The sequence below is a fragment of the Diorhabda sublineata genome, chromosome 8, assembly GCF_026230105.1.
Source record: "Diorhabda sublineata isolate icDioSubl1.1 chromosome 8, icDioSubl1.1, whole genome shotgun sequence".
Lineage (NCBI taxonomy): Eukaryota > Metazoa > Arthropoda > Insecta > Coleoptera > Chrysomelidae > Diorhabda > Diorhabda sublineata.
The window spans coordinates 32469886-32882218 of NC_079481.1; the positions used below are offsets into that span (position 1 = coordinate 32469886).

At 32.2% G+C, this 412333-nt stretch overlaps 31 protein-coding genes and 2 long non-coding RNA genes across 47 annotated transcripts; 18 read left to right on the top strand and 15 right to left on the bottom strand.

Moving 5' to 3' along the window:
• The first annotated feature begins 71569 nt into the window (after positions 1-71569).
• Positions 71570-76458, top strand: LOC130448205 (pre-mRNA splicing regulator USH1G). The gene is made up of 7 exons (XM_056785475.1): positions 71570-71782; positions 73377-73520; positions 73979-74258; positions 74732-75013; positions 75063-75361; positions 75697-75806; positions 76155-76458. The coding sequence occupies exons 1-7, from the start codon at positions 71760-71762 to the stop codon at positions 76403-76405; spliced, it is 1389 nt and encodes a 462-aa protein (XP_056641453.1). The 5' UTR covers positions 71570-71759; the 3' UTR covers positions 76406-76458.
• Positions 76459-77400: 942 nt separating this feature from the next.
• Positions 77401-80078, bottom strand: LOC130448206 (eukaryotic translation initiation factor 3 subunit D). Its single transcript, XM_056785476.1, has 8 exons — positions 79586-80078; positions 79207-79469; positions 78930-79151; positions 78734-78872; positions 78519-78679; positions 78318-78449; positions 77777-78144; positions 77401-77725 (listed from the first exon to the last, which is right to left on the bottom strand). Exons 1-8 carry the CDS (start codon positions 79785-79787, stop codon positions 77527-77529), a joined length of 1686 nt encoding a protein of 561 aa, XP_056641454.1. The 5' UTR covers positions 79788-80078; the 3' UTR covers positions 77401-77526.
• Positions 80079-80455: 377 nt separating this feature from the next.
• On the bottom strand, positions 80456-82261 carry LOC130448210 (uncharacterized). The gene is made up of 2 exons (XM_056785482.1): positions 81943-82261; positions 80456-81607 (listed from the first exon to the last, which is right to left on the bottom strand). The coding sequence occupies exons 1-2, from the start codon at positions 82127-82129 to the stop codon at positions 81048-81050; spliced, it is 747 nt and encodes a 248-aa protein (XP_056641460.1). The 5' UTR covers positions 82130-82261; the 3' UTR covers positions 80456-81047.
• Positions 82262-82499: 238 nt separating this feature from the next.
• Positions 82500-84194, bottom strand: LOC130448207 (dihydroorotate dehydrogenase (quinone), mitochondrial). The gene is made up of 2 exons (XM_056785477.1): positions 84061-84194; positions 82500-83872 (listed from the first exon to the last, which is right to left on the bottom strand). Exon 2 carries the CDS (start codon positions 83863-83865, stop codon positions 82705-82707), a length of 1161 nt encoding a protein of 386 aa, XP_056641455.1. The 5' UTR covers positions 83866-83872; positions 84061-84194; the 3' UTR covers positions 82500-82704.
• Positions 84067-86112, bottom strand: LOC130448211 (uncharacterized). Its single transcript, XM_056785483.1, has 2 exons — positions 85873-86112; positions 84067-85807 (listed from the first exon to the last, which is right to left on the bottom strand). The coding sequence occupies exons 1-2, from the start codon at positions 85887-85889 to the stop codon at positions 85465-85467; spliced, it is 360 nt and encodes a 119-aa protein (XP_056641461.1). The 5' UTR covers positions 85890-86112; the 3' UTR covers positions 84067-85464.
• Positions 86113-86467: 355 nt separating this feature from the next.
• Positions 86468-95766, top strand: LOC130448208 (uncharacterized). Of its 2 annotated transcripts, none has more exons than XM_056785480.1 (6): positions 86468-87225; positions 88524-88598; positions 90095-90264; positions 90406-90626; positions 92273-92409; positions 95435-95766. In XM_056785480.1, the coding sequence occupies exons 1-6, from the start codon at positions 86985-86987 to the stop codon at positions 95719-95721; spliced, it is 1131 nt and encodes a 376-aa protein (XP_056641458.1). In that variant the 5' UTR covers positions 86468-86984; the 3' UTR covers positions 95722-95766. The 2 variants fall into 2 exon arrangements, with proteins under 2 accessions (XP_056641458.1, XP_056641457.1); XM_056785479.1 differs by lacking the exon at positions 95435-95766 and adding an exon at positions 92601-93623.
• Positions 95767-99769: 4003 nt separating this feature from the next.
• Positions 99770-113724, top strand: LOC130448209 (septin-2). The gene is made up of 8 exons (XM_056785481.1): positions 99770-100048; positions 108513-108765; positions 108826-109014; positions 110022-110172; positions 110413-110578; positions 110853-111006; positions 112427-112505; positions 113486-113724. Exons 1-8 carry the CDS (start codon positions 100042-100044, stop codon positions 113576-113578), a joined length of 1092 nt encoding a protein of 363 aa, XP_056641459.1. The 5' UTR covers positions 99770-100041; the 3' UTR covers positions 113579-113724.
• A 2785-nt stretch (positions 113725-116509) lies between these two features.
• Positions 116510-125400, top strand: LOC130448212 (plectin-like). Of its 2 annotated transcripts, none has more exons than XM_056785484.1 (6): positions 116510-116960; positions 120190-120351; positions 120410-123040; positions 123166-123284; positions 123363-123586; positions 124621-125400. In XM_056785484.1, the coding sequence occupies exons 1-5, from the start codon at positions 116936-116938 to the stop codon at positions 123582-123584; spliced, it is 3159 nt and encodes a 1052-aa protein (XP_056641462.1). In that variant the 5' UTR covers positions 116510-116935; the 3' UTR covers positions 123585-123586; positions 124621-125400. The 2 variants fall into 2 exon arrangements, with proteins under 2 accessions (XP_056641462.1, XP_056641463.1); XM_056785485.1 differs by lacking the exon at positions 116510-116960 and adding an exon at positions 118153-118563.
• A 681-nt stretch (positions 125401-126081) lies between these two features.
• Positions 126082-127819, top strand: LOC130448216 (protein lin-37 homolog). The gene is made up of 5 exons (XM_056785494.1): positions 126082-126338; positions 126396-126572; positions 126626-126785; positions 126835-126980; positions 127628-127819. Exons 1-5 carry the CDS (start codon positions 126160-126162, stop codon positions 127647-127649), a joined length of 684 nt encoding a protein of 227 aa, XP_056641472.1. The 5' UTR covers positions 126082-126159; the 3' UTR covers positions 127650-127819.
• LOC130448213 (ankyrin repeat domain-containing protein 13D) lies at positions 127687-136055 on the bottom strand. Of its 6 annotated transcripts, none has more exons than XM_056785487.1 (13): positions 135918-136055; positions 135525-135686; positions 135329-135464; positions 134964-135134; positions 134768-134911; positions 134387-134458; positions 132961-133138; positions 132680-132905; positions 132336-132621; positions 131248-131409; positions 130257-130357; positions 130084-130172; positions 127898-128902 (listed from the first exon to the last, which is right to left on the bottom strand). In XM_056785487.1, the coding sequence occupies exons 2-13, from the start codon at positions 135621-135623 to the stop codon at positions 128686-128688; spliced, it is 1881 nt and encodes a 626-aa protein (XP_056641465.1). In that variant the 5' UTR covers positions 135624-135686; positions 135918-136055; the 3' UTR covers positions 127898-128685. The 6 variants fall into 6 exon arrangements, with proteins under 6 accessions (XP_056641467.1, XP_056641465.1, XP_056641468.1 ...); XM_056785490.1 differs by having other exon boundaries at positions 127898-130011; XM_056785488.1 differs by lacking the exon at positions 134387-134458.
• A 114-nt stretch (positions 136056-136169) lies between these two features.
• On the top strand, positions 136170-138068 carry LOC130448215 (rab proteins geranylgeranyltransferase component A 1). The gene has a single exon (XM_056785493.1). It carries the CDS (start codon positions 136170-136172, stop codon positions 137748-137750), a length of 1581 nt encoding a protein of 526 aa, XP_056641471.1. The 3' UTR covers positions 137751-138068.
• Positions 138069-138763: 695 nt separating this feature from the next.
• Positions 138764-155364, top strand: LOC130448217 (trifunctional purine biosynthetic protein adenosine-3). 2 transcript variants are annotated; one of them, XM_056785495.1, is made up of 13 exons: positions 138764-139222; positions 139340-139587; positions 139638-139818; positions 140543-140756; positions 140818-141072; positions 141126-141339; positions 150668-150890; positions 150941-151139; positions 151197-151448; positions 151501-151854; positions 153943-154202; positions 154392-154649; positions 155148-155364. In XM_056785495.1, the coding sequence occupies exons 1-13, from the start codon at positions 139061-139063 to the stop codon at positions 155328-155330; spliced, it is 3003 nt and encodes a 1000-aa protein (XP_056641473.1). In that variant the 5' UTR covers positions 138764-139060; the 3' UTR covers positions 155331-155364. The 2 variants fall into 2 exon arrangements, with proteins under 2 accessions (XP_056641473.1, XP_056641474.1); XM_056785496.1 differs by lacking the exons at positions 154392-154649; positions 155148-155364 and having other exon boundaries at positions 151501-151864; positions 153943-154110.
• Positions 155365-155447: 83 nt separating this feature from the next.
• Positions 155448-158090, top strand: LOC130448219 (tetratricopeptide repeat protein 36 homolog). Its single transcript, XM_056785498.1, has 4 exons — positions 155448-155582; positions 155633-155821; positions 156904-157079; positions 157834-158090. The coding sequence occupies exons 1-4, from the start codon at positions 155477-155479 to the stop codon at positions 157903-157905; spliced, it is 543 nt and encodes a 180-aa protein (XP_056641476.1). The 5' UTR covers positions 155448-155476; the 3' UTR covers positions 157906-158090.
• Positions 157907-164852, bottom strand: LOC130448218 (translocation protein SEC62). Its single transcript, XM_056785497.1, has 7 exons — positions 164572-164852; positions 163424-163556; positions 162921-163222; positions 162680-162867; positions 162390-162576; positions 162186-162331; positions 157907-162094 (listed from the first exon to the last, which is right to left on the bottom strand). The coding sequence occupies exons 1-7, from the start codon at positions 164605-164607 to the stop codon at positions 161983-161985; spliced, it is 1104 nt and encodes a 367-aa protein (XP_056641475.1). The 5' UTR covers positions 164608-164852; the 3' UTR covers positions 157907-161982.
• A 467-nt stretch (positions 164853-165319) lies between these two features.
• Positions 165320-172673, bottom strand: LOC130448220 (SUZ domain-containing protein 1). Its single transcript, XM_056785499.1, has 4 exons — positions 172577-172673; positions 172413-172471; positions 172067-172306; positions 165320-171087 (listed from the first exon to the last, which is right to left on the bottom strand). The coding sequence occupies exons 1-4, from the start codon at positions 172649-172651 to the stop codon at positions 170991-170993; spliced, it is 471 nt and encodes a 156-aa protein (XP_056641477.1). The 5' UTR covers positions 172652-172673; the 3' UTR covers positions 165320-170990.
• Positions 172674-172776: 103 nt separating this feature from the next.
• On the top strand, positions 172777-173485 carry LOC130448222 (uncharacterized). Its single transcript, XR_008910313.1, has 2 exons — positions 172777-172923; positions 172987-173485. It is a non-coding gene; the product is annotated as an uncharacterized LOC130448222 (long non-coding RNA).
• Positions 173486-174458: 973 nt separating this feature from the next.
• LOC130448223 (G1/S-specific cyclin-E1) lies at positions 174459-184640 on the top strand. Of its 2 annotated transcripts, none has more exons than XM_056785500.1 (4): positions 174459-174560; positions 175985-176514; positions 178020-178820; positions 181068-184640. In XM_056785500.1, the coding sequence occupies exons 2-4, from the start codon at positions 176032-176034 to the stop codon at positions 181509-181511; spliced, it is 1728 nt and encodes a 575-aa protein (XP_056641478.1). In that variant the 5' UTR covers positions 174459-174560; positions 175985-176031; the 3' UTR covers positions 181512-184640. The 2 variants fall into 2 exon arrangements, with proteins under 2 accessions (XP_056641478.1, XP_056641479.1); XM_056785501.1 differs by lacking the exon at positions 174459-174560 and adding an exon at positions 174828-174962.
• Positions 184641-185153: 513 nt separating this feature from the next.
• Positions 185154-191302, bottom strand: LOC130448224 (lysoplasmalogenase-like protein TMEM86A). The gene is made up of 6 exons (XM_056785503.1): positions 191053-191302; positions 189825-189994; positions 187465-187658; positions 187250-187365; positions 186999-187109; positions 185154-186890 (listed from the first exon to the last, which is right to left on the bottom strand). The coding sequence occupies exons 1-6, from the start codon at positions 191071-191073 to the stop codon at positions 186783-186785; spliced, it is 720 nt and encodes a 239-aa protein (XP_056641481.1). The 5' UTR covers positions 191074-191302; the 3' UTR covers positions 185154-186782.
• Positions 191303-191453: 151 nt separating this feature from the next.
• LOC130448316 (uncharacterized) lies at positions 191454-194335 on the top strand. Its single transcript, XM_056785604.1, has 8 exons — positions 191454-191538; positions 191589-191731; positions 191891-192009; positions 192065-192276; positions 192624-192790; positions 192912-193055; positions 193860-194018; positions 194095-194335. The coding sequence occupies exons 1-8, from the start codon at positions 191454-191456 to the stop codon at positions 194254-194256; spliced, it is 1191 nt and encodes a 396-aa protein (XP_056641582.1). The 3' UTR covers positions 194257-194335.
• Positions 194336-195459: 1124 nt separating this feature from the next.
• Positions 195460-207477, bottom strand: LOC130448317 (uncharacterized). Its single transcript, XM_056785605.1, has 19 exons — positions 207339-207477; positions 206712-206852; positions 206518-206649; positions 206311-206464; positions 205875-206060; positions 205612-205820; positions 205363-205540; positions 203336-203505; positions 202766-202892; positions 202348-202510; positions 202111-202283; positions 200034-200275; positions 199814-199942; positions 198487-198826; positions 198141-198337; positions 197908-198085; positions 197686-197849; positions 197282-197414; positions 195460-195825 (listed from the first exon to the last, which is right to left on the bottom strand). The coding sequence occupies exons 1-19, from the start codon at positions 207384-207386 to the stop codon at positions 195509-195511; spliced, it is 3381 nt and encodes a 1126-aa protein (XP_056641583.1). The 5' UTR covers positions 207387-207477; the 3' UTR covers positions 195460-195508.
• Positions 207478-207844: 367 nt separating this feature from the next.
• Positions 207845-212380, top strand: LOC130448227 (uncharacterized). Its single transcript, XR_008910314.1, has 2 exons — positions 207845-207995; positions 212183-212380. It is a non-coding gene; the product is annotated as an uncharacterized LOC130448227 (long non-coding RNA).
• LOC130448225 (tudor domain-containing protein 5) lies at positions 209800-220823 on the bottom strand. The gene is made up of 11 exons (XM_056785504.1): positions 220636-220823; positions 220256-220432; positions 220076-220197; positions 219431-220003; positions 218867-219095; positions 218610-218800; positions 217969-218113; positions 217680-217901; positions 216798-216902; positions 213817-214739; positions 209800-212091 (listed from the first exon to the last, which is right to left on the bottom strand). Exons 2-11 carry the CDS (start codon positions 220427-220429, stop codon positions 211503-211505), a joined length of 3273 nt encoding a protein of 1090 aa, XP_056641482.1. The 5' UTR covers positions 220430-220432; positions 220636-220823; the 3' UTR covers positions 209800-211502.
• A 161-nt stretch (positions 220824-220984) lies between these two features.
• Positions 220985-224880, top strand: LOC130448226 (complex I assembly factor ACAD9, mitochondrial). Its single transcript, XM_056785505.1, has 8 exons — positions 220985-221769; positions 221821-222041; positions 222098-222317; positions 222371-222567; positions 223049-223153; positions 223212-223397; positions 224242-224411; positions 224472-224880. The coding sequence occupies exons 1-8, from the start codon at positions 221298-221300 to the stop codon at positions 224830-224832; spliced, it is 1932 nt and encodes a 643-aa protein (XP_056641483.1). The 5' UTR covers positions 220985-221297; the 3' UTR covers positions 224833-224880.
• A 2180-nt stretch (positions 224881-227060) lies between these two features.
• On the top strand, positions 227061-230416 carry LOC130448231 (leucine-rich melanocyte differentiation-associated protein-like). The gene is made up of 6 exons (XM_056785510.1): positions 227061-227321; positions 227382-227506; positions 227784-227964; positions 229583-229709; positions 229889-230025; positions 230086-230416. Exons 1-6 carry the CDS (start codon positions 227299-227301, stop codon positions 230312-230314), a joined length of 822 nt encoding a protein of 273 aa, XP_056641488.1. The 5' UTR covers positions 227061-227298; the 3' UTR covers positions 230315-230416.
• A 1794-nt stretch (positions 230417-232210) lies between these two features.
• LOC130448228 (beta-galactosidase-1-like protein 3) lies at positions 232211-245385 on the bottom strand. Its single transcript, XM_056785506.1, has 6 exons — positions 245070-245385; positions 236104-236506; positions 235736-236044; positions 235499-235680; positions 233135-233749; positions 232211-232776 (listed from the first exon to the last, which is right to left on the bottom strand). The coding sequence occupies exons 1-6, from the start codon at positions 245161-245163 to the stop codon at positions 232403-232405; spliced, it is 1977 nt and encodes a 658-aa protein (XP_056641484.1). The 5' UTR covers positions 245164-245385; the 3' UTR covers positions 232211-232402.
• A 377-nt stretch (positions 245386-245762) lies between these two features.
• Positions 245763-250441, top strand: LOC130448229 (facilitated trehalose transporter Tret1-like). Its single transcript, XM_056785507.1, has 2 exons — positions 245763-246221; positions 248260-250441. The coding sequence occupies exons 1-2, from the start codon at positions 246182-246184 to the stop codon at positions 249600-249602; spliced, it is 1383 nt and encodes a 460-aa protein (XP_056641485.1). The 5' UTR covers positions 245763-246181; the 3' UTR covers positions 249603-250441.
• Positions 250442-251763: 1322 nt separating this feature from the next.
• On the bottom strand, positions 251764-254810 carry LOC130448230 (mitochondrial outer membrane protein SLC25A46-like). Its single transcript, XM_056785508.1, has 2 exons — positions 254721-254810; positions 251764-254628 (listed from the first exon to the last, which is right to left on the bottom strand). Exon 2 carries the CDS (start codon positions 254588-254590, stop codon positions 253364-253366), a length of 1227 nt encoding a protein of 408 aa, XP_056641486.1. The 5' UTR covers positions 254591-254628; positions 254721-254810; the 3' UTR covers positions 251764-253363.
• A 373-nt stretch (positions 254811-255183) lies between these two features.
• LOC130448233 (MAPK regulated corepressor interacting protein 2) lies at positions 255184-256127 on the top strand. The gene is made up of 2 exons (XM_056785512.1): positions 255184-255340; positions 255397-256127. The coding sequence occupies exons 1-2, from the start codon at positions 255336-255338 to the stop codon at positions 255683-255685; spliced, it is 294 nt and encodes a 97-aa protein (XP_056641490.1). The 5' UTR covers positions 255184-255335; the 3' UTR covers positions 255686-256127.
• A 73-nt stretch (positions 256128-256200) lies between these two features.
• Positions 256201-257740, bottom strand: LOC130448232 (GPI mannosyltransferase 2). Its single transcript, XM_056785511.1, has one exon. It carries the CDS (start codon positions 257698-257700, stop codon positions 256306-256308), a length of 1395 nt encoding a protein of 464 aa, XP_056641489.1. The 5' UTR covers positions 257701-257740; the 3' UTR covers positions 256201-256305.
• Positions 257741-258004: 264 nt separating this feature from the next.
• Positions 258005-332251, bottom strand: LOC130448234 (myocardin-related transcription factor B-like). Of its 2 annotated transcripts, none has more exons than XM_056785514.1 (8): positions 332094-332251; positions 275317-275520; positions 269593-269658; positions 268071-269530; positions 267718-268004; positions 267078-267665; positions 266671-267000; positions 258005-259657 (listed from the first exon to the last, which is right to left on the bottom strand). In XM_056785514.1, the coding sequence occupies exons 2-7, from the start codon at positions 275411-275413 to the stop codon at positions 266718-266720; spliced, it is 2781 nt and encodes a 926-aa protein (XP_056641492.1). In that variant the 5' UTR covers positions 275414-275520; positions 332094-332251; the 3' UTR covers positions 258005-259657; positions 266671-266717. The 2 variants fall into 2 exon arrangements, with proteins under 2 accessions (XP_056641492.1, XP_056641491.1); XM_056785513.1 differs by lacking the exon at positions 332094-332251 and adding an exon at positions 328074-328457.
• A 2449-nt stretch (positions 332252-334700) lies between these two features.
• On the bottom strand, positions 334701-362190 carry LOC130447290 (3-phosphoinositide-dependent protein kinase 1). Of its 4 annotated transcripts, XM_056784019.1 has the most exons (7): positions 362084-362190; positions 357402-359608; positions 339231-339384; positions 337835-338404; positions 337156-337392; positions 336699-337099; positions 334701-336635 (listed from the first exon to the last, which is right to left on the bottom strand). In XM_056784019.1, exons 3-7 carry the CDS (start codon positions 339355-339357, stop codon positions 336534-336536), a joined length of 1437 nt encoding a protein of 478 aa, XP_056639997.1. In that variant the 5' UTR covers positions 339358-339384; positions 357402-359608; positions 362084-362190; the 3' UTR covers positions 334701-336533. The 4 variants fall into 4 exon arrangements, with proteins under 4 accessions (XP_056639997.1, XP_056639999.1, XP_056639996.1 ...); XM_056784021.1 differs by lacking the exon at positions 357402-359608 and having other exon boundaries at positions 362084-362170; XM_056784018.1 differs by lacking the exons at positions 357402-359608; positions 362084-362190 and adding an exon at positions 339508-339643.
• Positions 340052-362082, top strand: LOC130447291 (GTP-binding protein Rhes). 2 transcript variants are annotated; one of them, XM_056784023.1, is made up of 5 exons: positions 340052-340635; positions 349306-349534; positions 352042-352236; positions 355356-355548; positions 360538-362082. In XM_056784023.1, the coding sequence occupies exons 2-5, from the start codon at positions 349354-349356 to the stop codon at positions 360959-360961; spliced, it is 993 nt and encodes a 330-aa protein (XP_056640001.1). In that variant the 5' UTR covers positions 340052-340635; positions 349306-349353; the 3' UTR covers positions 360962-362082. The 2 variants fall into 2 exon arrangements, with proteins under 2 accessions (XP_056640001.1, XP_056640002.1); XM_056784024.1 differs by lacking the exon at positions 352042-352236 and having other exon boundaries at positions 340230-340635.
• A 7724-nt stretch (positions 362191-369914) lies between the features above and the next one.
• Positions 369915-401928, top strand: LOC130448319 (uncharacterized; the record flags this gene model as incomplete). Its single annotated transcript, XM_056785606.1, has 4 exons — positions 369915-370020; positions 396064-396166; positions 399003-399287; positions 401712-401928. Coding segments are annotated over exons 2-4 (576 nt in total), but the record flags the coding sequence as incomplete, so codon positions are not given.
• Between the last annotated feature and the right edge of the window lie 10405 nt (positions 401929-412333).

Consider the following 412333-nt stretch of genomic DNA (forward strand, 5'->3'; position numbering starts at 1 on the left):
TACTTTGGACTGGTGACAATATAGGAGTAATTGAGTCAGCGGATTAGAGCCCACAACTATCACCTGGAGATCTAGATGAGCTGTCATTCAGTTAAAGACATTAAATAGACCAAGTTTGATATAGAACATTTATTTAAAGTATAGAAAGAAGATGTACAGCAATAATCCGAGCAAGGAGACAAGAAATTACGAAATTTTTTATTTCTTTCCTGTCAATTTCCATCTATAAAGTTCGTACAATGTAAAAAATACCTAATAGGCCAAGAGCCGGGTTTTTTTTTTGTAAAAAACGTACGGGAACAGGTATTTTTTTCTGAATATGTTCAGGGGTTTCCCCTGAATGTAAATCCAAGGGGGCGTCATGGAGGGGGGCGCTTCACTTTAACCGCCATCTTGAAAAACACGTTTTATCAAATATCTCGCGAACCACGCATCGTACGACAAAATTTGTGAATATCATTATTATAGATAATAATACTTCCCATCTTTTTTATTTGAAACTTTTTTTTGTATAATGCATAGATTTTTAATTATAGCGCTCCAAACTTTTTTCAAAATGGTTTTTGCTAAATATTTAGTTACATCGTAAGAATTATTATTGTTTTTCTTAATATTATTATTTATTTACGTTATGTTTATATGCAGTATTATTTTATATTGTATATTATAATATATTGTAATGATTTTTTCTAATAGATGAATATGAAGTATTGGTATCCAATTTGAATTTTTTATTTTTTTAAATTTAACGTGAATCTGAGTAAATTTCATCGTCTTAAAATTTATAATAAATTTGATGCTCTATACAATACAGTTACCACAATTTTTAATTTATCATTGACCATTAACTAAATATTTAGCAAAAACCATTTTGAAAAAAGTTTGGAGAGCTATAACTAAAAATCTATGCGTTATACAAAAAAACGTTTCAAATAAAAAAGATTGCAAATACTATTATCTACAAAAATTATTTTCACTATTTTTGTCGTACGATGTGCGGTTCGCGAGATATTTGATAAAACGTGTTATCCAAGATGGCGGTTGAGGTAAAGCCCCGCCATGACGCCCACTACCTGTTCCCGTACGTTTTTTTCAGAATCTACTTTTTTGGTTGCGGCTCTTGGACTGTGAATGCTACTACGAATGCTTTATCTTCAGTATATCATGAAGATTTTTTTCTTTTTCCAACTTTTTCTTATTTTTTAGAAATGCGTCAAAATATTGGAATAAAAACAAATTATAAAAATGTTTTGCTCTACAAACACCTTGTTATTAATTTTTCCTGTAAATATTATCATATCTTGTATATATATATGCCATGAGACCTTCCATTATTACTAATTTATTAAAAAAACGATATAGATATAAGTAAACACGTAGTTACAGCAATATGTCAAACTAAAGTCAAAATATCCTATTTTAGAAAACCCGAAAGGGAGTTTCTGTTTTAACTGTTGAATCAATCACCTTTGTCGCCAGATATTTCTCATCAGGAGCTTCGTTTATGAAACAATCAAGTTAATTAAGTTCAAAAGTAGTAGTAGATGGCGTGTGATAACAGATGGCGTAACTTACATTACATCGTTCAAATATTCATTCGTTCAAGTGTTTTTCCGGAGATTTCTTCTTCATTACTTCAAGAAAAATGCTGCTGAGTCATCGTATTTTCTTGGAAGTTCATGGTCTAGTTTATCGAACGTTCCAAAAGTAGTTTGCGCCATTTTAAAAGTGGCGATTTTGACTTGGAAGACTTGGACACCCAAAAAAGTTTGAAGATTAAGAACTGGAAGCATTACTCGATGAAGATGAATGCCAAACACCAGAAGACCTCGCAGAATCTTTGGATGTCACTAAAGCAGTGATTTAAAAACGTTTAAAAGCATCTGGATATATTCAAAAGCAAGGAAATTGGGTTCCACACGAACTCAAACCGAGAGACGGTTTTGCATGTTCGAAATGCTTCTGGAACGCCACATTTTTGCATCGGATTGTTACTGGTCATGAAAAATGGATCCATTACGACAACCTCAAGCGCAAAAAATCATATGTCAAATCCTGCCAACCAGCCAATTCCATGGCAAAGCCGAATCTCCACGGCGCGAAGGTAATGGTGGGATCAGAAGGGTGCGTTGCATATGAGTTGCTAAATCCTGGTGAAACCATCAATGGAGAACGCTTCCGAACACAATGTGACCAGACACGAGGCAATAATTTTCCATCGTGACAACGCTCGGCCCCACGTTGCTATTTATAGCCCAGACCATTTGTTCCGGTGACTGGAATATGGTTCACATCAGAGCAAGATATCAAAAATTGGCTTGATTCATTCTTGGTGCAGTTCTTTTGGTACGGGAACCACAAATTACCAGAAAGATGTGCAATACTTTGAATAATACTATTGTGCATGTTCAAATTTTGAAAAAAATTAAGTTATAGTCAAATAAATTCCTACATAGTCTCCTTTGAAGTCTTTACACTTAGTCTAGCGAATCCCTGAGGTTTTTAACCTCGTTTTTTGTCCTCAACAGATGATAATCTGCTAGTAAAACTTTGAGGTTAGGAAACAGTCACTAAGGGCTAAATCCGATTAATACGGTGGGTTCTTAATATAAATCTGTAATCTGTGAAATGTTTATTAATTTCCTAACGTCTATTGACCACTTTCAAGTCATATCTTTTATCAAATACCGCTGTGTGTTTTAAAACAACTTATACAGAATAAACTTAACCCCATTTTCTTTAATATTTTGGAGGTTAGGTTGAAAGGAGCTTATTGCTTGGACATTCTATATCAAGATCGAACTGATTAAATTATCTAAATAATTGAGAACGTTCTGTAAAATACGTATTTGACCAGAAACTTTTATTACAGAAACTCCTGAATCAATTTACATTTTTTATTAACAGAAAAATTAGATAACTGTATAATAAAGTCATAAACATATCAAACTACGACTGTGTTTAGTTATTAATCTGTTTGAAAGCCTGTTAAAAATATTAATTATAATTCCGTGGGAAGCCATTAAAAATCGGGTTATTGAATTATCTAATTATATGAATCAATTTATCTTTTCACAACTCATAAAGTAGACTTTTCATTTTTAACCAAATAAAAATTTATAGAAATATTCAGGCGATATATAAATTCACTTTATATAATGATTAATTACGTAAACATTAATTATTACTCGTTGTTTTTTGTCATTTTTTACTGTTTTGCTGTTTCTGGTTACATCACTCGAATAAGTCGTGCGACTGACACACAGATGGCGCTGCCATCGTCAAATCCATATGACGTTTATGAAGTACCAACTTTCCAAAGACTATGTGTCAAATTTCATGACATTTCGATCTGTCAGACAAAAGTGACAGAACAGAACCATTTGTTGTTGGTTTTCTGAATTTGAACGTTGTCATACAGTCATCGATGATGGTGAAATTCCTGATCATCCAATTAAGGTGGTTACTTCGGAAAACATCAAAAAAATGCACAAATTGCTTATACCTAATCGTAAATTGGAATTGCGTGCCTTAAAGTTAACAGAAGGCACAATTATTCATGAACATTTGACCAATAGAAAGTTTCTTTGAAAGTGGGTGCCGCGTTTATTCGTAGTCGATCAAAAACAACATGTTGTTGATCCAGACCATGATAAATCAGATTTTCTGCGTCGATATGTAACAAAATATGGAACTTGGACCCATCACTTCACTCCGGAATCAAAACGATCATCATCTGAGTGGACTGCAGCCGGTGAACCACGTCCGAAGGCACAACAGTCAGTTGGGAAGGTTATGACTTCAGTTTTTTGAAATATTGTTCATCGACTGTTTCCAAAATAGAGACAATAGAGTTTAGATGCGAAAATCAAGGAAAAACGGCCTTATATGTCGATGAAAAACCCACAGTTTCATCAAGACAATACACCGATGGCGTCAATGGTTAAATTGAACAAATAACACTTGGAGTTGCTTCCTCAAACCATCGTATAGTACAGATTTGACCCCCAGTGACTAATCTCCCTAATGCTCACCATTAAGAAATTCAGTTTCTTAAGAGAAGGTACGAAATCAAAAGTTATAGATCGTAATTTCCAGGATATTCTCGTGCGAGATTTAAAACGAGATTTTTCGTCTTATCTCGCAAAGGAAATTCAAAGTATCGTCTTGGATCTGATTCCAAAAGCGAGACGAGATTATAAGGCAACAACATTTAGTCACTCTCAGATGGCCAAGAGGCCTTGAAGGCCTTGAAAAAGTTCTTGAGTGCAGATTCAAACTAGTGTGGTAGTATTAACAAACGAGGCAGCTCTAATGTGGCTTCCGTGAGGAAATGAGGAAGCAGACAGTCTCGTGAAAAAAGAGCCACGACTCCATACCTTGGAACAAAATTATTGAGGCCTCAGATGAAGTCTTACTCAAGACCGTGATGACCAAAAACGACACGAAACTGATGGTGGATCTTCTGAAAGGGGTATGACGATGGGTATGGCACAGGACTAGCTATGGAAACAGTAGGAAACCAAAACAATCTTCAATCTAGTAATGAACTCGTGAACCAAAAGTACGGAAGACTGTGTCGACTGTTTGGATGGTTTCGAGGAAACATTTTTCTACCTTTGGGGCTCCATAAAAGATCGTTTGTATGTACCTAGTCTATCAGCTGATGTTCCCGATGGATAAACAAGATAGAAGCAGCTGTTGAAATAAATACTGAAGACACAATATTCAAAGTTTGAGGAGAATTTACACTCCAAGACTAAGACAAACCAAAAAATTAGCTACGAAGTCTGAAGAACAGAACAGAAACGACACGAAACTGGTAGTCAGTCTTCTGACAGGTCACTGTCATTATCCATGGTACCATAGTTCGTTAAATTTTGTTTTTTCAAAAGTTTAAAAGAATATTGAAGTACCTAATTAATTTATCAATATATAGCTTGAATAAATGATAATTTCGTAGTACAAAACACATGAAACAACGAATATTTATAAAAAAAAAAGTTTGTTGTCTAATTTTTCTGCGAAAAAATGTTATTTCCCACTCTCTAATTATATTTAAGAAATAATAAAATATAATTTATTCAATAAAATCGCTTTTTATTCCAAAAAGAAAACAAATCCCGTATCCTATCACCCATTTCATGTTAAATACGAGGAGGGTACAGTACCATAAGATGAATCCATGAAGAAAAAGACTTTTTTTACCATAAATCCGTCCTGGTCAACAGAAAAATGATACGCATAGCTCACTGTATCAAAACTCACACTCTACACCCTTAATTGGAAGATATTTCGTACAAAGGAGGCTATTTCTTTGGGGTTCTTGACCTGTCAGAAGACCGACCACCAGTTTCATGTCATATCCGGTCACCACGAGAAGTTATTTAGACTTCTTAGCTGATTTTTTGGTTTGTTTTAGGTCTGGAGTGTTTTCCAGTAATACTTCTAGATCTATAGCTAAATTCTTCTCAAACTTTCAACATTGTGTCCTTAGTATTTATTGCAACAGCTGCTTCTATCTTGTTTATCAATCCGAATCGTCAGCTGATAGACAATGAAGCCCCAAAGGTAGAAAAATGTTTCTTTAAAACCATCCAAATATCCTACACAATCAACACTAGATTGAAGATTGTTTTGGGAAGACGTTCGCAAACTAGATACTCTACTGTGTCCATGGTTTGCTCGTCCTGTATCATACCCATCGTCATAAGGTCGTATTTTACCTGTCAGAAGATCGACCATCAGTTTCATATCGTTTCTGGTCATCACGAGAAGTTATTCGGACTTTTTCTTTATGAATCTTCTGGATTGTCTTAGACCTGGAGTATTTGTCATGCGTTCAATTCGTTATTGACGTAGCCAAAATAATTCTGGTCCAAGGCCTTCAAGGCCGTTTGGTTATTTGAGAATGACCAACTGTTAAGATCAAATCGGAATCAAACCCGACCTTTCAAATTTCCTTTGCAAAATAAGTCGAGATAATCAAAAAGTTTGCGCCGGTAAATACAATTTGTATCGAAGAGCTTGAGCTTGAGCTTTTTGGACAGTGAAAAAACAATCCGTGCGCGTGTTTCAACCAGTCTCGTTCCAAATCTCGCACCAGAGTCTCGTAAAAATCTCGAAATATCGTAGATAAAAAGTGTCATTAGATAAATGATTCCTGACTAAGAAAATTGCGCCGGTAAATACAATTTGTATCGAACAGGTTGAGCTTGAGCTTTTTGGACAGTGAAAAAACAATCCGTGCGCGTGTTTCAACCAGTCTCGTTCCAAATCTCGCACCAGAGTCTCGTAAAAATCTCGAAATATCGTAGATAAAAAGTGTCATTAGATAAATGATTCCTGACTAAGATAATTGCGCCGGTAAATACAATTTGTATCGAACAGGTTGAGCTTGAGCTTTTTGGACAGTGAAAAAACAATCCGTGCGCGTGTTTCAACCAGTCTCGTTCCAAATCTCGCACCAGAGTCTCGTAAAAATCTCGAAATATCGTAGATAAAAAGTGTCATTAGATAAATGATTCCTGACTAAGATAATTGCGCCGGTAAATACAATTTGTATCGAACAGGTTGAGCTTGAGCTTTTTGGACAGTGAAAAAACAATCCGTGCGCGTGTTTCAACCAGTCTCGTTCCAAATCTCGCACCAGAGTCTCGTAAAAATCTCGAAATATCGTAGATAAAAAGTGTCATTAGATAAATGATTCCTGACTAAGATAATTGCGCCGGTAAATACAATTTGTATCGAACAGGTTGAGCTTGAGCTTTTTGGACAGTGAAAAAACAATCCGTGCGCGTGTTTCAACCAGTCTCGTTCCAAATCTCGCACCAGAGTCTCGTAAAAATCTCGAAATATCGTAGATAAAAAGTGTCATTAGATAAATGATTCCTGACTAAGATAATTGCGCCGGTAAATACAATTTGTATCGAACAGGTTGAGCTTGAGCTTTTTGGACAGTGAAAAAACAATCCGTGCGCGTGTTTCAACCAGTCTCGTTCCAAATCTCGCACCAGAGTCTCGTAAAAATCTCGAAATATCGTAGATAAAAAGTGTCATTAGATAAATGATTCCTGACTAAGATAATTGCGCCGGTAAATACAATTTGTATCGAACAGGTTGAGCTTGAGCTTTTTGGACAGTGAAAAAACAATCCGTGCGCGTGTTTCAACCAGTCTCGTTCCAAATCTCGCACCAGAGTCTCGTAAAAATCTCGAAATATCGTAGATAAAAAGTGTCATTAGATAAATGATTCCTGACTAAGATAATTGCGCCGGTAAATACAATTTGTATCGAACAGGTTGAGCTTGAGCTTTTTGGACAGTGAAGAAACAATCCGTGCGCGTGTTTCAACCAGTCTCGTTCCAAATCTCGCACCAGAGTCTCGTAAAAATCTCGAAATATCGTAGATAAAAAGTGTCATTAGATAAATGATTCCTGACTAAGATAATTGCGCCGGTAAATACAATTTGTATCGAACAGGTTGAGCTTGAGCTTTTTGGACAGTGAAGAAACAATCCGTGCGAGTGTTTCAACCAGTCTCGTTCCAAATCTCGCACCAGAGTCTCGTAAAAATCTCGAAATATCGTAGATAAAAAGTGTCATTAGATAAATGATTCCTGACTAAGAAAATTGCGCCGGTAAATACAATTTGTATCGCAGAGCTTGAGCTTGAGCTTTTTGGACAGTGAAAAAACAATCCGTGCGAGTGTTTCAACCAGTCTCGTTCCAAATCTCGCACCAGAGTCTCGTAAAAATCTCGAAATATCGTAGATAAAAAGTGTCATTAGATAAATGATTCCTGACTAAGATAATTGCGCCGGTAAATACAATTTGTATCGAACAGGTTGAGCTTGAGCTTTTTGGACAGTGAAGAAACAATCCGTGCGCGTGTTTCAACCAGTCTCGTTCCAAATCTCGCACCAGAGTCTCGTAAAAATCTCGAAATATCGTAGATAAAAAGTGTCATTAGATAAATGATTCCTGACTAAGATAATTGCGCCGGTAAATACAATTTGTATCGAACAGGTTGAGCTTGAGCTTTTTGGACAGTGAAGAAACAATCCGTGCGCGTGTTTCAACCAGTCTCGTTCCAAATCTCGCACCAGAGTCTCGTAAAAATCTCGAAATATCGTAGATAAAAAGTGTCATTAGATAAATGATTCCTGACTAAGAAAATTGCGCCGGTAAATACAATTTGTATCGAACAGGTTGAGCTTGAGCTTTTTGGACAGTGAAGAAACAATCCGTGCGCGTGTTTCAACCAGTCTCGTTCCAAATCTCGCACCAGAGTCTCGTAAAAATCTCGAAATATCGTAGATAAAAAGTGTCATTAGATAAATGATTCCTGACTAAGATAATTGCGCCGGTAAATACAATTTGTATCGAACAGGTTGAGCTTGAGCTTTTTGGACAGTGAAAAAACAATCCGTGCGCGTGTTTCAACCAGTCTCGTTCCAAATCTCGCACCAGAGTCTCGTAAAAATCTCGAAATATCGTAGATAAAAAGTGTCATTAGATAAATGATTCCTGACTAAGAAAATTGCGCCGGTAAATACAATTTGTATCGCAGAGCTTGAGCTTGAGCTTTTTGGACAGTGAAAAAACAATCCGTGCGCGTGTTTCAACCAGTCTCGTTCCAAATCTCGCACCAGAGTCTCGTAAAAATCTCGAAATATCGTAGATAAAAAGTGTCATTAGATAAATGATTCCTGACTATGATAATTGCGCCGGTAAATACAATTTGTATCGAACAGGTTGAGCTTGAGCTTTTTGGACAGTGAAAAAACAATCCGTGCGCGTGTTTCAACCAGTCTCGTTCCAAATCTCGCACCAGAGTCTCGTAAAAATCTCGAAATATCGTAGATAAAAAGTGTCATTAGATAAATGATTCCTGACTAAGAAAATTGCGCCGGTAAATACAATTTGTATCGAACAGGTTGAGCTTGAGCTTTTTGGACAGTGAAAAAACAATCCGTGCGCGTGTTTCAACCAGTCTCGTTCCAAATCTCGCACCAGAGTCTCGTAAAAATCTCGAAATATCGTAGATAAAAAGTGTCATTAGATAAATGATTCCTGACTAAGAAAATTGCGCCGGTAAATACAATTTGTATCGAACAGGTTGAGCTTGAGCTTTTTGGACAGTGAAAAAACAATCCGTGCGCGTGTTTCAACCAGTCTCGTTCCAAATCTCGCACCAGAGTCTCGTAAAAATCTCGAAATATCGTAGATAAAAAGTGTCATTAGATAAATGATTCCTGACTATGATAATTGCGCCGGTAAATACAATTTGTATCGAACAGGTTGAGCTTGAGCTTTTTGGACAGTGAAAAAACAATCCGTGCGCGTGTTTCAACCAGTCTCGTTCCAAATCTCGCACCAGAGTCTCGTAAAAATCTCGAAATATCGTAGATAAAAAGTGTCATTAGATAAATGATTCCTGACTATGATAATTGCGCCGGTAAATACAATTTGTATCGAACAGCTTGAGCTTGAGCTTTTTGGACAGTGAAGAAACAATCCGTGCGCGTGTTTCAACCAGTCTCGTTCCAAATCTCGCACCAGAGTCTCGCATAAGTTTCGAAATATCGTAGATAAAAAGTGTCATTAGATAAATGATTCCTGACTAAGAAAATTGCGCCGGTAAATACAATTTGTATCGAACAGCTTGAGCTTGAGCTTTTTGGACAGTGAAGAAACAATCCGTGCGAGTGTTTCAACCAGTCTCGTTCCAAATCTCGCACCAGAGTCTCGCATAAGTTTCGAAATATCGTAGATAAAAAGTGTCATTAGATAAATGATTCCTGACTAAGAAAATTGCGCCGGTAAATACAATTTGTATCGAACAGCTTGAGCTTGAGCTTTTTGGACAGTGAAGAAACAATCCGTGCGAGTGTTTCAACCAGTCTCGTTCCAAATCTCGCACCAGAGTCTCGTAAAAATCTCGAAATATCGTAGATAAAAAGTGTCATTAGATAAATGATTCCTGACTAAGAAAATTGCGCCGGTAAATACAATTTGTATCGCAGAGCTTGAGCTTGAGCTTTTTGGACAGTGAAAAAACAATCCGTGCGAGTGTTTCAACCAGTCTCGTTCCAAATCTCGCACCAGAGTCTCGTAAAAATCTCGAAATATCGTAGATAAAAAGTGTCATTAGATAAATGATTCCTGACTAAGATAATTGCGCCGGTAAATACAATTTGTATCGAACAGGTTGAGCTTGAGCTTTTTGGACAGTGAAGAAACAATCCTTGCGAGTGTTTCAACCAGTCTCGTTCCAAATCTCGCACCAGAGTCTCGTAAAAATCTCGAAATATCGTAGATAAAAAGTGTCATTAGATAAATGATTCCTGACTAAGAAAATTGCGCCGGTAAATACAATTTGTATCGAACAGCTTGAGCTTGAGCTTTTTGGACAGTGAAGAAACAATCCGTGCGAGTGTTTCAACCAGTCTCGTTCCAAATCTCGCACCAGAGTCTCGTAAAAATCTCGAAATATCGTAGATAAAAAGTGTCATTAGATAAATGATTCCTGACTAAGAAAATTGCGCCGGTAAATACAATTTGTATCGAACAGGTTGAGCTTGAGCTTTTTGGACAGTGAAAAAACAATCCGTGCGCGTGTTTCAACCAGTCTCGTTCCAAATCTCGCACCAGAGTCTCGTAAAAATCTCGAAATATCGTAGATAAAAAGTGTCATTAGATAAATGATTCCTGACTAAGAAAATTGCGCCGGTAAATACAATTTGTATCGAACAGGTTGAGCTTGAGCTTTTTGGACAGTGAAAAAACAATCCGTGCGCGTGTTTCAACCAGTCTCGTTCCAAATCTCGCACCAGAGTCTCGCATAAGTTTCGAAATATCGTAGATAAAAAGTGTCATTAGATAAATGATTCCTGACTAAGAAAATTGCGCCGGTAAATACAATTTGTATCGAACAGCTTGAGCTTGAGCTTTTTGGACAGTGAAGAAACAATCCGTGCGCGTGTTTCAACCAGTCTCGTTCCAAATCTCGCACCAGAGTCTCGCATAAGTTTCGAAATATCGTAGATAAAAAGTGTCATTAGATAAATGATTCCTGAATAAGATAATTGCGCCGGTAAATACAATTTGTATCGAACAGGTTGAGCTTGAGCTTTTTGGACAGTGAAAAAACAATCCGTGCGCGTGTTTCAACCAGTCTCGTTCCAAATCTCGCACCAGAGTCTCGTAAAAATCTCGAAATATCGTAGATAAAAAGTGTCATTAGATAAATGATTCCTGACTAAGATAATTGCGCCGGTAAATACAATTTGTATCGAACAGGTTGAGCTTGAGCTTTTTGGACAGTGAAAAAACAATCCGTGCGCGTGTTTCAACCAGTCTCGTTCCAAATCTCGTACCAGAGTCTCGTAAAAATCTCGAAATATCGTAGATAAAAAGTGTCATTAGATAAATGATTCCTGACTAAGATAATTGCGCCGGTAAATACAATTTGTATCGAACAGGTTGAGCTTGAGCTTTTTGGACAGTGAAAAAACAATCCGTGCGCGTGTTTCAACCAGTCTCGTTCCAAATCTCGCACCAGAGTCTCGTAAAAATCTCGAAATATCGTAGATAAAAAGTGTCATTAGATAAATGATTCCTGACTAAGAAAATTGCGCCGGTAAATACAATTTGTATCGAACAGCTTGAGCTTGAGCTTTTTGGACAGTGAAGAAACAATCCGTGCGCGTGTGTCAACCAGTCTCGTTCCAAATCTCGCACCAGAGTCTCGTAAAAATCTCGAAATATCGTAGATAAAAAGTGTCATTAGATAAATGATTCCTGACTAAGAAAATTGCGCCGGTAAATACAATTTGTATCGAACAGCTTGAGCTTGAGCTTTTTGGACAGTGAAAAAACAATCCGTGCGCGTGTTTCAACCAGTCTCGTTCCAAATCTCGCACCAGAGTCTCGTAAAAATCTCGAAATATCGTAGATAAAAAGTGTCATTAGATAAATGATTCCTGACTAAGAAAATTGCGCCGGTAAATACAATTTGTATCGCAGAGCTTGAGCTTGAGCTTTTTGGACAGTGAAGAAACAATCCGTGCGAGTGTTTCAACCAGTCTCGTTCCAAATCTCGCACCAGAGTCTCGTAAAAATCTCGAAATATCGTAGATAAAAAGTGTCATTAGATAAATGATTCCTGACTAAGAAAATTGCGCCGGTAAATACAATTTGTATCGATCAGCTTGAGCTTGAGCTTTTTGGACAGTGAAGAAACAATCCGTGCGCGTGTGTCAACCAGTCTCGTTCCAAATCTCGCACCAGAGTCTCGTAAAAATCTCGAAATATCGTAGATAAAAAGTGTCATTAGATAAATGATTCCTGACTAAGATAATTGCGCCGGTAAATACAATTTGTATCGAACAGGTTGAGCTTGTGCTTTTTGGACAGTGAAGAAACAATCCGTGCGAGTGTTTCAACCAGTCTCGTTCCAAATCTCGCACCAGAGTCTCGTAAAAATCTCGTAGTATGGTAGTAATTTTATATATGTACGTTTTTGTTTATTAAAATGAAAATTCCAAATGATTTTCTTTGGGTATTTCATAAAAAAATCATGTGATTCTTTTGTGAGATGTCTGCGAGAAAATCGCGCGAGATACGAGACGAAACGAGACTTTATTGCGAGACTTGTTTCATAGACAATTATAATACAGCGAAATTTTTCAGTTAAACCTCGACTATGTGTTAATTAAATAAAACCAAATTATAGTGGACCTCTTCAGTATTAAACTGCAACCATTGCATGTCGATAATGTTAATAAAAACGCTACAAATATCTATTAGTCTGCAACGAGGAGGCCGTTATCTAGGTCACCATCTTCATTACGACATTCCCCGATTAAATAAAGTTTCAAATCACAACATTGCTTGACTTTTTATGTTATATATTTCCCTACATATAATAACTTCATTAGTGTACACTAACCTGTCATTTACATCCTAATATAACACATGAACTGGTCGTTAAGGGTTTATTATATGGTTAGTGGTCAGTAACGTGGAACTGATTTTTTTTCAAGGAAATATTGTAGCAGTTCACTTACACTGGTACTCTTAATTAGAGATGGATTCCAATATTTAATAACAATACTTCGAAATATTACCGAAAGAAACTTTTAAAAAACGACGCTAGACGCTGAATGTCAGATGACAGATTGTAAAAGAAGAAAAACCGTATACATCCCCACTACCACCTACAAGATGATATGGAAGCTGGTCTTCATCATCCCGGCTGCAGCTAGGCAACCACTGATGCAAACACAGTACTAAGTCCTAGCGTACGATAAAAAAAGAAGAAGAAGAGATTAAGATTAGGTTAGGTTAGTTTATGTCGAAACAATTGAACGTAGTGAGATATCTAGGAGAGGATTGGGCAGTTCTAAGCAAGTAAAAAAAGTTTGGTAAACCAAAAGAAATATGGGGACGTCATAAGAAAATGTTTAGACATGGAACAAAGCATAGAAGGTTGCTATGATAAGAAAAAATTATCCCCATCGTTGATTCGTCCCCATTCAAAATGTTCTGTGGTACACAGGAAACGTTTTTGTTAATTTTAAACTTTCGCGCGGTCCCATAGTTTTTCTTCTGCTCTAGAAAATCGAAAAATCATCCGATTTCGATGAATTTTTTTTAAATCTTCGTTTTTAAAGCGGCTTTACGAAAAAAATTATGGGAATGAAAAAAAATGGAAACTTGTATTTGTTTCAGGGCTTAAAATGTTCATGAACAAGTACTCATTCACGTATAATTGTTGATAACTTTTTTCCAAATAATCAAATGAAGTTGTTATATTTTTTTTCATAATCTACACAAAAAAACGAACAAATTGTACAAAAATGTTGATTTATTATGTTTTTACAATTGAAAATAACAATCTTATATATTAAAAAAATTGATGATTTCCATTTCAGGCGTTCTACTCAACCGATTTGCTTAATTTTTTTTTTCAATGAAAGGTATTGATGCACAGACCAGCCATCAACCATCGGATTTTATCTAATTTTCACCATTCTCAAGTTATACTCAAATGCGATTTCCCCCTGTACATTACTTATAGGAGTTTTTCACATACACACGTTCTATCCTCAATATCTCAGATTCTATTCAAGATAGAGACTTCGTTTTGGTTTGAGAACACTCGCTGAAATATCTTCTTTCTTTTGAACTTTTGATCATTTAAATCGGTTGATTTGGAGAGGAGCTAGAGGCGCGGACATTCAATGTGGAGTTATGGATTTTTTTAGGTTTTTGGCAATTTTCCTACATTCAAAGATCTATATCTCAGGTTCTGATATAGCTACAGAGTTCGTTTTGATTTGAGAACACTCGCTGAAATATCCTCTTTCTTTTGAGTTTTTGAACACTTAAATCGGTTGATTTGGAGAGGAGTTAGGCGCGGACATTCAATGTGGAGTTATGGATTTTAGTAGGTTTTTGGCAATTTTTCTACATTCAAAGATCTATATCTCAGGTTCTGATATAGCTACAGAGTTCGTTTTGATTTGAGAACACTCGCTGAAATATCCTCTTTCTTTTGAGTTTTTGAACACTTAAATCGGTTGAGTTGGAGAGGAGCTAGGCGCGGACATTCAATGTGGAGTTATGGATTTTAGTAGGTTTTTGGCAATTTTTCTACATTCAAAGATCTATATCTCAGGTTCTGATATAGCTACAGAGTTCGTTTTGATTTGAGAACACTCGCTGAAATATCCTCTTTCTTTTGAGTTTTTGAACACTTAAATCGGTTGAGTTGGAGAGGAGCTAGAGGCGCGGACATTCAATGTGGAGTTATGGATTTTAGTAGGTTTTTGGCAATTTTCCTACATTCAAAGATCTATATCTCAGGTTCTGATATAGCTACAGAGTTCGTTTTGATTTGAGAACACTCGCTGAAATATCCTCTTTCTTTTGAGTTTTTGAACACTTAAATCGGTTGAGTTGGAGAGGAGCTAGAGGCGCGGACATTCAATGTGGAGTTATGGATTTTAGTAGGTTTTTGGCAATTTTCCTACATTCAAAGATCTATATCTCAGGTTCTGATATAGCTACAGAGTTCGTTTTGATTTGAGAACACTCGCTGAAAAACCTTCTTTCTTTTGAGTTTTTGAACACTTAAATCGGTTGAGTTGGAGAGGAGTTAGGCGCGGACATTCAATGTGGAGTTATGGATTTTAGTAGGTTTTTGGCAATTTTTCTACATTCAAAGATCTATATCTCAGGTTCTGATATAGCTACAGAGTTCGTTTTGATTTGAGAACACTCGCTGAAATATCCTCTTTCTTTTGAGTTTTTGAACACTTAAATCGGTTGAGTTGGAGAGGAGCTAGAGGCGCGGACATTCAATGTGGAGTTATGGATTTTAGTAGGTTTTTGGCAATTTTCCTACATTCAAAGATCTATATCTCAGGTTCTGATATAGCTACAGAGTTCGTTTTGATTTGAGAACACTCGCTGAAAAACCTTCTTTCTTTTGAGTTTTTGAACACTTAAATCGGTTGAGTTGGAGAGGAGTTAGGCGCGGACATTCAATGTGGAGTTATGGATTTTAGTAGGTTTTTGGCAATTTTTCTACATTCAAAGATCTATATCTCAGGTTCTGATATAGCTACAGAGTTCGTTTTGATTTGAGAACACTCGCTGAAAAACCTTCTTTCTTTTGAGTTTTTGAACACTTAAATCGGTTGAGTTGGAGAGGAGTTAGGCGCGGACATTCAATGTGGAGTTATGGATTTTAGTAGGTTTTTGGCAATTTTTCTACATTCAAAGATCTATATCTCAGGTTCTGATATAGCTACAGAGTTCGTTTTGATTTGAGAACACTCGCTGAAAAACCTTCTTTCTTTTGAGTTTTTGAACACTTAAATCGGTTGAGTTGGAGAGGAGTTAGGCGCGGACATTCAATGTGGAGTTATGGATTTTAGTAGGTTTTTGGCAATTTTTCTACATTCAAAGATCTATATCTCAGGTTCTGATATAGCTACAGAGTTCGTTTTGATTTGAGAACACTCGCTGAAAAACCTTCTTTCTTTTGAGTTTTTGAACACTTAAATCGGTTGAGTTGGAGAGGAGCTAGAGGCGCGGACATTCAATGTGGAGTTATGGATTTTAGTAGGTTTTTGGCAATTTTTCTACATTCAAAGATCTATATCTCAGGTTCTGATATAGCTACAGAGTTCGTTTTGATTTGAGAACACTCGCTGAAAAACCTTCTTTCTTTTGAGTTTTTGAACACTTAAATCGGTTGAGTTGGAGAGGAGTTAGGCGCGGACATTCAATGTGGAGTTATGGATTTTAGTAGGTTTTTGGCAATTTTTCTACATTCAAAGATCTATATCTCAGGTTCTGATATAGCTACAGAGTTCGTTTTGATTTGATAACACTCGCTGAAATATCCTCTTTCTTTTGAGTTTTTGAACACTTAAATCGGTTGAGTTGGAGAGGAGCTAGAGGCGCGGACATTCAATATGGAGTTATAGATTTTTTTAGGTTTTTGGCAATTTTTCTACATTCAAAGATCTATATCTCAGGTTCTGATATAGCTACAGAGTTCGTTTTGATTTGAGAACACTCGCTGAAATATCCTCTTTCTTTTGAGTTTTTGAACACTTAAATCGGTTGAGTTGGAGAGGAGCTAGAGGCGCGGACATTCAATATGGAGTTATAGATTTTTTTAGGTTTTTGGCAATTTTTCTACATTCAAAGATCTATATCTCAGGTTCTGATATAGCTACAGAGTTCGTTTTGATTTGAGAACACTCGCTGAAATATCCTCTTTCTTTTGAGTTTTTGAACACTTAAATCGGTTGAGTTGGAGAGGAGCTAGAGGCGCGGACATTCAATGTGGAGTTATGGATTTTTTTAGGTTTTTGGCAATTTTCCTACATTCAAAGATCTATATCTCAGGTTCTGATATAGCTACAGAGTTCGTTTTGATTTGAGAACACTCGCTGAAATATCCTCTTTCTTTTGAGTTTTTGAACACTTAAATCGGTTGAGTTGGAGAGGAGCTAGAGGCGCGGACATTCAATGTGGAGTTATGGATTTTTTTAGGTTTTTGGCAATTTTCCTACATTCAAAGATCTATATCTCAGGTTCTGATATAGCTACAGAGTTCGTTTTGATTTGAGAACACTCGCTGAAATATCCTCTTTCTTTTGAGTTTTTGAACACTTAAATCGGTTGAGTTGGAGAGGAGCTAGGCGCGGACATTCAATGTGGAGTTATGGATTTTAGTAGGTTTTTGGCAATTTTTCTACATTCAAAGATCTATATCTCAGGTTCTGATATAGCTACAGAGTTCGTTTTGATTTGAGAACACTCGCTGAAATATCCTCTTTCTTTTGAGTTTTTGAACACTTAAATCGGTTGAGTTGGAGAGGAGCTAGAGGCGCGGACATTCAATATGGAGTTATAGATTTTTTTAGGTTTTTGGCAATTTTTCTACATTCAAAGATCTATATCTCAGGTTCTGATATAGCTACAGAGTTCGTTTTGATTTGAGAACACTCGCTGAAATATCCTCTTTCTTTTGAGTTTTTGAACACTTAAATCGGTTGAGTTGGAGAGGAGCTAGAGGCGCGGACATTCAATGTGGAGTTATGGATTTTTTTAGGTTTTTGGCAATTTTCCTACATTCAAAGATCTATATCTCAGGTTCTGATATAGCTACAGAGTTCGTTTTGATTTGAGAACACTCGCTGAAATATCCTCTTTCTTTTGAGTTTTTGAACACTTAAATCGGTTGAGTTGGAGAGGAGCTAGAGGCGCGGACATTCAATGTGGAGTTATGGATTTTTTTAGGTTTTTGGCAATTTTCCTACATTCAAAGATCTATATCTCAGGTTCTGATATAGCTACAGAGTTCGTTTTGATTTGAGAACACTCGCTGAAATATCCTCTTTCTTTTGAGTTTTTGAACACTTAAATCGGTTGAGTTGGAGAGGAGCTAGGCGCGGACATTCAATGTGGAGTTATGGATTTTAGTAGGTTTTTGGCAATTTTTCTACATTCAAAGATCTATATCTCAGGTTCTGATATAGCTACAGAGTTCGTTTTGATTTGAGAACACTCGCTGAAATATCCTCTTTCTTTTGAGTTTTTGAACACTTAAATCGGTTGAGTTGGAGAGGAGCTAGAGGCGCGGACATTCAATATGGAGTTATAGATTTTTTTAGGTTTTTGGCAATTTTTCTACATTCAAAGATCTATATCTCAGGTTCTGATATAGCTACAGAGTTCGTTTTGATTTGAGAACACTCGCTGAAATATCCTCTTTCTTTTGAGTTTTTGAACACTTAAATCGGTTGAGTTGGAGAGGAGCTAGAGGCGCGGACATTCAATGTGGAGTTATGGATTTTTTTAGGTTTTTGGCAATTTTCCTACATTCAAAGATCTATATCTCAGGTTCTGATATAGCTACAGAGTTCGTTTTGATTTGAGAACACTCGCTGAAATATCCTCTTTCTTTTGAGTTTTTGAACACTTAAATCTGTTGAGTTGGAGAGGAGCTAGAGGCGCGGACATTCAATATGGAGTTATGGATTTTTGTAGGTTTTTGGCAATTTTCCTACATTCAAAGATCTATATCTCAGGTTCTGATATAGCTACAGAGTTCGTTTTGATTTGAGAACACTCGCTGAAACATTCTCTTTCTTTTGAGTTTTTGAACACTTAAATCGGTTGAGTTGGAGAGGAGCTAGAGGCGCGGACATTCAATGTGGAGATATGGATTTTTTTAGGTTTTTGGCAATTTTCCTACATTCAAAGATTTATATCTCAGGTTCTGATATAGCTACAGAGTTCGTTTTGATTTGAGAACACTCGCTAAAACATCCTCTTTCTTTTGAGTTTTTGAACACTTAAATCGGTTGAGTTGGAGAGGAGCTAGAGGCGCGGACATTCAATGTGGAGTTATGGATTTTTTTAGGTTTTTGGCAATTTTCCTACATTCAAAGATCTATATCTCAGGTTCTGATATAGCTACAGAGTTCGTTTTGATTTGAGAACACTCGGTGAAATATCCTCTTTCTTTTGAGTTTTTGAACACTTAAATCGGTTGAGTTGGAGAGGAGCTAGAGGCGCGGACATTCAATATGGAGTTATAGATTTTTTTAGGTTTTTGGCAATTTTCCTATTATAATGATTTCTGATACTTATTTAATGGATTCGATGCGAGCGAAGCCGCGAGTAAAAGCTAGTTTCTTTTAAAATTGGCCTTTTCTTACATATAATCGTTTGTACTTTTTTTTATTAAGTAATCATTTAAGTTTTATGAACAAAAACATTCTTAAAATCACTTATTGTAATTGAGTATACAATATTAAAAGTTAACTTTGAAAAATTGAAAATTTTCATCATTAATAGTTTCTTACTAAGATTGACTGTTAAAAATAATTTAAAGTCTTAAAACCATACAAAATCATAAAATAAGTTATTTCCTATATTTTTTTCCATAAATCCGCCGTAAAAACGAAAATTTTCGAAAAAAATTCGTCGAAATCAGATGATTTTTCGATTTTCTAGAGCGTTTATGATAAAATTTAAAGTCAGGAATCTTTAATTGAGATAAAAAATAAATAAACAAACAATTTTCGATGTTTTTTTTCCAAAATATTCGTTTTTTATGTATATTAACAAAAAAAATACACGAACTGCGTTTATAATCCCATTTAAAATCAGAAAACTATATGAAATCTCCAAGTGAAACATTTTCCGTATTTTTTTTCATAAATCCGCCGTAAAAACGAAAATTTTCGAAAAAAATTCGTCGAAATCGGATGATTTTTCAACAAAATTATTGAGGCCTCAGATGAAGTCTTACTCAAGACCGTGATGACCAAAAACGACACGAAACTGATGGTGGATCTTCTGAAAGGGGTATGACGATGGGTATGGCACAGGACTAGCTATGGAAACAGTAGGAAACCAAAACAATCTTCAATCTAGTAATGAACTCGTGAACCAAAAGTACGGAAGACTGTGTCGACTGTTTGGATGGTTTCGAGGAAACATTTTTCTACCTTTGGGGCTCCATAAAAGATCGTTTGTATGTACCTAGTCTATCAGCTGATGTTCCCGATGGATAAACAAGATAGAAGCAGCTGTTGAAATAAATACTGAAGACACAATATTCAAAGTTTGAGGAGAATTTACACTCCAAGACTAAGACAAACCAAAAAATTAGCTACGAAGTCTGAAGAACAGAACAGAAACGACACGAAACTGGTAGTCAGTCTTCTGACAGGTCACTGTCATTATCCATGGTACCATAGTTCGTTAAATTTTGTTTTTTCAAAAGTTTAAAAGAATATTGAAGTACCTAATTAATTTATCAATATATAGCTTGAATAAATGATAATTTCGTAGTACAAAACACATGAAACAACGAATATTTATAAAAAAAAAAGTTTGTTGTCTAATTTTTCTGCGAAAAAATGTTATTTCCCACTCTCTAATTATATTTAAGAAATAATAAAATATAATTTATTCAATAAAATCGCTTTTTATTCCAAAAAGAAAACAAATCCCGTATCCTATCACCCATTTCATGTTAAATACGAGGAGGGTACAGTACCATAAGATGAATCCATGAAGAAAAAGACTTTTTTTACCATAAATCCGTCCTGGTCAACAGAAAAATGATACGCATAGCTCACTGTATCAAAACTCACACTCTACACCCTTAATTGGAAGATATTTCGTACAAAGGAGGCTATTTCTTTGGGGTTCTTGACCTGTCAGAAGACCGACCACCAGTTTCATGTCATATCCGGTCACCACGAGAAGTTATTTAGACTTCTTAGCTGATTTTTTGGTTTGTTTTAGGTCTGGAGTGTTTTCCAGTAATACTTCTAGATCTATAGCTAAATTCTTCTCAAACTTTCAACATTGTGTCCTTAGTATTTATTGCAACAGCTGCTTCTATCTTGTTTATCAATCCGAATCGTCAGCTGATAGACAATGAAGCCCCAAAGGTAGAAAAATGTTTCTTTAAAACCATCCAAATACCCTACACAATCAACACTAGATTGAAGATTGTTTTGGGAAGACGTTCGCAAACTAGATACTCTACTGTGTCCATGGTTTGCTCGTCCTGTATCATACCCATCGTCATAAGGTCGTATTTTACCTGTCAGAAGATCGACCATCAGTTTCATATCGTTTCTGGTCATCACGAGAAGTTATTCGGACTTTTTCTTTATGAATCTTCTGGATTGTCTTAGACCTGGAGTATTTGTCATGCGTTCAATTCGTTATTGACGTAGCCAAAATAATTCTGGTCCAAGGCCTTCAAGGCCGTTTGGTTATTTGAGAATGACCAACTGTTAAGATCAAATCGGAATCAAACCCGACCTTTTAAATTTCCTTTGCAAAATAAGTCGAGATAATCAAAAAGTTTGCGCCGGTAAATACAATTTGTATCGCAGAGCTTGAGCTTGAGCTTTTTGGACAGTGAAAAAACAATCCGTGCGAGTGTTTCAACCAGTCTCGTTCCAAATCTCGCACCAGAGTCTCGTAAAAATCTCGAAATATCGTAGATAAAAAGTGTCATTAGATAAATGATTCCTGACTAAGATAATTGCGCCGGTAAATACAATTTGTATCGAACAGCTTGAGCTTGAGCTTTTTGGACAGTGAAAAAACAATCCGTGCGCGTGTTTCAACCAGTCTCGTTCCAAATCTCGCACCAGAGTCTCGTAAAAATCTCGAAATATCGTAGATAAAAAGTGTCATTAGATAAATGATTCCTGACTAAGAAAATTGCGCCGGTAAATACAATTTGTATCGAACAGCTTGAGCTTGAGCTTTTTGGACAGTGAAGAAACAATCCGTGCGCGTGTGTCAACCAGTCTCGTTCCAAATCTCGCACCAGAGTCTCGTAAAAATCTCGAAATATCGTAGATAAAAAGTGTCATTAGATAAATGATTCCTGACTAAGAAAATTGCGCCGGTAAATACAATTTGTATCGAACAGCTTGAGCTTGAGCTTTTTGGACAGTGAAAAAACAATCCGTGCGCGTGTTTCAACCAGTCTCGTTCCAAATCTCGCACCAGAGTCTCGTAAAAATCTCGAAATATCGTAGATAAAAAGTGTCATTAGATAAATGATTCCTGACTAAGATAATTGCGCCGGTAAATACAATTTGTATCGCAGAGCTTGAGCTTGAGCTTTTTGGACAGTGAAGAAACAATCCGTGCGAGTGTTTCAACCAGTCTCGTTCCAAATCTCGCACCAGAGTCTCGTAAAAATCTCGAAATATCGTAGATAAAAAGTGTCATTAGATAAATGATTCCTGACTAAGAAAATTGCGCCGGTAAATACAATTTGTATCGCAGAGCTTGAGCTTGAGCTTTTTGGACAGTGAAGAAACAATCCGTGCGAGTGTTTCAACCAGTCTCGTTCCAAATCTCGCACCAGAGTCTCGTAAAAATCTCGAAATATCGTAGATAAAAAGTGTCATTAGATAAATGATTCCTGACTAAGAAAATTGCGCCGGTAAATACAATTTGTATCGATCAGCTTGAGCTTGAGCTTTTTGGACAGTGAAGAAACAATCCGTGCGCGTGTGTCAACCAGTCTCGTTCCAAATCTCGCACCAGAGTCTCGTAAAAATCTCGAAATATCGTAGATAAAAAGTGTCATTAGATAAATGATTCCTGACTAAGATAATTGCGCCGGTAAATACAATTTGTATCGAACAGGTTGAGCTTGTGCTTTTTGGACAGTGAAGAAACAATCCGTGCGAGTGTTTCAACCAGTCTCGTTCCAAATCTCGCACCAGAGTCTCGTAAAAATCTCGTAGTATGGTAGTAATTTTATATATGTACGTTTTTGTTTATTAAAATGAAAATTCCAAATGATTTTCTTTGGGTATTTCATAAAAAAATCATGTGATTCTTTTGTGAGATGTCTGCGAGAAAATCGCGCGAGATACGAGACGAAACGAGACTTTATTGCGAGACTTGTTTCATAGACAATTATAATACAGCGAAATTTTTCAGTTAAACCTCGACTATGTGTTAATTAAATAAAACCAAATTATAGTGGACCTCTTCAGTATTAAACTGCAACCATTGCATGTCGATAATGTTAATAAAAACGCTACAAATATCTATTAGTCTGCAACGAGGAGGCCGTTATCTAGGTCACCATCTTCATTACGACATTCCCCGATTAAATAAAGTTTCAAATCACAACATTGCTTGACTTTTTATGTTATATATTTCCCTACATATAATAACTTCATTAGTGTACACTAACCTGTCATTTACATCCTAATATAACACATGAACTGGTCGTTAAGGGTTTATTATATGGTTAGTGGTCAGTAACGTGGAACTGATTTTTTTTCAAGGAAATATTGTAGCAGTTCACTAACACTGGTACTCTTAATTAGAGATGGATTCCAATATTTAATAACAATACTTCGAAATATTACCGAAAGAAACTTTTAAAAAACGACGCTAGACGCTGAATGTCAGATGACAGATTGTAAAAGAAGAAAAACCGTATACATCCCCACTACCACCTACAAGATGATATGGAAGCTGGTCTTCATCATCCCGGCTGCAGCTAGGCAACCACTGATGCAAACACAGTACTAAGTCCTAGCGTACGATAAAAAAAGAAGAAGAAGAGATTAAGATTAGGTTAGGTTAGTTTATGTCGAAACAATTGAACGTAGTGAGATATCTAGGAGAGGATTGGGCAGTTCTAAGCAAGTAAAAAAAGTTTGGTAAACCAAAAGAAATATGGGGACGTCATAAGAAAATGTTTAGACATGGAACAAAGCATAGAAGGTTGCTATGATAAGAAAAAATTATCCCCATCGTTGATTCGTCCCCATTCAAAATGTTCTGTGGTACACAGGAAACGTTTTTGTTAATTTTAAACTTTCGCGCGGTCCCATAGTTTTTCTTCTGCTCTAGAAAATCGAAAAATCATCCGATTTCGATGAATTTTTTTTAAATCTTCGTTTTTAAAGCGGCTTTACGAAAAAAATTATGGGAATGAAAAAAAATGGAAACTTGTATTTGTTTCAGGGCTTAAAATGTTCATGAACAAGTACTCATTCACGTATAATTGTTGATAACTTTTTTCCAAATAATCAAATGAAGTTGTTATATTTTTTTTCATAATCTACACAAAAAAACGAACAAATTGTACAAAAATGTTGATTTATTATGTTTTTACAATTGAAAATAACAATCTTATATATTAAAAAAATTGATGATTTCCATTTCAGGCGTTCTACTCAACCGATTTGCTTAATTTTTTTTTTCAATGAAAGGTATTGATGCACAGACCAGCCATCAACCATCGGATTTTATCTAATTTTCACCATTCTCAAGTTATACTCAAATGCGATTTCCCCCTGTACATTACTTATAGGAGTTTTTCACATACACACGTTCTATCCTCAATATCTCAGGTTCTATTCAAGATAGAGACTTCGTTTTGGTTTGAGAACACTTGCTGAAATATCTTCTTTCTTTTGAACTTTTGATCATTTAAATCGGTTGATTTGGAGAGGAGCTAGAGGCGCGGACATTCAATGTGGAGTTATGGATTTTTGTAGGTTTTTGGCAATTTTCCTACATTCAAAGATCTATATCTCAGGTTTTGATTTAGCTACAGAGTTCGTTTTGATTTGAGAACACTCGCTGAAACATCCTCTTTCTTTTGAATTTTTGAACACTTAAATCGGTTGAGTTGGAGAGGAGCTAGAGGCGCGGACATTCAATATGGAGTTATAGATTTTTTTAGGTTTTTGGCAATTTTTCTACATTCAAAGATCTATATCTCAGGTTCTGATATAGCTACAGAGTTCGTTTTGATTTGAGAACACTCGCTGAAATATCCTCTTTCTTTTGAGTTTTTGAACACTTAAATCGGTTGAGTTGGAGAGGAGCTAGAGGCGCGGACATTCAATGTGGAGTTATGGATTTTTTTAGGTTTTTGGCAATTTTCCTACATTCAAAGATCTATATCTCAGGTTTTGATATAGCTACAGAGTTCGTTTTGATTTGAGAACACTCGCTGAAACATCCTCTTTCTTTTGAGTTTTTGAACACTTAAATCGGTTGAGTTGGAGAGGAGCTAGAGGCGCGGACATTCAATGTGGAGATATGGATTTTTTTAGGTTTTTGGCAATTTTCCTACATTCAAAGATCTATATCTCAGGTTCTGATATAGCTACAGAGTTCGTTTTGATTTGAGAACACTCGCTGAAATATCTTCTTTCTTTTGAGTTTTTGAACACTTAAATCGGTTGAGTTGGAGAGGAGCTAGAGGCGCGGACATTCAATGTGGAGATATGGATTTTTTTAGGTTTTTGGCAATTTTCCTACATTCAAAGATCTATATCTCAGGTTCTGATTTAGCTACAGAGTTCGTTTTGATTTGAGAACACTCGCTGAAACATCCTCTTTCTTTTGAGTTTTTGAACACTTAAATCGGTTGAGTTGGAGAGGAGCTAGAGGCGCGGACATTCAATGTGGAGATATGGATTTTTTTAGGTTTTTGGCAATTTTCCTACATTCAAAGATCTATATCTCAGGTTCTGATATAGCTACAGAGTTCGTTTTGATTTGAGAACACTCGCTGAAATATCCTCTTTCTTTTGAGTTTTTGAACACTTAAATCGGTTGATTTGGAGAGGAGCTAGAGGCGCGGACATTCAATGTGGAGTTATGGATTTTTGTAGGTTTTTGGCAATTTTCCTACATTCAAAGATCTATATCTCAGGTTCTGATATAGCTACAGAGTTCGTTTTGATTTGAGAACACTCGCTGAAATATCCTCTTTCTTTTGAGTTTTTGAACACTTAAATCGGTTGAGTTGGAGAGGAGCTAGAGGCGCGGACATTCAATGTGGAGTTATGGATTTTTTTAGGTTTTTGGCAATTTTCCTACATTCAAAGATCTATATCTCAAGTTCTGATATAGCTACAGAGTTCGTTTTGATTTGAGAACACTCGCTGAAATATCCTCTTTCTTTTGAGTTTTTGAACACTTAAATCGGTTGAGTTGGAGAGGAGCTAGAGGCGCGGACATTCAATGTGGAGTTATGGATTTTTGTAGGTTTTTGGCAATTTTCCTACATTCAAAGATCTATATCTCAGGTTCTGATATAGCTACAGAGTTCGTTTTGATTTGAGAACACTCGCTGAAATATCCTCTTTCTTTTGAGTTTTTGAACACTTAAATCGGTTGAGTTGGAGAGGAGCTAGAGGCGCGGACATTCAATATGGAGTTATAGATTTTTTTAGGTTTTTGGCAATTTTCCTATTATAATGATTTCTGATACTTATTTAATGGATTCGATGCGAGCGAAGCCGCGAGTAAAAGCTAGTTTCTTTTAAAATTGGCCTTTTCTTACATATAATCGTTTGTACTTTTTTTTATTAAGTAATCATTTAAGTTTTATGAACAAAAACATTCATAAAATCACTTATTGTAATTGAGTATACAATATTAAAAGTTAACTTTGAAAAATTGAAAATTTTCATCATTAATAGTTTCTTACTAAGATTGACTGTTAAAAATAATTTAAAGTCTTAAAACCATACAAAATCATAAAATAAGTTATTTCCTATATTTTTTTCCATAAATCCGCCGTAAAAAACGAAAATTTTCGAAAAAAATTCGTCGAAATCGGATGATTTTTCGATTTTCTAGAGCGTTTATGATAAAATTTAAAGTCAGAAATCTTTAATTGAGATAAAAAATAAATAAACAAACAATTTTCGATGTTTTTTTTCCAAAATATTCGTTTTTTATGTATATTAACAAAAAAAATACACGAACTGCGTTTATAATCCCATTTAAAATCAGAAAACTATATGAAATCTCCAAGTGAAACATTTTCCGTATTTTTTTTCATAAATCCGCCGTAAAAACGAAAATTTTCGAAAAGAATTCGTCGAAATCGGATGATTTTTCGATTTTCTAGAGCGTTTATGATAAAATTTAAAATCAGAAATCTTTAATTGAGATAAAAAATAAATAAACAAACAATTTTCGATGTTTTTTTTCCAAAATATTCGTTTTTTATGTATATTAACAAAAAAAATACACGAACTGCGTTTATAATCCCATTTAAAATCAGAAAACTATATGAAATCTCCAAGTGAAACATTTTCCGTATTTTTTTTCATAAATCCGCCGTAAAAACGAAAATTTTCGAAAAGAATTCGTCGAAATCGGATGATTTTTCGATTTTCTAGAGCGTTTATGATAAAATTTAAAATCAGAAATCTTTAATTGAGATAAAAAATAAATAAACAAACAATTTTCGATGTTTTTTTTCCAAAATATTCGTTTTTTATGTATATTAACAAAAAAAATACACGAACTGCGTTTATAATCCCATTTAAAATCAGAAAACTATATGAAATCTCCAAGTGAAACATTTTCCGTATTTTTTTTCATAAATCCGCCGTAAAAACGAAAATTTTCGAAAAGAATTCGTCGAAATCGGATGATTTTTCGATTTTCTAGAGCGTTTATGATAAAATTTAAAATCAGAAATCTTTAATTGAGATAAAAAATAAATAAACAAACAATTTTCGATGTTTTTTTTCCAAAATATTCGTTTTTTATGTATATTAACAAAAAAAATACACGAACTGCGTTTATAATCCCATTTAAAATCAGAAAACTATATGAAATCTCCAAGTGAAACATTTTCCGTATTTTTTTTCATAAATCCGCCGTAAAAACGAAAATTTTCGAAAAGAATTCGTCGAAATCGGATGATTTTTCGATTTTCTAGAGCGTTTATGATAAAATTTAAAATCAGAAATCTTTAATTGAGATAAAAAATAAATAAACAAACAATTTTCGATGTTTTTTTTCCAAAATATTCGTTTTTTATGTATATTAACAAAAAAAATACACGAACTGCGTTTATAATCCCATTTAAAATCAGAAAACTATATGAAATCTCCAAGTGAAACATTTTCCGTATTTTTTTTCATAAATCCGCCGTAAAAACGAAAATTTTCGAAAAAAATTCGTCGAAATCGCAAGATTTTTCGATTTTCTACATCCAAAAAACAATATTTTCTATTCCCTTCAGCTGTTTTGGTTCACAATTAACCGATTTCTCAATAGGTGGCGGTAATATCAAACCACATACACAATTGTGAACTAGACCGGATGGTTACGTAAATATTTCGGTAATTTTAACTATAAAAACCAATAAAAACAAACATTTTGATTGCTTTTAGCCCGTTGTAGAAAATATTAATTTATTTATAAGTAATATAAACCCCTAAATCGACTTCACTGGTTAGTACGTGGCAGAGATCCCGTATGCGTTTTCTATTTCGACACGCAACAACGTGTTTATTTTCATTCTAGGTAGTGTTATTTCACATATAATTGAATTGTTATTATATTCCAAGTATTTTGGAAATACTGAAATTAGTATTATACCTGATTTAGAGCGATATTTTGAGTTATTTTTATGTTAGTTGCGTCACAAACACGCGATACGTAAATTGAAAGTTATAGTCGAACTAGCCTTTTTTTTATTAACACCCAACCTATAGTTATATCAATAATATTCCGTTTTATTCAATGGATTATTCTCATTTCGTAAATATAATTCATTTTAATCATTTTTTTCTTATTCCCTCACAACAAGAACAAATTACGAGGTCAAATTTTACCTACACATGAAGATGCTGATGCAGATCACACGTTTGGGGTCTCGTGTACACCGCGACCCAAAGGATCTGTTCTGGAAAACCAACCCAGTGTTTACAACTGATCCATCTCCATTTAAAACCTTTAAAATAGCTTTAATTGGTGCGCAGTCCGAAGCTGCAACGTCCTGAGGTACGTTCCAGGATTGGTCATCATTTAAATTGATGTTAATGATTTTTTCTCTACTACACTTTTAGTGTAGCTGTTGGGCAAGGTTCCATGACCCCAGTTGCACATAACCAAGCCAATGTTTGTACCTTTAAAAGATTGTTTCTCGTGGTATTCAGACTAATCCTAGTACCCCAAACAACTGCCCCATACGTGATGATTGGTACCACAATTACCACGCACATCCACCTTAGGATCTTTGAACTACAACCCCAATGCCTCCCTGCAAAGTTTCCGCACACCATCACAGCTTTTGGGGCTCCAATTCCGATTGGAGGCACTTGTAAAATTTCTTTTGATTTACCTCCTCTTTCAGGCGATTCAATCCATCAAAATGAAAATATATTTCGGTCATAACGAACCGAAATTGTTCAAATTCTCGTTACAGAAGTCGGTGTAATATTCCAGGTTTAACACCTGCGCTGGCGTAAACATGAAAATTAATATATCATGCAAGCAATCAATCATTGTTTCTAATGTTGCCCCGAGAGTAAATTGCCTGCTGAAAATTTTGCATTGTATTAACACACTATATTCCCGCCAGGACCTTACTAGCTTTTTTCGTTAAATAACATTTTGTTTCGATATAAATGGGCTTCAATTTCGATAAGAAACGAGAGATGGAGCTGCAGTTGGATGTGCAGTATACCAAATGTATCCAGCATTTAAGCTGCAGACCCGCCACGAAAGAAAATTTGTGGTTATGAACTTTCTAGCACACACATCAGCTGGGTATGGAACAGAAGGCTTCCTAGAGGAACACCTTGAGATTGGCGCCTTCTCAATCAACGATGACGATATAGAATAACGAGAAAACCCCATTTCGTCATCCCAAATTTCCAGCTAGTGCCTCCCTCTCGAGGTAATACTTGACAGTGGCTTCCGCTGGGATTCCAACCTCTATAAATAGAGCGGCGCACTTCTGCCAGTACTAACTAACAGTGTAATTTCGATAAGAAACGAGAGATAGAGCTGCAGTTGGATGTGCAGTATACCAAATGTATCCAGCATTTAAGCTGCAGACCCGCCACGAAAGAAAAGTTTGTGGTTATGAACTTTCTAGCACACACATCAGCTGGGTATGGAACAGAAGGCTTCCTAGAGGAACACCTTGAGATTGGCGCCTTCTCAATCAACGATGACGATATAGAATAACGAGAAAACCCCATTTCGTCATCCCAAATTTCCAGCTAGTGCCTCCCTCTCGAGGTAATACTTGACAGTGGCTTCCGCTGGGATTCCAACCTCTATAAATAGAGCGGCGCACTTCTGCCAGTACTAACTAACAGTGTAATTTCGATAAGAAACGAGAGATAGAGCTGCAGTTGGATGTGCAGTATACCAAATGTATCCAGCATTTAAGCTGCAGACCCGCCACGAAAGAAAAGTTTGTGGTTATGAACTTTCTAGCACACACATCAGCTGGGTATGGAACAGAAGGCTTCCTAGAGGAACACCTTGAGATTGGCGCCTTCTCAATCAACGATGACGATATAGAATAACGAGAAAACCCCATTTCGTCATCCCAAATTTCCAGCTAGTGCCTCCCTCTCGAGGTAATACTTGACAGTGGCTTCCGCTGAGATTCCAACCTCTATAAATAGAGCTGCGCACTTCTGCCAGTACTAACTAACAGTGTAATTTCGATAAGAAACGAGAGATAGAGCTGCAGTTGGATGTGCAGTATACCAAATGTATCCAGCATTTAAGCTGCAGACCCGCCACGAAAGAAAAGTTTGTGGTTATGAACTTTCTAGCACACACATCAGCTGGGTATGGAACAGCAAGCTTCCTAGAGGAACACCTTGAGATTGGCGCCTTCTCAATCAACGATGATGATATAGAATAACGAGAAAACCCCATTTCGTCATCCCAAATTTCCAACTAGTGCCTCCCTCTCGAGGTAATACTTGACAGTGGCTTCCGCTGGGATTCCAACCTCTATAAATAGAGCGGCGCACTTCTGCCAGTACTAACTAACAGTGTAATTTCGATAAGAAACGAGAGATAGAGCTGCAGTTGGATGTGCAGTATACCAAATGTATCCAGCATTTAAGCTGCAGACCCGCCACGAAAGAAAAGTTTGTGGTTATGAACTTTCTAGCACACACATCAGCTGGGTATGGAACAGAAGGCTTCCTAGAGGAACACCTTGAGATTGGCGCCTTCTCAATCAACGATGATGATATAGAATAACGAGAAAACCCCATTTCCTCATCCCAAATTTCCAGCTAGTGCCTCCCTCTCGAGGTAATACTTGACAGTGGCTTCCGCTGAGATTCCAACCTCTATAAATAGAGCTGCGCACTTCTGCCAGTACTAACTAACAGTGTAATTTCGATAAGAAACGAGAGATAGAGCTGCAGTTGGATGTGCAGTATACCAAATGTATCCAGCATTTAAGCTGCAGACCCGCCACGAAAGAAAAGTTTGTGGTTATGAACTTTCTAGCACACACATCAGCTGGGTATGGAACAGAAGGCTTCCTAGAGGAACACCTTGAGATTGGCGCCTTCTCAATCAACGATGACGATATAGAATAACGAGAAAACCCCATTTCGTCATCCCAAATTTCCAGCTAGTGCCTCCCTCTCGAGGTAATACTTGACAGTGGCTTCCGCTGAGATTCCAACCTCTATAAATAGAGCTGCGCACTTCTGCCAGTACTAACTAACAGTGTAATTTCGATAAGAAACGAGAGATAGAGCTGCAGTTGGATGTGCAGTATACCAAATGTATCCAGCATTTAAGCTGCAGACCCGCCACGAAAGAAAAGTTTGTGGTTATGAACTTTCTAGCACACACATCAGCTGGGTATGGAACAGAAGGCTTCCTAGAGGAACACCTTGAGATTGGCGCCTTCTCAATCAACGATGACGATATAGAATAACGAGAAAACCCCATTTCGTCATCCCAAATTTCCAGCTAGTGCCTCCCTCTCGAGGTAATACTTGACAGTGGCTTCCGCTGAGATTCCAACCTCTATAAATAGAGCTGCGCACTTCTGCCAGTACTAACTAACAGTGTAATTTCGATAAGAAACGAGAGATAGAGCTGCAGTTGGATGTGCAGTATACCAAATGTATCCAGCATTTAAGCTGCAGACCCGCCACGAAAGAAAAGTTTGTGGTTATGAACTTTCTAGCACACACATCAGCTGGGTATGGAACAGAAGGCTTCCTAGAGGAACACCTTGAGATTGGCGCCTTCTCAATCAACGATGACGATATAGAATAACGAGAAAACCCCATTTCGTCATCCCAAATTTCCAGCTAGTGCCTCCCTCTCGAGGTAATACTTGACAGTGGCTTCCGCTGAGATTCCAACCTCTATAAATAGAGCTGCGCACTTCTGCCAGTACTAACTAACAGTGTAATTTCGATAAGAAACGAGAGATAGAGCTGCAGTTGGATGTGCAGTATACCAAATGTATCCAGCATTTAAGCTGCAGACCCGCCACGAAAGAAAAGTTTGTGGTTATGAACTTTCTAGCACACACATCAGCTGGGTATGGAACAGCAAGCTTCCTAGAGGAACACCTTGAGATTGGCGCCTTCTCAATCAACGATGATGATATAGAATAACGAGAAAACCCCATTTCGTCATCCCAAATTTCCAACTAGTGCCTCCCTCTCGAGGTAATACTTGACAGTGGCTTCCGCTGGGATTCCAACCTCTATAAATAGAGCTGCGCACTTCTGCCAGTACTAACTAACAGTGTAATTTCGATAAGAAACGAGAGATAGAGCTGCAGTTGGATGTGCAGTATACCAAATGTATCCAGCATTTAAGCTGCAGACCCGCCACGAAAGAAAAGTTTGTGGTTATGAACTTTCTAGCACACACATCAGCTGGGTATGGAACAGCAAGCTTCCTAGAGGAACACCTTGAGATTGGCGCCTTCTCAATCAACGATGATGATATAGAATAACGAGAAAACCCCATTTCGTCATCCCAAATTTCCAACTAGTGCCTCCCTCTCGAGGTAATACTTGACAGTGGCTTCCGCTGGGATTCCAACCTCTATAAATAGAGCGGCGCACTTCTGCCAGTACTAACTAACAGTGTAATTTCGATAAGAAACGAGAGATAGAGCTGCAGTTGGATGTGCAGTATACCAAATGTATCCAGCATTTAAGCTGCAGACCCGCCACGAAAGAAAAGTTTGTGGTTATGAACTTTCTAGCACACACATCAGCTGGGTATGGAACAGAAGGCTTCCTAGAGGAACACCTTGAGATTGGCGCCTTCTCAATCAACGATGATGATATAGAATAACGAGAAAACCCCATTTCCTCATCCCAAATTTCCAGCTAGTGCCTCCCTCTCGAGGTAATACTTGACAGTGGCTTCCGCTGAGATTCCAACCTCTATAAATAGAGCTGCGCACTTCTGCCAGTACTAACTAACAGTGTAATTTCGATAAGAAACGAGAGATAGAGCTGCAGTTGGATGTGCAGTATACCAAATGTATCCAGCATTTAAGCTGCAGACCCGCCACGAAAGAAAAGTTTGTGGTTATGAACTTTCTAGCACACACATCAGCTGGGTATGGAACAGCAAGCTTCCTAGAGGAACACCTTGAGATTGGCGCCTTCTCAATCAACGATGACGATATAGAATAACGAGAAAACCCCATTTCGTCATCCCAAATTTCCAGCTAGTGCCTCCCTCTCGAGGTAATACTTGACAGTGGCTTCCGCTGAGATTCCAACCTCTATAAATAGAGCTGCGCACTTCTGCCAGTACTAACTAACAGTGTGAGCTAGTAGAGCTTTCCACCTCAGGAAAAATCCCATACGTACACAACTAGAAACATTCGTTTGGTAAAAAATCAATTAGAAGTCCAAATAATAAGATTTTCATTTGATTCACGACAAGAATTATACCGTAGCATTGTTATACCATGCGCAATCGAAAATACTGACGCTATAACCTTACCAGCGCCTTCCCACGGCTCATAACATCCAGTTTACTAAACTGGAGCTTTCGTTTACTCAAATATACATTAACGATACGTCGTTTGATATATTTAGAGCCTCATCTATCTCGATAAACTTCTCTATACGGTTATCCAACTTTATTTTATGGATTCTTTTGATTTTATCTTCGTTAACTTTTTAGGAAGATGAGAAAATTCTGTGCCCGCGTCTATTTCGGTTCGTTCTATGCCACTGTCGTGTTAAGCCGGTGCTACACGATGCGTCAAACGCTTCCAACCTTGAACTCAACAATATTTATTATTTAGGTTAGTTTAGTTCAACGTTGAGCCAACTTGGGAGATGAATGTTGCCGGAAACGTTGAACGCATCGTGTAGTATCGGCTTTACTTCCAAACATCCCCTTTTCAGAGCAAGCTACGTTCGTACAACCCCTGGGACTTAAATCTTTGATTATTTAATACCTTTTATAGTTTTTATAAACACGATTCAGTACTCAAACTTAAAGAGGTGATGTTAAGTAATAAATTTTCAAAATTTTCAGTTCGCTTTGAAACAAAATGTTTTGGTTTGTTGTGTTTGTACGTCCCTGTACTGATTTCCTGTCCTTTACTACAGTTCCTCTCGATTTAACTAACGATGTCATGAATTCAAATTAGTTCTTTCATTTTACACAAGCGCAAAATAAAAATAATTACTTTATTATTTTCGAGAGTAATTCCCGGTGTTTACTATTGAAAAATGAACGTGTTTTAGATAGACACGAGGGCTGCTACGTATATATCCCCAAAACTAAACAAAAATCGACCGTATGGGTCTTTCAAGTCGAACCGAATCCAACAAAACAAAAAAACTTGTCACCATTTACCTGTTCTGAGAACTGCTATCCGCTTATTAACCTTTACTTACAAACTCCACGTTCAGAATTAATAAGGAGCTCGATATTTTACAAGACAAAAAAAATGCACAATCACTTGCCAATTGAAATCAAATATTTTCCCGCATTTCGCAATAATTTGAAGGCATATTTACTGGAAAGTGTCTTCTACTCTGTAATATTTATTTCCGGACCTGCTGCATACTGGTTTAATTTTTGCTATGGACTTATACACAACTTTTTTAGTTTTTACAAGCTTTTGTCTACAAATTGTAACAATTTTTTGGTAATAAAGCATCTGTCTCTTTATCTCTCTCAACTGGTGAAAAAAAATGAACACCTTTGGACAAACTTACGTTGGATTTGACTCGTCTTGGTGGCTGGAGATTGTCCTTCATCACCAAAAGTTGAAGCGAGTAGAATATATCTGTAAACAACTCAGTTCTAAGTACGTTCACTATTACAAATGTCAAACTTCATTAAGGTAATGTCAGATGTCAAAGCCGATGAACTAAACATGAAAAAATGGTACAGAAAGCGCTAAATAGACTCTCACCAAGAAAATTGGATAGCGAAACATCGATTAATGCCCTTTGTTTCACTGACAGCTATATGTCAATTATGTCAAATGTCAAATTATTCCCAGTTATACATTTCGGACACTTCAAGGTATATATCTTTCAATATCAATTGGAAAAGACAGTTATGTAAAGATATATACAATCTAACAAACCGTCAGTCCACGTGGACTCATAATCTCCACTGTTTACCAATGAAAACATCGAATCGTAAACATAAACGCATTTCTATTGGCCGAAGCCGTATGTACACGATGTCTTCGAAGTATTCCTGTCAGAAAGTTTGATATAAGCATTGGCGTGGCTTAGTGAGATTTATTCAATCAATAATTTTTTTTGAATAAATAGAAATATGTCGTTTATTACACTATGGGCGAATTTAATTGTAAAGATTTAGATATATAAACACAGCAAGTTATTTTAAATAAATTCGAGTGTTTAAAAAAGCAAGGATCGAAAATTGTAAAGAAAAACTGTTTAAAAAACAATTTGTGGTTTATAAAACGACATAAATGTTTGTTTCATTTGCAAAAAACTCATTTTCCTTTATGGGTTATGCTTCGAAATTTCGTTTTCCGGAAAAAAAAACGAATGGGGTACAAAAAGGGATCAGTACAGTCTGGTATCTTGTTTAAACCAAACTCCCTTGCATGTAGGTACATTTCAAACGTCTATTTACGGTTTATAATTTAATATTCATTTATAGCAAGTTAAAGAGGTATAATAATGATTTTTTTCCAGCTTCCAAGTAGGTATATGTCTAACAAACAGCGTATAAAGGCTGCTTTGCATCATGTCAAACGTCCTTAATGCGTCCATTTTATAATAATTCGATTGCCTTTTAACTTTTAAAAATAATAAATTTGTAAAATGAGGTATCTACGCCTATGGTAGATCAAACGAAATTGTTAAACAAGGCTTTTGATAATCTGCAATTGATATTGGAAGAACTACAATTTATATTGAAAATTATTTACACAGAATTCGAATTTGGCTATAACACTCAGTATATATCGTTTCTTTTGTCAAATACCTTTTCTAACAACATTTCTTAGGTTAATGTTTTTCTCAATACTAATTTTACTACCTTTCATCCCTTTTTTTTCACAGACAAGTCTGAAATACCATGAAAATCATGTAATTATCCGTATTTGCCATTTTACACTACCAAAAAACAATCTCATTATTTTTTCACGATTTTTTTAATTAACTCAACATAATAAATTAAATCAAAGTCGTTAAATTACAAAGTTTTTATCGTCAGGCACTTATTAAAACCGTTCCCGTCGGTTTACCTTTGTATTTCTCAGTTTTGTGCAACGTAAGATGTGTTAATTAGTAGCCGTAATTAGTTTGTAGCCTACTGGCAAAATTACGATTAAATAACCACACTACCTTTAGGCCGAGCTTTGGACCATATTTGTTTCACACAAATACTAACAAAAACGACTCATATAATATACAATAGACTAATTAAACATAATTTCTAATGTAAAACTTGGTACCGCCATTTTAAATGTTATTCTTCTTATCTGTCAGTCAGTTTACTTGTCGTTCAGTCCTCGTATCAAGAATGGACGCGTCGTGCGTTGAAAAAGAAGAAATCTAAGAAGTTGAAACGACCTGTCATCTCTGAATATATTTACGATTTCGTTCCCAACGTTTCATTTTCAAATTACTATCGGTATAATCTTTTGATTTTGATTTTTTTAATTTGTACGATCAATCTTTATTGAAATTCATTATGCATCCGTCTTGGCGGCCGATTCGACACTGCTTGTTCGTGCACAGAACTTACCCACTGCCGACTCAGTTGTTATTCTATGGAAACAACATGGCGGATGATACGCGGCAGAATTAATATTTTTTCGCGGTTTATTCAAATTTACAAAACAGAATATCTACTATATCTACCTAAATTCACGATATAAAACATCTTTATTTGCAGCAATAATAAATATCAGTATAGTCAATGTATTTTCCTCAATATTTTGCAGAAATAATCAATAAAAAGACTAAAAGAAAAACTGGAAAATGCGTTGATATTTTTCGAATTCGTAGCAATGAGATTCCAGAAAATAATTAAGTTTTTATACTGCATAGATTTAACCACGATAATGGAGTTTCAAATCCCTACATATCTCGGCCTATTACATCAATCATTCAACCAATTAATCATCTACTACTAATTACTTTGTTTAGAAAAAATGTTAGAACTTCTGTAGGAAGAAATGTGTGTGGAAAGATTATTGATGGACACAAAAAAGGTAACAAACAATATTATACATTTAAATGGATTATTGATGAGATTCCGTGTATTTTTAACACTCAATATACACGAGTTACCGTGTAAACTCCATTTAAAAGAAGAATCATATCAATAACCCAACATTCTTCCAAATATTAAGCTTCAAATCATGCTTTATAATAACCTAACCTAACCTAATTAAATATAGCCACGCTGTATACTTTTATGGATTTAAAATGAATGACAGAACCACGGAACTACTCGATTACATGGAAAAGAAGTGGTCATAGAACATACAAACAGACACACGTCAATTGTCAATATGTTTAGAATGATTTCTTTTACATTATTTAAAATTAACGTCACTGCAATAGAAAACGCAATTTTATAAATAATTTTAAGTCTAAATTTCGTTTAAATCAAGTCCAATTGTAGATTTAAATAGGAATATAGTGCATAAATATAAATCCTACATGTGGCGAACAATGTTTTGTGTACCATAATTTTTTCTTGACGTAATAAATAACAAGACTGTTTTTTTTTTTGGGTAATTACTTCGCTAATAGATGACCAACTACTCGAAAATGCACTAGAAAAACGAATAAATTATCGTAGGTAGAATTTATGGCATATGGCGTTATATTTACCGAGCGCTGGTGACGTTAATTTTGGTTTTTGGTATTGGAAAACAACGTAAAAACTTGCCTCGATTTGATCGCGTACCAACAGTGCAGTAGGTCGTAGTTCCGTGATCCGATCACAATAATATTCTTCTTATTTATTGAAACAAACCTCAATTACAAAACACTCAAACACTAAACTATTCACTTATTATCTAATTTATTTAATTACTATGTTTATTCGCCTATTATTGATTTTATTCAAACAAAATGACTATATACGATAAATCTTCCAATTTATAACAATAATATAGTTGTACATAACATAATTCATGTTTCCTATCCCAAAATTCGTGGTCTCAAAGTGAAATTTAGCTTCGGTTATAAGAACAGAACCGACTTCGTGGTTTATATCGGTGGACGAGTTCGTAATATGTAAAAAGCAAGCGCCTGCCGTGTGGAGTCCCGATAAATTGACATTTTTGGCGTCTGCAGGCAAACCGCCGAGGTTATATCGGAAAGTAAATGTGTACCTTCGATTTCCGAAGACTCGATATGTCATACCAACAAAGCATATCTAAAAAAATCTGAGGAATTGTCCAGAAACAATAAGTCGATAAATACGACAACCGTAAACCAAAATACCCTAGGGAAAAGTGACATAAAAGCCTCTTACTAAAAGTTAGGTTAGATTTTAGTGATAGAGCAAATTTACTTGAAAAAAAGTGCAATAACGGAATTTTCCATAGTTAAAAATAGATTTTATTGTAAAATTTGAATATCTAGTTATATTTTATTTTCGAAATTGTCCGACGCTGTTAAAAAATCAAACAAAAACACACCTCTTCTCCAACATTGATGTCCTAGGAGGGTTAGTTCGGTACAATTGCATGCGTTATCTATTGCGGCCTATCCTGAGGGTTATACCGAACTGGCCCGGGATTTCTCCACTAATTGCATACCGGCTTAAATGCCCCCAAATCAAATTACAACCAAATGGGAAATGTATGTTTTATGACGGACGACGCCATGCCACGAAGTAAATTTACGATTCGAATTAAATTATATTTATAAAGATCATAGATATCACTTGACATGTCATATTTATTTAGTTAGATATATTATGTAATAATTAATTGTTGTAATTCATTTCAATTACGGCCTGATGTTTACGCAACACTTTTTTAACTATTCTACACACTCAAACGATAACCAAAACACCATTACCATCAATTCCACCACCTTCTTCTTGTACCATTTCCGTTTCGGAAGTTGCAGCCATCATATTTTTTGACATTTGACTTTTGACTTTTGACTTTAAGCCATTTTCGCAGGTTCTAAGATATTATTTTCATTTCAATTACGATATTTCCCTAAATTATGAACTGTATCTCGTGATTTATCCGTAATATTCTCAATATTTTCAATTTCCGCTTATTCCTTTATCTGTTTAGATGAAAATTTCTTATGTAAACTTTTCAAAATGATCTTTATTTTGAGTGTGTTTACATCTGTCTGACCAAAGTCTCGATCGGCGTTACCAACATAACCTCTCAAGATTCCCTTTCTATAGCGCGAAATTCGAATTAAAATATGAAAACGCTTACACTAATCTGTAATTTCGCATACTTTGTTACGACATTTTTATTAATTAATGTCTTCATTCAACGTGGTAAGTCTTACAACTGCTTTTGAAAGCCAAGAAGATATATATTTATACACGAATATGGTATGGTATTTCTGTAATAACTCGCGATGTTTTTCTTGGTTAATAAAGCCGTCACAGGAGATAATCGGAACCGACAGTTTGTATGTGTGTGTGTGCGCGCGCGAAGCGTACCCCATGCCCCCCCAGGGGGTGACATATACCATATCGTAAATCATCGTAGCTATTATCCACCTGAAATGGAAGAGTTTCTTCTTTTTGCGCGAAGATGTCGACTAAACCATACGTCAACTCACATTTTTATTAAAAATTGAGATTATTATATATTCTGGAAATTTATAAATACACAGTTTTATGCAGAAACCCGTCATCTGTCACGGAATATTGAGTTTAGTGCCGAAACCCGTCAACCGGCGTCACTTGACGCGTTTCTACACTAAATTTTAGTTGGTAACACTGGTTATTATCGTTTGACCTGTTGCATCACTGTTTTTATGTATTTGTTTACGCCATTATACGGTTAGAGGTCATAGACGTAATATACTGTAAAATCAAACCTCAAAAACAAAAAATCGCATGATGTTTCTCGCGATAGTTCATAAATAAAACACCTACTGACATGAGAAATATAAACCGTAGCGGAAATGACATCAATGTTGACATTTCCGTTATAATCCATAACCACATTTCAAGTTTTGAGGTTAGATAAACCCGCTATGGGACCAAGAAGAAACAATATTTAGATGCAGCACTCAGCGTTGCAAAAATTCCAAATGAATTGAAAGATAAAGTCAAATATAGTTTTTACTATAGTTATTTTAAAGAAAATTAATCATTTGGAGGGCCGCGGTTTCGTAGCAGCTGAACAAATAGTTCACCAGCGCAGAACCAAGAAGTTTCATAAGAAACAACAAGACTGAAAACAACTAGTACTAGTAAAAATGTAAACCCAGATGAAACACATGGAAGGAAAACAAAATTCAATTTTTTAGATGACGCAATTTGAAAGTTGTTCGTTCTGTATTCATTTACATACCTATAATTGCGTTTTGAGCGTTCCATGTAGTGAAAGTGACAGTTCCGTATTGCAAAACGCTCTGTGATTCTAGTCACGTCAATGTCGACAGTTGACAGATGACAGATATATTAATTCTATGCTTCATGTACTCAGTTGCGATTTTAGACTCAATCTCTAAATTGCCAGTTGTTTATTATTAAATTAGATGAAGTTCAGGATAATTCGGGAAATTATAATGGAGACCAAGAAGAGTTTTTCCACCAGGAAAATCGTTTATCGTAATTCATCTCTTTGTCTGAACGTTTCCAATAAATAAATTACCGAAATATAAAAAATACTTGTTGCACAACAACGAAAGTGTAAAATATGATAAAACATCAGTGGTAATATAAAAAAAAAATAACATTGCATGAGTTTTAAATAATAGGTATCTAGCCAGCCATATTTCAGCTTTAACTTGGATGAAAACAACAAACACAAAATGACTAACAGATACTTGTAAATTGAAATTTTAACACGCGATATCTGGTTTACGGCCAAGAACGATTCTGATTGAGCTATACCACGAAATACTGATTAAAATAAATTACAAGGTTGGCAACTAAGTACTTTCGCTTTTTACCGATAGAGAGCGTCGCTTTATTTTTCGTATAACTCATGTTAGTGCCGTACTTTGACGTTTGTCACGTGATACCGCTCACATTGATGACTTGCACGTGTCAGAATCGGTATAAAAAATCCAGTTTTTGAAATGAGCGACGTTCTGATCGGCCTACTGAAGTTGGTGATGCCGAAATCGAAATCATAATTGAGTCATGTAAATTTTTGATAGGTTGCGAAGAGTCACACAACACTTAAAACGTCCTCGAGTTGATTTTTAGGTACTTCACTAATTTATTTAACACAAACAATCAATATTTCCGATAGGCGCCTTAAACGATCCTTTCTTGAGAAGAATCATCACCGGTGGTGAAAAATGGGTCCTGTACAGTGACATAAATCGAAAACAAGCATGAAGCGAGCACGATGAACCAGCAGAAACCACATCGATAGCTGAAAAACAACAAACTATTAGTTTGGTGGGATTACGAAGATCTGAGCTGCTTCCGAGGAACTAAACGATCAGTTTAGATGTTTACTTTCAACAATTGATGAAACTGGATGAAGCATTGTCAAATCGGAAAGGTGCAAAGCCTCACACATCTTTGATAACTCGCGGGAAACTAGTATCGGGCTGGAAAGTGATGCCACATCCCCCATACAGCCCCGATCTGGCACCATCTGATTACTAGTGAATCTGATAATTACGAAGAACCAGAATATAGTTCAAAAATCAAAAATATCGGCACCGGAATATTCTGAGAAGCAACATATGGACTAAAAATCAAAACTTAAAAGTCTCGGTCTATCTGGGGACCTCTTCTGGGTTTAAAAACCTTGAACGTAAGTCCTTAGGTTCCGTATAGAAGCGACATTTCGTTTTTGTTCAATAAAAGGGTCTTTTCAGACCAGTTGGTGCGATTTTTTTAGACTTGGAGTATTGATCCATGTTTCTGAATACGTTGTCTTCTTCTTCCTCTTTCAATAGGACCAGATCCTGTACGTTTGGGCCTGGATCTTCCTGAGAAGCTGAGCTCCAGCTTTCGTACCACCTCTTTGGTGGTCTGCCTACAGGTGCGTTCGGTTTCTGAGTCTTAGCACATTTTGCGTTATCAATTTTCTGTTTTAGAGCCACCAGTGTTGAATACTAATGATCAATCTCCGCTTTTTTCGGTTTTTCTCGACTTGTTAATATAAATTTGTAGTTTTTTGGTGAAGCAAAGTTTGGAAGACATGGAGACCGTCTTCATATCTGTTATAGTGACTAGGAATGTTCCTAAAGTGCCTCAACTGAGACCAGTTGAAAGTTTTTGCCGCGAAACGAGTCCACTGGGTGCTGATTCAGTTATATAGAAGTAAAAATCGTTTCGTAGATAAGGAATCAAATGATAAAATTAATAAAGGGAAAATTTGTATTGCCGGTACCTACATACCGTGAATGTTAAATGATGGAGCATCGGGATGGAAGGAATTTTTCGAAAAAATTACGAATCATAAATAAGACATTGAGACATCTCAATAACTATGGGAAACCATACTTTCCCCTTTCATTATTCTTTCAAACTTTAAAACAAACTTTTGATTTATTGATTCGACTACGACTGCGTGTCGGACTAAATTATACCTTGTAGTATTACGAACGTACAGGTGATAATGACTGAATAAGAATTTATATACGTATCGGAGTAGTTAAGAGATAATATTTCATTTTGAAAATTTTAGGTTAATTATTTAGCCCGTAAGCATGAGCACAATGTATATGTTTTGCGTAATTGCCTTTAATTGGTTCTTAAACGTAATTTCTTGTGTTCTTCCCAATATTTTTCATTCGATTCCGTCAGTAAATACCGGGTTGTTCATTATCGTATCGCGCGTATACAATGTGTAGCACATGAAACTCATACAATCCAGAATTTTTACACTCAAATAGGATTCACACCTTCACAGAACTCCTACTACAACTCTACTCCGTTTAACATTGTATCATTGACGCTGAATCGTGCGTTGAAGTTTCTCTAGACATTTCTAACCATCCTAGAAGATTGTATCAATTGTATTATAAACACTTGGCACTGATTTAGCCTTTGCTGGAGCCTCCTCTTAAGCTAAACTTCTTTAAAGCTGAATTTATGATGAAATTGAGCTTTTCTAGACATTTTTTGCTCATTATAAACCTCCAAGACGCTTTTTTAAATAATAATCCAGCCTCTTTACAATGATTAACCTACCAGAAGTTTGTTGTATTGTATTCTGAGCTCTTTCTAAGGATTTGGACCTTGATGGAGCCTCCTCTATAGATGAACTTCTTTATAACTGAATCGTAGACAATTTATAATGAATTTAAGCTTTTCTAGACATTCCTTATTCATTATAAACCTCCAAGACGCTTTTTTAAATAATAATCCAGCCTCTTTACAATGATTAACCTACCAGAAGTTTGTTGTATTGTATTCTGAGTTCTTTCTAAGGATTTGGACCTTCCTGGAGCCTCCTCTATAGATGAACTTCTTTATAACTGAATCGTAGGCAATTTATAATGAATTTAAGCTTTTCTAGACATTCCTTGTTCATTATAAACCTCCAAGACGCTTTTTTTAATCATGATCCAGCCATTTTCCAATGATTAACCTACCAGAGGTTTGTTTCATTGTATTCTAGGCTCTTTCTAAGGATTTGGACCTTCCTGGAGCCTCCTCTATAGATGAACTACTTCGTAGGCAATTTATAATGAATTTAAGCTTTTCTAGACATTCCTCGTTCATTATTAACCTCCAAGACGCTTTTTTTAATCATGATCCAGCCTCTTTACAATGATTAACCTACCAGAGGTTTGTTTCATTGTATTCTAGGCTCTTTCTAACGATTTGGACCTTCTTGGAGCCTCCTCTATAGATGAACTACTTCGTAGGCAATTTATAATGAATTTAAGCTTTTCTAGACATTCCTTGTTCATTATAAACCTCCAAGACGCTTTTTTTAATCATAATCCAGCCTCTTTACAATGATTAACCTACCAGAGGTTTGTTTCATTGTATTCTAGGCTCTTTCTAACGATTTGGACCTTCTTGGAGCCTCCTCTATAGATGAACTACTTCGTAGGCAATTTATAATGAATTTAAGCTTTTCTAGACATTCCTTGTTCATTATAAACCTCCAAGACGCTTTTTTTAATCATGATCCAGCCATTTTCCAATGATTAACCTACCAGAGGTTTGTTTCATTGTATTCTAGGCTCTTTCTAAGGATTTGGACCTTCCTGGAGCCTCCTCTATAGATGAACTACTTCGTAGGCAATTTATAATGAATTTAAGCTTTTCTAGACATTCCTCGTTCATTATTAACCTCCAAGACGCTTTTTTTAATCATGATCCAGCCTCTTTACAATGATTAACCTACCAGAGGTTTGTTTCATTGTATTCTAGGCTCTTTCTAACGATTTGGACCTTCTTGGAGCCTCCTCTATAGATGAACTACTTCGTAGGCAATTTATAATGAATTTAAGCTTTTCTAGACATTCCTTGTTCATTATAAACCTCCAAGACGCTTTTTTTAATCATAATCCAGCCTCTTTACAATGATTAACCTACCAGAGGTTTGTTTCATTGTATTCTAGGCTCTTTCTAACGATTTGGACCTTCTTGGAGCCTCCTCTATAGATGAACTACTTCGTAGGCAATTTATAATGAATTTAAGCTTTTCTAGACATTCCTTGTTCATTATAAACCTCCAAGACGCTTTTTTTAATCATGATCCAGCCATTTTCCAATGATTAACCTACCAGAGGTTTGTTTCATTGTATTCTAGGCTCTTTCTAAGGATTTGGACCTGCCTGGAGCCTCCTCTATAGATGAACTACTTCGTAGGCAATTTATAATGAATTTAAGCTTTTCTAGACATTCCTCGTTCATTATTAACCTCCAAGACGCTTTTTTTAATCATGATCCAGCCTCTTTACAATGATTAACCTACCAGAGGTTTGTTTCATTGTATTCTAGGCTCTTTCTAAGGATTTGGATCTTCATGGAGCCTCCTCTATAAATTAACTTCTTTATAACTGAATCGTATACAATTTATGATTAATTTAAGCTTTTCTAGACATTCCTTGCTCATTATAAACCTCCAAGACGCTTTTTTAAATCATGATCAAGCCACTTTCCAATGATGAACCTACCAGACTCATTCTTAACATTCCAAATCCCTCTGGATATTCCTCAACGATTTACACCTTCGTAAAGTCCCTTTCAAAGCTTTTCTAGACATTCGTCACTAATTTTGAACCTCCCAGAGGCTTTCATAAATCACATTCTTACCACTTTCCAATTACTTATACCTCTTCTACAGCTGTACTTTCCATATCTACCATAATTGACATCCAATGATGGATTGGAGCTTTTCTAGATATGTTTAAACCAATCTTAGCCTTCCAGGAGCGTTTTTTTAATTGTATTCTAAACAATTTCTAACGGTTTAGACCTTTGTAGAACCACCTCTACAGCTAAATTACTTTAAAGCCGAATCATAGACAATTTATGATTAACTTAATCTTTCCTCGACACACTCAACTCATTCTTAACATCCCAGAGGCTTTTCAATTGTATTCTAGGCACTTTTTAACCATTTAGACCTTATTAGAGCTTTTCTTTTTCATCCTAAAGCTCCTACACGCTCATTCAACAGTAATTTTGCAACTATAATCCTTGTAATTGCATCCTAGATCCTTTTCGATCGAAGAATATCAATATTAGGTAAATTTAACTTACCTAACCTAGAAATTTACATCGTTACGTCACAATTTCTCTCTATGTAAAGTTATTTTTCATTATTTTCTTTTATTGCTCCGATTTACAAATATAAATAAAACCTTTCCGTTAATTACATTTTAAGTAATGATCATTATATTCCCTATACATTCGGCGATTCCATTAATAGTTATCCACATATATATTTCTGAGAGCAGTACCATAAACTCTCCATAGTCTCGACACCAAAGCTTAATACTTCGATTTGAATCTCGACTCAAATTTATTATTCGATTAAAGCGAAATTAAGTTACAAATCAATAGGCGCTCTCACCTTATCATTCAGTTCGGCTAATTGCATTTCAACCGAATATCAAGCGAAGATAATCTCGGGATCAGTTGACGGCCAATATGGAATCACTAACACGTTGCCACATCGCGAAATCAAATAAATAATAACGTACAAACTCAATATTATTAAGGATTGCTACTAAATGTTTTCAGATACGGCAACACTGATGGCAATACGTCAAATCTGACATTGTCATCAAAAAGTTTGACGTTTGACAATGATGAACATAAACATGGGGAACCAATCGCAGAATCAAAAGATTGAATCCTTATTTGACGCTCAATGATATAATTAATTGATGATTATTATATAATTAATATTAATTTGATGAATAAACGGAATATAAAAGAGTAAAATAAATATTAATTTGTTTTATGGAATATCTTCATATTTTATGAAAATTGTTACAGTCCGACAACGCCGCTTATAAATGCATAGCCTGCTCGGAGCTATAAAGCATAAATCGCGTTGCAACGCCGCCTCTAGAAGATAAACGGCGCGAACCCTCTTTTGGCCATATGCTGTTAGGCTGTACGGCCAACCTTATCAACGTTCGACGTCTGCTTTAGCCTGGCTGGCCACCCTATTGCTACGGCACGTTATCTGATAAATATAAATCTCAGTTATAAACTAACTATGTAATAAGCATGTATTTTTTAATTGCAGTAAGATTACGTATTTAAAAAAACCACAACTAAACGCAACGTTTCGTGATAATTTCAAAACAAATTCATGTTGTTTATATATATATACAAACTTATCATTCATTAAATAAACTGACTAAAGTAGAAAAAGTCGAATTTTGAATAAATTAAATTAACAAAGTTGATTGTATAGCCAACAAGAATAAGATTGCAAAAGTAAGGCGATAAGAAGAAGATAATTCTATAAGTAAACGTCAAACGTTTTACAGTGTTGTCAGATGTTGAAAAAAGTAGTTTAATTGGAAACAATTGGAAAGTTTTGATGAAATATGTTCAGAACTAGTACATTTTGTATATTTTTCATTTAAAAGAATAGAATTTATTCACGTTTATTTATTTAGAAAGCTGCGGTTTCTATTGACGACATTTTGTGTTTTTCCAAATTGTTTTCGCTTACAAAACTGTAAACTGTAACGCATTTTGATAAAGGTTAATTGATGTAATGTAAATTTCGTTACAATATTTTGTGCCTTTGCGATTTAAGGTTCAAACAACGATATATCGTCCACAAACATCGATTTTTTAAAATCGATATTGAAACTTAGACTCTAAAAGCAATTTCTACTACGAAATTTTCAGTATAAAAAATTGTCGGTTCCAAAGAAGTTCGAAAACCACATTCGGCATTCTTTCTCTATAGAACTGAGTCCTCAAAGGACTTTCAACAATAACACTGCCCCATCGTTCTCAAACGAGGGTTGTTAACCACTCTGCTAAAACGTAATAACGTCGAAACTAGTCAGTTGTTACAAACCTATGATAATATCGATAAAAAGTTCGATTTACATCACGCTCTTCAGAGGAGTTGTAATTACAATATTTGTCCAGGTATTAGCCAGGAAAGTAGTTGTTTTCTCCTTCAAAAAACGTCAAAATACAATCCCGAAATTTCGATTTTCGAAATTATTTCAGAGGTGGATAGTAAAAATCGTTTATTTTCATACATTTTGCACACGCTCTTCGGAGGAGTTGTAATTACAATATTTGTCCAGGTATTAGCCAGGAAAGTAGTTGTTTTCTCCTCCAAAAAACGTCGAAATACAATCTCGAAATTTCGATTTTCGAAATTATTTCAGAGGTGGATAGTAAAAATCGTTTATTTTCATACATTTTGCACACGCTCTTCGGAGGAGTTGTAATTACAATATTTGTCCAGGTATTAGCCAGGAAAGTAGTTGTTTTCTCCTTCAAAAAACGTCAAAATACAATCTCGAAATTTCGATTTTCGAAATTATTTCAGAGGTGGATAGTAAAAATCGTTTATTTTCATACATTTTGCACGCGCTCTTCAGAGGAGTTGTAATTACAATATTTGTCCAGGTATTAGCCAGGAAAGTAGTTGTTTTCTCCTTCAAACGTCAAAATACAATCTCGAAATTTCGATTTTCGAAATTATTTCAGAGGTGGATAGTAAGAATCGTTTATTTTCATATATTTTGCACACACTCTTCAGAGGAGTTGTAATTACAATATTTGTCCAGGTATTAGCCAGGAAAGTAGTTGTTTTCTCCTTCAAAAAACGTCAAAATACAATCTCGAAATTTCGATTTTCGAAATTATTTCAAAGGTGGATAGTAAAAATCGTTTATTTTCATACATTTTGCACACGCTCTTCGGAGGAGTTGTAATTACAATATTTGTCCAGGTATTAGCCAGGAAAGTAGTTGTTTTCTCCTCCAAAGAACGTCGAAATACAATCTCGAAATTTCGATTTTCGAAATTATTTCAGAGGTGGATAGTAAAAATCGTTTATTTTCATACATTTTGCACGCGCTCTTCAGAGGAGTTGTAATTACAATATTTGTCCAGGTATTAGCCAGGAAAGTAGTTGTTTTCTCCTTCAAAAAACGTCAAAATACAATCTCGAAATTTCGATTTTCGAAATTATTTCAGAGGTGGATAGTAAGAATCGTTTATTTTCATATATTTTGCACACACTCTTCAGAGGAGTTGTAATTACAATATTTGTCCAGGTATTAGCCAGGAAAGTAGTTGTTTTCTCCTTCAAAAAACGTCAAAATACAATCTCGAAATTTCGATTTTCGAAATTATTTCAGAGGTGGATAGTAAGAATCGTTTATTTTCATATATTTTGCACACACTCTTCAGAGGAGTTGTAATTACAATATTTGTCCAGGTATTAGCCAGGAAATTAGTTGTTTTCTCCTTCAAAAAACGTCAAAATACAATCTCGAAATTTCGATTTTCGAAATTATTTCAAAGGTGGATAGTAAAAATCGTTTATTTTCATACATTTTGCACACGCTCTTCGGAGGAGTTGTAATTACAATATTTGTCCAGGTATTAGCCAGGAAAGTAGTTGTTTTCTCCTCCAAAGAACGTCGAAATACAATCTCGAAATTTCGATTTTCGAAATTATTTCAGAGGTGGATAGTAAAAATCGTTTATTTTCATACATTTTGCACGCGCTCTTCAGAGGAGTTGTAATTACAATATTTGTCCAGGTATTAGCCAGGAAAGTAGTTGTTTTCTCCTCCAAAGAACGTCGAAATACAATCTCGAAATTTCGATTTTCGAAATTATTTCAGAGGTGGATAGTAAAAATCGTTTATTTTCATACATTTTGCACGCGCTCTTCAGAGGAGTTGTAATTACAATATTTGTCCAGGTATTAGCCAGGAAAGTAGTTGTTTTCTCCTTCAAAAAACGTCAAAATACAATCTCGAAATTTCGATTTTCGAAATTATTTCAGAGGTGGATAGTAAGAATCGTTTATTTTCATATATTTTGCACACACTCTTCAGAGGAGTTGTAATTACAATATTTGTCCAGGTATTAGCCAGGAAATTAGTTGTTTTCTCCTTCAAAAAACGTCAAAATACAATCTCGAAATTTCGATTTTCGAAATTATTTCAAAGGTGGATAGTAAAAATCGTTTATTTTCATACATTTTGCACACGCTCTTCGGAGGAGTTGTAATTACAATATTTGTCCAGGTATTAGCCAGGAAAGTAGTTGTTTTCTCCTCCAAAGAACGTCGAAATACAATCTCGAAATTTCGATTTTCGAAATTATTTCAGAGGTGGATAGTAAAAATCGTTTATTTTCATACATTTTGCACGCGCTCTTCAGAGGAGTTGTAATTACAATATTTGTCCAGGTATTAGCCAGGAAAGTAGTTGTTTTCTCCTCCAAAGAACGTCGAAATACAATCTCGAAATTTCGATTTTCGAAATTATTTCAGAGGTGGATAGTAAAAATCGTTTATTTTCATACATTTTGCACACGCTCTTCGGAGGAGTTGTAATTACAATATTTGTCCAGGTATTAGCCAGGAAAGTAGTTGTTTTCTCCTCCAAAGAACGTCGAAATACAATCTCGAAATTTCGATTTTCGAAATTATTTCAGAGGTGGATAGTAAGAATCGTTTATTTTCATATATTTTGCACACACTCTTCAGAGGAGTTGTAATTACAATATTTGTCCAGGTATTAGCCAGGAAAGTAGTTGTTTTCTCCTTCAAAAAACGTCAAAATACAATCTCGAAATTTCGATTTTCGAAATTATTTCAAAGGTGGATAGTAAAAATCGTTTATTTTCATACATTTTGCACACGCTCTTCGGAGGAGTTGTAATTACAATATTTGTCCAGGTATTAGCCAGGAAAGTAGATGTTTTCTCCTCCAAAGAACGTCGAAATACAATCTCGAAATTTCGATTTTCGAAATTATTTCAGAGGTGGATAGTAAAAATCGTTTATTTTCATACATTTTGCACGCGCTCTTCAGAGGAGTTGTAATTACAATATTTGTCCAGGTATTAGCCAGGAAAGTAGTTGTTTTCTCCTCCAAAGAACGTCGAAATACAATCTCGAAATTTCGATTTTCGAAATTATTTCAGAGGTGGATAGTAAAAATCGTTTATTTTCATACATTTTGCACACGCTCTTCGGAGGAGTTGTAATTACAATATTTGTCCAGGTATTAGCCAGGAAAGTAGTTGTTTTCTCCTCCAAAGAACGTCGAAATACAATCTCGAAATTTCGATTTTCGAAATTATTTCAGAGGTGGATAGTAAGAATCGTTTATTTTCATATATTTTGCACACACTCTTCAGAGGAGTTGTAATTACAATATTTGTCCAGGTATTAGCCAGGAAAGTAGTTGTTTTCTCCTTCAAAAAACGTCAAAATACAATCTCGAAATTTCGATTTTCGAAATTATTTCAAAGGTGGATAGTAAAAATCGTTTATTTTCATACATTTTGCACACGCTCTTCGGAGGAGTTGTAATTACAATATTTGTCCAGGTATTAGCCAGGAAAGTAGATGTTTTCTCCTCCAAAGAACGTCGAAATACAATCTCGAAATTTCGATTTTCGAAATTATTTCAGAGGTGGATAGTAAAAATCGTTTATTTTCATACATTTTGCACGCGCTCTTCAGAGGAGTTGTAATTACAATATTTGTCCAGGTATTAGCCAGGAAAGTAGTTGTTTTCTCCTTCAAAAAACGTCAAAATACAATCTCGAAATTTCGATTTTCGAAATTATTTCAGAAGTGGATAGTAAGAATCGTTTATTTTCATATATTTTGCACACACTCTTCAGAGGAGTTGTAATTACAATATTTGTCCAGGTATTAGCCAGGAAAGTAGTTGTTTTCTCCTTCAAAAAACGTCAAAATACAATCTCGAAATTTCGATTTTCGAAATTATTTCAGAAGTGGATAGTAAAAATCGTTTATTTTCATACATTTTGCACACGCTCTTCAGAGGAGTTGTAATTACAATATTTGTCCAGGTATTAGCCAGGAAAGTAGTTGTTTTCTCCTTCAAAAAACGTCAAAATACAATCTCGAAATTTCGATTTTCGAAATTATTTCAAAGGTGGATAGTAAAAATCGTTTATTTTCATACATTTTGCACACGCTCTTCGGAGGAGTTGTAATTACAATATTTGTCCAGGTATTAGCCAGGAAAGTAGTTGTTTTCTCCTCCAAAGAACGTCGAAATACAATCTCGAAATTTCGATTTTCGAAATTATTTCAGAGGTGGATAGTAAAAATCGTTTATTTTCATACATTTTGCACGCGCTCTTCAGAGGAGTTGTAATTACAATATTTGTCCAGGTATTAGCCAGGAAAGTAGTTGTTTTCTCCTCCAAAGAACGTCGAAATACAATCTCGAAATTTCGATTTTCGAAATTATTTCAGAGGTGGATAGTAAAAATCGTTTATTTTCATACATTTTGCACACGCTCTTCGGAGGAGTTGTAATTACAATATTTGTCCAGGTATTAGCCAGGAAAGTAGTTGTTTTCTCCTCCAAAGAACGTCGAAATACAATCTCGAAATTTCGATTTTCGAAATTATTTCAGAGGTGGATAGTAAGAATCGTTTATTTTCATATATTTTGCACACACTCTTCAGAGGAGTTGTAATTACAATATTTGTCCAGGTATTAGCCAGGAAAGTAGTTGTTTTCTCCTTCAAAAAACGTCAAAATACAATCTCGAAATTTCGATTTTCGAAATTATTTCAAAGGTGGATAGTAAAAATCGTTTATTTTCATACATTTTGCACACGCTCTTCGGAGGAGTTGTAATTACAATATTTGTCCAGGTATTAGCCAGGAAAGTAGATGTTTTCTCCTCCAAAGAACGTCGAAATACAATCTCGAAATTTCGATTTTCGAAATTATTTCAGAGGTGGATAGTAAAAAACGTTTATTTTCATACATTTTGCACGCGCTCTTCAGAGGAGTTGTAATTACAATATTTGTCCAGGTATTAGCCAGGAAAGTAGTTGTTTTCTCCTTCAAAAAACGTCAAAATACAATCTCGAAATTTCGATTTTCGAAATTATTTCAGAAGTGGATAGTAAGAATCGTTTATTTTCATATATTTTGCACACACTCTTCAGAGGAGTTGTAATTACAATATTTGTCCAGGTATTAGCCAGGAAAGTAGTTGTTTTCTCCTTCAAAAAACGTCAAAATACAATCTCGAAATTTCGATTTTCGAAATTATTTCAGAAGTGGATAGTAAGAATCGTTTATTTTCATATATTTTGCACACACTCTTCAGAGGAGTTGTAATTACAATATTTGTCCAGGTATTAGCCAGGAAAGTAGTTGTTTTCTCCTTCAAAAAACGTCAAAATACAATCTCGAAATTTCGATTTTCGAAATTATTTCAGAAGTGGATAGTAAAAATGGATAGTATAAATTTCCCATCGAAATTTATATATGTGTATATATACAGGGTGTTTGAAAAAAATATGATCTATGGGATAGATAGAAAACTGAAAAATATTTGGATTTAGCTCAGTAAAAAATTTTCGTAACGCCAGAATTAGCCGTCGGTCATTGTTTTCAAGTTAGGTTAGGTTAGGTTAGGTTAGGTTAGGTTAGCTTAGCTTAGGTTAGGTTAGGCTAGATTAGACACACCGCTTGATCCTTTTTTTACCCTATTTTACCATAAAAAAATAGTTATTGAATTTTAAATTTTTCCATATATATTTTTGTATGATAAAATTATTTATTGTTACGTCAATTAACAATTATAATTGTTGATAATTCTACTAAATTAATTTTATATATTTTTACACATATTATCATTGCTATTTAGCTGTATTTTTTTGTTTATATATTTTCAAATAAAATTTACAATTTCCAAATACGAAAATGTTAAATTTTCATTATTCAACCCTCTCCATTTTTTTAACAAGGGAAGACCGACGGCTGGAATAATTTTTTTTTGTGTTCAGTACACTTTTTTTATTACCCCTCACAACCCCAAGTCGATAGGGGATGTGGGATGATTTTAAAATAATTTATTACTTCATAATTTTCAAATCAAAATATTCCGAAAACGATACACAGTATCGAGTTTTATCAAGAATAGCTTTTTGGTGTAAAATTAAATGATGTTTAACTCAATTATATATTTTGCTTAATAAATCTAATATCGAAAAAGTTATGTTCAATACTACTTGATAAGAACCGTGTAACTAACGCCCTCTATGAGAATCAGACTTAAAAACGAATTAATTGAATGTATCAGCTTCCAAAACATATTAGTATAAAATTTTAATACGATGTTGACAGTAGTTGCGGCAAAATCTTAAAAAATGTGTAAAATTACGAAATTCTATTATTACCTTTTTTGAAACACCCTGTATGTATGTATATGCACGTTTTTTGCAATAAATTGATAAAATATGCGGAATATACACTTAGCATAGAATAAACTCTTTATTTATAATAATTCCATTAATTTTATAATCCGGTCCTGTTCAACATCACAGACGCGTTCATTTACAATTTATTCGTAAAATAAGTACGAGTCATAATTATCAAGCTAGAATTCTAAAAATCTTCTAAAACTCCCTAATCACACAAATACTTTTTCTATGATAAATTACCTTTCGTACGAAATAAGGCAATAAATAAAAATTTAATTTTGATGTCTGTATCAAGCGCGGCCACGAACATTCGCCTAATTAACATATAAAAACATATTTATAAAATGATAAACTCTTTTATATGAAATATTCGAAATTATGAGTATTATACATCACCTGTTTCTTTTATTAATGCTCGGTATATTATAAGAGGTAGGCTCCGTCATTATGATTTAATTTGTTTTTTGTTCAACTTCTACCGAAATTATTCAGATAATACATAGAATAAAGAGAGGCAGGGCTGGACTCGCCGTTTTGCAAAACGTCTAAATTATTAAATTATTTTTTAAAATTTTATTATATTAATGTAATTAGTTTTTGCTAGTATATGACTTTCCTTTTCAACGATTCAAAGAGAGGCAGGGCTGGACTGGCCGTTTTGCAAAACGTCTAAATTATTAAATTATTTTTTAAAATTTTATTATATTAATGTAATTAGTTTTTGCTAGTATATGACTTTCCTTTTCAACGATTCAAAGAGAGGCAGGGCTGGACTGGCCGTTTTGCAAAACGTCTAAATTATTAAATTATTTTTTAAAATTTTATTATATTAATGTAATTAGTTTTTGCTAGTATATGACTTTCCTTTTCAACGATTCAAAGAGAGGCAGGGCTGGACTCGCCGTTTTGCAAAACGTCTAAATTATTAAATTATTTTTTAAAATTTTATTATATTAATGTAATTAGTTTTTGCTAGTATATGACTTTCCTTTTCAACGATTCAAAGAGAGGCAGGGCTGGACTGGCCGTTTTGCAAAACGTCTAAATTATTAAATTATTTTTTAAAATTTTATTATATTAATGTAATTAGTTTTTGCTAGTATATGACTTTCCTTTTCAACGATTCAAAGAGAGGCAGGGCTGGACTGGCCGTTTTGCAAAACGTCTAAATTATTAAATTATTTTTTAAAATTTTATTATATTAATGTAATTAGTTTTTGCTAGTATATGACTTTCCTTTTCAACGATTCAAAGAGAGGCAGGGCTGGACTGGCCGTTTTGCAAAACGTCTAAATTATTAAATTATTTTTTAAAATTTTATTATATTAATGTAATTAGTTTTTGCTAGTATATGACTTTCCTTTTCAACGATTCAAAGAGAGGCAGGGCTGGACTGGCCGTTTTGCAAAACGTCTAAATTATTTTTAAAAATTTATTATTTTAATGTAATTAGTTTTTGCTAGAATATGACTTTCCTTTTCAACGATTCAAAGAGAGGCAGGGCAGGGCTGGACTGGCCGTTTTGCAATTCGTCTAAATTATTTTTAAAAATTTATTATTTTAATGTAATTAGTTTTTGCTAGTATATGACTTTCCTTTTCAACGATTCAAAGAGAGGCAGGGCTGGACTGGCCGTTTTGCAAAACGTCTAAATTATTAAATTATTTTTTAAAATTTTATTATATTAATGTAATTAGTTTTTGCTAGTATATGACTTTCCTTTTCAACGATTCAAAGAGAGGCAGGGCTGGACTGGCCGTTTTGCAAAACGTCTAAATTATTAAATTATTTTTTAAAATTTTATTATATTAATGTAATTAGTTTTTGCTAGTATATGACTTTCCTTTTCAACGATTCAAAGAGAGGCAGGGCTGGACTCGCCGTTTTGCAAAACGTCTAAATTATTTTTAAAAATTTATTATTTTAATGTAATTAGTTTTTGCTAGAATATGACTTTCCTTTTCAACGATTCAAAGAGAGGCAGGGCAGGGCTGGACTGGCCGTTTTGCAATTCGTCTAAATTATTTTTAAAAATTTATTATTTTAATGTAATTAGTTTTTGCTAGTATATGACTTTCCTTTTCAACGATTCAAAGAGAGGCAGGGCTGGACTGGCCGTTTTGCAAAACGTCTAAATTATTTTTAAAAATTTATTATTTTAATGTAATTAGTTTTTGCTAGTATATGACTTTCCTTTTCAACGATTCAAAGAGAGGCAGGGCAGGGCTGGACTGGCCGTTTTGCAAAACGTCTAAATTATTTTTAAAAATTTATTATTTTAATGTAATTAGTTTTTGCTAGTATATGACTTTCCTTTTCAACGATTCAAACCTCCGGGCAGCCCGTTGTACATCTCAGATACTTTCTAAACTTTCTATAAGCTTTCTTATTCTAATTTCGGGCAATTTTCAACGTTTCTAGGTACTTGATGATGAATTAATATTGTCCTCATCCATTACGAGTTCCCATGTTGAAGTGTCTGTTGATTATTCGGTAAATCTACTTTCCACAATATCCCAAACGTGTTCTATACATGAAGATAAATGATAAAAATACAAAAACGAAATTCCCTACTATAAAATGATGGTACCAGAAGTACCTGGCTTGACCTAGAGATGGCAGCATATGTTTGTAGTGTGAAAACGCCATTTATTTGTTTGACAGCTGTCAATAATGAATGTTTTCAGTGAATTGGCAAACATGGAAAAAATGTGTCATCGTTATGCGATACAATATTTTCATTTGAAAGACCTTAGGCCAACCAATATGAAAGTTGAACTAGATTTTACTCCGGGTGAGACTGCTGCTTCGTTATCGACAGTAAAATATTGAGTAGCTACGTTTAAACGAGACCGTACGATTTGCGAAGACCAGCAACACGGTGGTCAACCAAACGAGGTGATGACTCCAGAAACGTTGAAGAAAATCCACAAAGTTGTCAAGAATTATCGTCGATTAACGAAAATTTGTACAAAAGAAAGCTGTATACAAGATGGTCGCCGTGTTTGCTAACAAGGTACAAAAACAGCGTCGTGAAGACGTTTCCATCGAGTTTTTGGCGATATTTCACTGAAATATAAATAACCATGGTTGAAACGTGGGTCATTTCACACCCAAACGATCTAAACAATAAACTGAAATGGGAGAATCGGCTCCAAAGAAAGCAAAGACCGTTCCATCTGCAGGCGAGGTCGTGGCGTCGGTTTTTTGGGATAATTTCCATTGTCTAACCTAAAAAAGTTAAAATTATCAACGGTTAGTATTATTGCAACGTTTTAGGGACGAAATATTCGCCAGATTTAGTCTCGTCGGATCATTATCTTTCACTAGACGTCAGCTAGAACAAGGATTTTATTTTCACGTTATTGCAGATCTTTTTTTTGTTATTGTTTTTCCTATAAAAACCGGTACTGAAAACAAACAGTACGTTGAATAAAAATAATGAATAATTTTCATGCGAAGCAGGTGAATGACGGTAATAAATTAAAAAGTAATTAATTTTAAGGAGGGTTAACTGCAAACTCCACACCCAGTTTTACCTGAACGAAGAATAGGCGATTCAAATTTCGAAAAATATGTTACGGATACAATTTAAAAACCATTAGTTACGAAAAATGATATTGTACTATGGAGAAAGACACAGTTTTTTTTTATTAGTTAGTGAAACAAGGAAATTTAGTGATTTTATCATTATTTTTGATAATAACTTTTACTAGGTACTGTAAAAAAATGTTCCGATAAACACAAAAACAATAAAATCGATTTTAAGACAGATCTACAAGGTTTCTCAGTCGAAAAAGAAATTAAAATGACAATTGGAAAGTACCTCAAACAACTAGCCGAAAGCCTAGTATCACAACCTATTACTAGATGTAAACTTGAGTCTTTGAGTCTTTTAGATCAATGTTTCCCGTGGGCCCACGCCCCACAGGGGGGCAATTCGATTGTTAAAGGGGGCAATTCTAAAATGGACACGAACTCAACCTTTTCGCTCCAATCCAACTATGCAGAACTAATTTTAAGCGCCAAATTTAAATACTAGTCATAATTTAGCTGCTCAAAATTGATTTTTTGGTCCAAGATTCGAAAAAATTGCTCGGTGGTCTGACAGAACCGACAGAACCATGGATAAGGAGATATTAAGAGAAATATTTGGCAAGGAGTTTGATGGAGTACAAAGGCTAGTCTGTAGGACCGCGGAAAAGGTGCCAGAAAGAAGACAAAATCAGTTTTGCCCACAATGGGCTGTAGTACCATAAAAAAAGGAAAAAATACCATGTAAACATCCTTCTAGCGTTAAGGGTTTTCGCCATAAAATTTCCTCAACGAAACCATCTGTGCAACATGAATTTTGAAACGTTCAAGACATCTTGTAAGGCCCAAGGAAGAACTATCACCGTTTGGTCACTAAGAACCGCGTAAATTAGTGATTCCCGAACCATGTGGACCACCAAGGATCCACGGGAACATGGAAATACCACCATACATAGACAACTAGAAGAAGGTATCTCCTGACAGGAACAACTGAAATAGAAAACCTAGGAAGATCAAGGTCCACAATGGGCTGTAGTACAATAAAAAAAGGAAAAAATACCATGTAAACATCCTTCTAGCGTTAAGGGTTTTCGCCATAAAATTTCCTCAACGAAACCATCTGTGAAAGATGAATTTTGAAACGTTTAAGACATCTTGTAAGACCCAAGGAAAAACGATCACCGTTTGGTCACTAAGAACCGCGTAAATTAGAGATTCCCGAACCATGTGGACCACCAAGGATCCACGGGAACATGGAAATACCACCATAGATAGACAACTAGAAGAAGGTATCTCCTGACAGGAACAACTGGAATAGAAAACCTAGGAAGATCAAGGTCCACAATGGGCTGTAGTACAATAAAAAAAGGAAAAAATACCATGTAAACATCCTTCTAGCGTTAAGGGTTTTCGCCATAAAATTTCCTCAACGAAACCATCTGTGCAACATGAATTTTGAAACGTTTAAGACATCTTGTAAGGCCCAAGGAAAAACTATCACCGGTTGGTCACTAAGAACCGCGTAAATTAGTGATTCCCGAACCATGTGGACCACCAAGGATCCACGGGAACATGGAAATACCACCATAGATAGACAACTAGAAGAAGGTATCTCCTGACAGGAACAACTGGAATAGAAAACCTAGAAAGATCAAGGCCCACAATGGGCTGTAGTACCATAAAAAAAGGAAAAAATACCATGTAAACATCCTTCTAGCGTTAAGGGTTTTCGCCATAAAATTTCCTCAACGAAACCATCTGTGAAAGATGAATTTTGAAACGTTTAAGACATCTTGTAAGGCCCAAGGAAAAACGATCACTGTTTGGTCACTAAGAACCGCGTAAATTAGTGATTCCCGAACCATGTGGACCACCAAGGATCCACGGGAACATGGAAATACCACCATAGATAGACAACTAGAAGAAGGTATCTCCTGACAGGAACAACTGGAATAGAAAACCTAGAAAGATCAAGGCCCACAATGGGCTGTAGTACCATAAAAAAAGGAAAAAATACCATGTAAACATCCTTCTAGCGTTAAGGGTTTTCGCCATAAAATTTCCTCAACGAAACCATCTGACTTTCGAAACGTTTAAGACATCTTGTAAGGCCCAAGGAAAAACGATCACTGTTTGGTCACTAAGAACCGCGTAAATTAGTGATTCCCGAACCATGTGGACCACCAAGGATCCACGGGAACATGGAAATACCACCATAGATAGACAACTAGAAGAAGGTATCTCCTGACAGGAACAACTGGAATAGAAAACCTAGAAAGATCAAGGCCCACAATGGGCTGTAGTACCATAAAAAAAGGAAAAAATACCATGTAAACATCCTTCTAGCGTTAAGGGTTTTCGCCATAAAATTTCCTCAACGAAACCATCTGACTTTCGAAACGTTTAAGACATCTTGTAAGGCCCAAGGAAAAACGATCACTGTTTGGTCACTAAGAACCGCGTAAATTAGTGATTCCCGAACCATGTGGACCACCAAGGATCCACGGGAACATGGAAATACCACCATAGATCATAAATCCATTTGACTAAACGAAAATTCGAAATTTGAAGCGCTAATTACTAATGAAAATGAACTGAATGCGATCTATGAAAAATTTGATTGTCACGTGGTTATTATGCCCTTTATAGAAAGCAAGAAAAAATATAAGAGGGGCGTTATATTCGATCATATATAACTAAAGGAAATTAGAATAAAACCGTAAACCACGTCGATCCACTTCCATCAAATCATTATTGATAGAAGTAAATTACGGTCTATCACTAATAAATCAGTCATAGTTTAAATGGATTCTTATTGTGATGACTGTGTTGCATTTACTGCCGTTTGGTATATAATTTCTATACAACAAAATCCACGTCGATAAATTTCTATTTTAAAAATTACTTAAATATCTAATTCATAGTTTTTGGTAATTATACACTTTCACGGTCACCTGGTTTTTTGGTTAGGTTAGGTTAGGTTAGGTTAGGTTAGGTTAGGTTAGGTTAGGTTAGGTTGGCTCTAGAAAATCGAAAAATGGATGGATTTTAATGATCTTGGTCTCAAAATGTTCCATTTTACGTCGGATTTATAAAAAAAAATACGAAAATTAAAAAAAATAAATATTTTTCACAGTTTCAGGACTTTAAATTCAAAAAAAAAATGACTTTCTACATATAATCCTTCGTAACTCTTTCTGACGTCGTGGAATCAAGTTCGTATTTTTTTTTCGCAATTTACATAAAAAAATGAATATTTTGAAAAAAAGGTTTACTATTTAAGGTTTAAAACTATTAAAAACCGCAAATTCAGCCACTACGACCGTGTTTTTCATAAATTCGTCGTAAAATGGAACATTTTGAGACCAGGATCATTAAAATCCATCCATTTTTCGATTTTCCAGAGCCAAAAAACCAGGTGACCGTGAAAGTGTATACCTAGTTTTTTATTCAATCCGTTATAAAGAATCAAGTTGAAAAATTGGTTGGTTAAGTTAATAAAGTTGACATTTGTTGTTATACAGGGCGATACTAATGATCGTTACACCAAGAAGTCGGTTTGGAACATATTATAATCCTTGTTAAAGTTAAATTAATCGTAAACTTATAAAACACTAAATGTTATATACCAAACGTCGCTTTTTTACAAAGGCGCTGAACTTAACAACATAATCGTCTTAATGTCAAAATCATTTGTCATCTGTCAGCCCCGCGAAATTTGTCACGTCATTCTTATTTTTTTCTTTTCAGTTTACCGGGTGCGGGGGCTCAAATAAATTTTATCATCGTTGCCATAATATTTTGAAAACGAAACCTTTTTGAGGAACTTTTCTGTTTTTAAGCACATTTTGGTTTCGAAAACATATTTCCAATGATATTTTTTCGAATATCAAACGACTTTTTCTACAAAACAGTAAACGAATTTTACGAGGGTTGTCTGAAAAGTTTTTTACAAAAAGAAGATTATAAAAACTATTAAATAATGAGAAATTGAATGCCAACTAAAGTAAAAGACATTAAATGTCCTATGGATCATTAAAACTATTTAAAAAAAAGTATTGGAATATGAAATAATGAATAAATTGATATGGAAATTACGAAAATTGAAAAAATTACCATGGAAATAAGCGATACTGATTATTTCGAAAGAAATAAGTAGTAAAAGCAATTATAGGGTACATACACCTTCAATTATTTCAAGATCCAACTAAATTTGTACAGGGGGTACCTCATAAGTACTGTCGATACGTAAAGACAAAGAAAAATTACCAGAGAAATTAATTCGAGCCGAAATTCTATTGTGTATCCGACAAATCATCTAACGCAAAGAAACCATCAATTTTTGCGAAAAAAATAGTGGAATTTACAGCCGGGAGATAATGGACACTGAACCAAAATCGAATCCAAGCTTGCAGGTGAATAACAACATGGATTGTTAATATAAAATGGCGTTGGAGTCGCGAACTCCGAGAAGATGGACAGACACATCAGAATGAATAGAAAAAAGAGCCGTACAAATGACGGTAAATCGATTTAGGCTTAAATGATATGTTCTACAGGAAACTGGAGATATCACAATCACAAACTGAATAAAACTAAACAAAGTATTCAATTGAATCGTTATCGGAAGGTGACCTTCGACGAACCGAGTGAAGATATTGATAATAACGATGGTGCCGACAAAGTTTTAGAATTAGTGCGTGCTTCCTAACAACTAACAATGGAATTTAATGTTTTACAGTATTCAATTCCATAATTGAGTCATTTATAAATGTAATCGTTGTTGTTTTGTTATGAATGCCACAAGATATCGGTAATTCATCGACTGAATGGGTTTCAACAAGTAGTAACACAATCACCACATTTATAATTGAATATCTGAATTTTTTTATTACTATTATTCAACATTTTCTAATACTTTACATCGATAATTAATTATTGAGTCAATCTACTGAGGATAAAACATACAAACACTCTCCTAGGAAACTTTATAGAGACTTAAAGACACTAAACGTGCAGATTTTGGTGCACAAAGGACGAAACTTCTGAACACATTGTCTCGAAGTGTGGCGCTACACCTGGAAGCGGTTCTCCAGGAGGATACAACGATCCTTTGGGTCAGGATTGTGCTAGGAACTTTCGGAGCTACATCAGGTGGAATTGAGAAAACCAACCTAAAGTCTAAGACGTAAACTTCTTATTACTTAATATGTAGTCACCTTTCTTGTCGATCCAACTTTTGAGTACGCTGTCCACCAACAGTTTACTACCTACGACCTGACCTAGACATATTGCACAAGCTATACAGCATATGTTTCAAGTTTGAAGCTTTAATTTATGTTAAGTTATGCTATTAATGCTAAAAGCTTGCTTGAGATTTGTTTTTCACGTGAACTAGTTCGTCAGTAACCAAAGACAACCTTAATCGAATTGTCAGACCGATTTTCTAATCATTGAATCAGCCGTTTTGATCGCAAAACTTGCAGATTTGCTCGGTTTAATCCTCTATGTTTTTAAAAAAGAATTGGTAGATTGAACGTCGGTACTAGCGATCTGAAAATAGTATAAAATTCTGTTGGTTAAGTCATTGATAGAAATAGAAACGAAACTTTGTGGATGTACCTCGTATATCAATAGATTTTGCATAAAACTCTTCAAGTATTTCCCCTTTTCGAAGGTGGAAAGTTTTTGCAACCAAAATAACCACAGAATCCGAAACGTCAGTAAATTTTAAAATAAAAAATGTTATATAAAGTTTTTGAATTGTAAAATACGATTTTTCGTAAAAAAAAACGCATTTTTTAATAGTTTTTTACGTATAACTCTGTAATGATGCGTTTTATCGTAAAAAAGGTAATGAACAAAAATGAAGCTTATAAAAAAACAAAGAAATTAATCTAAATTTAAAATTTTAATGTTGTACCTAAAGTAAGTTATAGATACTTGAATAGATTTTGTTTTACGTAATTTAGCAGTTAACCTCAAATAACGGGAAAATGGTACATTTTTCAACAAAAAGTCATAAGATACTTTTTAAAGAGCTTAAAAAAACCTTTCGAATGATTATTGATAAAAGTCGTTTCGACTGAAATTTCAGTGAGATATTATGTAAAATAGTTGAAACTAAAGAAAAAATTGCACTAAAACTAATGCTATTTCATTGAAAATTAAAATTAATCTTATTCCTTGTACCAAATATTCTATTTGGATGTTATTTATGAGATCTGAAAATTTGGCTGATTAGAAATATATAATTTTGAAAAAAATCAACATTAAATAATACTTTTTCTTTGATTTTTCAAAAAAAAATTTTTAACTCATTTTTTCTCCATAACTACAAGAGATACAAAAACAAATAAACAGTCAAATTAAAGCATTTTTTACGACGATTATTTTGCTTTTTTTATTTTTTTTTGTAGCATAAAAATTGACGGAGTTATGACCAAATTAATCTGTCACGGTAGTGCGAGGATTGCTTACGCACAGCCTTTTGACCCTTTATTAATAAAATGTTGAGGACCTCAAGCAGTTCTAACATACATATGATTGTAGCCCTGAAAATTACCTTTAAAATGGTTTTTTGTAGTATGCGATAACTTCAAAATTAATGGAGTTACATAAAAAATAAGATTTTGAAATTATTTTTTGTGAATTATGGGATATGAAAAAATTTCAAATTTTGGCGCACGGATTTTTTCTGTTGATGCTAAGTTGCCTTTAGTACCAAGACATAAAGGGGTGGTTCTTAAGGGTTGACAGGGTATATAGACAATAAAAAATCACTTCAAATAGAAGCAAGAAACTTTAATACCAAAAAGAATGCAAAATCTAAAAGTTGGCAGTCATTAGATTTATTTTTATTCATTCATTTTCTGCAAAGGGGTAGTTTTTAAGGGTTGGATAATAAAAATTAATAACCAATTAAATTTTATTAAAATGTTATGAATTTTTCACAGTAAAAATGAAATTTCAATGTTTTAAATCGTTAAAAGATTTGTTCCTATATTATTTACATCAGAAGGGTAGTTTTTAATGATTTTTAAGGGTTGATCCTTATACCAAATATTATATTTCGATGTTATTTATGAGATCTGAAAGTTTGGCTAATTAGAAATGCATAATTTTGAAAATAATGACCAGTAATAATACTGTTTTATTGATTTTTCAAAAAAAAATTTTTAACTCATTTTTTCTCCATAACTACAAGAGATACAAAAACAAATAAACATTCAAATTAAAGCATTTTTTACGACGATTATTTTGCTTTTTTTAATTTTTTTGTAGCATAAAAATTGACGGAGTTATGACCAAATTAATCTGTCACTGTAGTGCGAGGATTGCTTACGCACAGCCTTTTGACCCTTTATTAATAAAATGTTGAGGACATCAAGCCCTTCTAACATACATATGATTGTAGCCCTGAAAATTACCTTTAAAATGGTTTTTTGTAGTATGCGATAACTTCAAAATTAATGGAGTTACATAAAAAATAAGATTTTGAAATTATTTTTTGTGAATTATGGGATATGAAAAAATTTCAAATTTTGGCGCACGGATTTTTTCTGTTGATGCTAAGTTGCCTTTAGTACCAAGTCATAAAGGGGTGGTTCTTAAGGGTTGACAGGGTATATAGACAATAAAAAATCACTTCAAATAGAGGCAAGAAACTTTAATACCAAAAAGAATGCAAAATCTAAAAGTTGCCAGTCATTAGATTTATTTTTATTCATTCATTCTCTGAAAAGGGGTAGTTTTTAAGGGTTGGATAATAAAAATTAATAACCAATTAAATTTTATTAAAATGTTATGAATTTTTCACAGTAAAAATGAAATTGCAATGTTTTAAATCGTTAAAAGATTTGTTCCTATATTAGGGTAGTTTTTAATGATTTTTAAGGGTTGATACTTCGAAATATATAAATTTTCTATTATACAATATGTCAAGATACTTATGCTGCATAAACGAACAACATTTGAATTGAAAAAAAGTAGGAAAAACTATAATATTTGTATTTTTCAATAAGGGATGGTTTTCGCCCCTTAAAAACAATTTGCACACCTTGCGACCATGTAAATTTCGAGCTTGAATGCCTGCACCATTAATTCAACGTATTTTTTTCCATGATTTCCGTTCAAAACACCAAATTTAACTGTTGGTAGTTAATAAATAATCAATTTTTTTCTATTACCGAATATCGAGGAGTAATTCCGAACTAACCCTCGTATATATAGTCATATTTCACAGTACATTAAACTGTCATGGAGTCTAATAATATAATATAATAACTTAATCTTTGAGTGCCTTTAGCCGAACCCGCTTTGCTATGGATATAATGCGACGAGAATTCCTTCAACAATTTCATATGGTATTAAAATTTTAAATTATAAGTGTTTGGTCGCTTGTGCGACTGTTACATATACGTTAATTTATACAGGGTGATGTGATTGTCCTGATGTTATTCAAACAAATCGAATTCTAAATGTTGGAATGTACTCTCCCATCTCAAGTTGGGAAAACTGCCATGAATGGAGATAAATTTGGAGTAAAACGTTGATAATTTACGATAAACATAACCTAACTTCAATTTTTTGCACTTTGCGTTTTTCCCAAAACGCTCCAAAGCTCAAATGTGTCGTTAAATTGAAAAAAAAACTCCAACTGAGTGCTATAAATTGTTTCAAAAGGTTTATAGAAACAATTCTCTATCTCTGCGCGTTGTTTTTGAGTGGTGTAGTGAGGTCTGAGAAAGTACTAAAGATGACCAGCGTCCAAGTCACCCTTTGACTGTTGACAGTAGCCAAAATCACTCGAATTGCACGTGCAGATCGTCGAAATAGCATCCGGACGATTCCCGAGGCCGTAAACGCCGATAAACAAATTTTACACAAGCCAAAAAGTCTCCAGACCAAAAGTTCTTGCGTTAAGAAGACTTCCAGTACTGCTTCGAGTATATTGAAAGGAAGCATTCGATTGTAGAATGATTTTTATAATAAAAATCCTTTTTCGTAAAACCAGTCTCGTTATTTAATAACCAGACCTCGTATCTATAAATTTTGTTCAGAAACTCGCGAACAAATTAACTAAAATGTTGTAAATAAATGTTGTGATTCGATTCGAAATGAATGAATATTTTTATTAGTATTTAAATAAAAATGTATCCCCATATTAAATTAAGGGAAAAATTCCTCAAGTGCCCATCTAAACCCATTAATCTTGTGTACATTTATAAAATGTAATCCAAAATCCACCTCCCAATTAAAAGCCAATAACATTTAATGATACATCAGTTATTAAATATTAAACAGTTGATTAACAGTTTAATAGATAAGTGAAAACGATTACACCGAACGTTTAATTTTTCTGTTTCACACCAAAGTGTCGGTAAATACAGGTTTTGTAGAAGGCTAGAGCTGAGGCTCAACAAAATCGTGCTTGAGATACGAATCACAACGCCGCCGCGGTACGGTGTGTGCTCGCAAAAAGGCCTTCGACTTTTTTTTCCCTTTTATCTGGTATCTCTCTCTCTTATTTTAATTTTGACGGTTTATCTAAATGTTATTACCACGGCCATCGAGAAATTTGTAATGAATACTTTCGAACTCTGTATAGATTTTGTGATGATATCGTCGAGAATTTTCGTTTCGAATCGTTATTAAAGTTAAGTGTCAGAGAAAAAGGGTATAAAGACATAATATTGTATACAAACAAGGATCTACAGTGAAAATATTATAGAAATTACAAATAACATTTTTAATCACACCTCGTACTATATCTAAAAAACATGGGAAGCGCAAATAATAATAATAATACTCAGGAAATCTAAATAACATTGGCAACATTGATTACAACGTTATAAAATACTAAATAACGATGGTAACACTGATAAAAATACAGGGTGTAGTTAAAAATGAAAACAATTAGCTATTATAGAAGCAAAATCAATAAAAAATCTTCTAGAAATGACCTTCACTGAAACGTGCAATTAATAAACTTATTTTTCATCACACCCCGTACTAACGAACGTAAATAACATTAGAAAACCTAATTAAATACCATGGAATCTAAATAACATTGGCAACATTGATTACAACGTTAGAAAATACTAAATAACGATGGTAACACTGATAAAAATACAGGGTGTAGTTAAAAATGAAAACAATTAGCTATTATAGAAGCGAAATCAATGAAAAATCTTCTAGAAATGACCTTCACTGAAACGTGCAAATAATAAACTTATTTTTCATCACACCCCGTACTAAATAACGTAAATAACATTAGAAAACCTAATGAAATACCATGAAATCTAAATAACATTGGCAACATTGATTACAACGTTAGAAAATACTAAATAACGATGGTAACACTGATAAAAATACAGGGTGTAGTTAAAAATGAAAACAATTAACTATTATAAAGGCAAAATCAATAAAAAATCTTCTAGAAATGACCTTCACTGAAACGTGCAATTAATAAACTTATTTTTCATCACACCCCGTACTAACGAACGTAAATAACATTAGAAAACCTAATTAAATACCATGGAATCTAAATAACATTGGCAACATTGATTACAACGTTAGAAAATACTAAATAACGATGGTAACACTGATAAAAATACAGGGTGTAGTTAAAAATGAAAACAATTAGCTATTATAGAAGCGAAATCAATGAAAAATCTTCTAGAAATGACCTTCACTGAAACGTGCAAATAATAAACTTATTTTTCATCACACCCCGTACTAACGAACGTAAATAACATTAGAAAACCTAATGAAATACCAAGGAATCTAAATAACATTGGCAACATTGATTACAACGCTAGAAAATACTAAATAACGATGGTAACACTGACAAAAATACAGGGTGTAGTTAAAAATGAAAACAATTAACTATTATAAAGGCAAAATCAATAAAAAATCTTCTAGAAATGACCTTCACTGAAACGTGCAATTAATAAACTTATTTTTCATCACACCCCGTACTAACGAACGTAAATAACAATAGAAAACCTAATGAACTACCATGGAATCTAAATAACACTGGCATCACTGTAAAATGTACTGAAGAATCTACATATAGGCAACACCGAAAATATTCTAAGAAATATAAATAACATTGGCAACATTGAATAAGATGCTGACGAATTCTAATTAACGTTGGCAATACCGACAAAAATACCGATGCGGTCAAAAAATAATAATAATGAGATTTTATAGAAGCAGTGCTAATAAAACAATCTTCTACAATGAAACGTGAATGTGAATGCAAAAAAATGAAACTTTTCCAAAATTTTGAGCCTTACTTTGAAGCTCTATCACTCATGAAGGATACAACTTTGTTCAGAGGTAAATTACCCCCAATCTACGCTCCCCTATACACCTCTGCTCTGTGTCTGTTCGTATACAGGAAATCCTGTATCTATAACTAAGCCGGGACAATCTGTATACATTAATAAGGCAATTTTTTTAAACAAATAATTCACTTTATACAAAAGTTTTTGATGAAAATGAACTTAAAACCATTTCTCAGCTATTATTTTTATTAATTCAATATTATAGATAATAATAATAGATAATTTAATGACGAACCTCCCTATTTTGTGCATGATTAACTCTTTAATATACCTAAACGCTTTTATTTTATCGAATATAGTGTCTTTATGAGAAAACTAAGCATAGACATAATATCTCGGTTCGATATCAGTGGTAATAGAATTCTGAAAGCATGAGGAATAAGTCAGATAACAATCACTTATTTAATTTATTACTTAAGAACTTTGAAATACCTCTCCAACTAATCGATAGATCAGATATGAAAACTTATATATTGTTAATTATAATGCAGAAAGGTTAGATTTCACCACTCCTGATTCGTGTATTGCTGGTCATATAAGCATATGGAAATATCGTATATTATATAATATTTATTTAAAAAATTTACAGTAATGTATACTATATGAACAATTTAGTAGAAAACATATTTTTCAGTATATCTATATCTCTCACCATATATTGTATCCACATTTATATATTATGTTATTTATATTTTTGATTGCCATCTATCAACATTTAATCGAACTTAATCTGTAATTTTGGTTGCATACACATTTCTATTTGAAAAAATATATCATCAATCATATTGAAAGTAGACAGTATAATATTTCGAAGCGTTTTTTATTGCTCAATTAATTTAAAAAAATCGGTAATTGAGTTTCTTTCTTATTTTATTTTCTCAACTGGTACTGTTTCGAAACACCCACCGTTTAAAAGCCGTTCCTCGCTAGTGGTGTGAAATACAAAAAAAAAGTTAATTCTGTTATAATACTGTGCCTATACCCGCCACTGTAAATCACTTTATTCCTTCAGTCCTAACGTGTTCTGCGGTATAATTGAACTTTGAGTTATTGCTCCACGCCCCGCCCACTCTTTGGTCGCGGTTTCTTTAGTTTCCACCTTCCTCCCACGATAATGGGTACTCACTCTCTTTTACTCGTTTCGATATGCTCACTTAGTGCCAAGAAAAACGATAAAAATTACTAAAATGAAAAAAAGACAAATTGGTTTCGCTGATACTTTCCCGAGGGTAGTAATTTTAGCCACTGTCATTTTTTCTTCTTTGCAAAAGTCAAGATCACGTGCGTTTAAGTATAGACTGATAAAGAACTGCAATCACTTGCATTATAGAAAATTTATAGATCCGTAAAAAATAAATAAAATCTATAAAATTCACAACATTAATTGAAATATTTTGACGATATTTGTAAAACTTGTAATTAATAATTTTCCAAACAATTGGGAAATTGGGAAGTCTATTTTTCGTCCAATAATTTCGTTTTGAGCACTTATAATTTAGTTAATTATACCAAGTTATTGAATAATTTATGAAATTTTCTAAAAATTAGATTCAATATTCATATCAAAGGAATGAAAATCTGATTAGATGAATATAGAGAAAGATTCTGCAATTAGATATCAGTTGATATCATCCATACTTTTAAATAAACATTTTCCACTTATTATAAAATCCAAATATTGACATACCCTATGGTTATTAGTGATCATTAACTCTCATAAAACACAGTTTTTTTGGAAATTCTTATTACTAAATCTACATAATTTGAACATTTTTATTAGTAATTGTTGCGCCCTCTAGTAACGCATAGATGAAGTTTAATTAAACTACTTCAAAGAAGAGTTCTACTTAACTATACGACCATGGACGTAAATTATTTGTTGATATTCCTATAGAAGTCTCTTAACCTCTTCTGAATCGGTACTAATTTCGAACGTTGCCAAGTATATTATTAAAACTTGATAACCTTATACAAAGAAATACGATAAAAATTATATTATTTATTAAAAATGTGTTTATTAAAAAAATTGGTGAATTTCGTTAAATATTATAAAAAGGAAATTAAATAGTACTTTCTCTCTTTGTCATAGCAAAATTTTATTATCGTCTGAGACACAATTTCACCCAATCACTACTGTTTAGACAAGTTATATTTATCATACAATTAACCTTTTGAATAAATACTGCTTCTTTAAGAATACGGAGTATGAAGAAGTTAAACTCTGATGCTTCAGAGAAAATATCTACAATTTAAAGAAATAATTAAATGCAGTCTGGCAACCGCTAGTTCACGTAAAGTTCATTTGCCAGGTGGCCGATACAGGTGAATAGAATTCATATCAGTACCTCATTTAAAGTTAGTTTTTCACAACTGTCTATTATATTTGTGCAACGAATATTGACATAAACTTGTTCCTGATGTTATTATTATATGTATAGTGAGTTTTTATTTAGTTTAGTCCGGAATATAACAGAATGTCAACAAATAGATTTCACAAGTGAGTACCCTCATTTTTACTAATATTATATGTATACAGTGAAATTTTAATTTATATTTATAACCCATACGGTAAATATTGGATTTATTGTGTTCATTTTGGTCTATTTGTGCATTGTACTTAATTATTATGTTTGTATTTTGCTACTTTCTTTGATTAATAACTATCCATGGTCTTGTTTATATTTAATTCAATACCATGTTTATTAATATATTTCTGTTCCTGTTTTTCAATTCTTCTTCTAACTTATCTGAAGTTAACAGACTTAATATACAATTTGTAAAGTTATCTATTGTTTTATATAATAATAATATTATAATACATTAAGAAGAAAAATATAACAACCACCACGCAATGCACAGTTAATAATTAATTGGAAAATTCATTGGACAACTTGTAGATTTTTAAAATTTTGCCAAGTGAAACAGAAAGGTAACAGTATTTGTTATCTTATCAAATAAAATTAGTTGTAGATATTTATCAATGCTTTGAATTTATTAGAAGACATGCGAATACGAAGCGAGTCGTATTTTCTTTTTCATTTTCTCTAAAAAAAATATCTTCACTCTCGGTAACTAAAGCGCGTTCTTAAAAGAAGAATGTTCTTCGTTAAACAAAATTCGACCTTCAAGAACGTGACTTAACCTTAAAACTAACCGTTATTGTATCTTACAATGTTTTTGATGAAGGAATACAAACAATGAGACACTCCAAGAAATTAATATTTGTTCAATATTGGATATTACGATACACTAATATATGTTGTGAATGATTTCTGATTTCAATTTCATTTAATCATTATCATCAATTCATCAGACGCTATTTATAACAATGATGTTCGTTTTCTAAATAATTTTTTCCGAGATACTAAGTTTAGAGTTTCTAAAGATACTAAATAATATTTTTTAACGCCAGTATAACATTAGAAATATTTATATATGTGGGAGGAACTATTTCAAAGACATTTTAATCTCTAAAACTAAATATTCATCTAGTTACTTGGATAATGTCAAAAAAAATAATGATTTTATTCAGATTTAGGAGGTTGATATCTAAAATCAAAGAGTTATATATATGGGAAATATGATTGTAACATTGATATAATAACCTCATTACATACAGAGTGAACAAAATATTCACATTTTCATCATTTAAAATGATGTGCGTCAAATGTGATACTGTATATGAGATTTATGTTTTGGAAAACTGGCAATACTGGTGACGCCCAGTTGATTCAAGTTTTAGGCTATATAAGAACACAGTTGAGTTACGTCAAAATGGCGGTTGTGGGGTGATGATTGATTTTCTCTTATGAACCCGTGTTTTTTAGTTTTTTTCCATTAGTGAGAGTTGTTTTGTTTATTTTTTGGTGTTAAACGGACTCCGTAAATGAGTTTTAGATCTGTAGAGTTTTTTTAGACAGTAAATCTGTCAAGTAAATTACAAAATTTAGAACACTTGTATTCATACACGGCACACGTATTTGTTTACCCTACGGCGGCCATGTTTAAATAGGTTTCAGCTGATTTTGACATTAAAATAAACTTTCTAAACGGGACATCTAGATCAAAATTCTTTAAATACTTTATTACAGGGCCGCAAAAGACGGCATGTTAGAAGTATTAAAAGAAACAACAAAAAGAGACTGCAACACAAGAGACGAGCAAGGTATGACACCGACATTATACGCAGCTTTTTACGGAAATTTAGACGCTTTAAGACTATTATGCGGAAGAGGGTAAGATTATACTTTTATAATAAAAAATGAATGAATTAATAAAATTTTGTTCCTACTGCGCATCCTCAATTTCGATACATCGCCATTGTGTGAATCGGCCATTATAAACGTTTAGTTGTTTATTGATTTATCCCTTTTTATTTTATTATATTTAATAACGTATTTACCAAATTGTTCAATAATTTCATTACAGATAAATTTATGTGTTGTTGATAAAGTCAAATGAAGCTTTCAAAACTAAATGTGCTTATTAGAAAAAAATAATCCATCACTGATAAGCAGATTATATCAAAGTGTAATCATGATTCATTTTTTTACCTGCTTCATTTATCTATTCCGGCGACTGTATTATAATATTGATAAAATATTTAATTCAACATTCTGATTAATATAATTATCAATTAACCTCTTTTATTTTTTAGATAAAACGAATAATAATATAATTATTCTTATTTTAGCGGTAATCCCGACAAATCAGATTTATTCGGCAACACAGCTTTACATTTGGCAGCTGCTCAAGGTCACAAACACATCGTTATATTTCTAGTCAATTTCGGAGCAAATATCTACGCCACTGATATAGATGGAAGGACGCCGCAAGAACTCGCAGGGGTTAATGGTAGAGATGAAATTTTACGATTCATAGATGGCGTTCAAGCTAAACTGGAAGCAACAGATAAAAAAAGAGTTAAAGCTATGCAAGAAAAAGCCAAAGAGAGTGCCAAAAAGAGAGTCAAAGTAAGTAAATTTTCGTAGTAACAATTTCAGCGGCCTAAAAAAAATTTGAATATCTAAAGTATAAGTGAAATCATTGCTCGAGCATCGGGGAAAATTTTAATCTAAACGCTGACAGTTGGTAGTAGATCTTCGGTGTTGTAAGATTCATTTTTATCGAAATCTCGCTTTTTATAAGCAATAACTGTGTAAAATATAATCAATTATTTTCATAACTATTTGAGAAGCTTTTAAAGTTAAAATTGAAACTTTGAATTCATACATTTAAAAATTTTACAATTTCCACTTGTATTTCGTAAGTAAACAAATAATTTACATCATTTTTACGGCAACAACTAGAAAAAAAATTACAAGGTGGCAACGGTGTAAAACAACTGTCATAACAACTACGAAAGGAATATTTTACTTTTAGTATTTTGTAATATGTTTTACAGGATATTTTATCATTGCGATTTAATTAATTTTAAAATTTTAAGAATTTTAATAAGCAAATGGCGAAACAAGAACACTTGAATGAGAAACAAGAAAGACGAAAATACAAAGATAATCGACCGTCAATGATTTCAACTTTAAGATCGAAAATAATAGGAGGTTCAATGTCGAACTTATTAAATGATAATCCTACAGAAAGACGAAACACTTATAGCGCTATAATCAGTGGAGGATCTGTTGCTGGTAGAGGAAATATGAGTACAGTTCAAAGAAGAATTTTAGCTAACAAAAATAATAGATTAGGACAAGTCGACGATGAATTTAAGGTTAGTTTTCCTTTCCATTTTTTTTTCCTATTTTAACCGATCATTTTAGGTAAGCGGAATGGAAGATGGTAAATTCACGGTAAACTCTTTAAAAGGTATTCGAAGAGATTCGGAAGTATTATACGGCGGGACCTTGGAAGGGACTAGTTTGAAAGAACGGGGGCGCTTAGATGGTATATTCAACGAAGCCGAATCTGTTAATAACGTAATAACCCCAGCTCCGGGGCGGTTATTGAGATCTGCATCGCAACCAGATTTTTTGCAAGAAATGAGAAATAACGCTGACGACAAGATGCAGGATTCTGCGAGTATTTTTATCAGACCTGGAATCGGGAGCATAGTTATAAGGTAACAAAAAAAGGATGAAAAAATAAAGTATCCACAGTACAGTTTTTAAAGTAATTCATCAATCATTTTAGTTGGTTTTTTTGTAAGCTGAGTCTCCAATATCTTATGTTTGACTGTCATTAAGGTATCATCAGTTCGTTAAACGCAACTAATTTTTTGTTATAGAGTTTAAATCCTCGCATATTGTTTGTTGAAACTACGCTTGATGGTCTTCTGTTTCTTCTTCAGTGTTGTTACTTTCATCTTCTGCAAGAATCGCTTCTTCAGTAGCTTCGTCATTGTCATCTATAAATTCCTCTATTTCCGAATATAAATTCACAGTTTTTAATTTGTAGGAAAAGCATTACACAAAATACGTTTAGTAGATACGGAAATAATGAAGAAAGTTCCATTGGTTCGGGTGAAAGTTGTGGTCCGAGACATTTAACAGACGATGAATTATCAGGTAAGATTTGAATCGATTCTGTCAGGTTTTACTTCGATTTATTCTAATCAAAACTATATGGAAATATGCTTGTGTTAAAAATTATAGCCCCCCAAAATATTTTGTAATATCTGTGAGGTTATTTTGGGGTACTCATCTGTTTTTGGAGGACTAGGTTGCTAATTTGGTCCCTCACCCCTCTTTTTCCGCGCTTGAGACCGGCAACAGTCCACTGCAGTCAAAAAGCTCCCAATTGGAACATGAAGTAGAATACATGGGATTGACAATGTAGAGCTGTGATATCAAAAAAGGAATATTAAGGAAGATAAAAGATTATTTTTTCATTTCTTGTTATTTTAAATGTTTCAGACACTGGTTCCAGTGAGGACGAAAACCCAAACGGAGCATTAGAAAGATTTTTAACGGCATTCGGATTAAGGGAATACCTTCCTAGATTTTTAGAAGAGAAAATTGATTTGGACACGTTAATGCTTCTTGAAGAAAGTGATATAAAGAGCCTTAATTTACCGATTGGACCTTACAGGAATTTGATAGTAGCTATCAACGAAAGGAAAGGGGCTCTCGAAAATCCTGGCGAAGTTAAAGATACGATGGTTTGAATAAAAAAGAACAAATTATATGTACAGATTTTAATATATTCAATTTAATAAAATAAGTTTTTATCGTTCGGCGTCTCCACCCCCTCATACCTAGCTCCCGAAGATCCTCTTCGACGTCATCCAGCCATCGTCTCTCCGGTCGCCCACACAATCTCAAATATCACTGCCACTGGGCCTACGGCCTCTTCCACCACATTCCTCCTGTCATTACGGTCCAACGCTCGGAGTCTCCACTTCCTCAAACCTAGCTCTCGAAAACCCTCTTTAGTATCTTCTAGTCATTGTTTGTGCGGTCACCCATACAATCTCAAATTTACATTTAGATGACTTGGTTGCCGTTTCTTCCTCCTCCATACACTAGCGGTACTCCAGGTCGTTCGTGATACTTATAGTGTACAGATGACCGGTTAAATTGACAGTCACCAGTCAAATTTAACTAAATGTATGTATTGAACAATAGCAGTTAACGAAACAGTTACATTGTCATTGCACAGAAGCACTTTATTCATTGTCAATAGCGGTTAGTGATTTTGAGAGACTGTGGTGCCGCAAATTTCTTATAAATGTTAAATAAACTTAGATAATTCCCAATAAATGCTAAGTTGGAATCTCTGGAACGGTTGGTGATATTCACATACTGTTTACACTACAACTACACCAATGCTCAAAATTACAGTCTGACGCGCGTTTCGATAACAAAGTTATCGTCTTCAAAGACTGAAGATAAACTAAAACTTTACTTACCTAACCTTCTCACCAATAAACTATCTCCGGCGAAAATTGATTCCAGAATCTTCACATTTATTCCTTGACTAACTAAACTGTAGAGTGGACTGTCTCAAACTGTCTTTAGACATGTAAAAAAATACTTAAAGCAACGAAATATCAATCAAATGGGGAACAAAAACATATTTTGACACCATTTGATAAAATTGACACTAGAAGATTAATCAAGTGTTGGATAGTTCACTACTTTGATGAATAAAAAAAACGACTAACGAAATTCTGATTATTGTATATCTTGTCATAAATGGTATACAAAATCGTCAATCAGCAATCAATTTAATATAATATCGCATTCGATATACAATTGAACACTAATTAACGAACATAATGATTTCTCAACGTTTGGAATTAGTGTTGTAAGAATATAAAGGAAAAGCGTTCGAATTTTCCGGTACTTCATCGTCCGATTCAGTTTCCCCGTCCGATTCGAAGGTATTATCAGGAATATCATATAAACGAATCATCGGTTTATTGGGATCCTTCATTATCAAATATTTTCCGTCTTTTTGTTTCATCACTATATCCACGATGCATCTGAAAATTTGAAATTAATCTTTTTCCAACCAAATAAATATTTATAAATACCTCAATATACCCCAAGCGTTATCCATATTCAAATTAATCTGTGTAGCGAATTCGTGAGGTTTATACTGTTGTGTTCCCAATATGACGTGTTTGCTGTTATCTCTAACCTGAGCACGGGAAACGTAACCGAATTTGATTTGATCGCTACCCGCTAAAAGCGCTTGCACCGTCCATTTGGCCAATTTGCAAGCGTTGTTGCGAAGTTCGTTGGCCAAAACAGCACCTCGTTGAGTATCTAGTTTCTGTCGCCATTCGACTCCATTCGCCAATTTGGAATCCCATTCGTTTAGAGCTTTGATAGTCAGGAATTGTAGCTCGCCATTGGGTGATTGAACAACGGCATCGTGTTCGCAACGAGATACCAATATCTAAAATAAAATAATCAATCATTGGTAACGTATGGTTACCTTGAAAGGCGAGCATATTTTTTTTGTTGGCCAAAATGATTCCTTGTTCCACCTTTGAGAAATAAAAATAGACTATTAAAGTGGGGATTAGCGAGAATTATTCAAATTTGTATCCTAACAGAAAGTTTACTTACAATTCCACCACCAAGATCCCATTTTCGGTATCTATAAGCTACACTTGCAATTTCCCCTTCTTCTTCTTCAGATATGAACGGATTCGGTTCATCAAATTTATAACGAGGCTCATTTGGACCAATTTTCAGTACCTACAAATATCAATTAACAATCACATAGATTATATTTAAACAATTAGAATTCTTAAGCGAATAAATCACCTGCTGGCTGAAATTGTGGTTAATAAATGTAGCTTCCAGAGCTAGATTCCTTGGTGAGTTCAAAGAATTGCCGTCATCTTGAGGAGGTTCTACCGAAGTCTCATTAACAGTAAGCAAATCAAATTCAGTATTATCTCTTTTATCGAAGAATAATTTATCGCCTACAAAAATTGATTATTACATCAAATTATTAATTAAAACTAATTCATTTTTACCGATTTTTTCAATGACAATATCCCAAGAATAGTTCGAGCGTGTACAGCACATAATAGTCGCTAAAATAGCATCTGTAGCATAAACATTCCCCTCGGTTTTAGATAATTTTCTGATAATGGGATCATCCGTAGTAGTTACCTAAAAACAAACATTTAAAACTTATAATTTCAAATAAAATTACCATTATAAACTTACGGTGTGGAAAATTCTGTTAACACTTTGTAGAGGTTTCTCATTTTTGACATTAACTCTATCATAAGATTTATCATAATATTCCAATTCACCGCAACATAAAATATCCTCTCCATCTTTAATACCGGGAAGAGATAACTTTCCAAGCCTAGGAAAGTCCATTTCTTCAATAGTACTCCAATCAGGTTTGACGGTGACTGAGGCATCTCTAATTTTAATTTGAGGCTATAATAAAATATAAAAATATTGGTTGAAAATTAATAAATTAATTAGTACTTACTCTACCCTGCCCCCAACGCTTAACTTGGCTCCTTTTATAGGTATCACGGGCTTTAACGCCCTTACCTAAAGCTTGCATACCGCCACTTTGAATGTTAGTTCTACCTCCTCTACCTCGTAAATTACGTTGATTACCTCTGAATCTACCTCGTTGATAGGGTGGTTTTTGAACCCTCGTGGTATCCACCAAATGGAAGGTAGTCTCATCTTCGTCGTGATAATAAGCGTATTGACTACCTGAGCCGAATTGGGAAGCGTATTTATCTATTGTTAAAAAATAATTTTAATTTGCCGGTGGATTGGTTACTTATACACTACCATTAATTTGAGGTTATATTATAACATATGCTGTTAAGAAATTTAAAATAAGATTAACTTACTAGCGTATTTTTTATCCTGAAATGCAGCTCCTGTCCAATCACTAATTTTACCTAATCGATCTCCTTTGCTGAAAGGTTGATAGGGCATATCTTTAAATTGATCTGGAACTTCGGATGGTCCCCATCCCGTTTGATTATCTTGGATAATAGGCGCTACAAAATGTGGCGTTTCTCCTGCTGAACTATATTCAGTCATAGTCATTACTTTAAACAATTAATGTATATCCAAAAATTATGTAGATATTATTATATTGAATTAAATTGACAATAAAATGTGAAAATGAAATTCTTCAACAATTGAAAGGACCACAGACAAGTGGCACTAGTGGCATATCGTAATGACATTGACACGACATAAATAAGTGTCAAGTTTATGGAAAAAGATTAATAAAAAAAGCATTATTCGTCAAACACAAGCAATATTATTAGAATTTTTTGTTAAAAATTAATATAATAATTGAAGATTTTACTCAAGATATTTTTTTTAATTTACGGTGAGAAATCGATTCTCCGGTTGTCGAATATATGGAACTCGCGATTATTCGAAACACTTTATACTCTCAGATAAAAATAATCAAATATTCCAATCTTTCAGACGAAATTGCAAAAGAAAATTACAGATTATGTAACCATGTACAAGTAAATGTTATATCTCAATAATATTAAGTATAATATACAAAAATCTCTGTGCTTCATTCATTCGATTAATCGAATACCAACAACAACAACTATTCACAGAAATACAAACTTAGTTGTTATTCAGTGGAAACAGCATGGCGGATTTTCGATGCAAAATATTTTCGCGGTTCATTTAAATTTACATTTCAGCCAGTTCGGATTTCGCAGTTTCCTAAATCACAATAAAAAACATCTTAAAACACGTTTATTTACAAAATAATTTTTACATAGATTTTCAACAAAACCAAGAAAAATTAATAGACGTGATTACAATATAAATTTTGTTTGTTTTGTGTCTATTATACCTGTATTTACATCATATACTATAAAGTATAAGTATACTATATAAGTATATTTACTATAAAGTCATGAACAACGTAACTGTGATCTTCATAAATGGAAATAGATAGTGAAGACACTATTTAGAGCACACATCAGAAAAACTTTTGGGATAATTAAGGAAATGATTATTTATCTTGACAATTGACATTGACAGTCATGACATTTTTATTACACTGGCGTTACGATTGGTAAGTGGCAGAACTAAATTTTTGTTATTGAAATTTAGAGTGTTCGGTGGTCCGATTATTTGAGTCTCTGCTGTATATGTAAAGAAAAGCCTTTGAAATAGGCAATTCCTTCAACATTTTTTTCACTCTTAGTATCCATCCGCTACAAATCTGTTTATTCATGTATAACAATACAGAAAGGAGAAATAAAGCATAAGAATAGTAAAAATATCCAAATTTAATAACCATTATAAAAATTTTTTTAGACATAAATATCAATTTGTGGAGTGATTTAATGGATCTTCACTATTGGGGAAACAGAACTTTTGCAGTACTTGTAAAAACTCGACTTTAACAGAAAGTTTTTGCTGTGGAGGAAGGTTCCTAAATGAGGGCAACAATGATAACAGAAAATATCTGTCCTCATCTATATCTGGATTTAGATAAAAAGATGAATCTTCAGTAATTTCACCATTTTGGGACCCCTCCCAAACTTCTAATACAGGGGATTGCGATGGGACAGTCTCATAGGATATATGCTTAGTTTTTCTTCGTTTTCGAGAACCAACAGAGGTGTCAGTATATTGAGATTCTTCACTTTCGAATTTAATTACTGCAGTATTCGACGTTTCTTCTTCTTCTTCTTCAGGTTCGTCGAGTTTTGGCGGATCACATTTATTTTCATCATCTTTTAAAAGAAAAGGCTCTAAAAATAGTAATGACCTATAATAAATATATTCTCGCTTTTTTTTAGGATTTTTCACTTCTCTTCTTAAATTTATATCTTTTCTAAAACTGTCTCTTAGATTCCTCCATCTTCTTTGAACGTGAAAAACTAAAATAAAAATGTTTAGATTAATACATTTTAGTTCTACATTTTATCACCTAATTTGACGCGCCATAGGTTTTATAGTCACATCCATTAAAGAATATAACTTTATACTCTGTGAGAGTAAATATAATTAAGAAAGAGATACCTATAAATATTAGCTGCATTAGAAAAAGATAGGTGAATCGAGAATAAATTGTTTACAAAACACTAACTGCTAATAATCTTAGGGACTATTTATGCATTTGTAAATATTTAGAATACATTTTTAGTGTTGTGAAAAGATAATTACTTCAATATTTAACAAAATTTCAATTATATTAAAATAAATATTAACTTACGTTTCGAATTTCTATCAGATTCCCCATAATCGTACCATTGTGGTAATATTTCTGCACACACGTCTAGCCAAGCCTGCTCTTTATCATCCTTGTTGCTATAATCTGGATGATGTTTGTTATACAATATTGGCCTTTTCTTTACTGCTTCAATTAAAGTTTCCGTACGACAATTTAATTCTTCGGCCATAGAAGCGGTTATTTGGCCGCTTCCAAAGACGTTTTAAACCGTAAACTGTATTACAATACCCGTCCGACACACAAACATAGGTCACAGCTGACGAATAATAATCGGTTGCGGCTAATCATTCGAAAAAGTGATCGATTCTTGTAATCGTAACATGATTTTTTAACTTTTTACTATATTAATTATTAAGTAAATAAAAATAACTCATAATAATCGAGTAGATAATTGAATCAATTATTAAATATTATACCTTTTTATAATATTTTATAATTGTGATATGAAATTGAAATTTACTATAAGGTAGTGACTATTTTACGTCCACTTTGGAAAGTAAATAAAAATGTATTATTTTCATTTAAGTGAAAACTAGTTATTAGTACATTTCGTAGAAAAATTTATTGTTTTAATTATCATCACGTACAAAATTTAAGCAATATATTGCTGTTCTTAAAATAATTCACCTAATTACTCTCTATTTATTTATATTGTAACGAGGCTAGATAGGTTATTCTTTTTTTTTCAATTACTTGGCCTTTACCTATATGATTAAGCAGTTATAGAATCCACAATTCCAACTCTTATAGATTTTTACCTACAGCTTCTGAGACATTTTGTAAATCGTCTTTCATTAGCAACTCGGCCAAATCTTTTTTAATTCTAGTAACGATGGTAGGTCCTTCATATATCATGGCGGTATAAATTTGAACCAAAACGGCACCTGCTTTAATTTTTTCATACGCATCTTCTCCCGATGATATTCCTCCTACGCCAATAATAGGGAGATTCGTTAAGGTTTTCATTTCTTTAATCATTTCAGTGGATTTTTCTCTCAAGGGTTTTCCGCTCAATCCTCCGATTTCGTGTTTAGATTCTTCTAGTAAAGTGCTTGGTCTTTCTATTGTGGTATTACAAATGATAAGTCCATCGACTCTACAAGATTTTTGTTCGAGCACATCCGCTATATCTTTTTTCTCGTTAGTAGAAAGATCCGGGGCTAATTTTAGAAGCAACGGCGGTTTCTTCTCGATCTGTAATCCATTTCTGGCTTCTAGAGTGGCAGTCAACAGTTTTGTGAGGATTTCCTTCTTCTGCATACTGCGCAATCCAGGGGTATTCGGACTGCTGATATTTATTACCAAATAATCAGCTACGGGACCAAATGTTAGAATACCCTTGACGTAATCGTCAACATCATTTACTGAATTCTTATTTTTACCCAAGTTTACACCAAGTATAACGTCTTCGCCGCTATTTCTTATAGATTTTATTCTATTTAATACTTGATCGTGGCCTTCGCTATTGAAACCGTATCTATTTATGACGGCTGCATCTTGTACTAATCTAAATACCCTCGGTTTTGGGTTACCAGATTGAGGAATTGGCGTTACCGAACCTATTTCCACGAAACCAAAACCGATATCTTTAAGACCTAATACAGCTTTGGCATCTTTATCAAATCCCGCTGCAATACCAATTGGATTTGTAAATTCTCTTCCAAAAATGTCAACTTTCAACGAGGGAGGATCTTTATATTTCGATTTTGGTACTAATCGATATTTGCTGATGTAAACAGCTATATTATGGGCTTGCTCTGCATCCAATAAATGCACTAATGGCATTACTATTTTTTTATAAAAAGATTCTTCTCCTCGATAGTAGCTTATACCAGCTAAACTTGCATACCCTCCTGCTACTACCCACAACAAAGATTTAATTTTACGAGCTGAAGATAACCCCATAATTATTCTAAAACAAAATAAAAGAATATACATTTTTTATTTATAAACTCGATTGGTTGGTTGTACAGCTACTACCGAAATAAAAATAATATGGCTACTATTTTCATTTCCTTTTTTTTTTTTTCATTATAAAAAAATTACTTATAAGGCATCATTTAAAATATAGAGAATAAATTTAATTGCAAACATAATTACCTTTATAGTTATAATTAGGAATCAGTAAATTTCGTAGTACGTAGAAAACACGTGTGAAGCCAATTCACTATAGTAACAATCGATACTCATTTCGATTGTGCATCAGTCGATTTTAAGCAGTGTCTACACACTGTACCGGAATTGGAATTATTATGCCAAATAATTAATTTAGGGTAAGAACTCTATGAAAGAGATGAATCTTTAGCTTCAAAATTTGGTCAAAAAATTAAGAGATGTCGTTGGGTAGCATAAATAACTGGATAATTGTTCGCACAACATTTATAATAATGAAAATAACTCATAAGCATAGGTTTGATTAGGTTAAATTATGCTTCTGTTATTTATATGAAAACTTCAACTCATTAAATGATTTGAAACTCTTAAAAAAACCTGAAAAACCAAGATGGGAGATTGGAACAAGAGATATACAAGAGAACTAGTGCAGCAGAATATTATTCAATGCAATCAAGACATAAATCCTAACTAAAAAGGAAATACCAAAATAAATAATGGACATGGACAGTCACACAGGAACAAAAAATAAAGAAGAAGTATAATAAAAAGTACAAAAATGAGATTTCTGAAGAAAAAAGATAATAAGTCAAAATACAAGAAAATAAGGAATAACACTACAAGAAAAAAATAGATTCCAAAACAATTGAAACAAAATAGAAGTAAAATTGAATTGGTTTGGTCACATGGGAGTAGAACTATTAATAAAGAAGATATATGAAGCATGAAATTACAAGAAGCTTGACAGAAGAACTTAAGCTAGCAGGGAAAAATCGAGGAATACGAAAGCAAGAAAAGACACAGAAATGGAAACTGCTGTGAAAAGTTAATGATTCAACTTGAACTTACCTTACACCTGAAAAGGTAGAAATGCTTCAGGATTGAGTATTTACTAAATAAAACTCTTATATATTTCATAGTTATCAAGTTTAATAATAAATACATAGAAATAATTAAAATAAATACAATGAAAGAGGTTCGAGACAGTCATTGGAATTCAAAGTTACCAGTCTAAAGTATATACAATCCACAGAACAAATTTATGAACTAAAAATCGAGTTTTTATCACAATCCAATGATCGATAATTAGAAAAATACTAATTTTGTTACAAATTTAACAATATTGTAACATTGTTCATGTGACTATTATCAGAAATTAAAAAAATATAAATTATAATATTGAAGAAACTGAAATACTTACGATTTAAATCTAGCGAAAATAACAATAAAAATGGAGTTTGTTTGGATTGTAACAGAATTTCCAAACTTCGTACCAGACTGGCAAAAATATAATCATTAAATATAGTTCTAGAAACCATTTTTCACAATTCAAAAACATATCTCATTATAATCCTATATAAAACTCCAGAAACAAGTACTTTAAAATTAGTCTTAAGTATTATGGCACCCCCTTTGCATCCTTTCAATGTACATTTCGAAAAGCAATTTATTTATTTTGAAATAATGTGGGTTTTCAGATTCTGTCAAATCCGGTGAATAATCATTTTGATGGTAGTGTAAAATGTTGAGATCAACACTTTGTTCTGAGCTAGGAGGAGATTCTGGGAGGTAATTTAAGATATTAGGAGGACCGGGACCCCATTCAACGTTATTTAAACTATTGGAAAGTCTAGCATTGTCTAATATCATGGAGGTGTTGATATGGAGATTATTGATTCTTTTCGATAGAGGCATGAATTCCATTTCTTCTTCTTTGGGATTTCTTCCACGTTTTCTAAAAAATAACCCATAATTATTAATATTACATATAATTTATCATTGCTAGAAGATGAAATTTACCTGTTATTTTGTGTCATTGTCAATTTTGTCGTTCATTTAAACAAATGCTATAAATATCAAGTTTTATCGTTAAGACTAACTGAAAGGTAAAAGTTATCTATATACAAAGTATAAATTTGTATAAAATAAAATGATTTTTTAATTCTTGTGAACCTTTTAATGATGTATGTTAATTTAATAGACTGGGATTTAATACATAGATTGACAAGACACCACGTAGCGAATGTTCAAAAAACTACTATTTCTGTATCCGATGCCTTAAGTCGATTATTCGTAAAGATTTTTATAATTTATCTATGTGCAAGGACCATTAAGTATACTATCATTCTTAAACGTTTACAAAATTAAAATTAAAGTATTTTCGTAATATTCACTTCATTAAAGTTTGCATTCCAAATAAACAAACAACGTAACGGATGTTCAAAAAGCGGCTATTTCTGTATACGATGACGGTTATTCATAGATATAATACCTACGTTTTATTGTTTTGTCTATGTTCGACTACCATTTTCTAATAAATAAATGATGTAAGAAAAAAATGTTCTGTGTTAATTTCAAACATTTGCAAAGTGAAAACAAAACGCAAATATTTTCGTACTATTTACTTTATTATTACAAATAAACAACATAACGATTGTTTTAGAAGCGGCCATTTCTGCATACAATTCCAAAAATAGGTTAGACAATTTCTTTACTTACAGTTTTGTTATTGTGTCCATGTTGGATTATCATTTTCTATTTACCTCAATAGACAAATGAAGTAATAAATAAATGTTCTATATTAATCGTTTACAACGTTGCAAAATTAAGTATAAAACTAAAATATTTTCTACTTTGTTGTAGTTTATGCATTCGAAATAAACAACGCGTATCTCAGTTACGTTTAAAATCAATAACCTTTTTACGCAATATACATACGTCAAATGTACAACAAACTGCAATTAAATTAATCTGAAAAATAACGAGCGGTAATGGCGGTGGTTTTAAAATAGTAATTGTTAAGTATCCCCGCTAACCTTGAGCTATATAAGGCAGAGCACAGGTTTGATATCAATCATTGATCGAGTTGTTTTAAAAGCGTTAAAGTGTACGGTAATATATTAGCCGAAAATATGTACGAGAAAATAATAAAAGGTGATCTTGGAGCTGATGTAAAAATCGTCGATTTGCGAACAGATACTATCAGCAGACCTACGACGGAAATGAGGGAAGCGATGTATGGTGCGGAAGTGGGGGACGATGTCTACGGGGAAGATCCCACGGTGACTGAATTGGAGAGAAGGTCTGCTGAACTTTTAGGGAAAGATGATGCTATTTTTGTTGTCAGTGGGACGATGGCTAATTTAATCGCAAGTAGGTATTAATTTTAAAAATGTTTTTGTTGTGTTTCTCCACTACAATTTAGGTTTTGGAAATTGAAGAGCTTTAACTTTATTAAAAAAAAAATTGGGAAGCAGGACCGGACTTACAAATATTTTTTCATAACTATGTTCCCACTCTCCCCCACCTCTTATCTGAAGATATAGACTAAAACTTGTAAAATGAAAAATGTGTAAAATTTTTTGAAGAGTTTTATTATCGTATATAAATTGTCACTTAAAAATGAGCATTTACCATATATATCGTATGTTGAGTGAAATTAATCAGTCACCTCTTTTCCCCACTATATTAAATTAATTTTGTTGTGACCATAAAAAACGTTTGTCAGACAAGAAACTGTCAGTTTTTGCTGTCTCCCAGATAGTTATTTAAGTTAGTTTCTAAGTAAATAAATAAAAAAAATTCTATATAACAATAAACTATAATCGAATTACCCATTAACGAATTGAAAAACAACAAAAAAAATAGTTTCTAGCGAACTACACAGAATAAAAAGAAATACAATGATATACATTCTAAACTGATATATTTTCAAGTTAGTAGACGTACTCTAGACAATGATTAATTTTGACAACAACAAATCTCAACACCGATGCCACACCCCACATAAATGTCAATATTCAACGATACACGAGTATTCATTTCATTTACACTTTACTATTTACAATAAAAAAGAAGAAGAACCAAAACACAGAATATCATATTCACACCGTTTTTTATTTAAAAACAGCATATTTTATCATACAGTTTAACTTTAATCAATTTTTTTCGATTAATAATTTTGTTTACGTAATAACTATATAATTATTGGCTAGTAGAAATATGGGTTTGGTTATTATATGGTTTAAAAAAAGTTAATTTGAAACAGTAATTATTTATGTGTAATATGAGTTCTTGTCTGAAGGTGTGGAATTTATAATAGAAAGAAAAAAACTACTTTTAGATAGATATACTGCGTAGTTCGTATTTTGAATACAGAATGATCATTTGCGAATACCAATAAGGTGATTTTTGGAAGTAGGTACAACGTTGCCAAATCATTCATCTTGTAAATATGCATCGTTAAGTCTTTAGTGAATTATTATAACCTCACTACCTAGATTCTTTAACAACACTATGACCTAAACATGGTGGGACTACAAATTTTTATCATGAAAATATGTAAAATTGCAAACTATGTGAAGAAAAGTAAATTGAAGCCTTTAAGTATCACGATTAAGTTATTTTGACTATTAATTTAAATCTATTCCTATACATGAATATTTTTATAGTGATGGCACATTGTTCGCATAGAGGATCCGAGATTATAGCCGGAGATAAGAGTCATACATTCCGTCTCGAACAAGGTGAGTAAAAATATCGATAATTTAAAAAAAATGTCAGTACGCCACTGTACTTTTGACAGCATATTGAGAATTTTCTGCAATATTTTAATGACAGGTTTTTTACATAACACACATATTACTATTCTTTAATCAAAATTAGTTATTAAAAAGTAAAAGTCTATTTTAAATGTTATTAAACATAAAGTTAATATAAAATACGTGGATTTGTATATCTCGCATTTGGCACGCCTGTGCATAAAATGAACAGATCTAATAAACGAAAATATATACACATTGGAATCGTTTTTTCAATAAGTGTTTTTTTTCAATGTTCTAGAGTTTCGAAATATATTTCGACATGCAGCGTTTATATGAGACATTAAGGCGGAAAAATCTGAATTCCAATTATTTTCAATTGCTTATAGTACAAATACGACTTACCTCATATTAATTGGTCGAGAACTTTTACTTATAAAATAAATGTAATAACAAATAACTACACAATATACTTTAAAAAGTATTAAATATTCCACTCTTATACGGCATAATAATCTTGTTAGTCCATAAACACAGTACTAAAAACTAATTCAAATGCCTGATTGGAAAAAAATTAGGTTAGGATGGATCTTGGCGGGTAATTAACTCCGCCCTCGTTTATTTCACAGAATTACCTTAACACTTGTTACATCCTAATTATCATCGCTGTTGCCAGATTTATTGCAACTTATAATATTATAAACCGCTAAAAAGATAAAATTAAGTCATAATTTTACGTTAAATAATTAATTAGAAATGGATATTTATAAATATTATAAAATATATTAGTATGCAAAATACTTAATACAAGGTTATTTTTAAAAAAAATTAATTAGATATGCTATAGAATGATTTATATTTTAGCCTCTCTGTATGCAAAATTAACGCGAACAAATTATGTGTGATAAAAAAAGTAAAACATTTTGTTACAACCGTAACCAAAATAATAATCATGTGAAAGGTTGTTTGCGTAAGCGAACTAAATGTTGTACATTATGAACATTAATAGATAATGCAAATTTGTTCTTGTACCTATTATAAATTAAAATTATTAAAAGATAATATTTGTAATTGAAATTTGAAAAATGACGCAATTAAATAATAATGAAATATGATTTGACAAAATCGCTGTTTAAAAAAATTAGTTTTTAATATTAGGGGTTAACACAAGGTCGATAACTGTTTTGTCTCGATAATCTTTATAAGATATTTATGACAGTCCAGGGGGGGTTTAGGATACATTGTACAGATTGTGGTAGTGGCCATTCTAACCGCTGTATAAAGATAGAGAGAGAGAGATAAAGATAGAGGAAGAGAAAGACAGATAAAGTGAGTGATAGGGAGAATCGTTGAGTATATTTTGGATGGCCATTTGGCTGGTCAACCGGTTGATCAGGTTACAGGAAAACCGTAGAAAACCGGCAACACCGCTCCATAGAGAAACTCTCCATATAAATAGTTTCCCGCGCGTTTTTTTTTAGGTGGAGCATCTCAATTAGCGGGAATCCAAACATCAACGATAAAAACGAAAGACGATGGAACTTTCGATTTAGACGAATTAAGAAATATGATTAGGAAGAATCCCGATATCCACGAACCGATCACTTCACTCATATTAGTGGAAAATACTCACAATTTATGCGGGGGAAGGGTGAGTTAATATTTTGTTATACAATAAAAACGTACGTAAGTTTTTAACAGCGTTGCCAAACTTTGAAAATAATGCGGATGTTGAAGAAATTAAAAAGAAGTTACGTTGAGTGTGTGATTGTTTTTATTTAATAATATTTAGGTCGTTCCTTTGGAATGGTTAGAAAAAGTGAATGGAATAGCCGCTGAACACGGTATTCCCATACACATGGATGGCGCACGGATGATGAACGCAGCTGTATATTTGAAAGTAACGCCTCGAAGGATTGTAAGAGACGTGGATTCGGTTTGTTTTTGTCTTAGCAAAGGATTAGGATGTCCGATCGGTTCGATTTTGGCTGGCAGTGCAGATTTTATTACAAAGTAAGTTTTATTCGTATGACTGTTTCGTAATGAAAATTGTCACATCTTCCGAACGATATATAGGGGTAATCTCAATAGTTTTTCTATCAAAATATTTTCTTAACAAGTTATAGTGAATAAAAAAAAATTTCTTTATACAAAAAATTAAAATAACGAAACCTGGTGTACGAGGGTAACGCAAAATCAAATATTTGACAGGCTTTCACAAAGGTAACTTTTAATTAGCTTTAAAGCACCTTCACATGAAGAAAGACCTAGGGGGTGGTTTAAATGCGTTTATTTTATATAAATTAGGTGATTTTATAAGTTATTCAGCTCTGTATTAAATTTTATACAACGAGTATTTGTTGATCACTCCTCGTATGTCAGGATACAGGCAGAAATGTATGTTTTCCATTGAGATAGTACTTATAAAAGGTTGAGAACCACTGATTTATACAGATCGGCTTGAAATAAATGATCCGAAAATATGTAATCAGGATGACGGTGTTGATTTCACAAGAATATTTCGAAGCATGTTCTATCTGTATTTCGTTGGGTAATTTTATTACCAAATTTTGATGTTATCTTCATTTTTTTTTTCTTTATACTACATATTTATATTAATTAGTTGAGATCGGTTTTTAACGTGATTATTATTTATATAAATAGTTTTTCGAAAATGTTATTTGCATTTCTCTAAATTATTGTTTTTCAATATTAAACGTTTTAATATACAGGGTGAGTCAACCATATAGGATGTCCCGAAAATGATTAAACAAAACGAATATAAGATTTTTTTAATATAAGTCTCTATATTTTATCAAATTTTTTACTTCTACGTAGAAAATCAAATAAGAATGGGACATTCTGTATGACAGAAAATAATTTTAGTTGATAGCCGTAATGTTCGTACGAAAAAAAAGTTTAAAATGTCACCGTTTCCCTCAAAATTGCTCGTTTCAGTTGGTTTCTTACTGGATTCGTTATTTATGTATTAAGAACCGGCAACACTGGTGATGCTAACTGTCATCGCCATATTGGAAGTTCAATATTTTTGACAGCTTACATTATAGAAACGTTTTTACCTACGTATTTTTTACAGGAACGTTTATTAAATAACTTTATATCATATAGGGTGATACTTTTAAGAAAATTAAGAAAGTATACTACAAAATATTTACACAAGGTGTCAAATCGTACTAAGAATAGTAATACTTAGTGAAAAACTCGGGTTTATCGAGATAATTAATATATTTGATGCTTCAGTCAAATTTCAAAATAACCGTAAATTGGGCATATCTAAATATCGAATGCACGAATTTTTAATACGTCTAAAACGTTCAGTTCAAATAAACACCTTGTATGTGCATAGAAATCTATCTACAATTTAGCATATAGTTAATATAAAAGACAGAGAGAGCGAGATGATAAGTGGGGTTGTATCTCTATTTATTCTGATTGAATCGCCGTGACGTCGATGGTTCGAGTGGTGGAAATGGCAAACGAGGAGAATGACAAGTCTTGATTTTCATATTGTTTTTGTCTCTCTTCTAATTCCACTTACATGCCTCTCTTTCTTTCTTTAATATTAACATTATTAATTTTATACAATTAATTGAATATTTAGTATCGATTTTTCAACAAAATCGATTTTTTGACTTTAGAGCTCGTCGTATTCGTAAAGTATTAGGAGGTGGCTGGAGACAAGCTGGTATAATAGCCGCAGCGGGTCTGGTAGCTTTGGAAACTATGATCGATCGACTCAAAATTGACCACGAAAATGCTTACAAAATTGCCAAAGGTAAATATTATTATTAATTATATTTCACAACAAATAATTTCTATTTATTTTCAAAATCAGTTAAGAAATTTCAATTCAATTCGTTAATCAGTGAAAATTTCGTTATACTGAATTTATGTAGCAAAAATCACTTATTTTAGTGTTGAAACAAAAATATATTATCAATATAAAATAATTTTTACCCGTTTCAGCTATCCACCAAACGAAATCCAACTTATTCAAAGTGGACCTTTCACGTATCCAATCTAATATTCTACTAGTATACCTTGATAGATCAAAAGTACCGGTAAAAGAATTGCAGCGCAGATTGCAATCGGTTACCGATACAGACGACGTTAGGGCGAGTGTCAGATGTTCCTCGTTGAAAGACGATTGCGTCCGATTCGTTTTGTATCACGAAATCAGCGAGGAAGATGTGAGACTTGCCATCAAAAAGATTCAGTTGGTTATACGCGAATACGATAATAAATTCCAAATATAAGTTTTTATTTTATATTATTTACAAGACAAAAATTTTTAATCGTAATACTTATAACAAGAAATTAAATATTTGTGGCGACATCTGTGTGAAATCGACCGAAACGAAAATTAAATTTGAAGATCACAATCTATTATGAATTTAGATATTTGTGTCGAAAATTAAGAAGTTATATATTAAAAATAAAGTGCTGGGAGATTTTTTTTATGGAAAATCTTGAATTAACACGATTATATTATTAACCGTGTGGTTGGTGATGTTATTTCAAACCGGAAACGCCATCTTGGTTCTTTATAAACACATAAGCGTAGTTTTCATTAAGTTGAAATGTGAATAAAATAGTTTTAAAGTTTAGTATATTAATATCAAGATATGATGTTAGTGCTTTAATTATTTTTTATTTATATTAATGGTGTTTTGTGGAAGGGATTGATCTAAATATATACTAGTGGTTTTAAATTAGTAGTTTGAGGTTAAGTTGCTTATAACTAGGAGTTCTTGTTTAGAAATCAAATAGTGTTTCAAGTTTTTTTGATAGTTTATATTATTGGGTGAGTAAACTAGAAATTACTTCAGTATTTTCGAAATTTTAAGTTATTTTTTATAATAAAAATATATTCCATTTTTTTTTGGTAAAATGGCTGTTTATCAATTAAGTTTACGTAAATGTATGTAAATGTAACAACTTTTAGTTTATGTTTATATAATTAAATGTATGTTATTTATTATTAACAAATTATCTTTTATTTATCCCGTCTTTCAATAGTTTTTATTTATTCAATACACTTTTCTTTAATTGATTTGTTTTTTATTTTAATTGTCATACTTACTAATCTTACTAACTAAAAAAAAGTTAATAAAATATCAGATAACGTCAAGAAATGAGTTGATAATATAAAAAGTTCCTCCAAAAAATAGAGGAAATACGAGGTACCATCAAAAAATAATTTGCAAAAATACGAGGTATCGTAAAAAAAATAAGTTGATGAAACACAAAGGAAAAATAAACGATTTTCATAAATATATACTATGTAGAAGAGAAATAAAGTAGTTATTTCAATTTCTATATTTTACGGAGTCACTAAAATGTTGTTTAGTTAATTATACAAATTAAAGTTGCCGTGGGGCTCCAATGGAAACAAATTCTATGAGATATTTATCATGCTCCATAATTATATTCTCAAATCAAATAAATAATAAAGTTGAAACGAAATTTTGCACAGATAAAAATAAAGAATATTCGAATAATCATCTCCAAAATGCATTTGTAGTTAATTATTCACCTAATAATTGCACAGTGGGAAATTTTTCGGATAACCCTCGTAGTATACCATTTATATTTTGGACGACATTTTGAAATTAAAGTTTCATTCTAAAATTTGTTCGCACTCAATTAATATATTTAGAAATAAAACAATTTATAATGTCCAATTCATAAGGAAAAAAAAATGAAAGTTTTTTCATATACAGTGCAGTACACGTCACGTTTCTTGTGTAAAATTACTTTGAAGAACGATTCAATAGAACTACAGTTGACGATTGTGTATTATTAAAAAAAATCATAGTTTTTTTCTATTGTTTATGTCTTATATAATGATTTATTTAAATAATAACTCCAGGAAAGACTGTTATACACGTCAATATCAGTGTTTGTATAAATACCTGCTCAACTGTGGAAGAAGAAGAAGTCAATACCCTTAATTTTAAGTCAAAACTCATCTACTTTAACGTTTCCTGTTCGCCTGTTCACTGTACAATGGGAACTAATAATTTCATAAATTGGAGAATGTAATATTTGAAAGATATTTTATTGTTTACCGTCTGTTAAAGGAAGTTCGGACATTTAAAAATGGCGATACACGTCACCACTAATATGGCGTATAATAAAGTAGCTACAATATTTGTTGGAATTAGGATATACCTAAATAAAATGATAAATATTGATGAATTAAAATTTGTAAATATGACGTTTATTAATTCATTATTAAATATCATGTACATATTACCGCGAACTTAAATACGTAAACGACTAGTTTTTAATAATATGCTGTGTTGCCAAGTTTAAATCTACTTTATAAATATATTAACGGAAATTTTTTCAATAAAATTTTTATCAATACTTATTCGAAAATTTCCGTACAAAAATGGAAAATAAATTAAAGATCATGAGATTATCAAAAATCGTTGTAATTTCCTTAATCAAGAATTAGATGAAATACGAGGTACCATCAAAATATACTGGTACCGGATGTTTGCACAAGATTCCATTTTCATAAAAAAATAAATTGATGAAGTACAAAATGCTTTCAAAATACAAATTTCTGTCAGAAAATAAGTGACAAAATGAGCTGATAAAATATGAGGTAGGGATACTGTCGAAAAATAAGTTGATAAAATACGAGGTATCGTCAAAAAATAAGTTGATAAAATACAAAGTGCATCCAAAAAATAAATTGAGGGCATACAAGGTGTCATCAAAAAATAAATTATTGTTTCTAGTTTTTTTCTGTTTCTGCTACCCTGATTCGATATTTTTTTCTATTTCAGCAATCAGTGATCTAAATTCTCGCATTTTACACGTGGATTTAGACAAAGTTCAAACGAATATAATAATGCTCAAATATACACATCCCACTAAAACAGCCGGCGATTTCTTACGACGATTGAGTGAAGTGAAAGCAAGCGATCCAGTAAAAGTTAGTGTACGAGTAATGGGACGAGGTTTCATAAGAATCGTCACGTACTGGGAACTCGATAATGAATCTATAGATTTGGCTATTAAGAAGATTATTTATGTTATTAGAGAATTTGAAAAATTAACTAGCAAATTATAGTTGTGGATACATTTTTGTGTATTTATTAAATTATTTACGTTATTATAACTCACTTTTATTTCCGTTCTCCATCAAATAAATATGGAACTAAACCAATTATTGTTTTCCTAATCTAAGCGATTCCTAACCTAACTTAACCGATTCATAGCCTAATCTAACCAATTCATAACCTAATCTAACCGACTCATAACCTAATCTAACCGATTCATAACCTAATCTAACCGATTCATAACCTAATCTAACCGATTTATAACCTAATCTAACCGACTCATAACCTAATCTAACCGATTTATAACCTAATCTAACCGATTCATAACCTAATCTAACCGATTCATAACCTAATCTAACCGATTTATAACCTAATCTAACCGATTCATAACCTAATCTAACCGATTCATAACCTAATCTAACCGACTCATAACCTAATCTAACCGATTCATAACCTAATCTAACCGATTCATAACCTAATCTAACCGATTCATAACCTAATCTAACCGATTTATAACCTAATCTAACCGATACATAACCTAATCTAACCAATTCATAACCTAATCTAACCGATTCATAACCTAATCTAACCGATTCATAACCTAATCTAACCGATTCATAACCTAATCTAACCGATTCATAACCTAATCTAACCGATTCATAACCTAATCTAACCGATACATAACCTAATCTAACCGATTCATAACCTAATCTAACCGATACATAACCTAATCTAACCGATTCCTAACTTAACTTTACCGATTTCTAAACTAACGTAGCCATTTCCTAACCCAACTTAACCGATTCATAGCTTTAAGCCAGCTTAAGCAATTCCCAAACTAACCTAACCTATTCCTAACCTAACTTTATCGATTTCTAAACTAACGTAGCCAATTCCTAGCCTAACCAATACATAACCTAATCTAACCGACTCATAACCTAATCTAACCGATTCCTAACTTAACTTTACCGATTCCTAACCCAACTTAACCGATTCATAGCCTAATCTAACCAATTCATAACCTAATCTAACCGATTCATAACCTAATCTAACCAATTCATAACCTAATCTAACCGATTCATAACCTAATCTAACCGATTTATAACCTAATCTAACCGATACATAACCTAATCTAACCAATTCATAACCTAATCTAACCGATTCATAACCTAATCTAACCGATTCATAACCTAATCTAACAGACTCATAACCTAATCTAACCGATTCATAACCTAATCTAACCGATTCATAACCTAATCTAACCGACTCTTAACCTAATCTAACCGATTCATAATCTAATCTAACCGATTCATAACCCTGCCTAACCGATACATAACCTAATCTAACCGATTCATAACCTAATCTAACCGACTCATAACCTAATCTAACCGATTCATAACCTAATCTAACCGATACATAACCTAATGTAACCGATTCCTAACTTAACTTTACCGATTTCTAAACTAACGTAGCCATTTCCTAACCCAACTTAACCGATTCATAGCTTTAACCCAGCTTAAGCGATTCCCAAACTAACCTAACCGATTCGTAACCTAACTAAAAACGGTTTAGAATGCCCAATTCAGTGCATTAAAGTGGATGCATAGAAAATTGACGTATCGGGAATACTGTAAAAACAATTACACATACAAAAATAGGTGTATGCAATCGAAATGCGACCATTCATTTAAAAGAACCAGTCGAATAATCCACTTACCTTACCGATAAACGATTCCGAATCGTTTGTGATAGACGAACGTAATCTGCGCGCTCTTTCTTGTTGTTCGAACAGGACAGGCTTCACGGTATATGTCAGTTGACGAATGGACGTTATAGACCCAGCGGTCATAAATACTTTGTCTCGATATACCTGGAGAAGTTCGCTGTGATGAGTGCAGCGTAATACACGGTGGGTTAGGTACCGAGTAAAATCTTTTTTTTCCCCCCGAATTTGCGAACTACTTATTTAGGACGATTTCATACGATAATAGTATTAAAGTGTAAGCTATTAACAAGTTTTCCGGAAAAAAAACTGTTGTAAGTAGAAGGAGATTTTTTGTGTTATAGTATATAGTGCTATAACCCGATTCCTTGTATACCCTGTATACAAGGAATACAGTGTATACCGATAATACGTAAGTTATGTATAGAACAACTTATTTTAATCTGACCACCCACTAATATATAGACATAAACATACAGACACGTAACAGACAGTATTTTATTATTTTTAACATTCTGTATGACATCTTTCTTGTTAATAAGAAGGTTCCTTACAATTTGTTATGTTAATAAACATTCAAAGTCAGTTAACAGCATCAAATTACCAGATGAAGTGAGACCAACTTAAAATTAGCATTAAACAGTTGCAGTATATCAGTTGTCTTATTATAATTTCTCTTCGATTTGTTTCATATCAATTTTGATTAGTTAGTAGGTTCCTGAGATAAAAACTAGAAATATTATTGTCAAAACACTCGATATAAATTTATTTTATATTAACTATATCGATTATTTTGTCATAAACAAATTATTTTATTGAATTTTATCACAAAAATTAGATTTGGAATGAGTAAAATATACGAGTACGTCTCTGGTAAAATAAAAATGTTCACAAACAGTTAAAAAAATTCAATTGTCTATGATATTTAGAATTTTATAATTATTATATACAAATGAGGATTTTTCAAGAAATAAAAACTACGCCACTGGTGTATTATATTAATTTGTCTATGTATTATAACCTACAAAAATCTTGTGCTTGTATACAAGATTTAATACGATCTACATCATTTGCACCCAATCTAGTATTTAGAATTTAACAAAATAGTTATTTCATTAACATCTCGTACAACATAAATCTGAGAATTAAATACATGGCGTCATGTAACCGGTAAGTTTTGCCACCATTCTTTTCATTTCCCCCCGCCTCTTATCTTTCGCTTATTATTTCATTTATTCCCTCCGTTTTTGAACAGCTGAGTAAAGTGTATGTAGTATCTAAATGATTCAGATATGTGTATAAAAGAAATAAAGTCTGATGAATAATATCGCCATGTCAACGAGCTCATTGTCCGAGTGCCCTTATCTCCTTTGTATACGGCAGGGCTTACGTGGCTTACGATACAGGTGTAGGGGAGAAAAAAAAGAAGAGGGACTGTCAAAATCTAGCAAACAAGCGCTACATGGACGTATTATTGATCGATTCAAATTCGCAATCCGCGTACACAAAAGCACGGAACTACAAGAAAATACACCCTCTTATTTCGGAACTGTTCGGAACTATTTTGATCATCCCGACAGAATCGGATTAAGTAATCTCGAAATAATTTAAAAATTTGTAAAATAGAATTATTTTATGTTTATCGTTAGTTTTTGTGATAAATCTAAATAAATTTGGCTAGAATTTTCTAAATAATCCAAAAAATATTCAATATACGGGGGGTTGCATTTAAAATAAGATGTTTACTGAAAAATTGGGGATTTTTATTTGAATTTGAAGAACTTTGAATAAAAATTCATAATATTATCAAAAAAGTTTAATCAAAATTGATAAACAAAATACGAGGCGCCATTTTCACAACACCATTATTGTCAGTATCAAAAATATTTAATTTTGTTTACATCATAGAAAAGTTCATAACTTTCTTTGTGAAATATTTTGTCGTGCCGTTATTTTGAAAGAAATAAATATCAAAAAGGCTGGCAAAACTAATTTTATCCCGAAATAATGTCAAAATAAGACAGCAAAACTCTAGAGATGGTTCAGATATAGTAAATTCTAAAATTCGGCGAAGGCGGCGCTTTTGATGAAGTATCCGGAATTCGTTCGATCTTTGTTTTTATAGCATCGGTTTATTTACATTGTTCCTTTTGAATAATTTCTAGGAAGGTGTATTTATTTATTTGTTTACGAACGAATAGAAAGAATGTAAATAAGTAAGAAGAATAATACAATATTGTAGATTAATCGATCTCACACTCAAATGTGGAATTCTCAAATCAAATTTGTCGAAAAACTCATTTTCAAAATAATATCCAAGCCCGGTTCTGTTTTGTACAGATCCACTGGTCCGCTACATCGAATCGTTTCGAACCGAAACCCGAGCAGCATTCTCTCGCCCATCTAGTCACGAAATGAAATTAAAATTGTGTACGAACGCCGTTTAGGTACTTCTAGTGAATATTAAACATAGAAAATGTTCAAATAGTAAATATAGAAACGAGTACTTGGTACTTAGTTACCATCAAAACACGGTTTTGTCAGTACGTGGCGGGAAGTTGAATTAGAAAATTGTGTTTCGTCTGTGTGTTTGGTGCGTGTTTTTAAAATGTCAGGTAAATGTGAAAATAAGTGTTAATGTTTTTGTTATTTGTTACCTAGTTATAAAGAGCTGTTGTCTATATAAATCGGTACCTCTATTTTAATAATTATGTTATAAAAATAACTAATTTGTTAATAAAGGTAACGCAAATATTAATTTTTAATACTTTACTTTATTAATTATCTGTTTGCAGACAAAATATTTCTAATTCAAAGTAATAATTATATTCAACACTTTTTTGACATGATATGGCATATTTTGTAGATGAAATTTATTTTAGTAACTAAAGAAATTATCATAAACGAGATATTTAACATGTTTGACATTTAAAGAAGACTAGTTTTGCTATTAATAACGAATTTGAATCGTTTGTTAATTTTTAAATCCCCATTTTCAGTGGATTCTGTATAATCGTTGTATAATGCGTTGAATACCAGTGGCGTCTCGTTTTAAAATATGAAATAATAAAATATTTATAATTTTAAATGTTTACGATGTACTTACGAGAATTCCATACAGTTTATTTCTAGTTTTTTTTTATCAAAACAAAACAAAAATATAATGATACATACAGTGTGATTCATTTAGATTACAAACAGATATAAAATATAAAGTTATTTACCATTTTTTACACTGAAACACGTCACGATAAGTACGATTTGACTTTATTTAAGTTTTGTACGGAACTGTTTATGCTTATCGTGAAAAATCCAATTAAACGAGTTCAAATTAATTTCGTTTCAGCTCTAATAAACCCAATGAAATTTCTAGTTACGTAAAGCCTTTGATACAAATAAAATTTTTAAGCGATTCTAAGTAGGAAATAGCAATTTTGCTGTAATCAAAATGAAACTACATAAACGAATCGTCGTATAAAAATGTTCGTGAAATAAACATTAAATTTTTTTTTTCTATAATAATATATTTTTCTTCGCACTATAAACAATAAATTATTTAATTTACTTAATCATAAATTATAATTTTATTGTATTTCTAACCTCTCTGATCATGCCACTGCTGACAGTTGGTTCTTCCGCGGACTGTACATCTTTCACCTTGTTGCCGGTTCTCAACACTTTAAATTTGACACGCTCGAGATTTCGATTTATTTTTGACATGAATCGATTGAGAAATCGAGTATCAAAATTTTGTTCCCTCAGTTTCATATATGTGAGAAATATACAGGGTTGGAGTTAACTTTTTTGGTAAATAACTATATACATTTATAGTATATGGAAATAGATGGTTAATATATTGATAAATAATCACTGTTTTTGTCATTTATGACATTTCTTTCTATATTATACCGTTCGTTACATAATATACTTTCATTTCTATCATTTATTTACGAAATAAATTTAAAAACCGTTAACATACGTACAACGTTTTCTATGAATTTATGTAGGGCATTTATTTATGATACTATCAAACTATCGAGGGTATTTTATCGAGTTGAATTGCTTGTTTGCTAATAAATCATTATTTATAATTAGAATTCCGCGAACTAAAATTTGAAATAATTCATTAATACAAGTAGTTACACGAGGCATGTTTCGAAATTAGAAAAAAAAATAACAAGCAGAGATTTTTCGAGTAATTTTATTTTTAGAATCAAATAATTTAATTTTTAACATCATTTCACTTGTCATTCAGTTAAAGCATCCTTGACAAGCACTCTAACTCGCCGTTAGGCACATTAGTTGCCCCGTCGTGCCCTTTTGACGTTACCAAACACCTTGAACGTCGATTGGTTTGTACTGTTACGTAAACTGTGAGTAGAAATGGCGATTTTTTCCAAAAAAGATCGATTTTTACATTGATTCGAATCGCAACTTGATGAATCGATTCATAACAATATCGATGCCTGAAAGATCGATTCCCAAAATTGATTTTTTCGCAAGTCTGTATTAAAAACAAGAAAACCGCCATGATAAACAATCTCTACTATTTTATACTTATTATATATAAATAAAGTTTGTTGTTCTTGCGAGAATTCTTAGTTTAAGCCGATTCCATTGCGAATACATTTAAAAAATCGATGTATTTTGTTCGAGGAATCGATTAATCGATTACAGATCGCCATGTCTAGTTGTGAGTATAGTATATAATTATAGCTAAACGTAAGTTTTTATTTTGATATTAATTTGAGCATTAATTGCCGAGACATTCTGTATATAAACAGTTATTTCAAAATTAAGAAATTGCTGAGTGAAGATGAAAACTGAGTGTTGATTAATGTTCTCTGAAATGAAATCGATATCTCTTGAAAATAGAAGAATTTTTACCGAGAATGCATCAACTGCATATTCCTCATGAAATGATATCAACAAATAAAGTTATATAAAACAAACTGTCAAGTAAATATGTTTACCATAAAGAAAAAATGTTATACACTATCTATTTTGTTTTTAAATTGGAAGTCTGAAAAGAACCAAACCATTTGAACTTTTATAAATTTTGTATACATCGTCATTATTTGAAAATAATTGACAATTTCGTTTTTGAAAGGCTGAAAAGAGCCAAACCAATTGAGGTACTGAATTTTTTATGTAGCGTCAATAGTGCGTGTTAACAATTATTGACAGTTTCGCTTTTCAATTTTCATGACTATAAAATAGAAGGCTGAAAAGAACCAAACCAATTGAGCTCGTAAATTTTCATAATTTCTTAATAGAAGACTGAAAAGAATCAAACCAGTTGACCTTGTATATTTTTATGTAGTGCCAATAGTGTATGAAATTAAATTTTAAAACAATTGACAATTTCGTTTTTGAAAGGCTGAAAAGAGCCAAACCAGTTGAGATACTGAATTTTTTACGTAGCGTCAAAAGTGCGTGTTAACAATTATTGACAGTTTCGCTTTTTCAATTTTCATGATTGTAACATAGAAGGCTGAAAAGAACCAAACCAATTGAGCTCGTAAATCTTCATAATTTCTTAATAGAAGACTGAAAAGAATCAAACCAGTTGACCTTGTATATTTTTATGTAGTGCCAATAGTGTAGGAAATTAAATTTTAAAACAATTGACAATTTCGTTTTTAACAAACTGAAAAGAGCTAAACCAGTTGAGATACTGAATTTTTTATGTAGCGTCAATAGTGCGTGTTAACAATTATTGACAGTTTCGCTTTTTCAATTTTCATGATTGTAACATAGAAGGCTGAAAAGAACCAAACCAATTGAGCTCGTAAATCTTCATAATTTCTTAATAGAAGACTGAAAAGAATCAAACCAGTTGACCTTGTATATTTTTATGTAGTGCCAATAGTGTATGAAATTAAATTTTAAAACAATTGACAATTTCGTTTTTGAAAGGCTGAAAAGAGCCAAACCAGTTGAGATACTGAATTTTTTACGTAGCGTCAAAAGTGCGTGTTAACAATTATTGACAGTTTCGCTTTTTCAATTTTCATGATTGTAACATAGAAGGCTGAAAAGAACCAAACCAATTGAGCTCGTAAATCTTCATAATTTCTTAATAGAAGACTGAAAAGAATCAAACCAGTTGACCTTGTATATTTTTATGTAGTGCCAATAGTGTAGGAAATTAAATTTTAAAACAATTGACAATTTCGTTTTTAACAAACTGAAAAGAGCTAAACCAGTTGAGATACTGAATTTTTTATGTAGCGTCAAAAGTGCCTGTCAACAATTATTGACAGTTTCGCTTTTTCAATTTTCATGATTGTAACATAGAAGGCTGAAAAGAACCAAACCAATTGAGCTCGTAAATCTTCATAATTTCTTAATAGAAGACTGAAAAGAATCAAACCAGTTGACCTTGTATATTTTTATGTAGTGCCAATAGTGTATGAAATTAAATTTTAAAACAATTGACAATTTCGTTTTTAACAAGCCGAAAAGAGCCAAACCAGTTGAGATACTGAATTTTTTACGTAGCGTCAATAGTGCGTGTCAACAATTATTGACAGTTTCGCTTTTTCAATTTTCATGATTGTAACATAGAAGGCTGAAAAGAACCAAACCAATTGAGCCCGTAAATCTTCATAATTTCTTAATAGAAGACTGAAAAGAATCAAACCAGTTGACCTTGTATATTTTTATGTAGTGCCAATAGTGTATGAAATTAAATTTTAAAACAATTGACAATTTCGTTTTTAACAAGCTGAAAAGAGCCAAACCAGTTGAGGTACTGAATTTTTTACGTAGCGTCAATAGTGCGTGTTAACAATTATTGACAGTTTCGCTTTTTCAATTTTCATGATTGTAACATAGAAGGCTGAAAAGAACCAAACCAATTGAGCTCGTAAATTTTCATAATTTCTTAATAGAAGACTGAAAAGAATCAAACCAGTTGACCTTGTATATTTTTATATAGTGCCAATAGTGTATGAAATTAAATTTTAAAACAATTGACAATTTCGTTTTTAACAAGCTGAAAAGAGCCAAACCAGTTGAGGTACTGAATTTTTTACGTAGCGTCAATAGTGCGTGTTAACAATTATTGACAGTTTCGCTTTTTCAATTTTCATGATTGTAACATAGAAGGCTGAAAAGAACCAAACCAATTGAGCTCGTAAATTTTCATAATTTCTTAATAGAAGACTGAAGAGAATCAAACCAGTTGACCTTGTATATTTTTATGTAGTGCCAATAGTGTATGAAATTAAATTTTAAAACAATTGACAATTTCGTTTTTAACAAGCCGAAAAGAGCCAAACCAGTTGAGATACTGAATTTTTTACGTAGCGTCAATAGTGCGTGTTAACAATTATTGACAGTTTCGCTTTTTCAATTTTCATGATTGTAACATAGAAGGCTGAAAAGAACCAAACCAATTGAGCTCGTAAATTTTCATAATTTCTTAATAGAAGACTGAAAAGAATCAAACCAGTTGACCTTGTATATTTTTATGTAGTGCCAATAGTGTATGAAATTAAATTTTAAAACAATTGACAATTTCGTTTTTAACAAGCTGAAAAGAGCCAAACCAGTTGAGGTACTGAATTTTTTACGTAGCGTCAATAGTGCGTGTCAACAATTATTGACAGTTTCGCTTTTTCAATTTTCATGATTGTAACATAGAAGGCTGAAAAGAACCAAACCAATTGAGCTCGTAAATTTTCATAATTTCTTAATAGAAGACTGAAAAGAATCAAACCAGTTGACCTTGTATATTTTTATGTAGTGCCAATAGTGTATGAAATTAAATTTTAAAACAATTGACAATTTCGTTTTTGAAAGGCTGAAAAGAGCCAAACCAGTTGAGATACTGAATTTTTTACGTAGCGTCAAAAGTGCGTGTTAACAATTATTGACAGTTTCGCTTTTTCAATTTTCATGATTGTAACATAGAAGGCTGAAAAGAACCAAACCAATTGAGCTCGTAAATCTTCATAATTTCTTAATAGAAGACTGAAAAGAATCAAACCAGTTGACCTTGTATATTTTTATGTAGTGCCAATAGTGTAGGAAATTAAATTTTAAAACAATTGACAATTTCGTTTTTAACAAACTGAAAAGAGCTAAACCAGTTGAGATACTGAATTTTTTATGTAGCGTCAATAGTGCGTGTTAACAATTATTGACAGTTTCGCTTTTTCAATTTTCATGATTGTAACATAGAAGGCTGAAAAGAACCAAACCAATTGAGCTCGTAAATCTTCATAATTTCTTAATAGAAGACTGAAAAGAATCAAACCAGTTGACCTTGTATATTTTTATGTAGTGCCAATAGTGTATGAAATTAAATTTTAAAACAATTGACAATTTCGTTTTTGAAAGGCTGAAAAGAGCCAAACCAATTGAGGTACTGAATTTTTTATGTAGCGTCAATAGTGCGTGTTAACAATTATTGACAGTTTCGCTTTTTCAATTTTCATGATTGTAACATAGAAGGCTGAAAAGAACCAAACCAATTGAGCTCGTAAATCTTCATAATTTCTTAATAGAAGACTGAAAAGAATCAAACCAGTTGACCTTGTATATTTTTATGTAGTGCCAATAGTGTATGAAATTAAATTTTAAAACAATTGACAATTTCGTTTTTAACAAGCCGAAAAGAGCCAAACCAGTTGAGATACTGAATTTTTTACGTAGCGTCAAAAGTGCGTGTTAACAATTATTGACAGTTTCGCTTTTTCAATTTTCATGATTGTAACATAGAAGGCTGAAAAGAACCAAACCAATTGAGCCCGTAAATCTTCATAATTTCTTAATAGAAGACTGAAAAGAATCAAACCAGTTGACCTTGTATATTTTTATGTAGTGCCAATAGTGTAGGAAATTAAATTTTAAAACAATTGACAATTTCGTTTTTAACAAACTGAAAAGAGCTAAACCAGTTGAGATACTGAATTTTTTATGTAGCGTCAATAGTGCGTGTTAACAATTATTGACAGTTTCGCTTTTTCAATTTTCATGATTGTAACATAGAAGGCTGAAAAGAACCAAACCAATTGAGCTCGTAAATCTTCATAATTTCTTAATAGAAGACTGAAAAGAATCAAACCAGTTGACCTTGTATATTTTTATGTAGTGCCAATAGTGTATGAAATTAAATTTTAAAACAATTGACAATTTCGTTTTTGAAAGGCTGAAAAGAGCCAAACCAGTTGAGATACTGAATTTTTTACGTAGCGTCAAAAGTGCGTGTTAACAATTATTGACAGTTTCGCTTTTTCAATTTTCATGATTGTAACATAGAAGGCTGAAAAGAACCAAACCAATTGAGCTCGTAAATCTTCATAATTTCTTAATAGAAGACTGAAAAGAATCAAACCAGTTGACCTTGTATATTTTTATGTAGTGCCAATAGTGTAGGAAATTAAATTTTAAAACAATTGACAATTTCGTTTTTAACAAACTGAAAAGAGCTAAACCAGTTGAGATACTGAATTTTTTATGTAGCGTCAAAAGTGCCTGTCAACAATTATTGACAGTTTCGCTTTTTCAATTTTCATGATTGTAACATAGAAGGCTGAAAAGAACCAAACCAATTGAGCTCGTAAATCTTCATAATTTCTTAATAGAAGACTGAAAAGAATCAAACCAGTTGACCTTGTATATTTTTATGTAGTGCCAATAGTGTATGAAATTAAATTTTAAAACAATTGACAATTTCGTTTTTAACAAGCCGAAAAGAGCCAAACCAGTTGAGATACTGAATTTTTTACGTAGCGTCAATAGTGCGTGTCAACAATTATTGACAGTTTCGCTTTTTCAATTTTCATGATTGTAACATAGAAGGCTGAAAAGAACCAAACCAATTGAGCCCGTAAATCTTCATAATTTCTTAATAGAAGACTGAAAAGAATCAAACCAGTTGACCTTGTATATTTTTATGTAGTGCCAATAGTGTATGAAATTAAATTTTAAAACAATTGACAATTTCGTTTTTAACAAGCTGAAAAGAGCCAAACCAGTTGAGGTACTGAATTTTTTACGTAGCGTCAATAGTGCGTGTTAACAATTATTGACAGTTTCGCTTTTTCAATTTTCATGATTGTAACATAGAAGGCTGAAAAGAACCAAACCAATTGAGCCCGTAAATCTTCATAATTTCTTAATAGAAGACTGAAAAGAATCAAACCAGTTGACCTTGTATATTTTTATGTAGTGCCAATAGTGTATGAAATTAAATTTTAAAACAATTGACAATTTCGTTTTTAACAAGCTGAAAAGAGCCAAACCAGTTGAGGTACTGAATTTTTTACGTAGCGTCAATAGTGCGTGTTAACAATTATTGACAGTTTCGCTTTTTCAATTTTCATGATTGTAACATAGAAGGCTGAAAAGAACCAAACCAATTGAGCTCGTAAATTTTTCAAACATTGTCAATAGCATGCATGCCGGATGGCCACCTAATAACTGCTGTAGTACATATCTCAAGAACGAATGATATTAAAGCTCCAGGAAAGAAATATAACAAAATTGGTCCCGAGAAATACGTGGAAATTATTTTCAGGGTCTACTACTAGAGAGCGTAGTTGAAAATATAAAATTTATCTAATTAGTGGCACAAGGCTGAAAAAGACCAAACCAATAGAACTCGTTAACTTGTGTAACTTGTAATAGTGTACGTAATCAATTCTTCGAATATTTCGGTTTTAAAACTTATAAAGCTGAAGAGAACCAAACCATTTGAATTCCCAAATTTTTTCTAATTAGAGAACAATCAATTTAAACAATTTTGCAACTGTCAAATTATTTTATTTTCCTAAACACGCTCTGCTTATAACTTAAAGTGTGTTAAATAAATTTATGGGCTCATTTTAATTTCCAAACATTCTGTACATATAATTATCGTTGTACTTATTATACACAAGACCGGTACATATGCGGCGAACATTTAATTACGCAATTAACACGTTAATGTTTATATTAGTATATGTAGTTTGAGAAAAAAATTTGCTTTTGCGGATTACAACAATTTAAGAAAAATATCTTCAAATAAATGATATAAAAAGATCCAAAAGATGAAAAAAAACCAAAACAATTGAATTCGTTTTTTAGATAAAGACAGAGACTATATCGGTTTCGCAACGTTACCCGACCAAGTTCATCGAAAATCCGTAAAAAAAGGCTTCGAATTTACTCTAATGGTAGTAGGTGAAAGTGGCCTTGGAAAATCTACTTTACTCAACAGCCTCTTTCTAGAAGATCTCTATAAAAACCGCAAAGTACCAGACGTCAGCGAAAGGATCTCCAAAACAACCAGCATCGAAAAGAAGACGATGGAAATTGAAGAAAGAGGAGTAAAATTAAGGTGACAATTTTCATATCTCACCCAAGAAGCACTTTTTCTCTAATCTTATTTTTTTGTTAGGTTAACAGTAGTCGATACCCCCGGTTTCGGAGACGCTGTAAACTGCGAGGAAAGTTGGAAGACTTGTGTAAATTACATCGATGAACAATTTCGTCAATATTTTACAGACGAAAGTGGTTTGAATAGGCGCAACATGCAAGACAATAGAGTCCACTGCTGTTTATATTTCGTACCACCTTGGGGACATAGGTATGTAACTAATATTGGAATTTATAACATTCAGTATAATTGTAATCTAATTTTATATAAAACAATGCGAACAGTAAAGTTTATTAATTAAAAAGTATTTCGATAATAAACATTCGATAGTGTCATAGATAAACTACAAAATATAGAGAGACACACAGCCAGGTTTTACATGGTGTAAATTGTAAACAATGTGCATTTCATAATTTTTCGTGTTCCTGGTTTTTGTCAAATTGAAATATAAAAACTAAATTTCTATTTTCATTTCTATTCGTGTATCAAATTATTATTTATTTTCAAGGTCATTGTGTCATCTAGTGAATATGCTCCTATTCAGCTGTTATTTTTATCCATTTCCATCTCTATATAATGTATTGAGTGTTCCGTACCTTCTTAATCGTAATAATACCATAAAATTAATATTAAAGATAAAGAGAGCGGTATTGCACTGAGATAGTACTATTGGAAAAAGAGAGAGGAAGTTTTCAATATAATTATAATATAAAGAGAAGTAAACCTAACCAATGATAAATAATTATTATCCTCCTTTAAAAGCTGTTATTTTCAAACCGCCATATCTAAGTAGAAATTCCCATCTCTAAACAATGTATTGTGTGTCCCGTACCTACTCGATTATTATAAACCGTTTATAAATTATTCAATGGTTTTAACTGTTTGTTTTCAATCTCTCTAGTCAGTCAAAACTAAATCTTTTTTTTTAATGAAAATTCCTCGAAAAATTTATTTACTTTGAATTTTTAAGTTTGTCACCTTCGATTACCGAGTTCATTGTATTTAATATTTAACTTCCTCGTTTAAAATTTTGTATATACCTGATAAAACAACTTCCTCGAAACATTCGAACCGTTGCCGATGATATAACAATCATTTATGCGGGAATTTAATAATAACACCAAGTATTACAAACAATAAATATATTACGATAAGATAACGTACGGGAGACGTTGGAAATTTAATTTTTCGACGCTATTACATGTTATTTTTTATAGTTTGAGGCAAATGGATCTTGAAGTAATGAGAAGATTGCATCGTAAAGTAAATATAGTAGTTGTTATTGCCAAAGCTGATACCTTAACAGCATCCGAAGTTGCCAAATTAAAACAGAACATACTTAGAGATATTAGAGACAATGATATTCAGGTAACAACTTCATTCTATTTTTATTTATATATACAGGGTGATTGATAAGTTTGACAAAGTTCAATATCTTGTTTGTCCTTTGAGATATCAATTTGAAAATTTGAGGGTTTATAAACATCATTAATCTTCATATAATAAAATTATTTACATTCTTACAGGGTACTCCAGAATGTTGGGCCATATTAAAGTTACATTTTTTAAATGAAACATCCTATATTTTATTGCAAACTCATTTTCCAGATGTATGAATTCCCTGAATGTGACAGTGATGAGGATGAAGAGTTCAAACAACAAGATAGAGAATTAAAAGCAAGCATCCCATTTGCTGTGGTTGGTAGTAACACAACTTTGGAAATAGCCGGAAAGAAGATTAGAGGACGTCAATACCCATGGGGTGTAGTTGATGGTGAGTATTTTAGACACAATTTTTAATCTAAATCTAATATTTCCAAAAATAATACAAAATGCCCAAAAAAATGTTCCAGTTGATGTCTAGTGATAGTTATAGTTTTAATTAAGTTGATAATTACTTTAACGATCATGAAAGAACCTTTAAACTTGTTTTATCTTTTCTAAGAAACTAAATAGATTTGTTTTGATTATTTTTTGTTCTTTTTGGAGCAATTTTAGATTTTTATTGTTAATTTGACGGTTTTTAATTCTTTTTATTGTATGAATAGTCGAAAACCCAAAACACAGCGATTTTATCAAACTAAGGACCATGTTGATCTCAACTCATATGCAAGACTTAAAAGATGTTACAGAAGATGTGCATTATGAAAATTTCAGAGCAGCTGCAATCTCGCAAATCTCTCAACATGCTAGAGAACGAGGGTAAGTTTATAAATTAATTCTTAATTGTAAATCACTCACCTCAGGGTTCCCATAGGAGACTAAAAAGTGATTATTCAAAAGAAATCTGTCTAAAAAGATCCTAGACTCTGTTACCACATGTTTAATAAATTAAGCCCATAATACTAAAGCTTCCCAAATATTAGTTCCCAATCGACACTCAATGTTAGGAGGAAAAGAAATAGAATAAGTATCATCCTACAAATATTTGGGACTTGAGATTCGAATGGAAAGACACAAGCAAAGCTGCAAATTAATCAGAATGATAAGACTGACTTGGACAATTTGAGACACATTTTCAAGTCAGATATACCAATATGTGTCAAATGAAAGGATCAAATCCATGCATCCTCCCAGTATTGACTTACAGCTTAGAAACACTAACAATGACAAAAAAACTAAAAATAAAATAGGAATAACTTGATGAACCATGGAGAGGTCCATTTTAGGAGTGACATTGAGAAATAAAACCAGAAATGAAGAAGAACATAAGTTACAGATGCAATTTAAAGAGTTACACATCTAAAATGCCTCAAGATGGTTAGCTAATAGATGGATAAAGAGAATACTAGAATGGCGTCCCAAAGGTAAAGAATACAGAAACAGGGGATGACCACTGAAGTGATGGACAGACGATTCGAAAAGGGTATCTTACAACTGGTTCAAAGATGCTCCAGGTAGACCAAAATGGTCAAGGTTAAGAGAGGCTTATGTTCAGCAGTAGATGATACAAGCTGCTAAATGATGACGAGCCTAAAATGCACTCAAATCCTATGAATTGTATTTGGTACAACAAAAAATAATTCGGGAGGAAAAACTTTAAAAGGATAATGATAAAAAAGAACTGTAGTTTAAATTAAACTGATCAGAAAACATTCCAGTAATTAAAAACAATTAATAATTTAATGAATGTAGTTATTACATTTAAAGAAAGTACTTATTTTAGTATTATCAAACTGTACTTAGAGAAAGTCTAAGTTAGAAAATTTAAAACTGATTTAAAAGTTTACTTACAAAGATGACAAAGAAAAGGAGGTGGTAAAAGGAAAAAGAACACTTTTTATTTGATAAAAACTGTGAAATTCCAAAGTATATTTTTTGTAGAGTTTTTATTATAAAGCTGAATTACTATTTTGACCTTTAGGCCACTATTTTGAACCTCCTGGGCTTCTAAGGCAACTATTTTTGAGAGTTTGTCATGCTGGGAACCCTGTATCGATAATTATTAAGAATTTTTGTTGAATATTAGTAACGTATTGAAAAATATAGTTTTTGAAGACATACGTTCATCAAAATTTGATTGTATGATTGATAATGAAACTTTGATACTTTTTTGCAAATAACGATCAAACAAATCGAAATTATTTAAAAATTGTTTAATGTTGTTTAAAACTTTTTATAGGAAACTCAAAAGAGATTCAACCCCATATGAATCAGATATTTCCGAAACGGATAGGTTACTGATTCAAAAAGATGAAGAGGTAAGTTGAATTGAAAAATGTTTACATGAAAAAGTACAATTGAACGTAAAAAATAAATTTATAATTAACCTATATAAAAAAATTTGATACTCACTATTAAAGTATGCGGTAGTAGAAAATCACTTTAAAATAACAAAATAAATATTTCGCATGTTGTCCACTTCAATTTTTTGTAATACTGGGAATCATGATTATGAAATTATATACAAAGAAATTAAAATTACATGCACCACTAGATTCGCAATATTTTCCACATATTCTAACCTCAAATGTTAGAACAATGGAGCCCAAAACATTTCATTATAAAAGCACTTTTCAGAAACTATGATCTGTGTCAGATAAATCACTTATCATCTGATTGTGAATCCTAATACAGAACGAGATTTTTATAACAGTTTCCGAAAGTTCCGTTGAATTAACGAGGGAAATTTGAAATTATATCTACAAAATTTGATTCCATCACTTTGCTCGAGCTAGAATTTTTCCATGATTACTATTTAATTGAATAATAGATTCTGGTTGTTTAATAATTGTTATGAAAGTATATATAATGGGAATTTATAACTTTTTAATCTTGATTGTGTTGATCCGATCATAGTTTTCGAGAAGCCTTACAGTAAATTTTGCTTTCAAAGTAGGAGTAATTTAAATTTAAGTTGGTAGCTCTGTTTTGACATATCGAATTATTGTGAGAAACGTAAACAAACATTGCAAATGTTGATAATTCTACAATTCTTTGTTTCCGTTTATAATTTTATAAGATTATAAAAGTGGTTCTTGCAAAGCCAAATTTTATTATGGATAGTATTCTATGCTCCCAATCCAGTTACTTTTTTAGTGGTGTTATTTAGTTTTCTAAAAATGCTTGATTAGGTGTGGTAAATGATGTTGTGATTTATACGTTTTTATTTATCAAATAAGTGACTTTAATATCACATTAAATACCCAATACAGTTAAAATTCTTTTTCTATTCCTTCAGATCCGTCGGATGCAAGAAATGCTGAAACAAATGCAAGAAAAATTGAAAGTAGACGCTCAAGATAAAAAACACGAAAGTATTATCGATGTGTAGATTTTTATTATTATTTAATAATTTTATTAGTGTATAATTTTTTAAGACCAAAGAAGTCTAGTTAAACAATTGTTTTCTTTTTCATATTTATAACAATATTTATATGCGCAGTATATGTTATTAAAAAATATAGAGTTAAAAACTTGTTTATAGACGTTTTATTTTTCCTAAAAAAATCGTATTCAGATCCTTCTTCCTAGTGAACAAACGTACAAGCAGTTTGTTTTTTTGCCAAATCGATGCTCGTCAAACTTTTACAGGACAACAACATCTAAGGTAAAGTCAATAAATTCTCTTCAAGTTAAATACAACGTTGCCACGTACACCGTTTTGTAAACAGTAAATTTTAGTCACTCTCTCAAATATTTCAATATTTTTGGAATACTGGTACGTACTAACGTAAGTCAAATCGATATACCACAATTTTTAGGTTATGGAGTCGTTTCATATAGAATTTCAATATTATTTAGGCGGTCAGGGTATTTTTAAAATCTTGTGATATGTAACGGGAGAGCAAAAAAAATTCATCTAACGCTTTCGCGGAAAATGTTTTCTGATTTTTATGCTGGCAACACTGGTCAAATATTTGACGCTACGTAATTGATGGTACCTATTCTGAACATTAGAGAGCGGTGGATTACGACATCGGTTTTTAATTTTGTTACCAGTGTTGTCAGATTACAAATAATTGATAAAAAATAATATGTCATCAAAATTTGATAATTTCAACATAATTCTGTGATTTTTATGCGTTTCACAAATTTTATTTTTGTTTTGCGCCAACTAGTGTTGTTATAACAAAAATATAATTGATACAAAAATCTGTAAAAGCTAGTAGACATTCACATGAATGGATTTCTCAACATTACGTGCTTCCCGGAAAATACTTTATAGTTCTATTGTTTAGTATAGACTAGTAGACGTAATGAAAACAGAACTCTAATAAAATATAGTTAGTTTTATTAGTTTACTTTATTATAATTGTATATTTGCTTGAAAAATACTGTTCCTGTGGATTTAAATTATTTTAAAATATATAAGGTATAAAAAATGAGTATATAACTTGTGCATGTATATACTTTATAACTATATTGTTAATGTACATGTTTATATACCAATTTTTTGTGTTGAAAACCAATTAAAGTACTTTTCTCAAAATATTTTTACTTCCTTCATGTTAATTATAGTTATTATAATATGTTTAATTGATAACAACCGATCTTTTTCTGAAAAGGAATATTTTAGAATAATTTTGAAGAAAATCTAATAGTTATGGCAACACTGCGCCATAATATCATCAAAGAATTACGTCATCGCTGATGGTTACTAACTGAATTTCGTAGCAGTCGCTGACAACTAGATAATAACGAAGAAGTATACGAAACTATTTCCACCGCTCTCTAGTGGTCAGGGTAGGTATTTTAAATTACATGGTACGCTAAAATCGTACTTATGAGCATCTATATAGTGTCTGTTTTTGAAAATTTGCATAAAGAATTAATTATTCATCTACACACATCTACTGTGACTTATAAAACTTATAAATATTAGACAGTATCTTACAGTTTGTTAACTTTAAATTAATTTCAAACCTTTTTCACATTTTTTCTTTGAAATCTCGTTTTATTACATTGATCAATACTCGTATATTAATATCTCAATGTTTTCTCTCACTTTTTCATTTTTTTTATCAATTATAGAATTCAGTAGTAACATTTATTTAATGTTATGACTCATATTACTACTCATGATAGTTAATATTAGTACAATGTGTTTGTAATACGTAAACAAGACGTTTACGATCGGTGTTTACTTAGAAAATATTCCAATAACCTAAAAATACATAATTAAAACGTAGTTTGTTGCAAAATGCGTTGTACATAATCGAAAATAACTAAAATTATTTATTCATAGTTTATTATATATACAGCGGTTATTAGAAATAAATAATCCGTTCTATATTTTGTATGAACGTGAATCAAACGCTTTATATACGAGGTTTAACCAAGTTAGAAATATTTTTAGTTTATACAAATATCGAATTTAAACAATTAAAACGACATGCGGTCCAAATGAACGAAGTACAAAAATCATTGCAGCGTGGATTTTAAGGGAACCGAATAAAATAATAAAAACATTGTTTGATTTAAAAATCCACATAACTCCTAAACCACAAATTTTATCGAGTTAAACAAAGAGTAGCCTTTTATTAAAAAATCGTTTTAAAATTTCATTTTTGCTGTTTTTAAATAGTACAGGTTGTCCCTGTAAACGTATTGTTAACTATTGGGCATGAGCCGGCCCTGACCTTTAAACACACAATTTAAAAAAATATATATAAGTTTCATTTTCGCAACTTTAAATGCCTTTAACTCACAAACGAGGTGTTTTTTTAAACAGAGCATTATTTTCACGTCATCTACTCCCGAATTTTTTGCATCAAGTCCCGGAGCATCTACTGGATTTAAATGTTAGGTTAGGTTAGGTGTTCAGCATAGATAACCAATTTTCAATTCATATAAACTAATAAACGTTAAAAATTTATCATATCTCCCTCGTTGAAGAATTTTAAAATTTAAAAATAAGCTTCTAAAAACTGTTTACGCGTATTTTATTCCTTTGGATAAACATTTTCATTAAAATAAAAGCATCTATTTTTAGTCGCTTTAATTAAATTCCATTTTGAATTCGGGCATTTCAACGTCAAGCAGATGCTTGTGAATAACGACAAGCCTACTTTGATCAGTCAACTAGAATTTTAAAACTCGTAAAAAATTTTCTTCAATACATAATATAAATATGATAAAGCATTTGAATTAACCTTCAAAACCCCATTAATTTGATATTTCAAGTAATTTCACTTATGTTATAATAACAATGTTATATAAATAAATTGTTATTGAACAGTCTTATTCTAATTTTATCACACACCACAACAATTTTTTTTTCCAAATTATTTATACGTTCCTGGTATACAAATTATAAACGGCTCCCCGTACGCGACTAATATAACTCAAACGGAAACCGTTGGGCGTATTCAGATTGAAAAGATTCATGTTATACAGACATCACAAAAAAGCGTTAAATGTAATTTGCGCCCAACTCTCTAAAATAACTTTCAATGTCAAGGTAATCATAAGAGAAGAATAGTTTCAGTATTGAGAAGAATCACAAGTCCAAGAATATAATAATTGTTAAGAGAACCTACTCTGTACCGGCACGAATCAGTTAGGTTTTAACGTCCAGTTCGGGTGTATATGTTTCGAAGGAACAGTGAAATAACAGTGATTTTTTTTTAAATCAGTGAGTTTATTACTTTTATAGTGTGTGTTGATTGTATACATATATTTTTCGAAGATGTCGTTTTGGTCTTCGTTTACTAGTAAGTATTTACTATTAAAATTAATATTGCAAACAATCTTTAAAGCTACAATATAAAATGAAATCTATATACAAGGAGTGAAAAAAGTACAGAAAAAAAAAACAGAAAGTATAACCAAATTAAGTTATTTAAATCGTTGTATTAGAATTTAATTTTTGACGTATCAGTTATTAAGTAGTCATTTTAATAACTCATAGTACGAGGTGTGTTAAAAAATACGTCAATAAATTACTGGAATCATTTTTTTTCGAGTAGATTTTATCTCATCAATTTTAGTCTTCTCAATATCACAAAAAGAACGAAATTAGGGTATCGGATCAACGTGGTATGTTAATATCTCAAATAGACGCCTATTTTATCAACTTTTTGTACATTTTCATTGTTTTTGATATCCATTCCTCGCCCTAAATTAATACATCCCTCTTTTTAAATAGTATTACAACATCGGTCATGGATATATTTTAATATTTTATGAGCTTCTTCATAATGATTCAACGACAGCAGCAAAATGACTAATCAGAACAGTTTATTTTTGATCGTACCTCGTATAAAACGGACACGTTATCAAAACAGCGGTTTCTAATCAAACATTTTTTTTTTTTGTATTAAACTACGTCTTGATAAATCCATAAAAATACTGATTAATATACCGCGATTAAGATTAATTGTTTTTAGTGATATTTTGTTATATCAAACGGAAATAAGTTGTTAATACCAATGTGGAAACAACTTAATAATTAAGCTTACAAGAAATTTACTTGATTTCTTATATAAATAACGATAAAGTGACTGTTATTGAGTGAATTTCTAATGTATATTGTCAATTTTCATTGTGAGTTTTTATCCACCCTGTATATTAAAAAAATATGTTGCTTAAATGATTTTGACAACGAATTGAATGTGAGAGTATATTAGTTTGAATAAAATTACGTTTAGACCACACGCGTATTGTTAAATAATTAAAATGCTTCCACACAATCCAGTAAATACTATCCTCCATCTTAGTTACATTGTGTGCTATTTCTCTGCGCCCTCTAGATTCTTTATGAAACGTTAAAATGTCTATTCGTTATTTGTTTATTAAAATATCTTATGATTGAAAAGTATATTAGTGCAGATAAATAAAATAAATAACACAAAAAAACAACTACTACCATTGTAGAGGTCAAATTAAAATAATAATAAAATTGTAGTGATTTGACATTATCGTCGGTAAAAAAGGTAGCGTCCTAGAATGTATAAAGTAATTTCTTATAAAAAATTACTTTAGGTTTCCTTTTCTAGTTTTGATTCAAAGTATTTCATTTCTATTTCTAGTAGTATATCAAATTTCCATTGTAATAACAGCTACTATCATTATTTTGCAGACATAGCATATTTCCGTTAAAAATTTAAATTAGTTATAAGTATGCGGTTATGGTTTTCCTGTAAATGTCTTTTTCTAGATTTTGCGTGCTAGCTTACTATCGATTGCCCAATATTACAGAATTATTTTACGTAGTTTGTTATCAAGTTAGTGTGTCAGACTTCGGGGCACCTTTTCAATTCATTTAAAAATATATTTCGTTAGACCATCGGCTGAGTGTAATATTTAATATGTTGGGTAAGTTTATGATAGCAAATAAATAGTATAGAAATTAAAAAGTTTGTTATTATCTGTTTACAAATATGGACAGTAACTGTTTCATCTTACATCGCGCGTACCAATGCGACATCTTGTTAAATAAGTCAGTAGAATTATGACGTCACACAATTAGAGATGGATTGTTATTTATGAAGATTTAGTTTTATTGCGATAAATAACTTCGATATTATATCAAAAAATTAGTTTTAAATATTTTTGCGCGTTTTAAATGTACATGTACACGTTAAAATGTAAATTAATGCAAAATGACTTATTAAACAGTCCTGACCTCACCTATGAATACTTTCTCAAGCTTTCAAAGAATAAAATATGAATGATAATGAAAATAATAGAAATAAAAGTTATTTTAGTGAACATAACATTAAAAAAAGCAAATAGAAAGTGTGCTTCTACTTTCTGATAAGCGATTGAGACATTAGTATTTGTATTGTTGTCAGATTTTCGTATATAAAAATTAAATCGACTCATGAAAATTGTTTTTTTATTTTTTTAATGTAAATTTCATATTCAGATATATTTAACTTTATGTAAAACTACAATATTCGATAGTTGAAAACGATTTTAAACTTAGTATTTTTAATAAATCTAAAATTGAAAATTTTATTGTAACTATAATATACCAAACAACATAAATCTGTTGATAAAACCTCGGATATATGTCATTAGTTCAAAAATAGCGCATTCCTATTATTTAAAAATAGAATGTACATCGCCGGATAGCACTTAGTCAGATATAATTCCTACTTTTTTTATTTTACAGTATTCGCTTTCAGAATAACGATTTTTTTTAGAATAGAAATCATTAACACATCAGAATTATTATATAATCATCGTATTAACTGATGACAATCCTCATTAACAAAAAATGAATGTAGTTAGAGACGTAGATATAACAATTGCCTCTATTTATGTATTAAGAACCGACAACACTGGAGTTACCAGGTGAAATTTTAGGTTATTATTCAACCTAACATTTTTACATCATTTGCTTATAATAGAAAAATGAAATAAGAAAAGGAGTATTAAGAAAAAAAAACACTAGTTTTCTGAAAATAATGACTTAATAGATGAATAATAAAGGATGACAAAATCCTACACAAATTACAAATAAATGCAAATCTAACCTTGAAATTTTATATTTACATCACATGTTAAACGCGAACGATGACATAATCTAGAAGATATTTTTATTATAGTCAACAATAATGAACTTAATGAGTTGACACAACTTTTATTGAAGAAAATTGTTGGATTTTTTTGTAATAAGGGAACGAAATATCACTTATAAACCTAATTAATTATTCAAAATATCTTTAAAGCGTATATAGTGTAAGCAAAATCAACTTTCATGATTCGATGTAAATGTGTGTGTGTGTGAGAGAGAGAGATGCTCGTTGTGGCAATTTTATTGGGGGAGATAGGGACATTTTTATGTATGATTTGTTTTATTAAAGGAAAAATTTTCCTGGGGTAGGTTAGATATGTAATTTTATAGAATTACCTATGGCATCCTAAAAAAAACTACAAAAAAAGTATATCCCATCGATGTTTATGACAATTCAGTGACTAATTTTCAATTTTTAGCCGGTCTTAGAAATATCGGTACCAGAATCGGAGAATTCTTCGGCAGAAAGAAAAAAGAAGTGAATAAAGAAGCAGAACAAATAGAGAACTCAGCTGAAGCTCAAGCACAAAGGACTATAGACGTAGCTGAAGATGCTGCACAAGACTTAACAATAACGACTGGTAAGCGCAATAAATTAAAAAATACAAAATTTGACGTTAAACTTCTTCTTTTTTTCAGCTACAGAAACCAAAAATCATTTAAATGACGAAATTAAACAAGCGGAAGATGAAGCTAAATCTGTGGAACATACAATACAAAACGCAAGAAAAACAGTTGATGATAAATTAAACGAAGCGAATAACGCAATAAAAAATACAGTTCAAACGGCTGAACAAAAATGGAGAGAAACAGAAGCACAAGTAGCACAAAGAGTAAAAGAAACAGAAGATTTTGCTGAACAGAAAAGGAGGGAATTGGCGAATACCCTGAAAAGAACTGGACAAAATGTAGATAATAAACTCCATTCGGCTGCTATTTCAGCCGAGACTGAAAAACATTCTTTAACAGAAGGACTGCACCAATTTGGAGAAGATCTTCATCGAGGAGGTCAGAACTTTCTTACTGGCATTCAAAATGTTGGGCACAATATTAATAACAAAATGCATGGTGTTTCGGAAACCACCGAAGGCCAAACAAAGTCAGCGGCTAGTGGGTTACAAAAAGTTGGTCAAAATTTGGAAAATCAATTACATAAAACAGAAGAAAATCTCCATAAGGAAAGTCAAGACGTTGCAGAAAACATACAAAATATGAGTCAAAAAGCTTCACATAATGCGGCAGAAGAAGCACAAAAATTTGCAAAAAATGTAGATGAAAAATTGAAAGATACTGCGGAAGATGCTAAAAAGGCTGCAGAAAAAACAGAAAGTCAAGCTCATACTGTTGGTGCTGGTCTGATTAATTTTGGTAAAGAAGTCGACAACAAACTTCAAGAATCGGCGCAAGCTGCGGAAATAACCACGGAGAAAGCTGTAGATGAAGCAAAAACTACTGCACTTGATACAAAGCAAGGAATCGATAATGCTTTGCATAAGACAGCTGAATGTGCCCAAAACGCGGCACATAAGACTTTTGAAGGCGCCAAAAACATTGCCCATAACATTGGAGAGGGTTTCACGAATTTTGGTAGAAACGTCGATCACAAACTTCATGAATCTGTTGATAGTACTAAACATGCTGCACGCAATACAGCAGAAGGTGCCCAAAACGCTGCACAAAAGGCTCGTGAAAACGCCGACAATTCAGCCCATAACATTGAGGAGGGTTTGTTGAATTTTGGTAGAAACGTCGACCACAAACTCCATGAAGCTGTAGATAGTACTAAAAATGCTGCACATAATACAGCAGAAGGTGCCCAAAAGGCTCATGAAAGTGGAAATAACATAGTCCATAATATTGGAGAGGGTTTATTGAATTTTGGTAGAAACATCGACAACAAACTCCATGAATTTGTTGATGGTACTAAAACTGCTGCACAAAATACAGCAGAAGGTACCCAAGAAATTACGCAAAAAACCCGTGAAAGTGCAGACAATACAACCCATAACATCGAAGAGGGATTGTTGAATTTTGGTAAAAACGTCGACCACAAACTCCACGAAACTGTTGAAGGGACTAAAACTGCTGCACATAATACAGCGGAAGGTGCCAAAGAAGCTGCACAAAAGGCTCGTGAAAGTGGCGAAAATGTAGCCCATAATATTGGAGAGGATTTATTAAATTTTGGTAAAAACGTCGACCACAAACTCCATGAAACTGTTGATAGTACTAAAAATACAGCAAAAGGTGCCCAAAATGCTGCCCAAAAAGCTCGTGAAAGTGCTGAGAATACAGCTCATAATATCAGCGAGGGTTTTTTGAATTTTAGTAGAAACGTAGACCACAAACTGCAAGAGTCGGTAGAGAGTACTAAAAATGCTGCACACAACACAGCAGAAGGTGCCCAAAAGGCTCGTGAAAGTGGTAATAACATAGTCCATAATATGGGAGAGGGTTTATTGAATTTTGGTAGAAACATCGATAACAAACTCCATGAAGCTATTGATAGTACTAAAACTGCAGCACAAAATACAGCAGAAGGTGCCCAAGAGACTGCGCAAAAAGCCCGTGAAAGTGCAGGCAATACAGCCCATAACATTGGAGAGGGATTGTTGAATTTTGGTAGAAACTTTGACCACAAACTCCTTGAAGCTGTCGAAAGTACCAAAACTGCAGCACAAAATACAGCAGAAGGTGCCCAAAAGGCTCGTGAAAGTGGCGAAAATGTAGCCCATAGTTTTGGTGAAGGTTTATTGAATTTTGGTAGAAACGTCGATCACAAACTGCAAGAATCTGTAGAAGTTGCAAAGAATACCACAGAAAAAGCTGTCAACGAGGCTAAAACAACTGCACATAATACCTCGCAAGAAATCAACGATGCCTACCATAAAACCACAGAAGGAACACAAAACCTGATCAAAAGTGTAGATAATAAATTGAAGGAAACTGCGAAAGATGTTGAAAAAACAACAGGGAAAGCTGTAGACAACGCTAAAAAAACAGCTGAAAAAACTACTGAAGGAGCTAAAAATATAGCTGAAAGTACAGCGCAAAGTATTGATAACTCATTGCACAAAACTGCAGAAAGTACACAGGATGTAACTCAACAAACATTACAAGGAGTCCAAAATATGGGAAAGAATATTGACAATAAGCTTAAGGATACTGCACAAAAGACTTCAGAAGGTACCCAAAATATAGCAAAAAGCATTGATAATAAACTACAAGAAGCTGGACAAGGTCTTCATAATATTGGTGAAACTATTAAAGGTAATAGATCTTAATTATTAATAACTATCAATCAGAAGTAAGATTCCCCTTAACTTTGTCAAACCTTATATCCACCGAATATTGCATCAAATAGTCTTACATCTTTTTTCTCAATTTTTTTTTAGATAAATCTAGTGCTGTGATTGAAGGAGCAGGTCACAGCCTTAAAGAAGCAGACCACAATATTGAAGGTGCTTTTACCAAAGCAACGAAAAACGCCAATCAAAAGAAAGAAGAAATTCAGGTAAGTTTATTTAAATGTGTTGGGTTTATTGACTGTTATTGAATGAAATGTACTAATGTATGTTTTATTTTGCTATAGAGTGGATTACAAAATGTCGGTCACAATATAGACAACAAATTGGCCGAAACTGGTAAATTATTCCAAAACAAAATGAAAGACACTGCGAATTTCTTGGATAACACAAGACATGAAATAGGACAAGAAATGGAAGAAAGTAACAAAAAGGCGCATGCAGAATTGGACGACGTAACAGATGCGGCCAAAAATATTTTTGGGAAAGGGCTGTTCTCTAGTAAATAAAGGTACATATATAAACTTCAAATTTTGTATATTTATGTAAGTATTTCTTGAACTTTAAATTCAAATAAATAATAAATAAAAAAAATTTGTTCTCTACGACATATATGAGAATAATTAGTTTGTTCTCAAACTAGGTGGATCATTTTTAGATTTATAGAAGTCACTGAAAAAGTTACTAGATTGAAAGCAATTACAAATAAAATTAGACTCTATGAGAACAAAGAACCACAAACTAAATGATAATTGAGTAATAAATACAAATAGGAAAGTTTGTTGATCATTGGCATAGTAAATTATCTTTCTAATTAGTACTGACCTGAACTGTTTTTATATTTTACTAACAATAACAAGAAACCACAAGCAACAAAATAGACACTGTTTGTTTACATAATTACTGGATCGTATATAAAAACTTACAACTTAAATTCAAATCACCAGTACTAGTTAACAAAAGAGTTTAGTATACATATGAACAAACGAGGTTATGCAATAAATTTGCAGAGGAAATGACGGTTATATAACATAGTTGCCAAGTTGTTAACTTTTTTAATTGTAATTTGATTTTGATTATATATAATTTAACCAACAGGAAAGAAGAGGAATAATTTTCAATAAAATTATAATTATATACAAATAATAAACAATAAATTCTGACATAATTTTTATTACAATAAATTTTGCAACATCGAAGGCCGAGGGCAAAGGCTGCCAACGTTCGTGATGCAATTTCCCCTGATACACGAGCGATGATTTGACTTACACCTTGAATATTCAAATTTTATTCAACAAGCAATGTAAATATCAACATATTCTTAGTAATTTTGAGTTTTAATAAAATAAATATTATTAGATGATAACCATAGCAATAATGTGATATGTATAGAATTTATTTTACAGAATAAATATTTGTGTGGAAAAAAACATGCTGCCACGTAATGTTTGTTGTCAAATTACAATTAGATATTCTCGTTTAGTTGATATACAGGGTGGAACCCTTCACAGTTGACGTATTGATTAGAATTTGTTTTTATTTCAGATTCCTGGAGAATGTTGAGGGAATAAAGTTTTATATGGTCAATTGGAATAGGTCCAAGATGTTATATTTGTTGTTAATTTTATAAGAATCTCGAGTTATTTATAAATGTATCTTTGTTGTATTTGTTACGCAGCTTAATGAATTTTGCTACTAAAAAACGCAAAAATATATTGAAAGTTGATTATTTAATGACTTCATAAAATTTACAACTACATTTATATTTTTTATACTATAATTCAACCAAAAAAATTTTTTGATGTGATTTATACTATTTTTTGATATATTGAGAATATAATTTAACGTCGTTTTCTGATATAAAGAATATTTCGATTGCTAGAATTTTTTAACGATAAAAAATTTTTGAAAATGTTACTAACTGAAAAAGATATTTGAATAAAACAATAGAAATAAACCCATATATTTTTTAAAACATTTCTTAAAGCCTCTAAGTCCCGTGTAAGAATCCGTGGCACCAGCTAAAATGAACAAATTTTAATCCAAATATTTAAAATATACAGTGTGAGTTCAACAAGAGTTCTAGTTAAAATTGAAAAATTATCGTACTGTTTATTTCATTTACACTACACATCAAATGTGCACTGTATATCTAACGGCTAAAATATAGGGTTATGAATCACAAGTGCTTATATTTATATGAAAAAATGGCGGGAAAATCAATTGTGGCTGTAATCAGTGTTGCCACATTCAAAATTACAATTGTTCTATTGTTCTATTGTACAATTATGCTTGTAAAAAATGATAATATATGTGAATATCTTATTCTGAGCTTTTTATTTGATAAAACCTGTACCCTTTTTAATACAGCTATTGAAATTACCACATTATTTACTTATTTTAAAAAATGTGATCTCCATTTTATGAAATATATTTATAATATGAAATTGTTTTACAACCAAGGTAGATAAGGGAAAATCACTAATCTTCTCATCAGTTTTTCGAACATTGCTAATATTCCGTAATATATACAAATTTCCGGACAAGAGGTAATAATGACATGAATGGACTCCATTTAGTACTAGTGAGAAAATAATAATGTAAATAATTTGTGTAAGAATTTCATTCATTCCGTCGCATATTTTTGAAATTTTTGTCATCAAATAGCAATCAATAAATATTATTTATGGTAGCACTGCTAAATCTTTTATTACCGTACTTTCGAAGTTTATTACATAAGATTTGTTTGCAAGTCAAATTCCGAATCAGTTCAGGACCGATTGTATGCGCAACTTTCATTCGCGAGTCGATGACTTCACCTCCCTGGAATGGAATGGAAAATTTTGAATGTGCGCTAAAATAATTCGGAATTTGACCTGTGAACAAAGCTATGATTAAAGGTGAAGCAAGACTAATATATTAGAAAGACTTTCTAATAAATCTCATAATATAAAATCATAGAACTATTGTTTAAGTTCTATGGGAGAATATCCTCTAGCGACATCTGATTTCAATAAAAATAACGAAACTTGTCATTTATTAACAATAAACACTGTTAATCATTTGAATATTAAAACAATCTAAATGACCAAAAAACGTAGGCTTTCTAATTCTTCTCCTATTAAAGTCGAAGTAAAGGAAGAAAATACAATTGGAAATGATTATCTTTTAGCTAAAGGTCGCCTAAAAGGCGTTCTAAAACAACTTACAGAACAATCATCTGATGAAGGTAGCGATTCTTCAGATGATAATAAGAAACTTAGGTAAAATTAGAAGTATTATAATCTATTCTAGTATTTTATTTTTTATTTATCCTACAGCGAATCAAATAGAAAACGAAAAGTCGAAAATATGCCTACACCATACCATCATACTTATGTGATGAAATTATTTGATAGAAGCGTTGATTTGGCTCGATTTGAGGAAGATACTCCACTTTATCCAATTTGCCGTGCTTGGATGCAAAATCAACCTAGAAATCCTCAATCTATTGTCAAGTAAATTACCTCATATACTAGAAATATTACATATAACCAATAACTTATTCTAGACGTAGACTATCTTCTCCAGAACCCGCTAATAATTCATGGAATGAAAATTCTTTATCCGAGATAAACAGATTACCTTCTCCACATACTCAGTTTGTTTCAAGAATTCCATCACCACTACCCGAGCAGGAACAAAATAAAGACAATATTAATTTAGATTATGTAAGATTGGTAAGTCAACTTTGGTTATTATTAATTATGTTAATTTTAGGATGAATATATTCCTAGTAAACATACTCTAATGCAAGAACATATGAAACGATGGATGAATGTGAAGAAAAAATGGATACAAACTGCTTTTAATAATGAAAATCGATATTTACAAAGTACAAATATACTTAAAGCAATTTATAATAAGTAAGTTTCAAAATTTATTATTAAAATTGGTTATTTCATATTGAAACCTTAACATAAAAAGATGAAATATTGTTTTGTATTGAAAAAATGTATAATTAGTCATTTTTCCAATAAAATTTGGCTAAATATAAAAAATATAACCCTCAATGACCAAAGGTTGTGACTTTCTTGAGTTTGGAAATAAAAATAAGTGGCCAAGTGCTAAATCTGAAGAATACATGAAATTGGGCAAGAGGTTGTAAGTCTAATATAGGCTTTGGGGTATTATAATGATGGAATAACAGCAAAAGAAGCTAATTTTTCGTCAAAACGTCCTAATAATTCAATTTAGTACAATCCTATGATAGTTTTTCCAGATAGATTAAAACTTGTGAATTCCAGAAAATGGTGATCACTATCTTTCTGTTTCTTTGTCTCTGGTGTGTACCAGTTGATGCATATTTCGTAAATTTCATGAATAAGAAAATTTAATACTAAAGTAAAAATGTTTTACAAAAAATGTCATATAAAGGCTAGAAAATCATCGGATTGATCTAAAAGGAAACTATAATTATAAATAAAACGAAATTTAATTAAAAAACTTGTTTATTGATACTAAATTGACTCTTATTTGTTTTTATCTGTAAGTTATCATGTTGTTTTTTTAGAGCTCAAGAGGAATCTAATTAATTCTTAAGGAGAGGAAAGGATGAGAAAAAGAAACATGTGAATATATAAGAATGTATATTTTTTCACTTTTTCTCAGTATATAATCATAATTGAATCTTAGGAGAAAGACATTTACATTTCAATATTAAATAAATATATAATTTTAACATAAATAAATGAAATACAATAAATTTGTTTTTATTAATAATACATTTATAAATATTCCACAAACTTCCCATAACATCGATATAATAAAGTTACTCGAGTTGGTTTTTTGAATATTATTCCAAAAATGAAAAAAGTAGAAAAAATCCAAAAAAATTATAAACATTTTTGGTAGTTATCCAGATTAGGTTACACCCCTCCGATTTCGTTAAAATTTTAGTATGTTAGTTTAGGTTAGTATCCCTTTTTCATTTTGAGAATTAAAAGGGTTGGAATTATTATAGTTATTTGATTATTCTAACGAAAAGAAGTACCTGAAGGGATGGTTTCCGCACCCTATATTGACCAGTGTAAACAACATACTAAAATTTCAACGAAATCGGTGGGTTGCAACCTAATCTTGATATTTACCACATTTTTTATAAAAATTATTTTTTTTTAAACAGAAATTTTATGAAATATTAGATACTTCTATATAATATGTACATTTTTTTCTTCTTCAGTCGTTTATTTTTATTTTTTCAAAAAAAAGACCAAAGTATACCTCAAAATTGATATTTTTATTAGAAACCTGGCAAGTTTTGTTAAATATACTGACCGGAAATTCTTTCGGGACAAATATTTTTCTCGAATAGATATCCTGCAGGACAAGCTACATTTTCATTTAAGTTAGATTTGTTTTAATAAAAATCAATAAATTAGTAAAGTGCAAAATTTGCAATAATAGCAATAAACAAACATATTTTCAGTATAAAATAAAAATAATCTACAGATATGTATTGAAATTGAATATTATAGAGGACGCGTTCCATCGGTTTGAATATTTTCTTAAAATAACAACAAAAATATGATTCGTTCAATGCCTTTTGTTATCACCCCTTCAAAAAAAAAATTATTTTTCTTTAAGCGACAATTCCAAAATATCCGCCAATATTTTTTGTTCTTCCAGCCTCTCTTTTTCTTCGCGCTGTCTCTTCTTTTCTTCTTCTTGTTGGGACAGGAGTAGGGCCAAATTTAGATCGGAATCCATTTCGGGACTGTTGTTTTCTGGTAGCAAACTACCCGGAGTCGTGTTCTTTTGATAAAGCTCTAAACTAGCCTGGATAGCTCTACAATATAAGTATAATCTAGCAATATACGCATGTGCAGTAAAATAACAATTAATAAACTTCATAGAATTGTACATTGGAGTATACCATAAAAAAGTGACCGAGGAAATGGACCAATTCCAGATGGTAAATAAGCCTTTCAAACACCAGTTTTTGCTTACTTTCTTTTATACAACAAACATCTATCATTCGACTTCTATCAAAATTTGAACATTTAGTTTGTTTGACAACTATTATTAGCAGTATATTTCTTCTACAAATCCAGATAAATTTAGAACAATTTATGCATAACGTTTTGAACACCCTAATGATATCTTCACACCCCAAACAATCACTCGATATAAGATTAATAGGTTTATAGTAAATAAAAAGTTTGTAAGGCTATTTGGTGTCGTTCTGGCACAACCTGGACTAGTTTCTGCCCGTGTTCAGAATTGTGGATGAGTTTTTTATCCTCCATAACCACGTATTTCATCTCCAAATCAAGTTAAACAACTTAAATACTATGGAACTTTGCATACAGATGATCGGTGACTTGGTTATGAGGATAATAGGTTTTCAGTAATAGATAACTCAGTACGATATTGTGATCATTGACTAACAGGATCAAATGCTTTAGAAAGATCTATAATTACATTGCAATTTTCGATATTTTCCATTTTATATAGACTAGATGATGCAATTCTATATTTTTAGAGGTTAAGGTATCTTCGCATAATACCTGGGAGCATATTAAATAAAAGATGAAGATCTTTGGCACCTGGAATGGTCCTATATCCTCAAGGGAGTGGAATTTTGTTATTAGTTACAACAGAGTCGAATGCTTTAGTAAGGTAAATAAATCATTTGTTCATATTTACAATATAAAATAAAATAATTGATATAATTCGATTTTTTTAGAAAAAATTATGCTTGTAACTAGATTTTATTGCAACAAAGGCAAAAGCTACTAAATTAATAATAATAAAAAAATATGAAACTAAATGGGAGCTTATGGAGACTAAAGGGGAAAAATAAAGCGATAAATTGAGCATTAGAATGAATTTTTTCTCAAATTTTCTTTTATAGGTCTTAAACTTTTTGGTTCGGGTGTTAAAATTTGACGTTTCCTTAAAAAATAATAGAAAAAAAAATCTTTAGCAAAATCAAAAGTGTAACTGTCATTAAAATTTCTTAATTACCTTTGCAACTGCCTGTCTTCCTCCCCAACTAAGTTGGGCGTTTCCGGTCTGGAAGGTTTCTGAGCTCTAAGTGCTTCCCAAATATCCACCTAATGAAAATTTTGTCAAACGGAATTACATGATATGCGGAAAAGAAAATATTGACCGTAACAATTTCTATTTGTGTAACTCACCTCCTCCCTTTCCGTACCAGCATCTATCAAACTTTGTTGTATGGCAAATTGGAGTAAATCATCTTCTTCTTCCATACTAAATTGACGTCTTCCATCTAAACCTAAAATAAAACTCACAATACTCAAGACTTTTTCAAAATTTTGATATTTCTTATATAATGATGTTAAAATCCTTTTGATAACTCATTTTATACTCAATGATGTTTAAAAGAAGAAATTATAAAAAAATAGAGATGAACAAAAAATTTATCCAATTTTTTGAAACTATCGATAATTGAAAAATTTAAAAATTGTTGAAGAAAAATGAAATTTTTATAGTTTATAATTTCAATTTAATCCTGAACACAAAAAACTTTGATAACATTATTGGAGTTAGGTTTATATTTGACACAACACAAGATGTATAAGAGACTTAGTTAATTCTTACACACAAAAACAGTATAAAACAATACATCATAATTATTGCGTTAAAAACACTTGAACTTCAAATAAAAGTTTTTCGGTTATTCTTTTTCGCCCTATAACTTGTACTCTACCTGTTTAGGAATACGGATTAATCTAGAAACTTTCTAGTATTAATAATAACAACAACACTCATTTTGGAGCTTTTTATTTATAGGAATCAACTTTAGAATCGATTCAATTCAAACTATTTTCACTAGTTTGAATAAACTAGCTGTCAAAAAACGAGGTTAGAAAAATTCGGTTGTTCTTCTTTACCTTATAAGTCGTTCTCTACCTATATAAGTACGCAGATTATTATGAAAATTATAAAACTTTTATAACCATTTTGGATATATTTCGAGAGGTTTTTACAACAAATGAATTCATCAAAAATAAGCATTATTCATTAACGATTGATAAATAAAATGTTCGTAATTAGTTTCCACTATAATATGCGAAATAATAATTACTATAAAAATGTCTAAAAACAAAATTAATTCAAATGAATGTTTCAAAGTTACAAATATATAAAAATAAAAATTCTCACCAATTTGAGCATATCCGGAAGGACATTTGAACAGAGAATCGTCTAGTACACAAGTCAGTCGATTATCTTCTTGAATATTAGTAACAAGGGGCACATCGGCGTCCATGGCGAATATGTTCCCGAAAGTTATTCTCGCATTCAAAATATGAAACAGAGGTATTTCTAAAAAATGTAATAATAAACAATAATTTTATTAGTTCACTGTCAGTTGAATGAATCAAAATTCCTGTTGGAACAGAAGTTAAACGATATTCTCCTACCATATCGCAAGTTTAAGTAGCATTTCAAATTGTATCGCAATGTATCCAAAAAAATATTATGATATAGGAATGGATAAGAACCAAAAAATACCTAAACAAAGCCAAAAATAACGATATCAGTTCGTGGGACTTAATTTGTTTGTTTTTAGAAACAAAAACTGTAATAAAATTTCTTCCTTAAGTATAATTAGTCAAGATACAGTATGAATTTACTCCCAATGGATCCACAATTAGTTACAGATCATTGAAGGTTTCATTTTACCAAGTAACACCAAAACTAAAACAGATATCAATATCTAACTCACTTAGAAGTCTTTCCAATGTAGAAATATCATCGGAACAATATGTTATGACTAGAAAGAATGATTATTTGCTTTATCATTAGTTTGGAAACACACCTAGAATAGGTTGTGAGTCAAAAAGATCCTCTCATAGCTGCTTTATACATAAATGCAGAAATTTTTATTAGTATATGATGATACACCCCCTTATGTGGCTTGAATAATACAAAAGTACCTACAGTACAGTACCTACATAAATGTAATTAGAAACTTGATTTTAATTATTCCTCAAATACATGAATCAATAATCAGAATTAGAAAAGAGAAGCATATAAAGATACAGTGTAGTCAAACATAGTTTTTCCCAAATTGAATGAAAATAAATTCTTGCCATATATAAACATAAAGATATAGAACAAGTTTTCCTATGAATTAAGATTTTACATGCAGAGAAATATTAAAATTGAAATGGTATTAAGCCCACAAATCTTTTTATTGATATTTTTTCTAATTTTTCAAAATTAATTTATTTTCTTGATATGCTTACCAATTTTAACAGGAAACCCAGAAGGCAATTGCATCTGTATAAAATCCTTCAATTTGGCAAAATGAGAACTAGATATCGCCATCAAATCCACAATAGGAAGTATCTGTTCCGGTAAAGACAGAGGATAATTTTCACACAACCACAGATTAGCTTTAAACTTTTGAACCTTGACTTGAACCTCTTTAGGTCGACCGATATCTCTATCCTGAGCGTTTAGATCTACATCTTTATCGAAATACTCTTCAGGTGTTATATTACAAGGGTTACTAGAATTACTGTATTCTTCCTGGAAGTGAAAAAATTAAATTACAATTTTGTTTTAATACGAATGGAAAGATATTTACGTTTGGAAGTAAGGAGGCAGCCTGAGATTCAGAAACTTCTGCTATACCCAGAAAATTCTGTAATGGATGTTTATTATTTTTACTACGAGCTTTATCAGTCTCTGTTAGATGTTCCGTTCTAGTTTTAGTCACTAATTCTACATTCGAAGCGCTAAATACTTTACATTCATACCCATTGACAACTTCAGTCTTATCTGATCTCCAGCCCCACAAACCAGCCTTATTTCTAAAAAAAATATTTATATATAAAAGTTTACCAAATAAAGTAGATAATTCAGTACCTTTCGAAACTGATTTTTTCTGTATCGATATAAGTTGTAACTATAGGAGTTGTTAACCGTTGTGATACAGATTCTTCGTTCGGCATTAAAATACTCAAAGAATCTTCTGTTGTTTTCATTTGTTCACAATACACTTGTTGAAGATCATGGTCTATTTCCATCATTACAGCACCGTCATCTGGAAAAATTAGCATTTCTAAGGTGAGTATTACATGTTGTAATTGTTTTAATTACATTTTTTTATAGAAAAATTATAAAAAAAGGCTTGTCTAGGTAATTTAATGAATAATTTGAAATATCTAATCTACAATAAAGGTGTGAAAACCACAAAGCAAAAGGGAATATGAAAAACTATTAAATTGGGACATAACCTTAAAATATGAAGCTATTTTCTCTTTTTTATTAATTACAAATCAAATTAGCACTATCTCTAGCAATAAATTATATCTAGGGAAACGATAGACTAATATGCATTGATATTAATACACAAAATCAAAATTATAATTTGTATTTTCATTTTAAATTCAAATATGTGATTTTTTTGAGAAAATGAAAAAATGTCATATTGTAAATACTAATTTCTGTTCCTATGTTTGAAAATCAAGGCTCTGGGTTATTTCCTATTTCCCTTAATAAACTTTCACCGAACCATTAATTACTTTTATTTGTGTGGAAAATTACTTTATGAATATACCTTGTATATTTGTTATTACCAATCAAATTACATTCTCTGATATGTATTTCAATAACCAAGTATTTATCTTCAAAAACCGTTGATAAACTAACCTAGTTTGATTAATTTAGTTTTAGTTTCTGAAGATGATAAATCAGGTATCGAAACGTTGGTATAGTGGTATGATAAACAGTGTGTTAGGTATGAATATCCCTCATGGTTCCAGAAATTTCAATTTAATTGTACAAATTTAAGATTAGTCCTTTGTTTGATCTGTTTTTGCACTTGATTTTAACAAATTCACTGCTATCAAATAATTATCTAATTGGCAATCAAAACTACAATATATACAAAAGTTAATTGGTTGACTTATGAGCTATTGGACTCCTATTGACGTGATGGGGTCATTTTAAAACTATTCAACCATTCAGGTCAGCAGTCTAGTTTCCTTTGAGTCTTTTCTCAAGTTATTGTGGTTCCAAAAGTGAATGAAGGGGACAGTTTCCTTCTTGTTTTAAATCTTACAGTTTTTAACACTTTTGCCACGTAATTTAGTCTTAAAATGGTATTTAGTAAGTGATCAACACTACACCTAATCATTGATATTAAATATTGTGAGCAGTATAAACATCCTAGCAAACAAAGTGTCACTCCAAAAGGTACGTATTTGCTTTACTGTGATAATATTCTAACTAATTGTGCAATATATTAATACAATACCTTTTCTAGTGATTTATATAATTTAATATTTACCAGTTTTTGAAAAACTTTTTAGTTGGAACACGTAGCTCCTTTCTCCCTTTATTGGAGCACACATATTAATAGCTTTAATGAAAAACAATAATATCACATTAAAATTGAAAATAAGAATAGTTTAAGAATAGATACTTGATAAAAAAATATTCAATTAAGGATAATAACCCTGTAACTTAACCTATACCTAAATGATTACGCCGTTACTAAATATTTAGAGGTATCTTTAAATGTTCCATTGCCTTGTAGCCTCAGAAAGGTGATACCTATGAAATATAATAGATTGGAGAGACAGACGTTAATAGGAAAATGGCCAAATTTATGTTGAAAAATAATATAAAACCCCTGTGTGTTACAATATCAACAATTTAAAAAACTTACTGTGTCCCTGGAAAACGTAGCTTCTATTCCCCCTCTGCCAACTGGTATGATCAAATCCTAAAAGCGTTGTATCAATCCGTACACTAGATCCCTGTTTATAAACCTTATAAATATCACTAGGACACATCCTAGACACCAGAGGGACTAGAAATTATGAAAAATAATTTTTTTTTACATTATTAGAAGTTAAACATACCCCAACTGGTAAACTCCCATTTCATTTCTACATAAAAATCAGGGGCTTCTTTTAATCTATGTAATAGCTCGGGAATCCCTGCCATTCTACTTGTATACCTCTGAAAATCCCTACTTTCAAGAACAATCTGTACTAGCTCCGGATCACCGGTAGCAACTGCTTCTTGTACCACTGAAAATGTAATTTACTATTTTGTTTTCAATAAGATAACTAATTTACCTTACTTTTTGTATATTTTTAAATACTTATTATTCGTAATATGATGCTAAATATGTTCAAGAAGCCAAATATTAATAAAAATTAATCCTATAAATGCTTACGAAGGTTGTGACTTCTTAAACTGTAATTTAATTAAGGTAACTAACCTGTCCAACCATTTAAATTTTCACAATTAACATTAGCTTCGTGATGTAGTAATGTCCTAGTCGATTCCAAATGGCCTAATGTTACAGCTAACATTAGAGGGGACCTACCTCGTACATCTAACTTCTCTTTGTTGTGCTGAAAAATAAAGCAATATAAAATTCCTATACAATATATGAGTAAATATTATTAGCATACTTGCTTTGATGATAGAAGAGCTCCCAAACTTTTATAGTCGTTTTTCCAAACACACCAATGTAATGGGTATTCGGCTTTTATAAACGCTTCTGTAACCATTTTGCTTTAAAAACCTCTGCACAAAATATTCTTTCAAGATCAGAATTCGTCAACTTCGATTTCCTGAAATATTTAACATTACTTTTGTAAAAATTACAATTTTGACCTACGAAGTATTAGTCATATTTAGGGCAGTCGTCGGTCGTCGGACATGTTTACTTTTCACAAATGTCAAAATAATTTTTTTTGACATATATGACGTTAACTGAAGTTGATATTGTACGCGTATTGAAAAAACGAACACAATCCGACGTTATTTTTTTACTTTAAGTACGTTAATAAGATAAAACTCACCATCACTCGCCTACCTTAACGCTGACTAGAATGTAACTGAATTCGAAATAGGTACCCCTACTGTTTATTATACGATTATAAATTGGATTTGTTATACTCCTGTCAGTTTAATTTTACGTAATTGGTATTATTGGTTCGTACTGTCAAGAATCAGCTGATAATAATTTTGTTTTTTACTTTATTTAATTTTTCATTGCTGGTATCATTGTTAATTTTATACTATAAGAATCAGCTGTTTTCGTTTTTGATTTAATGACAATGGAATATGAATTTCCAGCAAAATTTGATATCATTATAGTTGGTACAGGAATAGTGGAATCAATATTGTCTGCAGCAGCAAGTCGAATTGGAAAACAAGTACTTCATATCGATGAAAATGAATATTATGGAGGCCAATGGTCCTCTTTTAATTTGGAAGCGATATTGAAACTCAAGGATAATACTACATTGGAAAAAGATAACAGCTGTATTTCAGAAGAATCGAATTTATATCATTTTGGAAACAATATATATGATATAAAAGATATAGAGTATAAATTTCATGTGCTATCAAATGTTACTAATGAAGATGTAATTGACGAAGGAAAAGAAGTTGAAAATAATCCATCGGATGAAATATGGTCAGAAGACAGTCTATTGAAAGTATCTCGAAAATTCAACATTGATTTAGTGCCAAAACTTCAATATGCAAGAGGAGACTTTGTTGAATTATTAATATCTTCAAATATAGCCCGTTATTCCGAATATAGAAGTGTTAGCCGGATACTTACATGGTATAATAATAATTTAGAATTCCTACCGTGTTCCCGATCCGATGTTTTTGCTAATACCAAAGTATCTGTAGTAGAAAAAAGAATTTTAATGAAGTTATTTACTTCTGTAAACTCCGAAGAAACTGAAAACTATGAAAATAAAACCTTCAAACAATTTTTAACAGATAAGAAGTTGACTCCAAATCTAATTCATTATGTCTTATATGGTATATCAATGAGTTCAGAGGATACTCCATGTGAAAAAGGTATCCAAAGGGTGAAAAGATTTTTAAATAGTTTAGGAAGATTTGGAAAAATGCCATTTTTATTTTCCATGTACGGCAGTGGTGAGATACCTCAAGCATTTTGTAGACTTAGTGCTGTTTTTGGTGGTGTTTTTGCTTTAGCACAATCCCTACAAGGTTTTAACGTATCAGAAAATAAATTTAAATCAATTAAAATAAGAGATAAAAAGATAGAAGCTGAGAATTTGGTGATGGGAATTAAAAATGTACCTAAACAATTTCTTAGATCAAACAAAATTGAGTATATTTCTAGATGTGTATTAATAACCCAACAATCTATTTTGAAAAGTGAAAAAGAACATTTAACATTAATGTTTTATCCACCAGAAAATGGAAAACCATTTGTAACTTTGATAGAATTAGGAAGTCTTACTGGTACATGCCCAAAAAATTTGTTCCTTGTTCATTTAATAGCAAAACAAGTTAATTCCCCAAAAGAAGATTTTTCTACTCTTATAGAAAATTTATTTACACAAAATCGTGAAAATTTATCAGAAAAAGAGAACAAAAAACCGTTAATATTGTGGTCAATGTATTTTTCTATTCCAAATTCTAATAATGTGGAATTAGTTGAAGGTCTTCCTGGGAACAGTTTTGTTTGTCCTGGGCCAGATACAGATCTCGATTATGATTTTTCTGTACATGTGGCTAAGAAAATGTTTGAAGAAATATATCCTGAAGCGGATTTTCTTCCTAGAGCACCAGACCCAGAGGAAATAGTCATAGGAGATTATGACAATGAGGAAACTAGTGAAACTGAGCACAAAGTAGATTAGAAGTAGTAAAAGAAATATCGTTCAGCTTCTTTGACAACTTTTCGTCTAACATAAAAAAGTGTTTATCCATTTCTCATAATTTATATTTTCTAAACTGAACTTTGTTTTTGTGGTCTTAATAATTTATTACTGTGATAATATGCACCAATTATGGAAACTGTATTCTATAAAAAAGTTTTCAAATCGACATATTTTTTGGTATTTAAACTTTCTATTTTTGCCCTTAGCAACCAAATTTATTAGTATTAAATTTTATTTATAATTTTTCAGTTTGTTAAAACTTAATATTCAATAAATGTTTACCAATTTTTGGCGAAATTTCCCTATTTATTATCCTCCTTGAAACGATCCTGTCGTTGCTCTTCAGATTAAAGCTGATTTTATAAACTCTTAAGCTGTGTTCACACTATGTCGTGATCGGAGTTACCTATGGGACTCCAGTAATCCGATCTATATAAATCCATGACGGATTTATGGAAAAAGCGGTGTCGTGTTTTTTTATTAATCTATAGCGCAGTCATATTTAACAGATTTTTGATTCCTGCATCCCATTGGTATTCCAAATTAAGTTCTGCTACATCATCCAGTAATAAATCTTTAACGAACTTCTCAATGCTGGACTTTCTTCTTCTAATATAGACACAGCTTTAATATCACATTCGCATTGATTTGATTTTTTTTTGTCGATGGGGATTTTATTGGCTGGCCTTATTTGGACAATCAGGAATGTCAATTCACATAACCTCAAAATTTTTGTACTTCCTCTTAAAAATTACCAATTGGAACACAAATAACGTCAAACAAAGGAAAATAAATAAAACATGGTTGAATTTGGTTATTTAATTTATTTATAATTTTTAAATTTGTTAAAAGTTAGTATTAAATAAATATTTACCAATTATTTGGTTTTGGCAAAATTATAAAAATTCCCTTGAAACGGCCCTGTTGTTGCTGATAAATTTTTGGATTAATACCATAAATAACTTTAGAAAATTACTTGGAAACAGTGTACTTATTTTTATTATTTATTATTCACCCACTGTTGCATCATGTAGAATTGAGTAAATGTTATTTTTGATATTGAAATTTAAAATCGAAAACACCATTGTGAGACTGATTTGATAATAGAGGTTATCAAAATGACGAAAATTCATTGGTTCAGAACATACTAAACGTCATTCTCCGAATACTGATTGGTTAATAAAATATGTTTGCTGGATTAACAAATTCTTTCGCAAGTTGACTATAAAGAAGTAACCACGATTTTATTGATTTATTCGAATAAATTTTTTCATAATTGAAACGTAAATATGTCACAAAATATACTAGTTATAGGAAACGGCGGTCGGGAACATGCCATAGTTTGGAAACTTTCTCAAAGTTCAAAAGTAAACAAAATATATGTGAGTCCAGGTAGTTATGGAATTCAACAGGTGGCTAAAGCCGAAAATATCATTTTAAGTACCTTCCAAGTAAGTTAAATTTCGTTGTTAAAATCGTGAAATAATAAAAGTTTCAAAATATCTTTTGATTTTTATTGAAATGTTTAAAGTGCTAGTGAGTTTTGTGACAAAATGTCTCGTATTTAGGATATCAAAAAATTCTGTAAAGAGCAACAAATATCACTAGTAGTAGTAGGACCTGAAGTTCCTCTAGCTAATGGAATTGCAGACGCACTTTCAACAGATGGAATCAAGGTATTTGGACCAAAAAAAGAACCAGCTCAAATTGAATCTGATAAAAATTGGGCGAAATCTTTCATGGATAAACATGGTATACCAACAGCTAAATGGAAATCGTTTACTAGTGCAACAGATGCCAAGAACTTCATCAACAAGTATTCCTTTTAATTTATAAATGCATTATCAAATATTGTGATTTTTTTAGTGCTACATTTGCAGCTCTAGTTGTAAAAGCAAGCGGATTAGCAGCTGGGAAAGGGGTAGTTGTAGCAAAAGATAAAATAGAAGCGTGTAAAGCTGTCGATGAAATTTTAGGGGATAAAAAATTTGGAGATGCTGGAGAAACAGTTGTAGTGGAAGAACTATTATCAGGGGAAGAAGTATCTGTAAGTACAAGTTATTATTTTTAATTCAATATTTATCTAGTAATTTTATATTTATGATGTTTTTTTATTATATTTAAACACTCGAGAGGCATTTAGGATATTAAAATCTGGTCAACAGTAATTTAACTCGTAAGTTAATCTAATAGAATTTGAAAATTAAATATTAAAGTGTTTTTTTTTCTTCAGCGTTTATTAGGTTTGGTTTAACATTCACACACAAACTCTGCTTTTACACTTAAAACACTAAACTCAAAGGTTTTGATCCTCTTAAGTTTTCTTTCTAGCCCAATATTAACAAGAAGCTTTTTATTTCTTATTGGTTGTTTCTTCGTTGCTTTTTTCTATTGCTATAATAACAGTGTCATCAGAGATGGTCGCCATGGTATTATGTTATAACTGTGGATAATCACACGTGTACAGTGGAGTTGCATGTCAATTGTAGGTAAATACTAATCGATTCTTCTCTAATTTGTTGTATTTCTCTTTTGAGTCTTGTCCCACTTGACCAGGAGCTTTGGTTTGAACCCTTTGATGTCATTAGGTAAATTGTGAGGTTTTTAAACCGCGCTCGTTTGAGTGTAGGGCACGGGTTCGTCATCTTCCATACACCAAAGGCACTCCGGATCGTCCGTGATGTCCATGGTGCGGAGATGGCATTTTACAATACTTTTGATGCATATATACAAAGTTAAAGATTGTAAAACAATGATATTGTTCCACGTAGGTTCTAGCATTTACAGATGGAGTTACTATAAGAGCAATGTTGCCTGCTCAAGATCACAAAAGAATATTTGATAACGATAAAGGTCCAAATACAGGAGGAATGGGTGCATATTGTCCGTGTCCTTTACTATCCCCCGAACAATATGATTACGTACAAAAGGAAGTACTGGAAAAAGCGATTGAGGGATTCAAAAATGAAAAACTAAAATTCGTAGGTGCGATACTCACTTTTGGTACCAAATTCGAAAAAAAAAATTTTTTTTTCAATTTTTTAAGGGGTTTTATATGCCGGATTAATGTTAACTCCAACCGGACCAAAAGTATTGGAATTTAATTGTCGATTTGGTGATCCAGAAACCGAAGTTATCCTACCTCTATTAGAATCCGATCTGTACGATATCATGATATCTTGTTGCGACGGTACTTTGAGTAAACAACAAATTAAATGGAAACAAAACGTTAGCGCAGTCGGTGTAGTACTAGCATCTAAGGGATATCCGGAAACTTCTAGTAAAGGACAAGTTATTTCAGGTTTGTAAGAGGAATTAAATCTCGGTAACCCCTACAAGAACATGTATTTACAGGTCTCGATGTTGTTAATAAAGATCTGATTGTTTTCCATTGCGGTACGGCTTTGAAAGATGGTGTAGTAGTGACGAACGGTGGTAGAGTATTGATTTCAGTAGCTCTAGCTCCACAACTTACGGTTGCAGCTGCTAAGGCAACTAAATCATGTGGGATTATCAAATTTGACGGTCAACAGTATCGTAGGGATATATCCCATAAAGGGATAGCGAGGTAACTAATAGGATAATTGCATTTTTAAAAAGTTTTTTTTGGAAACGTATCACGTTGGCTTTGAGTTTTGACGTCATAGGTTTAATCAAAACATCGAGTAGTTGTCTGTTTGATGATCGCGAGGTTATCGTTGCCGGTAACGTAGCGTGTGCTGTCATAATACAGTTTGTATTTGTATGAATAAAGTTAATAAAACATTTATAGGTTAAGTTCTTATATAATCAAGCATATTAAAGTTACTTACTATAAAATATTGGAATAAGTTGTTGCCAGCTTTTTTTTCAAAAAAAAAGTATTAGGAAGAAGAAAAAGTTTTTCGAATTTTTTTTGTATTGTCAAAAAATGTATTTTTGTGTGCTTTTAGCACATGCTAACAATTTTTTGCTATTTTAGTTTATTATGATAACACGATTTATAAAATATTTTTCAAATTAAACAAAGTTTATTAATAACGTTTCTTGTAAAATAACCGAGAGATTAATTGTCATAAATTCAGTGTTTATTTTATACCTATGACGTCACGCAATACGGCAGCCGTACTGACATGTTTAAACTACCTATAAAATTTTTGAATTTTCAATTTTTTTTTCCAATAAATATTGATCGAATAGAGAAAAAATTATGATAAAAGTTGGGTAATTCTTCGATATAGGTTACAACTCTCCGATGACCTTGACCTTGAATTATAGCCTTTTTTATAGGTATGTCAAAAAGTATTTGTATGGCACGCAAATTATTCCTTCGATATTTTTTTATTTCGTTTGATAATTCGGTTTTTCTTCGACATTATTTACAACTTTCCGATGACCTTGACCTTGAATTATAGCCTTTTTTCTAGGTATGTCAAAAAGTATTTGTATGGCACGCAAATTATTCCTTCGATATTTTTTTAAATTTCGTTTGATAATTCGGTTTTTCTTCGATATTATTTACAACTCTCCGATGACCTTGACCTTGAATTATAGCTTTTTTTCTAGGTATGTCAAAAAGTATTTGTATGGCACGCAAATTATTCCTTCGATATTTTTTTATTTCGTTTGATAATTCGGTTTTTCTTCGATATTATTTACAACTCTCCGATGACCTTGACCTTGAATTATAGCTTTTTTTCTAGGTATGTCAAAAAGTATTTGTATGGCACGCAAATTATTCCTTCGATATTTTTTTTATTTCGTTTGATAATTCGGTTTTTCTTCGATATTATTTACAACTCTCCGATGACCTTGACCTTGAATTATAGCTTTTTTTCTAGGTATGTCAAAAAGTATTTGTATGGCACGCAAATTATTCCTTCGATATTTTTTATTTCGTTTGATAATTCGGTTTTTCTTCGATATTATTTACAACTTTCCGATGACCTTGACCTTGAATTATAGCTTTTTTTCTAGGTATGTCAAAAAGTATTTGTATGGCACGCAAATTATTCCTTCGATATTTTTTTAAATTTCGTTTGATAATTCGGTTTTTCTTCGATATTATTTACAACTCTCCGATGACCTTGACCTTGAATTATAGCTTTTTTTCTAGGTATGTCAAAAAGTATTTGTATGGCACGCAAATTATTCCTTCGATATTTTTTTATTTCGTTTGATAATTCGGTTTTTCTTCGATATTATTTACAACTCTCCGATGACCTTGACCTTGAAGTATAGCTTTTTTTCTAGGTATGTCAAAAAGTATTTGTATGGCACGCAAATTATTCCTTCGATATTTTTTTTATTTCGTTTGATAATTCGGTTTTTCTTCGATATTATTTACAACTCTCCGATGACCTTGACCTTGAATTATAGCTTTTTTTCTAGGTATGTCAAAAAGTATTTGTATGGCACGCAAATTATTCCTTCGATATTTTTTTTATTTCGTTTGATAATTCGGTTTTTCTTCGATATTATTTACAACTCTCCGATGACCTTGACCTTGAATTATAGCTTTTTTTCTAGGTATGTCAAAAAGTATTTGTATGGCACGCAAATTATTCCTTCGATATTTTTTTAAATTTCGTTTGATAATTCGGTTTTTCTTCGATATTATTTACAACTCTCCGATGACCTTGACCTTGAATTATAGCTTTTTTTCTAGGTATGTCAAAAAGTATTTGTATGGCACGCAAATTATTCCTTCGATATTTTTTTTATTTCGTTTGATAATTCGGTTTTTCTTCGATATTATTTACAACTCTCCGATGACCTTGACCTTGAATTATAGCTTTTTTTCTAGGTATGTCAAAAAGTATTTGTATGGCACGCAAATTATTCCTTCGATATTTTTTTTATTTCGTTTGATAATTCGGTTTTTCTTCGATATTATTTACAACTCTCCGATGACCTTGACCTTGAATTATAGCTTTTTTTCTAGGTATGTCAAAAAGTATTTGTATGGCACGCAAATTATTCCTTCGATATTTTTTTTATTTCGTTTGATAATTCGGTTTTTCTTCGATATTATTTACAACTCTCCGATGACCTTGACCTTGAAGTATAGCTTTTTTTCTAGGTATGTCAAAAAGTATTTGTATGGCACGCAAATTATTCCTTCGATATTTTTTTTATTTCGTTTGATAATTCGGTTTTTCTTCGATATTATTTACAACTCTCCGATGACCTTGACCTTGAATTATAGCTTTTTTTCTAGGTATGTCAAAAAGTATTTGTATGGCACGCAAATTATTCCTTCGATATTTTTTATTTCGTTTGATAATTCGGTTTTTCTTCGATATTATTTACAACTTTCCGATGACCTTGACCTTGAATTATAGCTTTTTTTCTAGGTATGTCAAAAAGTATTTGTATGGCACGCAAATTATTCCTTCGATATTTTTTTAAATTTCGTTTGATAATTCGGTTTTTCTTCGATATTATTTACAACTCTCCGATGACCTTGACCTTGAATTATAGCTTTTTTTCTAGGTATGTCAAAAAGTATTTGTATGGCACGCAAATTATTCCTTCGATATTTTTTTATTTCGTTTGATAATTCGGTTTTTCTTCGATATTATTTACAACTCTCCGATGACCTTGACCTTGAATTATAGCTTTTTTTCTAGGTATGTCAAAAAGTATTTGTATGGCACGCAAATTATTCCTTCGATATTTTTTATTTCGTTTGATAATTCGGTTTTTCTTCGATATTATTTACAACTTTCCGATGACCTTGACCTTGAATTATAGCTTTTTTTCTAGGTATGTCAAAAAGTATTTGTATGGCACGCAAATTATTCCTTCGATATTTTTTTAAATTTCGTTTGATAATTCGGTTTTTCTTCGATATTATTTACAACTCTCCGATGACCTTGACCTTGAATTATAGCTTTTTTTCTAGGTATGTCAAAAAGTATTTGTATGGCACGCAAATTATTCCTTCGATATTTTTTTATTTCGTTTGATAATTCGGTTTTTCTTCGATATTATTTACAACTCTCCGATGACCTTGACCTTGAAGTATAGCTTTTTTTCTAGGTATGTCAAAAAGTATTTGTATGGCACGCAAATTATTCCTTCGATATTTTTTATTTCGTTTGATAATTCGGTTTTTCTTCGATATTATTTACAACTTTCCGATGACCTTGACCTTGAATTATAGCTTTTTTTCTAGGTATGTCAAAAAGTATTTGTATGGCACGCAAATTATTCCTTCGATATTTTTTTAAATTTCGTTTGATAATTCGGTTTTTCTTCGATATTATTTACAACTCTCCCATGACCTTGACCTTGAAGTATAGCTTTTTTTCTAGGTATGTCAAAAAGTATTTGTATGGCACGCAAATTATTCCTTCGATATTTTTTATTTCGTTTGATAATTCGGTTTTTCTTCGATATTATTTACAACTTTCCGATGACCTTGACCTTGAATTATAGCTTTTTTTCTAGGTATGTCAAAAAGTATTTGTATGGCACGCAAATTATTCCTTCGATATTTTTTATTTCGTTTGATAATTCGGTTTTTCTTCGATATTATTTACAACTTTCCGATGACCTTGACCTTGAATTATAGCTTTTTTTCTAGGTATGTCAAAAAGTATTTGTATGGCACGCAAATTATTCCTTCGATATTTTTTTATTTCGTTTGATAATTCGGTTTTTCTTCGATATTATTTACAACTCTCCCATGACCTTGACCTTGAAGTATAGCTTTTTTTCTAGGTATGTCAAAAAGTATTTGTATGGCACGCAAATTATTCCTTCGATATTTTTTATTTCGTTTGATAATTCGGTTTTTCTTCGATATTATTTACAACTTTCCGATGACCTTGACCTTGAATTATAGCTTTTTTTCTAGGTATGTCAAAAAGTATTTGTATGGCACGCAAATTATTCCTTCGATATTTTTTATTTCGTTTGATAATTCGGTTTTTCTTCGATATTATTTACAACTTTCCGATGACCTTGACCTTGAATTATAGCTTTTTTTCTAGGTATGTCAAAAAGTATTTGTATGGCACGCAAATTATTCCTTCGATATTTTTTTATTTCGTTTGATAATTCGGTTTTTCTTCGATATTATTTACAACTCTCCCATGACCTTGACCTTGAAGTATAGCTTTTTTTCTAGGTATGTCAAAAAGTATTTGTATGGCACGCAAATTATTCCTTCGATATTTTTTTAAATTTCGTTTGATAATTCGGTTTTTCTTCGATATTATTTACAACTCTCCGATGACCTTGACCTTGAAGTATAGCTTTTTTTCTAGGTATGTCAAAAAGTATTTGTATGGCACGCAAATTATTCCTTCGATATTTTTTTTATTTCGTTTGATAATTCGGTTTTTCTTCGATATTATTTACAACTCTCCGATGACCTTGACCTTGAAGTATAGCTTTTTTTCTAGGTATGTCAAAAAGTATTTGTATGGCACGCAAATTATTCCTTCGATATTTTTTTAAATTTCGTTTGATAATTCGGTTTTTCTTCGATATTATTTACAACTCTCCGATGACCTTGACCTTGAAGTATAGCTTTTTTTCTAGGTATGTCAAAAAGTATTTGTATGGCACGCAAATTATTCCTTCGATATTTTTTTTATTTCGTTTGATAATTCGGTTTTTCTTCGATATTATTTACAACTCTCCGATGACCTTGACCTTGAAGTATAGCTTTTTTTCTAGGTATGTCAAAAAGTATTTGTATGGCACGCAAATTATTCCTTCGATATTTTTTTAAATTTCGTTTGATAATTCGGTTTTTCTTCGATATTATTTACAACTCTCCGATGACCTTGACCTTGAAGTATAGCTTTTTTTCTAGGTATGTCAAAAAGTATTTGTATGGCACGCAAATTATTCCTTCGATATTTTTTTTATTTCGTTTGATAATTCGGTTTTTCTTCGATATTATTTACAACTCTCCCATGACCTTGACCTTGAAGTATAGCTTTTTTTCTAGGTATGTCAAAAAGTATTTGTATGGCACGCAAATTATTCCTTCGATATTTTTTTAAATTTCGTTTGATAATTCGGTTTTTCTTCGATATTATTTACAACTCTCCGATGACCTTGACCTTGAAGTATAGCTTTTTTTCTAGGTATGTCAAAAAGTATTTGTATGGCACGCAAATTATTCCTTCGATATTTTTTTTATTTCGTTTGATAATTCGGTTTTTCTTCGATATTATTTACAACTCTCCGATGACCTTGACCTTGAAGTATAGCTTTTTTTCTAGGTATGTCAAAAAGTATTTGTATGGCACGCAAATTATTCCTTCGATATTTTTTTAAATTTCGTTTGATAATTCGGTTTTTCTTCGATATTATTTACAACTCTCCGATGACCTTGACCTTGAAGTATAGCTTTTTTTCTAGGTATGTCAAAAAGTATTTGTATGGCACGCAAATTATTCCTTCGATATTTTTTTAAATTTCGTTTGATAATTCGGTTTTTCTTCGATATTATTTACAACTTTCCGATGACCTTGACCTTGAATTATAGCCTTTTCTCTAGGTATGTCAAAAAGTATTTGTATGGCACGCAAATTATTCCTTCGATATTTTTTTATTTCGTTTGATAATTCGGTTTTTCTTCGATATTATTTACAACTCTCCGATGACCTTGACCTTGAAGTATAGCTTTTTTTCTAGGTATGTCAAAAAGTATTTGTATGGCACGCAAATTATTCCTTCGATATTTTTTTTATTTCGTTTGATAATTCGGTTTTTCTTCGATATTATTTACAACTCTCCGATGACCTTGACCTTGAAGTATAGCTTTTTTTCTAGGTATGTCAAAAAGTATTTGTATGGCACGCAAATTATTCCTTCGATATTTTTTTAAATTTCGTTTGATAATTCGGTTTTTCTTCGATATTATTTACAACTCTCCGATGACCTTGACCTTGAAGTATAGCTTTTTTTCTAGGTATGTCAAAAAGTATTTGTATGGCACGCAAATTATTCCTTCGATATTTTTTTTATTTCGTTTGATAATTCGGTTTTTCTTCGATATTATTTACAACTCTCCGATGACCTTGACCTTGAATTATAGCTTTTTTTCTAGGTATGTCAAAAAGTATTTGTATGGCACGCAAATTATTCCTTCGATATTTTTTTAAATTTCGTTTGATAATTCGGTTTTTCTTCGATATTATTTACAACTCTCCGATGACCTTGACCTTGAATTATAGCTTTTTTTCTAGGTATGTCAAAAAGTATTTGTATGGCACGCAAATTATTCCTTCGATATTTTTTTTATTTCGTTTGATAATTCGGTTTTTCTTCGATATTATTTACAACTCTCCGATGACCTTGACCTTGAAGTATAGCTTTTTTTCTAGGTATGTCAAAAAGTATTTGTATGGCACGCAAATTATTCCTTCGATATTTTTTTAAATTTCGTTTGATAATTCGGTTTTTCTTCGATATTATTTACAACTCTCCGATGACCTTGACCTTGAAGTATAGCTTTTTTTCTAGGTATGTCAAAAAGTATTTGTATGGCACGCAAATTATTCCTTCGATATTTTTTTTATTTCGTTTGATAATTCGGTTTTTCTTCGATATTATTTACAACTCTCCGATGACCTTGACCTTGAATTATAGCTTTTTTTCTAGGTATGTCAAAAAGTATTTGTATGGCACGCAAATTATTCCTTCGATATTTTTTTAAATTTCGTTTGATAATTCGGTTTTTCTTCGATATTATTTACAACTCTCCGATGACCTTGACCTTGAATTATAGCTTTTTTTCTAGGTATGTCAAAAAGTATTTGTATGGCACGCAAATTATTCCTTCGATATTTTTTTTATTTCGTTTGATAATTCGGTTTTTCTTCGATATTATTTACAACTCTCCGATGACCTTGACCTTGAAGTATAGCTTTTTTTCTAGGTATGTCAAAAAGTATTTGTATGGCACGCAAATTATTCCTTCGATATTTTTTTTATTTCGTTTGATAATTCGGTTTTTCTTCGATATTATTTACAACTCTCCGATGACCTTGACCTTGAATTATAGCTTTTTTTCTAGGTATGTCAAAAAGTATTTGTATGGCACGCAAATTATTCCTTCGATATTTTTTTTATTTCGTTTGATAATTCGGTTTTTCTTCGATATTATTTACAACTCTCCGATGACCTTGACCTTGAATTATAGCTTTTTTTCTAGGTATGTCAAAAAGTATTTGTATGGCACGCAAATTATTCCTTCGATATTTTTTTAAATTTCGTTTGATAATTCGGTTTTTCTTCGATATTATTTACAACTCTCCGATGACCTTGACCTTGAATTATAGCTTTTTTTCTAGGTATGTCAAAAAGTATTTGTATGGCACGCAAATTATTCCTTCGATATTTTTTTAAATTTCGTTTGATAATTCGGTTTTTCTTCGATATTATTTACAACTCTCCGATGACCTTGACCTTGAATTATAGCTTTTTTTCTAGGTATGTCAAAAAGTATTTGTATGGCACGCAAATTATTCCTTCGATATTTTTTTTATTTCGTTTGATAATTCGGTTTTTCTTCGATATTATTTACAACTCTCCGATGACCTTGACCTTGAAGTATAGCTTTTTTTCTAGGTATGTCAAAAAGTATTTGTATGGCACGCAAATTATTCCTTCGATATTTTTTTTATTTCGTTTGATAATTCGGTTTTTCTTCGATATTATTTACAACTCTCCGATGACCTTGACCTTGAATTATAGCTTTTTTTCTAGGTATGTCAAAAAGTATTTGTATGGCACGCAAATTATTCCTTCGATATTTTTTTTATTTCGTTTGATAATTCGGTTTTTCTTCGATATTATTTACAACTCTCCGATGACCTTGACCTTGAATTATAGCTTTTTTTCTAGGTATGTCAAAAAGTATTTGTATGGCACGCAAATTATTCCTTCGATATTTTTTTAAATTTCGTTTGATAATTCGGTTTTTCTTCGATATTATTTACAACTCTCCGATGACCTTGACCTTGAATTATAGCTTTTTTTCTAGGTATGTCAAAAAGTATTTGTATGGCACGCAAATTATTCCTTCGATATTTTTTTTATTTCGTTTGATAATTCGGTTTTTCTTCGATATTATTTACAACTCTCCGATGACCTTGACCTTGAATTATAGCTTTTTTTCTAGGTATGTCAAAAAGTATTTGTATGGCACGCAAATTATTCCTTCGATATTTTTTTTATTTCGTTTGATAATTCGGTTTTTCTTCGATATTATTTACAACTCTCCGATGACCTTGACCTTGAAGTATAGCTTTTTTTCTAGGTATGTCAAAAAGTATTTGTATGGCACGCAAATTATTCCTTCGATATTTTTTTTATTTCGTTTGATAATTCGGTTTTTCTTCGATATTATTTACAACTCTCCGATGACCTTGACCTTGAATTATAGCTTTTTTTCTAGGTATGTCAAAAAGTATTTGTATGGCACGCAAATTATTCCTTCGATATTTTTTTAAATTTCGTTTGATAATTCGGTTTTTCTTCGTTATTATTTACAACTTTCCGATGACCTTAACCTTGAATTATAGCCTTTTCTCTAGGTATGTCAAAAAGTATTCATAGGGCGCACAAAAGCTCCCTTCATATGTTTTTTCGTTGGAAAATTCGTTAATTCTTCGATACAGGCTACAACCCTCCGATTACCATGACCTTGATATAACCTAACCTAATCTATTTTTTCAAATATAGTCATTTTAGGTTTTCCGGAGTGGGTTAGATCTTGTATTGATACTTAGCATCCCCTCTACTACCTCCCCCCTCCCCAAGTAACTACGACCTAAATAGGTCAGCGCGGTATTCTCGAAGACATATTTCAAGGTCAAAGTCACCAAAGAGTTGTAACCTATATCGAAGAATTTCCAAAAATTATTTTGTTTTCAAACCCAATTTAGATCAATTCTTCAGTTTGGTAAACTAACCTACAAACAAAGCGGCGTCGACATAGATGCCGGCAATGATTTAGTTAATCACATTAAACCGGCTGCCAAATCGACAAACAGAACCGGCGTTATGGGAGGCCTAGGCGGTTTCGGTGGTCTGTTCGATACCAAAGCCGCCGGATATAAAGATCCTCTTCTAGTATCCGGAACCGATGGAGTCGGTACTAAATTGAAGGTACGATTTCAAAATAATCTCGAATGTACGGTAACAATTTTATCTTCCAGATAGCTCAAGCTGTCGGCGTCCACGACACCATCGGCGTAGATTTAGTAGCCATGTGCGTTAATGATATTTTAGCCCACGGGGCGGAACCTTTATTCTTCTTAGATTATTTCGCATGCGGAAACTTGGAGGTCGACATAGCTAAACAGGTAGTGACGGGAATCGCCGATGGGTGCAAATTGGCGGGATGCTCTCTTATAGGTTATACGGAAAAAAATGTCAATTTCAACAAATATATTTGGATAATAAATTTTTCAGGTGGTGAAACGGCAGAGATGCCGGATATGTACCAACCCGGAGATTACGATTTAGCCGGTTTTGCGGTTGGGGCTGTGGAAAGGGAGCGATTAATGCCTCGAATCGAAACTATAACACCTGGTGATGCGGTAATCGGTTTACCGTCGTCGGGGGTTCACAGTAACGGTTTTAGTTTGGTTAGAAAAATAATGAAAATGGCGGGAAAGGATTACAACAGCGTAGCACCGTTTAGTAAACGAAACAAAACATTTGGTATAAAAAAAATTGGTAGAAATTTTTTTTTTGTATATAAATCTTGTTTTAGGTAGTGAATTACTGACCCCAACGAAGATCTACGTTAAATCTGTTATACCCGCTATTAAAACCGGAAAAGTTAAAGCGTTCGGACATATAACAGGCGGTGGTCTGCTGGAAAACATTCCTAGAATACTTCCGGATGAGGTGGCGGTCGAACTAGACGCCGCGCAATGGTCTATACCGACGGTGTTTTCTTGGTTGGCTACTGCTGGTGGTGTTCATCAATTGGAGATGTTGAGGACGTTCAATTGTGGAATTGGTGGTGTGTTGATTGTTAGCGGGGTGAATGTGGAAGAGATTTTGGGTATTGTGAAAGAAGAAGGGGCAACTATCATCGGAAAAGTTGTAAAAAAAGAAGCAGGTAAGAATCGGTATGTTTTCTTAATCGTTTCGTTAAATTTAAATTTATTTGGTGCTGTAAGAGATCACAATCTTGATTCAATAGTGTCATAAGTAAAAAAAAATAGGAAATCTGTTTTATTGGTGCTAGGAATTCTTGTGTAAATAATTACTATTGCGGTAGTTTTGTCAATTTTTGAGTTATCTTTCGAAAATAGAAAAATAAAGTTACAATTATTCTCAAATACTTATTACTGGATGGTTTATTTTGACTTATGACACTATTTGTGTAGATATGCGATATGTGGACCCCTTTTGAATAGTATTTGAAAACCTAGTACCCCCCGTATAATGTTGAGGTTATTTTTGATTGCTTTTCACTTTTTAGCATAAATATTAATAATTTTGAGTCAATAAGATTCTTATGTTAGGTCAAGATATTTTTTTTGAGGTTATTTCACTTTTTAGCAAAAATATTGATAATTTTGAGTCAAACATATTTTACTGTTTATTAATATTTATAATAAGTAAAATGAACTTTTTCTCTTTTCTGGAAGGTATAGATTGGATAAAATCATATTTTTCTACTTAATAATAATGTTTTTGTCTCATTTTGTACATTATTTGGATCCAGAAGACTCTTATGTTGGTTCAACATATTTTTTTTTGAAGTTATTTCACTTTTTAGCAAAAATATTGATAGTTTTGAGTCAATTTATTTGATTACAGTTTCTCTAATTTACCAAAATATTCATTATTAACATATTTTACTGTTTATTAATATTTATAATAAGAAAAATGAACTTTTTCTCTTTTCTGGAAGGTATAGATTGGATAAAATCATATTTTTCTACTTAATAATAATGTTTTTGTCTCATTTTGTACATTATTTGGATCCCAAAGGCTCTTATGTTAAGTCAAGATATTTTTTTGAAAGTTTGTTTCACTTTTTAGCAAAAATATTGATAATTTTGAGTCAATTTATTTGATTACAGTTTCTCTAATTTACCAAAATATTCATTATTAACATATTTTACTGTTTATTAATATTTATAATAAGTAAAATGAACTTTTTCTCTTTTCTGGAAGGTATAGATTGGATAAAATCATATTTTTCTACTTAATAATAATGTTTTTGTCTCATTTTGTACATTATTTGGATCCCGAAGGCTCTTATGTTAAGTCAAGATATTTTTTTTGAGGTTATTTCACTTTTTAGCAAAAATATTGATAATTTTGAGTCAATTTATTTGAATATAGTTTCTCTAATTTACCAAAATATTCATTATTAACATATTTTACTGTTTATTAATATTTATAATAAAAAAATGAACTTTTTCTCTTTTCTGGAAGGTATAGATTGGATAAAATCATATTTTTCTACTTAATAATAATGTTTTTGTCTCATTTTGTACATTATTTGGATCCCGGGGGCTCTTATGTTAAGTCAAGATATTTTTTTGAGGTTATTTCACTTTTTAGCAAAAATATTGATAATTTTAAGTCAATTTATTTGATTATAGTTTCTCTAATTTACCAAAATATTCATTATTCACATATTTGTCTATATAATAATATAGATTAATCATATTTTAGTACATATTGACTCAGTTTTTGACCCTTTTTGAATAATATTTGGATTCTAACTAACCTTAATATTGGGTTTATTTATTTTTGAAAGTTTCTTTCAGTTTTTATCAAAAATATTGATAATTTTGAGTCAATTTCTTTGGCTGTAGTTTCTGTAAAGGTAATAATTCACCACAATATTCTTTCTCAACATAAATTCACTAAATTTCGATACTTATTTTAAAAAAATTACCTTTTCTTATATCAAGAAGCCCTAGAATGAATAAAATCATATTTTTGTACAGATTGATAGTGTTTTTGACCATTCTTGTGTGTTATTTGTATCCCGAAGACTTTTATATTGCATTGAGATATTCTTTTTATAGTTTCTTCCACTTTCTATCAATAATATTACTAATTTTGAGTCAAACATAACCTCGTTAGTTTTACATTTCTTGAATTTAAATTCAATACAAAACTCCACAACGTTATTCTAATATAACAAGCCAAAATTTTTATAGCAAGTAACATTTTATTTTAGATCAGGTTATTGTTAATAATTTCGCCGCTGTTATGGAAATTTCCATGCGTACCTATATACAGAGTGTAGTCGAAAACATACCCACTTTTAAAAAGAAAGTGGGAGTTTTAATATCGGGCAGTGGTACTAATCTCCAAGCATTAATCGACGCCACTCAAGATCCTATGCAACAAATTGGAGCCGAAATCGTATTAGTCATTTCAAATAAAACAGGAGTTGAGGGATTGAAACGAGCCGAAAGGGCCGGTATTCCAACAAAAGTGAGTATTTGGTACTGTGACTTCTCCTTTATATCGAATACCCTCATTTTTAGAAGAAAAAAATCAACTAGGATCGAATCAGGTGTAGTGGTTATTTTGAATATCAGACAATTCTAGATCATTATTTTCATTCATGTTGTACCTAAACGATTAATTAAGATGAAATTTAATAATTTGTATTTTTTTTAGGTATTAAATCACAAAAATTACTCAAGTAGATTGGATTATGACATGGCATTACATAACGAACTAACCTCATCCGGAGTGGATATAGTTTGCTTGGCAGGTTTTATGCGGATTTTGACTGGCGAATTTACCAGAAAATGGAAAGGGAGATTAATCAACGTTCATCCAGCGTTATTGCCACTTTTCAAAGGAGTAGACGCTCAAAAACAAGCTTTGGAATCCGGTGTACGAATATCAGGATGTACGGTTCATTTCGTTGAGGTAATTCTTTTTGAATAAATCCGCTATGCGAACTCTTTTCCTTAAAAAAGAATGCAGATTGGAAAATTGCTCGGGTACAATCCATACCCAACAAAAAAAGGAAGAAAGACGGTTCCCAAAACTACCATCCGATACATGCACAAAAAGGTTACTCATAGATACAAATAATTTATTGTGTGGCCTTTGTAAATTATTAATCCTTTTCTAGTCAATAATTATCCTATAATGTCAGATATTTCCCATTCCTAGAACTTTTTATGTTTTTGTTGTTAAATTGTTTTAATTTCAAGTATCTTCCACTTTAAAAACTCATTTTTAATAAGAAGAAATCTAAAATTAAGACAATTTAGCTAATAAACATATTTAATACTTATGTGTCGATTTTCTTGATATTTTTCTTCTGAAATTTAAAATTGAGTTATGAAATCTATATCCTATAACAAAATTCTAAAAGTGCTGTATCTTTCTATTGAAATAATTATTTTTTTTCAATTACAGGAAGACGTCGATGCTGGTGCTATCATAGTTCAAGAATCTGTACCAATAGAACTTGATGATACTGTGTATTCCCTCACAGAAAGGATAAAAACAGCAGAGCACCGTGCATTCCCTAGGGCCTTGAAACTCTTATCGAATGAAAAAATCAGTTTGAGTCACGATAATAAAATAATTTGGAAATAAATTTTGTTATTTAGAAAATAAACTTTTATATATATTCTTTTTGTTTCGTTTTATTATTGAGAAATAACAACTATTAGATAACCTTTTTTAACCTCCCGACGAGATTATTTATAATCATGTCCCTTTGTATTATTTACTTTGAAATTATGAGTGAAAGATTATGTGCAAGTGACAATGCGATTTTGAGTTTTATTTTCAATCCTAATCTACCTTTGGAAGACGTAGCCGCGACTTGTGGTGTGGAATTAAAAGGTAAGAAGCTATTTTATATTTATATTTTATGGTTTATAAACAAATTTTAGATGAAGAGATCCTGTCCAAAAACGAAGAAATCACCAAAAAAATTGAACTGGAGGCAATTCAGTTAGCAGAACAAGGAGATTTATCGAAAGCTTTCGATATTATATCTCGAGCAATAGAAATAGCGCCTAAAAAACCGTCTTTATACAGCAACAGAGCTCATATTTTACAATATATGGGTAAATGTGAAGGTGTGTTTAAATAAAAAAAATTTTTTCTTGATATACAAATTCCGCTACACTTTTGAAACTTGTATATCATACTTACTTCAATTTTCTTCTCTGATAAAACAAGTTTTCAACCTGTACATTAAACAGATGTTTTGAATCTTCAATCAGTTTTTTCTGCTGATTTTTTATGAGTAATTAAAAAGGGGATTCCAAAAAACTAAACTAAAACTTTGTTTTATAAGCATTTTTTCATTATAACACGTTTTCAAGTATTATATTTTGTTCTCTATAGCTCATTTTGAAACAGGTTGAAGGTTATATTTGGTTGTATAATAAAAATTTAAATTTGTTGTGCGTTTGACATTAGTGATCGAGAATTATCGATAGTTTTAAAATCGATGTTATCGATAATTCATTATTGAAGATCTTTTTGGAAATTAGGTTTGCTCTTGGTAGCTGCATTGGAACTGTTCTGAACTGGACCATTGCAGGTCAGATCATAAGTGTATAGAATTAGTTTGATTGTATACAAAGAACGATATAACTCATAAATCATCAATCATGCTTCTCATTAGAATTAATAGTAGACAGCCATTTGAGGGGGATAAATGATTTTTAAAATTCATTTGAAAACCATAGATAAATATAACGGGGCGGAAAAGATCATATCATAAGACTACGATCCGTTTACTCGATCAGTTTATCAGCAATGAACATAATTCATTAGGTTTCGAACATTCAGATCAGAATCGGATTAGTTCGATCATAGTTCCGAAATGTCAATGTGTCAAGTGTATTTGGACATTTTCAACTATTCCTTGGTTCTAATGAAGTTCAAAAAATTTTCCGATAAAATACTTCAAACTTTAAAAACTTGAAAGGAATTATTAAATTAAGGTTATAATAGGTTGAGTCACATAATCGACACAAAAACTATCGATAGTTCTCCTAAGTTTCACAATAAACATATCAACATTAGAAAAAAAATTTCTAAATAAATCAAATAAAAAAAATATAATACAGTTGTGTATTTTTTGCAAATAACTATTCAAATTTAATATTATGTAATAATAACATCTATTGTTTTTTAAAAAAATGTTCAGCTGCTATGGAGGATGTAAATATAGCTATAAAACATTGTACTGATAAACACAGGAAGACCAGAAGTTTGGCCCACTGTCAACGAGGGATATTGTACAAGAAATTGGGCGAAAACGAATTAGCTAAAACCGATTTTGAAGTAGCTGCAGAACTCGGTAATAAATTCGCTAAAAAACAAGTAGGTATATTGTGTGATTAAATTATTAGTATTTTACAAAACAAGAGAATGTGACAAATTTCACATAAGTATGGATTTTGTGTTAGAAAGTTTCTGTTTCTTTGTTCTTATTTTTGTTATTGGCATTTCATTTCACACAAAATGATTTGAAATAACTTTGATTGAAATAAATAAATAGGAATCGATTTTTTGATCGAAAATAAATTGGAATCGATTTTTTAATCGACAATCACGACTGGTTGAGACGTTGGCAATAACTTTTATAACACTTCCCTTTTGCCGGGGAGAAGTAGCAATCAACTGGTGGTTATTATTTGTATTGTTAACATATTCTCCTTTTGCTAGGGAGAATAGGAATAGCAGTCAATTTAACTGTATGGTATAAGGTGAGAACGAACGCTTTGTGTGTTAGGTCAGCTATAAGGTCATCGACGATTTCAATAACTCATCGGTAGATATAAGTGAGGTTATGTTTATTAGTGAAAATAATTTTCTTAGATTGATTTTTCCAGATAAATATCCATAATTGTGCTTAGTATACACATACGAGGGAAAATTTCTTCACGTGGGTGAAATTAATGTTTTATAACGATACCATAAGTGTGAAATCTTTCATATTTGTATGTACTCGTTGAAAAAATTAATTTTAGCTATAACAATACCTCTTCGGTAATTTAATTATTTTATATTTGTATTTTCGAGATTATTATTCACTCAAAGTAGTCACAACATTGATTTTTGTATATTTTTCCAGCTTGTAGAGTTGAATCCGTATGCGGCACTGTGTAACCAAATGCTGAGACAAGTAATGGATAAATTGCAATAAATAATTTGTTCAAGTATATTTTAATTATATTTTTAATTGTACACCATATTTTAAATCATATAATATTAAATGCAATAAACTGTCATCAATACTTTCATTATAACTATGTAATAAATAGATTAATCTCGCAATTAATAGGATGATCCAAATAATGAATGTTGAAATTAAAATATGCAAAAGAAAAATATTAAAATTTATCCTTTTTACACTGGATTATCCTGTAGATCCTTTCCTTATCAATTAAATTAAAACATGCGATAGTGTCTGAACAACTTGAGTAGAATTCTGAAATAAATAGCACCAAAACTTTATATAAATAAAATTAATAAGGGAATCTATAGCAAAGTTAGCTGAAGTAGAGCCGGATTTTCTAATTTGACTTGGGCCCATAAGCGCAAACTCCCAGGGGGTGTATGGCCGAGAAAAAAATATCTAGATATCTAAATACAAAGCCATAACTCGAGTTCATGTTTATGGGTGTGAAATTGACTTAATATTTAATACATACTATTGCTAAAAGTATTTCAAGGTGGCATTTTGTTAAAACCAGAATCTAGTAAATTCATCAATCGTATCATGGAGTGGTGTTCCGGCAAATAATATATAAGCCTGTCATATATTTTTAATTAAGTTTTTCAAGAAAGTAACTTTAATCATACTAAGGGGGGTACAAAGATATTAAGTTTAGGGACGCCAAATGCTAAATCCAGCTCTAAGCTTAAGCTTATATTTTAGGATTTATTCAAGCATTTTTTTACCCACTTTCACCATGGTTGGTGCATGTTAGGGTGCTTTTTTCTGTCCCATCATGAAAGTTTAGGCTCTTAATAAATCATCGACCGAAGGGTGTGAAGATTTCCCCTTAAAAAAAACACAGAAACCTCGATTTTTTTATTTTTATAGCTCAGTGGCATTTCATAGCATCCCTTCGACCATGGACAGGTTTGTTTTAGAATTGAATTCTCTACAAAAGTGTCCATTGTGTCCAAACCGTAACTCGAACCGGCGAGGTAGCACAGGCCTCTAAACTTGACATTAATATTAAGGGCTCAAACTTTCAGGGAACTTTTTTTAGGTACTTGCAACAAAATTTTAAATGTTGGAAAAATAAATGTAAATACAAGATCTGCAGATAAAAGTTGGAGTAATTGGAAAATCGTTAAAGGAAAACAAAGTTTGTCATAAGGGCCTAAATTACAGGTTAACTATGTTACTAACACGCTATGTGTACCTCAGGGTAGTGTACTAGGCCCTTGAATACAATAAAATTGCAAGTTTACTGATTCCGGCTAACGGAAGATACATCAAAGAAGCTAACGTGAAATTACAAACATCCATAGACCTGATTAATACTTGGACTTATAGATGACATATAAAATATCCTAGTAACAAGAAACACCGCTAAAAATCCTTATATTAAAAACGCAAAGTATGTGGGAATGACACTTGATACTAGACTTCAGAACAGAACTCTAAATTGTCCATAGACAACAAACCGTTTCTCTATAAACAGATATTTGAACATCATTGATGCACCTTGGTACTGCCTTGATCTCCATAGAAACTCTTGACCAGGACAATTGATACTACAACATAAGAATTTTGAGGTTATTTAATGATAATGTCCATTTAGTGAGAAGGCTCAATAGGATCAAGCCGTTTGAGTTAGTGAGTGAACTAATGTGCAGTTTATTTTGAAAAAATTAGTTTTAGGATAATTTTACTGTGGTGGAGTACTATCTGACACCATTTTTGAAAATTTGTTGCTTTCGTTTCACATCTGAAAACTGGAATATTCTATTTTCTCCATTATATAGAATTTAAACCCCATTAACGCTTGAGTAAATCCCAATTATTTACTATAAAACTAATTTTTATATATAAAATGTCGTTCTACATTACCTTTTTGATACCTAAATGTTGCTAAAATACATTCCATCATAAAATTGTTCACGATACTTAACGATATGTCATAAAGTGTGCAAATGAACTTACCTTTTGGAAGACATCAAGAAAACAAACTAATTAATCACTTGAATTGGTATACTAGGAAAATAATTTCTCCACATTATCCGTTTGGAAGAATATCTTGGATTCGTTGTACTAGTAAACAATTAAATTTTCATTTGAACACCCTTTATTTATATAAGAAAAAAAATGGTAACAAAAAGGCACCATAGAACGATTATTCCAATAATTTAAGTATAAAAATAAATGTTATTTTATTCTTAATGAAATTTCATTTTTACAAAATATACCAATAAAATTAAAAAAAACATAAAAATTTTTGTTAATATCAACTTGATGTAATCAATATATTTGTATAAATGAAAATTACAGCCAAAATTCACCCCATCACAATCACGATACATAAATGTTTTTTAATTTTAATAAACCAGAAAGATAAATTAAAATTCATATCTTTGAAATATTTCTTGTATATTTATTTATAGGGAAATATTGTTATAAGTACCAGACATAATTAAAGATGGCAAGTACCATAAAAATAATAATTGGATTCAAAGCTTTGAAATGATTTTTTATTGCCAATTGCAGTGGTTAAATCTGCAGTACTTGAATGTAGAGGATCTCCTACTACACCATCATCATCTTCGGCATCCGAATGTGTTTATTTGAAAACAAAAATTCATTCTATATCCAAAAACGATATTCGTTAGAAAATGGAAAATCAAAAAGAAAAGTCCCAGCTGAATCATTAAGGAAATTGGGTTTCGGGTAGTTTTTGCTGAAACTTGGCACAATAATAGTTCAAAGCAAACTAATTAATAGTCTCAATGGGCATAAAACCTTAAAACCCCTTCAAAACTAACCCTGAAGTGTTCGAAAGTACCGTGGGAGGAGAGGAATTGGTTTTGGCCAATTGTTCTGAAACTTTTTTTTTTAGAATCGTTTTATGCAGATTACAGTTTGGGAACACTAATTATGAAATTATTAGATACAAAAATAACAACAGATTTTAACTTAAGGGAACAAAGATGTTATGGTACAAAAAGTGCTCAATCCTTAAGGAAATTGCATTTCTGTCAATTTTTCTGAAAATTGGCATAATAATAGTTTGAAGCAAGCTCAAAACTAGTCCTGACATATCCGAAGATACCCTGGAAGGAAGCATATGTTCAAGACAAGATTGCAAGAGATGAAGACAGTTTTCAATTTCGTCAAAGACTAGTTGAACCAGGATCGATATGAATCAGACAAACCTAACCTATGGCCGAACCTGGGTAGTTTAGACGGAGTTTTGGGGCTTTGATCAAAAACCAATTTCCATAAGGATGGAGTGGGGTATTTTATAGTAAATTTTGTCATAACATTTATGGGAAACAGTATTGATATTCTTTAGAAAAGATACCATCAAGGATAGTTAGATGATACCTCCAAAAGGAAATTTTTGTAATTTTGTTGTTAAATGTATGGTAAACAATATTGAAAACATACAAAATGTTCATTTACAAGAAACTGGATTTAAGAGGCGCAGAGTCATAATCATCATAATCTGTATATTGGAATGGCGACTTATCTTAGAACCCAAATATAAAAATTTAAATAACACTGATTCCTATTGGTACGAGTCCAAGAGGGATTGAAAGTTTTGAGGGTGAACTATGTTCTGAAGTAGGTATTATGATTGATCGTGTTTGAAATATATAAAACGCTCTACACCTACCAGATAGATATCAAAAAAACAGAAAATTTCATAGAATTTGTGTTCGTTTCATTGGGATGTTAGTTACATTACTTCCTACTAAACCATCTAAAATTATAACACTACACTTAACATATACAAAGAAAAAAAATTATTAAAATCCTTTTTGCTAGGGCTAAAAAATACATTATTTTAATATAACAGCCCGGAGTTAAACTTGAACTAAAAGAAAAGTACGCAAAGGATCTATTTGAACTATTTTTATGATTATTGATAAAATCAACACGTCCTTTTATTATTGACCTATTTTAAACGATTCAATTCATTACAAAAACAGCTCAAATTGTCGTTAAGGAAATGCTTCTACCGCAAAGTGTGCACAAATGTTTTAAAACTTCTTCTCTATATTATTCCTAGGATTCAACGTCCTCCTGATCTATTATTTCAAAATCTTTTCCCGTACTTGATTTTTGACTCGATTCACTTTCGCTTTCGGATCCGATGTTTTCCACATTTTTATCTGGCCTGGAAAACAAAAACATGAATATTTCTCAATACATTATTAGGGCTAGTATAGCTGTTCAGTACATGCAATACCGAAACAAATTTAACTCACTCAGTTACATCTGCAACCCCTGAATGCAGAGGTTCTTCTACTACATTGTCATCTTTCTTATCATCATCTTCTGCATCTGAATCTTTATCTTTCTTTTTTTTCTTAGATTTTTTATCGCTTTTGCTTTGATTGCCTTTGTATTCATACTAAAAGAAGAAAATCGTAAATAAGTTTGTTGAGAATTTTAAATTTTTTTGACCTTACAGTATAGAGAGGCCAAAATGAGGCAAAAAATCCAACATCTTCTGTTAAATTGGGTAGTATCCAGAGATGGTGTTTTCCCATTGTTAAAATCCATATCAAACAGAATATTATTAGTCGAATGACAGCCAAAACGATAATGGATACTAAAAATCCGGCTGCAGCAATACTTAGGTAGTAAACTCCCAATCTATGATAAGAAACATTTTAAAACAAAAGATAATTAATTACAAATCGTTTTTATATACAGAAAAGTAAAATATTTCTAGCAAGATAGTTAAAACAGTGTTTACCTGACAGATGGGGGCCATAATGGGAATAAGCATACTCCAATAGCACCCAGTACTAAAAGAGTACCAATTATCCAATAATGAAAAGGGATTGGATCATAAATCCACACATATGCATCCAAACTATCCTCAAATCTCTGATCAAAATGCATTTCCAGTTTGATTTTCTTCTTTCTTTTTTCTTTATCAGGCTAAAAAAAGCAATTAAAAAATGATATGTTTTATTTATTGTAGTTTTATTAACCTTTTGTTCTTTACTGCCTTCAACGACACTGCTTTCTGCATCAGTCACCTTATCTTTTTCCTTTTTCTTTTCATCGTCGCACGATTCACCGCTTTTTTTATCTTTCTCCTCTTTCTTCTCCTTTTTCTTTCCTTTTTTTCCCTTCAGCTCTTGTTCATCAACTGGTACTTTACGTGCTCGATGGAAAAATTTATGAGTTAACATAACGTGGAGGTAATCACTGATATTTTCACGGGTTTTGAATAATGGATCTTCTCGCGTTGCAAACGGAGATGTGAGCAAAGCATCAACTGCTCTGGCTCCTGAAATTATCGCAGTTGCATAATTGAAAAATCACAAGATGAGATTATTGACAAAAATATTAAAATTTTATAAAATGGGTAATTATAGAACATATTTTACTAATAAAAAGTGCCAAAAAAGTAAATATGTTTCAAAGATTCTGTTTTAAATCTATTAAATCAAGTAATATATCCTTAGTATACTTGAGGCACGAATATTACCTGTGAAATATTCCACATTATGATTAGCAAATTTGGTTCTTTTAATCTGAACATTTTTTCTTATCCATTTAGCTACAGTAAATTCTTCTTTTGTTGGTTTATCATCTAGATCTTCTCCTGGATGAGCAAACTCCTAAATAGAGATGCAAATGTTGATAATTTGCAGAAAAATTACAAAATCTTTGTTAAATAAAAAAATATTACATTATAAAATAAGTTTATGGCCAATATCTTGTATATTCAAAAAAGAAAAGAAACAGCAAAAATTCAAGTTTTTATTACCACCAATTATAAGATATTTGGTAAGTAATAATAAACCATTAAAACTTGGTTCCTTTATGTCTTACAAATGTGGAAAGCTTCTAGCACTGTCTATTAGTGTTTCATCCTGTAAAAAGCATTGCGTTTTTTTATTTTTTTGATAGTTCTGCATAAACTACAAGTATCACATTAGTGTCTTTCAACTAGAAATTTTATTTGTTGGTTTACTGTTAATTTTTAATTATGGATGCATAAACCAATCGCTAATAAGTTTATATTTTTTAACATACATTTAACTGTTTGGAATATTAACATAAATAAAATGAATTATAATTGGACTAAATGTTTAAACAGTTACATCAAACAAATCTTTCTTAGTGTAGGAATAGGAAATGACAGCATACAGAAATAACAGTCATGGTACAGTTATTTATTAAATGCCTGACTGATTGAGGGAAATATACAAAATACAACACCTTGTTTAAATACGGTCAATAATTTGAAACTAATTTATATACCGAATTCTTAAACATAACAGTTATTCATATAAATTTATAAATAAAACGTATTTTGTTAATCATATTTACTTTTTGAATTAAGACACAAAGCTAGAGTATTTACGTTAACAGTATTATTATTGTACCAATTTCCAATTGAAAAAATTAAATTCCCTTTTGGTATTCAAAATAGAATAATTTCCAATTATAGAGAAAAAATTATACTTTTTTACTTTCGTAGATCCAAACATCTTTTACAATATGTTACCGTCACGTGTTTATTTAATTCGGAATGCACTTTAGTATTTATCATTTTAATAAACAACTCTAAATAAATCGTATATGAAATTACCCTTATCAATAAATAATATTTTATTATTTAATACTTACATCTTTTCTCTTCTTGCCTCTCTTTTTCTCAGCCATTTTTATATTATTATGACAAACGTGACGTACTCAGATGACACATCAATTATACTCTTTTCCTTTTCGATTAAGATGGCTGTAGCCTCGAACTAACTACTTATTCAGGAATATTTATACATACGTCTTACGCTTGAAAGAACCTTTTTTCTTGACAAAAATTGTTAAAGATTCATTTTGAAGTAATTTTTGTCAGATATAAATCGCGCGTGCTAATGACATTTTACCCATAAGTGGTTTATGGTGCTAACACTTTTTTGTATGACCTTGAGATCTTTTAGCTTTTATTTCGCACAGGGGCGGATCCTGGAAAGCTGCTTCCACCTAAGTCAACCATCCCGACACAAAAAAAGATGATAAAAATAATAATCAAACGGAACTCAAACTTGTTTATAAATAATTGTATGATAAATCAATTTTTATAACATATGATATTAATTAGTAGACTTTTTTCCAGTCATAAATCGATACACAAATGAAAGAATTGATCACTCATGTTTATGAATAATTACAATTTTTCATTTATTTAAATAAAACTGACACATTTTCATAATATTAGATGTCAATGAACAAATTGCAAGAACTTATAACATAAGAAGTATGCAAAAATGACATTATACTTCTTGGTTAGGTTTAAGTTAAGATCCGCCCCTGATTTCGCCCAACGTGACAAAGCGTTAATATTTAATTCTGGGGTGGGGAGGAAATCACCGAATTTTCAATAAAAAATAACACATTTTTATTAAATTGCACAATACATACAAAAAATATGGCTTAAAATTAAACAAAACAGGTTTACTAAATATATAAGATTTTAAATTAGATATACTCACCACAAAATAAACACTAAACGGGAGTTTATTAATTTTTACAATTCAAAAAATTACTCAAATTTTCGACGTAGTAATATTTTCCATTTTGAGAATTCATATATAATCAAACATTAGATAATTCCATGAAAAACTAGAATACGACTTTTTACGTGATTATACAGGGTGTTTCGGGACTTTATGAAAAAAATTCGGAAGTAGATAACATGAAAACAATGCTATAGAAGTTACGGAATGTTAACCATTGGGCATGAGCCGCCCCTGGGTAGTGGTACAGAATTTTTTATTCCGTCAAACACACTTGTTCTAAAAGTCATTAACGATTTAGAAATCGTGACGTCATTTGGCAACAAAATATTTTGAATGAATAACCTCTATTAGTTACACTGAGAAAAATATTTTTCATTATAATGCTAAATATTTGAAAGAAAAACGATTAAATGTGAAATATTCAGGTGTTTTCGTCGATTTTTATAACTTCACATTGAAAATTAATTATTTCCTCGAACTATACCACTAACGTTAAACATTTCTACATATTGAATTCCAATTTACGTACTTTCTCTACTTCCAACAACCGTATTTTGTTTATTACGAAGCTTAGTTAATATTCTGTGGTAATTATAAGAATATATTTACAAAATATAAAATAAAGCGCGTTAAATTCACAATTATAGTGGTGAAAATTTACACAAACACCCAAGGACAATCATAATTAAACGCAGCTAGATACCAAAAAATGATAAAAAATTAGAATTGACATCTCAAATTATTTTATAAATTTATATCGTGACTAAAAGATCAAATTAAAACTATATATATTTAAAATAGATTAATGAAAAACGATACAGGATATTAGGTATACAAAATAGACAGTCCGATGACTGAAAAACTAAGAGAAGGTTAAAAAAAGCAGTTGACAGACGAAAATTTTGTTATGTTAACGTTAAATGGTTTTTTTTCAAATTTAAAAATAGTTAAAATATTATGCAGTTATGTAAGATTTTGTTAACTGCCGTAATTGTCTTTATTTGTCCAAAACAGATGCGAAAAACTAATTTTCAATCAATGTTTGGTACGGTACATTTAACCCAAAGTTTGATAGGTATCGTAGATCATTAATGACACAAAGATATATTCCCTTAAAAGCAAACAATATCGTGGCAGCATCTCCTGACGTTTTTGTGGGAAAACTTGATGACATACTTCCTGAAAAATTCAATCTGAGGCCACCCCCTTCTCATTTAGATTTCTTTACCTTAGATTACTTAATAGGCTTAGTTTATGTCACACCCTGACTGATAGTACCTCATCACACATTTAAATACTTTTTTTTTCAATTAATTCTACTTTTTAATTGTTTGTGTTAATGTACAAGAGAATTATTTCGTTCAATGTTTTTTACAGACCAATGAATAGATATTGTAAATATAAACATAAGTTTCAACTGTCATGTTTTTAATAAAAATGCGACTATCAAAACGTTATGAGTAACCCTGTATATCGTAGCAATGATTCCAAACGCTATTTATATATCTTGGTAAAAGGCGTCAAACTACAAAATGATTTAAGATTCGATATATACTATTTAATTGTAAAAATTATCCTTGGATACATTTATAATCATGACAGTATGAAAAATTGGAAAGCCCGTCTATTTGAAACAAAGTATGTGATTAAAAAATGAGATTTAACTCACCCAGAAGTGCTTAATCGATGTATTTTTAGGTTATGATCATGACGACACTGCGTGTAATTTGTTTATAAATAATTTGAGATACTAAATTATGAGAATTTCATACATTTGCTTTTCATTTTTTTTTGTTATAAACCTTTATTGTATAACATTAGGATGATCTGAATTACTTGTTCATTAACCCCCGTAAATTGTTTATTGGTTAAAATAAAATCAGCTATTACATGTGTTATATAGATATAGAATAGTTCATATGTCACTAGCTAATGTCACTTGTCATTCAGTAGTTAAAATGTTCCGAATATTTTTAAATATTTGTTTTCGTTTTAGTACGAGTTGTAAATATAGAAAATCAACGATATGGACATTGTATTTCATACGCAAATTAATTAACAAACGAGAAAATGCAAAAAATAAGAAAAGTATGTTATTATATTCAATTTTTTTTGATGACTTCTTTTTGGATAAGAATGTTTGTTTTTCATATTGTTATGTTGATAATTTCTAAAACTCATAGTTTTTCTACAAAACTGTAAATTTAATAGAATTAAACATCAGCAGCATACACTCATTAATAATTTATGAAACTAAAGTGATAACAAACATAACCTCGAAATACGAAAGTTTTCCTTACGTGTTGAGCACTTCTGGTTGAATTTAAACGATACTCATTGTTAGAGATGAAATGAAATTTCAAAACTTGTAACAAATTTTTTTGGTCACGTCTTAAAGGTTTACAAGAATACTAAACTGTAAATTGGGAATAATAGGAAGAAGCAACGAATTTTTCACAACTATAGTATAATTATCATGAATATGTATATAAGTTTGCAGAGCTTTTCAAATGAAAAACGAAGACTTTTCAATCACTTTACAGAAATTAGGTAATTAAAATGTTGAAAACATAGAAAAGAGACAATTTGATGCAGTTTGATTGAATTGACATACTTTATGAGCACGTGTAGTATCAGTTTAAGGATTTTTATACTAAAAATCCTTGGTTGTTATGGAAATAATTGTAACAAACTTTTTTTATCATATTTTGGAGGATCCTGTAGATTTTCAAGGTTTATGAGAATATTGAACTGTAAATTGGTAATAATAGGAAGAAGCAATTAATTTTCTACAGCTAGAAGTTTGTTAAAGTATAGTATAATAATCATAAATATGTATATAAGTTTGCAGAGCTTTTTGAACAAGAAATGAAGACTTTTTAATCACTTTAGAGAAATTAAGTAAATAGAATTATGATACGATAAAAAGGTGACAGTTTGATGCAGTTTTAATTCAATTTATACACTATAAGTACAATTTTTATTACCTCAAGTTTAATTTTCAACTAACTTCACGCTTCCCAAAGTTCTGGACTGTAATGTAAATAAATGACCACCAAATTCTCATTCTTCGTGAACTTTGTTAACTTATTTATTGAATAGATATTTTCTCAAATACTTAATTTAAAAAAAAATGTCATGATATTTATGCATACAAAAACTTACAAAATAACTCAATTTTTTGTCACTACTCCCACAACAAACAACTTTACTAAAATACCATGTTTTTATGTATAAAAAGAAGGTCATTTTGTAAGAATTAACAATAATCGATTAACTAATAAATATGTGATTTATATTTGAACATTTCAGAAACTGAAAATTATGTAACGGTAAAATAATAAAATTAACCATCTGGTGTCTCTTCACATTTCAATTAACAGCATTATTAGACACCAAACGATGATAAAGCAATTAAATATAATAAATACACCAAATATATTTCGATTAATTTTAAATATCATATTTACTATTCGAGAATAATAACTCTCGAGACCATTTTCTTCAAATTGGAACCTCTGAAACCGCTCATTTCGTACCGACACTGTTTACTACCACTACATCAACACCAATGACGCGTTTACATATCAAAAAAGCTGAAAAGTTTTGCTATCCTCATGTTCAACTTGGGAACTTTTCAAACAATCCTCGAATTTCTTTTTCGCACGTTTCTATAAACCAAGCTATCATCTTCAGAAAGTCTACTTTCAAATCAAGGGAAAACAAAAGCTAAGCTAAAATGTAATTGCTAGAAAATAAAAGATAGAGATTAAAACTGTACAGAATGAAGAATAGATTGCAATAAATAGATTTATTATTCCAAAATAGGAATATAAATATAAGGTGAATATGTAGCCTTCACATATTATGATGAAAGTACATCATGATTCTATGACCAATAACATCCATACCAGAATCAAATAAAAACTAAGCACAAATCGAAATAAATAAAATAGTGAAAATAATCATTGAGTGAGTTGTTAAAATGAAAAGAATTATCTACGGTAATCAAAATTTGATATATTGAATAATATGATTAGCAGTAGTATATGGAAGTGAAACATGGGTTTTAACAAAGCCGGAAAGAAACAAAACTGGGTAAATGAAATTATCGAAGAAAATATTTGAGAGATAAACAACTTTAGAAAAGAAGAACTAACCAAAAACTGAAAAAATGTTTGTAAATAACTATTAAAAAGTTTTCTTACAAGCTCAAAGAGTGATTGGGACACAATAAAAGGATGTCAGAAACTATATAAGCAAAAACGGTCATTGAGGAAGTGTAAAGAGGTAAAAGAAGAAGATGAATGCCGAGTAAAAAGTAGATTCATTGTTGCAAAAGTTTAGAATTACAGCTTATTGAGCAGAATTTGTGAAAGATCTTTTTATATATAAAAAGAAAGTGTTAAAAAATCTTTGGAAGAGTAAAAACTTTTAAAAAGAAGAACTAACCAATAAATGAAGAATCTTATTCATTATCCATTAGTAGCAAGTTTTATGCAAGTTCAAAGAGTGGTTAGAATATACCAAAAGGATGCCAGATAACATATATGCAAAAACATCAATTGAAGAAAAGAAAGGAGGTAAAAGAAGATGAAGAATGTAGAAGAAAAAGTATTTGGATGCATTGTTAGAAGATATTAGACTGATAGAACCCAATTGGAGTAAAAAAGACTAAAATTGCAACTGGCAGAGGAATTGAAAAAAACAGCTGAAGACCAATAAGAAAAAAAGTCATGCGCCTTAAAGGCTTACGGTACTGTAAGTGTTAGTGTAGTGGTGCTAAACATTGTATTTAGTATAGAAATATAGTAAAAGTCAATTTTACACAATTTCTTTCACTCAGTAGTCGAGATGCTGATACTTACCCAGTAATCAGCTCGCTGTTACAATGCTGATGCATCATTGAACAAATACAATCAATTTTTTTTGGAAAAATTGACGTACCTTCCAAAATAACCTCACTACTAATAGTGTCATTCGCTTAAATGATATATGAATCGTTTTCTGGTCACATTTGAGCATCTGCTCATTGTTGGTTATCTTCTGACCAACTGTATAACTTATTTTTTTTTTAGTGGGTATCTAAAATATCTTAACTTTAATCAGTTCTTTTTAGTTTACATGGTTTTTTATACCCTACTATACTATCACTTTGAGCTTTTTTTCGGCAAATATTGCCCAATCATTCTTTAGACTGTGATGTAAATATTTTCTACCTAGTCGATTCAAAATTGATATTGTACAAATTTTCAATAGCGAAAAGTTCAAATACAGTCAAAAACATTTCATTTAGCAAACTAAAAACTCAACATATTATTAAAATATAAAAAATCTCTAGTAAACAATTTGATCAAGTCTACTGTTAGATCAAAGTAGTCACATGTGTCTTTCGAGTCACAATTTAGACCCCAATTAATGCTTAATGAACAATGATTGTTCATTGTTAGGGTCCCTTTTTGCTCCTTTTGTAGTTGAATATGTACCCACTGTTTACAACAAATTGAAAACCGTAATTATATAGTACTACCTACGAAAACAAAATCCTCTTGTACCATCTGGACCTCTTGGCATTCTAATGACATTATCATTTTCCAAATAACCCGGTTTCACTATACTAATTCTAAAAACAAAATAATCATTTCAATAATCTAATTATGCGGTTTTATTGAAAAAAATCTATGGTTTGTAACATGCCAGATGGAGGATTTCCATACTTGGAAGATTGGTTCAATAAATTTAAGGGGAAACAATCATCTCATAGCATTAAAATAGTTGGAGAAGGTGCATCTGCAGACATTGCTGCAGCATGAAGAAATTGCAAACATAGTAGCTGATGGAGTATACAAACCTGAGCAAGTATTTAATGCAGACGAAACTGCACTGTTTTGGAAGAGAATGCCAAACAAAACATTCATTTCTAAAAGTGAAAAGTAGGCCCCCGGATTTAACGCAGCATAGGATATAGTTACTCAGCTGCTATGGTATAATGCAACTGGTTATTGTTTCACTAAAACCACTGATGCTTTAGAATTTAGACTTTAAAGCAAGTCTAGTTTTGGGCAATGCAACCAAATATAAAAGTGACATTTTTACCTCCCAATAAGAAGGCTTTTTATCAACATATGGACCAAGGAATAATCCAGGCCTATAAGCTCCAACACATTAGACAAACCTTCTGGAAAATACTGTTGTGGTCTGCTCTGACAAAGGAAAATGACAAGGAAGAAGAAGAACGAAGCAAATTCAAACTTTGAATGCAAACATACCAGAAATTGCAAATGGAATTCAATCAGAGACTGATTGAATCACAAGATGAAGAATTGTCTGAAACTGATTAGGAGGAATGTTAAATTCACAGCCCAATGAAGAAGAGGCTTCAACAAGCACTGAAAATGTGACATTCAATTAGTAAAATCTTAAATAGTCTGCAATAGCAAAATCACATTAGATTTCATGTTTCATTTCACTCCAAATGTTGATAAAGAACTATTTTGTTTTGTTTTAGTATATATAATAAATGAACAAACTACCTATTATATATCTTGATTATGGATTTTATGGAGTTTTCACAATTAAAAATTAGATATGTAGTAACTAACCTTTCTTCGATTTTATCTGGGCTGGCTTCACCCAATATTCTCAACCTAGCTTCGGCATATTCTAGTTCACGTTGCTGTAAAGTCTTTTTAGGTTGATACACTTTTGAATCCCCATTGTTTTGTGTATCTTTGGAAGGTCTTTTGAGAATTTTCACTGTTGGCTCGGAAGGCACGTATTGTGTTCGTAAGGCATCATCTCCTGTTAATATGATTTTCACAGGATTGTCCATAGTACCATTGCTACAAAAAATTATTGATAAAACACTTTATTATAATTTATTTCATAATCAAAAACTTTCTATTTGTACTTTATTAAATAATGATAATTTATAAAAAAAATAATTACCTTTTGCTATCGAATGATCTATTTGGCGTTAAAAGATTATTGAACTTTTTCTCTAAAACCTAAAAAATACAAAATTTATATAACCTATATTTTGACTATGGTTTATTTAATTATAGTCAATTTATAGTAAAAGTTTTAGTAGGGTGAATCTTAAAGTTAATTACATCAGTCTCATCAATATCTTCCCAACTTTCTAAAACGTCTATTTCTTGTTGCTTGGAAGCCATTATGGGGCCCATTTGTCAAAATAGGTATGAAGTTGACAGTGTAGCCATACAATATTTCGAAAGAAAATTTGAAAAAAACAGTTGGTAGTATTCTTGCAGTCATATTTTTTAGAACGCAAACGTCAAACAGCTGATATAAATGACAGTTCGTAAAATGATAAGTGACTAGCAAACTAGTGGTAAAACTACTCAAAATATATTTTATTACTCAAAATGGGCGACGAAATAACTTTTAATGACCAACGTATTCAAACGATAACAGAATTCGATGCAGTTCATCCCAGGTTTGTGAATGAATCTCCTCAAGATATTTTAAAATATGAAAAAGAACATTACTACTATTGTAGACAATGCAATTTGTATTTTGCTCCGGATTATAAAGGACTTCGGATACATTTTGACAAAGAAATAATTAGTCATCGTCCATGTGGTTCCTGTTTTTATTGTAAGGAAAAAGTTTATGAGTATTCCATAAATGAAGAATTACGAGTGTATCATAACTGCAAAAAAAGCTGAATAACAAAGAAACCGTTAGTGGTGAAGATACAATAATAGATAGATAAATTTCCATTGTTATTGTTGTTAAAAAATATTTAGTGATGTAAGTCATAAAGTACTCAAGAAAAAATTATACCTCATGAATGTACCTAAAAGTTTTTGCCATTATAAAGCTGGGTATTTGTATGTACATAGTTCATTAATCCTATTATGGATATTAATAAAAACTTCTTGTTGTGTATTTTTAAAGATTATAACTGAAACAAAGTACCTATTATACTTACCAATAATCTTTATTTTATATTTTGTATAGTAATTTATTTTGTTATAAATCTTTTTATAAACTAAGCGATGTGTTTATTCTTTGATTTACCTTCTCTAGCTCTATGTAAAAAAAATCTCGCCAATTATACATTTGGTGAGACAACTCGAGACAAAAAAGATATTGACATGCCATTTTCATATACATGAAACAACGCCCTCTAAAACCCACTTTGCTTATTAATTTGCTTAGAATTTATATATTTTGTTTTGCTAGGAAAAAACTCTTTCAAATAACATCAAGTTTATAAAAATCGGTTAAGCAGAACCGGACTTACAAACATTTTTTTATAACAAGGTTCCCACTCTCCCCTACTTGTTATTTGGAGAAATGTACTAAAACATGTAAGATGAAAGATGGGCAGAATTTATTGAAGAATTCCATTATCGTATATGAAGTACCACTTAATTTGGTAATTAAAAAAAAATTGTTAGTGGTGGTTCCAAAATTCTGAAAATAATTTCAACGTATTTCTCGAGGATACTTTTGTTATAATTTTTCCCGGAAATTGTAATGTAATCCGATCGTAAAATATGGCCGACGTTTGTTCTTGATTGCCCACCCGGTAGTATGCTGATTAATTCCATTGAAATAGCTGATTTTATAGTATAATTATTGTAATAATATCATGATACAATGGTGAAATAGTTGATTTTATAGTATAAATATTGTAATAATATCATGAAACAATTGTGCCATTGAAACACTGTATCTCTATTTTAGAAATAAGAGAGAGGATATTCCAATATTTGTTGTGAATTCTATATTACTAATAAGAAAAATTAGTCACAATATATGTCTGGTACTATTAATAGAATTTTTGAAAAAATTTTATCGAAATTCGTTCAATTTAAACTATCCTCATCCTTTTTAGCAACTTTCAATTTTATTTTTTTGTTGAATAAATAATGAAGATCCAAGTTGGCGACATTGGGTTGTCAAATTACCCGCCAGTGATATTCTACATTTACCCCCCCAAAAGAATGTCAGTTGTCAAAACATAAATGTCGTAATGTGTCAGCTGGTTGTTATCATATGTTGAATAAATCAAAACAATGAACGTTTTATTAAATATATGCATTTTTTATAAGTGAAATGAGGGTAAGTTATAAGAAATTTTCAAAGCAAATTATCTTAAAAATAATAATATCAAGAAAAAATATAGTTTAGTACTGAAATTTAGAAGTTACAAATAATAATGTCAAGGCATCATAGTATATTTAGTGTAGTTAAACTGATATTAAATTCTTACAAAATCCTAAATATCGATGTAAAATTTAGAATATCTATATATTTAATTTGAAGATAAATTTAAAATGGTACTTTACCAATATTAAAATCATACCAAATTCTTACTACTATTATGGCGGGACAAAAGATTTTGTATGGCGCCAATCTAGGATATGTCCTGTTAATCGAGCTTGGTTATGTGGTTCGTACACGTAGGAAAAATTTCGCGGTTTTAGTTTTTTCGTTAAATTAGGTATTCTACACTTTATTAAAGTAAGTTTGCTGTTTTTTAGTAGCTTTTAATATTAAAAATGATGATTTAGTTTTTACCACATTGTGATTGCATGAATTTTGATTATTCACCATACTAGGCATGATTAGGGTTACATTTTGGATTTTTTCCAAATTAAAAATCGTATATGAATATTAGGAAATATATATATTAAATAAAAATATACGTATTTTTATTAAATATCTAGTTAAATATGCCTCAATAAAGGTTATTTGTACTACCACTTTCACCTACTATGTGCATTGATTAAGGGCTTTATACTATTTGAAAATTGTCAAATATATATCATCGGGCTATTTTAAATACTTCCTTGGAAATTCGTAAAGTTTTTGTCGAAAAATAAATGCTAGGAGTGGACTTTAAATCATAATAGTGGGTTTTAAATTTTAAAAAACATGGAGGATTTCACGTCACTACTTCTAAGTGTGTGGTAACTTTACGATTTTTATTAATCGGGTAGATGAGGTTTGATTTTAGTAATTATTTAGTACTAAACGAAATTATTTTATTCTGTAAGAGAAATTAGATTCTATAATAAAATAATCATGACAGCATGGTTAACCTATGCACAATGTGGGATCAATTTAACAATCAAAGCTGTTAGATAAATTGTGCTTTGGGAATAAGGAAGCTGAAATCTACAATTTTTAATTGAATTTCATTGATTTATAAATAGGTACGATTCCAAGGAGTAAATTTTTTTGTTTGTCTGATCAAAAATTTAATAGTATGAGGGATTTTGGTACATTTTCCATATTAATATGAAATTATCTATATTTATGGAGGTATTGATTTCCCATTTGCTTATTATTTCTTCAAATAATTCTATAGAACTTTCATATATGTTTATTGTCGTTTTGGATGTCATATTTATGTAAAATTGGCCATTTTTTGTTACTATATAATAAATATTTTAACAAAACTAGTGCACTATACAGATTTTACTAAAAAAATACATTCAAAAGTTTATTTAGATCTAACAGGTACATCTTTCCTCTCACAGGTTGATCAATTTCATACATAACATCATTAAAAGACTGTATATTGAAAATGTCAAACCGCAGTACAAAATCTGACGACAAACGTTCTTTACAATCAACTGAAAACTTTAAAGAATACGACGTTGAAAAACTGAACTCCGTAGGACACAATTCTGAAGGAGAATATGCCGAAACGTCTAAACTTTCCTTCCAGGACCTACTACGAATCCACCACAAGCAAACCGTTTGGGGTTTCCAATTCGGTAAAGAAGCCAGAGAGAGTAGTTTAGCTAGGGACAAAAACAAAAATAAAGATGCCGATTGGGAAAAATGTGACGAAACGCAGACTGTTGTGGATAGTGACACAGCTAGCACGAGTAGCTGTAAAAGTATTACTGAAAAGGATCACAAGACACCTCACAGTAGGAAGAGAACTGGTGTCCGAAGGACTGGAAAAAGGAAAAATAGTTCAAAGGCCACGAATGATTTTGTTTCACCACAGAAAACCAGGAAGGCACCGTTACCTTTGATGGATTGGGCAGACTCCAAGGAGGTTAGTGTTGATATTTGTATTGTTTGGGGGGGATTTCTCTTAATTAAGGTTCTTAATGATGTATTCGTGTAGGTTATTGAGAACTATGATTTATTTAACTGGACCATGTTTTTCGTGATATTTCATTTTGTTTTTAGATCTTTTCTGATCAAAACATTTTGATAAACACTTTAATATATTGAAACGTTAAGTGTTTAACTGATTTTCTATCAAAACAGACTTAAAATCAAGATAAATAATTATGAAAAATTTTTTCAGTTTTGAGAAACATTTTAACCAAAAGCATTGGGTGTAAATAGGCTTCGAAATAATAATAATAAAACGGGAGTACAAGTTACACTGAAAAAAATAGTTTTTTCATTAAAAAAAACCTATTTCTACATTACTTAAGTAAATTTAATGTAACGTAAAATATCATTTTACAGTGAACATAGAAATTTATGGTATTTGTATTATTTTGGAAGATTTATTATTGACTTTAGGTTACTTCTGATAGAGATAAATTTCAGAAACTAAGAAATGAAAAAAAAATATTTTTTAGAGACAAATTTTGAAAAATACTTCAGATAAATTGTCTACGATCAGCTGATTTAGACAGCTGCGATTTTTTTCAAAACATATATGGCAACATCGCTCTATCACGTGGTGAGATTGGTCCGAATGCCATTGGGTGTAATAAGTTTCGAAGTCGTGACGTCACTTAAATCGAAAGTGAACTAATAAGATGGGAAACTGAGCTACACTGAGAAAAATAGTTGTTTCATTTAAAAAAAAGTAATAGTACGTTGTGTGGCTATTAAATAACAGTACAGGAAGTCTCTTTCTTCTTCTTTTCTTCTTCATATTCTATCTTCTGAAACAGAAAAAAGTCGCACGGTGCCAAATCTGGTGAGTACGGCGGGTATTCGAGCACTGGAGTGCACTTACTGGCCAAATACTGCTTCGCAGATAGCGCGTTATGGGCGGGTGTCATTTTTTACGCAGTGCTGCCAAAACTGACGAATAGTAAGTCTGGTATATCCGTCCGGAACCCATTCAGTCATCGCGGTACCGTTAATGTCGAAAAAAACGATTAACATTGACTTGAATTTTGATTTGTTTTCTCTTTGCCCTCACAGCACCACTCAAAAACACGCGCACGAGATAGAGAATTGTCCCCGTAGGCTTCTTGAAACAATTTATAGCACCCAGTCGGAGTTTTTTGCGATTTAACGAGAAATTTGAGATTGATACTTTGTTCGACGTTGTACGAGAAAAAAACACGTTCGTTTCAAACCGCTACGGCACAAATACTATAATAGTGACGGCATAGACAAGATATCTAGATACCCACGCCCTCTAGGCACGCAGACTCGAATAGCCAGACCTCGTATACTTGTCAAAAAACACGGTGGTGTGATTTTCCACTCAATATCGCTCAAAATTTGTTGTTGGGTCGTATTTGAATGTTTTTATGTATGAATAATATAAGTGACTAATTTAATTTTTAATTCTATTCCACTCAGGTATGGTTATATATGGTTTACAAAGAAGAAGCTTCGTTGAATCTACGGAATCCCCGACTTTTCGAAGACTTTTCGAACTTCATGCCGCGCATGCGCGCCATATTATTAGACTGGGTGATGGAGGTATGCGAGGTTTATCATTTACGTCGAGTTACATATTACCTGTGCGTAGATTATTTCGATAGATTTCTTTCCATACGGCCGGACGTACCGAAAAATCAATTACAATTAGTCGGCGTGACATGTTTGTTTTTGGCGTCGAAATTGGAGGAAGTCTACCCGCCGAGATTATCCGAATTTTCTTACGTGTGCGACGGAGCTTGCAGTCCGGACGAAATTCTGGCCTGCGAATTATTAATTTTGAACAGTTTAGGTTGGGATTTGAACATAATGACGCCGAGCGATTGGTTGAATCTCTATATGCAGATACATTTCCAAGTGGGAAATGTAACCAGACAAAAGTTACACGTCGATATGAATAGACAGTTTTTTTTCCCCCAATATTCCGGCTATCAATTTACCAGAGCTTCGCAATTATTGGATATGCTGAGTTTGGATCCGGGATTTTTGAAATTTAGCTATAGTACGATAGCTGCAGCCGCTATGTATTTTATGTACGGTAAAAGTGTGGCGTTGAATACTTCGGGTTTGTCGTGGACGCAGCTGCAACCTTGCGCCGAATATATGGCCGTGTTTTATCATGTCATAAGGGACAGTCCTGATCCGAGGTTGCAAAGTTGTAAAGGAGATAACGCAGTCGATGAACCAGCAACTAATTCGTTGGATAGTATCAGGCATAATGTGAGTATTCTATTCATTTATTCGACGTTCAATAATTTTAACGTCGAAATTTTTGCTAAATCGTCCTCTATCTACACTTCAACCGTTTAAATCCGAGTAAAATTTAGTTAAACTTGCGGTGATTTTCATCGTTTCTATTTGTTGATAGGTTTCTCAAATAACTTTTCAACTTTCGAAGATGAAAAACCGTAACATCGACCGATTAGTTTGACTTGTCATCAGTGTAAAGTTATGGAGAAGATAATAGCAAAAGGAACCAACAACATGGGTTCATGCCTGGTCGATCCACAACAACAAATCTTCTGGCACGTCTAGACCGGCGGACCACTGCTTATGACAATGTCGGATGTCATATACCTGGACTTTGAAAAGGCATTCGACATAGATTGTTGTTACACAAACTAGAGCGTCTTGGAATAAGAGGGAATCTTTTGGCACCAATTTCATCCTTTCTCCAGCTTAGGCAGTTCCAAGTGAAAGCGAACGGTACTTTGTCGACCAAACGCGAGGTTCTTAGTGGAGTACCTCAAGGATCTGTTCTTGGTCCCCTTCTCTTTGTGATCATTCTTTGCTGATGGTACAAGTCTGCCTTTGAGCGGCAGTTACTCCAAGATGACTTGAAAAATGAAGCTCAATGAAACAAAATGTAGTGTCCTACAAATTGGTTCAAACAATACCGGAAGAGCTAATACATTAATGATCGCCAAAGTGATCTTGGAGTTATAGTGACCGAAAACCTAGTCGAGAAAGTCAACTCATTCACTTATATGGTACAAAAAGCTTTTAAGGATCACTCAGTTGAGACGATATGGCTTCTTTACAAATCGTATATGAGGCCAAAGCGCATTCAGTGTGGAATCCGTATTTTGTGAAAGCGAAGGGTTACTAAACTACCTCCCCCGCTGAAAGATTTATGCTACGAAGAACCCTACCCACTCTCGGAGAACGTCGCTTCAGAGGAGACTATAAAGTTGATCCGGAAGAACTTTTTGACAAATCGTGTAGTATTTGTGCGGTATGCATTAGAAGAAGAGACAGTGATTGCTGCAAATACAAATATTTTCTCAAGAACAGATTTGATGCTGGACACTCGGCTACAAACAATCAAAAATAATAATAATATAATAAGTCGTGTGACTGACACACAGATGGCGCTGCCATCGTCAAATCCGTATGACGTTTATGAAGTACCAACTTTCCAAAGACTATGTGTCAAATTTCATGACATTTCGATTAGTCAGAAAAAAGTGACAGCCATTTAAGTGATTTTATTATCATTGCTTCTTAATGTTGCTTGATGTCTTCAAAAGTGTTATCCGGATTCAGCTCCACCGAACAGAACCATTTGTTATTGATTTGCTGGATTTGAACGTGGTCTTTCAGACACCGATGATGATGATTAACGTTCTGGTCGTCCAATTGGGGTGGTTACATCAAATAAGTCCTCGAATTGGTTATATCGAATCGTAAATTGAAATTTCGTGAAATAGCCGAGGCCGTAAAGACATCAGAAGGCAATTATGCATGAACATTTCACCATGAGAAAGTTTCTGAGTGGACTGCAGCCGGTGAACCACGTCCGAAGCGTCCAAAGGCGCGCAAGTCCGCTGGGAAGTTTATGGCTTCAGTATTTTGGGTTGCGCATGGAATATTTCCAAAAGGGAGCTAAGCTAAATAGAGTTGTTGGATAGTTTGAATACAAAAACGGCCAAGACAATGCACCGATTCAAAAATCGATGGTTAAATTGAACGAATTACATTTTGAAGAGAGATCGGGAAGTGTGCGTGGTTATCTTGCAAAAATGCGGTCATTGACCGTACGCCCAACGAATCCTCGTTTGCCTATCCGTTATCCAAAATGAACATTAAGGTACTTCCGCACACATAACGCGTGGAGTCACTTGCCCACGCACACATCCCAGACAGGTTTAATTCTTCTTCAATGAGGCCGTGAGGAATCTGATCGTTTTAGTACACGTAGTACGTACCGTGCAGTTTGCAGGTTGCTTTATTCGACCACAAAATGGTATATTGGAACTGCATGCGAAGTACCACTCGAAAATTCCTTCCGCTGCGCGTGGTGGAAACCAGGACGGTCAATTCTCTCGATAGCAGCACTGCGGATTGGTTCGGTCGTCAAAAACGCGGCGCGTCGGTAACAGAGCCCTTGATCAAGAATTTCTGTTGAACGATTTGGTAGCGGCGGTTAAACGATTATTTTTATTTTTCAATATTTTTTTTTTTTAGGTAAAAAATTTGGTGAAAGACGAAAACCATTCGCTCCAAACGCACGTAGTAAACATGGAATACTTCGAAAAATCGGCGATAATACGCCTTGAACAAATGGGTTTGAAAGTAGAAAGGACTTATGTGAAAAAGAAGAAAGACAAAACGTCGAGTTCGATTTGCGAAGAAAATAGCAAAGAAAACGAAATAGACGATCCACAAAATTATTTATGCATGTACGAATTGGAAAAATTAAGTTGCGAAGCGGAACTTTTAAGCGACGAAGAATTATCTATAACGCCGCCACATACTTCGGACGCGAATCTGATTTTGCCCGAAGAGAACAAAGCAGTTTTAAGTTTCGATGAAATTTTGGAAGGTATCGTTAAATGTAATAAAAAAAATATACCTCTACAGGAATTAGATAGTAATTTAGAGAATATTAGAGAGAGCGGTTCGGATTAGACTTATATTTAAGTTTTATTTTAATTTGAGCTTTGGACGAATTTGAGAGTTTCTATAATATGATGGTAAAATTTTCCACTACAACCCCTTGTTTCCCAAGTGGTTATCGTGATCATTATCATCCCACATCGATCCGGATTGGAGAATATTCGTCTTCTTCAATTTGGCGTGACGTGGGTGCGATCGCCCTCAGTAAAACATTGAAATAGGGAAGATCGAGAAAGTAACCTTCGATTTTTGCAAAAACCTCTAATGATTTGTGCCTCATATGCCCCGCAACACTTTTTCGGTTTCTATAGATTTCACAGATTCAGAAAAAAAATTAAGCCGCGGTTGTTCATCCGTTCTCTAGAGCAAAAACCAAGTGAACCAGAAGGGGAATCGTCCATTAAATGTTGTCCACGTTCCGAATTACTTAATACCCTTACAATTTTTTGAAACAACTGTAGTAAGACCACTTTTTTGCATGTTCTGAATCTTTATCGGGTTATAGTTCACTTGCTCTCTCCAACTGATCAAAGTATCTTCCCATTTGTTCTCTATTAAACGCCCGTGCTCTGCTAGAAGAGATTTATTCCTTCTATAATCACCAAAAACACTGAACACCATCAAATACCCTTACAGATTTAATTGTTGCTCACAGAGAAGCCAAATTCAGCGCCATCTAGTGACAAATCAATAAGTACACTGTCTGGCTCTGGTGCTCCAACCTTACTATTTGTAATGATGTCATATTTAGGTAATAAAATTTAGTAAAACGACAATTTTTCACCCCTAGGTAATGTTTTTTTGAAAATTTATCTATATATCAAAATTTAAGCTCAAATTATACTCTTATAAGTTCAAAGCGCAAATAATACTGTAGTAAACTGTGTGATTTGTAATTTAAGATCATGTTATATGTCATTTTTTTTTTAATTTATGGTGAACACTTTTATACGTTTTAATAATTCATTAATTTGGTGTATATTTCGTTTTATCGTCATTTATACAAAAAAAAAAAATTGGAATTTTGGATTGGTTTCGTTACCAAATTAATTTTAGATGAAATAGTTTAGTTGGTAATTTTCTCTTTATCGTTCTACGATCAAATCATTTTAAACTCCATCGCACAGAATCCAAAAGACGTAACTTCATAAATATGTCCAGTCGGTCAACTTAAAACACTTTTATAAGTTAGTGGTTCGTATCCGGCTCGAAAGACCAACTAATTTAGTCTAAAACCACTTGTATAAGTTAGTGGTTCATACCAGGCTCGAAGGACCAACTAATTTAGTCTACAACCACTTCTATAAGTTAGTGGTTCATACCAGGCTCGAAGGACCAAACAATTTAGTCTAAATCCACTTGTATAAGTTAGTGGTTCATACCAGGCTCGAAGGACCAACTAATTTAGTCTAAAACCACTTCTATAAGTTAGTGGTTCATACCAGGCTCGAAGGACCAACTAATTTAGTCTACAACCACTTCTATAAGTTAGTGGTTCATACCAGGCTCGAAGGACCAAACAATTTAGTCTAAATCCACTTGTATAAGTTAGTGGTTCATACCAGGCTCGAAGGACCAACTAATTTAGTCTAAAACCACTTCTATAAGTTAGTGGTTCATACCAGGCTCGAAGGACCAACTAATTCAGTCTACAACCATTTGTATAAGTTAGTGGTTCATACCAGGCTCGAAGGACCAACTAATTTAGTCTACAACCACTTCTATAAGTTAGTGATTCATACCCGGCTCGAATGACCAAACAATTTAGTTGTTAGTATTAATTTAGTGATACTAATCAATTCAATAATATTTCCAAATCATATTATAGGATGAATGAAGATCATTTTTTGTTTTAAGTTGATATTTTAGTGATTTTGATACTTTTTCAAATGATGCGGAACGTATTATTCCGGTGAAATGTAGTTTCAAATTACTTTACGAAAGGAAAAATTATTTATTTTAACAAATTTAATACTCGATTTCATTTGAGAAGTAGTAAATAATTGAAAATTACTAAAAAATATTATATCGTAATGCTTTTCGTATTTATGAACACTCTATATATTCTTAAGGTGAATTAATAAGCACTGTCTCTTATGTTCTCAATTTATTTAAATACTACACTTAACTAATTAATATAATTCACTTTTCACTATCACTTAACTAATTTATTTAAATTCTTTGAATACTTGTCTATTTCACTATGAATATTTATTATAAACTAAACTAAACAAAAAACTATAAGAAACAATGTAAATAAACCGCCTGATATAAAAACAAAGATCAAACGAATTCCGGGTATTTCATCAAAGACGGCGCCTTCGCCGAATTTTTAGTTACTTGTGACGTGAAATATTTTTCTGAAAATTATTTCCTGTTCAATTTATATGACATATTTGAAGTTACGTCTTATGTACGTGATCCGTTGTCGACTTTATTTGTTTAAAATGTTTTGTAACGAAAAGTTACGAGTGTGTTGTAAGGAACGAAATGATTGTATTTACTATTTTTCTTTTCATATTTTTATAAATACTTGTGAATTTGAAGTTATTAACCGTTAAAACCTAACATGTTTTTAATAATCTTGAATTTGTTTTCATTATAACCAAAATTTTATGTAGAATAATTATTTTGTTTTGTCCTATTTAGTAGATGATTAAGTTTTAGCGGGAATGTTTTTTGTTTTGTCCTCACAATACATTTTCCTTTGTACATTATCGTTTTTTTCCTTTAAATTGAGGAAACAAAAACAATTTGATCTCAAATTATCTGATTTGTGTATATTAAGAGTTGAAAATTAATTTTAGACAGGCGGTTTTGATTGGAAAAGCAAATTATGTACAGTAAAAGCATATTTTTAACCCTCTAATATTAAAAAAAGCCTGACGCCGTTTTTTTTCGAATATGACATTTTAACTTATTTTAAAATAATACAGCTTCCAATTATTTTCTATTTATTGTTTCCGATGCTTTTTTTGGACATAAGGTATAATATTTAATTAGAAAAAAACATATTTGGTTGAAAAAACAGTTTCAAAGATGCAGGATTTTGTACATTACAAAACACAGAAATTTATAATGTTTTCGATGTAAATATTGACCTGGATTATTTGTGAATAAAGAAATCTATTTTTATTTCTCTATTTTGGTTTTATTTTGTTTAATTGTGAGCTGATCCAATTAAATTTTTATTAGTCCCGTCAAATTAGACCAAAAAATAAGAGTGATTGTAGATACATTCCCATTTTTTTGGCACCCAATATTTTTAAATTGTTTGATATGATGATTCGATAAAGGCGGTTAAATTTGAAGCTTTTTACAGTGAAGAGCATGAATTCATACAGTCTTGAGGTCATTCGGACTGCAGATGTTGCTTTTTGACAGTGATCAACGTATCCCAGTATAAAGAAACGCATATTATGGCGATCATTAAGAATTTGTTGTTACTTGTCACTTTACAACCATATTCACTCTATATATGATAAATCCTGTCCACATCATTATAATAATTATTTAGAATTAACTTGAAGAGGTGGAAATCCGTGTTGGTCAATTTTAAGATATTAGATATTCAGAAAAACCAGTGACTTTTTAAATAATGGTACATGTTAACAAAGTTAATTGCAATATATGTACATTTAAGCAATAAAACAATTTAACTTGCTACACCTTTATTTATTTCTTACATATAGGGAAATATTTAATCACAGATACAAAAAGTCTATTTTAGTGCAGTCTAATATGTATAAATTGGGTTTCAAAAACAAAACAATATTTTCGTTAATAAAATAATACAAATTGAAAGTAAAATTAATAAAGAAGTAAAATATCCTCGGGAATCAATTTGAATTAAATCAAAACATAAATATACTGTTATTTTGAATAATACTAAAGTAAACAGATCTTTATTTTTGAGCACTAAATTTTGAACTTTTCAAAATATACAGACAATATAAAACACGGAGGAACATCATCGTCTGTTTACCTTTTTATTTTTCATGTTCTAGTAAAATCTAAAATCGCGATAAAGAAACATTTAAAACATGTTATTAAAATCTGTTGAAACTTAACATCTAAATCAAATCGTCTCATATAATTAGAAAAATAATTTCGTAATTATTATTGAATTCATTATAAAATGACGAAACAATTTTTAAATCTAAATATTGTAATAACGGGTTACCCAATTGTTTATTATTATATTTTTGACGAATTAAAAAATATAATCAACAGTAGATGTTTATATTTTAAGGATGTATATATTTATATTAATTTTATAATACTAAACTCTAAATATATTATTTAATGAAAAGCTTCAAGAATAATAAAAACATTAAGAAGACTTTACTTTGATGATATGAATAGGCACATACACAAAAAATACACCTTAATAATTAAAAACTGTAATCTACGTAATTTTTAGAAATATATTTTCTATTAAATTCTCATTTTATTATGACAAATGACATAAAAATGAAGTGCCAGAGATTATCTATATTTAGATGGTTCACGACACTATTATTAATTCTAACTAAATTGGCGCCACCTTGGAGTGTAAAGTACAACTACTAATTTCATGACAATGAAATTTTACTAACGGCGCGAAATTTGAATGTTCACAGAAGTTCGTATCAGTTATGAATTTTAAGATTTTGTTTTAATAAAAATGTTTCTTTGTTGGAAGATAAAGGTATTGGATAATATATATTAATCATCAATTTCGTAAACAAAATCAAATGCATCACTATAATAAAGGAATAGTAAATTTAATATGCAATAGGAAATTCTACGAGGAATTATTTTTATGTATGAAAGTGTATACGAAAGATGAAATGGTATATATCGACGTATAATTGTTAAAATTTGAGACATACTTCATTTTTTTTTCATTTTTAGATTGAAAAAGTTTTAAGAAACTTTGTTATAATAAAATAACCTCAACTTTTTTTTACATCTCCAAAATTATGAATCACCCTATATACAAAGTTAATTCTTGTTATTTCGATATTTATAGGAACCAATTGAGATAGTAAATAGGGGTAAAAAGTGCTTATAAACGATAAAATCTATAATTACAAAAGTGGAAGATACGTTTTTTTGGAAAAATATTGTTAGAATTTTGAAAAAAAAATCAAATGTATGGTAAACACTTGAACTACAAAAATGTAGAAAATATAAATAACAAATATAATTCAGATCCGACATCTAGTTGGATTTTTTTTATACAGATTAATAAATTTTGGCCTACATTTGAGCTATTTTTCAATTTTTATTTCTTATTATCTACGTTGATTTTTTCTTGTTTTTGTTTACGTTTAACGAAGCCGTAGCATCTACTACGCTTACCGCTATACCAAATTGTCCAGCGTAGTACGTGGACATTACCAATGCCTAAAACAATATATGAAAATAACTCAACGTTTTAATTTGACATTCCAAATATAACCTAAAAATTTCATCAAACACCACACTCGACAAATATCAATTATATCTCTTTACCTGTATATGATCAATTTTGAATTTAAATCTGTCGATACCGATGAGTAAATCGGAAAAAGCAAACAAGATGCTACCAGCACAAGAACAAAGTTTGCTCCACGTCCATAAATCCTAAAAGTGAATTATTCAGAATAACACACCAGTCATACAATTAGAGGTGAGTTGTTATTTCCAAAACGGTACTTAATAACAACTTATAGATAGAAAAATATAATTAAGAATCGAAGTAACTGGGCAATTTCGGTACTAACCTCAAAAAATTGTACTCTAGCAGAAGCCCTCCATAACATCGTCGTTATTACAAAAATATAAATAGGAACACCGAATGTGATCACACCCTGTAAATCTGGCAGTAGATAAAGTACAACTAAAAAAATATTAAAACTGAAGTTATACGGAACCGATTATTCATTCCAATTATTTGAACGCCCCGCGTATTAACCAATATTCACATTATAATTCTTACCCATAGTGCCTAAAGTATACAAAACTATAGCTAAAGGTATTTGTAATGGTTTGAAACCGAAAGCTAGTATGTATTGAAGGTGTCCTATTATAAAAGCCAACATTCCTAAATCAAAATATTGATTCCATATTAAAAGAGCATCTCCAATACAACAGAATATCAACCCGGTAAGAATTCTTCGGGAATATCTGTATCTGTAATAAAATTGGAATTGACATACTTATCGATATTGCCATTAACAGTTTTTATAATTACTATAAACAAATATATTAGTAGCTTCTCCAAAATTGTATCATTTAAGCAGCGTTGCCAGTTTTGATTTTACAATTTTCCTATTAATACCAAGTGAAACAAATTTGTTTTCACAACTTTATAACCTCGAATAAATATAAAATTATTCTTATACAGTGTGTCCCTGTATACTATTTGAGACTGTTAAGGCACTAAGTAATGGTAAGTCGAAGACGATGGAACTGTTGTGGGGGGTTGATTAAGAAACATTTTATTTTCGTACCATGGATAATTTCCTAAGCAAATTATCCATTGGGTGAAATTTTTTTTTAAATCAACTGTCAGATCAGTCATATTTTGAGCCCCCATATACGCTTCTGCTATGTATTATCGAGTATATAAGAATTAAAATTACATATGTCTTCGCATTTATAAGATTTTTCAGAGTATTTAAAGTTAAATAACGCTAATTACTAAAAAAATATCCATAACATTAGATTAATTACAAAACTGACATAGAATTTCTAGATATGTGTAAAGTAACAATAAATAGTGAATTACATAGAGTCTGGCAACACTGTATAATATCTCTGATATATTATATATGTCAAATTTCATAAAACGTAAATAAGTATAATAAAAACATAAAACGCAGTTAATTTATTATTTCACATCAAGCAATGAATATATTTAAGGGAATTTCAGCCAAGAATCGCTTGCTTTCTCATAAATTATGTGTATTCGATCTATTTCCATTATAGTATTATAGTACCTACGTATTCTCGTCCGCCATTTTGGTACCTTCGTCGAACAATAGTATATAGAGAGTAGCATGTAAAGATAGTTGAATCCTTGATTCTTTTGTAATATTCTCATAAAATATTGTTGTTTGAAAGTTTTACAAAACATTTTTAATTACCTTAATAAAGTTAATTGCTGATTTAAAAAACTGAAAACTGAATAGACTTTATCTTGTGAATGCGTTGTTCTTAGACATTTCCAGTGTTGTCAAATGAAAAAAATTGTTACACACTTTATTACGATTCGATCATTTTATTTAAAAAATGTTGAAATATTAATTTAAAATAGAGATATCACTTGTTTTTAAATAAATATGAACAATAGAATTTCTTTTTCTAAAGGTGCAGATTCATAGTGACGCTTGACGTGGTCTTAGAACGCCAAATGAGGTCACGTGATTCAATTTTGACTTGAGCGTACACTTAAAAATTAATTTAGTGTCAAAACTAAACATTCAGCTTTTTAAATATAGTATTATAGCGTAAACCCTTAACCTATATTATCAGCTGTTCACTAGTGTTCATATTCAACATAAATTTTATGATTATAGGTTAATATACTATTACTAAACCAAGTAACGTTCACAAACCACGTGATCTCCTGAACAAATCAAATTTCACTTGCGGAATGTTATAGCATGTGTCATGTTCGCGCCATCTAGTGAATTTTTTTCAAAGCGATAAATAAAATTAATCACACATATTTTGAAATCGTTTAATAATAGTTTTTTTTGGGATATTTATGCTCGAATTACACGAGGCGGAAATATAAATAATTGTATTCCGTAATTAAAGCATTTCAAAGTTTGCAGACAATGTGGGTCATTTTGTTTATTTTTTATCATATTGCGTAGTTTATGGGTTTACATTTCCCGAGTGAATAAAAAAACTGTCGATAATATAGCACAAAACAACATGTTAATGTAAACAAAATAGTATTTCTAATCTCTAATCGGAAAGTTATTCTAGTCAGTAAAGGATTATAGATAATAGAATGCGAATTTTTAATCACTTGAGTATAACATTTAACTATCACTATACACGTGTAATTATAATAAATATATGCATATTGGGTTATTTATTTCACACTCGATAACGTAATTCATCCAATTACCAAGAATATATTACGAAAATTCCATGTAAATAATAATCAACAAATTACATGTTTAATAATATACACGTCAAGTTAGCCCCGCCATCTACACTCTCAAATGAACACCACTATGTCATATTGGAGGAAGCTGTGAAATATTTATTATTTCCAGATACTGGTATAGAGATGGGAGTTTCTACTTTTACTTGGTATAAAAGATATAATTTTATACTTACTCATCTCCCAAGCTCATTCCGTTAAGTAAAACGAACAACATCAGACTGATTATCGGCAGACATTTTAATATTAAACTGAAAAACGAAGGTTTATCTTGTGGAATGAATATTACGAAATATATAGCAACGGTTTTAAAAAATGGCACCAATTTAGGCCCAACCGTTCTCACCTAAAAATAGGACAGCATCTCAATAAGAAAAACGTCAAATAAATAATCAATAACGAAAATTCTTCTTCTTTTATAATATTGGTTTGACGTTTCAAACCAAACGGTTTCAAAGATTAAGTTGGGTTAGATTTTCGGTCTTCAAGTATCGATATCTCGAAAACTAAACGAGATATCGAAAATTTTTATTATTCAGTTTCGATTTATTTCGGATCGATATACAAAATGGCATAGCCAAATACCGGCGCCACGTAAATCGTACGCATGCCATATCACGAGTTATTCCAATAATGAGAAGTTTTAGTTAAAATCAAAATTCAATGACCATATTATTTATTACATATCGTAAATCAATGGTAATGACGTCTTGAATCCACGCCATTAAAAGAAATTTTTGTTTTATTACGTTACCAATAATTTAAATAATAAACAATATGGCGATATTCATGACGTCATTACTACTACCAATTTATATCTTAGCTGTCATTAATGGCGTATATCAAGAATTTAATATTTCTACAAAATTTAAAAATGTTTTTATAAAATTACACCCACAGTTTATTTTTATTTTTGTTATCGTCTGTATTATTTTTGTTTACGAACTCGTTTGTTATTTATTTCCGGTTATTTTTTACCTTTGAAGTTTGAACAAAGGAAAGTTTGGTGTCATAAACAACTTTGTAACCATTATCGATTCTTTTGAATTTAAAAATAAGTACTATTTTATACAGGGCGAGTCTTTATTAATTAACGGGTATCATAAGAATTAAAAAATCAAATAAGGTGTGTAAACACTATAGACAATGGTTAATTTCACAAATCACCCTGTAAATTAACCCTGATGGCTTCTACATATGGTAAAAGTATGTAAAGTTCTTTATGACTCACCCTGTATAGAGCCTCAAGTGTTATAACATACATTCCGTATCATAATACGTTGTAATTTTCTATTTTCAATGAAAACTATTATCGTAAGAAAGTTAGTTAATGATTTTCCTAATATAATTAATAAAATAATAGTATCTGTTGCACTATTAATAAAAACGTGCAAAAAAACTCACCACTTTGATAACAGACGACATATCGACTTTTCCCAACAATTTCCAGGTTAAATCACTCGAATTTTAATATAAAATTTATAATTAGGAGGTATGGTTAAACTTAATCATACAAATACTACTCTACAACGAACAACAAACGTCAAAATTAAAATCAGCTGTTGTATATAAACAATACTGATTCAGTTACTTGAGTTAATAACGTCGCAAGCTCTATTTCAATGTCGTTTCGACCCGAAGCGAAGTTGTATGTATTATTTCACGCAACGTTGCCGGCTTTCGCTACGGAAATTTTCTAGTAGAAAAAATAGGCCGTGGAAACGATTACTGTTTATGATAACATTAACATTTTTGACGGTTGGCGTCAATTTAAATATAAAATAGTGTAACGCATCCGTTGAAAAATGCATTCTATCAATAAAAATTCGTATTTACACAATTATCTCGAGGATATTAATCCAAGATTAATCAATAGATGCGTGGAAAAAGGTAATAACTATAATTTCATTCAAGTTTTTATTGAAATTTACTCGTTTTAGCTATGGGATATAAGATAATAGACGAACACGACTTGGAACCACCTTTTAATCGCTTGATATCCGAACAGCCCAACATACCTGTTAAAAATTTAGATCTGATTCATAGACCTATCGGTTTCGGACGATACGCCATGCCTAAACTGGTAAAAATATACACTTGGGGCAAAAAAAAAAACGATTCGAGTCGCACGCTTGCGGTCTCTAACAAAAAATCTGTGGTCTATGTTGTGTTATGTTATTTTTTCGCTCACGCTTGTACGATTCCGTACGGAATGAGTCACGATTATAATTTTTATCCGTAGAGACGCGAGCTGCATAACAAAGATCCGACGGTAGTGATAGCGGCTATTGAAAGCATTTCAGAATTGGTCGTCGATTCTTCGAGAGCTTATGAGGCTCTTGAATTAAGAATAGTGGAGAGGTTAGGTTATGTAATACGACTATTTTATATACGTGAAATGGTGTTCGTATTTTAGAATGACTCATTTATTGGTTGACGAAAATCCCGCTATTCGAGAGAGGTGCGCGAGAGCGTTGACTATTTTAGCGATATTAGCTGATGCTAAGAAAAAAATAGTCGCCAATAAGATACTATTGAATAATATTTCGGTGTGTTCTGAAGATCCTTATGAAGAAGTTCGACTACACGTAGCCGAGTTGTTGGAGAGACTTTCAGAATTTTGGTTGAGTGAGTTTTTAAAGAATCACTTTTTTTCAGTGTGTATTCGAATATTTATCAACAATTTAAACAAAAAATTATAATTTATACGAAATCATGTCATAACATTATAAAATTTTAAATTTGGCAACAATGTAAAAGTGTATACCATTTACATTTAAAACAAGCATTTCTTTTCAACCAACTTATTAATAGATATTATAGTTGTTGTAAATTATCTATTCGGATTCCTATATCAGATTTAGTTTTTAAAATTGAAATTAATAAATTTAATACTATACAAATAGTATACCGGATGTTTGTTTCGTTATTTCTACCGCTACTGCTTTAGATGATAAAACACATTGTCATTTCAGCTGCCGATAGTCTAGTGGAATTCGGTTTTATTCAAATTATTCTGCACATCTTGCAGTCTAGCGAAGAAAAATATATCATGCTAATACACTTAAGAACATTAAGATGTATGTTATACGGCATACAGGGTAAAATGATAGCATTAGAATATTCCGGATATCATATATTGGTAAACTAATAATAGTAATTTAATAATATTAATTAAAAACAAATTAAATCGATAATTCTATTGGAATAAATAGTTATGTTGTCCCGCAATACATATACAAATTATGACTTGGGTGTTCTAGATGTCCTTTTTGAATGACGAAAATTCGGAAGTTTTGGCGGCAGCTTTAGAATGCACAGCACTTTTGACATCTACTTGTATTGGAGAGAAATTAGCGAGGGAATCTAATCTTTTGAATACGTTAGATAAACTTTTACAAGATGAGGTATTTAAGTTAAATCGTATACGGGGATATCCGCCATCTCATATTTATCATACATAACCTTAGATATCATCTTGGTTCGTAGTGTCATATTCATAGAGTTAATATTAAAGAGAGAGAGTGAGGTATGTCCGATATTTTGATAAAGACTTAAAGAAAAGTAGAAACGTCAAAATTTATCTTTCTTTCAAAAACTATAAAAAAAACTAATTTTTAAACAGAAGAAACCTAAATTCAAGAACATTTCAAGTATTTATCCTATTATTATTGGATTGTTATGAAGTTTATATACCGCTCACTCTATCTTTAATATTAACTCTATGGTCATACTTGAGGTCAATCAATGAAACGTGAAACCATGACCATTCTAGAACACGAGACTTTGACAGATCAGCCATTTTACTTGGTTGGCAAATATAATATTCACTCCCTGGTGTTTAAATCGGGATTTTTGTACTTTCCATTATTTTTTATCATTCGCGATGAACAATTCACAACACAACAACAAAGAAGCATTTTTGAATAAATTTGCTTGAGCTTAAGGATTCAAAAATTAAAAACTCGTTAATTTTTACAAATGCAACAAGTATTCGAATGCTATTTTGTGCCCCCTTTTCTAGTACAGATGGCCTTCACTGTCAATGACATCATTCTAGAGTGGTGCTTTGAGGTCATAATTAAACAACGTTGCCAGATTTTGCAAGTAGTATGAGGAAAGTAATAAATGTTTAAGTGGCAATCTTAGTAACTTTAAATAGCGAATTAGAGCTTGTAGAATATAAAAATTAGATTTTTGCAACATTTTAGTCGGTAGAAGTGTATACACAAGCTGCGCATTGCATTATGTTTTGTACAGTGAAAGGTACTGGTAAAATTATGGCTAGTAAATATCCCAGAATGGTGCATAGATTAATAGAGTTGTGCCAAAATAAAGAAAATTTGTCGACGCAAATATTTGGTTTATCAGTAAGTAACAATGGCTCAGATTTTGAATCGGAGCTTGTAAAAAATTGTGTTTATGCAAATAAGGCGTATTTTATAGGCACTTAAGAATATTTGCGAACATCCAGCAGTAAGAAAACGAGTTAATGCAGAATATCGAAGAGAAATCGGCATGATTCAAATTGGGGCCGATCCTTGTATCCAAGCTTATAAAGATGCTTTGTTGACCGTCATATCTTGGTCCCCTGACTCGGCAAGTTGAAATTTCTTATTTCCAAACATCAATTTTGTCAAAATATATGGAAATATATATATTTTTTAAATAGTAATATTTTATTTATCCTGAGGAATAAACGTTTGTCCACCACTGGACAATTTTTTACATTTATTAAAAGTTAAATTTTTATCAAAATAAATTATAAATAAAAAACATATAAAAGGAAATAAGAGAGAAATTGAAGGCTGAAGCTTATAAGGAAAATGTGAGGTTATTATTTTATTTGGCTTTGTAGGTGTATATTAAAGGAAAATTATTCATTGTTTATATTGAAACTACTAGTTTCACGAAATGTTTAGCTGCAAATTTTTTTTTGCAACTCGGACACTGACATACACATACTTGTTACTTTTTACTAGTACCCCGTAGTTTTATGCTAGATTCCAAAATTTATGTAACTAACGTAATTTTTAAGCCAAAATATTTAATACAATACACAATATATCGAATATTCATTTTTAGCAGAAGGTTTAAATCGTTGTATGCAGATATATGAAACATAAAATAAACCTAACCTCTTAAATATAATTTTATTACATGATTAAACTCACCAATTCAAATAATTATTATTATTCTTGAGACTCACATAGATATTAATTATTTACACTCAAAAAAACACAAAACTACTAACTGTCTGATTATTATTAATATAATTTCCAATTTTTCTGTATTATAAGCAAACACTTGAAGAGTAGCTTTCCCTCCGTTTTCCAATAATAATGGGTATGCGTATTGCGTATAGGCAACACATTATACTTATCTCGCTAAGTTTAGGTTTGGATCATAGATGGCGTATCGCTGTTAATCTTGACAGTATGACATTTTGTTATATATTTAAATTAAATTAAGATTTTTGCATCAAATTAAAATGGCGTCGTATGAAGTGATAGTGGTAGCTACATACGAGTGTTACGTTTAATACGTATATAAGAGTAAAATATGCACGAAAGAAAGGAAAATTGGGTGCAAGTTACACCCTTATACGAGAATTTACTGCATAAGATCCTTCTAGCTTTTTGATTTTCATCGGCATAGACAAGACTATATTTAATGATTTACTTGGAAAGGTTCTGACTAGCTCTAAAAATAAGGATACGGTAAAATGAAGATTCAAATAACCTTAAGGTATTTGGCTACAGGAGACTCATTAGCTTTTGGAACTGGAAAATAAATAATCAACATTTTTGTTATTTAAACAGTAAGTTTATTCGTAATTATTTTACATATTATTCTGAAATTAATAAGTAGAATATGGTGGATTTCCATAAGTCTCGTAAATATTTTTCCAAAATACCATATTATTTTTATTTGGTAATCTGGTGACCGATAGAGTTTTGTCAATTTCTAAATATTCCAAATCGTCCATAGACGAAATTCCTCTATTAGAGGGCCATATGACGTTGTTTAACAGCGAATCCTGCTGTGGAGTCGGATTACCATATTTGCAGAAATTCGTCCATAATCTTACTAAACGGTCTCTAGTAAGATAATCAGCTTCGGATCCGCTATGTCCTAAATCGAATAGATAACCTAATTCTTCAGTATGACCAACACCTAAAATAAAAAACAAATAATATTACGAATTTTCGATATAAACGGAAACAAAAAAATAAGTACCGGAAATTAAATCTCAAAAAAGATTTTATTGCTACTCCCAGGAGAAACACAATGAATAAACATGTATTGTAAGTAACGACTTCCATTTTTATAGAATGACAAATTATATTAATGACATGACAAAAAATTTTTCTAATAGCTGTCATTTTAATAAATCTCGATCCTGTCATTTCAACAATCGAATAGATTCCTAAACATTATATCATTCAGGTATATTTTATAAAATCGTTTTTTTTTATAAAGTCCTTAGTTGTTATCGTTATTTTACGCTGAGTAACTCCATATTTACGATATTTTTAGTATACTATATTGAATATTTGCCAGCAAAGCTTTTATGTTTAGGTTATGTCTACGATCCCACTTGAAGGGAATATTGTCTATACTAATAAGTACTCTGGGTGAGAAATATTACGAATAAATATTTTTTAAATAGTTTTAGTTTGTTAGTTGTTTGAATATATATTCTTATCGTTAATTACTCTTATAAATTTATCTCTAAAAAGATCTTAAAAATTACCACTTATACAAAGTTGACAACAACCCACTTAACGTGATAGGAAAAGCTGTGGATTTGTAAAAATAAGTTTTTTTTGTAAACTACCGGTCGTTATAACTACTATCTCTGATCTAAAATTTTCACTTCGCAGAAAAATAACGTGAAACTAGTTAATTAAAATTATACCAATTCTAACATGTATTGGCTACAATAAAATATATATTCAAATGGTAAAAACGTTTACACTCACGTTCAAAATAACAGTAGCCACTTCGTTACGAACCATATCGTGTATTTGTTGCCATTGAACTGCATACCATACGTAGTATACAGTTCATTGGTTTATTACATAGAATTAATTCAGTTAGTTCTATGAATCGTTTGGTGGGAATGATACGAACGTAAATAATTTTATATATGTTGACAGCGGACAAGTAGTATCGTTCTAGTTCTAGACTTGTTGTAAAGGTTATATATTTACGTTGTACTCCTGTGTTTGTTATTTGTGCTTTTAATAATAGTACGTAGTTACCGATTATAGTGATAATATGTGAAATAATGAAAATAAATATGTTTTACTTTGCGACTATATTAATGTAAAACATTCATTCCTATATCCTTATTTAATATTTAAAACAAGATGGCTGCTGGACACAAACAATTATGAAGTAAGGTTTTAACATTTTTATTATCATTTTTGCATGCAATCTTTCATAAGAAAATAATAATTTTTCACATTTTAACTTTTATTTTCGCTTTTGTATATATTACTACGTAATTGAATTGAGTCTATTTGAATAAATTAGAAAATATTGTGAATAGAATCAACATTAACAGTTTCCTTCATAATATTTTTTTGTTTCAATATATAAATACCAGGTCGAATATTTAACTTACCGTGAACAGTTCTATTTGTTCGACCATACAAAGGACCCTCATAGGAAAAGTGATAAGCGTAGACATTAGTATGGGCTGAATAAAGATTGATAGCTTCGAGAATGGGTTTTTCCATTTGGGAATCAGCCACAAACTTAAATATATAAAAAATAACGAAATTTGTAGTTAAAACAGAATATGAACGTTGTTCCACAGTTAATTCAGATAATATATAGCGTGTCCCAAAAAATCTTATACAAATAGACATCAAAAAAATATCTGTTTGGTCCTAAATACATCAATAAATATTTGTTTGATGTATAGGAAGTATTTTCAGTAGTTTATTTTCAAAAAGCTATTGTTTGGGACATCTACATAATAAATTTTATTTTTTTTTATTAAAAATAGTTATAAAATGTACTCACTCTCATTAATCTGGTAGATGTAATTGAAATTGGGAATAAACTGAAGTAATTCATTTTGATTTTTGATCCTAAATATAATCTACCAGTAGTTTTCGAATTCATATCATCAGGAACAAGTAGAGCATTATTCAAATCATATTTTGATATCCATAACCTGAAAATAGCTAAAGCAAAAACGAAATTTCAAAAAATTACTCCACCAAATTGAGATTAATAGCTTACTCGGCAAATCATCGACGTATCCCTCCAAGGAATTGTATCCGGTTAGAATAGGAACATTGTGGAATTTCCCTTCTTTCAACAATTGATGAGATTGCCCAGTTATGACAGCATTTGGGTGATCAGGTTCTATCACCGGCGTAAAAACTAAACCTTGAAGGGGATTACTCAATACCAACAACTGGAAACATAAATCACACAATAAAATAATACTCATCGGTCGCTTTTGCGCTTACTCTTTGCATAACTGAAGCTGCTGCGGTTTGTAGTTGGGCAGCATCTATTTGCTTCAAACCTTCAACAATCGTCGTTGAACTTGCAGTACTGACTTTAAATTTTTTTGCCACGTTTGTAACAGCTGCGGGAACTTGTTTGCTCAACGCCCATGCACTAAGAGATGACCCAGAATTTAGTATAGCTCCATGGAACAGCCCTATAAAATAAATTCTTGGTCAAATTTAGTACTGCTTGTCTCATTTACAATTACTTCTTCTATTTGATATTTTTAACTATAGAACGTTTGTTCTTGTTAGCTCGAGACTCGCCTCGACAATAATCATCATAAAAAAATGAAACACTCACCTTGAGTTTGTTCTGTTTGTAACAGATACGCGACAGAAGCGGCTCCAGCGCTTTGTCCCCATATGGTAATTCTGTTCGGATCTCCACCGAAATACTGAATATTCTCCTTAATCCATTTTAAAGCTAATATTTGATCACGAATACCATTGTTTCCAGGAGATACTAAATCACCAGTAGATATAAATCCCCAAATTCCTACTCTGTAATGCACTCCTACTATTAGAATGTCTTCGTCGACGAGGTAGTCGGGACTATGATCGTCGAAATCGACAGATCCCGAATAGAATGCTCCTCCATATATCCAAACCAAAACTGGGAGTTTGTTGTTGATATCTGGTTTCTAGGAATAATAATAAAATCATTCAAAATCAAAAGACTGATATAAAGCAGCAATCAGGACTGGATTAGCAGTGTACGGGTCTAGAACAAATACTCTGAAAGCCTAGACAACACACCAGCATTTTTTAAGCTGTGATATATTCAATTCAAACACTGGAAAAGAAGGTAGATAGCAGCAGAACCAATTATTGGTTAGGTTACAGGTTAGGTTAACTTACAGGGGCTGAGACAGGCAACGCTCTCCTGGAAAACTATTAGCCGAGAAGATCTGCCGAATGTGTCAACCTAGACAAAAACAACCGAATACTAACAGGGGTCTTGTTAGGACACTGTTGCCTCAATGGACACCTGAAGACGCTAGCAGATAATGCAGCGTGCAGATTCTGTTGCTCAGAGGACAAAACCTTTATCCACATTCTCTTAAAGTATGAGAAACTACGGAACTACACTGGGTATGAAATAGAAGATACTTATTAGAGGTTAGCAATTAATAGATCCATGGGTATCCTAATATACATACATACATAGAATATGTAAAGCATGTAAAAAAAATTCTGCCAGAGGTAGCCCAGTTTTTGAAGAAATTGAAGATTTAGAGCAAATAACTGATATTGGTGGTTTAATGTAGGTACTTGATGTCAGGGCTGTGAATGGTTCTTGTTCATATACTTATCGAAATATGCCAATTAACCATTCTGTGGAAAGAGAAGAATAGCAATTTTAGTAGAATTTCAGAAAGTTTAATAAATGACTGAAGTGGGGTACATTTGTCTAGAGAGATCCGAATGTCAATTGGAATTTCAAACTGTTTAGTATACGTCTGTTGTGTCTATTTAACATCAAACTAGGATTAAAGAAAAACTTTTTGAAGACTATGAGTAAAGAGTTAGCAAATCAGTATATAAAAACGGTTTTTACTTTTTTGGAATATGATAGTTTATTGTGATATGTAAATGAAAAAATTATGGAAAAAGCATAAAATACTTACTCTCCCAGTCGAAATTTTCACAAACAAACAATTTTCATCTCCTACAACAGGATTTGCACCTTGAAGACAAGGGGATCCGTTTTCTGTAACATCTAACACACCATTCCAATTTTTTTTCGGAACCGGAGGCTATGAATAAGAAATTAGTGTTTTTATTGGATAAGTGATAATATTATTGAAATATATAGATTGGGAAAAAATTATAATATACGACAGTTACCTCGAATCTCAATTCCCCTACTGGCGGTTCTGCGAAAGGAATACTTCTGAACCAGTACAAAGTTCTACTTCCGTTTGCGTGACTCTTTTCCCCGTAGAACCCTTTCACGTCACCGTTGTTGGTTTTCACTATTATGGGTTTATGATCGTCGCCATAAGTATCGCAAACTACCCCGAGGAGCAGAAATACTACCAACAACATAGATGTCGAACCGAACATTTTTATTTGAAAAACATTTCCGTCTTAGTTTATATATCGAGGAAAAATCATTTTTTATCTTGCGATTCAAGTGGATTTTTATCTTGGCTTGGATACTCAAAGAACAAAGGTCGAAAAAAATTAGCAAATAAAAATACAGGGTTTCTAAAAATTGATGCTTGCCCTTTTCGAATCGCAAGTGATGAAATCGATTCGTAAACCAAATCCTTGAATGCACTCTATAAAAATTCATTACTACACGTTTTAGAAGTGTCTTCTCGGAACGTGAAATATTAAATGTTGCAATCAAAAGTGTGGTAACTGTTAAAAAAAACGACTTATCTTGCCACTACACTAAACTTTTTCTTTGTAACAATTTACATCGTTTTTGATGTTAAAACAAATCTAACCTCGTTTTATTGAATAATTAAACTTACCGAAACAAAAAATTATCATTCTTACAACAATTTTATTATTTTTCGTTCAAAAATACACACAAAACTTCCATATCCATATAACAAATTATTCTTCTATAATGTAAAAACGTCTTCCCTCCAATTTATCCATATTCCATAAACATACTCTAAATAGTTCAAATTCAGATAATAGATGGCGTAATCCGTAAAATATTAATTTTAAAATATAACGTCTGTTGTATAAGTCATAAATTTTCTCGTGCCGTGTTGCCAGTGTTAATTTCGAGATTCCTCTCCTGATGAGAAGTTTTTATTTAAAAAAAAAAAATTAAATAAATCAAAATATGCCGTCGAATAACCGAAGACTAGTAAGACCCAATCAAAATTGTTTGCAGTAGTCACATGTTTATCTCTTAGGAAATATAGGGTAGGATTTATTTCATAGTCTATTTATTTTTGCCATGTTGGTATGAATCAGCTGTTCACTTTCAATAAATGTTGTTTTATTTCAAATATATCTGAGTACTAAAAAAATTTTTATATGAGTATGTAAACTGTAAAGTAAATGGTGTATCTTAAAAATAGAGCGAGATCACCGTTTTGTTATTTTTCTTGATGACGTTATTTCTAATTTTGGAACTTACAAGTAAAGTAAAAAATATTTGAATTGATTTTATTGTCATGCTTTTAAAGTAAATAGAATTTGATTATCGAAATGTTGAGATTAGTTTTATCAAAGTCTTGGACGGAATACTTTAGATATAATCGATATGTTTTTCTTTGCAACTATGTTCAAGTTGTTTATTGGATAAAATTCGAGAAAAATACATTTCATTGTTTGTTGATATGATTTATAGTTGTATTAATGATATTAATATCACCTCATATGATATTTGATTTATCTTACACGTTTTCTAATTATATAAATTGTTTCAAATGATAATAAATTATTGAATCACCTGTTCGTTGGGAAAGTACTTGTTTTTATAGTAGATATGGCAACTATGCAATGATGACAAGCAGATATTCGTCTGAAAGCATGAGATGTGTGAAATGTTCAGAGAAAGAATGACAAAGAAGGCGCTATATAAGATTAATTGCAAAAAAACGTAAAAACAGAGATGAATAGACAGACTTAATATGAATATTGCATGGCTTCTAGGAGCAAATATATATTAAATAAGATACAGGAAAAAACGTGCTTAGATGTTTAGATCAGATTGAATTGAAACAATCTGTTAATAAATTTGAAATAATCGTTTAAACTAGTAAATATGTTAATTTTTTTAGAATGTATTCTGAATTGTAAAAAAAGGCGGTGTTGTCGCGTTTCTAGAAATTTCCAATTCGTAAATTAGGATGGTTATAAAATGATAAAGAAATAGGGTGGAGTGGGTAAAATGAAACTAATATTATTAAATTCGTTTGGAATTATTTTAATTTTTCTTTTTAATAAGATATAAATGGTTCATGTCCATATTGGGAGAATATATCGTTCCAAAACTTGTACATATTTTCTTTAGGATTACTCCTAATTTCCATCCACGCTCCAATGGCAAGATAATGTAAATTGTTGGGATGTACTTTGGGCCAAATCAAGTTCTGTAATAAATCATCTTGTTTGGGTGTGGGGTTTCTAAAAACAATAATACAAATTGTTATAATATTCGAGGTATATCTAACCTCAAAAAAAAACTTACAAGTATTTTGCAAAATTGGTAAACAACGTAATAAACCTCTTTTGTACAGTCTGATCTCTTGCTGGATATTTAGTAAGATCTGTTGTATTCAAACCTTCATAATTACGTCTTAAAAGATAACTAATTTCTTCTCCGTGCCTGACATCATCAGAAAAACCGTTAACTAGAAGTATAATAATATTATTGTAATATTGTGTGTAATATTTTTACTGAAAACAAAGACTAGTCCGGTCCTGATATGGTAATTAACAAATTTTCATAATCAGCTTCGTTCCTCATAATTAGAACCAATTCTGAACCAATAGTAGAGATGTTAAAATTGTAACTGTTACTAAGAACAAGATCACAAACGTATTCTAACTTGACAAAGAGTATTTGGGTTAAGTTTATTATTATTTAATACATCGAGAGCATATACCTGATGTGTCAGTGAATCCTCCTAAAACACCATGATATGCAAATTCGTACAAATATACGTCATGCCATTCCGCTTCCAATTCTGCAGATTTGATAATTGACCTTGCGAAACATTGATCGCTAAGATACTAGAAGACAAGAAATATTTTTCAACAATACTCTCGATTTAAAGCTGTGACGATGTTTACTTTGAAAATATAAAGTTATGATAATAAACATCTACAAAAAAGACAGTAGAAAGTGCGTAATGGGTATCTGTATGTGTGAATTAAATGAAAAATTAAATATTTAAGTGAAAAAATTATTTATTTCTTTTTTTTTTTCATGAAAAACTCCTTTGTAATTTATTTTTATTAAATTTCAAGATAAATTGTTCAAACTGGCAACACTGAGCTGTAATCTAACAGTGTAGTATACTTGAAGGGTGACGTAAATACTCATCAATGGTGATCAAGGAAGGCGGGGTTAAGAACCCGCGAAAATTTAAATATTGTACAATAATGCAGACAAAGAAAGCTATATGGACAATATTTTGTTTGATGTTCACACAAGGAAAGTAAAAATTACTTACTTTGATTAATTGTCTGGTATCAACTGTGAAATCTAAATAAGGCGAATAAAAATCTTTTATTTTTTGTGCAATTACAGGTATGTCTGATATTTCCGCATTCAGTTTCTTAGGTACGAGTAACTCGAGATTGTTTTGAAAAGTAATCGTTGTGTTTTTTAAGCCCTCTAGATCTAGAACAAATTAATGTATGTAACCAACAGTAATACCAAAATAAATATTTCGTATTGCTATTTAAATCGAGGTGTATAAATTTTCAAATACCCTCGTAGCTAAATAAATAGTGAATAAAAATACACCGACGAATAAAGTGGTATAACAAAAAACCAATTCGAATTAAAAGTTTTTTATAAAAAATACTAAGAATATAACTTCAATTATTAGAACTTTTTAGGGAAGTTTTAGTATAGTTAAATAAGATCACGTGGTTTAATTTCGACTAGAGCGCCATCTTGAATTTATGTAGTGTCAAGCTTTAAAACAATAAAAATAATACTAGAATATACCACATCTGTTAACCTAAAAACTCTAAGTATGTGTTAAATTTAAATGTTGAGTTTTGATGCTGCATTAATTTAAAATGACCCTCAAAATTGTACCGCGTGACCTCATTTTATTCTCGATCGTTAACAAGAAATTGCACCTTAAAGAACAAAGACATTCCAAGACCAGTTAAATGAGAAGAAGTTAAAAGAGAAGAATACCCCTTATAATATGTAATGGACTCGTCCGAACAAAAACAAAATACGATCACTTCATTTTCAATATTTAAAAAATAGAAGTTTTCTATGCTGATTTATTATATTTTCAAAATTTGAACTACTTATGCGTTACTTGTTAATTTATAGAAATTATAATTACGCTAAAAAGTATTATATTACTTTGGTATATATTGCAACCTTGCCGTCATATTTTTCCAATAAACATGGTAACGAAAGATTGTTAGTTGGAGTATCTACACCATAGACATAGTAATATTCTATGATCCGCACATTATTATAGTGGACTATGAAATTTTGACGTTAATAGTTTTTTTCGATTTTCCTCGTAAGAGTTTTTATTGTTTAAGTTATTAAATGTGATAAAGTGACTGTTTTATCGTGTTTTTGGAAACTAGATCAAAAAATTTCATTAGTAAGTATAAAATCTACTGTAAATTCAATAATTGTAATAATAGGTAAAGTTAGGTTAGGGAACAATTATATTTACTTCCTATAATAATTATAAGTGAGTAAAGTATATTGTATGGTAATTAATCAGTATGAGATAATTATCTTTACACTGTATTCTCGTTTCTTAGATTTTTATACATTTGGCAGTAATTTACTCATACCAAAGGTGTGAAAAAGAAGTTTATACCAAAGTACTTTTTCAATCTATGAATAAAATTCATATAGTTCAACCATTTTAAATATTAAATGAAAAACTATGGTTTTATTTGAATTTCAGTTAAAAATAATAAATATTAAATAATTCAAAACATCGTCTGTAGTTCTCTTAATGACCTTGGGTTTTTTGACATGTTATAAATTTCCCAATTAATTAGCCAACAAGATAATAAATAAAAAAACGATGGGGAAAGTTTTTTTCGATATAATATCATAGAAAAATCACACACAAAACTTGTTTTGACAAACAATAACTTTGTTCACTGGTCAAATTCGGTTAGGTTAGTTCGGAATTTGATCCGGGAAAAAAGCTAAGACTTGTAAATCTTGACGTTATTTCACGTAAATTAAAACAAAGTACACTGAAAAAACAAAAACAAATCGCTACACTGAGAAATTTTTAATTATAAATCAATTTTAAATAAGGTAGATGGACCTATATATACCCAGGTTAGAATCATAATAAACAAACGTTAGTTTGACGTTGTCGAGGTAGTTAAATCTATTTATCTAGGATGTTTTAAGTTAATACTTCCGAAAACGACAATTTAGGGTGTTTTTGTTATGAGTCTAAACAGTGTAGATAAACTTGTTAATATATTTTGTTGTACCAAATTTCAATCTTTTCGTAAATGTGGTTACCTGAAACAGTTGATAACATTTCTTCTGTACTAACTCCTAAAAGCAACGTAACGTCATTAATTTCACCATTTTTTAAAAGTTCATACATAGGTTTTGTTACGAAAGCACCTTCATGTTCGTTTTCAATCACCGGTCCAAAATATACACCGTTTTGAATTTGCATATCAGAAGGATTTTCCTGGAATATTTTAACAATTTATAAAGTCTGGCAAATTTTTACAGTGAAAAATATGTAAAACGAAAACTAACCAATAAATAAATTTGATGGGCAGCTCTGTCGATTGTTTCTGCAGGCAAGTTTTTCAAATATTCGTAAACTTCCGAGGAGCTAGCTTTGTAATTTGCAAAATTAGGGTTTATTATTTTCGCTAAATTATAAGAAATTTCGGTTTGATTTTTTTGGTTCGCCCATGCGCTCAACGCCGACCCGCTCTCGCAAATTGCAGCTCTAAATAAACCTAAAAAATTATTTGTTTATCCTACGACGTAGGTCCTGAAATTAAAAATCTTACCTTTAGATAATGGGCTTAAAACGTGGTAATGTACTGAAGCCGCACCTGCGCTTTGTCCAAATATAGTTATTTTATTAGGATCTCCACCGAAATATCCGATATATTTGTTTAAAAATTTTAAAGCTAATACTTGATCCTTCAATCCCGCGTTTCCTGGTATGACATCGTCTCCAGTTGAAAAGAAACCTAACGTATCAAAAAAAAAAATATTGTTTTCTAAATTTTTATTATCATCTACAAAATATTACATCGATATATTTGAACACGACTCACGACTAAAATCGATATGGCAACGTTGTAAACGTCAAATCTATGAACTTCGAAAATTACCGCCAACTTTTTAGAGGTTATTTTCATTTAAAACCTTTATAGAATTTACCCTTTATATTCAAAACTTATTTGCTTTTATAAAAACGATATTAATCCGTGGTCTTACCGAATGGTCCTAACCTATAACTAAACGTGACGTATATCACGCCATAGTTCATTAAATGGTCAGGACCGTAATTAACGTCAACTGATGAACCTTCTATGAATCCTCCTCCGTGGATGAACGCCATTACTGGTAGACTCGCATTAGATGTAGGATTCTAAAATATTTTTTATTTGTACAAATTATACGTTTATAAACGGTCCAGCTTACTTGAGGAGTGAATATATTTATAAAGAGACAATCTTCGCTGCCTTCCACGTGATCGTAAGTCATTTGAAGACAAATGCTTCTTTCGATCGTTGCATCTAAAACACCCTCCCATGGTTCTTTTTCTTTCGTTGCCTATCGTTACAAATTAAACGATTATTATTTACTCGATTATTTTTTTAGCAGTTTTCGTTTACCTGGAACCTGTATTGCCCGACAGGGGGCTCGGCGTACGGTATACCTTGAAAAGAATAAATTTTCACGCCATTTATTGTTGTTCTTGTTTTTCCTTTAAGAGATCCTAGTGGGAAATCCAGCAGAACTTCTTCTTGCCCGTACTTGAAACAGATTATAACCTCAAATAATGAACATGAATATGCAGTCCGATCAAAAAATTTTTACTCATCATACCTCCTTCAATGTTCTTTATATATCAAATCTACCCATCATAAAAAAAAACGATTTTTCTGATGTAATTATTTTCTTATATAACTTGTTTTGCATCATACGTGTGGTAAATCTTATTCACGCTGCTATATCTACTTTATCACGAATTTTTTCTAAATTCCCTGAAAATTTAAACCCCCATCTTTAACAATTCAGTTTGTGTGTTTTTTTAAACTCCGGATAGATGAAACTTGACCTTCCATAACCTCACTTAACCTAGCTTAAATCCACCTATCATAAATTAAAAAATTGCGACAAATCTGTGGTTATGATTCTGTAAATTCCCATTCATAAATTATTAAAAAAATATGATATCGATGATTGATTTATGATACAATCTAAAAACCAATTAATCTTTTCTTAAATTCTCTACTTACAGCAATAGAGCTCCACCAAACAACGGCAAATAAACAGATTAAAAGCATAACTGTATAAATTACTAATAAAAGTTTTAATTTTTATCAGAACAATAGTTTCAACACATTTGGTATAAAAAATACATCAATCATCTCATTTTATATAAGTGGAAAGCAATATATTATCTTTTCAAGTGAGGTAATCTTTAAAAAATATATATATATACGGTGTCCTATTGATAAATTAATAACAATTTCCATCCTAAAGTATTGCATACATAGCATAATATAGATAGACATAATTTAATAATTCCACAAAAGTATTATCACTATTAACATAATACAGTCATTAAATATTATTGTAGATCAAATAAAAAAATTATAATTTACACTGTATTATAATTTAAAAGTTAATAGGATAGTTATAATTACGAGTTCATCTATGATTTTTGGATGAATTAAATTCATTCAACTTATTTTAATAGAGACCAAAAGACTTCAAGGTCATGTTAAGAAGAATGAGTAAGTGTCGTGAGAACAAATGTAATGTTTTTAAAACAAATTCAACACAGATTCAAAAGCTAAATGATATATATTGATACAAGTATTTATCAGTACAATAACTTTAGTATATCTGATGAATATTAAGATGAAAAATAATCAATCATAATATTTTACGTGAGTAGAGATATTTTATCATTACAATTTTTAAAGTCCAAAATATCTAGTGTACCATGAAAAATTTACATAAACATGATTTTTATTATAGTTTTAGAACGAAAACATCATTTTAGAATATATGTACTTAGAAAACATTTAAGATTCTGGTACATCTATTTTGACTTTTTATTTAGGTTAGGGATAAACTAGAATTCATGAGAAGAATAGTTTCCTTTTAGATATAAAGTATATAAAATTTGGGTGGGTTATTACTGAGCAAATATCACTTTTTAGTATCGGAAAAATAATAATAGCTTTGTCGGCACAGGCAAATCCCGACAAGCTGGAAATTTTTCTGCGCAAGTGCGGTTTGAATCAAGTGTGTTACTATTCAATATGTCAATTCAAAAAACCAGAAAATGACTACGCTATAAAAATAACCTCGCCAAAATTTTTATTTCAACCGTTTATCCATAAAATTTCTTCATTTACGTTCAATTTTCTTGATTTAACTATTTAACGATTAGTTTGTACTTTTACATAGTTTCCGCGTTATAATTTTTTTCAGATGTATCAAAAAGTAAAAATAGAATTTATTACGTACATTTTTCACAAAAATAATGAAATTAACGGTGCATCGTGATCTCTTATCCTCTCAAAATGAGGATTTTTTTACCTTCTTAAAACTACTCAATAAGTTCACTATTTTTTCAATTCATTATGAAAAGAACTGATTATTTTACACATATTTGTGTAAATATAAGTGATAAACAATACAGGATCGTCTTTTTTCTGACAACACTGACACCGCACGGCTACCAACGTTTAAATGTAAATTTCTCTTATATCAGAGTTGATTTCACTTCCAAAATACATAGACTATATAATACATTTTCTCTATGGATTTTTCTCAATGTCACTTGTCACTACGTATGTCAAAATTGTAATGCTATTTACAAGCAAGTTTATTGTATTTTATTAAAGACTATGATATTTATTACTATTGAAGACAAAGTATTTATTCAGGAATAATCGAAATAGTATTTCATCTAATAATATAATTAATAGACAAGAAAATTAAGTTCCTTAATCCACTATATTCAACAAAAATATGGTTTTTACCAATTATGTATCTGAAAATATATTAGTACAATTTTGATTTCATTCTAAAGATGTTTGTTTATTAATTGTTTTTAACGTATATTCATGTCTGACAAACTAAAAGAAACAGACGTATGAAAAGTAGTACATTAACCACTTCTAAATGAATGATTTCAAAGTTAAGAACAGATAAAGTGTTCCGGATATTTATTGTCATTTTCAACTGACCCGAGTAAATCTCTTAAGTAGGATATTACGAATATTAACAATACATGAATGTTCATTTATAAGTGAAAATGAGCGAAAACTTGATTTCTGTAATCCGTACAGAAATGTATAAATTGAGATGGTTTTCTATAGAAATTTCTACAGAGGGACATAATTTGCGAGATGATAGTACGAAAATAGTGAATGCAACTTTTTATTCTTTGTCTAGCTTAATTAGTTTGGGCTTTATCTTGTAATACACGTTTAAGCGAAGGTTTTTCTGTCTAAATTCATATTTCTGGTCACAAATTTTTCTTTAAAATTTCGCAAAACTTCTTTAAGCTCTCTACACACAACTTTGATTTTTGGGGGGCTTTCTTATTAATACCAGTGGCAGATTTACAGTTTTGCCGCTTGTAGGCTATTTATTATCAACCGATTTCTAAAATTCTTTACCTTAGTTCACAATTATTATTCGTATCATCTCATAATTTAAACATAATGATAAATTAATGAAAGGGTGAATGTAAGAAAAACAAAGGTGAATATGTACAGTTGAGATAGTATACGAAGTTGAAGGTTTCACTAAAAATATCGGAGGGTTGACGAAAAGAAAAATCAAACACAAAAATTTATAAAAAATTTATTTTTGACACATTCTGCATTACAAAAATTTTGTTTCCATGTTAAACAAAAATAACTCAAAACGTTCAATAGAAACTCAATAATACCATAGAGGTAAAAACAAACACAACATTACTTTTTGTAGAAACATGAGTCTGCACCAAATTGTTATTAAATATAACGAATTAAGAAAGCAATACAATTATTCTCAATTTTGATTTTGTTTCTCCAAAAGTAATTTTTTGTGCCTTAGGAATACCAAGTTTACCATTTTGAAATTCGAAATAAATGTGACTCATATACTCACATACCTAAAAGGTATACCACATTAACTGAAATAACTGGTGCTATTTTGATGAAAATTTGTATACAAGAGTAATACGAAAATCTAATTTTTTTATTGTCAATGACCTCCCAAGTTACTTGAAGTTGATCCTTAATTTTACATTTGTTTTTTATTGAATTTTTAAAAACTATGATGGAATTTAATACAAATTCATTAGAAATATATATGTCTAGAAGATTCCAGTACAGATGCAGCTTCCAATAAAAAAATTTCAGAAAATACGACAGTCAGACCAAAAATGACAACGATTAGCTTGAATAATACCCAAAGTTTCTCAGATTATTGATACTTGATAAGAAGAAAAAAAAAGAGATCCTGAAATAATGAAGTTAGGGGTTGTAGACGCTTTACAAAAAGAATGGCGAAACAATATAATGAGGATGGAAAGACCTAATGACATCAAGTTATAAAAGAAACATAATATTTACCGGAGAACAAGGAGCTGAACTTTCAGAATGTCAGAAAACATGTTCCAAAATGAACATTGATTTAACATATCGAAAAATGTCTGTGATTGATTGGCTTAAAAGGTTCAAGAAGAGGAATCCATCACTTTCGATGCAGATGAAATAGGTACAGGACTGTTCAGAAACCTAAGAAGATTATTGCTTCCAAAAGTAAAAAATCAGTTAGAGAACGTTTTCAACTAGTGAAAATTTGTTGTATGATTAGTGGTGTGAAAAATTACTCCATTTATGGTTTTTCCCAGGGTGAATCTCAATCCCATTATGTTAATAGGAGCTCCACTTAGCTGGTACAGCAAATTTACCAAAATTCAGGGTGTGTTATTCATTGAAGAATGCTTGTGATAAGGCTTCAAATGAATGGATAACAGAGCATCCTGAAAAGGCGATCACTATTATTGAAAAAATTAGGGAAGCTCCATGACTTTCTGACAATTCCTGTCCTGGCTTTCTTTGTCAAAAAAAAAAAAATAAATAAATAAAAGGAAATCTTTAGACATTGATATTTCGAATAAACATTATCCTGTGTAACTGGAAACGACATACAAATTTTCAATGAAATTTCAACCAATTTCATCATGGTATAACAAATAAACATTAAATCAAATGAATTCATTATAAAAATCAGAATTTGTCACTTCTAATTAAAAACAAAACAAAAACTAACTTTCGTTCAACAATATAATAACAAAACTAAACATTTTTACAACTTTACATATAGAAACTCACTTTTACAACAAGTGATTATTCATAAACTTCCAAATAACAGAAAGTGAACACTCCCTAAGATCTAAAACTGCCTCTCAACCTTTCATTGTGAGCCTCATAAAAATCCGGCATATTCCCTTGCATGATTACATTTGAATTAATAGAGAAACCCGGAGGAGGACAAATCGAAATTCTGTTACTAAACGGTGCAGACATAGCTGGACTTTGTATCATCGAAGACGCCATTATAAAATGACTCCGTTGATGATAATAAGGATTGTAAAGAGTAGGATGCTGAGGGGGATAACAAGTATACTGAAAACGATCCGTTAAAAAATAATCCTGAGGAATAAATTCCGGTTTGTTAACGTCCAATCCCAAGTTAGTTTGTACACTGCAAGATTTACTACTCGAAGACGGTGAGGCTGAATTGTTACTTGGATTAGTTGATTTGTCATCTTCTGGTTTTAGTTCTTCGGTACTGATTGAAGAAAACGAACCATCATAGTAATATCGATCATCTTTTGTCGACCAAGCATTATCGACTTTTGTTTCTTCTACGTTTGTTTTATATGAAGTCGATCCCGATGAATCAGATCGTACATCAGAAATTTCTTCATTGTTTTTATTTATATGGTGTAAAAATGGATTGTTCGGATGTAATCTGAAACATAATATTTATTTATAAAGTTAATTATTTAGAATTTTATTTAAAGTGGTTTCGCAATACTATTTTAATTATATTTTTTTTTCAGATTTGGAAAATGATTAGGACACTAAATATGAAAATAATCCAATAACAGTACCAAATATATAATAGAAAATTGAGTAAATCAAGAGGAAACGTGAAACAAAAATTAAAATAATAAAAAGAATAACCAAAAAACAAAACAGAACAGTAACACAACTGGAAGCAATAATAGAAAAAATAAACAAATTAAAAAATAATGAAACTTATGTAATTTCATTTTAATTATTAATATTTCAGATTTAGAAAGTAGAGAACAAAACATAACATTCAAAAAACTAGAAACAAAACAAAAAGTCAGTATTGAAAATAAAATAAAATAAACAAAAGCAGGAAAGGGGCTCACCTTCTCAGAGCTCACAAAATAGAAGAAAAAATCGGTATGGGTAGATAGAATATTACATCATTAAAACGAAAAGAAGAAATAAAAATGGGGCAAAAGGAAATAAATAAATTGGGAATCATCGAAACATAAAAACTGGAAAAGGAACAATAGCGATATAGAACAAATACCATACACACTACTCGGGGAGGAAGGAAGGTCAAAGAGCAAAAAAATAATTAGAAAGAGCAAAAGAAGGATTATCATAAGGAATAAAGGAGGACTTTGATAAGAAAATAACTAATATAGGGGACATATCGTACAAATATATACACAAGTGAAGAACCTGAAGAGTACAAAATGGAGGAAATCTACAATGATCTGCAGGGGTGTATAAATGAAGTGAAAGAAGAAAATGAAAGAATAATTATAATGAGAGATTGGAATGTACGAATAGGGAACGGTGAAAATCTACGTATAGGAAGGGTAGGAGAAAAAGAAGAGGAATAATAATCAAGAATGGGAGAAGAGTGATTGAATTGTTTATTGGCAATGAATTGATAATAGGAAACTCATGTGGAGAGCAAAAAACTACCGAGCCAAGGAAAACTTGGCTGCAACATGTAGCACAGGAAAGGGGAAGACAAGGGAAAACAATACAGTAGATGAAAGAAGCAGCAAAGAATCAAAATGAATTGAAAAAATGGATGAAAGAATGAAAATTAACATAGAGTTCTGTACCAGTAGTACCAGAGAAAAATGACTGGAATAAAACAGAATAAAAAAAGATGTTAGGCACGTTCGTAGGCCCGTGGTGCCCCATTCGACATTACCAAATGCCGATATCTTTTGATAACCCCAACAAACGCTTTATCTTGAACCCTCTGATGTCATTAGACAAGTTAAGACTTGTCTAAGTGCACTCACAGATGACATTGTCTGCATTTTCATCCTCCACTATGCACCAAAGGCACTCCGGGTTGTCCTTGATGCCCATGGTGTGGAGATAGCGTCTTAGATGACCGTGTCTGGTCACTAGTCAGATTTCGTGCCTATTTGGATAGAGCAGACGCAGAAGGTCAATCTATGTGTACTTATTTCGTGCTAAGGATGTGTTTTGGTTCTGCCCGAGTCACCAGACACCCACGTTACTAAAGTAATAAAAACTAATAAAGAAGAATCAGCCAAATTAGTATGGACACATAATGGAGGAAGGAAATACGATTAATCAACATAGGGAAGACCAAATAAAAGAACTGGTTACAAAAACAAATAAAAAACTTTAAATTGAAGAAGTCAGTGGAATAAAAAACACTCACCTTCCATTATTGCCGATGATATCTTGCTTGATCTCTTCACCTTCTAATACATTGGTCAAAAAAGGATTCGTAGGATGCAATACCAATTTTCCAACTTTATCAGAACCATGGCTGTTTCTGAATAAATCATTTTCTTTCACGTCACTTTTCAGAGTCTCTAAATTTTCGTTGCTCGATTCGGGATATTCAAAACTGACTTGTTGAGAATCTGTTCTAAACGAAGGGTAAGTGTTGTTGGTAATCGAACTATGCCAGCTATTACTCCTCGAAATCGATCGAAAATCATCGAAATGAATATTTTCCACGCTTATTCCTTGATAATCCGATTGATCTGTATTATTTTTCAAACAATCCAAGTTCACCGATTCACTATTTAATCGACCGGTATCTAAAATTTCCATAATATCTTCGGAAAGTTTACAATCTCCTCTAAGTTCATTTATAGTATCGGTTTTCCACATCTCGATTTTCTTCGATATATTTGTTACTAAATCATCGTTAATTATATCAACAGAAGAAGAGTTTTCCTCCACCTCCTCGCATTCACCACCTCCTATATTCTGATTTTCCCAAAACTGTCTCAACTCCCCTTCTAATTCCATAAAATGCGAAAAATCTATCGGTTTTTCTGTAATCTTATCGACGTCTACGTTAAAATTTCTGTGTATTTCCGATCTTAAACCTTTCAGAATACGAGATTCATAAAAATTGGTAACGTGTTCGATTATCTTTTCTTCTTCCGAATGATCGAAGTAGAAATATTGAGGATAACAAAAATTTATTGGTACATTACAACTAGAGTACGTTTCCATTTCAGATGTGGAAGGCGCCAATCCATTTTCTAGTTCCATAAACGTCGGAAATAAATGAATTAAATTTACAATGGGGGTACATATCGAATTAACTATACTAATCTTCGGTTCCTACAAAAAAAGAAAGTTTCGTTACATCTAGGAAAACTAATTATTTGAAAATTCATATCCGAAAGAAAATTATATTTCAAAAGAAAAACTTTTAAACGATATAAAGTTATAAGGGAGTTATAACTGGCATGAATTTACCGGAGATATTCCAATCAAATGTCATATATTTGAAGTTCAAATCTGTGCGTTCAAATTTTTTGGATCACCCTATATGTAGCATTAAAACATTTGGATTACCCTATATGTAGTATATAAACTTCTGAATTACACTATATGTAGTATTAAAACTTTTTGATTACCCTAAATCTTTTGAAATGCCCTATATGTAGCATTAAAACTTTTGGATTACCCTATATGTAGTATATAAACTTCTGAATTATACTATATGTAGTATTAAATATTTTGAAATGCCCTATATGTAGCATTAAAGCTTCTGAATTACACTATATGTAGCTTGAAAACTTTTGGTTCACCCTATATGTAGCATTAAAACTTTTGGATTACCCTATATGTAGTATAGAAACTTCTGAATTACACTATATGTAGTGTTAAAATTTTTGGATTACCCTAAATTGAAATGCCCTATATGTAGCATTAAAGCTTCTGAATTACTCTATATATAGCTTGAAAACTTTTGGATCACCCTATATGTAGCATTAAAACTTTTGAATTACACTATATGTGGCATACATACAAAATATGTGAAAACAAAATGTTTAGTTCGTATTGGGAGAATTATTAACCAATCTTGAATAATTTTTGGGAGACACTGTATATTAAATTTTGATTTCAATATTTAATTAATCTAGATAATAATGGGATTTGGTTTGATTTGGTAATTTGAGAAGTATGTGCCATTTTAGGGGGTTGATTATTTCATTAAAAGGACCTCAATTAAAATAACCCATAGAAAATGGACAAATACCTTTCACATTTGACTGAAACGTTTCTAGTTACGAAACAAAAATTTGTGAACATAATCATAATATGTCTGAAGTGATGCAGCTCTCATACGGTTCCAAAATTAAAAATATATTAACAAAAAAAAATAATTGATTAACAAATTACAACAATAATGAGGTAAATAAAAATCAACTACAGATTTTATACGTTAGATTACAAGAACTGGAAACATACCGGATAGATTAGAAGACTTAAACTGAAAGTCCTAAAATTTATTAAAGGATCAAAAATAAAAGACCTACTAGGTACACAAATAATACCAGTAAACTGAATAGAGGAGAGGGAATCGTAGATCTTGTAGGTAACGGTGAATAGCAGCCCCATCTACCTTACATACAATTCGAAAAAGGAACGGAAACAAAAGAACTACTAGTTTCAGAAACAGGGGGGGCAAATGGTATATATTTTAGATAAAATTCCTTAAATGATCAGGACCAAAAGAACTACTAGTTTCGAAAGTACATCTCGTAAGGATATCTTTCACATCTCATTTGATAATTGTATCGTACAAACGAGATTTGGTAAGTTTTTTTTTTCATTTCAGAAAGAAAGAAACCAATTTTTTCTTTGTGATAATCCAACAATAATTTTGTAAGGCGGTGTCTAATATTGCCCCAGTTCTTTGCATTCCGGAACTTTTTGGAAAAAGGTACCTAGTGATTCGATATATTCATCCCCATCCGTAAGGATATGATTTTTAATGCTCAATTCTACCTACATATTACTGGAATGACGGATTACAGGTGGCGAAGGATTAGATACAGGCTAGGAATTGCTTTTTTTTTAATTTCTACACTAAGAAAAATAATTTTTCATTCGAAACTGAATTCTTGTTAGAAAAATAGAGGTAAAACTGAATTTTTTCTATTTTATCATGGATATTAGTCCTGTACATATATAAAAAAACAAGATTTATAAAAAAATCATCAATATCAAAGTTGTTTCTGAGTAAACTAATTAAAACATACATTTTTGGTATTAGTTAAAGAGCTGCATACTTTGGAATCCTACATTACATTCTTTTTTTTTTTTATAAATCTCAATTATATTCTTCAATGCTTCTCTTTTATTTACGGGCTTCTTATATTCACTTACTTGATAAGCAAATATTGCATAACCTTTTTCTACTAGGACGTTGTTTATGTAAAATACATTTTCCGAATCAGTAACATCAGCAAGCAAAACTTCCAAATATTTATCCTGAAAAAAAAAATTGGCTTTTGATATGGTCAATTACTTTATACAAATTTCACGTTATAACATCGATAAAAATCATGGAAAAAGTTGAAAAAAACCGGTAGGTATTGTAGTGTACCAGGGTATCAAAAACCTATTAGAAGAGCCCCGATAAAGTATTTTTTTCAAGTTTTGAGATAAACGACAAGAATGCTATTATGTAAAGTTATAAGAAGATATTATCTGTCTTCAAAATCATATTTTGAAAATCATTTCAAGGTAAGTATTGTTATATCTCGATAGCAACTTTAACATAATTAATAAAAGTAATAAAAAGTTTTTAAATCATACATAGGGGTATTTGAACAATAATATCAACATGAATCTATTTTAGATCGAGACACAGATTATGAAACAAAAACGTTTAAAAGTAGCACTACAATTAGGAATTGTGCCTTATATTTATCAAAATATACCACCACCACAAATATTAGCACTAGTAAATAAAACCCTCCCCGAACTTGCTGACAGTAGTGATATTCTAGAACTGAATCAACCCCCACAAATAAGTAATAATGAAAAAGGGTACAGTACTTCTTACTTTGATACTTGTAATGTTTACGAAATGGACACTTGTGGTAATACCGACAAAATAATAACCAAGATTTTTCTTCCAAACGCAACCAATGTTTGGACTTTTATCAAATTTGAATTTCGCACTCTTCAATGATCTTATTATACAATTGATTAAATGAGGAAATAATGATTTTATTGCTTACGAAGTTAAAATAATCAACATACTTCCCAATTGATTCTATTAATTTTCGCCATTAGGTCTCTTTTCTTAAGCAGCACTTTAAATTCTTCAGTACATTCTCTGGACCAAGGAGCACCTTTTTCTGGCGGGCAAATGTTAGCTAATCTACATCTTATCGTTTGAGCTGGTAATTCAGCAAATTTTTCATGCAAGAAATACAAATTGGGTTTTTCTTGTTTGATTGTACCATAATCTATGTAAAACACCTAAAATAAAAGGATTATTCAATTTTCTCACACCCATAAAAAAACATTTGGGTTTATTAAAACTCACCCTAATTTCATCGGTTCCTTCACACATGGCATTGACTACAAGAACTCTGTGGTATTCTCCAAAAATAATCGAAACGCAATAAAGTCCCTCTCTGATGAGATGTTGAGGTACTTTGTACGATTCTGCATGTTCACCATAAAACAATCTAAAATTTATTAACCAGAGGTTTATACAAATATTTAGATTAAATGGGAAAAGAAAAAGCAACGAAATAAAAAATTTTACAATCCAGAGAGGTAAAGGATCGATGTAGGATGAAATAAGAACACAAAAATAAATAATTAAAAACAGAACCACAGATTTAAAAAATATTTCATGGAACATCTTAATTCGAAACTTGCAGTTTAAATTTCAATCTAATAACCTGAATTGTTCTATTGATACCCACTGATTATGGATCAAAATCAAAATAAAAACTGTACTTTGAAGAATGTTCCAAATAATTTAATTAAATAATTATTTAGCCTTTCAATGTAACTAAAATAAATAAACTTGGCATTAACTGTGACCTCCGAACAATTAAAGGATGGAGCTCCAAGTCAATACTATGGAGGAGGTTGATTGTTAAGGAGGCAAGATTCTGGTGCTGTTTGGTTTAAATTACATTTTCCATTAGTTAATGTTTCAATTGAATTACTTACTGCATATTATCCATAAGTTTATCAAGCTTTCCATCATCTTTATAAACCCAAAATTTGGAAACATCAAATACCTCCCCGACCACAATTTCTATAGTATCACCCTCCTGGGTGGTTTCAGGTACAAAAGCTCTTTGTATCTCTTGACCAGGTTTAAAAATATCAGGTGGAATGAATAAAAGTACATCAGTCCACTAAAAAAAAATAAAGAAAAATTTAGTGGTTAATTAAAAGAAGGTGGAAAAATATATTCAACTCACATCTATGCTAGGTAAAGCTGGAGCATTGTTTAAAGAACTTTTATTACTATAACTCGCTATTGTAAATACAGTTTCAGCTGTATCAGGTAATGGTTTATTTTTATCGTACAATTTGAAATCATCAGCAGACGGTCTTACATAATGAAATATCGATTTTAAACAAGTACATAGCTCTATTAGACTCCTGAATCCCGAGTCATGGTATTTGAGCTCCCTTCTGAACATTTTTCTGTAAAAATTAACAGTTGAAAACAAAACTTTTCAAATTCAAGTAGTAAATAATAGTGATTTTGCCAATGCTACAGTGATATCCAGGAGGTAGAAGAAGAAGAAGGCCCATCAAGTTTTCCTTCAATAATATGTACTAAACACACTGTATAAGCTACCTCTACACCAACATATACAATAACACTAACCAACGCACATATATTTGTCCATACTAGACATATGTAGTATTTATTCTGGAATTGAAGTGTAGTGGTAGCAAAAGCAGTGTGGTCATTATGAATAACACCAACAATTCCTGAAATTCTTAATTAACAATATATACATGATGATACAAACCTGTAAATAGCTGGTAGCTCTGCACACCAAATACCATCGGGATACTTTGCAATCAACTTTTTTAAGTTATTTCTAATAGCAACTGGTACACATTCCTCAGACGGGTCTACATCTTCAGCTATGTTTACTTTATGCCTGGTACTTGTTCTACTAATTGTGTAATCCCCATCTGGATCTGTCATTTGATCACTACTACTTGACTTATGACTTTGATTCCATCTCTGTATACCATCAGTTGCCTTTGAAATTTTCATACCATCTACCATTTTTGTAATTTTTTCCATATTATGATCGTCATTTGATGGTTTATATCTTATCGTTGATTCGGTCATAAGACCATTTGAGTTCTCTGGAGAAATTTGTTTTTTAGTATCAGATTCAATTGAATTATTGGACAGAGTGAATTTATTTTTAAAAGTTTGTTTCCAATTTGAAGCAGAAGTTGATACAGTATTAATTGTTGATGAATTACTTGATTTTATAGTAGGATATACTATTTTTTGTGATTGTGATCTTGTTACAGGAGGTGTATAATTTTTTAAAACATTTGGGGTTGGTACCACAGTTCTTTTCCTAAAAATAATGTCTTATTGATTAAAAATTATTCAAATCATCCATTTGATTTTCAGTAAAAATTTGACTCACATTAATGGATATCTAAGCCCTTTTCTCCTCTCTACTCTTTGCCTGGATACTAATGCTACGATATGAGATGATTTTTCAGATACTACAAGATTAACAAGAGCAAATGGCCCTGTGCCCTGTAACTATATTAAAAATAGCATTTGTAACTAAAATATATAACTAATTGAATAATTAATTTACCTGTACAGTATCGGGAATCGATCGAAGAAACTGTTCTAACGAAGTATAACCAAATTTTGTATATGGAATAGACTCTCCTATAGTATTTTGATAATCTATACTAACTTGACGTACAGTCATGGCAGTAGGGTTAGCAGTCAAAAGACTCCTCAAGTATTTTTTTGTTAATTCCATGATCTAATATATATTAACATACAATTCAAACACTCTATAATTTTTTTTTAAATCTCTTTATAAAATATGATTCATATACCAATTAAAGTAAAAAACATTGTTTAATAAAAATATTTATCTTTTGAATATCCCTATATTTACTGCCTTAAGAAATAATTGTAAAATTAGCAGTAATTCGTAAGCGAGGGAAACTGTTTAACACTTACCTAAAAGTTAATTCTTAAAGTCAGGGTTTAGGATACCAAAAGAACTATGAATACATCGTTGTTTATAACTGACAATCAAAATACTAATAAATTGAATGAGCAATACTAACTAAAATGGTTTATAGAATAAATGAAAGTTTGTTGTTAGAATTAAAATAATAGTCAGATAAATCTGTTAGGAGGGCTACACTGTTACTCTACATAGTGTAATGAAGATCAATGTTTTTTTGTGCTTTTTTTGGCTCAAAGATTTTGTCCACTTATACCGAAGCTACGGTACTTAAGTTATCTATTTTTTAATACATATGAATTCCAGTATTCAAAACTAGCTTGATTCAAACTGTATGTTACTATCAAGTTTCATACGATATGTCATGTGTCTCTTAAAGTAACATATACAAAGTATATCATTAAACGAGAGTAGTACTTTGGCTGTAATTATCATATCATTGTTATAATTTTTATTTTAAATGAAAAATTCATGTTTGGGCTCTAAAATTTTACATATCACTAGAGACTAGACCGAACAGGAAAAGGATAAATTACTCGTCACACGCTAGAAAACAAACTTTGCTGTCAAATTTTTGGAAGTGTGTTCTAACCAAAATTGGCATTTAAATTTTGAATTTCATTTATTTAATAAGTAAAAAACTTCAACTAAAATGTTTATAAGACCTTCGTTATCTAATAATTTTCTTTTGAAAAGAATAATTTGGTCGGATTTAATAAGTAGTTCTGGAACCTCACAGAAATTTAGTCAACAAGTGCCTGCTGTTAAAAATTCGGAGGAATACTACGAAAAACAACTGAAAGAATTCCAAACTCTTACTAATGTAACTAAAAAAGTGAGAACGAAGAAACCACAAAAACCGCCGTTTGTGAAAAATTTCTTGTTAGGAAAATTTGATACAGATCTCCTTACCTATCCTGAATTGAATAAAAGTGATACTAAAAATTTAGAGGACACCGCTAAACTAGTACAAAATTTAATGAAACAAAATCATATGGTGGATTGTTCTTCAATGACAAAGCAATTCAGGCAGAATCTTTCAGATTTTAAAGCTATAGGACTCCAAGCAGCTCAATTAATGAACGGAATGGAGTGTAATATAACAGAAAGCTCCGTATTTTTAGGTAAGTTTCCATATTAATAGCGATATTTTAATTGAAGACGAATTATTTAAGAAAAATTATCTGAACATAAATTGAGGAATAGCATTGTAAATAATGAACAATTGGGAGTATACCTTTTAAACAAATTTGGAAATGACGAATTGAAGTTGAAATATTTAACAAAGCTGATGAATGGAGAAATTTTATCAGCTGCATGTATTTCTGAAACTACTGCTACTGATTTAAATTCTCTTCAAACTAATGCTAAATTATCTCCAGATGGTAAACAGTGGGTATGTCAATGACAAAAACTAAATTTTTAATTTTATTCAGGAAATATTTTCTTTAGATTCTAAATGGTGAAAAAACTTGTGTTGTAAATGGAAAGCTTGCGGATATTTACATAGTTTTCGCAGTAACGAAAATTATCAAAAAAGATTTATTAACAGAAACAAAATTGACGAGCTTCATTATAGATAAAGATTCTCCAGGAATAGTGATAAAGGAAATCGATTGCAAAGGAATAGAGATCGTTAACATAACTTTTAATGATACTCCAATTCCAACCTGTAAGTTTTTTCTTGTAAATATGCATAAATTTCTTTAAAATTGATTATTCTAGCGAATGTTATTGGGGAGGTTAACAAAGCTCAAAATTTATTACAATCTTTGATAACAGAATTGAGGTTAAGCATAGGTCCAATGTGTGTGACTGTATCGAAACAAATTTTAAACAATCTAATAACGGAAATTCGGAATAAATCTGATGATAAAAATTTACTACACGAAACAGATGGTATAAGAGAAAAAATAGGTGAGGTGAGTAATCAGGAAAATATTTTTAACCTTTATGAGAGAATGGGGATATTGAGTACACTTTTTTTGAAATTAAACACTTTATTAGTTTTTGAAAAAATTATGTATTACAATCAACTACAAAGAATGTTTCTCAGGTCACAATTTTAAGAATACAATCGTAAACCAGTGCCTTACTAGTTAAGAAATATGTTGAGAAAGTGTTATAAGACTTTATTTATCTTATTTGTATTGATATAAGAATAGTTTTGGAGGGAAAACAACTTCTTGTAACCAAACTTACAAAATCAAACCCCGATATTCCAAACCACCCATTTACCAAACTTCCTCACGCTTCTCTATGTGTTGAAAGTAGTTTTTTTACACTTTTTTGTAATTCCTGTAATTACCTCACTTGAAAAGTGTTACGATTACCAATTCATTAGAGTTTCTGTTATGTTTTGAATGGAAAAAACATATACAAATGCACTATATCAATTTTTAGATGATTGTTTCAATTTATGCCATGGAAAGTATCCTATATTTAACCACAGGCCTTATAGATAATTATGAAAATCAAGATATTGAAGTAGAAGCATCAATCGTTAAAGTGAGTGTGATTTTTACGTAAATGTAATACAAAAAATACAATTTTAATTAATTTTTAGGCATTTTGTTCAGATCAAACAATGAAATTGGCTACCAAAGCTTTGAATTTATTAGGAGCAAATTTCGTACGAGACTCTCATTGGCTACACCCCTTGTTCGAAGAAGCTCTAAGATTTAAAAGTTTAAATGAACCAGATGACGGTTTGAAGATTATTTTGGCTTTACTTTGTCTTCAGCATGCAGGGGTAAGAAATATACTTAAAAGAAATGAAAGGAGTTTTTAGTTTATGAAAAATTGTTTCATACCTCAATATTTGTATATTCTCCACCAAATATTTCTGTAGATTTTACATAGAATTCATATTTCACAAAATCATGAATTTTGTATCAATTTTTTCATAATTGATATGAAAATTAATGTATGAGGTGTCTTTCGAAAAATAATAAGTGAATTCAAAATATAGTAACAAAAACGGGTTTAACTAACGATATATTCTCTTATTTTACAGTTTTAAGAAATTTATATCGAAAAATCGATGATTTTTTTCATAATAGGCGTTAAAATTAATATACAAGGTGTCCTTGTAAAGTTAATATGTTGTGTATTCAAATTTAAGTGACAAAAATGACTTTAATTAATGATATACCCTCTTATATCACGGTTTCAAGGAATTTTTATCAAAAAATACGAAAATTCGATGAATTGATTCATAACTGACGTTAAAATTAATATACGAGGTGTCTTTAAGAAAGTAATACTAGGTGTATTCAAAAAATAGTAACAAAAATGACTTTAACGACATACCCTCGTATTTTATGGTTTCAAGGAATTTTCATCAAAAATGCGAAAAGTCGTTGAATTTTTCAATATTTGAAGTTAAAATTAATATACGAGGTGTCGTTGAAAAATTAATACGAGGTGTATTCAAAAAATAGTAACACCCACACGTTACCTCTTCATACCACAGTTTTTAGAAATTATGTAACTCAAAAATATCGATAACTGCATTACCTCATAGACAAAAGACAAGTTATAGGAAAAAGAAGAATAATTTAACCAACCTATTTAACGTTATCAAAATATTTTAGAAAAGTACTCATGAATTAATTGAAAAAATTAGAAACCCGGTGTCGCACATTTCCTTTGGGTTTAGAAGGATGTGGAGGAATAGAAGGAACAACGAAGACAATCCGAAATTAGATTTAGAACTGGGAGATTACCTCCATCCATCTTTAGAAAACCCTTCTAAACAATTAGAGTAAGTGATAATATTCTTTTAACACCAGGAGGTGATCATAACAAGACGATGGTTTCGTAGGTACTGCGTGAAAAGACTCGAATTTGCCTCGGAGGTGTTGTTGGTAAGGTACGGTGGTGATATTGTTAATTATCATATGGAACTTAGAAGGTTGGCCAACGTTATTGTCGACACCTACGTAACCGCAGCTTGTTTAGGAAGGGCATCGAGATCTTATTGCATAGGGGTCCAACATGGCGATGTCGAAATGTTGATGGCTTCCACTTACGCTAATTCGGCTGCGGAAAGAGTCAAATATAACGTGCTCAAAATATACGGCGGTTACTATAATACAAATGACGAGAACCATAGGTTTTTGGCTAAAAAGATATTTAAATTCAAGGAGTACTTTCCGAAACATCCTCTTACTAGGAATTTCTAATTTTTCTTATGTAGTTATTTATTAAAATGTTATGTTTAAGAAATAAAATCGTTTTATTTTCACCTAATAACTATTCCAGATAGAAAATACAACTTCCGCAAGTGCAATTATAAATTCGAAGAAATAATAAACAATTTTAATACACCTTATAACAATTAATCTATCTAAATAAAATGACTTCAACCCCAGTTGGCTTTTTTATTCAATTACCTATAAAAGTGTCGATATTTAGAATAAAAACTGTAGCTATACATGCTTGAAAATAATTTGTACTAAACTTTTTGAACCCACCTTGTAGGATTGAGTCAATGTTACAGAGAAGTAACACAAATCTTGATCTACTTCACCTCATTGCCGTTTCCGAGGTACGACAATACCACGAGTTTTCATCGATCAGCGAGAGAGTGGGTTCAGTCTGTAATAAGAAGTAGAACGACGAAAATTACGCGAAAAAACACAATTTCCCCGCGCTTTTAACGTAATAATAACGAAAACGAGTTAAAAGACTGGATATTTCTACTTTTAAGCTCATTTTTCAATATTGTGAGCACTTTATATACAAATAAAGTGATTTGCAGACATTGGTGGGTAGCGGTAGAAGATAAAGTTTGAGGTTATGTCGAGTCTAAATCAGTTCTAACCAATATAAATTACAAACGGTGTATTCCGCGACTCGGAAGGAGCTGCAAAGTTTCATTAATTAATACATAATTCGACCCCTAAATGATTAATAGCAACATTGAACACGCCATGCATGACACAATATGAAATTGCATCTTAAACGAGTTACGTTCCGTTGCGATGTAAATGAAAAATTTCCTAATCTGTTGATATAGATTACATTCGCTTCTTATAAGCTTGTTTATCTTACTACCTATTTAATTTAAACATAGTGGCGATAGTTTAACTGAAAACTGTAATGATTGGAAGCAAAATTGTAGACAAGAATGTGTCCTGAACTTTTTGAACCCACCTTGTAATATGTGTGTATACAAAACTTTTCAAATAATATGTCTTCCCCTCTTAGTAGGCTTCTACTGCCTTCAAGAATATTTATTTTAATCAAATTTCATTTTAACAGTCCAAAATTAGACACATGTAAATTAAAAATTACATATTCTATTTGAATAGGAAATAAAAACACAGTGCCAATGTTTTGATCGGAAACTGTAATGTTTGAAACCGAACTATAATTGAAAAATTTATCTACTAAACTTTATGAACCTACCTTGCAATATATGTTTTTTCAAAACTTGTCAACTAATATATCTTTGGCTCTTTTTAATATTCTTTTTTTAATTCAATTATAACTTTAAGAGCAAACATATTCAAAATATAAAAAAATGTCTTAAAGAATAAAACTTTGTTCGCGGTAGAGATCCTGAACATGATCTGTTCAATGTGATATGTGCGTTCGCTGTGCGAATATAGCATGTTCGGAATTTAAAAATCTGTGTTCATAGAGCAAAATAACTAATTCCGAACGTGTTCTAAATACGTCTAAAGTATCCTCGGACTTACGGAAAGATTTTTGTTCTATTTACTACGAACTAACCTTTTTGTTTATATATATTTATAACCAAAAATCATGATAGTTGACTTTGTAATTAAAAAATTCAAATTATTCAGTAACGTGTATATTACAGACAGTTTTCTGCTAGCTTGAATTTCAAGCTAGGAGAAAACGTTCGTAAATCGTTCGAGTAGGAACCGCGAACAAAATTAATTAGTTTTAATCAATGTTTATTCCGACAACAGTTCAAAATCATTCCAATCATACATATATCTAATTAAGAGTTCCAACCTATTTGAACTTTTCTTGCATTTGGAGTTTTGGAGGTCGAGTTTACGTAGAACAAATATCAAACGTTTAATGACAGAAATAAAGTGCTAAACTAAAACAAGGAAAAGGTTCCAATACGGTGTTTTTTTTTTCAATTTACCGCCAAATAAAGAAAAGTAACCACCAAGCTGGAACCGATAATTTTAATCGCTAGTGTGAATGATTAGAAAATAAATTCTATTTGACAAATACTGAATTTATAGCGCTTCAATCAACAATAGGGAATGGGTTAATCTAATTATTGTGCCATTAATTAAGTGCATTGAATAGGTTTAGGGAAATGAATAGTATTGATTATTAAAAATTCGATATAATAATCATACCTGAAATTTTCTTTTTATAAACCTTATTGATTATAGATAATAAGGTAAGTATATAAAATTGTATCCCTCAATATTTACTTGTTAAATACCATTATTCTATATAAACAAATTTTTATTAAACATTGTTTTATATACAACTCAACTTTTATTATAACAAAAACAAACTTGATAACTGTCAAGAATATTAGTAAAAAGTAAAGTTCAAAGCTTATCAAAATAAAGTAATTAATATTTGTTTATCAATATTGTGACCAATGTGTTTAACCATAACCATTAAAAATCAATTAGACTTATTTCAGTATGTCTGAACAATATATTTTAAAGTAGGTTTATTAATTTTAAGTCTAATATAATATATTTTCTCAATATATTTTTCTTTCTAGTTTAAATAGCGAGGATAATCCTTCATTACAAGTTGTTGGATTACATGAATTGCAGAAGAGATATTTTCAAGATGGCACTGATGAAAGTTTAAATATGACATCGCTGAGAACGTTTATTTTATTAGGTATGTATTTTTACATTTTGACACGTTCACTGTCGATTACTAATTGTTTTCTAACATATTTTTGTTCAGGTGTTAGTTTTGTATGTAAGGTTTTTTATATATACATATGTAGTATTGTTTGTTGTTGGATATTAGAAAAAAAATATTCACAATTCAAGAGATTTGTTATTGTGATTTAATTATAAGATATAAGTATTTTTCATAGGGATGAAAAAATGAATTATGTTTATTTACTATCTCAAATTAGTTATACATAACCCTACTTTTTGTTTAATAGAAAAATCATTGAGTTCAGTAACGTCTTCATCTGTAAAAAACGATGATAATGCCTACGACACTGATAACAATTTACACAGACTATCTCTAGCTCATGAGGGATTAGATTCAATGCCGAAAATATTGATTCAAGAAGTAGCACCGACAGTAAAAATTTTAGATCTCAGTTACAACGAATTTGAGTAAGTTTGTAGTGACATTTGGATTTTTGATCACACCTTGTATAAAAAACTTCGGAGGTTCCCATGTCTATCAAACTAGTCAAATTGAAATTAAAATTTATTGATTTTTATTCCACATATATTTATGCTTCAAAATCCTAAATTAATTAATTATGAACTGAAACAATGCATAACAGTTGCTAAATTGAACGTTAACATTTTATTTAAAATAAATAGTCGCTCATTTGATATTTTTAAAACAGCCAATACGCAGAACAGCAGAAACTTCTTGTGCATGTATACCAATAAAGGTATACATACACAAGAAGGTATAAAGGTATACCAATAATCGTTTGTTACAGTAAAATTATATTTAGTTTGTGAGTGTAAAAATGAGCCAAAATGAAAAAAAAACTGTAAAAAAGTGGTTAGATTGCGCGCTGTTTCTTGAATGACAGAACCAATATGGCCGTTTCCCTAATTTCCGCTCAGGATATGCATTAAATTATAACAATTTTTAGCTACTAGCTCTCATTTTTGTTCGATAAGATTAATTCCTTACAAGTCAAATCTATATATCACGAAAATGTTAATTATTTTAACCAAATTGACCTCAACTGGAGGTCTAAACTTGAACTAGTAATATCACATTCTTAATAAAATACTGTCAAATTTTAATGGCACATTTTCAAGATATAGTATCACAAAAGATGATATTTTGAAAACTATTATGAAAAAAATAATAGTAAAGCTGGAAATTTATTAGTTGTAATCTTGTTGGGAGAAAAATATTACAATTATTGTAAGAACTGTTTTCTCCTTATTCAAGTGAAATGTAGACTCATAATAATAATAATAATTTAAACAAAACGTGTTATTTATTAATAACGTGAAAATGTATATGTTGAAATTAAGTATTGCATACGAACCTAACCAATTAAGATGTAACATATTAAGTAATTGAATCTAATTTTAATAAAAATTTTATCACTTGTACTTCGTAAAAAATCCCTTGCAGTTAATTTAGTATTGTTTAAAGCCGGCAGTCTTGAGGATTTTGGAATAAATTATTAAATTAATAGAATCGTAATGTCCCACACAATATTTATTGAAAGTTATTTTAAATAATTAACAACAACTAACACTATACATAACCAAAATGACACAAAAACACGAGCACAACACAACGATATGAATCATCAAGAAAAACTACACAATGTATACCAACATCAACTTATCCAGTTTTATGTCAAATTCGCCAACTTGATATGGTTGCTGGCAGATCCATCTAGGGCTCTGAACTTTAACTACAAAAATGATTCGACCTCGAGCCATCTGTGTGAAACGTCTATAAAATAGGTGGTTTGAGATTCTGATTTAATTTGTAATCAAAGAATTTAACTATAAGAGCTAATGTTGAAGAAGCGAGCTTTGAACTCAAATTTATTTAGATTTTTATCGACAATACATATAAAGAAGGGTACGTCATAACCTACACTACAAAAAATATATATCTTGTGACATTTCGCGTGGGAGCCTCCTTAACACTGTAGATTGTGAGAGTTATTTCAATTGCAAGTTCCTGATTTTATACAGGGTGTGCTAGAACTAATTTAATTTATTTGCTACTTCCTTTTAGCTCTTTAAACTTCTTAACGGAGTTTATCAATTTAAATTCATTGATTTGCGATCATAATAATATCCGTGCTAATTCTTGTATACCATTTATGCCTAATTTAGAATTGTTGTGGATGAATTATTGCCAAGTAAGTGATTTAATTGTATCTTTTTGACGTTGTGTTACTTCTAAATTATATTTTGTGTGTTAACGAAATTTTTAGGTTATGTTGACATTTTGATTTCTATAATTATTAAGAATAATTTATTATATTCGCCAAAAACACGATTTTAACATTTTTTTCATTTCTTTTTCTCAAATTTTTAGACTTACGATATATTTCACTTAATATGTAAAATCAGTTGTTCCTGTCCAAATTTAAAGTACCTGTCGCTAATGGGGAATCCCGGAATACAAACTTTCTTATTTAACAGGGTGTCCAACTCAGAACGAACGAGATATAGGTGAAAATAAAAATTGTTCATGTCATATTCTTATCATCCGAACAATGGAAATTTTTGTAGGTTATTTACGATATCGCTATTTCCATGTTTACGGCACTTGGACGATCAAATTGTTTCGAAAGAAGAACGGCAGAGGTCGCATAAATTATATCATAAAAACGTTATTGATGTGCAAGCTGCCAGAGCCATGCCGAATTCTTTACAACGGGTAACCTGCAGTAGTAGGCTCTCGACAATTTTATCTCGTCTACGTGGATTAAAAAACGAGACAAAAAATTTAATTGTGTAGTATTTATTGTTGTTATTGAATGTTTTATGTATTTTGAGTACCGTTGAATATAAATAATTTGTTACTATTGCTGAATATTTTAATAAAGTGATTTTTCCATTATTTAGTTTTATATTTCCCTTTATCTCTTTAAAGAACAAATCTCCTCTATTTCCTACTCTACTTACCCCTATATAATTACTCGAGTTCAATATGGTCATTGAATTAATAGTTTATTACTTCAAATTCGATGGATTTGGTGTAACTATATCTCAATGAACTGAATAATGATGTAATGGAAGACATTAAACAAAAAGAAGAAGTAAAATGTCAGTGGGAATATTTTTTAGGCATTATAATTTGTAAATTGTGTTGTAATTTGAAGAATTGAAATTAGTTTTGTAACGTTTCTTAATGTGTTAGCAGCTGTTCTTTAACCACCATTTTTTAAACTTATCCAAAACATGTGTTCATTGACAGAACAAAAAGAAAATCAGTTAACGAACTTAATTCAAATACTAGTTATAGTTGTAATAAGTGTTTTATGTTATTTTGAATAACATATTCAACCGAGTAAGTACCTCAATAAGTATGTTTAACTGAACTAATAATCCGTGTCTGCCTTTATATGTGTACTAAGTGAGTGCTTCTTGGTCCAAAAAAATGAGTCCACAAATGTGTTATTTTGAAGCGTCCAAAAAAAAATTGTCAAGAATTTTATGAAATCATATACCGGGTACGGTTGAAAGAAACCTAATATTATCAATTTTGGAAACACAGTAAAAGTTAGAAAAGTGAGTCAAAGTTTCAGATCTAGTTTTACACAAAAAAAATCTTTGAAGTTCGTTGCTACTACTGATATTTACAAGTAAGGGTAACTACAGCTTAAGGGATGATAGATAATTACAGCTTTACAAAAAACTACCTAAGAAATTGCGATTTTTTTACATGGAAGTTTGAAAATTTATGAATTTCATTAACAAAAAATTTTTCAATGTTTTTACAACTTATGATATATTAAAATTTTATTTTAACCATCTATCTTAATGGAAAGTTTTTACTATTCACTGAAGTAGCATTTGAAAAAAATTTCTTCGAGCTAAGTGATTGAAAATATTTATATACATCAAAATTCATAATTTTTCAAACATGTTTGCCTTTTTTTCACTTTTCAGCCAAGTATGTTTTTTCAAAGCTGTAATAATCATCCCTTAAGCTTTAATAACCCTTCATTAATCTCTGTAATATCGAAAAACTTGCTAGGACAATTTTTGTGTAAATTGGAAAGATATACAACTTTTAATTTGTTCCTACCTCTTACTATTTTCCTTGAAATCAGGCTTTTTATTAATTTTTCTCCCTTTCTAGGGTATGAATCTAAAAAATTATTTATACTTGACACTTCAGGACAACTTGAGCTGAAAATTCAGGAACTTAATCATAACTTGCATTTGATGGCCAATTTTCTTGGATCATTCAGCTTCTTCTAAAATCCACTTTTTTTGAAAGTTTTCTGTGCACAGTTAATTGAAGTGAAGTGGGTTAGAATCAGTATTGTTCTGAGCATATTAAACCATGTGAAAATGTGTGATTAACTAAATTAATAATTAGTGTCTGTGTCATGGATATACGTCCAATGAAGTATTTCAACTACAAAATTTGTTTCTTCTATTATTTCTTCTGTTTTGTGATGAATAATCAAATGAAGTGGGGTTAGGTGAAAACTGATAATAGAATGCTTCCTATTATTAGTGAGAAACAATGAAAAGATTAAGAAGAAATGGATTACTGTTTATGTGTATTGTACATTGAGTAATCAAGTAAGTAATAATACCTTTTTTCCATTCTATCTTCTTTTTTAACTCACATTATTTTAAAGTTTTCTCTTTGTATGATTTACTCAATCACAAACCAATATTTTTTGTACTGAGTTTCAATCAATGTTGCCAGTGCTACTTAGGTACTTTATGTATATAAGCATGTGGCATACAATTTAATTTTTGTAAGTTATGTTTTCCGATTAAATTATTAAAGAAGAAACCAGCAGTTCCAAATTTTTGATTGTTACAGTTTAGGTCAATATAAAAAGATCTAAATTCAAATTTTTTATTACTGATTCGAATAAATTTGTTTATCGCTAAATACCAACTTATCGCTAGCTTTGAAATGCTCAAATACAACAATATGATTATCACCTTCATGCAAAAACGGCGCTGGTAGATACAAAGTTTGTTGAGGACCTAACATAAAATACTTTCCAACGGGAAAACCGTTTACTATAACCAGACCTTTAACCCATTCTCTCATATCGATATATGTATCTCTTATATCCGTTCCAAGATTTAGAGTTGCTCCGTATAAAGCAGGACCTACTTTCGAATCAAATGATTTCCAAGAGGAAAGATTGTCGTTCCACTGTTTTTTGAATTCCAGAGGTACGATCTTCCAGTTTAAGACTTGTTTATCGTTGAAATAAACATCCCCTACAATTATTTTTAACAATTTTTCAAAAATAGAATCTATTAGCAGATATTTAATTATGAAGCACTGTAATAGCTTAAATTTCGATAAAAAGAATGATAGTAAGACTGCTATTCGCTGATAGCAACAATTATTAATCTGTGTACAGGATCGGTGGACTGAGAAGGAACGTTTCAACGAATGGAACTGAAACTGTTATTAATAATAAGAATAGAGATGGAAGATGACACTTTTAAGTTTATTATATGATCAACGAACTGAAAGAATACGATCGGAAGAAGTAGAAGTTGCGAATGAAGAAGCGTTGGGTTTCAAAAGTTATTCTAGATTAACAGAAATCCATCTAAAATGGTTTCTTACCTTGCCACAATCCTTTCAACGTTCGGTTATACTGGAAAATGGTACCGCCGTTCATCCTTCCCCATTCCTCTACAATTATATCAACGGTAGCATCTTGAATTGCTTCTCGATTTATAATTAAAGTGGAATTTTCCAATCTCCAATATCCGAAACCGTCTAAATCTGCAGAAGATTCTAGCGCGGGTGAAACTAAAACACCATTAACCAAAACCACGACGGTATCACAGACGTGTCCTCCAATTTTCAAGACGGTTCCGGCTTCCAAATCTATATTTTCCTTACGATAAACTATATACCCATAACTTTGACCGGAATTCGAGTTTATGTCGAGCATCTCCATCGCCGTTAAGTTCTCGCTTTCTAACACCATCGGCGGTTCGTTGGCGATAACGTCGCCAAGTTTGATTTGGCGATTGATGGCGATGTTCTGATAAGCAATACGAGCAAGTATTTCCGGAGGTGTTGGTAGACGGGTTTTTATAGGATTATAAACAGACAAAATGTTTCGAACGTCGAAAAATTTCTGTCTATAATCGCCCGCCTCATCTAAAGGCGCGTCGTAATCGTAACTGGTAGTCATTGGAAGGAATCCGGAGTTATCTAATAGCTCGTTATCTAGAAAAGAATAAAAGATACTAAGAAGCGTAGAAATCATGTAGCCGACTTCATTATTGTAGTTTGGCACGAAGACTTTTTATTCGAAGAAAGGAAACAAGGAAGAACAACGCTGTTTAGTCTGGAAGCTATTAATCGTTGTCCACCGTGTCCGTAGACAAACCAGTGTAGCCACGGCCTCCGCATTTTTGTTTTGCCGTAGAAATAGAGCAACGGATTGTTGTGAAATTGAAAACTGCTGCTGAAACTAATAATTTATTGAAACCAGTGTATAGTGATGGTGTTGAAGACGATTCACGTTTGTGCAAAACTTTTGCGTACAATCCTAACATTCGAACAACGAGAAACTCGCGAAATTATTTGTTTTGACACTTTGAATGCGATTGAAAATGACTCAAACTTATTAGAAAAGGTAACGAATCGAATTTGAATTGAAAGGAACAAGCTTTGAGTCCGTCGAAGCCGTGAAAGAAAAAGCGACGCGCGTTTTGGAAGGAACTGACATAAAACGACTTCCCGCACCTTTTTGAACAATGGAAGCTTCGCACGGAGCGATTTAGGGATAGAAAAGGGGTTTATATAAGAGAACGTTTATATGGCAATTATAGAGGTGTGTAACAAGGGTGAATTCGTGGAAACAATGGGTTGTGTACAGTGGTGTTTTTCAAGCAACTACCGCCATCTCTAGGTCAGACCAGGGACCATCCTCGTACCTTTATCGACTAGAAAGCCGGAGTGCTGACTTTACAACACAATAAAATGAAAATTTGCGCCCGAAATTCCCAAGTTTCAGACCACTTCATTCGCTCGCGCGTACGCAGAGGGTTTTGGAAAAGATCAAATCGATACCTGCCACTTTCAAAGATCGACCTTGTGATTTATAGCATAGCAAAACAGATTCTGTCACGTCCGGTTACAATTGTAGCTTTGATTACGTTTGGGAGGATCGAGATTTCGTAACAACATTATCGGTGTTCCAACCTTTAGACTAAGTCTATGTGCCGGGAAACCTGGAGGATTGAGCGTGTTTGCATCATCAACTTGTAACACAGAATCCATAGATCGAAACTCCATGCATTCTCCATCAAATGAATTTAATCCTTTTCAAAGAAATCAAAAAGACATTTCCAAAAACGGGGAAATTAGTTTTTGGATATTCACGCGGTACCCATTTCTAAACAAGAATCGCTTTGATATCCCATTTCGTCATGAAGAATTGCTAAATATATGGTTCCGTAATAAAAATGTTTGTTCTACACTTTGAACCTTTTCCAAATCGAATTTTGAAAATCGCAGAAATTTGTTTGTTAGCTATTTGTACGAAGAATGTTTTAGTGCAAAAACGAAGTCGATATTTCAATTGGCGGCCGAGAAAAACGAAAAAATCGTTTTACACCTTTCGAAATCGAAATTTCAATGTCTCTATCTGTAATAGCCTCGGCTGGAAGTTGATGAGTGATTCAATCAGTCAGTCAGGACATCCTCTTTTATAGATATAGAGATAAGTCTGCTTGTAAAATAGTTTCAACGGAGATTCATGGATGGGCCTTCTGTCAGTCTCGCTAATCAACTACTCCGCTTAAACAGACGCCAAATACGACTAAAGATTCCATTTTTAACCAAATATTTTGTAATAGAAGAAGCAGAAAGATCAAAGGAAACAAACCCGACAGTCGCAATTAATCCGAGGAGAAAGTTGTAGCTGGAAAGACCAGATCAAGATCTGGAAACGAAAGTTATTAGTCTTACTTAGTATAGCTCCATTTCCGAAACCAAAATTACAACCACCATGGAACATATAGATATTGACAGAAGCCGGATATTTGACGATAGCTTCATAAACACTCTTCACATATTCAGGAGTTCTAGTTTGATGTTTATTTGTCCAATAATCGTACCATCCAATCCAAAATTCCATCACCATTAAAGGTCTAAAAATAGCGTTGTCTCTTATAAACACACCGGCAAATATTCGTCGTACGTTACTTATCGGGTTGTAGCTGCTTTAGTTTATTAAAATACGGTTCCGGCGAATCCCCGAAATTAGCCGTTTGAAGAAGTACGCCAGGTAAAGTACCAGAATCTCCACGTCCGATTGGATTGTCTGAAGTTACCAGCAGCTCAACAATACCGTTATCTAAATATAATTGCCGAAGTATTTCCAAATAATTTCGAGACGGGGCGAAATTTTGGTAACCGGTATATCCGTATTCATTTTCTATTTGAAACGCTACAATTGGACCTCCTTTCGTGAACTGATACTTCGCCAGAATCGGTAAAAGTACATTGTAGTATCTGCAAAATAAAACACTCGTTGTTGTCAGTCGACGTGTTAATAATAAATTCGTACGCACCTGGAAACGTATTTGATATAATTTGCTTCGTCGGTTCTGAATCCCATTGGTTTTTCCCGTAACAACCAACTGGGAAACGCCGCAAAATTATATTCGGCGCTTATAAACGGTCCGGGTCTCAAAATAACGAACAAATCTTCACTCTGCGCCAATTGAAGGAATTCCTCGATATACAAGAAGTCTTGCATTTCAGAACCCCCTCCGCCAAAATCATAACTACCGTTTTGGTATTCGTGTAAATTCCAAGGAATGTACGTTTCGACTGTATTCAAACCAGCGGAACGAACTTGGGCTAACCTAGTTTTCCAATACGCCCTTGGATTGCGAAAGTAATGAACGGAACCACTGTAGAGGAAGATGGGTTTTTCATTGAGAAAGAAATGTGTTTCGTTAGTTGATATTCCTAAGAAAAAACGAAACCTACAAGTTATGCAACCCATTACACGTCTTTGTAATGATAGTTGCCCAAATTCTTGATTTAATTATTTACTAAAACATACCTGACAGCCTAAAAATGTTTAATATTCATAGTTTCTACGTAAGTATGAGGACTTTTAACAAAAAAAAAATAAAATTTTTGCTAAAATAAACCAAATTCTCATTTTTTATTTACAATATACAATTGAATACGATGTAATTAATAGTAAAAGTTATGCAACCCATTATACGTCTTTGTAATGATAGTTGCCCAAATTCTTGATTTAATTATTTACTAAAACATACCTCACAGCCCAAAAATGTTTAATATTCATAGTTTCTACGTAAATTTGAGGACTTTTAACAAAACAAAAATATAATTTTTGCTAAAATAAAGCTAATTCTCATTTTTTATTTACAATATACAATTGAATACGAAGTAATTAATACTAAAAGTTATGCAACCCATTATACGTCTTTGTAATGATAGTTGCCCAAATTCTTGATTTAATTATTTACTAAAACATACCTCACAGCCCAAAAATGTTTAATATTCATAGTTTCTACGTAAGTATGAGGACTTTTAACAAAAAAAAAATATAATTTTTGCTAAAATAAAGCTAATTCTCATTTTTTATTTACAATATACAATTGAATACGAAGTAATTAATACTAAAAGTTATGCAACCCATTATACGTCTTTGTAATGATAGTTGCCCAAATTCTTGATTTAATTATTTACTAAAACATACCTCACAGCCCAAAAATGTTTAACATTCATAGTTTCTACGTAGATTTGAGGACTTTTAACAAAACAAAAATATAATTTTTGCTAAAATAAAGCTAATTCTCATTTTTTATTTACAATATACAATTGAATACGAAGTAATTAATACTAAAAGTTATGCAACCCATTATACGTCTTTGTAATGATAGTTGCCCAAATTCTTGATTTAATTATTTACTAAAACATACCTCACAGCCCAAAAATGTTTAACATTCATAGTTTCTACGTAGATTTGAGGACTTTTAACAAAACAAAAATATAATTTTTGCTAAAATAAAGCTAATTCTCATTTTTTATTTACAATATACAATTGAATACGAAGTAATTAATACTAAAAGTTATGCAACCCATTATACGTCTTTGTAATGATAGTTGCCCAAATTCTTGATTTAATTATTTACTAAAACATACCTCACAGCCCAAAAATGTTTAACATTCATAGTTTCTACGTAGATTTGAGGACTTTTAACAAAACAAAAATATAATTTTTGCTAAAATAAAGCTAATTCTCATTTTTTATTTACAATATACAATTGAATACGAAGTAATTAATACTAAAAGTTATGCAACCCATTATACGTCTTTGTAATGATAGTTGCCCAAATTCTTGATTTAATTATTTACTAAAACATACCTCACAGCCCAAAAATGTTTAATATTCATAGTTTCTACGTAAATTTGAGGACTTTTAACAAAACAAAAATATAATTTTTGCTAAAATAAAGCTAATTCTCATTTTTTATTTACAATATACAATTGAATACGAAGTAATTAATACTAAAAGTTATGCAACCCATTATACGTCTTTGTAATGGTAGTTGCCCAAATTCTTGATTTAATTATTTACTAAAACATACCTCACAGCCCAAAAATGTTTAACATTCATAGTTTCTACGTAGATTTGAGGACTTTTAACAAAACAAAAATATAATTTTTGCTAAAATAAAGCTAATTCTCATTTTTTATTTACAATATACAATTGAATACGAAGTAATTAATACTAAAAGTTATGCAACCCATTATACGTCTTTGTAATGATAGTTGCCCAAATTCTTGATTTAATTATTTACTAAAACATACCTCACAGCCCAAAAATGTTTAATATTCATAGTTTCTACGTAAGTATGAGGACTTTTAACAAAAAAAAAATATAATTTTTGCTAAAATAAAGCTAATTCTCATTTTTTATTTACAATATACAATTGAATACGAAGTAATTAATACTAAAAGTTATGCAACCCATTATACGTCTTTGTAATGGTAGTTGCCCAAATTCTTGATTTAATTATTTACTAAAACATACCTCACAGCCCAAAAATGTTTAATATTCATAGTTTCTACGTAAATTTGAGGACTTTTAACAAAACAAAAATATAATTTTTGCTAAAATAAAGCTAATTCTCATTTTTTATTTACAATATACAATTGAATACGAAGTAATTAATACTAAAAGTTATGCAACCCATTATACGTCTTTGTAATGATAGTTGCCCAAATTCTTGATTTAATTATTTACTAAAACATACCTCACAGCCCAAAAATGTTTAATATTCATAGTTTCTACGTAGATTTGAGGACTTTTAACAAAACAAAAATATAATTTTTGCTAAAATAAAGCTAATTCTCATTTTTTATTTACAATATACAATTGAATACGAAGTAATTAATACTAAAAGTTATGCAACCCATTATACGTCTTTGTAATGATAGTTGCCCAAATTCTTGATTTAATTATTTACTAAAACATACCTCACAGCCCAAAAATGTTTAACATTCATAGTTTCTACGTAGATTTGAGGACTTTTAACAAAACAAAAATATAATTTTTGCTAAAATAAAGCTAATTCTCATTTTTTATTTACAATATACAATTGAATACGAAGTAATTAATACTAAAAGTTATGCAACCCATTATACGTCTTTGTAATGATAGTTGCCCAAATTCTTGATTTAATTATTTACTAAAACATACCTCACAGCCCAAAAATGTTTAACATTCATAGTTTCTACGTAGATTTGAGGACTTTTAACAAAACAAAAATATAATTTTTGCTAAAATAAAGCTAATTCTCATTTTTTATTTACAATATACAATTGAATACGAAGTAATTAATACTAAAAGTTATGCAACCCATTATACGTCTTTGTAATGATAGTTGCCCAAATTCTTGATTTAATTATTTACTAAAACATACCTCACAGCCCAAAAATGTTTAACATTCATAGTTTCTACGTAGATTTGAGGACTTTTAACAAAACAAAAATATAATTTTTGCTAAAATAAAGCTAATTCTCATTTTTTATTTACAATATACAATTGAATACGAAGTAATTAATACTAAAAGTTATGCAACCCATTATACGTCTTTGTAATGATAGTTGCCCAAATTCTTGATTTAATTATTTACTAAAACATACCTCACAGCCCAAAAATGTTTAATATTCATAGTTTCTACGTAGATTTGAGGACTTTTAACAAAACAAAAATATAATTTTTGCTAAAATAAAGCTAATTCTCATTTTTTATTTACAATATACAATTGAATACGAAGTAATTAATACTAAAAGTTATGCAACCCATTATACGTCTTTGTAATGATAGTTGCCCAAATTCTTGATTTAATTATTTACTAAAACATACCTCACAGCCCAAAAATGTTTAACATTCATAGTTTCTACGTAGATTTGAGGACTTTTAACAAAACAAAAATATAATTTTTGCTAAAATAAAGCTAATTCTCATTTTTTATTTACAATATACAATTGAATACGAAGTAATTAATACTAAAAGTTATGCAACCCATTATACGTCTTTGTAATGATAGTTGCCCAAATTCTTGATTTAATTATTTACTAAAACATACCTCACAGCCCAAAAATGTTTAATATTCATAGTTTCTACGTAAATTTGAGGACTTTTAACAAAACAAAAATATAATTTTTGCTAAAATAAAGCTAATTCTCATTTTTTATTTACAATATACAATTGAATACGAAGTAATTAATACTAAAAGTTATGCAACCCATTATACGTCTTTGTAATGATAGTTGCCCAAATTCTTGATTTAATTATTTACTAAAACATACCTCACAGCCCAAAAATGTTTAATATTCATAGTTTCTACGTAAGTATGAGGACTTTTAACAAAAAAAAAATATAATTTTTGCTAAAATAAAGCTAATTCTCATTTTTTATTTACAATATACAATTGAATACGAAGTAATTAATACTAAAAGTTATGCAACCCATTATACGTCTTTGTAATGGTAGTTGCCCAAATTCTTGATTTAATTATTTACTAAAACATACCTCACAGCCCAAAAATGTTTAATATTCATAGTTTCTACGTAAATTTGAGGACTTTTAACAAAACAAAAATATAATTTTTGCTAAAATAAAGCTAATTCTCATTTTTTATTTACAATATACAATTGAATACGAAGTAATTAATACTAAAAGTTATGCAACCCATTATACGTCTTTGTAATGATAGTTGCCCAAATTCTTGATTTAATTATTTACTAAAACATACCTCACAGCCTAAAAATGTTTAATATTCATAGTTTCTACGTAAGTATGAGGACTTTTAACAAAAAAAAAATATAATTTTTGCTAAAATAAAACCAATTCTCATTTTTTATTTACAATATATAATTGAATACGAAGTAATTAATAGTATAAGTTATGCAACCCATTATACGTCTTTGTAATGATAGTTGCCCAAATTCTTGATTTAATTATTTACTAAAACATACCTCACAGCCCAAAAATGTTTAATATTCATAGTTTCTACGTAAATTTGAGGACTTTTAACAAAACAAAAATATAATTTTTGCTAAAATAAAGCTAATTCTCATTTTTTATTTACAATATACAATTGAATACGAAGTAATTAATAGTAAAAGTTATGCAACCCATTATACGTCTTTGTAATGATAGTTGCCCAAATTCTTGATTTAATTATTTACTAAAACATACCTCACAGCCCAAAAATGTTTAATATTCATAGTTTCTACGTAAGTATGAGGACTTTTAACAAAAAAAAAATATAATTTTTGCTAAAATAAAACCAATTCTCATTTTTTATTTACAATATATAATTGAATACGAAGTAATTAATAGTATAAGTTATGCAACCCATTATACGTCTTTGTAATGATAGTTGCCCAAATTCTTGATTTAATTATTTACTAAAACATACCTCACAGCCCAAAAATGTTTAATATTCATAGTTTCTACGTAAATTTGAGGACTTTTAACAAAACAAAAATATAATTTTTGCTAAAATAAAGCTAATTCTCATTTTTTATTTACAATATACAATTGAATACGAAGTAATTAATAGTAAAAGTTATGCAACCCATTATACGTCTTTGTAATGATAGTTGCCCAAATTCTTGATTTAATTATTTACTAAAACATACCTCACAGCCCAAAAATGTTTAATATTCATAGTTTCTACGTAAATTTGAGGACTTTTAACAAAACAAAAATATAATTTTTGCTAAAATAAAGCTAATTCTCATTTTTTATTTACAATATACAATTGAATACGAAGTAATTAATACTAAAAGTTATGCAACCCATTATACGTCTTTGTAATGATAGTTGCCCAAATTCTTGATTTAATTATTTACTAAAACATACCTCACAGCCCAAAAATGTTTAACATTCATAGTTTCTACGTAGATTTGAGGACTTTTAACAAAACAAAAATATAATTTTTGCTAAAATAAAGCTAATTCTCATTTTTTATTTACAATATACAATTGAATACGAAGTAATTAATACTAAAAGTTATGCAACCCATTATACGTCTTTGTAATGATAGTTGCCCAAATTCTTGATTTAATTATTTACTAAAACATACCTCACAGCCCAAAAATGTTTAACATTCATAGTTTCTACGTAGATTTGAGGACTTTTAACAAAACAAAAATATAATTTTTGCTAAAATAAAGCTAATTCTCATTTTTTATTTACAATATACAATTGAATACGAAGTAATTAATAGTAAAAGTTATGCAACCCATTATACGTCTTTGTAATGATAGTTGCCCAAATTCTTGATTTAATTATTTACTAAAACATACCTCACAGCCCAAAAATGTTTAATATTCATAGTTTCTACGTAAGTATGAGGACTTTTAACAAAAAAAAAATATAATTTTTGCTAAAATAAAACCAATTCTCATTTTTTATTTACAATATATAATTGAATACGAAGTAATTAATAGTATAAGTTATGCAACCCATTATACGTCTTTGTAATGATAGTTGCCCAAATTCTTGATTTAATTATTTACTAAAACATACCTCACAGCCCAAAAATGTTTAATATTCATAGTTTCTACGTAAATTTGAGGACTTTTAACAAAACAAAAATATAATTTTTGCTAAAATAAAGCTAATTCTCATTTTTTATTTACAATATACAATTGAATACGAAGTAATTAATACTAAAAGTTATGCAACCCATTATACGTCTTTGTAATGATAGTTGCCCAAATTCTTGATTTAATTATTTACTAAAACATACCTCACAGCCCAAAAATGTTTAATATTCATAGTTTCTACGTAGATTTGAGGACTTTTAACAAAACAAAAATATAATTTTTGCTAAAATAAAGCTAATTCTCATTTTTTATTTACAATATACAATTGAATACGAAGTAATTAATAGTAAAAGTTATGCAACCCATTATACGTCTTTGTAATGATAGTTGCCCAAATTCTTGATTTAATTATTTACTAAAACATACCTCACAGCCCAAAAATGTTTAACATTCATAGTTTCTACGTAGATTTGAGGACTTTTAACAAAACAAAAATATAATTTTTGCTAAAATAAAGCTAATTCTCATTTTTTATTTACAATATACAATTGAATACGAAGTAATTAATACTAAAAGTTATGCAACCCATTATACGTCTTTGTAATGATAGTTGCCCAAATTCTTGATTTAATTATTTACTAAAACATACCTCACAGCCCAAAAATGTTTAATATTCATAGTTTCTACGTAAATTTGAGGACTTTTAACAAAACAAAAATATAATTTTTGCTAAAATAAAGCTAATTCTCATTTTTTATTTACAATATACAATTGAATACGAAGTAATTAATACTAAAAGTTATGCAACCCATTATACGTCTTTGTAATGATAGTTGCCCAAATTCTTGATTTAATTATTTACTAAAACATACCTCACAGCCCAAAAATGTTTAACATTCATAGTTTCTACGTAGATTTGAGGACTTTTAACAAAACAAAAATATAATTTTTGCTAAAATAAAGCTAATTCTCATTTTTTATTTACAATATACAATTGAATACGAAGTAATTAATAGTAAAAGTTATGCAACCCATTATACGTCTTTGTAATGATAGTTGCCCAAATTCTTGATTTAATTATTTACTAAAACATACCTCACAGCCCAAAAATGTTTAACATTCATAGTTTCTACGTAGATTTGAGGACTTTTAACAAAACAAAAATATAATTTTTGCTAAAATAAAGCTAATTCTCATTTTTTATTTACAATATACAATTGAATACGAAGTAATTAATACTAAAAGTTATGCAACCCATTATACGTCTTTGTAATGATAGTTGCCCAAATTCTTGATTTAATTATTTACTAAAACATACCTCACAGCCCAAAAATGTTTAACATTCATAGTTTCTACGTAGATTTGAGGACTTTTAACAAAACAAAAATATAATTTTTGCTAAAATAAAGCTAATTCTCATTTTTTATTTACAATATACAATTGAATACGAAGTAATTAATACTAAAAGTTATGCAACCCATTATACGTCTTTGTAATGATAGTTGCTCACATTCTTAATTTAATTATTTACCAAAACATATTTGACAGCCTAAAAATGTTTAATATTCAAAGTTTCTATGTAAGTATGAGGACTTTTAACAAAAAAAAAATAAAATTTTTGCTAAAATAAACCTAATTCTCATTTTTTATTTACAATATACAATTGAATACGAAGTAATTAATAGGAAAAGTTATGCAACCCATTATACGTCTTTGTAATGATAGTTGCTCACATTCTTAATTTAATTATTTACCAAAACATATTTGACAGCCTAAAAATGTTTAATATTCATAGTTTCTACGTAGATTTGAGGACTTTTAACAAAACAAAAATATAATTTTTGCTAAAATAAACCTAATTCTCATTTTTTATTTACAATATACAATTGAATACGAAGTAATTAATAGTAAAAGTTATGCAACCCATTATACGTCTTTGTAATGATAGTTGCCCAAATTCTTGATTTAATTATTTACCAAAACATACCTCACAGCCTAAAAATGTTTAATATTCAAAGTTTCTATGTAAGTATGAGGACTTTTAACAAAAAAAAAATAAAATTTTTGCTAAAATAAACCTAATTCTCATTTTTTATTTACAATATACGATTGAATACGAAGTAATTAATACTAAAAGTTATGCAACCCATTATACGTCAATGTAATACTGGTTGCTAATGCTGCTAGAATTTACTTGTCTAAATGTTTTGATTATTTATAACTAATTATATTATCCATTGCATGGAAAACTAAGCATTTATCAGTGGCACGTCAAGTAATAATAATCGTACTGAAGTTTTTATCACGTAAAAAAAACTTTATTTCGAAATAAATTACTTTTGAATTATTAAATAAATAAACGAAATAAAAATTATTAAAATTGGAATTACAAATAATATATTTTAAATTTAGTGTAAAAACGCACCCGAAACTATTCCTGAAGATGTGTAATATTCATAGTTTGTTGGTAGATCCGTAGATCCTAAACAATTCACGAACAATATAAAAATCAGTAACATATTTCGATTCGATCAAAATTATAATTCACCCGAGATTCATATATATATATTTCCTATTCTGATTTTATAGTCTGAGAGATAGATTTTTTTTATTTATACATATTTTCATTACATTTTCTTAATTATATTATTAATTCAGAAAAGAAATTTCACATAACGATGATTAACTTCAACATTTTGGTGGAATTGTTTTGTATATCTTTTTCATATCATTTGATCGTGATTCTTTCTATTGTACGTCAATCAGGTTGTGAACTGATCGCTTTTAAACGTCCGGAACCATAGATAAATATAATATAATTAGAGTCAAATGGAGATGAGTTTGTATAAAGTGAATATAAATTCATATATTATGAATTAGCAGTAACTCGAGCTTACAACAAATCAACGATAATAAATAATACTATAAGTTACCTTACTATTTTATAGTCCAAATATTAAGTATCACATTTTTTTACTTCATTATCTTAAATGATAATCGCCGTTAGCAACAAATCAATTTATATGTAAATAAAAGAAATATGTAATTGTACAAAATTCAAAATAACTCCGCCTATGTGTCACAGCCAATGTCAATTAACCACTTTTTTACATATATTTAGTAAGATAATAAAATTCTAGATTTTTTAAAGTTTTTTAGCGGTTTCTGGTAGGTCTTTTCGTAAATTTATGCTAATTTGAATCAATATTGTTAACCTAAAAAAAAATCCGATAAAGGACTTCTTGAAAATGTCTTCTTTAATAACACTATTAGAAAATATGTTATAATATACCCATGTATATCTAAGTCGAGCCCCTTATATAACGCCTGTGTATAAAACCAAAACAGTGAGTCGGAAATCTTGAGAGGTCGGAGTTCAGTGTAGTGCTCAGACACAAGTTGCAGGCCGATGTTCTTTTACTAAATCTTTGTTGATACAATGACCTCTACTATACATCATCGTTGCTTATATACGTATTTATAGAAAAAAAAATCATAATAATTGCAAATCGTAGAAAAGTAAATATATCCACTATAATGAAGTATGTAGATTGCTCTATTTTGGTGGTGTTCATTGGTAAGTATAGTTTATAATACAATTTTATAATTTATTCTTTCATATTTTATTCTTTTTTCGTTCCCCACGTTGTATCGTAGGGAATTATCATTTTATCTATGAGTTAATCTCGTTGGTATGCAGAATTTGAACTTTGACTAAAAAGTGTTGACAATTATACACAAGTGCGCCAAAAATGCAGTGCGCAAGGTCGTCAAAAAACGACACGTGATGTACTACGACATTGAAAAATTATTGTTCTTAAAAAAAACTCATCGTCTGTTAATTGTGATTTAAGATCTATATCAAATCAATAAATTCTATAATGTAATGTCATCAATACTAAACATTTTATTGTTTTAATGACTTTGAGGTTATATAAACTAATACACACAATATCGAAAATAAGATATTATACATATTTGCAAGCTTTAAAATCTCCTTGAATGAAAATAAAAGCATATTTTCAATTCATAAGGGTATAAAAAATTTTCATCCCAAAATCTCCACCTAATTCACTGTCCATTACTAATTTTTATATTTTGGGGAAATATTCATCACCATTAATCGTCATAGTACCGCCACTGGTAGAATTATCCCTGTGTTAGATATCCAGAACTGTGGAAAGTATGTTTTTCCATTTGACCTCCCTGTATATAGGATAAGAACATATTTACTTTTAAAACGTTTTGAAATAAACTGATATTTTAGTTCAAACCTTAATATTTAATCTTGCAATGACTTTGCAAATTTCGTTATTGGTTACTTTGCAAAAATTGTAGCATCATGTGGTACCAAAAAAATTATATATATATATATATATATATATATATATATATATATATATACTCTATACATACAAACATAATAAATAATTGTTTGTCAATCTTATCGTATTTAGCAAGAGCTATTATAACTAAAAATATTAAGGACGAGAAAAAAATAGAGAGATAAGATTATTTGTATTATTGAATAGATTATTCTAATCAAAATAAACGTTTTTATCACTACCGTATATTTTTGGTTGATGTTATTGCGAGTTTGCAGTATAAAAAAAGATTATCTTTACTCCAAAGTGTGTGAAGTAGCTAGAATTTGTATTCGCAATTATTTTTTATTTAATTGAAAGTACTTTTCCACTTTTATATCTCATATTAAATGTATTGTAATAATATAATTCAGATACAAAAAACGTCAATACGTCAATATCATAGACAAATGATATCGTGTAGAGGTAAAACAACAAATAGTTCCATCTTTTATTTGAACAGAATATAATTTAACAAAGCACTAAATTAAATACTTTCGATAGTAAATATTAAGCAGCTAAATATACATATTAAACGATAATACATACTATCTTTTTGTTTATATAAAAATATTAACTAAAATATATAAATTGAAATGTGGTAATACAACACCTCGGTATCAGAGACGAGAATGATATTTAGAATAATTTTGATGACGTCATTATTATTGTTCAATGTGAAAGTGACATAGCAAGTTTATTAGAGGCGTGTAGCTTATTATTGTTTTTAAGTTTTAATTATATTATGAAAATAAAAACAAAAAGATAATTTTATGATTTATAGTACCCATAAAGACGCGATATTAAAATAAATTAGTAACTAAGCTCGAATTGAAAATAAATGCTTGACTAGTTTGTTGGTTGTTTCTGGAGAAACAACGCGAAAAAACTTCCAAATCTGATTATACTATTGAAGTTTATCAGTTTTATCTATGGAAATTGCACGTTCACAAAATTGAATAAAAAGTAAATAGACAAACAATGTTTTTTTACGTATGGATGGATGGCAGTATCGCTTTACCATAGGCGTACTATATAAAAATGAATCACTAGTATATAAAAAATGAACATAATCAGAAAAAAATTTAATCTTGTGTTTTAAAGATTCTATTAACACAAGTATTGATTTGACATATTGATTTAGATATGTTCCATGTTGGTTTCAATGAATTGTTCGTTCTAAAACTACCCCGAAGCTGTTCGGGGTAATTATTTCGAGTATGAAACGTACAAAGAAATATTTTGTTTCAGTTGATTTGCTGGCTACAACAGGGGATTTGGGTTTGTCATGGACCTCTCCGGTATATCCGAAATTATATTCTAATAATTCATTAATAAATCCTCTACATAGAAGAATAACGGATAGTGAAGATGCGTGGTTAGGTTCCTGGTTGAATTTCGGTGCTATCTTAGGCCCCGTGTTGTTCGGGTACATATCGGAAACGTTCGGGAGAAAAGTTGGGTTATTAGCTATAGCAGTACCACACGTGGTGGCATTTTTAACGTTCGCTTTCGCCCACAACATTTACCTTTATTATGTCGGGAGGTTTTTGGGAGGAGTATCTTTAGGAGGAGGTTATTGTTTATACGTAATTTACATAGCGGAAATTTCGAAAGATTCTAATAGAGGAAAAATGTCGTTGACGACGAATACGTTTTGTGCGTTAGGAAACTTTCTACCGCTGGTGATAGGTCCGTTTACATCGATGCGCGTTTTCAATTTAATCTTAGCTTGTTTACCGATGACTTTTTTAATATTGTTTAGTGTAATAGCTCCCGAGAGTCCGTACTATTTAGTAAGCGTTAAGAAAGAAAAAGAAGCGGAAGAAGCTTTAATGTACTTAAGATCGGCGGACGCAGCTGGTGTAGCCGAAGAACTAGACAATATCAAATCTTTTATCAAAATGGACGGTAGAGGTCACTTCACCGATATATTTAACAACAAAATTTTAAGAAAATCTTTTTTATTGTGTCTTGTTTTAATAGCTTCTCAAGATTTGTCCGGATTTTGCGCTATAACTTATCATTTACAAACAATATTCGAAATTTCTGGTACGAAATTGAGTCCGGAATTAGCGACAATCGTAGTAGGCGTGGCTTTATTATTATCCAGTGTGACAGCTCCGTCTTTAGTCGATAAAGTAGGTAGGAAACCACTAATTGTAGTTTCCTGCTTCGGTATGTTTGTAGCTTTGAATTTACTAGCGGGCTTCTTTTATTTCCACGACAAAAATATTAATACGAAACCGATGTTTTGGATACCGATACTAAGTTTAATGATTTATATAATATTTTTTAACGTCGGAATATGTACTGTCCCTTGGGTACTGATGTCCGAATTGTTTCCTAATAATTTGAGACAGATGACCACCGCTGCCGCTTCTACTTTCGGTTGGATAACCTCTTTTATTATAGCAAACAGTTTCAACGATATGACATCGATGATGGGACAATCTGGTACTTTCTGGTTTTTCTCATCGATGTCCATTTTGTGCGCCACCATTACTATTTGCTATTTACCGGAAACGAAAGGTAAAACTTTCATTCAAATTCAAGTTATGTTGTCAGCATTGCCAAACAAAAATATAGGTTAAGAATCTCGATATACAGTATGTCGCAATTAAGATGTTGTTTTTTTGTTACTCATATTTGAATTCTAACACGATAATAAAGATAATAACAGTTAAAACATAAAAAACTTTTTTGCATTTTTAAGGTTAGGTCACTACTAATTAACCCCCCGAATGGTTCAATCGCCTTCTACTTACCATTACCTACTGTCCTCCCCCTATGTCGATTTAACTTCGGGACATCCTGTATAGTTATATCTTCTTCTTAAATGCAACACACTGTATAAATCAAATCTAATTATCAAATTGTTTTCCACTTTTCTTTTATATTTAATGTAATTGAATGCTACTAAAGTTGACATTCATGCCGAAACGGCAGGATAAAATAGAATTTACATTAATAAAAAACAATCTACGACGTCTAAAAAATTTTATAGGAGACTTTCAGTACTTACTTTAAGACTGATACGTGTAAATTTTCCAATTTCCTCGATAAATATTTTTCTAATTTACCTTGTGTACGTTAAATCAAATTTGTTGGCAATGACAGCTGATTCTATATTGTGGTTATGCAACAAACTTTACTCAGTATAACGTTTTGCTGCAAGTTCTGCTATCCTCGACAAAGTTTAAATATATATTTTGTAGCATTATATATTTGTATAAAGCCTTCGAAAATGTATTTGTAAAATTTATCAAACATTCATATCTTTTATAAATAATACACGCCTGCGCGTTAGTAAATTGTGGAAAGTTTGTTTATTGTCATAACAAACTCGTTGCCTGTTTTTTATGAAAGGTTGTGATAAGTTTATATTTATTATTAAAAATTCACGTAGTAGTAAATGATATATTTTATAAAATGCCCTTTATTTTACCCTATTCATATAATAAATTGACGTAAAGCACACGAATACTTTGTTTGGATCTTTTCATCTCAATAGACAACTGGGGTGTGACGTCACGGCCGTCATATTGTTATAATCCACTTTCCAACAAAGTTTCCGAGGTAGTTCAAAGTTCCTAATTCGTTTACTGTTGTATAAGATGGTAATGCGTTTTGTATCAGAAGGTATTTTTATGCAAAATTTATCAAATAAGATACGAACAAATCACTAAACATACCCATACGATTGTCAACGCAGTTGAAACTTTGTTTGGAAAGTGATCCCTGACCCTGACCTGATCTAACAATAGCGGTGTATGACGTCAACACTCCTATAGTATATTTTCATTTTCAAATACTTATTACCGTAATTAATGCATTTTTAGATCTTTTATTATATATAGAGATTATATTGTTAAATACTCGGTAATTTATTGTTATAAACAATTTTAACTTAATGTAACAATAATACATTTATTTGTAATGCTAGTTGCCTATATTGTTAAATAACTGTTGTTAGGTATTTCTATGATCCTTGTCTTGTCAAAAAAGGAAAGTTTCCAGATTAAAAATTACATAATGTCAGCATCAATGTTTTTGTTAAAGAGAAGTTTTTGTAATAATATAAAAAAACAAATAAAATACGTCATTTTGTCTGAATTATATCACTCATTATTTTTGCATAAAGAACAAAATTAAAACTAAATAAACAATATAAATCGACATATATTCCCATACACACAGTTTGTACTGTGTTTGTAAATTCAAATAACTCAATTTGATTAATAATTCAAATAAAAAAATGCTTGTGAGACGTGTAGAATGTGTTGTCTATACAGATGTCCTCTGTTAAGATGGGATATTGGCACTGATAGATTGTGGTATTTCATTGAAATATTATATTTTTACCATTGAAAACTGCTTCTATTGTTTATTGTTCCAATTTGTAAACGAATGCTGTGTGACTTGTACAATGACGTCATGTGTCCCTTGGTCGTATTGGTCTCTCGCGGATGATTTCGAAAACTTACCGGTAGGTATAAGTGAGGTTATGTGTAATATTCATTATTATTTTTTATATTATCACAATTTGTAGTGTTACTTTTTATAATATCAACAAAAATTTCGTTCAAAATACCCAAAATCATTTAAATATCGATGATTTTTCTTAGTTTATATACTTTTCCACACACATGTGATGTATTTCTATGGATACATATAATACGAAAAGTATCGTTTTCGTATGTGATCGTTATTTATTTGTACTTTTTCATTCAAATATTCAAGTTATAATAGAAGTAAAACTCAATGTAAATATTTTATTAATTATATATTTTGTAACAATACAATTATAAACAATATATCTATAGCCTATAATCTAACATTATATACAGTATGTCCGACTAGAAAGTTGAATGAAATCACAAAATTACAATGAATTTTGAACTTTTTTGATAATCAAATGAAAACTTGGGTCTAACCTTTTAGGTTACATTTTTTTCAACAAATACGTCAATTACATTGCTACATGCAATAAATTAGTAATAAATATAGGTCTTAGTGTAAAAATATATTATTTTAAAGAAAGTGGATTGAATTGTGGTAAATAAGCAAACATTGAATAACATTACGAATTTTCGCATTTACTTTTCAATTAGAATCTTAAACCAAGTGATAATCAAGACGAAAGTGTAAAGAAAGAGAAATTTAAATATTTGGAATTGAGAAACATAAAAACGAGTTTTTGGTACTCATATTGAAAATAACTCTTTCAAACGTTTTTTTAAAGCTGATAAATCATCTTTTTAGGTAGAATTCAGAAGTAATTTGTCATGAAACTTGACAAATTCCGTTATGTATCATCAATATTTCTCATTATTTGTATTAATTAGTCCTCGTACCATGAAACAAAATGAAATAGCCTTACAATTACAAAATTCCCTAAATTTTTAACAATTCTGACAATAAGACAACACGAAAAAGTTGTGAAAACAAAAATAAACTGTCACATGCAACTATATTAATAGTTTATAAGAGAAATTTTTATAAATGAATCAACAAAATTGTGAAATAAAATTAAAACTAAATCGAAGAACTTGCAGTATGCTCTATTCAAGTTCTGAAAGACAGCTTCCAAGTAAAGTGCTTGTAAACCTTAGAAATAATAAATGTTACATATTTCTATAAAGACTCATACTATGTAGTTTGTTATTCAAAACTTGTCCTACCATAGATTAGTCTCGCTAGATACACATCGCCTTTTAAATTTTAATATAACGCTTTGAAACCCAGAATTTGTGCCACCTTTCTCCAATTTGTTATTTGGGGTACAGAAGCTGTCAAATGTAAATTTTATTTGAATATCTGATATATTAAAAAATATCATCATATGGCAATAAAAACGAACATCTTGTCTTCCCTTAAAGGTCTCATGGAAACAAAATGGCTCTTAGCAAAATTTTACTCAAAAATAAGCTTTGCTATTCGAACTGGTTAGACCAATGTATATAGGAAGTTTCGGTAGGGCTCGAATGCATATTAAGATATTCTGGGTAAAAATTTCCACTTAATCTGGCACTAGAAAACCCCTAACATGTTTTTCAAATATTTACATCAATTATTTTCAATATCAAATTTGAAATATTCATTTCCCATGTGACATAGTTCAGTGGATTGATTAGAAGAAATCACCAATAAACCGGTTATATGATTTGATTCTTTTTTACTAGAAAATATGTTAATCAAATTCCTAATACCGGTGTGTACCTACTGAGTATTTAAATCTAAGGTACTATACAACAAAAACTTAGGAATACTTATTGAGACACTCCATTGCATACAAAAGAAAAAATCTCTCAAAGTGCTTAAATTACCAACTGCTTCTATAGAAATTTTGCCTTCAAGGAAGCAAGTAAGATCTTCGTGAAGTAGTCAAATTAGATATAGCAGGCGGGGATACCTTAACTGGTACATCTGGTTTCTTTTTTGGATTTGGTGATACCAGATTTCCTACATGTGTTAATATCCAATGGGACATTTTAAGGAGAGCGATATGTGCACTATATTGAAGTACAAGAGCTCCAAATCCTTTGTACAAACCACAAACTCCTTCATTTAACAAACAACTTTCATAACAATCTAATGCACCTGAATAGTTTGTTAATATTGGTAATACTGAACGCCCTGTATCTAAATTGTCAATGATAGTACGGGTACCTTGTAGATGGATTCTATGAATAACTGTTTCGAATGGATAAAAAAGAATATCGGTGCTAATAGTAGCAACTAAAGAAGCCGTTAGTTGTATGTCTTGTATTTCAGAATTGTATGGGTCTTTAGGTAGTGCCCCACTTTCTTCATATTTAGCCTTAGATCTTGCAACTAAGATCTTAACTGTTATTCCTTTAACCATCATAGAGAACATATATTTAGCTAGACCTAGGGTAATTGTAGGTATAATGAGAGCCCATATGGGTAACATTCTCCCATTAGTTGGTGAGCCCCAGTGTAACAATCTCATTAAACCTTCTCTAAAAACATCTAAAATGCCTGGTTTTTCACTAGCTATTTCACTTTGGACAGTTTCTACAAATGAAGCTGAATAAAATGGGGTTACTGTAGCTAAACTGACACATTTTAACATAGTATGCTGTAAAAAGTGCTTAAGACTACTATTTGAGGATATTTCTTTTGGCCATGGTGTTACCTTTGAAACGACATCTTCTACTCCAAGAGAAATTCCTTTCACTAACAACACTGAACCTACACCTTTCCACAAAGTAGTAATACCTTGATGCTGATACAATCTCCAAACTGCAGGTAAAAGGGTAAATGGTTGTAAATGATATTTATGTGCGTTTTGGTGAACTTGACATTGTCTTCTAAGGACGACAAAGGGATGACTGAGTAAATTTTCAGCTAAAAGGCTAATGAAAGTAACACCGGAACCGATGTATCTTTTAACTTTAATATCCTCTGCATGAATGTAGTTATTATAATCTGGAAATGGCTCTTGTTTGGGAAGAAAATCGTCGTTAATTGGTAGTCTTCTAATTAAATCTGGGTTATTGTAGAAATTATCATCTTTATTGTAGTGTGAATACGTAAAAGTATTACTTCTATCCATTTTACTAGATTTGAATGTTTACACCTCTCATAAAAAAACTGCAATTCAAATATCACATTATATATGATTAGATAATAATATGTATAAATAAATCTATAAACATTGAATCATTTTCTAATTATTAACTTACTTTGTATATATATTCGGAGCAATCAAAATATGTTTTACAACTTGTAGGTTATGTAAAAGCCATTTGTATATTTGCCGAATTGCAATTGACAGTTTTAATATGTCAAAGCAGCTGTTAATTGATCATTTCTATGATTATGTTTATAACTTTAAATTGAAAAATTATATAAACATTTAATTATTTCGAAAGAATTTCTAAAAATTGAAAATCCTCTGTAGTATATTATTGGTCTATAGACGCAATCTAAAACCAGTCGAACTTTTTTGATAATAGTCCATAAATTTGTAATTCAATATTTGGCAAATTGAGCTTTTAATAAATAAAAGTGATTCGCTATTTAAAAAAGTCTCTGTCGCATTCTACGCCACTTGATAAACGCATATTTTCAAGATCGGGGAACGCATAACTTTTATCTTAACGAGCGCGTCTAAAAGCTTGTTTGTGTTGGTAGAACTGCAGCAACAATTTCAATGTCACCTGTCATTTATTGATAATTTGTCAACATTGAAATGAAAGTAGAAAAACATTAATTCTACACATTGCATTCAAAGCAAAAGGTTCTTTTCATTGTAAATTTCATGATATAACATTTTTTGTGAAAATTCCATTTGAAAGATGAGGTAAGTACATCCGATCATCTACTGACTTTCTTTTCTTAGATTGAAACATATTCTAGTGGTCCGCGTATGGGAATGCAACAATTAAATGGAAATACTCGTAGACCTCCACAGGTCAATCGTTTGAACTCCAATGATAGAAATGCCCATACACAACACGAAGAACTTATAAGATATATTCACGATTCTTGGAGTAAAATTGAAATGGACCGAAGTTCTACACCTACCATGTATTATCAAGATGAAACCAATCAACGTTTAAAAGACTTTCAGCCTTTCGATTTAGAGGGATATTGGGGTAGGAGAAAGCTTCAAAATATGAATACTAATAAGCATCAACAATCATAGCATTTTTATTTTGGTGTTTTTAGTGCTCGTGTGATTAATACTATTGTTTAGTAAAAAATGTCCCTTTTTTGAAATTAATTCAGTGTATTTTGTGAGCTACATGCTGAAAAATTGTAAAGAAAACCACATTTTGTATTTAAGAAGGCTGCTAAATGTGTTTTTAAACTATAGTTTGTAAGTACTCTGCAGTTTAAGTATAAATAGGGCATTGTAAGTAAGCTAACGGTAGATATGCACTTTATATCTTTATTTTTGATTATTTTATTATTCTATTCTATCTATAGATTAGATAACTTCTGTAGATTTTCAATTTTTGACTAGACTTTACATTGTATGTTCATTCTTTTATGAGTTTACAAAAGTTTATATAAAACTAATCAGTTCACAAAAGCAATAATCATTTTGTGAAGTTTACATAATTAAATACAGTATTTTGTATCTATATTTGGTTTTATTTTCCATTTATTGATCTGTTTAAATATTTGAATAGGGCAAATACTATCTATGATTTTTTTTATAAAGATGAAATTATAAAATACTTACCCTTAAATAATTATTTATTCATTTTATCTTAAAATGATACTAAATAGAGAAATTCGTTTGAACAAAATATCATTTTATTATGTCCAAGGTAGAAAATTACAAAACATAACAGTACCTATAAAAAAATAACAGTCGAAAAATAGTTTTATAAATCTTTTTCTGCCGTTTATCCAATAGAAAGCACAATACCAATAAAATAAAGGTGATGCAGAACAAATCATTCTTGTAAATACCTGTACATGTATGAAGAGAAGGCAGAATACTGATAAAAATAAAGCATGTATCACAAATACATTTAAACTAAAATTAAAAAACCTATTTGCACAATTTGTTCTATTGTTCACATCAACTTCTTTTAGATTAAATAAGTTAGAAAAATTGCTAATATTAATTTTAATATGTCTGATTGAATTATGAATAACGATATACAAAGATGGAAAAGCTAATAAAAAATTTGGTATTTGTTTCAACTGGTAATATTGTAAAAATCCTACATTCCAATAATGATCTTGTACATACGAATAAGCTAAAGGAATTTTGGAATAACACCATGTCTGATTGAATATTTTGAATTGTCCGGGCAAAACCAAATTATTTTCAGATGCATAAAGGATGATTTCTTCAGGTAAGTCTAATTCAAAATCACGACAAAATTTTTGAAAACAATAAATTTGGTACAATGCAAAAGGGAGTACACATACTAAAATTGATATAGAGAAAATACAAATAAACTTTAAAATATACATAAACCTATTAACTGAATTTTTGGGAAAATAAGTAAGAAATATACAGGTAATTGTATAAATCAAAAAACCTATATTTAATAATCCGTTTGATCTCACTATTGTACTTAAGCTGATAAAAAATAGTGCACTTGTATCATTATAATGGAAGTTACTGTTTGATTTAGAATATTTCTGAAGTAATATAGTACATCTATAAATTGTTTCTAAAGTTAAGTAGCAAAAAAAAGATTCACTATAAGGAGCACTGAAAAATATTGAGGCCGGATTAAATATGAACAGGATTGTAGTCTTATACGCAATATCTTCATTAAAATAAACTTTAGTGAGCTTATATAACAATTTCACTGATAAACATAAAAACATGATATTTAATAAAGTGAAAGTTATAATTAAAGACGTATCTATTGTTGCACCATAAAACAAGAGCTCACATATATTTACAATCGTCCTAGATAAGTAGGGATAAAGCGGAAAAAAGGCTAACGTATTTTCGTACGTATATCCATATTTTGCAATGTGCATGAAGTATTCAGCGTCCCATCTGATAAATCCTTTTAATATGTAATTTACCGACAAGAAAACATACGTTTCATTATGTTGTGGTGATCTCAGGTACTGGAATACTCTGGCATCATGATCTGGAATTATTAGATTGCTAAGGAATTGCAGAAATATTATGAATAATCTGCTAAATATTGCAAGACGAGTTAACTTATTTTCATTCATAACACGTTATATGATAAACATATTTAGTAGTTCAAAAATATCTTTTGACTTAAAATGACAAATGACGGTTACTTTGGTATACTAAATGCAGGAATAGGATCCACCAATATTATTTTGTAGTTCTATGGTATATAATTCTATGCTAGTTTTACGATGTTACCCGAACGTAGCACTGTAAGGAATAAGAAATAATTTAAGCAATTTTTCGCGAACGCAATGTTTTAGCTGGTTCGTTTCGTCATAATAGAACAATCGATTCTTTTTCGAAGTATGATTTATACAGGGTAGGTAATAAAACACGAAGTTTCTAATGTTATTCTTTTTATTGTTTTTATGGCTATAGACCGCTTTCACTCACATACTGTTTATATAAAAAGTAGCAGTTAGCAAAAAAAAGAAAAGAAATATTTATAATGATGCCAAACAGTATGGACTGAAAAAGTTCATAAAATCACAAAACACAGACGTACTAAGCGTCCCAAATAAAAATATTTTCATGGTCTACCAATCAAATAAAAATGAATAAATAAAATTTTTGATCAAAATAAATGTTGTAGAGAAAGTTTGGTATAATTGTACTAATTAGACGTGAAAACAATTTTTTTGGGACATTAGGTACGTCGATTGCTAATAAGGCATCTCAATCGTTCTCTTAAACATTTAGGCAAATCTAAAAGCACGACATTCCTTTTTTGATCAGCCTTTTGCAAACGGCCGAAACGAAAAAAAAAAAATAGAAATAGTCAACAAAATAAATGTTTAACATTCGAATAACAAATAATAGCGAATTTGTCACGAAACAATCTATACAGGTAGTTAAGTAACAACACTCGGTATTATATCTAGACACATTTGAATTTTTTTCTTCCATCTTTTGCATCTACTATTGCCATTTTGTCATATGTTATAAGGTTTCTACTTAACGTATGTGTGTACTAGGCTTTAGTTTTTTTGTATTCTCCTCATCGAATAATAATAATAAAAAAAACATTTCAAATTTGTCTAGAACCAAGTGGCGATTAAGTATATATACAAATTAGGTTCTAAGCATATCTACAATAAAATAAATTACCAGTTTATACATTGAACGTAACGAGATATAAAACGAGAGAAAATCGATTTTTCATTCGATTATAATATGATTGTTTCGTTTTTATCCCGGAACGTTCTGTAAACTTATTTTGTCCGTTAATGGCACAATAAGAGAGAGTATTCTACAATGTTTTTTTTTTTACGTGGCTACTTTGGTAAACTTATTCATATATCACAGTTTTTTTGGCGATGTACAAAAGATTTTTTTCTACTACTAAAATTTTATTCATTTTAATTTTATTCTGTTAAATACTTGGCCTAAAATAATTATTAGGTTCATCAGTTTTGTAGTAGGCCTTGAAATTGACAGAAATACATTACAAGGTATTAGAAGACTGTCATTGTTCAAGTGTTACGTCATTTATTTTTATTATTATAGTCCAGTCTATAGAGGTAATTATGAAATTTCAAAAATTAAGGCAAAGCAAATTTATTTAGATAATTTTTTCTTTAATTTTAATAATCTCCTATAATAATTGTTTACCACTTTGAAGCCATTTTTTTAACGAGTATTATGGACTAAAAGAAAAATAATATTTTTGCAGATACTCTTCAAATTTCGGCCCCCTTGTGCCCTAAAAGACAAATTAGTACATATGTAAAAGGTATGTATAATGTTTCATTTCGAAACATTTTTTATTGTTTAAATAATGTTTTGATGTGTTCCCTTGGCCTAGTATAGAGCCGTCCTGGTCCCATGCCTCGCCAATTAAAAATATGGTTAGGCGATATCGACGACCAACTTACGTGGAATGTCAAATTCTGTAACCCATCGGAATTTCACATCATTGGAATAAGCAGTGTGGTTTTTTCCTTTTGTTTGTTTGTCTGAATACCAATTCGATTTTCCGACTATTAACCTCGTCTGCAAAGAAAAATAATCGACGTTACTTACAGTTAGGGATATAGGGGCGAGTGGGAATCGGGACAAAATATATTTGTTAGCCACCACCACCGTATCTTTTAGTCTACTCTAAAAGTACATCGAAACATTGCTCGTAGGTACATTGGGTAAGTTTAAAAAATATAACAGGACTAAAATTTAGCATTAGAATATTTTTTTTACTTGTATATTACCAAAATTGTCTATTAGATTCTACATTTGAAATATTGCTTTGCTTTCTGTCCATCAAGCACTTTCTTGAGGTCTGAGTTTAGGAAAAATTCACTGGGTTCTAAATCTGAGGAATACGGTAGATGCGGAAACAATTCAAAGCCGATTTCATGCAATGGTGTCAACGTTTTTATTTATTTGTGACACAAAACTTTTTCATTTCTTCAAATAGAGTCGTTTTCCTTTTGAAGCTGTTCGATAAATATTTTCTAGTCCTTCACTGGTTAATATGAGGCTCGAAGGACCAGACAATATTATTTTAAATCAAGGACAAGTAGAAGATAGTAAGAAGGGTGTTTGAATTGAATAGATAAATAAATCGAACTACAAGAATAAAAATAGCCTCGTTTTGTAGGATTCTAAGTATCTTAGAGGCATATAATCAGATGTAGATAATATTATTTCATGTATAAATGCAGAACAAAGCCAAAACGACTCTCCAAATAATTTAATCTACTACTGGAGTCGTTGGTGATTTTACATCAACACTTACAATCGCATTATCTGGTCCTTCGAGCCTTCCACTGGTTAATATGAGGCTCGAAGGACCAGATAGTGTAATTTCAAGTCAAACACAAGTTTAGAGGAATAAGAAGAAGGTTTAGATGAATAAATCAAGTAAGGTATTATGTATGATTTCCATAATTAACATTTTTTTTATTAATTAATAATCAAAAATGGTTCAAATCAGAGGTATGGTGGAGCCTTTTTGGATCCTGGTCGCTAATCTGTCCTGTATTAAGTTATAAGCTTTTTAGAAATATTTTATAATAAATATAATTAATAAAATTATTTCTCATCTAGTAAAAATCCTGTAGCTGTTGAAAAAAAAATTTGTTTTTGATTTTATTCCTAAGCGTCCCACTTGCATTATATTTATTTTGAATGAAACCTCGGCCAAGTATTTGTTTGACGTTCGTCTAGTATTTTCGCTAGAAATGAATCTTCGTATGATTAACCAATTTTTAGGATTAACTTTGTGGATTTTGTTTGTTTTCTGAATATTGGATTGGCGTAAAGCCAACGGTGTAATGTTGGCCAGCGCCACCGTGTTACCTATTATTTGGCAAATGGCTTTTAAACAATTATTCACTAGCGACGTTGCCAGCTTTCGTATCAAATTGAAAGATCCTTCGAAACGAATAACAAAATAAAACATCCATCGATGATGTTTTCGAAAATAGAAATAGAAACAAAAATTTATTGTCAGCATCATCATTTTTTTTTTGTTGTTGTAGCTAGAAGGCTATTGAGTGAATGTCCAAACTAGAGTTGAACTAGAAACAAACTCTAGAGAGACCAACTAACAGAAACCAAATAACCCCACAGCCTTCCGCGGTATATCAGTTAATAAAGAAGAAGAAAAATCTACCAAAGAGAAGCAACATCATCTTATTTTGGACTAGAGTCCTACTATGACCTCATGAGGTGTCATATCAACAACAAAATGAACGTATAGGTGAAGAATTAGATGAAGTTTCACTGGAAAAACACTTCACGCTTAAAACAATTCATAACCATATCAGTAAGATGTCCAGAAATAGTATAAACTGGTGGTTAGTCTTCTGATTGGTAAAATAAAACCTTAGGGCGACAAAGACGCGCACAGGAAGACAGCTACAGATGCCCTGTTCATTTCAGTAGAAGCATCAAGTATCTTGAAGGAGTAGTGCTAAAAAAATAATTATATCAGTTAAGAAACATCAGTCTTTCGACAGGTCAAATACCACCTTAATAATCACATTATCTGGTCCTTCGAGCCGTCCACTGGTTAAAATGAGGCTCGAAGGACCAGATAGTGTGAATGTAAGTCAAGGACAAGTATAAGATAGTTAGAAGACGGTTTAAACTAAATAAATGAATAAATAAAGTAGACATCGAACTATGAAAAGAAAAATAAGCTCCTTTGAGCGAATTCTATGTATTTTAAAGGGGGAATAATTAGATGCAAATAATATTTTTTCATAAATAAATGCAGAACTAAACTGAAACGACTCCCCGAACAATCTAATCAACTATTGGAACCGTTGGTGATATTCAAACACAACATCAATACTCAAAATCACATTATCTGGTCCTTCGAGTCGGCCACTGGTTAAAATGAGGCTCGAAGGACCAGATAATGTCAATATAAGTCAAGGACAAGTATAAGATAGTAAGAAGACGGTTTAAACTAAATAAATGAATAAATAAAGTAGAAATTGAACTATGAAAAGAAAAATAAGCACCTTTGAGTGAATTCTATGTATTTTAGAGGTGGAATAATTAGATGCAAATAATATTTTTTCATAAATAAATGCAGAACTAAACTGAAACGACTCCCCGAACAATCTAATCAACTATTGAAACCCTTGGTGATATTCAAACACAACATCAATACTCAAAATCACATTATCTGGTCCTTCGAGTCGGCCACTGGTTAAAATGAGGCTCGAAGGACCAGATAATGTGAATATAAGTCAAGGACAAGTATAAGATAGTTAGAAGACGGTTTAAACTAAATAAATGAATAAATAAAGTAGACATCGAACTATGAAAAGAAAAATAAGCACCTTTGAGTGAATTCTATGTATTTTAGAGGTGGAATAATTAGATGCAAATAATATTTTTTCATAAATAAATGCAGAACTAAACTGAAACGACTCCCCGAACAATCTAATCAACTATTGGAACCGTTGGTGATATTCAAACACAACATCAATACTCAAAATCACATTATCTGGTCCTTCGAGTCGGCCACTGGTTAAAATGAGGCTCGAAGGACCAGATAATGTCAATATAAGTCAAGGACAAGTATAAGATAGTAAGAAGACGGTTTAAACTAAATAAATGAATAAATAAAGTAGACATCGAACTATGAAAAGAAAAATAAGCACCTTTGAGTGAATTCTATGTATTTTAGAGGTGGAATAATTAGATGCAAATAATATTATTTCATAAATAAATGCAGAACTAAACTGAAACGACTCCCCGAACAATCTAATCAACTATTGAAACCGTTGGTGATATTCAAACACAACATCAATACTCAAAATCACACTATCTGGTCCTTCGAGCCGTCCAGTAGTTAAAATGAGGCTCGAAGGACCAGATAATGTGAATATAAGTCAAGGACAAGTATAAGATAGTAAGAAGACGGTTTAAACTAAATAAATGAATAAATAAAGTAGACATCGAACTATGAAAAGAAAAATAAGCACCTTTGAGTGAATTCTATGTATTTTAGAGGTGGAATAATTAGATGCAAATAATATTTTTTCATAAATAAATGCAGAACTAAACTGAAACGACTCCCCGAACAATCTAATCAACTATTGGAACCGTTGGTGATATTCAAACACAACATCAATACTCAAAATCACATTATCTGGTCCTTCGAGTCGGCCACTGGTTAAAATGAGGCTCGAAGGACCAGATAATGTCAATATAAGTCAAGGACAAGTATAAGATAGTAAGAAGACGGTTTAAACTAAATAAATGAATAAATAAAGTAGACATCGAACTATGAAAAGAAAAATAAGCTCCTTTGAGCGAATTCTATGTATTTTAAAGGGGGAATAATTAGATGCAAATAATATTTTTTCATAAATAAATGCAGAACTAAACTGAAACGACTCCCCGAACAATTTAATCAACTATTGGAACCGTTGGTGATATTCAAACACAACATCAATACTCAAAATCACATTATCTGGTCCTTCGAGCCGTCCAGTAGTTAAAATGAGGCTCGAAGGACCAGATAATGTGAATATAAGTCAAGGACAAGTATAAGATAGTAAGAAGACGGTTTAAACTAAATAAATGAATAAATAAAGTAGACATCGAACTATGAAAAGAAAAATAAGCTCCTTTGAGCGAATTCTATGTATTTTAAAGGGGGAATAATTAGATGCAAATAATATTTTTTCATAAATAAATGCAGAACTAAACTGAAACGACTCCCCGAACAATCTAATCAACTATTGGAACCGTTGGTGATATTCAAACACAACATCAATACTCAAAATCACATTATCTGGTCCTTCGAGTCGGCCACTGGTTAAAATGAGGCTCGAAGGACCAGATAATGTGAATATAAGTCAAGGACAAGTATAAGATAGTAAGAAGACGGTTTAAACTAAATAAATGAATAAATAAAGTAGACATCGAACTATGAAAAGAAAAATAAGCACCTTTGAGTGAATTCTATGTATTTTAGAGGTGGAATAATTAGATGCAAATAATATTATTTCATAAATAAATGCAGAACTAAACTGAAACGACTCCCCGAACAATCTAATCAACTATTGGAACCGTTGGTGATATTCAAACACAACATCAATACTCAAAATCACACTATCTGGTCCTTCGAGCCGTCCATTGGTTAAAATGAGGCTCGAAGGACCAGATAGTGTGAATATAAGTCAAGGACAAGTACAAGATAGTAGGAAGACGGTTTAAACTAAATAAATGAATAAATAAAGTAGAAATTGAACTATGAAAAGAAAAATAAGCACCTTTGAGTGAATTCTATGTATTTTAGAGGTGGAATAATTAGATGCAAATAATATTTTATCATAAATAAATGCAGAACTAAACTGAAACGACTCCCCGAACAATCTAATCAACTATTGGAACCGTTGGTGATATTCAAACACAACATCAATACTCAAAATCACATTATCTGGTCCTTCGAGTCGGCCACTGGTTAAAATGAGGCTCGAAGGACCAGATAATGTGAATATAAGTCAAGGACAAGTACAAGATAGTAAGAAGACGGTTTAAACTAAATAAATGAATAAATAAAGTAGACATCGAACTATGAAAAGAAAAATAAGCACCTTTGAGTGAATTCTATGTATTTTAGAGGTGGAATAATTAGATGCAAATAATATTTTATCATAAATAAATGCAGAACTAAACTGAAACGACTCCCCGAACAATCTAATCAACTATTGGAACCGTTGGTGATATTCAAACACAACATCAATACTCAAAATCACATTATCTGGTCCTTCGAGTCGGCCACTGGTTAAAATGAGGCTCGAAGGACCAGATAATGTGAATATAAGTCAAGGACAAGTACAAGATAGTAAGAAGACGGTTTAAACTAAATAAATGAATAAATAAAGTAGACATCGAACTATGAAAAGAAAAATAAGCACCTTTGAGTGAATTCTATGTATTTTAGAGGTGGAATAATTAGATGCAAATAATATTTTATCATAAATAAATGCAGAACTAAACTGAAACGACTCCCCGAACAATCTAATCAACTATTGGAACCGTTGGTGATATTCAAACACAACATCAATACTCAAAATCACATTATCTGGTCCTTCGAGTCGGCCACTGGTTAAAATGAGGCTCGAAGGACCAGATAATGTGAATATAAGTCAAGGACAAGTACAAGATAGTAGGAAGACGGTTTAAACTAAATAAATGAATAAATAAAGTAGACATCGAACTATGAAAAGAAAAATAAGCTCCTTTGAGCGAATTCTATGTATTTTAAAGGGGGAATAATTAGATGCAAATAATATTTTTTCATAAATAAATGCAGAACTAAACTGAAACGACTCCCCGAACAATCTAATCAACTATTGGAACCGTTGGTGATATTCAAACACAACATCAATACTCAAAATCACATTACCTGGTCCTTCGAGCCGTCCAGTAGTTAAAATGAGGCTCGAAGGACCAGATAATGTGAATATAAGTCAAGGACAAGTATAAGATAGTAAGAAGACGGTTTAAACTAAATAAATGAATAAATAAAGTAGACATCGAACTATGAAAAGAAAAATAAGCTCCTTTGAGCGAATTCTATGTATTTTAAAGGGGGAATAATTAGATGCAAATAATATTTTTTCATAAATAAATGCAGAACTAAACTGAAACGACTCCCCGAACAATCTAATCAACTATTGGAACCGTTGGTGATATTCAAACACAACATCAATACTCAAAATCACATTATCTGGTCCTTCGAGCCGTCCAGTAGTTAAAATGAGGCTCGAAGGACCAGATAATGTGAATATAAGTCAAGGACAAGTATAAGATAGTAAGAAGACGGTTTAAACTAAATAAATGAATAAATAAAGTAGACATCGAACTATGAAAAGAAAAATAAGCACCTTTGAGTGAATTCTATGTATTTTAGAGGTGGAATAATTAGATGCAAATAATATTTTTTCATAAATAAATGCAGAACTAAACTGAAACGACTCCCCGAACAATCTAATCAACTATTGAAACCGTTGGTGATATTCAAACACAACATCAATACTCAAAATCACACTATCTGGTCCTTCGAGCCGTCCAGTAGTTAAAATGAGGCTCGAAGGACCAGATAATGTGAATATAAGTCAAGGACAAGTATAAGATAGTAAGAAGACGGTTTAAACTAAATAAATGAATAAATAAAGTAGACATCGAACTATGAAAAGAAAAATAAGCACCTTTGAGTGAATTCTATGTATTTTAGAGGTGGAATAATTAGATGCAAATAATATTTTTTCATAAATAAATGCAGAACTAAACTGAAACGACTCCCCGAACAATCTAATCAACTATTGGAACCGTTGGTGATATTCAAACACAACATCAATACTCAAAATCACATTATCTGGTCCTTCGAGCCGTCCACTGGTTAAAATGAGGCTCGAAGGACCAGATAGTGTGAATGTAAGTCAAGGACAAGTACAAGATAGTGAGTTTAGACTAAATAGACGATTAAATTGAATAAAAATCGAAGAAAAAGTATAAAAATAATTGTAATTTACCTAAACACTGCGTCGACAGTCACACACACGACCAATCCATCGGTCAATTACGCCGCGTAATCGATTTTATCCCAGGATAACGACGCCGTCAAATCGGCCGGCGATCTGAATTCCTCCAAATTGAAAGGATCGAAAGGATCTTGAGCTATACCCAACAACGGATCGTATCCGCCGAGATCCGGTTCCTGTGATGAGAAAGCGGCGTTATTCGTACCGTCGTAGACGTTTTCTTGAGGAAGTAGCGATTCTAACCAATCGTCTGTATCCATGGCGATGTCTTCGTGGGCATTATCGTTGGAGAAATTATTGTTTTCTTGTTGATTTTGACAACTGGAAGAAAACAAAAAAAAAAAAAAATCGCATCAGTCGGAATTATTATCTCGTGGCGATAACGATAAATTACTCACCCTCCCAATTCCATCAATTGACTAAAATCGATGTTCTCTATATTATCCAAAGCTTCCAGTAGATCCGAAGGGTCTATTCCCAAAGTGGCCTCCGGTCCTTCGGGATCCAGATTAGTACTATTGTGATTGTCGTCTAAATTTTGAGCTGGATACACCGGTTCGGTCGATTTGGCACCGGCCGAATTAGGGGTAAGAGGATCGTTCGCCGCACTAGGCGGTAATTCTCCGTTTTTTATTAATATTTCCAAAACGTCGTCGACTATTTGACTCTTGATGTGATTCTTTTTGTTCATCTGTTTGGTGGCTTCGTTGTATTGAGGCGGAGGCGGTTTGGTAGCCGCTTCTACCAATTCTATTTTCACTTCTTTGGGAATGTTATCCTCGACGTATTCCGTTTTTATTTCCGGCGTAGCTATTATCGGAGTTACTATTGAGTTTAAGAAGGCGTTGCTTCTGTTCTGACCGTTGAGGACTTTGGTTTTGCCTTGTTGTAACAGTTGATTGAACATTAGAGCTGCCTCGGCGGTGTTGAGGATCAGACCTCCGGCGATATTTTTTTGATTTTGTAAATTGATTTGTTGTTGAAGCCTGAAACGATCGTAAAGTTGAAACGATTACGATACAAATAAATTGATTTTACCTTTGTTGTTCCTCGTTGGCGGTTTGTCTGGCTTGGAGTGCCTGCAAATGTTTCATCTGTAATATGAAATTCTGTTGTTGTTGTTGTTGTTGTTGTTGTAACTGTTGTTGTTGTTGTTGCTGTAATCTTTGTTGTTGTTGTCTGGCTTGTAAATGTTTTTGTAAGGCGATCATTTGAGCTTTCGGTTCAGTTCTGGTGGCGGCTTGGAGTTTTAATTGGGATAGCGTCAATTCCCTTTGGAGTTCTTCGATTTGTCTTTGTTGTTCTCTTACTATATCATCGTGTTCCTGGAAAATAAGTTTTTTTTTTTTATATATATTACGATCCAAACGATCCAAATTATTTCTCCTTACATTAGATTTCTGCGGTGGATTTTCTAGCGCTTGTTGGATCTTGTATTGCAAAAATTGTTCTTGTATCGGTTGCGGAGAAGGGCTCATCGGATCCAGATCCATTTGCTCTGGTTTTTCGTCTCTTATACTCTCTTGGGGGGAATCTATGTTTTGATATACGGGAGAATTGTGGGATTGATCCATACTGGCGTTGCTGTGAATTGAGGAGTCTATGGAAGGGGGATTTTGATTGATAATATCGTTAGAACCGGTAAAAGGTTTAAGTCTTTCGATTAATTGTGGTTTAGAGCCAGATACTGGTAAACTACGACGTTTTAATTCTGCTTTCAAGTCGCTAACTTTCATGTCTTCTAATCTGCCGGTTATTCTGGATGGCGTCGATGATTCTGATGAGGTGGAAGGAGCCGGTGATGGTTGTTGAATATTAATATGATTATTATTGTTAGTTTCGGAAGGAGAAGAAGACTTTTGGGAAGCCGGCAAGATAATTTGTGGATATTTATGTTGAAGTTGTAATTGAAATTGCAGAAGGAGCGTCTGTTGCTTCAACAATAGATCGTAAGAACTTTCTTCCGGTGAAGTATTGTTGTTGGTAGTTTTGTGGGCGCTCGGCGGACCTTTGTATTCGTGGAATTTTATAGTACGCGTTTTGGGAATCGATTTCGTTTTGGATTTTTTTCTATTTTTATCTTTAACGGAATCGTTTCGAACCGGTGATTGTACGGTGCGCGTTATTAAAGACATTGGAGGAGGCGGTGGAGGAGCTGGCGTCGCCGGTTGCGACATTATTGGACTGGCAACACTAGATAAAGGACTTAAAGTAGATGTGGAAGATACCAGAGACGCGGGAGATGACGCCGATGCTTGGGAAAGTAGAGGCGCGGCTACGGATCGACACAAATCCGCGAATAAAACTTCGTTATTGTCTTTTTTCAATATGGGACTAGATGAAGTTACGGCGACTGTTTCGGTTGGTTGTATCAAAGATACTACGATGCCGGCCGATTTCGCGGCGGTTTCTAAAACATCGGATGGACCGGGACTCACTCGGTTATCGCCTTCCGAACTTTGGGAATCTTCTTCGGGATTGATGTAGTTTGAAGGTAATTGCGGTCTGTGAAGTTGCCCTTCGCTGGTCGCTTTGTAGGGTATCCTACCGGTTTTTACGGCTTCTTCGATCGGTTCTTCGGTGTGAAGAATATTTTTTTGGATGAGTTCCAAAGGTCCGGGTCTATGGGATAATTGGTCGTTTAAATGATCGGCCAATTTAGCTTTTTTCAACATCCTTTGCCGTTCCGCCAAACTCGGATCTACGTGACTCGGATCAACTTCCAATATGTGACGCCTTTCCAATTCTTGGCGAGGCGGTCTTTGCTGTATTTTCGCTTTTAGCATATCGCCCGTTTTCGCCCTTTCCAACTGACGACGCTGACCGTGATAAGCGGCCGGCGTTTTGTGAGCTACAAGAAACGAAAATTTCGATTCGCAAAATAAAAATAAATATTTATAAATATATACTTACGAGGCATGATGCCTTGAGCCACCAGCTGATCGAATGGTCTCCTGAGCAACAATTTCACCTTGAGGGCTGTAACAAACAATTCGTTTCGAATTAAACCAGCTCGACACATGTCTACCTCACAACGCGACCGTGAAAGACAAAAAAAAAACTAAATCGACTCGAAAATTTCACTCGAATTCGATAAAAAAAAATAGCGTAGGAAAAAAAATGAAACAAGTACACCCGTTCGGGGTGGGCGATTGAAGAGGCGGACGCCCGCCCCCAGAAGAACTACACCGTTGTTCCGGCTATGACCTATCGTTGATCGAAGCGTGGATTAGACTGCTGCGAATGTCTCGACAAAAAAAATATTTTTGTTATTGTAGCAATGCGCGGAAGATATACAGTAGCGTATCAAATTAATTTTGTATATACGATCGAATTTATTTTATAAATTTTATATCCGAATGGTTGACGTTTAGTCAAACTCGATTAGAATTATCTATTTTCATCTTATGCGAGTACTTTTACAAACTTTTTATGTGGCAAAAAATTTTACAACGTTGTCAAATTTCGCGTATTGTTGAGACATTATTGGAAGTAACAGTGGCAATATAATTTGTTCCGTCAATGTGATATATGTTGACGTAGATAAAAAATGAATATTAACCACGTACCAGACAAGTTCCGGATGACGGAAATGGCTAACCGCTAATGTCGGCGATTAGTACTCGAGTACTGGTTGTTAAATGAATTTAAACGTTTCGGAAACAAAAAGAAAAATTGTTGTGTGATTATTTTTTTATAAAATTGATAACGAAGAAGTTGTATGTACCTTTTCGAGACACACTGTTTATTTTAAATCGATTAAAATGCGTAAGATTCAACATGCTTGAATTTCGGAGGCGATGTTGGTAAATAAAACTGACCGAATCAAACGTGTTTTGATGTTATAACGGTTTGGACATGAACAATCCACATTTATCAGATTCTTTGATCTCAATACGACGTTCAAGATTTTAGTTGCTATTAAATGTTTTATAAATAATCATAGAAAACTGGTATTTATACTAATAATTGTCATACCATCAATAAGACGTTCCAAAATTACCATGTGCTTTATAATGTTTTCATTTATATTTGTGTTTGATTCCGTTTCGATATAGGGTGACTCTCACATGCAAAAACATAATAATACGAGAGGATAGACCTAAAAAAACGTAACCTAACATAAAACACAAAACTCTGAGGAAACTGGAAAGGATAAAACATGAGCAAACGTGCGACACGCCTCAAAATTAACATCGAAAACGACTTAGTCGTAGAAGCAAGTTAAATCTTACGAAAAATTAACTGAAATGCCATCAAATGGCTCCGAAACAACTTAAATAACTGAAATGATGAAACTGGAAACGATAAAACATGAGCAAACGTGCGACACGCCTCAAAATTAACATCGAAAACGACTTAGTCGTAGAAGCAAGTTAAATCACACGAGAAATTAACTGAAATGCCATCAAATGGCTCCGAAACAACTTAAATAACTGAAATGATGAAACTGGAAACGATAAAACATGAGCAAACGTGCGACACGCCTCAAAATTAACATCGAAAACGACTTAGTCGTAGAAGCAAGTTAAATCACACGAGAAATTAACTGAAATGCCATCGAATGGCTCCGAAACAACTTAAATAACTGAAATGATGAAACTGGAAACGATAAAACATGAGCAAACGTGCGACACGCCTCAAAATTAACATCGAAAACGACTTAGTCGTAGAAGCAAGTTAAATCACACGAGAAATTAACTGAAATGCCATCAAATGGCTCCGAAACAACTTAAATAACTGAAATGATGAAACTGGAAAGGATAAAACATGAGCAAACGTGCGACACGCCTCAAAATTAACATCGAAAACGACTTAGTCGTAGAAGCAAGTTAAATCACACGAGAAATTAACTGAAATGCCATCGAATGGCTCCGAAACAACTTAAATAACTGAAATGATGAAACTGGAAACGATAAAACATGAGCAAACGTGCGACACGCCTCAAAATTAACATCGAAAACGACTTAGTCGTAGAAGCAAGTTAAATCACACGAGAAATTAACTGAAATGCCATCGAATGGCTCCGAAACAACTTAAATAACTGAAATGAAGAAACTGGAAACGATAAAACATGAGCAAACGTGCGACACGCCTCAAAATTAACATCGAAAACGACTTAGTCGTAGAAGCAAGTTAAATCACACGAGAAATTAACTGAAATGCCATCGAATGGCTCCGAAACAACTTAAATAACTGAAATGATGAAACTGGAAAGGATAAAACATGAGCAAACGTGCGACACGCCTCAAAATTAACATCGAAAACGACTTAGTCGTAGAAGCAAGTTAAATCACACGAGAAATTAACTGAAATGCCATCGAATGGCTCCGAAACAACTTAAATAACTGAAATGATGAAACTGGAAAGGATAAAACATGAGTAAACGTGCGACACGCCTCAAAACTAACATCGAATACGACTTAGTCGTAGAAACAAGTTAAATCACACGAGAAATTAACTGAAATACCATCAAATGGCTCCGAAACAACTTAAATAACTGAAATGATGAAACTGGAAAGGATAAAACATGAGCAAACGTGCGACACGCCTCAAAATTAACATCGAAAACGACTAACTTGCAGAAGCAAGTTAAATCACACGAGAAATTAACTGAAATGCCATCAAATGGCTCCAAAACAACTTAAATAACTGAAATGGGCAACACACCAAGCATTTTTCAAACAATTGTAATTGAATTGTCCGGTTCAATCTACTCCAATCCACTTGAAGATGCTAGACTTAGCGGAGAATGCAACCAGCAGATTCTGATATCCAGAACACGGAACCTAAATTTTTTCGAAATGTGAGACACAAAGGAACTTCAAAGAATTACATCTGGTATGAGAGTATGAAATAGAAGACGACAGCTACAGTTATAGCTCTAAACCTCTTAAAAGGAGTGGAAATAACAGATCAGTTGTAAACACTGAAGATCCCCGTTATCATAGCAAAAAATTAGGCCACAAACAGACTATTTGGGTCATTTAAAGATAGTCCGTATTCGACGAATACAATCCTCGAAAACGTCTTTTTGAGATTCGTCCTTTACAATCCATTATATTGAATGTTTGTTGTTTCTGGAATGTAGTGGTGGATCAGTTACGAATTGATACAAAAAATACAACTCATTTTGCTTTAACCCCGTCAATAATGCTTGAAAAATGTTCATTCGATTGCGCTTTCGGTCCAAAGTCAGCAAAAGCTACATCTAACGCTCACTCTACAGTCATTATATGGCAAATGTCTTGACCTTCTTTTTGACACAACTTCACTTGAGCCTTTTCCCCAATACATCATTTTTTCTAGACCATCAAGTCATTTGGCATTTATTCGTTGATTCACAAGCATCTTTGCGGGACTTTCCCTTCCATATTTCAACGACGCTGGTTCAGTCGAGTCATCTCTTGGTAACTTTGTTTCAATTCCCAAAGTTGGTACTTCATCATATACGAAGGTTATCTTCTAAGTCATCCAGATAAACTTCGATACTGTGTGCAACATTGAAGACTTTCGAAGCCATGTTTCCATAATTGGAGGCGAATATGTCGAAAAGCTTCGAACTTGTATGTTTCTGTTTATTTTTTTTTGTAAAAACTTAGAAAGCGACTCTCGTAATTTGAAAATATGAAGACACGATCTTGGTGACAACGTCGGAAGTCTCCAACTGGTATCTGATATAACAAAACGTTCCTCTTAAGACGTGTTCAAATTTTAGTTGAATTATAAGGTTTTTGGGCACCATTTTGAAACATTTTAGAGCGGAATTAGATTTTGAATTCTTCTATTCCTCCATGTAAAGTCTAAACGAATCGTTTTTAGTCATTTGTATAATCATCAAACGATATAAATTCATTAAATGCGATTCAAGCTAACAGTTTTAGACGCTCTGTATATACAAGTTGAATTAATTAATGAAAATAACATGGACGGTGTCCAATTAACTAAGTTATAAATTAAAGTTTGTTACTTTCGGTCAAATAAAAATAATTAACTTTAGAATATATTCTGCACGTGATTTATTAGAAAACGTTACAAGGTGACTCATAGTAACTATGATGATAGAGATAAAAGGTATTTAGATGAATAGGACATATATACAGGGTGAACTGTTTAAATTACTTAACTAGACAGACCAAATTGTTTACATTTTAACTGTCACTATCAAAAAAATTTCGTTTGGTTTGAATTATCGCGCGTTTGTCAGTTTTATCGGTATAGAGAAATTATTCGGAAATATTATTTGGGGTTGTGATCGATGTTGACATATAATCAGACACTAGGTACTAGGTACAGAGCTGGAGCTGTTTGAATCTTGAATCTTGAGCGATTTAAGAACCTCAGGGTGCGGTGTTGGGACCACTATTGTTTTTGCTTTATATAAACGACTGTCGATCAGTTTTGTTCGCCGACAATGCTAAATTCCTAGCAAAGGGGGATGAAAACGTCAGCATCGAAAATCTGAGAGAAAGTTTTATTCAAATAATTTGAAATAAAGCGAAGCAAAAACTTGAAAAATAACATTTAGCTATGCAAAACGAGGTACCAGAAGGGAATCTGTAAAATGGTTGAAAATTCTAGCTAGATTGTGTACAGATTGTCCCTGTAAAAGTTACGGATTGTTTTAACCATTGAGCAGGATCCGTCCCTGGCTTTCAGATAGTTCCGTTAAAAACCCTACACGGACATACGTAATTATCCATTAAAAATTCATAACGTTTGAATGTATAATTTGGAAAATATACTTAAATATAAGTTTTTTCCTCTCCCGAATTTTTTTGTATCAAGTCCCGGAACACCCTGTATGTCAGCCCGTGTAAATTTGGAGCTGATCGTGCGGTCGATTCAACCAGTTTGAGTCTTTTGGGGCCATTTCTTATAACCTATTTACAGAATTCATTCGCCAGACCTGGGATCGGCCACCAATGGACCCAGAAGCCATTCTTGGTGTGGCCAAAAGGCCAAAAGCGCTGTCATCACGTCTTTCAACGGCATTCCCGCAAAGCGGGCTCGGCAAAGATTGACGGAGACACCTAGCGTGAGACAAGCGAAGGCCCATTTAGTCGGACCCCGCCCGTTTCTCGCCAAACAACTTCTCCAGCTAAATAGGCGCGAAATCAGACTAGTGATCGGACTTCTAATCGGACAATGCCATCACCTTTACGCCATGGGCATCACGTATGATTTGGAGTGCCTGTAAGTGGCCACGGGCGCGAGTTTTAAACACCTGGGCCAACCCCACAACCTGCCTAACGGGATTTCATGGACGTTTTTAGAGAATCGATTTGTAGGAAGGCCTTTTGTTTGTTAAATTCTAGAAACCGAATGATCGAGAAATCGGTTTTGTATAAATAGGCGATTAATTCAGTAAATAAACTCTTATTCATCGGGATTTACACGTAAGCTTTGTTTTTAAAAGGATTACAATGATAAAAATTATACAACTGTTTAGTAATAAGTCTTCGTGTATAGTTTAGTGAATAGTGAAAAGTGTTTAGTGTTAGTATATAAACAAAATTGAAAACGGCGCGAAAAACAAGCAAAAACACTTTAAATTCTTCATATAATCGACGCTACTGATCGCTTTTTACCTCATCCTAGTTCGCTCGTGCTGTATATGTTTTGAGTGGTACTTACATTCTTTATTTTGATCGATAACAATCGGAGATGTATCTATGATGGCCTTGGGAGGCGACTCCCTCGGACTGGTGGGAGATCCTCCACCTTCCGCCATATTATTACGAAACCACTCCGGATATATCGCCGAAATGGTATCTACCAGGTCGCGATCCAGTTGAAGTTGCCAATAACCAGAGCCAGAATCGCTAATGTGACTAGACTCTGTAACAAAAAAAAAATATATATACATGTATAAACAAAACACCTAAATAGCCTTTTAATCGGTACTGCTTTTTTTTTTATTTCAGATTTATTATTTATCTCTGATCGGCGCCATTGAAGGCTTCTTAGTGGATATACGAGGGTTGAAACGAAAGTAATTTCTCAAGGCGTTTGGTGTTTAGTCAGCGCGAAACTCGATTTGGGCCTTTTTTTCAAAATAATAATAAATATTTTCGAGGTTAAGCGCTGATATGTTTGTAATGGGTATCCGCACGATAAAAAATAATTGCCTCGACCCTCGTATAAATCTAGTGAATAAGAATTGACGTTACATACATCGAACGTATTTCATTTTGAAACATCAACAACTATTCATGGCCGACGAAACGTAAGCAAAGATTAAAAATAATAAACTAGTTAATACATTCCGCCAATCGAGCAAATCAAACAGAACAATGCGGATCCCGATCGACCATAAAGTTGCGTTTGCACCGTCGATCGTTTTACGTGCATAAAATAAATAATTTATTTCTAGATCTGTGTCAAATTCTGACAATCGAATGATTGTCGCTTGGACAAAATGTTAAAAAAAAGTTTCGTTAGAAGGAAACGGCGATTAAGTGAAAATATTCACCATAGAAATGAAAAAATGCCAAAAAATCCCTGTATACGTGACCGCAGCGCGTAAACTCGGCTTAACTTATGGTTGCCATACACGTTACGGTTTAGAAACGCCCGATGCTAGATCGAGAATCAATTCTTTCGAATTATTATGGGTGGTACGTTTATTTCGTATCAGGGAACGGTTTTTCGGTTTTTATTATATTAATTCAGGTAATATTTAAACGAATGGACTATAATTTATTTATATATACATTTCGAGAAAAAATTATTGTGTAGTAAATGCGAAATTGTTAGAAATTTAATACTATTGCTCTAATAAAATTTAACTGCCAACTAGATTATTTAAATAACACATTACAATCAGAAATTTATTTTATTTTCCAAAATTTTGGCAAACGTTCATTTCCCGATTTTATCGTAATAAAAAAAAAAAGCATTTTTCTCTCTGAATCTATATCCGAAATTGACGTTTACGAATTTAAAAATCATTAGAATTGTTCATTCGGAACGGAAGCGAATCCCGAGATTCTAGAAGAATCTAGTCGCTTGTTTTGACATTTTGACAGATATCATTTGAGATAAACCTTTGGCTCTGACGGAAAGGTTTTCTGATACAAATTATTTGATCTAACATTAATTTGAATTAAAAAAAAAACATTAAAAAAATTCCAAGGTCCAATTTCCGATAATTAAGGGGGTGCGTCTCGGCACGCTCTCCGTCAGTGATAAAGGGACCAGTTCACCTGTGTAGCATTGATGGTTTGAGGATGTTTTGGAGTTAAGGCGACCGGAGATCTGGTAAATATTAAAGGGATTTTGAAGAAAGAAAGTTATAAACTATATTAAAGGAAAATGGAGTGCGTTATGGTCAGCGCCTGATCTGCAGCTGAAGCTCCTGCTGAAACTCAGGCAAATTATTGGGGATTGATATACTGGAAACGCAATATTCCGTCTTCAAACCAAAGTAGAAAATATCCTGCGCCATGTTGACAGAGTACACGATCAGGGCCTTTGGTTGTTACTTAGATATACGAGGGTTGTCTAAAAACTTATCAACCTAATAAGGAAACAAGACTTTTTAAAGACTTATCAGCTAACCTTCGTATTTACAGTTGTCGGGGGATCATAAATGATGATTACACGATTAATTCAGTTCCTTCGAACGTGCTATCTACTTCAGGGTTGAATTAAATAATTTTAAGACAGATATGAAAGCGGCTTACGTAAATTGTTGGGAAACCTCGAATTTTCGTTGAAATAAATTGGTTACAAGATCAAAAGCCGACGAAAAGATGATTTAACGTTCAACTTGGAATATTTCCCAAAAAAAAAAAATGGCGTATCGAAATGAAGATCGGTAAAATTTTTGAATTGATTTTATGCGGTTCATTTGAAAGTACACGTATGTTTTCAAGATCAAATTTTATTCAAGGTATTAGGCAATCGTAATTACATTATTTCAGATTCATAACACACCCACGCGCACCAACGTTAAACAGCTGTCAGCAGATAAACAAACTTTTATAACTGGAGAATGTTTTTGATTATCACGTTAAATTATTATCATTATTATTATTATTATTATTATCGTAGAAAATTAGGGTAGACCCGTAAATTGAAAGAAATTTGTACGTTTTTCGGTTGTATTGAATTAAAAAAAGCTTGCAAACGAATAGACAGAAAACATCATACATATTCGACATAATTTTCATATTTTTTTCATCATAGAGACGATAGATAGATAAAGAGGAGTCTCAGCAACACAGCGGACCGCGCCAAAGTGAATCCCGAGATTCTGGAGTGACAGGACATTTGGATCTGTCTACCTCTCTAAGACAAGTGACACAAAATGTTCCTAGAGATGGTCGAGAAAAGGTTTAAGACGAAAACCAATCAACACAACCAGGACTCGACGGCAAGTTTGAAACGAAGGGTCAATCGCGTCAAGATGGAAATCAAGGATTCTCGGAAGCTCCACCAAGAGATTTCGCTAGCTTACTCGGCCTTCAGCACGAGTTCTACGTCCTCCACTAGACTTCTTATGATTTCTTGGTTCAAAAGATCACCATTTGGAGACCCTGGACAATATTAGAGCCGAGCTCACGCAAGATATCTTATCAAAGCCTTCCAGGCCCCGTTAAGATATTTTAAGTTGTTAGAAATAATTTTACTTCGTACCTCGGTCCAAAGTACGGTATGAACAAAAATTGTATACACAACACGGGTCAAAAGTTGAAATCTCAGTCCTGCGCGTCATGATGATGAAAAATTTTCTTTCGCCCCTCGTAGTGTTTATTTCTTCGTTTTAACGAGTTTTTCTTCGATCGCGAAGCCTAATTACAAATTTTCATAAAAATCTGTGCTTGAAAACAAATTGGAAAACGTTCTAAACCTGTTTTCGTACGTTTAGGATATTGTTGTTGAAGAATTGTCGCTGTATAAAAACAATTAACGATGTAAGAACAAAAATTAAAATGTTTCGAAGGATTTTGAAAGTTGTTGTTGTAATAATAATAATAAAAAAAAAACATACCGATCGCCTACGCACGTTTCTCGATGACATCAGATAAACAGAAATTATTATAAACAATAGCGCGGTTAAAAAAAAAGAAAAACGCGATAATGGCGAAATTCGATTTTCCGCATTTTCATCTAGAATAGACGTTCGTGTTACCAAGGTCGTTAGGAAACTGAACGATCAACTAACGAACTCGGTATTATTAATTTTTGCGAGGGCGAAACGGGTTTCGCAAGAACGGGAATTGTCAGTTGTTATTTGAAATAATCAAAGGTTCTATCGGTATCGTTTAATGATGCTTTTAAACCTGTTGGTTTTTTCACTTGTTGGGAACTGCAGGATGGGAGTAGAATATCTATAGACGAAGAAACATTTTTTTAATCGATCTCTTTCTATTCCCACGATTAAATAATATTATTGAATTGTAAAATATATTTGAGAAACGTCTTTTCAAAAGGGTAAAAACGTAAAAAAGTAACCTGGTGGCTGGTTCCACAGGCTGGTTCCTCTTCAAAAGAAGGTTTCTTGGTAAATTAACATTCTCTAATAGTCCTCCCGTTGAGTAGATCTTGCTGGAGTGTCATAATGTTGGACATCACCGATGAAAATCTGTCTTGGTAATAATCAGTTCTATGCTTCAAGTTGTGACAGTTTCTGCTCAATTTTGGATCGTTTTTAAGTCAAATTTCCCTCTTTTGTATCGAGTCGAGCATCCTCGGGATATTCTTGGCAACCCACCTCCAAATGAGTCAACAATACTCCGAACATTAACTGATCTGATAGATTGGAAGTTGTTGCGAAATATATAGCTTTTTGGTATTGAAGAAAGATCCAAGTTTTTGTCTAATACAGTGACGAGACTATCCTGGACATCTTCCTAGTCTTCTTCATCATCATTTTTATTATTATCGTTTTCTCTTGTTGCCTCTATTACGTCCAGACTGGACCAAATTCTGAGTTGCAATGCCAACCTTCTTTGATCTGATGCCGCCTACAGATGTTCGCAGTGTGGAGATGCTACTCTAGTTTTTAGGAAAGACGTGACCTGGTGGCTGGTTCCTCTCCAAAAGAAGGTTTCTTGGTAAATTAACATTCTCTAATAGTCCTCCCGTTGAGTAGATCTTGCTGGAGTGTCATAATGTTGGTCATCACCGATGAAAATCTGTCTTGGTAATAATCAGTTCTGTGCTTCAAGTTGTGACAGTTTCTGCTCAATTTTGGATCGTTTTTAAGTCAAATTTCCCTCTTTTGTATTGAGTCGAGCATCCTCAGGATATTCTTGGCAACCGAGCTCCAAATGTGCGAGCAATACTCCGAAGATTCACTGATCTGAAGGATTGGAAGCTGTTGCGAAGTATATAGCTTTTTGGTATTGAAGAAAGATCCAAGTTTTTGTCTAATACAGTGACGAGACTATCCTGGACATCTTCCTAGTCTTCTTCATCATCATTTTTATTATTAACGTTTTCTCTTGTTGCCTCTATTACGTCCAGACTGGACCAAATCCTGAGTTGCAATGCCAACCTTCTTTGATCTGATGCCGCCTACAGATGTTCGCAGTGTGGAGATGCTACTCTAGTTTTTAGGAAAGACGTGACCTGGTGGCTGGTTCCTCTCCAAAAGAAGGTTTCTTGGTAAATTAACATTCTCTAATAGTCCTCCCGTTGAGTAGATCTTGCTGGAGTGTCATAATGTTGGACATCTCCGATGAAAATCTGTCTTGGTAATAATCAGTTCTGTGCTTCAAGTTGTGACAGTTTCTGGTCAATTTTGGATCGTTTTTAAGTCAAATTTCCCTCTTTTGTATCGAGTCGAGCATCCTCGGGATATTCTTGGCAACCCACCTCCAAATGAGTCAACAATACTCCGAACATTAACTGATCTGATAGATTGGAAGTTGTTGCGAAATATATAGCTTTTTGGTATTGAAGAAAGATCCAAGTTTTTGTCTAATACAGTGACGAGACTATCCTGGACATCTTCCTAGTCTTCTTCATCATCATTTTTATTATTAACGTTTTCTCTTGTTGCCTCTATTACGTCCAGACTGGACCAAATCCTGAGTTGCAATGCCAACCTTCTTTGATCTGATGCCGCCTACAGATGTTCGCAGTGTGGAGATGCTACTCTAGTTTTTAGGAAAGACGTGACCTGGTGGCTGGTTCCTCTCCAAAAGAAGGTTTCTTGGTAAATTAACATTCTCTAATAGTCCTCCCGTTGAGTAGATCTTGCTGGAGTGTCATAATGTTGGACATCTCCGATGAAAATCTGTCTTGGTAATAATCAGTTCTGTGCTTCAAGTTGTGACAGTTTCTGGTCAATTTTGGATCGTTTTTAAGTCAAATTTCCCTCTTTTGTATTGAGTCGAGCATCCTCGGGATATTCTTGGCAACCCACCTCCAAATGTGTCAACAATACTCCGAACATTAACTGATCTGATAGATTGGAAGTTGTTGCGAAATATATAGCTTTTTGGTATTGAAGAAAGATCCAAGTTTTTGTCTAATACAGTGACGAGACTATCCTGGACATCTTCCTAGTCTTCTTCATCATCATTTTTATTATTAACGTTTTCTCTTGTTGCCTCTATTACGTCCAGACTGGACCAAATCCTGAGTTGCAATGCCAACCTTCTTTGATCTGATGCCGCCTACAGATGTTCGCAGTGTGGAGATGCTACTCTAGTTTTTAGGAAAGACGTGACCTGGTGGCTGGTTCCTCTCCAAAAGAAGGTTTCTTGGTAAATTAACATTCTCTAATAGTCCTCCCGTTGAGTAGATCTTGCTGGAGTGTCATAATGTTGGACATCTCCGATGAAAATCTGTCTTGGTAATAATCAGTTCTGTGCTTCAAGTTGTGACAGTTTCTGGTCAATTTTGGATCGTTTTTAAGTCAAATTTCCCTCTTTTGTATCGAGTCGAGCATCCTCGGGATATTCTTGGCAACCCACCTCCAAATGAGTCAACAATACTCCGAACATTAACTGATCTGATAGATTGGAAGTTGTTGCGAAATATATAGCTTTTTGGTATTGAAGAAAGATCCAAGTTTTTGTCTAATACAGTGACGAGACTATCCTGGACATCTTCCTAGTCTTCTTCATCATCATTTTTATTATTAACGTTTTCTCTTGTTGCCTCTATTACGTCCAGACTGGACCAAATCCTGAGTTGCAATGCCAACCTTCTTTGATCTGATGCCGCCTACAGATGTTCGCAGTGTGGAGATGCTACTCTAGTTTTTAGGAAAGACGTGACCTGGTGGCTGGTTCCTCTCCAAAAGAAGGTTTCTTGGTAAATTAACATTCTCTAATAGTCCTCCCGTTGAGTAGATCTTGCTGGAGTGTCATAATGTTGGACATCTCCGATGAAAATCTGTCTTGGTAATAATCAGTTCTGTGCTTCAAGTTGTGACAGTTTCTGGTCAATTTTGGATCGTTTTTAAGTCAAATTTCCCTCTTTTGTATTGAGTCGAGCATCCTCGGGATATTCTTGGCAACCCACCTCCAAATGAGTCAACAATACTCCGAAGATTAACTGATCTGATAGATTGGAAGTTGTTGCGAAATATATAGCTTTTTGGTATTGAAGAAAGATCCAAGTTTTTGTCTAATACAGTAACGAGACTATCCTGGACATCTTCCTAGTCTTCTTCATCATCATTTTTATTATTAACGTTTTCTCTTGTTGCCTATATTACGTCCAGACTGGACCAAATCCTCAGTTGCAATGCCAACCTTCTTTGATCTGATGCCGCCTACAGATGTTCGCAGTGTGAAGATGCTACTCTAGTTTTTAGGAAAGACGTGACCTGGTGGCTGGTTCCTCTCCAAAAGAAGGTTTCTTGGTAAATTAACATTCTCTAATAGTCCTCCCGTTGAGTAGATCTTGCTGGAGTGTCATAATGTTGGACATCTCCGATGAAAATCTGTCTTGGTAATTATCAGTTCTGTGCTTCAAGTTGTGACAGTTTCTGCTCAATTTTGGATCGCTTCTAAGTCAAATTTCCCTCTTTTTTATTGAGTCTTGCATCCTTAGGATATTCTTGGCAACCGAGCTCCAAATGTGTCAACAATACTCCGAAGATTAACTGATCTGAAGGATTGGAAGCTGTTGCGAAATATATAGCTTTTTGGTATTGAAGAAAGATCCAAGTTTTTGTCTAATTCAGTGACGAGACTATACCTGGACATCTTCCTAGTCTTCTTCATCATCATTTTTATCATTATCGTTTTCTCTCGTTGCCTCTTTTATGTCCAGACTGGACCAAATCCTGAGTTGCAATGCCAACCTTCTTTGATCTGATGCCGCCTACAGATGTTCGCAGTGTGAAGATGCTACTCTAGTTTTTAGGAAAGACGTGACCTGGTGGCTGGTTCCTCTCCAAAAGAAGGTTTCTTGGTAAATTAACATTCTCTAATAGTCCTCCCGTTGAGTAGATCTTGCTGGAGTGTCATAATGTTGGACATCTCCGATGAAAATCTGTCTTGGTAATTATCAGTTCTGTGCTTCAAGTTGTGACAGTTTCTGCTCAATTTTGGATCGCTTCTAAGTCAAATTTCCCTCTTTTTTATTGAGTCTTGCATCCTTAGGATATTCTTGGCAACCGAGCTCCAAATGTGTCAACAATACTCCGAAGATTAACTGATCTGAAGGATTGGAAGCTGTTGCGAAGTATATAGCTTTTTGGTATTGAAGAAAGATCCAAATTTTTATCTAATTCAGTGACGAGACTATACCTGGACATCTTCCTAGTCTTCTTCATCATCATTTTTATCATTATCGTTTTCTCTTGTTGCCTCTATTACGTCCAGACTGGACCAAATCCTGAGTTGCAATGCCAACCTTCTTTGATCTGATGCCGCCTACAGATTTTGGTGATAGCCGAGTGTACTGGGGGAGGCTGATATGAACGACGAGACCCCTGAGCTATCCTCGCCGAAGGTTGTTTGCAATTTTGTCAAGAAGATGGTTGATATAAGAAGAACGAGAATAAGGGACAACCAATACCAACCTTAAACCTTTTTGAGGTATGTCCATCGATGGCGACCTAGATGGATCGGTCTTTGGGAAAGCTTTAATTGAGGAAGACAAACCGTTCGATCTTGGCATGTTAAACTCCGTCAAAAATCTTCGATATATCCATTGCGATTGCTCTGGATTTCCTCCGGGTAATATAGATTAGGAGATCCCCGGTTGATGGGGGATGATTCGGAGCTACTCCAAAGATGAATTTGAGTATTATAAAGGATCAGAAGTTGTTGTGGAGTGTACGGTTATTTGGTTTTGAAATTTTTTTAAAGCAATTTCGTTCAGAATATGTCAGAATAAGCAACGTAAAATTATTTTTTTAGATACCGACCTGCTTTGTTTACAATTTAACCTGCTTCATTTTCTGAGGGGGCGTAAATTTATTCTATATTTCGATTTTATTATAAGGATAATTACATATACATTCGTTTATCTCGCGTGGGATTATTTTAATCCATATAAAATGTATTTGAGGATTTTGATACTTCTTTATGTCTTTGTCTCTACCTTTATTGGCCGGAAATTGCTTTCTACCAAATAATTTTTCAAGCTAACGGACAGTAATCGGAGGGAATAAGTTCGGGTGTATATGGAGGCAATGAATCATCAATCGTAAAGCTAAACCTGGTTCTGCGGGAGGTGGTTAGACACTCTATCCGTTGTGAGAAAGATTTAATAGAGGCAACAAGTGAAAACAATAATAATAAGAAGGAAGATTTGAATGAAAAGGCTTAGAAGATCAAGATATCGTCTCGTAGAAAGGCTATAAATTAGAGAAAAACCAAAAACCAACAGGAAATTGTATGGCAGATGAAGCTCAGCGATGGAAACTGATGGTAGATTGCTGAATTTAAACGTGGTGGTACAGACACCGATAATAGTCAAAGTTCTGGTCGTCCTATTGAGGTAATTACTCCAGAAAACATCAAAAAAGTCCACAAATTGGTTATATCAAATAAGGAATTGGAATTGCGTGAGATAGTTGAGGTCATAAAGATATCAGAAGGTAGTGGGTTCACAATAATGCTTCAACATTTCACCATGAGAAAGCTTATTTCAAAGTGGGTACGGCGTTTACTCAAAACAACAACACGTTGATGATGGCCATGTTTAAATGTAATAAACCGGTTTTTTTGCGTCGATACGTGACATTGGATCCATTACATCACTCCGGAATCACTACGATCATCATCTGAGCGGAATGCAGTCGATGAACCACGTCCAAAGGCACAACAGTCAGTTGGGAAGGTTGTGACTTCAGTATTTTGAAATATTGTACATCGACTATCAATATCGAATACTACGTAGAGTTGTTGGATAGTTTGAATGCAAAAATCAAGGAAAAACGGCCTCGTATGCCGAAGAAATAACCGCAGTTTCACTAAGACAATACAACGATTCACGGTGGTCGATAACAACGGTAGTGGAATCCACTGTATGGTCCAGATCTGGCCCCCAGTGACTACTGGCTCAAAAAAATGCTTTTCAGTAAGAAATTCAGTTGAAATGAAACTTATTATGATATTATAGACAAGAGTGGCATCCAGAAGTTAGAAAAGCGATTGTTTTACTCTTGAAGGAGATGATATTGATAAATAAAATCGGTTTTCGGCAAAAAAAAAAAACAATTAAATACCGTAAATTCGATCAAATATCTAAAGACACTCGATTGTATCACAAATTGTGAACTGACGTAACGTTTGTAGTTGATGCGACTGTAAACTTATAAAAAAACAAATTTCCTTTTGTGTATTACTTTTCCGAACGACCGGGTGACCTAAATAAACGATTAAATATAGCATATTTTGATTGACGATCGCAAGAAAAAAAGAAGACGTATAATAATATAATGGACGCGTGGGTTTATCTGGTGCGAAAAGGTGAATCTACCTGTTTTCGCCCACGTTCGAACCAAGCCAACTTAAACGCAATAATTTTTGTTTTCCGTTGATTAACTGATAAATTCGTTCGTTATTAGGAGTATTACGAGTTGGCTGATTCATTTTTTTTTTTCGTTATTTATAATAATTAACAGCGATTAAGTGTAGTTGTATTTTATTTGTCTCACTCGGTATATATTTTCGAAGTCTCGCTCGATTTATTTGTTTACATCTTGTTATGTGCTAAAAGCAGGAACTTGTTGCCGAAGTCGAAAAATTAGGTCAGATATTAGTCAACAAAATACGAAAACGCTAGAAGTATGTTCGGTCGGAATTGTGCAAAAGGGTGTAAGAAACATATTCGAAATTAATGAGCGTCATTTTGAAAAACACGTTTCGAAATATACGGGGCGACGTCGAGTGTTAATCACGAAATCGCGATAATAATATCAGAGACCGAAAACAAATTAACTAATTGTCTCTACGTGCCTATTGTACTAAGAGCCATGCGGGATTTAGAGTCCTGTTGGAACTGCATGCGCATAACTAAGATGCAGCTCCCACAAAAATCCCTGGAGTGAATTTGAAAGTTTCTAAAATGACTGAGCGAACTTTGAAATTGCGAGGTTCACTCCAGGGATGTTTTTGGGAGTTACCTCCGTGATTTATTCTTTAGAGAAGCTTTAATTAATTAAACTCCCTATATCAGAGTTAGAAGATTTGAAAAATCGAATACCGTTTACCCCGTTGAGGTCTATAGGTCCGCAACTGAATTTTACCAGCAACCCGGAGCGGTCATGCAGGACGTATTTTATTTTCTTCGTTTTCTCGAACATAATTCAAATAATATTCGATTATTTTTTTTTATTTGTGTTACTTTCACGTTTTCCTTCGGGCCCAGATCGAATAGCACACAGAAAACATTATTTTTCACCCTTTTTTAATTCAAATAAGATTGTCCTTTATTTTCCTTGGATCCACAACTCCGTCTGAAGTGTAAAAACGCAAAAAAAGTTTATCAAGGTCGGTTGGGGCTCAACAGACTATCATTTGACTTAAAATACTGTTCTATTCGAAAGAATTTTCATTTATCTTTGAAAACAAAATGTCATTTGTTTTTGAAAACTTGTCATTTTTGAAAATAAATTTTCACGTGTCTTCGAAAACATGTAACGTCATTTTTCTTTGAAAACAAAACGTCATTTGCTTTCGGAAACCGTTTTTATTTTCGAATGAAAAGTGTAATACATAATGTACGAGGTTGGTTCAAGAAGTACCTGGCACAAATAAATAAAACACACAAAAAATTCGATATGTTTGATACTCTTTTTATAAAATGAATAGTGAAGCTGTTCAAAATAGCCATTAACTGCCGATATCACCTCTTCATTGTTGGAAAATATTTAACCACCGAACCAGTTTTTTAAGTCTAGGAATAGAAAATAATCCGAAGGATTTAAATCTGTTGATTTCTGGCTTTCCTTTCTCAAGATCGTCAATGGAAATGATCCCACGCGCATCCCAAAAAACCGACGCCACGACCTTTCTACAGATGGAACGGTCTTTGCCTTCTTTTGAGCCTCCCTTCGCCCTTTTCAGTCCATCTAATTTTTCAGTGAAACTTTGCCAAAAGCTGCTCGATGGCAACATCCCCACGACGCTGTTTTTTTTTCCATTGTGAGCAAAAGCTTCGACACAGTTTTCTCATGTATAAATTTTGAGTTAATCTGCGATGTATCGCATATTTTAAAATGTTTTTTTATCCATTGGATCTTCTTTGAGTTTCTGGAGTCGTCACCCCATTTGGTCAATGGTGGTCTTCGCAGATCGTGCGTAATTTTTTTCATGTTTGATAATTCACTGCGGCGTCTTCAAAATTGAAACTATCGCCATCTCTAGGACAGGCTGGGTACTTCAGAGATCAATATCCAGTGTTCTATTCCATTTTATTTTATTAGTGACCTATTCTGATTTCCCAATTTGCTCTCATGATTGTCACTAGTTACATTTTTGGAGCTTTTGTTTAATCAATTTCGAGAAACTGTTTTGTTTTAAGGGACATCCGTTATAAAACATGGAGAATCTAAGGAAATTTTCATTATATCGATTCGAATGTTCTCTTCAAAGTGATCTATAGACAAATATTGTGTCGAAAAGGCGACTATTTATCCAATACCACCGGTATGAAATGTATTTGTTTATGATTTTGTCCTGTTCCCAATAAACACATTGGAATCTGAAATTCTCTATAATTTAGATTAATTTAGTGTTTGGGCTCATTAATATTAACTCGACGATGTGAGGAAAACAGAGACGGACCAAAACAACGATAACAGCATTTATCAAATGATAAAAAAAAAGTGTATCCAGATAATTATTAGCTATATTATATAGATACAATTTTGGAGTTTCCTTCATTACTTTGACACTGATTAATGATTACTAATTACGTTTCAATCCATTAGAGGCGCGACAGTCAAATTACAAAATAGTCCAGGAACCGAGAGTTTCAACTTGACACGAAAACCAATAGAAATGATTTTCGGTATAACGGCAGTTTTTGAACTCCGAAAAATTGGTATTTTGTCAATAGCGTCGAAGATCTCTACATATTTTTTTGGAAGAACCTCCCTGAAGTACTTGGCCTGACCTAGAGATGGCGGTAGTTGCTTGAAACTCTCCACTATATTACACAATCTGTACAGTAGATGTTTCAAGTTTGAAGACGCCATGTTGTTTGGTAGCCATCAATATAGTGATTAAATACGAAGACCAGCAACTCAGTGGTCCACCAAATGAAGCGACGCCTCCAGAAATGTTGAGGAACATCCACAAAAGAGATTTTTTTTTATATTTTGTTTTTAATATATTACATTTCCGAAAAAGGTCACTTGCCATTCTGGTCAATAGATCCTGCTATTTCAGGAATGCGAAAAGAAAGTTTTCATTAATCTTTTACATGGAAATTTTCCATTCTAGTTATTTCAATAGATTTGAAGCCGTTTCCAGAATCGGGGAGATAATTCACGAATATCAATTGTTTATAAACTGCAAATCAATTTTAAATCAATTCTCCATTACTGAAAAGCAACGCTTCATGGCCACATATCTCCAAAACGGACTATTTTTCCAAAAAACATGTTGATATCTTTTATGCGGGTGAATTTTCACGCTCTAAATACATTATATCGAAATACCGAATCCCTTCCACGTAGGGTTGCCATATCGCCAAATCGAATGGCCGGACAAACCGGCCAGTTTGGTAAAAATGTCATACACACTGGATTATTGAGGATTGTGTAATAATTAATCAATTTTTAGTTGGCGGAAACCTGTCTGAAGACCTCAGTTTAAACCTAACAAAATCGAGACAAGCGGGACACAGTTTGTTTTGGCCGGAAATGCAATCGGCAAACCTGTAGACGAAATAACAATTTTTGGAAGTTTTTCCGGTGGTTTTCCTCATTTTTAGCGGCCGTTCTTGGTTTTAATGTAAGGTTATACACGTCCCTATACTCGAGATTGTGTACTATATTTTATTTATTGCCAAAATCGCCGAGTCCGGTACTGTCTAGTATTCCAAAGATACATGAACATATGAGAAAAATAGTATCTAAGTTCAAGCTAGTTTAGTGGCATAGTTTTTACATTATTTCTATCATAGAAATCGGTGTAAACATCTGTGCCTACTTTTTCTGCGATGTATAATTACATCTTCGAAATAATATTAGGAAAACAATTATTGTAATCAGGGATTTTTTGAAAGCTATAGGATTCGATTTTGAAAAAATTGATGGAATATTTATTGGAATCGATTGAACAATCGTTATCATTTAATGTTTGAGGATGATTTCATGCAAATGTCGGCTCCGCGGCTCCGCTTTAGATAGCCCACGCGCAAGGTCCAATTTTGGAACAATTTCTCCAACATATCGGTCTCAATATTGACTTCCAGTGCGTCAATCGTTGCTGGTTTATCCCTGTAGACATGGCCCCACAAGAAATAGTCCAAAGAAGTTAAATCACAAGATCCAGGCAGTCAATTCACGTGTCCACGGCTCCGCTTTAGATTTCCCATGCGCAAGGTCCAATTTTGGAACAATTTCTCCAACATATCGGCTTCAATATCGACTTCCAGTGCGTCAATCGTTGCTGGTTTATCCCTGTAGACATGGCCCCACAAGAAATAGTCCAAAGGCGTTAAATCACAAGATCGAGGCGGCCAATTTACGGGCCCACGGCTCCTCTTTAGTTATCCCATGCGCAAGGTCCAATTTTGGAACAATTTCTCCAACATATCGGTCTCAATATCGACTTCCAGTGCGTCAATCGTTGCTGGTTTATCCCTTTAGACATGGCACAACAAGAAATAGTCCAAAGGCGTTAAATCACACGATCGAGGCGGCCAATTTACGGGCCCACGGCTCCTCTTTAGTTATCCCATGCGCAAGGTCCAATTTTGGAACAATTTCATCAACATATCTGCCGGTATTTCACGAATAAACGTTTCAATATGAGTAAATCGTTGCTGGTTTATCCCTGTAGACATGGCCCCACAAGAAATAGTCCAAAGGCGTTAAATCACACGATCGAGGCGGCCAATTTACGGGCCCACGGCTCCTCTTTAGTTATCCCATGCGCAAGGTCCAATTTTGGAACAATTTCTCCAACATATCGGTCTCAATATTGACTTCCAGTGCGTCAATCGTTGCTGGTTTATCCCTGTAGACATGGCCCCACAAGAAACAGTCCAAAGGCGTTAAATCACACGATCGAGGCGGCCAATTTACGGGCCCACGGCTCCTCTTTAGTTATCCCATGCGCAAGGTCCAATTTTGGAACAATTTCATCAACATATCTGCCGGTATTTCACGAATAAACGTTTCAATATGAGTAAATCGTTGCTGGTTTATCCCTGTAGACATGGCCCCACAAGAAATAGTCCAAAGGCGTTAAATCACACGATCGAGGCGGCCAATTTACGGGCCCACGGCTCCTCTTTAGTTATCCCATGCGCAAGGTCCAATTTTGGAACAATTTCTCCAACATATCGGTCTCAATATTGACTTCCAGTGCGTCAATCGTTGCTGGTTTATCCCTGTAGACATGGCCCCACAAGAAACAGTCCAAAGGCGTTAAATCACACGATCGAGGCGGCCAATTTACGGGCCCACGGCCCCTCTTTAGTTATCCCATGCGCAAGGTCCAATTTTGGAACAATTTCATCAACATATCTGCCGGTATTTCACGAATAAACGTTTCAATATGAGTAAATCGTTGCTGGTTTATCCCTGTAGACATGGCTCCACAAGAAATAGTCCAAAGGCGTTAAATCACACGATCGAGGCGGCCAATTTACGGGCCCACGGCTCCTCTTTAGTTATCCCATGCGCAAGGTCCAATTTTGGAACAATTTCTCCAACATATCGGTCTCAATATTGACTTCCAGTGCGTCAATCGTTGCTGGTTTATCCCTGTAGACATGGCCCCACAAGAAACAGTCCAAAGGCGTTAAATCACACGATCGAGGCGGCCAATTTACGGGCCCACGGCCCCTCTTTAGTTATCCCATGCGCAAGGTCCAATTTTGGAACAATTTCATCAACATATCTGCCGGTATTTCACGAATAAACGTTTCAATATGCGTAAATCGTTGCTGGTTTATCCCTGTAGACATGGCCCCACAAGAAATAGTCCAAAGGCGTTAAATCACACGATCGAGGCGGCCAATTTACGGGCCCACGGCTCCTCTTTAGTTATCCCATGCGCAAGGTCCAATTTTGGAACAATTTCTCCAACATATCGGTCTCAATATTGACTTCCAGTGCGTCAATCGTTGCTGGTTTATCCCTGTAGACATGGCCCCACAAGAAACAGTCCAAAGGCGTTAAATCACACGATCGAGGCGGCCAATTTACGGGCCCACGGCCCCTCTTTAGTTATCCCATGCGCAAGGTCCAATTTTGGAACAATTTCATCAACATATCTGCCGGTATTTCACGAATAAACGTTTCAATATGAGTAAATCGTTGCTGGTTTATCCCTGTAGACATGGCCCCACAAGAAATAGTCCAAAGGCGTTAAATCACACGATCGAGGCGGCCAATTTACGGGCCCACGGCTCCTCTTTAGTTATCCCATGCGCAAGGTCCAATTTTGGAACAATTTCTCCAACATATCGGTCTCAATATTGACTTCCAGTGCGTCAATCGTTGCTGGTTTATCCCTGTAGACATGGCCCCACAAGAAACAGTCCAAAGGCGTTAAATCACACGATCGAGGCGGCCAATTTACGGGCCCACGGCCCCTCTTTAGTTATCCCATGCGCAAGGTCCAATTTTGGAACAATTTCATCAACATATCTGCCGGTATTTCACGAATAAACGTTTCAATATGCGTAAATCGTTGCTGGTTTATCCCTGTAGATATGGCACCACAAGAAATAGTCCAAAGGCGTTAAATCACACGATCCGAGCGGCCAATTCACGGGCCCCAAACTCTTCACCGAGGGCGGCTCTCAATTGGGTCGTGTGGCATGTCCAATTCTTCCATTTTGGACAGAAAAAATCGTCGATCATTACGCTGTAGCGCTCGCCATTCACAGTAACAGAAAATGGTTGAATTTGGTTTTTTTTGGCTAGGTGCTGGAACATAAAAATTGGGCATCTCCCGACGCGAAATCGACTGTTTCGTAACGCGTACGAGGGCGCCAGCGCGAACGCGAGCTTAAAAGTTTCTAAATAGAACTTTAGTCAGACGTTCTGGAAAGTTTGTTGAACAAATTTCTTTATTTATGACTTTTCCTTCTATGTACCACGTATCTATGAGAATAAACTACTAGTGAATGTTCCCAAACAACGAGATTCGATAATAATCGATATAATTGTGAGAATATAAACCCAAGTAGTAGTAGTAGTTTTCTCAATAAGGCTTTAACCACGAAAAAAAAAATGTAAAATAATTCGAAAACGAGAAACATTCCCACAGATTGGGTTTAACAACCTTACCACGGATAAATACGATTATTGATCGATGTCGATTATCATTTTAGTTTCGGCGTATAATTTGTTTTATTTAAAAATTTTTAAAATTCAAATTTCGCGTCAATAACGAAACATTGTGCGCGCAAAAAATTTTTTCGTTCGTTATTAACGATCGACACAAAAATATCGATAAACGATTCGTCCTTGACATTTTTCAATTAGTCCGTAGGGCTAAATGGTAAATCTTATCGGTGCGATTTGTGTCAGTTGTCGAGTAGTGAATGCGTTTTGAGGATTCGTGCGTGCGCCGTAGTGCATCTGACAATTTCCAGCCAGGGGCCGACGATACCTATTTTTACGACAATCGCGTGTGCCATGCGAGGGAGTGCAACCGATGCCGGTCAAGCTCTTCGATAATACGTGTTTGCCAAATCTACAATTATTCATCGATATTCGGGAAATATTCGGCCAAGTTCTCGGTTAAACTATAAAGCAAGATAGATACCTCGAAATGACATTAAGACAAGATGGAGGGCTGGAACAAGATATAAATAAGTTGATTGACACAACTGAAAGATTATTAAGACACAGTTCATAGCCGAAAAGAAATTATTAAAACAAATACGAAGGCTGCTACTCAAGTTGTAAGACATGACAACACATTTGACAAGTGATGTGTCAAATCTGACATTGGCATCATAAAGTTTGACATTTTTTATTCGTGGAACGTACTCAGAATGTGTCATCATACTTTGCAACTTGAAACATTCAAATTGGTCAAAAAATAGGGACGGGACAAAAATATAATGCGAGGTCAAGGTTTTTCCACGTGTTTTTGAGTAGAATTGATTCAAACTCATACAAAAATGTATTGATCTTAATGGAAAATACTTTGAAACACAATAAAACCATGTCCAATTATAAATATCTGTTTTAATTTGTTTATCTCGAAACTTGAGTAGCAACCCTCGTATATAAAAAGTAACACATCAAAAGAAAGGAAACAGGATTAAGTAATAAATAAGTTATTTAGTATAATTTTTTTTATTTAAGATAAAAATTAAAATTTCAAAATTTGTTTCACCAAAATAAAGAATAAATTGTTTATTAAACATTAAAAATCAAGTTACTGTACGAAAATGCAAATTACGATTCTATAGAACTCCGGCAACACCGCATCAGTTCACACGCTTCTGGCTCACGCTTTTGCCATGATGAATCTGAACGTCAACAAATAATTAGCTGTTCAAACTAATCAACCGAATGGAATTAACTGCATGAATCAAATCTATTAGAATCTTTCTTATTTACTAATTTACTAATTTACTAATTTACTAATCTATCTTATTTACGATAATTTTGATTACTAACAATTTGATTTGGATAAATTTGGCGTTTTTGAGTTTATTTTTTATAAAATGCATTCGCTGAAAGATATTTAACAAGTTTAAGGTAAAAGTGAGAACAAAAATACGTTACATGTGTATACGTACGAGGTACGTTCAATTGTTTCTGAATTTTGTAGGACTTTCGTATCGTACCGGTGACGGATGTGGATGCTGTTTGGTATAAAAATTGGGTTGGAGATGAGGATTGAAAATACTGAAACTGTAAATTCGCAAAATGGTTCCCTAGGTCGGTCCTGTCCAGCTACTATGGAATTTTAAAAATTCGGCGTATTCGCGCGGCGCTTTTTTCGTGCGAAAGCGCCATTGATATTTCCTTTCAGATTTTTTATTATTTCTTGTAAATAATTTCTAGGACAGTCAAATTATTTCTTTCGTTTCTTTTTTTTCTAGAACTTTGTAGAATTTTATTTAGGTATATAAATGATTTGTGTAAACGTAACTTGTGTGTGTTTATTCAATCACCTCACGATAAAAAATAATGTAAATAAATATGAAAAACGTTACAATACGCAACCATATAATGAGAAAATGGAAAAGGGTGGACGTATTCGCGCGGCGCCTGTTTCGCGCGGCATCTTTTACATTTTTATAAATGGCGGAAGCGCCTTTGATGTTTCCTTTCAGATTTTTTTTAGTAGCAGGCGGTTTATTTCTTGTAAATAATTTCTAGGAAAGTCTATTTATTCCTTTTGTTTTTTTTTTCTCTAGAACTTTGTAGAATTTTATTTAGGTATATAAATGATTTGTGTGTGTTTATTCATTCACCTCACGATAAAAAATAATGTAAATAAATATGAAAAACGTTACAATACGCAACCATATAATGAGAAAATGGAAAAGGGTGGACGTATTCGCGCGGCGCCTGTTTCGCGCGGCATCTTTTACATTTTATATAAATGGCGGAAGCGTCTTTGATGTTTCCTTTCAGATTTTTTTTAGTAGCAGGCGGTTTATTTCTTGTAAATAATTTCTAGGTAAGTCTATTTATTCCTTTTGTTTTTTTTTTCTCTAGAACTTTGTAGAATTTTATTTAGGTATATAAATGATTTGTGTGTGTTCATTCATTCACCTCACGATAAAAAATAATGTAAATAAATATGAAAGACGTTACAATACGCAACCATATAATGAGAAAATGAAAAAGGGTGGACGAATTCGCGCGGCGCCTGTTTCGCGCGGCATCTTTTACATTTTATATAAATGGCGGAAGCGCCTTTGATGTTTCCTTTCAGATTTTTTTTAGTAGCAGGCGGTTTATTTCTTGTAAATAATTTCTAGGAAAGTCTATTTATTCCTTTTGTTTTTTTTTTCTCTAGAACTTTGTAGAATTTTATTTAGGTATATAAATGATTTGTGTGTGTTTATTCATTCACCTCACGATAAAAAATAATGTAAATAAATATGAAAAACGTTACAATACGCAACCATATAATGAGAAAATGGAAAAGGGTGGACGTATTCGCGCGGCGCCTGTTTCGCGCGGCATCTTTTACATTTTATATAAATGGCGGAAGCGTCTTTGATGTTTCCTTTCAGATTTTTTTTAGTAGCAGGCGGTTTATTTCTTGTAAATAATTTCTAGGAAAGTCTATTTATTCCTTTTGTTTTTTTTTTCTCTAGAACTTTGTAGAATTTTATTTAGGTATATAAATGATTTGTGTGTGTTCATTCATTCACCTCACGATAAAAAATAATGTAAATAAATATGAAAGACGTTACAATACGCAACCATATAATGAGAAAATGAAAAAGGGTGGACGAATTCGCGCGGCGCCTGTTTCGCGCGGCATCTTTTACATTTTTATAAATGGCGGAAGCGCCTTTGATGTTTCCTTTCAGATTTTTTTTAGTAGCAGGCGGTTTATTTCTTGTAAATAATTTCTAGGAAAGTCTATTTATTCCTTTTGTTTTTTTTCTCTAGAACTTTGTAGAATTTTATTTAGGTATATAAATGATTTGTGTTTATTTATTCACCTCACGATAAAAAATAATGTAAATAAATATGAAAAACGTTACAATACGCAACCATATAATGAGAAAATGGAAAAGGGTGGACGTATTCGCGCGGCGCCTGTTTCGCGCGGCATCTTTTACATTTTTATAAATGGCGGAAGCGCCTTTGATGTTTCCTTTAAGTTTTTTTTAGTAGCAGGCGGTTTATTTCTTGTAAATAATTTCTAGGAAAGTCTATTTATTCCTTTTGTTTTTTTTTTCTCTAGAACTTTGTAGAATTTTATTTAGGTATATAAATGATTTGTGTTTATTCATTCACCTCACGATAAAAAATAATGTAAATAAATATGAAAAACGTTACAATACGCAATCATATAATGAGAAAATGGAAAAGGGTGGACGTATTCGCGCGGCGCCTGTTTCGCGCGGCATCTTTTACATTTTTATAAATGGCGGAAGCGCCTTTGATGTTTCCTTTCAGATTTTTTTTAGTAGCAGGCGGTTTATTTCTTGTAAATAATTTCTAGGAAAGTCTATTTTTTTCGTTTCTTTTTTTTCTAGAACTTTGCAGAATTTTTTTAGGTATATAAATGAATTGCGTAAGCGCCTAGCCGGTCGATAACTGATCAATTATCAGTTATCCCCGCCAGTAGGGATAAGAACGGAGCCGGTCTCCTGTTTCACTCACTTTAGAGTTGTCGGCCATTTTTTTTGTTTTATTTGTGTATCGATCGTAGTATTCTAATTTTTCTGTGTAACTTTCATTACTATCATCGTAAATTCATCATTTATTTCCAGTGCGATAATTATTCAGTCACAAAAACGGCAATTACCGTACCTGTACATGTTGTATATAATTTTTTTTGAAAATAGACCAGACGAAAAAATCATTTGAATCAGATTCCTTCGACTAGCATTCCAGTATGAGTCTGATGTTGAATATTATGCTCATTCCAAAGTGGTCATACGTAATTTGGACAAGGAATGCCCGAATTATTTTTGAAAATATTTCCTAAAAATAATGTATATGGCAAACCAACGTTGTCGAAGACCTTTTATCAGCAAAAGCCGATAAAAATAGTATAAAGATTAAGAAATCGATTTTTTTGGATTTAGAAAATTTTGCATTTGATTCAAAGTCGCCCAAACTTGAACTTGATTTTTTTTTAAAACAGACATAATAATAAATATCAACATACGTAATACATTAGTCATTAATATTTATATGATATTTGATAAAAGATATATTATTTTAATGGTGGCACAATGCCCAGATTTTTTTTAATAATGTTTTACCGAAAATCTCAAGTAAAACATTTTTTATACTGAAAGTTATAAGCGGGGAAATCCAGACGTATCCTTTTTTATGTTAAAACATTTTGGCATTTTGTACGAAAATTGATTACAATAAAAAAATCTCGGAAAATGGTTTTCTACACCTGTTTCCAAGTATTGGAATGTTTAATGCGAGCGAACTTTTAATAAGCATTAAGTAATTGCGGTAGATAAGCATTTTGACTTCGGCGACTATATGGCAAAAGGTATCTCTTTTGAAGGCTGCCACTCCACTGAGCATTGAGGAAAGCATCTCCAGGGAAATGGGGTGCCAAAGAAACGAATTTGGATACTGAGTATCCCTCCATCAAACGCCTATGTCGAAAGTGACAAGTCCGGAAACTACTGCAGTGTATTGTCAAAAAACTGTAGGCAAAAGCTTGTAAAAACCAAAAAACAAAAATAAGCCGTTTCCAGAGTACTTTCTAGAATATATTTGATTTGAATTGGCAAGTGATTGTGCATTTTTTTTGCACTGTAAAATATTGAGCCCTTAACTAATTTTGAACGTGAAGTTGTTCCTAAGTGGAGCCGTGCAACGATCTTTCTGTAATTCGAGAATCTCGCTTACGAATTAGGCAAATGGATTCAAAGATGAATAAGGAAGTCCCCGCAGTGAGCGCTGCTGTACACCTCTCTTTTATAGATTGAAGATTCGCTCAAATTGACTCGCACCACTCGTACCCCAGAAGGTCATATCGACTGGGCGACTCAATAAGGGCATAACAGACTGTTGAGGAGGTGGATAAGTTCAGTTTTTTGGAAACTGTTTTCGGCGCAAAACAATATGACAGGGAGATGAGTTGGACTGAATTTTTGTTTAATTCTAAACAAGATAACCAGGATTGATAACCAAAAAAAAATCACAGTGGAAAAAGTGGTAAAAGATGGTTTTTTTTTGGTTCAGTTATTAATTTTCTGTCTTGTTACATATTTTACAAAATTTGTAGCTTTTTTGTTGCTGTTTAAGTTGCCGAAGCCGCGATTTTGTTGTTTAAGTCGTTCACGAAAAATATCAATTACTACTAAATTCATATAAGCCCCTGTACAAGCAATATATAAATTTGGATACTTTCTTAATGATGCAACAGATTCGAAACGTTTCAGTAAAAATTTTTCACACGTATTAAAACGGGACAAACGGTTTTTGCGGACCCAGTAATTCAGATAAAATTAGATTCGATGAAATATGAAGTTCAAGGATGTATAAAAAATTGTAACATTAAATTTATAAATATTACTCATGGCAGATTCGTATCAACAACTTTTCGTGAAATAGAAAATGTTGTAAAAGATTTTTTTTGCGATCTATACGAGGCACATCCATTGAGCACGTCCACGTCCACGCGCAGAGCAATATTTTATGAAGTGGGATTTCTATTTGAACAGCATTTTTTTACCTTTACACGTAGAAATTCTCAAAGTCGGGTTTTAAATAATTACGATTAAGACTTTCTTGGAAGCTTCGAAAGCAGACTAACCAACAAAACAGTTAGAGCTTATCTCTAATTAGTTTCACTATTTATTTTAAAAATACTTGTCCTAGTTCGAATAATTTCGCTATTTAAAACCGAAAAAAAAAAAAAAAATTCGTCTGTCAGAAAACCTTGTCGGAGACATTCAAACTATCATTAGCAGTAGACGACTTAATTAATTATTTTTCCGTTACGGGGGTGATTTGATTATAACATGTACAGTATTTTTCACAAACTATACTACCGAAACCTATTCGATAAAACCCAGAATTTAATTTGATGTAATATTTCGACGTGAGTTTGGATTACATGACCTAAATCAGTGCGATTCAATAGTGGGTCAGAAAGTTCGAAGCTACCGGTTCGACTCTAACTCAGAAGCCTACGGGACGTCCCATATCGAACTTCGGTATCCAGAACATTTGAAATTACACCCGTATAAGATTCAACTTGTGCAGAAATTACAGCCAAATGATTTAATTTTTGTTGGAATATTCTGTTTTCCGACCAAGCCCATTTTCACTTGAATGCTTTTCCCCGCGATATGTGCCAGTGAGTTTTCACCAATTTGAGATCTAGATTCGAGAATTTTCCAGATGTATATTCCAAATAAGACGGAAAATTCTTCAAGTTCGATTCGGTTCAAGTTCGGCAACGCCGTCGAAAAACATTAAACGAACCATGCTCGTGTTTCAGACGTAGCAGAAATTCTTAAAAACGGGCTCTGTTGTCGACGCGCCGCGTTCCGAACGACCTGTATCTGTAATAACTAACGAAAATAAGTAAACAGTGGCGCCGACGCTGACAAATACCATCCGCCACTCTTTCAGGCATTTCACGAAGATCATTTCGATCGCAGATTGGAATTTTGCGAGTGGTACCTCGGATGCAGTCACGATGATCCGCACTTTCAACATTTGTGGTCGCACTGAAGCAACCCTCAAGCTGAACGATCGGTATAACTGAACCGACCAGAATCCTCACGTCTCAATTGAGGAGGAATTTAACCTGCCCGGGGTGTGTCCAAAGTTATCTGGAGAAAAGCTCGAAGATTTTCGTGGCAAATGGACAACGATCCAACACTCATATAAGATGGAGCTCGAAGCTTTTGGAGAATGGATAGGCAGACCAGGATTCGTTGATTGGTCCGCAAGGTCATGTGACGTGATACCCTGCGATTTTTTCCTGCGGTGCCTCCTCAGAACCGCGTATTTGCAAGAGAACGACGTAATTTTTCCTACCTCGGATTCGTTGAGAAACGTTGCCATAAATGCATTGATCAAGATGGGCTTCAATTTGAACACTTACTTTTTCGAAAATCCTTTTAATAAATTCATTTTGACGCTGCACGTTTAATGCAAATTTCTTGCTATCGCTACTATCATGAAAAGTTATTTTACAGATTCTAAACTATATGTATATGAGTTCTTAAATGTTTTTTAAGTGTTGTATACAGTTTCTCCGGTTTTCAGCGGTTACATTTTCAACTTCAATGTTTATCAAATCGATTGCACTACTGTTCTAAAAATTTTTGAACGTTTGGGGGTGTATTCGGCATTAACGCACTTTGTTGCACCACCGACCTAATTTTCCTAATTGTACTTTCAGGTTTGATGAACTACTCGAATAGTTGCGCTGACGTTTGAAATTGTTTTTATCTGCTGATAACGATGCTCGCTAATTTCACTTTTAGTTTGTTATATTTTAATGTTATTTATTTGGCAAACTAATTTATGAAAGTTATACGAGCGAATCAAGTTGGCGCTAGGGAACCGAATATATTTATGTGTCTCATTGGAAATTTTTTTTTTTATTCATGCACCGTTAAACGAATTTCATTGGGCAACTGAAAATCATACTTGAATCCTCTTTGAGGTTAATAATTACTTTATTCAAATTAAATATTTCGTCGGGATATTTTATACGGTTACTTTAAATATAATTTAAATAATAATTAGGGCGTAAAATCTGCTCGTACCACTTTGTTCATTGTCGGTAATTGTAACAATATACGGGATGTTTCTCGAAATTGAAGATCGATCTTTGTTTCGGATTTTTATTGCGATAATTAATTTAGATTATAAAATATTTTTTCTGTTAAATGAATTTTGAGATTTCGAAACATTTCTGGCGCAGTCAGTAGGATTTCCAAAATTAAAATTAGACACACTATACGCATCAACAAATATAAAATTCAACCTAAAAGACCTACTAAATTAAAGACTCGACGAATCGCAACCTTATCACGTGCCTTTGCATTCAAAAATACTTAACACAGGTTTCCATTCGTTGACTTTTTTATTTTTCAAATAATGGGAATGTCTAGTCATCTTTCTATTACAAAATCCTTAATATTACCGGACAATTAACTTAATCCTCTCCGATATACCTGGTATACGTTTTAGGAAAAACCAACATACTTATACGACGCTTTGAATCGATTGCTTACATCTCAGCGGAGCTACGCAGCTTTTAGAGTTTCGGCACGCGCGACTCAAGTTAATTTTACGTTTTGTGTATATTGTTTTGTTGATGTATATATATATATATATAGTTATAGAACTTTGTTTATCGTGCTACCTCTTTAGCACCCTCAGCAATCATATAATGTTTCAATCTCCGAGTTGTTCATTTTCAAGATTTTAAGATAATGAAATAATTATTTAAAAAAACGAATTTTGAGATTTCGAAACATTTCTGGCGCAGTCAGTAGGATTTCCAAAATTAAAATTAGACACACTATACGCATCAACAAATATAAAATTCAACCTAAAAGACCTACTAAATTAAAGACTCGACGAATCGCAACCTTATCACGTGACCTTGGATTCAAAAATACTTAACACAGGTTTCCATTCGTTGACTTTTTTATTTTTCGAATAATGGGAATGTCTAGTCATCTTTCTATTACAAAATCCTTAATATTACCGGACAATTAACTTAATCCTCTCCGATATACCTGGTATACGTTTTAGGAAAAACCAACATACTTATACGACGCTTTGAATCGATTGCTTACATCTCAGCGGAGCTACGCAGCTTTTAGAGTTTCGGCACGCGCGACTCAAGTTAATTTTACGTTTTGTGTATATTGTTTTGTTGATGTATATATATATATATAGTTATAGAACTTTGTTTATCGTGCTACCTCTTTAGCACCCTCAGCAATCATATAATGTTTCAATCTCCGAGTTGTTCATTTTCAAGATTTTAAGATAATGAAATAATTATTTAAAAAAACGAATTTTGAGATTTCGAAACATTTCTGGCGCAGTCAGTAGGATTTCCAAAATTAAAATTAGACACACTATACGCATCAACAAATATAAAATTCAACCTAAAAGACCTACTAAATTAAAGACTCGACGAATCGCAACCTTATCACGTGACCTTGGATTCAAAAATACTTAACACAGGTTTCCATTCGTTGACTTTTTTATTTTTCGAATAATGGGAATGTCTAGTCATCTTTCTATTACAAAATCCTTAATATTACCGGACAATTAACTTAATCCTCTCCGATATACCTGGTATACGTTTTAGGAAAAACCAACATACTTATACGACGCTTTGAATCGATTGCTTACATCTCAGCGGAGCTACGCAGCTTTTAGAGGTTCGGCACGCGCGACTCAAGTTAATTTTACGTTTTGTGTACATTGTTTTGTTCATGTATATATATAGTGAGTTTAAGTAGTTGTTTTAATAAACTTTTGTTTATCGTGCTACCTCTTTAGCACCCTTAGCAATCATATAATGTTTCAATTTCCGAGTTGTTCATTTTCAAGATTTTAAGATAATGAAATAATTTTTTAAAAAAAAACGAATTTTAAGATTTCGAAATATTTCTAACGCAGATATTTAGGTATTTTCTAAAACCAAATGAGTAATTGTTTTATGGTTATACATAAAAAAACTATACGTAAAGGTATTTTTAGTATTCGGAATGGTATTTATGAGATATTTATATCGTCATGTTGGTCGTCACAGTTTAACACCCACGTTTTTTTACCAATAAAACTTTCAATGAGGGTGAATTTTGTTACATATTTTATTATTGCAATATTTCGTAACTAAATTTAAACGGATGACTGTACAAATAGACGAATGATTCGTTCTGTGTTTGCCAAACAATTAATAGTTGAATCATTATTTTTCAAAATATTTTACTGTAAACCATGTAGTTTAGTGTCATCGTACATACACTACCAGTCACTAGTTTCTGCCCGAACTATAATCTTGTCAGGCAAGTTACATACTGCGACAAGTTAAAACTTGTAATTATCAGCCAAAATGTTTATCATTCTTTAACGGTGAATTTCTTCGGTGTTTATGATTGTAGTTTAGTCTTAGTTACGCTAGAACGTACCTTGATTCATATTTTTTGAGGCAAAACATCTTGTAAGTCAAAGTTTGAAGTTTTTTTTGGGGCAGATCAAAGGATGTTAGATCCATGTGTAAAACACGGCGGAGGCTCGGTGAAGTATTTGGGGATGTTTTGGAATAAAGGCGACTGAAGAACCTGGTGAAAATTGTGTAATCCCGACTGTAAAACACGGCGGAGGCTCGGCGAAGTATTTGGGGATGTTTTGGAATAAAGGCGACTGAAGAACCTGGTAGAAAAATGTGTAATCCCGACTGTAAAACACGGCGGAGGCTCGGTGAAGTATTTGGGGATGTTTTGGAATAAAGGCGACTGAAGAACCTGGTGAAAATTGTGTAATCCCGACTGTAAAACACGGCGGAGGCTCGGCGAAGTATTTGGGGATGTTTTGGAATAAAGGCGACTGAAGAACCTGGTGAAAACTGTGTAATCCCGACTGTAAAACACGGCGGAGGCTCGGCGAAGTATTTGGGGATGTTTTGGAATAAAGGCGACTGAAGAACCTGGTAGAAAAATGTGTAATTCCGACTGTAAAACACGGCGGAGGCTCGGTGAAGTATTTGGGGATGTTTTGGAGGAAAGGCGACTGAAGAACCTGGTGAAAACTGTGTAATCCCGACTGTAAAACACGGCGGAGGCTCTATGAAGGGTTTGGGGATGTTTTGGAATAAAGGCGACTGAAGAACCTGGTGAAAATTGTGTAATCCCGACTGTAAAACACGGCGGAGGCTCGGCGAAGTATTTGGGGATGTTTTGGAATAAAGGCGACTGAAGAACCTGGTAGAAAAATGTGTAATTCCGACTGTAAAACACGGCGGAGGCTCGGTGAAGTATTTGGGGATGTTTTGGAGGAAAGGCGACTGAAGAACCTGGTGAAAACTGTGTAATCCCGACTGTAAAACACGGCGGAGGCTCTATGAAGGGTTTGGGGATGTTTTGGAATAAAGGCGACTGAAGAACCTGGTGAAAATTGTGTAATCCCGACTGTAAAACACGGCGGAGGCTCGGCGAAGTATTTGGGGATGTTTTGGAATAAAGGCGACTGAAGAACCTGGTAGAAAAATGTGTAATTCCGACTGTAAAACACGGCGGAGGCTCGGTGAAGTATTTGGGGATGTTTTGGAGGAAAGGCGACTGAAGAACCTGGTGAAAACTGTGTAATCCCGACTGTAAAACACGGCGGAGGCTCTATGAAGGGTTTGGGGATGTTTTGGAATAAAGGCGACTGAAGAACCTGGTGAAAATTGTGTAATCCCGACTGTAAAACACGGCGGAGGCTCGGCGAAGTATTTGGGGATGTTTTGGAATAAAGGCGACTGAAGAACCTGGTAGAAAAATGTGTAATTCCGACTGTAAAACACGGCGGAGGCTCGGTGATGTATTTGGGGATGTTTTGGAGGAAAGGCGACTGAAGAACCTGGTGAAAACTGTGTAATCCCGACTGTAAAACACGGCGGAGGCTCTATGAAGGGTTTGGGGATGTTTTGGAATAAAGGCGACTGAAGAACCTGGTGAAAATTGTGTAATCCCGACTGTAAAACACGGCGGAGGCTCGGCGAAGTATTTGGGGATGTTTTGGAATAAAGGCGACTGAAGAACCTGGTAGAAAAATGTGTAATTAGGACTGTAAAACACGGCGGAGGCTCGATGAAGGGTTTGGGGATGTTTTGGAGGAAAGGCGACTGAAGAACCTGGTAGAAAAATGTGTAATTCCGACTGTAAAACACGGCGGAGGCTCGGCGAAGTATTTGGGGATGTTTTGGAATAAAGGCGACTGAAGAACCTGGTAGAAAAATGTGTAATTCCGACTGTAAAACACGGCGGAGGCTCGGTGAAGTATTTGGGGATGTTTTGGAGGAAAGGCGACTGAAGAACCTGGTGAAAACTGTGTAATCCCGACTGTAAAACACGGCGGAGGCTCGGCGAAGTATTTGGGGATGTTTTGGAATAAAGGCGACTGAAGAACCTGGTAGAAAAATGTGTAATTCCGACTGTAAAACACGGCGGAGGCTCGGTGAAGTATTTGGGGATGTTTTGGAGGAAAGGCGACTGAAGAACCTGGTGAAAACTGTGTAATCCCGACTGTAAAACACGGCGGAGGCTCTATGAAGGGTTTGGGGATGTTTTGGAATAAAGGCGACTGAAGAACCTGGTGAAAATTGTGTAATCCCGACTGTAAAACACGGCGGAGGCTCGGCGAAGTATTTGGGGATGTTTTGGAATAAAGGCGACTGAAGAACCTGGTAGAAAAATGTGTAATTCCGACTGTAAAACACGGCGGAGGCTCGATGAAGGGTTTGGGGATGTTTTGGAGGAAAGGCGACTGAAGAAGCTGGTGAAAACTGTGTAATCCCGACTGTAAAACACGGCGGAGGCTCGATGAAGGGTTTGGGGATGTTTTGGAGGAAAGGCGACTGAAGAACCTGGTGAAAACTGTGTAATCCCGACTGTAAAACACGGCGGAGGCTCGATGAAGGGTTTGGGGATGTTTTGGAGGAAAGGCGACTGAAGAACCTGGTGAAAACTGTGTAATCCCGACTGTAAAACACGGCGGAGGCTCGATGAAGGGTTTGGGGATGTTTTGGAGGAAAGGCGACTGAAGAACCTGGTGAAAACTGTGTAATCCCGACTGTAAAACACGGCGGAGGCTCGATGAAGGGTTTGGGGATGTTTTGGAATAAAGGCGACTGAAGAACCTGGTGAAAACTGTGTAATCCCGACTGTAAAACACGGCGGAGGCTCGATGAAGGGTTTGGGGATGTTTTGGAATAAAGACGACTGAAGAACCTGGTGAAAATTGTGTAATCCCGACTGTAAAACACGGCGGAGGCTCGATGAAGGGTTTGGGGATGTTTTGGAGGAAAGGCGACTGAAGAAGCTGGTGAAAACTGTGTAATCCCGACTGTAAAACACGGCGGAGGCTCGATGAAGGGTTTGGGGATGTTTTGGAGGAAAGGCGACTGAAGAACCTGGTGAAAACTGTGTAATCCCGACTGTAAAACACGGCGGAGGCTCGATGAAGGGTTTGGGGATGTTTTGGAGGAAAGGCGACTGAAGAAGCTGGTGAAAACTGTGTAATCCCGACTGTAAAACACGGCGGAGGCTCGACGAAGTATTTGGGGATGTTTTGGAGGAAAGGCGACTGAAGAACCTGGTAGAAAAATGTGTAATTCCGACTGTAAAACACGGCGGAGGCTCGGCGAAGTATTTGGGGATGTTTTGGAATAAAGGCGACTGAAGAACCTGGTAGAAAAATGTGTAATTCCGACTGTAAAACACGGCGGAGGCTCGGTGAAGTATTTGGGGATGTTTTGGAGGAAAGGCGACTGAAGAACCTGGTGAAAACTGTGTAATCCCGACTGTAAAACACGGCGGAGGCTCTATGAAGGGTTTGGGGATGTTTTGGAATAAAGGCGACTGAAGAACCTGGTGAAAATTGTGTAATCCCGACTGTAAAACACGGCGGAGGCTCGGCGAAGTATTTGGGGATGTTTTGGAATAAAGGCGACTGAAGAACCTGGTAGAAAAATGTGTAATTCCGACTGTAAAACACGGCGGAGGCTCGATGAAGGGTTTGGGGATGTTTTGGAGGAAAGGCGACTGAAGAAGCTGGTGAAAACTGTGTAATCCCGACTGTAAAACACGGCGGAGGCTCGATGAAGGGTTTGGGGATGTTTTGGAGGAAAGGCGACTGAAGAACCTGGTGAAAACTGTGTAATCCCGACTGTAAAACACGGCGGAGGCTCGATGAAGGGTTTGGGGATGTTTTGGAGGAAAGGCGACTGAAGAACCTGGTGAAAACTGTGTAATCCCGACTGTAAAACACGGCGGAGGCTCGATGAAGGGTTTGGGGATGTTTTGGAGGAAAGGCGACTGAAGAACCTGGTGAAAACTGTGTAATCCCGACTGTAAAACACGGCGGAGGCTCGATGAAGGGTTTGGGGATGTTTTGGAATAAAGGCGACTGAAGAACCTGGTGAAAACTGTGTAATCCCGACTGTAAAACACGGCGGAGGCTCGATGAAGGGTTTGGGGATGTTTTGGAATAAAGACGACTGAAGAACCTGGTGAAAATTGTGTAATCCCGACTGTAAAACACGGCGGAGGCTCGATGAAGGGTTTGGGGATGTTTTGGAGGAAAGGCGACTGAAGAAGCTGGTGAAAACTGTGTAATCCCGACTGTAAAACACGGCGGAGGCTCGATGAAGGGTTTGGGGATGTTTTGGAGGAAAGGCGACTGAAGAACCTGGTGAAAACTGTGTAATCCCGACTGTAAAACACGGCGGAGGCTCGATGAAGGGTTTGGGGATGTTTTGGAGGAAAGGCGACTGAAGAAGCTGGTGAAAACTGTGTAATCCCGACTGTAAAACACGGCGGAGGCTCGACGAAGTATTTGGGGATGTTCTGGAATAAAGGCGACTGAAGACCTGGTAAAAAAATGTGTAATCCCGACTATAAAACACGGCGGAGGGTCGGCGAAGTATTTGGGGATGTTTTGGAGGAAAGGCGACTGAAGAAGCTGGTGAAAAAATGTGTAATCCCGACTGTAAAACACGGCGGAGGCTCGGCGAAGTATTTGGGAATGTTTTGGAATAAAGGCGACTGAAGACCTGGTAAAAAAATGTGTAATCCCGACTGAAAAACACGGCGGAGGCTTGGCGAAGTATTTGGGGATGTATTGGAGGAAAGACATGGTAAAAAATTTGTCTTCCGGCATGACAACGGCCTCAAGCATTTCTGGACGCCGTGTAAAAAGTATTTGAAAGAATTGGAAAGAAGGAACGAACTGAAAGTAATGATTTGACCCGACCTCAGCCCGATTGAGTAAAAAATTGCAACGGGGGAATCAAAAAACAGTGTTCTATTACCACTTAAACATGATAAACATGAAAAATACAATTCTATCGAGACAATCTGTATATTGATTTTTGAAATTATAATTGGATGCATATTACAATCGATTCAAATAAAACAACGGAAAAAATAATACGGATCCTGGACGATTCGCTCGGTTTAAGTCGGCTTATGATACATTCGTGTGGATTTTTCATTTTTCTAAAAATAAAACTAAAAAGTCCAGTTCGGAATGCGCGTTTGTAGTTTTTAAAGTCGAAAATAGCACACGCTTAGAAGGTTTTTTTTCTCGGTTAAGCCTTGTTCCGTTCTAACGGTTTTTAGTAGTTTTTCTTTCGAGTTTATTCAATCAATCTTACAGGGATTAAGCAATATATCTGTTTTTAGAACAAGAAAATTATGCACGTCAATATAACACGAATAGTATTTTGAATTGTGGTTTTTATCGACTTTTTTTTCCTGAAAATGGAGTTGGTATTTTCGAGCATTCTCTCGAAGTCTAACAACATCAAAAAGTCGCTGGAGGTCAGATCTGGGAATACGGTGGTTGCGGAAGCAATTCATCCAATGTGTTCTTCGTTTTTATTGATTTGCGACTTGTTGCATTGTCTTGATGAAACAGTACTTTCTTAATTAATTCTTGCGCATTCCAAAATACTGACGCTAGTCGATTTTTGCGCCTTTTTACACATTGGAGTGGGTCATTACTTCCAAATCCACCATCCAAATGTTCTTTTCGCCCTTTGAGGCGTCAATTATGCAATATATAGCTCTAGATGTTCATTTCGTCTGGTTTAAACTTATCGCCTTGTACGCCCAAATGGTTAATTTTTTCAACCTAGCTAAAAAAATCTCCGAACCATTCGAGACCCCTTTTTCTTTTACGACATACACATTCTGCTTTCGTTTTAGAAGAGAATGGAGCCCCATTATTCGTAAGTCCGATTAAATCGTGGACGGTCTCGCGGGGTTAATTTGTGGTTAAAAACTGGACTTTTTGGTTCAAGGTTAGATGGCTTAAGTTTACTCACAGCCACTTTTCGAGTTTCTGTGAGCTCTTGTTGGACTTGAACAGCAGACTGACTCATGTTTCAGCGCACTGGCCACTTCTCAGTCACTCTGGCTTAATGGAGTGACCGTTTGAGCGGATTTATCACTTGTAAGGTAGAATTCCTATTTGTTTTTAACAAAGATGTGTATCAGTTGACGTTTTATGGTTAATTGATACTTGTTGAACAGGTAGATTATCTTTTTTAAGGGTCAAAACAACGATATAAAGAAAAATACGATTTATATAAAAAGGGCCATTACGAAACTGGTTGGTAGTTTTGAAGAAAACCAAGACTTTCTGTTAAATTGTAGATTTAAATGCAGATCTATCGTTCTCAAGCTTGACTAGGATTTCTGGTTAGAGTTTGGTTGGATAAGGAGGATTTTTGTAAGGAATTTTGGTTTGTTTGAGTAGGCCCTGATATAGGAATTGCTCCTCTGCAGTGCTGGGGTTGTGGTGGTTTCGTTGGGATGTGTTTGTCTAACTAAATCTAGCGGGGTATGTTGACCGAAGGAAACGAAGTGGAGCTTGCAAGTAAAAACGTTTTTTTTGAGGGATTTTGTGTTTGTTTCGTATTTTTTTTAATTTAATTTGGTGTTGGCGGATACAGCTGCGGCTGTATTATTCCCTATCGTCGACCATTTGGCAGGAGAACCGGTTCACCAGGTTGCAGAAAACCTTCAACACCGACGATGGTGAAGGGTTTGGGGATGTTTTGGAATAAAGGCGACTGAAGAACCTGGTGAAAAAATGTGTAATCCCGACTGTAAAACACGGCGGAGGCTCGGCGAAGTATTTGGGGATGTTTTGGAATAAAGGCGACTGAAGAACCTGGTAAAAAAAATGTGTAATTCCGACTGTAAAACACGGGGGAGGCTCGGCGAAGGGTTTGGGGATGTTTTGGAATAAAGGCGACTGAAGAACCTGGTAAAAAAAATGTGTAATTCCGACTGTAAAACACGGGGGAGGCTCGGCGAAGGGTTTGGGGATGTTTTGGAATAAAGGCGACTGAAGAACCTGGTAGAAAAATGTGTAATTCCGACTGTAAAACACGGGGGAGGCTCGGCGAAGGGTTTGGGGATGTTTTGGAGGAAAGGCGACTGAAGAATCTGGTAAAAAAAATGTGTAATCTCGACTGTAAAACACGGGGGAGGCTAGGCGAAGTATTTGGGGATGTTTTGGAATAAAGGCGACTGAAGAACCTGGTAAAAAAAATGTGTAATTCCGACTGTAAAACACGGGGGAGGCTCGGTGAAGGGTTTGGGGATGTTTTGGAATAAAGGCGACTGAAGGACCTGGTAAAAAAAATGTGTAATTCCGACTGTAAAACACGGGGGAGGCTCGGCGAAGGGTTTGGGGATGTTTTGGAGGAAAGGCGACTGAAGAATCTGGTAAAAAAAATGTGTAATTCCGACTGTAAAACACGGGGGAGGCTCGGCGAAGGGTTTGGGGATGTTTTGGAGGAAAGGCGACTGAAGAATCTGGTAAAAAAAATGTGTAATTCCGACTGTAAAACACGGGGGAGGCTCGGCGAAGGGTTTGGGGATGTTTTGGAGGAAAGGCGACTGAAGAATCTGGTAAAAAAAATGTGTAATTCCGACTGTAAAACACGGGGGAGGCTCGGCGAAGGGTTTGGGGATGTTTTGGAGGAAAGGCGACTGAAGAATCTGGTAAAAAAAATGTGTAATTCCGACTGTAAAACACGGGGGAGGCTCGGCGAAGGGTTTGGGGATGTTTTGGAATAAAGGCGACTGAAGAACCTGGTAGAAAAATGTGTAATTCCGACTGTAAAACACGGGGGAGGATCGGCGAAGGGTTTGGGGATGTTTTGGAGGAAAGGCGACTGAAGAATCTGGTAAAAAAAATGTGTAATTCCGACTGTAAAACACGGGGGAGGCTCGGCGAAGGGTTTGGGGATGTTTTGGAGGAAAGGCGACTGAAGAATCTGGTAAAAAAAATGTGTAATTCCGACTGTAAAACACGGGGGAGGCTCGGCGAAGGGTTTGGGGATGTTTTGGAGGAAAGGCGACTGAAGAATCTGGTAAAAAAAATGTGTAATTCCGACTGTAAAACACGGGGGAGGCTCGGCGAAGGGTTTGGGGATGTTTTGGAGGAAAGGCGACTGAAGAATCTGGTAAAAAAAATGTGTAATTCCGACTGTAAAACACGGGGGAGGCTCGGCGAAGGGTTTGGGGATGTTTTGGAGGAAAGGCGACTGAAGAACCTGGTAAAAAAAATGTGTAATTCCGACTGTAAAACACGGGGGAGGCTCGGTGAAGGGTTTGGGGATGTTTTGGAGGAAAGGCGACTGAAGAACCTGGTAGAAAAATGTGTAATTCCGACTGTAAAACACGGGGGAGGATCGGCGAAGGGTTTGGGGATGTTTTGGAGGAAAGGCGACTGAAGAACCTGGTAAAAAAAATGTGTAATTCCGACTGTAAAACACGGGGGAGGCTCGGTGAAGGGTTTGGGGATGTTTTGGAATAAAGGCGACTGAAGAACCTGGTAAAAAAAATGTGTAATTCCGACTGTAAAACACGGGGGAGGATCGGTGAAGGGTTTGGGGATGTTTTGGAGGAAAGGCGACTGAAGAACCTGGTAAAAAAAATGTGTAATCTCGACTGTAAAACACGTCGGAGGCTCGGCGAAGTATTTGGGGATGTTTTGGAATAAAGGCGACTGAAGAACCTGGTAGAAAAATGTGTAATTCCGACTGTAAAACACGGGGGAGGATCGGCGAAGGGTTTGGGGATGTTTTGGAGGAAAGGCGACTGAAGAACCTGGTAAAAAAATGTGTAATCTCGACTGTAAAACACGTCGGAGGCTCGGTGAAGTGTTTGGGGATGGATTTCCGAATCATTTTCTTTCTGATTCATTTCGAATATCAAATCAATCGACATACAGGGCGTTTTCAATAATAACGTATGTTGTTATTACAATTTTTTGAGTTTTCGTTAAAATCGTGGATCAATGTCAACGAGAACAATCAAGTTGTGTATATTGAAAACAAAATTATATAAATAACTTAACGTATGTTTATTTTGAAGTAATTAACACAAGAACGTTTTGACGAAAAACGCCACGAACTGCGCCAAATCGTTGGTTAGTAATTCATTGGCGGAGGTCAGGAGTATTGCATCGCATTTTTTTTTTTGGTCTTTTAATATTTTCGAAAACGTCAACACGGTGACATAAAAAATATATATTATAATAAGCACGGCTTGCCAAATTGTTAAAACGAATAAATCAGTGCAAATGTTACAGAATTATATAATATATATATATCGAACGTCTCTGAAAAATTATTTTTCGTGGATATTTTCGTCAACATTGTGAAATAATTCATTTCTTTAGATTTCATCTAAAATAATTTCCGTGGTAGTAAAAGTTTTTCGAAGTAAATTTTGTTATTTTGACAAAAACAATTTGAATTACTTAAATTGTTGCATAGAAAACGAAGAGATGTGGATTAACTTGATGATTTCACACTAAAATGAATCAACGACATAATCCAATTTACCAACAACTAGAAAGCACCGGGAATTGATAATATCCCGATATAAAAACGTATTTACCAATCTCTTACACAACCCAAAAGACATTCCAACTTTTCTAACGCTGGGTTCCATTCCAAACGGAGCTAAAAGGTATTCAGAGGTTAACACCAACAACCACCCTACGAAATTAACCACTATTAGAATAACATCACCGCGAAAAGAGGGTGGAAACGCCCGTGTCAAAAGCAAATGTCACGAAAGGCATCACTGCTTCGATTTCTAAGGTTACTGTACACGGATGTGGCTTCCCAGAGGTTGAGCACCCACCACGTAGCCCTGATCTAGCCCCAACCGATTATATTTCGTTCGCAAAGCTAATGGCCGAGTCGAGGAGTAAAATATTCAACTCCGACATATATGAAGGACGAACTTACAAAAAGAAAAAGACAAAAATAAGACCGAGGAGGAGCTGGACAGAAGAAATTGAGAAATAAGATGACAGGAAATAAATCAAAAAAAAACACAGGATAGGAAAGAATGGAAACAATGTAAGTACTACCACGATATCGAACCTTTCATAAAAACCATTTATAAAAAAAAAAAAATCGAAAATCGTACAAATCATTTCCGAGACGAACGAAATTTGTTCAACACCTGGCCTAATTTTGTTCGGTAATCTTGTTATGTTGGCTAATTATACAAAAAATGAATCACGTTTTACTCTATTGAGTTTGATAGCGAACTTACGATTCGTAAAAATAGATTTTAATTCATAAAGTATCAATAATTAAAATCAAATCCAATTATTTGACATACAGAGTCCTCCGGGACTTATGCAAAAAATTCGGGAGGGTGAAAATAATGCTGCGACAAAAAAAATCTCATACGACTCGTCGTTTCTGAGGTATAGGCATTTAAAGTTGCATTCGAAAATTATAAATTTTTAATGGTTGATTACGTATGTCCTAACCGAAGACCAGGGCCGGCCCATACCCGATAGTCAACAAGTAACTTTTACAGGGACATTCTGTACAATTTAAAAACAGCAAAAATGAAATTTACAATCGATTTTTTTTTAACAAAAAAGCTACTATTTGATTAATTCGATAAAATGTATGGTTTAATGGTTCGCCATAAAGAGACATTCTGTAGAATATTGTCCTAAATCGTAATTATTCGTTGAAAATACTTACAGAAGGTATAAAAACGCAATCAAACATTTTTTCTAATAGGTCGATTGGTCGGGAAAGTCCATTTGCAGTCCGAATGCATTTTTTTGAGGATATTTTACAAGCTTGGTATAACACCGGTCAACAAAAGGAACGAAATGATGGATAGAATAAACTTCAACCTAACCAAATTTAAAAAAAATACCCTCTGTAGACTCTGAAAGTGTAGGAGTGCAATGTACCCGCTTCGATCATCTATAGAATGTACAGGTTGTCCCATAAAAGTTACAGATAATTAACCATTGGGCACGAGCCGCCCCTGGCCTTCAGTTGGTGTAAAATCGGAGTGTTCAGGTTATCAGATTTTTTGCTAGTTTCGCTATAACCATCGTAAATATACTACTGGTGAAACCGACGACATTTCGAATAATTTCTAAAAATATCGTATATGATTTACTATAAAGCTTCTTAGCATGCTTCCAAAAACAAAGTAATAATAAATTTTATTATTCATTAAGTCGATTAACGGTCGTTTCTGTTGAATTCGACATTCCTTAAAATCGACAGTTACGTAAAAAAAAAACATTCACCAATGTAAATACATAATATACGATTTTATATCTTTGTTGATTCGGTAAAGTTGTAAATGTATCCAGATCCCTTTGTTTATTAATTACTAGATAAACATATGTGGAAAAAAATTCGATTCACCTCGTATGTAAACTTATAACGGGAAAAAAATGCATCCACCAGGACCTTCGTGAATGTTGGATCCATGTGTAATACACGGCGGAGGCTGGGTGAAGGGTTCGGGTATGTTTTGGAGGAAAGGCGATTGAAGATCTGGTGAAAAAATTATTTTCCAGCATGACTCAAGCATTTCTGGGCGCTGTGTAAAAAGTATATGAAGGAAATGTAATGATTTGACCCGACCTCAACCCGATTGAGTGAAAAATTGCGACAGAGAAATCGGAAAGCAGTGTCCTACTACCAGAAGTCGACTGAAACTTTGTTTTTTTAAATAGAACACCCTGTATAATATACTCTTTGGAATCTACGTCAAATTTAGGTATACTTTTGTCTAAAAACTTTTTTCGAAAAATGCATACTTTTTGAGTTATTAATTTTTTTGTAAAAAATTTGACCGTTGCAGACCCTCATAAATTATTTTTTTACGGGGATACCCTTAAAGATATGGAAAATGGTTTCTGTTCGTTACTTTAAGTAAAGTTAGACGTATTTGAATATATGTTGACAAATATTTCATTTTATACAGGGTGTGTATAAAAAGTGTTCAAAGATTAACTTCATAAATATTAAATAACACTATTTTTTAAATAGAACACCCTGTATATTGATACTTTTTGAAATCTACATAAAATTTAGGTATACTTTTGTTTAAAAACTTTTTTCGAAAAATGCATACTTTTTGAGTTATTAATTTTTTTGTAAAAAATTAGACCATTGCAGACCCTCATAAATTATTTTTTTACGGGGATACCCTTAAAGATATGGAAAATGGTTTCTGTTCGTTACTTTAAGTAAGGTCAGACGTATTTGAATCTATGTTGACAAATATTTCATTTTATACAGGGTGTGTATAAAAAGTGTTCAAAGTTTAACTTCATAAATATTAAATAACTTTATTTTTTAAATAGAACACCCTGTATATTGATACTTTTTGAAATCTACATAAAATTTAGGTATACTTTTGTCTAAAAACTTTTTTCGAAAAATGCATACTTTTTGAGTTATTAATTTTTTTGTAAAAAATTTGACCGTTGCAGACCCTCATAAATTATTTTTTTACGGGGATACCCTTAAAGATATGGAAAATGGTTTCTGTTCGTTACTTTAAGTAAAGTTAGACGTATTTGAATATATGTTGACAAATATTTCATTTTATACAGGGTGTGTATAAAAAGTGTTCAAAGATTAACTTCATAAATATTAAATAACACTATTTTTTAAATAGAACACCCTGTATATTGATACTTTTTGAAATCTACATAAAATTTAGGTATACTTTTGTCTAAAAACTTTTTTAGAAAAATGCATACTTTTTGAGTTATTAATTTTTTTGTAAAAAATTTGACCGTTGCAGACCCTCATAAATTATTTTTTTACGGGGATACCCTTAAAGATATGGAAAATGGTTTCTGTTCGTTACTTTAAGTAAAGTTAGACGTATTTGAATATATGTTGACAAATATTTCATTTTATACAGGGTGTGTATAAAAAGTGTTCAAAGATTAACTTCATAAATATTAAATAACACTATTTTTTAAATAGAACACCCTGTATATTGATACTTTTTGAAATCTACATAAAATTTAGGTATACTTTTGTCTAAAAACTTTTTTAGAAAAATGCATACTTTTTGAGTTATTAATTTTTTTGTAAAAAATTTGACCGTTGCAGACCCTCATAAATTATTTTTTTACGGGGATACCCTTAAAGATATGGAAAATGGTTTCTGTTCGTTACTTTAAGTAAAGTTAGACGTATTTGAATATATGTTGACAAATATTTCATTTTATACAGGGTGTGTATAAAAAGTGTTCAAAGATTAACTTCATAAATATTAAATAACACTATTTTTTAAATAGAACACCCTGTATATTGATACTTTTTGAAATCTACATAAAATTTAAGTATACTTTTGTCTAAAAACTTTTTTCGAAAAATGCATACTTTTTTAGTTATTAATTTTTTTGTAAAAAATTTGACCGTTGCAGACCCTCATAAATTATTTTTTTACTAGGATACCATTAAAGATATGGAAAATGGTTTCTGTTCGTTACTTTAAGTAAGGTTAGACGTATTTGAATATATGTTGACAAATATTTCATTTTATACAGGGTGTGTATAAAAAGTGTTCAAAGATTAACTTCATAAATATTAAATAACACTATTTTTTAAATAGAACACCCTGTATATTGATACTTTTTGAAATCTACGTCAAATTTAGGTATACTTTTGTCTAAAAACTTTTTTCGAAAACTGCATACTTTTTTAGTTATTAATTTTTTTGTAAAAAATTTGACCGTTGCAGACCCTCATAAATTATTTTTTTACTAGAATACCATTAAAGATATGGAAAATGGTTTCTGTTCGTTACTTTAAGTAAGGTTAGACGTATTTGAATATATGTTGACAAATATTTCATTTTATACAGGGTGTGTATAAAAAGTGTTCAAAGATTAACTTCATAAATATTAAATAACACTATTTTTTAAATAGAACACCCTGTATATTGATACTTTTTGAAATCTACGTCAAATTTAGGTATACTTTTGTCTAAAAACTTTTTTCGAAAAATGCATACTTTTTGAGTTATTAATTTTTTTGTAAAAAATTTGACCGTTGCAGACCCTCATAAATTATTTTTTTACGGGGATACCCTTAAAGATATGGAAAATGGTTTCTGTTCGTTACTTTAAGTAAAGTTAGACGTATTTGAATATATGTTGACAAATATTTCATTTTATACAGGGTGTGTATAAAAAGTGTTCAAAGTTTAACTTCATAAATATTAAATAACACTATTTTTTAAATAGAACACCCTGTATATTGATACTTTTTGAAATCTACATAAAATTTAGGTATACTTTTGTCTAAAAACTTTTTTAGAAAAATGCATACTTTTTGAGTTATTAATTTTTTTGTAAAAAATTTGACCGTTGCAGACCCTCATAAATTATTTTTTTACGGGGATACCCTTAAAGATATGGAAAATGGTTTCTGTTCGTTACTTTAAGTAAAGTTAGACGTATTTGAATATATGTTGACAAATATTTCATTTTATACAGGGTGTGTATAAAAAGTGTTCAAAGTTTAACTTCATAAATATTAAATAACACTATTTTTTAAATAGAACACCCTGTATATTGATACTTTTTGAAATCTACATAAAATTTAGGTATACTTTTGTCTAAAAACTTTTTTAGAAAAATGCATACTTTTTGAGTTATTAATTTTTTTGTAAAAAATTTGACCGTTGCAGACCCTCATAAATTATTTTTTTACGGGGATACCCTTAAAGATATGGAAAATGGTTTCTGTTCGTTACTTTAAGTAAAGTTAGACGTATTTGAATATATGTTGACAAATATTTCATTTTATACAGGGTGTGTATAAAAAGTGTTCAAAGTTTAACTTCATAAATATTAAATAACACTATTTTTTAAATAGAACACCCTGTATATTGATACTTTTTGAAATCTACATAAAATTTAGGTATACTTTTGTCTAAAAACTTTTTTAGAAAAATGCATACTTTTTGAGTTATTAATTTTTTTGTAAAAAATTTGACCGTTGCAGACCCTCATAAATTATTTTTTTACGGGGATACCCTTAAAGATATGGAAAATGGTTTCTGTTCGTTACTTTAAGTAAAGTTAGACGTATTTGAATATATGTTGACAAATATTTCATTTTATACAGGGTGTGTATAAAAAGTGTTCAAAGTTTAACTTCATAAATATTAAATAACACTATTTTTTAAATAGAACACCCTGTATATTGATACTTTTTGAAATCTACATAAAATTTAGGTATACTTTTGTCTAAAAACTTTTTTAGAAAAATGCATACTTTTTGAGTTATTAATTTTTTTGTAAAAAATTTGACCGTTGCAGACCCTCATAAATTATTTTTTTACGGGGATACCCTTAAAGATATGGAAAATGGTTTCTGTTCGTTACTTTAAGTAAAGTTAGACGTATTTGAATATATGTTGACAAATATTTCATTTTATACAGGGTGTGTATAAAAAGTGTTCAAAGATTAACTTCATAAATATTAAATAACACTATTTTTTAAATAGAACACCCTGTATATTGATACTTTTTGAAATCTACATAAAATTTAGGTATACTTTTGTCTAAAAACTTTTTTCGAAAAATGCATACTTTTTGAGTTATTAATTTTTTTGTAAAAAATTTGACCGTTGCAGACCCTCATAAATTATTTTTTTACGGGGATACCCTTAAAGATATGGAAAATGGTTTCTGTTCGTTGCTTTAAGTAAGGTCAGACGTATTTGAATCTATGTTGAAAAATTTCTCATTTTATACAGGGTGTGTATAAAAAGTGTTCAAAGTTCAACTTCATAAATATCAAATAACTTTATTTTTTTAAATAGAACTTTCTTATACCTAAACGTTACTGTTATCCGGATATTAAATGTTTTCTGTAAATTTGTCTTTTTTTACTTCTGAATGCATTAAAATAGAAAAAACCGGGTAGTTCTGTTTAAAAAAATTAAGTTATTTGATATTTATGAAGTTAAACTTTGAACACTTTTTATATACATCCTGTATAAAATGAAAAATTTTTCAACATATATTCAAATACGACCGACCTTGCTAAAAGCAACCGAACAGAAACCATTTTCATATCTTTAAGGGTATCCCTGTAAAAAACTAATTTATAATGGTAAAATTTTTTACAAAAAAATTAATAACTCAAAAAGTATGCATTTCTCGAAAAAAGTTTTTAGACAAAAGTATACTAAAATTTTACGTATATTTCAAAAATGTATTAATACACAGGGTGTTTCATTAAAAATAACAAAGTTACAGTCGACTTCCGGTAGAACCGGAAGTCAGCCATCTTTGAAAATATTTCAGTTAAAAAGATCGTATCCGAAAACCCAAATGTAGAAATTTTCATGATTTTACTATAATTATTTTGCCATATACAGATAGTTTTAACTCGTCGTGGGACACCCTGTATAATATATCTCCGAAAGGGTTGGACTGAGACAATTTTGTTATAGGAAAGACCCATCTTAATTTTACCCTTGTATGTTCTTTCAAAAATAAATCTCAAAATCAATCATATTGTTTTTATTTGACCTGTACCACACAAGCTATAGGGTGGGCGAAAACTTTTGACTGGTATTGTATAAGCCTGCAAGGGAAAAAGTGTCAAACTTAAATCAACACTTATCAGCACCAAGTTTTTTGTTGAAGTATAAGGCATTAGAGGTTCCTGTTAATAAAAAAATATATTTTTCTATTTCACATTATAAAACGTGGTTTTTCGAATCTTATGATCGATAGAGATAGAGATAGAAGAAAAAAAACTTTGAAATTCTTGAAAAATCGTGAGAGGCGGTCCAGACCTACATCTACAGACTATAATTTTAGATTTTCTCTTAGGGTCAATAACCATACGCGTTTTCCATATGAGAACATTTAAATAAATGCTTCGGATCACGAATTTCGAAACCTTTATCGAAATATACAGGGTTGTTAGTCATTATCGATAAAGTACATTTTCTATTTCTCATTGTACTGATTCGATTTATTGAATAACAAAAAGACTTTGTGTAGAGTGTACTAATTATTGAATAACGATCAAATTAATACTCGAGGAATCACTCGGTGCCTAATCGGGAAATATGGTGGACGCATCTTTGTTCTATCGGCTACAACTGATCTATGATTGCATTTCAACTTTCATACGGAGTCTCTAACACCAAATAGCGCAAAGCAAATCGCATACATGATTTATATGATTAGAAAGAGGAAATAACTACTTTCCTCGCTAATAATACTTGAAACATTCGTCTTGGCCAAAAAATGGAATCGAGTCACAAACATTTACGTGCGGTGATTTTCTATGACTTCGGACGTGGATTAAACCAACTGGTTTCGACTTTTGGTGATGGAGCGCCATCTAGACCCGCCGTGTTTCGCTGGTTTTCCAAATTCACTTGGCTACAGGGTTAATTTCGTTAGGTTAGGTCACTTTCCGCCTCGAGAATACGAGCTCTCGAACATTAGTTCAGACAAAACATCTAATTGATGGTTCATCCTTGTTTGGAGCGTGTTTGGGAGAAGTGTTTGGAGCTAAAAGGAGATTACGTTTGTGTTTTCCTAGAGCAAATGCGGAAAGTTACGTAGCCAAGAATTTAATAAAGAAAAAGAAGGAATAAAATAAAGAATAAAAAACGAAACCAGAAATATTTTGCTTACGATAAATTTTCGAATGATTCTGACTTATTAACTAATTCCAAAACCAATAAATATATTTCCATAAAAACTAAAAAATAGAAGAAATAAACGATTTTGGCAACTAGCTCAATAGGTGGAATAACTAGACAAAACTCACTCACGAGTTCCGAAATAATTCAACAATTTTTGGCAAGTGTCGTATGATCTGAAACGAGGTGTCAAATGCGAGGAATTGAAGGCCGTGAATGCGAACAATCCCCCTTCTGGGACAACAGTAATAAACAGTTATATCGAAGCTCAATCTAGATTTTAATATAAATTTCGTTGCGGAAAATCTACCAATCAATCTTTATTCGAAATACTCAAATAATCCACTGGTTTATTGTCATTAAAATAAATAGCAAGACGATATACGAGGTACGACTAAGAAATATTAATTTATAACATACTAGAATTTCTAATTCCCGAGTACCAAGTAGAAAATTAATATCGACATTGTCCATAAAAACCAGACGAAATGGTTAAACTATCGGGAAGATAACGCGATAAAAACCAACGACGACGACATATAAGGCCGGGCACACACGGTGCGGTCCGGATTTTACCCGGATCCGGAAGAAATGTGCGGTAATGAGCACACGACTTGGGTAAACGCTGTACTAGATCCTGAAGTATTTGGGTTTACCTTATTTTAGAAGGAAGACAACTATATGGAGCATTCTATTCATTATTTTTAGAGTTGTGGGAGTTAGTGTCATTTGACGAACTTCTTGGCAATATAAAGATAAATATCTGAACGCAACTCTAATATTTGACAACCAACTAATATGTCGATCCATCCTCTATGTCGATCGATGCCTCAGCCAAAGAGTGCATCCTTCTAACTTCGTGTAATTTCGTAATTTTTGCAACGTGATGAAACTGTAAATGTGCCGTAGTGGACACCTCGAAAGAGGAGCTAATTCAGCGTGTTTTCCTGGATATAGCGCAACACTTCAATAACCATAATTGGTGCAAAAAATAAAGATGTCGAGGATCTCGAAGCCACCGTTCAGAATGTTCTTCCGGAACAGCTCGTTTCCTTCTCAAATCAGTCGAAATCTTTATGAACCAAGATGACGTAGTCAACGATTTTTAAATTTACTGGAATTGTCTGGAACACCAATTCACAATTTGCAGTTAAAAGTAGGATCAGTTGTCATCACGCTGCGTTATATTAATCAACCTCGCAATGGGACAAGGCTGTGGCTGTGAAAAAGGTGATGAATGACGTCATTAAGGAGCAACAATCACAAAAGGAAAATACAAAGGAAAGGATGTCTTCATGCAGCGTTTACCGATGGTTCCAACGGATTTTAAACGTTTACAATATCCGGTACGTCTGGTATTTGCGATGACCATAAATAAATCGCAAGGCCAGTGGTCGGAAGTTTGCGGAATCAACTTGGAGTTTCCCTCTTTCGCGCATTCCTAACCTCTATGTTTGTTCAATATTTTGAAAAATGAGAATAACAATACCGAGTAAGTCGTAGATGGATTACTGTCAATAATTATTATCAGCAGCCGTCTTGCTTTTGGAGCCTATTGAACAGGTTGGTTGCTAAATCAAAAGTAACTAGACTTGTACACAATAACAAACCGATAATGTTGCAGGTTTGGAATCTTGCATGAAACAATGATCGGAACTTCAACTGCGCAAGATTTTTATCAAAAAAAAAAAAAATGCGTCTTGCATTGTATTGCATCATGCCAAGCGGCTTGAAGGATTCTAAAGAAACTTAAGTGTTATATAGACGCCGGATGATCGTCCGGGTCGTGCGTTCGCCCCCTGGCCGAGAAAAACCTGGTCCAGGCAAGTAAAGAATCCATGGGCGAAACTGGGCGCGCGCATATGTCATATAGAACGCCTGCTCGGATGCTAGCAGCCTAGTATAATGCGCCGCATTTGAACCAATGCCCCACAACCGATTTTGCGCATCCCGGGATGCAAAAAGCGACCGGCTGCACAAAATCGAGCCTCCAGGTGGTTGTTTTAGAATCCGATGCTGGCATCTCTAGTCTAATCGCTCCCATTTGATTTAATGCACCGATAACTACCCAAATGCCAACAGGTATTCGCCCGGACCGTGTATCTACTCGACAAAACCGAATACTAATTGCGTTAGACAACCAATTGTCCGTTCCAGTTGAGGTACCTCCAACAGCGTTGACCTCGCAATTTATTTTTGATCTACGGGAATAAGAAGTAATCATTGGGTGCGAAAACGCCGGCGGATTACCCATAAATTCAATGTTCGGACTGTTCAAAAACGTTTTTTTTTGGCAAGCAAATGCTAGAATTCAGATTTGACAGTTCTACGGTCTAATTTTTGAAGTGATTTTGCTAAAATGGGTACCGTTGTCAGTGGAGTCAACCGATATTGATTTGAGATGGTGTTAGGTCTCCGTGCAGCGGCTCTCACGCTCCTATTCCTTTGGTAAGAACCAGAACGCTGCAAATTCTCGAAATTTGAATGATAACAATCATTAAATCGCATAAAATTTAATATTTTCATCAGTTTATTTTTATCTCTACAAAAAAAAATGTTATTTCGATGTAGATATTTATCTTTTTGATTTAATAAATGAATTAGTTTAGGTCGGTTGGTCGAACAAGTATATAAATATTGAATCAGAAGTGAAAAATTTTTGTACGCCTGTTTAACACGTTAATAAGAAAAAAAAAACTTAATTAATCCCAAAAAGAACGTTAACCTCATCGATCAACGATGCGTTGTGTAAAGGTCATTGCGTAATATTTAAAAAAATTAATCACTTTTTTGAAATGCCTACCGGTATATCAACAAAATTCACTTCTTCATGTTTTTTCGTGTGTTTGAAACGTCAACTGTCAAGTTTGAAACGTCAACTGTCAAGTTTGAAACGTCAACTGTCAAGTTTTGAGTTCATTCCCTTCGATAGTTTGTTATTTCGACGGTTATAACCAAAAAACGGATTACACTGGTCCACACAATTATTTTTATAATGCTAATACCTTCAAAGCCTATACCACATTCAATATGTGCTTTAGATCCTTTTTTTTTTCACGTTATAAGGAGCGAACATGTTTTGAAAAAGGTAAAAATGATGACGACTGTTTTTTGGGATATTCATGGGATCTCATTTGAAGAAGAATGAAGTGGTTTTCCCTAAGGACAAAACACCTTCTGGCACTTCGGTGATCGTCATGGTGAAATGCACTTAGAATTCATCAGATCAGACCCCAGCTACCGGTTTTCGTTTCCTAACATCAAAGTTTCAGTTGCAAGCGAAAAAATTACATTAAACGAGGATGTAAACGCCTTTTGTGGGGAGGAAGGCAAATTTCATTTGGAAGGGTTGTAGTTTAGTCCTATTGAGACCTACGAGACGTACTGTGATTTATATTTTGTGAGGTTAGTATACAAAATCAGAAAACCAAGGAACTAACGGTTGAAACTCGTGCAAGTCTTCATAAACTAGCCTAAAGTATCGCCGCCGAATTAAAAAATGTCCTCGACGTACACACCGCGGAAAAATATGCATCCACCATGATCTTCGGCGACAGGAAACGATCAGGGCGGCCTCAAAAAACCACAACAACTGAAGATAAACGTATTGTATTGCTCGAAGCGTGATCGACGGTCACTGGCCCAGATATAGCAACTCAGCTCAGCCTTTGAATACTTCTTCAGTGAAAACGAGATTGAAAGAAGCTTTTTCGAGGGTGGGCAAACGTCAAAATAATACTAAGAAGTTACAGTGGGGTGGAAATCATAAAACTTGGAAGTTTTTGGGTTAAAGACAGGCGTGTCAAAGAAAGAACGGACGTTGGATCCATGTGTAACCCCGATTTCTAACATGGCGGAAGCTCGGTGAAGTATTTGGGGATGTTTTGGAAGAATGGCGACTGAAGACCTGGTAGAAAAATGTGTAATCCCGACTGTAAAACACGGCGGAGGCTCGGCGAAGTATTTGGGGATGTTTTGGAGGAAAGGCGACTGAAGTTCTGGTACAAAAATGTGTAATTCCAACTGTAAAACACGGCGGAGGCTCGGCGAAGTATTTGGGGATGTTTTGGAAGAATGGCGACTGAAGACCTGGTAGAAAAATGTGTAATCCCGACTGTAAAACACGGCGGAGGCTCGGCGAAGTATTTGGGGATGTTTTGGAGGAAAGGCGACTGAAGTTCTGGTACAAAAATGTGTAATTCCAACTGTAAAACACGGCGGAGGCTCGGCGAAGTATTTGGGGATGTTTTGGAAGAATGGCGACTGAAGACCTGGTAGAAAAATGTGTAATCCCGACTGTAAAACACGGCGGAGGCTCGGCGAAGTATTTGGGGATGTTTTGGAGGAAAGGCGACTGAAGTTCTGGTACAAAAATGTGTAATTCCAACTGTAAAACACGGCGGAGGCTCGGCGAAGTATTTGGGGATGTTTTGGAGGAAAGGCGACTGAAGTTCTGGTAAAAAAATGTGTAATTCCGACTGTAAAACACGGCGGAGGCTCGGCGAAATATTTGGGGATGTTTTGGAGGAAAGGCGACTGAATACCTGGTAAAAAAATGTGTAATCCCGACTGTAAAACACGGCGGAAGCTCGGTGAAGTATTTGGGGGTGTTTTGGAAGAATGGCGACTGAAGACCTGGTAGAAAAATGTGTAATCCCGACTGTAAAACACGGCGGAGGCTCGGCGAAGTATTTGGGGATGTTTTGGAGGAAAGGCGACTGAAGTTCTGGTAAAAAAATGTGTAATTCCAACTGTAAAACACGGCGGAGGCTCGGTGAAGTATTTGGGGATGTTTTGGAATAAAGGCGACTGAAGTTCTGGTAGAAAAATGTGTAATCCCGACTGTAAAACACGGCGGAGGCTCGGCGAAGTATTTGGGGATGTTTTGGAGGAAAGGCGACTGAAGTTCTGGTAAAAAAATGTGTAATTCCGACTGTAAAACACGGCGGAGGCTCGGCGAAATATTTGGGGATGTTTTGGAGGAAAGGCGTCTGAATACCTGGTAAAAAAATGTGTAATCCCGACTGTAAAACACGGCGGAGGCTCGGCGAAGTATTTGGGGATGTTTTGGAGGAAAGGCGACTGAAGTTCTGGTAAAAAAATGTGTAATCCCGACTGTAAAACACGGCGGAAGCTCGGTGAAGTATTTGGGGATGTTTTGGAAGAATGGCGACTGAAGACCTGGTAGAAAAATGTGTAATCCCGACTGTAAAACACGGCGGAGGCTCGGCGAAGTATTTGGGGATGTTTTGGAGGAAAGGCGACTGAAGTTCTGGTAAAAAAATGTGTAATCCCGACTGTAAAACACGGCGGAGGCTCGGCGAAGTATTTGGGGATGTTTTGGAGGAAAGGCGACTGAATACCTGGTAAAAAAATGTGTAATCCCGATTGTAAAACACGGCGGAGTCTCGGCGAAGTATTTGGGGATGTTTTGGAGGAAAGGCGACTGAATACCTGGTAAAAAAATGTGTAATCCCGACTGTAAAACACGGCGGAGGCTCGGCGAAGTATTTGGGGATGTTTTGGAGGAAAGGCGACTGAAGAACCTGGTAAAAAAAATGTGTAATCTCGACTGTAAAACACGGGGGAGGCTCGGCGAAGTATTTGGGGATGTTTTGGAACAATGGCGACTGAAGTTCTGGTAAAAAAATGTGTAATCCCAACTGTAAAACACGGCGGAGGCTCGGCGAAGTATTTGGGGATGTTTTGGAAGAATGGCGACTGAAGTTCTGGTAAAAAAATGTGTAATTCCGACTGTAAAACACGGCGGAGGCTCGGCGAAGTATTTGGGGATGTTTTGGAAGAATGGCGACTGAAGTTCTGGTAAAAAAATGTGTAATCCCAACTGTAAAACACGGCGGAGGCTCGGCAAAGTATTTGGGGATGTTTTGGAAGAATGGCGACTGAAGTTCTGGTAAAAAAATGTGTAATTCCGACTGTAAAACACGGCGGAGGCTCGGCGAAGGGTTTGGGGATGTTTTGGAGGAAAGGCGTCTGATACCTGGTAAAAAAATGTGTAATCCCGACTGTAAAACACGGCGGAGGCTCGGCGAAGTATTTGGGGATGTTTTGGAGGAAAGGCGACTGAAGTTCTGGTAGAAAAATGTGTAATCCCGACTGTAAAACACGGCGGAGGCTCGGCGAAGTATTTGGGGATGTTTTGGAGGAAAGGCGACTGAAGTTCTGGTAAAAAAATGTGTAATTCCAACTGTAAAACACGGCGGAGGCTCGGTGAAGTATTTGGGGATGTTTTGGAATAAAGGCGACTGAAGTTCTGGTAGAAAAATGTGTAATCCCGACTGTAAAACACGGCGGAGGCTCGGCGAAGTATTTGGGGATGTTTTGGAGGAAAGGCGACTGAATACCTGGTAAAAAAATGTGTAATCCCGACTGTAAAACACGGCGGAGGCTCGGTGAAGGGTTTGGGGATTCTGAAGGCTTTAAAACATATTGAAGGAAAGTGTAGTACGTCTTGCAAGTGCCTGATCGGTATAAAAGTTATCTTTGGCATGACAACGATCCCAAGCATTTCTCGACGGCGTGTAAAGTGTATTTTAAAGAATCAGAAAGGGAGAATGTACTGAAAATAATGATTTGACCGTCACCGATACCCGATTGAGTTTTTATGGGACAAATTGGACATAGAACCAAATAGACGACGATTATTTGCCGAAATTATTACGAAAAATACCAAAACTGTGCACCGAAATAATAAAAGCGAAAAAGGTTTCATTGATTAATCAAAATCGATCGTATTATTTTTATCAGTTCCGTGTCACGCGATCTACAAGTTGGACAAAAACTTTTGACCTATACTGTATATTCAACCAGTAATAATGAATACAAATAACGAGAGTTTTAGATTCGGAATGTGATTAAACAAAAAATGGTATATTTTTAGAAGTTTTTAGTTTAATTTGTATAGCAGTAAGAAATAATGAAAGAATTTTATGATTTGTCTAAAATACCGACCCCAGGAATATTAGTCGTAACGTTTATTTCACCTGTCGGGAAACATTCGACTTCGCGTATTATGAAAAAAATCAATTTTAAATAAAAAAAAAAATATCAGATATTAGATTTGATTGACTCAAAAATCTCGATAACTTCATTATAATACATATTTTGTATACGATAACATTAATTATCTATGAATAATTTAGTGGACTCGTCGTCGTATAAAATAAATGTATTTACCAACGATTTCGGTTAGAACAAAAAGCTGCATTCCAAAAAGCAAACATAAAACCCCCGTCCTAAATCACTGCAACCCGCAAACACTAAAAACAACTAAGAACTTCACGTATACACAAACAAAACCAATTATAGCGGATAACAGCCAAAAGATAGAGCAACAAGACAAAAAAAAAACAAGTCGAAAGCCACTGTTTTTTTACCGTCGCAAAGCTTGCAGCGTTTGGCGCGTGGTTCGCCCAACGGCCCCGTGCTCACGGGCATGTTCCAGCTTTAGGTATCATACGTCGACTCCTTTCTTTTGCACGGCCCTGTATAGACGCGACACCATCATCCACCAATCACCACCGCGCAAAACAACCACCACAAACACCCGACCGGCTGACGATCTCCGTGTTTTAATATTTACTTTTGTTGTTGCGTGTGTGTATGTGTATGTCTGTCTTTTTTATTTCAAGATGGCGTTCGCAAGGCGCCCCCGAACACTTTCTGGTACTTACTGAGATGTCCGAGCGTCGTGGCGGCGATGCATGTCGTCGAGCATTGACGAGATGACGGCTCGTAGCATCGCTTACGAGATAGGCCGAAGACCGAAACTATCGTCGTTAAGGCGTCTTAAGTCGGAACGCGCCGTTGCCAAATTTACAGGAATTCCTTACAAATTAGTTATTCATCATTTGCGTAACTCATACTAATAACGTATACGAGGCGTGATCGAAAATTTAATTCGTTCATTGAAAATAAACATAAATCTTGAATTAACATCGATTAAAAAGCATTTTTTTTATTCCCTGGAAGATCTAGGATGATGTAGACAAACAGAAAGACGTTCAGCGATCTAAATATAGGAAAATTGAAGTGACATGGAGCGTCACTCGAACAATATTTGAACATTTTCATTTATTTTCGAGATCGAAGTCCTTCTCGACCATTTTTCGATCTTAGTTAACTCATTTCATCTTTTAAATTGCTGATACCGCTTGTAAATAGGCTTCGTAGACAAATTTTAACATTTCGTAAGATTCTTTTCCACTTTTTCTGACGATATAGATGGTCTTACTAATTGAAATAGATGCAGCATAGTAATTATATTACAGTAGAACGTTGAATCATTTTTCTTTTGAATTTCCAAAAAAAAAGTAAACGGCAAAAATTCAATTGACTCAAACTCAATTGAGATCAATACATTTCTGCTTACGTTTGAGCTAATTCACCATTAAAAATGTCAAACTTCATTATGACAATGACAGTCATGTCATATTCACATAAGTGTTGCCATATCTCAAAACTTAAATAGCAACTCGCCTATTATCATGTACTTGATCATAAAAAAAAAGGTCAAAACCCAAAACCGTAACAACAAAAAGAATAATGAGGACAAAGTGTGAAGAAAACCGATACCAAATTCAAAGAGATCCCCAGGCAAACCGTCAAACGATACAAGAACTGGAGCTCAGCATCTCATGAAAAGCTCAGTAGAAGGAAGATTCTTTTTATTATAAAAAAAGTCAACAAGATCAAAATCCAAAACCGCAACAACAAAAAGAATAATGAGGACAAAAAGTTAAGAAAACCGATACCAAATGCGAAGAGAACCCCAGGCAAACCGTCAAACGATACAAGAACTGGAGCTCAGCATCTCATGAAAAGCTCAGTAGAAGGAAGATTCTTTTTATTATAAAAAAAGTCAACAAGATCAAAATCCAAAACCGCAACAACAAAAAGAATAATGAGGACAAAAAGTTAAGAAAACCGATACCAAATGCGAAGAGAACCCCAGGCAAACCGTCAAACGATACAAGAACTGGAGCTCAGCATCTCAAGAAGAGCTCAGTAGAAGGAAGATTCTTTTTATTATAAAAAAAGTCAACAAGATCAAAATCCAAAACCGCAACAACAAAAAGAATAATGAGGACAAAAAGTTAAGAAAACCGATACCAAATGCGAAGAGAACCCCAGGCAAACCGTCAAACGATACAAGAACTGGAGCTCAGCATCTCAAGAAGAGCTCAGTAGAAGGAAGATTCTTTTTATTATAAAAAAAGTCAACAAGGTCAAAATCCAAAACCGCAACAACAAAAAGAATAATGAGGACAAAGTGTGAAGAAAACCGATACCAAATTCAAAGAGATCCTCAGGCAAACTGTCAAAAAGATACAAGAGATAGAGCTCAGCATCTCAAGACCTCAGTACAAAGATTCTTTTAATCATAGAAAATGTCAAAAAGGTCAAAAGCCAAAACCGCAACAACAACAAAAATAATGAGGACAAAGTGTGAAGAAAACGGATACCAAATTCAGAGAGATTCCCAGGCAAACCGTCAAAAAGATACAAGAGCTAGAGCTCAGCATCTCAAGAGCTCAGTAGAAAGATGAATATTTGGAATTAAACAGAACAAGGTCCTTAATTATTTTAGTTGTTTACAGATGTAGTTAAATCAAAATTAAACATTTGAGGTTAGATTTCTTTTATTCTAATTTTCTTTTACGCGTGAAATTACCTACATATTTTTTGAAAACTTATTGACAAATTTTCTTAAAATTAACATTCATAATGTAGAATCAATTGTGTAACTTGGTTAGTAACATGTATGTACCTACTACATATTTATTTCAATTTTTTTATACAAATTTTGTTCACCCTGTAGAACTTATTGATGACTGATTTTTCATAACGCGTCAAAACAAAATATGATTCACCATTAACAAATGAAAAACTACTTAAGAATATACCTATTATTAAATAAACTAATATTTTGAGAAAAAACTTTAAAAAAATTTAAACATTTTGTTTCTTTAGTTCGTTTATGGATTATTGTTTATTATTTTACTCTAGACAACTGGCAGGCATCTATTCCCAACTGTCCAGAAAAAAACAAACTCCTGTACTTTAAACATTATAAACATTTGCAAATGAAAGTGTGCATGTTTGAACGATTTATTTCTTTTCCTGTTACCTTGAACGTTGTTAGATAATTATTTGGATTAGACTTATAAATTTCGATTAATGATAGGAATTTTTGGGGCGAAAGTTGATTTTCTTATACCAAAAATACATTTTTAACAAAGCGAATCAAGACAGCTATATTCGTAATAAAGTACAGCTTATAATTATTTAAAAAAAATTATAAAAAATTTGTTGTTTTAGTATATTATTTTGAATAGAATTTATTGTGTAGTAACAGTTGGATACTTTTAATTCAAATGTAACCCTGTACATTCAACACTTAATATTCTATATCATTCTAACATATGTTTGCCCTCTTCTTTTAATGGGAGACAACTGGGCGTGCTAATTCAGAAATATTCTTGATTTATTTAGTTCTATAAATAACATCAAAATTCTCATCACAAAACTCACTTTAATGAAATAATGGAAACATTTGTATCATTATTTTGTTTGGAAAATTTCCTATGAAACTTGCGCAAAAACTGTCAATTTTGTTTATTAATATAATGATATTAATCTTGATGTTTAATTTGCTCTTATTTGTCATTTAAAAACAGTTATTATCTAAAAATTTATAAACAGAAGATATTTAAGTAAACAAATCAAGTATTATCCGCAAAAAAATTCGTCCAAAATACTGCATAATAACTAATACAGTGAACTGCAAAAATAATCAACAGAAATACAAAATAGTTAAAGAAGACTCGTTATAAAAAAGACAAACAAATAACAATTGAATTATTTACAAATAGTAGGTCTTTTCCAACCCCTAGTAGTTTTTGTTATCCATATTATTATTACAATTTTAGTTATAGTTTTTGTGATTCCTTATTATTATAGTTAATAATAACCTTAATAGAAGATTATATATCGAAAATATCACTGATAGATTTAATTCCCTCGAAATATATGTTTGATGTATTATCAATAAAACACAAAATGGACACAATTATAACCGTCATCAATAAACCTTATATCAAGTTTAAAAGAAGTACAAAGCCGGTTTCGCAATAAAGATAATGATTCGTAATCTTAAATACCTCAATTCTACCTACTGTCAACAAACAAACGATATAGGAACTGTCACGGCGAAATAATTATCTTGTATCAAATAAAAACAACTTTTTACACTAGTAATTTACTGTTTCTTTAAATATATATGTAAAAAACCGATAGGTCCAAATAATATTTTCAGTTAAACTTGCATGAGGCAGGTAAGTAGAGTGGGTGGACGTAAAATTTTTCAAATTACATTAAAATTAAAGAAAACTTACCTTATATAAATTAGCAACATATTCACTTTACACTATTTAAAATTTTTCACCAATTGTCTTATGAACATAACCGTTTGATATATCAGTTTATTTTTTAGAAACAATTGTGCACCGTTTAATATCACAATAACTAACATATCTCCGCCATGTTGGTTCGTGACATAGTTGCCAGTGCCACCAACACTAGGTAAAAAAAACGACTAGATTAATATTTAAACATTAACAAATGAGTAAGAATATGTAAATAGCACCCATTGTTTTAGTAGCAAGAAATAATAATTCAAATATACTCGATACAAACGTTATTAGCATGCACCTGTAATAATATACGATTCCGTTTCAAAGTACGTCAGCTTTAATTTGGACGCGACTCTGGGTAAACAATAAATGAAAAATTGCATTTAGAGATTTGGAAAAACATATTTATATAATATAATAATAATAATTGTGATACTATGGATAAAAATTATTATTTTAATAGTAAAAAATATTCAAATATTTTTATTATAGGTATTGATGTGTACTTTTTTGAATTTTCTATTCCATAGGCATACTTAAAGAAATTATGATGGGTATAGGAAATGTGTCCGTCGAAATGCGTTAAATAAGGATGGCGCCACATTAGCATGTATGAATTTTAGTAAACGTTAAATATTGTGAGAAAATCAATAAAATCACTCTAGATACGCGTTTTGTCATAATATTTTTTCATCTCTATATATTTCAATACATTCATCTATAATTATTATATTCATACTATACTCTTTGTCTACATCTGCACCATTCTGAAAGGTTATTTATCGTTTACAAGTGGACATTCTTTCAACTTTTCTCTTATAGGAGATACTGTATTTTTTTGCCCTATACAAGGTTAGGTTACGATGAAATTTGAATAGTTTTACAATATAAATAAATAGATGATATTTATTTGATATAATATACAAGGTGTCCCAAATGTAGTCTAACCTAGAAAAATACATACAACATAAATAGCATGTTGCAAATTTACTTCAATTTAAAAAAAAAATTTGATGAGATATTTGAAAAAATGGTTTATCAAAATTTGAACTGTAAGCATACCATGCAAAATGGAGATGCTGTTTTTCAAAATGTCATCAAAAAACTATTATTATCATAAAAAATACGTGAAATAGCCTATAATAGAAAAAAACATTCTCTTTTGGGACAAAAAAATAATCTGATGAGGGACAAGAAATATCGCCATAACCTCAAAATCGTATTTTATCCTTCTTTGGCGTTGACAGTTATGACACATGACATTACAAACCGCTCTGATCTGATGTATTAATAGGAATAATTTCAATTTGAAGTTGTAGTAACACAAATTGAAATAACTTCAAACGAAATGTTGTTTTATAAAGGTTTCAAGGAAAATTAGAAATTAATCCTTTAATATCACAATAACTAACACTGGCTCGTGACGTGGTTATCAGTTTTCTACTTCATAGGCGTACCTACTTAGTGAATATAAAGTTGAAAATATTAAGAAAATAAAACAACGAAATTTGAATAGTTTATTTTGAAAATTGTCAAGATTTCTACAATGTGAACAAATAGATTAAATAGAATTACAATAATATACAAGGCGTCCCAAATACAATCTATCCTAGAAACAAACGTACAATAAAAATCACATGTTTCAAATTACATATACGATGCAATTTTTAAATTTAAACACAGTGGATCAATAATACAACTTTTTTATTAAAAAATATCGACATAAATTCAAAATGGCGATGCTAAATATGTTTCTACCTTTCAAAATATCACCAAAAAACTATTATTATAAAAAATACATGCAAAAGCCTGAACAAATTTGGCAAAAAAATATATATAGCGACCAAAACAAAAATTATTCTTATTACGGAAAAGGAAAAATAAAGCCATAACCTCAAAATCGTATTTTATCTTCCTTTAGCATTGACAGTTGACACATGACATTACAATCCGTTCTGACCTCAGGTATCAATATAAATAAATATTCGGAAAATTAAGTTGTTGTGAATCTACGTATAGATTTAAAGCTGCCTCTCGAGTATAGTTCTAATTAAAAAATGTATAAAGAAAACAACTACTCTTAATAAAATGTCATATCTGTCAAAAATCCAATTTCTCTAATGATTAATAAGCATTATTGGTCCGACCTGTAAGTTATAAACCTTCACTACATTCTAATATTTTACCCTGTTTATAGTGCTTTCAAAAACATTTTTTTACATAAAGTTTGCAATTTTGACATTTGTAACCATCAAATAGAATCTCTATAACCAAAGTGTAAGTAAAATCATTGCTAGTGTTTTAGGGGATATTAAATTTTAAACGTTGGTAACCGTGTGACATCAGTCACTTAATGGCGGCCGTGGGGTAAACAATCTCGTATGTATACATAGCGAAAATATTCAAGATAAAGAGAGTGGTATATAAGTGAAATTGTATTAGACGAGAGAGAAAGAGCTAGTTTTACTACTCTCTATCTCCCTTTACTAGCCAATAAATTCAAAACTTGTTATTCTCGTCTTTTGTCAATCGTACTACTAAAGTTCGACGTCATTTCAATCCAAGTTTCTATACCTCGCTCTTTGTATCTTTAATATTTTCTCTATTTATGTACCCAATAAAAAAAATCATGTTTCTAGGAGAAAATTTCGCATTTATCCAAGTAGCAACTCTTTAAGTTAGTAATAGAACCGGAAATAATAAACTCTGAACTCAACCTCGCGGAAACTTACGGCACAAGCATTTGTTTACCCCACGGCGGCCATTTTGCAACAGCTGATTTTGACAGTTCGTTAGGCTGCTCGATAATTGATTGAAATGAATGTAATGGAAGAAAATCTACTGGATAAAATTACAAACTGGCAACGATGTAAAACATGTCATTATTGTCTTTGCAAACTTTTAGTATAAGCAACAATTCCGTACAAATTCTTCAAGGACTCGTACATACATCCAATCGCGGGACGCTTTATCAAACAATGTAATAAATTATGGCGTAGTTCATGATCGAATTGAAAAAAAAATTGAGGTTTCATTGGAATTCCGTCGTTGGAAAAGTGTCTTAAATCAAACTGATGATGTAATACTGTATTGATTTACAGTAAACGACCTTTATAAGATATTAATTTGAGTTAATACAGTTTTCCGAGGAATTATTTCAATGATTTACAAAAAGGGCAGTTTTACGTATCACACATCCTTTTGAAAACCGTCTCAAGTCAAAATAAGTTACTATTTTTACATATCAGTTGATGTTGAACTCAAAAAACACTGTTGAAAAGTGTATTAATTCAAAATAAGTTCAATAGTTCGTAATTTCCGTCGTTGGAAAAGTGTCTTAAATCAAACTGATTATTTAATACTGAATTACTCTACAGTAAACGAATTTTAAAAGATATTAAGTTGAGTTAAGACAGTTTTCCGAGGAATTATTTCAATAATTTACAAAAAGGGTGGTTTTCAGTATCGCACATCCTTTTGAAAACCGTCTTAAGTCAAAAAAGTTAGTATTTTCACATATTACTTGATATTGAACTGTCGAAAAGTGTATTCATTCAAAATAAGTTTAATAGTTCATAATTTCCGTCGTTGGAAAAGTGTCTTAAATCAAACTGATGATTTAATCCTGTATTCCTCTACAGTAAACGACCTTAAGGCAGAAGATTTATTAACAAAGCAAAAGAGAATGGCGAATTTCGTCTTCTGGGGAATACTTGTTGGCATTGAACACACAGTAGTCTACCAATATGATCATCCATGTTGGAAGAAAAAAGATTTAAAACAAAATAAAGAAAACTGCATAACTACATAACGAATAACTCATTACGTTACAAACTCGTCCACGACATGTACCGCGAAGCCGATCCTGTTCAGTTTACAATGGAAATCCAAATTATGGCGAATGCGCCGGTTCGTGGAATTCGTTTGATGTTTGTTTTTATATATGTTTTTATAATAGTGGCGATTTGTTAATGATGTTTTATTTAACCAGTTTCTAGAAAGGTTTTTTTATTTACTTTGCCAAACTGTTAACATTTTTTGCTATTATTCTTTGAAATATTTGGCAATGACTCATTATATTGATCTTCAGTTTCATTCCACATTTCCTACGGGTTTCTTTAGACCGAAGTGTCTGTAATATTCTTGCATGTTACCGTGTTCCGTTATAAGGAAACATTAAACAACAGTGGGTGGGGTAAATTTTACGCTCCTAAAGCTTCGTCTCCTCTCATGGGAACTATCTATTTACTATTTGAGAATTTGAAAGTTGAAAATTTTTATTTCCATTAAATTTCCTTTTTTTTTTTTTCAATTCGATAATGCGATACCCAACAATAGTATAACAATTTACCTACAATAAACCTAAAGGAAAAATAATTTAATAATAAATATTGAAGGATATATAAAAAAAGTTAATTATAATCAAGTCTCATCTGAGAAATAGTAATTTTTCAAGTCTTCAATAGCCTTACACCATTCCAAAGCGTACCCCTCAGGATCCTCAAGATAATATTTCCTATTAGGCTGTAAAAATCAATAGATACATAACAAATTATCCATAAATTAACATTTATTTCAAAAACTTACCGTATAAATAAAAAAAGTTTTGAAATTCTTGGCTTCGGCTTTAATATCACTACTCCAAGGTATCTCCCCTTTGAGTGTCATCGTAACAGGATCTACGTAGTATAAATGAGGACCTAAGGTCAATAAAAACATTCTCTTCCTCGAAAACAATCCCTTTTTCTTATCGATAAATCCCTGTTTCAATATGAGATTATCTTCAACGAAACTATGATAAATGTTGGTCTTTTGGGCTTCTAATCTTTGTTGGATTTCCGTATCTGTTAGATCTGTAATTTTTCTATTAGGAGGAGATTTTTTTCTATTCACTACAGGATTGGGCGTTAACAAGCTTAAATGCAATCTGGAAACTTGTTCTGGATCTAAACCTGGTTCTAAATCATCCGGAATTTCATGTACCATATCTGTATGAATAAAACAATAGAATTATATTGAAATTTTAGTTTGATCGAAGACTAACCTTCGACGGTATCTTCTGATATTTTAGGAGGAGGACCTAGATCGTCCCAATTCAGTACGCTGAAGAATGAATGTTGTCTTAAACTAGAATAACATCTTTCATCACGAGCGCCAAGTCGATTATTAGGTTCTAATACTAACAATTGTTCAACTAAATCTTTTACTCCTCTCGGAAAGTCTTCAGAAAAGGTGTAATCTAATTTTAAAATTTTTTGGAAGATGATATATTCACTACCACCTAAAATCATGGAATCAATTTGTAGAAATATCAACATGAAGAATTGTACAAAGTAATAAATTATAATATTTCACTAAATTTTACTCTACGTACAAATAGAAACAATTTAAAACCTTCAAACCCAGTGTAAAACATAATTTTACTGTTTGATCTACTTTTTTATTGAGAACTTTGTGAATCATAATAAACTTGAAAGTTTTCTTCCAATCAGGCAACTACTTAATTTTTTACTGACCCAATAGGAAGTAAATCCGGATGATAAGGTGGTAATCATCCCAGAGTTTATTAATTAAACAGAGTGTAATGGGAATTTATGTACAATCAGATAAAACTTATTGTTTCCCACCAAACTAGAACTAAAATTTGCCATTTTCAACCTAACCTAACATTGTACTATGATGTATTATTAAAGGTTAATACACAAATTAATAATAAATCTTACCTGTGAATGGCATTTGTCCGTAAGCCATTTGATAAGCGATGCACCCAAGGGCCCAAAGGTCAGATGCAAAGCTAGAGGCAGTTTCAGCTAGCATTTCGGGACTAACAAACTGAGCTGTACCTACAAAACTATTACGTCTTCGATAAGGATATTTATTTTCTGATCTAATATTATTCCTTTCTTCATGACCATTTTCGGACGAAACGATTTTAGCACTACCGAAATCGGTAATTAAAATGTGCCAATTTTCGTCAAACAGAAGATTTTCCGGTTTCAAATCTCTGTGAATAATATTTTTACTATGTAAATATTCTAAGCCTAAAATCAGTTCTGCTAAATAATATCGAGTACACTCAATACTGAGGTGAGTGTGTTTGTCAATCTGGGATAATACATCACCATTTTTGGCGTAACTGAGAACAAAATAGAGCCTATCAGAGTCTTGAAATGTCCAATATAAACGAACAAAATAAGGACAAGCATTTCCTAGGATTCTCAGTACTTCTTTTTCTCGCATAATAGCTTCTGTTTTCTTTTCTCTGATGACGTGTGCCTTTTCAACAACTTTAACTAAAAAATAACAGCTTATATAAACTAAATGTAAAATCAATTCTTGCTGGGAGCTTACATTATTCATCATGAACATAAAATTCTCTAAAGGAGATCTAAAACCAAGACAACTATCACGAAAAACAGATTAAAATGCATAAGAAGTAAAAAATTAAAGAAAATTCAGCACTTAAAGAAACTATTCACATCTGGCTAAGATTTCAAATTATTCATCAATTAAACATAAAATTCACTAATTTACACTAAAAGATATCTAAAATCAAAACAACTATCAGGAAAATATATTAGAAGGCATAAGAAGTAAAACATTGAGGAAAATTTAGCATTTTTATGAAAGAACTATCTACTTTTGGCTAAGATCTCAAATTATTCATCAATTGAACATAAAATTTACTAGTTTAAACTAAAAGAGATCTAAAATCAAGACAACTATCACGAAAAACATATTAGAACACATAAGAAGTAAAACTATTTGTTTCTGGCTTAGATCTTAAATTATTTATCAATTGCACATAAAATTCTCTAATTTAAATGGAAAATTTAGTGATTTTCGTGATAATTTCTCTCAATTTTTGATCTCTTTTCCATGAAAATCAGTTTAAATAATATGTAAAAAATGAGAAAAGAGACCTAAAATAAAGACATATGGTAACTAAAAACAAAGATCTAAGAAGTAAAAAGCATTTTCGTTAAAAAAGTATTTACTTTATTCTATAAATTTACAATCAAAACATGTATTAAATATCGATAGGAATATTACTGATTTGTCAAAAAAATAGCCTAATCTAAAAAAATATTTGTTTAGATGTGATATCAATATACTTACTGGCATGTTCCTTGTTCGTATGTATATCTTTAGCTAAATAAACTGTACTAAAACTTCCTTCTCCTAGAACTTTACCAAAGATGTAATCAGAGGTTGACCTTTTTCGAACTTCTTCAGCTGGTGGCATCTTGAGAATTTCTCCACAATCGAAGGTCTAAAATAACGCGAACATGATAAGATCGTTACGTAAATAATATAAGGAATATCCCAAAAAGTTGTCTCGGTATTTATTTGCGGTGAACGATTTCCTATTTATGACATATTTGTAAATAACTACCTTGGAAATTATCCTATAAATACGTCACTAATATACGTCATTCTATTGTGATGAAAACCGTTTAAATTTACGGTATGTTTCATTACTTCAATTCAAAATGAAGGTCAAATATTTACGGCTTACGTAGTTAAGGGAAGTTATTAAAAATCAATTAATCAACATAAAAACGAATAACACGTCTATATTTCGAATATCAATATATATTCGTTATATTGACACGTCTAACTGTTCGTTTTATTATAGATTGAATGTGGTTTATCTATGGTTCATTCGTTCGTTTGTCAGTTCATTGACTTGAATATTTTCAATCGATTTTTTAAGTTGATTCATTCAATTGTGTTAACGAAAAAAATAAAACACTTGAATTAATTAGTGGCGAATCCAACAAAACAAAACAAATAATGAGTTTATTGATTTTATTTAAGAAAATAATTCACAGACGAATGTTTTTCGGCTGCACTAGACTTGGGATTTTGTTACATTTTCTGACAGTTTTATAATGAAATAGAATATAAAGTCGATTTTTGATTTAAATTGGAACATTTTGTGAATAATAATGAATTGACACTCGTAAAAAAACGGATTCTGTTTACGTGGATATTGTACAGCTTCGAAAAAAAGTTTTCCCATAGCAAGGGAAGTTCGAAACTTTAAATTTGATTACCAAAACAATTTGAGATAAATAAAAAGAAAACTTTAGCAAATTCTCTAGAGAAAACATCCGTAGAAAAATGTTCACTTTATACAGAAGTTTAGAAACTGATTTTTTTATATATTAATTCAGAAGAGTCAATATTTTTAATTGTACAGAGTAGTGAAAATTTTCCAGCTTTTAAGCACAAATATCGATGATAATGTCGAGTAATTTAATATATTGTTAACATATCGATTTGAAACATTGGAGGACAAAGGAAAATCAAGTACGTTGTCAGAGTCGTGAAAACGCATTTCTCGGTTACCCAACAGATTGTGTAAAGGAGTCGACATGGAGAGGGACACCCTCCAACGCCGACGCGCAACCTTGCGTCCTTTTTACCCACAAATATGCGCGAATTCAACACATTTCGTTTGTGACATCAAATATAACATGTAGGTGCCGAGGGCTTTTGTCTAATCAAAGAAAAACAGGTACGATTTTTTTATTTGTTCAATATAAAAGTATTTGTATGTGTTATTACATCAAATTTTTTATTGTGTCTTTGTTTTTATATTGAATCGTTTGGTTTTTATAAAAATTAACTGTTTTTTCTACATTTTTTATAAACAAATTCCTCAATAAGTACTATAATTGCAATTATTTTGTACGTGCTAATATTTTTAAGAATGATTTCAAGTAGGTCTTTGTGATAATGTACAACAGGTGCTTCAATTTTGTGTAAAAAATGAAGTTTTAAAAAGATACATTTCTAATATGTACAATTAAAAAACATTAAATAAGATTACTGTAAAAAATAAATATTTCATACATTTTATCTATGATTCTCGACAGATCCGGATTCAGGATGACTTGAGATAATTTTAAAAAAAGTTTGTAGATATAATTGTGTGGGTTTTGGATGAGTTACAATTGAAATTAGAGGTTAAAAAAAGAAGAAGAAAAGTCATACGAAGATGAAAATTCACGTAGTTGTGGATCAAAGTTCAATATAGGCATACAAAACCTTAAGCGAATGAAGTACTGAAAAAAGTTTCGTAAAATATAAAAATCATACGACGTTTACGTAATATTATGAAGAAAAAAAATGTTATTCTTCTCATTGTGACATTTTGTATACATACGTGTAAGAAGAAAAATGTAAATATTGCAAATATCAGATACTAATTCAGTCAAATTCATTGTGGGTGACTACTAATATGTCGTTAACTTTGTACACTGCTTATTTAAATTAAACAGTGTGCTTATCAACTCGCTTCGACTTTTGGAGATGAAGCACCATCTCGAGCCATCGTGTTTCGGTGATTTTCCGAATTCAATCGTTGTCGCACTTCGCTACAGGATGAATTTTGTGAAGGTCGCCCAAAACCGACTGTTCTACCAGAAAACATCGATGCTGTGGCTGAACTGATATCGCAAGATCGTCTTGTGACATACCATGATATTCAGGCATACTCGGGCATTGGTTCCACTCGCATACATTCAATATTGCATGAGCATCAAGTATTTTTTCGCATAATTTGACAATCGACAAAGTTCGTGTCGATTGGTGCAAGAAATGATGAAAAAATCCAATCGCGGTGCTCCAACAGACGTTTAACAGGCGACGAATCATGGATCTAGGCATATGATCCCGAAACTAATCAACAATCGGCTGTATGGATCTCAGTTACGAGAGCTGGAGCTACGAGAACGACTAATTTAGCACCGTTAACCGGTGTGAAGTTGGACAATTTTTAGCGTTTTTGGCAAATAACTTTTTTATCGTAACTTCCAAAATTTTGAAAAAACATCAGTAAGATAGTTCCATAATTACCCAACGCAAATGTCACATTAAATATTTGATACTATTAATCAGTTTATATTTTTTATTTTTTAAATTTTGTCCAACTTGAACCGCATTTTGGGGCGGGATTGGACAAGCCTTGTTTAATGGCTTAAACGTCAATTTTCCACCTTCTAATGACGGAGTTGGACACGGGACATATTTTTAAAAATTATTGCAATTATTCAGTACAAATAATAATATCCAACGGTGATAAATGAACAAATGTTTTATTAATTAAAAAATTATTCAAAAAATTAAAAAACGTAACAATACTTCTGAAAATAACAGTACAAAAATAAAAATCACTTCTAAATACTTAAGTAGGCTTTTAAGAAGGGCTTAACCGATGCTATCATAATCTAATGCTTCAGTAAATTGAATGCGTTCTCTTCGTAAATCAATGGGTTTTTTCAGAATATTTTTTTCTTAGGAATGTCACGAAATATGTGTTTTCTTCAACGTTAATGATCTTGCCCGCAAAATTGTCCGACGAACCGCACAAGAACGTATTGCCCTATACTGAAACGTGTTGTGGGACTAGGAATGGAATGTTCAGTAAGCGTTTTCGTTATCAGTCTCGTCATTGTTGCTACTTTCATCTTCTGAAGGATATTCTTTTTCAATCCGGTTCAGTTCTCCTGATTCTATTTCATCTTCTCCGTCACTGTCTCCAGGTAAAGTTACACTTCGTCCTGGCAATATATTTAGTCTTTTACCTCTTGGTTTTCTGGTTTTGTTTGGTGGAGGTGTTAGATTTTCTTTTATTAAATCGACAAAACTTTGAGACTAAGCATCAGTGTCATTACCAGTGTCACTTTCGTAGTCGGGGAGTTTTTTTAACACCCTCTCTCTATCCAGGGGATATATTCCAGCCGATGCGAATCCCGCTGTAATACTGTCCTTTGACCGTAAGCCCAGTTTTTCGAAAGGAAAATCGCTTATTTGAAAAACTCCTCTATTGGATGATTTCCAACGTCGTAAAACATCTCTCCACTCGTCTTTTAGTGGTCTGAAGAACGCAACATCAAGTGGCTGGCACAGGTGAGTTGAATTCGGTGGTAATAATATAAAATGAATATCATTTTCTCTGCACTTTTTTATGACATATGACGATATATGATTGGACAGGTTGTCACCGATTAAAACTTTTTCGCCTTCAAATTTTGACAAATACGGCAAAGCCACTTTTAGGAACCAGTCTTCAAAACAAAACTGGTCGAACCAGCCACTTTTGCTGCACCGGGAGGACCATTTTCGATCCATGTAGGGTACAAATGTCGAGCTTTGTAAACAATTATATGGCGGAAGAATTTTCCCTGAAGCAGATCCAGCTACCATAACAGACAGACTGGTTTTGGAACTGTCCATTACAATGTCACAGTGTTTACTTCCTCTTTTTGTGACAACCCTGATCTTTCCAGGGTCGTCTGAAAAATTTGTCTCGTCGTAGTTAACTATTTGTCCACAAGGGACTACTTCCAGTTCATCAAAGTATGCATTAACGACTTCTGACGTCACTTTTGTTTTACTGGCCAATCTCACACTAAATTCAGCATGCCGTTGTAAAAAAAGTTTGGCCCGTTCCACTCCAGGTAGATTATTTTAAAAAATAGTTGTTCCTTGTCTATCTAAATAATGCTTCACTAGTTTTCTTATGTCAATAATTCGTAAAGGAAAATTCCATCGTTGAGTGCATTTAATGCCTTTAACATGATTATATAACGTAGATTTCGGTACGCTAAACATTTCGGCGGCCGCTCTTAGAGTCATTTTTCTTTTTTTTTACAGCTTCCACAGCCTTAACCATCGATTCAGGTTTAAAATTTTGGTAAGGCTTTGTTTCAAGCGGTCTTTTATACTTGCGCACCATTGTCCAACTTCACCCTGTAAAAGGTACATTTTTCCATAGTACGGCCCTGTGACCTTCAACACTTATTGTCGGTTAAATACATATCAAAGACTTTGCTGATAAAATTTCATGCATGAACTATTATAGAATAATTTTCCCCGGCAGTTTTAAAACAAGTGTTTTAAAATAGACAAATTTTATAACAATATTTCAGAATTTTTTTACCGAATGCGTCCACACATAACCACGTTCTTACAAAGCTTGATGTGTATGGGTTAACGCTGCAACCAATCACGCAACGAGACAATGTATTTCTTTGATTGCCTAGATATATATATATATATATATATATATATATATATATATATGTTTTAAATAGGTCCTTTGTCCAACTTAACCCCGGGTGACGGCATTTATCTGATAAAAGTGTACGAAAAAATCAGGGAAACCACGACAATGCGAGTTTTCACACATCGTTTCGAACAAAAACGTTTTTGAATAGTCAAAACATCGAATTTATGGGACATCCGCCGTACAGTTCTTGATGATTCCTAGTAAATACCACGTTCGACGTTTGTCTACGCTTGATGCGTTCAAATTACTTGTTTTTAAGGTACCCGGAAGTGTTTTTAATAGAGAATATTTTGAAAAAGAATAAAGCCGTTATAAATATTTGTTTTTATTAGTATATATGAAAACTTAAGTAACAACCCTCGTATATAAAACATAATTTCACTTCGTCCACAACATGCCTCAGCTTCACCATATATAGTGCTTCGTTCTTTGTATTCATTCTTCTTCTATATTCGTTTAGTTAATGCACTTTTCTGGAAATCCTTTTTCTTCTTTTTTGTTCATATTTTGCTTTGTCGCCGTTATTCAAATCCGTTCCCATCTCTATATACCGGCACGTTCAGGACCGGCTCGGTGTCGGACTACCGAAAATTCTGTAAAACATATTTCACTTAGATTCTAAATAGTCACGAATGTCTTTTTGTTTTCTTGATTTTTGGCGTTTAGTATAAAATTTAGTTCTAATGATATGGAAATCAATAATTTCTGAAGCACTGTAGTGATTCTGCAGCTTCTGCCCAGCTGATTTTTTCTTTTTCTTCCGTTTCGGCATCCGAGGCATTTTCTTCAAGATTTTGGTTTACCACAATGTTGATAATGTCCTCATCGGTTAGTTCTTGTTCAACAGGCTCATTCTCCTCGATTAAAAGCGAATTTTCTACCTCATCTTCAGGCAGGTTTTTCAAGGGTACTTTTAACGACATCGAAAACTTTGGTCTTGATGGTTTTCTTCCTCATCAGCCTGTAGAATTAGGTCGGATGCAGGGTTTGCAGCTGGCCAAAGTTTTCTCCAGCATTTTACCTGGTTCCAAGACGGTATCTTTTACTGTAAACTTTTAACAGGCCTTGAAAAAAAGACCTTCTATAAAAGCATTTAAAATTTCGAATAACCCCTTGGTCCATGGGTTGAATCAAAGATGTTACGTTAGGTGGGATTTCTAACTCATCTACTGGCGGATGGGATTTGCAATTGTCCAAAAGAACGACGGCTTTAGTATCTTCTGGTAGACCAAGGCTTTTGAAGGATTCCTTGACGTCAGGCACAAAGTGGTGAAAAAAACAGTCTTTAAAGAGGGCGGCAGTTATCCACGCATTTGATTGAGCATCGTATTGGACAGTAACATTATCTATCACAAAAGGGGTCACTCGGTGGTTTCCAGACGAATTAGCACATAGCAAAACGGTTAATCTTTGTTTTCTTTTTAAATCTTTGGCTGCTTTTTCTCCTCCCCCAGCTAGTGTAGGTGTTGGTAAACATCGCCACCATAGCCCTGTTTCATCAGCATCGTAAATCTGTTCAGGTGTTAAATCATTATCAGCCACGATTTTCTCAAATTCGTTTTTGTATTCTTCTGCGGAGTTTTGGTTTGCTGAAAGGGTTTTTCCAGTTACATCTTCGAATTCCGTGCCGAAACTTGAAGTTTTCTTTCAGCAACTCCTAAATCTTTGCCCTTTCAACAATCATTGGATCTGTTACCGGCTTTCCTTCAGAACGTACTGCACTAAACCATTTGAACAATACACTATCCAGCTGTTCCAGTTTTGTTTTTTTTTTAATCTTTTGATTAGCCGTTTGATGATTCCTAGTTTCTGATTGAGAGTCAGTGTTACGTGTTTTCGTTTCTCTCCTTTTGAATTCGAAGGCTTAGGCTTTGAAAACATGGTCACTGTACAGTTAGAACGAAAATCACTTTATTTATAAACAGTTTCAAAAGTTACGTTTACTACGTTGTGAAACAACAACGCACAAAAAAACAGCGAAGACGCTTCGTGATTGATTAACGGAGCAGCACTGCACGTGAATTTGTTGTGACAGCTGAGACATTCCGAACAGTACCGAGCGCTTCCGGATGATCTCGAACTACCCCGAGAACTTCCGAATAGCTCTCGAGCGGTTTTATTTGGTTTAAAGACACACTTTTGGAGAAAGATTTTTTATTAAAATGTAAAATAAATTTGTTATAGACTAAAACTGAAATAAATTCTAGTGTCTAACTGCTTAAACGTGGCAACGTTCAATATTATCCGTTAACCACGCTTTTGTTTTAGAAACAATCGTAATTTTATTACGATAGAGAACAAAATATCGAGTTTTTAAATGAAATTGTGCATCACGCGATATCTTATTTAAAAAAATATTGTGATATTTCTACTCCAAGCTGTAGATTATCGACCAAAATATAACAATTATTTATAAGATTGAATATATCTTCTTCTTTATTATATTCAACAGCCACTTTCGTTGTACCAGATAGTTTTTATACACAGAGATGGATTACACAATTTTTCGTATAAAAATTGTTACATAAGCGATACGGAGGAAAATTTGAAATAATAAATTACACAACAAAATAGGGATGATGCGAATAAATTGCCTGGCTGGATACTATTAAGGTAGAAGACCGATAGAAGAAAATTAAACTTTGGGTAATTTGTATTATAGTTCGGTTCTGTGTTTGCATGTAATCTAAACGTTCGTTTTATGCAATTATTCTGGAATAATTTACATCCTATTTTCCTGAATATATTTAACACGTCAGAGCCGTCGCCGAATAAACAATAGACGCGAAAGAAAGCGGAACCGGTATTAATAAGCAGTGATTTTGATCGGAAAATCGATGTTTGTACATAAATAAAATAGTTTTGTATGACTAATCATTTTCTATTTAAATTATTAATTAGATTGTGTCAATAACCTATAATGGTATACTGCACTATATAGGTTTTTGATGGGCATTTTGATTTACCTGATAATCATCGGTTTTTGGTGACTGTACGCGTAAACTAATTAATTAAATATTCACAGATACGAATTTTTGATGATTAATATCGTTTTTGTTAAGAAATACGCCGGTTTAATGAACTGTATGCCTGTTTTTTTGCCTTTTACTGCGTTTTTTACATGTTTCTCTCTTCCCCATCTTTTCCCTATCCATTTACTATTCTTGTTGTTGTTTTTTGTGTCATTTTCCTATTCTCTTGTCATTCTTTGTTTGTCTATCGTTTCTTACCTCTCTTAGTCTTTGTTATTCCTGTTTATTTCGGTTTTCCTGTCTTCTTATCGGATGTTTTTAAGTCTGTTTCTTTCCCATGTCCATCGTTGGTTTATTTTCTTATCATTTTCTGCTTTTCTTAGATTTTTTGGTTGTTATTCTTTATTCTGTTTCATTTTTTTGAGTCTGCTATATTCTCCTGTCCTTTTCACTTATTTTCTGTTTTTTTGACATTACATTATTTTTAATTTGTATTTATTATCTCCTTCGGATCTTTTTCTATCTGTTTCTGATTATCTCGTGTTTTCTATCTTATATGCCGTTTCCAACTTTTGTTGACCTTCCTCGACATTTTCTATTTTCTCTGACTTTTCTGTTTTTATATTTGCTCCTCTCTCCTATCTTCTTTTCAGTTTTTCTACTTGTTATATTTCTCCACGTGTTTTTCTTTATCTTAACCTTGTTATTTCCTTTGTTTTCATGTCTTTCCCATCCCTTTATGTACAATTTTTCTATTTTCACATATTTTTCTGAATAGTTTTTTTGCCTTTTACTGCGTTTTTTACACGTTTCTCTCTTCCCCATCTTTTCCCTATCCATTTACTATTCTTTTGTTGTCTTTTGTGTCATTTTTCTAATTTATTCTGAATTGCTTTACATTCCTCATTTTTCCTGTCTCCCTTTTCTGCTTTTCGCCGAATTTTTCTGTTGTTTTTTTTATTCCTTTATTTTTCTATCTTCTTCGCACTGTCTCCGTATTTTTTTTCTCTTCTATTTTCGGGTTTTCCGTTTTTTATTTTGTCTTTACTGTCTTTTCATCTTTGTGGGATGTTTTTTCTCTTTTTTTTCTTCCTTTCCTATCAGCTTCCTCTCTTCTTCTGTTTGTCTATCGTTTCTCGTCCCTTTTTCTGTTCTTTATTATTCCTATTTATTTCGCTTTTCCTGTTTTCCTATCTTCTACAAATCCACCGTTTCCTTATTTCATTATCATTTTCTGTTATTCTTTCATCTTTGTCTCTCCGTTTTCTTTTGTCTTTCTTGTCTTGTCTCTGTTTTATATCATTCCTTTCTCATTCCGCTTTTCTCCATTACATTTTCCTTTCTACTTTGTTTTTCTCTTTTGTTGTCATTCTTTGTTTCTCTATCTCTTGGTCTTTGTCAGTTCTTTGTCACTCCTGTTTATTTCGGTTTTCCTGTCTTCTTATCGGATGTTTTTATGTCTGTTTCTTTCCCATGTCCATCTTTGCTATATTTTCCTGTAATTTTCTGCTTTTCTCTGATTTTTCTGCGTTTGTTTTGCTCAGTCGTTTCTGTTTTGTTTGTATATATTTTCTTGTACCTTTTAGTATTTTTCTATTGTTAATAATTCCTGTTTATTTCGGTTTTCTTGTCTTTCTTTTTCTCCAGATTCGTTTTTGTTTTCTCTACCATGTCCATATTTTGTTTATTTTCTTATCATTTTCTGCTTTTCTTAGATTTTTTGGTTGTTATTCTTTATTCTGTTTATTTCTTTTGAGTCTGCTAAATTTTCTGTTTTTTGGCATTACTTTTTAGTTCGTATTTATTATCTCCTTCGGATTTTTCTCAAATTTTGAGTTTTTCTACTTGTTATGTTTCTCCGCGTGTTTTTCTTTATTTTAACCTTCTTATTTCGTTTGTTTTCATGTCTTTCCCATCACTTTATGTACAATTTTTCTATTTTCATATATTTTTCTGAATAATTCAAAGTTTTTTTGTTTTTGCTGTCTTTTTCCGCCTTTCTCAGTCTTTTTATTTTAATCGGTTTTTCCTGTTCGCCGTTTTTCATCTTCTTCTTCTTTTGCCTTCCTCACTTCGGTTTTATATACAATCTAATAACAATAACATTTTTTTTGGTCCAAACAAAGTTCTTCTATTCCAGATTTCAACGTCCACTTCGTAATGTACAACATTGTAAACCCCTTCGACGATGGACTTAAGCGCTTGCACGAATTGGCTGTGCACCAAACGGCAACAGAACGGTGTACAGACAACCCCCCAGGACTACCAAAGCGTAGTCACTTCGGGCCCCGGACCAAGTCCCGTGAGTTCCACTTCTTGCGATGACGTCGTACCACCGTCGAAGAATTGCTTTAGGTTAGTTATGTTAGGTAAGTTTTATTTTTTGTTTCATTCCACCACTTAATCATTATTTACGACTAAAAAACGTATTTTTCGTCAATATATCAAGTAAAATATGGTACAATTCAACTTTTTGGCTTTTTTTGTTGGAGTCACTACATTTATACAACTTGAATAGATTTGAACGGTTCCCTTAACGCGAAAGGGCCATAAGATAGCGCCGGGATACTGCAATATCATCGTGAACTACTTAAAGATTACACAACCGTCTTTACGTATAACCACCCCAACAATAAACGTTTCACCGAGCCGACAATTTAGAGTTATTTGTTGTGTGAGAGGGTAAACTCTGATGACAACGAAAACTGAACGAAACTTTCATAGGCGTAGCAATTCAGAGTGAAATAATATAAAATTTAACTTTATTAAAGGAATGTTTCTGAATTAGAGTTAAATTTGGCTACGTCGCATTTCACGGCTAGCTACGTTCTTGAATTCGTTTTAAATTTATTCACATTCACATAAAAACTCCACTCTTTTTAAATAAAAATTGTTTAATCCAAAGAAAAATTTCACGTGCATTTTTTTATCGGATATACGAAGAAAAAAAAAGAAACAGAGAAGTATCGATATTAAACCAACTATATTCAGACGTTCAATTAACCTTGAGTTAATTAAAAGTGGCCGGGGTCGAGTTTCTCTTTTTTGTGAACATCATATGATGAAATTCGTTTTTTGTTTTACGCTTTGACATGTTTATTCAACTGCATGAACTTCATATTATGAGAAGCAAATTTATTAATTACACATGATAAAAACACTAGCGAATAAAAATGAAACAGAAATTTTCACTTATATGAATTGAATACTTCACGGAAAATTAATTTCAAGGTCAAAATATTTATTATAAGTTGTTTGATTTTATCCATCATGGCTGCCACTAACTAAAAGTCATTTATCACCAACGAAGATTTGACTGACAATTACTTGGCTAGTAGACCGAAAATAACTAGATTTCTTCCTAGTTACTAAGAAAACATCTATTTAACCATTTTTACATTAAGAAAACGATGACGAAATTTTTATAGTTAATAAAATAACAAGAATCTAAGTGAAATATTATTCACATTTACTAAAAAGGGAAATTAAGTTTACACAGTTGGCAACACTTGTCATTGTTTGTTTACATTTATTTGTCATTCATTTCGTTAAGTTTTGGTAGCTTTGTATTCATATTTTAAAATATATATGAAAAAGTTTTATTACTAAACAGTATTTTCTTAAACATTCATTGGATCTGTGGACAGTGTGAGTATTAAAATATCTAAAAAATTGATTAATAAGTGTTAAAAAAAGTGATAGCCGTTATAAGTGATTTTGAACTTGAAAGTTGGGGTCCTTTACTTCCATTTACTGTGGTAAGAAATGTATATTTACCTTGATATTATTAATAAAATTATAATATTCGAAAAGTTTGAATTAAATGTCTTATTGAATTTTCAAATACAAATCTTTCTTCATACACTAATACAACCATTTGAAGATCTTGGATTAGCAGAGAAAAAATTTTAGGTGGGAAACATTATAAAAAACTCACAAAACTTTAGGAAATATTTATTTGTTTAATATTAATCACAATGTTTTCCTGATAGAATTCTGTGCATGCATCGAAATATATTTCTTTACAGATTTTCTGAATTACCATCAAATGGCTCCTTTGGAGTTCTATAAAATAATGAGAAAATCTTTCTCCAAATCAAGACAATGTGAAGGTCTTAGATAAGCTGTGAGAAAAAATAATGTTGATGGAAAACAAAACAAATCATAAAACTGAAGAAAACATATATTTTTTCAAAATTAAATAATTACAACATTTTCCCGATAGAAATCTGTATGCATAGAGCTCAGAGAAATAGGAACCAGCTCTGTGAATGAATTAAAATTTATTTTCCTCCAGAATATTTCTGATTCATCACAAAATGGCTTCTTTGGAGGTATAGAACAATCAGGAAATATTTCTCCATACTCTATGATGACTATTTGGAGATCTTAGACAAGCTGTGGGAAAATTGAGGAGGAAAATGTGGACGGGAAACAGAAAAAAACTCAAAACTAAGGAAAATATATATTTTTTCAAAATTATGTAATAACAAGGGACTGAGCATGTCTCCTTGTCTGATACAGCTATTGTGGGTTTTGATGCTTACTATTAATGCAAGTTGGAACTTATCTGAGTATATGTTTTCCTGCAATGCTTCTGGTTCCAATACCGGGTTGAGGGACCAGGTTAGCAGCCTATCACCCAGAAAACTGATAACTGCCTCAAAGTACTGATAGAAGATTAATATAATATGAACTAGAGTGATGGGTTATAAAATAACCATTTATCTCCAGTTTTGTTAGTAGCATTTTCTAACAGGATATAAAACTAAATGAACCATTTGACAACAATTTAAATATAAAGTTTTACAAAAATCACGCCTTTTTCAAGATATTCAAATCTCTGTAGGTATATAGAGGTTATGTTTGGTTATAGGATCGGCTAGAGTTGGTAAAACATGTTTGGTGGCAAGGTTTTTGGGGGGAAAATTCCAAGAATGTTATACACCAACAATCGAAGATTTCCACAGGAAACTTTATAGGATTAGAGGAGAGATTTATCAGTTGGATATACTGGATACATCGGGGAATCATCCATTTCCAGCGATGAGGAGATTATCGTTTTTAACAGGTTAGCCATAATACAATTAAAATCTTTTTTTTATTGAATTTCTTATATTATGATCAAAAATATGGTCTCAGGTAACAAGAAATTTTATAGAGATGTTGTATAACATCCCTTATTCAATTTTTAGCTAAAATATATATATATATATCAAAATAAATGATTCATCTCTGGAATAATTTCAAAATTTGATATTTCGAAAAGGTATTCTGCCGTTCTTCAAAGGAGAAAACTCCTATTTTGCTGGCTAATGTTTGACGAATATTGAATTACATCTTCTCTGGAGAGAGTGATGTCAATCGACATTAACATCCCCAATGGTTCTCAATTGCAAGGAGAGATTTGTAACCACTGATTAGTTTTGACGTTATTACATCTTATCAGAGTGGTATAACAACTCTCGTTCGGTCTTCAGACAAAAAACAACTACTTTCCTGTATTTATTATCATTTATTAACATATATATATATATATACTCCCTCCACAATTACGGCTGATTGGCTTATTTGAAAGAACTGCTGTATCTTTAAAACGGCTTTGAAATTTTAAAAATCCTGCATCTGTTTATTCAAAAGTAAAATTTGACTGGGATTAGTTAATGAAGATTTATTTTATGCTGTAGGATACAATTTCGTAATATTTCAACCCTTAATAACATATTTCAATTGATCTAAATAGAAAAAAATTATTTCTAAAAGTTCATTGGGTATAGGCGGTTTGTTCATCAATAGGTTGCTCGGATGTTTTCATTTCCAAGCCACATTTGGTGTGTTTCTAAAACATCAACAGTAGGCAGAAGGGAAAATAGCTTCACTGCATTGTTTTTTTGGTATGGCTTATTTCAATCAAATGGTCAAAATTTAACAGTCTTTTTTTCACCAATCGTATCAACTTTTGGGGTACTTGTAGTTTTTCCATGTCATCCATCTTCAGACTGTCAAATGCTTGTTTGAAGTGGATTAATAGCATTTGCATACTAATGTTGTGCTCACATCTTTTTTCGATCACTTGTTTCGTCACATTTCCTTGTCAAAAACCTCTTCGATATTCCTGTATTTCTGGTTCTATTACCTTTTCCACTCTTTCATTTATTTTCAGCATCTTCCTGTAAGATATCCTTGAAAATTATGATTTCTAATACATATTTTGACTATTTACAAACCTTTTTATCTTATAATCTTTAATAAAACAATAGTATTTGTTAACTATCTCAATCTTATTCAATAATTAATAAAAAATCAATATAAAGGTACTAAAAATTATATAACCGACTATTGGGTATTGAGATTTTGATGGTTATGATATAATAAAAAATTAAAAGCACGGGAATAATAAAAAAAGTGTTCGATCAGCTTGTAATTAGCTCATTGTTTATTTTTATAGTCCTTTTCATTCCATCACATTGAATTACTACCTTTTCTCAGTGTATCTAAGTGGAATTGGTGATTTAAATAATTGTTATACCTAATATAGTTTCTTTAATTCGTTTTTGTGCCAAAAATAACTAAATAAAAACATTAAATGTACATTTTAACACTATTGTACTTCCTGGAGACTACGTTTCGTTATTATGTGATTATAGGTATTACTGCATTGAAATTCTCTGATAATTTGGTTCCATCAAAATTCCATCTCTTGATTATAACAACTAAGTGGTTTGGACCACCTGTAACTATATTACCAAAGGGTAATATACTGCAATTGATATAGGAGACATTGTGGTAATTGTACATACCAAATTTATTACTTGATATAATAATGAAAATTTAGTGGGAGACGAAAATTTATTTGAAAAAGTAACAATTATGCGGAAATTTTAAGGTTGTGGTCAATAATTTTACAAATTATTCAATACAACAATCGAAAATTTATATTGGTGCTCTTAATATAAATATAAATGTTAGCATATTATGTCGATAATTCATAAATATACTAAAAAAAGTATAATTTTACATATGTACGTACCTAAATCAAAATGTATACAAATATGTTTTCTTATGCAGACAAAAATTCTTCAATACATTTTGTTGCGACCACATTTGTTTCCTTTCTTCTTCTGTTATTGTTCGATTCAATTATTAATATAAAGAAAACCATCGATCTACTTCAACTACAGGTTATGTTTAAATTTTTTCACCATAGATAAACTGTAAAATTTGAACTAACAAATCAGCTGATGTTTATTTGAAAGTATCCGGTGTGGGGTAAGCAAACGCTTTTTCCGTAGGTTTTTGTGTGGTTTGTAACCTCATTTGTTCGATTTTTGACCTTATTATTTACAGTTTTACTGCGAAATTGCTTTTTAAAGAGTTGCTACTAGAATAAATGCGAAATCAAGAAATACTAACAAGGGTACATACGAAAAAGACGATTGTTTACCCCACGACTGTCATTTTGACCTAGATCAGCCGTTTTCTTAGATAACCTAATTCAAATTCGTACTGACATTTAGTATAAATTGTTTTTGTATGTAATTATAATTTATCAATGGTTAAGAAAGTTCGATACATTTCCACAACTCCTAATTGCATTTATTCAAAGATACCGCTCGTTAAATTACAGTACAATGTCACAAGTAACCATTAAGTGAAAAAGCGTGGTGAATTCGATTGCGATCATAAGGGTATGAGAATCGACGATAACGAGCTTCCAGACGTGTTCGAATGCGAACGTATCTTGAAAATTATATAGGGGTTACAAAAGGTTATTTAGAACGCTCTAACAGTGATCGAAAAAAAATATATTAAATTTATTGAATGTCTAACTTTATTATGTATTATAATCGACATAGTTTATTATTTAGAAAACTGCATTAAAAAACGGTGCTTTCCAGGTTTGGGGATATACTTTGTGATTTTTTTTATATTTTTTTTGTTCATTATTTAATAGGAAGTGGGGAAATTCAGCGCGACTTGAACCTGGGACTTCCCACATATGAGTCTCGTACTCACTACACCACGGAGACCTTAATAATACGTTTTTTTTTACCCACTACTGCTTTAAGGATGTTTCTTCACGCGGTGCGTGCCTTCTATTTATGTAGACAAAATGCTACGCCAATGCCTTTAAGGCAAATACTTCAAAAAAAAAAAAATTGAAATGAATTCTCATTTCATTCGTTGCAGGCGATTTGTTCGTGATTGTTTTCAGTATGGACAGCCGGGAAACTTTCGAAGAAGCAATAAGATTAAGGGAACAAATACTCGAAACTAAGTTGAATGCGGGGGCTTCTTCCACTGGGGTGGGCTTGACGAGAAAAAAGACGATGCCTCGAGTGCCTATGGTTCTAGCAGGAAACAAATGCGATAAAGAAATGAGGTAAGATTGTTCTATTTTTTGATTTTAATAACAAACTTTTATATTTTCATTTATTATATCCAAGACTAGCTGACCCGGCACGCAGCAATTTTTTTTATTAATGAAAATAACCAACTCATTATAAGTGGGTAGGGATGTACTTAAATCGAAAGCATTTTATTCTATTTTTGATATGAAATAATCTGAAGATTTAATTGAAAATCGCAGTTTTGACGTCATAGTTTAAAAAAAAAACATCGAGCAGTTGTCTGTTTGATGATCACGAGGTTATCGTTGCCGGCAACGTAGCGTATGCTGTTATAATACAGTTTTTATTTATTAGTTATAAATAAATCATTTTTCTATATATGAGAATCATCCTCATTATGTCGTTTAATTTCTTGAATTATAACTAGTGCTCGGGGCGTCTACATATCCCTTTATTGGGGTGGATTACTCCCCTTGTTCTTTTGTTATAGTTTTTTGTTGGTCCTAGCTTCGTTTGTCAGTTTTATCCATTCTTATCTGGCTTTTAATTTGGCTTTCCAGTCTACTGTGCCTAGGATTCTGTTATTTTGGTTTCTCCAGATATTTCTTGGTGTGTCTCAGCCTCTTGGCAAAAGAGGTATCCATTGTGTTATCCACCTCACCTTTTCTGTATGTTTCGTTATAATCTGTGGCTGTGTCCACCTGAGGTTAATCCCTTTGGAATCTACCCCCCTTCCTTTTTCGATAGTGCCGAAAAAGCAGAGCTACTAGTTCAAAATTTGACTCAATAGAAGAGAACGGAGGGAAAAGGAGGTTGGTTAGGTGCTATTGTTGTAGATGAACGTCTATTCTTATATAATTGTCTTATATTTGTGTCTCCCCACCTTTAAAGTACTTTCGGAGCACTAAAAAACAACCCCGAATGTAAGATTGGGGTGGAGCCACACTTCTAAATATTTATCTAATTAACAAACAAAAAATAAGGGTAGAAGGGTGAAATTTCTTTTCAAATAGTGTATATTAAAAAAATAAAAACGACAAATTAAATCTAAGAAATAAAAAAAAGGGGCGAACCACCCTTAACATTTGGGGGTATGAAATATACTGAATATGCATATGAAATTACATGAAAATCTGTCGAGCTGTTTCGGAGGAGTATGATAAGATATAATTAAAACTATAATGTAGATATACGACCAACATTTCGATTATCCCTCGTATACTCATAAATGACACGTATTATCCCTGTTAAATACCAGCAATTAGATTTTCTTTTACTCGACTTTCAGTTGTAATTACGTATTTCTAGGTGTTTTTACGTTTTTATGTGCATCAAGGACCGAAGTATAGAGGAGTAAAGAACGTTGAGATTTTCTAGACAATAGTCACGTTGGCTCATAAATATTTCCTCTATTTTGTCGACTTTTCTCATGATTTTGATGTTTTTTATTTGTTTCACAAAAAGATAAATTGGTCGAATCATATGTGTTGTTTCAGATATTTTTTTAGGAGTACAACACAAAAATCGAGTCATTTCAATATAAATTTTCATACATCACTTATGCACAAATAAAATATCACGTACACCAATAAAGGTTATCTATGACGTATTTTTATAATGCCTTAAAATAACTTATTCAATCCCTAGAACACCCAGAGATCTTTGAAGTAATTTGTTTTGAAACAATTAATTTTAAACGGAGTCATTATTTACCACAAACCCGCTATTTCATCATTGTTATTGATATTTATATGTGTTTTGCTAAGTAACTAATAAAAAATTATGGAAAACAACTAGAAGTTATATAGATCATGGGACTTACTAAAATTTATGGTTGGCAGATAGGGAAATGTTACATGCAATACCAAAAAATTAATAAACTTACCCTTTCTGTAACGGAAAAAACATTTTAATGCAATTGAATATAAACAAATTGTTGTTTGAATGCTTTCTACAATTCAAAAGAACTTGTAAGTTGTATCAATCTTTACCATCCATTATTTTCAACTCAACTTCATATTTAACTATTATTTATGCACTTTTAATATTCACTTTTCCTTTATAAACACTATTATTTGTTTCACTTTCAATAGATTCAACACAAAACTTTTCACTACAAACATTTATACACAAACAATACGTCGCGAATTTCATTACAAACGTAAAAATGGTACAGCAGAATTGAATTATTTATAATTTTAATAATAAAATTATTACTTAATCACTTAATTAATATCTTATTTCGTTAATTCTCATTAAAAATCTTAATTAATTACGCGTTTTCATAACCTAAATCCCTACGCTTATTCTCTAGGCAAAATGGCGGGCTGTCAAAATCAATAATCAATAATACCAATTTAGAATTTTAATTACAATTTTTTATGAAATTACGTTGTATTCAATTACTTTATATACAAAAGGGAGGAGAATATGTGATCACGGCAATAAAAAAAAACGTTTCCAAGTCACGCACATAACATTTATTTTATAGTTATGAAATTAAAATTATTAAATTTATCATTGTTAATTAAACTTATATAGAGAACCAAATGAATTTGTAGAAAACACAACAAGTCTAATTTAAAAGCTGGTATAGAAAAATTCAGACGAAATTATATTGAAGCAAGAATACTAAACAAACAAAAGTGTAAGGTTTAGAAAGAAACGTATAGAATCATTAAATAAAAAGTAAAGAACATGATTTTGTGGGGCACCAGTGTGGCTAAACACCGAAAACGAACAAAATATAAGAAAAATCAGAACCAGAGTAAAAACGTGGGAAAAAAGATGGGAAAACGAGACAAAGATATCGCAGTGGACAAAACGCCTAATAAGTAATATGCGTAAAATAAGTAGACTGCGACTACCGCACAACTGAGATCTGTGCCCGCGATTATTGTTGCATATGGCGTACGGCGATATCCCCCCTTTACCATAGGCGTGCTATATAAAAATTATTCTGATTATATAAAAAAATTAAGATAATTCAGAAAAGAAATTATTGCCTTGTAAATATAATAAAATTATTGTTTTCCTAATACAATTTGAACTAAATTTATTTTCATGTAAATGAAACTAATATTTAAAATTTAAAGAACGCTTTTTTATAAAAGAATATTATAATTTTTCAATTCAATTGATTGGTAACTCATTACTTTGTTTCCTTTAACCGTTTTTTTATATGTTTGGTTCAAAAATTTCATTAATATTCTCGTGACATTTTGAAATGTCAAACATTTGAAACGTCAAAATCGAAACGAATCAAAATATGTATCCATGGCAACGTGATAAAGTGAAATATCCCATGGGTTTTCAATACAATGTACTGATTGGTTGCCTTTAATCAGATGACTGATTTCATTGGATTTCTATTGGAGCAAAAAATTTTCAATCTTCTTTTTCTTCTCGTGTCGTCTTCTCAATGAAGGTTCGCAACCACGTTTTTAATGCCTTTCGAGTCATTTCAATTCTGATCTTGATTTCTTCGTTTGGATTCAATAAGAAAACCTCAGATAAGTCATTTTTAAGCAACCACAAACTATATTAGAAAAGTGAGGTTATGTTTTTGACGTTCAACGACGATCAGCGCTTAAAAAGTATGAAAATCTATTCGAAATCCGTACGACGGCGACCCGTACCTAAAAGTGTAGTAGTAATGACCAATTATCTTATAAAAACTATTTTATAATTTCGATCGAAACCATTCAAGACGTGCTCCGTAATCATTAATTTGCCGTTTCTAAGACCCGGCTGTAAGTTATGACAAATCGGAATCGCTTACAACGAAAGAGGTTGTTCGGAAAGGCTTTGTGCAAATTAATCCACATTAATTGAAGTCGGTGAGGTATGAGATGTTTACATTAGTATTCTACGCAGATTCTATCCGTCTACGAATAGAAAACGGCAGAACTGATTTTCGATTTGATCCATTTTCGAACCTTCTAAAAATAACGGTTCACTCTTCATCGATTTTAATATCATATTTCTTTCTAAATTGACCACATCAGTAAAAAATGTTTTATTATTGTCATTTTTAATCGTTACGTCAGTTCGAGTTGTTTCGGAGTAGTTTAATTATCCATTTTTCCAAGCCTGGAAACAGAAAATAATCCGAATGATCTAAATCTGGTGGATAGGGCGTATGAGGTAGCAATTGAGCCGCACATCAGCACATCTCTTCCACCTGGCTGTAACGCAGCGTTCATCGGTGTTTGAAAACAATATTTATTGTCTAATAACTTGGAATAAAATGTTTTTCTTTAGATATTCTTGTATTAGTTATCAATTATCAATTCTTTTATGAATGTTAGTAGGAAAAATCGCGTTCTCAACTCGATAGAAAGCAAACTGCGTGTTATCAATCTATTAGCACCTCGTTCAAAACATTTACATTCCATTATAATTATTAAATAAACTAAAACTGTAACTCTACTTATATTTCAAATTTTTGAACGCTTCTTTTTCAATATCTCAAGATATTAGAAGTGGAAGATTCATTTCTCTATTTATTCTAATCCTTTGGGGGTGATAAATACTCCTTGGAAAACATGTATCTGTCCTTTTCTAACGCATGAGGACTTCAGAAAAGATCTAAAAATTTCTGGAATAATCTAGAAAGCTCCAGAGACTTCTGGAATGAAGTTCTGGAAGTTCCAAAATGTGTGCAATTTATTTCGATCGATGTAGAATGTTCGAGAACGTTCTAGAAATTTCTAGAATATTTTAAAAGGAGTTCGATTTATTATAAGCGATTTAAAATGTTCTAGAGGGTTCTAGAAATTTTTGGATTGATCTGAAAAGTTCTAAAATATGTACGACTGTTAATATGTTATATAAAAGAACCAAATCAAAGTGATTTATCTACATATAAATATTCTAGAGAATTCGGTGTCTGTTGGTAGGCAAACTGAAATTCAGTTAAAAAATGTATCCTTATATATTTTCTATACTATCAAACATGCTATGTTTTGCTGCTTGTATTAAATGTAAAATTTTCTCAGTAAAGATGACAATTATTGTAGGACCGTAACGGTAGAAGAAGCGCAAGCATTCTGCGACAGTCAAGATTCAAATTGTGCCTTTGTAGAAACATCGGCCAAAAAGAATTTCAAAGTAGACGAAGTATTTTACCAATTATTTCTAGTAGCCAACTTGCCATTAGAGATGGCGCCGAATCACCATAAACGAGTTAGCGCCAGTTTCGGATCACCTTGTCCCCTACCGCCGTCTGCACCGAGTCATCATAGCAAGAAATACCATTTATCGGTGAAGAGACGATTAAGCGATGCTTGCGGAGTGGTAACTCCTAACGTTCGAAGACCCAGCATCAGAACTGATTTGATGATAATGAGGACTAAGACTTGTAGTTTGGGGGATAATCCCGGTACTTCAAATAATTCCCCAATCAGGTGGAGAAAAGTTGATAATGGGTGTAGTTTACAGTGAAATTTTCTGGTGTTTGGTCTTTATTGATTATTAGTCCTTCAAATTTCAACTACCATTTTTATATTTATACCTTGAAGTACCATATTTCAAACAAAAAGTGTTAAATTTCTTTTCAAAAGAGGCAAAAGCTAAAGGCTAATGACCATTTCTGAACATTATTGAAAACAGAAATCAAAAATAAACTTCTTTCTATAAGAAAAAAATCTCTTTCAATACAATGGATTACAACTCAATGAAAACAATGATCAAATTGAACTTCAAATTATTTTCATAGCCACTATATTCTCCAGATTCGACCTCTATCAACTATTAATTGTTTCGAAACTAGAAGAATAAATACTACAAAAAAATATTAGCCTGTTTTTAAACCACCTAAATTGGGTTGTAAAACCAGAGACGAAAGGAATTTAAATCATTTATTTTGAAATACTTGTGAATAGAAACAAGGATATTTGAAGGACTAATTATCAATATGAAACTATTCTATGTTATATTTCTAAGTATTTCTATCTCCTTTGAAATAACCAAAACACAAAACTCGAAACATTTTATAATCAAATTGAGCATCAAAATGTTGTTTTAGGAGCAGAATGTTTTTTGAGTTGATTTCTGTGATATAAATTTTCTGATTTTTTACTTTTACGTATTCGATTTTCCTCTTTTTATTGGTGGAAAAAGGATAATTAATTTCGTAAATTAACAAAAATTGAATATCAACTGTATCTCTTGAACCTAATTTTATGATATATTTTTCTGTGTATATTATATGAAGATCGCTCTGTATATAATGTTTTGTGTTCCTGCTTTGAATGTACTTATAAAAACTATTCAATACACGTATCTTTCTCATATCAAATACTCGTACTCATCTTAAAATCTGTATTTTATTTTTTTTTATTTACAAAATAAAATTTTGGACCAAATTTTGGTAGAATGTTTATGTATATATGTGCAAAATGCGAATAAGCAAAAGAATTTTTTAAAAGTTTAGCATTCAAGGACAATATTTCTTTGCAATAATGTTTGACAATTTAATAAACATTATTTTTAATGTTTAGAAGTTAAGATATTGAAATGAATGTATAAGACAAAAATGTTGAAATAAAATGTTCTGAAATTTACCTGGACGTTTTTCAGTTCCTCAAAAATCCCCACAATTAACGTATTTTTGACATATTTAATAAATTTTCAAAAGTACTAGTTGCAAACATTAGAATTAATTTTTTGACAAGTTTGACAGCGAACCAAGCAACTATCAAATTTACACCAATCTCATATTAGCAAACAGCACAACACACTTGTTTCATGAGTGATCATTTCAGTTACAGATAATGAAAAGCTTCTAATAAAGATGAAATTGAGAATTGAATGAAGGTCTTTAAATTCAGAAAAGTTATTAATGGAAATTCAAAGATTTATAATTCGCTAAATTACGTCCAATTTTGCTCAATAATTATCTCGCCATTAGAGCTAGCAACACAGAATACACGTTATACAAGAGCTTATTTCACATACAGGAATCTTATGAAAATTACAAATTACTGATAAATATACAGCAGTTTAAAATGAAACAAAAAACAAATAAAGTACATTAATTTGGTAAATTATTGAGGGAGAATGAAGAGATTTAGTATTAGCTAAGTTATAACCAAATTCGTGTGTAATTATTATCGCGCCAGGATATCACGCAACACAGCAATTAATTTCAAGTACAGAGAACGCTGTAATTATTAAAAATTTCTTAAAGAGATAGAATTGAAAATAAAATGAATAACTCACGATTTGGTAGAGCTACTTATGGAAAATGTAGAAATTAATAATTCTCTAAACCATAAAAAATTCGTATGATTATTTTGACGCCAGTAGAGCTGCAGCACAGCATACACATACATTTTATATACAAGAATCGTATGATAATTACAAATTACTGAAAATATGCAGCAGTTTAAATGTAAAAACTAATAAAGTAAATAAATTTAGAAAATTACTGAAAGAAAATAAAGAGCTTAAGAATTAGCTAAATTATACCGAAATTCGTGTAATATTATCGTCCTAGGATATCACGCAACACAGCATACTTGTTTCATGAGAGCTCATTTCAAGTACAGACAACGGTATGATAATTAAAAATTTCTGATAAGCTGGAGAATTGAAAATAAAATAAATGACTTTCAATTTTGTAGAGCTACTTATGGAAAATATGGAGATTTATAATTCGCTAAATTATAACAAAACTCGTGTAATTATTATGGCGCCAGAAGAGCTAGCAACACAGCATACACGTTTTACCAAAGTCCATTCCAATTACAGACAATGGTATTATAATTATTGATAAGGATGCAACTATAATTATTAAAAGGGAAATAAAGAAATTAGAGTTGAGAAAAGCTACTCAACCTAGGTGTAGTGACCAATAATCAATTAAAATAAACCAAAATTCATGTAATTATTATCATATCATGATTGTATGCAACTTAGTATACACTTGCCAATCTGGACCATTCTTGGAACGGTTTTAGCGTTTAAATGATATATTTTGCGTAATCTCTGGCTGTACACCTTTCTGCAATAGTAGTTGCTACCAAACCGTCCCAGAAACGGTTCACAAACAATTCCCAAGTAACTTTCCGGTCGGAAGTAGTAATCTCTATTGCGCAGAATCGTCACCTTACCAAGGACAGTTTTTTGGTTGGAAGAAACCTAATAAAAAGGATATTAAACAACTTAAAATTAGAAAGAGTTATTAACAGAGACTGATATTTGATTAAATTAAAACAAACTTCATGTAGGTAATCATGAAAATTTTATTATTCCGAAATTGAATTGTCTTTTCATTAACTAAATGAAAGCAACAGTAGGTAGACAAAGTTTGTATAAAACGCAACTTGAAATTTCCGGGAAAGATCTCAACTTAAAAAGTTTGTTTCATTTTGTGTTATTTCATGGATATTGAATTAAGACAAATTGGAATACCTTCTCTAATTAAGTAATAATAGAAAGTTGATAATTAGATAACACAAATAAGGTATTTCCTTATTTATTATACTAATTTAAATAATGTATTTTATAATGTTATCAATATATGGCAATAAACAATAAAAAATATAATCTTTTAAAGGCCTGATCGCCGCAGACTTATGCTCAAGGTTTCAGTATACCTCAAAATGATAATATGTCGTTCACAATTTGACGTGTAGCATTTATTGTATCATATTATAAAGGGTAGACCGTAGAGTGTATCATATCTCCTGGTTTTTTGCGTTGGGCATGCAAGATGAAAAAAAGACTGTTGTAAGACGGTACGGCCGCTTGTAATACCAGGGTCGATCATTCAGAAGGGCTTAGCTGAATCCTCAATTGTTATAAATAGAGAATTTCATTTAAAAAATTTTTACAGAAACTACAAATATTTATTTATAAGTAAAAATGATGAATACACTAAAATCTTCGGTGATATTCTTTATTATGAATTGTCGTAACATTTTAAACTGAAATCAAATCAATTCTAAACGATGATAAAAAAATTCACTATGCATTGGAATTTTTACGACTAAAGAAATACAAACATCTCAGTGGCATGGGCGGCAGTGTAAGTGAAAATATTCAAGGTCAATTTATATAAGTTAGAAGTCAAGACCTTAAACAGTAACGGTCATAATTGCTGGCAATGTTGCCAAATTGGATAAAAATAAATCAAAATAATATTGTATTACATCCTTTAAATCAGTTTTAATGAATAATGAAATAGAAATACGTTTGTTTAGCGTTTTAGAGATCATAGAATCCATTTATCGATTGTATGACTTCTGTTTCGGTTTTTTGACCTGAATTTATGACTTAAACGAAACGTTCTACTTTGGGCGGCCTATTTTTAAGAGGAGGGGGGCTTGGACGGATAGGAAAAAGGCACACAGTAACAAATTGCTCAGGTTTTTATGTATTCAACTTTTATTTACATTCGAATTGAGACTGTTTCTTCATGTTTTTAAGCGGACCGAGAAACTGATCTATTTTCTGGTTAGGTTAGGCTTATTTTAGTTAGGTTAGGTTATCCTAATTTGACGATAATTCGGAAAAAATATATTTTTCTGTGAAATGCGATGCTTTTTTATAATCAAGAGGATTCTGTGTTATCAAAAACGCTAAATTACCGTGTTTTTATTATAATTCTTAACTAGGCAGATACGGATGCAGATTAAAATAAATAATTATAATAAAAATACTTCCTAAACACGTTTTAAAAATCAAAAACAGCTGAGCTATAAGTAATCAAAACCGAAAAAACGGTAACATTAGATAACTTTACAATTCATGATGATATATATGACTGATATTAACTTGGCAACATTGTGCTCCCTTCCGGTTGATTTATATTTCGTGACCATGGCTATTTAACCTTTTGATAGATGAAGTGTAGGAGTTAAACTACTCATTTTTCAAATAGTAAAATGTCCGTTTTAACATAAAAGAAAATTTGATGTAGTTTAGTCACATTGTAATAGTTTTAATGGGAAATAAAGTAACTTTAATTGCTAATAGAAACTGGATGGTATATTTGCTATACAATGAAACAACAGTAGATTTGAAAGAATAAATTTATTGAAAAACTACAATAAATAATTGTAATAATAATATAATAAATTTGAACATAATAATATTAAATTGATTCTAAATATAATCTGAATCATTCAAGTGAACCAACTTTGTTCGGCGTGCAAACATGTACGATTGTTTTATTTACAAGTGACGAAGGACGGTTAGAGGTTATTTCGTGGTGAACAAAACAAAAATATTCAAATGCGCATGTGTCAAAGTGAATAATATTGTTTCCCGAGTCGGAGGATACATTAGACAATTAGAAATCTGCGCTCACGAACGTGCTTTACTAACGAACGCACAATTTCAAACCTCGCATGAATTTAATGACATCATATGTTCAGGATCTCTACAACGAACTTATCTAATAATAATACTGTTAATTATCATTTATTTGGGTAATAGTTAGTCAGAAAGAATAACAATAATGTTGTGTAGAGTTTAGTTTAAGAAATACTTTAATTCTTTAGAAATTGTAAGAATAATAAGATAATAATTACAATTACAAATTTTTTCCTTCTTTTATGGTTTTTTTTAAACAGGTTCTATTATTATATGCCAACAGGTATCTTCTAATATATTTTTATCTCAAAATCCCTTATGACGTTCTTACAAAAGCTTTAAATCTTGAGGAAAGCACAAATACGAGGGCAGTCGGAGAATTAGAGCTGAAGCGAAATGACTGCCCGGAAAACTGAGGTAACGTTGGTTGGAGGAGTCCAAAACAGAGCAAACATTATCTTCGCGCTGTTAGAACTGAAACAGGGTGGAACAAAAACCTCCAAAAGAGCGATTATGAACGTTATAATCAAGAATTTACACGTCTCCAGAAACCCTAGTTATTATTAAGGAACGCGGCAAGGCAAAGAAATATTGGAACGCAGTACGTATTTGGTAACTGTCTTCTGTATAGTTTCCATATGATTTGGAGGTTATAAAAAATGTGTAATTATTTAGAAATTTACTTTTATTTTTAATAGATGTGAGTCAAATTTGATTTGTTGCTTTCAAAATAAATCTAACTAAGCTTTTAAGTAAAAAATAATGTATTACCACAGTATTTCGATTGCGTGACCATTACAGTTGTTTTAAGAAATGTGCAAACTATCAATTTCCACATAAAATAAAGTCGGTCAACAATTTACCACGAATATTTTGATTATAAACATGCGATAACGTAATTATTCACCGGTGTAGAGACTTTGTAAACCGAGTTTATGGAAAGTAAATTTTCGAAACGAATCTTTCGCTTTTAGATCGCGGTGTGGATGTAATGATGACTCATTGTTTGGACTGTGCCCACCTCTATTCTCCTTCAAGCAAATGACATTTGGCTGGGAAAACAAGTTAATTTCCGTCTAGTTTTCTCGTCAAGAAATGGGGAATTTTCTCATATACTTTGTCAATATATAAAGTTTATAAAGTAAACTTACTAACTTAGAAAAGATGTTATTTTGAATTAAACATCTTCCTGATTATACGATAAGAGACACAAACAGTGACGGAATTAGGCTTGCTGCCGCCCTAGGTACAGCAACCCTTAATGATAAAATGGATTTCATTAATTTTGCTTTAATATATTTTTTTTAAAAATATGGCGATTCCATGTTCGATAAGATTTACTAAAAATTCAATATAAATACAACCATCTTTGTCGCATATGTCATTTTATGGGGTTTTCTTCATCTTCTTTCTCTAAACAAAGTGCCACCATTTTGTGTACGGAACCTTCCGCGATTTCAATTGAAAAAGAGAAGAAGAGAAAATTATTAACAACAAAAGTCGCGGCAACGGAAAAAAAAGCTTAAATTTCGTAAATTAGTGTAACTAATAATTATTCTACTGTAACTAAATCTCGTCTACTAGTTTTTTTTATCGAAATTCCCACCAACTACTGAAAAATATCTTTAATTGATTGATATTGGTCGTTAATTTTTTTTATTCAGATATAAAACACTTTTGAAATCCACACACGTTTCAAGAACATTTCATTATTAAGCAAATCCCCCAAATTTAAAATGTAAATTCTAATTTGGCTGTAAACCAAACTGACGCGACCTCAAATTAGAGATGTACGGAAGAAGATTCGAATGTAGTTTCGTAGTGAAACCGAGCGACAGTTTTGAAGAATAATTGATGTAACTTTAAGAAAATGAACTCGTAGACGAATTTAGTGGATGTCGGCGTTTAAAAATAATCGAGAAACAGATTCATATTAAATATTTTTCGAAAGTTAACACATCATTCAATAAATAACTATAGAAAAACACAAAACAATCATTCCTACGCTTATCTAACTTCTCGAGGCCGTGCTTGTAGAAGGATTTGTCTTTTGTAGTCACCGGGTGTCAGATCTGGTCAATACGGTGGTTGAGGAAGCAATTGCGAAGTGTAGTTTGTTCAATTTAACCATCGACTTTTGAACCGGTGTTTTCTTCGACATATGAGGCCGTTTTTCCTTGATTTTTGCATTTAAACGATCCAAAAACACTATGTAGTATTCACTATTGGTTATCTATTCCAAAACACTGAAGCCATAACCTTCCCAATTGACTGTTGTGCTTTTGGACGCTTCGGACGTGGTTCACCGACTGCAGTCCACCCAAATGATGATCGTTTTGATTCCAGAGTGAAGTGATTAATCACTTGTCACGTATCGATGCAAAAAAATCTGATTTATTTCATATAAACATGATCAAACACTGCCCTGAATCATCAACACGTTGTAGTTTTTCATTTACGATTAAATTTGACCAATATGTGGACTTTATCGATGTTTGCTGGAGTAACCACCTTAATTGGACGACCAGAACGTTCGCCATCATTTTCAAGCCATTTCTGAGCTTGTACAATATGTTTTTGATCAAAAGCAATGATAAATTAACAAACGAAATTATTTTAATTCCAATGTTTTGAAAAATAGCTTCACTAAACGACTGTCAATTTTTTCTAACGAATCGAAATGTCATAAAATTTGAAAGTTGGTACCTCATAAACGTCAAGTCATGACAATGGCAGTGCCATCTGTGTGACAGTTACACGAGATATTGAGTGATGTATTATGTCATATTCATGACGTATAGAAGTGTCGAAAACTATGATTGGTCTCTTCTTTTTCAAATTCAACGTTTGAAACGTTTAATGACAAATATAAATAAAAGAAGATTAAGACTACTTCCTTGTTTTATCCTCATCGCCATCCTAGATTCCGTCGATCTTATTCTGTCTTTCCCTTTTACGTTCCCATATATTCCTTCTATTATCTCTGGTATTTATCTATTGAGTCGAATGCAGTTCTCAAATCGATGAATTTAATATGTAATTCTTCCATCTCTTCCATTTTCCTTTCTATTTAGCTCCCTAATATGTATCTGCCATCTATCGTTCTGTTTCTTTTTTGCTTCCCCTCCAGTTTCTCATCAATGTATTTCTGAGGTTATTACAACAAAAATACGAAGTATTATTTAACTTTTAAATAGAAAAACTGGCAAACATGACGTGAAACTTGAAAAAGAGCAACAAACCGCCGCCATGTTACGCTCAGAATTTGATATTGACGTTTTGACAAATAACATATAAACTAGAATACGTGACGCCATCTACAAGTTATGGCCCACACCTAAATACTTCAGTTGTTGCAGAATAATCTTATTGAATTAGGATGGAATCTGTTTTTCTTTCAGATTTTTTTCTACGATTCATGTATATATTTCCAAATGATTTGAAGATTGCTCTGAAGTTTTCGCACACTAGGTCATCTCCTTTATTTGTTAGGTTAGGTTATGCTTGACAGCTTAGAATCTGACTCTGTTTTCGCAGAGTTTGCCTGTGGATACACAGAACTTTATCAGGACTCATTTCTTGCCTGGTTTGACTATTTTGTACTTGTCTATTCAATTGTTTTTATTATACGTAGTATTAGTAACATGTTCTGTCATATTTTTGACAGATGGGATTAAAAACATGGTGGAAGTATTAATATGTGTTGTCAAGTTGTGGAAAGTGACTGTTTCGTTAAATCCGCCGCTTATTTGTATCTTTAATCAAACAAAATGAAAGTTTTCGTTTACTACGAATGTGAATGGTAATTTTTATCCGCTTTCCTTTATAAAATAAGAGGTGGCTGTACCACCGTAGCTCTTAATTAAAACTTTATTTGGAAAAAAAAAACGCAATTTTTCCGACGACTCCATCGACATCCAACTGACGAAGTAAAAAGGATTGTGCGTAAACAATGTTACACAAGTGGGGGCCCGAGGGGTCTCAAGACGCCAATCAATGATCCGTTTCGTAATGCGATTGCGCGTCGCACCTGTTTCCAACGTAGCGCCCATTTCGCTTCGCGCCCACCGAGTGTACGGCCACGGAGATGTGATCGAAGGTTGCCTATTTTCCCGCGAATTGCGAACATTTTCAAACACGATCTTCCTCAACTGCCGATTTTCGTACGGCATGGTCTAAAGGTAAGAGAATATGTGTCACTAGGTGTTTTTCTATTTTCGTTTTGATCGCCTTAGAAATTAATCGTCGAAGAGGCTTTACCACATGAAATGCATCGTAAATAATTGACGAACGAATTGGCAACTGGAATGATACGTGAAAAATGTAAGAAATTATATTTATAATAATGTTTTTTCATATTTTAGTTAAATATGAATGAACTAGGAAACGTTTTTTTTTTTTTGTAAAAGAAATACTATTAATAATGAAGTTTTTTTTGGTTTCAATTCATTGAATTTGGGTGAAAATAGAGAGAATATTGTTTATTATAATTAAAAGTTATTCTACAAGAAGCATGAAATACGATAAAAGGGACAAAATAACAAAGGATTCTGCCGTTTCCAGCGGGTTGAAATTATAAAAATAACTACGTTGTAACATAATAAACGATTATAAAAGAATGTTTATATTGAAAATTTAAGTAGATCAACAAGAATCAAACTTATAATAAAATAAAATATTGAGTAGCAAAGTTTGAACGAGGCCGTACGACCCGCGAAGACCACCAACCACCAAATGAGGTGACTACTTCGGAATTGTTGAAGAACATCCACGAGGCGGTACTGGATGATCAAAACAAAAACAACAACGACAAGATGGGCCCTTTGATGCATGGGCCGATCACTTCACGCCCGGAACAAAAGAAAAATCAAAACAACGGATTGAATGCAATCGAGGTTATGGCGTCGGTTTTTGGGGATGTGCGTCGGATAATCTTGAGTGAACGCATTCTTTCTTCTTCTTCTTTTTTATCAACAGTAAAATATTGAGTAGCAAAGTTGAACGAGGCCGTACGACCCGTGAAGACCACCAAATGAGGTGACTACTCCGGAATTGTTGAAGAAAATCCACGAGGCGGTACTGGATGATCAAAACAAAAACAGCAAAGACAAGATGGGTCCTTGGATGGATGGGTCGATCACTTCACACTTGGTACAAATGAAAAATCAAAACAACGGATTGAAACGGCTCCAAAAGAAGGCAGAGACGATTCCACCTGCAATCGAGGTTATGGCGTCGGTTTTTGGGGATGCGCGTCGGATAATCTTGAGTGAACGCATTTTTTCTTCTTCTTCTTTTTTATCAACAGTAAAATATTGAGTAACAAAGTTCGAACGAGGCCGTACGACCCGCGAAGACCACCAAATGAGGTGACTACTCCGGAATTGTTGAAGAAAATCCACGAGGCGGTACTGGATGATCAAAACAAAAAGAGCAAAGACATGATGGGTCCTTGGATGGATGGGTCGATCACTTCACACTTGGTACAAATAAAAAATCAAAACAACGGATTGAAACGGCTCCAAAAGAAGGCAGAGACCATTCTACCTGCAATCGAGGTTACGGCGTCGGTTTTTGGGGATGTGCGTCGGATAATCTTGAGTGAACGCATTCTTTCTTCTTCTTCTTTTTTATCAACAGTAAAATATTGAGTAGCAAAGTTTGAACGAGGCCGTACGACCCGCGAAGACCACCAATTGAGGTGACTACTCCGGAATTGTTGAAGAACATCCACGAGGCGGTACTGGATGATCAAAACAAAAACAGCAAAGACAAGATGGGTCCTTGGATGGATGGGTCGATCACTTCACACTTGGTACAAATGAAAAATCAAAACAACGGATTGAAACGGCTCCAAAAGAAGGCAGAGACGATTCCACCTGCAATCGAGGTTATGGCGTCGGTTTTTGGGGATGCGCGTCGGATAATCTTGAGTGAACGCATTTTTTCTTCTTCTTCTTTTTTATCAACAGTAAAATATTGAGTAACAAAGTTCGAACGAGGCCGTACGACCCGCGAAGACCACCAAATGAGGTGACTACTCCGGAATTGTTGAAGAAAATCCACGAGGCGGTACTGGATGATCAAAACAAAAAGAGCAAAGACATGATGGGTCCTTGGATGGATGGGTCGATCACTTCACACTTGGTACAAATAAAAAATCAAAACAACGGATTGAAACGGCTCCAAAAGAAGGCAGAGACCATTCTACCTGCAATCGAGGTTACGGCGTCGGTTTTTGGGGATGTGCGTCGGATAATCTTGAGTGAACGCATTCTTTCTTCTTCTTCTTTTTTATCAACAGTAAAATATTGAGTAGCAAAGTTTGAACGAGGCCGTACGACCCGCGAAGACCACCAAATGAGGTGACTACTCCGGAATTGTTGAAGAAAATCCACGAAGCGGTACTGGATGATCAAAACAAAAACAGCAACGACAAGATGGGTCCTTGGATGGATGGGTCGATCACTTCACACTTGGTACAAATAAAAAATCAAAACAACGGATTGAAACGGCTCCAAAAGAAGGCAGAGACCATTCCACCTGCAATCGAGGTTATGGCGTCGGTTTTTGGGGATGCGCGTCGGATAATCTTGAGTGAACGCATTCTTTCTTCTTCTTCTTTTTTATCAACAGTAAAATATTGAGTAGCAAAGTTTGAACGAGGCCGTACGACCCGCGAAGACCACCAAATGAGGTGACTACTCCGGAATTGTTGAGAAAATCCACAAGGCGGTACTGGATGATCAAAACAAAAACAGCAACGACAAGATGGGTCCTTGGATGGATGGGTCGATCACTTCACACTTGGTACAAATGAAAAATCAAAACAACGGATTGAAACGGCTCCAAAAGAAGGCAGAGACGATTCCACCTGCAATCGAGGTTATGGCGTCGGTTTTTGGGGATGCGCGTCGGATAATCTTGAGTGAACGCATTTTTTCTTCTTCTTCTTTTTTATCAACAGTAAAATATTGAGTAACAAAGTTCGAACGAGGCCGTACGACCCGCGAAGACCACCAACCACCAAATGAGGTGACTACTTCGGAATTGTTGAAGAACATCCACGAGGCGGTACTGGATGATCAAAACAAAAACAACAACGACAAGATGGGCCCTTTGATGCATGGGCCGATCACTTCACGCCCGGAACAAAAGAAAAATCAAAACAACGGATTGAATGCAATCGAGGTTATGGCGTCGGTTTTTGGGGATGTGCGTCGGATAATCTTGAGTGAACGCATTCTTTCTTCTTCTTCTTTTTTATCAACAGTAAAATATTGAGTAGCAAAGTTGAACGAGGCCGTACGACCCGCGAAGACCACCAAATGAGGTGACTACTCCGGAATTGTTGAAGAAAATCCACGAAGCGGTACTGGATGATCAAAACACCCACACGCAGGTGGGATAATCTTAAAAAACTACTAACGGCTAGTATTATGCAAACTTTTTCCAACGAAGAAGCAAAATCGACAGCATTTAGACCCCTCGGACTATTTTCTGTTCCTAGACTTGAAAAAATTGCACGTTGGTCAAAGATTTTCGAACTAATTGGACATAGCCGGGAAAATTTATGGAGCTATGAATATTTTAACGCTGGAAAGGTTCTAGAGAAGAAGCCACAACTTTGTAGGTTACATCCAACAGTGCCAACATTGAAAAGACATGAATGATTGTGTGAAATATTAGTTTGTGAATTAGCTACAATCGCCGCATTGATTGTGGATCGAATATAGTATTCTACACGCCGCAATTCGTATCGTACATTTTATTCCCGTGAATAATATCATTAAAAACCATTTGATGATTGTTAGTGTTGAATATCTCGAACGCAGCATATTTGACAGCTCGAACGCAAGTACGAGGTTGCCGCGAAAAAAGGAAAAAGAAGAAGAACATTGACATCAATAAAAAACTGTAATTGCTAATAGTTCTGTTCATGATTTTTTAAAAAATTATTGTAAAAAATCTGTGCTATCATATATATTAAATTTGTTACTTTTGAATACGTGAAATTCTCAAAATCTGCACGATCCCACAACAATGATAAACAACTACCGCTATAAATGTAACAAGTGAAATTTAATGGTTTCAATAGGAAAAAAGAATCCATTATATATAAAATCGATAAACTTTTACTACGACACCCGTTTTATTGTTCGATATACACATGTTTTAGTGCGAGACATATGTTATCAGAGGAAAGTACACAAAACTTAAAAAACAAAACACAAAAGTTGTTTTTCCTTTATCGCACAAATCAATAAAAGTATATTAAAAGTTTTGTTATATAGATAACTGCTACATGTGTTGTTTGATAATGATAACGATGAAAATTGATGATTTCAAACATGATACGTAGCAAATATTGACATTTTCCTCGGCTAAAACAAAAATTGCATTTCTCCAGTGTGAAAATGCATTAGGAAAAGTTTAACTTCATTTTTATCGTGTTTACATCTGTCTTATCCAAGTCTCGATCAGTGTTACCAACATAACCTCTCAAGATTCCCTTTCTAGAGCGCGAAATTCGAATTAAAATATAAAAATGCTTACAAACTGTAAAAATAGTACCGGAAACGAGTTTAATTTTATCGCTAGAAGACAAATATCATAACAAAAGGTCTACGAGGTACCTGGTGCCCAGAGTGGCCGATATTTACGTCGTCTACGTTAGTGGAAATTCGTTTTTGAAATTAAAACTACACATCCTGGTGTTGTCGAGGTTATTGAACACGAATACCATAACGGCGACAAACTTTAAGGTACCTGGGGTGGATGATTTATAACGTCGTCTTCTGGAGCCCCGTGTACGTTCGCTAGAGGTCTCTGAACACGAAGATCTCGACCTGCGAGGTACCGATATCGTTTCAATAAGTTTACAGAGTTTGTTCACAATTCCAAAGCATCAATTGTGAATTAAAAATTACGTAATAAGTCCGGAAAGCACGTAATGTTTTTTTCGGACGGGTACGCAATGTTCTAGGCGAGTCAGAAAAAACAGTTTCCGACAATCGTATGGATTAGCCACTAACATTAATATAAAAATCAGCAAAACACATTTCTTGGTATTATTTTTCTTTATTAAACAAAAACATTCCAATTCTGACATTCTAATTATTGATTACGACGATGGTTCTGATCTGGTACTTCTTACAGAATTAGATTTTACTTTGGGAGAAACTTTTCAGTGTTGAGGTGACTATTCCACAAAGCGGCACTGGATGAACGTCGACTGAAAGTGTTATCACAGTTCCTGATCCAAGAAAATTAGTTATGTAGCTGATATTCCGGATTTGGGTAGTAGCTTTATCGATATAGTGACAGTTGACATCAAAATTTCGACTGTTTGGTAATGTTTCGTAGACATGAAGCTCCGTTTCATAAGCATTGAACAAAACAAACAAAAGAACCATCAAAACAATGAACTGGAAAGGGAGAACCGGCTCCAAAAAACTCCAAAGATAGATCCATCTGCAGGCAAGGTCATGGCGTCGCATTATGAGATCTAATTGCAACGTTTGAGCGAAGAAATCAAGCAAAAACAGAGTATTTGACCAAGAAGAAAGTGTTGTTTCATCAAGCTCAAACATCACTGGTCAAAATTAATGAATTAAAGTTCGAATTGGTACCTCATGCGTCCTATTTGCCAGATTTACCTCCCACCGGTTATTTTCTGTTCGCAGACTTGAAAAAAATGGCTCAATGGTCAAGGATTTTCTAACAATGAAGATGTGATGTCGGGAGTTAATTTAAATTTCGAGGAGCTTGACGTTTTTTATTATGAAAAGTGTATCGAACTCATGAACATCGCTGGAAAAGATGTATGGAGATAAAAGGAGAATGCGTCGAAAAATAAATAATTTTTTTTATGTTTTCTTTATTATGTCACCGTACTATTAAATGATATTTGAAAGAATCATAACAAAATATCTGGATTTGTATTCGAAACGTTGGAAAATAATTTTTTTAACGAGCTACCTCCTAATCAGCGTCATTATATTGAGTGGAATTTGAAAAGGACATTTCGTGTTTAACAGAAATCCCTTTTAAACAAAATTTTTGTTAAACGTAATCGGTATTGTCGGCCTCGAGGGTGAATGGCTTAATAAAAGTTTCAAACAATAATTCAAGAAAACAAAGTAACTTCTACTGAACTCGGGACAGCTTGGGACGAACTTTTATTGAAAAATTACTTAATTGTGTTTTTTCTTTGATATCAAAGTGGATTTAGTATACAGCTATTTTAAATAAGAAATTTAACAAAAGGAAATAACAATTCGATCCTAATCTATCGGTATTAAAACAGATTTTAACGATTTTAATGAATTTATCGTCGAAAAGAACGAAAAGAAAAAACAATTCGATCCTAATCTATCGGAATTAAAAGAGATTTTAACGATTTTAATGAATTTATCATCGAAAAGAACGAAAAGAAAAAACAATTCGATCCTAATCTATCGGAATTAAAAGAGATTTTAACGATTTTAATGAATTTATCATCGAAAAGAACGAAAAGAAAAACAATTCGATCCTAATCTATCGGAATTAAAACAGATTTTAACGATTTTAATGAATTTATCGTCGAAAAGAACGAAAAGAAAAAACAATTCGATCCTAATCTATCGGAATTAAAAGAGATTTTAACGATTTTAATGAATTTATCATCGAAAAGAACGAAAAGAAAAACAATTCGATCCTAATCTATCGGAATTAAAACAGATTTTAACGATTTTAATGAATTTATCGTCGAAAAGAACGAAAAGAAAAAACAATTCGATCCTAATCTATCGGAATTAAAAGAGATTTTAACGATTTTAATGAATTTATCATCGAAAAGAACGAAAAGAAAAACAATTCGATCCTAATCTATCGGAATTAAAACAGATTTTAACGATTTTAATGAATTTATCGTCGAAAAGAACGAAAAGAAAAAACAATTCGATCCTAATCTATCGGAATTAAAAGAGATTTTAACGATTTTAATGAATTTATCATCGAAAAGAACGAAAAGAAAAACAATTCGATCCTAATCTATCGGAATTAAAACAGATTTTAACGATTTTAATGAATTTATCATCGAAAAGAACGAAAAGAAAAACAATTCGATCCTAATCTATCGGAATTAAAACAGATTTTAACGATTTTAATGAATTTATCATCGAAAAGAACGAAAAGAAAAACAATTCGATCCTAATCTATCGGAATTAAAACAGATTTTAACGATTTTAATGAATTTATCATCGAAAAGAACGAAAAGAAAAACAATTCGATCCTAATCTATCGGAATTAAAACAGATTTTAACGATTTTAATGAATTTATCATCGAAAAGAACGAAAAGAAAAACAATTCGATCCTAATCTATCGGAATTAAAACAGATTTTAACGATTTTAATGAATTTATCGTCGAAAAGAACGAAAAGAAAAACAATTCGATCCTAATCTATCGGAATTAAAACAGATTTTAACGATTTTAATGAATTTATCATCGAAAAGAACGAAAAGAAAAACAATTCGATCCTAATCTATCGGAATTAAAACAGATTTTAACGATTTTAATGAATTTATCATCGAAAAGAACGAAAAGAAAAAACAATTCGATCCTAATCTATCGGAATTAAAAGAGATTTTAACGATTTTAATGAATTTATCATCGAAAAGAACGAAAAGAAAAACAATTCGATCCTAATCTATCGGAATTAAAACAGATTTTAACGATTTTAATGAACTTATCGTCGAAAAGAACGAAAAGAAAAACAATTCGATCCTAATCTATCGGAATTAAAACAGATTTTAACGATTTTAATGAATTTATCATCGAAAAGAACGAAAAGAAAAAACAATTCGATCCTAATCTATCGGAATTAAAAGAGATTTTAACGATTTTAATGAATTTATCGTCGAAAAGAACGAAAAGAAAAAACAATTCGATCCTAATCTATCGGAATTAAAACAGATTTTAACGATTTTAATGAATTTATCGTCGAAAAGAACGAAAAGAAAAAACAATTCGATCCTAATCTATCGGAATTAAAACAGATTTTAACGATTTTAATGAATTTATCATCGAAAAGAACGAAAAGAAAAAACAATTCGATCCTAATCTATCGGAATTAAAACAGATTTTAACGATTTTAATGAATTTATCATCGAAAAGAACGAAAAGAAAAAACAATTCGATCCTAATCTATCGGAATTAAAAGAGATTTTAACGATTTTAATGAATTTATCATCGAAAAGAACGAAAAGAAAAACAATTCGATCCTAATCTATCGGAATTAAAACAGATTTTAACGATTTTAATGAATTTATCGTCGAAAAGAACGAAAAGAAAAACAATTCGATCCTAATCTATCGGAATTAAAAGAGATTTTAACGATTTTAATGAATTTATCATCGAAAAGAACGAAAAGAAAAACAATTCGATCCTAATCTATCGGAATTAAAACAGATTTTAACGATTTTAATGAATTTATCATCGAAAAGAACGAAAAGAAAAACAATTCGATCCTAATCTATCGGAATTAAAACAGATTTTAACGATTTTAATGAATTTATCGTCGAAAAGAACGAAAAGAAAAACAATTCGATCCTAATCTATCGGAATTAAAAGAGATTTTAACGATTTTAATGAATTTATCATCGAAAAGAACGAAAAGAAAAACAATTCGATCCTAATCTATCGGAATTAAAAGAGATTTTAACGATTTTAATGAATTTATCATCGAAAAGAACGAAAAGAAAAACAATTCGATCCTAATCTATCGGAATTAAAACAGATTTTAACGATTTTAATGAATTTATCGTCGAAAAGAACGAAAAGAAAAACAATTCGATCCTAATCTATCGGAATTAAAAGAGATTTTAACGATTTTAATGAATTTATCATCGAAAAGAACGAAAAGAAAAACAATTCGATCCTAATCTATCGGAATTAAAACAGATTTTAACGATTTTAATGAATTTATCATCGAAAAGAACGAAAAGAAAAACAATTCGATCCTAATCTATCGGAATTAAAAGAGATTTTAACGATTTTAATGAATTTATCATCGAAAAGAACGAAAAGAAAAACAATTCGATCCTAATCTATCGGAATTAAAAGAGATTTTAACGATTTTAATGAATTTATCATCGAAAAGAACGAAAAGAAAAACAATTCGATCCTAATCTATCGGAATTAAAACAGATTTTAACGATTTTAATGAATTTATCGTCGAAAAGAACGAAAAGAAAAACAATTCGATCCTAATCTATCGGAATTAAAAGAGATTTTAACGATTTTAATGAATTTATCATCGAAAAGAACGAAAAGAAAAACAATTCGATCCTAATCTATCGGAATTAAAACAGATTTTAACGATTTTAATGAATTTATCGTCGAAAAGAACGAAAAGAAAAAACAATTCGATCCTAATCTATCGGAATTAAAACAGATTTTAACGATTTTAATGAATTTATCATCGAAAAGAACGAAAAGAAAAACAATTCGATCCTAATCTATCGGAATTAAAAGAGATTTTAACGATTTTAATGAATTTATCATCGAAAAGAACGAAAAGAAAAAACAATTCGATCCTAATCTATCGGAATTAAAAGAGATTTTAACGATTTTAATGAATTTATCATCGAAAAGAACGAAAAGAAAAAACAATTCGATCCTAATCTATCGGAATTAAAACAGATTTTAACGATTTTAATGAATTTATCATCGAAAAGAACGAAAAGAAAAACAATTCGATCCTAATCTATCGGAATTAAAAGAGATTTTAACGATTTTAATGAATTTATCATCGAAAAGAACGAAAAGAAAAAACAATTCGATCCTAATCTATCGGAATTAAAACAGATTTTAACGATTTTAATGAACTTATCGTCGAAAAGAACGAAAAGAAAAACAATTCGATCCTAATCTATCGGAATTAAAACAGATTTTAACGATTTTAATGAATTTATCATCGAAAAGAACGAAAAGAAAAACAATTCGATCCTAATCTATCGGAATTAAAACAGATTTTAACGATTTTAATGAACTTATCGTCGAAAAGAACGAAAAGAAAAACAATTCGATCCTAATCTATCGGAATTAAAACAGATTTTAACGATTTTAATGAATTTATCATCGAAAAGAACGAAAAGAAAAACAATTCGATCCTAATCTATCGGAATTAAAAGAGATTTTAACGATTTTAATGAATTTATCATCGAAAAGAACGAAAAGAAAAAACAATTCGATCCTAATCTATCGGAATTAAAACAGATTTTAACGATTTTAATGAACTTATCGTCGAAAAGAACGAAAAGAAAAACAATTCGATCCTAATCTATCGGAATTAAAACAGATTTTAACGATTTTAATGAATTTATCATCGAAAAGAACGAAAAGAAAAACAATTCGATCCTAATCTATCGGAATTAAAACAGATTTTAACGATTTTAATGAACTTATCGTCGAAAAGAACGAAAAGAAAAACAATTCGATCCTAATCTATCGGAATTAAAAGAGATTTTAACGATTTTAATGAATTTATCATCGAAAAGAACGAAAAGAAAAACAATTCGATCCTAATCTATCGGAATTAAAACAGATTTTAACGATTTTAATGAACTTATCGTCGAAAAGAACGAAAAGAAAAACAATTCGATCCTAATCTATCGGAATTAAAACAGATTTTAACGATTTTAATGAATTTATCATCGAAAAGAACGAAAAGAAAAACAATTCGATCCTAATCTATCGGAATTAAAAGAGATTTTAACGATTTTAATGAATTTATCATCGAAAAGAACGAAAAGAAAAAACAATTCGATCCTAATCTATCGGAATTAAAACAGATTTTAACGATTTTAATGAATTTATCATCGAAAAGAACGAAAAGAAAAACAATTCGATCCTAATCTATCGGAATTAAAACAGATTTTAACGATTTTAATGAATTTATCATCGAAAAGAACGAAAAGAAAAACAATTCGATCCTAATCTATCGGAATTAAAACAGATTTTAACGATTTTAATGAATTTATCATCGAAAAGAACGAAAAGAAAAACAATTCGATCCTAATCTATCGGAATTAAAACAGATTTTAACGATTTTAATGAATTTATCATCGAAAAGAACGAAAAGAAAAACAATTCGATCCTAATCTATCGGAATTAAAAGAGATTTTAACGATTTTAATGAATTTATCATCGAAAAGAACGAAAAGAAAAACAATTCGATCCTAATCTATCGGAATTAAAACAGATTTTAACGATTTTAATGAACTTATCGTCGAAAAGAACGAAAAGAAAAACAATTCGATCCTAATCTATCGGAATTAAAACAGATTTTAACGATTTTAATGAATTTATCATCGAAAAGAACGAAAAGAAAAACAATTCGATCCTAATCTATCGGAATTAAAAGAGATTTTAACGATTTTAATGAATTTATCATCGAAAAGAACGAAAAGAAAAAACAATTCGATCCTAATCTATCGGAATTAAAACAGATTTTAACGATTTTAATGAATTTATCATCGAAAAGAACGAAAAGAAAAACAATTCGATCCTAATCTATCGGAATTAAAACAGATTTTAACGATTTTAATGAATTTATCATCGAAAAGAACGAAAAGAAAAACAATTCGATCCTAATCTATCGGAATTAAAACAGATTTTAACGATTTTAATGAATTTATCATCGAAAAGAACGAAAAGAAAAACAATTCGATCCTAATCTATCGGAATTAAAACAGATTTTAACGATTTTAATGAATTTATCATCGAAAAGAACGAAAAGAAAAACAATTCGATCCTAATCTATCGGAATTAAAAGAGATTTTAACGATTTTAATGAATTTATCATCGAAAAGAACGAAAAGAAAAACAATTCGATCCTAATCTATCGGAATTAAAACAGATTTTAACGATTTTAATGAATTTATCATCGAAAAGAACGAAAAGAAAAACAATTCGATCCTAATCTATCGGAATTAAAACAGATTTTAACGATTTTAATGAATTTATCATCGAAAAGAACGAAAAGAAAAACAATTCGATCCTAATCTATCGGAATTAAAACAGATTTTAACGATTTTAATGAATTTATCATCGAAAAGAACGAAAAGAAAAACAATTCGATCCTAATCTATCGGAATTAAAACAGATTTTAACGATTTTAATGAATTTATCATCGAAAAGAACGAAAAGAAAAACAATTCGATCCTAATCTATCGGAATTAAAAGAGATTTTAACGATTTTAATGAATTTATCATCGAAAAGAACGAAAAGAAAAAACAATTCGATCCTAATCTATCGGAATTAAAAGAGATTTTAACGATTTTAATGAATTTATCATCGAAAAGAACGAAAAGAAAAAACAATTCGATCCTAATCTATCGGAATTAAAAGAGATTTTAACGATTTTAATGAATTTATCATCGAAAAGAACGAAAAGAAAAACAATTCGATCCTAATCTATCGGAATTAAAAGAGATTTTAACGATTTTAATGAATTTATCATCGAAAAGAACGAAAAGAAAAACAATTCGATCCTAATCTATCGGAATTAAAAGAGATTTTAACGATTTTAATGAATTTATCATCGAAAAGAACGAAAAGAAAAACAATTCGATCCTAATCTATCGGAATTAAAACAGATTTTAACGATTTTAATGAATTTATCGTCGAAAAGAACGAAAAGAAAAACAATTCGATCCTAATCTATCGGAATTAAAAGAGATTTTAACGATTTTAATGAATTTATCATCGAAAAGAACGAAAAGAAAAACAATTCGATCCTAATCTATCGGAATTAAAAGAGATTTTAACGATTTTAATGAATTTATCATCGAAAAGAACGAAAAGAAAAACAATTCGATCCTAATCTATCGGAATTAAAACAGATTTTAACGATTTTAATGAATTTATCATCGAAAAGAACGAAAAGAAAAACAATTCGATCCTAATCTATCGGAATTAAAACAGATTTTAACGATTTTAATGAATTTATCATCGAAAAGAACGAAAAGAAAAAACAATTCGATCCTAATCTATCGGAATTAAAACAGATTTTAACGATTTTAATGAATTTATCATCGAAAAGAACGAAAAGAAAAACAATTCGATCCTAATCTATCGGAATTAAAAGAGATTTTAACGATTTTAATGAATTTATCATCGAAAAGAACGAAAAGAAAAACAATTCGATCCTAATCTATCGGAATTAAAACAGATTTTAACGATTTTAATGAATTTATCGTCGAAAAGAACGAAAAGAAAAACAATTCGATCCTAATCTATCGGAATTAAAACAGATTTTAACGATTTTAATGAATTTATCATCGAAAAGAACGAAAAGAAAAACAATTCGATCCTAATCTATCGGAATTAAAACAGATTTTAACGATTTTAATGAATTTATCATCGAAAAGAACGAAAAGAAAAAACAATTCGATCCTAATCTATCGGAATTAAAAGAGATTTTAACGATTTTAATGAATTTATCATCGAAAAGAACGAAAAGAAAAACAATTCGATCCTAATCTATCGGAATTAAAACAGATTTTAACGATTTTAATGAACTTATCGTCGAAAAGAACGAAAAGAAAAACAATTCGATCCTAATCTATCGGAATTAAAACAGATTTTAACGATTTTAATGAATTTATCATCGAAAAGAACGAAAAGAAAAACAATTCGATCCTAATCTATCGGAATTAAAAGAGATTTTAACGATTTTAATGAATTTATCATCGAAAAGAACGAAAAGAAAAAACAATTCGATCCTAATCTATCGGAATTAAAAGAGATTTTAACGATTTTAATGAATTTATCATCGAAAAGAACGAAAAGAAAAAACAATTCGATCCTAATCTATCGGAATTAAAAGAGATTTTAACGATTTTAATGAATTTATCATCGAAAAGAACGAAAAGAAAAAACAATTCGATCCTAATCTATCGGAATTAAAACAGATTTTAACGATTTTAATGAATTTATCGTCGAAAAGAACGAAAAGAAAAACAATTCGATCCTAATCTATCGGAATTAAAAGAGATTTTAACGATTTTAATGAATTTATCATCGAAAAGAACGAAAAGAAAAACAATTCGATCCTAATCTATCGGAATTAAAACAGATTTTAACGATTTTAATGAATTTATCGTCGAAAAGAACGAAAAGAAAAACAATTCGATCCTAATCTATCGGAATTAAAACAGATTTTAACGATTTTAATGAATTTATCATCGAAAAGAACGAAAAGAAAAACAATTCGATCCTAATCTATCGGAATTAAAAGAGATTTTAACGATTTTAATGAATTTATCATCGAAAAGAACGAAAAGAAAAAACAATTCGATCCTAATCTATCGGAATTAAAAGAGATTTTAACGATTTTAATGAATTTATCATCGAAAAGAACGAAAAGAAAAAACAATTCGATCCTAATCTATCGGAATTAAAACAGATTTTAACGATTTTAATGAATTTATCATCGAAAAGAACGAAAAGAAAAACAATTCGATCCTAATCTATAGGAATTAAAAGAGATTTTAACGATTTTAATGAATTTATCATCGAAAAGAACGAAAAGAAAAAACAATTCGATCCTAATCTATCGGAATTAAAACAGATTTTAACGATTTTAATGAACTTATCGTCGAAAAGAACGAAAAGAAAAACAATTCGATCCTAATCTATCGGAATTAAAACAGATTTTAACGATTTTAATGAATTTATCATCGAAAAGAACGAAAAGAAAAACAATTCGATCCTAATCTATCGGAATTAAAAGAGATTTTAACGATTTTAATGAATTTATCATCGAAAAGAACGAAAAGAAAAACAATTCGATCCTAATCTATCGGAATTAAAACAGATTTTAACGATTTTAATGAACTTATCGTCGAAAAGAACGAAAAGAAAAACAATTCGATCCTAATCTATCGGAATTAAAAGAGATTTTAACGATTTTAATGAATTTATCATCGAAAAGAACGAAAAGAAAAAACAATTCGATCCTAATCTATCGGAATTAAAACAGATTTTAACGATTTTAATGAATTTATCATCGAAAAGAACGAAAAGAAAAACAATTCGATCCTAATCTATCGGAATTAAAAGAGATTTTAACGATTTTAATGAATTTATCATCGAAAAGAACGAAAAGAAAAACAATTCGATCCTAATCTATCGGAATTAAAAGAGATTTTAACGATTTTAATGAATTTATCATCGAAAAGAACGAAAAGAAAAACAATTCGATCCTAATCTATCGGAATTAAAACAGATTTTAACGATTTTAATGAATTTATCGTCGAAAAGAACGAAAAGAAAAAACAATTCGATCCTAATCTATCGGAATTAAAAGAGATTTTAACGATTTTAATGAATTTATCATCGAAAAGAACGAAAAGAAAAACAATTCGATCCTAATCTATCGGAATTAAAAGAGATTTTAACGATTTTAATGAATTTATCATCGAAAAGAACGAAAAGAAAAACAATTCGATCCTAATCTATCGGAATTAAAACAGATTTTAACGATTTTAATGAATTTATCATCGAAAAGAACGAAAAGAAAAACAATTCGATCCTAATCTATCGGAATTAAAAGAGATTTTAACGATTTTAATGAATTTATCATCGAAAAGAACGAAAAGAAAAACAATTCGATCCTAATCTATCGGAATTAAAACAGATTTTAACGATTTTAATGAATTTATCGTCGAAAAGAACGAAAAGAAAAACAATTCGATCCTAATCTATCGGAATTAAAACAGATTTTAACGATTTTAATGAATTTATCATCGAAAAGAACGAAAAGAAAAACAATTCGATCCTAATCTATCGGAATTAAAAGAGATTTTAACGATTTTAATGAATTTATCATCGAAAAGAACGAAAAGAAAAAACAATTCGATCCTAATCTATCGGAATTAAAAGAGATTTTAACGATTTTAATGAATTTATCATCGAAAAGAACGAAAAGAAAAAACAATTCGATCCTAATCTATCGGAATTAAAACAGATTTTAACGATTTTAATGAATTTATCATCGAAAAGAACGAAAAGAAAAACAATTCGATCCTAATCTATAGGAATTAAAAGAGATTTTAACGATTTTAATGAATTTATCATCGAAAAGAACGAAAAGAAAAAACAATTCGATCCTAATCTATCGGAATTAAAACAGATTTTAACGATTTTAATGAACTTATCGTCGAAAAGAACGAAAAGAAAAACAATTCGATCCTAATCTATCGGAATTAAAACAGATTTTAACGATTTTAATGAATTTATCATCGAAAAGAACGAAAAGAAAAACAATTCGATCCTAATCTATCGGAATTAAAAGAGATTTTAACGATTTTAATGAATTTATCATCGAAAAGAACGAAAAGAAAAACAATTCGATCCTAATCTATCGGAATTAAAACAGATTTTAACGATTTTAATGAACTTATCGTCGAAAAGAACGAAAAGAAAAACAATTCGATCCTAATCTATCGGAATTAAAAGAGATTTTAACGATTTTAATGAATTTATCATCGAAAAGAACGAAAAGAAAAAACAATTCGATCCTAATCTATCGGAATTAAAACAGATTTTAACGATTTTAATGAATTTATCATCGAAAAGAACGAAAAGAAAAACAATTCGATCCTAATCTATCGGAATTAAAAGAGATTTTAACGATTTTAATGAATTTATCATCGAAAAGAACGAAAAGAAAAACAATTCGATCCTAATCTATCGGAATTAAAAGAGATTTTAACGATTTTAATGAATTTATCATCGAAAAGAACGAAAAGAAAAACAATTCGATCCTAATCTATCGGAATTAAAACAGATTTTAACGATTTTAATGAATTTATCGTCGAAAAGAACGAAAAGAAAAAACAATTCGATCCTAATCTATCGGAATTAAAAGAGATTTTAACGATTTTAATGAATTTATCATCGAAAAGAACGAAAAGAAAAACAATTCGATCCTAATCTATCGGAATTAAAAGAGATTTTAACGATTTTAATGAATTTATCATCGAAAAGAACGAAAAGAAAAACAATTCGATCCTAATCTATCGGAATTAAAAGAGATTTTAACGATTTTAATGAATTTATCATCGAAAAGAACGAAAAGAAAAACAATTCGATCCTAATCTATCGGAATTAAAACAGATTTTAACGATTTTAATGAATTTATCATCGAAAAGAACGAAAAGAAAAACAATTCGATCCTAATCTATCGGAATTAAAAGAGATTTTAACGATTTTAATGAATTTATCATCGAAAAGAACGAAAAGAAAAACAATTCGATCCTAATCTATCGGAATTAAAACAGATTTTAACGATTTTAATGAATTTATCGTCGAAAAGAACGAAAAGAAAAACAATTCGATCCTAATCTATCGGAATTAAAACAGATTTTAACGATTTTAATGAATTTATCATCGAAAAGAACGAAAAGAAAAACAATTCGATCCTAATCTATCGGAATTAAAACAGATTTTAACGATTTTAATGAATTTATCATCGAAAAGAACGAAAAGAAAAAACAATTCGATCCTAATCTATCGGAATTAAAAGAGATTTTAACGATTTTAATGAATTTATCATCGAAAAGAACGAAAAGAAAAACAATTCGATCCTAATCTATCGGAATTAAAAGAGATTTTAACGATTTTAATGAACTTATCATCGAAAAGAACGAAAAGAAAAACAATTCGATCCTAATCTATCGGAATTAAAACAGATTTTAACGATTTTAATGAACTTATCGTCGAAAAGAACGAAAAGAAAAACAATTCGATCCTAATCTATCGGAATTAAAACAGATTTTAACGATTTTAATGAATTTATCATCGAAAAGAACGAAAAGAAAAACAATTCGATCCTAATCTATCGGAATTAAAAGAGATTTTAACGATTTTAATGAATTTATCATCGAAAAGAACGAAAAGAAAAAACAATTCGATCCTAATCTATCGGAATTAAAACAGATTTTAACGATTTTAATGAATTTATCATCGAAAAGAACGAAAAGAAAAACAATTCGATCCTAATCTATCGGAATTAAAACAGATTTTAACGATTTTAATGAATTTATCATCGAAAAGAACGAAAAGAAAAACAATTCGATCCTAATCTATCGGAATTAAAACAGATTTTAACGATTTTAATGAATTTATCATCGAAAAGAACGAAAAGAAAAACAATTCGATCCTAATCTATCGGAATTAAAACAGATTTTAACGATTTTAATGAATTTATCATCGAAAAGAACGAAAAGAAAAACAATTCGATCCTAATCTATCGGAATTAAAACAGATTTTAACGATTTTAATGAATTTATCATCGAAAAGAACGAAAAGAAAAAACAATTCGATCCTAATCTATCGGAATTAAAAGAGATTTTAACGATTTTAATGAATTTATCATCGAAAAGAACGAAAAGAAAAAACAATTCGATCCTAATCTATCGGAATTAAAAGAGATTTTAACGATTTTAATGAATTTATCATCGAAAAGAACGAAAAGAAAAACAATTCGATCCTAATCTATCGGAATTAAAAGAGATTTTAACGATTTTAATGAATTTATCATCGAAAAGAACGAAAAGAAAAACAATTCGATCCTAATCTATCGGAATTAAAACAGATTTTAACGATTTTAATGAATTTATCATCGAAAAGAACGAAAAGAAAAACAATTCGATCCTAATCTATCGGAATTAAAAGAGATTTTAACGATTTTAATGAATTTATCATCGAAAAGAACGAAAAGAAAAACAATTCGATCCTAATCTATCGGAATTAAAAGAGATTTTAACGATTTTAATGAATTTATCATCGAAAAGAACGAAAAGAAAAACAATTCGATCCTAATCTATCGGAATTAAAAGAGATTTTAACGATTTTAATGAATTTATCATCGAAAAGAACGAAAAGAAAAACAATTCGATCCTAATCTATCGGAATTAAAAGAGATTTTAACGATTTTAATGAATTTATCATCGAAAAGAACGAAAAGAAAAACAATTCGATCCTAATCTATCGGAATTAAAAGAGATTTTAACGATTTTAATGAATTTATCATCGAAAAGAACGAAAAGAAAAACAATTCGATCCTAATCTATCGGAATTAAAACAGATTTTAACGATTTTAATGAATTTATCATCGAAAAGAACGAAAAGAAAAACAATTCGATCCTAATCTATCGGAATTAAAACAGATTTTAACGATTTTAATGAATTTATCATCGAAAAGAACGAAAAGAAAAACAATTCGATCCTAATCTATCGGAATTAAAACAGATTTTAACGATTTTAATGAATTTATCATCGAAAAGAACGAAAAGAAAAAACAATTCGATCCTAATCTATCGGAATTAAAAGAGATTTTAACGATTTTAATGAATTTATCATCGAAAAGAACGAAAAGAAAAACAATTCGATCCTAATCTATCGGAATTAAAAGAGATTTTAACGATTTTAATGAATTTATCATCGAAAAGAACGAAAAGAAAAACAATTCGATCCTAATCTATCGGAATTAAAACAGATTTTAACGATTTTAATGAATTTATCATCGAAAAGAACGAAAAGAAAAACAATTCGATCCTAATCTATCGGAATTAAAACAGATTTTAACGATTTTAATGAATTTATCATCGAAAAGAACGAAAAGAAAAACAATTCGATCCTAATCTATCGGAATTAAAACAGATTTTAACGATTTTAATGAATTTATCATCGAAAAGAACGAAAAGAAAAACAATTCGATCCTAATCTATCGGAATTAAAAGAGATTTTAACGATTTTAATGAATTTATCATCGAAAAGAACGAAAAGAAAAACAATTCGATCCTAATCTATCGGAATTAAAACAGATTTTAACGATTTTAATGAATTTATCATCGAAAAGAACGAAAAGAAAAAACAATTCGATCCTAATCTATCGGAATTAAAAGAGATTTTAACGATTTTAATGAATTTATCATCGAAAAGAACGAAAAGAAAAACAATTCGATCCTAATCTATCGGAATTAAAACAGATTTTAACGATTTTAATGAATTTATCATCGAAAAGAACGAAAAGAAAAACAATTCGATCCTAATCTATCGGAATTAAAAGAGATTTTAACGATTTTAATGAATTTATCATCGAAAAGAACGAAAAGAAAAACAATTCGATCCTAATCTATCGGAATTAAAAGAGATTTTAACGATTTTAATGAATTTATCATCGAAAAGAACGAAAAGAAAAACAATTCGATCCTAATCTATCGGAATTAAAAGAGATTTTAACGATTTTAATGAATTTATCATCGAAAAGAACGAAAAGAAAAACAATTCGATCCTAATCTATCGGAATTAAAAGAGATTTTAACGATTTTAATGAATTTATCATCGAAAAGAACGAAAAGAAAAACAATTCGATCCTAATCTATCGGAATTAAAACAGATTTTAACGATTTTAATGAATTTATCATCGAAAAGAACGAAAAGAAAAACAATTCGATCCTAATCTATCGGAATTAAAACAGATTTTAACGATTTTAATGAATTTATCATCGAAAAGAACGAAAAGAAAAACAATTCGATCCTAATCTATCGGAATTAAAACAGATTTTAACGATTTTAATGAATTTATCATCGAAAAGAACGAAAAGAAAAAACAATTCGATCCTAATCTATCGGAATTAAAAGAGATTTTAACGATTTTAATGAATTTATCATCGAAAAGAACGAAAAGAAAAACAATTCGATCCTAATCTATCGGAATTAAAAGAGATTTTAACGATTTTAATGAATTTATCATCGAAAAGAACGAAAAGAAAAACAATTCGATCCTAATCTATCGGAATTAAAAGAGATTTTAACGATTTTAATGAATTTATCATCGAAAAGAACGAAAAGAAAAACAATTCGATCCTAATCTATCGGAATTAAAACAGATTTTAACGATTTTAATGAACTTATCGTCGAAAAGAACGAAAAGAAAAACAATTCGATCCTAATCTATCGGAATTAAAACAGATTTTAACGATTTTAATGAATTTATCATCGAAAAGAACGAAAAGAAAAACAATTCGATCCTAATCTATCGGAATTAAAACAGATTTTAACGATTTTAATGAATTTATCATCGAAAAGAACGAAAAGAAAAACAATTCGATCCTAATCTATCGGAATTAAAACAGATTTTAACGATTTTAATGAATTTATCATCGAAAAGAACGAAAAGAAAAACAATTCGATCCTAATCTATCGGAATTAAAACAGATTTTAACGATTTTAATGAATTTATCATCGAAAAGAACGAAAAGAAAAACAATTCGATCCTAATCTATCGGAATTAAAACAGATTTTAACGATTTTAATGAATTTATCATCGAAAAGAACGAAAAGAAAAACAATTCGATCCTAATCTATCGGAATTAAAAGAGATTTTAACGATTTTAATGAATTTATCATCGAAAAGAACGAAAAGAAAAACAATTCGATCCTAATCTATCGGAATTAAAACAGATTTTAACGATTTTAATGAATTTATCATCGAAAAGAACGAAAAGAAAAACAATTCGATCCTAATCTATCGGAATTAAAACAGATTTTAACGATTTTAATGAACTTATCGTCGAAAAGAACGAAAAGAAAAACAATTCGATCCTAATCTATCGGAATTAAAAGAGATTTTAACGATTTTAATGAATTTATCGTCGAAAAGAACGAAAAGAAAAACAATTCGATCCTAATCTATCGGAATTAAAAGAGATTTTAACGATTTTAATGAATTTATCGTCGAAAAGAACGAAAAGAAAAACAATTCGATCCTAATCTATCGGAATTAAAACAGATTTTAACGATTTTAATGAACTTATCGTCGAAAAGAACGAAAAGAAAAACAATTCGATCCTAATCTATCGGAATTAAAAGAGATTTTAACGATTTTAATGAATTTATCGTCGAAAAGAACGAAAAGAAAAACAATTCGATCCTAATCTATCGGAATTAAAACAGATTTTAACGATTTTAATGAACTTATCGTCGAAAAGAACGAAAAGAAAAACAATTCGATCCTAATCTATCGGAATTAAAAGAGATTTTAACGATTTTAATGAATTTATCATCGAAAAGAACGAAAAGAAAAACAATTCGATCCTAATCTATCGGAATTAAAAGAGATTTTAACGATTTTAATGAATTTATCGTCGAAAAGAACGAAAAGAAAAACAATTCGATCCTAATCTATCGGAATTAAAAGAGATTTTAACGATTTTAATGAATTTATCGTCGAAAAGAACGAAAAGAAAAACAATTCGATCCTAATCTATCGGAATTAAAAGAGATTTTAACGATTTTAATGAATTTATCGTCGAAAAGAACGAAAAGAAAAACAATTCGATCCTAATCTATCGGAATTAAAACAGATTTTAACGATTTTAATGAACTTATCGTCGAAAAGAACGAAAAGAAAAACAATTCGATCCTAATCTATCGGAATTAAAAGAGATTTTAACGATTTTAATGAATTTATCATCGAAAAGAACGAAAAGAAAAACAATTCGATCCTAATCTATCGGAATTAAAAGAGATTTTAACGATTTTAATGAATTTATCGTCGAAAAGAACGAAAAGAAAAACAATTCGATCCTAATCTATCGGAATTAAAAGAGATTTTAACGATTTTAATGAATTTATCGTCGAAAAGAACGAAAAGAAAAACAATTCGATCCTAATCTATCGGAATTAAAAGAGATTTTAACGATTTTAATGAATTTATCGTCGAAAAGAACGAAAAGAAAAACAATTCGATCCTAATCTATCGGAATTAAAACAGATTTTAACGATTTTAATGAACTTATCGTCGAAAAGAACGAAAAGAAAAACAATTCGATCCTAATCTATCGGAATTAAAAGAGATTTTAACGATTTTAATGAATTTATCGTCGAAAAGAACGAAAAGAAAAACAATTCGATCCTAATCTATCGGAATTAAAACAGATTTTAACGATTTTAATGAACTTATCGTCGAAAAGAACGAAAAGAAAAACAATTCGATCCTAATCTATCGGAATTAAAAGAGATTTTAACGATTTTAATGAATTTATCATCGAAAAGAACGAAAAGAAAAACAATTCGATCCTAATCTATCGGAATTAAAACAGATTTTAACGATTTTAATGAATTTATCATCGAAAAGAACGAAAAGAAAAACAATTCGATCCTAATCTATCGGAATTAAAACAGATTTTAACGATTTTAATGAACTTATCGTCGAAAAGAACGAAAAGAAAAACAATTCGATCCTAATCTATCGGAATTAAAAGAGATTTTAACGATTTTAATGAATTTATCGTCGAAAAGAACGAAAAGAAAAACAATTCGATCCTAATCTATCGGAATTAAAAGAGATTTTAACGATTTTAATGAATTTATCGTCGAAAAGAACGAAAAGAAAAACAATTCGATCCTAATCTATCGGAATTAAAACAGATTTTAACGATTTTAATGAACTTATCGTCGAAAAGAACGAAAAGAAAAACAATTCGATCCTAATCTATCGGAATTAAAAGAGATTTTAACGATTTTAATGAATTTATCGTCGAAAAGAACGAAAAGAAAAACAATTCGATCCTAATCTATCGGAATTAAAACAGATTTTAACGATTTTAATGAACTTATCGTCGAAAAGAACGAAAAGAAAAACAATTCGATCCTAATCTATCGGAATTAAAAGAGATTTTAACGATTTTAATGAATTTATCATCGAAAAGAACGAAAAGAAAAACAATTCGATCCTAATCTATCGGAATTAAAAGAGATTTTAACGATTTTAATGAATTTATCGTCGAAAAGAACGAAAAGAAAAACAATTCGATCCTAATCTATCGGAATTAAAAGAGATTTTAACGATTTTAATGAATTTATCGTCGAAAAGAACGAAAAGAAAAACAATTCGATCCTAATCTATCGGAATTAAAAGAGATTTTAACGATTTTAATGAATTTATCGTCGAAAAGAACGAAAAGAAAAACAATTCGATCCTAATCTATCGGAATTAAAACAGATTTTAACGATTTTAATGAACTTATCGTCGAAAAGAACGAAAAGAAAAACAATTCGATCCTAATCTATCGGAATTAAAAGAGATTTTAACGATTTTAATGAATTTATCATCGAAAAGAACGAAAAGAAAAACAATTCGATCCTAATCTATCGGAATTAAAAGAGATTTTAACGATTTTAATGAATTTATCGTCGAAAAGAACGAAAAGAAAAACAATTCGATCCTAATCTATCGGAATTAAAAGAGATTTTAACGATTTTAATGAATTTATCGTCGAAAAGAACGAAAAGAAAAACAATTCGATCCTAATCTATCGGAATTAAAACAGATTTTAACGATTTTGATGAATTTATCGTCGAAAGGAATTTCTGTACAATTAGTACTACCCCCTTACTGTCAAGTGGTAGTTTTCACATTAGATCTACAGAAAAACATTACAAGGAAAGATGAAAAATTGTAGATTGGTGAAAAACAGAACTGAAGCTTAAAATATATGAAGCTGCATTAATATTAAATGAGAAATACTACAAAATTTTTGAAAAAGAAAACACAAAGTGAATATAGAGTTCAACACTTATAATATTAATTATAAAATTGCTAAAAGAAATTTAGAATATTAATATACAATGAAAAAGGATTAAAAAAATAATAAATGAAATAATATTGGTAAAGAGGAACGTTTCAGTCCGGGCCTGAGCTATAACGCCCATGTGTAAGAGAGAGAGTTCTGTGTCCTTCTCTAGGCACTTCCTTCAAAAAAATTAATGGCGCCCACGTTTGGGCGCGGCTTCGTTTTAGCTTGTCATGTGGTCTAGTGGACGTTAACAAAACAGACCAGACTTGCATTTGATTCATCTCTTTTTGTAATTTCATTATTTATGTCTGTAAATGTTATTTCTTTCAAAAAACTTCTATAATTTGAATATATGTCCCAATAATCAGTAAAATTGTGCGATCATTTGAATAGATCACTTTTTCGCGCGCACATCTTATTGGAGCCGCCATTAATTTCTTAGCTCTACGCCTACCAATCGCGCGAACGACATCTTGTGTCAAAACTTTCATGTACAATAACAAAACAAAAGTTTAAGTATATACTAAGTGAAAGTGAACTAAATTTAAATTAATATAGCGAAAATTGCTTATCGATATCCGTTTTTTCTTAAATTGATCGACTGATGTGTGAGAGCTCGCATTGTTGTGATAGAGAATGATTCGATTGGATTCCTTAAACAATTCTGGTACACCATTCAAAATTGATCAATATAAACCAATTTTTGGTATTTATTGCTCTATAATTCAGTTGATTAGAGTATTTCTTCTCAGTACGATCATATTATAACAGATCAAAGTTAACAATTCAACAAAATATCTTCAAAAATCTAAAATAAATCAACCAATTCATGTTATGGAAACTTTTGCGTGTTTATTAATTCCCCGAGAACCCTCGTCTATCTAGATTTAGATCCATTTCTATTTATTACCACGATTTTTCATTGTAGTTCCATAATTAAAAGGTTGGCGTGATTAGAGCTCATTACAGTCACTTTACTAAACTTTTCTGAATTGTATAAACTGAAGCTTTTCAAAGGCGACATCTTGATTTATAGGTTTATATATCGGACGCGCAATAGATAATTTTATAAAGACAACATGTTTTATTTTCAGCATGTCAATTTCTAATTTTATTCTAAATTAGTTAGAGTTAAGCTTGTTTCAGACGAACCGTTTTTTGTCGTCGAAGTTATCAATAAAAGTCCTGTAAAAGACCAATAGAAACTAGTGAATATGAGACATTAATTCGATGTTTTCCTCCCCAAATATCTTTCTAGGAACCAAATTTTCTTCACGCAAGCCTCCGATTTTCTTCAATCACGGTGCATACAGCGATAACCAACTCGAATTGTCGTTTCAGCGCCATCTTATAGTTCATTTAGAAATACTAAACGTACACGGAAACAACAGTTTTCTATCTGCTTTTGGCGGCATATTTCAAATTCAAATCTTTCGTCCAGTTATGTTTCGAAAGAATTTATTTTCTATAGTTACCTACTGTTTATTTATTGGTCAGTACCAGTACCACTTTTTATAAGAGGGATGTAGCTCAAGTAAAATGCTCCGGAATAGTTTACATAATTTCACTGTTAAATTTTTGTTCCAGGTTGGAGAAATTAGATCCAGATCAGCATCATGAGTTTTCTGAATACTCTACAAGAATACGTCAGTAACAGTGTAGCCGGATTAACATTAAAAAGTCCTAAACGGTAAGTTTTATGGAAGACAATTCTTGTGGATTGCAACCAGCGTTACGTTCTATCGAAATTGATTGAAATAACATCGATATTCGTTTCTTATTTCTTAAATCAACAATTCCATAATCTCGGTCCGTGACCTGACCCGATCTCTGTCCCACGACGTATACGCGATGACTTTCAATTCGATCACAAAAGATGAATGGCTTTTGGATATACCCCGACATTATATAATGAAGTTACAACGGAAGATGAGATATGGAATATACCGATAATAGCTAGAGGATTCCTAGTGTTTAATTCAATTTGATGAAACAAGACGTTATAATAATATTTGAGGATAGATAAGCACGTTTTGTAATCTATTTTAGTCATAACAAATCACCGAATCTTGTTTGATTAGGATTTATTGTGAGGTTATGAACATATATTCAATTATGGCGACAGAAAATTCGATCCGATTGGTGCGTCGTTCGCGGATGTCTAATGGTAAGGAATCTTGTACAAAGGAGAAAGGTTATAATTAACAGTAAAGAAAATACAACATTATATTGGTCAAAATAAACATTTATTACAAGTTAACCTCTCAATAATCAATGTTTTCTTTCCTGGCCGCTTTTTCATGGATCGATCTTCTGCCATGCCATCCCAAACTTCAGTGCTTGTCTTCGATGAACGTTACCAGTATCTTGGTAATGGCGATTAACCTTGGAAACAGCAGACTGATTCTTTTTCTGTGCTGTGGGATGACCGTTTGAGCAGTTTTATAACTTGTTGTGTCCATTTTATGGTTTGTTTTGAATGCCGCTACTTTTCGCGGGCTTTGGCTGACAAGTATGACAGTTATTTTTATTGGTTGTAGTTCAGAGACATGGGATAACAAGATACTTGAGCAGTGATGAGGCTTTTATCAAATTTGAATTTCGTTATGATGTCTGTATTATATAGGTTATCAATTATATCTTTGTTTCATAGCTATCCCGCCACCTTTGTACGAGTCAATTAAAAGTTACAATTAATTGGCTCAACAGGCATGGGGGGTTGAGGCCAGTGTTTTGGACTTGAGAAAAGACGATTCTAACGCGGCTTTTGTTAACATGTTTTAATAAATACACGTGGTGTTACATTAACAGATTAGTTTTATTTTAACAAAATAGCGCGGATCTTGGTATAATACAATGTCTCTGAGAAAAAAAATCAAGTGAATTTAAATAAAAGTAGCATCAGTTGCAGTACCAATAATAAACGGTGAGATATAACCCTCTAAGTTGGATTTAAAATGTAGTAGAATATTTAATTCCTGTCCAATTTGGTGTGTAATCGTTTGAAATGGATTTTTTCATCGATAAAACATATATTTGTATGCAATAACCTCGAAATTGTTGAGCCCAAAAGCTTATATTTCAATTTGTGGACGTGTTGCTATTCAATTAAATTAAATAATGGATGGCATGGATTTGAAATTTAATGAATCCATTAATCGGCTCTAATAAATACTAATTCACTTAAATTATGCGAAAAATAATTGGGAAACGATACAAAATAGTAAATTTTCATTATTTCGCGAGGCAAAACAGTCGTTTATCATATTTGGGAATATTACTAATTCTAATACAAAATTTTAATGCCAGAGTCATTAGGAAGATTCAAATTTTTCTGTATAATTTCAAACCACCAATGATAAGGATAAATCAGATCAAATATTGGCAATTATTGAGGGCATCGTTGTTTTATCAAAAGTTAAAGCAAATTTTTCCTCTAGCTACGTATCACATGCCCCAGTTAAGCTGTTTTCCTATGTTTTATCATGTCCAGCCATTCACGTTCTCTTCCTATTCTCCTCGTAATTTCTTTGTCGGTTTTTCTTGCTTCTCATGAAACCCTCAAAGCTGTTCGGTAGATCCCCATTTCAAATGCCTCAAATCCGTTCATGGTGTTAAATCAGAGTTCTTTAACACGTTTATTATCTTCATCAATGAGCTCTTTGCTTTTTCTATCCTGCACTTGATCTCTATGTCTGATCTGTCTTCAGTTAACCAATTTCCCAGACCTTTGGAGGTCATTTATGTTGTCTACTATGAAAACTGTGTCATCGGCAAATAGTTTATTGTTGATCCTGTGCCATTTATTTCGATGTCTAATTGTTGACTTTCGAGGGCTTAATAATGTTAAGCAGTATTGGGGAGAGGTCACATCTCTGCCTAATACTTCATTGTAAACTCTACCTCTAGGTGTTTGATTCAATACAGCGTATATCTTCTGGTCTCAATATTTTAACAAGTTTATGATGTTGCACTCTGTCTAATGCTTTTTCGTCATCTATAAAACAAATAACTACATCATATTTTCAAAGTATCATTCATCGAGTTAATTGATCTTTGGTTTTCGCAATTTGTAGAGTTGACTAAGTTAGGGAGCTAAAATTTTATCAATATCTATTACTTATAATAATAAACCTTCAAAACAGTCTCGGCCTCACGAATTCTATTCTGGAAACGTTTCCTTTCTATCTACACGCGATCAGTCATCTTATTCATTCTCAATTCTCTTTTATCCCTTGCATTCGTGCGTATAAATCCGAACAAGAGTCATTCTCATTATCAGGTAGGGGTAGTGTACGGTTTTTTCTTGGGAGTTTATTCGAAAAAACTCCAATTTAGTTCACCTGCTATTCCCAATTCTCCTCGAGTGTCATTGAAGTTTGAAAAAAATGAGTTTTGTTATTGATTGCTTAACTGAAAATCACGTAAACGTTTCTGTAATTTAAATATTAACATATGAGAAATATTTCGAAAATATACAAGTGTTGCTGCATTTTGTTTAATAGACTATTTGGTTTTATTTTCAGGTTTTCGTTGACACGTACCGATACTTCCGAACCGTCGATATCGTCGAGTTCCCGGAGTAACTCGGGGGACAGTAACACTCCGGGGTTTCCGAAAGTAATACCGACTCCGGGCGCGGTTGCACCCATCCAACGTCGTAGAAGTACCTTGGAGTGCCCGATACCGAATCCGCCGCGTCGACCCGGGTCTTTTCGACAAAAATCTCCGCGGGCTACTCCAGAAAGGCAATTCAACTTTTGTTGCAGAAGACAGAGCTGGCCGGAGATTGATCATCAAGTTTCTTCTGGGTAAGTTATCTTATCACATTAAATCTAGCAGTCAAAATTCAAATTTGGGATCATTAAATTCATTATATCATATTTTGAAAGCATAAATTCAGAAGAATTGTTTATAGAGTATTAAAAAAGTTTTATTGCTATTAAAATAAAGTTTACGAAACATTGAGAGATAAATAGTCACCAAAAGACATCTAAGTGCGCCCCTAAGGACGTGTAAACACAGAATAATGAATAAGGCAGCCTGTTGCATGTATGTTCTCTAAAATATTTAGTAGATACAGATAGAATGAAGCGAATATAAAAGCTTAATGTTTCTTTTTTACGTACACTATAATTTAACTCTCCTTGTTAATTTTATAACAAAAAAATTTCATACCAAATTCCGTGTAATGAAATATATACGATGGGTTTTTTGTATTTAAAGATCAAGCACCAAAAATCCTTTTATGCACAATTATCTAGTGTGGAATCGAATATTTGGTAAACATACAGACACATAACAATACTTCATCAAAAATAACCAAAACAAATTCGGTTCAATGTGTCAATTGTCAAAATTTTTTTCACAGAATTAAAATCACATCATTCCCTTCGACAGTTCAAACCACAGATCTGTCTGAACGTGAAGCTGGTTGCCTATTAATTCATTGGTCTATTCTTGTTAGAAAATATGGAGATGACAACTTTTATTTATTCATTTTAATCATCAAGATGTCTCATTTTTACAAATTCTGTTCTCCCGAACTCTCTTTTTTCTTTACGTTTTTCTAAAATTTGTTTACCTTTTTATTCGCACTTTCTAAGGGTTCCATTCGTTGAACGGACTTATGAAACATTCCATCCCCTTTCCTTGCGAAACACCAAAAATCTTTTTAGGTACAATCATCTAGTGTGTGATCGAATATTTGGTAAAAATTTGAAATCAATCGGTGGGTTTCAGCCATATAACAATACTTCATCAAAAATAACAAAAACAAATTCGGTTCAATGTGTCAATTGTCAACATTTTTTTCACAGAATTAAAATCACATCAATCCTTTCGACAGTTCAAACCACAGATCTATCTGAACGTAAAGCTGGTTGCATACATTTCAGTAATAAAGCTGGTTGCCTACTAATTCATTGTGTCATTCTTGTTAGAAATTATGGAGATTACAACTTTTATTTATTCATTTCGATCATCAAGATGTCTCATTTTTACGTGTTATTCTTTCTTAAACTTTTTTCTAGAATTTGTTTTACCTTTATATTCGTATTTTCTATGGGCTCCATTCGTTGAACGGACTTATGAAACATTTTTTTAGTCAATTTTGTTTTGTAATATAACTAAAGTTTGTCGAGTTATTTCGAACACAATTTGAATATGACAAGAATAGCAAAAAGTCTCTCATTAAAACTTTATAATTCTCGTAACGTACTTTACTTTTTTTTTCTCTAAAGTTTCAAATGACCCTCTATAGTAATACTCTTTCTAACAATTCTATTCGTTTTTTGCTAATAATAAAATTATAAGAAAACGTATCGGAAACTTTTTTCGAAATAAATTGGTCGTTTGGAATATTTATAGAGCCGATAAAAAAGGGATCTGTCGAGAACTTCTACTGTTATTTTGTCGGAATATTCTAATCAAATTTTTCCTAACTTTTAAGCGACTTATTGTCTTGAAACGCCGTTTTTGATGTCGATAGACGATTCAATGCAATTTAATTTGTAAAATAAATCATTTATATGAGTTAATGAAGTTTATAATGTAAAATAGCATCGACAGCTCGATGATACGTAATCGCTGCTTGTACCTGGGGTTTATTGACCCCAGTGGAGACTTGGCAGACATAACCAGCACTATGGGGAAGCTTTCTCATGTTCCGCTTCATCTTCCGTTCCTATTTCTAAACTGCAATCGCTTGGTGACTCAATATAATACAACAGAATAGTTCTGGTTCAATAGAGCTACATTCTTGGGCAGAACCTAACCTAACCAATTGTTGTCACCAGTTGAATAAATACAAAACTTTCAACAACGTTCCTAAGCATCTTTGGCGATCTCTAGTGCTGTCTCCATTTGCATATTCATTAATTTATAATCATTATGCTCAGTGGAAAGAGCAAACCAAGGTAGTAGGAGCAGAGCCTTGAGTTAAATTCAACACAGCTTTTGTGTGAACGTAGGTTATTTGAAATGGGCCTAAAACTCGAGATCTAGAGCAACATTACAGTTACGCGAAACGAATACTGACAGAAAGACTACGATATATGAAAGACTATGACATAACCTCCAACAAATATCGATATTATGACAAAATGGCTGAACGACTGAGACACCGAACGATGACAGCTACACTACAAAACAAACCAACTACCTTATCACCAATCAAATGAAACGAAAACGGTGTAAAAACATTGTTCCCATTTGGTATTTAATTTTTGTTTCAGTGTACAAGAAATCGACGGATCGTATTTCGAAAGTTTCACCGCGTTAGCGTGGAAACAGGAAAATCAGAGACAGAGCATTTTGAAATTAACCGAAACGTCTTCATCGGATCCCCCGCCGCCGGAATCGGAGCTTGGGATCACGCCAATCGACTATAATTCTTCTCAACATGAAAAGGATAAACTTTACGTCGAAATGCTCTACACAATTGCCAATACAGTGAGTAATTTGTCATATAATACACTAGTAGAACCACAAATCGTGAATAATAAAACAGAATAATAATAATACAGAATTAGATCATGGTTTCTTCTTCTCTTCTTTTTGCTGGATCCGGTGAACCCCCTGCAGGTACAATACTACTACCAAATCTCGAAAAAAAAAGTGAAGAATAGATTTATCTATGGAAAATTGCGTTGTAGCAGAGTTTCGACGGCAAATTAACAGTTTTCGAAAGAAAAAAGTTATAATTGATTGCTTGATAGGTTCACTCATCTTATATATATTAAAAAAATTGATGATTTCCATTCCGAGTCCGTTCAGGCGTTCTACCCAACCGATTTGCTTAATTTTTTTTTCAATGGAAGGTATTGATGCACAAATCAGCTATCAACCATCGAATTTCATCTAATTTTCACCATTCTCAAGTTATACTCAAATGCGATTTCCCCCTGTACATTACTTATGGGAGTTTTTCACATACACACGTTCTATCCTCAATATCTCAGGTTCTGTTCAAGATAGAGACTTCGTTTTGGTTTAAGAACACTCGCTGAAACATCTTCTTTCTTTTGCGTTTTTGAACACTTGAATCGGTTGAGTTGGAGAGGAGCTAGGCGCGAACATTCAAAGTGGAGTTATGGATTTTTGTACAATTTTTCCAAATTCAAAGATCTATATCTCAGGTTCTAATATAGCTATAGAGTTCGTTTTGGTTTAAGAACACTCGCTGAAACATCCTCTTTCTTTTGAGTTGTTGAACACTTAAATCGGTTGAGTTGGAGAGGAGCTAGGCGCGAACATTCAATGTGGAGTTATGGATTTTTGTACAATTTTTCCAAATTCAAAGATCTATATCTCAGGTTCTAATATAGATACAGAGTTCGTTTTGGTTTAAGAACACTCGCTGAAACATCCTCTTTATTTTGAGTTTTTGAACACTTGAATCGGTTGAGTTGGAGAGGAGCTAGGCGCGAACATTCAATGTGGAGTTATGGATTTTTGTACAATTTTTCCAAATTCAAAGATCTATATCTCAGGTTCTAATATAGCTACAGAGTTCGTTTTGATTTAAGAACACTCGCTGAAACACCTTCTTTCTTTTGAGTTGTTGAACACTTAAATCGGTTGAGTTGGAGAGGAGCTAGGCGCGGACATTCAATGTGGAGTTATGGATTTTTGTACAATTTTTCCAAATTCAAAGATCTATATCTCAGGTTCTAATATAGCTACAGAGTTCGTTTTGATTTAAGAACACTCGCTGAAACACCTTCTTTCTTTTGAGTTGTTGAACACTTAAATCGGTTGAGTTGGAGAGGAGCTAGGCGCGAACATTCAATGTGGAGTTATGGATTTTTGTACAATTTTTCCAAATTCAAAGATCTATATCTCAGGTTCTAATATAGCTATAGAGTTCGTTTTGGTTTAAGAACACTCGCTGAAACATCCTCTTTCTTTTGAGTTGTTGAACACTTAAATCGGTTGAGTTGGAGAGGAGCTAGGCGCGAACATTCAATGTGGAGTTATGGATTTTTGTACAATTTTTCCAAATTCAAAGATCTATATCTCAGGTTCTAATATAGCTATAGAGTTCGTTTTGGTTTAAGAACACTCGCTGAAACATCCTCTTTCTTTTGAGTTGTTGAACACTTAAATCGGTTGAGTTGGAGAGGAGCTAGGCGCGAACATTCAATGTGGAGTTATGGATTTTTGTACAATTTTTCCAAATTCAAAGATCTATATCTCAGGTTCTAATATAGATACAGAGTTCGTTTTGGTTTAAGAACACTCGCTGAAACATCCTCTTTATTTTGAGTTTTTGAACACTTGAATCGGTTGAGTTGGAGAGGAGCTAGGCGCGAACATTCAATGTGGAGTTATGGATTTTTGTACAATTTTTCCAAATTCAAAGATCTATATCTCAGGTTCTAATATAGCTACAGAGTTCGTTTTGATTTAAGAACACTCGCTGAAACACCTTCTTTCTTTTGAGTTGTTGAACACTTAAATCGGTTGAGTTGGAGAGGAGCTAGGCGCGGACATTCAATGTGGAGTTATGGATTTTTGTACAATTTTTCCAAATTCAAAGATCTATATCTCAGGTTCTAATATAGCTACAGAGTTCGTTTTGATTTAAGAACACTCGCTGAAACACCTTCTTTCTTTTGAGTTGTTGAACACTTAAATCGGTTGAGTTGGAGAGGAGCTAGGCGCGAACATTCAATGTGGAGTTATGGATTTTTGTACAATTTTTCCAAATTCAAAGATCTATATCTCAGGTTCTAATATAGCTATAGAGTTCGTTTTGGTTTAAGAACACTCGCTGAAACATCCTCTTTCTTTTGAGTTGTTGAACACTTAAATCGGTTGAGTTGGAGAGGAGCTAGGCGCGGACATTCAATGTGGAGTTATGGATTTTTGTACAATTTTTCCAAATTCAAAGATCTATATCTCAGGTTCTAATATAGCTATAGAGTTCGTTTTGGTTTAAGAACACTCGCTGAAACATCCTCTTTCTTTTGAGTTGTTGAACACTTAAATCGGTTGAGTTGGAGAGGAGCTAGGCGCGAACATTCAATGTGGAGTTATGGATTTTTGTACAATTTTTCCAAATTCAAAGATCTATATCTCAGGTTCTAATATAGATACAGAGTTCGTTTTGGTTTAAGAACACTCGCTGAAACATCCTCTTTATTTTGAGTTTTTGAACACTTGAATCGGTTGAGTTGGAGAGGAGCTAGGCGCGAACATTCAATGTGGAGTTATGGATTTTTGTACAATTTTTCCAAATTCAAAGATCTATATCTCAGGTTCTAATATAGCTACAGAGTTCGTTTTGATTTAAGAACACTCGCTGAAACACCTTCTTTCTTTTGAGTTGTTGAACACTTAAATCGGTTGAGTTGGAGAGGAGCTAGGCGCGGACATTCAATGTGGAGTTATGGATTTTTGTACAATTTTTCCAAATTCAAAGATCTATATCTCAGGTTCTAATATAGCTACAGAGTTCGTTTTGATTTAAGAACACTCGCTGAAACACCTTCTTTCTTTTGAGTTGTTGAACACTTAAATCGGTTGAGTTGGAGAGGAGCTAGGCGCGAACATTCAATGTGGAGTTATGGATTTTTGTACAATTTTTCCAAATTCAAAGATCTATATCTCAGGTTCTAATATAGCTATAGAGTTCGTTTTGGTTTAAGAACACTCGCTGAAACATCCTCTTTCTTTTGAGTTGTTGAACACTTAAATCGGTTGAGTTGGAGAGGAGCTAGGCGCGGACATTCAATGTGGAGTTATGGATTTTTGTACAATTTTTCCAAATTCAAAGATCTATATCTCAGGTTCTAATATAGCTATAGAGTTCGTTTTGGTTTAAGAACACTCGCTGAAACATCCTCTTTCTTTTGAGTTGTTGAACACTTAAATCGGTTGAGTTGGAGAGGAGCTAGGCGCGAACATTCAATGTGGAGTTATGGATTTTTGTACAATTTTTCCAAATTCAAAGATCTATATCTCAGGTTCTAATATAGATACAGAGTTCGTTTTGGTTTAAGAACACTCGCTGAAACATCCTCTTTATTTTGAGTTTTTGAACACTTGAATCGGTTGAGTTGGAGAGGAGCTAGGCGCGAACATTCAATGTGGAGTTATGGATTTTTGTACAATTTTTCCAAATTCAAAGATCTATATCTCAGGTTCTAATATAGCTACAGAGTTCGTTTTGATTTAAGAACACTCGCTGAAACACCTTCTTTCTTTTGAGTTGTTGAACACTTAAATCGGTTGAGTTGGAGAGGAGCTAGGCGCGGACATTCAATGTGGAGTTATGGATTTTTGTACAATTTTTCCAAATTCAAAGATCTATATCTCAGGTTCTAATATAGCTACAGAGTTCGTTTTGATTTAAGAACACTCGCTGAAACACCTTCTTTCTTTTGAGTTGTTGAACACTTAAATCGGTTGAGTTGGAGAGGAGCTAGGCGCGAACATTCAATGTGGAGTTATGGATTTTTGTACAATTTTTCCAAATTCAAAGATCTATATCTCAGGTTCTAATATAGCTATAGAGTTCGTTTTGGTTTAAGAACACTCGCTGAAACATCCTCTTTCTTTTGAGTTGTTGAACACTTAAATCGGTTGAGTTGGAGAGGAGCTAGGCGCGGACATTCAATGTGGAGTTATGGATTTTTGTACAATTTTTCCAAATTCAAAGATCTATATCTCAGGTTCTAATATAGCTATAGAGTTCGTTTTGGTTTAAGAACACTCGCTGAAACATCCTCTTTCTTTTGAGTTGTTGAACACTTAAATCGGTTGAGTTGGAGAGGAGCTAGGCGCGGACATTCAAAGTGGAGTTATGGATTTTTGTACAATTTTTCCAAATTCAAAGATCTATATCTCAGGTTCTAATATAGCTATAGAGTTCGTTTTGGTTTAAGAACACTCGCTGAAACATCCTCTTTATTTTGAGTTTTTGAACACTTGAATCGGTTGAGTTGGAGAGGAGCTAGGCGCGAACATTCAATGTGGAGTTATGGATTTTTGTACAATTTTTCCAAATTCAAAGATCTATATCTCAGGTTCTAATATAGCTACAGAGTTCGTTTTGATTTAAGAACACTCGCTGAAACACCTTCTTTCTTTTGAGTTGTTGAACACTTAAATCGGTTGAGTTGGAGAGGAGCTAGGCGCGAACATTCAATGTGGAGTTATGGATTTTTGTACAATTTTTCCAAATTCAAAGATCTATATCTCAGGTTCTAATATAGCTACAGAGTTCGTTTTGATTTAAGAACACTCGCTGAAACACCTTCTTTCTTTTGAGTTGTTGAACACTTAAATCGGTTGAGTTGGAGAGGAGCTAGGCGCGGACATTCAATGTGGAGTTATGGATTTTTGTACAATTTTTCCAAATTCAAAGATCTATATCTCAGGTTCTAATATAGCTACAGAGTTCGTTTTGATTTAAGAACACTCGCTGAAACATCCTCTTTCTTTTGAGTTGTTGAACACTTAAATCGGTTGAGTTGGAGAGGAGCTAGGCGCGGACATTCAAAGTGGAGTTATGGATTTTTGTACAATTTTTCCAAATTCAAAGATCTATATCTCAGGTTCTAATATAGCTATAGAGTTCGTTTTGGTTTAAGAACACTCGCTGAAACATCCTCTTTCTTTTGAGTTGTTGAACACTTAAATCGGTTGAGTTGGAGAGGAGCTAGGCGCGAACATTCAATGTGGAGTTATGGATTTTTGTACAATTTTTCCAAATTCAAAGATCTATATCTCAGGTTCTAATATAGCTATAGAGTTCGTTTTGGTTTAAGAACACTCGCTGAAACATCCTCTTTCTTTTGAGTTGTTGAACACTTAAATCGGTTGAGTTGGAGAGGAGCTAGGCGCGGACATTCAAAGTGGAGTTATGGATTTTTGTACAATTTTTCCAAATTCAAAGATCTATATCTCAGGTTCTAATATAGCTATAGAGTTCGTTTTGGTTTAAGAACACTCGCTGAAACATCCTCTTTATTTTGAGTTTTTGAACACTTGAATCGGTTGAGTTGGAGAGGAGCTAGGCGCGAACATTCAATGTGGAGTTATGGATTTTTGTACAATTTTTCCAAATTCAAAGATCTATATCTCAGGTTCTAATATAGCTACAGAGTTCGTTTTGATTTAAGAACACTCGCTGAAACATCCTTTTTATTTTGAGTTTTTGAACACTTGAATCGGTTGAGTTGGAGAGGAGCTAGGCGCGGACATTCAATGTGGAGTTATGGATTTTTGTACAATTTTTCCAAATTCAAAGATCTATATCTCAGGTTCTAATATAGCTATAGAGTTCGTTTTGGTTTAAGAACACTCGCTGAAACATCCTCTTTATTTTGAGTTTTTGAACACTTGAATCGGTTGAGTTGGAGAGGAGCTAGGCGCGGACATTCAATGTGGAGTTATGGATTTTTGTACAATTTTTCCAAATTCAAAGATCTATATCTCAGGTTCTAATATAGATACAGAGTTCGTTTTGGTTTAAGAACACTCGCTGAAACATCCTCTTTCTTTTGAGTTTTTGAACACTTGAATCGGTTGAGTTGGAGAGGAGCTAGGCGCGAACATTCAATGTGGAGTTATGGATTTTTGTACAATTTTTCCAAATTCAAAGATCTATATCTCAGGTTCTAATATAGCTACAGAGTTCGTTTTGGTTTAAGAACACTCGCTGAAACACCTTCTTTCTTTTGAGTTTTTGAACACTTGAATCGGTTGAGTTGGAGAGGAGCTAGGCGCGAACATTCAATGTGGAGTTATGGATTTTTGTACAATTTTTCCAAATTCAAAGATCTATATCTCAGGTTCTAATATAGCTACAGAGTTCGTTTTGGTTTAAGAACACTCGCTGAAACACCTTCTTTCTTTTGAGTTTTTGAACACTTGAATCGGTTGAGTTGGAGAGGAGCTAGGCGCGAACATTCAATGTGGAGTTATGGATTTTTGTACAATTTTTCCAAATTCAAAGATCTATATCTCAGGTTCTAATATAGCTATAGAGTTCGTTTTGGTTTAAGAACACTCGCTGAAACATCCTCTTTCTTTTGAGTTGTTGAACACTTAAATCGGTTGAGTTGGAGAGGAGCTAGGCGCGAACATTCAATGTGGAGTTATGGATTTTTGTACAATTTTTCCAAATTCAAAGATCTATATCTCAGGTTCTAATATAGCTACAGAGTTCGTTTTGATTTTAGAACACTCGCTGAAACACCTTCTTTATTTTGAGTTTTTGAACACTTGAATCGGTTGAGTTGGAGAGGAGCTAGGCGCGAACATTCAATGTGGAGTTATGGATTTTTGTACAATTTTTCCAAATTCAAAGATCTATATCTCAGGTTCTAATATAGCTACAGAGTTCGTTCTTTTCTATTATAATGATTTCTGATACTTATTTAATGGACTCGATGCAATCGAAGCCGCGGGTAAAAGCTAATTTGATTATAATATCCATCGAGCAAATTTTCAATTAAATATCAATTGAATGTGCAGTGAATGGTTAACCAAAGACTCCTTCCAACTTTACCTTTTCTAAATCTACAATCAAGTCTCACAAATTTTATTTACGAAGCTTCCACAATGGCATTTGTAGGGATGTACTTGAATAACCGCACATCTCACCGTTCCGTGACATTAAATGTCACTTTCAACTCCTGGCGGTATTTCCATCGATATGGATATCTCCAAATCTGATTTTAAAATCATCATGGAGGGCAATCGAATGTTGTGGGGTTGTGGACCACCATCTCTTGTCACGCCCGACTTGTCCATCATTAATAGAAACAAAAACGGGCTCGAAACGACATTTTGTCTCACTCCGCTGTCAGTTTCAAAACTCCTTGTCATCTTTTCACTAACTCGTTCTACATTCTTCGTTTTCCTACATAAATTATCAACTATGTACATCCTATTTTTATTTTTAATCGAGGTGTCTGACTGGTTGGATTATTTTCCTTCGTTTTTACACATATTTTCCTTAAAAAAGAAGAAGAAGAATAGACGATCTGATTTTAACCTTAATACACGATCGATAAATCGTAGATCGTCACTTTTTTTTAGTATTTCCGTCTACGTTTCATCCACTTCCGGTAATTTCTCCATTTTCAGATTCTCATCGCCTTTATCACTTTTTTGCGTACTTCCGTCTTCTTTTTATGATTGTCCTTAGTCTCTTCTTGCTTCTCCACGTCCTTCTGTTAGAAACTATCCCTTCGAATCAGTTTAATATTTCATTTTCGCATCCGTTATACTTTATTCGACGTAGAATCAAAGGTATATTCGATCCGCGTGGTATAAAAACGATTCAGATAAAATATCTGTTAAAGCAAATGTTTACAGAGGAAATAAACATGTCGGATTGTACCTGCAGGTGTTAATAGAATCTGTCAGTTTTGTTTCCGTTTCCGGTTTTGAATCAGTTTTATTTCATTTCGGTTATACGAGGTTCTTACCGAATAGTATCGAAGATAACTGTTTTAAGGTTAGATTTTTCAATCGAAATTTCAAGTGAACTTAAACATCATGAATTTTACGGCAAAAAAGTATTCTAGGTTAGGTTAGGTTTCTTTTATCGTTTCGTCTATCAGGTATTTCAAGTATCAAGATTTCAGAAATCATAATAGAAACACGCAAAACCCGATTTGTTCTGAAGAAACTTGAAGATATTGATATTCGGATACGACGAATTTTCAATTTAAAAACTTTGCCAAGCCTTTTCTTTTGGAATATTTGGCCCTGAAATAGGATAGATTCCTCTGCAGAGGGAAGAAATTTGATAAATCCAACTTTAAAAAAGTTCTATCCAATACTACTCGGTGTTAACCGTGTAACTAGCGCCCTCTATGAGAGTCAGATAGAAATACAAAATATATTACTATAAAATAACATTACAACGTTGCCACGTTGCCAATAGTGAAAAATGTGTGTATAATCTTTCCTTGAATACAGATGGCGTTACGAGTTTTTTACTAAACGAACCCCTTGCTTATAAATTTCTGAAAAATATGTTTTGTTGAAATTTTTCTTAAACTATGATCGGTTTAACCCTCTCATAATATGAATGTTCGGAAAGTAATCCGGATCAGGTTCACTGTCGTTCGGAAACTGAATGGGGTAAGCTGGAGTAAGCGGGTCATAGCTACATGATGGGATTCTCTCCGCTCTCGTATATCGTAGGTAAATACGCGGGTGGTTTCGTTGGTTTTCGTCTTTTTTTCGTAAAATCTAATAATATATTATTCAATTGGAATAGCCATAACTCGCAAATCGAATACTAAACTTACTCGAAAACAATCAGGAACAGAACAGAACTAAAAATCTCGTTTGGATATTCAATCAGCTGATCGGGTGATTTATCTGATCTAGGATTATACTTTCCGAGGCACGCACAATTCAATTAATCGATGTTTCTATCAACGCCAATTTGAATATTGAATTTCGAAACGTATGAATTTAAAATTTTTACAAGAATTAATAAAATTCAAAACCACAAAATATCCTGTGATATTTAATTGGCAAGAATTGATCTTATAATAAACTGTGTAAGTTCTCATTCAGATTTTATTGCATGCAAATTACACATTTAGTGAGAAATCTAGTTACTTGAAGTGTCAAATGTCACTAACGTCAATAAAATAAACAGAATAATCAAATAATAACCAATGTTCGATTTATATCGTGTTTCTAATAAATCTTTGTTTCATATTTTGATAAAGATTTAAAGAAAAATCGAAACGTCAAATTTTATCTTCCTTCATTCAGATTTTATTGCATGCAAATTACACTTTTAGTGAGAAATCTAGTTACTTGAAGTGTCAAATGTCACTAACGTCAATCAAATAAACAGAATAATCAAATAATAACCAAAGTTCGATATATATCGTGTTTCTAATAAATCTTTGTTTCATATTTTGATAAAGATTTAAAGAAAAATCGAAACGTCAAATTTTATCTTCCTTCATTCAGATTTTATTGCATGCAAATTACACTTTTAGTGAGAAATCTAGTTACTTGAACAGTCAAATGTCACTAACGTCAATCAAATAAACAGAATAATCAAATAATAACCAAAGTTCGATTTATATCGTGTTTCTAATAAATCTTTGTTTCATATTTTGATAAAGATTTAAAGAAAAATCGAAACGTCAAATTTTATCTTCCTTCATTCAGATTTTATTGCATGCAAATTACACATTTAGTGAGAAATCTAGTTACTTGAACAGTCAAATGTCACTAACGTCAATCAAATAAACAGAATAATCAAATAATAACCAAAGTTCGATATATATCGTGTTTCTAATAAATCTTTGTTTCATATTTTGATAAAGATTTAAAGAAAAATCGAAACGTCAAATTTTATCTTCCTTCATTCAGATTTTATTGCATGCAAATTACACTTTTAGTGAGAAATCTAGTTACTTGAACAGTCAAATGTCACTAACGTCAATCAAATAAACAGAATAATCAAATAATAACCAAAGTTCGATTTATATCGTGTTTCTAATAAATCTTTGTTTCATATTTTGATAAAGATTTAAAGAAAAGTCGAAACGTCATATTTTATCTTCCTTCATTCAGATTTTATTGCATGCAAATTACACTTTTAGTGAGAAATCTAGTTACTTGAACAGTCAAATGTCACTAACGTCAATCAAATAAACAGAATAATCAAATAATAACCAAAGTTCGATTTATATCGTGGTTCTAATAAATCTTTGTTTCATATATATATATATATATATATATATATATATATATGAAATATATATATATATATATATATATATATATATATATATATATATATATATATATATATTTAATCTTGTAATCGTTACTCTGATAAAATTATGTATAATCCCTA

What these genes read in the sequence shown, in the direction of transcription:
- LOC130448205 (XM_056785475.1), top strand. Translation starts at nt 71,760, where the DNA reads ATGTCAACAAATAGATTTCACAA. An exon ending in GTGCCAAAAAGAGAGTCAAA is followed by an intron (nt 74,259 to 74,731) that starts GTAAGTAAATTT and finishes TAAAATTTTAAG; the next exon opens with AATTTTAATAAGCAAATGGC. An exon ending in ATCGGGAGCATAGTTATAAG is followed by an intron (nt 75,362 to 75,696) that starts GTAACAAAAAAA and finishes TTTAATTTGTAG; the next exon opens with GAAAAGCATTACACAAAATA.
- LOC130448206 (XM_056785476.1), bottom strand. Translation starts at nt 79,787, where the DNA reads ATGACTATGACTGAATATAGTTCAGCAGGAGAAACGCCACATTTTGTA. An exon ending in TTAACAGAATTTTCCACACC is followed by an intron (nt 78,873 to 78,929) that starts GTAAGTTTATAA and finishes GTTTGTTTTTAG; the next exon opens with GTAACTACTACGGATGATCC. An exon ending in GGGATCTTGGTGGTGGAATT is followed by an intron (nt 78,145 to 78,317) that starts GTAAGTAAACTT and finishes ATTTTATTTTAG; the next exon opens with ATATTGGTATCTCGTTGCGA.
- LOC130448210 (XM_056785482.1), bottom strand. Translation starts at nt 82,129, where the DNA reads ATGGCCGAAGAATTAAATTGTCGTACGGAAACTTTAATTGAAGCAGTA. An exon ending in ATCTGATAGAAATTCGAAAC is followed by an intron (nt 81,608 to 81,942) that starts GTAAGTTAATAT and finishes TTTTTATTTTAG; the next exon opens with TTTTTCACGTTCAAAGAAGA.
- LOC130448207 (XM_056785477.1), bottom strand. Translation starts at nt 83,865, where the DNA reads ATGGGGTTATCTTCAGCTCGTAAAATTAAATCTTTGTTGTGGGTAGTA.
- LOC130448208 (XM_056785479.1), top strand. Translation starts at nt 86,985, where the DNA reads ATGTACGAGAAAATAATAAAAGGTGATCTTGGAGCTGATGTAAAAATC. An exon ending in TACATTCCGTCTCGAACAAG is followed by an intron (nt 88,599 to 90,094) that starts GTGAGTAAAAAT and finishes GTTTTTTTTTAG; the next exon opens with GTGGAGCATCTCAATTAGCG. An exon ending in TGCTTACAAAATTGCCAAAG is followed by an intron (nt 92,410 to 92,600) that starts GTAAATATTATT and finishes TACCCGTTTCAG; the next exon opens with CTATCCACCAAACGAAATCC.
- LOC130448209 (XM_056785481.1), top strand. An exon ending in GAAAGAGGAGTAAAATTAAG is followed by an intron (nt 108,766 to 108,825) that starts GTGACAATTTTC and finishes TTTTTTTGTTAG; the next exon opens with GTTAACAGTAGTCGATACCC. An exon ending in CAACATGCTAGAGAACGAGG is followed by an intron (nt 111,007 to 112,426) that starts GTAAGTTTATAA and finishes AACTTTTTATAG; the next exon opens with GAAACTCAAAAGAGATTCAA.
- LOC130448212 (XM_056785484.1), top strand. Translation starts at nt 116,936, where the DNA reads ATGTCGTTTTGGTCTTCGTTTACTA. An exon ending in GTTTTGGTCTTCGTTTACTA is followed by an intron (nt 116,961 to 120,189) that starts GTAAGTATTTAC and finishes TTCAATTTTTAG; the next exon opens with CCGGTCTTAGAAATATCGGT. An exon ending in TATTGGTGAAACTATTAAAG is followed by an intron (nt 123,041 to 123,165) that starts GTAATAGATCTT and finishes ATTTTTTTTTAG; the next exon opens with ATAAATCTAGTGCTGTGATT.
- LOC130448216 (XM_056785494.1), top strand. Translation starts at nt 126,160, where the DNA reads ATGACCAAAAAACGTAGGCTTTCTAATTCTTCTCCTATTAAAGTCGAA. An exon ending in AATCCTCAATCTATTGTCAA is followed by an intron (nt 126,573 to 126,625) that starts GTAAATTACCTC and finishes AACTTATTCTAG; the next exon opens with ACGTAGACTATCTTCTCCAG. An exon ending in CTTAAAGCAATTTATAATAA is followed by an intron (nt 126,981 to 127,627) that starts GTAAGTTTCAAA and finishes TTGTTTTTTTAG; the next exon opens with AGCTCAAGAGGAATCTAATT.
- LOC130448213 (XM_056785487.1), bottom strand. Translation starts at nt 135,623, where the DNA reads ATGGTTACAGAAGCGTTTATAAAAGCCGAATACCCATTACATTGGTGT. An exon ending in AAAAAGTTTTTCAAAAACTG is followed by an intron (nt 133,139 to 134,386) that starts GTAAATATTAAA and finishes TAATTTTTCCAG; the next exon opens with ATGACGGTGCTGTAATGATG. An exon ending in TTCCGGATATGCTCAAATTG is followed by an intron (nt 130,358 to 131,247) that starts GTGAGAATTTTT and finishes GTTTTATTTTAG; the next exon opens with GTTTAGATGGAAGACGTCAA.
- LOC130448215 (XM_056785493.1), top strand. Translation starts at nt 136,170, where the DNA reads ATGACAATGGAATATGAATTTCCAGCAAAATTTGATATCATTATAGTT.
- LOC130448217 (XM_056785495.1), top strand. Translation starts at nt 139,061, where the DNA reads ATGTCACAAAATATACTAGTTATAGGAAACGGCGGTCGGGAACATGCC. An exon ending in TATCAGGGGAAGAAGTATCT is followed by an intron (nt 139,819 to 140,542) that starts GTAAGTACAAGT and finishes TGTTCCACGTAG; the next exon opens with GTTCTAGCATTTACAGATGG. An exon ending in TAAAGGACAAGTTATTTCAG is followed by an intron (nt 141,073 to 141,125) that starts GTTTGTAAGAGG and finishes ATGTATTTACAG; the next exon opens with GTCTCGATGTTGTTAATAAA.
- LOC130448219 (XM_056785498.1), top strand. Translation starts at nt 155,477, where the DNA reads ATGAGTGAAAGATTATGTGCAAGTGACAATGCGATTTTGAGTTTTATT. An exon ending in TTGTGGTGTGGAATTAAAAG is followed by an intron (nt 155,583 to 155,632) that starts GTAAGAAGCTAT and finishes AACAAATTTTAG; the next exon opens with ATGAAGAGATCCTGTCCAAA. An exon ending in ATATATGGGTAAATGTGAAG is followed by an intron (nt 155,822 to 156,903) that starts GTGTGTTTAAAT and finishes AAAAATGTTCAG; the next exon opens with CTGCTATGGAGGATGTAAAT.
- LOC130448218 (XM_056785497.1), bottom strand. Translation starts at nt 164,607, where the DNA reads ATGGCTGAGAAAAAGAGAGGCAAGAAGAGAAAAGAT. An exon ending in TTATGGCCCCCATCTGTCAG is followed by an intron (nt 162,577 to 162,679) that starts GTAAACACTGTT and finishes TTCTTATCATAG; the next exon opens with ATTGGGAGTTTACTACCTAA. An exon ending in GGGGTTGCAGATGTAACTGA is followed by an intron (nt 162,095 to 162,185) that starts GTGAGTTAAATT and finishes TTTGTTTTCCAG; the next exon opens with GCCAGATAAAAATGTGGAAA.
- LOC130448220 (XM_056785499.1), bottom strand. Translation starts at nt 172,651, where the DNA reads ATGGGCCCCATAATGGCTTCCAAGCAACAAGAAATAGACGTTTTAGAA. An exon ending in AAGATATTGATGAGACTGAT is followed by an intron (nt 172,472 to 172,576) that starts GTAATTAACTTT and finishes TGTATTTTTTAG; the next exon opens with GTTTTAGAGAAAAAGTTCAA. An exon ending in CCAGATAAAATCGAAGAAAG is followed by an intron (nt 171,088 to 172,066) that starts GTTAGTTACTAC and finishes TTTTGTTTTTAG; the next exon opens with AATTAGTATAGTGAAACCGG.
- LOC130448223 (XM_056785500.1), top strand. Translation starts at nt 176,032, where the DNA reads ATGTCAAACCGCAGTACAAAATCTGACGACAAACGTTCTTTACAATCA. An exon ending in ATTGGGCAGACTCCAAGGAG is followed by an intron (nt 176,515 to 178,019) that starts GTTAGTGTTGAT and finishes TATTCCACTCAG; the next exon opens with GTATGGTTATATATGGTTTA. An exon ending in TGGATAGTATCAGGCATAAT is followed by an intron (nt 178,821 to 181,067) that starts GTGAGTATTCTA and finishes TTTTTTTTTTAG; the next exon opens with GTAAAAAATTTGGTGAAAGA.
- LOC130448224 (XM_056785503.1), bottom strand. Translation starts at nt 191,073, where the DNA reads ATGTCGTCTGTTATCAAAGTG. An exon ending in GGAATGAGCTTGGGAGATGA is followed by an intron (nt 187,659 to 189,824) that starts GTAAGTATAAAA and finishes ATTTTATTACAG; the next exon opens with ATACAGATATTCCCGAAGAA. An exon ending in CTAGAGTACAATTTTTTGAG is followed by an intron (nt 187,110 to 187,249) that starts GTTAGTACCGAA and finishes ATTCACTTTTAG; the next exon opens with GATTTATGGACGTGGAGCAA.
- LOC130448316 (XM_056785604.1), top strand. Translation starts at nt 191,454, where the DNA reads ATGCATTCTATCAATAAAAATTCGTATTTACACAATTATCTCGAGGAT. An exon ending in ATTCCGGATATCATATATTG is followed by an intron (nt 192,791 to 192,911) that starts GTAAACTAATAA and finishes TGGGTGTTCTAG; the next exon opens with ATGTCCTTTTTGAATGACGA. An exon ending in CGCAAATATTTGGTTTATCA is followed by an intron (nt 194,019 to 194,094) that starts GTAAGTAACAAT and finishes CGTATTTTATAG; the next exon opens with GCACTTAAGAATATTTGCGA.
- LOC130448317 (XM_056785605.1), bottom strand. Translation starts at nt 207,386, where the DNA reads ATGCTTTTAATCTGTTTATTTGCCGTTGTTTGGTGGAGCTCTATTGCT. An exon ending in CCCATCAAATTTATTTATTG is followed by an intron (nt 205,541 to 205,611) that starts GTTAGTTTTCGT and finishes AAAATATTCCAG; the next exon opens with GAAAATCCTTCTGATATGCA. An exon ending in CCAATATGGACATGAACCAT is followed by an intron (nt 200,276 to 202,110) that starts TTATATCTTATT and finishes ATATAAACTAAG; the next exon opens with ACGGAAATGTTTTTCAAATA.
- LOC130448225 (XM_056785504.1), bottom strand. Translation starts at nt 220,429, where the DNA reads ATGGAATTAACAAAAAAATACTTGAGGAGTCTTTTGACTGCTAACCCT. An exon ending in GGGCTTAGATATCCATTAAT is followed by an intron (nt 220,004 to 220,075) that starts GTGAGTCAAATT and finishes CATTATTTTTAG; the next exon opens with GAAAAGAACTGTGGTACCAA. An exon ending in AAACTTATGGATAATATGCA is followed by an intron (nt 218,114 to 218,609) that starts GTAAGTAATTCA and finishes AATAAATTTTAG; the next exon opens with ATTGTTTTATGGTGAACATG.
- LOC130448226 (XM_056785505.1), top strand. Translation starts at nt 221,298, where the DNA reads ATGTTTATAAGACCTTCGTTATCTAATAATTTTCTTTTGAAAAGAATA. An exon ending in TGATACTCCAATTCCAACCT is followed by an intron (nt 222,318 to 222,370) that starts GTAAGTTTTTTC and finishes TGATTATTCTAG; the next exon opens with CGAATGTTATTGGGGAGGTT. An exon ending in TAGAAGCATCAATCGTTAAA is followed by an intron (nt 223,154 to 223,211) that starts GTGAGTGTGATT and finishes ATTAATTTTTAG; the next exon opens with GCATTTTGTTCAGATCAAAC.
- LOC130448231 (XM_056785510.1), top strand. Translation starts at nt 227,299, where the DNA reads ATGTCTGAACAATATATTTTAAA. An exon ending in TGTGGATGAATTATTGCCAA is followed by an intron (nt 229,710 to 229,888) that starts GTAAGTGATTTA and finishes TCAAATTTTTAG; the next exon opens with ACTTACGATATATTTCACTT. An exon ending in TCAGAACGAACGAGATATAG is followed by an intron (nt 230,026 to 230,085) that starts GTGAAAATAAAA and finishes AAATTTTTGTAG; the next exon opens with GTTATTTACGATATCGCTAT.
- LOC130448228 (XM_056785506.1), bottom strand. Translation starts at nt 245,163, where the DNA reads ATGTTACTGATTTTTATATTGTTCGTGAATTGTTTAGGATCTACGGAT. An exon ending in CGGAAATGGAGCTATACTAA is followed by an intron (nt 233,750 to 235,498) that starts GTAAGACTAATA and finishes ATTCTTTTCTAG; the next exon opens with ATAACGAGCTATTAGATAAC. An exon ending in GTTGAAAGGATTGTGGCAAG is followed by an intron (nt 232,777 to 233,134) that starts GTAAGAAACCAT and finishes AAATAATTGTAG; the next exon opens with GGGATGTTTATTTCAACGAT.
- LOC130448229 (XM_056785507.1), top strand. Translation starts at nt 246,182, where the DNA reads ATGAAGTATGTAGATTGCTCTATTTTGGTGGTGTTCATTG. An exon ending in TATTTTGGTGGTGTTCATTG is followed by an intron (nt 246,222 to 248,259) that starts GTAAGTATAGTT and finishes ATTTTGTTTCAG; the next exon opens with TTGATTTGCTGGCTACAACA.
- LOC130448230 (XM_056785508.1), bottom strand. Translation starts at nt 254,590, where the DNA reads ATGGATAGAAGTAATACTTTTACGTATTCACACTACAATAAAGATGAT.
- LOC130448232 (XM_056785511.1), bottom strand. Translation starts at nt 257,700, where the DNA reads ATGAATGAAAATAAGTTAACTCGTCTTGCAATATTTAGCAGATTATTC.
- LOC130448234 (XM_056785513.1), bottom strand. Translation starts at nt 328,134, where the DNA reads ATGCCCGTGAGCACGGGGCCGTTGGGCGAACCACGCGCCAAACGCTGC. An exon ending in TATCGATCAAAATAAAGAAT is followed by an intron (nt 269,659 to 275,316) that starts GTAAGTACCACT and finishes TGTTTGTTACAG; the next exon opens with CCCTCAAGGTGAAATTGTTG. An exon ending in CAATTGATGGAATTGGGAGG is followed by an intron (nt 267,001 to 267,077) that starts GTGAGTAATTTA and finishes GTTTTCTTCCAG; the next exon opens with TTGTCAAAATCAACAAGAAA.
- LOC130447290 (XM_056784019.1), bottom strand. Translation starts at nt 339,357, where the DNA reads ATGCCACCAGCTGAAGAAGTTCGAAAAAGGTCAACCTCTGATTACATC. An exon ending in TACGAACAAGGAACATGCCA is followed by an intron (nt 338,405 to 339,230) that starts GTAAGTATATTG and finishes GTTATTTTTTAG; the next exon opens with TTAAAGTTGTTGAAAAGGCA. An exon ending in AAACTTTTTTTATTTATACG is followed by an intron (nt 336,636 to 336,698) that starts GTAAGTTTTTGA and finishes TGATTTTTACAG; the next exon opens with CCTAATAGGAAATATTATCT.
- LOC130447291 (XM_056784023.1), top strand. Translation starts at nt 349,354, where the DNA reads ATGGACTTAAGCGCTTGCACGAATTGGCTGTGCACCAAACGGCAACAG. An exon ending in CTTTAGGTTAGTTATGTTAG is followed by an intron (nt 349,535 to 352,041) that starts GTAAGTTTTATT and finishes GTTTGGTTATAG; the next exon opens with GATCGGCTAGAGTTGGTAAA. An exon ending in GAGATTATCGTTTTTAACAG is followed by an intron (nt 352,237 to 355,355) that starts GTTAGCCATAAT and finishes CATTCGTTGCAG; the next exon opens with GCGATTTGTTCGTGATTGTT.